This window comes from Antechinus flavipes, chromosome 6 (assembly GCF_016432865.1).
Source record: "Antechinus flavipes isolate AdamAnt ecotype Samford, QLD, Australia chromosome 6, AdamAnt_v2, whole genome shotgun sequence".
NCBI lineage: Eukaryota > Metazoa > Chordata > Mammalia > Dasyuromorphia > Dasyuridae > Antechinus > Antechinus flavipes.
The window spans coordinates 230,047,028-230,605,600 of record NC_067403.1 but is presented as its reverse complement, the minus strand read 5'-3'; the positions used below and the strand labels follow the sequence as shown (position 1 = coordinate 230,605,600).

The window sequence follows — 558,573 nt, the reverse complement described above, 5'->3', positions numbered from 1 at the left end:
GGAAAAAAGCGTGCATTTCAAGCTTGGGTCCCAGAACCAGGATCAGGTCACTTTTCATCATATCACCGATTTTCCATATGATTTCTTGCTCCATAGGCTAAGAATTTGCAGTTCTCCCCATCCATGCTTTAAGTTACTGGGCGATTTAGAGAAGTTATTTTGAGCCAGCCTCCCCACAATCTAATTAGGCAAACAACATAAAAAAGCAGCAATAAAGGTCTTGTGTTCAAATGCAAGCATTACCACAGCCTAAATCTGTGATATAGGGCATGTCTCTTAAACTTCTGTGCCTCAGTATCTTCAGCAATAAATGAGATTTTTGGATTAGTTTTTGAGAACTCTTTCAAACTCTTCAAATTCTGATTCCCACTTTAGCGATCTGAAGTTCTGTGACAATAAATGTTAACCCAGCTAAGTTAGGTAACTTTCAAGACTATCCCAACTTCTTCTCAACAAGTTGAATGGGCCCAATGAACCCAATATCAATCCACTTGGGGTCAAAGTAGACTCAGGTCTCTTTCACCTAGAGAGGGAACCTAGAAGATTAATAATAGTTTTGATAACACAATAACTGCTAACATTTTTATGGAACTTTAAGTAAGATAAGCAATCCTATTTGTTCCACAGAACAACTCTGGGAGACAAAGGCTGTTATTGTGCCCATTTTACTGATAAGGAAACTGAAGCATGAGAGATGAAGCTGCTCACCATCACACAAGATCCAAATTCAAATCTTCCTCCAAGACAAATACTTTATGCCCTACAGCACCTTGCCAACTTCACTCACACTTCCCCAGCTCTACCAATCCCTGGGTCCACAACAGCCAGGATGCTAAATCTGGTCCCTTTGATTATAAACTAGTGCTCTTTCCACTCCAATGCTCTAAAAGATTTGTGCTTGTAGCCATCCCAGTATGCTCATTATTGCACTCTGTCTCCTACCATAAATGCACCAACATGTTGGGACCTTTTCCTGAATTCGCTTGTTATTGCAGGGATGCCAACGGGAGAGACCATTATCACTTATCCTTTGCTCTCACTATGTCACCAGCTCAACTGCCATCTACAGCTCCATTCCTGAATTAATTACTATACCCCAGCTGTTGTTGTTGTTTAATCGATGGGAAAAAAACCAAAGAATCTTGCCTGTAGCACTATACGGAGGGAAGGAGAAACACAGACATACTTGCTGAAGTCTCCAATGTAATGAGAGCCAGCTGCCTTTTCAAGCACAAACAAAAAGGTAATGCAGTTGTAAAGTTACATCTAGCTATGTCTTATACAATCAGTCAAAGTACAGCGCACATGGGACCATACATCCATAAAAATTGCCATTTGCATACTTCCAGCACAAACCCAGTTACCTTTGATAGGAACAGGAAGTCTTCCTAAGTCACTAAAGTTCAAGTTTGCCTTCTCTAGCTCTTCCAGTTGGACAACATGACTACTTTCTTCTTTCTTTTCCCTTCTCTCTGTCCACATAGGGTATCATACTCGCAGGCACTCTGCCCAAAGGAATATAAATTTTGATCCCTGGAACTTCAGAAGATATGCTGGGGTTTATGGACTAGATTTCTTTCTTAAGGACCAAGCTTTAATCATTAAGGCTCTCATAAATGGATCAGCCACAGATCCTAGACCAAGCCCTATTTGGTTATTGTTTGGGTCCTGATTGGCTCTTAATGAATATAAATAATTGTTTCTGTTTTGACCAAAACTCCTTTTCCTCATCAGACTGATAAATATTGATATTCTCTGCCTCTTTTCTCATCTAGCTGTAATCACTGATTGAGTGTTGCCTCAGTCAAACAGGGACTTTAAAAAACCTTTGCTTTAAAAAAGCCAATATTTAGGGCCACCTCCAGTCATTCTGATCTCTATGTTGTTATCAGACCCAAATGGCTCTGGAGCAGAAAGGGAGAATGGGGATTTTGCATGGCTCTCATGCCTTTCAATCCAATTCACTTACAGATCATGGTATCACCTCCCTGATGTCCTGGTCTTCTTCAAGAATAAAGGACAGACCTTTCCCAATTGAGAAATTAGGAGCTGAAAGGTTTACTTCGTGGGAGTATTTTGGATGGGATTTAAGAAAAACCTGTTTGTATCCAAGCAGCATTTTTCTTGAAAGCTAGGGTGTTCCCCTTATGTCCAATTTTAAATAATCCCTTTTGTCTTTTGGAGTACTGGGTAATGGCAGGCCATGTACATGCAGCATGAATAATATTAGTCAAGTATTCCTTTCAGGCCTGTGTTTCTTAGTAATCATATCATTAAGAGAACCGCTGACCTCAGACCTAACCTATGACCCTAGAAAGCCACTTGCTCTTTCTAGACCTCAATTTCCCCATCGGTAAAATGAGATTGGACTTAGTCTCTGAAGTACCATATGTAGACAGTCTTATGATCCTATAGTCTATCCCTACAAGCATACCACCCCATTTAAGCTGTCAAAGGATGGAACATCAGCTAATCATCTCGCCCACAACTTCATTCTCATAGATGTAGAAACTGAGACCAACTGACTTGTCCAGATTTATACAACCAGCAAGTAGCTTCAATCCAGAACTAAAACAATTAAAATAACAGAGTATTTTTCCAAATAGGATCTCATTTTATCCTCACAACAACACTGGAAGGTAGATGCTATTATTATCCCCATTTTACAGATGGGGATATCAGAATCTGCTTCGTTTCTCCTCTTGCTGCAGCGTAAAAGCCCTCTTTCACTAGTTCTAGTCTCAGAAGATTTAGAAAATAAGAATAACAGTTGACAATATGTAACTTCTGAAGTTTGGAGAAATTTTTATCTACATTGTCTCATTTAATCCTTCCTCTACTGAGATGTTTTATAAGTATTATTCCCCATTTTATAGAGGAGAAAACTAAGGCTGGAGGAGACAAATTTGATGTTCCATAGCTACACAGAATAATTATAAGAGGTAGGAATCAAATCCAGTTCTTTCCTAACTTAAACTCTCTTTCCACTCTCATCGTCCTACCTCTAAAACAGCTGGTCAACATACCCTAAGTCAGATCAACAAGTAGATTAAATGACTTCTATACGCCAGGTATCGTGCTAAATTCTGAGAACACAAAGAAGACCTGTCCTTAAGAAGGCATTGATCTAATGGAGGGTTAACAATACAAAACAAAATCCTATATATTCCCTCATATTCATAGCAGCATTTTTGATAGAAATGAAGAACTGGAGATGCTCACTCTTTGGGGAAACTGGCTAAACAAAGTATAGCACGTGAATGTAATGGGAAGCTATTCTACCATAAGAAACGACAATTCTGAAGAAGTCAGACACACATGGGAAGACACATGAATATATACAGAGTAGAAACAAAAAAAACCAGAAAAACAATATACACAAGGACAACAGCAGAAAGAATCCCCAAATAAACAACATGTAATATAGTGACCAAACTTTGTTCCAAAGAAAAGTTGAAAATATGTTTTTACCTCCCATCTTTGTAGTGGTGGGACACTACGGGTATAAAATATTGCTTATACTGACATGCATGTTTAATGTGTTAGTTTTGCTTAACCACTTTTCCCCACCCCCACTTTAAAAAAAATCTTTATTAAAAGGAATGATTCACTTGTTAAAGGAAATAGGAGGCTACTGCTAGAAATTAAGTTGATCTGAAAATAGAACATCTGAAAAATTAGATTTTTTTTTTAGAAATTAATCATCAGTTCTGAATGTAAGCCCTTGTTCATGGATTGGTCATATATCCTCTGCCCCCCTCTCCAGTCTTTAAATCCTCTATGCTAAATAATTATAGTGGGGAGGGGAAGAGGATGGTTGCTATATGAAATAATCCAATGTAGTCAATCAACATTACTTGTAATAATTTATGAAAATATTGTAAAAAAATCACAAAATGCTATACAAATATATAGTCTTATTCTTTACATAAGTCATCAGGTATTTCTTTAAAACAATGTTGTGAGTCATCCAAAGGGCAAAGAAGAGGCATGTGGGCAGGTTGTGACAAATTTCCACTGATAATTATGAAAGAAACACATATATCTGAAAGATAGCTATGACTAGAAAGGATATAGGCTGGTCATGGATCATTTCATCTTTAACCCCTGTTCCTTTGCAGGGCCTGTGCCTCCCTCCTGAAAGGGACTCCTTCCCCACCTCCATCTAGAAAGAACATCCCTAGTTTCCTCTGAAGCTCATCAAGTACCATTGACTATATAGCCTATTACTAATTCCCTCAGGTAGTCATGCCTTTCCCCAATACTTTATATTACTTTTATATACACCTCTATGAGTACATGTCTTCCTCAATAACTGATAAGCTTCTGGAGGACAGGGACCAGTTCATTTTCATATCTATATCCCCAGCACCTAGCACAATGCATGAAACACACAGTAGGAATTCAATAAATGCTGATTAATTGATTCTGAAAGCAGTGTGAAGGGCAGATTGGATAGAAGAAAGAGTAAGGGTTATATATATATATATACTGATAGAACAGGAGCTTTATTTTTGCTTTTATATTCTCATTACTTTGCATAGTCCCTGGCATATGGTAGGCACTTAATACATCCTTGTTGCTTAAATGAGATGTCAAGTTTAAGGGATAACCATATATGCTCCATTCATATCTAAAAGAAATCCCCTCCATATATATCTCCATATATTTTAGAAGTGAGACCATTCATCAGAAACACTGACTGTAAAATTGTTTCTCAGCTTTCTGCTTCCTTTCTAATCTTGGCTGCATTGGTTTTGTTTATGCAAAACCTTTTTAACTTAATATAATCAAAATTATCCATTTTGCATTTCATAATGTTCTCTATGCCTTGTTTGGTCATAAATTCCTCCCTTCTCTAAAGATCTGCCAGGTAAACGATCCTGTGCTCTCCTAATTTGCTTATAGTATACAGTATATAGTATAGTATCATCCTCTATGTGGCTCAAGACCAGCCTAGGTAAGTTTCAGAAAAATCACCACCTGGTTGGCCACAGCAACATTTGGAGCCCAGCTACAAACTTGGAGGGACTGTATTCTGTGTCATTGGTGGGAAAGGCTGTGTCTGGGTGGGAAAGGCTGCTCAAGATCTCATCTATCCCATCTCCTACACATTGTAAATGAGGAAACTGAAACAGAGAAATTACATGACTAGCTCAATGTCAAACAAGCAGTGGGCACAGTTGGGATTTGAACTCAGATCTTCTCTAATTCTTTGAGCTACTTATTTCTTTATATTGTACAGAATCAATGCACGGGCTCTCTAAAGCTCCACTCTAGAATTTAATTCTTCCTATTTAACGTTGAACTAGCATATACCCGTCAAGCATACAATTAACTTGATTTCTACATTTTATGAGTGGGCTGCCTCCCCAGTATCATCTATCTACTGACTATAGATGGAACATTTGGAAACAACTTCAGAATACACTCTTTTTTTGTTTGAATGTTTCATGCTCTTTAGTGAGCTTGAAAGGCACCTGTCTGTAAAAAGGGAGTTATACTACTGTTGGAAGCAAGGTAGAAATTCTCTAAGCTTCATGAAATTAACTGCTTGGATTCACCTAGGAAGCATGGATAGAGCACTGGACCCATAATCCAATTCCATCTCAGATGTCTCATAGTGAGCCATATAACTGAAGTCAAGTCTCTGAGGCTCAGTCTGCTCATATATAAAATGGCAGAGTTGGACTCAAACATCCCTAAAGGCTCTCAGTTCTAAATTCATTCACCAGTTAGAAAGAGTATATATAGACAGAGGGGATGGGTATATATAGAGATAGTATATTTTTTTAAATGATGAAATCAAGTAGTGAGAAAAAAAGTATTGGGTGAAAGGGAAAGGGAGAAGTAGAATGGTGCAAATTATCTGCCATTAAAAAAAGGCAAGAAAAAGCTTTTACAATGGAGGGAAAAGGGGGATGAAAAGGGGTGTGAGTGAACTTTACTCTCATCAGAATTGGCTGAAATAGGAAATAACATGTATACTCAATAGAAGTATAGAAATCTATCTTACCCTGCAGGAAAATAGGATGGGAATGGGATATGAGGAGGGAGAGTGATAAAAGAGAGAGCATATTGGGAGAGGGAATGGTCAGTAGCAAAACACTTTTGAGAAGAGACTGGATGAAAAGAAAGCGAATAAATGGGGGGAAATACAATTAGTAATAGTAATTGTAAAAAAAATTTGAAGCAAGTTTCTCTGGTGGAATATTAGTGTTCTCTGGGAAATGATGAGCAAGATGCTCTCAAGAAAAACAAACAAACAAACAAACAAATCCTGGAAAGTCCTCCATGAACAAAGTGAAATATACTGTATACAGAGTAATAGCAATGTTCTGGGATGATCAGTTGTAAATGACTTTGTTATTCACAACTACTCTGAAGGACTTTTGATGAGGAATCCTACCAATCCCAGAGAAGGAACTGATTATATCTGAATACAGATTGAAGCATTCTCTATTTCTCTCTCTCTCTCTCTCTCTCTCTCTCTCTTTAACTTAATTTTTCTAGAGGGTTTTTATTTTCATTAGGGTGGGAAATCTATGTTTTCTTTCACACTAGACATTTATGGAAATATTTTGCATAACTTTACATGTGGTTTCTTAATTGTGGGTGGAGATAAGGGGGAGGACCTAGAACTCAAAAATCTTTTAAAAATGTTTTTAATGTAACTGGGGGAAAATATTACATAAACAATTTTTAAAAAATCCATTTGCCAGAATTTGAACCCTCGTTTCAAAGCCCAGTTGTCCTCCTATACTAGCCTGCCAAAGCTGACGCTTAGTAAAATTGGCTAGAAATATTGACATCCCTGGATTAAGCTGACTCATCAAATGAATAAATGAAATATTTTGCTAGATGCTTACTAGATATTGGAGATACAGAAAAAAAAAAAACAACAACAACACAATCTCTGCTCCTATTCTCATATGGGAACAACACACGAAGGCTTTGGCTACAAGTCATATAAAAAGGGTGCGGCAGCATAATGCCATTTCTTTCACGTCATTTCCATTGATAAAATTTCATAGTTTGTGAATTCATTGGAATGGGACAAGGATCACCACACTTGTGCTAAGGCTTCCCGGCTTAGGATAAAGGATGCTTTTCCATCCAACAGATTCAATGTTCTGTCAGTGTGAATTTCCACTACATATACATGGGCAGGCCAGGGAATAACAATGTCCTTTCAAATGGGATTCCACCATGTTATAATATCATCTACTTCAAGGGTTCTCAATCATGGTTCCCTGGGAATTAAAAGATATATCTGGAGAACAAGAGATCCTTGAATCCATAAGTGGAACTGGATCTAAGGTTAAAACTTGGACCATTTCAACCAGACTTCTATCTCTGAGATCTGCAAAACAATCCTAATTGCTCTCTCTTTAAATCAATCCATATGCATTTATTTAGAACTACTTAGAACTATTTAGAACCTACAATGTGCCTGGACCTTGGTAGATATTGAAAATAATACAAAGACAAAAGATGGAAAAGTCCTTGCCCTATTGGAGCTTACATACTATTAGTATGAAATGACTCACCATAAATAAGCCAATATACTGCCTGCCTCAAACAATATCTTGTGTCTATATGTATGACTATTTTTCAGCTCTATATAGATTCAAATGTAATTAATAAAATATAAATTCATTCAAAAGCAATATTAAATACATGGTAGCTTTTCTTAGATCAACAGTTAAGAGTACATCTTGTATTACCTGGGGCTCTGTGCCATTTTTTAATATTTAAAAAGGGATCCTCCAAAACTATTGGGAACCACTGGAGCTCCATCATTTCAGTGGAGTGGGAAGACCTGCTTCTCTTCTAGTCTTCTTCCCCTGATCTGGTTGACTCCCTTCTTTCCCCTTAGTACACACATGTTCTTTCTCCACTTCAGGCAAATAGTGAAGAATTTCTAGAGAAGGAAAAAACTTATACTGAGGTCCCAGGCAGGCATGGAACAGGTACTTTCTATGAATGCAGGACCATCTGCAAGGTTCTGGCAGTAGAAAAAGGATCGGGGAGTTCTAATGACTAACCACTGTCCAGCTGGGGTTTCCTGGCTGAGGTTCCTGGACAGTCTGCTGGAAGTTAAAAAGGGATTGTTCCTCTGCGTTCTTGTGGGAGAGGCAGGATGACCTAGACCCAAAGGGGTCTTAGCAATGTTTATCCACCAGGGAGATAAAAGGGACCAAAATCCAGGCAAAGGGGACCAATATCCCCCCATCTGTCCTCATGGGCCAGGTCCCCATGAACCAACTGCTAAGGATCTACTGGTGTTCTTTTGCTTTTCTTTTTCCAAAGGCAGTCCACTGTTCAGGAGCACCTAGAGGATGACATCATGCTACAGTGGACACAACCCAAGACCTGGAGCCAGAGGACATGGGTTCCGCTGGCTATTTACTAGTTCTGTCACTTGTACGTGACTTTTCCTTGTCACTTGTCAATGGGGCAGCATTAAAAATTGTCTAAATCCTTTGAAGCTAGGGCTTCCATTATCAAAGAGTTAGCCGAAGGTGAGAAAAATCAGCCAATGGTTACTAGAGCTGATATAAAGGGGAAGTCCACTAGAGAAACCTGCCCTGAAGAAGTGTAAAGTCAGGGGGAAATATTAGCCTTCAAATCTAGACACCTAGAGAGTCATGAAGTAGCTGGGTGACCCCAGGAAAATAACTTCAATTCTGGCTTGCTCATGTGTAGAACAAGGAGGTTGGATAAGATGATCTCTAAAAAGCCTGTTTATTTCACATTATTCTCTCTTATAGACCCTATGAAGTGTAACATGGAGGACTGAGATGAATTCAAGCCCCCTCTTTTATCTTGTAGACCTCAAGGCAACTCTCTAAGCCCAAAGGCTGCTGAAATGGTGCTAGCCTGCATTGTTAAAGGCAGTTCCTCACCTGGGAGTTCCCATAGGTACTATGTCTATCCTTACGCTCTACACTACAGTCAAACTTAACTCTGAGGCTGTCCCCCTAAAGTCAACAGAAATATCCCCACATCCTTATACCTGCATAGATTATACTGCATGTATGGAGCACAGTCCACCCTTCCCTCCTTCACGGTTTGCCTCTGATCCCATCCCCATCATAATCTTTCTCTGATTCCAGCTTTCTCAAGCTCCAACCAAAGCTCAAAGTGTTCTCTCCCATCTCAGGTTTTTCTAGAACCCTGTTTTCTAGCTCTATTCTGTGAACCCATCATCCTTATTCAGTTACCTTATTCAGTTGTCTTTATGCAACGTTATTCATGAATAAAGATAACTTTATTCAGTTGCCTTGTCCCCTTTCTCCCTACCACCCAAGTAGAACTTGAGCTCCCTTATAGGAGTGTGTGTGTGTGTGTGTGTGTGTGTGTGTGTGTGTGTTTGTATATTTAGCCCCTTCCACATAATCTAACAGGAGAAGGATACGGCAGATCATTTCAGCATAGTTGGCATGAATGCCCCAAATGAGATCATGAGGAATCATACACAAGTGAAACTGAACAAACACAACCCACAAAGTCCCGCTTAGCCCTCCCCATTGTCTAATCCTTTTAGGGCAGAGGCTGAATTTCACCTTTCTTTATCCCCCACTATGCTTAGCACAATGCCTGGCATTTAGGAGTCACTTAATAAATTCCTCTGGATGTGATTTACAAGAATTATTTGTTGAGATAAGCTGGAGCACACACCCAGCACTGAGCACAATTCTTTGTGGGGGGAAAAAAAAGTATGTTAAATTGAATTGCAAATAAATTAATTAGGTTCCTACTTACAGACCTGTGGTCAAAGATGATGAATTAGTGAGCTATTCTAAATCCATTAGAATCCCTAATGCCTTGGACAAATGATTTTTTTTTTTAATTCAAAAGTACGCTGAAATTTCTAGAGTAATCAATATTGTTCTACTTCTGGTGCTTAATCATAAACCTGAATTTACTGTTTTTCCTGCTACTATTTCCTTTATCTTTTTTTGCATATCCAGTAGTATTTCCCAAAACTTTGTTCTAGATGGATTATAATTTGGGAACCCACCACAAAGACTTCAGGCCCTTCCTCAGTTTCAAACCCACTGACCACAAGCTTATAGTCACGCCTTCAATCGGTGAGTTCCAAGCAACTGTACATCAGATAGACGGAAATTTGACATTACTTCCTGTTTTGTTTTCACTGTGGTTACAGGGTCAGTTCAGTAAAAATGGAAACCATATTCTCTGTTTTCCTGCCTCTTTGCTTCAGAAATGATGAATGTGTCTTATAGTAAGCACTATTAGCATATGAGTGTGCATTATGGATGTATAATAATAATAATAATAATGGACACATTTAATTTCTATAACATTTTGAGGCTTTTTTACAAAGTACTTTCCACATGGGTAGCCCCTGTATTATCTACAAGATCTCCATCTGATAGACAAGAAAACGAGCTTGATTCCCAGATGAGGAAACTCTTTTATCCAATGGTGTTCTCTGTAAGAACTGACCAGGGCCCTGAGAAAGAGTCCATTTCACAGTATCACGTAATGAGTAGATCATCAGCCTTCGAGCCAGGGAGATTCAGGTTTAAGAACCAACTGTCTCTGAGACATACTGGCTCTGTCATCCCAGGGAAGTCACTTTACCTTCCGATGGCCCACGTACTTCCAAAAGGCTAAAAGTCACAGACAAGGTGCTGCCCTGCCCTGGGAAAAGGAATTTGCTTACCTCAGGGACTCCAAGGTCACGGGCCTTCACCACACTCTCCCAGACACCATCCTGAAGCTTAAGACTATTTTCTCCACCATGACGTCAAGTGGGTGCCTTCTCCCCACTTCCCCCTTTTCAGCTTCCTTTTATGGAATGTTCTACCCCCAATGGCATCTCAGCTCCCACAGTCTCCTGCTACACCCAATGGCCATCTCCAGTCGTCCCGATCTGGACGAAGATCAGGAGAAGAAAGGAAGGGTGGTGACTTTGCACAGCTCTCCCTCTCTGCAATCCAATTTACTCCCATGTAATGGGATCGTCCCTGGTGAAATGGCTCTCTTTAAGACAAAAAAACAGGATTTGGGGGCAGGGACCACCTTTCTTCTTGCTTGTTTGTATATTCCCTACATTAATAAATGCTAGATGGCTTGCTGACTATAGAGAATCTGCCAAATGTCACATCGCAAGGTTGCACCTTTGCGTCCCATCTCTCATGACACAAGTTTTGTTAATAATAATATCAACCCTGGCTGTGTGACCCTGGGCAAGTCACTTAACCCCAATTGCCTCAGCAAAAAATAAATGATAAGAATGATAAGAATAGCATTAACCAACGAGGCTTGTAAAAAGCTCTTTATATATAGTTTGCCATCTGAGCCCAGCAGGAAGCTGAGCGGCAAGCACTTTATTTTTAACTAGACGCGTGATTGAATCAATACAGAGAGCTCCCTCCAACAATGCAGATCAGCATTTAGAATCAGAAGCAGAAGGGAACTTAGGAGGTCAACCCTCTCATTTTACAGATAGGGAAACTGAGGTCCAGAGTGGCTGAGCCAAATCACAAAAATGCTAAGAGAGAGAGGAAGGGTTTATAGCCGAGTTTTACATGGTGCAGAATCATCCTTATTATGGAGAATAAAAGGCCTGCCACCTTAAAGCCTGAAACAGCATTTTCTGACCCACCGGGACAGAGAAAGGAAACGGCACTAGCTATCTGTAGCACCCCAGCAAAGACGGAAGGTGCAAGGCCAGGAGGCCATTGTCCCTATTAAAAGGAAATTCTCCCGCTTATCCTAGAGGCCCTTCTATGAGGAGGCTGGGGACAGCAGAGTCCAGAAGGCCAAGCTTCTTCCTTAGCCAAACAGCTCAGGGAACAATAGGCTCAAGGGAAGTCAGGACACCTCTGCCATTGGACTTCCCCACCGGAAACCCAGGTTATAATAAAGGGCCTCCTGCTTCCTCTTCCTTAATGATCTTGGGGCAGCTCCAGTCAGGCCCTGAGAATGGCATTCTAAAAAAAAAAAAAAAATGCCAGATTGGGACTGCTGGAAGCTTTTCTATTTTTAAAGTATTCTGTTTAAAGCCAATTAATTACCTTTTAGAAATAAAACACTACGCGGGAAGGGTACTAAAGAGCACTTGCTGGTTTGGGAGTTGGAAAACAGTTTCAAATTCCAGACCGACGAGTCATTTGCTATTTAGTTGTGAGTTCCCCATTTTATAGCAAGCTGATTCTCTCTTCCTGTGCACAGCCTCTCACTCAGTTACCTCAAGATTACATTGCTGCTGCTCTCTGATTTTGTCCCCATCCGTCAGCAGCACCATCCCTTTCTGCTCCTGATCCTACTCTAGCCCTGATCCTTTGGCAGTGATTACCAAACTTCTTCTCATCCTGAATTTCTTCTTGGCTCTCCTCTGCTTCTTGCACACCTGGAAAATGGGTTCCTGCGGGAGATGGTGCATCCCTGACCAAGCCCATTGGGCTAGACTGATGGCGCTCCTTCTGTTTCATCTCCATGACACATCAGACAGGAGCAGTCCCTCCTTTTGGTCCTGCTCCTTCCAGGCCTCTTAGTCACCAGCTTAGATCTGGGGATGGAAGGGACCTTGGTGGCTAGGAACTACAAAGTCCTCATTTTTACAGATGAAGAAACTGAGTCCAGAGAGAGAACTCACTCACTCCCAGTCATCTGGGCAGCTGAGGACCAGCCCCTCTAGCAAATCTACTGCTCACCTTTCTTTCGCTGTGAGAGGAGGTCATGTTCTTCTCTGCTGAGAAAGCTTGATTCTCATGCCCGAGGAAATCTGTGCTCCGTTCCTGGGGGTTTCCTAAAACTCTGCAACCTCTCCTTCTTTGAGAGCTGTCATCTGAAAGAAGAGGAAAGAAGTCTTTAACCTTCAACAGCATCATAAGGGAGGGAGGCCACAGATGCCATCAAGGTCAAGGAAACAGACCTACAGAGCCAGGGCACTTGGACTTGATGGTTTTATAGAATAATAACAGGCGACAATTAAACAGCACTTACTGAGTGCTTTACAATAATTATCTCATTTTATATTATTTATATGTAATGTGTATATATGTGTATATATATTATATATAATTATATATGATATATTATATAATCAGATATATACATACATACAGATATTATATGTGTATTATACACACACACACACACACACACACACACACCCATACACACATATATGGAGAGAGAGGAAAGGTCAGAGAAGCAGAACAGGCAGGATTTGAACCCAAGTCCTCTGACTCCAAATCCAATATCTCCCTGTTTCTTCTCCTTTGCCTTCCTTCTCACATCGGCCATATCTACTTTTACTTTTCTCTTCTTGAGGCTAAACTTACTCACTTTCCTTAATCTCTTCTCTAAGGATCTGGTTAGGAGTCTCTTCTCAATGCTCTTTATCATCCATCTGACAGGGCTGTCAACATCCCACTTAAAATATGGTGCCTGGAACACAGAAGAGTGGGATTATCACCTCCCTTTACCAGGAGGCTGCCTCTTGCTGATACAGCCTGATTACATTAAGCTTTTTTTTTTTTTTTTTTTTTTTCATTTGTTGAATTGTAAAGGGCCTGTTATTAATTATACTCCATTCCTCACTAAGCAGTAAGGGGCCTCTTCCTCTAGTGAAGGGGATTCAAAAGTCAAATTACATCTTGAATTGTGGGCCAGTCCAGCTACACAGATGGGAACTTCCAGGGGCAGGCCCTGATCAACTGTCATTCATTCAAAAAGCAGAAAGATGCAGAGAAGTAAGTACAGTTCCTAGTGCTGGCCCTTGTCCTTAGCCAACAGCAGTTTCTAGCTTTCTTTGAAGGAATTAAACTACTTAAGAGGACTAAGAGTCTAAAGTTAAATCCTGGCCTGGGGCAACAAGAAGTAACCTGAGGAAAACTAGTTAAGGAATCCAAACCTTAGGCAATCATCAATTAGCATTTCTTGAACAGCTACTATATTTCGCAAGCTCAAATAGGTACTGGGGATTCAGGAATAAAGAGGGGAATGATCCCACTCAAAAGGAGCTTATGTTCTAATGAGGGAGATAGTAAGAATCCTTCCATGTCTTCATCCATGTATCCATCTGTCCATCTCTGTCTCTTTCTCTCTTTCTCTGTCTCTCATCTCTCTTTTGTGTCTCATTTCTCTGTTTCTCTGTCTCTTCCTGTCTCATCTTTCTGTTTCTTTGTCTCATCTCTATCTCTCTGTGTGTCTCTGTCTCTTTCTCTGTCTCTCTCATCTCCCTCTCTCTCGGTCTCTGTCTCTCTGTGTCTCTTTCATTTCTCTTTCTCATTTCTGTCTCTTTCTGTCTCATCTCTGTCTCTCTCTTCTCTATCTGTCTGTCTGTCTCTTTCTCCCTCTCTTCCTCCCCTTGTACTCAAAATAGAAAGGGAATACATGCACAAATATATGAAATCATTAACTATCTGGCAGTTTGAGAGGGAGAACTGAATCCTTCTCCGTGACAATGCTTAAGAATGATCCTAAGCTCCTGAACATCACATCAGGAAGAAAGAGGTTGCAAAGGTATTTACAGATTTGGGGGTAGACAAGATGTACTCTATTAATGGGAAGATCGCTGGATTCAGGGTCATGATTTAGTTCACACTGAATGAATATGAGAAGTCCCATAATTTTAATTATTTAAAGTCTTTTAGATAACTGTTACATGAATAACTAGTACCATTTATTGCTGCTGTCATCAGCAGGTGAACTCTCTGGTGGGATTTGAGATTTTGCAATCAGACTAATTTCAGGCTGTTGCTTAACTCATTGGCAACCCAGCTCTGGGTGGCCAAAACCACCCTGTGTCACGTGGGATTCCTTGACGCTCTGGGTCTGTCACATGCCCCTGACCTTCTGCTTGGTGTTCCAAAGGTTCTCTTCCGACACACAGTTCACATCCTTCTTTGTTCTTGGGTTAGCCTGACCCCAGAAGATAAACTCACTTCCCTTTCCAGTGTTTCTCCTTTGCTATAAGGCACTATGAGTAACTCACTGGAAAATTTCCATGTTATTCTCTTACACACAGCATGAGATCATGAAAGCAATGTCAAATTTAAAGACAGCAGGGACTGGGTGCCAATCCTGCCCTGATAGTTGTCTGATCAGGTGCAAATCGTTTCATTTGCTTACTCTCAATTTTCTCCTCTGTAAAAGGGGATAATAAATTTATAGTACTCAAACTGGCCTCCATATTGTGGGAACCCAAGGAAATAACACACATTAGACATTTTTCAAACCTTCAAATAAGATATGAATATCAGTTCTCTTATTTCTTCTTATTAAAAGTCAATTAAAAATTTTAAATTAAAGTAATAATAATAATTATTATATAAAATATTTTAAAATATTATTATTATAAAAAGTCTCTGCCATAGTGGCTGCAGGACTGGCTGAAGAATCAGGACAATGTGTATTCAATTTTGATCTCTGACCCCAAGTAATAATCCAGATGGGTCTCTAAAATTATAAAATGCATAAAGTCTACATTAGTAAAGGAATTATCCTAATTTGGAATTCAAAAACCATAAAAAATTAAAATTTTTAATGTAATTGAAAATAAGATAAAAGCATTCTTTAAAAAATAAAACAAAGAAATTTTCTTTAGCTAGGAGTTCCCTGCACCACTGAAATTATAGATCTGTTGGGGAGGGGTGGAAAAGATTATTCTCATCATCACATCTTCATCATTCTCCATAGCCACTTCACTCAGGGATCAAAAGATTTTTCTCTGGATCTCTAGACTTCAAGAACCCACATTCAATGAACTTTTGGTGGTCTGCAAATCTTTCTATGAGATCGTCTCTTTTTCTATTGTCTCAGTCAATCAATAGGCATTTAGTAATCACCTATAAAATGGCAGGTTCTGTATTTGTTTCTGGTAAAAAAAAAAAAAAAATACGGTGAATGAAACAATCCTTACCAAAGGGGAATTTGCATTCTCAGAAGGAAGACAAGTCCACAAATAAGTACATATAGAATAATTAGAGAATAAATACAAGGTAGTTAATGAAAAAGCAGCTTGAGGGATCCCCACCTTGGAGAAATGGAGAAATGAATTTATTAAGAGTAAGCTTTTTCTAAATCTAAGTTGGTCTAAAAATCTCGGGTCCATTTAGTTTAGGCAAGTACTCAAAGATATTTGCCTACATTGACCCCTACTGGTGAGATAAGCAATACATGAAATATTGTAACTCCTGACTGCTGGGTAAAACTTCCTGATTTTCATTTTTATTTTTATTTTTTATTCACTCTGCACCCAGTCTTACAGAGCCACTTTCTTTAATAGGTTGGGTCGAGAGCAAAGATACAATTTGCACTTATATAAATAGGGGGAGTTTTGAGAATAATTGTTAAAAATTTTATTAAGTGTATATGGAGCAGATACTTTTTGGTCTTATTACCTCATCAGTCATATATGAGGGGGTTGAAGCAGGTGAGCTCACTGAGGCACACTGAGGCTCTAGATTAAAGACCCCCTGTAACTTTATCAGGGCCTCCAGACCCCTTCCTGACCCAAACCAGAGGGTCTGAGGGGATGCTATGTTCAGCCGGGTCAGGTCCCGGGCAGGACCAAATTCACTTTTGCTCGCCAGGCTCCATTTGTCAGGCGGGGAGCTGTACAGTTCGATGATGGAGGGTTTGTCTAGCCGGCAACCTTGCTCAGCCTCCCTGAAACCAGGGCCGGCCGGGTGCTCATATTTCACTCTCTCCTGCTGGGAAACGGTCAAGTGATAGAGATGGATGGCACTTGTTGGTGGCCTAATGTTTCAGGTGAAGGCTGCATGAAGGCTTAATAGAATTAATTACTTCTCTGCTTTCCAAGGTGAACGGAAACAAGGAAAGAGACTCTCGACAGCACAGGCAGCTTTAGATAGATGGACCAACAATGCTAATTGCTGCAAATTTCCTGGCTCTTCCTTGGCTTGTGATTTTGACAATCAGCGGCCAACATTTATTAAAAGCTTACTGTGTGTTGGATTCTGGGCTAGGTGCTGAAAAATTGAAAACAGTCCCTGCCCTCAAGAAGCTTCCATTCTAACAGAGGAGACAATGACATAAAAAACTGAAAATAATTCCTGCCTTCAAGAAGAGGTTCCTCTCTAATTGAGGAGATAATTTGACATAAAAAAAAAATGAAAACAGCCCTCCCCTCAAGAAACTTTCATCTAACAGAGGAGACAACTGACATAAAAACTGAAAATAATTCCCGCCTTCAAGAAGGTTCCTCTCTAACAGAGGAGACAATTTGACATAAGAAGGCAAAGCACAAGGTGTCTCAGGAGAGGTTAGATTTATAGGAGAAGAAGTAGAAAAGAGCCATGTCCTGAAAACCCAGGGGAGAGAACCGACCCAGAAGGTGCCCAACCTGGCTGAAAAACTGAGAAAAACTGAGAAAAGCCCCAAATTTGGCAACTCTATTGAGAGGAGGTTGGCTGTTGTGGCAAACTAGGAAGAGCATCTGGCAAATTGTGAGCAGGGAAAGAATAGGATTTGAATTAAAAGATTCTAGGTTCAGAGGGGATCCTATAAACTTTTGAGTTTAGCCTCCTTGAAAGGAAATGACAGTGTACAGGTGAATTGAGGCAAATAGAAGTAAGGGACTTGCTTAAGGTTATAGAGTTATTAAGTGTCTGAAGCTGGATATGAACTCAGGAAGAAGCATGTTCCAGATTCCTGGCCCAGCGCCCTATAGCTGCCACTTGATATTTTGAAAAAAAAATTTTTTTTGAGGAAAAAAAATGAGAAAATTCTGCATCTCCTTTGCAGAAATGAAGACCACATTTATAGAATAAGGCACAAAAACTCTCTTCATATGTAGTTGCTTATTTGAATTGCTTTAAAAAAAAAAGGTCCTTAAACAAAGTTTCTATAGCTCCATTCACCATCTGTGGAATTTTCTAAAACAAGATTATCTCTCCCTAACCACCGCTTCCTTAATTGTACCGTCTCTCCCTAGTATGTCAACTCGAAGACAAGGGAAGGCAGGGGACCTGTATTAGTAGACTTGACAGTGCTTGATGCATAGGAAGCACTTAATAAATGCTTATTCATTCCTTCATCTGTTTATTCACTCCCTTAAAGTTGAGAGAGGGCCAGGAGGATACATATTGGAGGAGACAAAAAAAAAAAAAAAAGCAAAACAATTATGATGCAAGAAAAAGTAGAAGTAAATGATCTGGACAAAATATTTTACGAAAGTCCCTAGGAATGTCAACAAGGATGGCCAAGGAAATGGCCATTTATGTTAGATCTTGAAAGAAGAGAGGATCTTTAAAGCACTGGGGGGGGAGGGAATGGGTGAACTGTGAGAGGGTGATGGAAGGCTGTACTACCCATGAACAGAGGCATCCAGATGTCCCCAGGAAAAGCAATGTGTCTTCAAGGAATGAATTCTGCTCTAGAATCCAAAGACCTGGTGTAGAAATGTGGTCTGACATATGAGCTGTGGGATTCTCTCTCCAATCCTCAGTTTTCTCATCTGTAAAATGGGGATAATAACATTTGTGCCATCAGCTTCATAAGTGACATTGATCTCAGAATGCCATATAAAAACTTCTTTAGGTAACTACAATTATTCACTTCTTAATAATAATAAATCTGTCAGAGGAACTACATGAATCCAGCAAACAAATAATTAATTTTCTGAATTCATTGAAACACATTTTTATTCTACGTTCTGAAATTTGGGCTCTGAGCCAGACCATCTCCTTCCTGCCATTCTTAAATTCTAAACAGCATCCCCTCTCTTTGACATTACTTCTGGACACCACGGTGGGGGTATGAGGAATATGGAGGGTCACGGTCATCCCTTGGGATCAGAGGCCTGAAGAAAATCATACCTATCAAATTCTAGTTCCTTTATACAAATGAACTGTGTCACAGGGCAACACCAAAGGGCAAGCTTGAAGGGAAAAAGAACCTTTTATAAAGTAGACTGGAGAGCAAGGGGTATTTGGTTACCCCAGGATAACAAGAGGGGAAGGATGTCACCGAAGCAGAGTCCAGGACCTTCACTGTCCCTCCAGTGGCCCCAAACTGATCTCATGATCTGAAGTATCATTTCCTAGCTTGGGCTGCTGGGAGAAGAGCATAATCAGGGAGGAATTCACAGATGTGGTGCTCGCGGCTCGGTTCCCAGGAATGCTGGGTTATTTTGGGCAGATTATTTCCTTTCTGGATGTCTATGAATTCCCATCTAGAAGTTAAAGTTAATAATTGCCTCCTCTTGAGCTCTGACAGATACCAAGTCAGGAAAAAGGCTGCCATGGCCAGCATCAGAGCATCTTCCAGGGTATTTTAAGCAAAATGGTCTGGGAAACCAACTTCTAGGAAGATTTTAGGCAAAGGATGGGTCCATTGGAGAGTAACACTTTTCAGCCTCCAAGGCAATTCCATTCATGAGGAGGTGTATTAGATCAGGATAAAATGCAGCTGATTCTCCAGGCAGAGAAATGCAATTATAAATTCTCACTTTCTGTCTACCCTTTGTAGAAATGGAGTTTTTATTACCCACGATGCATTGGCTATAAATTGATTAGCTACTAACAATAAAATGCTATAAATATACATTTGACAATTATAGTATGACTCACAAATAGACCAATAAAGAGGCAATGTGCTTATTATAAGCTAGAAAACAATCTAAATTATAGGATTTTTTAAAAAGGAACATCATTTTGATTTGCTCTAAAGTTAGATAAATCCAGGATATTTCTGGAACATGATCTTAGAGAACTCATTTAATTCTTTGAGTCTCAATTTTGGCTCCTAAATAAATGAATATAAATGATGAAATAACAAAACAAACAAAAAAGGAAAATCATTTTTGCTGTCCACCACATAAATTCAGAGGGCTTAGGCTAACCCAATGTAAATAAGAACTAAACAAAACTCAATAAACATTTATTTAATGAATTCTATATTCCAGGTACCAGAGAAACAAATATAAAAAATGACAACTAAGTAGTCCGTATTGGAGAGTACCACTTCTCCACCTCAAGACACTTGTGGTCTACTGGCTATAGGATATAACGGATGGCACAGTGAGGCAACAAAATTCCTTATTCTACTCCTTGCTCTGTAGCTAGCTATACAGCCTTAATATAGTGGAAAGAAGGCTAAGTTTGACTTGGAAGAATATAATGCTAGGATTCTATAACTGCAAAGAATCATCCCTAACATTGACATATTGCTTTAAGGTTTGCAAATTCTTCCTTTATATAGATCCTTATCTCTTTGAACCCTCCCAATGGCTTTGTAAGGGATATCTTTCTTGAGTCCAGGTCCTGTAGATTCTACCTGTGCAAGAAGTTCCAGATTGGGAAACTGTCTCAGCCAACACAGATCAGAAAGCGTTCTTTGCAAAATAAGGTCTTAAAGAGTTTTTGGGTAGGGGGATTCGAAATTAAAAGGCTAAATGACCAGCTTCAGGTCTCAAAGCCATTCCATGTCAGAGGCAAGACTTAAAATTAGGGTATCCTGATTCCTAGGTAACCTTACATCTAATTCTTTTCAGTGGTTTTGAACTCAAATAGAAATCTGGACCACTAATTGTATGTAAGGAACCCTTTGGGCAGTCGATGACTTGTTTTGAAAATGTGATATTATCTGTCTTGTATTTTTATTTGTTTTCTTAAATATTTGCTAATTATATTTAATTTTTTTTTTGGCAAGGCAATAGGGATTAAGTGACTTGCCCCAGATCACATAGTTAATAAGTGTTAAGTATCTGAGGCCAGATTTGAAACTCCAGTCCTCCTGATTTCAGTATCAGTGCTCTATCTATCCACTGCACCATCTAGCTGCCTCTTACTGATTACATTTTAATCTGGTTGGGTTTAATCAGAGCCCTGTGGGGCTGGGTATTTGACCCCTCTGTATTACACCATGCTTCCTCCAGCATGAATGAGATATGTACTACAGATATTATCAGCTCCTGTTACCAGATGATGCTCCGAAAAGTTAGGTAACACTTAAGCACATAGAGAAATCAGGGAAGATTAACTTGGGATACAGGTTCCATTTGAGAACTTCCTGAGCTGACAACAGAGAACAAATGAAAATTTCTCTCACTTTCCTTTATCCCCCTAGCACTTTGCTCAATAAATCATTGGGTGAACCAAAGAGAGAATGAATGAATTGAAGTAAAAAAATGATTGGGTTAATAGATCTCAAAATTTGAGGTCCTGTCAGCTCAAACCCCATCTTTTGAGGAAACCTGTTCTAATCCTGCCAGTGAGATGGCCACCCAACTACCCTATATATGTCTTTTATGGATCCAATGACTTCCTTGTTGTCTCCCCCATTCGAATGCAAACTCCTAGAGGTTACAGATTGACTTTGCCTTTCTTGGTACCCCCAAATTTAGCTTGATACCTGGTACATCGTGAACATTTAATAAATGCTCAGTAACAGACAGGTAGCTGCAGGTAGTAGAGAGAGAAGGGGTGGGGATATGGATCAAAAACTCTCAGAAGCCATCCAGTTCAAGCTATACTGTAGCAGAAATTCCCTTTTCTCCATCCTCTCTCTGAAGACTTCTAGTGATGGGCAACTCAAGCTGGTCCTCATATTCAGTCAATCTTTCCCTTGCATCTTCCACTCATTGCTACAAGAACTACCCAGTGGTAACACGATGATAAAGATGATGATGAAGATGCTAGTGAGCATTTATTATTTAATAAATTATACACTATGTGCCAGACACTATGCAGAGTGCCTTAAAAACATTATTTAATTTCAATCTCACAACAAGCCAAGGAAAAACAAATCCACTTTTCATGATTCTGCTTTTGAGATGCTTGTTCTCTTCTGATTGTTTCCTTTGGCATGGGAAAAAAGGAGGAAGGAGCTCAACCCTAGAGGGGATGCTAATGGGTCTGGTCACAGGACTGGAAATGGGAAGGGATATTTTGGGTTACCTAAAGAAGGCACTGTAGTACAAGGACAGGGAGCTGAATTCTGTAGAAGAAGCCCTGGGTTCAAATCCCAGATGCTCCATTTACACCTGAGGAACCTTAAACAATTTGCAGAACAGTTTCTTTATTTGTAAAATGAGTGGGATGGTCTGCATGAGCTGTCCGAGTCTAGGACTTAGTCCAACCCTTTCATGCTTTAAGTGAGGACACTGTGAGGAAGAAACTAATCTGAGGTGAAAAACAGAGCCAGGATTCATTTCAATCCTTGTTCTCCTTCCTTCCACCATGATCAATGCCTTTTACCTGGCAATTTCTCCCATTTATAATGTATATATCTTGAATGCACAAATACATTTGCATGCTATCACTCCCATAGACTAATAGAAAGAGGGACTATCTGTTTATTTATCCAACACTTAGCAGAATGCCTGACACATGCATGGTAAGGATTTAACAAATGCTTTTTGTATTTAGGCAGAGCTGAAAGAGACGGGAGAGATGCATGTTTGTGTAGGCTCTTGCAGGGCCAGCTCGCAGCTTGAGTGTGAGCTGGTGACTTGCAAAGCCTCGCTAAGCCCTGTACTCATCAGTTCACTCAGCTGGATGAGCAGAAGACAGCTCCCAATAAAACACTGGAGCAATTTAAGGAAGCGATGCCCCATGAAAATTTAAACTCACAATCGTGTTCAGAGCAGGAAGATGAAGCAATATTGAACAAATGCTATTGGTGACTTCCCCAGGGATCCAACTTATCTCGTTTCTGCTCATGTCTTCTCATAAGTCCTTCAGAGTAGTCTTGGATCACTGTATTGCCGACAATAGCAAAGTCATTCAAAGCTGATCATCCCACAACATTGCTATTATTTTGTGCACAGTGCATTTCACTTTGCATGGAGGACTTCCCAGATTTTTTCTGAGTGTATCCTGCTCATCATTTCCCATAGAACAATAGCATTCCATCTCAATTTATTCAGTCATTCCTCAATCGATGGACATCCCTTCAATGTCCAACTCTTTGCCCTTAGTTAAGAGCTGCTATAAATATTTTTGTTCATCAATTGTACCAGAGTCCTTGCTGTCTCTCCTGATAATAGCTCTGATATTTTCATCCCTTAATTGACATACAATTGATTATAGGTCCTTTTTCTTAAAAAAAAAATAGTGGTTTAGGTCAAAGTGGGTTAGGTCAAAGGGTATACATGATTTTATAGCCTTTTGGGCATAGTTTCAAATTGCTCTACACAATGGCTGAATCACTTCACAATTCCACCAGCAAGCATTAATGTCTCATTTCCCCCACCTTCGCTAGAAGTTTATATTCTAATGGGGAAAGACAGCCCTTCAAAGGAACTTTATTTATTTTTTATTATTAAAGCTTTTTATTTTCAAAATATATACATAGATAATTTTCATCATTCACCCTCGCAAAATTTTTGTGTTCCAAATTTTTTCCCTTTCTCTCCTTAGTCCCTCCCATAGATAACAGGTAATCCAATATATGTTAAACACAAGCAATTCTTCTACACATATTTTCACATTTATCATGCTACAAAGAAAAATCAGATCTGAACTTTAGTCAAGAGGTTAGGAGTCTTGCCCAGGTCACATGGCCAGGACTCTGGTTTTCTACCCACTATCCTTGCTGACTCTCTTGATAATAGCTGTTTTATTTGCGTCCCTTAATTGAGAATATGCATGATGGTAAGAAATAACAATATCTAGTGTGTTTATGGATTGAAACCTTTGTAATAATTCTTTGGTAAACTGATAAAGACTAATGCATTGCATGCATCATAATCTTGGGGTCTATACCTGTGTGCAAACAAAAAACAAGAAACCATCCAGCAAAGAACCAGAGCAAATTGTCTAGTCATTAACAAAGTTCCTGCCTGCAGATCTAATCTTAAAGATAATTATTTAAGGGAAACGTTTCCCCCTTAAATAGACAGTAACATCACATAAGTATTTGGTGGGTTTTGATCCCTAAATTTAAAACATAAGGTGAATACATTCAAAGCCTCTTTTAAAGGCAAGTCAATGACCCATTCAAGGAAGATTTCATTTAGCTAACAAGTTGCAGTCACAATTTGTTAGTTGAATGAAAAGATAAAAAGAAACACAAGAAATTAATAAGTTAATAGTTCATTCATTGACCTACAGATTGAGAGCTGGAAGAGATCTTGGAGATCATTTATCAATGAGCTGGTGATTGTCCTTGGTCAATTGGGGAGCAAAGGGTCGACCCTGGTTTTGAACTCACAGCCTTGTCTGCATCCCCACCCACTCCCAAATGAAGAGATTAAATGATTCCTCCTGAATCACAGAATTTTTATCTCTATAATTCTGTGTTGGACCATCACATAATTATAGAGATAAAAAACATCTTAGAGACAATTTAACCCAACTTCTTCCTGCTAAAGATCAGGCAATATAGTAAATCAAATCAAATCAAATTAAAAGAACTAGGAGCCTCTCTGAAGCCCGATGTGGACAGGCAGTTGGGGGTGAGATGGGGAGAGGGAAGGAGAAGAGATGAGTGGAGGAAAAAAGAGGAGGAGAGGAGAAATCTTTTTTTTAGATGAACCATTAACTTTTAGTGTCTTCTTCATGATCATATTAAACGAGTTACTTTCTAATTATACTGGAAATAAATGTTAACTTGGTGTTCTCAGGAGCATCAACATCTGGCATTGCCTCTGGGACCATAGGATACACATCTGTCACTACAGCAGCCAGCAGCTGCCTGTACCAAGCCCTACGGTAACCAGAATAGGAAAGGCTCCCTCAGTTTACAGGAACTGAAAAGGTAGGACATGCACTGGGGCCCCAGGCCAAGAATCCTTGCTCTCCGCTCTGCTTATGGTCATTTTCTTGGAGTTCATGCATGTCCCATATTGGTGACAGGGGAGACAATGCTGTCAAGGGAAAATTTGGAGGGATGAAGGAGAAAAGAAGGGATGGAATAGCTGTGGGCAAAAATAGAAAAGGCAGATAGAGCCTGACACACTAGGGAATCTAAAACGTTTAGAGGTAAGCCTTCCACAGTGGGCCCTTATTCTGCTAGGGCTGTCCTGCTATAGACCTTAAATGGGGTAAGGTTTCTTACTGGGGAGAAAACTGGCCAGGAAGACCCAGGAAAGAATCCAACTTCAGCGAGCTACAAGCTGTGTCTTGCCAATGATATAGTCTTTTCCCTATAGTTCACCATTCATAAATTCAAAGGTTATACATGAAAAGGTAAACCATACATCTAAGACTGACTTTAGCAATTGGATAGTCCAAAAGAGATTGGGGCACAGCTGAGTATGATGTGACTCTAAAAAAGCAAAACTATATAGGAAAAGGTAAAAATAGTAATTATGCTCTACGAAAAAGGTACAAGAGCAGGAACTAATCTAGAGGAATTAGATTGGGAGGATGGCCGGTAGTTCTGGAATCCTACTCACATTGGGAATGGGTTAAAGAGGGAACAAAACATATCTAAAAGGGTCTAAAACTCTCCAAAATGTATAAAGAAGTAAGAGGGGGAAGAAGTAGGATATGGTGAGGTATAGAAGGGAATATAGATTAATAGAAGTGGGATAAGTGTATAGATTTATAGGAATGGGAGAAAAAGAGAGAAAAAGAGGCAGGGAGAAAAAAGATAAGAGCGGGAACCTTGGAGGGAACAGGAGGCTAAATAATAGCAAAGCAAGTTAATTGCTTGAAGTATAGTAGAATAGTTAGCAGGGACAGAAAATAAGAGATTACACAAACCCAATAATAATGATTCCGAGTAGAATTTCTTAGAAAAAAAATAAAAGTAGTAATCTTTGATTTCAGACAAGGCCAAACTTTTAAAAGGTTCAATTAAGACTCAAATTTATATTATATATCAGCTATATTATATTGTTTTAGATGTATGCATATGCATGTATAGATATACAAGTGGATGTGTGTATGTTTGGATGTGTATATAGATTTATATATGTGTGTGTATTATATATATATTTCTCTCTCACTCTCTCTTTATATATATTACATATATCTACATATATTATATATATAGATACACACAAATATATTTTGCTTAACTGTAGGCTGCTTGGGGAAAGTTGGGGTGGGGAGAAAAAGGTGAGAAAAATAAAAAGTGCCCAACAGAAAACAAAAGAAAACTTACAAGCAAAGAAAAGATGGACAATCCATGGTCTTCTATTATCATATGTGCTTTCTTGAAATGGAAATTTATTGTTACAGATTTTGAATCCTCCTAGATATTCTGCTGGGTACATGACAATGTTTTGGGTTTTTTCTTTTTCTGTCTTTTTCTATTTTTTTCTTATGTTGCATTTTAATTTTAAATAAATATATTTAAAAATTAAAAATAAAATAAGTGCTCTGGGGAAGGGAATAAACATTTATATAGCACCTACTATGTATAAGGCATTGTACTAAGCAGGTAAAATAAAATAAACTCACAGATTTATAGATTGAAGGGACACCAGACTTCACCTAATCCAATCTCTTCATTAAACAAACAAGTCAAAAAAACAGAAAGCACTTGTTAAAAACCAGACTGGGTAGAACAACACAATAGAAAGATAATTCCTGCCCTCAGGGAGTTTACATGCTAATAGAGAAGTCAGCACATAAAAGAACAATGGGAAAGATTAAGAAGATACCAAGAGAAAGTAAAGAGAGAAGCCTGGAAAGGAGACCAGGGGAAATTTTTCTTAAAATGGAGGAACCAGCCAATCAGAGGAAGGGGCCATGAAGGCAGAGTTCACCTAAGTGTGAAAATGCAATGAACTTCTAGAGTGGGGGAGATTTCTCTGGCCTGGGAGAAAAAACATTCAGAGTGAAGAATGAAGCCTGGAGAAGAATCAAGATATCAATGATTGAGGCACTTTTCTCAAAATGGAGGTTTTTCTACAAATGGGGAAACTGAGGCTTAGAAACTACATTTGACTAAAGTTCCCCAGAGACAGCCTTGGTGGTCTTCTAACCACCATTTAATCAACACATGTATAAGAAACAAGAAATACAGAAATAGAGGATTATACAGATAGATGGAAAAGGTTTTCAATATAATCTGGCCCACATTCCCTGATTTTCTAGTTAAGCAAAGGGAGGCCAGAAAGGTAAAATCTTATAAAGTCTAAGTCACCTGACTAATGAGGAGCAGAGTCAAGATTTGAACTCAGGTCTGCTATTTCTAACTCTAGCATTATTTCTACTGCCCAAGCTACTTCTCAAGGAGTTTAAAACCCAATGGGGAAAAGATACGGACACAATAATCATGATCCAAAGAAGGATTGAAGAGGAGGTAAGGTGCTAGAAAGAAGGGCTCCCAGCCTCGGTGGTGGTTATTTAGTGAGCAGGCAAACCCCTTTACTGTAAGTTCAGTGAAGGTGCCTCTTCCCTCTCTAGTCTTAATCAATTCTACCCTGCAACTGTAATAGGAATCCAATTTGAAGCAATAAATGGGAACGCTACTTTCATGCCTGAAAGGGTCTGAAAAATCAATAAGCATTAGAAGGACACAGCCAAGTGAGTTTTCTCTCTAGTCTTTTTTCAATATTAGTTTAATTTGTCCCAGTTGAATCCATTTCAATACAATTCAACAAGCATTATTATTATCTGGGCAGAGCATGGGGAGCAGCTTAAGGGGTAGACTTAGAGTCCTTCTTGCATTTCCTGCGCTTTTAGATCTAAATGACCCAGCCGACTGGGGAAGGGAAAGAGGGCAGGTGGGTAGGTTGGCAGCTTTAATGCGCCCTCCACAGGAAGCCTCAAATACACTCATGAATGCTTGAAACTCAAGCTTTAAAGCTGAAAATGGTAACTGGCAATTGACAGTTGCTCTACATATAATCTAACAAGCATTTATTAGGCACCTCCTATGGCCAAGTACTGTGCTAGGCATTGGGGGCTCAAAAACAAAATAGAATTTATCTTTGGTCTCAAAGAGCGAGAGCTTATGCTCAACATCAGCACCAGAAGAATTCCCTCCCGAAGGATAGAATAAGAGGCTTAAAGCAGAATTAGAGATGGTATTTGATGAGGTTTCCAAAGTTCACAGAGCTCTGGGCACGAAGTCAGGAAGAACTGAGTTCAATACGTTTATTAGCCAGGTGACACTGATCTTACTTAATCTTTGCCTCAGTTTCCTCAACTGTAAAAAGAAAATCATAATAGCACCTACCTCAACATGTTCATTGTGAGAATCAAATGAAATATCTGCCAAGAATTTAGCACAGAGTCTGGCACAGAATAGGTGTTTTAATAAATGCTTATTCTTTACCTCCTTCTACCCTTCTGAACATGAGGACTTTTTTTTTAAACATGAAAAGGCAATTAAAACTCTTGTTGTTTTAGCAGGATTTGAACCCATTGTGTTCTCCCTCAACAGCTAGAAATTCAATAATAATTTATTAAATTCATACTAGGGATCATCTAGGAGAGGTAGCTCAGTGACATGGATTAGGAGCTGTCCGTGGTATCAGAAAGCCCTGAGGTCAAGGTTTATCTCTGATGGCCATCCAGGGTCCCTAATCTGAGTTCTAAACAGGAAATCCTAGACCTAGACCATCCCCTCCTCTCTACCCAAAAGAGACAGGCAGCTAGGCAAGAAAGGCAGAGCTAAAACTGCGCTAGTACTTACTCTGGGGAGCTCAACTTTTACCTAGGGAGTAAAAGAGGGGCAGCGTGGGAATACCCCATTTCTACAAGGTGTAGTTCTAGTCTATATTTTCTCAGTATCTGCAGATTGATGAAATACGCGGCCAGAAACATAAGAGCTTGGTAATTCCTTTAAACGAATTGGTATTTCATGAATAACAAAAGCCTATATCTAGAACCACAGTTGTAGAGCTAGAATAGATTTTAAGGTTGGTCTAGTTCAGTGCTCCTAACTCCCCACCCCATTTTACTAACAGAAAAACAGAGAGTCTGAGAAGATAAATGATTTTCAGAAGGTTTTTTAATAAAAAGAAAAAATAGGAAGATAAAATTAAAAATGAATTTCTAAACATCTATATGAATACCCATTATTATTATATATGTATGTGTGTATATGTATATATATACATAATTGGTTATCATATAAATGAATCTCTTCACAGTTAGAAGATAAATGATTTAGAAAAGATCACACAGATAATGAAGTGGTAGAGATGGGATGACAATCCAAGATTTCCTGACTCTAATCCCAGCATTCTAGCCACCACACTACATACATGATATGTACAAGATACTCATAAAGAAGGTATATTTCAGGAGATAACAGGAAACACAGCAAGATTATATGATGATCAATTGTGTAAGACTTAGCTCTTCTCAGCGATACATTGATCTAAGACAATTCCAATAGAGTTGGGATAGAAAATGCCATCCACATCCAGAGAGAGAGAATTATGGAGACTGAATGCAAATTGAAATATATTAGTTTAAATTTTTTGTTTGTTTACTTGCTTTTTCTTTCTTGTGTTTTTTTCCTTTTTGTTCTGAGTCTTCTTTTACAACATGATAAATACAAAAATATGTTTAAAATTATTATATATATAAAACCTATGCCAGATTGCAGAATTTGGAACTTAAAATTTTACAAAAATGAATATTGGAAACTATCTTTATATATAAAAGGAAAAATATTGAATTAAATATTGAAATTTTTAAAATAAAATAAAAAAGGTATAGTTGAGGAGGCCCTGCAAGGTATGGTGGCTGGAGAGGTAATACTGAGAACAGTAGCATTTCTATAGCTTTAAAGTTTGCAAAGTATTTTACATAGATTAATTCACTGGATTTGCACAACAACTTGGGAGGTAAGTGTTATTATCCCTATTTTGTGGATGAGAAAATTGAGGCAAAGAGAGGTTAAATGACTTGACTAATGTTACAGCTAGTAAGTGACTGAGGCAGGACTTGAATCCCATTCTTTCACAAGTAGTATTGTTTCGTCGTTTTCAGTCATCTTTGAAAACCCCACAGAGTCATTCTCTGTGACCTCATTTGGGGTTTTATTGGCCCATATGATGGAGTGGTTTGCCATTTCCTTCTCCAGCTCATTTTGCAGAGGAAGAAACAGAGACAAACAGGGTGAAGTGATTTGTCCAGGGTCATGCAGCCAGTAAGTGTCTGAGGCCGGGTTTGAATTCAGGAAGATGGCTCTGTGCACTATGTCACCCCTACTTGTCCCTCTACTCATTGGTAATGAGCACAAATTGCCTCCCTGAATCATTTTGTTTTGGAAATGGCCTTCGAAGTCACTTTAGTTCAATCTCTTCATTTTCACAGAAAAGGAAAGAGGTTGAGAGATAGGGGAAGAAGCGAGTGTCCGTATCTAGTCCAATTTTCTATGAAGATATCAACATATTGCTTGCATTATGTTTTCTTTTTCATATTTTCCCCTTTTTGATCTGATTTTTCTTGTGTAGCACAATAATTGTATTAATATGTATATATGTATGTATATATGTAGAATTTAACATATATATTTTTTTACATATTAAACAAATATTGGATTTCTTGCCATCTAGGGGAGAGGATTGAAAGAAGGGGTGAAAATGTGGAAAAATTTGCAAGGGTTAATGTTAAAAAATTATCCATGCATATGTTTTGAAAATAAAAAGCTTTAATAAAAAAAAGATATCAACATAAAAGGTCTACATGCACTATAGCAGCAGACTGTCAGGTACTGAGACAAGGTGGTAGTAGAAATATGAGTGGGGGCATGGATCCAGGTTCAGGAAAGTGTTCCCTATAGGATAAGTTACAGTAATAATAATAATAATATCATTCAGCACTTTAAGGGCTTATAAAGCACTTATATTACCTCAGCTGATCATGCATAATAACTCTGGAAGGGAGGTGCTAGTATGATCCCTGTTTTACAAATGGGGAAACTGAGCCTGAGAGAAGTGGGGTGTCTTGCCCTGGTCACATAGCTAGGTGATTTGGGGTCCAATTTGCCCTCAGATCTTTTCTACTCCATGTCCATCATGTTCTGACTCAATGAGTAGAGATTCCCTTTGAGGACCATGGTGGCTGAAGTCCCTCCCGACTCTCAAATTCTGTAATTCTCTCATCCAGCTGAAACCCTCTTGGGCAACAAGAGTGGTAGAGTTGGGATCTGAACCATGTTCTTTCTCTTTATCATAGCTTCTTCTAGAGAATCCCTGAATCCTGGCTCTAAACTTGTGAGAGACCAGGAATCTTCTTAAACTTTACCAGAAGGGTTCTTCCCCCTTCTTCCATTCCCTCCTCCCACAATCTACCCAGAGACTGGCCAAATGATTAAATATAGAGGTTAACGAACAAGGTCAGGGTGGCCAAAAGCATCGTCCTGACTCCCAGTGATCAGGGGTCCAGAGGATAATCACCAATCACAGATCGCCCACCGGCTGAAGGCTCGGGCTGCCTTGATTTCCAGGGGGTAGCAGAACGCTGACCTCAGTCCTACAAGGCTCGGAGAGAGATAGATTTAGGGCAGGACCAAAGCCTGGGATGACAGAAAACGGAAAACTAAGAAGATGAAAAGAAGCTACCTCCAAATAAAGCTGGCATCTGCTAAGTCTGGTTGGCCCCTGTGGACCACCCACAGGAGTCAGGATGTGGGCACAGAGCGAGAGTCGGTGTTTTCATAATTAGGAGGTCTGGGAAGGAGAGGAAGTACTGAGGGCCAGGAAGGAGGGGCAGGGCACTGGCTGTTTTTTCTGGCAGGGGAGATCATATCTGGCCCAAATGTGGGACCCAAAGATGGGCAGGGCCTTTCTCAGGACCAGATCCCCACATCTATGTGCCCCCTTGCCTGGCACCTTCAGCCTGCCTTACCTTACTTGACTCCTGTCCTTTAAGGTAGGTTTTTCTTCCAGAGAAAAGAGGTGGTCAAAACAGAAAATCAGCTGACTGGAAGGTAAACTGTCACTTGGCTTTTACCATCAAAAATAAGCAGGGGCCCTTTTCCTGCCTGGAATTCACACCTACCAACCTGCACACCCTGAGCTGTGTCCATGACATCCTTGGATTTACAAAGACACTCCAAACCGCCTCCTGGATATTTCTGCTGCATGCCCCTGGGACATTTCCAATTTAAAATGGAATCCATAAATTAATTTAATAAATCCATTTTAAAAGGGAATCCATTATCTAATTCCCTGTCTCTATTTCTGTTGAGGGCACCATCATCAGGTTAGTGGGAGGAGCAGTAAGACATCCTGAAGAAGAGACAGGAGATGACAGATGCACCCTGAACTAGAGCAACATCTATAAGCTCAGGATCCATAGCCACCACTGAGAGAAGCAATCCCTGTGGGAAGGGGTCCACCATCCTTGCCACCCTCAATACCCCCTCCCCACTGGTCCCACTTCCAGCCTTACCCCTCAGGACAATCCCTTACAAAAATACAGCCTGCAAGTGGGTGTTACAGTCACAGATCCTGAAGAAAAGCTCCAGAGAAGAAAGTGTACCATGAAAGTCGAATTGTCCAGCATCAGAAAATGATGTGGGATTGTCAGTGGAAATGACATTTAAAAAGGTGCGTCACTTTGCTGCAGGACAACTGGATCTTCTGATAAAGATCCACCCTGGATCATATCACTCCTCTGCTCAAAAATCTTCACTGGCTCCCATCATCGATCAAAATCACCCATCAGACACGGAAGGCTGTATAACCTGGTCCTCATGTCCTGTCCCAGTATTTCTAGCCTTTGTGTTATGTATTTGTATTTTATTATTGTTGGGTTATTTTTCAGTCAGTTTTGACTTTCCATGATCCCACTGTTTGGCAAAGGTACTAGAGTACTTTGCCATTTGCCATTTCCGTCTTCAGCTCAGTTTACAGATGAGGAAACCGAGCCCAGGGACACATAACGAGTAAACATCCGAGATTGGATTTGAACTCAGGCTGACACTAGAACCAAATTGGCCAGTTTCCATTCACCGAACATACCCTTCATTCCTCTCCGACCCAGACCTTGGAGTCTGGAACTGTCCTGAGCTCTGAGAAGTGAGTTTTTGCTTTTTCTCACCTAGTACCAGTCCTCTACACCACGACTTGGTTATTTCCAAACCAAGAGAGAAATGGAGGAGAAGGAGGGAAAGAGGAAGAAATGGAAGAGAGGAAGGCCATCCAAGTACATATTTATAACACCTAAGAAATACATAATTCCACAAAACAGTTGTTGGATTATAATCAATGTGAAAAAACAACATCTGCAGCCAAAAACAAAGATTTTCCAGACCCAGAAACATTTCTGAAGGTCAGGGTGTTTGAGGAAGAAGAGTTAAAGGTTCTTGTTAAAACTGGTGCTCTGTGTATTTTGAAAACAAAGACATCCTATGTTCTAGGAATAATTGCTGTTATGTTCCAAAGTCATCTGCAAGGCCTTTGTCATCTCCATCTGACTGAATTCTGCTTATTCTCGGTGGAACTGCGAGGACAAGAGGAACCTGTTTACCCCACACATCCTGGGACATAGGAAACTAGGAGCTAGGGGACCACCTCACCCCACCATTTGGTGGCCTGAGGCAGGTCCACTTCCTCTCCCAAATATTTATAAATTTTTGTTTCCTGCTGTCTGGCCCTCGTCCTGCCAAGAAAAGGGAGTGTGACCACCAGCAGGACAAAGGAGAGCAACAGGTCCAATGGGCTTCCTTTGCACTTGGAGAAATGGAGGCTCAGAAAGAGCCTGGCATCGGGGCCAGGGCTAGGGCTCTAGAAGGGACCTTAGGGATGAACAAGCCCAACTGCATTTTAGAAGAAGATCCTGAGTCTTAGAGGGATTCAGGAACTTATATAGGATCAAAAAATCAGTAAGTGTTAAAGGTGAGATTCCAAACTAGAGCTTCCTGACTACATCTCCTGATTCCCAGGCACCAAACCAGAAAGAAATGAGATTGATCAACCAAGCAACATTTATCAAGAGGCGACTATAGGAACTCTACCTGAAACTACCTCCATTAGACTGGGAGCTCCTTAAGGACGAGGCTATCTTTGTAACCCAGCACCAAGCCTGGCATACGGCAGGTGCTTAAGAAATGTTTACTGACTTACTGACCAGTGTTCAGGATATTTTTACTAGCTAAATAATTTTGGGCAAACTGCTTTAGTTAACTGCCAAAAGGACTGGACTAGGTGATCTCTGAATTCTCTGATAGCTCTATTAATCTGAAATATCTAAAGATTAGAAGGCCCCTGCCCTCAAGGATATTCCATTCTATTAGTTGCTACAATCTATATATTTCTAAGTGACAAATAATAGCAACAATTTACATTTTCTCAGAACTTCAGAGTTTTAAAGTACTTTTTCAACAGCAATCATTTTTGATGCTCACATAATCCTTTACAATTTAAAAGAAAATTTCATCATGACAGCTTTGAGTTCAAGCATTAAAACCCACATTGCACACATAAGGAAAATGGAAAGAAAGGGACTTGTCTCTTCACTGTCCCAATGAGACAAAGTTCAACTCTTCTAACTCCAAGACCGATGCTCTCTCAATTATTCTCAAAAATAATGCATTTAGGGATAATAATCTTTTGAAGGTGGGGGTGGAAGCATAAAGTATAGATTTGTAAAAAAAAAAAATTTTTTTTACAGTAGATAGCTCAGTTTCTCCTGCAAAGTCAAGTAAATCCCAGACTGGTCCCCTTTCCTCTTCCTCATCCACCTATCAATAATGACAATAATTTAAAAATATCAATAATAATAGTAATAATAAAACAAGAACATAATAGCATCAAAATAATGGTAAATGAAATGATTACAATAATAGTAGTTAAACAGTAATGATGATGAATATAGAATAAAAATGATCACAATAAAAGTAGTAAAAAATTAATAGTACTAATAATACTAATAATAGTAAAAGAAATGATTACAATAATGACAATAGTAATATGAAAACAATAAAAGTCAAATAATAACAATAATACTAATAATAACAACCATAGTAATAAAAGCCATAGTGATGATGATAGAAATAATGACAGCAATACAAATAATAATGGTGATAAGAGTAACAATAAAATGATAAAGAAATACTAACAATAAATGCAACAATAAGATAATGATAACTAGTAAATGAAAACAATAATAGTAATGAAATAGTAATAACACTAGTAATGAAAGCAATAACGATGACAATAGAAATAATGATGGCAATCACAAAAATAATACTGGTGACAATAACAATAAAATGATAATAGCTATAGCAAAAAGTGATTACAAAGAAGAGGAATAATAAGATAACAGCGGTAATAAACTAATAATAATAGCAATACACTAATAAAAATAGTAATAAAATAATACCAATAATAGGAACAAACTAATAATAATAGTAATAAAAGCAGTCATGATGATGTCAATAGAAATAATTATGGTAGCAGTAACAAAAATAATGCTGGTGACGATAACTGACAATAAAATGATAATAGCAATGGTAAAAACAATGATCACAAGGTCAACAGGAATAATGGTGACAGGAGTAATAATAATAATAATAATAAATATAATAATATATGATATAATGTAATATATAGTATATAATACTGTAAAATAAATAATAATAAAACAATGATCACAAGGTCGACAGGAATAATGATGACAGCAGTGATAATAATAATCCACTAATAAAGTGATAAAAGAATACCAACGGTAGTAACAAGCCAATAACGGCAATAGCAATGAGGGCAGTGATGATGATGGCAACAGAAATAATACGGCGATAATTACGGTCCCAGCGATGACGCTCACGGCCGGGATCACCAGGGACACTAAGAGAGGTGATAGCGCCCGGGAGGAAGGTGCTCTCCCATCCCATCTCAGAGCAGAACCTTCTCCTCCCCAGCCCCGCCCCCCGCACGTCCCCGCCCCGCCCCTTTGCTGCCCATCACGACCCGCCTGCTCACCCAGCGCGCGGGCGTCCGTACTCCAGCACCTCTCCTGGCTGAGCCTCCTCCCGCCTCTGCCTTTAAACCAGCGGCGTCAGCCCCAAGCCGGGCTCGGCTCCTGCCTCTCTCCGAGGAGGCGGGGCTCCCGACGCCAAGACTACATCTCCCAGCATGCTAAGCGGCTTCCTCGCTGCCACGTGACACAGCGCCGCGGTCTCTCTCCGGGCCGCAGGGCTGCTTTGAGTCATGTGACGGGGAGGGAGGAAGATGGCTGCGGAGGCGCAGGTGGACTTCTCGGCCCTGCAGAGCTTGCTGAAGGTAATTCTGCCGAGGATTCGGACGCCAGGCAGAGAAGGTCGAGGTCAGCGGGCGGGTGGGGGAAGCCGCGGAGGCTCGGAGGTAGTGGTGGGGAGGCGAGCATCCTTCCCCATTTTCGCGGCCTGTGTTCGCTCCAAGGCTGAGACCGCGCCCGCCTCCGACCCTCGTGCCCAAGAACTCCTGCCACAGTGACCGGCTCTCTGTGACCCTTTTGGGCCCACGTCAGGCCTGGCAAGCAGGAGCGATGATTGACCCCATATGAGGGGGGCGGGGTTCATTGCCTAAACCTCTGACCCTCACAACCCTGCAAGGTGGGTGTCCCTAGTATCCTTCTTTTACACAGGAGGAAACTGAGGCTGGACAAGTCAGTGACTTGTCTAGGAAGCAACTGAGATAGGATTCGAATTCAGGGCTTCCGAATTTCAAGCCCTGTGCGCCATCCACTAGGCCACTATCTTTAGAGTCTCTTTCAGCTCTAAGTCTGATTCTCTTGACTCAGTTCGTCAATCATCAAGCATCTATTAAGCGCCCTCTGTGTGCCCAGGACTGTGTTGAGCTCCAGCAGAACCAAAGGGGCAAAAATACAGTTTCTGTCTGCAAGGGCCAGGGTCTTATTTTCCCTTTCCCTCGTGGGGTCACTTTGTTACCATATAATCATTTATTGTCATTTGTCATCATCATCAGTATCATTTTTATTATGATTGTTATTGACATCATTATTATTTTATTACTGTTATTATTTTGCTTTTTATTGTTTTAGTATTACTGTTGTTTGGTATTGTCTTAATGGGATGCGTCTTATTACTGTGGTTGTTATTGACATCATTATTATTTTATTACTATTATTTTGCTTTTATTGTTTCACCATTACTATTGTTGGCATTCTCATAATGAGATGAGTCTTATTACTGTGGTTGTTATTGACATCATTATTATTTTATTACTATTATTTTGCTTTTATTGTTTTACCATTACTATTGTTGACATAATGAGATGGGTCTTATTACTGTGGTTGTTATTGACATCATTATTATTCTATCCTTGCTATTATTTTGCTTTTATTGTTTTAATATTATTATTGTAGACATTATTGTAATGGGATGGGTCTTACTAAGATCCCAGCACAGAAAACTCATCTTCCGATAGAGGAGAAGATATGTAATTGAGTGTTGAGGGACAGTTTGAAAGGGAGGCGGGAGCACTGACTGGGAAAGACCATCTGCAGGAGCCGGATTTTGAGCTAAGTTTCTGAGGACACAAGATAAGAGTCTGTCCGGCTCAGGAGACGTGGAACACAGCACGGTCACGGTCACACAGGTGGGGCAGCCAGTGTTATGGTGGAGGAAGCCCAAGCACAGTGAAACTGGATCATGACATTTATAGGGTACTGGAAGATTGGAAAGGAAGGGATCACGCAGTGAAAACCTTTAAATGCCAAACAGAGGAGTCTGTATTGATCCCAGAAGAAATCAGCAGCCACTAGAATTTAATTGAGCATTGGGATAACTTGGCTATACCTGCACTTGAGGAAAATCAACTTTGTCAGCTTGGGAGAGGATGATTGAAATAGGAGAAGAGGAGACCGACCAATTAGAAGGTTAGGATTGATGAATCGAATCAGAAGATAAATGCGTATTACCAAGACTGAGAGTTGCTAAAGGAGGGCCAGATCTGGAGGCATGCTGTCCAACTACCAATCCTCCCTTTGTGATCTTAGACAGATTTTGGGACCTCAGTTTCATCTGTAAACATGAAATTGTTGGACCACCAAGTTACCTCATAGCTCTAAATCTCAGAAATTAATTATACGTATATGTATGTAAATATTTAAATTAATGAATAAATATGACATTTGTATTGTGTGTGTGTATATGTGTATATAAAATTACACATAATGTTTATTAAATTGATTGGCTAGCACTTTTAAGACCCTTAAAGAGGAATATACTTTTGTTGTAATCATTATGAAGTTGTTGGTTTTTTCATTACATCAGTTGTGAATTTACTCTTATAAACTTTCACCATTATTCTGCAGGACCTAAAAACATGATAATGAAGTTTCAATATTTGTGAAGTTCTTATGTGTAATATGGCTCTGATGCTACATGTCTTTGTCACTATGCAAGTGACTTCACATCATTTGGTCTCCATGTTCTTGTGACAGGATTGGATTTGAAGGTTTCCAGGGTCCCTTTTGATCCCTGTGATCCAGCTTCACAGTAATGCTACAGGCATTTCTGTTTCTATAAATAGACCTCAGGTTCAGAAAGGTCTCCTAGCTAATACGTATCAGATGTCAGAGGTAGATTTGAAAGTGGGGACTCCTGGACCATTAAGTCCAATTTTCTTTCCACTCTCCCACTTTGTCTCCCATGGAATATTAGTCTTGGAAGAGGCCTTAGAAATGACCTCTCATCCAGTCCACTCCTGTAATCTATTGCTTTTTCTCCTGCTTCTTCAAGCCATCCTTGTTTCATATCACTGGTTCCTGTTGTATCATTTTTTATTTCTGTTGGGCTGTGTGATCCCATAAGGGATTTTCTTGACATTTACTGCAGTGGTTTGTAGGTTCTTTCTTTAACTCATTTTACAGAGGAGGAAACTGAGGCAGACAGAGTTAAGTGACTTGCCCAGGGTCACATAGTAAATGTCTAAGGCTGGATTTGTACTCAGGTTTTCCTGACTTCAGGCCAGGGGCCACCTAGCTGCCCATTCATGTCATTTGTATGTTGTAACGAGATCCTTCATGGTTTTTTACAGGAGATGGGCGCTTCCTCCAGTATAGCCCTCAGGTATTAATTCCACTTGCCTTTTCAGCAAACGGGCCTCTCAGAGTCTGGGGGTGGGCGGGCCGGAGAATGAGTCCCAAGAGGTCGTCTCAGTGCCTTGGGCTCTGCAGGACTTCACGCTCACCATCTGAATCTGGGTCTTTCCTCTTTCTTTTGCCCTAGGCCTCCTCGAAAGATGTCGTCAGACAGCTGTGTCAGGAGAGCTTTTCCAGCTCAGCTCTTGGCTCCAAGAAACTCCTGGACATCACTTGTTCCAGTTTGTCAGTGACCCAGGAGGAGGCAGATCAAGTGAGTGTGTTCTGAGGGTAGCCTTGGGTCAGTGCAAAAAGCTTTGGTCTTGGAGCTTTGTGTCTTACCTTCTTCTGAGCCTCATTTTCTCTGTTGTGACATGGGAGGAGGTCCATTGCCTTCCACACATCACGGGGGAACCGAGGCTCAAGTGAGGTCCTACCTGTGTAACTGCTTTAAACACTGTAGAAGAAAAAGCCCTAGGTCATAAGGCCCTAATTCATGGTGTCAGGGGAAAAGGAGGGACCCTAGACAGGAGATGTTGCCAAGATAGAGTCAGTAAGAATTGGCAGAAGATTGAAGGCTACTGGGTGAGAGAGTGGGGATGATCCTGAGATTGTGAGCCTGGAGGCCCAGAAGGCTCCACCACCAAATAACAGGGAAGCTGATTAGCAGCAGGACTTGGCAGCACATGAAATAGGGGCCAGTTTCTTTAATTATGGGTTGTGATCTCCTATGGGGTCTTGTAAGTGCATGTGGGGATCCCAAAATGGTGATTTATGGGTATTTGATTTGTATGCGTGTTTTGTATACCTATATATCTGGGCCCATTTCTCTGGTAAAAAAGCCGTAGAAGCCCTAATTTGTAGGAGGGAAGAGAGGGTGGCCTGAGCGACAGGGAGGAGGGTGATACCCGTCGCAGTAATAGGGAAGTTTGGAAAAGGGGAGAGTTTGGGGGATAAGTTACCGAGTGTAAGGTGTCTACAGGACATCTGGCTGGAGGCGTCCATTGGGCAGCTGGAGAGAAGAGCATGGAGGTCGGGAAAGAGGTTAGGGCTGGATAACTAGATCTGAGAATCATTTGTGTGGAGTCGCTTGTTGAAAGGGAGGAGAGAGCTCGGGCTAGGGTGCGGGGGGTGATGCTGGCTGGGTTTGGCTCAGAGTCCGATTCCTACGAGCAGACTGCAGGAGGGAGGGAATTCTTGGCCTCCAGGGGGAAGGCCATTGGCACTTCAGGCACGAACCCCAGAGTTTAGGGAGGTGTTTGGCCCCTGATTGTAGCATTTAAAGCTCCATTGGGCCTCCAGGGGAGAGGGTCCAGCCCCTCCTTGAGACAGAACGCAGCCCGCCCCCGACTATTTGCACTTTTGAAGAAGAAGCTGTGGTGCAGGTAAGGCCCCTACTTACCTTCTTAAAAGATGTGATCTCAGGGTCAGAGAAGGATGGGCTTGCTCAGGATTAGGTGGCATTTATCAGAGAGGCCTTACAGATGGAGGGGCCCCGAGGCTCCTTTTACAGAGGAGGAAGCTGAGGCTCCCAGGGGAGGGACTTGCCCAGGTCCGAGGTGGGACGTGTGGATGAGAGGCCCCTTCCGCCTGCCCATCCTCTCTCGGACTCAGGGACCCCTCCTTTCTTCCAGCTGATCCGTGCCCTGCACCGCCTCACCAGGCTGGCGGCCTATCAGGACCTGACTACCGGGGAGGAGATTCTTGCTCTCTTCCCTGAAAACTTCCACCAAAACCTCAAAAACCTGTTGACGAAAATCATCATGGAGCACGTGTGAGTACCTGCCTCCTCTCAAGGGGCTCGGGAGGAGGAAAACCAAGAGAGAGAAAGCGAAACCAACAGCAGAGCTGATCGGGAAGCTTCTGCCGATGACCTGAGGGTGGGGTGCGGGTGAAACCTGGAGGCAAACGGGGGAGACACCCGCTCCCTCGGCAGGGCCGCTCGCCCCTGGTGAGCCTAGTTCAGGGGTCAGACCCTCGAGCCTCCCTCTGCAGACTCTGCCGTGGCCCAGGATTCAGCCTCAGGGAGAACGTGGCACCTGGTCCAAAGGCTTTTAGTTCCCCAGGTACCAAAGGCAGCCAGGACTCGGAGGCTATGGGGGGGGGGAGGGTATGGAAATGGAGACTTGTGGTGGGAGGAAGCAGCCTGGGCTTAGCACTGGGCAGGTCTGGTTCAGATCCCATATGTCCTGCTGGCTGTGGGACTGTGGGTAAGTCACTCTGTCTTCTGCCAGAGGGGGAGATTTCCACTGTCCACCACTCAGAGCTCTGGCACTTCCAGCCCAGCTCCCCTTTGGGGGAGCCTGCGTCTGAAAGGAAGGGAATCCCTTTCTTCTTTTGGGAACCTTTCATTTGTCGGCACTGGAAAGGCCTGTCATCCAACTCTTTGGCTCCCATTTGGGGTTTTCTTGGCAAAGATTATGGGCTGGTTTGCCATTTCCTTCTCAAGCTTATTTTTCAGAGGAGGAAACTGAGGCAAATGGGGTGAAGTGATTTACCTAGGGTAGGCTCATGGTGTCTGAGGCTACGTCCTAATTCCCAGCCTGAGCGCCCTCTAGCTGCCTTTAGGGAGAGAAGGGAGCCCACCAGTGCTTTTACATCTCTGTGCTTCTCCTGGTCATCAGAAGACTCCGTTTTCTCCATCCCACCCTTTTCCCTCTCTTCACAGGCCTGCATGGAGGAAGGAGGCCCAAGCCAATCAAAGTGAGTATGGGAAGGGCCGCTCCCCTTAGGTCTGCCTGAGACCAGAGACATGAAGGGCAGGCTCCGTGCCCAAGGGACTCCCCTCGTTAGCTGGCCCTCCATCCAACTCACGTGTTAATTGCTTTCTTTTTTAATGACCCATGAACTGAACCTACTTAAAGGGAAAGCAGAGCCCACTGAGCCAGCGTGCTGTACAACAGAACCTATGTCTGCCTGAGCCCAGGACACTGGCATCTCCAGCAAAGCAATCATTCCCTCTGCTTGAGGTCCCCACTTCGGGCCCCCATCCCCGGCCCCCGCCGGCCTGCAGCTGTGAGTCTCAGACACTGGGGAGCAGTAGCCGAGAAGTGCAAGCAGGAGCGCAGCTTTAGTTAGTGGGGGAGCAAGCTTTTATTTTCTCTCCCCCACCTCACCTACATTAAAAAAAAAAAAGAAAAAAACAACTCTGGTAACATATGTATGAGACAGCTTTGTGGCGCAGTGGATATTGTGCTAGTCCCGGAGTCAGGAAGACCTGGGACAAGTCACTTAAAGTCTGTTTACCTTTGTGTTCTCAGTTGCGAAATGGGGATAGCAATAGCACCCACCTCTTGTGGTTGTTAGGAGGATCAACACACAGCCGAAGCTCTGTAGTTACTAGTTATTATTATGATGATTGTTATTGTCAAACAAATTGGTTGTAGCCCACATTGGCCATGTCCAGAAACATATCTCACAATGTCAAGTCTCATACTCTGCAGAGGCAGTCGGTGTTCTTCACTGCTTGGGGACAGTCAGGGGGAGAAATCCAGACTGTCAACAGCCATATTAAAAAATGCTCCAGCTCACCAGTAATTAAAGAAATGCAAATTAAGACGTCCTGGAGTTTTGACCTCATGCTCCACAGATTGGCAAAGTTGACCAAAAAGGATAATGATAAATGTTCCTGGGCTTCGGGGAAAGTAGGCCCAGGAATATACTGTGGGTAGAACTGATATGAATTGGTCTGGCCACTCTGGAAGGCGGTTAGGAACAACACCTGGAAATCACTAAATCACCTCTGACCTTGTGGTCAGTACAACCCCCAGGTCTCTACCCTGAAGAGGTCAAAGAAAAAGGAAATAGCTCGATCTGTACAAAAATTCTTCTAGTAGCTCTTTTTGAGGTGGAAAAGCATTGGAAACTGAGGTGATCTTCCCTTATTGGGGAATGGCCCAAGCAAATTATGGTATACAAACCGAAGAGAATACTTGTTCCATAGAAATGATGAAGGACATAGTTTCAGAGAATCCTGGGAAGATGTAGAATAGTGAGAACCCAATGAAGTGAGCAGAATCACAAGAGTGAGTTTTTTGTGTTTTTTTTATTATTATTATTATTTTTTTTAACTGAGGCAGTTGGGGTTAAGTAACTTGACCAGGGTTACACAACTAGGAAGTGTTAAGTGTCTGAGGATTTGAACTCAGGTCCTCCTGACTTCAGGGCCAACACTCTATCCACTGCACCATCTAGCTGCCCTAAAGTTTTTTATTTTCAAAACATGCAGAGATAATTTTCAGTATTCCCCTTTGCAAAACCTCAGAATCACAATGTTGTAAAAATAAACAACTTGGAGCCATTTTCTAAATCCCCACTGGAATGAAGAAATGGGGTTTAGGTGGGGAGGGGACTTCCTGTAGAAGCAAGAACAATCTCCCTTTTCCTGTCGCCATTTTGTGCCATAGGTCACTAATCATTACAGGAAAGATAAGGCTCATTGGTCCTTTAAAGCCTATTAAAGTAGGAGCCCAAAGCCCTGGGCAGTTGGGCTCGAGAGCCTTGGCAGGGAGGGAAGCCACGTTGTCCTTCCTGGCCAGGTACGTTGGCCCAGGAGCTCCCGAGTCTCAGCCGGGCCCGTCCCCCCGTGTGTCTCTGTCTCCTACAACTACTCGTTCCTTTTAAGTCATCGAGATGGTGAGTGTCAGGGACGAGCCGGTCCGGGCTTAAGTGGGGTTGTGTCTCTCCTGCAGTCTCCTTGCCTCGACTCGTTGACTTGGACTGGAGAGTAGATGTCAAGATGGCGTCCGACAGCATCACCCGAATGGCCGTGCCCACCTGCCTGCTCCAGATGAAGGTGGGCTATCGGACACCCCTGAAAATGCGCGCTCTCCTGCCCCCCAGTTTTACAGATGGAGGAACTGAGGGCCCTAGAGAGTTTGAGTCTTTCCCTAGATCAAGTAACTAGTTAATGGTAAAATTAAAACCCAGCATCTGGGGGCCGGCCTTGCCCTTCCCAGGCTGGTGTTTACCCTCTGGAAAGAGGGGCCCCGTTGTTCTATGGTTGAAGGCTGGAGTCAGTGCCATGGACGTGGGGGGGGCAGCTGCCTTCTGGGGTCTTCCCCCCTCCCGGAGCACTAGTGGGTAGTGAGTCAGCTGAGCTGGGGGAGTCCCCCAAGCCTGCTCTCAGCCCCTGAGCCCTAACCACCTCTGCCCTACAGACTGTGATCTTGGGGTCTTGTTCCCTTTCCAGATCCAGGAGGATGCCAGCCTGTGTGGGGACAAGCCCGCTATCTCAGCCGTCACCATGGAGCTGAGCAAGGAGACGCTGGACACCATGTTGGACGGCTTGGGCCGGATTCGGGACCAGCTCTCGGCTGTGGCCAATAAGTGAGCCTCGCTCCTGCTGGCACCCCTGCTGCCCCCAGGGGCCTGGAGAGCACCTGGGGCACCCTTGCTGGGAAAGGGGGTTCACCAGGTATGGTGCTGACCAGAAGGAAGCTGGACTGTACGGGGCGCTCAGACCGCTCACCCAAGCTCATCCTCTCATCATACTTCCTCTTCTTCCCTTTGTTTTCTCTTCACATCAATGACCAAAGGGCTCCCTTTCCCAGAGGCTCTGGTGCTGGTTGTCAATATGGGGGCAGCAGGAGGGAGGGCACAAGGGCTACTGGCTGCAGTCCTGCCTCTGGGGCGATGAGGGACAGGGCTGCAGGGCCGGACCGAGGGGCTGCGGGGCCGGACCGAGGGGCTGCGGGGCCAGACTGAGGGGCTGCGGGGCCGGACCGAGGGGCTGCGGGGCCGGACCGAGGGGCTGCGGGGCCGGACCGAGGGGCTGCGGGGCCGGACCGAGGGGCTGCGGGGCCGGACCGAGGGGCTGCGGAGCCGATCGAGAAGCTTCAGAGCTGGCTGGACGCAGCTTTGGCCCAGTCTCTTGGGGGGGACGGAGCTCCAAGCACCTCACACCCTGCGTCCATGTCAGCTCCAGAGTGGGCTGCAGTTGGCTTCTGGCGAGCGGGACCCTTGGGCCACACTGGGCCCTGCAGGCTGAGCCTGGAGCAGAGTCTCTGTGGCCGGGCTCCCCGGGCAGCCTCAGAAATGCTGCTGGAGGTGAGGGGCGAGCCCGGGGCAAGCTCGGGGCTCTCCTCTGTGCTCAGAGCAGGCTGTCTCTGTCGGATCTGAAGGCCATTGGGAATAAACGTCAGTGCTGAAAGCTGTCTGCCCGGTGTCATCCATTGGCCTTCTTTGCCGGGGTCTGGATGGGGATCCTTAGATGGGGGAATTTATCTCAGTGCTCCCTTGCTGAAATTTAGTCTGTGCTACAATTGCAGCGTCACAAGAGGGGTCCGCAGGCTTGGCCGGGGGCTGCCAGAGGGTCCAGGGCACAAAAGGTGGAGAATTTCTCATCCTCGGGAATGCTGGAAAGGGATTCAGTGATGACTCGTGGTGATACAGCATCAGCCTGGGTGAGGAGGCCCTCACCTTGGTGCCTTAGAGGGACCCGACCTCCACGGGTCTGGGCTTGTGGGCCCAGAGACTGGCTCAGTGTCCTCTGAACCCAGGTCTCGGGCCAGCCGTGCCAGTTACTGCCTTGCGGGGGCGGCCAGGTCTCTTCCCCGGGCAGGCCTCAGGTAGAAACTTAAGGGTGGAGGAGGTGAATTTCCCAAGATTCCTGTGACCCTTCAGGGTTCCCTTGTGCCTCTGTTTTGGCCATTGTCCCTGAGTCTAGTGCTTCTGACCCAGCCAGAATATTGTACCACAATTTCTATCTTGTAGGTTGTAAAGGACTGAAACTCTTGAGTGGAGGCACTAAGGTTGGTTCAAGCACTTAAGGCTAGTTACCTATTGGACAATACTCTATGGGCATATGCTTGGAAAATGGCCCTTCCCACCATCCTGTGCCGGCTCGATAATTGGCGTGTGCAGAGAATTGTAGGAGGGACTGGGGGGTGGAGTAAGACTAGCCTAAGTCATTTCTGGGTGGTAAATGAAGAAGGAGGCTGTGGAGATTCTGCTTCCATCCAACTCACTTCTACCCCTAAAGACCAAGACTAAAGACTAAGGACTTTTGCCTTTCCTGACTCCTGCTGATTCTGGGGTGTTTGGGGTGCTAGCCTGGTCATCACAGTAGGCAAAGAGCCAAGAGAAGAGCAAGGAACCGGTGTTTACTCTCAGCCCCAAACAAAACTCACGCGCAGCTTTTGTTCCCGGCCTCGGCCTCTTTCTGGGCTTTACTTTATTGTTACCAAGGGGCCTTTGGGATTCTAATGCAGAATCAGTCTATGGCCGTGTGACTTTGGAGTGCAGGTTGGTGGAAAGAGCACTAGATTGGACGACAGAACCGGCCAGTTCCAATTCTTGGCTTTGCATCTTATTGCCAGTGCAACTCTGGGCAAAGCCCACCCCCTCCTTGGGTCTTAATTTCTCTACAAAACGAGGGAGTTGGACTGGTTGAGGAGATGCCGTGATCTAGGTTGGGAACTTGAGGACCTCGTTTTAAATCCCACCATAGTACATAAGTGGCCTTTAACAAGTCCCTTTTGTCTCCCTGGACCTCAATTTCCTCATCTGTAAAATGGGCAGGGAAAACCAGGTGTTTTTCAGCTTTTAAAGTCCTCTGATCCTATCTCTCTGAACCTTAAGTCTCCTCATCCATAAAACAAGATGCTTAGACACAGATTTAGACCTGGAAGGGATCCTGCCCTCTTTGGTTACGGAGATGAGAAAACTTTAGGGTTAGAGAAAGCAATGAGTTAGCCAAAATCACACAGAGAGGTCAAGACTTGAACCTGCCACGCCATTGGAAGAATGCTGAATGTGGGTTCAAGTTCTGGCAGAGCCGCTGCTGTCTGAAATAAGCCATTTCTCGCTGAGCTCCGATTCTCCCATTTGACCCCGAAGGTCTCCGCAGCTCTAAAGCCGTGACGCACTTTTGCTCATTATGCCATACACTACTGGTTTTAAAGTCCCAGCAGCTCTCCGTGGGAAATAGAGGGTTATTTTCCTCCCCAATCCTCAGTTTCCTCAACTCAAGTGAGGATCCAAGGGCCTTCTTTTTCAGACACTCCATTTTCCATTTAAATTACCAACAAATTTCTGATTTTCCAAGAATTAGCACGAAGGGACACGAGCCGACCCAAGCATAATTCCACCGTTCATTATTCCGAAGGGACTCGGGAACATTTCGTTGCCTTGGGATCCCCATTAGAAGTGTCAGTTATCATGGAACACAGGGATGGCCTTGGGCTGCCTCCTGAACGGATTTCAAGGGCTTCCAGGAGACACTCCCCCAATAAGTCATGCCTTTGCTTTAACGGAGCTTTTCCCCCTGTTAAAATGGAAGCATCCTTTGAACTGCCAACGCTTCTTGGAAGATAAGCCCATAAAGTTTGTCCAATGAGAAGACTGAGCACTGGGAGGTGGGAAAGTGGGAGGGAGGGTAGACAGTGGGGCTGTCCCGAGATAAACCACGGCCATTTCCCATGCTTGACTAGAGCTACTGAGAGCACCATGTGCTGGAGAAGGGAGGGTTCAGGAGGTATCCCTCGCTAATTGAGTGCAAAATGTATCAATAATTATGTTATAATATTACAAATAATGCAAATAAGCATTTTGGAAAGCACTTTATGCATATTAGCTCATTTGCTCAATTCAGCATGGCAGGTGCTATAAACCATATTTTGTAGATGAGTAAACAGGTTGAGGAAGGTTCAGGGATCAATTTGCTCAGGATCATACAAGTAATAAATGTTGATCTGACCCTCGTGTAGGATTTGAACTCGGGGCTTCCTGACCCCCAAGTTGAGTACTGTCTGGTTCAAAACAGCAGATTAAAATAAATTTTTAGTCATTTAGACATTTTTACACATGCAGATTATTTTCCCTTTTTCTTGATCTCTTTGGATGTATCCCCAATTCTTAGTAGTTCTTGGAACTATTACTAAATTGATTTAATTAATTAAATTCATAATTAATAAAATTTTCATTCATAGTCAAATATAAGTTTTCAACCTAGTAGTAGGCAGGAGGAGGAGCCAAAATGGGGAAGCAGAGAAGCAATTGGCCTGAAAACAGGAGATAAATAAGAATATGTCTCTCCAGCTGTAACATGAGGATTGGACTAGATTTCTATGTTGCTAATTGCAGCACGTCACCTAGTGCTCTGTCCTGCCCTTCCACACCCAGATCTCTAGGGATAGTGTTTGGGGGTGTCTGTGGACGGAGGAAATACTATCAACGCTACATATAGTTAGCTATTGTTTTATTTTACTTTATTTTATTTTATTTTGCTGAGGCAGTTGAGGTTAATTGACTTGCCCAGGATCACATAGCTAGGAAGCATGAAGTGTCTGAGGGCGGATTTGAACTCGCATCCTCCTGACTTCCGGACTGGTGCTCCACCTCGCTGCTCCTGTTTGTTATTTTTCTTAGCTTTTTCACACCTTCATACTTAGATCTGTGATCTTAGGTGTGGAGACTCACTCCATCAGTGCAGATTTCCACCCCCTCCACCCCCAGGTTCATCCACATGGGAAGCAAATAAATAAATAAAAGATGGCAGTCCTTTGGGGGACTGTTGCTCAAGGACATGGGGAGAACTGACAGACACTCCATCCAGCAGATGGCGAACTTGTCTACCTTATCTTGCTCCATGGGCCAGTTTATTTAGGAAAAAAACCCAAAACAAACAAAAAAGGCTGAAAAAAGGGAGTGAGAGACAGCAGCTTGCTGGGGGAGCTGTGAATTGGTCTGACCGTTCTGGGAAACGACTTGGAATTAGGCAAGAAAAGTTATTGAGTTGTTCATACTCATTGACCCAAACTAGATCTATTGGCAAGGAGGTTAATGTTAGTGAGAAAAAGATCCATCTGGGCAAAAATATTAATAGCAGCGTCATTTGGGATTTTAAAAGCAGAAACAACACGTGCCAAGTGGTTGGGGAACGGCTGAATAAACTGTCATCTGTGGGTGTCTTGAATGTTAGATTCTCCGATCTTAGCACGTTGCCACAGTTGTACTTGGCAATGCAGCCGGGCGGCTCGGTGGACAGAGCCTGGGACCTGGAGTCCTAAGTGTCTGCCCTTAGCAGGCCTTTAACCTGGCCCGACCTCAGTTTCCTCATCTGAAAAAAATGGAATAATAATAGCTCTCCCTCTCAGTTAGAAGGATCGATTAAATATTGTAAAGCGTGATTGCTAGTCATGATTTTATTATTATTACCATCATCATCGTCAAAAAGGGCCCGGCACTGTACATTTCCCTTTGACTCCCATGTTCTCCCACGAGTTGATCTCTTGGGAGCGATCTTATTTGTTAGAAGCCATCCTTGCTTTTCTCTGTCACCTGCAAGCATTCAAGCAAAACATACTGTTCTTCCCCAATTAGAGCTGAAGTTCCTTGAAAGCAAGAATAAGCTTATTTTTTTCAGATTGTATCCCCAGTTCTTTTTTTAAATTAAAGCTTTTTCTTTTCTTTATTATTTTTATTATAGCTTTTTTTTTTACAAGATATATGCATGGATAATTTTTCAGCATTGACAATTGCAAAAACTTGTATTCCAAATTATCCCCTATCCCAGATGGCAGGTGGACCAATATATGTTAAATACAATATATCTATATCTATATCTATATATCTATATACATATATAGATATATAGATATATATAAGTATCCATAGAGTTATTTTAAAGCTTTTTATTTTCAAAGCATATGCATAGATAATTTTCAACATTCACTCTTGGAAAACTTTCTGCTCCAATTTTTTTTTTCCTTTCTTTCTCCCCACTCCCTCCCCTAGAGGGTAGTAATCCGATAATGTTAAACATGTGCAACTCTTCTCTATATATTTCCAGAGTTATCATTTTGCACAAGAAAAACTAAGATCAAAAAGAAAAAATGAGAAAAAAACAAAATGCGAACAATAAAAAGGTGAAAATATTAGGTTGTGATCTACATTCAGTCCCCCCAATCCTCTCTCTGGGTGCAATGGCTCTCTCTGTCATAAGACTTGGATGGAGACAAGCTCAGAACTGGCCCGAATCACTTTGCTGCTGAAAAGAGCCGTATTCATTTGATCATCGTTTCTGGGTACCATAATCTCCTGGTTCTACTCATTTCACTCAGCATCAGTTCATATAAGTCTCTCCAGGCCTCTCAGAAATCATCCTGCTGGTCGTTTCTTACAGAACAATAATATTCCATAACATTCATATACCACAATTTACTCAGCCATTCCCTAGCTGATGGGCGTCCACTCAGTTTCCGGTGTCTTGCCACTATGAAAAGGGCTGCCACAAACATTTTGGCACGTGTGGGTGCATCTCTTTGAGGCATCCCAACTCAGGACCGTTCTTGGGACGTATTCAGTCTTTAATAAGCTCTTTTTCATTCATGCATTCATAGCTCTCTCTGACCCTCACCATATGGTCAATCTTTCCTTAATTCTTATGCCTTTCCCCAATCATATCCTTTATTCCTGACCTCCAAGTTCCCCTATCTGTGACATGATGTAGCAGACTCCTAATCTGCATCTCTCCATTGCCCTCTTCATTGCCCCCATTCTTGGGAGACTATTGTGTTCTATGCTCACGGGCATACAACTATATCAGGAGAATTTTTTGTATATCGAGAAAGAACAAATGTAAAGAATTCAGAGAAACACAGGAAGACTTGGATCAAGTGACTGAGAGAAAAGATTGAAGTAGGGTTTCTTAAACTTATTTTCTCTAGACCTCTTTTTGCAGGAGAAATGTTTATGTGACCCCAGATCTACAGCTATATAAAATAGGGAATCAAACACTGATAATAAATCATGATTTTGTGACCTCACATTCAGTTATGAGATCCCCTGTGGAGTTATGATTCACAATTTAAGAATCTGGGATCTACATGACTTCTAAGTGCTTTTCCAACTCTAAATTAGGGGCAAAAATGTCCCAAAATTAGCGGGGGATTTCAGAAACACTAGAAAAACTCCACTTCTCTCCCCCCCAAAAACAATCCCCTCTCCATACGATTGACCAAGCGCTTGCAATTCTGCCACAAAGATTTCACCTCTTTGGTTTAATTAGTTTAGTTTCGTTTACCCCTTTGCTCTTGAGCTTTGTGCTATTAAATGTGACCTCTTCCACCGCCCACCCCAGATATGGCCTGCCATATCAGCTGTTTATAGCAAAGTGTGACAGTAATATGTCCTGTGGTGACATAGTTGTAAGGCAAGAGTGTGGTCCTTGCCCTTGGAATTATAAAGAACTTGGTCTAGTCCTTCACCTTCCTCTGAGCCCCGATTTCCTCATCTGTATGAAGAGGTTGACCTTGGAGGTCCCTGTGAACTCTTAAGCCCCCAAAAGCAGGTTGTTAGGATGATTATTGTCACCTGAAGGAATGGGAGGGTCCTCCTTAGGGAAGGGGAGAAGAGTTGGGGGGGCATGAGGGAGTGCCAGTGTCAACAACCCTGCCCAGGAGAGTGATTATCGATGATTCTGTGCTGCCCACAGGTCCGTCTCCTCAGTGGTCTGAGTAGGATCTATATAGGAGCAGACTTGCTGCAGATGAATGGAAAGTACGTCACCCACAGATGGATTTTACCTTGGTCTAGAGATGCTATTCTAGTGAATCACATCTCAGGCCAGCGGAAAATGTTGATGAAGGCAGAGTATTTTTTTTTTTTTTTTGTCTTGGTGTATTTTCTCATTCAACCAAAACTAAGAGAGAAACAACAAAGTGCAGTGGAAAGAACTGAGGGCTTAAAGAGTTCATGGCCCTGTGCTTAAAAGGAAGAGGATCGTTTCCAGATCCCACAAAAGACACTGTTGGGGTCAAGAGTGGGATACCTGAGCACTGAGATGCAGCCAGGACAAGAAAAAGCCCCTCTCCAGTTTATTTCCAGATAGCAAGGAAAGAAGGAAGAAGGGAGGGAGGAAGGAAGAAATGAAAGAAGGAAGGAAGGAAGGAAGGAAGGAAGGAAGGAAGGAAGGAAGGAAGGAAGGAAGGAAGGAAGGGAGGGAGGAAGAAAGGATAGAAGGGAGGAAGGAAGGATGGAAGGAAGAGACAAAGGAAAGAAGGGAGGAAGGAGGGAAGAATAGGAGGGATAAGGAGAGGGGGAAAGAAGGAGGGAGAAAGAAAGAAGGGAGAGAAAGAAAGAAGAAAACAAGGATGTGCTATTCTGGTTCCTTGGACCCACCCAGTCCTTTTCACTTTAAAATAAAACAAGTAATTGTTGCAGAAGTCTGTATTTTGCAGTTGCCTTTTTTGTAAGAAGCAAAAATAGACAATAGAACAACTTTAAAACTTATCTAATCCAATTCCTTCATTTTACAGATGAAGAACTAAGACCAAAGAGGGGAAGTAATTAGTCCAAGTTCACACAACTAGTCAATACATAGAGCATTGGCCTGAAGGCAGGAAGACCTGAGTTTAGACTTGTATGAACTGCATAACCCTGGCCAAGTCACTTAACTCTGCGTGCCTCAGTTTCCTTTTCTGTCAAATAGTCACAATAACAACATTCACCTCCTAGGATGACTGGTACATAGTAGGTGTTTAATAAATGCTTCTTTCCTTCCTGTCTTTATTCAAACAGAGTAATACCCAAGTCTCTTGACTCTACCCCATCCTACCTCACTGCCTCCTACCCTTGGCCTTGGCCATTTACACCGGTGTTCTGTGGCTTACCTCTTGCCCATGACGGTCAAGCTCTTGATAAGGGTGGATCAGATCCCCCCATCTCTCTCCTTCAGACCTTGGGGGAGGGGAGGGGAGCCTGCGTGGCCATCTGGCATTCATGACGGGGTTTTTCCTGGTCACAGATGGCACGTATCAAGTGCTGCTCTCTCCTAGCTGACAGCAAGCTGACGGAGGCTCCTGTTCGAAGCTTCCTCCTGACGCTTCCTCTTGGCCCCCATTTATGCATGCTCCACTGTTCCCTATCGCATGCTCCTCCCTACCCCAGACACAGCCAGTATTCACCAAACCCCACTTCCCTCTTCCTTAGGGACCCAGGAAGGAAGGTAACTGTGTCTGGGGTCAGAAGAACTGAGTTCAAATCCTGAGTTGTCATAGACAGATGCTATCCGTGTCAAAACTGCTTATTCTCCACCTTTCTGGGCCTATTTTCTTCTCTGTAAAAGGAAGGTGACTTCTGTGGACTCTTCTATTTAAAAATCTGTGATCAAAGAAGAGTAATTGGTTTTAAATCAAGGCAGGTGAGACTTTCATTGGCCGAGAGGAGGATGCTCTGGGCTGTAGAGTCATGAAGCTGAGATCTCTTGCCTCCCTTCTGGCTGCAGCTCAAGAGCAGGGGACTGGACCAGATGACCTTCTAAAAATTTTGCCTCTTCTGGAATTTTTAGGCTTCTATGGCTCAGGCATATCCTGAGAAACTATAGCCCTAACTCCTCGCTTCAGACCCTAAACAGCCTGGATGACCATTGTCTGCTTTGATAGAGAACCTGGAAGCAAGAACAGCATTTTATAGACATTCTCTTTCTTGGTGTTGTTATTCCCATTTCATGGATGAAAAAACTGAGACTTTGAAAGGCTGAATGACTTTCACCCAGCTAGGAAAGCATTGGGGGTGAGATTGAAACCCGGATAGCTCCTGAATCCATTGTTCTTTTCCCTAAAGCAGCATCATAGGGTTGTAGAAGGAGGAGGAAGGGTCTCTGGAGACCACCCAGCCCAATGCTCTCTTCTCACAGATGTGAAGACTGATTCCCAGGAAGTTAAGTAGCTTCCCTAAAGTCACACAGAGAAGCAGAATTTGAATCCCCGGTTCTCTGTATTCTCTGTACTGCACCATGTTCTAATGCACCTTGCAGCAGGGGCGATTCCATTTGTTGCCTTTCCCCAGTGCTAAGCACAATCCCGGACACACAGTAAGTGCTTAATATATGCTGATTCGACTGGGCCTGTTCTCCCTGGTGAGCAGAAGACCTTCACCTCCTAGTCTGAGGAGGCCGTCCAGCCTGGTGGCTAGTGTGCAGACCGATGGATCTCCCTGTCCCTCACTCTGGGCTGCCTCTGCTCCCCCTGCGTCGCCACAGCCACGTCCAGTTTATCTGCTGGATTAAAGTTATCTCTGCTGGCTCCCAGGGAAATAGTCTGGTGCCACAATTCATCACCCTCTGCTCCTCCAGAGCCGGGAGCCGGGAAGATTTAAAACCTCGTGAGACTCAGAAGTCGGAGCCAGATTGGAAACTTCTGTCTCCGATCAACCATCGAGGAGTGATTAAATAACTAAAAACGAACTTCTCTCTCTCCGGGCCCCTCGCGTGCTGGCAGGCCTTGGTGCTACCCTGCAGGACCAGTCCCGAACTTGGGAGTTGGAAATGAGCTCAGATCCAAGAAGGAGTCCCCATGATAACTTACCCACAAGCGGTCATCCAGCTTCTACCTCCAAAGGCAGGGGAGCTGCCATCTCTCAAGGCAGCCCAGGATGATTTAGGCAGCTCTAAAGTTCAACAGATTTTCTTCTAATTAATCCCAACCATCCCTGTCTCAACTGCTTCTAATTCTGCCCTTTGGGTCCAATTGGACCAAGACCTCTTTCCTTCAAGCACTTACAGACACCTCACAAGACCTTGAAGAGTTAGAAATGAGGATCTTCTTTTATCCCATTTTTTTTAATACTGCTCTCTTTAAAAAGGCTAGTATCTGTCTATGACAAGTTTGGAGAGCTGTGTTGTATTCTAAAGGCAGGAGGGATTCTGATGGGGACTGGAGATCATGCCATGAGGGTATTAAGCAAGACTAGAAGTACTTATTTATTAATTAAATATCTATTAAGTATCTACATGTGGTGTCCTCCTAAATGTATACAAGTCTAACCATCCATCTATCTTTCTATTTATTCATCCATCCATCGATCTATTCATCTATCCAGCCATCTCTCTCTCTCTTGCTATCTATCTATTCATCTATCCATCTATCCCTCCATCTCTCTCTCGCTATCTATCTATTCATCTATCTATCTATCTAGCTATCCATCCACCCATCTATCTATCTATCCATCCATCCATTTATCTATCTATCTATCTATCCATCCATCCATCCATCTATCCATCCACCTATCTATCTATCCATCCATTTATCCATCCATCTATCCACCTATCTATCCATTCATGCATCTATCTATCTATCCATCCATCTCTCTCTCTATCTTTCTATCTATTCATCCATTTATCTATCTATCTATCTATCTATCTATGTATGTATAAACATATACATATACACACAAATATATGCAAATACATCCAAAAAGAAAGTCTCTGTCCTCAAGAAGCTTCTTTTCTTTTTCCCTTTTTCTCACTAGTACTCTAATTTTTAAATACATATAAAGATCGTTTCAACATTCATTTTTGTAACACTTTGTATTCTAAATTTTTCTCCCTCTGTCCCTTAATCTCTCCCTTCCCTAAGACAGCAAGCAATCTGATATTATAAACATGTGTAATCCTTTTAAACATATTTCCATATTTGTCATGTTATGCAAGAAAAATCAGACCAAGCTACACCCAAAGAAAGAACACTGGGAAATGAATATAAATTGCTTGCATTTTTGTTTTTCTTCCTGGGTTATTTTTACTTCTGAAGCCAATTCTCCCTGTGCAACAAGAGAACTGTTCGGTTCTGCACACATATATTGTATCTAGGATATACTGTAACCTATTTAACATGTAAAGGACTGCTTGCCATCTGGGGGAGGGGGTGGAGGGAGGGAGGGGAAAAATCGGAACAGGAGTGAGTGCAAGGATAATGTTGTAAAAAATTGCCCTGGCATGGGTTCTGTCAATAAAAAGTTATTTAAAAAAAAAAAAGAAAGAAAAATCAGACCAAAAGGGAAAAAACCATGAGAAAGAAAAAAAAAAAAAAAAGAAAAGAAAAAGTGAAAGTGCTATGTTTCCATTCACATTCAGTCTCCATAGTTTTCTCTGGATGCAGATAGCTCTTTCCATCCCAAGTCTCTTGGAATTGCCTTGAATCACCTCATTGTTGAAAAGAGTCACGTCTATCACATTGATCATCACATAATCTTGTTGCCGTGTACAATGTTCTCTTGGGTCTACTCACTTCACTTAGCATCAGTTCATGTAAGTCTCTCTAGGCTTTTCTGAAATCAGCCTGAAAGGAGTGTATTTTTCTAATAGAGAAGATAACATACAAAAGAGAAAAAATACCTATATGTGAGTACAGTATTGAAGTCTGTAAGGAGAGCCAGGAGGGGGATGCACCTTGATTGTGTTGGGTCCCTGATCTAAAGAGAGGCTCTGGACAGAACTCACCAATGGGAAAAGGGGCCCACATGGCAGAGAGACATTTCTTTATTTTTTTTAATTAAAGCTTTTGTGTTACAAATTTTTCCTTCCCTTCCCCTCCACCCCCTCCCTAGACAGCAAATAATCCAATATAAATTAGACATGTGCAATTCTTTTATACATATTTCCACAAACATGCTGCACAAAAGGCAGAGAGACATTTCAAGGGACTGAACCCGAGCGCTGGATGGATATTCTATAGTGGTAGTTCCAATTTAGGAGTCCTGGGGGGACTGCAGCAAAGGTCATGGGATTGGAGATCTTTTATATACTTTTTCATATACTGACTGGGAACTCTCAAGTACTGATGAAATCCTCAGGGAGAACACACACACACACACACACACACACACACACACACACACACAGAGAGAGAGAGAGAGAGAGAGAGAGAGAGAGAGAGAGAATATTGTATTTCCTTATTTAAGAGGCAAGGTTGAATAGTGGATAGAAAGCTGACTTGGAAGCCTGGCAGATCTGTGTTCAAGTCCTGGCTTTGTAATTATATGGAAGTAACTGAATCTCTCTGTGTTCTAGCAAACTCTTCAGGACCACGGCTGCAGAGGAAGTTCTATACTGGTAGAGGGATTTCTTTTTGTTAGGAGTTCTCTTTATTAATAACATCATAGTTCTAGTCCAAAGCAAACCCTCAAACCACAAAGCAGACCGACTGCTTAATCCTCTGCAGCCGGCCTCTCCCACATCCTGGTTTGCCCAGTCAGCAGCAAAAGAAAAAGTAAAAAAAAAAAAACAAAACAAAAACAAAACTTGTTCTTTTTTATTGACATCCATTGTCCCACACTTCCTTTGAGTACTCAAGGCCCAGGGGATGCTCCTTTGGCCTTTCCCAGCTAGGTGAGGTGTGTGGAGAGCCCCTGGTCTCCCACCTGTCAACACTCCATGACCCAGCCCACTGCAGACAGGCTGGGGGAGAGGTATCCCCCTCTTAGGTTACATGGATGTGTCAGGATGCTTTCACTGGTCCCCAAGGAAACAAAAGATCAGGGAAGAAAACAAAGCCTCCTCTCAGCTTTCAGAGGACTCTGCCAGGAAGCCAGCTTCCCTCCCTTGTTCTGCCTCCTGAGCACCCAGCGGGAGCTGTCACCAGAGGGGCAGTGCTTTCATCAGAGAGATTTTGCTTTCCACCAGGCTCATCCAGGCCCCTAAGACTTCCTGAGGAAAAAAGTCAGGTTCCTAAGCGTTCCTCGGAGAACAGGGCCCCACAGTGGGAGACCATATCAAAACACTGGAGCAGGACTCTGATGACTCAATGGAGGCAAAACCATCCAGAGCCATCCTCCCGGAGGGTCAGGGTACAGAGAGCCCACAGTAGGTGGGATTTCTTGATTTGGCCGCATCTTGGAGCCCTTTTAGTGCTGTCTGCCCCCCTGCTTAAAGCACATTCCCTCCTCACCTCTGTCCAATGGCTTCTTTTAGTCCTTCTGCAGGAGGCTTTTTCTGGGCCCTGCCCCTTCCCCTCCCCTCCGATTCCCACCCTTAGTGGCTAGTTCTGTCCCTCTGAAATCCTCTTATACTGACTTTGTATCTTTCAGTTACCTTCACGTATACTTGTCTCTCTCAAGAAAATGCAAACTCTTGAGGACAGAGCTTGTTTCATAGAGGAAGTATGGTGTCTGGAATGTTTGGGGGGCTTCTTACATGCTTGTTGATTGAATAATTGATTGGCTGATATCCTGCCTGGTTGAGTACATGGATGAGTAGAAATCACCTTGGACTGCCAGCCAGGAAACTTGGATTATGACCCTTTCAGTCATTAATTAGCTGAAGATCCTGGAGCAAGTTCCTTCTGTTCATCAGATTTTTGTTCTGTAAAACAAAGGAGAGGGGAAAGCAAGCTGACATTTTAGTAATGTAACTATTTTTTTTTCTTTTTCTTCCTTCCTTCCTTCCTTCCTTCCTTCCTTCCTTCCTTCCTTCCTTCCTTCCTTCCTTCCTTCCTTCCTTCCTTTTGTCCTTCCTTCCTTCCTTTTCTCCTTCTTTCCTTGCTTCCTTCCTTCTTTCCTTCCTTCCTTCCTTCCTTCCTTCCTTTTCTCCTTCCTTCCTTCCTTTTCTCCTTCTTTCCTTCCTTCCTTCTTTCCTTCCTTCCTTCCTTCCTTCCTTCCTTCCTTCCTTCCTTCCTTCCTTCCTTCCTTCCTTCCTTCCTTCCTTCCTTCCTTCCTTCCTTCCCTCTTTCCTTCCTTTCTTTTCTCCTTCTTTCTTTCTTTCCTTCCTTCCTTCCTTCCTTCCTTCCTTCCTTCCTTCCTTCCTTCCTTCCTTCCTTCCTTCCTTCTTCCTTCCTTCCTTCTTTCCTTCCTTCCTTCTTTTCTCCTTCTTTCCTTCCTTCCTTTCCTCTTTCCTTCCTTTCTTTTCTCCTTCCTTCCTTCCTTTTCTCCTTCCTTCCTTCCTTCCTTTTCTCCTTCCTTCCTTCCTTCTTTCCTTCCTTCCTTCCTTCCTTCCTTCCTTCCTTCCTTCCTTCCTTCCTTCCTTCCTTCCTTCTTCCTTCCTTCCCTCTTTCCTTCCTTTCTTTTCTCCTTCCTTTCTTCCTTTTCTCCTTCTTTCTTTCTTTCCTTCCTTCCTTTTTTGTAACTAGTAATAAGAGCTCACATTTTCATGGTACTTTAAAATTTACAAAGCGTTTTATGCACATTAACTTATTTGGTAACAAAAGCCTTTAAATCATTCATACCACTGACCCAAGGATTTTAGAATTAGGACTATATCTTAGTGTTAATGTTATTGGCAGAAAACAACCCTCAGAAGACTATCTGACCAAAAATATTGATAGCAGCATCATTAGTTCCCAAGAAAGAATCAGAAAGAGCCCATGTATGTGATGATTGGCTAATGACAGAATTAATAGAATGGAATATTATTACACCTATAGTAGATGTAGGTGACAAACCATGTGTTTACTTTGGGGAATTACATCTTCCAGGAGGCTGTCTATAAGCTCAACTAATGTTAGTTTGGGGGAATGGAAATCTCTTTATTATTATTATTATTATTATTATTATTACTATAGCTTTTTATTTACAAAACATATGCATGGATTAATTTTTCAACACTGACCCTTACAAAACCTTCTGTTCCGAATTTTCCCCTCCTTCCCCCATCCCCTCTCCTTGATGGCAAATAGTCCAATGCATGTTAAATATGCTAAAATATATGTTAAATCTAATATAGGTATATATATTTATACAGTTATCTTGCTGCACAAGAAAAATCAGATCTAGAAAAAAGAAAAAACTTAGAAGGAAAACAAAAATGCAAGCAAACAATAACAGAAAGAGTGAAAATGCTATGTTGTGATCCACACTCATTTCCCATAGTTCTCTCTCTGGATGTAGATGACTCTCTTCATTACTGGGCAATTGGGATTGCTTTGAATCGTCTCATTGTTGAAGAGAGCCATGTCTGGGATGGAAATCTCACAAGGAAAAGGCATATGGAAGAGTAACCAGAGAAGATAGGAAGCAAAGGAAGAGAAACCAGTGTGTACAAGAAACTAAACTGGTGCTTTGAAAGGAGGAAGTCATGATGCAGAAAGCAGACTGGGAGAAAGAGGGAAAAGAGAAAGCTAATGTGGTTCTAATGATAACAGAGAAAACAATGCAATTGCTTAAGGATCTTAACTTTTTTGTGTATTAGATCCTCTTTGGCAGTCTGATGAAGCCTATGGATCCCTTCTTAGAATCATGTTTTTAAAAGTATAAATTGAAATACATAAAACTACAAAAGAAACCTATTATATTGAAGAACAGTTATTATCTTCTATCTCTATCATTTCTCTATCTCTACCTAGATATCTATCAAGTCTCTGTCTAGATATCTCTACCATCTTTCCTGATATTGAACCATTCTTGCATTCCCAGTATAAATTCCACTTGATCATACTGTATTATCCTAGTGATAAATTGTTGCAATCTCTTTGATAATATTTTATTTTAAGATTTTTGCATTAATATTCATTAGGGAAATTGGCCCATAATTTTCTTTTTCTGTTTTGGCCCTTTCTGATTTAGATATCAACACCATATCTGTGTCATAAAAGGAATTTGGTAGGACTTCTTCCCATATTTTTCCCAAATAGTTTATTATATTATTGGAATTAAATGGTAGAATTCATTTGTAAATCCATCTATATAACACCTCTTTATCTCTAGATATCTATCTAGCCACCTACCATCTGGCATAGTTCTATCATCTCTCTATTTTTATCTATTGATCTGTCCATCTCTATCACTTCTATCTCTATGTAAATATCGTTCCATCCATTTCTATCATTTCTATGATTTCTCTATCTTCAGATATGTCTTTCATCTCATCTCTCTTTTTATAGCTCTCTTATTTCTCTCTCTATTCATGTATCTTTATCTACTCATCTCTTTCTTTTCTCTGTCTCTGTCTCTGTCTGTCTGTCCATGTCTCTCACTTTTCTCATTAAAAATCCCCACACTAGCTTCTCCTTCAAGACTGAGAGAGAAATGACTGAGCAGATACTCTCCATGTTCCATTCTCTCTAGCACCCTTATCCCTGTTAATGAGTTGAGACAAATTGTTTCCTTCTGATGGGGTGATTTTGATCATCTTGGTGGGTTGAGGGAAGAGGCAGCCATCTGGTTATGGGAACAGTACAGGATCAGACTACTGGATTCACTTTGTCATTTACCTTGCTTCATGTTTTGCTTGAATGTTATATTGACTTTATTTGCCTGGAGCATATCTTATAATAGCTCCCTGGTGAAGGCTTATGAGCTGTGACTCTAATGGGTTGATAACCTAAAATAGAGCCCTGAATCCAGGAGATAGCAAGGGAGCCCAAGGCCATGGGTGGGATGCACTATAAACCACAAGAAATAATAAATAGGAAGAATTCAAAGGAATATGAAAATACTCATATTATTACAGAAAGAAGAGGGCAAAATCAGAACAATGTAAATATTAGCAGCAGTAATAAAAATCCAGAGAAATATGAAAAACAAAATAACGCAGAAGGGGATTGTGTGGGGAGGAAATAGACATTTTTGTTACTAGTTCAAGTTAAAATGTATATTTTGAAGACCAAAACATTAATAGGAGGGAAAACAAAAATGGAACTCTAATTACAATAGTGATGCAAATTCATCAAGCTGCTTAGCTTTCCTGGGCCTCAGTTTCCTCATCCGTAAAATGTATGAGTTGCCTCTGAGTCCCTTTCAGTTTTAAATTTATGATACTTAGATGAACTATATCTTTCACTTGAGGAATTGTATTACCTGAGGAAAGCACCGAACTATGGCTCATTGGTTGAATCTCTCAGATCTACATCTGAAACTGAGGCTAAAAATAAAAATGAATCTTCAAGACCCTTTAGTCCAGGATTTGACCTTTGTTTTGAAGGAAAACAGTAGGCAGCCATGAGAAATAACAAAACATTTCAGGCCTTAGATACAATATGGTCACATTGTCAAGAAGTTATCCAATATCCAATATTGGATATAAGAAGGGGATTAAAAAGTAAGAATCCTGGAAAGGGGGAAGATCATGCTTTAAATACCAAAGGGGTTTCTATTTGATCCCAGAGGTAGCATTATTACCTTTGAATCTCCCACAGCAGCCTCCTAAGGGAGGTGCTATGGGCATTATTATTCCCATTTTACAATTGAGAAAACTGAGGCTCCAGTGGTCATATAACTAGGAAACATCAGACTGGGCTCCGAACCTGATCTTTGCTGACTTCAGATCTGCTCCAGGACATTACCTCTTCTTAGCACTCTCCCTCCAAGGAAGTTCACCATGACAATGATGACAATTTCTTCTGGCTGGGTGCTCCTAATGTCTAGCTGGTATCATCGGCTCTCCTACTGGTCCTCACAAGCCCTGTAATCGGCCAACTTCCCCATTGGTCTCTGTCTGAAGGGAAGTGAGCTACTTTAGCAAATCTTTTAGGGGCAGAAAGTGTTCTTCTGTTAAAACCCATCCCTGGAAAAAAAAAAATCTTGTACCACAAACCTGACAAAGACCAAACAGCCTTTGCTCAAAGATCCCTAGTAAGAGGAAGTCATTTTACTCCATTTTACTCTTGGGCCTCTCTTAAGGAGATTTTCCTTGACAGCATTCTGAATTTGCCTCTTTGAAATTTACACTCAGGGTTTCAGGTCCTGCTCTGGGCCAGACCGAGCCAGCCCAAATCTGATTCCACTTCCAAAGCCCTACAGAAGCAATCTGGTAGCGTAGAAAGGATTCAAATCCTGCTACTAGCCCTTATAACCTGTGGGAGGTTGGTCCCATAATCTCATTTTCTGGGTTTCTTTATCAAATGAAAGGCTTGAACCAAATGGCCTCTTGTAGATCTATAATATTAAATAATGAAAGACATCGGTCACATCTCCCGTTATCTTCTCCAGGTTAAACATCCCCAGTGGGCCTCTTAAGGCATAAGGTCTATCCCCATCTTGACTGCTTTCTGGCTTCCTAAAACAGAGCAAAAAGAACCGTAGATATGACCTGAACAGTGGGGTTCTGGCCAGAAGTTGGGGTAGAAGGGAGGAGATTTGCAGCAGCCTCAGAGGAATCTGGGTGAATGGATTCCTTGCAGCCTGCCTCAGTTTCCTTTTATCTCCCATTTCCTTTTCCTTTCTAACTGAAAGGATGACAAGGGCCAGACTGAAAGCTGTGAGCGCTTAAGTGTTACAATAAAAACAATATGGGTCAAAACTCCCTCTGGGGAGTGCCAGCCAGGACTGAGTGGGGAGGGAGAGCCCATAACTCCAGGCTTTCGGTCACTGGGTTGCTTTGTGACTTTGTCTCTGTGCTTCTAAATCTCCCCTTCCCCAAGCTCCAGATCAACAAGCCCCTCTAGTAGGAAGGAACTTTCACCATTAGTCATCCAGTGTTGATGGCAATGGCAAGGTCTTCTCAGCTGTTGGATGCTAAGATGAAAGCAAGAGATGTCTCAAGGACAGTGGGGACATTGCCAGGTGACCCTGGATAAAGCCCCCTTTTCATACTTACTAGAGAAGTATATAGTCTCATATGACTGGAAGGGACCTAGAGGACCATCTAGCCCACTCATCTGACAAACAAGGAAACTGAGGCTTGAGGAGATTAAATGTGTTGTCCAATACCATGCACTTCTGATCATCAGGTCTTCTGGCTCCAGAATCAGTGCTCTTTCCCACTATCATTTATTGCCTTCCAAAGGAATTTTTTCCCCAGGGACTTCAGATTGTAAGTATGGTACCCTATTAGCTGAGCTTCTAAGCTTCTATGCAGCCTCTCTGAACCTCAATTTCCTCATCTGTACAATGGGGATAAAAATACACAATGAAATAATTTTTTTTTAAATTTAAAAATATTATTATTTTTAACATTTACTTTTATAATATTTTTATTTTTATTTGTTTTCCTTCCCTTCCACCTCTCCTCTCCTCTTCTCCAAGATGGTTATCAGTCTGATAAAGATTATGCACAATACAATGAAATACTTTAATGGTTATTATGAGGCTCAAATGAGATACCAATGAGGCAGGATGGTAGAGGGCCAACTCAAAGTTAGAGGGCCTGGGGTTTGTCCCGCTCTCGGACCTCCCTTACCCTAAGCAAGTAAGTAAATCTCTTTGAATTTCAGTTCTGGTATCTGTAAAATGGGTCTAATAAGCACATCTACCTCCCAGGGCTGTGGGGCTGTTGCAGAGATTGATGGAGGCCATGGATATAAAGTGCTTTGCAGGCTTAAAAGCCTTTCTCGCTGCCTGTTTTTATGTGCATAAATAATTTCACTCTGGCTGTCTCCCGAGTTTGTCTGCTAACTCTTGGAATTATCACTTGCTGCAGTGGCTGTTTTGGGGGCTTACCTTTCTCCCCCAGTGACTACATTGCCTTCCATAAGGCCTTGAAGAGAATAATGTCATAGCTGCGGTAGAAGAGGGATCTCTCTCCCTCTCTCTCACCTCTGTCTGTCTGTCTCTGTCTCCCTCCTTCTCTCTCTCTCTCTCTCTCTCTCTCTCTCTCTCTCTCTCTCTCTCTCTCTCATACACCCAAACACACACACACACACACACACACACACACACACACACACACACGAAACTCCTCAATTTAGCATTTTGAGGATGTTGCTGCTATTTTTGTTTTTCAGTCTATCTTCATGACCCCATTTGGGGTTTTCTTGGCAAAGATACTGGCGTGTTTGCCATTTCCTTCTCCAGCTCATTGTACAGATGAGGAAACTGAGGCAGGCAGGGTTAAGTGACTTGCCCAGGATCACACAGCTAGTCAGTGTCTGAGGGTGGGAATTTGAACTCCAGAAGATGAATCTTCCCGATCCAGGCCTGGCACTGTATGCTGCTCCTTTGAGGGTATTGTAGCCTCTGGTCTGCCTCCTTTTGGGCCCTTGGCACACCGCTTGCATTTTCGGAGGACACTTAAGGGTGTCGGGGGAAGATGGAGAAGCTATGCTCTAAGCCCACATCCAAGGCCAGCCCAGGCAGGTGGGAGGGAGACCTGAACTCCTTCCCATCAGCTCCAAATCGGGACAGGAGGCAGAGGTGGAGGAGGATAGCCCAGACTTTTACCTACTCCTGGGCAGGCCTGATCTGTCAGGATTTCCAGACAGGTGAGATCCCAGCCTAGGGGAAGGAAGGTGCAGCAGGGGAGGCGGAGGGAGAGGGAGGGAAGAAGGAGGGAGAGGCAGGAGAGGGGAGGGAGAAACCAGAGGCAGAGGAAGGTGTCTGCGCTTTGTCTAGGGTTCAGTTTTCCTCACCCGCTCCCCAGGGTCCCCGTGGATCATTTCACCTTCCCTTTGATGTGAGCACACTCTGATTTCCTTCCCCCTCCTCCATTTTTGCTCTGTCAGCCTTAACAAATGGGCCCATTCCAAGGCGCCCGTGCTCCCCGGGGGCTTCCACTTACCCAGCACAGGAAGGAGCTGCCTCGGATGCTCCCCACCTGGTTTTAAATAAACAAGGCGGAGGAACCTGGGGGATGGAAGCGCCTGGAGGAAAAAAGCTAAAGGAAAAACACGGGGAAATGGCCAAAAAGAGCGGGCACTGGAAGGGAAAGGAAAAATTAGCTAGGGCCATTTAGTGTGGGGAGCTGGGCCACGCAGAGAACCTCCAGGAAATGGGTCTGAATTCTGGCTCAGTCCCCGGCCACTTGTGGGAGCCTGAGTAACAGTTTCCCCTTCCCCTCTCCTCCTGGGTCTTAGTTCCCTTATCTCTAAAGTGAGGGTTTGGAATCTGGAAGTGTGTGAGGCCCTCCCTGATCCCTTTGGAACCTTTCCTTCTTTGTGGGAAAGTGAGTCGCTGATTGGTTAGCACAAGTGCCTGTTGATTGATGGGTATGGTCTCCTTTTTTTTTTTTTTTTTTTTTTTTCTATATGTTGATTAGTTTTTTTAATGTTTATTTTTAATACACGTTGCTTTATGAATCATGAATACACATTGCTCCGTGAGTCATGGACTCCTTAATTTCAGTTGGCTCCCACTATCTGATTCCTCTGCTCCTAAAAAATAAAACAGCGGCTACCCATCACTATCATAATGGCCAGATAATGGGGGTATTGATTATTATGTGCCGTAATTAATTATAGATATGCAGATTTCTGAGAAGCACGAGAAAACGTGTATGAAATCATGCAGAGAAAGAAGGCAGAACCAGGGGCACAGTATGCACAGTGACTATAATACTGTAAAAGGCCGTGGTCCAACTCAGATGAACAGCCATGACCTATCCTGGCTGCTGGGAACACTTAGCCAAAAACTGCATTTCCATTTTGGAGGGCATGTATTCACCCATTGGAATGAATCTGTGTTCTAATTTTACAATTTTTTAAATAGCTTTTTTATTTACAAGATGTATGGGTAATTTTTCAGCATTGACAATTGCAAACACTTCTGTTCCAACTTTTCCCCTCCTTCCCTCCCTCCTCCCCCAGATGGCAGGTTGACCAATACATGTTAAATATATTAAAGTATATGTTAAATACAATATATGTTATTTTGCTGCACAAAAAAAAAATCTGACTGAGAAATAAGCCTTATACATTGTTAATGCTGAAGCTCAAAAGAAATGAATGGAGCTTGGTGCTTTTAATACCAAGGCAAAGGCTGCTGTTAGTTTTCTTCCTGAGGTGATCGTCTTGCCCAATATCCATCCACGTGCCCCCAACGTGTCTATTGGTTCTAAAGCAAATTATGTCATTTTCTGGGCGCCATCATTCCCTTATTTATCCTTTGCTGGCCCCCCCAACACCTCCCTGCCATCGTCAACCTCCTATCTGGAGTCCACCTTCCTCACTTCCTCTTCTGGGTTGGGCGAGGATCGGGGCCAGAGGTTGTTAGATGTACTAGACTTTCCGTGTTCCCCCCAGGAACGACTTTGTCTGCACTGTAACTCCTCCCCTGGAGGACTGCACCTCATATTTTAGAGAGGAAGGGATGGTGATCAGTAGCCATCAGGAGCACGTGGTATCCCAAGGTCTTCCGGCACTCCACATGACCAGGTTCTGCTCTCAAATGAATTGTCTGTCCCTGGTCACCAGAACTCCTGCTTATGGTGCTCCCTGTATTGCCAGATATTTGGCACTTGACCCTTCAAGAGGGAATTCAAATCAGTGAAAGTCAATGATTTAAAAAAAAAAAAAACACTAGAGTTGGGGCAGCTGGGTGGGGCAGTGGATTGAGCACCAGCCCTGAAGTCAGGAGGACCCGAGTTCAAATCTGGCCTCAGACATTTAACACTTCCTAGCTGTGTGATCCTGGGCAAGTCACTTAACCCCAATTGTCTCAAACAAACAAAAAAACCAAACACTAGAACATTTGGACTTGAAGGAATTTGTTACAAATCTTAAAGCACAGGGAAAATTTGCTTTTCTCCACCCTAAATGAGAAATATTATCTTTAACAATTGATTGTCACATATTTTTTGCTAGAAATTATTAAAGACAACTGTTCTCTGTACCTTGGGGTCTTTTCGGCAATGGACAATAGGCTAATTGATGGGCTTAACACCATTAAATAAATAGACAATTTTGAGAGAGAGAGAGAGAGAGAGAGAAGAAGAAGAAGAAAAAGGAGGAGGAGAAGGAGGAAGAGGAAGAAGAGGAGGAGGAGGAGGAGGAGGAGGGAAGAGAAAGAGACAGAGGGAGAAGAGAGAGAGAGACAAGGAGTGGGACACAGAGAGACATACAGAGAAGAGACACACAGAGAGAAAGAGACAGAGAAATAGAGAGACAGAGAGAGACAGAAAGAGAGACAGAGACAAAGATACAGAGACTAAGGCAGAGGCAGAAAAAGTCATGTAGAGCCAGAAAGGAGAAGAGAGCAATTTAATGAAATTTAATTTTATGTATTTATGTTTCTTTGAATCTTCATGGATTAGCACAGTGCTTGTCACAGAATAGACACCAATTTAAATAACCCCTTTAAATGATAATAGATTGTTCTTAACAGTAGCTCTGAAGATATATAAGGTATAAAGTATACACATAATTCTGTAAAGGAGGATGGTAATGGATTACATGTCCTAGTAATTTTATGGACTATGACACAAGTTGGGGTTTCCCAACTAGAGAGAGAGAGAGGAAAAAACACAGAGGCAGAAAGATAAACAGACACACAGAGGGAGACAGAGACAGACAGAATAAGAGAGACACAGAGAGATAGATACATGGAGAAATAGAGATAGAAATATGGAGAGACAGACAGACAGAAATATATACTTACATAGAGACAGAGACAGAAAGAGAGACAGACACACAGAGACAGAGAGATCGAGTAATAGAGACACACACAGAGAGAAACAGAGACAGACAGAAAGACAGACACACAGAGACAGAGAGATTGAGTAATAGAGACACACACAGAGAGAAACAGAGACAGACAGAAAGACAGACAGACACACAGAGACAGAGATAGACAAAATAGGAAATATATAGGGAGACACAAGTCGAAGTAGAGAGAGACAGAAGTATGGAGAGATAGATACGTAGAGTAAGAGAGACACAGACATAGACACACATACACAGAGAAATAGAGACAGAAAGACAGACAGACACAAAAAGACAGAGATAGACAAAATAAGAGATAGAGAGACACACACACAGAAATAGAGAAAGATAGAAATATGGAGAGATAGAAAGACACACACTGAGCCAGAGAGACAGACATATAGACAGAATAAGAGAGAGACAGAAATAGACAGACAGACAGACACAGAGACGTAGAGAGAGATAGGCAGAAAGATACACACACAGAGACAGACAGACAGAGTAAGATAGACACACGTACACATGCAGAGAAATAGACACATTGAGAGAGAGACAGAGACAGAGACAGAGACAGAGACAGAGAGATGGAGTAAGAGAGTTATATAGATAGGCAGACAGACACACACATACAGACAGAAGCACACAGAGAAAGAGAGAGCCGTGAGCACTGGGTGCGTCCCCGCCCGCCAGGCACAGTGACCAGTGCTCACTCCTGCTAATGGGCAGCTTCACAAGGCCTTCCAAGGGGAGAGCAAGTAGTTGCCTTGTTCCCTGAGCTCTGTGGAGAGCACGAAACCCAGAGGGCAGAGGCTGCTGGGGACTGATCGAGCTTGGCCCACGGCTCCCGGTTCCGCTGGCTCGGTCCTAGGCACTCTGCAGCTGGTCCTTAGCTACCCCGAGCTCTGGAGCCAGCCTCTGTCTGCTCTGTGTCAAGCTCTCCTGACAGCTGAGTTTTCTTCCCCTGGTCTGCCCTAAGGGCATGGCTATCAGTGCACTTGCACACTCACACACTCACTCAAACACACATTCACACACACACACATTCATCGACACTTATACAGTCACACACACTGACACACTCACAATACACTGACACACTTTCACAAGTCACACACACTCACACACACTCACAATACACTGACATACTCACTAACACACCCACACACTCACACTCACAAACACACTCAGACACACACACACTGACACACACACACTCTCACGCACACACACTTTCCAAGGGATGAGTTAATTTTGAATTAAAGCGATCTTTCCCTATTCATAATAGCAAACCCCCTCCTTCCTCCGCTGGGCCCCACTTTTGTGACTCCCATTGTTCTGAGGAGAGCTGAGCTCTCACTGCCCCCCCCCATCCCCAAAGCTTAGCAGATAATTTTGCGTCCGTTGTGATGACAATGTTACCGGGGATGGCAAGCGAACAGGCTCTTAACATTAGACGAGAATGGGGAGGGTGAATGGAAGCTAATGTGATGGAGAGAGGAGGAAGGATGCATTAAGCATTTGAGTGAAAGGACGGCTTTTCACAAAAACCACAGTGTTGGTGGGTGAAATGTGTGTAGGAGAATCCATTCCTCCTGTTCTCTAATTCATTGTTGTATTTTCTAAATAGTTCTTTTCTTCCGAGAACTTAGACCATTTTCCTGTCAGTCTTTGTGAAGTACAGGGGGACAGGAATTATTTTATTTCTCTTTTCTAGAGAAGAAAAATGGGGCTGGCAAGGGCACCGTGAGCCAGTGATGGTGACAAAATATGGAAACCAGGTTTTCCCTTGAATTTCTGGTACCTTTCCTTCTTAAACAGAACCATTTGTTTTGTGTTCACCGGCCTCGGATCACTCCCCCCAATGGCACTCGCTCACCCACATTGAAGCACCACAAGGTGGTTGCTACTCTCAGAGATTTTAGGGATGCCTTATGAGTTCCTGCTTCTAAAACGATGTTTCACAAGCTGCCACTCTGCACGCTGCCATTAATGGACATTTAGACGTAATATCTTCTTCTTTTTCAAAATATTTTATTTTCCAAATATATGTAGATACATTTCAACATTCGTTTTCGTAAAACTTTGTGTTCCAAATTTTTCTTCCTCTCTCCCTTACCTCTTCTTCCCCAAGGCAGCAAGTAATCTGATATAAGTTAAAGATGCATAATTCTTTTAGACATATTTCCATATTTGTCATGTTGTGCAAGAAAAATCAGACAAAATCATGAGAAAGAAGGAAATAAACAGAAAAAGCGAAAATACTCTGCTTTGACCCACATTTGGACTCCATAGTTCTCTCTCTGGATGCAGAGGGCATTTTTCATCCCAAGTCTATTGGAATTACCTTGAATCACCGTATTGTTGAGAAGAGTTGATCATTCCATAATTGTGTTGTTGCCATGTACAATATTCTCTTGGTTCTAATCACTTCACTCAGCATCAGTTTATATAAGTCTTTCCAGGCCTTTCTGAAAGGATATTGTCTTCTTAGTGAAATAATTTATGAAGAAAATCACCATAAAATGTTTTCGCCATAAACTTGGGGTGCAGTCCCCCATAAATACACACACTCTTCATGGGGAGAGAGACTAGAAATTAGAATACAAAGGTAGTGAGGGACACATATGGGAAAGATCTGGGGGTGGGAAAAGCAACTCTGCTGGACAGGATACTCTAGGTTCAGAGGAGGTATTCTTTTCCCCATCCAACTCTTCCCCTCCCTCAGAACTGCTTCCTCCTTGTCTATCTGTGTCCATCTGAAGTGGGTGTTTTTTACCTCCCACACAGGAACTTGAGCTGACGTATGGGATGCTTCCCTCTTGACAATTGCTGTCAGACACCATGGCTGATGGAGCAGGGAGAGAAATCCCTTCTTCTCTCCCTAGGGAGTCTCATCTACATAGAACTGGTTGCATTCCCTCGGGCTCGGCTTCTCCTTGTGATTCTGTTAGAGAAGGATGTTCACATATCTTACAGGGATCGGAGCATGGAGAAATCTTCTGATTAATCTAATATTTACTTAACACTTTATGATTCTTTTCTGGGTTGGAGGTATTTTTAAAGATCTACTCCATACAAACATATATACAACACATTTATGTATACTATGCATTCACACATATATACAGATTTTACATCTAAAATTATATTTAAAAAATCTAAAAATATATAAGGCTTAAAATTGCATTAAGACTTTTGGGACACTCCACACATTTAAATGAATATTATAATAAATTAATATACAACACATTTATGTATACTATGCATTCACACATATATACATATTTTACATCTAAAATTATATTTAACAAATCTATAAATATGTAAGGCTTAAAATTGCATTAAGACTTTTGGGACACTCTACACACATTTAAATGAATATTATAATAAATTAATATACAACACATTTATGTATACTATGCATTCACAGATATATACATATTTTACATCTAAAATTATATTTAAAAAGATCTAAAAATATGTAAGGCTTAAAATTGCATTAAGACTTTTGGGACATTCTATACATTTAGATTTAAAATTGTATCTAAAATATATTTTAAAAAAAATCTAAAAAATATGTAAGGCTTAAAAATGCATTAAGACTTTTGGGACACTATACTCCATAGAGTACTGCATATTATATTTGTGTACCTGTAAACACATACCCATATATGCATGTAAGCACACACAGACATATGTATATATAATGCATACACATACGTGGATGTATATAATTTGTCTTTCCAAATAGAATGTAAATTCGTTGAAAGAAGAGTCTGTTCCATCTTTGCATCTGAATTCCCAAGGGCTGGCACATAGTCTGTTATTTAACCAATGCTTAATAGTTTAATAGATTGTCTATATTATCTAGTTCAGTTTTCTAGCACCGAGCCTCCTTTGCTGGGAGTGTTTCTGAGTGTAAGGCAGTCAAGGGAGAGAGAAGAGTGGAGGGCAGAATGAAGGGAGAGGAAAGGGAAATAGAGAAAAGGGAAAGGGGAAGGAAAAGGAGAGGAAAGGAAAGGAGAGTAGAGAGGACTTTCTGCCAAGAAAGTGATTGTGAGGAGCAGGAAGTGTCCAACAACAAACATTTATTAAGCATTTACTATGTGCCATTACTGTTCTAGGCACTAGAAAACTAGTAGGAAAATTAATATAAGCAGAAAGATTGTCCTCAAGGAGCTTACATTTTAATGGAAGAAGACAATACACTGCAAAGTGAGGGTGAGGGTATCTATTGGGGCACTGTAGAGAAAGTCTAGGAAAAGAGCACTCCAGTGTTGTTGCTGTTCTTTTTTTAAACGGAGACTCTAATTTAAAATAAAATTTAAAAATAAAAATGGAAAATCTGTGACCCTCCAGCTAATCAGAAAGAGAACCTGCACGGTGAGAGGTACTTCCAATGTGTAAAATCTGGGGTGCAGGGATCATCCAGAGCAGAAAGGTTTTGGGGGCATTGTAGAGAAAGCCCGAGGGAACAGTCTGGAGTTCAGTCTGGGAAGGAATGAGAACATGGACGTCCTGGGCATCTGAGAATCCAGATCCCTTTGGACGGGACCTTCATTCTATTGTGATAAGATCAGACTAGAAATATTAAGGCAGGGAAAGATCTTTCATTCACAGAAATGTCAAGGAAGGAAAAAGGAGAAGAGGAAGGATTTATTAAATAGAAAATTTAAAATAAAAAAAATTAAGAAACTTCCCACTAGACCTCCTCCTGCCCTGAAGAATGGATTCTCTTACTAGAGGAGATATTTAGTCCTGACAGAGTGATGGGGTAAGCAGGGGGGTGGGGAAGAGCAGAGGATATTGTTTCCCCCATCTCATTGACACTCAAAAATGTCACAGTCAGTGGCAGTGGGGAATACAGAGTAGACTCCCCACTTCCCAGCCCTCCATTTTTTTCCACTCTATAACAATAACTTCCATCTCGGTCCAACAAAATACAAAAGAATGCATTTACACAGTTCGATTTAATTCAATCCAACGAGCATTTGAACACTTACACAGGCGCCAGAGGAGCTGGTTGGAAATGCAGGTTCCAAGTATGTGGGAAGCTAGGATATCCATGAATATAAATACCACTGTGAGTTGGTAAAGAAATCAGGCTGGAGGTTAAATAAAACCCCCCCACTGGATCCTACAAGACCCTGTGTGAGTGAATTCATGTAATGGGAGTGAGACGGTGGAGATGGCTTGGGGAAGGTAAGAAGGAAAAGCAAGATGTTGATGAAGGGTGGGGTCAATGCAAATAGAATCATGAGATTTATCTTCAAGAATGGGCTACACAACTCTATTTCTGAAGAAGTTATAGCATCAATGATCAAGAGATAAAAAAAGGACTTGAGAAGCCATTTTAATTCAACCCAGAATTTTCCTATTTTTGAATTATTGTTATTATTGAATTATTATTTAGAGGAAGGTTGCATAGTAGAGAGTGCTAGAGTTGGAGTGGAGAAATTGTTCGATCATTTCAGTCATATCTAACTCTTTTTGACTCCATGATACTTCAGCGATGGGCCATTTTTTTTTCTCCAGCTCATTTTACACATGAGGAAACTGAGGCAAACAGGGTGAAGTGACTGGCCAAGGGTCACATAGCTAGTGTCTGAGATTAGATGTGAATTTAAGAAGATGAGTCTTCTTGACTCCAGCTTGGACATTTTATTGATTGTGCCACTTAGAAGACCTTAATTCAAATCCTGACCCAGGTGATGACTTGCTATGTGACTGTGGGAACATCACTTAGTCTCTATCTACCTCAGTTTCCTCAGCTGTAAAATAAATTTTAAAATAGCATCTATTTCCTAAGATTGTAATGAAAATTTAAATGAGACAATATTTTATAACTATTAAATCATCATTATTATTAGTAACCTCTAGGTTTAAAGGTCCAATGATGATTCAAGGAGGAAAAAGGCAAATTTGACTACTTCCTTTCACTGGGAATCCAGAATAAAATGCTCTGGATATAGGACAAGAAACCTTTTGATAGGGAAGGATATGTACCTAACCCACCAATCTGGTATCCTTTTCCTTGCATTGCCCATGAGACTAGGGCTTCCTGTTCACCATGCAGAAAACTGAGGCAATCAGAGGCTGCCACGGGATTAGATTTCTTGGGCCCAGATTGACTGAGACTATGGATTATCCTGTGGAGGTAACTCAGATGCTGCAAATGAGATGGAGATGGGAGTAACAAGGAAGAGAGACCCCCCCCCCTCCCAGGTCCTGAAACTCAGGAGTGAGCAAGGTGTGTAGAAATGACTTTGCTCAATGTTGTCCCTTTTCTTTTCCTCGACACAGTTCTAATGTTACAGACAAATGTTTTCCTATTTTTCTTCTGAGATTTGTGGGTACAGATGGTTTAGGACCTTCTCACCAAACCTGAAGAATTGGGAGGAAAAGGGGGATGACATTTTTGGCATTTGGCTAGAGACAGATTAGTCTGTGTGGGGACACTGTGCTTTTTTCCTTTCCGTTTTCTCCATGTTCAATAAGCCACGTAGTCATTAGATTTGAGTCCTAGTCAACAAGTCAAGAACCATTTATTAAAAATTTCAGGCACTTTTTTCAACAATGAGATGATTCAAGGCAATTCCAATAGACTTGGAATAGACTTAGGATCCACATCAAGAGAGAGAACTATGGAGACTGAATGTGGATCAAAGCACAGTATTTTCACCTTTGTTGTTGTTGTTTATTTGTGTTTGTTTGCTTTTTTTTTCTGGTGTTTTTTCCCCTTTTGAGCTGATCTTTCTTGCTCAGCATGACCAATATAGAAATATATTTAGAAGAATTGTACATGTTTAACCTATATTGGATTGCTTACTCTCTTGGAGAGAGGGGAGGAGGGGAGAGAAATCTGGGACACAAGGTTTTGCAAAGGTGAATATTGAAAATTATTTTTGCATGTATTTGGAAAAATAAAATAATATTTAAAAAATGTCAGGCATCTTCCTAAAAGCTGGCAATACAAATACAAGCTGTAAGAAAGGCAGTTCTAGGGCCCCTAGGAGTTTACATTTTTCTCATTTATTTACTATTTTTTCCCAGTTACATGTAAAACAAATTTTAACATTTGTTTTTGAGATTTTGAGTTCCAGATTCTCCCCTTTCCTCCCTTCCCCTCTCCACAATCAGAAAACACATGTGAAGTTATGCAAAACATTTCTATAAAAGTCAAGAAAGAAAACAGAGCTTCCCCTCCCCCCAAAAACTCTGGAGAAAAATAAAATTTAAAAAGTATGTTTCCATCTGCATTCAGACAAAATCAATATTTTCTCTGGGTATGGATAGCATTTTTCATCATGAGTCCTTTAAAATAGTCTTGGATCATTGTATTGCTGAGAACAGCAAAGTCATTCACAGCTGATCAGCCCACAACATGGCTTTTACTTTTTACTCACTACATTTTACTCTGCATAAGCTCATGGAGCACTTTCCAAGTTTTCTGAGAGTATCCTGCTCGTCATTTCTTATAAAACAACAAAACTCCATCATTATCATGTACCACAATTTATTTGGTCATTCCCCAATTGATGGGTGTCCCCGCGATGTCCAGTTCTTTATCCTAAGAAAAGAGCTATTATAAATATTTTTGTACAAGTGGGTCCTTTTCTTTTTTAAAGAGTATTTTTGGGGTACATGGCAAATAGGGTATCATTAGGTTAAAGGATATTCATTATTTTATTATCCTTTGGATATAGTTCCAAATTGCTTTACAGAATGGATGAGTCAGTTCACAATTCCACCAACATTAATGTGTCATTTTCCCCATCTTCCCTAGGAGTTTATATTCTAATGGGGAAAGACAGCCCTTCAGAGGAAGCTGAAGGGGGGTGGGGTGGGGCAGGGAACAGAGAAGGTATGGAGAGTTCAGATGGACTTCAGTCCAGCGAGGCTGAATAACCCAATGTCACCCAGGCTGGCATCCTCCCATCCCTTGTTCTTTGACCTCAGATCCAGTTTTGTCCCAGCCCTGGAGATTTCTGGGCTCACACTGGCCTTCCCGAACCACAGATACCGATCTCTTTGAGGTGTATTTATGGAAACCTTTACTGTTCTTGGCTATTCAGCCTTTTCTCTGAGTTAGCACAAAGCATCCCTTGGCTGATATTTTAACTTTTGCCATCTCCACAGGATGTAAAGTTAAGATTCTCAGTTTAGTTTTCCTCTTGGCTTTTATTTCCCATTCTGGGGTCTGAGAGCCTACCCCCATGCTGAGGTATTGAAGTTTCCACAGTTACTGGCAGAGGCTACAGCAGAAGCCAAAAAATGCCTTCTTCTAACAACTTAAAAGCATTCCTGAAAACATCTTTATTTTCATAGGGCTTGTCCTTTTCAAAGTCCATATTGAATAGAAATTAAAACTAGTCTGTTGCCCACATCAAACACGCTCTTCAAGTCCCAATTCTTCCACATAGCATTCACTGAGAACTCCCTGCCTTCATTAATATTCCTCTCCTTGGTGCTCTGGAAGCAGTATGTCTGTGCTAAATAGCTAATCACATGTACTGTTGTTCAATCATTTTCGGTCATGTCTGACTCTCCACGATCCAATTTTAGGGTTTTCTTGACTGAGATTCTGGAGTCATTTACCATTTCCTTCTCCAGCTCATTTACAGAGAAGGAAACTGAGGCAAACAGAGCAAAGTGACTTACCCAGAGTCACATAGTACTAAGTTCCTGAGGCCAGATTTGAATTCATAAAGATGAGTCTTTGAATTCAAGTCTAGTTCCCCACTCACTGCTGCTCTGTAATCACATATATACATGTGTATTTTCTCACACATTTGTATTACTCTATAGGTATAGATAAATAGGTAGACAGGTAATCATGTGTTTAAAAACCTTATACATTTAGTTTTACACAAATTTACACAAAATGCCTACATTTAGTTGTCCACATTTAGTTTTTTACATTTTAGTTTTATACATTTAGTTTTATACAAATTTCCACGAAATTCCTACAATGTAGGAAGATAGAATAGAGTAGAAAGTGATAGAGTGATGGAGTAGATAGAGTAGAGAGATAGAATGATAGAATATAATGATAGAGTAGATAGCATGATAAAAGGAGATAGAAGAGATTGATAGAATGATAGAGGATATAGAATGATAGAGTAAATAGAGGAGTATATAGAGTATTAGATTGTGATAGAATAGTTGGAGTGATAGAGTAGAGTGATAGAGTAGATAGGGAGATAGAATGACCGAGAATAAAGTGGATTGATAGAGTCAGTAGAGTGATAGAGGAGATAGATTAAGAGAATGATAGAGGAGATAGAATGATAGAGTAGATACAGGAATAGAGTAGATAGAGTGATAGAGTAGAGTATATAGAATAATAGATAGTGATAAGAGTAGATGAAATAGAAAGATAGAGTAGATAGAATGATAAAGTGATAGTTATATATATATATATATATTTACATTACATAGAGAGAATAGATAGAGTGATAGATATAGGAAGGTAGTTAGATGACAGAGACAGAGAATGAGAAAGAGAGAGGTAAAGGAGTTATGGAAGGATGAATGGATGGGTTGGGAGAGACAAAAAGATATAGGTCGGTGAAAAGATAGAAATAGATGAATAGATTCATAAATCAATAGATGAATTGATGGATGGAGAGATAGTTATAAAAAACTGGATGATAGAGGATAGAGAACAAGAGTGAGACGCAAGTGATAGATCAGATGATAGTGGAAAGGTAGATATTATCCTCTATTGTTTGCTGACTGCTTCCTGTGTAGTACAGTGTGTCCATTTAACTTGTAATCCCAGTAAGGAAGTTCTCCTAGAATCACAGAATTTCCAAGCTGTGAGATTCATCAGGGATCTTCAAGTTCTCCATATATGCTTCCCAGGTGGATCCAGTTGCCCACTCATTGAGCAGAATTCTGGCCTTCTGAGGCCAAAGTTGAACAAATCTAACCTCTATCTCAAAAATAATTCTTGAACTGCCTGAAGAAGATAGCTATTATGTTCTTTCCAAGTCTTCTCTCTAGTCCAAGTCGTCTCCTCCTCCTCCTCCTCCTCTTTCTCTTCCTCCTTGTCCTTCTTTTTTTCTCCTTCTCCTTCTTCTTCCTCCTTCTCCTCCTTCTTCTTCCTTCTCCTTCTCTTCCTCCTCTTCCTCCTCTTTCTCCTCTTTCTCCTCCTTCTCCCTCTCCTTCTCTCTCTCCTCTTCCTCTTCCTTTTCCTTCTCCTCTTCCTCCTCTTCTTCCCCTTCCTCTTTTTCTTCTTTCTCTTTCTTTTAAAAAATATTCTTTGCTTACTTTAAGATCAGAGGAGCAAAAGAATCCCAGTTTAACCCAAAATGCCCAATTTGCAAATGAGGAAACCAAGGTCAAGTGACATTAAGAGACTCACGTAGATAAATGTCATGAGGGTTTTGAACCCAGAGCCTCTGACCTTCAAGCCAGTGTGTTCTTTTCACTCTACCACATGGCTCTCCTTCTATAGTCTGACATTCCAAGTCTAAGAATAATTAATCCAGTGATTTTAAAAAGAGCCACTGGCAGCTCTAGGACACCAGACGCCCATATTACCTCCTGTTTGAGGTTCTGCTCTCTCCCTCTTCTCTTATGTCTTGCTATAGCTGACAAGCCCCTCAGTTGCCTTACTCCTCAGAGGGAACAAATTGGAGGTTCTACATTCAGGTGATGCTGTTTGGGCTGATGAGCTACTGTCAGGAAGTGAGTAGGGAAGCAGTCCCTTTCTGCCCCTCTGCCTCTGTCCTTCTATTCCTCCCTCCCCAGCCTCTTTTGTGGTCCAGATGGCGATGTGGCTCAGGCTCCGGCTCCGGCTCCAGGCGGTTGGCGCACGAGCCAGCTGTGTGCCTGATTAACAAGAGGGGCTGGCAGATGCGGCTTATCTCCAGAGCACACAAAGGCACAGGGTAAGCAGCCATGAAAAGCTGGACATTTTTCACCCTCAGTGTGGGGCTGCTGGAAAACAAACCATTTGTCATGTCTATCGGGAAGACCACTGGGAGGGGAATGGCGACATGGGAAATCTATAATCTAGGAGAAAGCTCAGGAGATGTACTCCTTGGATGGTGGGAAGGGGCCTTTGGTTCCTGCCCCTCCAGAAGCTGCTGTGACAGTGTGTCCCTGGGGAAGCAGTGCCCCACAATAGCTCACCCAAGCTCCTGAAGCCATGGGCCCCTGCTTCACAGAAGTAGGGCTGGAAAGGATTTTGGAGGCCATTCAGTGAAAATACCCCATGTTGCAGATGGGGAAACTGAGGCCCAGCATGATAAAGTCATTTGCCTAGGGCCACATAGCTAGTAAGTGTTAAAGCTAGGATTTGAATCAGATTTCTCTATTTGTAAAGCCAAGGATTTTTAAACCAGTAGCTGATGCTGACATTTAAAAAAAATATTCTGATAACTATTTTAATTCATTTTCTTATAATCCTACATATTTTATTTTATTAATTTAATTTAAAACATTCTTAAGAACAACAAAATAAAGGAAAAAAATATAAAAAAACATTCTGAAAAGGGGAATCATCTGATTGCTAATAGCCTCCAGTACCCAGAAAAAGTTAAGAACCCATCACAGTTTGCTCAAGAACTCAGGGGAAAGTCATCACTGGGGACAGGCAGAGGGAAGGGCCTCTGTTCTCTAAATGGTGTTGAATTAGTGCTTCAAGCTTCACCCAGGTGTCAGCTGTAAATCTCAGCTAAACACGTCTAATTGGAACAGGAAGTAGAAATGATCCATCATAATGCAAACTGTCCCGTCCCAAAGATCACTGCCCCCTCCTTTGTGGTCTGCAATTAGAAAGAGTAAGATGAAAAGGACTTAAGGACAGAAGCTCCCCTTTACTATATAGAGAAGATAGGAGCTATCGGACAGACCAGGACATGTGGGCCATGTTGGACGCAGATGGACTCTGTGTCCAGTTGGCAGCCTTTCTGTTAATTCATTTCCAGTTCTTTCTTTTTCCTTTGTCTCTGGCATTCTGGATCCTGGACTGGCATTTGTTGGGGGAAAGCTGGCTGAGAAACTTTTCCAAAAGGAGATTCATCATTATTATTGTTACATTATATTATATACATTACATTATATTATGTTACATTACATTATATTATGTTGTTATATTATATACATTATATTATATTATCTTACATTACATTATATTATGTTATGTTATATTACATTATATTATGTTGTTATATTATATTATGTTGTAGTGTTACATTATATATAATACATATATATTATTACACATATAAAACATATACATGTTATATTGTTGTATTATAGTTGTGACAAGGGTGTTTAAGGTTTCCCAAGAGGCGGATCTAGCCTGTTGCTGAATTTTAAGAATTGTCCGCTCTCCTGACTGTCTCGCTTCCCACCGCTGTCTCCGGTCGGCAGCTCCATGCAGCGTCCTGGGGACCAAAGGTTGTCTGAGAGAGTAAACCATTTGTGGTCCCCCCCGGGATGTACCCAGACCTCAGTCCTTTCTTGCCAAGAACAAACAGATATTGTTTGGTGGAGAGAGGTTAGAGCGCTCCTTAATCTGCTGGCCCTAAGAAAGCTCCCTCAGAGGAATGGATCAAGATGGCATTCTCAAGGAGAAATTTCCCCCATTATTGAAGAAAGTCAGGGTGAGAGTCGGCAAGTTAGGGGATTGCTGTCATAATCCCTGAAAAATACAGTGGAAACAACCCAGAGTTCAAGGCTATAGATCTGGGAGCACAGGGTCAAATACCAAGACTCTCTTTGGGATTACTGAATCATTGATTTAGAACGGAAAAGGATCTTACAGGCCATTGAGGTCAACGGCTTCATTTTACATATGAGCAAACTGAGACACAGAAATGTTAAAATGACTGTCCAGGGTCACACAGCTAGTCAGTATTTGAAGCAGGATTTGAAATCCGATCCAATAAGCATTTTTAAAAATATTTACTATGTTCAAGGCACCGTGTTAAAGTCTGGCCATAAAAAGACAAAAGGAAAAATAGTCCTTATGCTCAAGGAGCTTCCTTTCTACTTTCTTTCTAACATTTGGAGGGCAACTCATGGATTTCAAAGTTCTGTCCCATTTGCCATTTCATCTGATACTCATAACAACCCTGCAAGGTAGTCTGGGATTATTCCCATTTGATAGATCAGAATACTAAGGCTCAGCATGTTGGAACATTAAGGGGTAGAGTCAAGGGAGAAAATAGAAATTTCAGTTACCTAAATCCACAGTTCATTTCACTATTTCACTTGTTCTGACCATGGAAAAGTCACTTAACACAAGTTAACTTTTGTGTTTCTCAGTTTCCCCATCTGTAAAAAGAATAATAATGCCATCACCATTTATCTCCCGGGGCTGTTAGAAGCAGTGATATTTATAATAACTGGCATTTACATAGATTTTTCAGGTTTCCAATGAGATAATAGATAATCATTGGATGGATCTGACATCAGAACTATTTAAATTCAAATCCAGCCTCAAATGCTTACTGGTTGTGTCACTCTGGGCAAGTCACTTAATCTAACTGCCTCAGTTTCCTCACTTGTAAACTGGGGATAATACCAGTTTCTACCTAACTTCCTGGATTTTTATCAAGCTCAAATAATATCATCACTGTCAAATTTTGCAAATCTGAAAACTTATGATTTATCTATGATTACTATTAATGCTATGAAAAGTCACAGGTCCAGCTCAAAAGGAGGGGGCTACCCCCTTTGCTTCAGGTGACCCCTGGATTCTATGGGCACATGGCTTCCAGAGCCATCATTCAGGAGGCAGAGGGAAAGGGACATAGGAGAAACCTTGGGGATCATTTAAGCCAGCTCCCTCATTTGAGTAATGTGGAAAACAAGCCTCAGGGAGGAGAAACGATGGCAATTTGATTCAACAAGAATTTTTAAGCATCCAACATAATTTAAGCCCGATACAATTTCAACTCTTTTTTTTTAAATTAAATTTGCCATAGTTGTGTATAAAAGTGGTGTCAGGTGATGGGTACTTTAGCCTTATGATTTTCCCCAATTCTAAAGCCATGGTTCCTTAGCATTTTTGGAGGGTATAGAAGGCAATTTATTACAAACCAAGGGTAGAAAGACAAAACCAAACCAAGACAAAACAGAATAAAACCTACTCCTGCTCTCAAGAAGCTAACCTTCCTTGGAGAAAAATCCAATATCTCTATGGAAAAATCAATACAAAGTCATCTCAAGGGGGGGGGAATAACACTAAAATCTGGGGAGAAGGAAATACAACATCCACACAGAGAAATCAATGCAAAATCATGTCAAGGTGGGAAACAGCACTAAAATCTGGGGTGAAGAAAATGTGACACCTACAGAGAAGTAAATGCAAAATCATCTCAAGGAGGGGAGATAGCACTAAAATCTGGGGAGAAGAAAATCCAACATCCAGGCAGAGAAATCAATGCAAAATCATGTCAAGGTGGGGAACAGCACTAAAATCTGGGGTGAAGAAAATGCGACATCTATATAGAGAAGTAAATACAAAATCATCTCAACAAGGGGAGATAGCACTGAAATCTGGGGAGAAGAAAATCAAACATTCACCCAGAGGAATCAATGCATAGTCATCTCATGAAAAGGAACAGCACTAAAATGTGGGGTGAAGAAAATCTGACATCTACATAGAGAAATAAATGCAAAGTTATCCCAAGGTGAGGGGAGATAGCACTAAAATCTGGGATGAAGAAAATGTGACATCTACATAGAGAAGTAAATGCAAGGAGGGGGGACAGCACTAACATCTGGGGTGAATGGACAAGAAAGTAAAGAGGTTGAGCCCAACTGGAATTCGGAACTGAGTTCTCTTCAAATCTATTTTTCTTCAAAGGCCTCCAGTTCACACAGAGGAAAATCTCTCTCTCTCCAAGAGGACGAAAATAAGTCAAAACTCACAATTTTATGTCTTTCGGGTACCCAAAGTATCTGATATTCTGGAATAGATAACAGAAGCCTACAAGCTCTCCACTTCCATTATTAAGCTTAGGAGAAAAAAATGAAGCCATTACCCCAGGGGTTGGATGAATCTAATCATACTAACTGCTTGTGACTTAACTGTGATTAATGAACTGTGGGGCCAGCAAGAGCACTTGGAATGACTGAAACTGTCAGAAGAAATTAGGCCAGACACCTGTCACCTCTCCCCACCCTCTCCCAACTCCACTTAAGTTCGAAGCAGAACATATTTCGGACACTACTGGAATAATTTGGATCATTAATCTCGTTTTATTCTTTCTTTACCTTTTGCAGGTTGGGCAGTTCTCCTCCCTACGGCTGTTTTCAAATTGGAAAGGGAGCTCTGAAATGTGGTGCCATTTTCTACTCCAGGCCTTCGGAACGCTCAGTCCCATAAGATGCTTCATTGTCTGCTGGCTTTGCCCTTAAAGGTATTTTATTTTTTTTTCAATTACACGTTAAGATAGTTTTCAACATTCATTTCTGTAAGATTTTGACTTCCAAATTTGTCTCCCTCCATCCCTTTCTTCTCCCCTCCCTAAGACGAGATGAATCATCATCTGGCAGATCATTTGAACAGTATAGAGGATCCTCCCTTCCAAAAAAAAGGTGGTTCTTTCTAAAGGTGCTGATGGAGAGGTGAGATGCACCAAGCCTCATGGGTGATTTCCAAGCCCTTGGCTTGCCCAAGGACACAGAGGAGCAGAGCAAGCCTGATTCAGCTGGCTGCCCCCCCTGCTCTTTGTGGGGATGTGGGGAGTAGGTTTGATATTCCCTCCATCAGTGCTGATCAGCATCTGCTTTTCCAGAGCCTTACGATGCTTCCTGGTGCACTAGATTAGGTGGCTCAGAGTCACATTTCTCAGATGCATTCTGCTCTCTATCCACTATTATAAATATCTTTCATGCATAATAATATCGTGTGACAGGTTCATTAAAGAATTATAAAACCATATGCTGTGTGCAATCTGGGGAGGAAGCTTCTTAGTTAGGTGGTGCATTGGATGGAGTGCTGGTTAAAAGGACCTGAATTCAAATCCAGCCTCAGATACTTACTAGCTGTTTGATCTGGGCAAGTCACTTGATCACTGTTTACCTCAGTTTCCTCATATATAAAATGGGCTGGAGAAGGAAATGGCAAACTACTCCAGCATTTCTGCTGAGAAAATTCTAAAAAGGGTTACAAGGAATTGGGCACAATTGAACAACAAAGGGAGCTATCAGGAGAGGCTTCCAGGAATGAGAAAGCACTTTAGTTGGGCTTAAGTTCCCATTGATAATCCTCCACTGGAATATTGGCGCGTCCTAGGCATTTAATAAATGTTTGCCGATTGAATGGTTGAATGAACACGTGAGATGAAATCAAATCACTAGGGAGAAGACTGAATAGAGTCCAGACAAATTGGTGCCTGAAATGCTAGGAAAAGTGCAAGAAATGGAGGCTGGATAGAAAAAAGGAAGGAAGGGAAAGGAAGAAGCATTTATTAAACACCCACTGTGTACTAGGCATTTGCTAAGCACTTTATAAATGTTCTCTCATTTGATCCTCGCAACAATCCTGTGAGGTAGGTACTGTTATTATTCACATTTTATAGCTGAGAAAATTGAGGCAATGACTTGTTCAGGATCCCACAGCTACTAAATGTTAAAGGCTGGATTTGAATTCAGGTCTTTCTTCCTGATTCTAGGTCCAGCATTCTACCTGGTCTGCTGACCAGTTGGCAAATGGTAAGACACATAGTACAGAGAGAGATGGAGGGATGGAAAAATGGATGAATTTCTCGGTAGATAGATTTGTAAATAGCTACAGAGGCAAACAGATCTATCTAGACAGATGATGTATGGGCAGATACAGATGTAGCTACAAATATAGATAAATAGATGATAGAGAGATGGTCAGATAAGTATGTGGCTAAAATAAACAGAAACATAGAGGGATGGATAAATACATGATAAATGAAAAACTGGGTGCAGATGGATGCTTGAATAGATTGGCAAATTGATAGATGGATAAATAGATGAATAGACAGATGGATAGATAGATAGATTGATTGATAGGCAGATAAATAGATGGATAGACAGACATAAATGGGTAGAAGACAGATAGACAGATAGATGTAGAATGATGGATGGCTGGACAGAGCATTTATTAAGCATTTACCATGTGCCAGGCACTGTGCTAAGTGCTAGGGATACAAATAGAAACAAATGAATTAGGCCCTGCCCTCAAGTTGCTTATTCTCTAAAGAGTTAAGACTGCACAGAAATTGGAAGATTTCACCTTGAAGAAGGAGGCTGGTGGGGAAGAGAAGTCTGAAGAAGGTTTTGGCGCTAAGTAGGCCCGCAGAATCGCCATATAATCACAAACCTAGTGAAAGTGATTCAAGAAACATGGCCCGGGCCATACTAACATCTTGTAAAGTTTGCCACAAGGAACTGTGGTCTAAGGGGACCTGAGGATCAATCAATCAGTGAGTTAGTCCATCAATCAATATGGATCTGTTAAGTGCCTAGGATCCGAGGTACAGGACTAGTTGCTGGAGATTCAAATACACATGTATCCTAGTCTTGGGGAGATAAAAGAAGTTTTAAAATAAATATCAGAAGTGAGTGCAAGGGATAATGCTGTAAAAAATTACCCTGGCATGGGTTCTGTCAATAAAAAGTTATTTAAAAAATAAATAAAATAAAATAAAATAAAATAAATATCGGAAACATATAAAATAAAACATGATGTGGAGGGTGCAGGTGAACCGTACTAGTTCCCTTCCATCAGTACTCAGCATCTGGCAACTAGTATTTGCTTAATAAATACTTGTTGATTGATCAATCGGTCCCCAAGGATCATTGCATTTTCCCCAGGGTGTAGACATAGGGAACATCCTGGTTTCTGGGGGAGCCCACCAGACTACCCGGGGCTGTCACCCTGCTACTATTTCCCACCCCCTACTCATCCTAGTTGACAAATTTCTCCTGTCAGCAGCACCAGCAGCCTTCTTCATCACTCTAATTGCAGTGTGGTTTGCGTTCATCAAGAAAACAGTGGGGAGTCTAAATTAAATCCCAACATGCAACTTATTTGTTCAAGATACAAGGCACGTCTGGAAGCTGTCTGTCGCCTCCTATCTCCCCCTTGGGGAGGCCAAAGGACTTGGTGGGGACTTATGACTTACAGCCTACTCCAGGCCCTAAGACTATCTATGGTGGGAATATTTTCACTTGGACAGAGGCATCTGGGGTACAATGGAGGAAGGCTGGATTTGTGGTTGGATGACCTGGATGCAAAGCCAGATGCTGCCATCTATCGCTATGGGACATTCAGCGTATCAACTCCCTTCTCCGTGCCTCTGTATTTTCTACCTAGAAAATGAGAATTTATCACAGGAAAAGGAATGCTTTCAAGAGCTTCCCCCTCCAATCCCTTCACTGGGATTGATGACAGTAGTTAACACTGACAGAGCATGTTAAGATTTTTAAGGTGTTTCAAAAATATTCGCTTGTTTGAGCCTTACATCCCTGAGAGATAAGTGCTATTATTGTCATTTTTTTGGGGGGTCAGGAAACTGAGACTGAGAGAAGTTAATAATAATAATAACAATAATATTAATAATAGCTGGCATTTAATAGCACTTATTATATGCCAGGCATTGTGCTAAGTATTTTACTATATCGCTCGATCCTCACTGGGATAACACTGGGAAGTAGGGACTAATATTGTCCCCATTTTATAGGCAGACTGAGGCAAGTCACTTAATTGTTTTTTAGTTATGCCCAATTCTTTGTGACCTCATTTGGGATTTTCTTGGCAGAGAGATTGGCCTAGTTTGCCATTTCCTTCTCAAGCTCATTTTACAGATGAAGAAACTGAGGCAGCAGTTAAGTGACTTGCTCAGTCACACAGCTACTAAGCTGTCTGGGGCCAGATTGGAATTCAGATTTTCCTGCCTCTTAAGTCATAACATTCTTGTCTACCATGTCCACCGAGTTGCACGATTAGATGAATTCATAAATGGTTGAGGGACTGAATCATACTTAGAGAAAGAAGGGATATTGGAGGCCATCTGGCCTAATACCTTTATTTATTTATTTTTAAAAGCAGATGTTCTGGAACATGTTTTCCATGTCTATGTGTGAAGTATACTGAGGAAATATGATGGATCTGAGACTGAACCAAATCAGGGCCAGTCACGGCTGGTATCCAGAGCCCTGGCCTTGGACTGCTTGGGTTTGAGGCCTTTGTCATTACTTAGTGTGTAATTTTCTCTCACTGTGCCTCTTAATGACAAATGAACCCAGATGGAGAGGAAGGAGAGGTCATGGGAATTCTCCTGGGAGAGAAGTGTCCAGTCAGCATCCATATGGCTGAGAGTAGCTCCTTATTAGAATCCCAATCAATAACCCAACCTCTCAGCCATGTTGACATCAACAATGCCTCCCAGCCTTTTTTCCTTCTGGGAAACACACACACACACACACACACACACACACACACCACATGCTTCCTTGAAGCTTCTTTCAATCAATATCTCCCTTTCCCTTTCTCATATCTATGACTGTCTCTCTCTTGTACCTCCACAAACAGGCACCAAAATTAATCTAGAGCTTTCAAAGAGTTGAAAAGAAATCAAATCATGATGCTCCATAGAGAAGATACCATTTCTTGTCATGAAGCAGCTGTCTACTTAACTCCCTGCCGCTATATGGATTGGAGACCATGAGCATCAGGCCACTGATAGCATCTCCTTGGTGGCTGCAATGTATGCTGTGTCCTACCCTGTTGCTATTAGCACAGGATTTGATATCCTCAGGTTTATTTTTGTCACAGACCGATCTAACTAAAGGAAGCTTTTGACTTAGATGAAAAGTTAAAAAAAAAAAAACCAACAACAGTTTCCAAATACTGAAGAAATAGCTGGAACTTAGAAGATGGTGAGAGTTTTTAAAATTTTTTTATTCTGAACTTAGTAAACACTAAATAAAATGGATGTTTTTATATATAAAATAAAAGAAAAAATGTGCTTAAAATTGTGGATCTTTGTCACAAGCAGTTTACTTTTCTTGTTACATATATAATATGTTGAAGCTAGAGCTTTCAGAGCTGTCCTGTTTCTCTGTACTTCTCCCCTTCCTTTTTGTAGAAGGGACCTGAGAGATTATATCAGTTGAGTCATTAATTTTACAGATGAGGAAACTGAGGCTCATAGAAGTTAATGGCTTGCTTAATGTCACAAAGTAGTAAATTGTGGAACCAGAGTATTAGAATTATTGTGTGCTTAAGGCCCTCTTGTGTCTTAAAGAAGAGAATTTTAGGCTGCATAAGAAAGACAGTGAGGAGATAATTAGCAGTTTACCTTGCATATTCATACATCTTCATTTGTGACTATTCCTTCTTTTTCATATGGGTGCAAATGGTTCAGAAATAAAGCTATTATAAATGCTTGAAACAGAGGAACAGGCTCAGACAGAAATAACAATTTATTGGTTTTGATCCAATAAATATCTGTAATAGAGTCGAAAAGGGAGAGGTCAAGAAACATCGACACCATTAGCAAGAGTGAAATTGCAAGTTTATTCGAGAGTATAAAAATTAAAAAAAAAATAATCCTAAAACACACAACCTTTCCAGTTTACAGTGACTCTGAGCATCACACAATGACCATTACAGCCCATTCCTTCCTTTTCCTCTTTTGCATAAAATGTCAAACGTTGAGGTAGGGAGGGAGAGGAAGGGACTTTGAAGTAGAAGCATCCTGGGAAAGTTAGTCCTGGGAAATAAAAGGCCTAGGCGGCTGATCTCAATTCCTAGAATAGAGTCCAGCTTCTTTTTCTTTTGTAGTGTGTGAAGTAACATCTCCCAATGGGAAGGAGTTAAGAATGATTGCTGGCCACTTGCTTGCCTATTTAAGAAGAAAAAATGGCAGCTCTGAGGCCCTGTTTATATTTTTACAGCATTCATTAAAAAAAAACTCAAATCTGTAATAAAAATGTCCCTATGTTCTTCCGTCATTAATAGTTTTTCCTTATCTATGAAGACCATTTGTCTTCCCTAAGATGTCTAGAAGCAGGAGAGAGCATGAGATTAACTCACTGCCCTATTAATTAAAATTGAAATCCTTTTCCCTGACCAACTTCCAGAGCAATGGAAGATGTTCCCTTGAACTATCAAAGGCCAGAAATAAAACCAATCAATCTAACTTAAAGACGATGTTGTATCCAGCCAAAGTTTCTTCAAAATCCATGCTGCAACCAGAACTTTTTTTTTGATCATTGGGCTATAGACAAAATTATGATGATGCTATCTGAGAAACAAAGACACACTGCTAGTTGTCCTTTATTAAAAATTCCAGAGTGTCTAGCTGGCTCTTTTATGAGTACCTTGAAATCATTTGCTTCAAAACAAGGTCAATTCAGCAAACTTCCCCTCTCACCCCCATCCCTCCCTCATCTCTTGTAGTTAGCATTTTCATAAGCCATTGGATCAAATACACCATTTGCCATTTCTTTATCCAAGGAAGGGGAGTGAGTGGTCTGGCTCAGAGCTTCTCCAAGACATCGTCATTCGGTTCCAGTCGTAACAGGCATCAGTGTGACTTGACAAAATGTTGCATAAGGCTCTATCCCAGGAGGTGAGTAGCTGGTTCTCCTAAAATTCCTGCATGGAGAAACTGCTTCCTTCTCCTCCCTAAGTCCCCACTACCTCCCTCTCCAGTCTCCAGTCAAGGTCAAAAGTCTACCAGTACAGCGTCTCGGATCAGAGAGGAACATTTTTCTGTTTCTACTTCCTTCAAGAATATGATAAATAATAGCCCCCAAAGTGCATTAAGTGCACAAACTCCTAGCACGTGGGTTAGTCCAGTGTGGCTTGTTACCAAAGGTTTATGGATGAAAAAGGCACGATCTCCTTTTACATCTATCTCTCTTTGGACCGCATTTAAAAAAAAGTACACCTTTCCTGTACATATATAAATAGGCCCTTAACTAGAAGGGAAAACACAAACACACTATTTCAAATGTATTTCTGGCCTAGGTTGGGGGCAGGGATGGGAAGAAGTCCAAATGGAGCACGGTTGATTCCAACTATTCACCGCTTGCCATCTTTACTTTCCAAAACCCCGTTCAGAGAACGTCTGGGTGGCCTGAGAAGGGACAAATGGTCTATGGGAGTGAAGCTCACCCATCCGCCTGGGATTAGCCATTCAGTTCAAATCAACGAGCAGTTTCTTAAGTGCGAACTATGGCCCAGGCTCTGTTCTATGTGTTGGGGGGAGACGAAGGTAGCAAACTCAACAGTCACTGCCCTCGGGGAGCTTCCATTCTAATATGAACTCTGGCTCTCAAGAGAGTTCAAAACTAAGACACTCTTAAGGCCCTTGTAGTCAGGGGCCAACAGATAAGTCTTCAAATGAATATTTTGAATTAGGGATATGGATTTAGAACAGAAGCCTGGCCCAACTATGATAGAGACAGTTTAATGTAATGGATAAGAGCAGTCGTCATGGGGCCAGGGAGACTTGGTTCAAACCCCACCACATATACTTCCTAGCTATATGACCACAAACAAATCACTTCATTCCCCATGAACCTCAGTTTTCTCATAAGCAAATGGGGATAATAATACTTTAGTACTTTCCTCAGAAGGTTGTTATGAGGATCAAATGAAATCATCTACATAAAGCACTTTGAAACCTTCACAATACTGAATATCAGGTTTTATTTCCTTCATTCTTTCTTTTAAATAAATTTTGGATCTGTGAATTCATCCCTGTGGAAAATTGCTGGAGAAGGCCACTCTCACCTCCTAAAATTTAACTTGGCCCCTCCTCTACAATTTATGGTTTTCAAAGGTTGTCTTGCTTAAGGTCACTCATCCAATATGGGCAGTGTCAGGACTTCCTGATTCTAAAGTCATCTCTATCTAGTGAACTATACTTATGAGTCATGATCATTGTGATGATTTTGAGGCAGAAGGGGGGGAATCGTGGTTGACCTGATCTCAGCTTGGAGGGGCAACCTTCCCAGGAAAGGATGAGAGGCTCTGGACCTTTATCTTGGCTCACTCATCATTTCGAGACCAGAGAACATGCTTTAGGGGCTGGAGCCACATGGGGTGGTGAGAATAATGGGAGCCTTGGGAAAGGAGGCCCAAGTGGAATGGATTCGGGGCTGACTGTCATTCAGAGTCCCTCCAAAGTCCATTCATTTAGCACCATTTTTTAAGTGTAGCATCCTAAGCTAGAGGCCCTGTGGAAAAAGTTAACCATCTTTAGACTAAAGGGGCATGTAATCTGAGGTCTGTGAATTTGTCTTTTTTAAAAATATGTCCTGATAACTGGACTCCATGATAACTGGTTTCCTTTATGTCCTTTGTATTTTATTTGGCATTAAAATGTATGGCAGCTAAGCAGAAATGAGTGGACCTGGAGTCACGACTGACCTGCGTTCAAATGCGGCCTCAGATACTTACTAGCTGTGTGACCCGGGGCAAGTAACTTACTCTGTGCCTGCCTCAGTTCTGAAATCTGCAAAATGGCCATAATAATAGTACCTACCTCAAGGGTCAAATGAGATTTTGTTTGTAAAGCATTTCATAAACCTCAAAGCCCTATGTAAGTGGTAGCTATTATTATTATTATTACTTTTAAGTTCTTAAAAACATGATTCTGAAAACGATTCCCTGCCAAAGGGGTCCACGACACACAGAAAGTTAAGTGCTTCCTGGCTTGCCACTGATATTTTCCACTGTGTCCTCCCTATTCTGATCTGAAGCACACAGCAAGATTAAGTAGCATTAGGGCACACTAACCCATCTCGGTCTTTGGATCAGGTTAAACCATACTAGAAGACTGTTCTGTGAAAAGATTTCTCTCCCTGTCAACAAATTCAAGTGCCCACAACAGAGGGGTGTGTGTGTGTGTGTGTGTGTGTGTGTGTGTGTGTGTGTGTATAGAGACAGAGACAGAGAGAGACAGACAGACACAGAGAGACACAGAGAAAGAGAGAGAGAAGGAATCAAAGGGAGAGAAAATGAGAGAGAGAAAAGGAGATAGCTAGCTAGATAGAAAGACAGAGAGAAAGAAGAAGGAGGAGGAAGAGGGAGGAAAGGAGAGAGAGGAGAGAGAAATAAAAGAGAGAAAAATGGGGGAAAGGGAAAGAGAGAGAGAGAGACAGAGACAGAGACAGAGACAGATACACACAAAAGGGGAAGGGGAAGAGCCAGAGAAGCATGATGAATAGGGAGTCTTATGATCATGAGAGCCTGAGGAAATAGCACAAGAGTGACCTAATGGTAAAACACAAAGCTTATCAACTGGGATCCTTGGAAAAATGCCCCATTTCCCTCCCTCCAAGTCCCCCTGACCCATCTCCTTGTGATCTCAAGACCAATGGCCAACCATAAGCATAAAGATAGCAACATGGTAACAAGCCACAGTAGATTAACCCATATGGACTTTTAAAAACTGACTGGATTTTATAGGTTCCCCATCGTGCCTGAGCTGAGCAGTGAGTCACTTGGCTCCGGCGTTCTCTCTGGAGATGGATGAGGGTGGTCGGTGTAGCTGCCGCTGTCCTGGAGCTGACCGTCGGAGGGGCTGAGGAGGCCGCCGTCTGCTGCCGGGCTGCAGCTTGCTGTGCTCCCGGCTCGCGAGCGATAGGGGGGCAGCTCTGTTTGACTCAAGGAGTCGCCTTCTGAAGAGTACGGGGGAGGAGGGAGGTCGAACCACGGGGGTCTGCTGTAAATGGGAAAGGGAGAGAAAGAAGAAGAGAAGGGAGGGAGAAAGAAGAAGTCAGAGACTACGCTCCTGGCAAAGGGATGCTTCTCTCTGGAAGCATTCATTTCCAGCTGTCCTAAGAGGAGAAACAGGGGACCCTCTCCTAACTTCTTTCAAGACTCAGCTCAATCGCTACCTTCTGCAGAGCCCTTCCAAGCCCCCTCCCCCCCCCCCCCGGGGACTAAAAGCCTTTCCTTGTAAGTTACCTTACTTCTACACTGTATCCCGTATCTTGTATATATCTAGTAATTGACACGCCGTCGGCACGTTCCCCGAGGGCCAGCCCAGCCTGGCACATAGAAGGGGTTTCATCGATACTTGTCCATTTGTCCTTTTCTTATGGAAAAGACGATCCCAGAGATCGGTTCATTTCAGCGGTTTTGAAACAATGTATCTTGGGCAACAGAGGAAGATATTCTGTCCTCCTGTCTCCTTAGGGCCGAGGGACATGGTCTCTCCCGTAAACTCAAGCTCTCAAGACACGACTCCCTCCCTGTGAGGTGGATGGCCCACAGAGCAAGAACATCTCCAGTAGGGTTGGAATTCAGGTGATGGGGCCAAGGCCGGCCATTCTGTTCTACCCTCTTGTCATGGGGCACTACTGTGTAATCCACGAGACAGGGAGGAAGGCACTGCTGCTCAAGAAGGGAGCCAAGTCTCAGTTTCCATGACTTGCTAAGACTGATATAAAGTATAATCTTAATAAAAGACCCAGTGTCTTTATTCCTAGTTATTATTCATAAAGAAAAGCCCTAATGCCCCAAGAGGAGGGAAGCCAACCACCTTTGATATAAGCCTGCAGAGATACTGTCATGCTATGGATGTTGAAGCCCTGAGGGATAAAAACAATGGTCCCTTATGGTTCTTAATCTTAAGATCATATGAATTCTTCTTAGTCACTTAACCATAATTGTTTCCTCATCAATAAATTGGGAAATTAGACAAGATAATATCTGAGGTCGCTTCTTGTTCAACAATTATGATTCTCTCTCTCTTTCTCTCTCTCTCTGTGTATCTATATAACTATATATTTACCCATCTATGTCATCTATCTATCTATCTATCCATCCATCCATCTATCCATCCACTTATCTATCTATCCATCCATCTTTCTATCTATCTATCTATCTATCTATCTATCTATCTATCTATCCATCTATCTATCTATCTATCTAGCACAATCCTTTTGTATTCCAATCCCCTTGCATGCCAAATAAGAAAACCAAGATTAGCCCATATTAACTCAGGATTGATTTTAATTTAAACTGAGATGAACACAGATGGACTTTTTAAATGACTGGATTTTTATAGGTCCCCCATTGTGCCTGAGCTGAGCAGTGAGCCACTTGGCTCTGTGAGATTTATCCATATTAAATTAATTATTATTTTAATTGTTATCATGTCAAAGCATTAATTGAGATTAAGTGACTCACTGTAAGTCACAAAGATAGTAAGTCAGAAATCCTGGTTTCAAATCCAGTTCTCTGGATCCTGTGGCCATTTCTCTGCAACATTTAGGCCAATTTCCTCACCTACAAAATGAGAGTGGCGGATCACCACTGTCCCTTCCACCTTTCATTCTTATTATAATGGATTGAGTTTATATCATCGCATTATGGCATATAATTATTTACTGAACAATTAGCTTGTTCTCTTGTAATGTCTGAGATTACAACGGTCCAGTGTGAGTAACGAATGCAAGGCTGGACTTGGAAGAGCTGGATCTAATTCCTACCTTCCTCTTACAAGCACTGTGATTTGGATAATTTTTCTGTCTCTTGGTTTTCCCATCTGTATAATGATTTCTAGGGTCCCCTTTAAACCTTAAATCTATGATACAACATGGGAGCTGGATTGCTCCAGTGTCCAAGAAAGATGCACTTACATACAGAAAGGAAAACTAAGACAAAGAATTGGCCAATGGCTTTTCTTACACCAATGAAATCTTAGGATTAGACTAAAAATAAAAGTCAGGACTCAGTTTTGAGTGCTGTTGCGTTCACTATGCTTTCTGAGATGCCCACCTTTGGTCCAGCACGGCTTCGGAGTAGGAGGGAGGGGAGTCCAAGTCCAGGGAATTGTGGTAGACCTGATTGGACACATACTGGATGCCATTGTTGACGTTGTAGGTGACGCTGCAGCGATGTGGGTGGTCAAGAACTACCAGGCGGGATAGAAGCACGGGATGCTGCAGTCTGTGTACAGGCAGGGTCATCAGATTATTTCTCTTCCGCTGATGATGCAACACTAGGGCGAGGAGGGCTACCACCAGCACGAAGATGACGGAGCTGCCGATGATTGCATAGGTGATGCTGGGGTAGTAGAGCAGCTGGTTCTCTGGTGTCACGTAGACCTGCCCGCTGCCCGCCTCTGCCACGTGGGAAGAGGAGATGAGACAAAAGGAAAAGGACTGTTAGTGGTAATATTGCTACCCAAGAAGCAACTTTAGACTGTATTAAAAACCGCTAAACCAATCTTGGTCAAGGGCTCAAAGTTCTTTGTTAGTCCATAGAGTACACCCTCTCTCTGCAAAACATTCTGACGAGACTGGATATGAAAAAAAATAGCTTTTCCTTTCCCAGTCCTTTTTTGGTTCCAAATCCCAGGACTCCCATGTCATCACTTGGAGGTGAGGGGAATCAAGCATTTATTAAAAGCCTACTCTATTATCTCATTTGAGTCTAGGCAAGTCCTTTTAATCTCTTGCCTCAATTTCCCATCACATGGGGATGTTTTGGATACTGAAGGCTTCTCTTTCTGTGTGGCAGAGGCCAGCAGCAAGTAGGTCTGCCTGACTTCAGAGAATCAAATGCTATAAATAAGAAGAACAATGGGCACAATAAGTAGCTACTATGTGCAAGGAATAAAAATGACTACCATGTATAATAGTGGTATCAAAAACAAATAGAAATCAGAGCTGTTAAACTAGACATAAGACCGGATATTGACTTAGAAAACGACAAATGAACATCTATGTCATATTGTATTTTTATTTATTTTGTAAAATATTATCTAATTATTTTAGTCTGTTTCAAGGTGTACTTTGGGAGTATAATGGGACACATATCTGGTATCTCTGATACTTTAAGGTTTGTGAAGTACTTTCCATCTATTAATAGTGGGCTCATCATTACAGGCTCTTTTAGCTCTGTAGAACTCCTCACATATATATTCTCAATGAATCCTCATAACATCTTTCATCACCCTTATTTTACAGATGGGGGACTTGCCCAAGATCACAAAGCTATCTGAAGCTGGATTTGAATTCAGGTCTTCCCGATTCTATTGGCAGCTAGGTGGTACAATGGATAGAATGCCAAACCTGGAGATCAGAAGATTCACCTTCCTGAGTTCAAATCTTGCTTCAGATAGTAGTTTGTGACCAAGTGGCCAACTTAAACTTAAACTTGTGTGAGCCTCAGTTTCCTCATCTGTAAAATGAACTAGAGAAGGAAATGGCAAACTACTTCAGTATCTCTGCCAAGAAAAGCCCAAATGGGGTTACAGGCTGAACAATAACTTCCTGATTCCAGGTCCTGTATTCCAACCACTGTACCACCTAGTACCTGGAACATACTAAGCCAAAGCCAAAGACAGAAGGAACGGTGAAAAGAAAAGCTAACCCCAGTTTCCATTTTATTTATAATACTTATCCATTTTACTTGGATCTGCCTAAGGTCACACATGCCATAAGGAGAAGAGCCTGTTTACCAACCGATTCTCTAACTAACTTCAGGGGGGCTCCAGGCCAAGCTAAAGCAAGAATGACACATCCTCTCCAAAGAGATACTACCCAGATGTGGTCAGATGATGATGAGGAAGCATCTCTCCAGCTACCATCGCTGCTTCCCTGATAGATTTTCTGACACGAATCTCAAGTGCTTGGAACCCATTTAAACATCTCCTCTACAAGATGGAAGAGCTACACGGAGAGAAGAAATGCCAAGGATTAAGTCTGTGTAGGGGGAAAAAATTCTATCTTAGATTTTCTCGTAAATGGTTAGCTGCCAGTCAACTCTTGGGAAGAAGGGACAGAGCGCCATCTCTGACAAACTGTTTTCCTGGAGACCCTCTAGAGGCTGAAAAGATGGATGAGAATGTGTACATGTGTGTCATTATTTCAGACCTGGGTTTTAACTCAAAATATCACTCCAGATCCCCACCCAATCCCTGACCTTCTGACAGATGTTTCTATTTAATATGGAAACTTGGGGAAAGAGAATCCATTTTCAGGGTTTCTCTTTTCTCTTCTCTTCAGGACCCACTGATATTTTCTCCAGTTGCCCTGATGGACAAAGGCTAGAAAAATTCCATTATCTCTGTGGTGCTCAGGAGCCAATTAATTATCAGTGTGTTATTTTGAAAGGAGGAAGGTGGATGAGGGGCGGGGAAAGGGCCTACTTTTCACCGCGCCGACAAGTCCGCCTGGCGTTTTCAGAACACCGACTTCTGTGTAAGCGATTGAGGTCTTAAGAGTCCATCTGGGATTCCTCTTTAAAATGACTGGAATGTAAAATGGCTGTATATTCTAACAGTCTCGTTTACATTTCTGAGAGCAGACTCTCTCCAGATTTCCCCACTTTGGCAGGAGAGGGGGAAAAAAATCACACATGCTTGGGAGATTATGACATTGCATAACTCAGCAGTGCTTGGTATAATTTCCACTGTGTTCAAAATGTCATCTTTTATTAAATCATTAACTAGACCTACTTTTCTAAAGAGCTTAATGAGTCTCCTGGCCAATTATTAATATCACAGTTGCCTTGTCCCTCAAACTCTAAGCACGGTAAATCACAGGAAAGTTTCCATCTCTTTCCATTTCTCCCTTGAGCTCCTGGGCTATTTCTTTCTCCTCTCGTGGAATCCCACCACTATCACAGCTGGCAAGGAGCTCAGAGGATGTCTGATTCAGGGGTGTCAAGCTTAAGTAGAAAACTAAGCCATTTTATAAAAATCCCTGCCACCGTTTATTGGCTTGGAAAAACATGTATTTATTATTGTTCAGTCACGTCCACTTTTTGTGACTCTATTTGACTTTTTCTCGGCAGAGATGCTGGAATGATTGGCCATTGCCTTCTCCTGCTCATTTTACAGATTAAGGAAATTGAGGCAGATAGAGTGAAGGGATTTGCCCAGGATCATGCAGCTGGTGAGTGTCTGAGACCAGATTTGAACTCAGGAAGCTGATTCTTTGTGACTCCAGGTAATCTATCTACCTTTGTCACCTCGCTACTGGTCTGGCTCATAGTAAATGCTTAATACATGCTTGATAATTGATATGTCTTTATATGCCATGATTTTTCTTTCCTGTCTGCACCTTCTACCCCCAGCAAAATATCACCTTTTTGAAGGCAACGAGTGTTTTCACCTTTCTTTGTTCTGGGAATAGAACTTAGTACGATGACCGAGACATAGTAAACATTACTTGCTGAATAGGACTTGAAGAAGCTAGTGATATGAGAAGATACTTCCAGGCCATCCCTTTGTAGAAGTGGCAGATCCACAAGAGTTGTTCATTGGCCATATTTTCAGCCTGTTCATATGTACAGATTAGTTAAATGATTTTTTTTCTTCTTTTTCCTTTAAAATTATTTTTATTTATCATTATTATTATTTATATGGGATGACTCTGGGAGGGAGAAAGATACTCAGGACAATTATGATGTTATATAAAAAAGACATCAATAAAACTTCATTAAAATACTTGTGGCTGGTTAACTGACACTGAGCAGAGTATCTGGCATATATAGGTGATTAATCAATGCTTACTGACTAAGTGTTTCATTGAATCAACAAAGTGAGGCTATACCTAGACACAGCAAGGAAATTAGTTTGTATCAACCATTAAGAGTTTATAAAGTCCCTTTTTCAGACCAATCCTTGGAAACAGGCAGTACACAGAATACCAAGCTCATTGTTCAGATAAAGGAATTGAAAATCAGGACGGTACATTGACTGGTTCCAGAAGCCCATGACTAGAAAGTGTTGGATCTGGGATAGAAACAAAGGCTTCTCACTTCTATAATATATGCCCTGTCCACTACACAGTCTGAGGAAAACACCACTTGGACCTTTCCTACTTTCATATTCCTACTGATGTGTCCTTCCAGCAACAGATACAGTGAAGCTGGGCCTTCAGAATGGCTACAGATTGGAGAAATATAACCATAGTTGCCCAGCTGAAAGACAGAGAGAGATACACACACAGAAAGAAAGAGAGAGAGAGAGAGAGAGAGAGAGAGAGAGAGAGAGAGAGAGAGAGAGAGAGAGAGAGAGACAGAGACAGATGAGGGGAAGGTGAGGAAGGGGAGAGACAGACAGAGACAGAGAGAGAGAGAGACAGATAAGGGAGGGAGGGGGGATGATTTGGGGGAATCCTCTTGCGGCTTCACTCTGTCTAGCTATAGAATTTACACACCAGGCCTGCATCCCATTGGGTTTCCTCATTATCATCATCAAATAAAATCTATTAAGCACCCAGGAGTGTGGAGCCGCTAGGTTGAGCTCACCTGATTATGCAGCCAGCTCCTTGAAGTGCTAAATGAGCAATCCCACCCAGGCGGTTTCCCTTCCTCTGCCTACTCTGCTGTTTCCTCCATTTGACAAGGGCTGGAGAGGTGCAGGGTGATTTAATTCCACTTCCAAAGCGCCGGAGCCTCCCTTGGTTCTCTGTTCCCTAGATCGGCGGATCCGGATGACGCCCCGTACAGAATCAGTTCATCAACGCCACTTCCACCCATTAAATCTTATTACTTGGGAAACGCTGATGGTGCAGGCAGGGAGCTTTTGAGTGTAAAAAACTTTCTGAATAATTTAGGGAAAAGGGCTGATAACAGAAACATTACAAGTGGCACTCAACGCTGTTGCTTTATTAACCATGAAGAAATTCACAGTTTCTCAAGTTTTTCAGCCATCGGAGTACAGATTGTACAGGGCCCCACTGACCTGGAATGGAGGGCTGTTATTTCACCCTTCATCCTCTGCTGCCCCAGCCCAGAAAGCTCGCATTTCAGCGGTCACGAAGGAGTCCTTGAGGCACTTAAAGGAATAAGTCACGGCCACCTCTGCTCAAGGTATCTTTGGTGTGCGAGCTCACACACACCCATGCAGAGAGCTGGAGGGGCCATTTCCTTCTCCAGCTCATTTGATGAATGAGAAATGCACACGAGCTCCATTTGCCTTAGTTTCCTCATCTGTCAAATGAGCTGGAGAAGGAAGCGGTAAATCAATTTGGTATCTTTGCCAAGAAAGCTCCCAGGGAGATCATGAACAAAAATGACTAACAAGAACAAGGGACTGAATCTGATTTACCTCAGTTTTCTCATCTGTAAAATGAGTAGGAGAAGGAAACAGTAAAGCACTCCAGTCTCTCTGCCAAGAAAACTCCAAATGGTACACTGGCCCTGCAGTCAGGAGGTCCTGAGTTCAAATCTGTTGTCAGACATTTAACACTTCCTAGCTGTGTGACCCAAGACAAGTCGCTTAACCCCAATTGCCTCAGCAAAAATAAAACAAAACAACAACAACAACAAAAACAAAGGAAAAAAAGAGAAAACTCCAATTGGGGCCAAGAAGAATTGGACATGAATAGACACCATCATCACTAACAAGGGGCCAAGGGATTGAGGGAAATGTACAGGTGGAGTGAATGTTAGTCGGATTCATCACAAGCAAAATGTGAGGTGGATGAAGTTTGGATCTTTCATTTTTCTCTTTTGGAGACCAGCTCCCCACTTGAATTCTAAGGTAACTCGCTTGGGCTCGCTGCTAATCCCATCAGCCGATAGCTGCCTTCAGGTATTTATTACTCCACTGGTGTTTGTTCTTTAATAAGGAATTCCCAAAATGGAAAAGTCCTCAAGATCCAAAGGAATTCCCCTCTAATAGTTGAATTTCAGGTATTTTGATGAGTAAGGGGAAAAGACACCATATTGGATTGAATATAGGTTATATTCAGACACTTCTTCCTGCCTGCAACACTAGGCTTAATGCTAGTAGGTGTCTTCATCAGTCCGTCAAGCAATCAATGTTCATTAAATATCAACTCTGTGACAAACATGGTGCTTACAAATCTAGTTCAATCCTCTTATTTTACATAAAGGTAAAATGAGGACCAGAGTAGAAATGTGACTTGCCTAAAGGTTACATTGACAATAATTATAATACAAATTTAAATCAAGATATATATATATATATATATATATCATAATGCTATATTGTTTTAAGGTTTGCAAGAAACTTTGACATACATTATTTCATTTGAACAATATCACCTCTGTGAAGGAGATACTGTCCCATTTTATAGATGAGGAAACTGTGAGGCAGAGAAATTAGGTGACTTGCCTAACAACATTCAGTTATTCATATCTGAGATAGAATTCATGGTGGTGGAGGGAAAAAGGCAGAAGACTGGATTCAAATTCTACCTCTGTATTTATGACTTGGGTGACATTGGGCAAGTCATTTCATTTCCCAGGGGCTCAATGGAGAATGTTCAATGAGAGAGTTGAATTAAATGATTTCTGTGAGGTGCGAGTCCACAGTTTCAGTCACTAAGCTATGTGACCTCTCAATAAGTAGCTGAATTAGAGTTTGCATGCAAATTCTACTGAATCACTTCTGGTTTTCTCTCCACAACATCCTGCAGCTACATGACAAATGCCACAGAGTTCTGCCTTCTATATTACCACTAAAAGGTGATAGATAGCTGCTCCTCAGCTCCCAAATAGGTCCAACTTCGGAATACAAATCCGCCAAGCTTGCCAAGATATTACAAGGTGAGCAGTATTTCTGCGGAACATCACACGCTGAGCGGACTACAGAAATGTTGTCCTCGTTTCTCCCCTCAGTCAGGTGGGGATAATAAAACCTTCTCTCTGAATCCTTTGGGAAAATCGCCAACAGGGCTGGAGTTGTGGAGGGGCACATGGGTGTTCCATCATCTCCAAAATGATAGATCCAATATTCATCCATCTCTCCACCCATCATAAGGAACCAAACCATGGAGTAGGGAGGGGGAGGAAGAATGCTGGACTTGGGCGTCAGGAGATCTGGGTTAAAATCTGGAAACTTCCTGGGTTATCATAGAAAGGTTACTGAGCTATTTTGTGCTATCACAACAGGGCACTAGATTTGTGAAACAAGAAGGTAGTAGCAACTGCTGATCCTGAAGCAGGAACCAGACTTTCTCCTCTTTCTAAAGCTACTTATAGCCAACCTCCAGAGCAGAGGCTCACAATGACTTTCTATCATGACCCCTTTGGCAATCTGGTAAAACTTAAGGATTCCTCACAATAGCAGTTTTAAATGCATAAAATAAAATCCATAGGAGTACAAAGGATATCGATTACAGTGAAATATAGTTATCAGAATTTTTTTTTAAAAGAAAAGCTTATGGCTGAATGAGTTATGGTATATCAATGCTATGGAATATTATTGTTCAGTAAGAAATGGCCAACAGGATGATTTCAGAAAGGCCTAGAGAGACTTACATGAACTGATGCTAAGTGACCTGAGCAGAATCAGGAGATCATTGTGTATGGCAACAACAAGACTATATGATGATCAATTCTGATGGATGTGACTCTTTATAACTATGAGATGATTGAGACCAGTTCCAATGATCTTGTGATAAAGAGAGAGGACTGTGGGAACTGAATCTGGATCACAACATAGCCTTTTCATTCTTTTTGTTGTTGTTTGCTTGCATTTTGTTTTCTTTCTCATTTATTTCCTTTTTGATCTGATTTTTCTTATGCAGCAAGCGAATTGTGTAAATATGTATGCATATATTGCATTTAATATATATTTTAATATGTTTAACGTGTATTGGACTACCTGTTATCTAGGGAAGGGGGTAGAGGGAAGGAGGGGAAAATTTGGAACAGAGGGTTTTGCAAAGGTCAATGTTGAAAAATTATCCATGCCTATGTTTTGAAAATAAAAAAGCTTTAATAAAAAAGTAAAGTTTATGGAGGTGAGATTAAAAACTCCCATAACAAAGAGATTGAGATAAGGTCAGTTAGTGTCTCTAAATTAGCACTTCTGTATTAAAAATTGGTTATTTTGAGAGAAGAATGTACAATGGAGGGGCCCTTGGTAGTTTGGATGTCTAGCTTGGGGAGGGGGCTGATGAGCACAGGTAGAAACATTCTTCACTTGGAGCTCCTGACACAGATAAAATTACAGGATTAGTCACCTCCCAACAACAACAACAAAAACAACAAACTAACAATGAAAGGGGAAAGAAAATCTTAATGTGGTTTAGTGGAGAGATTACTGGAAGTGGAGCCAGAGCACCTGAGATTAGATGCCAGTTGTTACTAACTTGGAACTTTGATTTTCAGTTTCACCATCTGTAAGATGAAGGTTTTTTTCCTTCCTGAATCCATATTCCATATGTATTAAGGTGATACTTGACACTTACTGTGTGAACCTGGCCAAGTCACTTAACTCTGATTGCTTTGCAAAAAAAGAAAGGAAGAAGGGGTTGGATTAGATAATCTCATTTAGTTCTAACTCTATGATACGTATCTCCCAGTGAAAGAATGCCCAATCTGGCCCATTCCTCTGAGGGGAGCTGGGACTGTAACTCAGACAAATTGTTCTCCGTTTGAACTTGAGAATTTTATGGTGATGAAAATGCCACACTCTCCCTGGGCTTTCATATTAAGCTCATAGGATCACAGGATTATAGAATTAAAAGTTGGAATAGACCAGCTAATTTCTCATTCTACAGTTAAGGAAACAGAGGAAAGTCACAGGGATAGTAAATGGCAAAGCCAGGATTTGAACCCAGTCTCCAAGCTAATACTCTTACACTGCTTCCCAAGAGCCACGAACCTAAAAGCACTCTTTTGACTTTCTGCTCAAACACTTTTGGGTCCTAAGAGCAAATGGAAAATAAAACAACAAAAAACCAATACAAAACACCTGCCACCCCCTCACTCTTATCCTTCCACATATTCGTGAGTCTAGTGATATTTTCTGAGCCTCTGTTCTCTACGGCTTTCCTGGGACACATCATTCGTTTCAGAAACATCTGCTCCAAACTTCCATAATCTGACTAGTCTGGATTCCTGTTCCAATAGAGCTGTGAATGACACTGAAGATATGAGTTCCGGCTCCATCAAATCTTCAGTGTTTTCCTTCCAAAGCTCAGATCTGCCTTTGGTGTTTTTGAACAAAGATCAGAGAGTTTTAAAGCTGGCGATATGTAGCCTAATCATAGAAGAAAGGAACATCAAATAAGTGATCCTCTAGTCTCTTCTCCAAAGACTTCCAAGGCAGGACAGGCAATCCACCACTTCTGGCAGCAACCTGTTCCATTATTGGTCAGCACCTCCCTTTTGGACAGCTCTAATTCCTAGAAAGTGCCTCTTGGAGACTTTCCTCCCTCTCTCAGTTCTCCTGGTTCTGTCCTCTTGGATCATTTGGAACAAAGCTAATTCCCCTTCTACAACACTTTGAAATGTGAAGACAGCTCTTGTATCTCCCTTGAGTCTTTTCTTCTGGCAAAGCAAAGGACCACCAGTTCCTTCAACTGTCATATGGAGAAGTGATCAGATTTGTACTGCTTGGCCCCAGAAGGCAAAAAAGGAGCACTGAGTAAACTGATAAAAGAAGTAGATAAAATATTTATTAAGTGCTTACTATGTATCAAGCACACGGTTAAACTCTAGAGATGCAAATAAACAGGAGGATCCTTCCTCTCGGGGAGCATACATTCTAACAGGTTAAAACAAAATGAAACGGAACTGGAAAGGAGGAGATGGAAGGTAGAGAAGGGCAAGACTCTAGCAAGGAGGCACAGAAGTACTGAGTATGAGTGGGAGTGCTTTAAGATGCTCTTGAAATGGCTGTCCCCTCTAGGGCTCACCAATTGGACCCTAGGGTGGAAACATCTTGAGAGGGACAAGGCTGTTGGTAAGGAGATGGTAAAGTCTAGAGAATAGTTTGTGTAAATGAGAAAAAATGAGAAAAAGGCTTGATTTTAGCTTATCTTGTGTGGGGAAAAACTTCCTAAAAACCATAGTTCACCTAAATTAGAAATGGTGGCCTTAGGTGGTAGGAGGTAGGCTCTGCTTGAGGTCTTTGAGCAGAAGAGGATGGCCTCTTGCCACTTATGTGCTAGAGAGGATTTTTGTGAAGGGTGAGCAGGGTGAGCTCTCTTCCAGTTCTGAGATTCTGTTATTTCTCGTGTCTCTGGCTCTCAGTAACTAGACCCTGGTCCAAGAACTGCTTTGCCTCCTGGGAAGCAACAGCACCAACTCATTTCTGTTTTGCCGTCCCTTAAATTTTTTTTCCCATGAGTTTGGAGCTACTACAAGGATCGTCATTCCAAGCACATCTTTCATCCCAATTTAGATGCTTATTGAAAAAAGTTTAATTTAAAGGGCCGACCAGCAAATGACTAAATCAAAAGAGAACTGAGAAAACCCCACTGAACCATTACCATGGCAACTCAAGTTTCTAAAATTAACTTAAAGAAGAGTAATGTAAAAACCTGATCTGCCAGCAGGCAGGAGACAGACCCAAACATGCTTCACAGCTGGCCTCGGGCCAGGGAGGAAATTAAAAGGGGGCACTTTGGCCATGAATGAGTTATGGCTCTAGGACATGGGGATCAGCAAGGCAGTGATCTCCTGATTAAATTCAAAATGAGAAGGGGAAATATTTGGGGAAATTCAAACCTGAAGATAGATAACAGACATTTCTCCCAGAATACTTCATTCTCCTGAATGCAAAAGTGTCAAAGACTTTGGTGTTCTTCTTGCTCACTCTGAGGCATTGGCGGGGGGTGGGGGGAAGGGGAGCAAGATGAACCCTAGCTTTATTATAACATGATCCATTCCCCTTCACCAAATGTCTTCATAATGAACAGTTATAAGAAAGACACTGTAGGCTTTTTTTTAAAGAAAGCAGCCCGCTATCAGTAACATCTCAATTCAAGATAATATTCTCATCATATTTAAAAGTCTCACACCAGAGTAGGGAGTTAGTGAGTTTTTTCCCCCTTTTCTTTCTAATAATAAAAATAATAAGGCGTTTGGTGCTAGATGCTCTTTGTTAAAAACAGAAAAGATTGGTCCTTGTATAGTTACAGATCAAGGATGAAGCGATTTAATATCTATTTCAATCTGTAGCATCTTTAGCTTTTGCATATATCTTGTTTACTCTGTGACAAATAAAGATGGCCATTCCTCTTCCATCTCTTCTGTATGTACCTTCTACATGCCTATAAAAAAGTCATATTGTCTCTTCCATTAGACTATAAGCTTTTTGAGGGGAAGGGTTGTTTTTGCCTTCCTCCGTTTCCCTGCTAGAAGCAGACCGGTGTTGTAGATAGCCAGCCAGTCCTGAAATCAAGATGACCGTGGGTCAAGTGTCCCTTCTGCCTCTCTGTATGACTCTGATAATCAATCAGTGCTCAAGAGAACCCTGTCAGGAAGAAAAAGATCCAACCTACATAGGGAGAAGGGAGTTTTCTATACTGAATAATTGACACGCCTAGTCCCTATTCCTAGTAGTTTCATTCTCAGCCTAGCATAATGCTTGATATATAGTAAGTATTTAAATATAGTGCATTTACTGACGTTCGGCTTGGAGATTGATTGATTTCCATTTTACACATGATGAAACCTTGTCTCGGGAAATTAAGTAATTTGCATAGTTTTGTTAAGACTGCAAATGCATGGTGGTGATTTAGCAAATCCTGAACCAAGGTTTGGGCAACTTTCCTTTGGAGGTGAGGGACTGGGGTACAAATGAGGAAGGGAGTAAGTATCTTATTTTGAATTCACACTGAATATTTCCAGTGCTGGAACCAATGACCATATTTTACATGATCATGGCTTCAAATAATACAACTTTGAACACAAATAACCATATCATGAGCATTCAATTAGGATCCAGCTGTATATGCCCCAAATTGGGCCGGACTGGCACAACAGTGCCCCTGAATTCAACCAGGAGATCGAGACAAGCGGCAAACCAAGTGCCAAAGCAGAAACTGAGACTAAGACATCCGTGCCTCAAGTTTCAGGAGGCAAGGAAGATCTGGAGTTGCCAGGGAAGCTGAATATTTATTTGATGAATTCAACCTGATTCCGTAAAGTCTGCCTTATTTATCATGAATAAACCCATGGCCCTTCCCAGATGCTAGAATCTGGTAGCATCCACAAAACTTCTTCCTGACTCAGTGGTCCTGTCTGAGAGATGATCTGGGGCTTATCGCTATGCCTTCTAGCTCCACGTCCAATTCCCTTTAGATCATACTGCTCTCAAGGGTGAGAGTGAGCTGGTTCTTCCAGGTAAGAAAAGGGGAGCTTCTTTAATAGAAATGAGAATTATATGTGCATTGATGAAAGGAAATTGAGAGCTAAAAGGCCAATAGCTCCATCATTCTTTCTACCTTATGATACTCTGAACTTGCAATGGCCTTTTTATTGATTGTGACTTAAGCAAGCATATTTACTAGGCAATACGATGAGTGTTTGAAAGACAAATTATTAGAATAAAAAAAAAATCAATAAACCTTACAAACCAATATATACGGGGCACAAAGCCATGGAGAAAACTATACCTCTGCTGGCAGCAATTGGTCTTGTAGAATCTGTTAATCCCAACAGGATGGCTACTAGATGCCCAATGACCATCTCTTAAATGACAAGCACAGTTTTTGTAGTTCATGTGTAAAGAAAAAGGAAAGGGTGACATTGCCCTGAGGTCCCAGAATGGAACTTATGGCCTAATCCTTCTCCTCCCCCCTCCCCCAATCAAAGGGCAGGCTTGAAACTCATTTCCCCTCTGACCCACCAAGTGTCTGTAGCAGATGAAAGTTCCTCCGTAATGATGTTCTCAGGTTTCCTAGAGCACATACCATGTAGAAAACACGTCTGGAATCCATTGGCAAAGGGGCTTTCACAGAAAAGTCCTATTTCTATTTCTTACCGCAGAAGCTTTCCTTGACTGCGAGGTGGAGATTGTAAAATTAAATGCTTACTGGACCCTCGATGAACCGCATGGCCAACTGGTGCTTGGTCCGATAATAAGCCTCGGCAAGTTATAGTGCAATCAATGCTTTATTGAACCTGCAGCATCAGCGGTCCGGGGCGGGGAGACTGCTAGCTTAAGCATGATTCAGGCAGAAAAGTATCAACTCTTAAATGGACTATAATAATACTCAAAATCTTGAATTATAGAAGGGTTCAGCTTAAAAGTTAGCTAGAGAGAAAAGGCCAGTTTTCTCTGACCAGGTTGCCATCAAATCAAATCTTCAGGGGCTGAGTGAGATGAGCAGGCAGAAACCATTTACTGACCTTGTTCCTATTTAATCTAAGTCAAAAACCATTTACCAAGCAGCTGAGGAACATACGATGCTGAACCCAAGCCCTTTGTACCAGTCTAATTTTTTGTATCTTTTTTTGTATTATTATTATTATTATTATTATTATTAGTTGTATCTGACTTCCCCACTTGAGTTTTTTTGGAAAGGGCCATTTCCTTCTCCAGCTCATTTTACAGTTGAGGAAACGGAGGCAAATAGGGTAAAATGACTAGCCCAAGGTCACATAGCTAGGAAGTATCTGAGACCAGATTTGAACTCATGATGAGTTTTCCTGACTTTAGGCCCAGTGCTCTATCCACTGTACTCCCAGCTGCCCGATTTTGTATCATACTTTTCACATATTCCATGATCCATCGACAATGGCTTCCTTGCCATTCCCCACACAAGACATTCTATCTCTTGGGACGTTCACTGGTCAGAAGGCTCTTCCTACTGTTTTCTATCTCCCGACTTTCCTCGATTTCTTTAAGTCTCAGCTAAAATTTCACCTTCTACAAGAAACCTTTTTCCAGTCTTTTTTAATGCTACCATCCCCCTTTAATCCTGTATCTATCCTATTTGTCCACAGTTGTTTCTAAATTGTCCTCACCATTATATTGTAAACTCCGATAGGTCAGTGGCTATTTTTACCTTTCTTTGCATTCCTAGTGCTCAGCAGAATACCTAGAACAGAGCAGGTGCTTGATAAATGATTATTGGCTTGAATGGACTTATCTGGGCATTCAAAGATAAAATCGGATAATTCCTATGTTCAAGAAATTCACATTTGGGGCAGCTTGGTGGTGCTGTGGACAAAGTCCCAATTCTGGAGTCAGGAGGACCTTTAAAATGGGACCTCAGACACTAGCTGTGCGATCTTAGGCAAGTCATTTAACCCCAATTGCCTTGCAGTGGGGGGGGGGGGAAGAAATCCACATTTTACTGGAAGGATAAATACATGTAAAAGGCAGACACTGAGCTTGTGACTTCATTGGTATTGGGAACTCCCAGGTGAGGAAATTCCTTCTCTGCAACTCATGGCTTTTGAGTGTCACCTAAATAGAATCTAGGATCAGAGAGCCAGAGTCTGTCAGAAGAGGGGCTTAAAGCCAGGAAAACATGGATTCAAAGTCGCCTCTCTGTCAAATAGATTCTATCTCTCTTATGTAAAGTATATAGGAAATAACCTCAGGAAAACAAGGAGGGGTTGGCTTCCAGGGCGTGGATGAGCTCTGCTTTGGACTTTGTCAAGTTTGAGATGCCCCTGGGACATCCAAGAGAGGTTCTGGAGTATAGGAGAAAGGTAAGATCCAACGGTTACTTATTTCCAGCAATAATTCATTTGAGAGAGACAAGGACCTAGAGCACTGACAAAGCCTCCCAAGTACCACTTGAGCAGTAGATCTCTTTTAAGTGGCCAGAATGAGAAGTATTTTAAATCTCAGATAAAAGAGTTTGTGTTCTATCACAAAGGCAAGTATTTTGTGAGCACTGAGCTGGTAATTATGGGTAGTCATTATGGGAGACAAGAACAAGCACAAGACATGGCTCTTATTTTCAAGGGGTTTATGATCTAATTATGAAATCATAATGAACTACACAAGACAGCATGATGGGGAACAAGAGAGAAGGCTGAAACGGTCACTGAAAGTGGTCCCAAAAGTTTAGTGATACAGCAACAACAATTACGCAATGAGCATCTCTGATGGCTCAACAGCGAGGTGATTCAGGCCAGTTCCAATGATCTTGTGAGGAAGAGAGCCATCTGCCCCCAGAGAGAGACTGGGAACTGAGTATGGATCACAATATAGCATTTTTAATCTTTTTTTTTTTTTTTGTTTGTTTGTTTGCATTTCATTTTCTTTCTCATTTTTTTCCTTTTTGACTTGATTTTTCTTGTGCAGCAAGATAAATGTGGAAATATGTATAGAAGAATTGTGCATGTTTAACATATTGGATTACTTGCCATCTAGGGGAAGGGGAGGGGTGTAGAGAAGGGAGGGAAAAATTTGGAACACAAGGTTTTGCAAAGGTGAAGGTTGAAAACTATTTTTGATTGCATTTTGAAAATAAAAAGCTATTATTAAAAAAGTGCTAACAAAGAACATTAAAAAAACCAAATAAGTTGGAATAAAATAAAATAATATAAAAAGAAAATCTAGGAAGGCTCATCATCCTGAGTCCAAATGTGGCCTCAGATACTTCCTAGCTATATGACCCTGTGCAAGTCACTTCATCCTGCTTGCCTCAGTTTCCTCCTCTGTAAAATGAGCAAGAGAAGGAAATAGCAAACCACTATAGTATCTCTGCCAAGAAAACCCCTTATAGGATCACGAAGAATTGGACCTAAGTGAAAAAACAAAAGTGAAAAAAACATATGCTAAGCAAGCAGTGTGCTAAGTGTGGGGAAAACAAGACCATTGTGAAACAGTCCTTGTTTTCACTGAGCTTACATTCTACTGAAAAACAAACAATATATATACAGATAAGTGAAGACAAAGTGTGTCTATGCATGTATGTGTATTTATATATATAACTTGTATATATTTATGTGTATATATATATATGTATGTATGTATGGAAATGTATGTGTATATATGTATACAACATGTATATATTTGTGTATATATATCTATATATCTGTGGTATGTGTGTGTTACATATGTAACATGTAAATCTATATACATGTACTCGTGTGTGTGTGTGTGTGTGTGTGTGTGTGTGTGTGTGTGTGTAACACATATTTCCCTATTTCCCAGCCTATTTCCCAGGGCTGTAGCATTACAGTGAAATAATGTTTCTAAATGTATTTCTCAAACCTTTGCATGTTACATAAATGCTATCATCATCATTCCATGCATATGTATAGACTCATAATACATATGTTCTAAAATACACACATATCATACATATATACATGCACATGTCAATCAATTAATCAATAGAAACTCCCCTTTCTAATTTCTATCAGGATTTGCTTTGCCACTTATAGTCTTAAAACTATTAACTGGGACTTAAAGAGTTTAAATGACTTGTCGAGGGTACAAAGCTAGAAGGTGTTAAAGGCAGGACTTGGAAAGGAGTGATTCTGCTTTTTCTTGTATCCTCAGTGCTTAACACAATATCTGGCACACAGTAAGTGCATAATCAATGCTTGTTGACTTAGGATCATTATTTCACTTCATACTATCCCTCCCAAAGTGTGTGTGCATATATATGTGTATGTGTGTGTGTGTTTATATTTATATGCACACATATATATTTCTCTTGCACACATACAGAGGAATTCTGGTATATATATGTATGTATGTATGTGTGTGCATTTTATATATATTTATATGCATACATATATATTTCTCTTGCACGCATACAGAGGAATTCTGGATGTGCTGACAACTGGGAGAATAGAGAAAGGCTTTCTTTGTGGCATTGGGCTCGAGCTTAGTCTCCAGAAAAGCTGGATGTGTTCTAAGACACGGAGGCAAGGAGAGAGAGCTCCCAGCATGGCAGACAACTTTTTCCAAAGCACGAAGGCATTAAACAGAACGTCACGTACGAGGAGCTGCAAATGGGCCACTTCTCTGGAAATGCAGAGCGTGAGAAAGGGAGCCGTGTGAAATCAGCCTGCAAAGTAGGTCCCAGCCCCCGGCGCTCGCCCCACACGAGACAAGAAAGCCTCCGATTTCCTAGTAGAAAACGGCAGACCGTCCCAGTCTGGGTTTGTGTGCCCTTGCGTCCCAGGGTCCCCAGATTGCTGAGCAATTGGCTCTTCCATATTTATGATCCCGGGAAGGAAGTCTTCACCATCCAGTTTCCTGCTCTCCCAGGCAAGGTCTGCAGGCTTAAACAGAACATGCTCTGGGGTCTCCAGAGCTGGAGGTCACTGAACCCATCTGCTCAATTATAGATGAAGAGATGTTGGGGTGTGGGAGGAGGGGGAGCAGGAGGAAGCTGGGAGCCTGCAAAGCTACCTCTTCTGTTCTCTAAGGAGGAAATAACAACAAATCATCCTCGAGGCGGCATTAGAATCTGTGTACGGCTGTCAAAAATTCTCGAGACGAGGCACAAAGGCCGCCGAGTTCTGGGAGGGATTTTAAACATTAATGAAGCCAGTGTTAAAACAAGCAAACCATGAAAAGAAAGCCTGCTTTCACAAGGGCCGGGATACTGGTCTCCAGCTAGACAAGGAAGAAGATATTGCAATAAAAACCTACAAGGAAGAAGAAAAGCATCCGGAAGATGGAGGCGAGAGCCCAACTCGACTCTGAAATTATCCTGCTGGATCTGGGTCACCGGGTATAATGGGGATCGGAGATGGCCAATCGATCAAATAATCAATCAACAAGCATTTCTTGTGCTGAGTGCTAGAAATGCAAAGCAAACAACAAACATAGTCCCTGCCCTCAAGAGAGCTAATATTACACTCAGATTATGTGAGCAGTTACTGGGTTTGGAATCAAGAAGGCTCATCTTCCTGAGTTTAGGCCTGTCTCAGAGACTTACTAGCTAAGTGACCCCAGGCAAGTCACTTAATTATTTTCCTCAGTTTCCTCATCTGTAGAATTAGCTTGAGATGGAAATGGCAGCCCGCTCCAGTATCTCTGTCAAGAAAACCCCAAAATGGTGTCATGGAGTCACTTAGCCCTACCTGCCTCAATTTCCTCATCTGTAAAATGAGCTGGAGAAAGAAATGGCAAACTACTTCAATATCTCTGCCAGAAACCCCGCAAATGGGGTCACAAAGAATAGGAGACGGCCAAAATAACTGAACAACAACATGAAATTATATACTGAGTAGATGGAAGAAAGGTTAGAGGGGAAAGTACTAGGAGCTTTCTGGGAGGCAGGAGGGAGGAGATGAGGAATATCTCCTGAAGAAGGTGGTATCTGAGCTGACTCCTGAAGGGAGGCAGAGGGGAGGAGGGAGGTATAGGCCTGGGGGACAGGACATGGGGTTCCAGATCTTTGGGAGACTCCTGGGGTCGGGCACTGTCCATCTTATAAAGGCTTGGTTATTTGCTGAAAAGAAGCCCATCTTGTAGACACAAATATTCCTAGCTCTCTTTTTGCAGGAGCAAATGACGGTAAGGAAGATGGCAGACCATCATTAGGGGGAATAGCTAACATATGAACATAAGAAATATTAAGTGTGATGGAGGATATGATGAAGGCAGGGAATTCTGGAAAACTAGGAGCATTTGCTGTCCACCTTACAGCTCTAGGAAGAGAACTCGCTACAGCATCTCTGCTCAGTCGCACTAATTAAACACACAATGATGTCGATAAAGGAAAACGTGGCTCTGAAGCACTTTGCTATTGCTTTAGAGAAGAATTCAGGATCAGTCATGATTATAAACTCCTCATGTGGTCTGAATCTCTAGTGGAAATTGTTCTAAAGGGTCTTGTTTGATGGAAGAGAGATAAGACCTCAGTCTTATTTATAAAATGGGGGGTTTGGACTAAAGGACTTTTAAATCGCCTCAAGCTTTAAATCAATAATCCCACTTTTCTTGGGAATCGAAAAGGTCTCATCCTTTGGATTCTCAGCATTAAACAGGGATCAGGGCACCACGCAGAGAACCCCAATTTAAAAAGCAGACACAACAACTCTTCTGGTTTATCCTCTCCATTCATTTTCCCAGAAGCAGAAGGGAGGGAGAACAGGAAACATTTCAGCCTGACAGAAGGATAAATTTCCGAACAGTTATTGTGATCCCCAAATGGGATGGACTGCTTTGGGAGGAAGGGAATTCCCCTCTCACTGAGCATATTGTAGGGTTCTTGTCCAGTGATGGATGGGACCAGGTTGTCTCCCAGGTCCTTTCCAACTACTGCATTGTGTGTTCTGAGCTCTTTATATGAGTGTCTCTTAGAAGAGGAAATGAAAACTGAATTTTAAATAGATTTCTTTCTTTTAGTTTAGTGTGGATTAGGATTTTTCTTTCTTTTTTTTTAATAACTTTTTATTGATAGTACATATGCATGGGTAATTTTTTTTACAACATTGTCCCTTGCACTCACTTCTGTTCCGATTTTTCCCTCCTTCCCTCCACCCCCATCCCCAGATGGCAAGCAGTCCTTTACATGTTGAATAGGTTACAGTATATTCTAGATACAATATATGTGTGCAGAACCAAACAGTTTTCTTGTTGCACAGGAAGAATTGGATTCAGAAGGTAAAAATAACCTGGGAAGGAGAACAAAGATGGAAACAGTTTACACTCATTTCCCAGTGTTCCTTCTCTGGGTGTAGCTGATTCTGTCCATCATTGATCAAATTGCAATTGCAATCTTCTCTTTGTTGAAGATGTGGATTAGCGTTTTTCAACGGGGTATTAGGAAGACCTAAGTTCAGATCCTGGCTCAAATACTTACTAGATATTTTTGGGCAAGAAATATAACTCTCTGAATCTCAGTTTCTTCATCTATAAAATGGGGATGATTCTCCCAGTACCAACTCATAGAGTTGTTGTGAGGATCCAATGATTATTCTCAAGTCTTAGCTCAAATCTCACTTTCTGGAGGAAGCCTTTCGCAATCCCTCTTAATTCGGTGCCTTATATTTTGAATATTGCTTGCTTATACTTAGTTATCTCTTCCATTTGATTCTGAACTCCCTAAAGGTCTTTTGTCTTTCTTTGTATCCCCAGCACTTAGCAGGTGCTTAATAAATGCTTATAGTATGACTAAGAATGAAATAAAATGTTTTGTGAACGTTAAAGACGATGGTAATTTTAGTTACTATTATGAGCTATACTACTAATACCACAAATCCTACTGCATAGCTATAAACTCTATAACTGTGAACACATCACAGAATTTCTCTTCATGTCAGATTCCTTATGTGTAAAATAGAGATAATTATAAAAAAGTAAAAAAAATTAAAAAATTTTAATTACTATTATGAGCTATATTACTAATACCACAAATCCTGCTGCATAGCTATAAATAACTCTATAACCGTGAGTACATCACAAAATTTCTCATGTTAGATTTCTTATGTTTAAAATAGAGATAATCATAAAAATTTTTAAAAAGAAATTTAAAAAAATTAATTACTATTATGAATTATATTACTAATACTACAAGTCCTGCTGCATAGCTATAAACTTTGTAACTGTGAGTACATCACAAAATTTCTCTTCATGTCAGATTCCTTACATTTAAAATAGAGATAATCATAAAAAAAAATTAAAAATAAAAAAAAATTTTAGTTACTATTATGAGGTATATTACTAATACCACAAGTCCTACTTGTATAGCTATAAACTCTGTAACCGTAAGTACATCACAAAATTTCTCTTCATGTCAGATTCCTTAAGATAATCATAAAAAAAAAAAAAATAAAATGGGGATAATCACGCCTCCCAGGGTTGTTTTGAAGTTCAGAAAATGTATATGCTTTGCAAATCTCAAAACATCCCATGAGCTCCAGCATCTGTTGTTGTGATTGCTGTCCATGCTGTTGTGATATAGCTCGAGTTCTCCGTGGCACAACTTGGCCGACAGCCCTGAAACTTACAGTGTCGTTCATGTGAGAAGGGGGCTGGCTCTAGGGCAGAGGACCTCTCTCTGCTATTTACGGGCTCAGGGTCTTGATGTTTGTGGATCTCAGTCTTATTTGTAAAATGGGGGGGGGGTTTGAACTAAAGGCCTCTTAAAGTGCCTCAAAATTTAAATCAATAATCCTACTATTCTTGGGAATAGAAAAGTTCTCATCCTTTGGGTTCTCATCATTAAGGTCCAGGGCACCATGCAGAGAGTCCCAATTTAAACAGCAGACACAACAACTCTTCTAATTTATCCTCTCCATTCATTTTCCCCAAAGGGAGGGGGAACAGGAAACACAATTTAAAAGGAGCACTCTGGTTTCCACCATAGGAAGAAATGGAATAAAAAGCTTCCTTTGGTCATATCGATTACAGCCTCAAGTATGCGGTAAGCATAGCCTTGGAATCGAGGGAGTTCAAGGCAAAGCAGGGGGCAGGAACTGATTTCTATGCACGGAGGCAAGAACGAGGGTTTTGTTGTATTTCCCTGGTTTCCAATTAATGTGAATAACTAGTTTGGGTTTCAACGATTATAGACCAGCTTAAGGAGTGCCGGTGATTTTAGTTTCATGACTTAGGAAGGAATGAGTTCTAAATGCCCTTGACCAGCTGAAGGTTTGGACCGACCCTGGAGAATGTAGACCAGGGAAACTGAGTCACACAGATTTACACACGTTCCCTGTAGCCCAAAGTGGCTGATTTGTTATTCCCCCGAATCAGCATCATTCTGTCTCCCACTTCCAAACCTTTATGGAGATGACGTCCCATCCTTCGCAGGACGTCCCCTTTCACTTCAGCCTGATGGAAGTTCTGTTTCCAGTTGCCTTCTCATCTCTCTTGGCAAATGAGAGGAAGGATATAAAGTGTCTGGGCTACAGAATATTCTGTGAATGACTGAAATGCTTTAAGGACAGTACGAAGAGGCTGGTATCAATCAGAGCTATCTCCTGACATGGGCAAATGAAAAAATGACTCAGATATGAGAAGCAGATCAATTTACACCCACCTTTCTCTGAACTTTTCTCCCTAGTCATTCTGGGAAAAGGGATCATCTCCTCCATGGTTTTGATGGAAGCCACATTTCCTTTATCCATCCCACAGACATTCATGGAAATCTGAAAAGCTGATTTGCCAGCCAACAATGGCTGCCATCTTCCAAGTGGGAAGCTGGCCTTTGAAAACCCATGGGAATTCTGTAAACTCCCCATACCCAGATCAGGTGAAGGGCCAGTGGGACAACTTTTCCTTTCAACCTAATTTTCAGTTCTTTGTGTTTCTCTCTCTCTGTCTCTCTCTGTCTCTCTCTCTCTCTCTCTCTCTCTCTCTCTCTCTTTCTTTGATTCTCTCTGTCTCTCTCTCCCTCTCTTCTCGCTTTCCCTCTCTTCTCTCTCTCTCTCTTCTCTTTCTCTCTCTCTCTCTTCATTTCTCTTTCTCTCCCTCTCTTCTCTCTTTCTCTGTCTGTCTTTGTCTGTCTCTCTCTCCCTCTCTTCTCTCTCTCTTTCTCTCTCTCCCTCTGTCTCTCTTTCCCTCTCTTCTCTCTCCCTCCCTTTAATTCTCTCTCTCCCTCTCTTCTCTCTCTCTGTGTCCCTCTCTCCCCCTCTCTTCTCTCTCTCTCTCTCTCTCTCTCTCTCTCTCTCTCTCTCTCTCTCTCTCTCTCACACACACACACACACAAAATTGGGGTTAAGTGACTTGCCCAGGGTCACACACCTAGGAAGTGTTAAGTGTTTGAGCCAGATTTGAACTCAGGTCCTCCTGACTTCAGGGCTGCTCTACCCAAGTTCTTTGTGTTTCTCACAAATAATATTACACTAGATGTGTCCACTGTGAGCCTGGGCCAATACACAATCTTAGTACATTCTCCAGACTTTCCTCTCTCCCATGTCCACATTCCTAAGACCCATCAGTGAATCAATCAATGAATGAACATTTATATTAAGCACCTACTATGCATTGTGCTAACAGCAATACAAAGTGATACCTAAAAAATGAAACGCTGCCTGCCCTCAAGGAGCTTATATTCTCTCTTAGGAGAAAACACGTATATGGGAAAAACAGCATTTCTTCTTGGGTTCATGCTAGACAGAAATGTTTGCCTAAACTGGAACAACAGTTATTATTATTATCTTGGAAAATAGCACTGAACATTGCAAGGAACTTTGCACATGTTATCTCATTAGATCCAGACAGTCACCCAATAAGGTTGTGCCATTTTTTTATCTCTATTTTACAGATGAGGAAACTGAGACTGAGACAGGTTAAGTTTCTTGCTCAGGGTCTAGAAGTATCTGGATTTGAATGCAGGATTTCCTGACTCCAAGACCAGTGCACTCAGAAATAGAATAAGCAACTGTCCATTTCCTATTCTTCTGGATGAGCAGTTCTGGGCACTTTGCTGAGAGTTTTGAAGAGCTCAAAACAAGAAGCACCCAGCAAAGTAAGCCAGCTAAAAGTTTAATTAAATACAATTGCTAGTTGTTCTTCCCTTTCTCAAACAGTCTCATGCATATTCATCACCGTAATTATTGTAGTAAAAAAAAAAAAAAACCCAACATCCCCGCTCCACAACTCATTATTTCACAATCTCCATCTTCTACATGCCTGGAATTTTGCATAATTACCGCTGAAATTAATTGCAAGTTAGTTAATTTTATACTTTGTCCTTTCAAACTTAATTGGAAATTAATTTTAAAAAAATAACACAACACAACCAAAAAGCCCAAATCATTGTGGAAGAGATGGTAGACCAGACTGTGGTCTGCATGAAAATGCTGGTTAATTGCTTGTAGAGTACATGCACCACGAGTTGCATTTTACCCTGAAATCCAAGAGCAATCCCACAGCACAGACAGTATCGATATTTCTAAACTAAGCGACCAACAATAATAAAGATTTCTAATCAGTATTAAGTAGCCGTGACGGACAACTTCTGGCTTCATGTCTTCTTGATCGAGCTAGTGTTTGACCTTCGGCCATTGGGGTCTCAATGATCACATAAGCTGACCTTGTTATCCCACTTATCCCCTGCTGTCCAAAACTTCCAAATGCCTATTTAGTACCTGGATTCAATCCACTATCTTGTTTGCTTTTTTTTCTTCTCCTGCCCCTATTTAAAAAAAAAAAAAATATATATATATATATATATATATATATATATATATATATATATATATATATCTTCCCCTTCAAGACTGAGATATCACAAAGCTAAAAAATCAGCATTTCTATGCACAGATCAGATAATGCCATTTCTCTGCTCAACCACCTTCGTTGGCTCCCTATGGCCTCTAGAATAAATACAGACATCTCAACTAGGTCGTTAAGACCCTCCATAATGCAGCTTCCTACCTATTTTTTTTCCATGATTAGTTTGGAAAGGCAGCCTGAAATCAGATTATGAAGGGCTTTCGTTAACAAATAGTGAAAGAGGTATTTTATCCTAGGAGCAATAGGGAGCCACTGAAAACTCTCAATCAGATTACAACTGTTACATTAGTTAAAAATTATATATTCTTAAATACATTTGGCAGCTGTATGGAAGATGAGTTAGAGAGGAATCTGGAATCGGGGAGGAGGCTATTAATTTTACTATTACTATATATAGTAATTACCGGTACTACTGTGATATAATGGTATTAATATTAGAAGGTGGATAGTATAAGCTAAAAAAATGATGAGGGCCAGAATTAGGGTGGTTTTATGGGGACAATGAAAGGGATAGGTGGAAAAATGCTTTGGCAAGATTGGATGGGGAGGACGAGGGAAAGAAAGAGTGAAGGATAACTTTGATTTGTGAACTTAGGAGGCTGGAATAATAAGGACGTCCTCAACAGAGCTAGGGAGTTTAAAAGAGAAGAAAGGGAAGGATGTTGATGAGATATATGGCTTGAGATGTTCAATAGGCAGCTGGCAATGTGGGATGAGTTTAGGAGATATATGAGGGTTAGGTATATAGATTTGGGAATCATTGGCAATTAACTTATGACTAAGTCCAAAGAAGGTGAGGAAATCTCCAAAAAAGGGAAAAAAGAAAGGACAAAACAAGACAAATCAGAATCCTGGGGGATACCCAGGCTAAGGTCCATGATGGTCCTGCAGAAGTGACTGAGAGGCAGTGATCAAAGAGGGAGAAGGATCCCAAAATTGCAGAGTCATAGAAAACACGGGGAAATGTCTCCAGGAGAAAGGAGAGATCAATACTGTCATTGTCTATAAAGGCATTGAGAAAAGGCCATCAGATTGAATAGTTAACAAATCAGTGGTAGTCTTGGAGGAAAAACTTTCAGTTGAGTGATGGGGTCAGAAACCAGACTGCAAGGGGTGAAGAAGAGAGGGGGTGATAAGAAAGTGAAGGCCTTGATTGCAGATGATTTTCATGGCCATGAAAAGGGATGAACCATAGGACAGTACCATGAAGGGATAGCAGGGTCAAGTGAAGGGATTTGAAAGATGAGGTAGCTCTAAGGATGTTTCTAGGTCATAGGGAAGATGCTATTAGGAGAAAGATTTAAGATGAGAGAGCAGGGAATGGTCATAAAAGTGTTTTCTGAAAAGCTGACCTCAGAGACTAAAACTTCAGCAGGTCTGGGGAGAGCAAGTGCCCTTTGATAGCTTCAAGAGAACCAAGAGGCCTTCTCTGCTTAAGTGGGCACCTTTGGAGCACAGGGTGACTGAAGACCAGAGGCATTCTGAGAAGGAAATGGATATATACATATATAACCTTCAAATCTATAAACTGAGGAGACTTGTTCTGAAGAGACCCTGAACTCTGACCAGAAACCCAAATGAGGATTTTGGATCTAAGTCTCCCAACAACAGAGCTTGGAATATTTTCTGTACCTTGAGATTCAGAATAAGTCATGGGGACTAGGGATGCCTGATTGCCCTAGAGTCATTACCCATGGCTGCACTGGCATTAGGAACAAATGAAAGACCTGGGATCTTTGGGAAGAGTAATTCTTCCTAAAGACCACTATGTTCTATCATAAGAAAAACCACATGGAAGGTTATCAAACAGACATTTTGCAGATGCCTTTTTCTCCCAATTTTTCTGTACACCAGAAGGCTGTGTATCTATGGCATAAGTTTAAAATTCTAGACTTTTTAACACCACACTGCTCTCTGAATATTAGCTTTTTCTTGTTTCTCTCTGATTTCTCTCTTTTTTCTTTCTCTCTTTGGAAGAGATAAAAGATTGAGACAGAGATATAGAGAAGGGAGAGACAGAGAAAGGAGAGAGAAATGAAGAGGAAGAAGAAGAAAAGGGGAAAAAAGAAAAAGGAGGAGGAGGAAGAGAATACATAGTATCTGAACTTCAGAGCTGCAAAAAACCCCAAAGATCATTCTAATCCAATCCCAAAAATTTACAGATGAACAAACTGAAGCCCAGAAAGATGCAGCGCCTTGTCCAATGTTATATAGTAGCAGAATCAAGTTTTGGACCAATTGCCTACAACACTCTTGAACATCATATAGCCACTAAATGGCAAATATCCCCACCCAGTCTTGGGCACAGGTGTGGATTACTGGGGTGAATGGTACTGAACTTGAAGCCAGGAAAAGTTATGCTCAAATCCCACTTCTGACACGAGCTATGTAACTCAGGCAAACCATTTTACCTCTGTCTACCTCAGTTCCCTTGTCTGTGAAAATGGGAAAGCCATTTCTACCTGAATGGGATCCTGGAATTATGGGATCATACACACAAAACTGGAAAAGATCTTGGAAGTCCATCTAGCCCAACTCCCTCATTTTATCAATCAGGAAATTGAATTCTAGAAAGTTGAAATATCTTTGGGCATCATGAAGGTTTCAGAGACAGGATTTGAACTCAAAACCAGCTTGCTTTCCATTACACTAGAAGGTCTCTTGTAATGGATCACATCATGTACACAAGGTGTTCTACAAACTTTAAAGTGCCAGGTAAACATCAGTTATTTTATTATAATTATGAATTCTGTTCCTTTCTTAAATGGAAGTTGGAAAGAATATTCTGCACATGTTACATAGATAGATAAAAGAACTTTGTTTTGCAAATAACTGAAGAAAAGTTCAGGGAAACAGACCCCTCTATCCGAGGATCAATGAAGGCATTTTCAGGAGCCCTTCAGGAGCAGACAGAATGATGGGGACGAAAGGGATGTACCCACATGATTTTGATTTTGTCTGTTAGATCTCTATATTTTGAAAGCTTTTCATTCCATGTGTTTTGGAGATGAATAAAAGTGAGTTTAGACACGTTATTTCTCTGGGACTCTCTTTCCCCATATATAAAATGGGAGAGTTGGGCTGCATGATCTTGAACTTGAATAAAACTCTGAAGGTTAAATTGGGGTAATTGTGAGCAGTCTGTGTTCACATGTCTATTTCCATATATATTATTTGTTGAACTCTCAAGGATATTTTAGAGCGTGTGTTGTCAGTAAGGAGATTGATAATGCTCATTTATGAAAGATTTTATTACTGCACTTACAGAGAGGAAGTGGGACATAGTAGAGAGTGACTTGGCCTTCTAATCAAGAAGATCCACATTTAAAGTCCTATCACAGACACAGAACAGCTATATGACCCTGGGCAAGCATTGCAGGGACGGTGATGACCCTCTCAGTGAAATCCCAAGTCCAATCCTGATTCCTTTCATCGCCAATAACTCGGAAGAGAGCAAACATTTCCCTGACTGCCCAATTAAGTGGAGGATAATTTTCATTGGGAACCTGCTTGGGCTTAAAGGATTCAAGTCCGGCTCTTTTAGGCAGATGGGAAGCCATCACTGGGGTTAATAAAAAGAAAACAAGTCAAGAGCCAACTACTAATCACAGTAGTAATTTGAATGAAACCTTGTTAGGAGTGGGATTATCATCTCTTTGCTAATAAAACAAGCTAAAGTCAGCTACATTTGCTTGGTCTCGGTGGAATAGAGGGCAAAGGGAGTCAAAAGCCCATGAACAAATTCTGACTACTTAATGGATTACTCTGGACCTGGCTGAGAAGGCAGGTCTGAAAGTTTTTCACCTGAACAGAAATCCACTGGGCAAAACCCGACTTGCCTGCTTCAACCTGGGTTAATACAGAACACACATACACACACCCATACACACTCACTTTTTTTTTTCTTTTGGAGGCTCACAGCATGTGCTCACAGAATACCGATGAGTTAAAACCCCACTGAATTAAACATTTGCTATGGTTAAACAGACCTTATTTTAAAGCGTGCAAAAATAATTACTCCTGCACAACTGGTCCAACCAGCAAAGTGCAAAAAAAACAAGCTGTGTTAGCTGCTGATGGAGTCACACTTTTTTTCTGAGGCAGTCACGGTAAAAGCAGGAGAAAAAACCCCACAACTTTTAAGATTTTGATTTCTCTAGAGAGTTTGAAGGGCAAGACTAGGACAAGTGTTCTGCCATTTTGGTCCATGACAGGACCAGGAACATAAATAGCTTGTTGACATGGAGATATAAAGAGTACCAGAGAGGGAAAGGAACTTGGAAATCACTGAGTCCCACCTGAATGAGGGCAAGAGAAGGAAAAGGAAGGAAGGAGTCAAACTCACAAACTGATCAAAGTAATTTTGGGAGATGATAATAATTAAAGGAGGGATCTGGAAATGTCTTGTAGAGAATATGGCACCTGAGAACTACTCTGGAGGAAGCCACGAGTTAAGGGAAGCTTTTAGGGAGGCTTTTCTAGCACAGTCCTGAATGAGAAGAATAAAGGAGGAGAAAGAAAAATGGTGGCTGTGAGAGACTCTCAGGAGTCTGGTACAGAAAGGGCTATGAGTGATGAGAGATGAAGGGAAGGCAAGTATTTTCATCCTAATTAGCAAAGGGTCTTAAAAATCGTGATCATCATCAGGAGACAGAAGCGATGAAAAGGATTTGAAAGAAGATTTTTTTGGCAAATGTGTGTAGGATGAATTGAAACAAGGGTAGGGGGCCAAGGAAAGTATCTGTCACAACACTTTGCTGCAAGGTGGGAAAGACTTAGATTAAGTTTGTTCCTTCAAAAATGAGTAGGAACAAGTTTTCTGATAAAAACCTCATTTCTCAAAAAAAAAGTGTTCACAGCTTTATATGTTATATATACTTATATATGCATATATAGAATAAAGTCAAATTTATATGAATTTAAAAGAATAAAAATTTATAAGAGTCATTCCCCCAATGAATAGTGATAGGATATGAACAGGCAGTTTTCAAAAGAAGAAAACAGCTCTCTATACTTATATGAAAAAAAAATCTCTAAATTACTTTAGAGAAAATGGAAATTAAAACAATTCAAAGGTACCACCTCAGACCTTTCAGACTGCCTATTATGATAGAAAATAAAATAAAAAATGGATTAGGGATACTAATGCACTAAAGATTGCTGTGATCCAACCATTCTGGGGAGTAATTTGGAACTATACCCTAAGATTTGTAAAACTATACATGTTGGACCTAGCAATGGAAAGAGACTAAAGATAATAGGATAAAGACCTTTATGTACAAAAGTATTTATAGCACCTCTTTTTGTGGTGATAAAGAATTGGAAATAGAGGGGATGCCCATTGACTGGAGAGTGGCTGAACAAGCTGTGTATGATTGTTCTGGAATACTATTGTTCTACAAGAAATGAGGAACAGGATGCTTTTAGAAAAAAATGTTTTGGAAGATTTACATTAACTGATGCTGAGTGAAGGGAGCAGAAGCAGGAGAATATTGTACGCAGTAACAGGAATATTGTAGGGAGGCAGCTGTGAGCGACTTAGTATTTTCAGCAATACAATGATTCAAGATAATTCCAAAGGATTCATAATGAAAAGTACAATGTGTTCCCAGAGAAAGAACTGATGGAGTCTGAATGTAGACTAAAGGATTTTTGTGTAAAACTTCCATTATTCTTTTGTTTTGTTTTGTAACATGGCTAGCACGGAAATGTGTTGGGGACCATATAAGTATCATCTATATCAAATTGCTTGCCTTCTCAAGGTCGGGGGGAAGGAAAAGAACGAATTTGGAACTCAAAATTTTAAAAAGATAAATCTTAAAAATTTTTTGCTTGCATGTAATTGAGAAAAAATATTTTAAAAAGTATCCTGGAATGAATTGAGAGGCAGCTAGCTGGAAAGCCTTCTAGCGATGTGATTCTGGTCAAGTCATTCGTCTTCTGAATGCCTCAATTTTTCTCAACTATAAGAGGCGGATAATAATAGCACCTAGTTCCCAGGGTTGTTTTGAGGATAAAGTGAAATACTAAAGAGCTCCACAAACCTTTAAAAATGACAAAAATATTATATAACATACAAATTATTATTCATCAAGCATTTATTAGGTATGTCTTACTTTCCATGTGTCTATTATATGGTAGGTACTGGGAAGAGAAGGACAGAAATGAAACATTTTTTTGCTGCAAAGGAGGTGAATTTCATTATCTGTTCTTTAGGATTGGTATAGATCAGTACAATCAATGTGAATCTGGTGCCTTTTTTCACTTACATTATTATTGCGGACACTGTATCATTCTCTGAATTTCTTCTAACTTCTCTCTGTATCAAGTCATATAAATCTCAGGTTTCTCTGAATTCATCACACTGGATGCTTCTCATAGCACAAAAGTATTCCTTTCTACTTATATCACAATTTGTTCCGTCATTCCCCAAATGATAGATACTCACTTTCCTTCTAGTTTCTTCTTCCTCCAATACTATTATGATTATTTATTTATGGTGATTTCATTTTCTATTTCTATTCATTTTGGGGATAAGGATAGGATGGTCTTTGCCTAAAAGTAATATCATTGAATCAAAGGGCATGGATCATTTCATGATTTTTTTTTGCATATTTCCAAATTAATAAATGTTTGTTGAATTGAACTAAATGTATAAAAAGCTCTTTGTTCGGGGCTGTGCCTATGAACTACTGTTCTGGGGCCAAGGGGCAATGGAGACATCTTTAATTGAGGTAGCAGACAGCAAAGTACCATTTTTTTTCCAAACAGGATAACATTTTATTAATGGTGTTGATGGCTTCCTCAGTTTAGTCAAAGACCCTGAAAAGGGTAATTCTCTTTTTATAGTTTCTGGGGATACAGAACAAAACACAGGAAGGGTCGATGAGAAAATAATGAAATTGATGATAGGATTAGTGGATAAGGGAAGAAGAATAAAATCTCAAGACATTTGAGACTTTTGCCAGGGGGAGTCACTGAGATGCAGAGAGGGAAGGGAAGGATTCACCTTTAATGTGACATCTGGCAGCTTTTTACTCTAACTAAAGCAGGTACTGAGATATGATGTTGAGAGTACCGAAAGTGCTTTCTGTCAGCAAGGACTACCAGAGACCACTAAATGCTGCACCCTGGGGCAATGCCCTGATGGAACCACCCTGGGTTTGCCTTCTGCTTTTTGAGCTTGATCCCCTGGGTACCTCTCCGGGCTCTGTAAAAGCTTGCCTTGTCACTTAGAATGCTCCTGCCTGAACCATGCTGCAATTTCTCACCTGTTCAGTGGAGATACTACCAATTACCATTCATCAATATTATCTCCAGGGGTGTTAGAATGATGAATCATGGGGCGCATGGGCCAAGTTTTAAGTTAGCAAAGAAAGGTGCTACATGCAACACTCTATCCTATTTCTGGAAGGAGCACAGAATATAGTACAATGAGGGCACCCGCTTCCATTCTCCCCACAGATTTTCCATGTGGCTTAGCTTTAAAAATGGGCCAGGCCCGATTCATCTTTCTCTTGCCTGTGACTATGGCAGGAAGGAAATGCAGAGGAATGAGCGTTAGGTTTGGGGTTAAAAAGCCTTGGGTAGCTGCAAATTAGGACGCTATGACTGAACACTGATCTCAATTATGTATGCAAGCTCACTTCCTATAATTAATAAATTGCTTAAAATTAAATTAAATAAAATTAGAATTAAATCATTAAGCGCATATTGAATCGAATTGTATATGTACCTAGCACAGTGACTGACACATAATAGGCGTTTAATAAATGCTGGAGAACTGCTTGACTATGTATGGACTCTGACTTATGTGTGGTGCTTTAAATGTTATTTTTTTCCCTTCCTGGAATACAAATTTTAAAAAGAGATATTGTCATTACACTAACTGTTCCTTTTAGTTACTTTGTGAAAAATACATTATAATAATAATGTTATTGGCTGATGTTTTATGTAGCACTTTAAGCTTCTTAGAGGCAGAATAGTATTGAGAATATAATACTGGTATGGGGTCAAGAAGACCTGGGTTCCAATTTCATCTCTGTCACTTACTAGCTGTAGAAAGTTCCACAACCTAGGAAGTCACAGATCTGTGTTGGTCAAGTAAGTTCCCCATGCTAAGAAGGAACATTAAAAGATATAATTTGAGAGAATTCTATATAATCATTTCTATCTATATAATTGTATGTATATATATAAAATATATGCATATATTTATGCATATAAATTCATAGAATGGTATATAAATCTATATAATTATATATACATACTTTATATAGAGATGTATATTATTTATACATATAAATTTTATTTATATATTATTTAATATATAATATTAATATATATTATATAATATATTAATATTATATATATAAAGCCTATAAATCAAAAGAATCACAATTATGATTCCTGCAACCACTATCTTGGGATGTTAAAGGTCACCGAGTCTAATGACCTCATTTTAAGGATGAGAAAATGGAGGTTTAGGGAGGGAAGTGACTTATAAGTGATAGACCCTGAATTTGACACACAGGCAAAATTCTGATTCTAAAGCCAGCACCAGTATAATGGCACTTCCCATTTGACCCTCATGGCAATCCTAGGGGGTAGATCCCATAGACACTACTATTCCCACTTAACAGATAGGTAAACTGAGGTTCAGAAGCATTAAGTGTCCTGTCTAGAAGGTGTACCCTTCTAGAGTCATATTCCATTCATGGGTTTAATTCTACCATTTCATCCCATCAAATTTCAGTGCTACCTATCAGATCAGATTTGCTTTCTTTCATTGGGTCTTGTAGGTCTTTTTTGTTACCTACTCAATCAATGAGCACTTTTCTTTAGATATCTCAGATAGTAATATTGTCCCTTTGTGGTATTTTTTTCCTGCAAATTTCTGGATGTCTCAACTGTTTTTTTCTTGTAGCTACTCTGTTATATAATTTGGTGGAATATACACGGATATGACTCTTCCATCCATTCTATTTTATTTTAAAGCCCTTCTGATTAGACTTGTAAGATAAACAGCAAATACATTCTTACAAGTCTCTGGTAGAGGTATCCTAACTTTGGCAAGAAGTATGTCATACCTTCATCTTTCTTTCTTTCTTTCTCTCTTTCTCTCCCTTCCTTCCTTCCTTCCTTCCTTCCTTCCTTCCTTTCTTCCTTCCTTCCTTCCTTCTTTCCTACCTTCCTTCCTTCCTTCCTCCCTTCCTCTCTTTCTTTCTTTCCTTTCTTTCTTTTTTCTTTCTTTCTTTCTTTCTTTCTTTCTTTCTTTCTTTCTTTCTTTCTTTCTTCTTTCTTTCTTTCTTTCTTTCTTTCTTTCTTTCTTTCTTTCTTTCTTTCTTTCTTTCTTTCCTTCCTTCCTTCCTCCTTCCTTCCTTCCTTCCTTCCTTCCTTCCTTCCTTCCTTCCTTCCTTCCTTCCTTCCTTCCTTCCTTCCCCCTGTTCTTTCCATTCCATTAAGCTTCCTCCTGCTGGAGAAGTGGGTAGATCCCTAGATATGAAATTAGGAAGAGCCGAGTTTGAATCTATCTTCAGAAGTTTACTAGCTGTATGACCCAAGGCTCTTAACATCTGTCTGCCTCAGTTTCCTTATCTGTAAAATGGGGATAATAATAGCATCTGCCTCTTGGGATTGTTATGAGAGTCAAATGAGATAATATTGATAAAGCACTTGACAAACTCCAAAGTCCTCTATAATTGCTAGATATTATAGTCATTGCATGTATATACAGTGTCTTAAGATTTATGAGAACACAGCTTGATACAGTTATTCTCAAATGTTTTGGCCTTGGGATATCTTGACACTCTCAAAAAGTATTACTTACCCCCCCAAAAGCTTTAATTTATGTGGGTTAAGTCTACTGATTACCAAATTAGAAATGAAAACATCTTGGTAATATAATGAAAATCATTTTGATCTAGTGGATTTTCTGAAAGGATCTCAGGATCCATACTTTAAGATTGTAGGTTTTGTGGAATAAGAAATATCTTAGAAACTAGAATGACCTGAATTCAAGTCTCTCCTCTGAGCCACAAGATCCTGGGCAAGTCCTCAATTTTTCAGTGCTTTAGGAAACTCTCTAATTTACACTTTCCATTATTATTTTGATTGGGGATTTTCCTCACTTGGATGATCACCATAATAAAATCATTGCAAGTCTAGTCCTCATCCTCTTTGGTTTTACAGAGAATTTTCCTCACTATGCCCTTGTGTGTGGTGGGTCATATGAGCTATTTCCTTGTATGTTGTATTCCTGTGGTATAAAGGGAGCTCACAGGTCTGATCATGTCACTTCTTTCCTCAATAAACTCCCATGGCTCCCTATTACCTCAAGGATCAAGGATTCCTCTGCTTGGCATTTAAAGCTCTTCACAAGGACTATGATTTAGCCTTTCAGGCTTTTTTAATACACTATTCTTCATCACATACCCTGTGGATCAACTAACCTCACTTTCTGACATTGCATCTCCCATCTCTGGCTTTGCTCAGCCGTGTCCCCATCCTCCTCCTCACTGTTGCCGGGTCCTAGAATCCCTGAGACCCTTTAAAGTATGCCCACTTCAGTCACTATCTCCTTCAAAGGTCTTCCCTAATGTCTCTAATTTTCTGTGCTCTCCTCTATCTCCAACTGTTCTGTATTTACTCTGGCTGTTTACATGGTTGCCTATGTGTCATTTTCCCTCTGGAAGGCAGGAACATGTCATCTTTGTCTTTATCCCTATTAGCTAGTCTTGCACTTAATAAGTCTTTGTTGATTCTGCCCTTGTTTTTTCCTCCCAGGACTTAAGCACATTGCCTTTTGTTGGTCCTGGGTGGTGAAGAAGAATAGCTTTCTTCCATTCTCTGCAAATATCATCCTTCCTATCCTCAAAGATCTTTTCTATTCGGGTCCAGTTACAAGTTAGGACCATCTTTTCTTAAATTTTTCTATCTCATTAACACCAACTTCTTTTTTTTCATAGCTTTTTATTTACAAGTTATATGCATGGGTAATTTTACAGCATTGACAATTGCCCAACCTTTTGTTCCAATTTTTCCCCTCCTTTCCCCGCCCCCAGATGGCAGGTTGATCAATACATGTTAAGTATAACACTAACTTCTGATAGCTTCCTATTCTTCATCCCTACTCCTTCATTTCCCCTCAAATAATCACCTAGTGTCATGTTATTGAGAAAGGATGAGTGAGATCATGGAACTAGAAGACTTTAAAGGTCATTAAGTTGAACCTCCTCATTTTATAGATGAGAAAAACTGGGGTTCAAAAATGTTAAGCAATTTGTCTGAGGTCATATAATTGGAAGAACCCCAAAAAAGGATTCAAATCTAGATCATAGGATCACAGATTATTCAGAGCCAGAAGAGACCTTTCTGACCTCAATTCTTACGTTCAAACTAGATAAAAAGAGAGTTGGATAGATGGACTGATAGATGGATGCATAGGTGAGTAGATGGATGGATGAGTGGATGGGTAAAGAAATAGATTATATATAGAGATGATGAAGAGATAAATAGAGAGATGGATAGATGGATGGATGGGTGGATGGATGAATAAATAGATGATATATATGTATATATATATGAATGGATAGATGGAGAGATGGATAGATGGATAGATGGATGGATGGAGAGATAGATAGAAGAATATATGTATATATATAGATGAATGATAGATAAATAACAGATACATAAAAAATGATATAGATAATTAGAAAAGTAGGTGACAGATTGATAGAATATTAATTGAATACTTGTGTGCCAGCCACTGGGAATACAAATACAAAGGAAAAGCAAGATAGTTCCAGCCCATGCTTACATTTTAATGGGGGAAGACAGAACCCAAAAAGAGTCAGAAAGAAGGAGAAGGAGGAGGGACCCACAGGAAGTCGTGGGCTGACCCAGCACAGCTGGCACAGGGGCTTCCTCAAATGGAGATCTAGAGCCCAAGTCATCCCTCAGGGACATAGTGCACATCACCTTGTTTCACATAAGCTGGCCAAGGACAAGCTTCGGGACACTGAGCCTGTGCCGGTGTAAAAGAGGTCGGGGCACTGGTGGGAAGGCTGGCAGAATCACGGTTAAGTCTCCGACTCCTTGACTTAGAGGCCAGAGCTGTCTTTCTGCGACCCTCTCTATTGCACATAAAAGTGTCAAGAACATTTCTCGCTTCAAAATGAAACTGGTAAATATACAGACATCTCTGGGTACGGTGGGGGCCCCGTAGGGTCTTCCAGCTCTGTCTAGACACAAAACCAACAGAGCATAATGCATAAGAGTGTTTTACAGCCAGGATTTGGGCTTTTTTTTTTATCTTGTTGCTTCTCTGAGGAAATAAATCAGGCTTCGCAGGTTGAGAGGAATGTGTCTTTCTTAGAGTGACTTTCCTGAGAAGAATGAAGGGCAAATGGAAATATAACAGAAGGAAATGCGGCTCAGAAGGCAACCTCACTTCCAGGGACCATTTCCAGCCATTTGGGGAATGGGAAAAGTGCAGAAAATCTGAGACATGGGCACAAGCTGCCCATTTGTTTTTGATAATAAAAATCAGTGTCCTTTCTGATGATCATCCATCAGGATGTAATAGTATTTAATAAAATTTCAGTTATTTACTCCATATATGTGGGTCTATAAAGCAGCTAGGTGAATCAGTGAATAGAGAGTGCACCTGGAATCAGGAAAATCCGAGTTCAAATCCAGCCTCGGACACTTACATGCTGTGCTACTTCATCCTGCTTGCCTCAGTTTCCTCACCTGTAAAATAAGCTGGAGAACGAAATGGCTAACCACTCCAGTATTTTTGCTGAGAAAACCCCAAACGGGGAGGAGGTCAGTCATGGATTGAACTGAAAAGATTGAATAATAATATGAGAGGGTAGTATGATACTATATAAGCCAATTATTGTAGCATAGGCTTGGAGCTAGAAGAGCCATTAAGTTTAAGTCCCTTGTTTTATAGATGGGGAAACTGAGGCACAAAGAGCTTAACTGATTTGCCAAGAGTGAAACAGCTAGCAAATATCTAAGGTGAAGTTCAAATCCAAGTTTCTGTGATCCTAATTTCTTTTTTATTTCCTTTTCTACTCACCACCTAATATAATTATTCCCAACTTATAGAGAAGAGAAAGACACGTGACTGATAGAGTACTGATTAAGTGCTTGCTGAATGCTGGCCGATGTGCCAAGCATTGGGAACACAAAAAAAAAATATTCGAGACCAGATCCTCTGTGCTGGTTCTAGCCCGCCTATCTAGCCTGCTTTCATATTATTCCACATTCTCCATTCTGCCCAAATTGGAGAATCTGTAATTTACTGGTATACCCAATTCCCACCTAAATGCCTTTAATAAGTACACAAGATATAAATTTTATTTTTCTCCAATTACATATTAAACCAAATTTTAAAAAAAGTTTTGAGTTCTAAATTCTCTCTCTCTCTCTCTCTCTCTCTCTCTCTCTCTCTCTCTCTCTCTCTCTCTCTCTCTCCCCCCCCCCCAGTTGCCTTCCCTGAGATGGTAATTAATTGTATATAATATATACATGCACAGTCATGTAAAACACTAAATGCTTTTAAAACAAGCTTATACTGCATGTCTGGAACACACTCCACTTAATTTTCTATCTTTCAGAATCTCTAGTATCTTTCAGAATTAAACTCACAAGCCACTTCTCATAAAAAGCCTTTATTTTGTTTATTTGTTTGAATAGGCAACTAGGTGGTACAGGGTATGGTCTACAGTCAGAAAGATTTGCATCCAAGTCTTATCTCAGTCATTTAACTAGCTGGATGACCCAGGGCAAATCACTTAACCTGTTTGCCTCAGTTTCCTCATCTGTAAAATGGGAATAATAATAGCATCTACCTGCTAGGATTGTGGTGAGGATCAAGTAAGACAACATAGGTTTAACAGTACTTTGTATAGCAAAGTGATATATAAATGCTATTATTATTATTATTGTTCTGATCTCCTTAATTATTTGTACCCTTTCTCTCCTGAAGTTTTCTGCTTAGAATGTCACATCGTTAAGATCAGGGACAATTATTTTGCTTTGACTTTGCATTCCCAGGGCTTGTCATAGTGCTTTGCATGTGGCAGGGATTTAAGAAAACTATATCTTAACTATATTCTTCTGGAAATGGGGCACCCCATTTTTTGACTTTTTTCCCCCTTCTCCTAAAAATGGTTCATGACATTCATTTATTTTAAAACAAAATCAGCTCTTTTTCAGGGAGGACAGATGGGGGAGGCTACTTGTAGTCACTGAAGAGGCCCCAGGGTGATGGACAAGCAGAGCTGGGAATTGCTGATCCAAAGCAAAGATATAGGACTTAGGACAAGAAGAGCATTTTATCTAACAGAGAGACACAAATAGAGATTTTTTCCCCCCTTTCTGTCAATGCTGATGATTCTGGCTTTGGGAGTTTGTCTGTAGGGACATTTGACACATTTGAAGGGTAGCCCCTGGTGATCTCTTAGCAAACTAGAATCATAACATGTCAAGAGTGTAAGAAAACCGAGAGAACACAGTCCAATAGATGAGGAAAGAGAAGCCCAAGTTATGACTTGTTTAAAGTCATGCAAAGTCACACTAATTAATTTAATCAGAAAAGCAGACTTTATCTAGGGCCTCAGGTAGGGGAGAGTGTGCGGGAGCTGTTCTTTACATCAAAAGTTGTCTATTATTTCATCCATTGGTTAGAGTTTTGCCTCTGGTAGCAGAAAGGGACAAAATATCCCATCTCTCTTCCACGTGAGATGGAGATGGAGGACAGAGGCAAGTCCTGTGGTTTCTTGTATCTGGGGAATTCCCTCTATCAAGATGAGTCTATTCCTCCTCTGCAGAGATTTGCCTGAGGATGCAGAAAAGGTCACTTCCCCAGAGAGTGGTCTGGGTGGAATTTGAATCTGTGTCTTCCTGGAAGCTAGTTCTTTACCTGGTCTCTCAGTCATTACAGACCTTCAAATACTAGAAAGCAGTTACTCTGACTCCCAGCCCAAATCTGCTGTTCTGCAGGTTCCATCACTTGGTCTATCAACCAGTTCTCATCAGAGGCTCTTCATTATCCCTTATTTGTTGCTCAGTTATTTTTTATTCTAGTAGTATGACACCAATTGGGATTTTCTTGGCAAAGATACTGGGTTTTTTACTTCTCCAGCTCATTTTACAGATGAGGAAACTGAGGCACACAGGATGAAGCGAATTGCCCAGGTGATTAAGGTTAGATTTGAACTCAGGTTTTCCTGACTCCATGTTTTTACTCTATACACTAAACTACTTTGCTACATGCTCTCACTCCCCCTTTCCATACAATATATGCTTTTTGAGGGCAGGTAATATTTTCTCATTTATATTTGTTTATTTGGCATTTAGCATAATACCTGGCACACAGCTTAATAAATGCCGGTCAAAATGAACAAACCCGATTTGCAGACACTGGGGTACTTGTATATGTCTTCATTTTTGGCAACAAACACAGATGGGATCATGGAGTTGAGAGACAGAGGGGATCATATAACCATTACTCAGGTTTTGGCCCCAGACTGCCTCTTTGTCCCTTCTCTCCCCCTTAATCTTTTGCAAAGGCATCAGCTTCTAGTACTTAGCAAAGCTCAGTTGCCGAGTGGGGGTGATATTCAGTATTTAATATCATGAATTATGCAGCTTTTACAAAAAATGAAATCATACATTACCTAACATCCTCAGATGGGGGCCGAGCTGAGCTAAACGTCCAGTAATAATTCCAGGAGCTGCCTCCTGAAGGGTGTGGAATGGGACACGCGGAAAACGCTTTATTGTGATGTCTGCGCATGGGACGGATTGGAGGGAGAGAAAGGCAGTGGGGAAAACCAATTGGGAGGTTATCGATGAATGAAGGGAAGCTGTATGTGAGCACGGCGGCAGGGCCCAGGGAGAACTGACCATAACGGGAATGATCTGGCTATGGTAGGGACGGGAAGAGTATCCATTAACTCTGCAGTTCCAAACCTTGGTGACTGGGAGGACAGATGCTCCTTTAACAGAGATGGGAAGTCAGAAGCATGAGACAGTTACATAGGGAGGATGATGGATCTGTTTTTGGATACAGATCCTGGAAGGGATGTCCAGCAGGCAGATAGTTCAGCAGAAGGAAGGCTCAAGATATTGTAGAACTCAACAAATATTACATACAAATGCAGGGAAGGGGACAAAACTTGGAACTTCATTGGTCGAGGGAACTGCAAGAACTTTCTCTACCTATGGAAGACAGCATCTTTTCTGCTATTCACAGCCATAGAAAGTTGCCTAGAGGAGCCTACAGTGAAATGTCTTGTCTACAGACACGATGCCTTCAAAGGTTTCAAATTGCAAGTTGCCTTACGGACAATGAAGAAGCCCAGGGCTGAATATACATTTTCTGGATAATGTCGATCATGTGTGCAGGAAATTAGCATTTCCTCCACAGAATTGAGGAATTCCTCGAGGAATCACTGAATCCAATCTCTTTGATTTTAAAGAAGAAAACTGATATTGGAGAAATTATATAACGAACTTGTGTATTTTTCACATAATGAGTGAAATGGGAAGCATATTATCCATGGAAGTCCATTTGTAAAGGATATCATCAGAGAGATGCATCTTGGGAAAAGGAAGACCAGTCTTAGAATAAGAGAGAAGGAAGACCAGGTCAAGAGACTACAGGACAAGAGCAGCTTAGGATAGGAAGGTAGGAGTAGATGCCTACTGGAGCCCCAATGGTGCTGTCCTAGATCCACAGAGATGTCCACGTGTATACAAAGTACCGTTCAATCTATCCACTTTCTTAATGAAAATATTCTCAGTTAAAATCCACTCCATTAACTTAATTTGGGTGCTGAGGATGGTGATGGGGAAATATTTAAAGTAGTTTGCTCATTTCACAGCCATAAAAGGTGTGTATTCAGAGGCATGATGATGAAGAGATTCTACTCAGTGGGCTCAGCTCTTAGTCAGATTAAAATTTTATAGTTCCTGGATATACAGTAACTGGTGGAGTCTTGAACCTACCAGGTCCAAGATATGACTCATAAATAATATTTAACACTAAATGAGAAGACAACAATGAGATTTGTTTACATAGTGTTCCTGGAATCACAGAATTTTAGAGGCAGGGATCACTCTGAAGATGAACTAATTCTTTTTTTACTCCATTCAATTTATAGAGAAGGAAACTGAGGGCCAGAGTAGATGAGTAATTTAAGTAAAATCACACATTTTATAAGTAATGGAGGCAAGGACTACTCTGAAAATCAACTAATTTTTTTTCTTCTATTCAATTTGTAGAGGAGATTGAGGGCCAGAGTGAATGAGTGATTTAAGTAAGGTCACACACTTTATAAGTAATGGAGGCAAGGACCATTTTGAAGATCATCTAATTCCTTTTTTCCTCCATTCAATTTATAGAGAAGCAAATTGAGGGCCAGAGTGGAAGAATGATTTAAATAGGTTTATAAGTAATGGAGGCAAAGACTCTTTTGAAGATCAACTCATTCTTTTTTTCCTCTATTCACTTTACAGAGAGGGAGACCAAGGGCCTGAGTAGATGAATGATTTAGGTAATGTTTAGGTTGTAAGGACCTATGAAAAGATGCTTTTCTCAGAAGATGGAGAGCTGACACTGGCAACAAGAAGCAGAAATAGGATAAGAGCCCTGAACTTGTCTGAAATGTCCAGTAAAGCAGGTGGGAAAGGATGGTGTCTAGGATTCTGAGGTAGAGTTGTTTGCACTATGCAAAGGACAGATTAAGCTGATGACGGCCAAGGTTTAATAGTTCCCAGGAATACAGAAGAAGCAGTCAGAACTCTGGCTCACACACTCATTTCTGAAGAACAAATTGTTGGGAAGAATCATCTCCCAACAAAACAAAGTGTAAACTCTGTGGATATGTGTTATATTTAAAATCTGCCCCGAGGAATCAACGTTATCCAGATAATCATCATAGGGTACAAGTTTTCTGGATAATGTCAATCATGTTTTCAGGAAATCAGCATTTCCTCCGCAGAAATTGGGGAATTCCTCAAGGGACCACTGAATCCAATCTCCTTGATTTTAAAGAAGGAAACTGATATCCAGAGAAATTACATAACTAACTCATGCACTTTCACATAACGAGTAAATAGCATAAATAGGGCCCGAATCCAGGTCGCCGATGCCAAAATTTAATTCTCTCTTGATTCCATCATCCTACCTCTTTCTGAGCGTCCACCAGGAGGTGATGATTAGAAACACATCTTTCTCCTGTATCACTTTGGTCCTTAGCTGCGAATTTCGATCAGTTAAATCATTGTGGCCCGGTGTTAAGACTTTGGCGGATACCTGAGTTGGTTCTGGCAGCCCAGCAGAAGTGATGTGAATGACATTTACAGCTTTGCTTTTTCTTGGTGGAAGCTCAATCTCCAGCTATCCAATTGATCATAAGTGACATTTACTTAAACATTCCTTCCTCCTGATTCTATCTCCCTCTGAAAATGCCAACAAATACGCCTGCGGGAAAAACAATCTTTTCCCTACGACTGTGTAGCTTTTGAAAAATTATAACTTTAATTATCTGTTCCATTCTTGACAGCTTACTTTGTTAGTAGAGCCCACACCCAGTATCGATTTTCCTCCCATTAAAAACGAACATTACTAGAGTGCCCAAAGTTGTCTGCCCACACTTATTGCGACGTATGCCTCGAGGTTTTATCATGCATATTAAATTTAGATAGCATTTAGGCTAAAGCAATCTTAGCTTTATGATCCTGTTGGTTTTAAAGGAAATGGTAATGAAATATGTACTACTTATAGTGAGCTGCAATCCCGGTGGGGTATATTTTAATTAGTACAGTTTGTTCAAAGGAAAACAAATTTGATTCCTCCTCATCTGTCACCCAGCTGTACTGCAAAACTAAAGCAGGGCAAGTAGGAAAGGCAAGAGAAGGAGGTTTTTCAGATCATCTTGGGGACTTTGGCGTGGAAGGGGGAAGGCTTAGCTGATTCCATCATGGATAGCTCGGCAGTTTCACGTGAACACGTTTGTGTTTGTTGAATTTTCAAAGCCTGGGGTCACTTTAATGGCAGCTAGTTGACCTCTAAATCAAATTGGGATGTCGTCAAGATGAACTTTTTTGTTTCACCAGCTTTTACTTTGGATCATCTTAACTACTATATGAGATTTAGTTTTTATTTAGTAACTAGAAGCCATAAGCAAGCCAAATGAGATGGGGAAAGGTACAAGGAAAAGGAAGAGAGGTGGGGGAGAGAGGATGCTGGGAAGATAAACCATCTCAGGAGGATCTCCTGGCAAGGAAAATTTTCTATAAAATATCGGTTTCTACTTCTAACCAGGAAAAAAAACCCTTAAGGCAAAAAAAAGGAGAATATTCTCATTTTCCCAAGCCATAGCCCAAAGAGCACCTTTTCTCCCTTTCTCTTCTCATTGAAGAGGGCTGCTGTATTGATGGCGATGACTTTGTAGGACTGTCACACTTTAATATTGTACTCTTGCTCCAGGCACTTGCTGTAACTTGCGTTGACATGGAAAGATATTTCATTTTCAGATCTATATGTATGAATTTTTAATGGACTGAGCCACAGAAATCAAATATTTCCCCATTTCCAGAATCAGATTCTGACCTTCTGCCAAATGACTATAAATCATTCTCAGCCTAAGAGGATGAGGAACAACACATGTGGTGAGCCAGGAGTTGGTTTTGCTTCCCCAAGTTCCATCTGTCACAAGAAAGAAAATGGGTAGTGGGGAAAAGGGTGGAGTTTGTACCAGAACCAGCCTAGCTAAGTTGCAATAAACTCATCACCAGAGGGTTGGGTACCAGGTGATGAAGGCTTTTGGGTCACAGCCATTCATGAAGTAACCAATCAACTAAAACCCAGGAGGGTTGTAAGTGTGGCTGAAGGAAGCCCCCACAATGATACCAAACACTCAAGGGAAAACAGATGGCAACTCACTTACTACTAGGGGTGTTCAACTCCCCCCCCCCATCCCATTAACCTGGGAGTGGAGGAACCAAAATATACCCTATTTAATTCATGTATTATGAAACACTCTGGAAAACAAGAGAGACCCAAATGCCAATTGAAATAGGGCCATCTTTCTCTAATTTAAAAATATTTCCAACTGCCTTTAAATACTATTCCTTGACATTCCCTTAACTTAAAAAAAGTTTAAGAGATTTGATATTCTCAGTCCCACAGAGGAACAAATCTGCAAAAAACAATACATTATAATCTAGCATCCAGGTCTGGCATTTCAAGAAACTTAGAATCCTTGACCTACTATTTCTGGATAAAAAAATCACAAATCTGCCCAAGAGATTGTACTCAGGAAGGGAAAGAAAATCAGAGCTGTCAATGTCAAAGCCCAATACTACCAAACAAAAGACCTTCCCGGAGCCGAATCTCCTGGCTCTCTGAGGCTCATTTGTTAGCAGATCCGGCATGTGGATGTGAGGAAGAGACAACCGGACAGATGAAGAGGTGACTGCAATGGATGGTGATTCGCAGGGGCAATCGCCTTAAATCACGTTGCTGCTTTTCTCTGGAAAACCACGCTCTTTAAAGCCATCCTTCCTAGCCTCTTGACCTCACTTCAAGCAGAGTTTTTTTCTTTGAAACAGACCATCTGGTTCTAGGAAATGAGAAATATTAAAACATACACAGCTATGTTGGGGGAAGGACTCAAGTGGTGGATTTATTTGTGTATTTTTTAAAAAGAGAAATCAGTTGAGGTAAGGTAAATGGAGAGTGGTTTAATGCACAAAGCATTTCCCCACTAAGTGATTTCATTCACAGTGCATTGAATGAAAGTGCTTACTATGTGTGAGGCACTGTGCTAAATGCTGGGTCTCCAAATATAAAAGGCAAGATGTTCCCGTTTTCAAGAAATTTATATTCTAATAAGCCAAGACAACAACACATGATGAGGATGATGATAATGATGGTAACAGCAACAATAATAGCAATAATTGCAGTAGTAGTTAGTATTTATGTTGAATTTCTACACTTGCAAAAAACACTTTATGAATATTATTTCATATCCACTAACCCTAGGAGGGAAATGCTGGAATTAGTTCCATTTTTACTGAGGAGGAAATTGAGGCAGACTGGTTAAGTAACTTGCCCAGGATTACACAGTTAGGAAGTTTCTGAAGCTAGATTTGAACTTCTTCCTCATTCTAAGCCCAGTGCTCTATTCACAGCAATATATGAAGAAATGGTGGGAAGGTCCAGGAAATCTCAGCAGTGATGAGGGGAAGCAGAGCTCCACTGCTTTAATCAAGCCAGATTCTTAAAGCATCAATCTCTCTGTGTCATTCTCTTATTCAATAATCTTCCCCGGCTCCCTATTATCACTGGGATATTAGACACCTTTAACGTGATATTTAATGCTCTCTACAGCCTGGCTCCCATCTTCCTTTCTTCTTGTTCTACCCCAGTGCACATGTTCCCTTCTAGGAACACCAGTGTGCTAGTTAGTTATGGCACAGTTACTCCATCTCCATGCCTTCCAACAGGGGATCCCTCTGTACTCTTAACTTTCCCCACTTACAGCCCATGTGTAGAGTAGAGGGATAAATTTTGGGTCTCCATGTTGTAAGGTAATTGGTTCAGTGAAAGGAGATTTGGACTTGAGATCAGGAAGACAAATTCAAATCCTGCCTCTGATACCTGGTATTTGGATTCAAATTTAGTTTCTTCGATTCTCCCTGTGCAACAAGAAAACTGTTCGGTTCTGCACACATATATTGTATCTGGGATATACTGTAACCTATTCAACATGTAAAGGACTGCTTGCCATTTGGGGGAGGGGGTGGAGGGAGGGAGGGGAAAAATCAGAACAGAAGTGAGTGAAAGGGATAATGCTGTAAAAAATTACCCTGGCATGGATTCTGTCAATAAAAAGTTATTTAAAAAAAACAAATTTAGTTTCAAGAGACAGAGAGTCCCAATAATGGGGATGGAGGGAGGAATCAAGAAAGGTTGGATGGCAAGTGCAAGAAGCTCTGGACCTCCATGAACCCCAAGGAGGAGGGTGTACATCCCAGAGCTGGGGACCTCTTGGACTGTCACAGCTGGAGAACGTTTTCATGGCAAACACAGCACGGGTTGTTTTACTCTCTCGGGAGAAGAGGGGCTCCATTTGTAATTTTGGAAGCCACGCGATTCCCCGAGACATTCTTAAGCTGGATGGCCATTCCAGACCCAGCATTCACTGAACCCTACCATTAGCAGTACTCATGACATCAGCTGATTAAAGAGTCTGGGGCTACAAGTGGGTAGGGTTACAGGCAGCTGGGAGCGAGCATCTGATTATTCAATTGGTTTTCCATGCACCCTCTCACAAATCAAACCTAATGCGAAGAACAGAGATGGGGCTGACATTCCCTCCCGGCCCGGCGGCTTCGTCCCAACTCGTGGATTCTGCCCCCAGCATTAACCTTCTGCCCAGGCTCCTTCCCCGCTCAGTTCTAAGGGGAGTAGGAGGAAGGCAGGCAGGCGTGACAAGGAGGTGTTTCTTCTCCTATCAGGTGCACAGAACAGAGCTGCCTTCAGACAGTCTGAAGGGGCTGAGCTCAGTTTATAAGTGCTCATCTGCCTGTTCTCAGGATTATCCCATGAATACTTCAGAAGGCACTTTGAAATTTTTCTTTCCTTTTTTTGCTTTATTTTTTATTAAAGTTTTTTTTATTTTCAAAACATATACATAGATAATTTTCAACATTCACCCTTGCAAAACCTTGTATTCCACTTTGAAATTTTTCAAAAACTTTTAAAAAGCTGGTTAAGCATTGACAAATAATTCTGTAAATCCCCAAGATAATTCCAAAAGACTCATGATGGAAAATGCATCCACATCCAGAGAAAGAATGATGAAATCTGAAGGCAGATTGAAGCATACTATTTTCACATTTTGTTTAGGTTTTTGGGGAGCTTTCCCCTTTTGTTCTATTTTTTCTTTCATAGCATGACTAATGTAGAAATATGTTATACATGTATGACATATCAGATTGCTTGCTGTCTTGGGGAGGGAGGGAGGGAGAAAAAATTGAGACATGAAGTCTTATAAGTAATGAATACTGAAAACTATTTTTTATATATATTGGAAAAATACTAATTACTAAAAATAAAACAAAACAAAACAAAAGGAAATGAAAAATAAATAATAAGTAAACGTTTCTTTCCTTATCTCTGAAAATCCATGCTACTCATTTATTCAAGACTGCAAAATCACCTAATTGGAAATCACCTAAATCATTTGCATCTGGTCATTTATACTAAGTGAAAACTTAGCTTATTATGTCGAAGACCAGATACATCTTACAAATGGATTTCACTTCCAAATGGGAAGGAATAAATTTATAGCTTTAGCTGTTTCATGACTGATTAGAGAGATAAGTACATTGCTGAATATATTTATTCAGCACTACTTCTAAGAGGGTGTTGATTTAGAAACTAAAAAATTGGCATCGTGTAGATAGATCCAAAATGTTAGTGAATGGAGCATGAGCTGGAAGGGAGCTCAAGGGCCAGATGAGGAAATGGTCGAGCAGGTTAAGTTACTTATCCAAGAGCACAAGGTTAAAATAAATTGTCAGCAGGTGAGTTTTATACTAGAAATGCAGGTCTGATTCATTATTAGGAAAAAAATTTGCATAATCAACCATATCAATAACAAAACCAACCAAAATCATATGGTTGTCTCCATAGCTGAAGAAACAGCCTTTGACAAAATACAGCACCCATTCCTATTAAAAACACTAGCGTGAGTAGGAATAAATGGAGATTACCTTAACATAATAAATAATATTTATCTAAAACCATAGCTAAGCATTATCTGTAATGGGGACAAACTAGAAGCCTTCCCTGTACAATAAGGGATGAAGTAAGAATGTCCATCATCATATTAATTATTTAACATTATACTCGAAATCTTAATTATAGCAAGGAGAAGAAAAAGAAATGAAAGGAATTAGAAGAGACAACAAAGAAACAAAACTATAGCTCTCTGAAAATATGATGTTATCCTTAAAAAAAAAAATCCTAGAAAACCAACTAAAAAAAGCAATCGAAATGAAACACTTTAGCAAAGTTGCATGATAAAAATTAAACCTACACAAATCATCAGCATGTCTATCACCAAGAATAGAAAGAGAAATTCCACTTAAAATAACTGTATCCAATATAAAATACTTGGGAAGCCACATACCAAGACAAACCCAGGAACTACATGAATTATATAGAATACTCACACAAATAAAGTCAGATCTAAACAATGGGAAAATATGAATTTCTCATGAATAGTCTGAACCAATATAACAAAATGACAATTCTATCTAAGTTAATATTTAGTGCCATACCAATAAAGCTATCAAACATTATTTTATAGAGCTAGAAAAAAATAATAACAAAATTCACCTGGAAGGGCAAAAGATCAAAGATAGCAAGGGAATCAAGGGGAAAAATGCAAAAGAAGGTGGTCTAGCCATACTAGATCTCAAACTGTATTACAAAGTGGTAATTATTAAAATAATCTGGTACTGGCTAAGAAATAAAGTGGTGGATCAGAATAGATATACATAATATCACAATAAATGACCATAATATTCTAGAATATGATAAGGCCAAAGGTCCAAGGTTTTGAAACAACAACTTGTTACTTGACAAAACTGTTGGGAAAACTGGAAAACGGTATGGCCAAAACTAGATCTAAACTGACATCTCATATAGTATACTAAGATAGGATGGATACATGATTTACAAATAGTGTGTGATACCATAAACAAATTCCATAAGCATGGAATAGTTAATCAATCAAATTTATGCATAAGGGAAGAATTTAGGACCAAAGAAAATAGAGCATTATACAATATAAAATATATACTTTCAATTATATAAAGTTAAAAAGGTTTTACACAAATGAAACCGACACAACCAAAATCATAAGGAAAGTAGTTTTTTGGCAACAAGTATCTCTGATAAAGGCCTCATTTTCTATAATATATAAAGAACTAAGTCAAATTTAAACCAGTACAAATCATTTTACCAATTGATAAATAGTTAAAAGATATAGACAGTTTTCATACTGAGAAATCAAAGCTATCTATAGTCACATGAAAAAATTCTTTAAATCACTATTGATCAGAGAAATACAAATTTAAGCGAGGTACCACCTCACACTCATCAAATTGGCTAATAAGACAAAAAGGAAAATATTGGAGGCTGGAGGGGATGTCGGGAAAACTGCGGTACTAATTGCTGCAGTTGGTAGAATTGTGAACTGATCCAACTATTCTGGAGAGAAATTTGGAACTATGTCCAAAGAGCTATAAAACTGTGTATATCCTTTGATTCAGCAATACCACATATATTTTATGTGTGTGTGTGTGTGTGTGTGTGTGTGTGTGTGTGTGTGCACTAAAAACTTTAAAATTATCATCTCATTTTGATTTTCTTAACAGGGAGGTAGGGGCTATTATTATCTCAATCAGGAAACTGAGGCAGACAGATATTAAATAACTTGTCTATCTGAGGTCAAATTACAATTTAGATCTTTTTGCCTCTAGGTCTGGTACATTATTCATTGCTCTATTTAGCTGCTATTAATTTTATTTATACATAGTGTTTTGAATCTTGTCTCTCCATTAGTCTGTGATCTCCTCAAAAGAAGAAACTGTATGTTTGCCTTTCTATATTCTCAATGCTTACTAAGAACAGTGTCTGGCCCATAGTACGTGCTTAATAAATGCTTGACTTGACTGCATTAGCTAGGAGACTGTGGGAGCCTCTAATCCTGCCTTTTTCTTTTACAGTTATGGCACCTGAAGCCCACCTTGGCAGTCATTCTCACAGCTATTGACAAATGTGAGTGAATTCTTATATATCCTCAAATATGTGCTTTCTCTACATGCCATAATTTTTCAGTCATTCATCTGCTGATCCATAAAACATATTCATCTTTTCATTCATTAACTGATATTTATTCACTCGTTCTACACATCTTACTGAGCACTTGCTATGTGCTGAGCATTTTGAAGAAGAGGAAATGGGAGAAAGAGTCCCTGCTCTCATGTCTAATTCTTCTCAGTCATTCTGCAAAGTCAGTAATGGTTTCTTACCAATCCTTTAAATTGAAGGTAAACATTTCCTTCCCTAATCCCCAGGGCTCATGTTGAAGGGCAATTAGAATTAATTCTGTTTGGACTCAGAAGGTAGAACAAGTAATGATGGGTGGAAGCTATAGAGAGGCAACTTTTGGCTTGAGAGATGGGAAAAATCTAACTATTGAGTTGTCCAATAATGGAAGGGGGAGATGGGGGGATCCCTCTCACCCCACACCTTCAAACAAAGACTGGATGACCACCCATCCGGAATGCGGTGAAGGGCATTCTCACTCAAGTTCATGTGGGAGTAGATGGATACTAAAATCTCTTTTTGCTTTGAGATCATGAGATTTTCTATTGTTAGGGTTAATGGTAAATCATGGCTGTGACAAGATTTATTGATTCCTTTTATTAGTGAGGCTGGCCCTAAGCCCAAGTTGTGTCTGCTTAAGAAGGAAGCTCCCTTGTTTTTTAATAAACTGATTTTGTGATTATAGCTAGAATGAAAAAGACTGCTCTCTGAGGAATTTCAGGGGCCACAAGGGTCAGCTGGGCCCATAGCCAGTTAGCGTGGTTGGTTAAAATATGTTTCTGATCAACTTGGAATTAAGCTAAGAAAGTGACCCCAATCAATCAACAAGGATTCATTAAGTGCCGGGCATTGTTCTAGGTGCAGAGGATGTCTATACTATTGGACCCAGAGAGCCCACTGCTCCCCAAATTGCCTACCCATTCCTAAGGCAGCCCAATAAGCCCAAATATTCATTGTACTATTTTTTGGTACAATTAGAAATAAAGAAACTGCTCATCAATTAAGGCACAGCTAAACAAATTGTGGTCCAGTAGAGGTATCAAACTGGGTATTCAAAATAGTTGAAATATAATTGAGAAATATTTATCAAAATCAATAAAATACAATGCAACACAGACAATGTTAATTTGTGGTTTTCTAAGTCAATGTATAGCCCCTTTTTATTTGAATTTGTCACCACTGTCAGGTACATAAAGGAAATAGTACTGCATCTGTAGGGAAAAAGAAGACAGGAACTGCCATTTTATTAGCATGTGGAGCTCCCAGTAAGGAACTCCCTTTCCCAATTTTAAAGATTTATCTATAAGTCCTCAGAAATCAAGGTTACTTGCCCTGTTTCACATGGTTGTGTCAGAGGCAAGGCTCATATCCAGGTATGATATAGCTAGTCAAATAGCTGTGCTAGCAGTTAGTGGGCTTAAGTCTTATTATTATTTTGTTTTGTTTTGTTTTGTTTCAGCTTTGTCAAGAGCTCTCTCTGTTATATCCTTCTAACCTTTCTCAAAGGTCTATTCTTAGGACTGATGATGATGATGATAGCAATTAATTATATCTCCTTAAGGTTTCCAGAACTGTGTGACCCCAAAGAAGTCACTGAATGCTGTGTGCCTCAGTTTCCTCATCTGTAAAAGTGAGTTGGAGAAGGAAATGGCAAAGCCCTCCAGTATCTTTGCCAAGAAAATCCCCAATCTGACTCCAAAGATTGGACACAACCAAAATGCAAAATATTTTATCAAGATTAAAGGACTAGTTTAGCAGTTTACATAACCCTTAAGTGTCAGAGAATGGATTTGAATTCAAGTCTTCTTGATTCCGGGTCCAGAAATCTAAGTCACTGTGCTACCTAATAGCCAAATGAGAACTAACCACAAAGTTGTATTTATAATAATCCTCATCATAACCATCAATCAATCAGTATGTACTTGTTAAGGGCCTAACATGCCACGCCAGGAAATGAAAAGACAATGACAAAAACAAAATATTAATTATTTGAACTCAGGTCCTCCTGGCTTCAGGACTGGCCCTCTGTCCACTGTGCCATTAGCTGCCCTCAATTTTTATTTGATCTTAAAGGCAATAGGGAGTCACCGAAGCTTCTTGAACAGGGAAGTAACATGGTTCTATCTATATTTTAGGAATATCACTTTGGCAGCTGATGTATAGATAACGTTTTAAGGTTTGCAATTATGTTTTATATAAGTTATTCTATTAAAAAACCTTACAATGAAACCTGAAAGGCTCTATCATTCTTATTTTACAAGTGAGCAAACTGAGGAATAATTCAAAGTAATAAGCATTTAGTGAGTGTCTACTATGTACTAATCATTGTACCAATAGCTGGGGTAAAAAGACAAACTTAAAACAGTCCTTGCTTTTGAGGAGTTTTCACTGTACTGGGGGTCAGGGGACAGTGAACAACATAGAGCAAGGGAAGGGATGGTAAAAGATCATTACTCTACAGCATTAAGGGTCAGTTGAACCAACTGGAAGGTTTAGCCGGGAGAAGAGAAGACTTAGGGACGGCTAGCTGTCTTCTGAAGTGCTGCTATATGGAGGAAAGATTTATTTGGCTCTGTTGGTCTCAAAAGAGCAAAACGAGGATCAAGTGATAGAAGTTATACAGAGGAAAATTAATCTTGGTGTATGGAAATACTTCCCATTGATCAGAATTGTGGCAGCTTCTCTCTCCTTGGAATTCATCAATATTAAATGGATAATTATTAGCCAAGAATGGAAGAGTGGGAATTCATATATATATATAAATTGCAATGGGTGGCCACTGAGGTTCCTATGAACTCCCATATTTTGTAATTCTGTGAAAACATGTACCAATAAATATAATTTCAAGGATGGGGAGAATGACACTAATAATGTGGGAATGGGGCGGATTAGGAACATGACAACTGAACCTTGAAAGGAGCCCCAGGACTCTCAGATAAATTAGATAACTTGCCCAGAGTCACACAATTAAAATAGATCAAAGAAAGGATTTGAATCCTGGTATAAGTGACTCTTAAGTCCACTATTGTCTAATAGGTCCTATGCCTCCTATACTGTACCAAAAGACTATGGAAATATCTCCCTCCAAAGAAGCATTCCCCTTCTAAAAGCCCATCTGAGAAAGAAGAGCTCTCCGGCAATATTTTTGTTGAATGATACACTTTGAGAAGGAGTATGTTTTTATGTAAGGATATTGGAATTAAAGTAGATTTCAGGTAAGGTTTTAAGAAAGAGCTTGTTCAACTGGCTTGAAAAAAACAGAATAAAGTTGAAATCTACTTTTCTAACAGCCTTATCTCCTTTTCCAGAGGCAAATCAAGGAGACTGTTTCCTGCTGGGGTCATTTTCCTTTTTACCTTTGAGGGTCAAGACAGTTAGCTGAGATGCCCTTGGTGAGTTCCCCAAAAGTGCAGAGAAACCCAAGCTCTGGGGCCTGCTGTGTTTCCCTTCAAGTGGTAAATAGGAAAATAGAACTTGTATTCAACTCTTCACTTCATTTATTTTTTTAACCAAACAGACTCTTTATGTCTCAGTCGGGGAGGAAAAAAGTTTTTATGTTTGTTGGGGGATTGCTTATCTAAGTCGGTGACAGCAGCTGTGGAGATGGATCCAACCAGTCTGCTGCTTATCAGCAGTAGGCAATGCGGGCAGCTGCGAAGGAGCGTTCTTTCAAGGCAGGAGCCCCAAAGAACTCAGACCCAGTAATGCTGAGCGAAGCTTTCTAAAGGTATATTCATGATTGGACACAAATGACTCTCTCCCTGCGTGTAAACACACACACACACACACAAAACACATCCTAGCACATCCAAATCTCTGACATTCCCTCATCCAGTGTTTAACTCTCACCATTTGCTAAAAAATGCTTCTTTGGGCTAACCAAGGTACCACTTTAAATTATTTTTTAAAAAGCTTTTTTTTGGTGAGTCGTTAAAAAGAGAGCAACCTTGGCTCTGAACAAATTCTCTGTGACTTATCTGAAACTTCTTTTATATATATATATATAACTATATGAATATATATGTGTATATATACATGTATGTATATATATACATGTATATGAATTCAATTCAATATATATTTTACATTATATATATTATATATATAATATGAATATATATGAATATGTGTATATATGTATGTATATATATAAATATACACATATATGAGTTCAATTCAATATATATTTTATATTATATATACATTATATATATATAAAACATGAATATATATATGAATATATGTGTATATATGTATATATAAATATCCATGTATATGAGTTCAATTCAATATATATTTTATATTTTATATATATATATATATATATATATAATATATATATATATATATAATATATATATATATATATATATGTATAACATGAATTTTATCATTTCTTTGTTGTTGTTATTCAGTCATTTCAATCCTGTCTGGTTCTTAGTGATCCCATTTGGGTGTTCTCGATAAAGATACTGGTATGATCCGCCATTTCCTTCTTCAACTCATTTTACGGTTGAGGAAAGTGAGGCAAACAAGGTAAAATATCTTGCTCAGGGTCACAGGTTAATAAGTGTCTGAAGACAGATCTGAACTCAGGAAGATGAGTATTCGTAACTCCAGGTCTGGAGCTCTCACTACTGTGCAATCTCACTGCTCATTTCTTACAGCAACAGTAATATTCCATTATATTTGTATGCTATGATTTGGCCATTTCCCGATCACTAGTGATCCCATTTGTTTCCAATTCTTTGCTACCACAAAAGCGTTGTTAGAAATACTTACACCAGAACCTTTAAAGATTAAAATTAAAATCAAAATGACCACATAATCACTCTGAAGCTGCAATATAAATGTCTATCTCAACTTTCCTCTTGCTAACCAAACAAACTCTGTTTTTCGTCCCAGGGGGGAGGTGGGAGCTAGTGAATTTCTCCTTTCTTGATGCAGGGAATTGTTGATGCTCTATATATAGTGGAGGAGAGACCCTTTCCTACAGGGCCTTTGATGAATCCCATACAGCCCTAACAAGTACAGTCTAAGTGGGAGACTGTCATCTTCAGCAGGCAGCCGATGAATTGTCCTTAAGAGATTTGTTTTTCAAATTGCTTCAAATTACTGCTTCTGTTCCAAGCTGAAAATTATAGCCCTTGCTCTCTTTCCAAACCTCCCTCAAAGTTAACTGGAGCCCTTAAGGAGTTCTATACCAACGGTGGCTCATCTTCAACAAAACCCAAAGGCACTCAGTGTTGGAGAAAAATATTTGTGCTGTGCCAGATGTAAAGGGGCAACTTTAGGCTGCTCAGGAGATGCTCTCCATCCAAATGGGCTCGGTCTCTCCATCTAACATTTTGCATTAAAACATCTTTCTTGTTATCTTCTGAAAATGGGATGGATCCAATGCCAAAAATCTCAACACTGTCACCGGGCAGATGGAGAATGGTGACTTGGATCCCCATCTGTCTCTTGCCAGTTGTGTGAATAGCTCAGGAAGGATAAATACGTTATTTCTAAAAAATAACAGTTCTGGAGGCAGTGTGGTACAATAGAAAGCACATGAGCTTTGCCCGCTGAGGATACAGTTTGAATCCTGGCTTTGCCAATCAACGGTCTGTAGCACTTTGGGCAAGTTATAGACTTTTGACTTCCTCATTTGTCAATTGAAAGGATTGGATAAGGTGATATAAGGGATAGAGCTCTGAGTTCAAATCCTATATGCTTTCTGGTCACATAATTCTGGGCAAATCACTCAACCTCTCAGCCTCAGTTTCCTCATCTGTAAAATGAGGGGGTTGAACTTGAAAGCTTCTGCTGTAATCTAAAAAGCTATGATTAGAATTAGGGTTCCTTCCAGCTCTAAATTTTTGATTTTATGAATTACCAAAATGCAGATCCTAATGACTTATAGAATTTTGTTAAACTTGGAAGGGGACTAAGAAATCATTATCTCCGACTATCTCAATGTGCAGATTGGGACTTGAGGTGCAATAATGGACTGGATACACAATATATATATGCATATGTTTATGTAAGTATAGGTATGTATATACATATGTATATGTATGTTATACATATACATATATACATAGTTGCTGGGCTCCCATTTGCATAGTAACACATACATTTATCACTTTCCAGTTTTCAGATATAATTTGCACAAAAGTACTATAAGGGAAATAAATATTAGTAGTACTCACTCCTTTTCCTCACCTGTAATTGAGGAAACTGAGGCATAGAAAGGTGATAGGAATTACCCAGAGTTACACATTATGCAAACAGTGGTCTGGGATTTGAACTGAGGTCTCCCTGTCAGCAAGTCCAAGGCTCTATCTCCTACATCACGCTTTCTCATAGGGAGGGAAAGAAAACGTACAATTTCTACTTCAGAAGCTTCCTCATTCTAGGAGAGGAAGTGGCCATATACCCTTGTTTCCAACTGAGACTCCCACCTAGGGGACAGAACAAGGTAAAAAGAGAAATAGGCAGTAGCTGGGGTGGGGGGGATAAAAGTCATGAACCAACATTTCTGCTTCTCCCCCAGTATTAAATAATCTAAAGTTTGTATATGGAATTTTGTTCTTAAGTGAAGGAGAAGAAAGAGGCAGGGAAGAGCAAGTGAGCCCTTCTGCACTGGTTGGGACTGAGCTTCAAAGGCTCTGGATCAATAATGAACATCACTGACAGGACACACACTACAAACAAGTTGACTCATATCTACCCCAGCGCCAACAGCAGATTGCGAGAAGGAAGCATTTGACAGTGAGCATCCTGGATCATTAAAAACATCAGGAAATCCTTCGAGATCAGCACATTTCCTAGACAGCCAGGATCCATTGTACAGGGCCACCTCAGCTATCCATTATTTCCTTATCAATGGGAGAAGCCAAATGACAGAGAAAACAACTTGCCTGAGGATTTAAAATGGAAGCTTTGGAATGGCAGAGAGAGGAAGGGAGAGAGAAAGAAGGGAAAGAGCCAGAAGAAGAGAGAAAAATGGAGAATTGAGGAAGAGAAGGAGAAAGAGAGAGAAGGAGGAAGAGGAAGGGAGAGAGGAAAAGAGGGAGGAAAGGAGGGAGAGGGCAGAAAATGGGAGGAAGGGAGAGGAAAAGGGAAGAATGAAGGGAGAGAGTGAGAGGGAGGGAGGAAGAAGGAGGGTAGAAGGGATAGAGAGACAGAGGAGGAGGAGGAGAAGAAGAAGAAGAAGAAGAAGAAGAAGAAGAAGAAGAAGAAGAAGAAGAAGAAGAAGAAGAAGAAGAAGAAGAAGAAGAAGAAGAAGAAGAAGAAGAAGAAGAAGAAGAAGAAGAAGAAGAAGAAGAGAAGAAGAAGAAGAAGAAGAAGAAGAAGAAGAAGAAGAAGAAGAAGAAGAAGAAGAAGAAGAAGAAGAAGAAGAAGAAGAAGAAGAAGAGACACAGATTACTTCGGCTTCAAAGAGTAGAAACCTATGCCATTCTCTGTTTGAGAAAATCTACTATTTCCTCAGGCAGGCACCTAAAAGCCTTTCCAATGTGTTTCCAGTCTCCCTTTCTGGGCTTATGGCACAGGAATCCCTTCACACTTTGCTCTCCAGCTATACTTTATCCCCATTCTATTAATGATCTGGTTTCTCTTTTTATCCTAGAATCCTGTGTTTCCTCCAAGGCTCAGCCCTGGTAATCAATCTTGTGATTGGTGATAATTTACCACTTATAGTGTGACTTAGACTTTTTATGTTACTGGTTCCCTACCCAGCTCACCTCTCCATCCCACTCTTTTCTCCATTGCTCTAAAAACCACAATCAAATCAACACGAACATTCCTACATGGTTCTCTGACTCCATTGACCATTCCGATGACTTCCTTGACCAAAAGCTCCTTGATTGCCCCTTCCCCATGTAAGTCCTTACAAAAAGGGAAACTCTTTGAAGGGGCAATTGTCTTGCTTTTTGCATCTGTATCCCTAGGACTTAACACAGTGATTGTACAAGTTTATGGCGACTGATTCATTCATTTCTTCCATCCAATCCCTATATTTTATTGATGGAAAAACTGAGATCACAGAAATTAATCGACAAGCCCATAGTCACACAATGAGGGAGGGGCTGAAGCACGGATAAAATCCCCAAATCATAGATTTAGAGTTGGAAGGTGGGACCTTAGAGACCCCTTGATCCAACCTTCTCATTTTACAGATGAAGGAAGTGAGTCCCAAAGAAGAAGTTTGCCCAGCAAGTAGGCTGGGATTCAAACCCAGTTCTCCAGCCTCTCTAATTCCAATTCAGAGCCCAGAACTGACTGAACATCCTAACCCTTAATTAATCAATCCATCCATCAATCAAGAAGCACTTGTGCCTACCAGATGGTAGGCACTGGGGGATAAATACGAACGAATAAGCGTTCCCTACTTCCATTATTATATAATATCCTGAGCCTCCACACATGAGGACACTCAGTCTGCTGTCTAAAACATTTCACAGTTTGTAGTGGTGCCAAGAAATAAGATAACAACACTTTCTAAATGGCCTTTCCCTTGGGAGAACTTCTATCTTTGCCCACCTTTGGCTATGTCTATTAATTTAAACTGTCGGTTTATTGGGCCAATGATTAACTCTGGTGTCTCTGACCTAAATCCTGGCCCGGTGAGTAACCGAGTCTAAGAATGAGTCTTTTGTACGCCTCCTTCTAGGATCTGAGAGAGTTCTCCAATTTTTGTGGAGCTGCACTCAGGGTCTGCTTAGGGAGGTGGGGGATTGGGCTGGAAAGGTCTGGCTTTGGAAGTCGCACAAGAGAAAGAGAAAATCTGAAAAGAAATGATAAAAATAGCTTCGTTCAGTGTTGGTGCACAGTGTTGGTAGAACAGTTAGGGTCAATATTATGTTAGTGACCTATTATTGTGGGGATCTTGAGAAAGTCAAATAAGCCCAGGGCTATTGGGCCATATTTGTAGCAGGGTACTCCAATGAGATGGGGTGGTGGGGCTGGAAAACAAGGGGAGAGAAAGGAAAGTTCCCCATAGAGGAAATATTGATAGAATAACCAGATGGTCTGGGGAATATGGACCACGTGTGGTTCCTGGATAAGGGGCAGGAGTAGACTTTGCCATTAGGAAGACCTGACTTTAAATCCCACCATGGACAGTTACTAGCTGTGTAAGCCAGAGGAAACCATTTAATTTCTCAAAGTTTCCCCATGAGTAAATAACAGCACCTGCCCCTTAGGCTTCTGGTAAAAATATTAGAGAATCCAGAAGCCAACCAGCTCAATCACCTCCTTTTACAGGGGAGGAGACTTAACCTCAGGAAGGTACAGAGATGTGTCCAAGGGTCCAATGCTAGGAAGTTTCAGAGGTAAGATCTCACCTCCCATCCTTTGACATGAGAACCAATGATCTATCAGTGATCAAACCACTGTCAAAGGGAGAGGGATTTTCAAGCACAAAATGTCCCATTTCTTCCCCCTCCCCAAGACGTCCCACTTAATACAATGTATCAGCACAAGCCAGCCCCCACTGCTAGTCCCATTTAACCTAGTCTGAAATGATTTTTTCCTCCCCTTGAGGGAAAAATACAGAAGGAATAGGAAATGGCAGCAGCACAGAAAGGTCTCTGATCAGTCCTTGTATTTCCTACCTGGAGGATGAGCAGCACAGAAGAATAATTGCCTCAAGAATTCTACAGATCTGTGGCTTCATATGGGCTTCCAAAGTTGTTCCTAGATAAATGGATGATCCTTTCCCCTGCCTATAGAAAAACCTAAGGAGGAAGACCCTGAGTTCCTTGCCAAGAAATGTACAGGGTCCTATGGAAATATGTGCAGACCCTCCATTCAGAGCTCAGCATCACTCCTATGCTGTTCTAACAAAGATCTAGGTTAGAGCCTAAGTGTTTTTAACACCCCACTGTTAGTTTTTTAGGGCTTTTTTCTAAGTCTGAATTCTAAGCTGATGGGAAGCACTGACCCTTGATTTCCAACATGTAGCTTAGGGGCAGTTTCAAAGAGTTGAACTGAGAAATAAACAACAGCAGGGATCCAAGGGAAAATCTTTATTGTCACCCCCACTGCTAGCAGTCTGCAGATATCTCTATAAAAGGTGGAGATTTAACTAGGGCAGGGCCATCTATGCTTTGCTCCAGGGCTGAAAAATTAGAGGGTGCCAAGTGTATTATTCAAAAGATTATTTCCTCCCCTTGGCTCCATCTTTGTGAGGGAAGAAGTGACCTCATGTCCAATTGGACTTATCCCCCTGAAACAACTTAGAAACCTTGCGATGAGTCAGAACATGCATTTGTGTCATTCCAGAGGAGCCAACTTCAACTCCCCACCCCAGCTGTCGCAAAGGAAAAAGTTACCAGTTACAGCTTTGACTGGACATTCATAATAATCTCACCAAAGACACCGACTCTCTGTTTGGGATGTATTTATTAGTTGACTAATTTTATTCCTCCTGTGTCTTTAGCATTGGGTCATTTCTTCTCCTCCTCTTCCATTTCAAAGTCTTTTACTCATCTGTTCTCTGTCTACCACACTTTGGGCCAGACGTGTGATTTGACTCCAAGGGAGAAAACTCACTCCACCAGAGTCTGGTCTGGAACTTTAGTCCTAAAGGATTGCCTGGAACACCCAGAAGTTAAATGACTAGCCCAAAGTCACACATCCAGCATGTGTCAGAATTAGAGCTTTGAATTCAGGTCTTTTCTGATGATGGGACTGGCTCTTAATCCAACATGACAAATTAACTCCCGCTCTGCTTTATCAATGACAGCTGATATTTATATAGGGCAATAAGACATAATAAATAATTTGTTCCTCCCAACAACTCTTTGAGGTGAGTCCCACTGATATCTTTATTTCCATTTTATTGATGGAGACACTGAGGCTAAGGGACATGGCAACCTTACTATATGTTGTCATACTACAATACCCAATGTGCAATTTCAGATCTCCTGCTGATATTGACATTCCTAATTTTACCCAAATGTATTTGAATCATAAATTTTTTGCACTGGAAGGGAATTCAAAGGCCATCTATTCTAATCCCATTATAGATATAGTGTTTCCCTTTATATTATGCTCAACAAATGGCTGTCTGATCTCTCTCTGAAGATGTCCTGGTATAGGTATCATAGTGAATTGCATATATGTGTATATATATCTATATTTATAAGAAAATATGTAAATATATGCATGCATGTATATATATGCACACGTATATATGCATATGTATATACACAGGATGCACACATATATACATGTTTATGTGTATGTGTGTGTATATACTACTTACTATCTTTTGAGGGAGCTCATTTTATTTTATTTTATTTTTTGCTGAGGCAATTGGGGTTAAGTGACTTGCCCAGGGTCACACAGTTAGGAAGTATTAAGTGTCTGAGGTCACATTTGAACTCCTGACTTCAGGGTTGGTGCTCTCTATCCACTGCACCTCATTTTATGTAGGGCCAGTTATAAGAAATTCAGAATTAGGCTATTTAGACCATAGACGATCAAGAATTCTCTCTCTGCTCTATCTACTATATGATCATCCAACTTTCCTTGGATCAAATGAGATAATATTTGTAAAGCACAATACCTAGCACTAGCAGGTGCTTAATAAATTGATTGATACACAAGGAATACATTCTAGGAATGGGAGAGGCCTAAAAAGGAAGCAGAAGGCAAGACAAGAGCTCATCTTGCGGTGAAAAGAAAGCAGGACCTCTTAATTAGAGGGGAGCTGACATGTGAGGGTGTGGGAACAAAAAGGAAGAGAAATGGAGTAAGTGGAGAACACGGTCCGACTGTGCTAAGTGCTGGATTATACCCACACCTAAGAGCTTCCTTGATTTTGAGCATTCAGCCTCTCTTGGGATGAAAGCCAAAGTACCAATTTTGAATTAGGATCATAGATTTAGTCTGGTTCAACCTATTCACCCAAGGTGGAGTCACTTGGCATTGTATCCTGGGCAGTAAGCTGCAAAGCTGAGATACAGACTTGAGCCCTCTAATATTCTTAATGGGTTTTTACCCCCCCCCCCAACACCTTTCAGCTTTACCAAAAATCTCGGACATCCTGAGAAGATGATTAGTGAAGGGAAAGGACATTTCGCTGACAAAAATTTCCTGAGAAAAAGGGAGATTCCTTCTCCAGGCCTGAAGCAGACAGATGAGCAGATGGTTTATTAATGGTTTTGAATGAGCAATCAGTGTTCCACGGAGTATACAGTGGGTGCCCATCAATTGGGAAATGGCTAAACAAAAGGTGGTATATAAATGGTTATGGTTCCCTTTAATCTTAGCACCTCCCCTCTGAGATGACATCCAGTTTATTCTGATTATAAGTTACTTGTATGTAATTGTTTGTATGTTGTCTCCCTCGTTAGACTGTGAAATCCTTGCTAGTAAGAGATTTTTTTTTTTTTACTTTCTTTGTAACATCTGTCCTTAGAAAAGTATCTGGCACTTAATAGGTGTTTAACAAAAGCTTGCTGACTTGATTTGATGAATATAAAGAATTTAGAAAAGCTTTAAGGCCAAAGAAAATTTGTGCCAAGAAAAGAATCTATATAATGACTAAAATATCATAATAAAATAAAGAAAATGATAGTAAAGGACTTCTGGACTCTGATTAATGCAGTAAAATCTTGGCTTCGTGTGGGGTAAAGCCCGTCTCCTTGCCCTTGGTGTGTAGAGGTGGTGGATGACAGCCATGGAGAAAGGCATACGTTAGCAAACATTGCCAAAGTTCTGGTCTCTTTGCTTGACTACAGTTCTTTGTTATAAGATAGATTTCCAGGGAAGGGTAAAAAGATAAGAAAATGAAATGAGACCTGACCTCAACAAGGCTTATATTCTTACAGAAGAAGGCAGAGACTTAGAAACTTACTGAGTGCTATTCTAAGGGTGGGTGAAGGAGGCAGCAAAGTTCATATCTTTTAGAATTATAAACAGATTTGTTCCTAATGGCATCTTGGAAAATGGCCCCAGTTACATAGATTTTAAAGAAATTTTAAAATTCAATGAAAAAGCTGATACCTTCTTTAACAATAAAAATCATAATGTACTTCCTAGGGACTCCCTTCCTTTCTCCAATCATTTAATCAACAATCAAGAAGCATTTCTTAAGCAACTTCTAAGTGCTAGACACTCTGCTAGGATTGCAGTTAAGCAAGATGTTACTTAATCCCAAAGTACTTCTATTCTGTTGTCTCGTAATAACTATATTCTATTTGATCGGCTCTAGTAGTTTTCCCTATCACCACATCAATTGATCACGTCTGACAAAGGAAGCCTCATCTTATACCGTAGTCCACCACCTCTCTACCAGAGAATGGAAGGCAAATCTCACCTACAATTGGGTAGCTTTTAAGAGGAAAACACAAAACAAAAGAGCATTATTATCACCATTCTAGAATGTGGTTCAGTCATGGAGTTTTGAATGGCAATCTATTGATTTTTAAAATGCAGATAGAACCCTAATCTATTTCTCTTTCTCCTCAGAAATTTTATTGACTTTCCATCCCCATCACTCTGGAACATCCTTCTCTGGGAGAATGCAAACTCAGCACCCCCAGATTCTCAACAGTCAGGGATGCAGTTGACTTCATTTATTGTCAGAGAAGTCCCCATTTGGAGCTCCTACTCAAGATGTCTAGTGATTAATCCATATCTCACTAATCCCCCCTTCCCTACTCTTCCTCCCTGCTGCCTCAGGAGTATTAGTTTCCCCCTCCTTCCAACAGAAAGCTAAAGAATGTCACTGTCTACCAGAGGGCTCAAACCGAGGAGGGTACCTACTGATTCCCCACTCTAGGCTCCTAACTAGTCCCCCTTCCCTGCCAAAGCCCTCCGCTCCATCCAGCCTAGGAAGGCTGTAACACACAAATCCGATATTTCTTTTTTCTCACCTTTCATCTCTACTGTGGGCTCTGGGGATTTTTTTTTTCCATAAAACAAACCAACATGAACTTCATACTTCAAAAGATGGGGAACGTATAAATCACTTCAAATCCTTCCAGGCCCCCAGTCAAATGCTCCTTAGCTGGGTGCCAAAGCAAAGCTTGACAGACGATTATGGAAACACAAAGAACAAACAAAACGCCCGTATTTTGGGGAGCGGTAAAAATAGCTTTGAAAAGGGGAAATGAATAAACCAACAATCCAGACCGACACCAGCTTCCACCTTCTCTTCACTGCTGCTGGGTGATTATTCATTTGTTCCTTGGCGAGGTTCGGTCTAATGAGTGACAGGTCAGTTTTTGACCCGATTAAGAAGGTCACTCGGGGCCTAGATCACAAACACCGAAACATGGTGCACATCCTGGACTGGACAACTAACAGGATTGCCACGGGGGGAATTTATGATTTTTAAGCTGCTGTTTCTCAGGTCAGAGGGATTTTTAAAAAACCATATGCCACCTACTCACCCAAAGGATGCCCTCGCCATTATCCCGACTCCTTTGCTTCGGATGGATGGTTTCTACATCTCACAGCTCAACCTCAGATTCACATGTATATTGGACTTAAAATTCTACCTAGTCTGAGAATGCTTAGGGGCCCTCCCAAATATAGCTTCTGACTCTCGTCCTAGGCAGTTAAGGGGCTGTCACTGCAATTATTTTGCATATATTGGTCTTCTGAATGCAGGTCAAAGTTACATCAGCTTAAAAAAATTTTTTTGGATGCCATGTCACACTATTAGCATATATATATTTAATAAAGCTTTTTATTTACAAAACATATGCATGGGTAATTTTTCAGCATTGACACTATTGGTTTACATTGAGCTTGTGGCCCATTAAAACCTTCAGTTCATCTGCACATGATCTATTGCCCAGTTATACCTCTTCTTTCCTCTTATATGTGACAGTACAATGCTAGGGATTGTGAAGGATTAAGAGGTTAAAAAGTCCCTGAACTCATGGAGATTACAGTCTAGCAAAGAGATAAAACACAGACACAATTGTAGCCAAAAAAAAAAAAAAAAAAAAACAACAACAACAAAAAATAGAATATTTTGAGTGTTTATAAAATTCCAATGAATTCAGTAGAAGGAGATCAGAAAAAGCTTGACTCAGGAATCTGAGACAGGCTTTGAGGGGTGGAATTCACCAAACAAACAGAAAAGAAAGGCAGCCTAGATTTAAGAAAAAATGTGAGCAACGGCAAGAAAGTGAGAAAATTTGCATCATGTATAGCAAATAGTACTCTAATTATAATACATTTTATATAAAGGGAGTTAGCTGTTGGGAAGGCAAGATGGAGTCGAGTTGTAGAAGGCTAATAAGTCTGGATAATATTTGAGGGATACTGGGGAGCTATAGAAGGTTGACAAACAATAGAGTGATATAAACAAATTATGCTTTAAAAGGATTGCTTTGACACTCATTTCCTTATATCCGTTTTACATGAAGAAATTTTTCATTAGTGGCATATATACTGTATTATTTTGGAAAGGCAATTGGGGTTAAGTGACTTGCCCAGAGTCACACGGCCAGGAAGTATTAAGTGTCTGAGGCAGGATTTGAACTCCTGACTCCAAGGCTGGTGTTCTATCCCTTGTACCATCTAGCTGTCCCGCTATATGCACTATTAATAAACTTCATAGTTAGTTAGACACTCAGGTTGGGGATGGGAAAGTGGCCAATTTTATGTTCCTTAAGATTGAGAACTGGGACAAAGCGTATTAGAAATATATTGTGATAGTCTGGGTAAAAAGGTAACGAAGGTCATCATCATCATCATCATCATCCCCTCTCCCCACAAACACCAGGATATTGTTTCCTAAACCCTTAAGGACAATGTTTTACCATGTCACCATCTCAACTGCTTATAATTTCCAAACAACACAAAACAAAGCAAACTTTCAAAGCATAAAAAGCTGGCTAAAGAAAACAAGATTCCAAGGAAACAGGATGAAATGTCTATTGTCTCTTTTCTGCAGCTCCTGGCGCTGTGCTGAGGCCATTCTTAGGGAGCCTGCAGAGAATAGGAACTTGTTCTCTTACTTTTATCCACAGCAAAAAGAGGTTATTTTATATTTAACTGCAAAACAGTATCTAGACTCCCAAAAAACTATTTTAGTGATCTAGAAAAAATAAAAACAAAGTTCATATGGAAAAACAAAAGGTCAAGAATTTCAAGGGAATTAGTGAAAAAAAAATCAAATGAAGGTGGCCTAGCTGTACCAGATCTAAAATTATATTATAAAGCAGCGGTTAGCAAAACCATTTGATATTGGCTAAGAAATAGATTAGTTGATCAGTGGAATAGGTTAGATTCAAAAGACAAAACAGCCAATAACTTTAATATTCTAGTGTTTGACAAACCCAAAGACCCCAGTTTTGGGGATAAGAACTCACTATTTGACAAAAATTGCTGGGAAAATTGGAAATTAGTCTGGCAGAAACTAGGTATTGATCCATACTTAACACCGTACACCAAGATAAGGTCAAAATGGGTTCATGACCTACACATAAAAAATGAGATTATAAATAAATTGGAAGATCATAGGATAGTTTACCTCTCAGACCTGTGGAAGAGGGAGGAATTTATGAGCAAAGAAGAACTAGAGATCATTATTGATCACAAAATAGAAAAAAATTGATTATATCAAATTGAAAGGTTTTTGTACAAACAAAACTAATGCAGACAAGATTTTTACAGTCAAAGGTTCAGATAAAAGCCTCATTTCCAAAATATATAGAGAATTGACTCTAATTTATAAGAAATCAAGCCATTCTTCAATTGATAAATGGTAAAAGATTATGAACAGACAATTCTCAGACGAAGAAATTGAAACTATTTCTAGCCATTTGAAAAGATGCTCCAAGTCATTATTAATCAGAGAAATGCAAATTAAGACAACTCTGAGATACCACTACACACCTGTCAGATTGGCTAGAATGACAGGGAAAGACAATGCAGAATGTTGGAGGGGATGTGGGAAAATAGGGACACTGATACATTGTTGGTGGAGTTGTGAACACATCCAGCCATTCTGGAGAGCAATTTGGAACTGTGCCCAAAAAGTTATCAAACTGTGCATACCCTTTGATTCAGCAGTGTTTCTACTGGGCTTATACCCCAAAGAGATACTAAATAAAGGAAAGGGACCTGTATGTGCCAGAATGTTTGTGGCAGCCCTGTTTGTAGTGGCTAGAAGCTGGATAATGAATGGATGCCCATCAATTGGAGAATGGCTGAATAAATTGTGGTATGTGAATATTATGGAATATTATTGTTCGGTAAGAAATGACCAGCAGGATGATTTCAGAAAGGCCTAGAGAGACTTACAGCCTGATGCTGAGTGAAATGAGCAGGACCAGGAGATCACTATATACTTTAACAACAATACTATGTGATGATCAATTCTGATGGACGTGACCCTCTTCAATAATGAAATGAACTAAATCAGTTCCAATAGAGCAGTAATGAACTGAAGCAGCTGCACCCAGTGAAAGAACTCTGGGAGATGATTATGAACCACTACATAGAATTTCCAATCCCTCTATTTTTGTCCACCTGCATTTTGGATTTCCTTCACAGGCTAACTGTACACTATTTCAAAGTCCGACTCTTTTTATGCAGCAAAATAACTGTTTGGACATGTATACATATATTGTATTTAACTTATACTTTAATATATTTAACATGTATTGGTCAACCTGCCATCTGGGGGAGGGGGTGGGGGGAAGGAGGGAAAAAGTTGGAACAAAAGGATTTGCAACTGTCAATGCTGAAAAATTACCCAGGCATATATCTTGTAAATAAAAAGCTATAATAATAATAAAAAAAACAGTATTTAGAAATCCAATACTAAAGCAGGATAGTAGGTTATTGGCTTTTCTGAGAACCATTTCCATATGAACCCCACTGAAGAAAAGGAGCACAAAATGTTAATAATAATAATGATAAAGAGAAAAATGAGATTTTAGTGATGAAGATGATAATAGCTCTAATATTTTTTAAATTTTATAAGGAACCTTATAGGTATTATTATTGCATTTGTTTTTTATGGCAACCTGTGAGGAAAGTAGCTTTTGTGGCTATTCATTTATACCCAACTCTTCATGACATCATTTTGGGGTTTCCTTAGAAAGATACTAGAATGGTTTGCCATTTCCTTTTCCAGATGAGGAAACCGAGGCAAACAAGATTAAATGGTTTGCTGAGGGTCAGACAACTAGTAAGTATTGGAGATCAGGTCTGAGCTATCCATTGCACTATCTAGCTGTTCCAAATATCATTATTACTATTTTACAGACAAAGAAATAGACTAAATGATTGGCTAAAGGTCAAATGGCTAATAAGGAAATTTATTCCAGTTTCCCCTGACTCCACGTCTTTATGCTGGGATACCTGGGGTACAGCTATAGCTGAGATAACACTATATATAGTGAGTATGAGTGAGGGTGGGTAGACTTGTGAGTGGCTGTTTGTATATAGGACTTGACAACTGGTTGACCTGTGGTATATGTCAGAATCATAGATAATATTGAAAGTATTGAGTCAAGCACAATCAAGCCTCCCGAGGGCTGTGCTCAGCCCCATTTTGTGCTAATGGTAACAGGGGGCTGAGGGTGTGGGGAATAGTCACATGTGTTCTGGAATTTTGCCTCAGAGTCTTAGTCCCTTGTTTTCTCATCTTAGTTTTCTCATCCACAAAATGAGGGGAGTTGGACTCGATGGTCTCTAATGTCCTTTGGAGCTGTACAAGACATGATTTCTACTTTCAAGAAGATTATCATCCTTTGAGGAAGTGAGATCAACCTATGATAGAACTAAATGGCGTGGTACATACTCTAAGCATCATTGAGGCACTAGGCGGATGGTAATGAGAAAGGGCCAAAACAATCAAGGAGGAAGCAGGCTTTGGGGGTCCAGATATCCAGAGGGGAGAGAATTCTAGGCAGAGAGAGACTAATACTGTTGGGGGAGTTAGAAAGATAAATACTCTAGCATGGAGAAAATATCAGGTGAGTAAATCTCAGGATATGGGTGAAAATCCTGGTTCTGCCACTTCTATTCTGACTTGATATTCTGATTAAGTCACTTACCAGCAGAGAACTTTAGTTATTTTGTCTGTGAAATAAGGGGCATGGACTCCACTTAGTTCCTTCTACCTCAAAACCTATAATCTCATTTATTTTATTTTCATTTTATTTTTTCCAGTTAAACACAAAATAAGTTAGCAAATTTTTAAACACTAATTTTTTTCCAATGATGAATTCCAGATTCTCTTCCTCCTTGAGAAGGCAAGAACTTTATATAGTAAATCCATGATCCATCGTGATGCTCCAGCAATCCCCCAAGATGTTGAGGTACTCTGGATTCCCAAAGGCTTTGGTAGCCTAAGGGTTTGGCAGGTTCTAGCAGGCAGCAAAGGCTTGTGATATAGCCAGCTCTGCCCTTTGGTGAAATGTCTACCTGCTGTCCCAGGAGAAGATTGCCGAGTTCAGAGTCTCATCACCAGTGTGGCAGGGAGATGATGAATCTTAGAGCCCCCATATTTTGTGAAATGAATTTACTTCATTATTATAGACAGCCAGAGCTCTGAATTATTGGAGAGAATAATCATACTGACCCAATTACAGAGCCCAGAAGTAATGGAGTCTTAAAGTGGAAAAAACTGAGTTACAAAAGGACCTCTGCCAAGGTTTAATGGATATGGGTCTAGAACCGCAGGTCACCAGTCTCAATTCTGAGACAAACTAATACCAGCTAAGGCTGACAAGCCAACCACCGTCACAAATCATAGGTGGGCACAGCATCCCCACACCAGAGGTGATTGAGTGAATCTCACCCTCCAATGGCAAGACCAGCATTTGCTTTGTCTGTGCTCACACCTAATGTTATTGATCTTACACACACACATACACACACAATATTAATGAGAAAAGCCTAGTTAGAGAAATCTAACATAGAAGAAAGGTTTACCCTTCACTGGAGCAAATAAATATTTAAATGGATGTTTTTCTTCTCCATTTATGCAACAGACAGGGACTGCATTTGAGAATCTTACCAGAAGTGGCTTCAGATTAGGGGGTTTTGAGGGTATTTATTCATTCAAAATATGAGTCTTGCTAATTAGGGCATAATGATACTCATTAATCATAGAAATCGGGAGCATGGATGGTATTGATCTACGGTGATATCCACGGGCACAAAAAGCTTATTAACACAGGCTCAGCACTAATGGCATTCACATGTAACTGAAATACCCTCTTGAACCCTTTAAACCTAAGCCCCACGATACTGTGATCCTGACTATTTCAGGATGAGGGGATAATTCGGGGTTCTGAAAAACTTATCTCTCCCAAACCCAGTCTTTTTTACCCTGAAAAACTGTTTGTCCAATCTGTGGGACATGTTGGTAGCCTGTAAATTCAGTCAGGGCATACCAGAGGCAAAATATGTCTTTTGTGGTTCTGTTATTGGTACCAGGTGGGTAAAATTTGAGCACGAGTCCTACAATTGAAGTGTGTGTTTGTCAAGGGGTTTCCTTCACAAGAAGGATGCGACCTCTGATCTGCTGTAGCAGGTGAGCTATTGAATAAGCACGCAGAAATGCCAACTGAGAAGGAGAAGGCAGCTTCTCCTGGGCCATCTTCAGGACTGTGTATTAGTTAAAGATCAGACTTGTAACTGGAGTGAGGTGGGAAGAGATTGAATAATATAGTGTTGGAAATAAGTCCAGAACAGAAATTAAAGGGCCCCCTTTGGGGAGGGGGCTCAATTTCCTTGCTTGTAGTAGAACCAGTAAAAATAACAGATATTTTTAACAGCATGTTACAATTTACAAAGGGCTTTGTGTACACAACAATCTCATTTGGGTCTCAAAGCTCTGAAATGGTGAGCTTGCACCAGGTGCCCATGATGATCCACCATTCCTGATCGCTATCCTTGGTCCTGCCCCTACTTGGTCTGAGTCAGTCAATGACGATGATAAAGCAGGAGGCTTGGGTTTTTAATCACTGTAGAGAACTTCCAGAGATGGAAACTCTTTCCATCAATGCCAAATAGTAACTTGTCTATAACTTATATGGGGTCTTGGAATCAGGAAACTGAGAGGTGTTTATCATCTCCAACAAGCATTTGTTAAATACCTACTATGTGCTGAAAATGCTGGATGATATGATCAAGGGGAACAGATCTTATTATTACAAAGATATTAAATGTATGGGAGTCTAATCCCGGGCTGTGGCTGAAAGCCTTATTCAGCTGTGTGTTGGGGGACAAGCGAGGGAAACACTCTGAAGGGTGCTGCCCCTGAAGGCTGACAGCTTGCAAAAAAGGCTCCACTGTGATTTACCTCAATCTCAATAAAAGAGAAAGGATAAAACGCTTCATAACACATTCTCAGGGACAAGGATGAACAGGACTAGAATCTATCAGTAAAGCTTTCCCCATACCCTTATTCTGACCCCGACAAAGGAGGAGCTGGTAGAGAAAAGTGAGCCAGAACACATCCCTTCTTTTCAGGGTTGTTATGTCATTTATAAAGAACTTACTGGGTATGTAAACATGGACTAGGTTGAACAGTTGGAAGTTCAATTACAGTTGAACAGTAGGAAGTAAGAAGAAGAAACAGTAGGAAGAACAAATAGAATAGATTTGGAGTCAGGATAGGATCAAGGATTGAGAGCTGAAGGGACTTAGGAGATCACTGGGTCCAGTCTCTCTTCATTTTATAGGTAAGGAAACTAAGGCTCATAGGGGCCTATTTGCTTGCTTGCTGAGGATCATATAATGTGTGTGTGTGTGTGTGTGTGTGTGTACATTTGACTCTTGTTCCTCCTGATTTTTAGACTACTTACAAATATACATAAAAATTTCAATATATTAATAAGTACTTAATGTGTACCTACTGTATGCCAGGTTTTGTGCTAAATGCTGGGTCTCAGGTTCCTCATGTGCAAAATGTAGACCCAGAACCTGAAGGGAGAGCAAAGGACATCTAATCCAATCCAATTATTTTACTGATTAGGATACTGGGTGCTATCCTTGGTCCTGTCTCTGACTCAGTCCGAGTAGAAGAAGACTAAGATGATGATGATGATGATAATGATGACAATGACGATGATGATGATAAACCTGGGGACTTGGGTTATTAATAACTATAGGTAACTCCCAGAGATAGAAACTTTCCACCAATGCCAAACAGCAACTCATCTATAACTTACATAGGGTCTTAAGAGACTAGGGAACTGAGAGATGTTTATCAAGCAAGGAAAGTGAGGACCTGAGAGATGGACGCCTCCAAAATCACATAGGTAATGTCAAAGGTAAGATTTGAACCCTATGAGCTCTGGGGACTGAGCAAGCAGCAAATCTTAGGACTAGAATTTTGATTTTGATTTTTTAAAAGTGGTGATATGTTCAAATTATCAATGTCTCTGTGGAAATGTCTCTTATTTTGGCTGGATCCACATGCACACTGAATGGACTACCACCCTCCATACACACACACACACACTCTCTCTCTCTCTCTCTCTCTCTCTCTCTCTCTCTCTCTCTCTCTCTCTCTCTCTTAAATAAGGCAACAGGAAGAGAGAAAGGGAGTGGAGACAAAGGTGCCCCGGCCATTCCTGTTGCCACTCCACTCAATCATCTATTGGTTTTGGCCAAGCTAATGTATTTCCCAGGGCCCAGCAGGCTTGCAGTATCCATCCACTGGGGACCACCTAAGAGCTTAGTCTCGGCTACTCTTCCTCTTACAATATAAATCAAAGGTTGTCAAACTGAACGGAGGGATCTTTGAGTTAAGGGCAATCAGGGGATGAATGAATTGGGGAGGGAATAAGCGAATGAGCAAATTTGTTTTCACAATGAGAAGCAACAGGCCAGTAAAAAACTTCTATTATTCTAGTTGGGCATCCCTATTGAACATCAATGGGACCCATTTCACATCCAACTATTTCTGCAGAAGTTAACTGCAGGGTCCATGATGACAAACTGGGGAAAAATCAGAGGTCACTTAGTCCAACTCTCTCTCATTTTACAGATTATGAAACAGAAGTTGACAAGGTTAAGTGACTTGTGTAAGATCACACAGTGAATAAATAATAGGACCAGGATTGTCCCAGCTACCTCTTGTCCAATCCAATCTGCCCACACTTCCCCGCAGCTAAATCCTTCCAGGAGGAGAGCAGAATTATGGGATCATGGACTAGAGCTGGAAGGGATTTTAGAGAAGAGTTCATCCAGGTTCCCTATTTTGCATATCAAGAAACTGAGGTTTGGGGGAAATAAATGCCTTGCCCAGGGTCCCACATTTACTGAGATAATCTAAAAGGTAATTAATAGGAAGAGATGATGAAACATCTTTCCCCTTGGTAGAGGGTAGAGAACTACAGGAGTGGAATACTGAATATCTGATCAGATACAGTTCTTAGTTGAGCATCCTTACTGTTTTTGTTATATAGGAGGATTCTGTGGGGTAGAGGGTGGGTATGTTCCTCAAAAGGCAGCAACAAAATTTAAAAATCAATAAACAAAATATATGGAACCTCAGACTCGTTCACAAAGATCAAAGTAGCCATGGGCTGAGGTGGTCTAGGGACACACAAGGGAAGCAGGATGATGATCGCTCAATCTGAGCCCCAACCAGCATTTGTCATATATTTTGAGTTTTTAAAATGACTGGTATCTCCAAGCAATTTGCATGGGGAGGTGGAGGAGACTTGGCAAACGAACTCTTCACCATATTTTCCTCCTTCTTTTCTGCCTTCTGCTTTCCTTTTTAAAATGGCTTGGCAAAATAGTCGTTTAAGAGCTTACTATGAGGTTCATGTGAATTCTCACTCCGCCTGCGTTTGAAAGGGACATACAGTCCCAATTGCTAATGAAACAGCTTTCAGTTCCAAAGCGATTATCACCCAAAAAGAACAGCAGCTAATGGGAAGAGACAACGATCTCCATGGTGTTTTTGAAAGCCACCTCTAAGTCCAGATTTTGCTTCCCGCCGCTGGTAAAATCCTTCACAACTTTACCCATTTCAATAAAGGGATGAATCTAAAGGAAGAGAAGGAGCCTAGAGGTGCTGAGCGGACACTAGATGGCACTGCCACACATTTTAAATAATGGCTTTGTCCAAGCCTTAAGTCTCAGCAAAAAGAGAGAGATGAGGTTGAGTGATGTGTCTTGTCAGGGAAGAGAGGAAGCTCTTGGAAGGCAGAGACAAATGCCAGTTGCAGTCAATGAATATTTAACACATTAATTCTCCACTTGGGAGGATTGTTCAAGTCTCATCTGTGCCTCAGTTTCCTCATCTGTAAAAAGCTTGGACAATATAGAGTTTAAAGTTCCTCCCGTGTTAGTGGTGGAATGGCAAGAGAACTGGGATTTAGTGTCAGGAAGACCAGGATGTGAATCTCTTTGTTGCTGGTTGTGTGACTTTTGAGGCATTTCCCCATTTTCTTTCCCTGGGTCATAGTTACCTTTAACCATAAAATGGGAAGTTTGGACTTCCCAGGTTAAATGGAATGGAAGTGGGTGATTCCCATCATCTTAGAGATATCACGTCCAATATTCTCATTTTACAGATCAGAAAGCTGAGGTCACATAGACAGAGGAGTGACCGGGACTAGTAATCAGATTTTCTGATATTAGAATTCAGGACTGATGAGGTGCCCCACACTAAGTAAAAATATTGCAGGTTTCTATCATCTCCCCAAGCACAGTGCTGATCTGGCCAACTAACAAATACTTGCTCAGTGATTAACTGATTGATTTCTAAGGCCCTATCTGGCTCTTATAGTCTAGGTTAATCAATAATTTCTGATTGGTTCTATGTTTTTTGATTTCTAATGCCCTATCTGGCTCTTATAGTCTAGGTTAATCAATAATTTCTGATTGGTTCTATGTTTTTTGATTTCTAAGGCCCTATCTGGCTCTTATAGTCTAGGTCAATCAATAATTTCTGATTGGTTCTGTTTTTTGATTTCTAAGGCCTTATCCAGCTCTTATAGTCTAGGTTAATCAATAATTTCTGATTGGTTCTATGTTTTTTGATTTCTAAGGCCCTATCTGGCTCTTATAGTCTACATTAATCAATAATTTCTGATTGGTTCTATGTTTTTCGATTTCTAAGGCCCTATCTGGCTCTTATAGTCTACGTCAATCAATAATTTCTGATTGGTTCTATGTTTTTCGATTTCTAAGGCCTTATCCAACTCTTATAGTCTAGGTTAATCAATAATTTCTGACTGGTTCTGCTTTTTGTTTTAGGGCAAGAGGCCTTTCACCTTCTTTGGCCCCATGTACAAACACATCCAAGGAGTCAGAATTGAAAAGGTAAACAACTGCTCAGAAGGAATCTTCTTGTTCTAAATTCTATGCATTATGGCAGGGGTTGGGGAGGGTTTTAAAAAGATCACTGAAATGTTAATAGTGGACAATAATACAATCAACAAACCTTGTTTAATAATGATTTATGCTTCAATTAATTCATTTAAATGCACAAAGTGTCATAACTACACCGTCTTCATGGGGCCATTTTTAAGTGATGATTAATAAGATCAAAATAAAGTCATGCTTCGTTCACAGGCTCATGGATTTACAGTTAGAGAGACATCAGAGATGTCCTAGTTTGATCTCTTTATTTTATAGATGAGGACATGAAAAGTTCAAAGTTCAGGTGACTTGCAGCTGAGTAAGGGTTCAAACCCAGTTTTCCTATTTTCAATTTTGCCTTTTCATATAATGGCCATTCAGCCAAACACCAAGTTATGAGCAAGAAGTAGGGTTCCCTTTTTTAATAACTGAAAAGAGCAATGGCCAAACAACCCATCCTCCTCCTTCATTAGCAGAACAGGTTTTTCTAACTTGCTTTCTGATCATGGCACAGATGCAGCTTGAGATACTGCCACCTGGTTCAAAAAACTGTTGTGTGTTTGAGGGGAGAGAATAATGGGTTGGGGTGGGAGAGCTGGTGGCCCATAGGATCGATGAGCACATGTACTCCCCAATAAATCAGATCCTCAGCTTGTGGGAGAAAGTCTGGCACATACAATGGCAGGAGGTGTCGGGGAAATGCAGGGTGGGTATACTAAGTGGCAAAGCCAACCCTCTCCCTCTCCCTGCCCCTTCCACTCCCCGCCCCACATTGGCCAAATCCCTGTTTGCCCTGGGTTAGTTATAGCTCTGACCCACGGGTAGTCTCTCAACCTGTTCCTGTCTCATCTGTAAAAAGCCCATTAACATGAGCCCCAATTCAATCTTCAGGCAAAAGACTCAAAGAATCAATACAATAAGGACTAGAAATAGCTCTGCAACTTGGAAGGCAGTTGCTACATAAATACAAAATATTATCATTTGACAAAAGTCTCAGTCCCAACAACACATGCTATCTCCATCGACGTTTGGCCCATGTCTGGGTGGATTTCACCAGGGAGGATACAGGAGGAGCATTTCTCCTCTGGATTTTTTAATGGGCTTTCTGTTTATCTGGCCCTTGACCCCATCTCCAGCTCCCCACTGGACTCCACAGGCTCTGGGGCTCTGCTCTTGAAGCTGCTCACGAGGCTAAAGAGCCACAGGGAGAAAGTCCCAGACTGTCTTCCCTAGCCATATAGTAAAAGTGGGAGTCACGTCCAAACCCGTTTGGGTTTTCTCTCCTGACAGATGTTGGGTGATCAACTGGCTCATCTGGTGCCGGTGGTAGTAGTACCGCCGTTGGTGGGGTTTGGTAGTAGGGGGCTGGTGCCTTTATTCTGTAGCCTTCAGATAATCTTGCTATATAATGCAGGAAAAGACTATTATAGGCGCTAAGCTGAGGGATCCAGGAAGGCAGAGCAATCTGTTTTTTAACCCTCTTCCTTGAGGACCCCAACATTTCTCCCCCCCCCCAAAAAATGGCCAATGCACCAATTAAGTCACCAGCAGAAATGTGAATTTCCTCGAGATATGTCCAACATAATCCTGCAATTTGGGCCAGGGAAAAAGGAAAAAAGTCATGAGAATGGGCAGTAGTGGCTCCAGGAAGGTGTGAGATTAGCACCTGGATGGGGAAGGCTGAGAACAGGATGGCTGTTTCTTTACACAGCAGCGAACTCACTGCACAATGGAGACTGAAACAAAGATGGCCCCCTTTTAATCGTCTTGTCTGCTGAAGATCTACAAAAGGCCCTTATCTACTGCCTATAAATCTAGTCCAAATTATATTTGTCCTTCAAGGCCTTTTCTAATCTTGTTTCACTCGATTTTTCCAAACCCAATTGAATGTTCAATCAGACTGATTAACAAGCAGTTCATAAGTGCTTACTTTGTGCTAGACTTTGTGTATATAAGAAAGGCAAAAACCAGTTCCTACCCTCAAAGAAAACCTTCTAATAGGGAAGGTACATCATTAACTAGGTGCACACTATATATATAGTAGATAAAAGAGAATCTCAAAGAGGGAGATAATAGCATCTGGGAGGGACAGGAAAGAAATCCCAAAGAACATAGATTTAAGCTGTCTTTTTTTTTCCTTTCTTTTCTCTCTCTCTCTCTTTCTTTCTTTGTCTCGCTCTCTTCTCCTTCCTTCCTTCCTTCCTTCCTTCCTTCCTTCCTTCCTTCCTTCCTTCCTTCTTCCTTCCTTCCTTCTTTCCTTTCTTTTTGCTGAGGCAATTGGGGTTAAGTGACTTGTCCAGAGTCACACAGATGGAAAGCATAAAGTGTCTGAGGTCAGATTTGAACTTGGGTCCTCCTGACTTCAGGACTTAAGCTAAGTCTTAAGCCAGGAAGGAGACCTGATGAGGAAGAGTATTCCATGAAGGAGACATAGCTGTCATACATGTATGGAGCTAGGAGATGGAGTGTAATGATTGAGAAATGCAAGAAGGCCATTGTAGCTGGATCAAAGAATATGGGAACAAAGAGTATTGATGTGTAAGAAGAATGGAAAAGTAAAAAGGAGCCAAGTTATAGCGGGGCCTTAAATGCCAAACAGTAAGTCGTGTTTGATGTTGGAGATAAAAGGAAACCATTCAATGTAACGGAGTGGGCCAGAATGGGGGATGACATGGTTAGGCAGGTGCTTAAGGAGAATCATTCTGGCAGCTTAGTGGAGGATGGTTTATGCTATGGAGAGGCTCATAACAGGAGCCTAGAAGAACAAGCCTAGAAGTCTTGTGCAAGTCTAAGTTAAAGATGATGAAAGCCTATATTTAGGTGGTTTTTGTGTGGGGGAAAAGTGCAGGAGGGAAGTTGCAGAGATAGAAATGATAAGATTTGGTATCATCATGGATATGTGGGTTGAGTAAGAATGAGGTGTTGAGGATGGCACTGAGATTACTTGTTCCATGCTTGATAGTAATACAAAAGTTGGGGGAGGAGGGGATGATTTGGGGGAGGAATAATGGACTCTGTTTTGCACATGTTGGGTTCAAGGTGTCTATGGGACATTTAGTTCATGATGTCCCAAAGGCATTTCTTTTTTTAAAAATCTCAGTAGCATTTTATCTTTCCAAGTACACGTAAAGATAGCTTTCAGCAACAAGGACAAACAGATTTATCATTTATCATTTTTTAAAAGAATTTGTATTCCAGATTTTTCTCCTTCCTTCCCATCCCTTGCCCTTCTCCAAGATAGTGAGCAATCTAATATATGTCAAATATGTGCAATTCTTTGAAACATATTTCCATATTTGTCATGTTGTACAAGGAAAATCAGACCAAAAAGGAAAAAAAAACACGAGAAAGAAAACAAAAAGGTGAAAATACTATCCTTTGATCTTCATTCAATCTTATAGATCTCTCTCTGGATGTGGATGGCATTTTCCTTCTCAAGTCTATTGGAACTGCCTTGAATCACATTATTGAGAAGAGCCATGTCTGTCAAGCTAATCATCACATAATCTTGTTACTGGGTATAATGTTCTCTTAGTTCTGCTTACTTTGTGCAGCATCAGATGATGTAAGTCGTTCTAGGCTTTTCTGAAATAAATAAAGACATTTCTTGATGCGAGACTGAAACTTGATGGATGCCCATCAGTTGGAAAATGGGTGATATGGTATATCAGTGTTATGAAATATTATTGTTCTATAAGAAATGATCAGCAGGATGATTTTACAAAGGCCTGGAGAGACTTACACGAACTGATGCTGAGTGAAATGAGCAGAAAAAGAGAATATTATACATGGCAATAACAAGATGATGTGATGGTCAATTCTGATGGACATGGCTCTTGTCAACAATTAGATAATTCAGACCAGTTCCAATGGAGAGAGCCATCTGCACCCAGAGAGTGCTATGGGAAATGAATGTGGACCACATTCTTTTTATTGTTGTTTTCTTGCATTTTGTTTTCTTTCTCATTTTCCCCCCTTTTTTGGATCTGATTTTTCCTGTGCAACATGATCTTTGTAGAAATCTGTATAGAAGAATTGCATGTGTTTAACACATTTTGTATCACTTGCCGGCTAGGGCAGGGAGTTGGGGGAAAAATTAGAACACAAGATTTTGTAAGGATGAATGGTGAAAATTATCCACGTGTATATTGTGAAAATAAAAAGCTTTAACTAAAAAAAAGACTGAAGCTTGAGAGGATTGACATTGAGATCTCTGCTTTGAGATGATAATTGGGTCTATGGGAGCTGATGAGATCACCAAGTGAGACGTAACATAGAAGGGGAGAAGAAAATATTCCAGGGCAGAGCTTTGAGGGACACCAGTTGTTAGTGAGCATGGCCCAGGTGAAGATGGAACAGACAGGTTGGGGAAGTCTTGGAGGGAAGAGATGCTGACCCACAGTGTTAGGGGCTGCAGAGAGTTAGGAAGCATGAGAATAATAATAAGGTCATTAGATTTGACAACTGAGAGATCATTATTCTTTGGAGAGGGATACTCCGGTTAAATTAGGTTGGGGGCCAGACTGCAGAGGATTCAGAAGGAGAATGAGTCATTGGCTTTCCCAAGGAGTTTACCTGGGAAAGACAGGAGAGATGCTGGACACTACCTAGGGGGGATGGTCAGATTAAACAAGAGTTTTTATAAATGGAGGAGACTTGAGTTTGGAGGCAATAGAAAGGGGATGAACCAGTAGATAGAGACTGAAGCTTAAAGCAAGTGGAGATGAAAACAGGAGCTAATCTGCTAGAGAAGATGAGAAGGGATGGGATCTATGGTATCCATAGATGGATTTGCCTTGGTAAGGAGAAGGGACGCCACTCCATCTTTTTTCCTGCTCTTGTCCATGATTACCCATATCCTTTCTACTTAACTATTCTTGTGCATGCAGTCAAAGGGCTTGAGTTCAAATCGGGGCTCAGACACTAATTAGTTATATGTTAAGTAGGTGCTCCAGACAGCCATTAGTTATATGAACTCACTCATCCTTGATTGATTAGTAAAATCATTAATTAATAAACCTATAAGATAAATGCTAAATAATTAATGAAAATTTTAATATATTAATTAATAATAAATTAATAAAAATAGGATTATAAAAGTAACCAATTATAAAAAAAATTTTGGAGGGCAGCTCCAGTAGAGCACCAGTCCTAGAAACCTAAATTCAAATTCAGCCTCAGCCATTTGACATTTCCTAGCTGTGTGATCCTGGGCACCTGCCTGACCAAAACAAAAATCTTAAATGCCATTCTCTCCCTTCAACAGTTAGTTCTATACTCCCACCCCAGTAGAGGAGGAAGAAGACTGTCTTTAGAATTCGGACCTGACTCCACATAGTGGTGGGTTCCCTCTCCATGGGAAATCTTCATGCAAAAAAGGCCAAAAGGACTTGTACTAAGTAGGATGCAAAAGATTATTTTTTTCAGGCACAAGATGGACCAGATGGCCATGAGGGGTGCCTTCCAACTGTGAGATTCTACCCTCAAGCCCACAAGCTCATACAAAGCCATCTTGGGTGACTGGTCAACAGTGCCTCGAACACAGGCACTCAGTAAATCAAATGATTGCTGACTGACTGTTGGCAGTGATTTCCCCCTTTTCCAATATCTTTTGTATTTTATTGTCTGTACCACATAATTAGGCACATTATGGACTCTTGTTCTCTGATTACTTCATGTCTCCTCTGCCTCAATTGGATTATAAATTCCTTGGGGGGCTCATAATCTTATGATATCCCCTGTGTACCTCCCAGAGCGCCTGGCTCGGTATAGATGTTAAGCAGGTGCTCCAGACAGCCACATTATGAGTCGTTTGTTGTTCTTGCTTTAATAGCTCCGAGTTATCAAAAAGAAGGCAGACGCTTCTGAAATGCTTTTATGGACGTGCCTTGGTTGGAATTATTTAAATTGGTTTTCCTCCGAACAGGATTTTGCTTCCAGGAAAGGTACAGATGCTTGGGGGGCAGGGATGGCTCTTGCTCAATGCTTATGCAGATGGATGTAATCATCCTACTTGAAGGCAGATTCTTCTGGGTCAGTACCTGAACCCCCAAAGTCTGCTTCTGGGGCTTGAGGGAGCTAAGCCTTTCTCTCTCTATAAATAATGTAACATCCAGGAAAAACAAAAACCAAGTTTCTTCTCCAAATCATCATGATGTGGAAAAGGAATTAATTTGCAACTTGCAAGTACCATCCTTGTCTTTCTTTAGAATTTAATCCACTTTTAGTCTGAGCTTCTGTCTCTCGCCTGCTTCCTTTAGGAAGGAAGCCAGTGAATGGCTAAGACATTGCCGGTGGCTCTCTCAGGGCCTGACATGGTTTCCTGCAGACTGCTGTATACTTCCGCCATCTATTTCTCTTTCCTCCACTCAGACATTTGAGACCCGTGTCCTTGGGGTTCTCACTGGTTGCAAGGTCTTCAACCTTGGCCATGTCTACGTTTAGATGATGATTATTTAAGTAGGGATACTCATCACCTGATGAGAAAAGATATTCCTAGATCCATCCTCTCTGCTAATATATTAATTTATGGACTTCCATCTTCCAGCTGGTTGAATGTTGAATGAGAAGGGGCTAATAGAATAGCTTTTCCAGCTAACCTCCCTCCCAACTTCTGCCAGCGCAGAAGGTCTATGAATTGTAGAATTTAGAGGATGGTTTTCTAATATAAAAAAGGGGGCAGGATTCTCTTGATCCAGAGGTGTGGCCCCCTCCAAGGTGTCACATGGAATGGATTAAGATGAATTCTGTTCATTTACTGGGGATTGAATTCTCCTTGCTCTAAGCCAGTAGTTCTCAAAGTATGGTCTAGAGAATCCTGGGGATCTCTAAAACCCTTTTAGAGGCTCTACAAATTCAAAAATAGTTTTTATTTCCAATATAGTAAATGTGAATAAATATAATCCAGATAAACAAAAACGCTTTGGAGAGCTCCTCAATAATTTTTAATAGGATAAAGATATTAAAAACAAAAGTTTGAGAACCACTGACTTCTTCCACTGGCCGGGCTCGCTACAAGAGTCACCATTACCTTTGGGGCTAGAGCTAAGAACCAGTCTTGGGTTCTAGCAGGGGCCCATTTGATTGTGGGTATATGAAGTAGTTTGCTTAGAATTATCCTTTAACTAGGTCCTTTTAAGTTTCTATTCTTATAACTTTTTATTTCCTCTCTTCTTTTACAGTAGAGCCACAGGTCAGAAATGGATTAAACTGGGGTTCTGTTCTGGGGTTCACCTTTGCCAAAGGGTAGAGGAAGCACGGAAGAACCACAAGCACCCCTTTCTCCCACTCCAACTTCTCTCTGGGAAGAGCTGAAGAGGAGTGACCAGAAATTTACTAAGAGCTGGAAAATCCAAATAGCCCCATGTCCAGGTTTGCCCAATTAGGCCCAGGAAAGAAAGCCTCCTATAAACCTTTCTCTATAGATTTGAGCCTGTGCCTCATATATTTAAGATTATTGAGGGAAAACCAGAACACTGATGGAGAGTCCATTTTTATATTATTTGGGAAGCATCTTTGATATATTAGTTTATTTGTTAATGAGCTCACATTTCTCCTACAATGTATATGCTAGTCCCCATTAAACATTTCTCTTGAGACTAAAGTAATTTTGCATGGTTCGGCTCTGGAGGTATATGAAGATTAAAGACTAAAACAATTCCACAGCCCTGGACCCTAAAAGATTAAGGGGTACAGCAGTCCACAGTTGGAAATTGGAGGGTTTTTTTTTCTTGTAGCATGCTCCTTATCTCAATCACTAGGCCCATGAAAGCAGTCTTTTTCCATGGGTAATGTTTATTTGCAAACTGCTGAGTTGCAGGAAATTTGGTTGCAAGATCCTTTATGTTTAATGGGATTAAATGCACCTGATTTTGAGCCTGATGTGACGCCCTCTCTATGGCTTTTCCTAAAATGGAGTCAATTGTTTGGCCCCCTGATCTCCCTCTGGCAGGGGCTCAATTCTCAATTCAGTTTCATAAACATTAATTAAATGTTTACTATGTGTAAGACCCTGTCCTAGGCTGTAGAAAGCAAAGACTGACACAGTTTTGGCTCTCAAGGACAGCATATTATAATAGTGGAGAGGATGAATACATAAATCATCGTGATTCAAGGGAGAAAGACATGAGGCAGTGGAGAGAGTAATAGAGTTGGAATCAGGGAATCTGCATTCATATTCTGTCTCTTCTACCTGTGTAACTTTGGATAACTTGACTTTGGACACTTAACCTTCTCAAATCTCAGTTTCCTCATCTGTAAAAATAAGAGGATTAGAGTAGAAGTTCTTGGAGGTCTCTTCTAGGACCTCTAGCCAAATGATGACTGGGGATGATATTCCCAGAGGCACTCACCTCATAGGACTGTTGGGTATTTCACACACAGAGAATCTCAAAAACTAAAACTAAAATTTCTTCTAGGGTCTATGATCCTATGATCATCCTAAGAGATTCAGATGTTTTGAAATTTTCTCAGTTGGGGTCTTAGTAATTTTTTCATGGTGCTCCTGGGCCCAAAGAAATAGTGAATAGTTCTGTTTATCATGTAGTTAGATCAAAACAACTTAACTACCCTTTGTAATCAACCTAACGACTTAGTAGCTATTTGGAAAAAATATATAAATGGAAATATTTTTATTTTATTCTTAACAATTCCACAATTTGAGGAACTGAGGAGTTAGAACTTCATATTTTTATAAGGTTTTAAGATCTTCAAAATATTTTCCCTCCTTTCATTCCTAAGATGAGTAGTGAAAATATTTTGTCCTATTTTGCAGATGAGGGAACTGAGGCTCTGAAAGAAGGTTTTATTTGTAATCACACAGATGGTAAATGGAAAATGTGTAATCACATAGGTCTTTTGACTCAAGTTCTGCACTTAACTAAGTCGCCTTGGTTCAAATGAATGGTCCAGACAAAAAGGAATTTGAGAAAGGAGGAGCCACATTGACCTAAGGGAGGGTTTCCTGGAGGAGGTTACCTCTTAAACAGGACTTGAGGGAATGCAGTAGAAGCGTCCACTATCACTGTGTATTTGAAAATCTCTCCTCTCTGCATTAGAATTTTGATTGCTTATAGGATCATGGATCTCAGGACCAGTGAAAAAGAGTTATAAGGGACCTCAGAAGTCAGTGAATCCAATTGTCTCATTTTACAGATGAAGAAAATTGAGAACCAGGTTAAATGACCTATCCAAGGTCATTCAACTTGAAAATAGAAAAAGCAAGATTTGAATCCAAGACCTCTGACTCCAAATCCAGTTTTCTTTATTGTGGAGACCATTGCTACCTCCCCCAGCAGCCAGAGTCTCGGGGCAATGCCCTACCCCTACCGCATTTCCATGTTGCTTTGTACCTGTTCTGTTACTATATACAAGCCATTCTCCTCCATTTTTAGATAAGCTCATTGAGGGGAAGGACTATTTCAGCTTCTTCCTTTGGTTCTCCTGTGCCTAGAACATAATAGTAGCTTAATAATTACTTGCCAAATGATTTGACTGGGAATGATATTCCCAGAGATACTCACCTCACAGGACTGTCGGGTGTTTCACACACAGAGAATCTCAAAAACTATACCCAAAATTTCTAGTCCCACTTTTCTTTATTGAGAAATAAGTTAAGCCTTTGTTAGGTCCCTATCTATTGTGGTTGTTGTACAATTGTTTCAGAAAGTCCAACTCTTCACAACTCCATCGGGGATTTTCTTAGACAAGACGCTGGAGTGGTTCGCCATTTCCTTTTCCAGATTATTTTACAGATGAGGAAACTGAGGCAAAAAGAATTAAGTGACTACCCAGGATCACACAATTAGCAGGTGTCTGAAACTGAATTTGAACTCAGGAACTTTTGACTGCACCACTCTGCTGTTCTATCTACTATATGTCCGGCACATTTCTGTCTTCGGAAACCTATCTGCTACCGTTTCAGGAAAAACTGGACTTTGGGTCTAGAGGTTCCGAATTCAAATCCAGGCTGTAGTCCCATGCCCTAAGTGCCCTTAATACAGTGCCCAGCATTTAGTAAGCACTGAAGAAATAACTACTGATTCACTGACTGACATCTTTTATTTATCTCACCCTGGGTTTCTAAACGCCAACACTGATGATGAGCCCAGATACCCGGTATCACCTCCCCTCTTGGGTTAACTATTGACATAAGCACTGATTAACTGTTTGCCTAGACACTCTACTACAAACAAACAGAAAATTAATTATTCATCTTTCAATTCCCATTCTGAGTTTAATTGCAAACCATATAATTGCTTTACATTCTGAAGTCCCTCATAAATATGCATTGCTTTTTAAATATGATTCTTTAACACAAATTAAGAGTTGGGGCTTGATCAAGTCAGAGAGGAGGCTGAATGAGCAGCGACTTTCCTTGCCAAATATGGAAGGCAAAGAGATGTCTGTGTTTGTGTTCAACAGTTGGGGAAATTGTGGTCAAACGCCTCTGGAAGGGAGAGAAGACACAGATTTCCTGGAGACATTTAGAAACTGGAGCAGATGCTAGGGCCAACCCCAGGAATCCAGAATTGACTCAGTCCTGCTGATTCTGGTCCCAGGGCAGCAGCAGCAGCAACAACAGCTAGGGATTCTGGGCTGGCCTGGGAACAGCTATAATCTTTTCAAACAAACAGGCTTATAAACTTTAGTTAAAAGCAATTTTTTCCCCCTCTAAGACCTCTTTTCCCTTTCCGGTGGTATTACCTCTTTTTCTATCCTTGCCTCTTTTCCTTCTTTTAGACAAATATTTATTAAGGGCTACCATAATGAAGAATACTACGTTAGCCTCTGGAGGAATTCAGAGGTTCAGAAATTTTGACCTGAAACAGGATTTTAGAAGATGGCTAGTCACAACTTCCTTTTTTATACATTAAACATTTTTATTAAAGCTTTGTATTTTCAAAACATATGCATGGATAATTTTCAATATTCACCCTTGCAACACCCTATATTCAAATTTTTCCCTCCCTTCCTCCCCAACTCCTCCCCTAGATGGCAAGCAAGCCAATATATGTTAAACATATGCAATTCCTCTATACATATTTCCACAAACATGTTGCACAAGAAAAATCAGATCAAAAAGGGGAAAAATGAGAAAGAAAACAAAATGCAAGCAAACAACAACAAGTGAAAATACTATGTTGTGATCCACACTCAGTTCCCACAGTCCTCTCTCTGGCTGCAAATGGCTCTCTCCATCACAAGACCATTGGAAATGGCCTGAATCACCTCACTGTTGAAGAGAGCCACATCCATCAGAATTGATCATCGTATAATCTTGCTGTTGCTGTTATACATTAAATATTGTTATTTTAAAAATTTATTTTATTATTTTAATTAAAGCTTTTTTATTTTTCAAAACATATGCATGGAAAATTCTTTGACATTAACCCTTGCAAAACCTTGTGTTCCAATTCCCCCCCTTCCTTCATCTCCTCCCCTAAATGGCAAGTAGTCCAATACATGTTAAACATGGTGGAAATATATATACAGTAAATATTAAATAAGTTGACCAAAGTACTAAGATTGTAAAAGCCATAATCTGGACCTTAGAGACAAAATCCCCAAATTCATTGTATCACAGAACCTTTCTAATAAGGATCCTTGAGTTCTAGAGAAATTAGGTGACTAATAGGAAGAGCCAAAGTCTGAATTTGAACTCAGTCCCCTTAACTCAAAAATACATTGCCCATTTTTTTCTCACTGTGATCAGAACTTATGGTTCCCATCCTATTGAGATCAGTTTGAAAAGGGGAAGATCCAAATATAGAAAGTGACAATACAATATGCTACATTATGAATACAGTGAAGAGGGATGAAACAAAAAATGTCCTTTGAGGTCTGAGAGGGGAGTGTGAAGAATGAATCAGAATCATGGTTGGGAGTGACCAGACTAACCAACTAGAGCCCACATGTCTGATGAGTATCCCCTCCTCCAACTTCTGAGAAGGGCTCACCCGGGATCTTCTCAACTTTTAGCAATAGGGAATCCACTGTCTCCTAAGGGAACCTATTCCACTTTTGGACAGCTCCACTTGTTAGAGACTCCATGGAGTGAAAATCTACTACCCCATCTACCCCACTGCTCCCAGCTCTTCCCTCTGTAGCTAAGAATTCTAATTTCTTCAGTATGACAACCCTAGGAATAAGGGAAGGAGGCGACATTGGCAATAATCTTTCAAGGAAGGGTAGGAATTAAATGGCTGAAGAAGGGGAGAGAGGGCAGTCCAATAGAACTATTTCCCAGGAGCTCTGACGAATTTATTCTCTTCAAAAAATTATAATATTCTACCTTCCCCCGTAGAGCATACTCCCATATTATGGCTGCTAAACTAGCTATTAGAAGGCTGAGACTTGAAGTCTAGCTCTTCCAATTACTACTTGTTTGACTTTAGGTATATTACTTCATTTGTCCGGTACGCAATTTCCTCATCTGTTTCAAAAAGGTATTGCTAAATAAGTTGTGATAGATGAATATAATGACATATTGTAGCAGCATAAGAAATAATGAGAAAAACTTGTATTAACTGATGCAGAGGGAAGTAATCAGAGAAAGCACAATCTATCCAACTTTGTCAACATCAAATTTTGAAAAATTTAAGAACTCTGACCAACTACATGACAAATCGTGGGGAAGAAGGTCCAAAAGAAAGAATGTAATCTACTTTTTGGTAGTGAGTGATGGACTGGAGGTGCAGGAGGAGACATACATTTTTGGATACAACCAATGACAGAATTTGTTTTGACTATGTCTATTTTTTTTAAAAAATGTTTTTCTTGGCTTTCCAATTTGGGATGGGGGAATAAGCAAGAGAAAATGGATTTTTGTTCATTTAAGAAAAAATTTAAATATTAAAAATTTATTTTGTTAAAAAACAAAACAAATGACTTAGACTACATGGCCTCTAAGGTCCCTTTCAGCTGTATACCGACAATTTCTAACATCTACAAAGTACACTTAGGAGAAAGCAAACTCACATTAAGGCCCTCAAACCGGTCTTCTTTACTGAGACAAAGAAATCTGATTTTCACTCATGTCATAACATTGGAATGCTCCAATTATATGTTTTATATGACTTAATCAGTGGAGGCCCCAAAGGCCTCACAACACGGGCACTTTGTACTTTATAACTGCCTAGTAGTTTTTTTCCCTCTCCAACTTCTAAGGAAATTACAAAAAAGGGGAAATTAAACACACAAATATGCCAGAAACCATGAGGAAACGGGGGGCACTCACAGACTTTTAAAAAAGGGCCAGTTAGCTTACCACTGACCTCCCATTATCCAACACTGCCAGCTTATCAATTAGAGGTGTTAATGAGCCCTAACTAGAAAATGAAAGCTAGGTTGGTGACACCCCAAAACATTCCTGCTTCAAAGAAATAACTGGCAGGGGGAACTCAGGACCATCTCTTGTCTCTCCACGTTGCCCATCCACTGAGATCCTCCTAAAATGAAGTGGGATTAATCCAAAGACTTTGTGGTAATTGTAATATGCAATTTCACAGCCCAGTGCAAGCTTCTCAACCTTTTTTGTAGCCTGAACCCTTTAGCAGTCTGGTGTAACCAATAGATTCCTCAGAAGAATGCTTTCGATATGTATAAAATGAAATATATAGGATTACAAAAGGAAATGAATTATATATTGAAATATAATGCTCAAAATACATCTGTATTTTATATATATTATATTATATTTAATTTATATATATATATATATATATATAATTGTACATGTATTTTATACATAAACCACCCAACAATTGAGATCAAAGACTCCAGATTAAGAATCTCTAGAGTTGGGAAAAGGACATGATGTTCCTTGGGCAGAACTTTTATTGGAGAAGAGCAGTGAGGAAGAATCTACATCAAAGAAAGAGGCAAAAGTCTTTAGGATCACACACACTGACTTGGAAAGGATCTCAGGCTGTCTAGTGAAAGCCTCTCATTTTACAGTTGAGGAAACTGAAGGTAACTGTCTTGCATCAGGTCATGAAAGTAGTTTTTTTTTTTTTTTCCCCCATGTACCACATTGATTCTAGTCCATAAGGGAACTTGAAAATATGCTGGGGAATTGGAAACTGGCCATCTTTATCTGAGGCACAAAAAGAACATTATCCTATGAGGAAGCATCCAACGGTGGTTGGTTGGAAGGTAGGAGAGAAGAGAGGATATCAAGTTCACAGGAATAGGGAGAAGGAAAGGGATGGATTTGAATGATGGATTGGAATAGAGTGGGCTGCGGCTAAGGTGGTGCAAAGGACACAAATGGAATCCTGAGTCCTGGATGTAGAGGAAGGACTGTTAGAAAGAAGGCTCCTATATCTAATTGAGATTGAAATCCATCTGGCAAAAACAACAAACCAAAACAAAATCTGGAGACTTTGCCTCCAGACAACAGCTTGGGAACTGCTGAGCAAACCCCACGGAAGGAGGCTGTGGTGAAAAGGGCTAAATTGGATTAAGAGGCCTTGAGTTTGAATGCCAGCTCTGATGTTTACTATCTCCCTCAGTCTCATTTTCCTCAGCTGAAGAGGAGAAAGTTGAACCAGATGTCCTGTGAAGTCCCTTATTATTAATTAATCTAATTATCTTTTAATCTATTTAAGGCCTGGAGTCTGGAGAATCTTGCTCCTCCTACCTTATTTTACAGAGAGGGAAATTGAGACACAGAATAATTACATGACCTGCCTAGGCACACATAGTAATTCCCTACGGTGGCTTCTGAACTGAGACCTTTCTCACCTCAAGCCCTATCCAGTATACTAAACCACATATCTCATTCTAATGTTTTTTAAAGTTTTATCCATTAATTAAATAGAGACTGAAGCATGCTATTTTTCACTTTTTTTTCTTTTGTCATCTTCTTGTACAAAATGACTAATATGGAAATGTTTTATATAATTATACATGTATAATATATCAAATTGCTTACCATATCAGGGAGGGGGAAGGGAAGGACGAGGAGGAAGGATAAAATTTGAAACTCAAAACTTTAACTAAAATATTTAAAAATTCTTTCTAAAGTTCTGTCTTAAAAAAAAAAAAGAAAGAAAGAAAACAGCCTATCTATCCAAATAACGGGGGAGCTTTTTCAAAGGAACATCTGGGGGCCTCGAATTGATAGTTAGATGCCTCAAAATGCCATCCAATCCCTTAGAAACTTCAAATTAACCTTATCTGTACATTTCTCCAAAGGATTCCAGAAAATGACAGTATCATGCTGCCTGCTCTCCACGGGGACTTTTAAGGCATTTACTGTGAGTGACGGCAAATAGAAAAAGAAGAAGCTACGACCAATAGATGTCTCCCATCCCCCAAAACAGCAACATCGGGAAGGAAATTCTAATCCATATGTCTTGAAATAATCCAAGTGATTGCACATGTAGGAAGAAGCTACAGATATTTTTAAAAACACTATAAGAATCACAATCATTTATTGTGACTCAATGGTAAGAATTTGCTGGACCACAAAGATTCTAAATCTATTTAGTTTAAACATAGGAATTGGATCTTGACAGTTAGTTGCCTGGTCCTGGAGTATGGTCCATAATAAAGGTAAACTATATAATCACAGGGCCATTTCAGCTGCGATGGAGCAATCAGACACAGGAGGAGGGAAAGGCCTTGGCAATAAGAGGGCTGAATTGGGAGTAAAAGCTTTTGGGGATCATTTCACATTGTCTGTCCAAAGGTCTTAGTTTCTTGATCTATTAAAAGATCTTAGTTTTGTTCCTCTACTAAATAGATAGAATCCCTGTCAACAAAGTGTTTGGCATTTTGGTTAGTGTTGACCAGGTCAAGTCAATACATCAAGGACCTAAGATTTTGCTGGTAGAGTCATTTTGATGGCAGGTCCCCTCCCTCTATCGATGTAGCTAACACCTTGCCATTAACTGAAAGCTGTCTGAGACTTAGAGATTTTAAGTGACCTTGACCATGGGACTAACTGAGACATGTCAACAGAGGGATTTAAGCCCAATTGGTCCAGACTTCAAATTTATCATTCTACATATTGTGCCATATTTCCACACAGTCACTGTGACCACAAAGAACAAAAAATAAACTCTAGACTTCAGTCTCACAAATTATAGAAGTTTTCGATGAACTAAAATTTAATTGGAATACAATTATGTTTCTTACAGATTCTCAGTTTCAGAGCAATTTTCTCTTCCTGTTCTACAATGTAGGTGGAAATGCTCATTCTGTCAGATGTTTGTTAAGTTCAGAAGAAACATAAATACAACATTTTTTTATAAGTTCCTTATAGATGATATTCCATTTCCCATTTTCATGCCTTTTTCAATGGTTATTCCAATGCCTAGAATGAACTCCCTTATTTATTGTCACTTCAAAGAGTTTCACTTTTACTTCAAGATTTAGCTTAAGAACCATCTTTTGCATCAAATTTTTCCTGATCCCCACAGTTGTGTATGTTCTCCACTCCTATTTTGCATTTTATACAGACATCTAAGTGACACAGTAGATAGAGTGCCAGGCTTGGAGTCAAAAAGACCTGAATCAAATTCACACTGTGTGATTTCAGCTCATTTAAACTCTACCTTAGTATCTTCATTTGTAAAATGGAGACATTATTGCAAAAAAAAAAATGAGATATTTGCAAACTGCTTTGTAAACCCTAAAATACTCTATAATTGTTATTATTAATAATAATTATGCTTATTATCTTATAGTTTTTTGTATATTTACATATGTATACACTATCTCTTCCAATAACTATAAGTTCCTTGAGAGTAGAGATTATTTCATTTTGTTGTTGTGACGGTTGTATCCTCATTGCCTGGCACAGTATAGATTTCTTAGTAAATTCTTGTGGACTGATTTATATTTCCAGAACTTGGCACAATGTCTAGCATACAGTAGGTATTTAGAAAATACTTGCTAGTTGATTTGCATCCCCACTGTCTGGTACACAGTGGACTCTTAATAAATGTTTGCTGATTGACTGATCATAGTCTCTTAACTGGAAAATTTCTGGTTATTTTTTTTTTCTTTCAGGAAAGATCTGAGAATTCTGCTCATGTTTGGGCTTTAGACATTAAATAAATGCTCAGTAAAGTTAAAAAACCACTATTCACAAAGTCCTTTTTTTCCCCTAAAAAAACAAGCATCCAGGAAACTAGGCTACCTTTCAGTCATGGGACACAATTAGTAAACTGTGGATTGGCATTATCATAGGTTTGATAGAAATATATTAAATACTCCGTTGTTACTTGTCCTAAATGTGTGTGTACACAAATACATATATGTATATGTTTATATACATATATGTATGTATGTATGTATGTGACTTGAACCCAAGACTTCCAGGCTTCCTGGTCAGCTCTCAATTTACCATGCCATGCTGGTTGTATCTAAGGTGTGATCCTTGAGGGGAAGGACTGTTTTGTTCTGTTTAGTCTTTGTATTCTCTGCCTGTGGTAGTGTATTCCATAAAGGAACTACTTATTACAAGTTTGTTGAATTGAATTCAGCTTTATGACCCTGAGTAAGTCAACTGCCTTTTTTTTTTTTTTCCATTTTCCCATCTATAAAATGTGGAGGTTGGAGTAGGAGAATTCAGAGATTCCTTCTAACTCTTAATCAGTGATTCTTACAAACATTTATTTTTATATTTAGAGAGGGACATGGTGGGGGGGCCTTATGGAAGAACAAAGGAGGAGAAAAGGAAGTGGGCAAAAATAATAAAGATCCAGGCAAACTGTAGCTTTCAAGGTGACAGTCTCCAGATAAATACATAAATGGAAGGGAAATCTAGCTTCCTTCTGCCAGCTGTTGCAATCAAGCCACTTAGACAATTATACAAGCATAACCTTTATATAATTAAGCATTCCCTAACATTTTGTGGCAATTTCTTACCCCACCCCCATTTTTTTTATTTAGTCTGCTTCTAACCGAGAAGGTCCAGCTGCTGACTACATTTGGGTTGTGTTGACGTACAATAATGTCAAGTTAAGCTTTATTTTACAACCTATGTAAATAAGGAGTCAGAGGCAGATTCAATCAAAGGAAGCATTAGTGGAGCCAGAGAGCAGCTCCCAGGCTTTGGCGAACACTGGAGGGCCCTTCCCGTTGGCACGAATGCTGGTGGGGGTTACGTTACTCAGCGTAAATCAGCCGAGTCTATTGGACGACCACATTTCCCCAGGCAGGGCTGTGACCAGTTCAGAGGGAACTAGTTTCAGATCTCTGCTTTTTTTCTTGAAGGCTGCTGCAATACTAAATGTATTTCAAGCATCATGGTGCTATGACCTTTTCATGTGGTTATAGCCAAGAGATCCTGAAGGTTGGAGACAGCCTGGAAAAAAATCAACTCACTAATATTTGAGCTTTTCAAAAATCCTTTCCTTGCTTCTTGGACCCCACATTTCTTCTCTGAAGTATCAAGTGGATTTCCCAATATAGCGAAGTCATCTATTAACCTCAATTTCCTCATCTGTAAAATGGGCTGGAGAAGAAATGGCAAACCAGTCCAGTTTCTCTGTCCCCCCAAAAAACCCTCTAAATGGGTTACAAGTCAAATAGAACTAAAAAACAACTCAAAAAACATGCAAATGATATAAGACATCCAAAAGAGGCCTAATGATCTTCCTATTAACCTACAAAGTAAGAATAGCTCACCAGAGCATCCATTCATTAGAGCATCCTCTTCTGGGTACCAAGCCCTTCTATTTTTCTTGATTCAGTTCACATTAAGGGATACCATTTATACTTTTTTTCTTAAAACTAGTAAAAAGCAGTGTGGTATAATGAAAAAATTATAAAGACTAGAATAAGGAATACAGATTCAAATTCTGCCAGGTCTGCCATCTGTGGGTATGGCAAAGCTTGATAGAAATGTCAAATGTTTATTATTAGTATTATCATCCCTCACTGTAGGAAACTCTTGGCATGTCAATTCTCTCCATGGATACAGATTAACAACTTATCTGTAATATATATTCAATTTAGTTCATCCCAACAGGCAGCTATTAAGCAATGTCTATGTATCAGGCATTGTGCTTGGAATACAGAGAAAACAGAAAAAAATACAGCATAATAGAATAATTGTTGTTGGGCCATTTTAGCCATGTCTGATTCTTCATGATCCCATTTGGGGCTTTCCTGGAGTGTTTGGTCATTTCCTTCTCCAGCTCATTTGACAGATGAGGAAATTGAGGCAGTTTGCTCAGGGTCACACAACTGGTAAGTTATCTGAGGTCAGATTTGAACTCTGGAAGATGAGGCTTCCTGATTCCAAACCCAGTGCTCTACTCCTTCCATCACTTACCTACTCTCTTTTATTTTGATTTCCCAGTAATTTTTGGCTAAGTCCCCTCTCCCACACTCAACTCGAGAGAACCTCCCCTTGTAATAAAGAAAATCAATTAAATAAAACCCATGGCATCTGACAGCATATTCAGCATTCTACACCTGTAGCTCCCCCATCTCTCAAACAAAATAGGAGTGGTGCATTTCCTCATCTATTCTCCAGGGCTAAGACTTGTCATTATAGTTTTAAATATATATATTTATATATATAGATATATATATATATATGTACATATATACATATAAATTTACATATAGGTATATATTTACATATATGTATACATATAAATTTATATATAGGTATATATTTACATATATGTATACATATAAATTTACATACAGGTATATATTTATATATGTATATATATACACATACACACATATGCATATAGATATATAAAATATGTATATATGCATATATATGCATAAAGACTAGATTTTATTGTTCTTGCTGACTTCATTGTAGACAATATGCACATTTCTTCCTTGTCCCATTTACCCTCTATTTGAGATTTCTATATCTTCCCCAGCTCTCTCAATTTCTCAAGGGGATCATTTCTTGGGGCACAATAATATTCCATTAAAATGTAAGCTAATATTTAAAATAAGTAGGACAGAGAGATGGGAAATGGGAGAAGTGTTCCTTAATGGACTTTGAAAGCCCTGAATTAATAAAACCCAAACCACCTAGGTCACAATCAGGGGAACAAGACAGAAATGAAGACGAACGAGATGAAAAGCTTGCCCGAAATCACATCTCTCATCAGAGACGGAAATAAAAAAAAAAAAAAAAAAACGTACTTGAAGACTTCCCCTGACTTAGGCGGCATGTTCAGACCATTAGATCAGAGAGACAAAAAGAATACAGCCCAAAGCCATCCTCTTAAAATTATTCTTTTTCAGGGAAATTCACAAGAGCTATTATGAACTATTACCACCCAAATTTCTCTCTATTATGTTTAATTCTCATCTGGATTTCTGTGGTATTGAGGGAAGAGTCTCTTGAGGCTTAATTAGACTCACAATTACCCCCCAAATTCTCATTTCGAATGGGAAGCTCTCTATAAATGAAAGCTATTATTATTTTGGGTGGCTATTGTATCCTATTCCTCCAAGAATGATTTTATCAGAATCTGGAGCAGGGGAGCAGAGATGGAAAGGCTGCTCCCTCCATTCCTGGCCCATGGAAGCTGAGGTATACAGGCCCAACGGGGCAAACGGGTTCCGAGGGAAGCAGACAACCTGGATAAGCCCCAGACTGGAGGAAGAGCCTGGAATCCTTAATACAGTTCAACAGACAGATACTCATTAAGCATCTCAACGCCTCTCTGCCATAGAAACTGCTCAGAGCCTCGCAGAGGCGATAAGGCATGTACATTAATAAATGAGTTTCTTCATCTGTAAAATTGGAGAGCTGGGCTACAAGAAGCCTTTTGGCTTGAAATCCGATGAGTCTATTATTTATCAGAAGGTGTCTTTCCCATGATGGCCTGATCATTGCCTGTTTCCCTGGAATTCAGACCAATATGGTTAAAAATAGGAGTTAAGCATCCATGCTTTGGGAGGGGCTGGATTATCTAAATATGATGATGCTGGAGGTCAAGACTGGCTGCTGACACAGACTGTGTGACTTTGTAAAAGTCACTCTACTCCATTATAGTCCACAAAACTCTATAATGTTATTATAAATAACAATAGTTTTGTTGTTTAGTTGTCTGATTCTTTGTGATCTCATTTAGGGTTTTCTTGGCAGAGATTCTGTAGTGTTTTCCCATTTTCTTCTCCAGCTCATTTGACAGATCAGGAAACTGAGGCAAACAAGTTTAAGTGACTCTTATGACATCATTTTGGGGTTTTCTTGGCAGACATAATGGGGTGTTTTCCCATTTCCTTCTCCAGCTCATTTGACAGATGAGGAAACTGAGGCAAACAGGGCTAAGTGGCCAGGATCAGATAGCTAGTAAGTATCTGAGGACAGATTTGAATTCAAGAAAATGTATCTTCCTGACTCCAGGACTGATTCGTTAGTCAATATACCACTGCATGTCCTAAGTCTCACATTGGCCATATCAAATATATGTGTGTATGCATATATATATATATATATGTATACATACATGCCCATATATGTGTATACACACATATCTCAAATATTATATATATATATATATATATATACATATATATATATATACACACACATATATTTATTTTCTTTGTTATTTCTCTAAAGGAGATCAGTAGTATGCATAGATCACTACTGGTCACGGCTTTGGCCAGGGTTCTTGAGATGATCATATATCATTATCCTATAAATTGTCACCCTGGTTCTATTCACTTCACTCTGCATCTTTCCAGGTTTTTTAAAAACTATCCTTTTCATCATTCAGAGGAAAGCTCTAGGAAGAAATGATATCTTTGGAGGAAACACTTGAAAGAAGAATTAATAACTCAATTCAGCAGAATCCTTGAAAAGTATAATGGGTCACAGAGTTAATAACTCCATGAATCAACAAAAAAATTAAATCTCTGTTTCTTTTTTTCTTGTCTGTCTCAATGAAGGCCATCTCTACTTCTGATCTATATCTGGCCATTGGACTCTGATGCCTCTGGAAGAGAAAATGAGGCAGGTGACTCTGTCTAGCCCCCCCTCACTTAAATCCAATTCACTTGCATGTCAACACCTCCCTGATGTCATAGTCTGAAGGTCCCAAATATATCCTACCCTCTATAGGAAGCCTCCCCCAACCTTTCTTAATTCTAGTGCTTTCCCCCATTGTTTCTTATTTATTCTGAACTTCTTATACAGTGGTCCTCAAACTTTTGTTCTCAATATCTTTATCCTATTAAAAATGATTGAGGACCTGTCCAAAGAGTTTTTGGTTTATGTGGTTTATAGTTATAGATATTGATCACATTAAAAATAAAAACTAATTATGAATTTATAGACTCTCTGAAAGGATTTCTGAGATTCCCAGGATGCTCTGGACCAGACTTTGAGAACCACTGTATATGTATAGATAGATAGATGTATGTGTGTGAATATGCATATGTGTGTGTGTGTGTGTGTGTGTATTTGTTTGCATGTTGTCTCTTCCATTAGACTGTAACCCCCTTGAGGGCAGGAACTATTTTTTTGCCTCTTTTGTGTCCCTAGCCATTAGCACATATAATAAATATTTAACAAATGCTGACTAATTGCAAAAGCAAAGTTAGAATGTTAATTCAGATCTTCTAAGTGAAGTCTTATTCCCACTGTACCAGATCAGTGCAATTCAACTCAGCATCCACTATATACCATGCATAGTTCTAGGAACTGAGAATAGACACACGAAAAATAATAATAGTTCTAGTTCTCCCAAAGCTTGCACACTCCAATGAAAATCTCCCAAAACTTGCACCTTTTGCTGAAAATCTCCCAAAGCTTGCACACTTCGATGGAAATCTCCCAAAGCTTGCACACTTCGATGGAAATCTCCCAAAGCTTGCACACTCCAATGGAAATCTCCCAAAGCTTGCACACTCCGATAGAAATCTCCCAAAGCTTGCAAACTCCGATGGAAATCTCCCAAAGCTTGCACATTCCCATGGAAATCTCCCAAAGCTTGCACACTCCTATGGAAATCTCCCAAAGCTTGCACATTCCGATGGAAATCTCCCAAAGCTTGCACACTTCAATGGAAATCTCCCAAAGCTTGCACACTCCAATGGAAACATTGCATTTACTGATGCCGTTTCGGGTGTATTCCATGGGGTCACTGCCAGACTCCCCCTTGAAGGGAGTTAACCTCCAACAGGTGAATGGATCCTTCCTCCTTCTACCTTCCCTGAATTGCTAGCTCTTCCAAGGAAAAGGTGAGGGAGGGCAGCCTCAAGAGAGAGACATGGGAGGAAAAAAGAAAGAGAAGATGTGTGAAAGAAGAGCTTAAATGGGGGAGATTAAGAGAACAGCTTGGAAGATTACCAAGACGGCGATGACGAGCTTGGGAAGTAATTACTGTCAGGAACGAATTCAGAATCATTTGACTCGCTTCCAAATGAGGGATATTTTAGAAATTTCCAACTCCCGCCGAAGCGGTGAGAAGGGAAGCTTTGGAGATGCACAACATTCAATTAGGCAAGGAAAAAAAGCGGCAGGTACAGAAAGACAGCAATCAACCTTTCATAACCTCCTTCTGTTTCTCCAACTGAATCAAGTGCTTTTGCTTCTCCCGGCCCAGCTGTTCTTTCAAACCTGAAATTAAAAGTGAAAAGTCCTCCCTCTTTCTGCCACTGAATGGATCTCCAGCAGCTGGAGTCAAAGGGAGCCGAAGGTGTGGTGCTTTCCCAAGTTCTCCTGGTCGAGCCTGTGGCAAGATACCCAGCAGAGGGTCAACAGAGAGACCCCAAGGGTTACTTTGGAGCACGGATTTTTCATTCCAGAGATCCTGGCCACCATTTCTTCATTGCTTACTTATTATTTGCAAAGCTTCGCCGCCTTATCAGAGCAGCCCTGAGTTCTCCCCATGGGTGCCGATGGAGACCAGGCTCTGACGGGATCTGCTGATTTGGCAGGGATGCTAGGGATAGATAAGGTCAGCAAGTCTGACTCTCTATGAGACAGAGAGATGAAGTCACCGGGGCAAGAAGGAGGCAGCAAGAGCCAAGATTTGGCACTAGGCGTATGTGACCCAAGCACCAGCCTAAGCAAAGAAAGGGAAATGCACTGAAAGATTGGGCAAGGGCAGCTGGGTAGCATAGTGGATAGAGCACTGGCCATGAAATCAGGAAGATCTGAATTCAAATCCAGCCTTAGACACTGGACACTTACTAGCTATGACCCTTGACACTCACTTATCCTGGCTTCCCTTGTCAAAAAAAAAAAAATTGGTCAGAGGGGGATGGATGAGTCATTTTGTCTCTGTACAGTCACAAGGTCTTCAGCTAAAACATTATTTTTTCAATAACTGTAGCTCATGCCTGAAATGTCCTCCCATGTGCCTAATTCTACTTAAAACTTGGTTCAAGTATCATCTACATAGGGTCTTGCCAGGAGCTGATAGGCAATTCTAAGGGGCAGTAATTAAAGCTTTGGGTCTAGACCTCAGATAATAGCTGTGTGACTTTGGGCAAGTCACTTAATTCTGTGTGACTCAGTTTCCTCATCTGTAAAATGAACTGGAGAAGGAAATGACAAACTATTCCAGTATCTCTGCCAAGAAAATCCCAAATAGGGTCCCGAAGAGTCAGAAAAAAACTCGATGATATGCAACAAGGTCCCAAACGAAGGTCTTCTATTTTTTCACTTCTCTCTTTTCCTGTCCATACAATGGCAATACTAAGTCACGCTTGGCTTCCCTCACAGGAGCTCCAATGAGATAATAAATGTTTAAAAGTGCCTTGTACAATGTAAAATGCCACATAAAGACATTACCATTGTTCTTAGGGCACAGATGATAAGCAATCCTTCTCCATCTCCCCATGAGTCACTTCCAAAACTCAATTGTCACGACACTGCCAATGACCCGAACGGTCTGTTTTAGAGGGAAACGTCCGGTCCAACCTTATTTCTGCCTAAAGCCTTTGCGTTGCTCCTTTCCCTGGGCTAGGGAATCTTATTAAGAGTCTGCAGATTTCCACTTAAACCGTAATTCACCTTCCAACAGGATGACAGCACCAGCTCTGTCTACTCTCAGCTTCATGCTCTACTCCAGCAGCCAAGGCTAAAACCTCCCGAGCCAAGGAGAAACCTGGGATTTCTCTGACTTAGTGGCTACTAAGGAGCCCCACCGAGGCTTAAAGCATGAGACAAATTCTACTGGGGGTGGGGAAGGGAAGATGAGGACATAGCGACCTGATGCTGGGCATTTGCATGTATTTATGCATGCAAAAGTACATGTATATACACACACACATGTGTGTGTGTTACATGTTACATGCCTATAGCATTCTGGCCATGATTGCAGGGGCAGTCATGAAGGGGAAAAGGGGGACCCTTCCCTTATCCCACTGGATGGGGTCTACAGGTAATAAACGGGTCCTGACCCAAGGAAACAGAACTCTGGTGGAGGCAGTATATTACAATACGGCGGTCCCAGTGGGGAAAAGTGTACCCTTCCCCTCCAAGATACCAGCACCCTGGAGCAAAAACCAGTGTTCTTCTTGAGAGTTACAGCTCTGCTCCAGTAACATTAGAACTAAGGTTCTCATCCTGGGGTGAAGGCTCCAGAGCAGGGGTCCTCAGACTTTTTAAATAGGGGGCCAGTTCACTGTCCCTCAGACTGTTGGAGGGCCGGACTATAGTAAAAACGAAAACTTTTGTTTTGTGAGCCTTTAAATAAAGAAACTTCATAGCCCTGGGTGAGGGGGATAAATGTCCTCAGCTGCCGCATCTGGCCTGCAGGGCCGTAGTTTGAGGACCCCTGCTCCAGAGGGTCAGGGCAGCTGGGTGGTATAGTGGATACAACATCAGCTCTAGATTTGGAGAGATCTGAGTTCAAATTTGGTCTAGAGAGATGAGATAGACCCATGAGTTTCAATGGTATTGGGCTGTCCCGGGTAAGGAAATTCCTTCTCCTGAAGCCCCCAGTAGCTGTGTAACTCTGAGCAAGTCCCTTAACCTGGATTGCCTCCAGAGGAAAAAAAAAAAGGCTCCAGAAGCTCTGTGAATGACAACTTTATTTTCACAAACTTCTAAATCCAGGGTGGGGAACATCTGGCTCCTGAGCCATGTAAGAGCTTGAGAAATTCACTAAGGCAACCACAGGCACCGAGGAGTTGAAAGCTAAGTACAACAACCTCCTTCTGCTAGAGTGCTACGAGTTGATAATTTTGCATGGCCCGTGAATGATGGTATAAATATCCAGATTGCCCCTGGCAGAAAAAAGTTCCCTATTCCTGCTGTAAATGGAATTTCTCATTTCCTTCAGTTACTTAAAAACATGATTCTGAGAAGGGGACAACTGTTGTCACTAAACAGTCTGAGGGATCTGCGGCAGAAAAAAAAAAAAAAGATAAAGAACTTCTCTTGTAGAGAAAAGTCTGAAATGTGCTGGTAAGCCCTTTGCAGGAGAGAATCCTTCCTCAGGAAGAGAATGAGGAGGGAAGGGATCAGGTTCTTATCTAGAAAGAATTAGTCAATCAATCAACAAGCATGTATTAGGTGTTTACTATGGTCTCAGTCACGCTAAGCACTGGGGATAGGAATTGTGAGTCAATAGCAAGTCAGTAAAAAAGCATTCAGTAGGCACTTGTTATGTGCCAGGCACTATGCTAAGAGCCAGAGATACAAAGAAAGACAAAATATGGTTTCTTGAGCTCAAGGATCTCACAGGGTAATTGGGTGGGGGGAACCAAACATGCAAACAACTATCCTCATATTATCTAGTTCTATATAATACATATACATGTGTATATATAAAATATATAAATGTATATGTCTATATAAAGTTTAAATATGTATGTATAGGTAATGTATACATGTATAAATACATGCATATACAATGTACACATGTATAAATATATAATATATAAATATATATAGTATACATGTATAATATTTAAATATATGTATATATAATGTATACATGTATAAATATATAATATATGTATATATAATGTATACATGCATAAATATATAATATATAAATATATGTATATATAATATATATGTATAGAAATATATAACATATAAATATATATGTATATATGTTTAAATATGTAATGTATACATGTATAAATATATAATGTTTAAATATATGTATATATGATGTATACATGTATAAATATATAATATATATGTATATGTATTGTTTAAATATATGTATATATAATGTATACATGCATAAATATATAATATATAAATATATGTATATATAATGTATATGTGTAGAAATATATAACATGTAAATGTATATGTATATATAATGTATACATGTATAAATATATATGTATATATAATGTATAGGTGTATAAATATATAATATGTAAATATAAGTGTATATAATGTATACATGCATAAATATATATAATATAAAAATATATATGTATACATATATATAAAATGTATAAATAAAACATATAGATGTGTATATCTATATCTATATGTTCTAAATGAAAGGAAAACAACAGAGAGAAGGCATTAATGTCAGGGGGAAAACTGGAGACCTGGGAAAAGCTTCCTATGGACATGGAATTTAAACTGGGTCTTGAAGGAAGCCAAGGAAATCAGGAGGCAGAGGTGAGGCATGGGGCACAGCCAGGGCAAAGGCCTGGAGAGGAGAGATGAGATGATCTGTAAATGAAGACTCATGACTTTCAATGGTACTGTGAGGAAATTCCTTCCACAGAGGCAAAGCAGCCCTGCCTGGGACAAGGAAAGGTGTGACTTGCCCAGGCTTACACTGCTGCTGTGAGTCAATCACGGGCCTGCTTTCTTTTTGACTCAATTTCTTCATCTGCAAATTGGATATCATAATAGCACCAGGTTTGTTGTGAAGTTCAAATGAGATATTTATAAAGTGTTCTGTAAGCCTTCAAGTGCTATATAAATGCTACCTATTGTTATTATTAATAAAATATTCTGCAAACTAGGAAAGTGCTACATAAATATAAATTTCTTAAGATCATAGATTTATGGTAGCTAGACAGCCTAGTAGAAAAGGTAGAGTCAGGAAACCTGAGTTCAAATCTAGTCTCAGAAAGTCACTAACTGTGGATCCTGGGTAAGCCATTTCACCTCTGTCTGATTCACCTCAGTCATATGTAAAATGGATATACTAATAGCAGCTTCCTTCCAGGATTGTTGTGAGGACCAAATGAAATGACACACGTAAAGCACTGTGTAAACCTTGAAGCCCTGGCTCTTATTGTCCCTGGTTATTGGGGCTAGTGGGATCCCATATTGGACTGACTCCCCATTCTGCTTCTCATCCTGCCTTCCTGCTTCTACCATGAGCCTTTGTTCATGTGTACATGTGTGTGTGTGTGTGTGTGTGTGTGTGTGTGTGTGTGTGTGTGTGTGTTGCTGCTGTATGGGGAAAGGGAAGGGATGGTCTGTTATGTTGTGGAAATGCTTATTTTCTCCCATAAATTAAAAATATGATAAAGAAAAATTTAAAAAGAAAAGAAAGAAAAAAGTGAGAGCCATAAGTAAGAAGAGAGGACCCTCTTTGGCCTTCCAAGATCCCGGACCTTTTCTTCTCGTTCAGAAATCACTTCCTGACCCACTGGGGTTTTTTAAAAGCTTGTTTTTATTTTTTTTCTCCCAGAAGCCCCTTTCACTCATCATCTACTCCCTCCTCTCCCACATCAGAATCACTGCAAGTGCCTTTGAGGGGCTGAGCTTCTAGAACCCAACACCTCAGCCCAGAGTTCCAAGAGAAGCATCAGCTGAGCCCACAAGGAGCTCTCACCCCTTGCCACTGCTGCAAATTGCCCCAATTTTGCCCCAAATCCACCATGTGTGAGAATCTCTCTGGCCAGCATCCCTCAGCCCCCCATCAGGCCCCTCGGTGACCGAGCTGTCACTGTTATTTCTGAGTTGCTGCTTTTGGAACTGTCTGTTCGACAGGTTATTTTTCCAACCAACAAAGCCACAATTAAAATAATATTCCACTACTGTGTTTCTTGATCCTCTTATACGTTCCATATGGCCAGGAAAGATACAATAATCGCTGGCTTTCAGGATTCCCCCGGCCCCTATTTTTAAATGGCTGTCATTAATCTTAAAGACCAAGGGAAGAAAACATCTCCGAATCAAGCATGACAAAAAGAGAAGGGAGAAAATATAAAGTAGATGCTTCAAAGGCTGAGATATGGATTTTACCCCGATGAAATTAGCAAAAGGACATTAGAGCACCATATTAATTGTCTTGGGTCCAGTTTTCTCCACCCCCATCGAAGTAATGTTAAATAAAACCTTTCTTTCCCCAGTCTACAGAGAAGAAAAATGTATTTTCAAATACTGCAGAGGGAAATAAAACATTTCTAATTTTTAATCCATTAAGCAAAGATAACCAGACACTAAGCTCAAAGAGAGAGGCAAGTATTTCTTGTACAAAAATCTTTCATTTCCAATGATGGGGATGCTAGTTCTCTTTTTTGGCTGATTTGTGTCTAGGAGAAGCTGCCTTGTGAGCTATGGTTGGTGATGGGAAATGAGAGTTTACCACAAGCCCTCTCTTGAAACTCATATTCTATTGGACATTTCAGAATGTGACTGCATAATGAGCTCTCTAAGTCTAAGTATAAGGAAGCTTTCCAGGGTTCCTCTTTGGAGGCAAAATAAGGGATCAATATTGGGCTTTATACCTTCATCCAAAAACCAGCCTGATCTAAAATTTGGCAACTCTGGTTACCAGTAGATTGACCAAAAGGTGATGGCTTTATTTCTGATCATTACAACTCAGGAAACAGACTGAGGAGCCACAATCTGGATGGAGCAGAGAATACTTATCCTAATGAAAGCTTCTGGAGATGAATATTTACAGATTTTACTACCATTATCTCATCCCCTTGCCCTCTAAGTGGCCAACAGCCAGCGTTTTCTTTCTCTCATTTCTCTTACATGTTTATAATGAAAATTTTTCTGCTTGGGTGATATTTCTATAACTTTCTGAAAATAGAAAACCCTTGCTTTTCCTGAGACAGAAAGTCATCAAGATGGCCCGAGGGGAAAAAGACTGGTCCCTCCCCCCGCCAACCCAGATCTGGCTCATCGCTCACACTCGGGTGGGCACAGACTCTACCTTGGGAGTTCTCACAGTTCTCCTCGTCGCTGTTGTCTTGACAATTGTTTTCTCCGTCGCACACAAAGCTCTTGTCGATGCAGAGGCCATTTTTGCAATGGAAGCGGGCCGTGGAGCACAGTAGCGGGTTTGCGGCTGCAAAGGGAAAAAGATGAATTAGAGAAGGACCGGGAAAGGCGCTGACCCCTCCTCCATCAGGAAGATGCTTCCACATGGGGAGAGCAGAGCAGAGTGTGGTCCTTTTGTGCAGAAGTACAGGAAACTCTCCTTGATAGGAAGAGCCTTGGACCGGGTGTAGAGCTTGCTTTGGGGAGCCAGTGATCAGGTTGGGGACATGTGTGGGGGACACACAAACCTCAGTGGGCACTTTCCTAGTAATATGTCTCTAAGAACGAACATGGGAGTTCTGTATCATAGTCTTTGTAGTTTTCTCATCTAAGTAACTTAGGTTAGATTAGATGCTCTTCATTATTCTTTTGATCTTTAATGGTATATGTTCCAAGGCCCTTCCAGATCTTGACATGCTATGCTCTAAGCGTTATTTCTTATAATTCATGTCCCATGCTCTCAGAACATGGTTTAGTTCTTTGTTGTAGAGTTCTTTTAGCTCTGACATTCTATGTTCTATGTTCTAAGAGCCCTTTTAGCTCTTGACATTGCATACTCCTGCCCCAACTTCTAATATTCTGTGTTCCATGTTCCAAAACTTCTTCCAGTTCTTTGTTCTAAGATCTGATATTCAGGGCCCTTTTAGCTCTTAAGTTTCGATAATCTAAGGTTTCTTCCTGCCCAACTTTTAATAATCTGTATTTCATGTTCTAAAACTTCTTCTAACTCTTTGTTCTAAAGTCTCTACTAGCTCTGACATTCTAAGTTCCATGTTCTAAAAATACTCCAATTAGCTCTTGATATTTTAGGCTCTAAAGTCCCTCTATCCTAACTTCTAATATTCTGTCTTCCATGTTTTAAAAGATCTTCTAGTTCTTTGATCTAAAATCCTTTTTTTAGCTCTGATATTTTATGTTCCATGCTCTAAGGATCCTTCTAGCTCTTGAGTTTCTACAATCTAAGTTTCCTCCTGCCCCAACTTCTAATATTCTGTGTTCCATATTCCAAGACTTCTTCCAGTTCTTTGTTCTATAGTCTCTTACTAGCTCTGACATTGATTTCCATGTTCTAAAGACCATCCTTATTAACTCTTGACATTTTATGCTCTAAAGTCCCTCTATCCTAACTTCTAATATTTTGTCTTCCATGTTTCAAAAGATCTTCTGGTTCTTTGATCTAAAATCCTTTTTTTAGCTCTGATATTTTATGTTCCATGTTCTAAGGATCCTTCTAGCTCTTGAGTTTCTACAATCTAAGTTTCCTCCTGCCCCAACTTCTAATATTCTGTGTTCCATATTCCAAGACTTCTTCCAGTTCTTTGTTCTATAGTCTCTTACTAGCTCTGACATTGATTTCCATGTTCTAAAGACCCTCCTTATTAACTCTTGACATTTTATGCTCTAAAGTTCCTCTATCCTAACTTCTAACATTTTGTCTTCCATATTCCAAAAGATATTCTTGTTTTTTGTTCTAGATTCTTTTTCAGCTCTTTCTAGCTTTTTAAGTTCTAAGAATCCTTCCCACCCTTGCCATGATATGTTCTAAGATCCCTCTCAATACTAACATTTCATGTTCTAAGGCCCTTTCTGCCTCTGATATTCTATGTTCTTGTGTCTTTTCTAACACTAACATTTTATGTTGTAAGGCACTTTCCCGTTTCTGGGTTCTATGTTCTACATTCTAAGATTTTTTCCACCTCTTAACACTAACACTTTCTATATTTTAAGGATCCTTTCCAGCTCTGATATTCTATGTTCTAAGGTTCTATCTAGGCATGGATATTTTATGTTCTATATTCTTAAGGCCCTTCATATTTGACATCCTATTTTCTAAGGGCCCTTCCAATTTTGGCATTCTATGTTCTAAGGTCCCTTCAGACATTATAAACTCTACGACTTGTATTCTAAGATACCTTCTGGCTCTAAGGTCCATTTTACCTCTTAAACTCTATTTTCTATATTCTAAGATGCCTTATAGAATTGACATTCTCTATTCCGAGGTCTTTTCTAAATCTGTCGTTCTATCTTCAAAGTTCTCTTCTATCGGGAACATTCTGTGCTCTCTGCTTACCTGTATGAAACCAAGAAGCTCCTAAAGTAGGAGAATATTTACTATGTGTTACTACCTTTATTCCCTTGCTCCCAATATATTATAACGGCCCTTCTTGCTCTGATGCTGTGTTCTACAATCTTTTCTGACATGAACATTTCATATTCAAAGGTCCCTTCTAGCCCCGACACTGTGTTCCATGTTCTAATCTTCCTCCAAAGCTGATATTCTATGATTCTAGCCTTAGATTCTCCATCTGTCCATAGCACTCTGTACAAAGACTTCTATTAGGGCACATCTATACAGCTGAAGAATTGGTGACTTGTTCGCCACCTTCATGACTTCCCCTCACAAATGGGGACCAGTGGCCATAAGGTCACTTTCTGAGGAGTCACTTATATAATGTATATGAAATGGGATTCTCATCCTGAGTACCCTCAGCCCTCTTTAAATTTCTTCTCTAATTTCATTCACTTTGCAAGCCTCAAAAGGCTATCCAGGGCATCCTAAAAGTCTTGAAGAGCAACCTTAAGCTTTAATAATGTAAGACTATCAAAGCTTAGGGGCAGTTAGGTAGTATAGTGGATAGAGCACCCATAGAGGGACTCATCTTCCTAAGTTCAAATGTGATCTCAGATATTTACTAGCTGCGTGACACTGGGCAAGTCACTTATCCCTGTTTGCCTCAGTTTCCTTATCTGTCAAATGAGCTGGAGAAAGAAATGGCAAACCACTTTAGTATCTCTGTCAAGAAAATCCCAAATAGGGTCATAGAGAATTGGACATAACTTAAAAAAAAAAACACCTGCATAACAACAAATTAAAGCTCATTACTGTGCTAAGGCTTTTGGGACCCCTGTATAAGTCATTAATCTAGGAGAACACAAAATCAGTTCCTACAGCACTCACATTCACAGACCTTTCCTTATATCTAGGATAGGAAATCATCCAAGCACAATAAAAAAGAGACAAGAACAGATGCAAAGTAAATAAGTGCATTTGGCTATCTGGCAATTTCACTGATCTGGAACACAGCTGAAAATAGGAAAGTAAATTTAAAAAGGCCTGGGAGGAGCCAAAATAGCTACCGCGAAATCCCTACACTGAAATCTAAGCATTTCAACCCTTTACTCCATACTTGAAGCTTGTTTGCTCTTACTTTACACACAGTGCTATCATTTGGTTATCTAATATCCAAAGACCAGGAGCAACAAGTAGTAAGAAGACAGCAGGGTGAATACACAGACTGTAGTGAGAAGTAACACTTGACAGCAAAGGGAAAAACAACAAAAGTCCATAAAAATCTTATTTACCACTTTAAAAACACAGCAATCAGGGGCAGTTAGGTGGTGCAGTGGATAGAGCACCAGTCTGAAGTCAGAAGGACCTGCGTTCAAATCTGGTCTCAGACATTTAACACTTCCTGGCTCTATGACCCTGGGCAAGTCACAACCCCAACTGCCTCAGCAAAAAGCAAAATAAAATAAAATAAAATAAAATAAGAATATAGCAATCTAGGGCCATTTTGCATACAACCAACTAACCTTATATGCCTTAGGCTGCTGTTTTCACTGTATTGTGATACAATTATAACTATTCATCAACAATAGCAATGGCAAAAACCATGAATATAACACATTTCTATGATTCTCCAAGGATCTGCAAAATGCTTTCCTTCCAGTAATCCTGTGACACATGCAGTACAAATATTTTTCCACTATTTCTAGATAAGAAAACTGAGCTTTTGAGATACTTGTTCAAGGTCAAGTTTTAAAGCAAAGGGCTGAGACCTGGATCAATTTCTTCTTGGTCTTAATCTCATTCTCCTTCCCCTACATCACACTGCTTCCTTACATAAAACAAGCTGATGCCTTGAGAAGACACAGAATGTAAAAACAAAAGATATCAATAAAAGCTATGAAAAATATACAGAGAAAGGCTTCTAGTGTGTTGGGAAGACTTTCTAGGCTGGGCTCATCGAAGGAGTAAGGTTCACAAAGGATGGAGAGGGACATGGGTGCCCCAAAGAGGCAGTAATATATCCACCAAAGAGTTCACCGATACACAGGAGTCTCAGAATATTGGTCAGATTTTTAACTGAGTGCTTAGGAACAAAAGGGGCAGTGGCCATATTCTTGGATTTAGCTACAAAAACTTTTAGATCTTAAAAGTTCTTTGGTATCCATTAGATAAAAAGGTTTTTTAACCTTTTTAACCTTTTAACCAGCATCTTTTTACAATAGTATGGTGTAGACAAAGAAAAATGGTCTACAAGACAGCCCTGCTCGAGGTAGAATAGTCCGAAGGAAAAGCTTTGCAACTAAGCACTCTGGTAGTATTAATTCCGACCACAACTGAGGGAAAGGATAGAGGGATCGTTGTTATTGGGAAAACAGAAGCTGTAAAGCTTCAGGACAAGTATACAGGAAATGGAACAATTCCTTGGAAATGTTTTAGTCTGTTATTTAAAGTCTGTGGAATCTACTCCTTCAAGAGCTATTGTCAAAGTCCATTAATTATGGGATTCTCATCCTGAGCACCCACAATTTCCATTTATTCCTGTGTAACCTGATGCTTACCACTCTCAACCACCCTTTCAATTTCTTCTCTAATTTCATTCTCCAGTGATTTTCTTACTCCAGTCCCCTGATCCCTAGGAAACAAGGTACCATATGTGACATTTAAGAAAACTGGAGAGTAACAAATAAATTCCATAAACATTTAATGTCTACTGCATGCAAGTCATGATATAGGTCCTGTGCTCAAAGAGTTTCCAATCTTTTGGGGTCCTTTCTCAGAAAGCTGTAGACACGCAAGCCCGGAATTCAAGAGAGAAATGATGGTTGGATATGTTGATTTGGGAGGCATCAGTGTACAGGTGATAGGTGCCTGAATCAATTGGGGCTGATCAATTCACTAAGTGTTGAGGGAGAAGAGTAGAGAGCCCAGGAGAGAGCCTGGGGGGAACAACTATAAATAGGAAGGAATATGAATGACAGTAGGACCAGGGAGAGGGGGAAAACTGTACACAAGTAATAAGGATATGAGGGAGAAAGAATTGGAAAAAAAAGGTTAGGCAAAATCTCATGATCTTATGAGAAATCTGAGATTGCAGAGGTCATGGAGGCCCCTAAATGCCCAAAGATGGTAGTTTATATTTTATTTGGTGGACACTTGCAGAAGGTTTTAAGAAATGGGAGTGTATTGTTCAAAGAGATGTATTTGCAAGATTACACAGGTAGCCATAGGGAGCAGCATCCTTCTCTCCTAAATGTGGGTATCCTGCCAGTCTCTCTCCTTGGTCCTCTCTATTTCTCTCTCAGGACTGTCCTTTGGTGACTCACCTTCCCCTTTGGGTTCAATGACCACTCTTTGCCAGTGATTCCCACTTCTACCTATCTCCATCCCTCACCTCTACTCTGAGCTACAAACCCCATTTCTGATGGCCAAGGGGACACTGGTACTTTAATGTCCCACCAGCCCTTCAAATGCAACGTATCTAAAACAGGACATTTCTAAACCTTTCTCCTCAAATCTGCCCTTCCTCTTAATCCACTTCTCTATTTCTTAGCAGATACCAAACCTTCCATTCAGTGAATAATCCTCCCGTCAGATCAGTCTCTTAATATGTGAACATGATTAAAAACGCTGGTCTGAGAAGGAAAGATCAAGCAGGGTCTGCTCAGTTAGGGAGGGCTATATCCCAGCAATGATTACTTTTGTTTTTGTCTCCTGGAAATAAATATTGCCACTGTCCTGACCATTAAAAGAGAAAATTCTGGCCTGTGCAAGGAGCAGCTTCAAGCTCCCACCCAGCATCCCACAGAGTCAGCATGTTGCCTGCTACCAAAAGCTTGAATGGCTGGTCAGAAACAGCATGCCCCTGCTCTGGGCTTGGTATTCCGTTCTCTCTGCTTATTATTTAGGGAAGTTAGACTGGCACGGTAGAAATGCTTCTAGACTCAGAGTCAGAAGAGATTTAGTTCAAATTTCACTGCAGATCTTTACTGGCTATGAGATCATGGGCAAATGACTTTAACCTCAGTTTCCACATCTGTAAAATGGATATAATAATAATACTTAGCATTTACATACAGCAATTAGCTAACATAAGTTAGTTCTCATCAAATCCTCACAACCACTCTGAGGGAGGTGCTGTTATTATCCTCCTTTTGCAAATGAGAAAACGGAGACAAATAGTGACTTGCTCAGAGTCACATAGCTAGTTCATGCCCAGATTCGAAATTGGAAATCCCTGACTCCCAGTCCACTATTCTAACAATCACACTATCTAGATACTTTAGAAGAAGAATCCCCAAACTAGAAGGGATCTCAGAAGTCATCCAGGGTAACTCGCTACTGAAGAAGCTGAGATCCTGGCATCTCACCATCTGCCAATAAGACTGAATTCCCATGAGAGAGGCAAAGGATCAGGCAAGAAGCATCTTTCTGTATTCAACTGCTTTTCTAAACAAAACTAGAAAAAAGAAGCCAGTCAGACCTTAGATTTGGGGGCTTAACTTCTCATCAGTGGCCCCTAAATGTCCAGGAGGTAGCCTTGCTTCTTTGTAAGAAGCAACAAACTCAATGTTGGGGGGGTGGGAACAAAATGTTTTTGGCTAGAGAAGGAGCGGCAGGCCAGTTGGTGACAATGTCTGCCCAGGGTTTGGGAAGACGAGTGGGTGTTTCAGAAAAGAAGAGAGAAGGAAGAGTATGCTTGAAGGAGCTGAGTAATATGCAAATACAGTAGTACTTGAAAAAGAACTGTTCTCCAAGCTCAGCTTAAGAGGAATTTTAAGAATCAGAACACATGTAAAGACTTATTTTCTTGTAAAATAAGTTCATTCTGCATATGGAACTTTCAGAAACAAAATGCTATTATTTATTCATTCATTTTGTTTGTTTGTTCACTTGTTGATTTGTCTGTATGTTCCATTAGTTCTTTCATTCATTCATTTGTTGATTTGTTTGTATATTCCAATAGTTCATTTGTTCATTTATTTATAGATTTGTCTGTATACTCCATTTGTTCATTCATTTGTAGATTTGTTTGTACCTTCCTTAGTTCATTTGTTCACTCATTTGTTGATCTGTTTGTACCTTCCATTAGTTCATTTGTTCATTCATTTGTTGATTTGTTTTTACCTTCCATTAATTCATTTGTTTATTCAATCATTCATCTGTCTAGCTATCCAACATTTTAAAGTACCACCCTATTTAATTATCTGGACTTACCACCATGTGTCCCCACATCATTGCTTTCAGTTACCTTTTGTATGATGCTTATCTCATTAGAATATAAGTTCCTTGAGAACAAGGGCTGTCTATTTGTAGTTTTAATCTCTGCACTTAGTACAGAGTCAATAAGTCAGCCAATATGCATTTATCAAGCATCTACACTGTGTCAAGTACTGTGTTAAATGCTAGGACAATCCCATCCTCAAGGAGCCCACAATCTAATAGGAGTGAAAAAAAGCAAAAAAAAAAAAAAAAGTACAAACAAGCTGTATAAATATTTAGGAAATAAAATAAATAAATAGAGGATGGGGTAAATAAAAATAATTAGATTTAAGAGCTATTGGGAGGGGCTTATTGTTGAAGGTGGCATTTTAGCTTGGGGGAAGTCAAGTGGGAAATAAGAATAAGGAGGGAGAGCATTCTAGGCATGGGAAATAGCCAGAAAAAAAAATACCCAAAAGTAAGAATGGAGGAGAAGGAGAGTAGTTATAAAGTGTACAGAGTTACTTTTTGAAGAGCTTTTACTGCCAAAAGAGGATGTATTTGATCATGGAATGGGAGTGATATCGGACCTGAGCTTAGGAAAATCATTTAAGCACTTAATAAATGTTTTGCTGCCTTGTCTGCTTATCTGCAGGGCCCAGTGCATGGGGCTGAGATGACAAAGATGCGAAATGACAGTTCCTGTTCTGGAGGAAATTAGATTCTAATGGGAGGGAGGAAGAGGCAGGGATCAATACAGCTAAAACAGATGAGCAAAGGACCAGGTGGGGAGTGATGGTGGGCCATGGTAGTGACCCAGAGAGAAAGCTGAAGGGAATCTGGGGAGGGGAGAGCCACATTTTTAATCAGGGGAGGGAAAGAAAGGTGTCTCTGAATAAGTGGAAGCTCTGGGAAATCCTGAAGGCAGAGAATGATTCTGGGAGCAGCATTTGATCAATCCAGGTAGAGAGATAGAGAAGTAAAGATTCAGAGATGAGTGGTGAAACATGAGTTCAGGGAATAGTTGGGGGGCCCCGTGTGGATGCAATGGAGTGTTTGAAGGGGGAATGATATGATAAGGCTGGAAAGACAGATTCTAAATGGTTTTAATGGCCAAGGCTAAGACTTAGGGATTCTATCTTGAAAGGCAATAGGGAGAAACTGAAGATTGTTGAGCAAGAGAGGGACCTGTGCAGACTTATAGGGTAGGAAAAATTGGAGTTAGAGCAATAGGGTGATAGGAGCTGCATCAAGGTGATGGCTCTGTGAGGGGAGAGAGGGAACACGTGTGAAGGCTGCCATGGAGGTGGAATTGATAGGACTTGGCAGGTAAATGGAAGGGGAAAGGGGGAAGGAAAGGGAATAAGCATCCAAACAGCAAGTACTATGTACACATGAGGCACTCTGCTAAGCACTTAACAAACAGGATCTCATTTGATCTTCAGAACAAGCCTGGGAGGGAGGTGGGCTATTATTCCTATTTTACAGGTGAGGAAACTGAGGCAAACAGAAATTAAGTGACCTGCCCAGAGTCACACAGTCAAGTATGATCCCAAAATGCATAAGCAAAGGACTAAAAAGGAGCCGATAGACATTTAAACGATAGATAGGACGGAGGACTCAGGATTGGCCCAATAGCCACTTATTCAGGTCTGCAGCAGAGAGTCACAATGTTCTCATTTTAGTTCCTTTAAAAGAACAGGATGAGATCCAAGCAATGCAATCCTAGACAGTGGCTCACTTCAAGATGACATGGGGGCAGCACAGCAGGGGACAGGACTCAGGGGAGCCGAGTTTGAATATTGCCTCAAGCACTTATAACACACATCCAATACATCTTCCAGCAATATTCGACTATCTGAATTATTCTCCAACTGAATGTCTTCTGTGACTTTATCCAAACTCTCCATAACCAGGAAAGCTCTCCCTTCTCCTCTTTGCCTCCCCTTAACTTCCCTCCTCAGAAAAAGGCCATTTGCTTGCTATTTTATTGTATATTTATTTTTATATTATTTAATTTATTGCATTATTTCATTATATTTATACTACTTCTGTAGTTCATGTTTCCCCATAGCAGAACGTAAGCATCCTGAAGGCAAATAATCTTGTCTCTGGGTTTTCCCTGCCTAGCGTTTATTTAGTAAATGTTTTAGGAATTCTTTCTGGGTAGTGGTAAAGTTCTCAGGGGCAGGTCTTGATTGTTTATCTTAAATCTGTGGCAGCATTTAGCACAGTGGATCATTCCAAGGATCTCCTCTTGCTTACCATGACTTGTTACCCTGATAGAGATCCAAAATGGGCTATACACTGACAGGTTATCTTCATGAATGCGTGACCAAAATCCAAATTAAACTGCGCAGGGAGAACAGTGCTCCAAATTCAGCTAGACTGAGCCTTAGAAACAAAAGTCATAGCACTTTGCCCGGCCCAGCTCGGAAGGACCCACCACAGATGTAGCTTTCTCTAGAACTCAAGATCACGTGCATTCTGAGATACCACCATGAGGGGGCCCAGAAATAGGACTTTTAAAAAGAAAACTAACTAGAAGTAAGCATTTAATGTCTGCTGAATGAATAAAGAAAATACAGAAAGATAATTAGACATGGGAAAAAGAAAAAAAAGAAATCTTGGGGTGAGGGAGAATGGTGGGATATTGGACTTAACCATTGTCTTGGAATAATCCAAAACAATTTGACACATGTAATATAAGAAAAAAACCACCAGATTTGGAGTGAAGGACATTGTCACATGTTAGTCCCGCTTCTTACTAGCTGTGTGATCTTAGTTAAATCACCTGACCCATCATTTTTCTTATCTATAAAATGGATCCAATATCAAACACACAATTATAAGCTTGGGCAGCCATAGCTGAAGGCACTCAAATTTTAAGGATTCCAAATGACGGAGATAAAATAAATATAAAAGTAAAAAAAATAATAAATAGCAATTGGTGTTATAGGAAGGTAATGGAATATTATTGTTCTATAAAAATGATGAACAAGCTGATTTTAGAAAGGCCTGGAAAGATTTACATGAACTGATGCTGAGTGAAACAAGTAGAACCAAGATTTCATTATACTTAATAAAAGCAAAAAGATGTGATGCTCCAGGATGAAAAACTTGGTTCTTTTCAGGTTCAATCCCAATAGACTTTGAACAGAAAATGCCATCTGCATCCAGAAAAAAGAACTAAGGAGACTGAATGTAAATCAACACATGCTATGTTCACTTCTTTTTTTCTGTTTTTTTTTTCTCTTTCCCATGGTTTTTTTCCTTTTTGCTCTGATTTTTCTCTCCCAACATGATTCATAAAGCAATTTATTTTAAAAATAAATAAATTTACTAGGAAAAAAAAACAACTGGTGGAATTCAGTCAGATGGGAATTTGAAAGTGTGTTGGGAGGTGATTCATGATAGACATTCTGAATAAAGAAAGAGATGAAAGGAAAGGACAGAGTATATAGCTCTGCAGTCAAAAAGGCTTGAGTTCAAATCCAGCTTCAGATATTTTTTAGCTCCTGGACAAGTCACTTCGCTCTCTTTGCTTCAGTTTTCCTCAGCTATAAAATGAGCCAGAGAAGGAAATGGCAAAGCACTGAAAATCGGAAACAAGTGAACAACAGCAGCAAATAGAATCTCCCTCCCAGAGTTGTTGCGGAGTCTAATGAGATCATGTTTCCAAAGTGCTTGGCTATCTTCAAGCATGGTGTTAATGCTACAATGACTTGGTGATGGGGGCAGCTAGCTGGCACAGTGGGTAGAGCATGGGCTCTGAATTCAAATCCAGCCTCAGGAACTTAACACTTTCTAGCTATCTGACTTTGGGCACACCTTAACTCCAATTGCTTCACAGCAAAGCAAACAATCAAATAAAAAAACAAATAAAAAAAAAAACTGAAGATACGGTGATGGATAAGAGGGTCAGGGGGCAGGATGCACAAGTGAGCAGGGTATAAGTGGGTGGGGTAGCTTGGGGGAGAGACACTTACTGCAGTTTTCTTCATCGCTGCCATCTGGACAGTCCTCGAATCCATTGCATCTGAAGCGACCTATGATACAGTGGATTCCACTGGCACAAGGGAAGAAGGTCGGTCCACACTTGGACTTGGCTTTGGCTGGAAGAACAAAGACAAACAGACCTGATCATTAGGGGACACCTTCCAAGGCTAACTCCTGTCTGTTGCCCAGAGTGCTGGACCCATGGGTCCTTTAAGGTTGAGCTTCTGTGTGTAATGATCCCCCCCCCCAAAAAAAATCCACAGACGAGGAGACAGAGAGATGAAGTGTCTTTGTTCAAGGTCACACAGAAGGTAAGTAGCAAAGCTTGTGTGTGGGAAAGTCACTTACCTTCTCTGAACCTCAGTTTCCTCATCAAATGGAAATAATAATAATTTGATAGCTTATTATAATAATATGTATTTTTATTTTTTGTATATTTTATTTATTTTATATAATTTATATATTTTATTATTATAATAAGTTCCTACTGTATGCATCCACTGTACTATGTACCAGCCCTTACTCTCAATGGGTTTCTGTACAGCTCAGATGAGACAATTAATTTATGGAAAATGCTTTCTGAACCTAAGTACTATATAAAAGTTGATGATATTATCGTTATAGTTAGAAGGCAGCCAGATGCTCAGCGGATAGAATCCTGAGGACCTGAGTTCAAATCCAGCTTTACACACTCACTAGTTGTGTGACCGTGGGCAAGACACTTAACTTGCTTTCACAGGAGAAGGAAATGGCAAAGCACTCCATCCTTGCCAAGAAAACCCCATAGACGGTATTGTCACAAAGTGCTGCACACCCTGAATAGCAACCAGTTATTATTGTTATTATTTTATTATTTTGTTATTATTTTGTAACAGGCAGTGACAAGGAGACACTAAATAGCAACCAGTTATTATCATTATTATCATCATTATTTTGTAACAGGCAGTGACAAGGAGACCAAGAGCACAGAGGGGATAAGTAGAGGCCCTGGGATCAAAACCCACATTCCTATTGGTTAATTAGGTTAACAGCCTTCTGTCCCACATTCCCACAGCAAGGAAAAGCTGCAGGTGAATTATTTAGGTCTGATCTCATAAAACTGGCTCCTGCGTGAGGCTGAGAACTGTGTCATCTCCATGGGGCCACACTTTCTCTGAACTGAAGAGAGGAAGATGGGGACAAAAGAGAAGGGACCGAGAAGACAATGCCAGAAAATGAGTTTCTGAGAATATTTCTTGAGGTTCTTGGCCACAAGCCACGTTCCCAAATAAGGGCACTCTCTCCCAATTCAGAGGAACAGATATGTATAATGACAAGGGATCTCTGAAGCCATTTAGAACTACCTTCTCAGTTTACAGATAGGGAAACTGAGGCTGAAAAATTAAATGACTGGCCTGAGCTCACTGAGCTTGTAAATATCAGATCTAGGATTTGAACTCAGACCAATTGACTACAAATCTGTTGTTCTTTCCATGACACTGGTGCTGTCAAGTTGAAAAGAGTCTTCATAATGAGAAAGGCTCCCTTCTGCTCTAACAAATTCTTTTTTCCCCTCACATCCCATGGTAGGGGCGATTTGAAAAGAAGCCGCTCACTCTGGCTTGATTTAGTGTCCTGCTGACAAAAGCGCACTGTTTGGAGTAATGTATGTCCCCATTAACAGGGCTGGAAGATCTAAGATAGGATCTGGCATTGCATTCCAGGTATCCGAGCGCTCCCTCCTAGTCCGCCCCCACCACGAAGGCTTCTTCCCTCTCTTTTATTTCCCCCACCTCCCCCTTCTCCTTAAGCAGAAACCAAGGTCCTCTAAGAAATAATAGAATAATAGACCATTACTTTAGAGAAAACAGGCAGTAAATTAAGCCAGCGTTACCGCCATCTGTAACACACCAACTTTGGCAGCGGCCAATTCGCAATCAAAAGGATTTTAGGACCTGGGAACGTGCCCAGTTTTTAAAAAATCAAAAGCAAGCCGCTTTCCAGCCCCTCCCTGCCACCACGCTGCCCTTCGGTTCCAGATTGGGGATCATTACTCATGGGTTTTTTAACCTGACTAGACGGGGGCAAACAGCAAAGCCATCCTTGCCGTTCTTTAAACATTTTATAAAGTATTGTCGATATAGCATACTTCTCCTCACTCCCTGGCGGATGGGCATTTTTCCTTGTCGAATCTCATTCCCTCCTTTTATTAAAGGAAGGGTTGGTAGAGGGGAGGTAACACGGCTGGTAAATGATTCAAATGCTTCTCTGGGTTGGTTGGCTCTTTGTAGCCCCAGTTCCAGGGCCATCTCTGGTCATCCTGATCTATATTCTTTCACTGGACCCAGAGGGCTCTGGAGGGGAAAGTGAGGCAGGTGACCTTGCCCACCCCTCCCTCGCTTCAATCCAATTCACTTGCACGTCACAGCATCACCTGCCCCGTGTCATGGTTCTCTTCAAGAACAAAGGACAAACCATTACAACTATGACCTCCTGTGACTTAATTATTTATTACAAATGAAGGCTCAGTAAGTGACTGGAATTTAAAAACAAAAGGCATCAGCAAAACTAAAAAAAAAAAAAAAGAAAAATGATTATTGTGATAGAAAAGACAAAAGTTCAGGAAGTCAGCTACAGAAAAACTGTGGAAAGTGAACTGGATTGGCCCCTCAATATTTAAATTCTAAATTTGGCTCAAGCACTTTCTAGTTTTGAATTCACTTTTCCTCTCTGTAAGTTGAGGAGCAAAGAGTCCCAAGGGTCCTCAAACTACGGCCCGTGGGCCAGATGCGGCAGCTGAGGACGATTATCCCCCTCACCCAGAGCTATGAAGTTTCTTTATTTAAAGGCCCATAAAACAAAGTTTTTGTTTTTACTAGAGTCTGGCCTTTCAACAGTCTGAGGGACAGTGAACTGGCCTCCTATTTAAAAAGTTTGAGGACCCCTGGACTAGACCTTCCCTCCATCATCCCTGTAGTCCTAGATCTTAGGACACCATAGAAAAGAAAGTACCATGTGGACAGGATAACAGTGATTACTCAAAATCTTTGCCAACGGAGAAATGAGAATCAGATCAATTTTTTTGCTAAACTCTGTATGTTTCTTTCAATATCAGCAAGAAGCTCCCTTGTTCCAAGGTGGCTTTCTCTCCTTCCAGCATCGAAACAAAGAATTTCAGGATTGCAATTAAACTCAGCAGCCAGCCAATCCAACCCATATCCCCGAAGGAATCCCACTACATTTTACCCAGCAAGTGGTCATCCAACCTTGGCTTGTGAGCACCTGGCGGGCAGGAACTGTCTCTTTTTTGTATCCCTATGGCTTAGGAGCCTAATAAATGTTTCATCATAAATTGAAGACCTCCATGCAGGAGGAAGCCCTTTCCTCCTGAAGCTGTCTTAAATTAATCCCCTTGTGACTTGAGGCTACCATTTTTGGTTTTGCAAATTAAATAAGTCTACTCCCTCTTCTAGCACTTGAAAACAAAAGTCTTCATTTGTCCAGGATAAATCTATGTCATTTTTTCCCTATCTATTCTCATGTGACATGGATTCAAAACCCTTCACCATTCTGGCTGTCCTCTATAGCTTGTCGATAAGGAAAGGGACTGTCCCCGAGATTTCTATGGTAAAGGAAATTTCCAGGTGAGAAAACTCACTATCAGTACAGTTGCCACCTTTTCTGCAAATTAAAACCTAAGACAGTTGCTTAGAGCAAAGACAACAAAATACATGATGTACAACCTTCCTATATATGGATGATGATGAAAATATAACTGTATAATATAAATAATATATATACAATATAAATAAAACATAAAATGTATAAAAATACAAAATATAAATAATGTGACATTTTAAAACAAAGTCACTCTGTGGCCCATAGGAATCCTTCTGTATGGTTTAGTGATACTTATTTCTATTTGAGGTTGATAGCCCAGACCCTGAGAAGTTGTTCAGTGGGGCACAGCTGGAATGGGTCGGAAGCAGGATCTAAATCCAAGATTTCTTTGTCTCACTGTCCACTCTGCTTCACTATCTCTTAGCTTTTCAATGCCCTTCCTAAAATATGGCACCTAGAACTGAATGTAATATTCCATCTGTTGAGGGCTGAGTACATCTCCACTTACAACCTCCTGATTCTTAGAATCTTTTCCTCTCTTAATGCAGTTCAAGTTTACATTTGCTTTTCAGGTGACCATATCATACTATCAGATTAAACTTGTAATCCACCAAGGACCCCCAGATCTTTCTCATTAAAAACTGCTCTTTACTCACATCTCCTCCATTTTATACTTTCAAAAGCTACTTCTTAAATCAAGTATGAAAATTTAAATTTATGCATATTTAAACTCTTAATATCAAACCTTCCTTTTTGTTTTTTTTTAAACTTTTGATAACCCGGACCCTCTCTATCTTCCCAAACTTCTTATCTACTGTTTTCCCTCAGATATTCTGCAATCTGATAACTCTGGTCTCTTTGCCATTCCTAGCACAAGAACGTCATCTCCTGACGCCAGACATTTTTTCTAGCTGATCTGCTTAGTGATTTTAATTTGCAGAGAGGATGACAATCTGAATTGATAAACTAAGGTTTCTCACCTGGCTTCCTTCAAGTCTCCCAGAAGCTTTTCCTGCTCCTACATAAGCTTATTGCTTTCCCTCAGAAATCTCCAATTTATCCTATTGTCTCTTGTTGGCATATAGTTATACACATATGGTTCCCCTTAGACTATGAAATCCTTTCCTTAAGAACTCAGATTTGTTTTGGCTTTTGTATCACTAGTATATATCACAGGGTGTGGAATATAATAAGGCAACTAGGTGGCCACAGCGCACAGTGTTAAGAGTGAAGAAGATGCATTTTCCCGAGTTCAAAGTTGACCTCAGACACTTAAAAGCTATGAAACCCTATGGAAGTCACTTAACCTTGTTTGCCTCAGTTTCCCCATGTGTAAAATGAACTAGAAAAGGGAATGGCCACCATTCCAATATCTCTGTCACAAAAACTTCAAATAGGATCGTGAAGAGTTGGACATGACTAAGAAACAACTGTAGGTTCTTAGTAAATACTTATTAATTTTATTTGACTTAAATTATAGGTTCTCCAATCCATATCCCCTCAGTTTTTGACTGTAATCATGGGATGTTTTATAACTGTTTCCTTTTTTCTCATTGGGCTTTAAGGTCCCCTATAGAAAAGGAGCTTCCGTGGCACTACAAAGACTATACTTTTTCCAAGCTGTAGGATCCTGTGATCTCTTTGATTTCAAACTTTCTAGAAATCATCCTTCAAAATTCCCAGAAATCTTTAGTTGTGAGGATTGGATGACAAGTGGGTGACAAAGCCATGTCATAAAGAATTAAATAATAATATAGATATCTCATGACTTTGCCTACCCCACCTTTACGCTAGTGGGCCCACTTAGTATGTAGGTGCATTTCCACTAAAAAAAGACTGGCTGGGTGTTTACTTGTTAGGTATTTTATAGAGAAGTTTTCTAGCATTTCTAGTCAATGACCTCTACTTCAGCCCCAGTCCCTTTTTGGAGCTCTCCTATAACATTAATTATTTATTGGGCATTTCCAATGGAATGTCTTATAGGTAACTCCATCTCCACATTTCCAAAACAGAGATCAATATCTTTACTCCCAAGCTCTCCCTATTTCTTAATATTCCTATTTTTCTGTCAGGGGCACTATCATCCTTCCAGTCAATTTAGTATATAAAATTGGGAGTTAGTCTTCCTTCTTCCTCAAATCCATTCATATTCAATCAGTTCTTTAGTCTTGTCAAGTCTTATTTTCCCCACATCTCTTACCTTTGCTCCCTTTTACCTACTCACATGGCTAACTCAGAATAATTGCAATAACCTCCTCCTTGTTGTCTTTTCCTCTAACCTTTCTCCATCCCAATCTATCCCCAACATAGTCATCAAGAGATATTAAAAAGCATCAATATGATCATATTACTGCCCTGGGCTCAGAACTCTGTGGTCCCCACAGCCACCAGAGAAAAGCAACCCTTGTGGAGATGTATTCTCTCAGCTGCTACTCTTGCAGTTCCTACCTCCTTAGTGGCCATGGCTATTAAAAACTTGTTAAAGGAAATCTTTAGCATCAAAACCCTAGATGGGTCAAATGGATCAAGAAATTGGTATGGTCTTATTGATGGAAATGCCATTCAAGAAGCCAAATTATAATCTGTCTTGATATCATATCCTAAGGACTCTTGGATCTTTGCATCTGGCTTGCCACTGAAACTGTCTACATATGGTGTCTTCCCTCTATGGCAACATGAGCTCCTTAAGACTAAAATATCTTACCTTTCCAAGTGCTTTGACCACAGGAAGTACTTAATTAATGCATTTGTATTCTTTTTTTTTGTTTAGTATGGCATCCTCTCCCCATTCCAGAGAAACTGGTTCAATGTGCCTTATGGGTTTGGTCTGGATAGTCTCAGAAGACCTTTCCAATATTTAGATCATGATTCCTGAAATATGTGGCAGATGCTCAGAAGGAGCTTGTTGGGTAACTGACTCAATGCCAAGGAATCTCAGGAGGGAAGCAGGACGGTTTGGAACATAGAACTCAGGCCGGATTACATTTTTTAGCTTAGGGTTCTAGCATTTAGAGCTGGATGGAAGCTTATGAGATCCTCCATTATCCAGCCTCTCTTAGTTTACATGTAAAAAAATAAAGGTTTCAAGAGTTAAAGTGTGTCTAGGAACAAATAGGGAGCATGTGGCCTTGAACCTAAGTCCTCTGACTTCAAACTCAGTATTTTTGCCACTAAGGCAAAATCTGTCCCATCCCTTCCAGGAATGTATTGGTTGCTGTGCCAAAAGAGATCACTAATCACTATCCAGTAATTATGATCATACTAGTTCTAAAACTGGCATTTTCTACTATTTTTGAAGATATTCTCCAGTGTTAGTGTTTGTTCTCCAAATGAGCATGATCCAAATCAGAGAATTTTTGTTAGTAATGGGATTAAACGATTTCTTTTTACACAGTTTTATTAGAAATCACACTTGTATACTTATTCACCACTCATCCCCATCCTGCTTTCACCCTTCCATTTTTATTTTATTATTTATTTATTTGCTGAGGCAATTGGGGTTAAATGACTTGCCCAGGGTGACACAGCCAGAAAGTATTAAGTTTCTGAGGCTAGATTTGAATTCAGGTCTTTCTGTCTTCAGGGCTGACACTCTATCCACTACACCAGCTAGCTGTCCTTTTCCATTTTTAAAAGAAAGAATGAGCTACAATTCATTTAGCATCATATTTGGGGCATGCTCACGGCACCTTATTTCAGAAATTGCTAATGAGATTTCTTGTCCTGGCAGCTCAGCCCATTGGGCACTTCAGTCAGAACACAAGATATTTCTGAAATAATTCATTTGCTTTAGAATAAGGGTTAGAGAGTCAACAAAAACCAAGAGAAAGATATTGAATGCAGGGGAAAACTAGCATGGAGAAAAGACATCATGGGGAAATGGAACAGAAAATAAGACTTGGAGTTAGGACAGTCATCAATTCGGATCCTCCCTTTGACACTCACTGGGCTGAAAGACTCTGGGAATGTCATTTAACTTTTCTGAATCTCAAATCTATAAAATGGAAGTGATTATATTTATCCCCTCAACTTCCCATGGCTATCATATCTCAGATCCTGCATGTAAAACATTCTGTAAATCTAAGTTGTCATTTATAAATGTGTCCATGACCGACTCCCATTCTTCAAAAAATAGGATTTCTCCATTTTGCACATTATGACGTTGGTCGCCTGGAGATGAACTCTGGGAGTGAGCAAACCTATTCAGGGTGAGCATTTTAAACCAAAAAAAAGAGCATTTCTCTGCTATCTATTTCAAGGAAGAGAAAAGGAGCTTGGTCTAATCACCACTGAGAGCATTAATAAAAATCACTAAAAATACATGTGTCATCTTCCCTTACTAGCTTTGAAATTACAGGCAATTCTCTTCAGTCCTGTGAACTAGTCTCCTCATCCCTGATATGGGAATAAAACTTCTAGTACTTATCTTACAAGATTGATTCCAGTATGAAGTAAAAATAATGAAGGTCAATCACTTTGTGAGCCTGAAAATACTGGTCAGTATAGTGAGAGAAGAAGTGGGAAGAATTACAAAGAGCCAATAAGTACAATTTCATCAACTTTAGACCATTCCAAATTAAATCCCTTTCCTATTTTGATTGGTTGTTAAGCTGGTGAGAGACAGTATGACGGTACGGTGAAGAAGTGACTGAGGACCTTAGCATCAAGACAACTTAGGTTCAAACTCCATCTCCGACTCCTACTAGCTGGGTGACTAATAGCCAAATCACTTAACCTCACAGTGCTCCAAGAAACTGTGTCCAGAGCTTAGCCGTTTCCTTGCATGCAGAAAGCACTTAATAAATGCTAGTTGATTTGAACAGTAGTCAGAACCATTTGGGAAATTTAGAACTCGTTAAATGGCTGCAAGTACTCTCTGAGTAGACATTAATGCATAAATGTCAACATTGATTCTCTAACAATTGTAGCTTTGAAAGATCTAGAATTTTTACACTTTTACTTGTGAGAATTAAGTGAGAAAATGTTTGGGAAAGAAGTGTGAAAAGTATAGAGCATTAAGTACATGTCAGGCATCTGGTTGCTTTATGTAAATTCTACAGGAATTGTACACCAGTAGGCTAAGGTGCCACATGCCTTAGGCGCCCCCTCCTCTTCTTTTTAGGACATGGAAACAAATGGAATTTTTATTATTTTCTTTTCAGTCAAAATAGGTTTGATAAAAAAATTTAAATAATGAAAGTTATGATTTTATTCTTGCTTATGTTCAGAGATTTGCTTCTGTTGATGGTTATTGGTTTTAGATTTTTAAAAAAAGTAAATCCATGGAATTTAGTTTAAATGCTTTTGATATACATGATTTTCCAAAAGGAACATATGGCATTATTGAAGAGGGGCCCCTCAGACTAAAGGTGTGAATTAAAACACCAGAATCATTGAAATGATTCAAGAAAAAGCATTTCCTTTAGTTTTTTTTTTGCCTCCCTAAATGGTATTAGATTGCTTTCTGTTGGACTGGGATTTCCTATAACTGAATTTTTCTAGAACCAGGGAACTTTGATACTAGGGGGGAGGGGGACCTTCTTAATGCAGAGTGCATGATCACATGTTAAGGATATCGTAGAAGGGTTCCTCAGTGGTTCTAGTTTGGATAGGTGGTTTTTTCCAACACAAAAATTCTCACAGACTTGGAATAAACATTTCTAGCAAGTATCATAGGCATATGTTGGCCTTGAACCATTCACCATTTTTATCAACAACGTGAATAAAGACATATATGGCATCCATATTGATTTTGTAGCTAACACAAAGAAAGGATCAGCAGCCAACATGCTGGATGAAAGAGTCTTGACAGGGTAGAATACTGGGCCCAATGAGATAAGATGAAATTTAAGGAGGATTCATGCAAATTTCACACTTTGATTCAAAAAGCAACTTCACTAGTACAAAATGGGGGAGGTACAGATGGATAGCAGTGCATCTGAAAAAGGTCTGTTAGATTGAGAATGTAATATAAATCAACAAATAGAAGTAGAGTATCATCTTTATGACCTTTGTGACATTTGGCACTTTTCCTCTCTAGATTTCCTGTCAAATGAGAGAGTTGGACTCAGTGGCCGCTAAGGTTCTTTATAACTCTAAATCTATGATCCGATGAACCATGTGACCTGGGAACCAGAATAAGCCAAGGTGATTGTAAGTTGCATTAAGAGGACCACTGAGCCCAGGAAAATACAGTCCCATCCAGGATAATTATGATTTTATTCTTCTCTGGTTAGACTGTATCTACTGCACTGTGATCAGTTCTAGACACTTTTCAGGAAGAATAATACTCTGGAGAGTAAAATTGGGATTATGAAGAACCTCAAATTCATGCTGTATGAGAGCTGTATGAAAGAAATGAGGACAGCTAGACTAGAAAGAAAACTTGAGAGTATGTAGGGGGGAATGGGAAAGAGAAGGTGAAGAAGAGGAGGAGGAGGAGAAAGAAGATGAGGAGAAAGGATAGAGAAAAGGAAAGCAAAGGAGGGAGAGAGTGTGTGAGAAAGAAGAGCAAAAGGAAGAGAAAAGGGGAGGGGAGAGGAAAAGAGAGAGAGAGAGAGAGAGAGAGAGAGAAGAGAGAGAGAGAGAGAGAGAGAAGAGAGAGAGAGAGAGAGAGAGAGAGAAAGAGAGAGAGAGAGAGAGAGAGAGAGAGAGAGAGAGAAAGAGAGAGAGAGAGAGAGAGAGAGAAAGAGAGAGAGAGAGAGAGAGAGAAGAGAGAGAGAGAGAGAGAGAGAGAGAAAGAGAGAGAGAGAGAGAGAGAGAGAGAGAGAGAGAGAGAGAGAGAGAGAGAGAGAATATCAATAAAAATGGCCTGGGTGAGCTCTCAGGTCTTTTCCAATTTTAAATCCATGATACTCCAATGTTAACTAGCCTTCAAGTAGCTGAAGAATCATTTCATGAAAGGGAGATTAAACCTATTCTATTTGGCACAGAGTACAGAGCCAGGAACAACAGGTCGAAGTTACCAAGAAGCTAATTTAAGCTTGATGTGAGTAAAAATCTTCCAATTATGAGAGCAATTTCAGTGTGAGCAGAATGAGTTGCTCTGGGATTCTGTGGGCTTTCTTTCCTTAGAGGTTTTCAAGCCAAATGGGTGACCATTTGTTGGGTACCTTACAGAGGGGATCCCTATTCAAGTACAGTTTGGATTAGAAGATTGCTGAGATCCCTGCTAACTTAAATTCTATAAAGTTACACCCATATCAATCCTTCATTTTCGTGGTAGTAGCATCATCAATTATTTCTCATGTATGTTATAGTTTTAAATCTTAAAAAAGCAATAGAAATGTGAATTATTATGTCTTTTGTTGCTAAGCCGAGAAGTGCTTAAAGCATTGGTCTTGGAGTCATGAAAGTCCAGAGAGCAAATCTTGAATCACTTGGTGGTTATGTGATTCTGAGCAAGTCACTTCAACACTGTCTGCCTCAGTTTCCTCATATGTAAATTGGGATAACAACAACTTCTCAGAATTGTCGTGAGGACAAAATGAGATAGTATTTGTAAAACTCTTCTAGGTAACTATAAGTTATTATCATTAATTTAAATAACATGACAACTGCAAAGCTGTCACCACCATCACTCATAACAAGTCTTGGATATCTAAATATTTCCCAGGACACCTCCTGATCCAATATGCTGCTCGCTTTCAGGCTCCATGCCTCTGCGTTCTTGGACCCGGTCCCATTCCCCATCAGGACGAGATGCAGGAGGAACACACAAACACTGAGAAGGAGGGCTCCAGGAGAGAAACACATGGGAATCTGGATTCTGTACAATCTCCTATTCCACTCTCCATCCCAACTTATTAACTAAGCTTTATGAAGAATTATAGTTTCTCCGAACTTTAAGGGTCTCCAAGGCCATCTTATCTAGCCCATACCTCTTTAGTGCATTTAGGACAAAGCAAGCCACCAGCCTTTATTTCATTGCTTGAATGAGAGGAAGCTACCACTCCCCTTCAGTTATTCAATTTTGGACAGCTCCATGATTAGCGATTTTCCCCCTGAAATCAAGCCTATATTTATTTATATAAATAAATGTTTGTTTGTATGTCAATTAATTACTTTTTGTGGCTGGCATCCATCGTTCTTGTTTTATCCTTCGGAGTCAAACACGAAAAAGCTAATCCCTCCCTCAGTTTTTCTATCTGGATGAAGACCATTCCTTTTCCAGATGACAACCTAGAGTTCAACAGCCAAGGGGAAAACAGGGGTGCTAGGGCTACTCACAGTTCTAAGGGGATATTATGTGTTGGGAGTGTCAGCCTATTTCCATCTTGGCTCCTGGCTCAGCATCTCCCCAGGTGGCAATCATGCAAAAGAGTTGGACGCGGCTTCCTCTGAAGCATTTCTCTGTTGTGCCAGAATGCTGATGTGCTTGACTAATCAGGACCCTGGCACCTTGCACACTGCTGCATGCGGCTACGAGGCTGCTGTCACAATGGGCTTTGGTCTGGGCTCCTCATCTTTCAGTCTAAGGCAAGTCACCCCATCTGATTATCAGTCTTGGTTTCCTCATCTATGAGGTAAATAAGAGCTGAACAAGAAGGACTCCAAATCACCCTCCACCCTGAAAAGCCCATGATTCACTTTGAGCTACATTACAGGCAAAAGAGAATCATGGGATCATAAGATTTTTAAAGGAAAAGACTTGAGTAGACAACAAAATAAAAGTCCAAGAGAATGAAAGTTTAAGGGTAGAAATTGTTTCATTTTAATCATTGTATCTTTAGCATCTGGCACACCATAGATTCTCCATGAATATTCACTGGATTGAGTTGAACTTATTGCTAGAGAATCAAGGAGAATACAAATGTCTGTCATGTAATCTCAGCTTTGGAAGGGACCTCAGAGATCATCAATCTAATCCAATCCTCATCTGAATGAGAATTGTTTTTCTGCAATATCCCCAACAAGGATCCATCTGTGCTTGGAGACTTAAAATGAGGAGGGACCCACTACTTTCCAAGATATCTGACCAATGCACATGATGCTCATGATTTATCTCTGGAACCAAGCAGAACAAGTCTACTCTCTCATCCATGTGACAGACTTTCAAACACATAAACATAGCTACTATGTCCTTCTGAGCCTTCTCTCTGCAGGTTAAACATTCTGCTGATTCTCACAGGGCATGAACTCCAGAGTCTTTGGCCATTTTGGTTATACTCTTCTAGTTGTTCTCCCTCTAGCTTATCAATGATCCTTCTGTTTTCCCTCACTTAAATAAAGCCTAAATTTGCCATGGTAACTTTTAGCCATTAGTGCTACTTCTGCTTACTGAGATCATGAAGAAAAAGTCTAATCCATTATCCATCTTACAACCCTTTAAGTACTTGCAGACAACTATCATTTCCCCTTTAAGTCTTCTTTTCTTCAAGATAACCATCTCATTTCCTTTAATCCTCTTGATCAATATAAGACATAACTTCCTAATAATTAGAGCTGACAAAAAAAAAGAACGGGCTGTTTTTGATGAATAGTGAGGCATTCGTTGCTACAGGTTATAGGATTTAAAACTTGAAGCAATCTCAGAAGGCCATTTAGTTCAACCTTTCGTTATTACAGATGAAAAAACTGAAGGCAAAAGATGTGCAATTAAGTGGCTCTCTTAAGATCACCTAGATGCTAAGTGTCATCTCCAGAATTTGAATGTAGATTCTCTCCTCCATTAGGGATCACTGGAAGGAGGGATGAATAGTAGCAGTTAGTGACTCTCAGATGGTGAGTCGACCCCAAATGAAGTAGATTGGAGGTAAAATGTTTGTCAATCTGAAAATATCAATAGAGAAGCCAGCTTTTTTATTTCCTGGAACATGTATTGCATGACAAGGCAGAGAAGCTCCAAAGACTTGTCAAAATGTGGAACTACTATTCAGTTCTTTGAATGATTCCACCAGAAAAATCATGGAAACAGCATCAATATCCCTGAGATTTTGGGGAAGAAATTCAAGACTTTAGTGACACAGTGTGTATGGAGGGGAGATGGTATTTATCATAGATACTACTGGAAAATAAGAGAACCAGAATAGAAAAGTAGAAATAGAAACTGACCAGTTGATTAAGAAGGTATCTTGGAATAGGTTTTGGATTTTTGGATCATGCTTTAATATATAGGTATGGCAATTTTCAGTATGGAATCATTTCAAGTCAACAAGCATTTTTCAAGTATCGCTAAGTGCTGGCACTTAGTTAAAAATAAATCCCTACCTTCAAGGAACTCACAGTCCAGTGAATATAGCTAACGAAAGAAAGCTCAGGGCCAAAAGTACTATGGCAATCATCCAGTCCAATGCCTACTTGCATATTTTTAAGAGCATAGGTTTTAAGCTATAGATATAATCTAGTCCATTCTCTCATTTCATAGAGAAAGAAACTGATCCATAGAGAGATGAAGGGTCTTGTCCTGGGTTCAATGGGAAAAGATTACAAAGCCAGATCTTAATGGCTCCAAATCCAAATCAGCCTCAAGTCTTGATGGTCATGCTTAGCAGACAGTTGTGGAAGAGGTTCAGGAAAACACTTGGACTAGGTGGTTTTATGGTCCCGGCTCTAAGAATCTATGTTTACATATGTATAAAAATAGACTGTATATAAATATAGCCTGTATATAAACAGAACACATGTATATGTAAACATAAACATATGTACAAAACAAACTGTATATATGCATATAAAATACACACACACACATATAAAACATATGACAATGGTGTTTTTTATTTTTTAAATTTTTAAAAAATTTATTTATTTTTTAGCAATAGTGTTTTGAAAAGTCATGAGCTTATTACAATTAGGGTCGCTTCAAGATGTTGGAGTGATAAGTAGCATATCAAAGCCCCAATAAGAAAAAAGAAATCAGATTTTGAAATTAAGGCAATATTACTCAGTACTAAAGCATAATAATGCCCACAAAAGCCAATGAAGGTCAAAATCTTTGTAAAAGAAAAAAGAAATAAGCAAGAAATGAATTTTAAATAGTTCATAGTCACCCTTTCTTTGAGTTTTCACAAAATGAACTAAATGTAGTCCTTTAAAAGTTGAGAATGACTTTATAGTCGAGGGCCAGAAAGAAAAAGTTGCCTTGGAGTTACTTATAATAACAGACCTTTGAAAAGTGGCAAGTTTGTGGTTCACTGTGAAGAATGAAAAAAAAAAAAGGAAAGGAAAGGAAAAAGCCTCTTTCATACTGGTCACAAAGCAGCTGATGGGCAGTCATGAAAAACAAGATGCCCTGGAATTGGAACCTTTCCCAATTTATTATTGTTTGAACAACAAAACCTTTGACTGGTTTCCGTTGCCATCAAAACAGGGCAGCTCCCTCAATTGCTCAAGCTAATTTCAAGGTCTGCATTAATCAGATTTCTCGCAGCATTATTTCTTTCTAAAGTATGAAGTTGGCAGCTTCAGGGATACACATAGCGGGTGTGGAGGGGGGAAGAAGAAGACATGGCTTGACTGGAATATAAATATTAAGAGAACGGAATCATCTGTGTAAGTGGGAGACATCTAGTCTTCCCAGAAGACTCAGCAAGCTGGAAAATTCTTTCCCCAAACTTTATAACTTTTAGATCTGGAACTGAAAATTGAATGAGAGGCAACCACCTCTCACAAACAGCTGCTCAGGTTCCCCATAGAAAAGCCTTGCAAATTCCCAAGCAAAGCTGTGAGATGGAATATCTGGTATAATATTCAGATAATTTGGGGGGATGTGACTTTATATCCTCACAGGGATATGGTGAGAGCACAGCAGCTGAGGAAAGCCTTTTCAATAATAATAAAAAAAAATCCTTCAGGATCAAGGGAGATAAAAGTCTATAGACTACTTTCAGCTCTTGTGGAGAAAGGCACTATATAAAAATCTATCATCTTATTGTTTTTATTATTGAAGAAGATGAAAAAGACAGATGAAATAAAGTAGCAAATTTAAGACTAGAAAATCTTCTTGGTTGTGAATTATTGCTTTCCCCAATAATTCATTTTTACTAAGTTTATAGAGTATGTATCTATGTGACTATACATATATAGTATAAGTTTATATGTATGTGTGTATAAATGTGTATATATATGTATGTACGAGCATATGTGTTGTGATTGTATGTGAGTCTATAAGTATGGGCGTGTGTATGTATGTATGTCTGAGTGTGTGTGTATGTTTGGGTGTGTATATGTCTATGTTTATATAAGTGTGTGAGTAAACATCTGTATAAATATGTATCTCCATATTCACTCACAACATACATACATACATGTATGTATGTTGTGAGTGCATATGTATGTGTGAATGCATATCTCTATAAGTGTGTATATATGTGTTTGTATGTGTGGATATGTATGAATATGCATGTGCAAGTATGTGATATGTGTATATATATGTGAGTGTGTGTAAGTCTACTGTGTGTAGGAGTTATTGTGTATGGGTGTGTACATGTCAGTGTATGTGTATACATGTGTGTATATATGTGGGAGGATGTGTGTGTGCACATGTACATGAGTCTTTAGCTGAGTGGATACGGTGTGTTGTGTGTACATTAAGAGTATGTGTGTGTACATATGTGTGAGTACAGAAGTGTGATAATCCCTTTGCACGGGAAGCTTGGGAGGAATGGCAGATCCGAGAGCTGGCCAGGAAGACCTGGATTCAAGTTCCGTTTCCCCCAGATACTAATCCCATGACTACGGGTGACCATTTAGCTGCCTGGTGCCCCTGGCAATAATATCCTCAAACTCTGAATTCTAGATGAGATAGAAGGTGCTAGTCTGTACCGATAGAGGGAATTTCCCACCTAGTTCCCTTCCAAGTTCTCTTCCTAGAACAAGACGGGGAAGATGCAGGTGTATGTCTGAATTAATAAACCAATCAACATTTATTATAGAAAACAGAAACAAAAATGAAACAGTCTCTCCCTTCCAAGAACTTATATTCTTTCAGATGTACATAACACACAATTTATTTTCTCTATTCTGTTTTTGAAAAACAACAACAAAACAAAACAACTTTTGAGGTCTTCTAGCCTAAGGATGCATGGAAACTCTTTTCTGTTATTAACAGTTATATTTATATGGCGCTACATACAATGTTTCAAAGGTTGTTACAAATAACATCTGTTTTGATCCTCACAACAACATTGGGAGGTAGGTGTTAGTATTATTCCCATTTTATAGAGGAAGAAATTAAGGCTCGGTCACATGGCCAGTGCCCAAGACGGACTCCCCTGCCATAAGGATCTCTTCTTGGAATCCTAGTCCTGTCTTCACCTAGCAGCCTTATTTGCTCAGACTTTTTAAATTTATTTTGAATTTTTTATTTAATACTAAATGTGGTTTAGTTGACTTTGGCCTCCTGAGACTTGTCATTGCTTAGTGGAAAAACTTCAGGATGGTGGATCTAAGTCCTTGGGATTAAGAACAGATGTGGGAGCAGAAATTTTGGTGAAAACCAAATAGTTTCCACCTAAAAAAAAAAGAGTATTTCAATAAAGGCACCACCCAACTCTGAAAAATGATCTCCAAGGGACAATCCTTTAAAAAAAAAAAAGGGAGGAGTGTATGTGTGTGTGTGTGTGTGTGTGTGTGTGTGTGTGTGTGTGTGTTGAAATCAAAGACAGTTTTAAATTATGTGTAAAAACAGAGAAGACATAGGAGTCTGATAATGACTTTTTTCTCCACACCCTTCTTGGATTCAGGCAGCTCTTTACCAAAACTCCTTTTTTTTTTTTTTTTTTTTTTTTTTTTTTCAGCAGCTTCTCCTGTCTGATTTAAGCTTCATTTTCTTTCTCTAAAGAATACTCTCATTCATTATCATATCCTTTCTTTCACAGTCAGATTTAGCCAAAAAAAAGAAAACCCTCATCTAAGATTAGAAATTTGGGGTCATTTCTGAAATACTTACCTCTTCCTTGATCCAGTAAAAGAATGATCTCCAAACCTCTTTTGAGAAATTCTCAATAATTTTTGAGCACCAATCTCTATTATTTTCTGTCTGTCCGTCCATCTGTCTGCCTGACTATCTATAGACCTGCCTATTTCTATATCTACTTATATATTTTCTCTATTTATATTTTGTGTATCTATAGCAATCTATAATTTTCTATCTATACTTATCTATCTATTTGTCTATATCTATCATTTCTTTCTCTCCAATTAACCCTCCCACGCACCCACCCACTCACCCATCCATCTACCCACCCATCCATCTTCCTTCCTTCTTATCATTCTATCTATCTATCTATCTATCTATCTATCTATCTATCTATCTATCCATCTGCCTGCCTGCCTATTTCTATTTATTCATCTACCCAATATTTTCTTTATTTCTATGTTTGTGTATCTATAGCAATCTATCTATAATTTTATATCTATTCTTATCTCTCTCTCTTTCCATCTAATCCATCCATCTATCTATCTATCTATCTATGTATCTATCTATCCATCTAACTATTTATTTCTTTGTTTAAAAGTTAGTATGGCATAGACAGCATTGGATAGAAAGTTGCCCTTGAAACCAGCAGGATCCAGGTTCAAGTGCATCCTCTCACATACTGATAAGTCACTTAACCTTCAAATTGAAGTGACCTTTTTAAGTTGCAGAGAAGGCACCAACTTGCATTGGTAAAGGGAGTTTTCATATCCAGGAGTTTTCTATACCAATGAAATTACAGGTTTAATCCATTTCCCTATATGTCACAATGTGTTATTGTGCTAATGATTATGTATGTTATAGAACTCACTCAAAAATAGAAACATTAAAAGGGTAAGGTATATAGGAAATATTTGACCCCAGAGTCCCAAGGGAGTCACAGGGAATGTCCGCCCTGCCCTTTAACTGTTTTGTGGCGTCTAGATTGGTTGAGGAGAGATTGGAGACAGGAAGTCAATGAGGAGGCTATTGCACAGTCCAAGTGAGAGGCAAGGAGGGACTGCATTAGGATAGAGGACAGATAAGATTGGAGAGGACATGTACTGGAGAGACTGGGTGACAGCAGAAATGATCAGACTGGGCAGTAGACTATGATTCAGGGGGAATGGGAGTGGAGAATTAGGCTGAGATTATAAGCCTGGGTGATTGGGAGCGTGGTGGTCAGAGAGAAAGTCCAAAAAGAGGGAAGATTCGTGCTAGGGGGACAGGTAGGTAGATTATTGTATTTATGAGGCAGACTGTAAGATAGGCGTGTGACACTTATTCTCACTCTGCCCCATCCAAAATGAAAGGCCAGTGGGTCTCACTCACTGGATGCTTCCATGGATGGCAAAACTAGCCCAGGGTGCATTGTTAACTGAGGGGGGGAGGGGCTGCTAAAGCCATGAGTTGATATGGGGCAGAAAGGAGGATGGAGGAGCAATGGGGGTTTCCAAAGGCTCAGCTGCTGGTGCCAGGGATCAGGTGAGTAAGGTTATAAATGCCTGAAGTGAATGTGTTAGGATAAAGAGGGAGGATGGGAATTTACATAGCTGGGTGGGGGGTAAGGGGTGAGGGTAGGGTACATTGGGAAGGTATTAGGCTTTACCAGGTGAAGGGGGTAGGAATGGGGTGGTTGCCCAGGGGAACAGTCTCAAAATGGAGGCTGGGATATGACCATCACAAACTCCCTGGAATCATTCCATGGCCTCCATTTTAAAGAGCATTATCCATTGGGGGCAGATAATAATTAATATTATTATCAATACTACAACTCTTACTCAAGTATAAAATGCTTTAGAGTATGCAAAGTGCTGTAAATATGACATTTCATTTCATTCTCAATACCCTCCTGGAAATTAAGTGCTATTATGATACCCAATGACTTACCCAGAACCACAGAAGTAGTTGTCAGAGTATGTATTGTAATTTAGATTTTCTTTAAATCTGATGCTTCATCTACTATGTAATACTTCTTTTTGAAGTTAATTTGAGAAATTCATATTTTCAATTTTATATTTCTTTTTTCTGCAAGCACCAGAAAAAATCATAAAGGGACTTCCTGAGCCTAAGACAGAGTAAAACCTAAATAGTCCTTTGCTCCCTGGGGAGGCTACTGGGGAAAATCTCAGGAGCTAAGAGTGACTTCAGAAACCATTTGGCCCAACTTTTATTCCATTAAGCATCCTCTCCATGAGATGTCTGACATGTGGTCATTTAGCCTCTGCTACCATGGGGGGGGGCATTCACGCCCCTACAGCTCTCAGAAGGCATAGAACTCTGCCTGACCTTCCAACTGGATCTGTAGGGAGCCCAGCATGCATTGGGGGAGGAGCTCACTTCCTGGTTGCTGTGACTTGAAGGAAAAATCATAGCTTGTCAACTTATCAGAAGGCAACTTTAAAAGTGACTGTGGCAGAGCCAGAATGTTCCCACCCACCATAAATCTTTAGCACCAAAGACTTCTCCCCTTACTTTCAAACAGCTGGCCCAAATCTTTTTCTTTTGTCCAAATCAAAACCACTCGTAGGCCTCTAGAACCAGGCTATTTTCCCTTAAGGCCTCCTTGGATACATGCTCATTTTATTAAATAACTAAGTCTATAAACACTCCTTAAGCATCTACTATGTGCTAAGCACTGGAGATAAGAAGAAAATCCCTGCCTCCAAAGAGCTCACAGTCTAATGAGAGAGGCTACATGTGAACACTTTTGTATAAACAAGTGATATACAGCATACACTGGAATTGGAAAAATAGACTGGGATTAACCAACAGAGGAAAAACACTTTAATTAAACAAGATTGGAAAAGCCTTCTTGGAGAAGGTGGGATTTGAAACTCGAAAAGAGGGCAGGGAAAACAAGAGAAAAAACCAAGATGGTGGAAAAAGCAATGATTTGCCTGAGCTCTCTCCAAAACCCCTTTCTGTCATAAATAATACAAAAAAAAAAAATTCCGCAAAAGGATGAGGTGAAATAGTTATCCAGTCAAAGACAACTTAGAAGATCAGAAAAAGCACCAGGCACAGCTCCAGCCCCAATAAACCAGGAATAGGTCTTAGGAGGCACTGTCAATTAGTCAGTCAACTAGCATGCATTTATTAAATGCCTACTATACCAGGTTCTATCTTCCTCTGACAGTAACCTCCTCAAGTAGCAGTGTAGAATAATGCATCTTCAAAGCTGTGTTCAAGATCTGTTTCTAATCTACACTCCTGTGGGCAAATCATGGAAGTTTTCAAAGCACCTGGTACCTCTAAAAGATTATCTGTTACAGAAAAAGTACTAACTCAAATTTGTAGATGGAGTTTCTCCACCTGGGACTTCCCTAGATCAATGAAATCACAAATCCAGTTCCTATCTTTTGATGTAAATGAATTATTTCTTTGAATGTAAAGGGAAGTTTGGTCCAATACTGGCATTCTAGAAATAAGGTACTCAACCATTTGAACAGTTCCTTATTTTGGACTGTGGGTTGAACAACTGATCAGAAGAGATTACAGCGCTCTCTTTGCTAGCACTGAGATAGTACTCTATTGCTTTGCCCATTTCATTATATTCAGAGGCAGCTGATTCATAGGGCTCTGGATACAGGGAGAAGTAAGTTCAAATCACACCCTAATATACTTAACTTGCTGGGTGACCCTTAAGAGACAGCGCCTCCATTTCTTTATCTGTAAAAAATGCAAACATAACATGCAAACAGTTTTGTATTAAAAGAATATGTACAGAGTAAACGAGATGATCTCAGGAAAGGGGCTAATGGTAAGAAAGAAGAGAAAGTAGAAAAGATTCTAAGTGCTTGAGATGTCTTGGTTCTCAGTCTATGACCCCAAGATTTATTCTGAGGCTATTCCCCCTAGAGATGCATGATCCATGATGGGGATCAGTGATGACCAATCTATCTACTGTCTTGGAATCCTTGCAATCTCAAGATATGCAAAGGTTGGCTTTGCCATATTGAAGGAATCCCCTATGAAAGGAGCCACAGATTAAATATATATTTGTTAATTCATTGGTGGTTAAGTGCTCTACCATATCCCATATCTCAAAATATATATGCTACAAGGATAGGGCAATTTTGGGAGAAGTTCCCTATGGACAGTCCCATTCCCGGTTTTACACTCTCTAATTGCCTGGGACATTACAAAAGTCAACAAAAGCAGGGGATTGCTATTTCTATGAGTGAAAGATATCTCTTTTTAAAACTTGGTGCCTCCTCTTCAGCAATGAGATGAACCAAATCAGTTACAATAGAGCAGTAATGAATTGAACCAGCTACACCCAGTGAAAAAACTCTGGGAGAAGACTATGAACCATTACATAGAATTTCCAATGCCTCTATTTTTATCCGTCTGCATTTTTAATTTCCTTCACAGGCTAATTGTACACTATTTCAAAGTCCGATTTTTTTTTTGTACAGCAAAATAACTATATGGACATGTATACATATATTGTACTTAATTTATACTTTAACATATTTAACATGTATTGGTCAACCTGTCCTCTGGGGGAAGGGGTGGGGGGAAGAAGGGGAAAAATTGAAACAAAAAGTTTTGCAATTGTCAATGCTAAAAAATTACCCATACATATATCTTGTAAAAAAAAAAAGCTATAATAAAAAAAATAAAACTTGGTGGCTAATGTTTTGGTAACATAGTCATTTGCCAAAGATAGCTGAAATTTCCCTTATAACAAAGAAAAACAATTAAATAAAACTAATCAACAAAACAAATTCCCAATACAATTCTAATTCAGATTCACAATGAAACTCCTAGTTTTCAAATCTCAATCTATTCACTATCAATCTTTTTATCACTGAAAAATAAATACTTTTGTTGGAAGATGAGGAACAAATCTCAAACCAGAGGAAAAACATTCTCTCACATGAAGGGGAGTCTATTATAGTGCAAGGATTCTGGACTGGACATGAAAAAAGCAGGATTTAAGTCCTGGCTCAGCCAATTCCTAGCTCTGTGACCCGCAGTAAAGCAGTCATTAATAGGCATTAAAATAATACTTGCACTACTTACCTCACAGAAGTAGTTTGAAACTACCAGGTGCTATATAAATACAAGTTACTATTGTATATGCCTATGTCAACTGAAATATTACTAATAATAGGTAGCATTCATTTTTTTTATAAAAAGCAAGAACAAGAAACAAAGGACATGGCTGTCATTTGGGGAATGGCTAAACAAACTTTGTTAAATGTAATGGAATATTCCTTCACTCTAAGAAGCAATAAATATGAAGACTGGAGAAACATGGGAAGGCTCACATGAAGTAATAAAATAAGTAGAACCAGGAAAACAACATATACATCGACTGCAACAGGAATTGAAGTAATCAAGTAAGTAGAACCAGGAAAACAGATACATCGACTGTAACGTGAATTGAAATAATCAAGTAAGTAGAACCAGGAAAACAACAGATACATCGATTGCAACAGTATAAAGGGAAAGAACACCATCAACCACAAAACCCAAATTGAATGCTCTAAAATTGTTATGACCAAGGTGGATCAAGAAGAGATGAGAAGATTTAGCTTCCTTTTTTCTTTGCAGAGGTGGGTGTGAAAAACTGCAGAAATTATTTAATATGTCTGATTGTATTGATAAGTTTTGCTGAGTTTTTTTTTTTTTTTAGGGCTCTTTATTTCTTTATTTTTTGTGTTGTTATAAGTGATAGCTCTTTAGATAGTGGAAGTTAGAAATGAAGGAAATATAAAAACAAAATATAGCAAAGAAAATAATACCACCATTGGATTAACTTTTCAAAATTTGCAAAATACTGCACATAAACTCAACTGATCCACATCCTAGCCCCGTGAGGCAGGTATAAGGGCATCATCAACTCTATTCTGTAGCTGAGGAATCTGATCAGCTAAGAAAGTTGTCTGGGGCCAAATTGCTAGCAACTGAGATGAGTTTTGAACACAATTTCTTCATGTCTAATATAATATCCTGTCTGTTTATTACAGTCTGTCATTTCTCCTCCTAAAGATGTAGGAGAAGGACAATTTTTTCTTTTTTGTAAGATAATCAAAGAATAGCCTGGGTCTTTCCCTAACACACACACACACACACACACACACACACACACACACACACACTTCATTCCTAATGCTCTTTTCCCTTGCCACTGAATCTAGGAGACATTATTCCACTTCACCCAACTTGCTACTTCTCCCTCCTCTTCCTTGAATGAACAGACACCCAGTATTTTTGCTGAAAACTGGGCATTAAACCGGGAAGTTGCCTGGAGCTGCTGCCTGCCCTTTGTTTCTGAACATGAAATCCACTGATTAGTCTGGGGCTCTGCAGAAGAACTCCTAATCCAAGAAGACTATCAGGATAGACTAGGGCTGAAATTAGAGTTAATGGGAGGCCATTCAAGACTTGTGAGAACTTAGGATTTCTACTCAGAGCCTGTGAAAAGGGAAGGGAGTATAAGTGGCCTACAAGGACATCTGCTCCCAATCAATCCCTGTTTAATTGATTACAAGGAATGAGGAATCAGGTCTTAAGCAGTGGTCCATTCAGGCAGGATAGATGTCAAGGGGAACCTGGAATGTAGGGAGGAAAGACAGGAGGAGGTTGCCTATGATTGCACTGCTCAGAATTTCAGCTGGTCTCCCAGAGTGTCAGAATAGGAAAAATAACCCTGGCAAAGGTCTGCCTCAAAGTCCTAAGGACCTGAGGCAGGAAGGGAGCTTAGAAATCATGGCGTCCAACCCCCTTCAATTTACAGATGTGTAAATAGAGGCTCATGGGAATTAAATGGCTTCCTGGGTCAGTGGTCTAGCTAAGATTTCAGCTTCTGATTCCAAATCCAGGGCCATGAAATGGGATGACATGTGTACCCCCAGCTTTTGGCAGTTACAAGAATTTTACCAATCTTATCTCATCTAATCTTCACAACAACTCTGGGAGATAGATGCTGCTATTATCCCCATTTTACAGATGAAGAAACTGGGGTTCAGAAATTTGTCTAGGTCTATGTCCTCCTGTGTCCAGACCCAGCTCTATCCATTGAGCCACCAAGCCTCCCTATCATTTAAGACTACAAGCCATTTTCCATATGAGGCTTTTGCCAGTCTCCTTACTTCTTGGCAACTCCCATTCCCCTCAATTTACATGATAATTATTTTGAATATGCTTTGTAACCCCCTCTCCCTCTTCTCTCTCTCTGTGGGACTGATTTCATTTTTGCCTGTATGTCCCTGACCCCAACTTAGCAGATACTTAATAAATTTATCAACAAGAATTTATTAAAACCTTCTATGTATCAGTTACCACAAAAATAAGACAGTCGGCCCTGCCCTCAAGAAGCCTACATTCTACTGTTTGCTAAATTGAAATGAGAATTAGGGAGTAAAGTCTCCCCATCCATGGTGCTGCCTTGGCTAACCTTCCTATAGTGGGCAGTGCAGTACAGTGGAAAGAACATGACTTAGACCCAAGAGAGCTGGGTTCAGATCTTAACCCCAACATTTACTATCTATTCCCAGAGGTCGCTTCTCTTCTCGAGCCACAGTGCTCAGTGGGGATAATCATCCTTTTGCCTCCAGCTTCTCTAGATTGTTAGAAGAAAACCCTTTTGCAAACCTTAGAGCGCCACAGAAAGTGGGAATTCCTCTCCTTGTTACCAGCCCCCTATTCTCCAGGGTTCACTGTGTCTGACTGCAGAGGTCCTCCCACACAGTTAAGCTGGTTAAGATGCTGAGCGTATCTCATTTCCTAAAGGTCAGCCTGAGATCTAAGACTTCAAAGCCTACATGAATTAATGGGTTAGTGATGAAAAAAATGCTGTCTTTGTACTCCTACGGTCCGGATTGCAAAACAATATATTCTAGAAAAGAAAAAAAATCCACAATCTGACAGAGGGCCTTGAATACTAAATAGCCTGGATGATGTGTCTATGGCTCTACATCAAGTCATATCTATTCCTATTTGTCAAAAGATGGTGGACATCAGAACACAATTATATAATCCGCAGATTATATAGCCCATTGCTGACTTTTGCCTATTCTGGCTCAAGAGACTTAAGGGCCCCTAGAACAATGATGACATGGCGGACACCCCAATGGAACCAATAATATTGGGATTGGAGTTGGGAAGACCCGAGTTCAAACTGAGCCTTGGACTCTTAATTAGCTGAAGGCACTTATCCGAAATTTCTGAAAGGCTGAATTTCAGTCTTGACCAATATTAAGTTAAATAACTGCTCTTTGCAAAGCACTATAGGGAATAAGATGAGTAAGACATCATTGCTACCCTATATACTCTGGAGCTTATGATCCATCAGGATAAGAAGCATACAGAGGTATCATATAAAAGACAGGAGCTTTAAATACTGAGGAGAAGTCCAAACAAAGAGCTAGGAGAGAAAAAAGCAGGGAGCCATCACTTCTTAGCAGGAGAGACATTTAGAATTGAAAAGCACCTTAGGAGCTACCTGGTCCAACCCATCATTTTACAGAATGGGAAAATAAGACAGTCAAATTACCCAAAGAGGAGGAGGGCAGAGTAGCAACTGCATCTTTGGACTCAGAGAGTGTTAGAAATGAGGGGATGGTGGGGAGTCTTGCTTCCAACGCCATAATTCAACAGATGGGTACACTGAGGCCCAGGGAGAAATGATTTGTTTAATATTAAATAGTTAAACACAAAATAGGGATAACACAAAAACTTAGGATTCAGAATGACAGAAACCCAGAGCTAAGAGGGATCTCTGGGATTTTTTGGTCCAATCTATGTGTGAATTTAAGATTCTCCTCTATTATATTCCATATCAATTTCTTATCTTCTAGACTTGAGCTCTTTCTATTCTAACATCCAGATTCTGGATTCCTTGATTTAGAAAGATCTACCAGCTGTTCACTCAGGATCTTCACTCCCTATAAATCAAAGCCATGTATTATCCCAACTTTTCTAAGCTGTGGTCCTAAAATGCTTCCTCTGATGGTGGATTGTGACCTTTCCATATTTTCTCATCCTAAGCCAATTTTTCCACGTCCTCCCATAATCCTCCTCATAGAGATTCTACCCAACAAGCTGAACTTTGCTTACAATTTTTTCAGATACTACAGCAGGACTTGGCCAGCCCACTGACCATCCTCTTCCCTCACTGGATGACTATCATTAGAACCATCCCCAAAACATGGTACCAATACTTTTGCCATCTACCTTTTATCTTCCTCCAATTCTGGCCCTGGGACCTAGGACTCCATAGATGATCTGATCTTCTACAGAATCCATCACTTCCCATTTCTAAACCACACTGCCTTCCCTTCAACCTCCTCTTCCCACTACTAGAGCTCAGAATTTGCCCTCACCCCTCTCCCCCTCTAGCTCTCCTTTACATGTTGAATTCTTTTATTAGAACATAAGCTCCTTGAGGGCAGGGACTATCTGGTTTATTTTGCATCTCTGATATTTTTCTTGTTTTTTTACCTTTCTGATTTTTCCTATTTTTGTCATTATCATCACCAAAATAGCTAGTATTCATATAAAGCTTGCAATGGTTTACAAAGCACTTTGCCAACAATATTTCATTTAATGTTCACAATAACCCCGGGAGGTAGGTGCTGTAGTCTCCCTATTTTACAACCGAGGAACCTGAAAGAAAAAAACAAATTGAATGACTTGGATCACACAGTTAAATAAGTGGCTGAGGTCAGATTCAAACTCGGATCTATCCAACTCCATTACTTTTTGAATCATCCGGAATTTGGATTTTTCAGAGGTAGTTTTCCATCATTTGCAGCCACAGAGTGTAAACAGAAGAAAACTGGCATTAAGAAGCTTGGATTTTTGACTCAGGGAGTAGCCTGGGAATGTCACAAAAGCCATAAAAATTCCCCACATGTAATCCAGCCTACGCTCTTTCTCCTGTCTGTTTCTGGGCCTTAAGCAGGATGCCCTCCATGACAGCGGTAAATGCCTTAGGTGAGCATCTGTCTCCTTCTTTTCTGTCTCACTTGGTGTGCATAATGGATCCATAAAGATGAAAGGATTGTTGAACAAAGCTATCTTTGTGGTTGCATCTATCAAAGGGATCCGAGGTGCTTTTAACATAAACACAGCAGACACCTTGTTGGCAGAAGGCCGATAAGGCACCATTTTGCTCTGCTGATTCCAGCACAACTGGGCAAACCACATTCGTTTCTGTCTTTATGTCCTCAAGACCTGGGACGTGGTGGGTCCTGAATATTTGTTTGTTTAACCGAATTGAGCTAAACTGAATTGGAGTCTCGGGGTCTCCTATGCCAGGGACTGTCTCCCCTGGCTTTCTCACGTGGGGAAGGAAGGCACAGTCAAGAACGTCTGTAACTGGGATTCACAGCCTCCTTTTAGGAGAGAATGAGAAAATGAAGGTAGAAACACTTCATAAAAAGAAATTCAATTCTTAGTGTACCTAAGTCTCGGTCGTGAGATCATAAATATTAAAGTGTAATCTAATATCTTTCACACTTTATAAATGAGGAAACTGAGACTCAGAGCAAGGAGAAATGATCCTCCCAAAATCACACAGGTAATACGGAGGATTAAAATTCAGGTCTGATAATTCCAAAATCCTCTTCCTTTTTTTTTTTTTGCTGCATTACTCTGAACTGATGACAAGTAGAGAAAGCAGAATCAGGAAAACAATATACACACGATGACTATAATAATAAAAATAAAGACAATAAAGTGAAAAAAAAGTCAGTAGGATACAGAGGGAAAAAATACTGACTATTGCTTCTGACACTACCTGTGGATAGAGCACTGGACTTGAAGGAATAAAGATCTGAGTCCAAATCCTGCTACAGACCCTTACAATCTGACCCCAGGAAGGTAATTTAATCTTTGTCTGCCTCAGTTTGCTCATCCATAAAATGGGGATAATATTAGACTTTACCTCCCTGAGTTGTTGTGAGATTCAAATGGGATAATGTTTGTAGATAAGGAGTATGATAAGTCTTAAAGCATTATATAAATATATCATGATATGTAAATGATAGTTGTTGTTCTTTTTATAATTTAACTTCCCTGAGCTCAGTTTCTTCATGAATAAAATAAAAAGATTGAACTTGCTTCCAACTTTATTTTATTTTTATTTATTTATTTTGGTCCTTCCAACTTTAGATTATGAGCCTGTGATGTGAATACTGTATAATTAGGATATATAATCTTTGTCTTGGAAAAGGCATAAGGAAAGGCAGCTTCCACCTTGTGATGGTAAGGAGGGTAACCACAGATATAGAATGTTGCCTACATTCTCAGACTGGGTCAATGTGTGGGGCCGTTTCACTTCACTGTTTTTGTCATAAGTGAAGGCGCATGTTGGGGAAGGGCAGGAAAAAGTACATACAGAAATGCCTAAAACACACAAACAAAAGGCAACAATAAACTAGGAAAAGAAAAGAAATAAAGCAATGGGAAAACATAAGCTGTTCTTTCCATCTGGTTACACGGAGAACTTTTGGCTTACAAATCAGAATCTCTTCCACCTTTGCATCCCAATCAAGGGGTGCAACCTCCCTTGCCTTTCCCCAGACATCCAAGAGCATGCCTTTGGTTTACTGGGTAATGTTGGCCACTGGGTAATTTTTGACACAAGGAATGAATTCCCTGAGAAATGTTCTTAATTGGATCAACTTGGTAGGGCCATCTCACAGAGAAGATGATGATTCGGTAAGATCATCCTCTGGTCATTCGGTAAGTCATCCTCTGATCTAGGAGGAATGCTGAAATAGGACCAGAATCACAAGAAAATGGAACAAAGTTGATGTCCCTAGACTGGGAAATGGCTGGACAAGCTGGAATAGACAGATAATAGATAGACGGATGAATAGAGAGATGGAAAGATGGACACATGAATGGATGGATGAAAAGTTATAGATGGATAGATGGAGAGAGATAGATGACATAGACAGATAGATGATGGATAGATACTTAGTTGGCTGGATGGATATACCGAAAAGTAGTTGGATGTGGATGGATGGATGGATGAATAGAGAGAGATAGATAGATACTTTATATCAGTGTGATGGACGGACAGACACAGATAGATGGATAGACAGATACAGAGAAATGGATCGAAAACATTTATTATGCACTTATTATGTGCCAGGCACTGTGCTAAGTACTGAGAATACAAATACAAGTGAACAAGAAATCCCTTTACCTTCAAGGGGCTTATATTCTAATGGACAAAGTCATCAAATAGAGTGGGTACTGGAAAATGGAAGAAGGGGAAAGAGTAGGATAATAAGGCAGGTGAGAAAACGGAGATGAAGTCCAGGGAGAGCTAATATACAAATGAAGTAAAGTATGACTGAGATCCTTCCTAAAATATATGAATGGAAAGATTCCATTGTCATGAGAAATGGTGGATGTAATGAATCCAGAGAAAAATCAAAAGCCTTGTATAAATTGAAATAAAATGAAGTAAATAAAACTGAGATAATATATCCAATGAATACAATAATATAATGAAAACATTAAAAAGGCAGACAAACTCAGATTAATTAATAATCAATCTTGATCTTGGAGAATGGATGATGAAATATTTCTCTCCTCTGGGTAGAAAGAGGGAAGATTAAGGAAGTAAAATGGATTTATATTTAGATCAATCATCCAGCTGATAGAGTTTATTGTTTCAGTCTTTTGCTTCAGCCATCACCATAAAAGCTATTTTGCTCACCAAGTGATTAGGACATACCCTACTCAGAACTGTGAAATTCCAACTTGGCCAAAAAGCTTGAAGATAGTAGAGAAAATATATATGCTAAGAAGAAATCCTTAACCTTTAATACCATCTGAATGTTCTTCTATTTGAATCAAAATCCTTCAGGATTGGATGACTTTCTTCACCTTGAGATAAACCAAGTTAAAATACATCCATAAAACCAAGATTATCCTTTATTATTCCCCTCAGACTCCACTGAACCCTATACCTGCTTGGGAGATTCTGAGACTTAAATCATGCTGCTTAACTAGAAAACGATAGGTCTAATGAGTAGTCTCTCCCCTTACCTTTTTGATTGTGAATTTCTAGTAATTTTTTTGCCTATCTGTTTTTCTTTGTTACAAACGAATTTAATATGTGTGTGTTTGAAGCAGGAAATTGAGACAGAAATCTAGTAATGACTATGTCATTGCTCTAATCATTGTATATAGTTGGTCTGCTTTGACTCATTGTTTTCTGCATCAGTTTATACAAGTCTTCCTGTATTTTCCTGAACTCAAAGCTGTCATTTTTATGGATTCTATCCCATTCATATATTCATATATGACTATTGGTCCCCGCCATTTTCCAATCTATGGGAATCTTTTTTAAACCCTTTTTTTTTTTTTGCTATACAAGCTAACACTGTTGTGAAAAAGAAAAAGACGGCTATCGTTCTCTTTCTTTCTTTCTTCCTTTCCTCCTTCCCTCTTTTCTTTTTTCTTCCTTTCCTCCCCCTCCTTTCTTTTTTCTTTCTTTCCTTCTTTTTTCTTTATTTCTTTTCTTCCTTCTTTCTTTCTCTATCTCTATACCTATATGTGTATATCTATATATATATATGTTTAAAGAAAGAAGTATGTGATCAATACTTCATTTTTCTTTCTTTCCTTCCTTCCTTCCTTCCTTCCTTCCTTCCTTCCTTTCTTTTTTTCTTCCTATCTCTATACCTATGTGTGTGTGTGTGTGTGTGTGTGTGTGTATTTAAAGAAAGAAGTATGATCACAAAGTTTAAAAGTGGGTCTCTTAAATCTTAAGTAATAATTTCATGTGATGTCATTTAGCAATCTAACAGCTATTTTTTTTCTGTGCCAAATGACTCCAAGGCATTTAGAGCTTAAGCATTGGCTCTAAAATCAGAAAACTTGGCTTCACATCTTGCCTCTGATACTTAATATCTGTGTGACTTTGGGCAAGTTCTCTTGATTTCTTTTGACCTCAGCTTCCTCATCTGTAAAATGAAGCAGTTGGATTAGACAGCCTCGGAGGTCCTTCCTAATTCTTGATCTATGATTCTATCATCTTCTAGATGGTCAGCCTCACACTTGCTTCATAAAGCCATAGTGATGTGTCTGATGGTTTGGTAAATGAAGGTAAATTTGTTCAGAGCCCTCCTTTGTTGACTCCCAGTCCCATCATCAGGGTAGCAAAATTCAAAATTTCTTATAAAAGTTCCATCACATGCTAGAATCAACCCATGTACATTTTGAGAAGATGTAAGAGAATCTAATTTGGGAGAGCTAAGGAGCATCTATTTTCTAGAAAACATTCCTCCACTCCATTTTCTGCCTGAAAGAGTATTATGTCTGCCTTATTTACCACTCTTCTACCCCCAAGTTGAGGGAATAGCAAATTGTGTGCATTTTTGATTATAAATACCCATCACTGGGTGTCACTACTGCTCCACAGGAACAGAGCTAAAGACCCATGGATGTGGCAGTAGCTGTTCTTTTCCCCATTTCTCTCTCTCTCTCTCTCTCTCTCTCTCTCTCTCTCTCTCTCTCTGCTTCTCCCTCTCCCTTTCTTTCCCTTTCTCTCTATATCTGTTTCTCTGTCTTTTTGTCTATCTGTCTGTCTCCCTCCCTCTCCCCCACTTCCCCTTTCTCTCTGTGTCTGTCTCTCTTTTTGTCTGTTTATCTGTTTCTCTCCTTCTCCCTCTCCCTTTCTCTCTATATCTGTCTCTCTGTCTTTTTGTCTGTTTATCTCTCTCTCTCCTTCTCCCTTCCCCCCTTCCCCTTTCTATCTATATCTGTCTGTCTTTTTATCTGTCTGTTTCTGTCTTTCTCCCTCTCCCCCTCTTCTCCTTTCTCTGTGTCTGTCTCTGCCTTTTTGTCTGTCTGTCTCCGTCTCTTTCTCTATCCTTTCCCCCCGACAATCTCTATTTCAGAGAGTTGGGTAGATCCCTAATTTCTGCCTTTGATGCTGTCAGGCAGCAAGTGCTGACGTTCTGCCATGTTCCCCACTGGAACCATCTGCTCCTTGTTATCTGACAGTGGCTCAGCCGGCGTACCACGGAGCCCCACGTTCTGCTGCTCATTAACTGACAAAAGCATCCCTTGGTGCTTACATTTCACCGAATTATTTTGGAAACTGAAGAACACAGCCACACAAGATTCTCAAAAGCCCAGGGTCCTACAGAAAAACCACCTCAGAGCTTATGTAGCAACCTCAAGAACTGGGAGCTAAAGGATGCTTTCTGGGGAGGTTCCTTGAAGATGATAATTTCTGATTTTCCAAAACAGTCAAGACCTAGTCCCGAAGAAACCTCCATAATAAAACCCCAAAGCATCTGAAACCTTTTCATATTCTAGTGATTCTTTCTTGGATTTCCTAGGGACCATTATGTCCTCGGCATAACAGAGGTCCATGCCCTGACTACTGACTTGATGCCCTGCCCCCACATCTGAAAACCTCATTGCATCAACTTGCCTTTGCCTAGGAGGAAGCTGACAGGCCTCCTTCACCTGCTTCAGGAAGGAAGGCGAGGTGGTCCTGACTGATTCTTCTAACTTCATTTTTTCTAGGGCAGCTTTGAAAATCATAATTGTCCGAAACACACTGAAGATCAGGAGGGGAAATCTGACCTCTCCCTAGCAACCGTGGATAGGGATGTTAGAACAGCTTTAGGCCCTGCTCTTCTGAGTTTGGTAGAGGGCAGGAAAAATGAGCAGACTGCAAAAAGTAGGAGGCAACAAAGATACAACAAAGAGTATTTCTAAGTTTGCCTCCCCCCCCAAAAAAAAAATCCTAAACCGAACAAACAACCCAAACCCAACCCCAACCTTACTTCTCTGCTTAGGAGCTCTAGGCTAGCATAAAGGGGGAATTATGGGATGAGTGAGTCAACAAGCATCATATGTGTTAAGCTTTACTATGTACTAAGTGATGGAGATACAAGGAAAAGAAAAAAAATATGGTCCCTATTCTCCAAGTGTGCACATCCTAGTGGGAAAAACAACATATAAAAAATGGTGTGGTGAACAGAATGCTGCACCTGGAGACAGGAGAACCTCAGTTCAAATCCATCCTCAGACATGTACAAACTGTATGACTCTAGAAAACTCTTTTTGCCTCAGTTCCTCATCCATAAAATAAGCTGGAGAAGGAAATGGCAAACAACTCCAGTATGTCTGCAAAGAAAACCCCAAATGGGATCAGGAAGACTCAGATACGATTGAAATGAATGAACAGCAACAACAAAAGCTCTAAGACACCTTTAAATCTCTTTGCCCTTCCAATTCAGGATCCTTAAAAGTGGATATAGCTCTTGAGCCTTCAAGCTCTTCTACTGAGTTACTAGAGATTACTTTGGCAAGAAAATCCTTAAAGTAGGTGGTACTGGGTTTGTGGGAGAACAGAAACTCCTCAACATTATAAAGGATGTGGAAAATTAGATCTAGAGCTAGAAAGTCTTCAGAGATTCTTAAATTGGGGGATTGGTGTACTTTTGAGGGGATATCCATCCCCCAAAGTATCAAATCTATTTATATAGATAGATATATCTATTTTCTATCAACTATCATCTATCAATCTATTTGTCTAACATCTATAATCTCTTTACACACATCCATATATATACATATATATCCTCCAAAAGTGTATACATACATATTCCTTTTAGATATAGTTGTATTTCCCTATCTATCTAAAAAGGAGACCAATTACACTGAAACAAAATGATCTATCATTCATATATATATATATATATATATATATAGTAACTTATATCTATATTTCATCTATTTCAGTATAATTGGTTTCCTTTTTAATTCATTGTATTTTATTTTATACATTTAAAAACATTATTCTAAGCAAAGAGCCATAGGTTTTACCATACTATCTAAAAGCTCTCTCTGTCTCTGTCTCTCTCATCTCTTCATCTCTCTGTCTCGCCTTCTCTCTTCCTCTCTCTCTGCTTTCCTCTCTGTCTTTCTCCTCTCTCTTTTTCTGTTTCCCTCTCTCATATCTTTGTCTCTCTCTCCCTTTCTTTGTCTGTCTCTCTCTCCTTCCTTTTCTCTCGTTTCTCTGCCTCTCCTCTCATTGCTCCATCTCTCTTTCTTTGTCTTTCTCTGTCTCTCTCCCTCCTTCTCTCTCTCTTGTCTCTCTATCATCCCTCCCCTCTTTGTCTCTGTCTTCTCTCTCTTTTTATGTTTCTCTCTCTCATTGTCTCTCTGTCTGTGTCTTTCTCTCCCTTTCTTTCTCTGTCTCTCTCTCTCGTCTCTCTATCATCCCTTCCCTATCTGTCTCTGTCTTCTCTCTCTTTTTTCTGTTTCTTTCTCTCATATCTTTGTCTCTCTCTGTCTTTCTCTCCCTTTCTTTCTCTGTCTCTCTACTTCCCTCCCTCTCTCTCATCTCTCTGTCTCTCTTTCTCTCTCTCTCATTTTACAAATAAGGAAACTGATGCCCAAGGTCATGGAGGACAGAAGCATCAGAGTTCAGCCGTGTCTCCAGGTTCTGTTACTATCCAGCCAATGCTCTTCCCACCTATTACCTTCTGTCCCCTTCTCATCTAGGTCCAAAGAATTAATAATAAACGTCCCCACTGTAATCAATACTACTTCCTAGCAGACAATGGGCTTTCCTCGCATCCACCTTGTTAGGGAGGCAGTATCATTATCCTCATTTTAAAGACGAGGAAATTGAGGTTCACAAAGGTCAAATGACTAGAGAGTGAGAAGGGCGCTTTGTGAGCATTTAGCCCACTCAGCACATTCTGCATCTCAGGAAGCCAAGGGCTTACTGACCTGTGTGATCACACAGGTAGGATTTTAACCCAGATCTTCTGCTTTCAAAGCTGGTTTTTTTCACTAAGCCACGATGAAGTGACTTCTCAGGGTCACGCAATCAAGAAAAGCTGGTATATCCAGGATTTTCAGCCTTAAATCCCAGCCTCCTTTCTTTTACCTCCAGCCTATCAGGTAGGTAGGTATTAGAGGTGTCACATGGTACTGATGAAGCAATCTCCTGGTCAATGTGCTGGGTGATTTTGATGCTTAAAAGCCTTTTTTTTTTTTTGAAATTATTTGCTCATCTGTTCCTGGAATTTTTTTTTTTTTTTTTAGCCATTTGGCACTTCACAACTAGCTGCGTTGCTGATGAAAGTGCAAGTCTGCATAAAAAATAAAAATAAAAGTCCACCCAGTCACAGTCTAACTCGAATCAGCAAGATTTGTCCGGATGCTCCAGAAGAAAAAAAAATAATAATTTGATGTTCTGTGATTTTGCAGCTATTTAAATTTTATTAGCAATTACGGAGCCTGTTACCACTGCCTACATCCAGTGGGCCCAGCCAATTCCTGACAACGAGAGTGTGTTTGAATGACAAGGGCCCAGGAAACTCAGCTGCGCTCAGTTCCAAAGCCCACAAACACTAACCCCAGCCTAGCCATGTTTCATTAAGATTCTATCCTTGCAGCTGAGGAGAAAGCAGCCTGCGACTGTGATAATAGCTGAGCTCTCTGGGAGCCGAGCGGGGAAGGCAGGAGAGATGGAGCATGGCTGATACTTCACCAAATAGAGTTGATTTAGAAGATGACTTTAAGATGACTTTATGCATCCAACGTCAAGGCTGGTGATATGATCAGCTTTTAAATATGTCATTTCAAAATGGCACCAGGATTCTGGTGCAGGACTAGAAGGGCAGCTGCCCGTTTGTGATTTACATCGGCCTTTGGAGGCAGAGGGTGTCAAATTCTGCAAAATTCCAGAGTCACGAAACAGAGGAAAATGTAACTGGGGAATGTTTAACAAAGTGAATAAAAATACAACAAAACATGGATAATGTTAATTTTTGGTTTTATAAATCTATATATAGGGGAAGGATTTTTTTCTATTTGAGTTAGGCCCTGGGGAGCACACTTAAAGATGAGTGAGATAATGTTAATTTTTGGTTTTATAAGTCAATATATAGGAACAATCATTTTATTTCTATTTGAGTTTGATATAACTGTTCAATGAGCATCCTAAAGGCCCTGGGAAGCACAGTTAAAAATGAGTGAAATATTGTTAACTTTTGGGTTTAGAAGTCTATCTATAGGAACGATCATTTTTTTCTGTTTGAGTCTGACATAATTGTTCGATGAGTATCCTAAAGGTCCTGGGAAGCACACTTAAAGATGAGTGAAATAATGTTAACTTTTGGGTTTAGAAGTCTATCTATAGAAACGATCATTTTTTTCTGTTTGAGTTTGACATAATTGTTCGATGAGTATCCTTTAGGCCCTGGGAAGCACACTTGAAGATGAGTGAGAGAATGTTAATTTTTGGTTTTATAAGTCAATATACAGGAACGATCATTTTTTTTCTATTTGAGTTTGATATAACTGTTTGATGAGTATCCTATAGGCCCTGGGAAGCACATTCAAAGATGAGTGAGAACCCCAAAATGACCTGGGTAAAAGTGGGTGGTACAAGACAGGGTTCAAGAGAAAAGCATCCCATGGACCATCCCTCTCCCGCAACCAGGCCATCTTTGTTCAGGTGACTGTCGTCATGCCTGAAATGCTCACTTCTGCCTCTAGGATGCTTCAAGGGACAACTCCTACAAGAACTTTTGTTATTCAGCCATTTCAGTCTCCCCTGACTCTTCATGACCCCATCTGGGGTTTTCTTGGTAGAGATATTTGAATGGTTTGCCATTTCCTTCTCCAGCACATATTATAGGCAAAAAAACTGAGGAAAAGGGTAAGTAACTTGCCTAGTTCACACATATAAATATGACTACCATATATATATATATGTATATTTTTGCACATTTATGCTGTATCCCACCCACCTCTCTCTCCCCCAATAGAATACAGGAACTGTTGTATTACATTTTGTCTTTGCATCCATGAGACACTTAATCAATGCCCATCATATTAGACTTTTGGATTAGAAAGTTTCTGTTCTCCCAGGTCAAAAGGCCTAAATTCAAATTAGTATTTGAGGACCTGGGTTTAAATTTCAGGGCTGCCCAGCTCCATTCATGTGGCACTGTCTCAGCCTTGGTTTCCTCATGGGCAAATTGAGAAGGCTGGACTGGATGGCCTTTCAGGTCTCTGCCAGCCTCACATCTGTGATCTCTCAGATTCTCTTCCCCTCTCAGTCTGGTGACCCTCTGATTCATTCTATTCAAAGCTGGACATTTATAGGACCACGGATCATACATAAATCATGGAGTTAGAGCCGGAAGGGACCTCAGAGGTCACCTAGACCAACTCTTCATTTTCTATTCCTTTATATTCAGAAATTCTTTGATTTTTTCAAGTTACAAAGTGAAAAGGTTCTGGGACTTGTCTCTTTTTTGAGAGGAAAGGGAAAGTGTGTAGACATGAGCTGGAGAAGTGGATATTCAACTCTTGCTTGGGAGGCAGGACAATGGAAGGCCCCTAGACCGCCCAAATGCCCAGATGACTATTCTGGGGAGGGGCAAAGATGAATTTTCTGAAGGCAGATTATAGTAGGGACTTTCATTTTAATGACCAAGACGGACTGCTGACTCTTTGGCTTTCACTAATGGGTGGATCCCATTGGATTGAGTTAGAAACTACCTAATCCAGTCCAATCAATGGAGATTAGGTGCAAAGGGGGACACAGATGAGTTTAGGATAGATGGAAGGAATTCCACCTGCTTCCTATATATTTAATTTCCAATTTAGAAGTGACAAAGATGAGGCAGGATCAGCTTCTATTTGGGGCTTAATTTCCTTGGTCTTCTCTTTGGACTAAGCTTTGAAAAGGCCTTCCTCCTTAGCCCTGAACCTTGCTTGGGGACCAAGTTGAAAACAGGTTCTCCAGACATATTTTCCTTCCTCTGGTGGTATGACCTTTCTTCCTAGTTGGGGTGAGATTAGAAGAGTTTTTTAGGTGATATGCCTTAGTTTCTAACAATGTGCATAATATAGAGCCCAAAATAGATTAGATTCTGCGCTCAAGATGCTGATTATCTAGGGATACATATTTGTGTATTCAATAAGAGAGAATATTGTGCATGTATATATGTATATGTATATATATATATAATGTGTTATATATACTCTTGTTGAATATATGCACACATGTCCATATTACACAAGTATATCTGTGCTATTGTTAAATCTTGAATATACATACATGTGAGCATATACTCACAGATCCACACACATACATGTATATGGATCAATAACGGTCTATTATGTGCCAGTTCCTTCCTTCACGAAGCCCTCCTTGATTTTCTACTATCCCATACCAATTATTCCTGTTCTTGCCTTTCTCAAAATCCCCTGGATTTATTTATCTGCATACATATTTTATCATCTTGGGAGAACGAAAGCTCTTTGAAAGAAATTTGTCAGTCAATCGATTTATCAATCAATGGTCTCAGTTTCCTCTTCTGAAAATGAAGGTATTAGACTAGATAATTTGGAAGGCTTCTTCCAGATCTAATCATATTTTGATCCTATGAATCAATGGGAATTTATTAAGTCATTACTATTTGCCAGCCACTGTGCTAGAGTGTGGGATAAAGACCAAAATAGAAATATTCCCTGCCCTCCAGGAGACTGCTGATTTATTGACTCTCAGACTAGTGCTGAATAGAATGTAAACTCCATGAGGGTAGGAATTGTATGATTTTTTTTTCTGTTTCTATGCATCTACAGAATGGACACTTAATCCATACTGAAATGGGCACATTGCCTTGATTTTCCAATGATATTTTCTCATGAATTGTCATTAGTCAAAAGAAGCTTCCGACTGGCCAGATTCTGGTTAATCCAGACTTTACTGTATTTAGGAGAAAGGGTTGGACCTCTAAGCAGTTCATTTAGCAATCTCATTCTCATTTATCGTCAACATTCAAATCTGATACGAAATCCAAAATGCAAAGACTGGGAAGAGAGAAACTGAGGCGATACCCCACTGTAAGGACATGACGGAGGCGCAGTGAAGGTGAGGGGATTGGAAGGGGGGACAGCACAGGGGAGGAGAGATGGAGCCTGGTGCATAGATTAAGTTAGTTGTGCATTTTTTTAATATGCTGAAGCAAACTCTCATCATCATCAAAAACCACTTACGTGCTTAATTGTCCACTGCATGGAGCCAGGCTCTACAAAAAGGAATGAGACCCGCCGGACCCACCGGGAAGCCCAGCAAACAAAGCAGAAATATCCAGCTCAAGAAAGACAGGCTAGATAAAAAAAGTATGGATTTCTATTTCTTCTAACCTTTCCTTTTTAATAGACAGTGCCCTAAGTTCCACCAGCCGATCTGGCTTCCTTTGTTAGGGAAATCTTGCATTAGCTCACGACTAATTGAGCGGGTCCTCCTCTAAAGATGGAGGGGGGACACGACCACAGCAAAGAAAGACGTGTTTCTGGATCACCAGTTCTCAAATTGTCTGCAATAAAGCACAATCTCGGAATATTGGAGCTGGAACAGTCCTCGGAAGCCAAGCACACCAATCTACACTTGATTAAGAATGTCCTTTTACAAGATCCTCAGTGAGCAGAGGAAGCATATCATAGGAGACAGAGCATTAGCCTTCCAGTCAATTTGAATCCTTCCTCAGACATCTGGTCTCAGTTTCTTCATCTGCAAAATGGGCATAAATATAGCAGCTAATTTACAGGTTTACTAAAATAGGGGCTCTGTGAGGGCAAGGACCATGATTTTGCCTTTCTTAGTATCCCCAACCCTTAGCATAGTGTTCTACACATGTTGTTGTGGTTCAATTATTTTTCTGTCATGTCCAACCCTTCATTTGGTGATTTCTTGGCAAAGATACTAGAATGTTTTTTTTTCTTCTCTAGCTCATGAGGCTATTGAGGCAAACAGGATAAAGTGACTTGCTCAGGATCAGTCTGAGGCTAGATTTGAACCCAGTTCTCTAACTACTAATATGTATATATCATTTGATGTATATATGTTACTGTTTTAGTCATTCAGTTATGTCTAACTCTTCATGTAGGTCAGATTGTCCATATTCATAGGGTTTTCTTGGCAGAATGGTTAGCCATTTCCTTCTCTGGCTCATTTTACAGATAAGGGAACTGAGGCAAACAGGGGTAAGTGACTTGCCCAGGATCACACAGCTAGAAGACATCTGAGGCTGGATTTGAACCCAGTTCTCTAACTACTAATGTGTTAGTATATATATATATATATATGTATGTATATGTATGTATATATGTATACATATAACTTTATATATTATAATAATATAATATATTTATATTATATCTATCTTATATAGTATATAAAGGGTATATACCCTTTAATGTATATCTGTTAGTATTTAGTCATTTAGTCATGACTTCATGAGTCTCCAGCTCATTTTATAGATGAGGGAACTGAGGCAGACAGGGGTAAGTGACTTGCCCAGGGTCAGACAGCTAGTAAGAATCTGAGTTCTGGATTTGAAGAAGATCAATCATCTGAGTCTAAGCCAGTGCTCCGTGCACTATGGTACCACCTGGCTGCCCGTATGAAGAGGATAAGGTATAATAAGTAGGTTTCCAAACCAAACTTAGCCAGTTTTCCATCCATTCTACCAAGGGACATTGATAAGTACACTGGTAAATTTCTTCCTACCCAAATCCTTCATTTATGTGCTTTTGTCTCTATACTTCAATAGCCAAAGGATGTAGAAACCTGGGGAGGTCTGGAAAGGACCACAGAGACCACCTAACGCAACCTTCTCATTCTACAGGAAGGGAGGAGTTAGTGAAGGATGCTGTCCCGGACACAAGGTAAGCAGAAAAGCCCCGGCCTCGAATCAGTTCAGGTCCAGGGCCATGGAGCCCGATCCCCTGCCTAATCGAGCTGGGAGGGTTGGACTCCCATTCCCTCCCTCAAAGCCCATTTCCTAGCAGAAAACGCGGCGGCATATTCAGGATTGATGGCCAGTTATTTGGGAACTGGGATGGGCTGGAGGAAAGAGGAGGAAAAGGAGGATAATAAAAAAGAATTATGGCTACCACCAAGAGATAAAGGGCAGGGAGGTCTAGATGTGAATCTAAGCATGAACAGTGCCTGCTTGAAAGCCAACTTTGAACCGAAAACAGAGGCAGACACACATGTGTTCGTGGCTAGAAGATGGCGAACAGCCATGGATTAGGGTATTGTGTAAAAAAAAAAGCCCTGATGATTGAGTGAAATCTGGGAGGAAGCAGAGGAGGATCAATATCAACAGTTAAGTCAGGGAAGAAGAATGTGGCGTAGTGAATATATGAATATAATGTCCCATGTTCAGATGATAAGTTGAAATCAGGTTTGGCTCATGCCTCGAGCTCGTTCCCATGGCTATTTGCTGATGCGAGATAGATATGATTAATGCATGAATGTTTTCGGTGTCTCAACATTCCCTCAAGGTTCTCTATATTCCAGCTTTTTAAACTGTGGTTCACGACCCCATATTGGGTCTCCTAAGTGAATGTGGGGGTCACAAAATTATGATTTATTGCCAGCAAATTGTACCCTATTTTATAGACCTATCTATATATCCAAGGTCATGTAAAAATTTCTCTGGTCAACAGGGGTCACGAGTGGAAAAATTTAAGAAGCTTTGCTCTAGGATGTGAGAAAGAGAAATACTGTCCCCCCAATACACACACACACACACACACACACACACACACACACACACACATACACACACCATGGCAAGGGAGGATTCCAGAGCTGACAAGATCAGATAGTAAGTGTCCAAGCAAGGATTATCCAAGGGTTAACCCATGGCTTGGCCCTCTAAGCTCTGGGCTCACATAGATAGAAGTCTAATTGTGGTGGAGAGAGAGAAACTAAAAGATCATAGACTTGGAGCTGGAAGAGATTTAAAGGTTACCACATCCAAACACCTCTTTTTTTACCAATAAGAAATCCTGGGTCTCAGAGAAATTAATTAATTCATTAGAAATTAATTGATTTGCCCAAGGTCACACAGATAGTAAGCAGCAGAGCTGGAATTTGAACTCAGGTTCTCCTACTGCCTGGCTACCACTCATTCCCCTAATACTATGCTGTCTCCCTTATCGGTCTTTGGCTCCTTTTACTCATACACAGTGTTTATTTTTTAAAATCTCTGAATATAACCTGTTTCTAGGTTTCCATAGATATGGGCAGCCATCCCCAATTTTGTTACAAATACTGAAGGTAACAGAGATCTTGAGGATGAGAGAAACTTTATTTCACTCCAGAAAAAGAAAACACAACCAAATTTCAGAAATCTGAGCCTTCTGAGCAATGAAACATTCGAGGAAAGGACAAAATTAGTCCATTTGCTCTATAGAGTTTTGAAAAATAGTTATGTGATGTTTAACATATATAGGATCATTTGTCATCTAAGGGAGAGGGTGGAGGGGAAGAGGGGGAAAAATCAGAACATAAGATTTTGTAAGGGTGAATGTTAAAAATTATCCATGTATATATTTTGAAAATAAAAAAGCTTTAATTAAAAATATTTATGTGAGGAATATAAGTCAGTGTATCTGTGTTCTCATCAGTATCTCTCAAAATTCCAACACTCCATCTAGTCTTCTCATTTCTTATACAATGTGTCTGGTATACAGAAGGTATTTAATAAATGCTTGTTGGTCCATTTCTTTTAGGAATGTATCAGAGAAGTTCCATTCAATGCCCTAGAAAGACCTTATTCTAGTTTTTCATTTTTCTGAAAGAAAATGCTTTGTATTATCTCTCTCTCTCTCTCTCTCTCTCTCTCTCTCTCTCTCTCTCTCGCAATTAGGGTTAAGTGAATCACCCAAGGTCACACAACTAGGAAGTATTAAATGTCTGAGGCTGGATTTGAACTCAGGTTCTCCTAACTTCAGGACTGACACTCTATCCACTGCACCATCTATCTGCCTCTTCTTTTTTTTTTTTTATTAAAGCTTTTTATTTACAAAACATATGCATGGTAATTTTTCAACACTGACCCTTGCAAAACCTTCTGTTCCAAATTTTCCCCTCCTTCTCTCCACTCCCTCCCCTAGATGGCAGGTAGTCCAATACATGTCAAATATGTTAAAAATATATGTTAAATCCAATATTTGTATACATATTTATGCAGTTATCTTGCTGCACAAGAAAAATCAGATCAAGAAGGAAAAAAAAACTGAGAAAGAAACGAAATGCAGTGCTTTCTCTTGTGGCTATCAGTAGAAAAAGATGGTGAACTTTCTTTGACGAGGTTGTATTTAAATCCTCAACTCAAAGCATATAGTAAGTGCTTATTAAATGCTTTTTCATTCACTCATTTATTCATTCATTCACTCATTCATTCATTCATTCTCAACAAAATTAAGCAGTAAAAACAACAACTGGAAAATCGGCCCAAAGCAGGGAGCCCTTTTCCCTGAGCAGAAACCAGGGACTCTGCTTTTAGGGAGGCGGAGAATTGGACCAGCTTATCAGGGTAGTAGTATTCAGCAGGGAAGTAATCATCAGTTTTATTAGCTCAATTGAAGCCGTTACAAGGCATTCTGACAAGGGAGAAGCGAGCCCCAAGTAGCTTCAGACATCCCTGGAAAGGGAAACTTTTTACAGCTTAGTTTTGAGTTGAGAAGAAAAAAACATCCTATCAGTCAAGTCATGAATATGGCTCCTTGATAAAGATTCTGGATAACTCGTTTTTTTTTTTTTTTTTTTTTTTTTCAGTACTTGTATAATTTCTTTTCTTTTGGATTTAAGTAAGGGATTACTTATTCCAGCATTCCTTCAAAAAATATCACAGAAAGAACTCAAGCTCGAGTTTAAATCCCACTTTTGATAATCCAACAGGGAGGAAACTTCCCTCGGCTGAAGCCTTCCTTTGACCCTCAGTGTACTGTGGGGCTGACCCTGGATTTTGGAAGGTTATGACAACAAATGTGCACGTTCTTTGGATTCTACCCAAGCAGGAAAGATTCTGAGAAAGGCTTATTCAAGTCTTTCACCCTGTGAGCACCCCAGCTAAGTATGGAAAGACTCATCATCAGAGATTGGCTGATCACAAGCGACATATCCTTTTTTGTTTCTATAATAATTCCCTAATTGACAAAGACCAGCTATGGATATGAATAAAGGACTAATAAAATAGAGCATGATAAAGATTGACAAATTTATTAATCCCTTTGGCAGTCTGATGAAGTCTGAATCCTCTCTCAGAATAATGCTTTCAAATAAATAAAATATATAAGATTACAAAGGAAACCGATTATAATGAAATAAAGTTATTAAAATATTTCTTAAAAACACAAGTTTGTAAAATTGCAAGATATCCAGTGGTGAGTCCAATCACTAATTTCAAAGAAGTGATTGAGGTTAAACAATATTTCAAGCTATCCATTAATACCTGTGATGGGTGTGCAAATATCTGAATCCTCGGACTCCAAGGTTAAGAATAACTGTTGTAAAGTGTGGAAATCTTGCTGCTTACATCAATGGAGGAAAGACTCACACCGATGAAAAGAGTTTTATTACTCAGTACAGTTGAAAGAAATAGGAGGAGAAGCTAATAGGGGTTAGCTGCTCCTTCAGGGAAGAAAGGAGAAATTCACAGGAGGCAATCTGGTATAGTGAAAAGACACTAGAAGAAGAAGACCCGGAAGAAAGAGTGAGATTGGTGACTTTGCATAGCCTTCCTTTGATTAAATACAATTCACTTGCAAGCCATGGCACCATCTTCCTGATGCTACGGTCCACTTCAAAAATGAAGGACAAACAATAAGATTTGGTGGGACAATTAAGTGGCGTGGACAGAACACCAGCCATGGAGTCAAGAAGGTTTTAGACATGTACTGGACAAGTTTTGTGACACTGGACAAGTCACTTAACCCTGATTGCCTCAAAAAAAAAAAAGATTTGAATTTAACTCCCACATTGGATGCCCATCACCTGTTTCCTTATCTGTACAATAAGACATTTGAACTAGATGGACTCTGAGATTGAGTCATTCTTGCTTTGGATTTTTGACCCTAAATTAAAAAATATATATATTTGGTCAAATTTAAAATACTTTAAGAAAATTAAAGTACTTTAAGTATGACAAATAATTTACTTGGAACAATCCAGTGTTTTTGCCATATTTTAGAACCAAAAAAAAAAAAAGAGTATTAAATAGTGACTTGCCCAATGCTGTACCAAGAGTGTCAGAATCAGTTAACAATCCGAGAGCAGGTTTTAAAAGTTGCAGTTGGCTCCCCTGAAGGTAACCATGGCTCTGAGAAGCATTTTGTAAATGAGAATTTGGGCTTTGGTCATTACTGCTTGTTCAGTCTTTGTTCAGTCATTTTTCAGTCACGTTGGAGTCTTCCTGACCCCATTTGGGGTTTTCTTGGCAGAAATACTGCCATTTTTTCTCTAGTTCATTTTACAGATGAGGAAACTGAGGCAAAAAGTTAAAGTGACTTGCTCTGCATCACACAGGTAGTAAGAATAAGGTCACATTTGAATTCAGGATGATGAGTCTTCCTGACCCCAGATCTAGCATGCTACACTCTATGGTGGTACCTAGCTGCCTCCTTCTTACTGAAATCCAAAAACCTTAGCGTCCAACTTTCCTTTTCAGCCTTATCTCCCCCACTGCTCTTTTCCTGTTACTCTTATGTTTCAGCCTTCTCAGAACGCTCATTGAATTGCAGTTTCATACTGCTGTGTCTTTGTTTAAGCCTGGAATATACTCAAACCTCCCCCCTCCTCCATTTAGAACTGTTGAAATGCAATCCATTCTCCAAGGCTCAGCTCTAGTTGCTTTTTCCTCACAAAACTTTCCCTGATATTCTGGGCCAAAATCTCCCACTCTTTTAAACTCTTACAAAGTTTGCTTTGTACTAGTCTTCTGCATAAATCACCATTTACATAAAGCCTTTTTTGATTCTCTAAATGCTAGTGCTTTACCCCACTATAATCTTGCATTAATTTTGCATGTGTTTATACAGGTACATGTTGACTTCTTAGACAGAATAAAAGTTTTTTAAGAGTAAAAACTTTTATTTTTGCATCCAGTGCCTAGCACATAGTAAATTGCTTAATGATGCTATTGATTATTATGCTTTTCTACTTGTTTTATTATTTATCTTTCTCTCTTCCTTACTCTCTCTATAACCTCCTTTTAAAATGTTCCCAGCTCATACCAGAGACTACAGTCTCACTCTCCTGACTTTCTCTCCCAAAATACTATTTCATGAAGGAATCAGACATGATTTACTTCTCTTTCTCCTCTCTGGCCATCTCTTCCCCTAAAACAACCTCTTCACCTACATCCTGAAGGCAACAAGTACCCTTTCTTACTGTCCTTCAGCTCTGGATCAGGATCTATGATCAAATCACGTTTGATGTTCATTGTTTCTTGAAAGAGTATGTCAATGGATTTAACTAGGCCCCCAGTGAATCCAGGGCCGTCTCCAGTGGTCCTGATCTACATCTTGCCACTGGATCCAGATGATCGCAGAGGAGAAAGGGAGGCTGGTGACCTTGAATAGCCCTCCCTCACTTAAAATCAAATTTACTTGCATTTCATAGGCTCCCCTCCTTATGTCATGGTTGTCTTTGAGAATGAAGGACAAATAACAAAAGAGGTTCCCCCTCTCACCATCCCTATAACTTTCTGAACCAAACTATTTCCCTTTGACCATCACTCCCTTACGTGTTTTGTATAAACACTAATTTTTAAAAATTTGTATTCTAAGCACTTAAAAGAGTGTGTGGCAAATAGTAAGTATTTAACAAATGGTTTTCCATTCCTCCATTCTTCCCAGTTAGATTATAAACTGCCTAAAAGCAAGAACTTGGTTTTATTATCTTTCCAGGCCTCTGGAGACCTTTCAAAGGGCTTTGTGCACAGTAAAACTTAGATAGTATTTGTTGGAGAAAGCACAAGGCATTTCTAGACCTAACCATTTCCCTGTCTATGGGTGGATTTGTCTTTAACATGCTTCCCATGGGGTTGTGGGATTCTATTAATTGATTTTGAAAATAAATACCAAGCAACTCCTTCTTGAGGGAAATCAGGGGAAACAATGATGACAGAAAGACCAGGCAATTGAACCTGAATGAAAGCCGTGTCATGATTCTCCTATTCTGTTATCTTCAATGTGTTTTTCAACCTATCCTACATTTAGCTCATGGGACACTAAGGGATACCAGCACAGTGGTCTTCATCAGGGTTTTATGAGGGTAACAATATCAGAACTGGAAGACATCTCAAGGGCCATCTAGATCAAGCCACGTATGATCAAGGACCCTTCTACATTAGACCACGTGGTTTTTGCTTAGAAAAAGATGGGGAGTGTAATCCTGGGTCTATTGGACCTAAGCCCTCTGGCACAAAATTAGCAATACACTTCATGCATTTTTATCTTTTCACAATTTTCATGATAATTTCCCAGTTATTATCTCATTTGTTTACCATAATGGTGTCCCAGCTTTGGAAGTTCTCAATCCATATATGACATAACATTGTAAAAAGGACAGGGATTTGGGGGAGGAATTTAATTTGCAGGATAGGAAACCAATTCACAGTTTTCACTATGATTCACATGGCCTCTGTGATCTATTCTTGCTTTGGATCAATGACCCTAAATGACTCAAAGCTAATATTTTCTTAGACTATTTTAAGTTTGACAAAACACTTTACTTGGAGCAACCAAGTGTTTTACCCTGTCTTAAAGTTTAAGAAAATAAGGGTCAGAGAGTGATTCACAGATTCTCAGTTCACAAACAGTGAATATGATTGGCCCTCATACTACGTTTCCCAAAAAGTCAAGCTTATGTGTTATCTTTGCAACTTTGAAGTAACTAATATCCAATGCTTTTATAGAGAGGACATTTGCTCTAAATCTGAGGTTCCCAACTTTTTTTACTTCCCATTTCCCTTAGCTTTTAGTAAAGTATCCCCAATTCATTATGTGAGGAAATAAATTCTTTAACTTACCATGAATCTCACAAAAGAAATAAAGAAACCAATTAATTTCAATAGGAAAAATATAGTTATTTACTAAATGTTCTCCAAATCCCTTTTAGAGAAGCTTCTCAAATCCTCTGGAGGCATCCATAATCTCAAAATGGTAACCCTTTACCTTAATCCTGAAACCTTGATGTGGACCACAAAGAAACAAACAACTTGGGACTAGAAAGAATGACCCAAAGCACCAGAAATGTCAGGACATCACAGAAGAGATATGTAGCTGTTTTTTGGGCCACAAGTTGGAGAACCCATCTCCAGGAAGAGCTGGACAACACCAGGAGAGGGAGGGGAGCAATACCATACACTCCATTGGTCATCCTCTGCCTGCCTTCTCCCACCTCCCATTTTGATTTTTTCATCATAATGCTGGCAGGAGGAAAAGAGACTTCTGACAAACAGATCCCTGATCTCTGAAACTGTGTGACTTTCATCAAGTCACAAGCAATCCTTCTTCTCTCCAGTTTATCTCTAAAATGAAGGTGCTTTCCGATCAGTCAACCGGCCAATGAGAATCTATTATGAGTTGGATGCAAATAATGAACAATCCCTGCTGGTAAGAAGTTTACATTATGAATGGGGTCATGGGTCTTCAAGCTCTGAAACCTATGATCCTAATATTAGGGGAGGGGGATTCTGGATCCATCACAAAGGGAAGAGAGTCTGGGATACTCACGGCATTCCTTCTCATCGCTTTCATCAAAGCAGTCGGGTAGCCCGTCGCACTGCCACGCCCCGGGGATGCAACGTCCATTGCTGCACATGAAGTTTCCCGGAATGTTACACTCATTGGTGGAGTTATTCCCAGGCAACAGCTGGCTCTCTGTAAGAGGGGAAAGAGAGGAGAGACTTTTTAAAAGAGGAAGGGGGGAGGAAAAAAGAGAGAGAGAGGAAAGAGAGACACAGAGGGAGTAGAGAAAGAGAAACAGAGTTAGAGAGACACTAAGAGAGGGGGAGAAGGGAGAGGGAGAAAGAGAAAGGGAGAGGGAAGGAGAGGGAAAGAGAAAGAAAGAGAAAGACAGAGAAAAAAGAGACAGGGAGAGAGTTAGAAAGAGATAGAGACAGAAAGAGACAGAGACAGAGAGACAGAGATAGAGAAAGACAGACAGAGACAGAGAGACATACACAGAAAGAGAAAGAGACAAAGAGACAGAGAAAAACAGAGACAAAGACAGTAACAGAGTGAAAGGCAGAGACAGAAAGAGACAGAGAGACAGAAAGAGAGATAGACAGAGAGACACTCAGAGAGAAAAATGGAGGGAGAGAGACAGAGAGAAAGAAAGAGGGATAGAGAAAGAGAGAGTGACAGACAGACCAACCCCATGCCATTGCAATCCCACTGCTCTCTACTTATGGGCACATTAATTCTATTCCTTAGCAGGGGTTAGTGAAAAATCCACATTGCTTGTTTGTTTGTTTTTAACAGCCATCATGAGTGGCTGATTACTGTATGAGGCAGGAGTTGCCAGAAGATTCCTGATGACTTTATAGCTCTTTAAGACTTACAAAGCACTTTACATACATTCATTGCCTTAGATCCTAACAATGAAGACTTACTAGAGTAATATTCCCATTTCACCAAGCTGAGGCGAAGAGAAGGGAACATAACTATTAAGCCTCAGAGCTGGTATTTGATCATCAAACCAATCCAAGTATTTGTTAAGCACTTACTGTGTTCAAGATAGTATGGAATGAGCATTAATTAAGCACCTTATTCAAGATACTGTTCACTGTAGATACAGATAAAACAAAAAAACAGGCCCTGCCCTGAAGGCACCAACATTTGGATGGAGGAGAGAGGGAATGTGACGGAATGGATAATCAATCAAATAGCTGACAATTAGAGAAGCTGCAATAAGGGATTTCGGGAGAAAATGGTGTTGGATCTAAGCCTTGTGGGACACTGGAGATTCGAAGAAATAGACAAGCTGGAGCCAGAATGTGAAAGGCTTTGAATGTCAAGTTCAGATCCTTCCTAATTGCAAGTCCAGAGTTCTTTATCTCCCACCCTACAATTCTCAAGTACTGATACTTATGAAGAGCAACCTCTGCCTGCTCCAGAACTGCCTCAAATGCTCTGGTTCCTAGACTGACAGGGTCAATAGGATCCTGGGCTGGAAGGACCCTGGTGGTCTTATGGTTCATTTTCCCAGGTCTCTGACTTGTGAGCATTCACCCTCTGCTTCCACATTTCTGATGTCAGGACGCTCACTACTTCATGAGCCAAGCAGCCCATTTCATTATAGGATAGCTTGTACCTAATAGCTGCTGTTTCATAATATCCTTCAAGGTTTTCAAATCACTTTACCTACATAATCTTCTTTGATTTTCACAACCCAGTAAGGTTAGTGATATTATTCCCATTGTATAGATGAGAAAATTAAGGTGGGTTAAGTGATTTGCCCAGGGCCACACAGCCAGAGAGGCAGGATTTGGATGTAGTTATTTAGTATTGACTCCAAGTCTGGCACTTGAGGTACTCCATCATAGCGCCTGTCTTCTTGGTGGACTTTTGGCCCAACTCCCGAAGAAGTACCTTTGGCTCAGATTCTTCCCTTGCCATCCAGCCTTATTAATGAGAGCCAATCCTTCTTGTTGCTCTCTCCCCCACCCCCTCCATCCCTCACCATTGCCCAAATCAGACAACCAAATCTAACAAAACACTCTTAGTTAGTCCTTGAGCCTCCAAAATCCTGAGAGATTAGGGGCAAAAAGGCGAGTGTAGTTAAGTTTGTTCCAGCCTTCTAAATGCCGGGGAGATAAATATAGACCAAGTCAGAATTTAAAAATAAATCTAATGGTCACAATGGGAGCCATTTGTTCTTATCGTCAATCCAACCGGCCAAGGGGGTCACAGTTAAGGCACTCTCTCTCCCCACCCCCAACCAAATCAAGAAAGAGATCCAGAATGAGCAGTAATCACACGCCACAAACCACAGACCATCTTCTAGCCTTGGGACCTTGTAACTGGTCACTGGAATTCTGATGGATACAGATAAAGGACTAAGGAATCAGCATAAGGATTCTTAATCTATTTTGTATTATCAGCATCCCTTAGGGAGCCCAGTGAAGACTAGGAACCTCCTTCTCTGAAAAATGTTTTAAATACACAATTAAAAAAAAAACAGGATGATAAAAGAAACCAATGATATTGCAACACAGTGGTCAAAATATATTTCAAAAACTGCATGGACCTCTGGCTAAGAACTCTGGAATTAATGCTATCAGAGTCACATCACACTTTCTCTTTCTCCAATTACTATATATATATATGGTTTTATTCTGTATATCCACTCCCTTCACTTGTAGTGAGGAAAACTTGGATTTGAAACCTGTTTCTCCAATCTGTAAACTGTGTGAAGCTGGTGAATTACTTTTCCTCTCTTTCCTTGTCTGTAAAATGAGTAGCTTAGACTCAATGACCTTTAAGATCTCTGCTAACTTTTAATCCATGTTTCTATGATGGGGAGATGATTGGAACAACAGGATACACACTGACTGCAACTATATATTAAAGAAATCTGAGACAAAAAAAAAGAGAGAGAAAGGGGAAAGAAAGAGAAAAAGAAAGATAAATAGACATACACAGTGAGACAGAGACAGAAAGAGATAGAGACAGAGAGAGAAAGAGACAGAGACATTGACAGAAAGAGATAGAGACAGATAAGGAGAGACAGAGAGAGAGAGAAGAGAGAGAGAGAGAGAAGAGAGAGAGAGAGGAGAGAGAGGAGAGAAGAGAGAGAGAGAAGAGGAGAGGGGGGGAGAGAGAAGAGAAGAGGAGAGAGAGGAGAGAGAGAAGATGACAGAGAGAGAGAGAACCATAGGGAGGGAAGAAGGGAGGGAGGGAGAGTGATGTCTAAGAAAAATACACATAAAAAAAGGAAGTAAGGATATGGAAGCAAGCGGCATTTTTGTTACTCTCACATTAAAGTTAATATATGAACTATTTCACAGAAAATAAAATAACTGCTTTTTGTAACTGTATAAAAGAAGCTAGATGTGAGCTCATCTTCTGCAGTTTGCTGAAAGCATCTTTGGCTCAAGCCAGTCAACCAGCAGGATAATGGGGATGATACATTAATCTATTCCAAGTAGTTCTTATTTAGGCTCAATCTCCACACTTTGGAAGATTTTTGTTCTATGCAGTTTAAGGTGCCATCTATTAAAAATGTTCTTAAGCTTTTTCCAATCAATATTATGTCTAAGAGATGGTAGAGCTCAGTTCTCTCTTGATAATGGTCTAGATCCAGGAGAGTTTATCGGTCAAGTTCTTCCAAATAATTCAGGATCTGTATTTGTAGTCTAGGAACTGGGTATCTGTCAAGGTGGCAAGCTTCGAATGTATAATTCTAGCCACTGGGGCACATCTTGGCTAGGAATTTGGTAGGTGATGAATGTTTATAGCCCGTAATGATGGGCTGCCCTCTCTACTGCTTCCTTGCACTGATCCCTGAGTCTGGGCTCTGGGAGGATGATGCTTTAGGGACAGTTTTTGATGACAATGAGCTTGTCCAAAATCACCATCACAGTGCTTTCCTTTCAACAAACAAATAATCTGTCATTATTTCTATTTTATTACTACTGCAGAGGATAATTCCTATTGTATTGGCAATGCTCCTTTTTGGAAGTCCACGGAGAATGAATCCTCGTGCATTACAAAAGTGACATGGTTTACAATCCCCTACTTAAATTAGGGGAAATAAAGACAAGGAGTTAAGTGGCTGCATTAAGACAAAATATAAGTTCCTGATAATAATTTATAATTATCTTATATTAAGTAATCTATTTTATAATAATAATTTATTAATAATAATAACAGCTACTTTTTCAGCAGTATCTTACAACTTACATAATGCTTTCCTTGCAAAGTTGTAAAAAAGGGAATGCTAATATTATTGTAACTTTACAGTAATACATTCTACACATGTATTAGAGGACACAAAAATCCAGAGGATAATCTGTGTATCAATTTAGGATCACAGAGTTAAGCTAGAAGAGACCTAAGTGGCCACTGAGTCCAAAATTATCTTTTTGTAGATAAGGAAACTGAGGCCCAGGGAAATCCAAAGCGACAGTGCAGTTTCAGGGCAGGATTTGCACCTACTTCTCCTAATTCCCAAGCTACTGCTTTTTCCACTGCTCTATATTGCCCCTTTAAGTCAATGCAACTCAATAAGTATTTATTAAATAACTGTGTGTTGTGGATGGGTGCTAGGATACAAAGATCAAAATGGAAAAATCTTTCTGAACAAGGAGAGCTTTCATTCTGCTTCCCTCAGTCTCTCTGGACTTCTTTTCCTCATGTAGACAATGAGGGGATTAAACCAGACATCCTGGGGGGGGGTCTTTCTAGCACTAAATTTCAGGATCTTACAGGTTATGGGACATATCTCTGGCCACAGAAAACCAAAATCTCACAGATAGAAAAGAGTTTGGAGACAGTTTAACCCACTCCTGAAAAAGAATTTTCTCTGAAAACTAAATAATGATGATGATGAAAAATAGCATTTATACATTGGTTAATGTTTGCAAAGTGGTTTTCCATATATTACCTCATTTGATCTTCACAACAACCTTGCAAGACAGGTGCTATTATTATAATACTCATTTTTTTGCAATTGAGGAAACTGAGGCAGACAGCGATTGTCTTTCCCAGGGTAACACAATTAGCTATTAAAGTGTGTGAGGTGGGATTTGAACTCAGGTTTTCTGATCTCTGGGATATTGAAGGCAGTCTAGACAAAGTCACTGAGAGGAGAGAGAGAGAATGCCCTGTATAAGAAACAAATAAGGTAATTCTTAAGAGTGAACAGAAAGGGAGTGAGAAGGAATATTAGTTATTATTACCATTTATTATTATTATTAATCCTAACAATGCTCTTCTAGATACTATAGCCAGCTCTACTGAGGATCCAGAAAAGAAAGTCCTTGTAACCAAGGTCCTTTTCACTGTCAAATAACTCAACTTTATAAATTGATAAGGTTTTTATCAATAGAAATGATGTGAAGGAAAAGGCACAACCATCTGCTTTGCTGCCAGCCCCTAAGGACCATAGGACCTTCCATATAGATGTCTTCTCCACTGGGATGTGAGCAGGGACTGGCTTCTTTTTTGTTTGTATCCCTACTGTTTAGCACAGTGATCTGCATACAGTAGGTGCCTCATAAATGCTTCATTCACTCATTCTTTGAAGAGCTCCCTAGGCAGCCTGTTCCCATATTGTTATGATTATAGGGGATGTTTTTCTTTACATCAAGCTTAGATTTGCCCTTTAATACCTTCCATCCATTGCCACCGGTTCCATCACATGGCGTCAAGTAGGACCAATGGAATTTCTCTTCCAGGTGACAGGCCTTCAAATACTCCAAGATTGCTATCAATGTGCCCAGGCTGACTATGCTCCTGCCCTGCACCAGCTCTACATAAAGCATGAGCTCAAGGTCCTTTACAATCCTACTTGTCTTTTTCTAGATCCTCTTCAGTCCTTCCTAAAACATGGCATCCAGAATTTTACTTTATTTTTTAATTAAAGCTTTTTATTTACAAAACATATGCATGAGTAATTTTTCAACATTGACCCTTGCAAAACCTTCTATTGCAACTATCCCCTCCTTCCCCCCCACTCCCTCCCCCAGATGGCAGATAGTCCAATACATGTTAAATATGTTAAAATATGGCATCCAGAATTGAAGGCAAATTCTGGCAAGTACCAGGGCCAGCGCTCAAACCCAGATCTTGAGATTTAAAATCTAGTGCTCTTCCAACAAAGCCATAGTGCTAATAAACTACCTGCCCAGTGCTCTATCTTTCCCTTGCATGGGATTCCTGCCACACAGAGCACATCTCCTCTCTTACTTAAAAATACAAGACGGAGACGTCTGGATCTCCACAGCTAAATTATGGCACTGATTGCTCTCAAAGGCTAGAAATCTTTTTAGCTTGACACGAGGACCTTCTGCTACCTGCAATATGTATCCCACCATGTATGTCTTGGGACACATTTAGAAGCCCAAAATCCAAGCATTAGCAAGAGTCAGCTAGTTGAGTTTTCTCCTCTACATTTGCTTTTTATTCTTCATTAAACTGAAAAGTAGAAAACGTTTGGCCATTTTCACCACAGCACATCCCTTCCTTAAAATAGCTGTGCCATCTGCCCCCAGAATAAAAGGTCTTGAGCTCACCCACTCAGGGCCAGAGCAAACAGTCTTGCTTAACAGTTACTTCCCTACTGCCTGGCATCCACAGATTTCAGGGAAGCAAAAGAACAGGGGGCTTACAAAGGCTGAACATCTGCTGCGTTCTGATCCAGTTCACCTTGGGACGACATGAGGAATGGACAATCTTTCTCGTTATTGATTTTCCCAGCTTTTGAACAGGGATTCTATTACTCGGAGTTGTTCTTGGACTTAATTGGAGGAGTTATTTTTTTTTCTTTTTTTTTCCTCCAAGCTTTCATTCATTCATTAAACAATTATTAAGCACCTACTATGGGGAAGCAGAGCAGTCAGGAGACAAGTTTAGAGCTGGTGTTATGTCAAGTTACTTTGTTTGCCTCAGTATCCTCATCTATAAAATGAGTTGAGAAGGAAATGGCAAACCACTCCAGTATCTTTGCCAAGAAAATCGACAAAAGGGTCATGAAGAGTTGGATACTACTGAAAACAACTAAATAACAAATGTGTCAGATTCCATGTTAGGCACTTGAGATCCAAGCTTTTTGCCTTTGCTATTATGAGCTCTCCAAATGTAATTGTCTTTTTCCTTTGAAAGAAGCTCTATGGCATAGTAGATAGAGCCCTGGGCTTAGAATCAGGAAAATTTATATTCCAATCTGGCTGTGTGACCCTGGCCATATCACTTAACCTCTCTGCCTCATTTTACCCATCTGTAAAATACTGATGATTTAAAAAGTACCTACATCCCAGGATTGTCTTGAGGACTAAATATTATCTGTAAAACATTTAGCACAAGACCTTAAACAAATACAAGATATTAATAAATATTTACTACTTAGCAGAACGAGTTGAGGGGAGAGGGATTAGTTAGAATGCTGTTATAATACTTAAGAAGAGAACCAGAGTGGGGACCATGTGGAATGAAGACAATAGGTCACAGAGATGTCATAGAAATAGGATCTACTTGACTTGGCAACTGATGAAATATTCTCCCCCTTTTAGAAAACCTTTTCCAGACCTGCAGCCTCTTTCTGTTCTGACCAACTACTAGTATCTTCCTCCTGCTATTACTTTTCATTAATAATGTATCTATGTACCCCAAAAAGGATTTTACAAAAAGGAATAGGAGCCACATATATAAAAACATTTATAACAGCTCTTTTTGGAGTCTCAAAAAACTGGAAACTGAGGGGATGTCAATCAATTGGGAAATGGCCAAACAATTGAGGTTTTTTGGTGTATAAGCGTAATGGAATATTATTGTGTTGTCAGAAATAGTAAGCAGGATGTTTTCAGAAAAACACAAGAAGGCTTATATGAATTGATGCAAAGTGAAATGAGCAGAACCAGGAGAACACAGTACACAATAACAACAACAATGTACGATGAAGAACTCTGAATGACTTGGCTATTCCCAGCACCAAACTCATAATGAAAGTGCTATCCACCGTCAGAGAAAATATTGATGGAGTCTCAATGTTGATCGAAGCATCCTTTTTAAATACCTTTATTTTTCTTGGGGTTTTTTTGTCTCTTTTCTTTCACAAAATGGACAACATAGAAATATATTTTTATGACCAAACATACATCAAATTTTATCAAATTTGCTTTATCTTTATCAAGATTTATTGATAAATTTTCTTTTATCAAATTTCTTGTCTTCTCAATAAAGGGACAGAGGAGGAAGGGAGAATGAGAATTTGAAATTCAAAAATTTAAAAATCCAATATTTAAAAAAATCTTTCATATGTAATTGGAAAAAAAATAAAACATATGTAGCTAATTATTTGCATTTTGCCTACACCATTAGAATGAAAGCTCCCTGAGAACAGGGACAATGGGTTTTTGTTTGTTGTTTGTTTTACTTTGTACATGGCACACTAGGAGCACTTAGTAAATGATTATTGATAGACTGATTAATATGGAATATGAAGGAGAGGAAAGAGTTAAATATGATTTTGGAATTGTAAATCTGGGTGTCTCGTGAGATAGTGTTGTCCTTCCTTAGGAAAAGGGGAAGTTTAGGGAAGAGGTATAAGTTCTGTTTGGGGCATTTAGAGTTTGATATTCCTTTGCAACATCAGTTGGATAGCACAGCATCATGATGGGTAGTACCGTGTTTCCCCGATAATAAGACACTGTCTTATTAATTTTTTGGACAGAAAAAACACCAAAGGGCTTATTTTCAGGGGAGGACTTATTTTAATGCTCTCAATGGCGCCAGTAAGCAAATCACTGGGGAAGAACAGGATGATGCGCTCACTGCTGCAGCTCTGATTGGATGCAGCTCGGAGCGCGGCGTGCGTTTCACCGGGGTGGGGGTGGGGTAAGGGGGGAATGGTGCATACAGAGGGTACTGTAATGTAGCATGCAGCGCAGGGGATCACCTTCACTACAGTAGCAATCTCAATAGGGCTTATTTTCGGGGGAGGGCTTATTTTAGAGGAATCTTACACAGTAAGGGGAGGGCTTATTTTTGGGATAGGTCTTATTATCGGGGAAACACAGTAGATGGCGAATTGGATAGAGTCCTGGGCTTGGAGTCAGACAAAGGAATTGGAATCAAGCCTCGAACACTTAGCAGCTGTGTGACCTTGGTCAACTATTTCAGCCCAAGTTTTTTCATCTGTAAAATGGGGATAACAATAAAACCTCTCTTTGTTGCGTAACTTAAATGAGATAATATCATCATTGTTGGGTACAAATCCCACCAGAGACATCTTCCTATCCTGTTCCAACATAACAGAGGCTTCCCAAAGAATATTCAGTTGGATGACACGATAATGTCGTGAGAGGGGAACGCAAACTCCAGCACTGAGTCATCCGATGGGCTGGCCATTGGCAATTTGCCGGCTCAGATGTCACTTTCCGTTTTTTACTTTATACCATTTTAAGTCTATACTCTTGAGGGATAGCCAGGCAACACACGCCTACGCCAGACTTCACATTTGATTCTGAAAGCCTCCATCAAAGAGACATTCCTGAAGCATCTCCAGGGAGTTAAGGCCCTTCTCCATAGTGGATGTTGCCAGCACACACGCTGTGTGGGGATGATTTTCCTTTTGACTCACTTCTTTTAAAAAACACACACACACACAAACACATACAAGCCATTGGAAGCTACCAGGCGAGGCTGTCCCCAGAGATTTGCTTATAAACATCATTTGAAAAGCCCCCAAAGACCCATAAAACTCCAACCTGATCTGCTTTGGTCTGAATTAATGTCAGACCCAACTAAAGCATCCTTGGGTCAACTAGGATTTGGGCAGGGATCATCACAGAGAACTGCTTTCTCCCTTTACTCTGATGTAGGAAGCCACACTGTCCATCCCCAGAAAAGGAAGGATGGTTGATAATGATTGACGGGGAGTCTGCCTGTCAAGGGGACTATGGATATGGAATGGATCTAATGCATCAGATTTAATTTCTGTCCATTAATCTGCCAGAGAGGTTCATTTTGTTATTATGAACCTAAGGGTTTTTTTCCCCCATTTCTTGAGTTTGTAATGGAGACCATGCTATGCTCAGAATTTCAGGAACTTGATGAGGAGGAAGAAGAGAAGGCGTAAGAGGACAAGAACTGAGTAAGAGGACAAGAACTGACATTTATATTTTGCTGCACCATTTGAAAAGTGTTTTGCATAATTGTGTGTTTGGAGTCTGTGAGGTAGGTATTATAGATATTTTTCTTCCCATTTTACAGATGAGAAAACTATCTTATCTCAGAGAGGGTCATGATCATATAGAGCGTATCAAGAACCTCCAAGTTCTTGACCTTAGGCAACTGTGACATTCAAGGGCATTTTGTGGGGGCTAATTGGTAAGGTCCTCCCTCTATGATGCTGACCTTAACTGATTAGTTAGTATACCAAGACTCCCTCAAAAATCCTTAACAGAGCTCTCATTCACCATTTATCATTCATCTCACTCTTGAATCTGCCCATTTACATTTTCAGAAACTACTTGCCAATAGCCCAGTAGATCTGTTAATCTCACGGATATGGGAACTCAATCAATCAATCAGCATTTGTTAAGAATCAGATCTATTCCACGTCCTGAGCAAGACACGGGGAGACTCTCCAGAATAATGCATGGGGAGACCAACTCGTGCAAGCTGCCCAAACTCTATGACTGCAAGGAAGTCTTCATCGGGCTCTACAGCTGTTTGGGGCTTCCTCTCAAAGTCCAGCTTCCATCTAATCTGCCGTATTATCCATGGAAGTATTTATTTCTACATTGTCTCCTCCATTAAAATATTAGCTTCTTGAAAGCAGGGACTGTTTTCTGCCTTGCTTACCACAGTGGCTGACACATAGTAGGAGCTTAACATGCACTTGCTGGTGGATGTCTCCCCATAATCTCATCAAAAAGGGGTCTACCTAATGTGCCGGAGGCCTTTCCTGAGGTTTCATAACATATATGGTACATAGGGGTTTCTTCTTGCTGTTGTTATTCAGTTAATTCAGTTGTAGGTAGTTGGATCACACTGTCCATAGGATTTTCTCAGTGAGGATACTGGCGTACTTTGCCATTTCTTTCTCCAGCTCATTTTACATTTGAGGAAACTGAGACAAACAAGGTCAAATGACCTGCCCAGAGTCCCATAGGTAATAAGAGTTTGTGGCAGGATTTGAACTCAGATATTCTGGACTCTGGATGCAGAGCTCTAGCCACTCTACCACTTAGCACCAGGCTATACATCTCTTATCTCTCTTGCCATGTGACCCACCTCTCACTTCTATGAGGACTTTTTCTTTTTCTGGAAAATTTACAAAATAAATGAGATCATGTCTGTGCTTTGAGGTTTTAGAAGGAAGGAGAGAGAAAGTAAGCAGGTAAAATTCCTCCCTCCTCCTCCATCCTCCAGGACCCTTGGAAGAGATTCTTCTCACAGCCCCTGGAGGGCAAATAAATGATGATGTCCTTCCGTGCCTCGGTGGGACACAGGAGCCGGACAAGAGAGGCAGAGGAGGAAGAGCAGGTCAGCGTTAAGCAAGTAGTGAATCTAAACTAAGGGAAGAGGGCAGGGGAAGGAGGGACAGCTCTAGGACAAGCTTTATCAGGTTATCTGGAGGAGCAGGTCTGGGTGCCCAGCTTACAACCAGAGGGCTGGGAAGAAGTATTCAGGCCGGCCTCAAGCTCAGCCCTGCTCAGTTCAGCCGGGAAGCTTTGCTTTTGGGGTGTCCAGCTTCTAACATGCATTGGTCAGAGGAGAAAATCCTACATCCAATGTGGAGTGATCATGATCCTTCTGTCCTCCCCCCATACTAGCCCCCTTCTCTCTATCCTCCAGCTCAGAGTGATCTCTCCCACTTTGCCTGGAGCTCTCCTTCCTTCCTCCTTTCCTCCCTCCCTCCTCTCCCTCCCTCTTTCCTTCTTTTTTTCCTTCCTTCCTTCCTCCTTCCTTCCTCCCTCCTTTTCTTCCTTCCTCCTTTTTTTCCTTCCTTCCTTCCTTCCTTCCTTCCTTCCTTCCTTCCTTCCTTCCTTCCTCCTTTTCTTCCTTCCTTCCTTCCTCTCTTCCTTTTCTTCCTTCCTTCCTTCCCTCTTTCCTCCCTTTCTTTTCTTCCTTCCTTCCTTCTTTCCTCCCTTCCTTTTCTTCCTTCTTTCCTTTCTCCCTTCCTTTTCTTCCTTCCTTCCTTCCTTCTTTCCTCCCTTCCTTTTCTTCTTTCCTTCCTTCTTTCCTCCCTTCCTTTTCTTCCTTCCTTCCTTCCTTTCTTCCTGCCTGCCTCCTTCTCTTCCTGCCCTCAAAAATCTATCTTGTATGGGGGGGTGACAACATAGAAAAATGATTATATAATAATTACTATAACTACACAACTATATGATACACAGATACATAATAATAGGAAAATCTATGTAGAATACAAAAATAAGGCACTTGGGGGCGAGGCTCAGGTGTCTATACACTGTGCAGCTGAAAATGCCATTTTTTTTACTTAGGTTTTATTTAAAAAATGCAAAATTTTATTTCACTGGAGAGGATTAAGGAGGGCTTTATGTGGGAAGTAGCATTCTAGATCAGCTTTTGTGAAAACTGGGGATTCTAAGAGACCGAATTGAATGCATCCCCAAAACAGGGCAACAGAGCCTAAAGATGGAGACTGAATATCTGACTGGATGAATGACTGATAAAGTCATCAACTTTTAATATTAATTTCTAATTCTGTTGCTGCAGTGTGTGGTTCATTCTTGACTAATAAATATAATTCAATGAGACATGGACCCAAATAGACAGAGGGGAGGGAAAAGGAAGATTCCAACACAGAATTCTGGGAAATTTCTCAAGGAAGGGGAGAATATTTTTTGGGAGAGGAATAACAAGAAGGCTTCATAGAGGAGATTGTATCTGGCTTTAAGAGAAGAATAAGACATCAACACCCCTAGAAAGACAGTAATATACAGGCCTGGAAGAGCCAAAAAATGAAATGGGAGGGATGTAGACTACATAAAACAATGGGACTATGGGATTTATAGTACCCTTGACATTTTACAGATGTGTAAACTGAGGCTTGGAGTGTGAAAGCGACTTCCTAAGAATACCCTCACTGTAAAAAGCAAAGGCAGGTTTCAAATCCAGATCATCCTTCCAGAGGTAGCATTTTCCCCCACTGTACCACGGAGACAGCCAGCATCAATTACCCACAATCTTCCACCGAGTTGTCTGTAGTCTACGTATGAATTATTGGCTGGCTAATCATTTTCCATTAGAAAAGAGATGCAGACAGTGTTCATGACAATTTTCCAGCCAAGCAAGAAAGGGAGGAGGGGAACGCGGACTGAAGGGCAGAGGATGAGGGGGGGAGAAAGAGAATGAATATTAACGGTTTGTCTTTTAAAATTTTCTTAAGTAGCTTAATCCATTAAACCAGCCTGGCTCTCTTCAGCAATCTGCTCACGCAGGCCCCCTCCCTCTGAGTTGATCACAGACGACAGGCCCTCCATCATGGGGAATTAACCGACTTCTTGAGCAAATGATGTTTGTACATCTCACAAGTGCCAGAGTTAAGCAGTATTTACGGCTGGAGCCCTCTCTTTAGTATGCACAGTGGAGGAGGAGCAGGTCTCAGCACAAAGGAGGAGGCCATTTGCCTTCACCAGAGGGTCCTCCGGGCTTTTAAATTGAAGGGCCATGGCCAACCCAAACGAGTCCCATGCAGATCGTGAGGGACAGCTTCTGAGCTCTGGACCTTCCAAGAAAACAAAGCTAGTCTATGGACCAGGAGGAGGTGACAGAACCCCATCTGGTGAAGAGAGGGGGCCCATGGCACACACTCCATGTACGGAGAGAATCTCCCCCTTGGTGGCAACCATGGTGGAACTACAGTGTAGAATGAGGAACACAATGAGGAAGCCTGGGCAAGTCTGTTTATCTCTCTCTGTCTCAGTTTCCTATCCTGTAAAAATAAAGTAAAATAAAATAAAATGGACTCAATGGCCTCTAAGTTCCTCTTTAACTCTAAATTTATGAGCTTATGGACCTTTTTTCCCTAGAAGCAGGGTCATGTACAAGGGAGAATGTTGGACTTGCAATCAGGAACAATTAATCATCATCATCATAATCATAATAACCGGCATTTTTAAAGTGGTTTAAGGCTTATGAAGTACTTTTAATATATTCATCATTTAATTTTTGCTATAAATGTCATGTTATTATTCTTCTCTTTTTTTACAGCTGAGGAAATCAAGGTACAGATATGTTAAGTGACTTGAGGGATAGGGAAGCTTCAAAACCCACCTCTGACCCACATTATCTGAATGACTTGGGACAAGTCACAACCTCTGAGGGCCCCATTTCCTGATCTTTGAAATGGGAATTTGGATGCTCTAAAGGAGGATCAAATGAGAACAATGTAAGGAGTTCTGCAAAACTCAAAGTGCCATATAAATGTGCTGACCTTTGGAGGAGGAGAAGTAGGAAAAAGAGGAGGAGGAAGAAAAGGAGAAGGAGGAGGGATATTCCTTTCACTGGACAATTGTTTTTCCTTCGTTCTTGAAGACATTCGGGAGGGATGCCGTGACATATAAGTGCAGTGGATTTAAGTAAGATTTACTGGACATGTAAATGCCCTAAGAGGGCAGTGCAAAGTCACCAACCCCCACTTTCTCCCCCAAAGACATCTGGGTCCAGTGGGCAGATATAGGACAGGATGACTGGAGATGGGGATGCAGACCGTGGCCTTTTTAAGCTAAGGTCTTCACCGGGTCTCACACATAGCAGGTAGCTAGTGGTCTTAAGCAGTCTTTGAGACGTGCGTTAGAGCTTCTTCGTCCCTTTTGGCTCTGGGGCTGTCTGGCCCACACCAGGATTCTCTTATTTTCATATCCTAACAAGACACTAATTGCTGCTTTAAACCTGAAGCACCTGGGGCTTTCCTCCCTCTGCCAGGCAGCTCTTGGGCCCTCTAGACCTCCACAGTGAGCCGTCACGAAATGCTCTGGTCAGAAAGTTCCCCGACTGCCACCATCAATTTGTGGTGCCCGCCTCCAGATGGGTCCCAGGGCAGCGGGCAGAGCTACCATTTCCTGGGCTGTCATCCCAGGTCTGAGAGCGCTCCACCCTGGGGAACCCAGAGTCAGCCACACGCCGTCACAAGCTTAGTTGGAGTGATTTTTATCCTGTCGAGGTTTGGGGGCTAGACTCATGATTCTATCAATGCTCTTGAGAAATTCTCCCACCAATGTAGATAACAATAGCTCTGTCACTTAGGATAATAATAATGTTGTTGTTGTTGTTAAGTCTTTTAATCATGTCTGACTTTCTATGACTCCATTTGGGGTTTTCTTGGCAGATGCTGGACTGGTTTTCCATTTCCTTTTCCAGATCATGTTACAGATGAGGAAACTGAGGCAAACAGGATTAAGTAGCTTGTTTAGGTAGGAAGTGTCCTGAGGTCACATTTGAACTCAAGTCCTCCCTGCTAATAATAATAATAGTTAATATTTATATAGTGCCTTAAGGTTTACAAAAATATATTGCAAATCTTATCTCATTTGAGTCTCACAAAAACATTGGGAGGTAGATGCCATTATTATTTCCTTTTTATAGATGGGGAAACTGAGGCAGGCAGTGATAAAGTAACAGGGTAGTCATTGTCTGAATATGAATTTGAAGTCAGATCTTCCTGATTCTAGGCCAAATTCTCTATTCATGGAGCTCTCCAAATGCCTTTATCCCTGAAGAATAGATCTAGATCTGGAAGGGGACACACAAGATATCTAAGTATTTCCATTTTACAGAAGGGAATACTGAGACCAACAGAGAGGTGATATGGCTTGCTCAAGATCACACAGGTAGAACATGGCAAAGGTGGGTCCAAATCCATTAGTTTTTTGTGCTGCATCCCACAGCCTCTTCCCAGTTCTATCTACTAAGCAACACTGCCTCTCCTGAAGACACACTGATCTTGGTTAAACTGCTTCACGCCTCCCCTTCCCTTTTGATTCTCTGTTATTAGGGATGAGTCTGAGAGGAAGAGAGGGAGGGAATGTAAAAGCAAAAGGATAATCCCCAAACTATACTGTGGGTGAGAGGAAGAGAGAAGGTGATGTAAAAGCAAGAGGGTATCCCCCAAATTGTGTTATGGGCAAGAGAGGGAGTGGGAGGTGATATAAAAGCAAAAGGGTAACCCCCAAACTAGGCTGTGGATGTGAGAGGGAGGTAATATAAAACCAAAAAAGTATCCCCTAAACTGTGCTGTGGATGAGAGGAAGAAGGGGTGGCTATGTAAAAACAAAAGGGTAACCCCCAAACTAGGGTGAGAAAGGAAGAGGGGGATGATATAAAAACAAAAGAGTAACCCCCAAACTAGGCTGTGGATGTGAGAGGGAGGTAATATAAAACCAAAAAAAGTATCCCCTAAACTGTGCTGTGGATGAGAGGAAGAAGGGGTGGCTATGTAAAAACAAAAGGGTAACCCCCAAACTAGGGTGAGAAAGGAAGAGGGGGATGATATAAAAACAAAAGAGTAACCCCCAAACTAGGCTGTGGATGTGAGAGGGAGGTAATATAAAACCAAAAAAAGTATCCCCTAAACTGTGCTGTGGATGAGAGGAAGAAGGGGTGGCTATGTAAAAACAAAAGGGTAACCCCCAAACTAGGGTGAGAAAGGAAGAGGGGGATGATATAAAAACAAAAGAGTAACCCCCAAACTAGGGTGAGAAAGGAAGAGGAGATGATGTAAAAGCAAAAGAGTATCCCCCAAACTATGCTGCAGATGTTTCAGGCTCTTATTCATAAAAGACAGTTTAAATGGGAAAAAATCCATTATTAAGAACACAAAGATCCCTACTAACCAATTATGGCACAGACATATCATTATCAAGGCACGCTAATAGATTTCTGTAGTTAAGAGAAGGTTGATCTGGGATCTGAGATGTCTATACAAAGCAAAATTCCTTCAGATGTAATGTTAGATGCTATCACAGCTTCAGGGGTGATAAGTAAAATCCATTAAAGCTGAAAAACTACACAGGCACGACTCCTGAAGCACTCCCCCTCCAGCAGCTAATACATCTTTATACTATGAGACAGATAATAACAACAATTATATAATGGTAATAATAATAATAGTGAAGGATTAGCAGGAGAGACAGGATCATCAGAGCAGTGGTGCTGGGGCCAAGGTTCCAAGTCTGGAGTCAGAGGGTCCTATGTCTCCCAGTCTGGAGGTTCTGGGTAAGCCACTTCATTTTTCTGGATCTGTTTCCTTGTCATTAAATAAGGGGCTCCATGATTTCCTAGCTTTCTTCCAGTTTTAAGCCTTCTGAAGGTTTACTGAGCACCAATTATGCACCAAATATTGTGTTGGGGTTCTAAGAGATGGATAAGATTGTGAGAGACATTGAAGTAACAAGGCAAAAGAATAAATGAAGTTTCCAAGGTTCTTTCCAATGGCAACGGTCAATGAAGACTATGAGAGGAAATGTGGGGGGGGGGAGGGAGAGAGACAGAGACAGAGACAGAGAGAAAGACAGAGATAAAGAGACAGAGACACAAAGAGAGAGACAGACAGAAAGACAGAGAAAAAGAGACAGAGACTGAGACAGAAAGACAGAGATAAAGAGACAGAGACACAAAGAGAGAGACAGACAGAAAGACAAAGAAAAAGAGAGACTCAGAGACAGAGAGAAAGACAGAGATAAAGAGACAGAGACACAAAGAGAGAGACAGAAAGACAGAGAAAAAGAGACAGAGACACAAAGAGAGAGACAGACAGAAAGACAGAGAAAAAGAGACAGACACAAAGAGAGAGACAGAAAGACAGAGAAAAAGAGACAGAGAGACAGAAAGACAGAGATAAAGAGACAGAGACACAAAGAGAGAGACAGACAGAAAGACAGAGAAAAAGAGACAGAGAGACAGAGACAGAGACAGAGAGAAAGACAGAGATAAAGAGACAGAGACACAAAGAGAGACAGACAGAAAGACAGAGACAGACAGAAAGACAGAGAAAAAGAAACAGAGAGACAGAGATAGAGAGAAAGACAGAGATAAAGAGACAGAGACACAAAGAGACAGACAGACAGAAAGACAGAGGAAAAGAGACAGAGACAGAGGGAGGGGAAAGACAAGGAAGGATAGGGGAAGGAGGCTGAGAGGGACTTTACTACTTTACTACAAGGCAGCAACTATAAGAATCCATCTTGGCCAGCTTGCCACTTTTAAGGCAAACTGAAATTTCTTATTCAGAGGCCCCCAAATACAGGGAGACCCTACAAATGTAACCAGAGCCCCTCTGCACGCTGGTTCAGTAGTCTAGTTTGTGCAGAAAAGTTTCCACTTGATTGGGAGAGTGTGCTCTAGAAGGAGATTCTCCACTTAATCAAGTGACAGTCTGCAGTTCTTCGACAGGTTCCCACTTAGGGTTAACTGCAAAGCTTTTGAGGCTGGTAAGGATTCACATTTTCCCACGGTTCTGGATTTTTCTTCCTGTTAACAACCACATCAGTTTTGAAAAGGGAATGTATGGACAGAGAGGCTGCTCCAATTCCAGCAATACTCACAAACGTGATCAAAGGAATAAGTTCTTTCTTTTTCATCACAAACTGCAAAGAGGGTCATGATCGCAACTTTGGGGGCGGCAGCCAGTGAGCAGGATCTAATATCTGAGCGAGTCTTGCCACGGCTGAGAACTATATTCAAGGAGCTTATTTTCTAGCGGGAGATGACGCCATGGGAGAGATTGTTGCTAGACCCAGGGAGAGAGGAATGGGAGAAGTAAATGTGTCTAAGTCCACTGGGGAAAGGGCCCACGTCCACATGCTGTTTCGTTCAGATTTCCATCCATTAACTCTTTGTTTTTTTCCCATAATCCTTAGATTTGGCATCTGGGACCTGCATTCAAATCCAAACTCTGCTTATTTATTCCTCGGAGCCCTTCCCCAAAGAATGTTCTGGGCAGGCAGGCAGTCATCGGCCAGGAGAAGGGGACTCGAGGGCAGAGGTTCTTTCCAGTTCTAAATCTATTCTATGATGTAGGATTAGGAAATAGGAGCTCAGAGGGGTTAACTTCCTTGCCTGTGGTCGCAGCTCGTCAATGCTAAAGGCAGGATTTGAATATAGATCTCTCTGCACTGTTGGTCCAGGGCTCTGCGCTCCATCTCAGAGGACACCTAGAGCCCACCAAAAGGGCTTTTCCCTCTTCCCCACCATGGACATCGCCGTGCTGCCCATCATCACTCTAACTCAGCTACTGTTTGTTTTTCTCCGTCTCCAAGGAGCAGTGACAGCTGCAGGGTGGATGGCAACATTTCAGGCTGGCACTCTCGCCCGGAGCACAAGCAGAGAAAGGGGTTAGAGCGGAGAAGTGGCCAGCACAAAGGGAAGCTTTGGATAGGATCCCAATTCTCAGGTGCCCATCCTGGTGGGTGGGCTGTATCCTAAAGGGGAACCTTTCGAACGGACCAGACTGCCCCGGATCCCTCCAGCGTGGAAGATGACAGAGATCCTATGAGCTTAGGAGGAGGAGGGGACAAAACCTCCATCCAGTCTCATCTCAAATAAAATACCCGTGGAGGGGGCAGAAATGGCCTTGGATGGACCACCAGCATGAAGAAGAGGAATCCATCGGGACTGTCAGAATCACGGCCCCCAAAACCAGACTCTTGCGGCCTTTTTGGATCCATCTCAATGTTAAAAGACACCCGAGACCTTTTACAAGGTACAAAGGGAGCCAGCCAACTTCCCTTGGAATGCAAGTGATAATCTGCTATAGGCAGACTTGGATGCCCGCCTGGCACTCGCTCGCACATCATGCCTCGGAGCGCCCATGCTACAGAAACGAGAGTCACTTACTGGCAATGAGACTCCTCCGACCAGAGGGGATTCCAAGCTCCAAGAGGCCTCAAAGGCCATTCTGGCTAACGCAGCCTCTCATTTTTACAGATGAAGAAAAGAAAGAAAAATTGTCCAGATGGGAAATTCGAGCGAGACAAATAATAAACAAACAAACAATATTCTGCTTTCCATTAAGTCAGCTACCAACAAGCAGATTTTTTAAATTTGCATTTTCACAAACAATTTTATAATTAACCATAATAGACAACTGTAAGCTCCTTGAGGGCAGAAACTGTGCAGCTTTTATTTCTGTATCCTCAAATGTCTTATGCTAAATACATGTTGAACTAAATCATGACTGAAAAACTTAGGTGACAGAGAGTGATGGTCAAGACATAGATGAAGGACAATCTAGGCAAATATCATGCTTCCGCAACACAGAAAGACAAAATTTCTCTTTAAAAAAAGTAAAAACCTGAAAGGGGCTAGAGATACTAGAAATCAAAAAGATCAAAGACAACAAAAATAAGTGAGCAAGCTTTGGCTTGCGAGAGAAGGTGGAAAGATGGCTGAATCTGGAATCAGGAGAGACAAAGAGTTCAAATCACATCTCTAATGTTTATCAGCTATGTGGAAGGAAGGAAGGAAGTGTTTATTAGACACGTGCCATGTGCTAGGCATCTCATCTGATCCTTACAACAACCTTGAGAAGTAGGTGCTATTCTTATCTCTGTTTTACAGTTGAAGAAACAGGCAGATGGATTCCAGTTCTGGCTTTCCACTGTCTCCCTTCACATTTCCAGCCTTTGGTTTCCTTATTAGAAAAGTGGAAATAATTATATCTCAACCACCCACCTCATGAGTTTTGTGAAGAAAAGCATAAGATCTGATGTAAATGTCAACTACTGTGTTTTTACAGATGAGAAAACAGGGCTATGTGACTTACCCACAGAGACTAAGTGCTAGATTTGGACTCGGGAAATTGAGTCTTCCTGGCTCCACTTTTTATCCACTCTGTCACCTGGCTGCTCTCTATAGCAACAAATTGTGCTGCTGTTGCTGCTGCATAAAGCGCATCATGAAGAGCGAGAAGAAGCCCATCGCTAGCTGACCTTGAGTGGGATTCCTGACCTTTAATATTTTTCACCTAGTTGACCCTTAACTGGCATATCCTCTGTTGGATGGTCACCTTATAGTTCAAATAGATTAGAAGCAGGATTCTGGCTTAAGGAGAGCAAGAAGGGATTCTCCTCATCATCTTGTTTATCGTGGAGCAAGACTGAAAGGAACATTAATCACCTGAATTAGCAGCACCTCCAATTAAGCTCTTTTCTAGTCTTTGATTTTTATTGCACAATCAAGAACAGTAATTTTTCTACTCTCCACCTTCTACAATTCCTCCTCAGAAGGAGCCCATATACTAACAAGGGATTCAACAAGTATAGATAGAGATCAACATATATGTATGTGTGTGTATTCCTTAATAAAATCATATCTGACTCTTCGTGACCCCACTGGGATTTTCCTGGTAAAGATACTGGAGGGGTTGTCCATTTTCTTCTCCAGCTCATTTTACAGAAGAGGAAACTGAGGCAAACAGGAGTTTGCCCCAGCATGAAGAAGAGAACTAGTAAGTATCTGATTCTTTCTCCTGATTCAACGGCTGGTGGTCTATTCACTGTGTGGCCCTATATATAAAAATACATTTTATGGAAATCCACACACAATTGCACATACAGAGCAAATATAAGGTAGTTAAGTGAAAGGTAATTTGGCTTAGAAGTACAAGCAGACTCATACTCTGGGCTTGGCAGCAAGGCACCATGCTCTGTACCCTGAAGGCTAGTCTCATTAAGTTGGCAAGGCTCATTGCCAAGAGCTAGCCACCCCAGTTATGAATTTTTTTTAACTGTAAAATTTTCTAATGATAGGATTTTTTAAGTGTGGGGGAATTATGATGTGCCTTAGAAGAGGGAATACCCACATGGATGAAAAGCTTGGATGCTTGAAGTCTCAAATTTCCTCAGCACAAAGAAATGTTCAAAGTCCATATCAGAGGATCAAGAGTAAAGCAATCCAGCTAATTTACACCAATGGATTTAGCAACTGAAGATGGATTTTTGCTTGAGTGAGCAAGAGCTTGGGATTTGGCTCCCTCCCTCGCCTTCTTTAGCCTTCTCAACCTTCTAAACATGTCTTCCTATTTTCCCCCCAGTTTTTCAGAAAGTATTAGTAATAACTTCTTTCTGGGAGGAGGAGATAAGAAAAAAGTAAAGGAGAAAATGGTCTAGATTCATGTGATTTTCCCTGATGGGGGGGGATCTTTCTCCATAATACAGACAGGCAACTCATCTGTAACGTAGCCTCAAATACATTTTTGGAATGACCAACGTGGGACTTTGTTTTGCTTATTAAGAATGTGTGACAAAGCTTTTGTTTTTCTTTTTTCTTTCCTTTTCAGTTGACAGGGAGAAGAGGGGGAAGATGGGAGAGAGAAAAAATAAATGTCTGTGAACTGAAAACAAAATTTAAGGTTACAAAACAAAAAAGTAGAGATCTATAGCTGGGAACACGGGGAAGTTAAGGGATTATTATTACACAACTAGTATGTAATAGTGACAGACGTGAACTCAGGTTTTGGGGATCCCAAAGGCAGCTCCTGATCTTGTTTCTCAGTCATATTACTAATAACAAGAAGCACAGACCAACATAGTAGCAAATGCTTTATATATCCTTTACATATATCTATAAGCAGGAAACTTACAGAAGATTTGCAAAGTGTTTCCTCAATATGAGGAGGAAAGGGATAACTATCCATATTTTAAGATCACATTATTAGGAAGGGTCTGAGGCTGAATTTGGACTCACCTCTTCCCAACTCCAGGTTGGGCCCTTTATCTACCATACTACCTATGAGAGCAAACTGAGGCTCCAAGAACTTAAGTCTTGGATAAAAGATTAAAAAAAAGCTAGAAAGTATTAAAAGACTTGAATGTAAATCATGGTTTGGCCAAAATTGGGGCAGTCACGTAACCAATCTGGGCTGAAGTTTCTTTACTTGTAAATTGAGTTTTTTGGGGATCTAGGTGGCCCCTTATTTTGTTTCTTGGTCATATTAGCAAAAACAACCATGACAAGAATCACAGACCAACACAACCAAAGCAACTGCTTTACATATTATATATATATGCAGTAAACCTATAGAACTTGGACTAGATGACTCTGTGTGTCTGGCTCTAGATTTCAACTCCTCAGTTTCCTCCCCTGTAAAATTGGATCACACAACCTCAAAGGTCCTTCTAGCTGTAGATATGAGTCTAACTTTCACTCCTACCCCCACCGGGGGCTTTCTCTCTTTTTTATTAGTTCATTGGAGTTCCTGAATGGCACCAACTCATAGATGTCCTGTTCTCCGATCCCATCCGGCATCACTAAGCCCATCATTTCACTTGACGCTGCAACATTTTTATTAAAGGGAGTCTTGCAAATCCCTTTAGTTCTGTGTACAAATGAGTTTATGTCTTTTTAAAAAATGTTCAAGTTTGGCTCTTCTAACTCCCAGAAAACAAAACTGCTTTTGTTGAAATTTCTGCCTGGGCAAATAGATCTTCTGCCAGCTCCTCTAGCCCTGGGCTGCTCCTGTATAAATCCCAAGCTTGGATAAATGGGTAAGGCCTGGGGAAGGGGATGCAGTGAGAAGATGCAGAAATGGTAAACCTGGTGTTAAGAGTTTCTTCGGAACAGATGGAAGGAAACCCAGAGCTCATCAAGAGTCGAAAGTCCAAAGGTCACCCAAAAGCCTCATTTTGAAAAAGAATGAGCCAAAGGATCCTAGTTTCAGGTAATGACAGAATGGAAGAGATTCAACTGGGAGAGACCTTAGAGACACATTTCATCCAGCATCCCATCTAATTGAAGTTTAGATGCAATGACAGAGAATAAGATTTGAAACTAGAAAACACTGAAGAGTTCATCTGGTTCCAACCTCATTTTCCAAACAAGGAAACTGAGGTTCAGACAAATAAAATACATAGATTTAGAGGCAGGAGGGGCACTTTAGTCCAACTCTTGATTTTTCAAATAAAGAAATTGGAATTCAGACACATAAAATACATAGATTTAGAGGTGGGAAGGACACTCTAGTTCAACCCCCTTATTTTCCAAAAAAGGAATTTGAATTCAGACAAATAAAACATATAGATTTAGAGGTAGGATGGATACTCTAGTCCAACCCTCTCATTTTCCAGATGAGGAAACTGAGGTGAGATATTGTAGGATCAGAGATTAGAGGTAGAAGGAACCTTAAATCTCATTTATAGGCAGCTAAGTACTGGACTTTTAGGTAGGAGAACCTGAGTTCAAATCCAGCCTCACATTTAATAAACTCTATGACCCTTCATTTTCTTCATCTGTAAAACAAGAAAATTTACCTCCCAAGGTTATGTGAGTATAAAGTGAGATAATATTTGTAAAGCACTCTGAAAATCTTGAGTACTTTCTTAATGAGAGCTATTATGATTAATAATAGAGAAGAAAAACTGATGCCCAAAGAGGTCATACATGGGTAAACCCTCATCCTCTGATGCCAAATATGGGCTCTAGAATTCTGATACATCCAGATGTACCCTCTGTTTCTAGCCTAGGAGGTAAGGAGAGGATAAATCTTGTGTTCTTGAACCCAATGAAAACACCTGACCAGACCTCCTCTATTTAAAAAACAAAACAAACAATCTTATTTGATATATTTTGTGACAGGTTAGATTTATAGGGAAGGAGATAGGAAACATAATTTAGGGGGAAATCTGTTTTGTTTTTTGTCATCCCTATTTTCCCTACCTTCACTTTCCATAAAAATTAAAACAAATTTTAAAAACAAATCTTGAGAGAATGAAGGAAGCCATTTTCTCTGACTAATTTGTTTGCAGAGGTGATTTTCTCATTTTCGTTTATGTGGGGAGTACCTAGTAAAGTTACTGACTCATAGAAGGATCTTTATCAACAGATGTAAACAAAGGATTTCCTCTGATGCTGCAGATGAGAACAGAGTCTTATGAGTTATGGAAACTTACCAATGATGAGTACAGACCTGATTATTAATTTGAAGAAATGCTTCCCTTCCCTTTGAGAGGCAATTAGGATTAAGGGACTTGCCCAGAGTCACCACATGTAAGTGTTACGTGCCTGAGACTGCATTTGAACTCAAGTCCTCCTGGCTCTGGGACTGATGCTCTAATCACTGTGCCATCTAATTGCTTCCTATTGGATCCCTTCTTAATGCCATTCTCTTAGCCCGACTTTCTGCCCCAGAGGTTGTAACTCCTGATTAAGTATTAAGAGGAATAGAAAGAACCTGGTCTCCAGATTTTAAATCTGGTATCTGAATCCTAGCTATACCACTTAATAACAACAGTGTGACCATGGACAAGTGCCTCACTTTCCCGTATTTGTACAATGGGGCCAAATAATTCTTGACCTTCCTCCCTTACAAGGCTATTATGAGGAAAATACTTTGCCAATTGTTGAGTGCTAAGGAAATGAGAGTTGTTATCCTTCCTGAAATTCTTGTTTCCTTTACATTTGGGAGTAGGGCTCATAAAATAAGGACGAGTCCCTTGATGTGGAAGACAATCTAATTCAATCTGAGAGATGAGAGAGAGAGAGAAAAGAGAGAGAGAGAGAGAGAGAGAGAGAGAGAGAGAGAAAGAAAGAGAAATAGACAGAGACAGAGACAGAGAGAGACAGAGATAGAGAGATAGAGACAGTAAGAGACAGAGACAGAGCCACACAGAGAGAGACAGAGACACAGAGAGACAAGAGAGATGAGAGATACATAGAAACAGAGTGAGAGACAGAAAAAGAGACACAGAGATGAGACAGAGAGATAAAGAGACATAGAGAGAGACAGAGACAGAGATTTTAGACAGTATGGTAAAGCTTATGGATCCTTGCTCAGAATAATGTTATTAAATGAATAAAAATAAATTACAAGGTCTTTTGGGGCTTAGACCAGTGGATTTTCACAGATCTTTATAGCTTAAGGTCTTTGGTGTCTGATCCCATGGTTCGTATTAAGTATCAGGTGATTCTTTGAAGGCTTTGTCAATTGGGACTGAGAACATCAAATTGCTTCCCCCAATGCAGACAGTTAAGACACAAATAATAATCTTAAAAAAGGATGTAGAGCACAGGGACAATGGTAAGTGATTTGTTCAGGATCGCATCACTACTGTTTGTTGTTTGTCCTTTGTTCTTAGAGAGGACCGTTGATATCAGGAAGGTGATATCTTGACTTGCAAGCGAATTGGACTTCAATGAGACAGCTGTGCAAAGTCATCAGCCTTACTCTCTCCTCTAGATCATCTGGGTCTAGTGGCAAGACATAGGTTAGAATGACTGGAGATGACTCAGAATGTAGTGAGAAACCTCGGCCTTTTTAAGTTAAGGCCTTCCCCAGGTCTCAGTTTTTCTGAGGCAACACCCATTCAGTGATTTAAGACTAGGTAGAAAATGAGACAAAAGATGATCTAGTTTGCCTATTGAAAAAAAAAATCATTCTGGGAAGGGAAGATTCTCTGGGTTTCTGAAGAGAAACAATTGCTATTTACATTCATTCTGAGCTATCAAGACCCAAACAGCGACCAAGTGAAGGTCAAGGCTGGGACCTATTATTGATCAATCAGTGAGAGCAGAGTATTTGGGTTTAAGGCCTGGTCAAGGAGCTCCACTAGAATCCCAATGGGCTTTATCAAAGCCTGATTTTTCCAGTGCTCTATTTCAAGAAATCATAAATGAAACCTCATGGGACAAAAGAGTTAATTGTCCCAGTTTTTTTTTTTTTTTTGATGATAGAATAAATAAGTAGGGAGAGAAAAAAAATCTAGCCCACTCCATTACTATGAATCACAGGAAAAACCTGAAATTTGATTTTTATGATTCCAAGGTTTTATGATTCCTCTCTGTCACATGATCCCTTTAGTCATGAAATTAAGTTGTACTTAATAAACTTTGGTGTTTAAAAATAAAAAATACTTTAGATCTATAAGAAGTATAATGATGCATATTTTATATATTATGTTTCTATATTTTACTTTATATTATTTACACAATAACATAGTATACATAAATACTTAATAATAATTGCTAGCATTTATACAGCACTTAAGGTTTCAAAGGTCCAGATTTTTGTTACAGATATAGATACATATATTACCTGATTTTCTGTTTACATATATGTATATCTATCATATGTACAAGCATATATGCATATGATATACATCTATCTAGGGAGACAAAATTTCTACTTCTTTTATCCCCAAAATGTCAATTTTTTTTTACCATGTCTATATTTCCATGAATTTTCTATCTATAAGTCATTTCAGCACTTTGATCTTCATTTTCTTCATCTATAAAATAAGATTATTGGACAAGATGATTTACAAAGTCACTTCTCTGAGTCTACATCAAAAAGATTTGGTTTTATAAAAGAAAGAAAAGAAAATAGATAAAAGTAAAAGGAATGTCTTTTTTCATGCTAATGCTTCATAAATCAGGTCTTTCCTTGTGATGATGTCATTTTTGCCACCGTCCCAAAAGATACTAGTTCTCATCAGGACATCTTTTTCCTTGCCTACTGAAGATATTGACTAGAGATTAAACGGGAGACAAGTCTTAGTGAAAAAGAAGAAATGGGAATAACTGAATCTTTGAGCCTGAAAAGAGATCACTGAGTCTAGCCCCTAACTAAAGAATACACTTCTTCTGCCATCTTGATCACTCAATGTTTGATTGGGCATCTCCCAAGACACCACCTTGGAAATACAGTGTTGAGAATGGTCTATTATTTATATTGAAATTATAGTATAAAATGGGGTCACCAAGGGGACATGACTGAAACAATGGAACAACAACAAAAATAATAATATTCTACATAATGTGTGTAAATATATGTATATGTATATATATATATGCAATCAAAAATACCTATACTCAGATATGTGAGGGATGTTGGAGGACGTTCATTCCAATCCCTTCCATTTTATAGTTTGAAAATGATTTGTGTAAGGTCATATTGGGATGGGTTTCAAATTTTAGCAGGCAGGTCATTTCCAAAGTGTTAAATAAGAGTGGAGTTGAGCTGTTTCACACAGCCTGCAAGACTGCTTTGGAGGCTTGAGTATTTTCTGAGCCCCAAATATTCCAATCTTTTCAAATTCTGACCTCTTTTCTTCTAAGCATCAGAATCGTAAGACAAAAAGAAAATAGAGAGAACTAATAGAGCCATAACAAGTGACTATTTATACTAAGTCGAGACATCTTCTTCTTTGCTTAGAGATAGAGAAAATAATTGCTTGGAAAGAAAAAAAAATGAAATAGCCTTTCTGAAAACCGTACTTTTCCTCTCGTATTGTTTTGTTTTGTTTTGTTTTGTTTTTTTGATGTTCTCGAACCAGCAGCAATAATAACAATAATAACAAGAAAGCCCTCTCAGTAGATACCGTGAGTCACTGCGTTTTCTGCATGGATTAGATTTCGGCTGCTCTCTGTAAGCAAATCAATAATGAAAAGAACCACATTTGCATTTCATCAGCTGCTAGCACTTTTATGAAGATACACTACAGGGACAATAATGGGAGTAGGAGACTCATTCGTCCTGGTAGGATTTTAATTTCGCCCTCTTTCCCAATCTACCCCTTCCTACACAAACATTTGGCGGAGGGTTAAAAAGGTAGACTTGTCTCCATTCTAATGGAAACTCATTTTTTCCCCCAATCATACAAAGGGGAAATAATGTAGGGCAGTCTGCTACTTGGGTTTTTGTCCAATGGTTACCATGATAGCCAAGCTAAACTTACAAAGGGAGTTGATTAATTTCCTTGCTCCTAACAGCCATTCCCTGAAGGAGGGAGGATTGGAAGTTTGAAGGCTGCTGATGTGGTAAATGGTCCAATCTTAGAGCTGAAAAGGGAGTTTTCAGAGAAGATTCTGAGAAATAAGGCCACTGATTATCAGAGAAATCCTAGAATAATAAGAAGCAAATTCAAAAGATATCAGGAAAAAAGAGGAATTCAGAGACACTTAGGAAGTATCAATGGATGAACTGACACACAATCAAAAGACAGTAGAGTATAGTTCTAGAACTGTGATCCAGGGTCCCTGAGACCCTTTCTGGGAGTCTACAAAATCAAAACAATTTCATAATAATGCAAAGATGTTTTAATTTCTAATATGGTAAATATCAATAGACATAACTCATAAGAACAAAAGCTTTTGGAGAGTCTTTCATTATTTAAAAAAAATTAAAAGTGGTCTTAAGATTAAAAATTTTGAAAGCTGCTGAATAGTGGATAGAATGCAAGACTTAGAAACAGGAAACCTGGATTCAAATCTTGCTTCAGATGCTTATTGCCTTAGGACTCATCCAGGTGACTTCCCTGGTAAATGAGGGCATTGAGCTCAATAATCTCTAAGGTGCTTTTTAGCTTGAGTTCTTTGACCCTCAGATCCATAATGACTGAAATCATGAAAAGAGAAAATGATATTACAAATGACCAAAATTCAGATCAATGTTATGACCAGGCTTGGTTCCAGAGAAATGATGACTAAACATATTCACCTCTTTTCAAAAGGAAGGCAGAAGGACCCAGGATATGGAGTGCTTTATATTTTATCAGAAGTAATCAATTAATTCAACTAATATAACCTTTTTATGTTTGCTTTGCTGAACTTTATTTGTGAAAAAGATGTGGTAGATGCTATGTCTACATAATGAAGTAATGGGGACAGAGCAGTAAGAGAACAAAAATCTCAGTCTAGGGGGTAGCACCTTGGAGAGGGAAGATGGTATGAGGGGAAGCACACAATTAAAAACCAATGTAATGTAGTAGATAGGATGTGAGAAATGGAGTTAGAAAGACCTGGATCTCTTCAGCTGGCCACTTAAAGTCCTTCAAAATTGAGCTTCAGCCTCTTTCTCCAGGGCATTTCCCATGAGTCCCCTCTGTGATTCAGTTAATTGTCCCTCTTACAGAATGCACTATGTCCGGCCTCCATGTTTTGCCCAGGTGGTGCTTTCCTACTGCTACATCTGCTGGGGACTCCCTCCTCAGCCACTTTTTAGATTCCTTCAGAACTCAGCTCAAACACACTTCCTTCATGAGGTTATTCTTATCCCTTCCAATTGTTAATAGCTCCTCCACCCGTTGCCTTGTATTAGCTTGTAAACATTTGGTAGTGAGTTGTAAGTGTATCTATCACTATCACTTTCCTAAATGCAATTTCTTCCATTCTATTTTACTATTACCTTTGTAACTCTGGGGCTTGCCACAAAGTAGGCACATAATTTCTGTTCAGTTCTTCATTACCCCATATGTTTTTTCCTTGGCAAAGATACTGGAGTTGTTTGCCATTTCCACATCCACCTCATTTTACAGATGCAGAAATTGAAGCAGGCAGGGTTAAGTGACTAATTCAGGGTCACACAGCTTATAAGTATCTGAGGCTGGATTTGAACTCAGGAAGATTAAGTCTTCCTCAGCCTCACCTAGCTGTCCTTATAGTAGGGCTTCAAAAATGCTTATTGAGTTATCATTTGATATGAATATTTCCTCAGATACTTAGGAACTATGAGACTTGGCAAATCTCTAATTTTTAAAAATCTCATCTGTACATGATAATTGTGGAAATATGTATAGAAGAACTTCACATGTTTAACATACATCTTACTGTCTAGGGGAGGGAGTAGGAGGGGGAATAAAAATTGGAACACAAGATTGTGCGAGAATGAATGTTGAAAATTATTGGGACAGCTAAGTGGCGCAATGGATATAGTACCAGCCCTGAAGTCAAGAGGAACTGAATTCAAATCTGGTCTCAGACACTTAACACTTCCTAGATGTGTGACTTTCGGCAAGTCACTTAACCCCAATTGCCTCAGGAAGGAAAGAAGGAAGGAAGGAAGGAAGGAAGGGAGGGAGGGAGGGAGGAAGAGAAAAAAAAAAAAGAAAATTATCTATGCATATGTTTTGAAAATAAAAAAAATTTAATTAAAAAAATTAAACTGGCAAAGTAAAAAAAATCTCATCTGCAGCAGCAAGGTGGTACAGTGGATAGAGTGCCAGGTCTGGAGTAAAGAAGACCTGAGTTTGAACCCAGCCTCAAACACTAGTTGAGTAATCCTTGGCAAATCAATTCACATCTACCTCAGTTTCCCCATCTAGAAAATAAAATTATAATAGTATGTGTCTCCGGGAGTTTTTGTAAAGATCAAATGAGCATATCTATAAAGTGTTTTGCAAACTTTAAAATACATTATAAATGCTAGCTAATATAACTCTTATTTGAAAATGTCCTGTTTCATTTTATTTTGTCTGGGGGAGAGAGGGTTAGGAACTAGGATTTCATCAGTAGTAGAAAATTCTCTGTACTGAGGAACCTCATCTATCACCTACCGTTGATATAGACAAACACACTGAAGTTATAATAAGCAAATGAGAAAATAGATATAAAGCAAAGTCTGACAAATGGCGGCTGTTATTATTATTGTTGTTAAAACAATGTAAACAATCTCTTAAATTATCAATAAACTGTGGTTAATAAGTTGAAGCAGACATCTTAAGCGGGGTGCTCATGGGGATGGGGAGAAGAAAAGTAGTATGGTTTTGGTTTAGTACAGGAGCCCTTTGCTCCTTAGGTTCAAAGCCCACCTTTGAAACTTATTACCTGCCTGAGGTAAGTAACTTAACTTTTGTGAGCCTTGATTTCCACATATGGAAAATGGGATGGCAGTATTGGATTAGATGGTCTGTGAGATCACTTCTAGTTCTAAGTCTATGTTTCTATAATCCTATCCAACTCCTGCCTATGATGGTTATGATTTAGGGTCAGTCCCTTAATTTCCTTACCCCTAAGTTTTGTCAACTGTAAATAAAGTCTGCTGAACAAGAGTTGGGGAAGTGGAAATCATGGTCCTGTTCTCAAATTAGCCATGAGATCCATCAGCCCGGGAGCTACCAATCACCCGGAGTAAAGAAGAGAGGTTCTCTGCCGTATCTTGGACCAAGCTGAAAATCCTGTCTAGGAAGGCAAGAATGACCTGGCTCACCTCCTATTTGATGGAAGGAGACAAGGAAAAAGAAAGGTCAGTGAGGTCCAATAGAAACCTTTCCACATTCTAATGTTTTAATTGAGGAGGTCAAGAGGCTGCTTTAAATCTCAAGAGCTCTCCGCTTTCCCAAGACAGGGCAAAAATACCCAAAAGAAGTAGGCTGGCGGTGGAAGGGAAGTATGGCCCTGCTTATCTGTCTACAGTTATAGATGCACATATACACACATATGCATGCATTTATGTGGAAATAAACACACATATGAATGTATTTATATATTGTGTATACATGTACACATATGTATATATAAAAGACTGAATATATGGACATATCTAGATCTCTCTATATACATATATATAAACACATACACAAATTCATTCTGGAAAGCTCAGAGGAGGCAAACCGGAGCGAAGGAAGCTTGTTCTCCCAAGAGGGCATGGCTCTAAATCAGAGAACCTCAAAGAGATAAACAACTGATAAATAAAGGGCTACAAGACCAAAAAAGGTTTCCATCCTCCCAAATGTGTTTATGACTGTGCCCAATTTTGAACAGACTTTTCCCAGGCTGCCCAGATCACAGATACTGAGAGGGTTTCTAACCCCCTGCCCAGACATCCTCTGTGTCTCTGAGGTTTTCTTTGGGGGCACCATTTTCTGTGGCCGTGAGTACCCCTGCGGGGCCTGGCTACTCAGGGGGAAAACCAAAGGCTGTGTCCTCACCCTCAACAACCTTGGAGGGCTATGGAAGGCAGCCTCCCCTCCCAACCCTGCTTTTCTTCAGATCACCTCTGAATGATTCCTGAGTTCTGTTCTTTTATTTTTTTTTTTATTTTTTTGGTCAACCTGGATCTGAGACCTGACTACAGAGTAAATGAATACATTTCTCACCTATGCTTGGGCTCATCAGCTGCTTAACACCCTTTAGTTCTTTCTTCCACATCTCAATGCTCTCCTTAAGCTCAGTCCAATTCCTATCAATAGCATTGATTCTAATATCACAGGATCATGGCTTTAGAACAAATCTTTGAGACTGAAAAATCAATGACTCGTTTTGGAGAGGGGAAACCGAGGCTCGGAGAAAGTAAGGCACTTCCCCAAGATGGTTCCAAGGACAGTGGTCTTTCCGCTGTAACCTTCCTCCCACTAGGAAAATACTGTTTATAGAGACCCATAAAGAAAGTTGTTCACTTTCTCCCATAGACCAACAGCTCTGGCCCAACTATTTTCATTCATTTACTCATTTGTGTATCTCTCTAACATAATTCAGCAATAATATCAAAACCTGTAACATAAGATTTCAAAAAAAAATTTTAATGGATTTTTAGAAATTTTATTTATTTATAAGGACTATGAAATGGCTTCCAATTCTCAAAACTAACAAAGACTTTCCCTCCCTCTCAAAGCAAGGGTCCAAGCTGGAAAATTCTTAAAGTCATCCTGTCATGTCATCTCCCTATGGCTCCCATCTATCTTTCCAGGATTTCGGATTACTCTCATGTATGCTTATGGCCCAATCAGACCAACCCACTACTCAGGGCCCATACACAACATTCCCTCTCTCACTTTTGTGCCTTTACAAAGAGGCCCCCAGTATATTCTTTAGCTTTTAGAATGCTTATCTTCCTTTAATAATAACAAACCTACATAACCTCTACAATGTTCTATTCACTCTACTTAGCTCTTTACAAATATTATCTCATGAAGAGAGCCTTCCAAATCCAGAGAAAAGGATTGTGGGAACTGAGAATGGATCACAACATCACAACAATAAAATATTTTCACCTTTTTTTGCTTGTTTTTTATTTTTTTTCCTTTTTGATCTGAGCAGCATGAGAAATGTGAAAATATGTATGGAAGAATTACACATGTTTAACATATATTGGATTACTTGATGTCTAAGGAAGAGGGTGAGAGAAGTGAGGGAGAAAAAAATTGGAACAAAAGGTTTTGCAAGGGTGAATGTTGAAAACTAATTTTTTTATTCTGAAAATAAAAAGCTTTTAAAAAAAATATTATGTCATCTGATGCTCACAACAACTCTGAGAAGTTGGTGCTATTATTATTTCCATTTTGCAGATAAGAAAACTGAGACCAACAGAGTTTAAGTGACTTATTCAAGCTCACTTAGCTAGAAAGTATTTGAGGTTGGATTTTTCCTAATACCAGGCCCAGAGATCCATCTAATTAGCTACATGTTATCATTTAGGCATATATGACTTGTATGCTCAGTGACTCATCCTAAAGGAGACCTCTCCCCCAGCTCTTACTGTTTTCTATCTATTACAATTATATCCATTTTGTAGAGATAAAATTATATAATACATATAATTTTATATACTTTCCTTTTTACATTTGAAAATGTTTTATTTATTTATTATTTATTTATGACCAAACTTATGACTTAAGAACACGTCATTATTCTTCAATTTCTATTTGCGTGGGAGAGAATTAAAACTCAAAAACCCTTTCTCACAATTAGAACTATCCAAGAGTAGTTATATTAGAAGACAATGTTTCCCCTTACTATTAAGTCTTTAGAACAAACTGAATGATCACTTGGAGATGCTATGGTGGCAATTTTTTGTTCAGATAAAGGTTGAAGCTGGTTGTCTTTGAGGTTACTTCTAACTCCATAAATCTATGGTTTTAAGTGCCTCTATTTTTTAATTGGGAGCCAATGATAGCTTATGGAAATATACACACAAATATAAGTATGTATGTGGGTATACACACACACACACACACATGCTTATATACATATATATATATGTTGAGGATATAAATCCTACAGTTTATGCAAATTAAGTATACTTTCAATCAAGCAAGCATTTATTGGGCACCTATTATATGCCAAGTACCATGCCAGATATTTGAAATGTAAAAATAAAATGATACTGAATGATATCAAGGAGCTCAGTTTCTATCAGGAAACAGACTGTTTTAAGTGTAAATATAAGGGAATTTAAAGAAGGAAGGAACAATCAATGGGGGAGATCAGGAAGACTTCTTGCAGAAGGAAGCACTGGAACTGAATCCTTGAAGTGAGTGAGGACTTTTAAGACAGGAATAAACAGGAAGCACATCCCAGACATGGAGTACTAACTGTGCAAAGGCACCAAGACCAGAGATGGAATATTATGCATGAGAAAACTCTAGAAAGAACTCTGATCTGGTGGACCACTGAGTGCAAGAAGGGCAATCGTATTCAACAATAAATCGATCACTTGTATGTGTTTCCAGCATAATCTGGCCCTCTCAGGGAGCATTTCATTACTGCCATTAGAGCCTCAATACCTAGTACAATTCTTGCACACAGTAGCCACTTAATAATTTTTTGATGAAACAAATTGAGTTATAAAAAGGATTTCAAGATTGACCAACCTCACCTAGGAACAGTGATCTCAGATTAGACCCTGGGAGCCAGCTCTAATTTACTTAAATAAATGAGCTCTCATTTCTCCCAGTTACTCAATCCCATAATACTACTACAGCAGATATAATTGCAAAGCAGGTAGGCCGGGCTCCTACCACTCTGCCAAGTCAATGTGGGCAAATTACAGGGTATAAATTTAGCAGGGTGGGTCCCCACACACACTCCTGCAAATTATACAGTCCCTTGCTGGTAGAAAGCACATTAATTACTTCAGTGGCATATAGTATTTACCCTCACCCTGAGCTTTGTGAGAGTTGGGCCAGTTTCCCTAAGTAATAAAGGAAGATTAAAGCATAAATAAATAAAGCCCACTGGGCAGGTGGGGTTTTTACAAAGCTCTTTGAGGGTGAATTGTTAGTTTTCCCTCACAGACCAAGAGGGATCCTTCTGGGTCTCCCATTTTCATTCATTCATTCCCTCATTCATTTAACAAATAGTTGAAGACAGAATGATTTGAATACTCTAGAGACACCAATAGGATATGTAGCAATAATGGGACTGAGCAGTGGGCAAGTCACTCCCCCCACCCCCACCTCCTCACACAAAGCAAAGACGTGTTCATGGGAAAAGAACTCCGAAATCCAGAAAATTAGCTCTAGGAGAGATCGGAGAGATTGGGCCCAAGCCCCTTATTTTCCAGAAGAAATCCACGTGAATATGGGTGAAAAAGTTGGCCAGATCCCAATGTAAGAGTGTGTGTTTTGTTTAACTATAAATATTTGTGTCCAAAGTTTTACTTTTCGATTTCCAATTAGGTGGAGAGAGAGGAAAAAATAGATTTTTTCTTATTGAAAAATTAAACTAAAATTTAAAACACAGGCCACGTGGGTAAGTTGTGGGGATGGTACCCAATCCCCAACTCTTCATTCAGATGAGACCCCAGACTCTGGAGATGTAGGGATCAGCTCTAAATAGCAATTGGTGATCTCAAGTTAAAAGTCTTCTGAATATCTTAGCAAGCCAGAACTTTGTATAGCTAAAACAGGAAGATATTTTTTTTTCTCTAGAGGATTCCTATCTATACGCAAGAGCATAGGTGACTGACACCATGGACTTTGTGTCTCAGCCTCATCATAAATTGCCTGTAGTACAAATACATAGGATTGTCTATTTTGAGCTGGAAGGGATTAGAGAAAAGATGAAATCAAATCCACCCATTTTAAAGATGTGGAAACTGAGTCTTAGAGACCTCAAGTAATTTGCCTAGGGACTTGTCACACAGTTTAGGTATCTAGGCAGGATTTGGACTCTTAAATCCCTGCCACTGCGATAGATACTCAGCAACCTGATAAAACCTCTCTTTCTCTCTTTCAGAATAGTATTAATGATTATTTATTTTCAAACCTATTAAATTTAAAGTAGAAGGAGAAGAGGAATTCTCCTTTTATTTTTAAATGGAACAGAAGAAATTCAAGAGAACTGAGAAGAAAGTCCTGTATGTATTTTTCCAACAAATGGAGGGTGAAGTTTGATATTATGGGAAATAAAGCTACAAGCGTAGTCTATTGTTGTTTTTAAATTAACACAGAGCCTCAGTTTATTCAAAAGAAGTGAATTTAAGAAAAGATATCTCTTCCACTTAGAGATCATGTTAAATGACAAGTAGCACTTCCTTATTATTAAGAGATTTGCTCATCTAGGGAAAAATCTTCCTAACCAACAAAATCTCAAGGGCAGACCATGACAGCTAATTAGAAAGAAAAAAGGAAACCGTTGAAACTGTATTAAAGATGCTACACGATATAGCAGCTGGATTCTGCCTCCAGGGACCCAACAACATGGCCCATGAGCTGGTCTCGTGCTTTGTTTTAGTTTTAACCATTTGAACCCTACATGGTCAGGGCACAAACCTCCAAGCTTGGGGGAAAGAGCATCAGCCCAAGTGGAAAAAGCACCAAGAGATGAAATTGAGAATAATTAGATGCTTTTCTTCTTGCCTCCAAAAACAGCTCCCAGAGAAATGAGAAAGACAGAAGAGGTACCAGAAGAAAGTTAAAGAATTGACGAGAGGAACGAGTAGACAAAGAAGTACCCATAGTCAAAGCAACTCTATTGACCTCAACCCCAACCTGCTCGTTAGGTTTACTAGACCTAAAATAAAGGAAATTTGTGTTTTGAAGATGTGGAGTATGAAGATATCTCTTTTAACCTGACTCTCAGAGAAATAACTGCCGATGCAGTCCAATCTAATCCAGTAAGTACTTATTAAGCCCAATTGTGTAAAGACAAGGGCAAAAGGGAAAAAAAATCAGCCCCTTCACTTCATGAAGTTTAAACTCTACTGAAGGAAAGGGGGAGGAAAATAGCATACATAAACAGAGAAGTATAAGTATAGTCATTTTTACATAAAAGGTGTGGACAATTTTTCCAGATCCTTGAAACAACCTTTCTGTGTGATGCGTTAAAGATCCCAGACTTAGCCCTTGATGGGACCATTGAGGCAATCCAGCTAAGTGGTGAAAAGACAGAGAGTCAGAGATAATCCCTGGATTTATACCCACGTTTGCCATCTCCAAAAAGGGCAAAAGAGATAGGGCAGACCGGAGGTGCTCCCAAGCAATTGGAATGCTGGGCTTGAAATCAGGAAGAACTGTTCAAATCTGGCCCCATATGCTTCCTAGATATGTGACTTTGAACAAGTTACTTAAATTCTATCTGCCTCAGTTTCCTCAACTGTAAAATGAGTATCATATGAATATGGAAATATGTTTTGAAGAATTATACATGTTTAACATATTGGATTGCTTGCTGCCTATGGAAGGGGTGAGGGGAGAGAGGGAGAAAAATTTGGAATATAAGATTTTATAAAGGTGAACGTTGAAAACTATCTTTGTATTTATTTGGAAAAATAAAAAGCTATTAAAAAGAAAAATAAATATCATAATAGCACCTACCTCTGAATGTTATTGTTAAGATCAAGTGGGATCCCATTCGCAAAGCACTGAATATAGTACTTGGTGCTTAATAAATGCTTGTTTCTTTTCTTCCTCTCTAAGCCATTATAGTATCACAAGCAGGAAGGATGGAGGACAGCTTTCTATATTTACAAGAACAAAAGTTGATCTACTTTATATAATTTATGTCATTCTGAAACGTGTGGAGAAAGAAATTTTGTAAACTAAACTATGTTTTTCCGAATTAAAGGAGTTTGACAATCAAAGGAATTCTATTGTAATATCCTCCTCAAAAATATTTTTGGGGGCAGCTCAATATTCATGAATAGTTGAATTACCATATGATTTGGCACGTAGAGTCCCACCTGTCTGACTGCATAGCACTTCAGTCAAAAAGGGTTCTAGGTTATACCATTCACGGAAAATCCTTGGAAACCATGTTTTCCTCTGATTCCTTAACTTACTAAGAAAGTCTTCCAAGTGCAATTTGTTGGTATTTCCTGTTGAGGTCAGCTAGTACTTCCTGGATGTCTCTGAACCAGAGTCAGGCAAAAAAAAAACGAGTACTCTAGCATTGCCTTTGATCTCTCATTTGACCAGACCACTTTTGGGACCAATGCAATCTGCCTATGGCATGATGGTAGCAAAGCTGGTTAGAGTCAGAAGCAATTTTAAACGTAGCAGCTCAATATACTAGAGGAGTTTGGGAAAAACACACACATAAACACACAAACATTCAAGGATCCTGGAATCAGACAACTTGGAACAAATCTCTTCAAAGTTTACTATATCCATAGCCTTAACCTCCCCTGCCCTTGGTTTCCTTTTCTGAAAAATAGTTAGACCAGGTGACCTTTAAGACCATTCTAGTTCTCAATCTTTTGTTGATGATCCTTCCATTTCTAAAATTATGATCATTGTTAAGCTAAATGCTAACACAAAGTTACTTCAGGTGGTTAGCAGCATTAATTAACTGGGAAATGGAAGGATGGATCAGGAATGGGCTTGGGGAGGAGTTGCCTTCCTTTATACCAACCCGGTATGGTAAGTAAATGCCCATTTTACAGATGGGAATACTGAAGTCCAGAGAAGTGCCGTGATTCATATAGGCCAGGATCCTTAGAAATCATCAAATGTAACATTCCTAATTTTACAATCAGAGTCAGATGATCCACCAAACATCATATAGCCAGTGTCAGAACCTAGATTTGGACATGGTTTTTCTTCCTAAGAGAAGAACCATTCTAAATCCTAGAGGTACCAGGTGAACCACTGATCTCCATAGCTAATTCTACTGTCCATTCCTTGAAGTAAAATGGACTCACCCAGAGTCTCATTTATCTCTCTAAAGACCATTATTATCAGCAAACTGCTTTTTTTTTTTTTAAATAGAGACTTTCTCAGATGGAACATTTTTAACAAAAGCAATAACTTCCTGATAAAGAGCCTTTTTCAAATTGCTCTTGACCACAAGGCTAAGTAGGAGGGTTTTCTTAGGCTGCCATCTTGGGTCCCCATTTGAAATTACCATTCTGGGGCAACTAGGTAGTGCAGTGGATAGCGCACCAGCCCTGAAGTCAGGAGGACCTGAGTTCAAATCCGATCTCAGACACTTAACACTTCCTAGCTATGTGACCCTGGGCAAGTCACTTAATCCCAACTGCCTCAGCAAAAACCAACCAAACAAAAAACCTACCATTCTGAGAGATCCCTAGCATCCTTTGTCTGTGAGCTGACACCTTCAGCAGCCTTGTTAGTGTGGACTGCAGTGTTTCCCCCAAAAGGCCAATGAAGGAAGGGAACACCAGAGGATCCTCACTGAATCACATCTGGACTAGCCCCAAAACAAGACTCCATATGATCTGACCCAGGTGAGGGCAAGTCTCTCAGTGGTGAAAAGAACACAGCTACCAAATGTAAGCTAGTGAAGGATGCTTCAGTGACTTGGTTATTAAATGTGTTTATTCCAATCGTTGGATGCTCCCTCTGTTTAATCGCCTCTAGAAATGTTTGCCGATATCATGGAGTGAAGGAAGAAGAGAGGGAGGAAAGACATTATCTACTCTAACAAACAGCATCCCTGGGAGAGAATGCTTACACAGATACACCTACATATAAGCACACTTTCTGATCCAGACTTGCAATGAATTCTGGGTGTAGGGAACTCCCAATGTGAAAACTTCTTCCACCAATTCAGCATCACCACTCCTTTGTAATTGATAGTCTCAGAGAATGCCTTGGGGTACCAGAACATTCATTGGCTTGCACAAAGTTATAGAACTTGAGCATGTGTCAGAGAACTTGGAGCTCGGTCTGAAGCTGGCTCTCTAATCATTATATTACCCTGCCTGTCATATACAATATGTTCCAATTTTTTTTAAAAACATAAATAGCTTTAAAAGTTTAAAGTTGCAATAGAACTATACAGATGTATACACAGATGTATACATGTGTATAGTATACACACATCTATTTTTACATGCAAAGAAACATGAGAATTAAAGCATTTATAACATGCAAAAAGAAGTATCCAGTGGACATTAGCAAAATATATATTGGAGCAAGGGAAAAATGAATGGGGAGAGAATCTTGGTTTTTTTCTCTCACTGTTTTTTTTTTTTTGGGGGGGGGGAAGTTCCTTCTTTCCTTTCTCTTTCCCTGCCTCCTTCTTTCCTTTCTTCTTTTCTTTCTCCTTCCCTCCCTCCCTCTCTTCCTCCCTTCCTCTCTCCCCCTTCTTTCCTTTTTTAATTCTTTCTTTCTTTTCTTCCTTCTTTAATTATTTCTTTCCTTCCTTCTTTGATAATTTATTATAAATTTCCTTCCTTCTCTTTCTTCCTTTGCTTTTTCTCATAGGTGAGAGGAAGAAAGAAAGAAAGGATGCTGGATTTGTAGTCAGAGGAACTGGATTCAAATTTTGCCTTTTCTACTTACTACCTGTATTAGCTTGGACAAGTTCCTGTCTCTGAACCTCTGTTTTCCCAAAATGAGTAGGTCTGAACTCAATGACCTCATCTATGAGACAATGTTCTATATGACCTTGCTGTGCTTTAACTTCCTCATCTGTATAATGAGAGCATTGGAAGAGATGGCCCCTAAAGTCCCTTACATCTCCAAATCTATCACTTTATAGACTAGTTCAATCCCTACCCATTTTTTATTAAAAATGAAGCAAAACAAAGTAAGGGTAGGAATCATTGTTCTCAGACAAAGTTAGACTTTAAGAGATTCAATCAAGAGAGAAATCTACATTATATTATGTCAGTCATATTAATATTGTTTTAGATGTATGTGTATATGTATGTGTATATTTATTATATATGTAGGTGTGTGTATATATATGTGTGTATGTGTGTATGAAGGTGTATATTTGTGTATAAACAGGAAGGTGTATGTATGGGTGTATGTGTGTGTATATATGTGCATATATATGGACATGTGTATGCACACACACACACACACACACACATATATGTATGTATGTATGTATAAATAAATATAACCGTGTTTACCTATAGTTTCCTTGGGGAAGGGGAGAGGAAAGGGGAAAAAAAGAATAAAGTAAAAAGCACACAGAACAAAAGAAAAGCCTACAAGGAAGCAAAGACAGACAGTTCTGAATAGTTTTTCTATTTATTATATATGCTTTCTTGAAATGGAAATTTATTGTTACATATTTTGCAGCTTCCGTGATGTTCTTCTAGGCCCATGACAGTGTTTGTTGTTTCTTTTTCTTTTTCTATTTTGTTTTTTCTTATTTTGCATTTAAGTTTTAAATAAATAAAGAAAAAAGAAAAAAATGAAGCAAGTGAAGCCTAAAGAAAAAAGCAAGTTACCCAATATTGCACAGGCAGTAGAAAAAATCAGATTATATTCAACCCAGTGCCTCTAGCCTATCCCTTCCAGTGTTTTTTGTTGGCACTAAATGACACCTAATAGGCCAGACCAGCCACAGTAGAGCTCCCTGAAATTTCACTGAGGCACTCCCAAGTCCTAATATTCTCTGAGCCCTGCGCTAAGTGCTGGGGGTACAAAGAATGAAAAAACAATCAAACAAAACCAGATCCTGCCCTCAAGTGGTTCACATTCAAATAAGGGACACAGCACGCTAATATCAAGATATATACAGCTTAGAGAACCACAACCAGAAAGGAGGAGGAAGTGGGCTAAAGTGGTATGAGAGCCGCAGTGGGCTGGAACAAAACAAGACATTTTCTGTCCCAGAGGTGTTCACTTTTACTAGCACTGTGTTTACGATGTTGGAAGGGAAAAAAAAAAAAAAACCAAATCAAAATAATATTTAAATTCATGCAAGCCCTCATTTGCCCAGGAAATATTCCTGCAAATATTTAAGCAAATAAGTAACTAAGGCGGCAGTGTGTTACAACTGCCAAATGTGGAGCAAAACTGCTTAAAAAAAATTAAGTCACCTTGGGTATAAGTGTTTTCTCAACAGGCTATAAAAGAGAGGTGGCTTCTGGGAAGCTCTGAATCTCGAGTTGGAAAGGTCCATCCTTGGACATTTAGTCCAACCGCTGCTATTCTTGTTGTTTGCCCTTCGTTCTGGAGGTGATGTCATAACACGTAAGGGAGTTGGACTGAAGTGAGGGAAGGTTGTCGTCCTGCTCTCTATCTGACCAGTGGACTCAGATGGTCCGACGGCTAACTAATGAGCGACCTCTCCACATCCTGCCTGCCAAGTGGTAACTCAGCCTTGGCGTGGAGACATCCAGTGAGAGGAAACTGATCCATCCCACACTCGGAGGACTCTAATTGTCAGGAGCCAGCTTGTCCCTGCCATCAAACTGCTAAGGCATTCCTGTTGATTACTTCCCCATCAGAGTGCACATTACCAATCAAAAACTACTTATTCAATCCCGAGACCCCTTATTAGCCCAAATGAACCCTTCCCACACTTGGGACTTCCACTTTCACTTATTATAGCAAGAGTTTTATTTTAATTGTGGGGATGAGAGAAGGGTGGAAAGAAGGCTGTTTGCAGGCTCAATTGGTCAGTTCCAAGCTTCATCTAGCACTGGGGAAATGGTCTTGTTTTCTCCACCCCCACTCTATTCTCAGATGTAAATTCCTTGGACTTGAGCGCGCGCGCACACACACACACACACACACACACACACACACACACACAGCCATTACTAGCTGCAAACCCCAGAAAAATCCAAGCAACATTCTCTGCTTCTGATCTTAAAGAAAAATGCTCCTGTTTCTGAGAGGCTCCATGTGGAACTTGATTCCCCATAATTCCGGCTATTAAAGTCTTGATGGAAGAGGAGAGTAACTGGTCAAAAGCAGTTCCTTTCACCCAGCAAACCTACATTAATAATTCAGCCACTAATGGCTGAGTAACCAGAGCGTGCTTGTAAGGCTTGAGTTCTGCAGTCCTCCATTATGTTGGTGGCGTCTGTGATAGCAAAGAGATTGCCTTTATTCGCCCCCTCTTTGTTGTCTTAAAGAACCTGTCATCATCAGACAAAGGGGAAGTGATGAATATGTGGAATCTAAAGGATAAATACAGCTCCTATATGCTTTAAATTTACAGCTCTCATAAAGCCTGCAAAATGCGATAAACCATTATAGGTTGGTCCTGTCTGCTTGAAGTATACCACAATTCATTTCACCACATCTGAGTGTAATATGGAGCATGTTATATGACTGGGGAGATTTATTTAGCCCGTCCAGGTCCCTTCCATGCACCAACGGGGGTCGTTTGGAAGCCAACTGGGAAGAGTTAGATGAGGGGATATCTTTTTCATTCAACAAGTCCGGGATGCTTGAAGGAAACTCAGATTATACTTGGCAGAACTCACTTAAAAACCCAATACTAGAAGAACCAGGCTGTTTAGATGGACATGACAACTCTGGTCCAGGACACTGCCCCGAGAGCAAAGTAATAAAAAAGTTGTGAGTCAACAAAAAAAAGAGTCCACAAGTCTTTGTAACTCTTTGATGTGGTGCCTTAATCAGAAAAGGCTGTGGAATTAAGCATGGACTAGTCCTGTCTATGCCTCTGTGTAAGTGATTTGGTTAGAAAGTTCTATTTGTCTTCCCAACCCAACGGTTGTATGGAGGTTGTTAGGGGAAATGAATGGACATGATTTTCCATTTTTTCTCATTCAATATTTTTCTCCTTTGAAAGTGATATAATAGCTGATTTTAGGATCAGAGATTTAGAGTGGGAAATGACTCTGGAGAGCATCAAGTTTAACTCCCTTGTTTACAGATGAGGAAACAGGTCCAGAGAGAGTTATCTACTGAGGGTCATACAATTAATAGGTGTCTGCAGTAGGATTTGAATGTACATCTTTCTGACTTCCAGAAGGGAAGAACAAGAACTTGCACTTCTTAATTTAAGGTTGTAAGGTTTTTAAGGCATTTCCCTCACAAACATCCTGTGAGTACATAGTACAAGCACAATTATCCCCACTTTCAGATGAAGAAACTGAACTTCTGTGAGATTAAGTGATTTACCCATGATCTCACAACTAAGGTCAAATGGTAAGTTCTGGACTCAGATCTCCAGATGCCAATTTAAGTATTCTAGCTACTACATCATATGGCCTTTAAGCCACAGTGAAAAGCGTTTTAGTATACCCAGTTTTCTTGCTCAGAAAATACCCTTATTTGAGGTAGCTTCCATGGGGTACCCTACAGTAAAGAGTCTATACCATGATGTCAGAAAGGAAACAACAATCCACCAGAAGCAGTGTTGTTTAAAAGACAATCAAAGATGAATTTGGAGTAGCTCTTTATCACCTCATCTCGGAAATGGACCTCTGTCTTCCTAATAAGTTTCACTGATAACACATGGTTTGATCTAATGTTGATAAATGACCAAGACCACAGGAAATAAAATTGATCTCAAGGGACCCGGTACAGACTGCCCTAAAGCCGCCCACACTTCTGGAGGCTCACGCAATGTTGGGACTGCTCATTCTGGGTTTTGGAAGGTGATTGGTCACTGGAATGATTTATTCCCTCCACATTTACCTAAAGGCTGCTTTGGGCAACCACCCCGTTTTAGGAGCTGCTGGAGTGACCAATAAAAATACAATACATCCTGCGTTAGAGTAGCTTAGTCTAATGGCACAGATCATACTGACACCTCAATGCTTCAGAACATCTGTAATGGTCATCCATTGGTTATTTCCTCCATTGATGTAGCACACAATACCTTCCTAATAGATAGCCCCAGTAAGGTCTAGACCCTAAGGTCTAGAAGGTGGGCCCTGTTCTTCTGTGCTTTTGATTCCAGCACCAAGGACAGTACCTCATCCCTACATAGGTGTGAATAATGAATTCTTTCAAAGCAGAGTCACATTTTTTGAATTCACACAGCATTATTTCCATTGGGCTGGAAGTAACGACCATATTTTACCTAATTATAACTTCAAAGAATACAAGCGAATACATAAGACCACTACACAGGATTCATCACTCACATTAATAGGGATCTTATTATGTTGGTAAAATTGGAAAAAAAGAAATCAATCCCCTCCTCTTTCTTTGTGTTGAGCCTTTTGATGATGAGCCTTCTCTGACACAGCAACTCCTGCTGTAGAGAATTTCCTGTAAGTGATTTGTGCAGTGTCATGGAGTTAGTGTTTACCAGAGTGGGATTTGAACCCTGTTCTCCTTTGTCACCTACATACGGTTAGCTGCAGCAGTGAGGCACCCCAAAGGAGAAATTGGAAGAAGCCTATGTCATGAGAGTCAAACCAGTATGGACCCCTTGATCGTTACCTTCTTTCAGATTCTGATGGACATAATTTGGGGCCCTTTAAATCAATGACTGCAGGAAGCTAAGAAATTTAACAGGAACCATGCTTTCTTTGATCTGGGTATTTCTCTCCATGGCAAGGACTTATAGCAGTTAATAATCTGTTTTTAAAGTTGATGGGAACTAGGCACAGTGGCCCAAATTTGCACCCTAACCATAGGGGAGGCTGAGGTTTGTCCAGGAGGGCCAGAGGAGATTCACTTTTGGATTCCTCAGTAATCCACAGATCCAGGTCACACCAGGAAGCCAGGCTACCTCACCATTTCAGAAGCACAAATTATCAGAAGACAATGAAGGTCATCCACTGAGAATATATTGACCCACTGAGCCATCATTGCTGGCCTCTCATTCACCCCTCACTACCTCATTTATCTGCAGGTTCGCAAGACTAGCCTATGCTAGGGGAAGAAGAAGGGCAGAATGAAATCAAGCAAAAAGAAGGATTTCACTAGGGTCAGCATCCACATGGAGAATCAAGGTCCCTAAGGAGAAGTGAATCTGCTGAACATGAAAACAGAGCAGATTAAAGTTCCCTTATTGATCATCGGGCATCCATGAGTAGCCTTTGTACTTGCAGCATGAGCAGTATAGGGAAAGTGGTCTCTGTTTCTCTATCTCTCTTTCTCTCTCTTTATTGGTTTATTTGTTTCTCTCCTTCCTTCCTTTTTTCCCCCTTTTCTCCTTCATTCCTTTGTTCTTTTCTTCCTTCCTTTCTTCCTTGACCCTCAGATTTCTTAGCATGGATCCTCTGTAGAGAGGGATCTCTGTGAACTGAAATAATCTGTTCTTTAGGCAACATACATACAACCTCATTGGACCTGAGCTCAAATGCCTTCCAGTCTAGTAGGGCCTGCTAGAGCTTATACTCTGCTGACATCAACTCTGAGAACTGAGGAAGACTCTATGGTATTGGATCAAAGTCATAAGACCTTGATTCAAATCTAGGTCTAGGTGAACTTGGACAAGTCACTTAAAGGTATCTCCCTGAAAGATAAGAGATTCACACTAAATGATCCCTAAGTTCTGTTTTCTTCTGTGACTTTGAGTAAGTCATATAAATATACCTCAAGCTGCAGTTTATAAAATGATTAAGTCAGACTAGATGATCCCCCCTTTCCTATGTGATCATGGATAAGCCACTTAACCTTTCTGGATCTCAGTTTCCTTACCGGTCAGATGACTTAGTCCTGGAAGTGTTTTCCAATTCCAGGTCTATGAACCACTGATAATTTGCCTATTTCAGAGGCTCTGGTTAAGGAGAGAAGAAAAATCTGTTGATTTTAAAGCAAGTTTCCTCCTGAGCAAATCTTCCTTCTGCTTTCTGGGCGGTTAGTAAATATTTGTTGAATTGAATCACGAGTTTAGTCCTTATTGGGAAAACAGGGTGGAATCATTTACTTGGAGGTCTTGGGCCTCCAAGCAAAAATGTCAAAAAGGGCCCCTTTCCAGTTTTATTATAAAACAGCTTCAAGCCCATGGAGTGCATGGGCTATCCTGGGAAGTCTAATAAGCAATGGAAAAAAAAAGAAAGAAAATTATAGAAGAGACTGTGGGTAGGGGGATTTCTCTGATTCTACTCAATTCCCATTTGTCTTTAGAATTTCCCTATCTAGGACCCATGGGACCTATGATTAATTAACCTTTAATAAGCTGAGTCATTTATCTTCAATAAGTGTAGTTACCAAAGAGAGAACTATATGTAAATAATGCATCTAGCCTTCCCTGGAAATCTGGGAAGCCTTCTGTATTTTGCTGCAGGAGACCTTTCTTGCCTGTCTTTTATGACATGTCTCCTTGTGCCTCCCCCTCTGGGATGACCTTGTATCTACTTATGTGTGTGTGTGAGTGTGTGTGTGTGTGTGTGTGTGTGTGTGTGTGTGTGATTTTTGCTTGTTGTCTCTCCCATTACAACGTGAATCCTTGAAGGCAGGGATTGTGCTTCTGGAGCTCAATACAGTGCCTGGCACATATCCTGCATTTAATAACTATTAGTTAATTGCCTGATCTTCAGAGCTTTCTCTGGGAATTCTGAGCAAGTCTTTTGGATACACTTCAGTGCTGGAGGGGCAACGTGGATTAGGGAAAGAGGAACATATTAGCATTTTCTTTATCCCTCTCTTTGCATCTGTGATGGCAGGTAGCTGTCCACACCAAGAGTTTAAAATGTTTCACGTGGCTAGAGGGATCTAAAAATAAAAGCAGAGGGTCCAGAATTTGGGAGTATGGTCACAGCTCATTCTAAATGATCTCCTTTGTTTCTCTAAGCATCTTCAGAGACCATCATGGCCAAAGAACAGATTATTTCCTATGTGATCATAACTAAGTCAAACTTTCTGGACCTAAGTTTGCTCATCTTTAAAAGAAAACTTTGGCCATGATGGTCTCTGAAGATGCTTAGAGAAGTAGAAAGCATGAGAAAGAAGATGCTTAGATCTAGGGGATGTGTCTTCACACTAAACTGTTTTGGTGCTTATAGACATCAACAAGCACTCATTATGCGCCCACTGTTGAACACATATCATGTTAAGTGATAGAGATACAAAAGACAAAAGCAAAGTAGTCCCTGACCCCAAGAAGGGTTGACACGTTCATACAAACACATATAAGAGTAGAAACAGAACATAAAATAGAGGCATTTCAGATGGAAGGCACTAGCAGCTACAAAATCTGTCTTTTGTAGCTGAGTAAAGAAGGAAGGCAGAGGTGAGGAAGGAAAATATTCCAGGAAAGTATGCCAGAGCAAATGCATGGAGATAGGAGATAATAACACTATGAATAAGGGACTAGAACCAGACCAATATGGCTGATACTGAGAGTGGCCGGAGGGATGTGAAAAAAGTTGAAAAGGTCAACTAAAGCCTAGCTATGAAAGGCTTTGAAAGCCAAACAGAGAAATATCATCTGGGTGCCCATATACTATAAACGGGGATTTGGAAGAGATCTTGGGGGTCACCCAGTCCTGAAAAAGATTCTCCTCTATGATTGATATCCTCAACAACTAGTCATCCAATCTCTCCTAGACGGCTTCCAGTGAGGAGAAAAGTACTATTTCCCCAGGTCGCTCATTTCCATCTTGAACGGCGCTGAGTATTAGGAGACATTTCTTTAAATCAAGCACCTATCTTCCTCACTGCAATCCACTCATCATTCCTATTTCTGTCCTCTGGGACCAATCAGAACCAATCTCTTTTTCATATGCCAGACCTTCATCAATCAATCAAATGATTACTGTGAGTGAGAGTATTGAAACTAGGGAAAGATTCAAGGAAATGCTAAAAAGCCATCAAAAAAAGAAAACCACCCTACTCTTTAGGAGTTCACAGTCTAATGAGGGAAACTACACATCTATAAATTGGTATATAAAAGATAAAGATGATCTTAAACAAGGTTGTAAGTAACCTTAGAGCAGAGCTTCTTAAGCTGAGGTCCAGGAACTTGTTTCTTAAGTGTTTCAGTTTCAATAGAGTTAGCTTCCTTTTTATTTCTGACATATTTTATGAATTTAAAAATATACTGAGAAAGATCCATAGGTTTTATCAGATCATCAAAGAAAGCTACACATATTTTTTTGTGTACACATATACATACATACATATTTTTAATTTTAAAAAAGGGGATTAAAGAACCCCTTCTCTAGGGGGAAGGCTCTAGGAGGCCGGGGAAGGGGCAGAAAGAAGTCCACAATGGTGGTATTTGAGCTGAGTTTAGAAGGAAGTTACATCTCCAGTCCCATCAATTAACCAATCCTAGTACATCATGACATGGGATCTTACCCACTTGTCCTCTGGACATTCTCCAACATGTCAGCATTTTCAATTCTAATTAACAGGAGTCATTCTATTTAATTAATGAATTCTAAGTGTTATTCTAATTAATAGGAGTAATGACACCATCATCTCTGATGGAATGTAAGTTCTTTGAAAATTGGGATCTTTTCACCTTTTTTCTTTCTATCCCCAGCAACTATAATGGCACAGGGTGTGACTTAACAAATGCATGTTGATATATTTCTATCATGTTCAACATATTTTGGACTACCTGCCATCTAGGGGAAGGCATGGGGGAAGGGAGGGAAAATTGGAACACAAGGTTTTGCAAGGGCTAATATCGAAGAATTATCCACACATATGTTTTGAAAAATAAAAGCTGTAATTTTAAAAAAATGCATGTTGATTGATTGCATTTTATTATAAGCATCAATGATCACTGCTTAGTGTCTTAGGGGCAGCTAGCTGGCTCAGTGGGCAGAGTGCTTAGACCCACCTCCGGGATGACCCAGATTCAAAGTTGACTTCAGACATTTACTAGCTGTGTGATCCTGACAAGCCCCTTAATTACCATCTGCCTTGATTTCTTCATCTATAAAATGAGATTATCTGTCTTTGAGGATTGTTGGGACAATCAAATGAGATAAAATTTGTAAAGTGCTTTGTACATCTTAAGATGCAATATAAATGCTAGCTAATGACTTAATTTCCTCACCCCTTCCCAGAGTTGTTGTCAAGATCTAATGAGATAATATATGTAAAGTGCTTTGTTAACTTTAAAGTGTGATATAAATATTAGCTCTTATTTGTAGTAGCAGCGGTTTTCACCACTGTGTGGTGACTTTATATTTACAAGACTCTTTTCCCTACAAATTTTTTAAAGACTACATAGGGATCAGTAGCCAACCCATATCTCCATGTAGTTTCACTGATCTGCCTCCAAGTCAGTATTAAAATATCATCTTCCCTCTCATTCCAGTATAGCAGAAGAAAACAAAAAAAAAAGTGATAATAAATTCTAGATTGGCTATGATAATTGGGATTCTGGGTATGAGATAAGGGCCAGAAACAGGGCAGACAACTGAAGTAAAGCCAACTCTTGCCAACATGTGTCAGGCAAGTATCATGAGTGATATAATTTGTGTTGTGCACAGGACAGGTGGATGGCGTCGGGAAGGCCTGAGTTCAATTTCAGCCTTTGATATTAGCTGGCCCAGGACAAGATACTTAATCCCATTTGCCTCAGTTTCCTCATCTGTAAAATGAGCTAGAGGAAGAAATGGCAAACCACTCCAATATCTTTCCAAGAAAATCCCTAAAAGGGACACAAACAATTAAATAACAACAAAAAGCAGGAAAACAAAAATGGTCATGGAGTTCAGCAGCCAGTTTGGTGAGAAGTAGAGTATATATAAAAGATGTGCTAGACCTAAACCAAGAAGGGAATTAGTTTCTAATGAGGCCTCTGGAGCTGTGTAACCAGGGCAAATCACTTAACCAGAGCACAGACTGCCCAGTTTCCTCAAAGGGACTGAGGTGCCCCTGCATCAAGAGGCTTTTCCTTAATCACCTACTTGTATGAACCCTCTCTTTGAAAACTAATTCTGTGTGGGCTAGGTCTATATTTTATGCTGACATTTCTGCATGAGTTACTTCCCCCAATAGAAATGCAAATTTTTTGAGAGTAGGGATTATTTTCAGTTTTATCCTTGCCTTTGTTGTGACAAACATACTGACACAGAGCTGGCACTCAATAAATTCTTATTAAGTGAATGAAACTATAATGCTGTACCTCAGGTTCCTATCTAGGAAATGGGAATCATCATCATTATATTAATAAGAACCGATATGTTTACCCATTTAAAGTTTGCAAAGCACTTCACAAATACAAAGTCATTAATATAAGGGGGATTGCAAGCTATACATGATTCATAAGTGCCAGTTATGATTATTAATGTGGTTGAATACAACACAAAATATAACATATAACAACAAAAAGTCTAACATATAACAAAAAGTGTAACATAACAACAAAAAGTCTAACTGCTCTCAAGGAACCTGCAGTACAGTTAGAAGGACAAAGCACAAATCCATAGCAAATTGAAAAAATAACAACAACAATAACTAACATTTATATAGTTTGCTATTCTGTAGGCATTCTGCTAAGTGTCTTATAATTATTATCTCATTTAACAATTACGATCAACTAAAATACCAAAGATGACCGAAGGCACTACATGATAATTATCAAATCAGTGATGGAGATGAATGGTATAGCTGTGGCTAGATTAAAAAGAAAACAAATTTTACTTCAAAGAAGAGATAGAAAAAGATACTTCCCCCATCTCTTTTGTGGAAGTGTGGTGCTCAGAAGTATAGAATATATATTTTAGAACACTGATGGATTTTGCTATTTTACCCCTTCTTCCTCTTTTTCTTGTTTAAAAAAAAAAGTATTTGGGGCTTTCTTGGAAATGGGAGAAATAAAAATATGATGGGGAATTTAAGTGATGTAAAAACAAGATATCAATAAAAACTTATTTAAAAAACCAAAATAACAATAAATAATCAATAAACTAAAACATGAGAGTTGTCTTAAAGGCAGTACAGGTTAACTGCCCAAACTGTGGGTGCCAAATAATAAGTATTAGGAATTCAGAAGATAGAGAGTCATACAGCTGGGCCTTGAGGGTTAAGAAAATATGGGACTTAGTTTGGAAGACATTTTCCAAGGTAATGATCACTTTTTCAACTATTTCAATCAATCAATAAATAGGTGTTAAGTGCCTACAATTATCAGACATTGTGCTAAACTCTAAAGATACAAAAAGAGGCAAAAACCAATCCCTGCCCTAAAAGAGCTTATAATCTCACTTCAGTATCTAAAAGGCTCTCATAAGGAAGGAGAATTATAATAGCTCTGTTTGACCTTAAAAAGTAGGTACGAGCTGCAAAGAATCAAAATGATGCTTGATAGCCTCACAATCAGCTCCATGAAGAAGTAGAATGGGCAGCCTTAAGCCCCAAAAGGGGCTTTGAGAGACCAAGGGGTCCCCTTTTGCTTAAAATCTTCAACTGAAAGGCGAATGACCACTTGTTGGGTCTCCTGTAGGAACTCTCATTCAGGCCCGGGTCCCTTCCAACTCTGAGATTCCATGATTCTCTTATTTAAGAAGAAAAGAAAGACGGTTCAGGTCACTAAGTAGAGATAGAGAAGGGGCAGAGATTGAGGAAAAGCTTGAGCAAGACAGCAGGTGGGCACAGAAATGTTTTGTGGATGCTGAGCAAACCAATTTGTCTGAAACAGGATGCATGTAGATGGTACAGAGATTTATTTATTTAATAATAACTTTATATTGACAGAATCCATGCCAGGGTAATTTTTTTTACAACATTATCCTTTGCACTCGTTTCTGTTCCGATTTTTTCCCTTCCTCCCACCACCCCCTCCCCTAGATGGCAAGCAGTCCTATATATGTTAAATATGTTGCAGTATATCCTAGATACAATATATGTTTGCAGAACCGAACAGTTCTCTTGTTGCACAGGGAGAATTGGATTCAGAAGGTAAAAATAACCCGGGAAGAAAAACAAAGATGCAAACAGTTCACATTTGTTTCCGGTACAGAGATTTAGATGTGTGTAGTGGGAGATGAGAGAGGAAATTTAGGCTGGGGCCAAATCCACATTAAGAAAGTTGGGTGCCAGAGAGGATAGAGCACTAGACTTAAAAGTCAGGAAGATATGAGTTTGACATTTCTGTCTGCCTCAATTTCCTCATCTATAAAATGGCTATAATCTCCCAGGGTTATTGTACCATATATGAAGCTACCAGCAAACCTTGACAACTATCCAAAGCAAGGACAAATGCTAAATATCACTTCCTGAATACCTTCAAACACCAGTCTTAATTTGATATAAGTTCCCAAAGAGCAAGAACCATTCAGTCTAGCACAGAAAATGCTTAATAAATGTTCATTGGTTACCTGATCTAAGAAATACTTTATCTAATACACAGGATAATTATATCATATTTAATAAATATGAAAAGAATGGATAAAAGAAGGAATTTTCCTCTCATTGGCAGGCTTCATTGTGGATAAAGTCCTGGATTTAAATTCTATCTCTGAATTTGAGGTAGATGCAATTTTTTTATGTGTTGCTGGGAGTCACTAAAAAGTCTCTGAGATTCCATTTTCTCAGCTATGTTAGACAAACTTTATAGGTCCCTTCCAGAGAGAAATCTATGAGCTTTTCTGGGTCTTAGTCTTATCTATAAAATCTGAACCAAGTGATTTCTCAGATACTCAGAGGCTCTTTAGTAACAAATGTCTTTGAAAGAAATGGCCACGTACGTGTACCCTTTGACCTAGCAATGCCACTGATAGTCTGTATTTCAAAAGAGATAAAAAAAGAAAAAGAAAAAGGATCTATATGCACAAAAATAATGATAACAGCTCTTTTTGTGAGAACAAGGAATTGGAAATTGAGGAATGCCCATCAGTTGGGGAATGGTGATAGGATACTATTGTACTATAAGAAATGATGAGCAGAATATCCTCAGAAGAAAACAAAGTGAAATGAGTTGGACCAGAACACTGTACACAGTAACAGCAGTATTGTAAGATGGTCAACTGTGAATGACTTAGCTATTCTTGGCAATACAATGATCTGAGACAACTCTGAAGGTCTTATGATGAAAAATGCTATTCATTCCCAGAGAAAGAACTGAGAAAGTCTGAATACAGATTAAAAAACCCCAACTTTTTCTTGGATTTTTATTTTGGTCTATATTTTCTTTTATAGCTTCACTAGTATGAAAATGTTTTGTTTGCCTTCTCAATGGCGGGAGATAGAGAGAGAATTGGGAAATCAACTCTAATAATGAATGTTTAAAATTGTTTTTATGTATAATTGAGGAAAATAAAATCCTAAATAACAAAAGAAATGATCATTTAATAAATGAATTAGGAAACCACTTTTAGAAAATAACAGCATTGTAAAAGAGAATGACAGCAAAAATAAAAACCACACAAAACAAAACACAGAAAAGAGCTGATATACACACGGTTAATGAGCATAAACATTAATAAATGCTTATTGGATGGAATTAGATTGGATCAGATCTTTTAAAATTATTTATTAAAGACGGCAGCTGATATTTCTCTACTGTTTTAAGGTTTGCAGAGTAATTTCTATTTCTCCGCTATTTCAAGGTTTGCAAAGTAATTTGCATGTTGTACTTCTAATAACCCTGGGGTTTTATTACCGATATTCTAACTCATACAATATCATGTAGAAGAAGAAACTGATGATCCTGGAAGGTAAGTGATTTACTCACTACCACATAGCTAGTAAAGGGGAAAAATACACATCCTGGCTAGCTCTAACCCAGCTTCCCAAACGGGTAAAATCCAAGCCAGAACAAATAAAACTCTGGTGACCCTTAAGAAGAGCGCTTAATGATTCTACCAGCCAGCAGCCTTCTCTGTCTGAGTACCCCCCTCGACATCCTAGGGCGAGGAGAAGGGCAGTTCATTTCCGTGGTCGGCAGATTCCTCAGGCTGCTCTGTGCCAAAATATTAAAGATGATCCTGCAGCTAATAAAGGAGTTGCAGCTGTGTATTTTCTTTGCAAACAACTCTTCTGCAAACCCTTTTGCCCTGGCTGGACCACGACCAAGATAAAATTCATCTCTCTCCCATCTGGGACTCAGGGCCCACTACACAGCTGGAGCATGCTAAAAGCAGAAACCACATAATCCCAGTTCCTAATGCCTTCTGCCCGGATTTAGCAAGACAGCCAAATCCGGCATAGTCCTGCTTGCTTGCCTCAGCTTGGTTAGAAAATATACCCTCTCCATTTGTCCAAAGGGGTCCTCCCCCAGCCCAGCCCAGCCCAGCCCAACCCCGAGTGTGTGCATTCTCAGAATGGCTAGCTCCCTTCAAGATCCAGCTCAAGGAGTACCTCCTTCATGAGGGCTTGCGTCTTTTATAGGAGGGAACTGAAGCCTGGAAAGGAAGAAATTATTTCACCAGGATTGCACCATAATTTACAGGTATAGTTGGGACTGGAACCCAGGTATCCAGGCTCCTTATATTGCCTCCTTTTCCAAGAAAGGGAACATATTGGTTCGATCCAAGCTATAATGAGGATGATTACATGAAATTAATGCTGTAAAAAATGATTTCCTGCTCAGGAAAGGGAGCCACATACAAGGTTTTCTTTCCTGTTCTGACTTAGAGCTCCGAGCACAATCGGAACCCTGAACTCCATTGAGGATATTTAAAATTAAACATGCAAAGACGCTGGATCTCAGGCGCCTCAGCTGGTGATCAATCGACCTTTCAGAGTCTCTTCTCCAGCTAGATAATCTGCTTTTAGCAAAGTCGGGCCACCTGCCTGGGTGAGATCATGGAATTAAGAGAGAAAAGAAAATAGTCAAGAACATTGGTACGAGGTATAAAGCTGGAGAGACTGGTAGAGATTGGGGCCCTCCAGAGAAGCACCCCCCCGGCCCAATGACTGCAGCAGATCCCAGCACAGACCACAGACAGTGGAGGCTACCAGGGAAAGGGAGAAGCAGAAAATGTACCATTCTCCCTCATTTCCATTATAATCTTAGATAGGTTATTTTACCACAAAAACACTTATTTTCCTATCCTGGGTCTCATTTTTCTCACTTCTTAAATAAAACGGTTAGGTTAGATGATCTCAAAATTGCCTTTTGAATCTCATGAAGCAATGACCTGATAGGTAGACATAAGAATATTTTTTTTCCCCTAGAACGAGGTCATTAACATTTAGTTATACAAACAAGCATTCATTGAATGAGTAGCTAGGTGGCTCAAGGGATAGAACAAAGGGGCTAGAATCTGGATGACTCATCATTCTGAGTTCAAATCCAGTCTCAGATTCTTATTAGCTGTGTGACTCTGGTTTGCCTCAGTTTCCTTATCTGTAAAATCAACTGGAGAAGGAAATAGCAAACTTCTACAGTGTCTTTGCTAAGAAAACCCTAAATGGGTCACAGAGAGTCGGACATGATTGAAAAATGATTGAACAACAATATTTGTTGAATACGTATGGTACAAAAACTACTTGGCTAGTTAGGCATTAGGTGGGTGGGTGATTGGTCTCAGGGGAATAGGAAGATGTATAGGATTAAAAGATTCTTGATTTCTATCTGGAGGTAACCCCAGATGTTATTCAAATCACCCCCTTCATTTTACAGATAAAAGCACTGAGGAAATATCTTACTTATGCATGGTTCCACCTGGGAGCCATCAAGTCAATCCTCCCTCCTCATTTTACAGTTGAAGAAACTGGAGTCCCAGTGAAGTTAAGTGATATCAGAAATAAGAAAGAGCTAGGATTGCTACCCAGGTTCTCTGATCCTAAATCCAGTAGCTCCTGTCCCCAAAGCGTTCACAGTCTTGGCAGGGTGACAAGACCTCTGTACAACAGCTCCCATAGAAGCTCATACAAGCCTGTTTGTGGCTAGCAGTCTCAGAGGGACACAAAGTGCTATGGTTCATACAGAATAAGGAAGGATCAGGGTACTTCTCATTGAGTGATGGGGCTTCTTGGAGAAGGGAGAGCCTGAATCAGACTCTGAAGGATGTTAAAGAGCAAGGGGAATGGCAGAAACAGCTTCAGATTCAACTCAACAGACATCATCTCCCACAGTGGGATGGTATTCTCCCTTAAGAAAGCCCACAGTAAACTAAATAAATGAATTAATGAATGAATGAATAAGTAAGTGGATGGATGCCTGCATGCATAAATAAGAAAGCCCAGAGTAAGATAAATAAATGAATTAACAAATGAATTAATGAATGAATAAATAGGTGATTAGATGCATGCATGAATGAGTAAAAAAACCTAGAGTAAAACAAATAAATGAATAAATAAATAAGTAGATGGTTAGATACATGCATGGATTAAGAAAAAAGCCAGAGTGAAACAAACTAGGGGGTGGGGAACAATTTAGCAAATAGGGAAATGCAATTCTTGAGCCAAGTTGATTTTCTCTGACCCCATTCACCCATTTCCTTTTCAAATTTCTCCATAGCACTTAGCCTATACTTGTCCTTGGCCCCTTAGTGTACTCTACTTTGTATAATTTGTGTACTAACAAAGATAACAACTGATACTTCTAAAGTTCTTTAAGACTGGCAAAGTACTTTACATATATTGTACCCTTTGAAATTCATAAGTATTTTGTAACATATAGGTGGTGTTTGAAGTTTTTTATAGATGAGGGAACTGAGGCACAGAAAAGCTTAATGACTTGCTCATTAGAGCTGTTAGAGTGTAGGCTTCTTGAGGGCTGGAATTGAGTCATTCTGGTCCCCAGCACACAACTTTGGTACCTGGTGGGCATTCAATAAAGCTTCATGAAATGAATGTTCTTCACAAAGAAAACTGCTAGGTTCACTGTAAGAAGCAGTGTGACTGAGGGGAAAGGTCAGTAGCCAGGAAGCCAGGAGAACCTGAGATGTCTGACAACAAGCAAATTTCTTCATTTGGGGGACCTTTATCTCCTTAACTTAAAAATGACAAGATTATATGTGATGTTCTCTGAAAACCTTTCTATATTTAACTCTCAGTGAAATAAAAAAAGCTACAGAAGAAGAATTGATGAAATATACCACTCTCCTTTCATAACAAAGAGAGGGTGCCATGCGTATGGAATACTGTCCAAAAAAGGTCTATCTATTGGTTAGTTTTGATTAGTTACTTTCCCCCTCTCTTTCTTTTTTTCAATCTTTAAAGATGGCTTGATGATAGAGAAAGAAGGGATATATTTCAAAATGAGTTTAATATTAAAACAAACAGTAACAATAAATAAAATGTGAAGGAGACCAGAGAGTATCAATATGTATGCTGAAGCTCCTAGTATAAGAGCAGGAGTTGGAAAGGAGGAAAAACTGTGAACCAGGCACTGAGGAAGGAAATTGAGGAAAGAAAGGGAAGATGGTGAAGAACAGTAGGCAATAGCTATCAGGATTTTCATATAGATCGAATAAATCTCAGATGGCGAGGGGTTACTGAGTAATGGCGGTAGAGATGACAACCTTGGAAGTGTCAATGGGGAGCAAGGAATATTCTAACTCTTCTACCTTAACCAGTGAGTAAGTCTGAGAAAAGAAAAAATAACTAATGCTGAAAAGTGGGTCCAGGGAGACTGAGTTATCAAGAGAGAGCCAGGTCTCACTGAGAACCCAAAGAAAAAAGGGTAGGAAATAAAAGTATTTCAGATAGAAGTAAGTCTGTAACCTATAGAACAAGCATTCCAGATGGCACAAGATGAATGGGGCCATTGGATCTAGAAAAGGGTACTGAAGGGGTGGGAGGAGGGATATGGGAATAAGGCACCAGACATTATAGAACAGAGAATAAGGTTTGAATAATGATAGCTTGGGGTTCAAGTTCACTGGGATGAGGAAGATATGATAGGGTTGGGAGTTTGTTAATTATTGATGAAAGGGTAGATTGTTAACATCATTAGGGCTTGGGTGTCAGGGTGGAGTCATTTCAGAGTATAAGGCTGCTCAGGTAAGGGGACAAGGTGGCAAAATGCCAGGTGGAAGGAGCAGGAAGGAAACATCTCTGTTCTCTACAGCCAGGAAGAGTCTTCTGTAAATGGGAAGAGACCAGCTTGAAAGACTAGCAGGCAATGAAATTAATTGTGCATCAATAACATCATATGCTAATTATAGGGCAACCAGGTGATGGAGTACATAGAGTCTCAAGCCTAGAGTCGGGAAGACCTGAATTCAAACCCAAATATCAGACATTAATTAGCTTGTGATCCTAGGCAAGTCACTTAACCATGCTTGCCTCAGTTTCCCCAACTATAGCATTCTACACCATACAATTTCAGCTGCCAGAATAGAGACAAATCTGCTAGTTCTCAGCATAGCCTCAAGATGAAGCTCATTTGCTGGCTTTTGTTGGCATTCAGACATTTCAATTGTGTTCTACTCCCATAACCCCATTTGGGATTTTCTTTGCAAAGTTGATGAAGTTCTTTGTCATTTCCTTCTGCAGTCCACTTTATAGTTGAGTAGGAAATGGAATTGACAGTACCCCTCATTTCTCTGGCCCTTTAAGGCTTACTAAGTGCCTCCCCACCCCAGATTCCTATGAGATACATAGAACAATAAAATTTCATATGAGAAAACAATCTTGGAGAGATCAAGAGACTCCTTCCTTGTTAGATACATGATTCATAAGGAACAAGAATCTACTTTTCAATATTTATTTCTAAAGTAAATTTTTTTTCAAGTGAAGATTCACCTTTTCTCCCTTGGGAGCTGGGATTCCAATCTAGGTCTTTCTACTCTGCCCCATGCTACACAGGGAGCTCTTCTAGGCATTTGGATCTTCACACCAGAAATAACCAGCTGAGGTTATCAAAAAGATGGAGAGTCCAGGAAGGGAAAAAAGAGCAGTACTAATACTGAGTGATAACGGGGAACTAATTGAGATATGTGGTAAAGAAAAAAAAATAATGTCTCAGGTCTCAGGTTTATATCCTATTTCACAGAATGGAACAGAAAATTTGGGTTCAGATCCTGCCTCTGAAATTTACAATCTCCATGATCTTGGGCAAGTCACTTCTCCTTCTCAGGTCCCAGTTTCCTCCTCTGTGGAATGAATGGGTGGTCTTTAGAGGGAGATTCTTTCTAGATCTAGACCTAGATCCCTAGATTCTTGGCTTTCTCATTTTTTAACTGGATAATCTACCTATCACTAATTAATCCAGATAAAACACTTAGGAAGTTCCCTTATCTCAAAATGGTGGCACTGAGATTTCTACTCCATAACTCAGAGGATTATTGTTAATAAAGCAATTTATTAATCATAAAACACTATAGAAATGTGAGTTGTAATAAAATCATATTCGTATTTCAATGGATTTGTCATCCCGTCAATGTGGGCACTCCCTCCACTGGGCAGATCACAATTTCTCAAAGTCCTCAGACTTTTTATCAAGGGAGGCAAAGGGTACTGTGATAGAAAGATAGTATTTCTGAAGTGGATAAAGCACCAGGTCTAGAGTCAAGAAGACCTGAGTTTAAATCTGGCCTCAGATACTTATTAACTCTATGACCTTGGATAAGTTATTTAACCCTGTTTGCTTCAGTTTCCTCATCTGTAAAATGAACTGAAGAAGGACATGGCAAAGCACTCCAATCTCTTTCCCAAGAAAATCCCAAACAGGGTCATAGAGAATTGGACATGATTAAAAATGAATAAAAACTTTTGCTGTACTCTGCCCTAGTGAGATCAGATCTGTGATGAATTCTGAGCACTGCACTTGAGTTAGACTAAGTTAGAAAAGGGTAACCAGGATAACGAAGGATCCCCAAATGGTGCCAGAGTTGAAGGAATTAGGAGCATTTAGCTTGGAGAAGAGGATGCTCAGGGGAATATGAAAGCTGCTTTCAATTATCTGACAGACTGTCATAGGGGAAAGCAGTAGTACTTGAGCCATTTGCCCCACAGAGTAGAGCTAAGAACAATGGATAGAATCTGGGAAAACCATCAAATTAGGATGTGAAATGAGGAGACATTTTTAACTTTCAGAGTTGTCACCCCAAAGTGGGAGGATTCTGCCTCAGGATGTATGGGGGGGGGGTCCTATTCACTTTGAACAATCGCTTGATGGCCATTTGTCCAGCATATTGTGGTGGGCATTCTTTGTTGGGAATTGTTCAATGAGGGATCTCTTCCTACTCGAGAGATTCTGAGATTCAGAGTCTTTGAGCAGTTACTTGGAAGCAGGGGACCCCCTTTGGGACCCCAGACCAGGAGCATGTCATACTACCAAGAGACAGGACTTTCATGCTAATAGAAAGAGTGGAGAATAATGTCAATTGAGGGAGGCTTCAGTTTCAATAGTATGGTTCTCAGCCAAAGAAAGCTACAGTTGGAAACACAGACTAAGTGCATATATCATCCCAGCGGCAGAATGCCAACAGAACAGAAAAGGTCAGGGCAGTACAACTGAAAACACACACACACACACACACACACACACACACACACACACACACTGACTTTCTCTGTGTGTCTAACTCTCTCTCTCTCTCTCTCTCTCTCTCTCTCTCTCTCTCTCTCTCTCTCTCTCTCTCTCTCTCTCTCCTCTTACCAATTTTGTATTTAAAATCCACATTTAAGTCAGTACCCAAAACAACCTGATTTAATTCAAATATTTTTTCCTGAAAAATCTGAGATATCCATTTATTCAAACAATGACCTTGCTAACTGGATCATTTATTTAGCACTGAGGTCACGGAGTCCAACCCTCTTCACTTTACAGATGAGGAAAACTGAGGCTTCCACAAATTAAGTCATTTGTACAAGATCATAGTTAGCCAATGGATACAGTTTGGAGTAGGTATTGCTAGTCCCGTTTAAAAAAAAAAAACTCCCAATGCCTTTTACTTCTTAATTAGTTACTTTCCAATGATGTTCACTACCCTCCTCTAATGGCAAAGAAAAAATAACCACTGAAGTAACTCCATCTGACAATGTGCATAACATCCCACCCCATCCTAGTAGTCCCCTTCTATCCTCCAAGAGTACAGATTTGCATTTCTTCTTCTGTTCTCCAGGATGGAGATTAATCATTACAATTAATCTGACTTTAGCTGTCTCTAGTGTTGTTTTCAATTATATTACCATAGTTATTCTGTATATTGTTTTCTTGGTTCAGCTTTCTGCACTCCACATCAAGCGGTTCCCTACTACTTACCAATCAATTAATCAATAAGCATTTGTCAAGCGCTCACTATTCGCCAGACACTGTGCCCTGAGCTGACGATACAGAGCCAAAACCAATCGTCCCAGCTCTCAAAGCACTTACATTCTAAGAGTGGAGACAACGAGTAGATGGATCTTCCAGCCATCTCCAGCCTTGCAATCTCCTCGGGCATCATCACTTCCTCCTCAGTAACCTGGATCACACTCCAGCATCTTTGGCTCTCATACGTGAGCTTTTTTCTGATCACATGGATGACGAGAAGGACATTTGCTATTTCCTGTACTCCTCAGCTACATCTTATGAAACATATTTGTACGACCTCCCCTTTTTACTTCTCCTCTTGTGCTCATTAGAATGCAATAGACCGCCAAAGGTCAACCAGTAGTTCTCAAACTTTTGTTTTCAGTATTTTTATCCTATTAAAAATTATTGAGGATCTCTCCAAAGCATTTTTGTTTATCTGGATTATATTTATAGACATTTATCATAACGGAAATAAAAACTATTTTTGAATTTGTAGACTCTCTAAAAGGGTTTTAGAGATCCCCAGGATTCTCTAGACCATACTTTGAGAACCATTGCAAGACCATCTTGCTTTTTTAGTAATACCCTTGGTGTGCCCGACATATACTAAGAGCCTAAAGAACATTTTATCTATTTATCCATCACCAATCTATCAAGTTGTCCTCTAGATCTCTATCAGTGTATCTATCTGTGGATCAATGTATCTACCCATCATTTATCACCAATCGTCTATCAATGTCATCTTGCTATCTAGCATTTCTCAATCTTTAGCTTTCTCTATCTCTCTTTCTATTCATGTATTCATCATTTATATGTACACACAAAACAAACACAATGTGATTCAGTCAGGAAAAGAAGTTGCAGATGGGGGTTGGACATTGGGCACCAAGCTAAGTCAAACTTCTTGGTCCAGAATTCCAGGCCCTGTGTAATTTGGGACTGCCCTACATTTTCTACCACATTTCATTTGACTTTCCTCTGTTCATCCTGTTTCTTATCCAAAGAATGTCCTTCCTTTCTCCTTCCTCTTTTGCCCACCTTCCTTTTCCTTCCTGAAGCTTTTATCTCCTTCTCTCATGACTTTCTAAGGCATTTACCCTGCATGCCCATGAATGGGGCTTATGCAGCCAGTCAATGGCTATTATTCTTGCCTTCACAGAGCTTAGAAAACTTACCAACTGCTCTGCTACTGCACCCTAAGGACTGAGGGGCAAGTTCAAGGGCACTGTCAAGGCAAAGAATGGAAAGATAGTAATCTATAGAAAAGCCATCCCCAATAATAGGATTTTTTTCTTTATTAAAGCTTTTGATTTTTCAAAACATATTGTGTGGACAATTATTCAACATCAACCCTTGCAAAATCTTTTGTTTGAATCCCCCTGTCCTTCATTTCTTCCCCTAAATGACAAATAGTTCAATATAATACAATATATATATACATACACATATGTATATGTATAAATACAATATAGTTTTTTAAACTTTTTTTTTTTTTTTTTTGCTGAGACAATTGGAGTTAAGTGACTTGCCCAGGGTTACATAGTTTGGAACTATTACATGTCTAAGGCTAGATTTGAACTCATCACCTGGCTGACCCATGACAGTTTGTTTTTAAAGAAAAAGAAAAGAGCATCAAAATGAATCAATATGTAGAAAAATATGAGATTATATGCACTATTTTCCCCTGGGGATCTTCCCCCTCTCTCGCCCTTTGCCAAGGAGTGATGTCTATAATTTTAACATCAGAGCTAGAACAGACATTTGAGAACATGGATACTACATCCCTTGACTACCCAGGAGGAAAGCGTGAGCCACAGAGATTATCACTTGCCCAAAGTCCTGAAGCCAATGAGTGGCCGAGGCCCCGGGCTCCCAGGGCGACGGCTTTCCCTTCCGCCATCATGGTAACCATATTTGAAGCAACGGTTAAAACCCCTGCCTTGAGTCAATAATTAAACCAGAGTGGGGGGTTTCCTGCAAGATACTAATGGACTCTTTGAGCCTCCGCCAGCAGCATTCTAAGACTTCTCAACAAATTTATCTAATGGAAGCCCTGGCCTTGCTGGTGGGGGCAACAGCTCTCAGGATTCGCCTGGGGGCCACTTACTTTCCAATCTCTATGCATTATGATCCAGGCAGAGCGTCCACCTCGATGGAGCTTATGACTTAATTACTCACGTCAAAGTCGGCCTGGAAATTTGGGCAGCAGCTTTGATCACGGTGACGGGGCACTCAGCTCCCTACCGAGGCCGAGTGGGCCGGCAGCTTTCCCCCATGATTTATTAATTGTTTCCTTGGCTGCAGCCCCTTTCTAGGTTCTCCTGGGATGCCGAGGAGTTCAGTTGGCGTACAGGGATGTCGACAAAAATTCAAACCAAGCCTTGCTTTTTATCTCTGGATAATGCCTGTGGTGCATTCAGTGTTTGTCTTCCCTTGTGGTTTTTGCCGGCCTGGAAGGAAGCCAGATGTTGAAACATCCAAGCACACACCTTGAGTAAATATTTCTTCTCTTTTGAAAGTCATCAGGGTAAGTTTCTCAGGGTAGCAGCGGGTTTTAAATCAGATGAGCAAGCTAGCTCTCTCCTAGCAGTCTGCCTGTGTGCATGCACAATGTTTTCAAGGGAACTGACTGATAAAATATTTATAGTTGTGACTTTGTCCTGGGTCCTGGTTTGTTTGTTTTGGAAAGACAATCTTCCCCAGCTGTAAAGACGTAGATTTGCTCACTTTGGTTCTTGGTTTGTGGTTTTTGTTATTAGACAGCGGGATCCCGAGGTGAGGAAATGATTGCCAGGGCATCAGGCTCTCTGCTCACCTGGCTAAGGTGACAGAGACAGCTCCATCAGGTCCTCTGTAGTACTTCCCCCCAAAAAACAACTGATTCCCAGAGTGTGGTTTACTCAACTTTAGATTTAGATTTAGATTAGTTTGGGTCTAATAGCCAAGACGTCAGATTTGGCCTCAAGAGAAGCTGAATTCAAATACCAACTCTGCCTCTTATTATTAATTTTATTAACAGTATTATTATATTACTATTAGTGTTAGTATTATTTATAGTATTGATCATATTATAAATTACTAACTTATGCTGATAGGAATTAATTTTTCTCTTCTTGAGTGAGAAATGGATGAAGAACACAGATAGAAGGATGTCAAGATTTCATGGAAAAGGGCAAAAAGCATCAAAAATGGAGTTAAAAGCCCTACATTCAAATCCTGCTTTTCCTATTTGGATCTTGAGTAAATTGTTTGAGCTCCTCTAGGTCTCAGATTTCTACTGGATAAAATAAAAAAGATTGGACTAAATGGCCTCTGTGGTTTCATCCAATTCTAAGCCAATAAACTCCATAATCCTAAAATGCTTGAAGTAAGCCCCAATTCATGCCTTCATATTCCTGCCCAGAGAAGTGTCAGGATTTTTTTTAAATTGTAGTCAAAAAGATCTGGGTTCAAATACTGCTTTTTTAGCTTTGCGACCATGGGCCAGCCACTTAACTTCATGTTTTCATGGTGAGCAACAAGTTCTGACCTCTTCCATTAAACTGGGAAAGGGATTAGACAAGGGCCTTATCTCTGTAGTCTGAGAAGCAACCAAGCTAAGTTTGGAAATGTTCATTACCATATTGAGCACAAGGTGATCTAATTCAGTGGAGAAGCTGTCCGTGATCACCTAGAATTGTAGAGGGGTTTCTTGGCTTCTTCCAGTCCCGGCTAAAATCTGCAAGAAATTTTCCCATTTAATTCTAGTATCTTCCTTCTGTTGCTTATTTCAACTGTATCCTTCTGCTTGCAAACATGATTTTTTGTGTGTGTTATTTTTGCCATTAGATTGTGAGCTCCTCAAGAATAGGAGCTGTCTTTTGTTTTTCTTTGTATCCTGAGTACTTAGCATAGTTCCTGGCACAATAGTAGGTGCTTAATAAAATATTTATTGACTGATTGACTGGTGAGGGAGGGAATGCTCATAGCAACAAAAATCAGAGGTTTTAGAAATATTATGTCCAATGGCCAATAAATGGATACATGGAGGAACTCATTCATCAGTCTTGACATTCTTATGAAAAATAAAAGCCAGGAGAAAAAGAAAGTTGATAGTAAATGGAGAGATGACTCTTGGGTTTTCCTTAGAGACAAAAAAGGCAGTCGGCAGAATTAGTTTTATCATGGCTCCAAAGACATCAAGAAAAAGCCTTCTATGCATTATCTGATCATCTCTCATACAGAGCTCATGATAAGTACTTGCATAAAGACTAACAAGAAAATAATTGTAGCTTATGTAATCAACATCTGTTTACAAGAGGAAGAGTAAAGAAATTCTACAAAGAAATTAATAGGTCTCTCCAAATTAAATCAACATATATTATGAAGTCTGGTGATACCAATTCAAATAAGAGAACAGATGACAACAGAGGGAAAAAAGTATTGGAAAATATGGATTAGGGGAAAGGAATAAAGAAATCCAAAATCTTATAGAATTCATGCCTAAACCTTATGGATATTTTCATCAAAAGGCACTGGATATTATAAGTATTATATAATGTTATTTTATTATAATATAGTATTATTATATTATAAAAACAGCAATATTTAAATTGTGTATTATGTTAATAAATAATATAATTATATATAATATCTAACATTAATAGAATAATAATATAATAAAAATACATAGTAATAAAATAAGATAATAATATAAAATATAAATAATATAATTCAATAACATTAAATAAATGAAAATGTTATACCTTAGTAAACAGGAAACAATTGGTTACTAATGTGGAACTCATGTCTGAATCATCTCTCTTTATACAATCAATTGAACTTGTTAGATCAAAAATCAAAATTAATACAAAGTTAAAAAAATAAAAATAAAATAGCATACAATCAAAACATCTTAACTTGATGTATTTAAAGTTACTGATAACAAGTAATGTAATATGGATAAAAGAAATAACATTGATCCTGATCATAATTCTTTCACAGAAAGGTTCAAGCAACATAAATCATTTGCCATGATAAAAGAAATCAAAAAGCATCTTAGTCATTAAATATTTAATTTGCTAAGCAAAAGAATATGGCAGCCAGAGATAACAATGGATTCATATATAAACTCAATATATAGAATCCTCTCCTGTGATCTGCTGTGTCATGATAATTTTGTTTTTTTCTGATTCTGTATTTAAGTTTAAAATAAAAAAATAACAAGGAAATGAAATTTAAAAAACAATAAACTAAGTTGCAAAGATCTTACAGAAGCTACCTGCAAAATATGAAAATTCTGATGAAGAAAGTTTAAATACAGGCAATATCTCATTAAAACTGTCAGCTTTAGAAATATATAAATCCCTCTGAGTGCATATACAATATTAAATTGTAATATGTAAAAACTAAGAGAATTTTCAATGAATTTAATTTTGAATTAAAACTCAAAGGTACATACCTGCTTAAAAATCTTACAGAGAACTATGACAGAAAATTATGAGAAGTACTGGCTCATAAAAGTAGGAAACATGGAAGGATAACTCTGGTTTTTATGAAAGATTACTAGAAAGCCAATTAATATAGTCATCCTAGGACATTGAAGGATAAAGCTGGAAGGAAGACAACAGATCAAAGATGGAAAAAATCTGCAAAGAATTTTATAACATTCTTTTAAAAAAAAACTATCAAAAAAAGTAAAGCTACCTTACTTGGACTCTATAACATCACAATCCTGGATATGCATATAGAGGAAGTTGAAATGGCACTCATGATGGGAAAACAGCTGGATTAAACAAAATATGCATATGGCAGAACAACACAGGAACAACATAAGAGTCTTGAGGTACCCTGTGAATCAATCACCCCAAATCATAAGATGTGCAAAGAATCTTACAATTAAGCCTTTTTACTATCAAGAAAAGTAGAGATACTTCACTTGTATTCTACAGGAGGTAGAAATGGTTTTCCTTTGTAATCTGATATATTTTATTTTATACATTTGAAAACATCATTCTGAGAAGGGTTCGTGGACTTTTCCAGACCCCTAAAGCAGTCTTGACACATGAAAAGTTAAGAGCTCCTGATTAATGTTAATGATAGCTAGTGATAATATAGTACTTTTAAGGTTTACATCAATTAGATGGACAACCTATAGTGATTATCTCTTGGTGTGTGTATATATATATATATATATATATATATATATAGAGAGAGAGAGAGAGAGAGAGAGAGAAAGAGAGAGAGAGAGAGAGAGAGAGAGAAGATAATATATATTGATAATATATATTGAGAAGATGCTGCAAATGGATGAATTGAACCTAGAACTAAACATGACAAGAAGAAGCCAGATGAATTATGGAAAACTGAAGAGAGCCTGTAACATCCCCCAATTTCCTCCTGAAATATATAAATCGAGCAGCATTTATTAAGTCTCCACTATGTGTCTGACACGGAGTTCTAGGTGTTTAAGACACAAAACCAAAATTGAGACCTACCCACAAGGAACTTACACTCAGTGGAACAAAAGACCATCTCTTTAATACCAATATTCCAAAGCATATGGCTGTGAGTCATGGAAAATTAGTCTTTAAAGAGTCATTTTCTCAAGCATCATTCATAGGACAATGAATGAATGCCTGTTGGGTGTGAGCTTATGGCAATACCTAACAAATAAGGAGCAACAAAAAGGTCCAGGCTAAAGGATGTGTAACAAGTAAATGTTTGATAAAAAAAGGAAATGGACTGATTGGGCTGAGAATGAGTTGATGTTAGATGGCTGGCTATGTGCTCTATTGAAATACCTGCAATGTCAAGGGAAACCAAGAAAAGCTGCCAGTATATCAGGTGGACTCTCTGCATGGAACCAATGAGAGCAAACAGATGACTCACTTAGGAAGTGCTGCCAAGGAACAACAGCAATATGGGTCACTAAAGGAGGCTCTGTGAGTGCTTACAATTTGATTATCCAAATTTGTGTAAGAGGTACTGATGTTCTGTGATCCAATAACCAGGTAATCAAGAAACAAAATCTATGTTTTACAAACACATTTAGACACTACCTCAAATCACTGGTAAAGTCTGGTAGGAAAGGCATTAGACCAATTGTTAAATCAGTGAAATGGGCTTCCAGTGTTCTCACATTCCAGTTCTATGCCCTATCAAATGAGGAAATAAAATAATAATGATAGTGACTTTATAGCACTTTTAAGTTTACAGTATCATCTCATTTAAATGTCATCTCATTCTCAAAATAACTCTTAAGGCAGGTACATTTTACAGCTAAAGCAACTGAAGCAGACAATGGGTCACTTATTCAGGGTCACACAATTAGCAAGTGCTTGGGATACATTTGAACACAGTTCTTCCTGATATAGCAATTTAAAAACCATGCCAAATTTAAAGCACCATCAAAGTCCTTGTTAACTATCCTTATTATTGTCTCCCTTCCTCACTTTTATACCATATCCTAAACAATAACCTAAACAATATATTCCCTTAGTACCACTATTGAAGTTGGCTGTCCGGCTTACAATAAATGAATGATAACAAACAAATTTTCCAATAATATGGAAATGGTTAAGACTGTGGAAAATTAATGCAATAGAATATTATAATGTAGTTAAGACCAAGAAACAAAAATAAATGTAAGAACTTATGAAATAATAGAAACCAAAAAAAGCAGAACCAGATGAATGGAGTATATGTTAACTACTACCACACAAGAATGAAAAGTAAATAAGAACAAATGAACAAAGAATCCTGATGACGGCTTAGGAGAGACTGAATGATGGTTATGAAACAATGTGTTCCTAAGAACTTGAGTCAGTTGTATGGATATTTAATGGTAAGTTTTTAATAAAACATCAATCTTTCAAGAAAATAATGCTTAATTTGTTACTGCCCCATTCAGAGTATTTATATTTTAGGAGAGGAGGCCTGGAGAGATGAACAAAAGCAATGAAAACAAGGGTACATCTTGAGCCTTAATTCAAGAATGAGGGCAATTTGGAAGGTAGGAAACTGTAACCCACATCTTTTAAAATACACTTAAGATAAGTGTATTTTGCACCCTTTCAACTTTGAATTGTGATCTCTTTCTGGACTCCTGAAAAGTCAGGTAGGTAGATGTTAAGACTAGGCCCAAATTTGTGCTACTAATTTAATGTATGTTCTTGAGAAAGACTTTTAACTTCTTTAGGTTTCAGATTCTCTATCTACACACTGAAAAAGCCTGACTACATGACTTGTAATATTCCTATTATGTCTAACTTTCTATTAATCTACTTCTCTACAGCCCTATACCTGACTTCGAAAAAGAAGAATAGTGTAATTGAATGCGATATTTCTTTTTTTTTCCTCTTTTGATTTGTCACTTTCTGATAATGAATCATTCAGCTCCCCTACTATCATTTTATTTTTCTTTATTCTACCTAAAATGTCATTATCTTTCATTTATGAATACTATTATCAAGTTGGCTGATACAAAAATAATTAAAAATCATCAAATATTTAAAACATATTTTTTCTTTTCACCATTATGTACTTCCCCTCAGGTGACCCTTTCAATTTTTTTTCTAATTCTCTAGCTACTTAAAACTTGCTGTTTCAGATTCAACTATTCTGGAGAACAATTTGGAACTATACCCAAAGGGTTACATAAAACTGTATATTCTCTTTGACTAGCAACACCATTACTAGCTGCATATGCTAAAGAGAACAAAGAGAATGGGAAAAGATCTCTTTGTACAAAAATATTTATAGGACCTCTTTTTGTGGCAGCAAAGAATTGGAAATTGAGGGGATGTCCCACAATTGGGGAATGGCTGAACAAGTTTTGGGATAGGATGATGATGGAATATTATTGTGAAATAAGAAATGATAAGCAGATTTTTTTTAAACTAGGAAGTCTTAGATGAACTTATGCAAAGTGAAGTGAACAGAATCAGGAGAATGTTGTACAGAGTAACAGCAATATTGTAAGGATGATCAACTGTGAAAGACTTAGCCACCCTAATTAAGACAATGATCCAAATAATCCCAAAGGACCTAGGATGAAAAATGTTATCTGCCTCCAAAGAATTGATGAACTCTGAATGTAGAATGAAGCATACTTTTCTTACTTTACTTTTCTTGGATTTGTGCATATGTATTTTTTTTGCAAAATTGCTAATATAGAAATAAGCTTTGCATGACTTCACATGTATAATTGATGTCATATTGCATGCCTTCTCAAAGACTGGGGAAGGAAAGAGAGGGACAGAGAGAACTTGGGAACTCAAAAAGTTTTTTTAAAGCGATGCTACTTTTTTTTACATGTATTTGGGAAATATTTAATGAAAAATATATTTTAAAAAGGAAACTTGCAGTTGTATAATATATAATAGATTAACCTTCTCTCTTCAATCTAACTCTATCCCACTTTCTACATAAGATGTTTTTCCTACAGAGAAACACAAGGATGAGTCTTTTCTCCAGATCCATTTTACAGCCTTACCCCAACCCCCTCCTAGATCAAGAACTCGGACCTCTCACATTCATTGTTAAAAATAACAAATGTGATTTGTTCTTGGTCATTTTCTTATTGTTCTTGGGGACAGATAAAGGGAGTTTAGTCTGTCATTATCTTTTATAATTATTTCCACTATTAAAACCAGTAACTAAAACCAGTTATATTGATATTTTCCAAACTGTTAATTTTTAAATTTCCCTGAGATTTAATGACCTTTTTAGTTCAGGTAAAGGAATTCTATCTTGGGAATTGTTGATTCCTTTACTTTACTTTCCTTCCCCAACTCCACTAAAAATTTTTAAAAAAAAATCATATTTTCTCATCTGAATTAAATAACTTTTTAATATTAGATATAACTATTTTTAGTGTTCCTGATCCTCCTTCTGTGAGGAGAATGCACATTTTTATCCCAAATTCTACTTTATATTACTATGACACAAAAAAGTTAGCAAATGGGCAAACTACACACACACACACACACACAAACACACACACACAGAGGCACACATATATATGCACATAGATAAATAGAAAAGTATTTTATAATTATTAGTCATAGGAAAATAGATTTAGAGCAGGAAGTGATATTAGTGACTTATCTAGCCCTTTGTCCCATTTTATAGAAGGGTAAGACTGAGATACAAAGAATAGTTTGAACCTGCCGATGGTATCTACTTTATCTAATTGCCTCTCCAATAAATAAATAAATAAATATGTGTGTGTGTGTGTGTGTGTGTGTGTGTGTGTGTGTGTGTATATATATGTGTGTGTGTGTGTGTGTGTGTGTGTATTTATATGCCATATTTTGTAGGTTATCTTTAGTTGTGGATTTTTCTTGATAAATTCTCACTCACAATCTTCTGACCTTGGAGATGCTTCCCCCTGGTAGGTATCTTTTTTTGATGAATTTCTAGACTGGATCACCATTTCAGGAAGTCCTTAAGTGATGTTCATTTACTCCTGGCTCTTTTCCTGAATCTTTGGACTTTCCTACCTCCTCATACAGCCTATTCCAGATCGTTTTTGTCTTTGAAACGAATTCTTCTGTTTTCAAACAATAAGGCCATGTTTATAAGGCATGCAATTTTAGAATCAAAATCTATTTTTAAAAAGCTTTTATATATTTCTGCTCATCTTAAATTTTGTTGTTGTTGTTGTTGTTGTTATATGCTCTAATAAATCAAAGTGTGGTTTACTCCTTGTTTATTTGAGGTAGCACAGAGAATATAGCCCTGGAATCAGGAAGACCTGAGTTCAAATCTAAACACTTAAACACTTATTAACTATGTGATCCTGGGCAAATCACTTAACCTCTGTCTTAGTTCCCTTATCTTTAAAATAGAGTCACAAGAATAACACTTACCTCCGAAGATTGTAGTAAGGATAAAATGACATTTTTGTAAAATACTCTATAAATCTTAAAGACCTATATATATGTTCATAGTTATGATGTCCTGTGCTTTCTTTTATTCTCACAGAGTGTTGTCTGATCTAATACAATTTGGAAAGTTTTTTCAACTCAACTACAATCTTTATTCACCCTCCACTTCCCCCCTCCCTTTAAGTACCTCCTGAGATCCCGATTAATCTAATATTTGTTCTTCCTGCTTTGTTTTCCCAAATCTGGATTTTGTTTTTCCAGCTGCATTTCCTTTGATGTATACAAGAACTTCCTAAAAATTACAACCATCTCATAGTAGAATGGACAACCCCCAGAGAAGCTGTTTTTTTTTTTCTTTTTATCAACAAAAATAGATAAAAAGTTGTCACGGAATATTGGAGAAAAGATTCTTATTCACTTGGACTAGAAAGCCCCTGAAATATCTTCCAACTCTACCATTTGGTGGAATAACATGACACCTCGATCTATAAACTGGCATCTGTGTGAATTTCCAGCTCAATTTTACCCATAAATTGAGACACTAGATAGAAAAACTAGAATTTACCTAGTTCTCCCCTAGGTATCCTGGATGTTCCTGTATGTCTACTGCATTTAACATTTTCAGCCAATTATAGGAATTATGTTTTTATTGATGACTCTTACTTTCTGGACACACCAATCAGCCTGAGGTGGAATCAAGTGTGCTGTTCTGACTTGAAAAGAAGCATCCTAGGAGAACACATTAGCGCATTAATCATGTGTGGGCAAGGGCTTGGAGTTGTTTATCACAGTGATGGATTTGTGCAGATCCATGCATGCTTTGGGTTGACCCAGTAAACACGTGTTTTCAAGGAAGCTGGTCAGTAGTCAGAGCTGTCAACAATCAGGGGTCCATCACTCATCAGAGTGAATTTTGGTACTTTGGTTTGGAAAAAAAATGCCCTCTTTCAAAGTTACAGTGTACATGGGGGCTTGAGCCAGGGAAAATAAATGTGAGGAAATACAGTAGATTCCTTTTTCAGTTCTACCTTTTACTATGATCCTGACTTATTATTTGGAGAAACCACAGAGAATAGATTATTAGAAAGAACATAAGAGAGCAGAGCGATCATTTTAGAAATTAACCTTTCTCCTGATTCTGTATACTAAACCTCTCCAGGGATTTCTATCCCAGGAGACACTGTCCGTTGACAAGAACACTGAGCTCAAGTGAAAAGGTCCAGACAACGAAAAGTCTCTCATTTCTAAAAGTTCAAGCAAGATGAAAAAATGAGAACTAGGCTAAGTTCTGAGGGGGGAAATAAATTGGATTAGTGAGAAAAGAGAGTGGTTCCCAATAGTTAAAGGTCCAGCTCACAGAAAAGGAGATGGATCCAAGAGCTATATCGAAGAGATATTTAATGGTTTAAGCTTTGGTCAAGTCGATTAATATGAAATTTCTGCACTTACCCTTCACCTCAATCCTATTTAGTCTGTATTCTCAAACTCCTTTCCACTGAAGTAGGAATTCTTAATCTTTTGTGTTATGGACCCCATCAGTAAAATGGGAAATCTATGCCTAATTATTCAGAATAATTAAAAAAAATTATTGAAGTAAATGGTGCATTTTAGTTAAAAGGTAATAAAAAGAAGGGCAGAATTTTCCCACAGTCATAGTCCAGCTGAAATCCATCCAGTGATATGGGGAGGGGGAGGGGATCTGTGAACTATAAGTTAAGAACTCCTGCATTAAAGTAAAAATAAGTTATTTCTTTCAAAGAATTTTTGTAGAAATATTGCTAGGGAAAATTTTATCATCTTAGAAATCATCTAGTTCATTTCTTTCCTTTTACAGATGAGGAAACTGAGCCATGGAGAAGGAAGAGGCCATGATTTGCCATAGTCACAGAAATCATAAGTAGTGGAACCAGAATTCAAATCCAGCCTCTCTATTCTGCCATTTACTACCAATGGGACCCAAAGCAAGTCAAAGCTACACTCAGCCTCTGCAGCTAGGTGGTGCACTGGGTAGAATGCCAGTTCTGGGGTCAGGAGGACCTCAGTTCAAATGTGGCTTAAGGCACTGAGAAACCGTGTGACTGAACAAGTCACTTATCCCCAATTACCTCTTAAAAGTAAAAATGTGATAGGTATAAAACTCTCCAAAAATAATGGCTATAAAAAGAATCTCCAGAAACAATGGGTATGAAAAAAAAAGTAATGGGTATGTTTTTCTGGGGAGTTAAAACTCTTTACCTGACCACACTATGATAAAATACCTATTGAACGGGGCTGCTAGTAATGACAGATGAGCCAGAAATAAGGTAACATCACCACCAATTATTTTGAGATTTGCACAGTGCATTATATGGTATCTCACTTGATCCTCACAAACACCCTGTAGGATTGGTGCTATTATTATCTCCATTATACAGAAAAGGAAACTGAGGCAAGAAAAAGATGATTTGCTCAGAATCACACAGGGAAGTATCTGAGGCAGAATTAGAACTCAGGTTTTCCTGATTATCGGTCTAGCATTCTCAATAAGCTGTGGAAAACTGCTAGGTCTCCTCTACTCCTATCCCCAACTCCAAATATTCCCTACCACCTCTGCAAAAAACAACTCTCTCTCAGAATTATATGAGCCCCTCTTCCAGTACTTATCATGGACTTTCTCTAATTTATATGGATGCTTTATCTCCAGCTCTATTTATTGCAAGCCCCTTATGGGTGAGGAAAAAGTTTAATTTATATTCACGGAGCTGAGCATGATTTCTCTTCTACAGAAAGGGGACTCGATCAATATTTGTTTTTTTTTTTTGGGGGGGGGTTAATATATTCTTGAACAGATAATGCAAAAAGGGAGACAGGGAGATACAATATGGAATAGCTTTTCTATTCTATGATGAATCTCTTCCAGAGATATATGGCTGGGGGTAGTGGTGTGTGTGTGTGTGTGTGTGTGTGTGTGTGTGTGTGTGTGTGTGTGTTTCAGCACTAGATTCCAGGAAATGTAAGCAGACAACCACTGACAGAATTTCCCCCCAGGGATTTTAATCCTTGTTCATCCTCCGGACATGGTCTGCTCCCCACTTCCCACTGATGTCCAGGATGGCTGCAAATAAATTACCTCAGTCCTTTCATCTGCTGTTAACATTTCAGTCCCAAGGCTCCTCCAATTGGTTTTGTTTTTAAACAAAATTCACTCCTTCCTCTTTCTTTTAGCTTCTTTATCCCCGGGAGTCTTTACTCAGATGACCTGGTTACTAAGTTCAATCTCCATCAAACAATGGCTGGTGGTCCGGAGGGATTTAATTTCTCCCGATCAGCTCTCCTTTTGCATGGCTTCTCTCTCACTAAATCAGATCCAGGGACAGCTGCACATGAGTCAGATTTATTCCTTAATTTATAAAAGCTTTCTATTCAAAAATCTGCTAACTTTGCTTAGGACAAAGGACTCTTCCACACAGCATAGATAAACTTTGGGGGCCCTTGGGTATCAGTCTGTGTACTATGGAAGCCATAATTCATAACCAGCTCCCGAGCAGCCCAGAAGATTTCATGAGTCCACCAGAAGGCAGCTGCTCATTTGAGGAAGAGCAAACCTAATATTCAGAAAATCATTGATCCATACAGGGAGACGAGCCACATTGATTCCAATTTATGAGATAAAAAATTATTCTTATCCTACACACAAAACCAACTACTTGGAGAAGTTATCAGCATTATAAAAGCAATTCACTCAGCTCTAGAAGTGGACAGTTTACAAAACACTTTTCTCACCATCCAGGGAAAAGGTGGAACTATTATTATCTTCATTCTATAGTAGGGGAAACCGAGGCTCGGGGGAGAACCAACATGCCTTAGATTGCTCAGCCAGGCAGTCTAACAGCCTTTCCACTACACAACTGTACCAAGAGGGTTTCTAATTCAGCCAGTTATCAGATAAAAAGCAAAATGGCAGTCTGCCATTTTGGTCATTTTCTCCTAAGGTTTGGAATACAAATTTTTACCTCAGTTTGCAGCCTTTGGCAAAATAAAGGGGAAAAAAGTCCCTTTTGGATTACTTGATATCTTTCAGAAGGACGTTGGATAGTATATAAGGGATCAGTAGTAGAAATCAGGAAGCGCTAAATTCAAATCCTGGCTCTGATACATGGAAACTAGGTGAACCTAAGGAAGTCCAACACCTTCCAGAATCCCCCTTTCCTCACCTGTAAAATGCAGATAATCATGGCACTGACCTTCCAGGGAAGTTGTGAGGATCAAACAAAAAAACAGATGTAAAGTAGCTTAGAGAAATCTATCCAAATGTCAACTATTTATTTATTTATTTGTTTTGCTGAGGCAATCGGGGTTAAGTGACTTGCCCAGGATCACACAGCTAGAATGTGTTAAATGTCTAAGACCAGATTTGAACTCCTGACTTCAGGGCTGATGCTCTATTCACTGCACCACTTAGCTGCCCCTAACTATTTGGTTTTTATGGAGTGGGGGATATAGACCTGTACTTATACCACTGTGGGGCATTCCTAATATGGAAAGTCTTTCTACAGATACACATCAGCAACTCACCTGTACCTTTTAGATACTAGCTATGATTATCACTTTTTTTTTTTTTAGGGGAGGTGGGGGTTAGAAGGAAAAAAGGATCCAGGCCAGAAAGAAATGAGGATCCAGGTCAGGATTTCAGCATTTAGAAAAATTCTAGAATGGACATATTCTCCAGGAATGCAGATGGTCCCTCAAGAACACCAGATGACAAGTTAAAGGACCTAGGTCTGAATCTGAATTACATCACTAACTATCTCTGTGCCTTTGGATAAATACCTTTCTGGGCCTCGATTTCCAAACTTGTAAAACAAGGGGATCAGACTCAGTTTCTAGAGTCTCTTTCAGCCGCATGTTCATGACAAAAGAGGGGTCCCTTATTATCTTGGAAAGTTGGTGGGAGGGAGAGTTAAGTGATTTGCCCATCCATAGTCACACAACTCCTAAGTATCAGACATAGAATTCCAACATGAGTTGGAATCCCCTGATTCCCTAGAATCCCCCTGATTCTAGAATCTGATGTATCTCTCACTAAATCAGCCATGATCCCTATGTTAGTCAAATTAAATACTTTTTTGGCGGTCATAGAATACAGTCTTTCCCAGGGATGCTGGATGACCAAAAAACCCTCCTCTCAATCTGACCCATTTGACGGCTGGGTGCAGATTTTCCTTCCTCTACCACAAAGCATCTCTTCCGGACCTCATTCAGCGTGGCAGATGGGCTTCCTGGGCCCCAGTGCCCAAACTAACCTCCAATCACCTTCTCCATTCATTAGTGGGAGAAGTTTCTTTAATTGCCCAAAGTTCTGCTTCCCAGGGAATTCATCAGCTGCTTCCTAGCCTTCCACCCTGAGGCCCACAGGAGGACAGGTGTGCACTGTGTCCTCTGGGGAGCTCGATGTCAGCCAGACACCCGGAGGAATTGGTCTGCCCCATCATATTGCTGGAGACAGGACTGAGTTCAAAGACAATGAAGACAAACTGCACTCAGATTTCCTGAGGTCACCAATAGAGACAGCTATGGAGTTGGCAAGAGTGATGGTTTTAGAGGCGGAGGGCCTGAATTCTAATCCCACCCCTGTTACAATTAATGTGACTTTGGTTAAATCATGCATATTCCTCTCTTGGCCTGTTTCCTCACCTATAAAGGGAACTTTATGAGGGGACATTTAGGATCCCTTCTCACTCTCAAATTCAGGTCTATCATTCCCAATCTGGAATGGACTAGACCTGAAGTTTGTCCACTCCTGGTGTGGTCATTCCCTCTACCAAGGCAGACCAACAGCTCCCTTATAACTCAGGGAGTTTCTTGGGGGCACTGAGGGGTGAAGAAATCTCCCTAGATTAAGACCAAATAAGGACTTGAGCCTGGGTTTTCCTAACTCTCAGTTCTGCAGAAGATTCACCATATCTTATTGCCTTTTGTTGTCATGATAAGCAGAAGACAACTGCTTTTCCAGCCAGAAGGAGCTGCCCATCTCTGACAGGTTTCTGATTATCCTAATCAAGCCAGACTTGGAAATTTCCATCCTGGGGAAGAGACCTTGGCAGCTGTGAGCGGCACTACAAGCTTGGGATTAGGGCTCATTTCTCAACCACATCCAATGAGTTTAATGACTTCTGGAGAACACAGCATCTATTCAAGGCTGAAGTTCAAACCCATACCTCAGCAATGCCATCAGGGGCAACAGCACGCATCTGGTTGGTATTCCCAAAGCCAGCCTGAGCTGGCTTCCCCACGAAGGGAAAGGATTTCTACGGCGAGGGCAGCAGTCCACTACCTAAGCAATCTCCTCCTGCCCGGGGGGACGGCTGCTACCTTGGCTCCTTAATGGGTCTTCCAGTCAGGTTACTATCACGTTCTGTGTTTCTGCAGGGCTCTGCTGCCCAGCATTTACGCCAGAGTAAACTGAGCAGCCTCCCTCCTCCCCGCCTCCCGGGTGGGGTGGTGACATCCCGGCCTTCAGACAACTCTAGGTTTAACAGTGAGCCATTTGTCCGCCACTATCTCTAGCCCACTTGATCATTGGCTGATTCATCCAAATTCTTTCTCCCAGAGGCCAACAGTGAGTCTTATGGGTGGGACCCTGAAAGATTTTAGGAGAAAAAAAAATCCTAACAACTGTCTTGTTCTAATCAATAGGGGATCATAAACTGGGATCCCTAAACTTTTTGTAATTATAATTTTGATGACTGTCATTCAACATAATCAAGGTCTTCTGTAACAATGCATTTTATTAAATGCATTTAAAAACATTATTCAGAGAAGTAGACTATAGATTTCACCTGATTGCCATGTTAAAAAAAAAAAAATCTCTTATCATAGAAGGTGAGCATTTTGAGGCTGGCAGTTCTTTTTTTTTTTTTTTTATGGCTTAATCTGAGGGAGCTGCCCAAGACAAAGAAATATTAAGGGATTTGGCCATTGGCAAAAAGCAGAGATGGATTTGAACACAGGTCTGGGGCATTTCAAACAGAGTCCTTACTCACTATGCTTAGTCAGCCTCCATGTAATCTGGGGTAGGGGGAGGTGGTAAGGATGAATAACCTCATGTTTTTTTTTTGGCATTTTAAGCTTTACACATTAAGGAGGCAATTTTCTGGGGAAAGTGCTGGAATCAGAGGACATGTATTCAGGAAAGATACAATCTCCAGAGGCTTCAGAGTCCTGCTTTGTAATAATTAAAAGATGGGGTACAGATGGACTGGATGACCTAAGACATCAAGATCACTTTTTTTTTTTTTGTATTTGCTGAGACATTTGGGATTAAATGATTTGCCTAGCGTCACAAGCTAGGAAATGTTAAGTGTCTGAGGTCAGATTTGAACTCAGATCCTCCTGACTTCAGGGCTGGTGCTCTTTTCACTAAACAAACTAGCTGTTCCCAAATCATTTTTCTTATAACACTCATGGAGTACACCCATTTCCATACTCCCATATTTCCATTTTAAAGACTAGAAAACTGAGGTACAGAAATAAGTGTCAGGACACCCCTTTCCTACCCCTCTCCCAGATTACATAGAGGCAAAATACCATGTCTACATTCCCATATTTCCATTTTATAGACAAGAAAACTGAGGTCCAGAGATATTCAAGGATATACTTATAGTCACACAAATAAGTGTCAGGGCACCCTTTTTCCACCCCTCCCCCAGATTACATAGAGATAATATATCATACTGGGCTCCTAGGTGGTGCCATTAAGACTCATCTTCATGAGTTCAAATCTAGTCTCAGACTCTTACTAGTTATGTGATCCTGAATAAGTCACTTCATCCTGTCTGTCTCTGTTTCCTTATCTATAAAATGAGCTGCAGAAGGAAATGGTGAACTATTCTACTTTCATCCAAAAAAGAGTCCTGGAATATAGAATTTGACATAATTGAACAGCAACAACAATCTAGCATAGACTCAAACCCAGATCTTCTCCAACTCATTGATCGTTCCATTATCCCACTGGGTCATTTTCTTACCTATAGAAACAAGAGAATTGGATAAAATCACCTTATGTGGGGCTTTTTAACCAGAGGATCTATGTTCATGAAACTTGAATATGAAAAAAATATATATTTTTTTATTTTCATTAACCTTTGGTTTCCCTTGTAATCCTATATATTGAACTGTAAGATTTTATGGTGTTTTGGTGAAAAGGAATCCATAAGCTTTACTAGACTGCCCAAGGAGTCCATGACATACAAAAAAAAGTTGTCTCTCTCAGAGAGAGAGAGAGAGAGAGAGAGAGAGAGAGAGAGAGAGAGAGAGAGAGAGAAATTAGTTTCTGCCCAGGCTAAAGAGAATGCCTTAAAAAATGTGGCCCTGTGCACGGTGTGGGAAATAAAAAAAAAAAAAAAGTCCTTTTCATTTGTCAATAGCCAGAACAACTGAGTAATGATACCATTGGCTCTTCCTGCCAACTCTTTAACCAAATGAGCCCTTTGCCCAGAAGCTTCTTGAATTTCTGAGTAGAAAGAGACTTTGGCCAGAAGTAGCTGAACTAGAATACACCATTCCACATACCTGCCCTGAATGTTGTCAGGAAGCCTTTGTGTGAAGTCTTTCAGTGAGAGGGGAACCACTGTGACTTCCTAAGGTGGCCCATTCTACATCTAGACAGTGTCTTTTTTTTTTTTTTTTTTTGTTCCCAGGACTGAGATTTCATCAATCTAGGGAACTCTTCCAGTGTGGAAACTCCTTGCACTCATCTGCAATTTATCTGTTACTTTTCCTCTTTGAAAGTTGCTTTTGAAAATGAGACTTAACAGATTTTGTTTATGGTCACAGTGCATGGCAGAGTCAGAGCTGGATTTCTGGTCTTCTTGATTGCAAAGACTTTCTCTATGCACGACTACCTTAGTCCAAATGTTTGGGAAAATTGGTTTCTACCCACCCACCCCCATACATATACTCCATACATTGTTCCTCTAGAGTGTCAAAGACAACAGGTCCAATTCTTTCCCATACAACAGACCTTCCATTGAATTATAACCACAAATTCATTTTGGGCAGCTAGATGGTACAATGAATAGAGTATTCAGCATGGAATCAGAAAGATTCATTTTACTGAGTTCAAATCTGGCCCTCAGGCACTTTTTAGCTGTGTGCCTCTGGGTAAGTCACTTAATCCTATTTGCTCCAGTTACCCCATCTGTAAAATGGGCAAGGAGAAATGGCAAATCACTCCAGTATCTTTGCTGAGAAAACCTCAAATGGGATCATGTAGAGTTGGACAACAACAAAAAATAATATTCCTTCTAAGGCTTCTCTTTTCAAGGTTAAAGATTCTGGTTCCTTCAGCTGATCCTTGCTCGGCATTGAATCAAGATCTTCCAAAGAATCACAGAAATTAGAACTGAAAGAGACAATGGTGGCCAGCAAGTCTAGCCTATTTGTGGAGGTGGAGTTGATCAGAAGCCCCTCAGATCAGCTCAATGAGACTTCAGAATGTGGATCTCCTAGCCCCACCATCTTGGCTTCTTCCTCCAGACACTCTCTACCCTCTCAAAGTCTTTCCTGAATTGTGGCACCCAGAAGTAAATAAAGAAATATTCTGGGTGAGTGGAAAGGGGAAGAGAAAGCAAACACTTCCTGGTTTTGGATCCCATTGCCTGTCTTAAAGATGGCCAAGATCAAATTTTGTGGGGTTTTTTTGTGGGTTTGTTTGTTTTTTTTTTTTTGGCTTCCAAATTAATCTCATGTTTCAGAGACACAAATACCCAACAACTGGATCTTGATTTGTACCCACACGAGGTATAATCAGTTAAGTCTAATGTATCTGCTGCTAAAGTCTAGTCATGGGTAATGCATTTCATAGGTCCCTAAAGACAATCTATGTAGTAAGGCTTTCTGAGCCTGGTGGAATTTCAGCAGCTCTGTTCCCGGAACAGATGAAGACAACACTTTAAAAGAAATAGTAAAGGTAAAAACAGTGTGCTACTTTTAGCAAAGGGGGATAGGCTGGGGAGAGGAGAGAGAGAGAGGATATAGGGAGGAGGTTAAGGGGAAGGAAGGAAAAGAGAGGGAGAAGCAGAAGGAAAAAGGAAAGAGGGAAAAAAGAAAAGGGACAGAGAGAGGAAGGAGAGAGAGAAGGGAAGAGAAGGAAAAGAGACAGAGGGAAAGGGATAGAGGAAGAAGTATGAGGGAGAGTGAACAGAGGGAAAAAGGGATCGAAGGAAGAGAAAAGGAGGAAAAGAGGAGAAAGAGAGAGAGAGTAAGTGAGTGAAAGAAAGAAAGGAAAGAGAGAAAGAGAGAGAGAGAGAGAGAGAGAGAGCTAAGAGGGTGGAGTGGAGAGTGAATGTGTGTTTACAGGGAATTTACTACCCACCATTTGTTTAGTTTATTGGAAATAAACTGAGATGAGGGAGTAGAATATCCTGAATTTGCTTAGACTTGGGAAATGAGATGCAGACGTGGCTTAGCAGATAGAGAACTTTCTCAGAGTTGGGAAGACCTGGATTCAAGTTGAGCCTCTGGGGAAACAGAATCCTTCAATGTTCTGGGTTTCTTTCTAACACTAAGCTACAGAGCAGGTGCTGATGTGAATTGATGAAAGCAATTTCCTCAATAGGAATTCTCGTTACCAGTGAAATCACATGTCCAGACTATAAAGCATATGTATACATATTTGGGAAGCTGGAAATCTTTGCCTTCATTCAGAAATAAGTAATGTCCAGGCAAAGGGAAACGGGGTTCAAATGTGATATCTGTGACCTTTCTAATTATGACTGAAGTAAATCACTGAACTTTGAGCTTTTAGCCTTTTTATCTATAAAACAGGAGAGTAACTGTATGACTTTCCTGCATGTGGTTGTTATGAGTCTGAAGGAGAGAATGCAAAAGGTTTTATGTCAGTTATGATTATTATTATTAACGTGACTCCTGACAGAGGAACAGGAGATGAGATGAAAATTGAAGAATTGCTAGAATGTGGGGAGAAAATCCAAGGGACAACCAGCCCTTTTCTTTTGCCTCCAAGCGCCTTAAAAAGAATGTCTCCCAAGACCCAAACAAGAGTTTCTAGTTTGGATTTTTTTTCCTTTTGTTTTTTGTTTTGCTTTCAAGTCTAAATGGGCCTCCCCTGCCTAGAATGCCCTCCCTCTCTGTCTCTGCCTCTCATTGAACTGCTTATGTTCTTTCACAGCCTAGGTCTTATGACTTCCTGGAGAACAGAGACTGTTTTTGTCTTTCTTTGTACCCCTTGTACACTACCTGGCACAAAGTAGGTATTTAATAAATATTTGTTGACTGACCAAAAAAAAAAAAAAATAATTCTCTCACTTTCTTCAAAGGGTGGCTTAAAGCCAGGTTAAGACTGAACTAGGACTTTTGGGACATTCTGCATATACTTTGTTGTTATTTATATGCACGTACATGAAGAACGCACACTTTGCTCACAGGATTACAGATCTAAAATCGGAAGTCATTTCATCTCTTTATTTTATAAATGAGGAAACTGAGGGGCTCAAGGATGATGACTTGGCCAAAGATCTCACAAGTAGTGAGCATAAGAAGCGGGATTTGAATGTGAGTCCCCAATATCAATAATTGTGGTTATTATCTCCAACACCACAGCTTGCACACAGTAGATATTTAATAACAGCACAATCAAAGATTTAGAACTGATTTGATTTCTTTTTTTTTGGGGGGGGGGTTGACTTCTGAGGACAACTAGTCCAACTCTCTTATCTAATCAGATAAGTAAAGTGACTTAAATGACTTGGCCAAATGCAAGGTAGTGAGCAGCACATGGAGAGTCTGAATCAAGGGGCTTCTGACTCCACTAAACTACAGTCTCAAGTTTTTAGAACTGAATTGCACATCTCCAAATATAACAAAGCCAAAGTGGAATTCTGAACAAATTTTAAGCTATATATGCTTTGCTAAACAGGATGCTCACATGTAAGCATTATTACATTATGTTTTCCATCTCTAGAGATGATTAGATTCCTCTAGAATCTGAAGAAATGGAACCTCTCCTAAATCTGGAGGGTATCCAGATGGCCAAGAAGCAGAAAGCAGGTGTATTCTTGGTTAAAGGGAGCTCTCCAGATACCCTTTCACTCAGACCTTTCCAAAGCATTGGACTCCTGAGTCTGCCTGCAGGCTGCCAGTTGCCAAACAAGTTTGACTACCTGATAATATGGCAGGAAGACAAGTTAGTTCTCCTCTGGAGGCCTCAGGCCAAGCTCAATGATAGGCTCGGACCGGATGGACTCTACACTCAGGCCCTTCCAGATGAAGGACTTTATTTCCATTCAGGACTTTGTTGGTAAAGCTGAACATCCCTCCTTTGAGGTTAGCAAAGAGGTTTTCCAGGGCCAGTCTTGGAATAAGAAAGACCTTAGTTCAAAGTTCAAGTCCTCCTTTAACCCATACTGGTCCTGGGATCACAGCATTTGCCCCCAGGCAATTATATAAAGTTAAAAATTATAAGAGTTGGATACAGAGGATCCAAACCCTGGGAGTGCTCCATACTGAGCGTCCAGAGCAAAAAGAAACCCATGTGTGATATTATTATTATCATTATTAAACAACTAAAATTTACATTGTATTTTAATGTTTGCAAAATTCTTTATTAAGTTATTTGATCCTTACTACAACTCTATAAAATAGATGATATTCACATGCCCATTTCACATAAAAGGAAACTGAGTCCCAGAAAAAGGCTAAGTGAGTTGGTAGTCAGGGGAAGAAAGAACTCAAAACTTTAGTCAAAAGTTTCTAATGAGATAAATGCAAAATGCCTTGATAACTTGATAACTTGATAACACGCTCTAAATGTCAGCTGTTGTCATTATTTTTATTATGAGTCAGAAGGGTCTTGAGAGACTATGCCCTAATATCAGAGCATCCACACGTGCCTGGAACAACCCCTGGGCCTTTCCATCGGTCCTGATGCTACATCCCTGAATGTGTTTTGTCACTTCTGATTAGAACCTCGGCTCCTTGAAAGTGGAGACAAATAGAACAATGTTCTGTTTGAATCCCTGGTACTTGGCAGACAACTGGGCATACAGTGAGTGCTTAGCAAGGCTCATTTCTCATTTCATCTATCTGGTTCAACCCCCTCATTTGCCAGATGAATTACCTGAGGCTGGGAGAGATTAACTGGAGATCTTGCCCAAGGTCACTGGCACGCAATTAGTAGCAGAACCGGGCTCCTGATGCATGTCTTCTCGATCCCAGCCCAGTTCTCTTTCTAGTTAAATTTATCTTTCGCAATCCATCTTTAAAGTGGGCCTCACTACAATGTATTTTTTGGAGAGGGGAACCAGCTACAATGTAGCTTTCAGGGCTCACTACAACATTTCTTTAAAGGTATCTGGAAGTTTAAAAAAATAAATAAATAAAGCTACACACAAAGCCATAACTTTAAAAGTAAAATGGACTGGGGGAAAGCGAGAATTTTTGAGAAGACCAATAGAAAAAGAAAAGTTTTAAAACCTGCATTTTCCCACCACTTCCAACACTGCCCTTATATATAACTGCAGAAATTCTCCCTAGAAGAGTAAAGCTTTCTAGTGAATGTGGTAGGGAGAGGGAGTGATGGGGGAGATGAGAAGGGAAGAGATGAGGGGGGAGGAAGGGGAAAGATGAGGGAGGGGGAGAAAGAGAAAGAGAAAAATAGTAAGAGATGATGGGGAGAAGGGGAAGAGATCGGGAAGGAGAAGGAGAGGAAGAGAAGAGGAAGGAAAGGTAAGAGATAGGGGGAAGAGTGAGGAGGGGAAGAGGTGGAGGAGGGGAAGGTAACAGATGACAGAGGCAGAGAAGAAACAAGTCCAAGAGATGACAAGAGGGGAGGGGAAGCTGGGTAGAACAATAGGGGCTCTGTAGAAGGGAGAAAAGGGGAATGTTTCAGCTAAGGTTTCCACTCCACGTTGCCCTGGAAAGCCTAGGGGCAGAGCTTTCCACATAGTTAGCTAGCTAGGTAGATGTCACATGCCCTCTCCCTACTCTCTCCCCCTCATTACTAGGGAGAGGGGGTGGAGGATTTTTTAGTGACCAGTTCTCACCTGCCTTTCACTGTTTTTCTCAGATGCAGAAATTATCCGGGAAACTGCTGGGGGGCCTATGTAGGGCTCTGGAAATTTTCAGGAGCCCAAACATGTTTGTGGGAGGGAGCACCGGTAGAGAAAACATTAGTGAACATTATGGATCTTATGAGGGGGTTGATATAACTGTGTATAGAAGAAATACATTTTGTATATACTTAGATGCACAATCTGTCTCCCCCACTAAAACATAAGTTCCTTGAGGGAAGAAACTTTTATTTTTTTGTCTTTCTACCTCAGCAAGCGTGCACAGTAGGTGCTTAATAAATGTCCATTCATTAATTGACATCATACTTGCCATGGGAAGGACCACATAGGGAAACCCCAAATGCAAAATATCATCCTTCCTCTCCCCAACAGGATCACTGGCCATCAAGACCTAGCCCCAGAAGCCCTGCCCCATTCCCCCATGAGCCATGGGCCTACTCCACAGTGGAACTTCCCCAATGATATGGTATTTTCACCCCTGTCTGTCATGTCTAGTCAGTCCCAACTCCAGATCGTGCTTAAGGAATTCCATCTGTCAGGGTGCCAGGGCCTAGCTAGGTGGGCATCTTGCCGTCTGCCCTGCCACCTGGTGTCCATTCCCACCCCCACTTCCCATCTCTTTTTTAGGGAACAAAAATCAAATCAACGTTTCCCATTGCTTCAAAAAAGGGCTTTAATAATCTACTGCTCTATGGTTTCATTGACAACCCCCATGACTTTCAAGAGCAAAGCTTTCTTCCAAAGATCATCACTTCCTCTCCTCTTCGTGGTGGACTTAGTAATTTTTTTTTTTTTTTTTTTTTTGCCGAGGCAATTGGGGTTAAGTGACTTGCCCAGGGTCACACAGTTAGGAAGTGTTAAGTGTCTGAGTCCAGATTTGAACTCAGGTCCTCCTAACCTCAGGGCTGGTCCTGACTTAGTAATTTTTAAGTGGATGTGGATAGATTTCAGGTGGAGAAAGGTCTATGAATTTGAATAGAGGGGAAAATGACATCTTTATTTTCACTAACCACTATCCGAAATTTAGCATCTCCTTCAATTATTTCAAAACAAACAACCAAACACAACACAACTTTTGAGAAGGGCTCCACAGGCTTCTCCCAAAGGCCAACAGGGTCAAGGAAGGTTAAGAAACCCTGACCTAGTAGAATGTAGACTTTTGAGGGCAAGAGCTGTTTTTGTCTTTGAATCTCCAGCCTGGTATATAGACTATATTTGCACATGTTTATTGATTGGTTGGGGATCTCTAAGAGCCTGAGTTTTATATCAGATCTGCCCAGTCCATTGGCGACCATCATGGTCTCTCAGAATTTTAGGGTGGGAAGAGGCTTCAGAGTCCAACTTAATCCCCTCTATCAGTCCATTAACAAGCCTTTCTGAAGTATCTATTATCTCGTAGCCATTCTTTTTAAGTGCTGGAGATACCAAGAAAAAATAAAAATAACCCCTGCTCTTAAGAAGTTGGCATGTACATAAATAGGTTATATATATATACATGATTCATTGAGAGTAGATAGAAGGGGAAGGTTCTAGAAACCAAGAAAGCAGAGAAAGGTCTCCTGCTGAAAGTGGGTGAATCCTGAAGAATGCCACGGAAGCAGAAGTGAAGAGGACAAATGTTCCAGTTATGACGGGCAGCTTGGGCAAAGACAGAAAGACGGGAGATGGAGTCCCCGGTCAGAGAGGAAGGACAGACCTGTGAGATTTGGCCATATGGGAGAATGGGAATCAGCTCCGCTTAAAGTCTGAACCAGTGGGCAAGAACCCATCACCTCTAGAGGCCGCTGATTCTACTTGGGGACGGGCTTTGATTGGTGGAAATACCTTGTTTTGTTTGATTATCAGATGCCTCAATTTACCTTTCTGCAACTATCATTCATTTCCCTTCCCTTCCCTTCTCTGCTCTTGGGTCAAGACTAGTGTAAACACTATAAACAGACAATGTTCGATTCCCTATTCTACATTTTTGAAGATTGGATCAGAGAACAGAGAGCATCTTCACAGACACAGATGTTTAGAATCATAGATCAGTGCTGTCCTTCCAGAAGGGATCTTAGTAGTCCAGACCAACCCTTCATTTTTTCACGATGGTCATCATCCAATCATTTTCAGTCATATCTGACTTTCTGTGACCCCATTTGGGGTTTTCTTGGCAGAGATAATGGAATGGTTTGTCATTTCCTTTCTCATTTTACAGATTTAAAAAAAAAAAGAAAGGAAATGGGGTTAAGTGACTTACTCAGAGTAACCAAGCTATTAAGTGTCTGAGGCTAGATTTGAACTTAGGAAGATGAATCTTCTGACACCAGACCCTGCTCTGTGCACTATGGTGTTACTTAGTTGCTTCCTCATTCTATATGAAACCAAAAAAAAAAAAAAATTTCAGGTGCATTGACTTACTTAAGTCCACATAGATAGCAACTGGCAGAGCTAGAATTCAAACTCAGTTATCTCCTGTGAATCCTCTGCTTTTCTTCTATACCAAAGCATATAAAGCTGCATCCAAGTAGCATATAAAGCTAAAACAGAACAGGACTTTATAGACCACCTGGCTCAATTTCCTTATTTTACAAACAAAAACACCAAGATTCAAAAAAAAAATCTAAGGGGTTTGTCTCAGAGCACTCTGGGATAATTTGGGGTAAGGATGGGGAAAACAAAAAAACAGCCCAGACTTATAGCTTCCCTTCCCATATTAAGCCCTCTCTGATCTAAGCCCACCCAGCAATAACCTTGGGGAAATAAAAAGAATTCCAAATTTAGAGGCACAAGAGCAGGGTTCAAATCCTAGCTTTACCATCTACTGTCCATGTGACTTGGAAGAGTAGTGTCTTGCTAGCCTCACTTTTTCATCTGTAAAATGGTATGGGGAATGACTTCAGAATCATTCCTAGCTCTCAACTATGATCAGTTCTTCAAAGATCTGATGAGATTCCTGTTTCAAAAAATATATTTTCTATTTTTTCTACCTTCCTTCCTGTCTTTTTTCTTTCTTTCTTTCATTCCCTCTTTCCATTCCTTCCTTCCCTCTTTCGATTCCACCCTTTCTCTCTCCCTCTCTTCCTTCCTTCTTCCTTTCTTCCTTCTTTCCTTCCTCCATTTTCCATCCTTTCCCCTCTTCCTCTCCCCTCTCTCCTTACTTCCTTCTTTTTTCCTTCTTTCTTTCCTTTTCTCCTTCCCCACTCTCTTTTTTTCTTTTCCTTCTTTTTTCCAACACTTTCTCCAGTCACAAAAGTTCCTTATACTGGACCAGTGACATTGAACATGGAGTGAATGTTCTGACAAACAGATGCTTAATGTCCAAAAACCACTGATTCATTTTCCCTGCAAACACTTTTCAAGGGCAAGTACGGTTCATTGGAGTAAAATCAGTGCCAGCTTTGACTGTGATGAAAATGGAGGGAACCTTTATATAAGCCAGCAACTGTTCTCTCTCAGATTCACACAAACAGCCCAGGGCTGCCTTTTTGCAAAACATCAGTGGCCGAAGGGCAGAACACTGGCAAAAATACCTGGGTGACTAGGATGGCAAAATATTTTTTTTGCACAAAACCAAACAAATATACTAGTCCTCAATGCTCTAGAGCATTCTAGAGAAAGAGTTTTCTTGCTCTAACACAGTTCCATTTGCCCACCAGATCATCCTGGTCTACAGTCACAATCTGATGAATATGTGGCACAGTGGAAAGATCCCTGGACCTAGCATCAAGGACGATGGATTCAAAGCCTGCCTCTGATATCTATTTCCTTGGAGAGGCAAAGGTCACTTAGTTTCCCTAAATTTCAGTTATCATATTATGTGAAGATGTCAGATGGGATAATTTCTTCTTTCTTTCTTTTTTTTCCTTTCTTTTTTCCCCTGAGGCAATTGGTTTAAGTGACTTGCCTAGGGTTATACAGGTAGGAAGTGTTAGGTGTCTGAGAGCAGAATTGAACTCAGGTCCTCCTGACTTCAAGGCTGGTGCTCTATCCACTGTACCACCTAGCTGCCCCTTGGGATAATTTCTAATATCCCTCCCATCTCAGGATTCATGCCTGGGTTTTTAGATCTTTGGAAGGATGGTCCAAGATGGTGCAGGGATGGTCCAAGAACAAGTTACAGCAACACTGACCACCACCGCCTTTATTCTGAAGGCTATATTAAATATTCCAGGCGTCTGGCCTACCAAGCATTTCCAGGAGAATCTCTTAGCTCTCTACTTTGCAGTCCCGAGCTGGATAAGTGGTGCTTCTGGAGCCGAACTGAGATTAACATAAGTCTGCTAGACCGTGTGTCCTATCTCACTGACAGCAATCGAGGCAGACAATAGAGCAAATCCACTTCTTGACAACAGCCAGGACTTTCGGTTTCTGATGACATTCAACAAGCTGGAAAACACAAACCTGATATGATGCTCTGAAAGGCTGGGGCATTCCTAGGAAGGAGAACATTTTTGACATTTAAAAAGAAAATCCCTTCCTTCCTGAAAGCCTTGGGATGTGTCTTAATTCCTTGTCTGAACATTTTTTGCTTTTTTTAGGTGATACAGAATTATAATGACCAAGAACCTCCCTTCCTTATTTGCAGAAGTAAAGTTTTCCAGGTGGGAAATATTGCATCAACTACTGGACAAGACTGTTGAGTCGGGTGATAATATAGTATAGCTTGCAGCTGGAAGGGGCATCCGAGGAAGAAGGATAATAGGTTTATGAAGTACTTCCTCTATGGCAGCTACTGTGCTAAGTGCCACACTTACCAAACTGTGGGACAATAGTCTCTGCCCTTGAGGTGATTACAGGAGAAACTGTTACTCAGAAGATATGTATGTGTGTGTGTGTGTGCTTCTTTGTGTGTCTGTGTGTGTATGCATGTATGTATGTATCTTTATATAGATATAGATTATATATATGGAAATATATATAAATCCATAGATAGATAAAAATAGATGTGTATACATCTTTATATATTATATAAAAATAAACATATACATATAGATATAGATTGTGTATTTTACATGTAAATATATAGATAGAGATGTTTGTATCTTTACATATAAATATATAGATAAATGTAGATGTGTGTATCTTTAGGTATAGAGATAGAGATTTGTGTGTATCTTTATATATAGAGAGATGTAGACTATGTATCTTTCTGCATAGAGACAGAGATAGATATAGATGTGTAAATCTTTATATATAAATAGATATATAGATATAGTTATAGGTGTGTGTATCTTTATAAATAAATAGAGATAGATATAGACATAGATGTTTCTATATACAATGATATATAGATGTGTGTATCTTTATAGAGAGACAGCTATAGATGTGTGTACCTTTATATACAGAGATAGAGAGAGATATGTGTATCTTTATATATAAATACAGATAGGTATAGATGTATGTGTGTTTATATATAGATAGGTAGATAGATATGCATGTATTTTTATATATAGATATAGATGTGTGTATATCTTTGTATATAAAAAAAGAGACAGATATATGTATATACACACATATACACATTTATGGATATATATATTTACATATGTATATACACATATGGGTATATACATATATGGGACTCATATAGATACATGTGTGTATATGTGTAAGTGTGTATACCTATGTTTTTGTATAGGTGTGTGTGTGTATGTATATATATGTGTGTGTGTGTATATATATATATGTGTATATATATATGTAATATAAAACCTCAGAGAACAATGCATTGAAGTAGGGACAGAGCAAGGAAAGGAAGGGAATTTAGAAGTCATCCAAACTGTGGCTTCTTAAACTTTTTCTACTTGTGACCCCTTTTCACTAGAAAAGTTTTTACATGAACCCAGGGATGTAGGCATATAAAATAGATATACAAATAAAACATTGAACTAATAATAAATCCCAATTTCACATTCCCCACATTCAATGACAGGAGTCACAAATCATAGTTTAAGAAGCTGGGATTTAGACTAAGGATCTTATTTTATATATGAGGAAATTGAGACTCAGAGATTAAGTGACACACCCCAGTTACACAGGAATAAATATCAAGAGTCATGATTGGAACGCAAGGCCTTTGGCTCTAAATCCAAACCTTTCAGTTGTGGTTTGATTGAACTGTCCTTTCCCCTTTGAAATTCTTTGTTTGAAAAGAGGGCTCTTTGGGTGGAAGGGGAAAGAGATAGATTTAGAAAAGAAGGTTCGAGAAGATAGCAAGACATTTATAAATGCTGCTATTAGGGAGGAAAATTTCTGTTGGGGGGAAAAAAATCTGTCCTTTGTGACAGACTCTACTAATATGCAGTTTTTCTTGCTTTTGATGAGCTTAAGTGATTGACACTGACTTTAAGATTATGACAAAGCCTTGAGGTGAGTTCTGAGCAGCTCCTTCCTTCATACCCCTTCCAGGTGTGGCCTTTTTTGGTGATTATTGGGAGGGAGGGAAGGAATGAGAGAGAGAGAGAGAGAGAGAGAGAGAGAGAGAGAGAGAGAGAGAGAGAGAGAGAGAGAGAGAGAGAGAGGACACGAACATTGAGGACAGAGACAGAGACACACATAGACATTCAAAGACAGACAGAAAGGAAAGACAGAAGAGGAAAGGAGACACAGAGCGAGAAGAAAGAGAAACAGAGACAGAGTAAAAGACAAAGGAGAGGGAAAGAGAGAGAGAGATTGAGAGATTGATTCTCCCACATTAGGTGGAGACAGGAAGTACTCCACGTGCTTATCTTCTGTTGTGGATTGGGTAGAAATAACACACTTGCTTTTCAGTTCAAAGAGTTGCTCTTGCCCTCTAGCCTGGAGGCTCCCAGAAGAGAAGGCATTCACACCTCAAACAAGAGTCAGAATCACAAGAACTCATTCTGGTCAAGGGGACCCAAATATAGTGGAAAGTGTGTTGAGTTTGGAGGCAAACACTCTGGATTTGAATTCTGATTTAACAACCTATGTGACCTTAGAAGCAAGACACATCATCTCTCTGGGTTGCACATTTGCAAAATGAGAGAATTAGGCTAAATGATCTTTTTGATCTCTTCTTATTTAAGTCTAAGATCCTCTGACCTCAGAGGTCATTATGTCCAGCTAATGTCTGAGCAGGCGTCTCCTTTAAAATAGCAAGTAACAGTTGGTCATTCAGCCTCTGGTTGAGATTGCCGATAATGAGGAACTCACGGTCATAAAAACAGTCTGTTACACTTTTCAACAACTGCAATATTTATTTTTATACATACATACTTATTAATATATAGACAGAAAGAAAGGGAGGAAGGAGGGAGAGAAGGAGGGAGAGTGGAGAGAGGAAAAGAGAGAAAGAAAGAGAGAAGAGAGAGAGGAGAGAAAAGAGAGAAGAGAGAGAAAGAGTTCCTCAATTTACTCACCTGTAAAATGTAAAACATGTCTAACCAAAAATATCATCGGATTGTTGGGAGTTCTAGTGAGTAATGTCTGTTCTTCATGTTCCAAGCTCTGCACTTTAAGCCCACCCAGGCTGGTCTGCCATACTCCTTGGTCAGACCACATCTAGAAAATCATTACTGAGCATTATTACATTTGGGGAAAGGTATCAGTTAAAGTATGCCCAGAGGAAGGTAACCAGGCTGGTGAGAAGAACAGAGACCAAACCAGGAAAAGATCAACTGAAGGAAATGAAGATAATCAGCTGGAAAAAGAGCAAAATATCATACACCATAAATCATCTTCAAGTAGGTAGAAGAGGACTGAAATTTGCTATCCTTGGTTTAGGATGGCAGAACCAGTGGCACGGACTGGAGACTATATTTATAGGGAAAAAAAAAAAACTTCCTGAAGATTAAAACTGCCAAAAAGTAGAATGAGCTGGCTTAGGAAATAATGGGTTCTGATATTCTCGAACCATGTTGAATGACCTCTTGACAAATGGGAAGAACTGGTTGGGTCAGAGCTCCTCACAGGCCCCAAGTTTAAATCCTAACTTGGTCACTCCCTATGTGATGTTAACATCCCTGAGACTCGGTTGCCTTATCTGTAAAACTAGACAGGACCAGGATTGAGCAATTAGCCTTTATAGGCTCTGTCAGCCTGAAATTTATGGTCTAATCATCTGAAATCTCTGGGTCTCCTCCAATTCTGAGACTCTGAAATTCTTCCTCTTCTTCATGGAGGAAAGCAACAAAAATGTGTTAAAAATGGAGCTTGGCTCTGTTTCTTCCTCCCTGTAGAATCGAGGTGAATCACTTAACCTTAGTAAGCCTCCTGGTCTCATCTGGAGAGGATTGGGCTGGATGATCTCTAAGGATTCTTCCAGCATGAAATCCTCTGATTGATCTGAAACCTCTCTTCTGTTCTCAAAGCTAAACCTATCTGCTTCCTTCCAAAGATCTTATGATGGCTCGGCTTTTGGTTCTGTCCATCACCACGCTGGTGAGTTACTTAGGAACAAGCTCCAGTTTTCCAGTGTCCCTTCAAAAATGTGTATGGTGCTCAGAAGTGAAATAAACACTCCAATGAGGGATGGTCAGGGTGGAGGGCAGATCTTGTGACTGTCACCCTCCATCTCAAATGGCCTTGCTGAACTTCTCACATTTAAGGGGTTTTTTTTGGACTTTAGTCTTGATTGTATTTTAAAGCTGACCTGTCTTTTCAGTGGCTTGGGGCACTCCCACTGAGGAAAACCTCTCTATTAATGTCCATTAATTAGAAAGGCACAGATTAGTAGTAGATTTAATCTATGTCACATATAGTAATATTCATAACAGTAATACTAGCTTACATTTATATAATATTTCATATACATTATTCAGCTTGCAACAATCCAATGATATTGTTTTGTCAGCCACATTTTACATTTTACAGATGAAGAAACTGAGGAAAATGATTTGCCTAAAAACATACAACTTGTAAGCAGAAGGGAAGAGCCTTAGTTCAAGATCTCTGATTCCAAAGGTATATCGATCAAATAATCATAAAGCTGCTCCTTGGAGAGGTTATAAAAAATGTTAACTCTAAAGTCAGAGGATCTGGAGTCAAATCCTGACTCCATTATTTCCTTTCTATGTGACTTTGGGCGTGGGATTTCACCTTGGTAGTCTCAAGTTGCCTCATCTGTAAAACAAAGACATTTTTTCATCTGCTCTCTCACCCTCCAGCCCTAAGATTGATCTGACAACCAAAAATTAAGCGGGCCCTGAACACCAGTATGAGCAACCGATCTCACCTGAGAAACAAGAAAAATACCAGTGTAAACTCAGCCAAAGCTTCTTATCAGAGGACACGTGCAGATGAAGGGGACGCCAAAGTGTCCTGCTTGTGAGTCATCACCTCAGACACTCCATCAGCATCCAGACATGCTCAAGGTTACGTGAAATCAGTTTGGTCTCCTATCAGAGATGCCCTGGAAGCCTGCCTGCTCGCTCCCTGCAGCCAAACACCAGCTGCACAATCTGAGGTCCCACATGATCAGGAGTGGTCCAGAGGGGCAGCCTGGACCAAAAAAGTGTCAATGATGTGGAAGTAGCAGGTTCCATCCCCTCCATCTCTCTGTCTCTCTCTGTCTCTGTCTGTCTCTGTCTCTGTCTCTGTCTCTCTCTCTCTGTCTCTCTCTCTCTCTTTCTCCCTCTCCCCCCCCCCCAACCCACTCTGCTATGACCTTGGATATATCATTTTGCCAAAATGAACCTGTCTCTTATCTGTAGAATGAGGGTTTTGTTTTTGTCCGAACCTTAGTCTGTCTATCTGATAAGGAAATGCCCACTTTCTATGAATGTGCATGGCTGATTGCTAACATATCCATTAAGTTTTCTGAGGCACAGGAGAGTGTCCAGGATCACATACACAGTATATGTCAGAGGCTAGGCTTGAACCCAGATCTCCTTGACTACAAAACTCTAACCACTATGCTGTGCTGCTTCTCAAAATAGAGAAAGTAACACATAAACTGACTGTTGCATAGGGTTGATGGAGATTAAATGAGATAAGGATATAGTGTGTGTGTGTGTACATATATATGCTACTATTATTATTGTGACCAAATTAATTATTCCTCATTGATCAGAAGCAACAGTGTGATGTAACAAAAAAAGAACTTAGTTAAGACCTGAGTTCAAGTCCTGGCTTTGCCATTAATGACTACTTTACTAGGAAGGTAGTGTGGTATAATGGAAAGATCACTGTCACTATAGTGGGAGGTCCAAGGATTCAAATCCTGTCTCTGGCAAATTATTTTCACTTCTGGGCCTCATTTTCCTCATCTGCAAAAAGGATGGGATGGCCCTGGATGAACAAACTGAATTTCTTGTTATTTCTAAATCTCTGATCTTACTTATCTGTTAAAATGAGTTTAGTAATATCCATACTAACCTTTTCAGACAGTTAGATTACTTTGAACTTTGAAATCTCATGACTATAATAATCTCACTTTTCTCCTTTAAGCCTCAGTTTCCTTATATAACATAGGGCAGTTAGGCAGTGAAGTGAATAGAGACCTGGAGTCAGGAGCATTTGAATTCAAATCCAGCCTCAGGCACTTATTAACTGTATAACCCTGAGCAAGTCACTTAACCCTATCTGCCTCAGTTTCCTCATGTGTAAAATAAGCCAGAGAAGGAAATGGAAAGGTCTCCCACTTCATTCAGGTCCATCTCATCATCTTGATCTGTATCTTGCCTCTGGAGGAGAAAGTGAGGTTGATGACTTTGCACAGTTCTCCCTCACTCAAATCCAAATCACTAGCATCATCTCCCTGATGTTCTAGTTGTATTTTGAGAACGAAGGACCAACAACATGTTTCCTAAGTACAGGAGATGTGATTTGAGAGCCCCAGCTTCCAAGGCAGATGAGATGAATGCCTGTAAGTCAGTCAAAACAATTTCCGTTCAGCGAAAAGGGCATATATTTGAATTTTGAATTCAGTTTTGCCTTGGTTTCCTCAGCATTAAAATGAGGAGATTGTAGTTACCTCTAAAGTAACTCCCAACTGTAGAACTCTGACCTCCAAAAGAAATGAATGGCTTTTATCATCTCTCTGTAGAGCTCTGACCTTAGGAGTCAGAAGAGTCATTTCCTTTCTCTGGGTCACAGTTACCTGATTTGTCAAATGAGGAGGTCAGCGAGGATCAGTTCTTAAAGTAGGACTTATGAACTTGTATATGTGTGTAATAATATTGTGTGTAATATATATTATACACACATATGTGTACATAACACACATATATGCATATATACACACATGTGTATGTACATATATATATATATACACCCATATATTTGATAACTAATTAAATCATGGATTCCTTTTGTAATCCGCTGTATTTTATGCATTTAAAAACATCCTTCTGAGAAGGGCTTCCTCAGTTTCACCAGGCTGCCAAAGGGTCCCCAATATACAAACAAGGCAATAAACGCTGGTTTAGGTGATCTCTGGGCTGCCTTGCAGGTATGACATCCTTGGAGATGGGTGCAATATTTGCCCATTTCTCCAGTCCCCTCATGAAACAGATCAGGAAAGTCGGTTCTCAATCTTGCTCCCCAGGCTTTCTATTCCCACCAGCCCCCACTACGCACCTCTAAAAGAAAACAAGCCAGCAGTCAAGTTAATCATTCCAAACTCTCCCGGACGGAAGCTAAGCTCTCCCTTCAGTACCCCTGCCTGCCGGGAGTTAAAGGAACCAAGATCCCTTATTTCTTTTGTGAGTTAGAAAAAGCACTACTTAGTAAGGTTGCTACCGATTTCCAATCTGCAAACACCCCACACGCTTTGGGAAGCTGAGCTCCTGCTAGAATTTCAATCAGTCCCAAGGCCCCAGTGGGGAAACTGAGGCTCGGGAAGTGTAAAAGCCATACAAAAGCTAGGGCAACATTACGCTTACGGAGCTGGGCAGCAATCGAAAGTCTCCCGGGAGCGGAACAGAATAGGAAGGACTTTGCACCCGCTCAGCCCACCCAGCCCACCCAGTCCCCGGACATCTCCAGGCTGGAGGGCATAGGGAGAAACACACAAAAATACACACAGGGCAAGGCGTGAGCTCCGCCCCGCAGACTACTCAGACTTTAGCCCGCTCCGGGGGCACAATGCCCCGCGCCCAGGTGCAACAACCCCCCCCCCCCCGGCACCCGTGCCCCACGCCACGGTCGCACTCTAGCTCCCCGTGCACACACGCGTGCATGCATGCTTGCGTGCGTGTGCCCAGGCCAGGAGAGCTGCATGAAGAGGAGGAAGAGGGTTGGAGGAGAACGGGAGGAGGTGGGGAAGAGGAGGAGGAGGAGGAAAGAGAGGAGGAGGAGGAGGAAGAAGGAGGAAAGAGGAGGAAGAGGAGGAGGAAAGGAGAAGGAGGAGGAGGAAGGAGAAGAGGAAAAGGAGGAGGAGAAGGAGGAGGGGGAGGAGGAGGAGGAGGAGAAGGACGAGGACTAAGAGGAGGAGGAAGGTCCGCCCTGCAGCTCGGAGAGCGCAATCGGGGAGGAAGGCAAGGGGAGGAGAGAGGGTAGGAGGGAGGGAGGACCAGGACCGGCCAGCGATCGCAGCCCCAGCCCCAATCCGGCCGGCCCCAGCCCGCGCAGGCCAAGGAAGTTTGCCCGGGCCCCCTCCGGCGGCCGCCCCCAGACTCACTCACCCCCGGCGCTGCTCAGCAGCAGGCACAGCGGCCCCAGCAGCCACATGGCGCGGCCGCCGCGGCTCCCGCTGCTCCCCGGCCGCCGCCGCCGCCGCCGCCTGCCCGCCGGCCTGCAGAGTCCCTGGCCCGGCCCGGCCCGGCCGCCTCCTCCCCCTCCCCTTCTCTCCCCTCCCCCTCGGCCCCGCCCCTCCAGGCCCCCGCCCACCGCGCAGCCCCCCCCCTCCGGGCCCCGCCCCTCCCCGCCCCGCCTTCCCCTCTGCTCCCCAGCCCCGCCCCGCAAAGTTTAGTGGGAGCCTCGGAGCGGCTGCTGCCTGCACCTCCTTCCCCTCCCCCCAACGCTGCACTCCCAGGAAGGAGGAGGTGTGGGGAGCCCGGGAGAGTAGAGGGGAGCTGGGAAGCATCGCACCCCTGTCTGCATGCTGTAGCTGCTGCCCTTCCTTCTCGGCTTCTTCCCTTTCCCAATGGCGCCCTGAGACTCCTCTAGTCCTTTGTTCCCCTTCTCTCGGGTCTCTGCCCTCTCTGCCGCCTCTTGCTCTCTTCCTCTTCCTCTTCCTCTCCTTTCCCTCTTACGTTCCCATCCGAGTCATTCTAGACGCTTCCCCTCCCCACCTCTCCCAGGTGTCCCCCTTCCCCCCCAGCAAAAACAAAATCCGAATCCCCCCACGCATCCCAGTCTGCTCCGGAGCCTGCCCTGGACACTTTCGGGGATGCAACAAACTGAGTGAGTGAGGACTGTCAGCAAGGTAGCAAGCCGGGCTAGGAGCTGGATGCAAGCGATCCACCCCCCCTCCCGCGCCGACCCCAACCCCCCACCGTCACCCCCCCACCCCCACCCCCACCCCCCGACCCTTCCCGCATCCTGCCCAAGTCCGCGGCGATGACAGCCCGAGCTGGCGCAGCTCCCGAGCCGCCTTCCCAGGACCCCGGGCTTCCTCCAGGGAATGGCCCTGCTGCCCCGGGCAACATCAGGTGTTTCCTGAGCCCTGCCCCCGCCCTAGCCCAGTCTGCTCCTTGAAATCACTCTAACTTTGAGTTTCCTTGTTATTAACTTATCTATTCCGCCCCGTCCCCCAATAAGGCGTTGGACGCAGGGACTGTAAGAGTTTTTGGTCTTTGCATCTTGAGCATCCTAAGACAACCTGTGGCAAATCCAAATGCTTGAATGAACTGTCATGCTTTTAGGTGCCAGGGCAACTCTTGTCCCTGTTTTACTAAAAGCATGATTTAGTTACTAGAAAGGAAAATGTCTCGAATCCTGTCTTACTTATTATGTAAACTAGGACATTATACTTAACCTCTGTGCCTCAGTTTCCTCAACTGTCAGATGAGACCTTTGCCTCCCAAGACCCTACCAGTTCTAAATCAATGATCTGAAAATTCACCACAGCAGGTCCACCCAAAATGTTGAAAGGCCTTCCTCACTTTATCTTGCTATCATAAGAACAGAAGCACAGCATTAGAGCTGTACACCTGACATCAGCTATTACTTGGCTAGCTCATTTTTTCTTCCCATTCTACATTTCCCTGAAGCATCTTTTACATCCGTTCTTTGAAGTCCTTCATTGATCATGAGCTTTACCCACTATGGGATTGTTCTCACCTTCTGTATAACATTATTTTCAGTTCTTTAGAGACTATGGTGTTGCATTATAACGTCCGGGCTAGCTCTCTGGAGGGCCTCGTGATCAGTCAGAGTCAGGATCAGTCACAGTCCTTGGTCTTTAGGAGGAAAAGTGAAGGAGGCAGGCAAGCTGCCACGAGGCTTGCCAAAGATGATTCCTGGACTCTGGAGTCCGGAGCCTGAATTCTCTCTCCCCCTCGTCCTTCTGAAGATCGACTCTGATCCTCTCTCTCAGCCCTCCAATCCTTGCCCACAGTTACCTTACCACCACACATTCAGCAAGCACCCATGATGAGGAGAGCCATCACATCACCGTCTCCTCTAAATACATGTACATAGAACCATTATCTCATATCTAATAGGTAATTAGCCTTGAGTGCTCTGCTGTCTGATTCAAGTATACCTTTTCATTCAACCCTCTACATTCCTTATCTCAACTATACAACATTAGTAAAATCCAGGTATTCAAAAGATGGAACTTTATTAACTAAGAGAACCTCGAGGAAATTTGCATTTTCCTGTGGACAATCCAGTCTTCTTTTTTTATTTTTTAACTGTGAAGCCAAATCCTCATTCATTTGCAATGTTTGCCCCAAATAATTATAACAATGCTAATATTCTATAGGTAAATAATACAACTGCATATAAGGACAAAACTAGGATTATAAAACAGAAGAAAAATAGAAAAAATCTACCACATATATATTATATAGAGAGAGAAGTAACTACATATATTTTATATTTACATATTGTTGCTTAGCTATCAATCAATCAATCAATATTTTTTATCCACTCAGATATCTTCAAAATGATTGGATCAATTAAAAGATCCACCAACAGTGAACTAAGATTCTAATTTTTCCACATCCTCTCCGATATTGGTCACTTTTCCCTTTCTATCATTTTGACCTGATGCAATCAACACAAGTTATCCATAAGCAGGAGCCTCTGGAGAACCTCACCATCCACAGACAATTCCTGATCCAATTAATTGGACTTGTCCCTGCACCTTCTTTATCCAGTGACTAACACATGTTTGATAAGTTCCTTCAGACTGACAACAACCAAACCATGTGCCTGCCTTCCCATCTATACAAAATCTTTGTGAGGCTCCTCAAGGACATTTTCAATGATGCTGTTAATAGGTTTTTGCATTCTCTAGAATAGAGTGGCATCCTATGGTCTTCCATAATCAGCTCATCAAAATCCTTAAACCTTTGTGCCCAATTTCTGAGTGGCTCATAATTTACCATCATGAAATTGATTGAAAGATGTCAAGAACTTCAGATCCCATTGTATTTATTTAATGATTTTGAAGGGGGGGGGAGGATTAAAATAGGAAGACAAAGAATCTTGATGCACATGTAAATGTCTCAAAAAGATTTGTATAAATGGGGAAGTAGAATGTAGTTAAAGTTGATTAAAACATTTTTACCATTTTGTTTTATTTTCAACCTTGGAAAACAATAGAATCCCCTAACTTTGATTGTAACATCATAGTCCTGGATGTGCTTATGGAGAAGGCAGGAATGGCATTTAAGAGAACAAAGACAGGAAAAGCAGCCAGACTGAACCAAGTATACACAGAAGAAATCTGTGCTGGAGGTGACACAATTGTGAGAGTTTAGATACATAAATTCACAAGGTATCTACAGGAAGGGAAGGTGTAAAAACAAATCTGGGACCTTGTTCCTACAGAAAATAAAGCTGATGGGAGGAATGTTTCACATGGTTGACACCTACCACATGTTTGCAGCATTGAATTGAACGATTTTTTTTTTTTTAAAGAAACAATCTCTGTCCTCAAGGAGCTTCCATTACTGGAAGCATCCAATTATTTTATCTCCATCCTGAATATCTGTTATCACAGTGATTTATAAACCTTGAAGATTCACAGATATAGAGAATAAACATTTATTGTATTTCTACTGTGCTAGGTGCTTGGGGGAGATACATAGATAAATCAGATCTGGCTCCTGCCCTCAAGAAATTTATTATCGATCCTAATTTTTTAATGGTTTGAAGAAAAAGAAAAAAGATCAGGACTCATCTGTCTTAGTAAGAAAAGCAACAATAACTCATCTGTCTACAGATCTTTACAGCTTCCCAAATACAGTCTTCACACATGAGGAATACAACACAAGCATTATTATACCTATTTTATAGATGAGAATACTAAAGTTCAGAGGGGAAAGCAGGCTTATTAATGTATTCTGTTGAAGTTTCTCTCTGTACTATCTCACCATTCTGTCCTGTCTCTTAGAATTACTCAGTCTTCCTTTTAGTGGGAGAAACCGATTTTTTCTGAAATGTCCGATATAAAGTAAAAACCACTTCTGAAATACTGTACTCTACTCTGGACATAAAGATTTAAGAAGGATTTATTGAGTTGATATGTGTACAGACAATTGTAATCAGAATGCTATATGTGTGTATATAGATAAATAGATAATTAAGTAGGGATATGCAAACTATATGCAGAAAAGATACAAACTAATTTGAGGGGAGGCACTAGAAGCTGGGAGTGAATAAAAGCTTCACTTTAGAACAAAAAATCTTAACCTTTGTCTGCCATTTGGCAAAGCCCAGAGACCCCTTCTCACAAGAATATTTTTAAATACATAAAACAAAATATACAAAACTAGAAAAGAAGGCAGTTAGGCTGAAATGCAATTATCACATGCTTTTTAAACTTCATGGACCCCATGCTAAAAACTCCTGCCTTAAGAAGTAGAGATTAATTTCACCCTTGAAGGAAACTCTAAAGATAATGCAAAGTAAAAACCGAAATATATTTCCACAAATAACAGCTAGCACTTATATGATGCTTTCAAGTTTACAAAACACTTTACATAGATGATCTCATTTTATTCTCACAATAAGCCTGATCTGGAATCCATTACTGTCCTACTTGGTAAGTACATCAGAAGATTCCCACTCCCCAATCTAGAAATTCAGATAGCCCTACCCTGGATACTCTGTTGTCATCTTCCCTCCTGCCAGTATACCCTCCCCTCCTCTATTTTGTCCTTCCCCCTGCTGTTTTCCAGCTATAGAACAGCAATAGAATCAATTACTACTTGAGGGGACAGTTGATCAACTCCCTGTGGTTCGGGTCATCACTCCTGTGACTTCTTAAATTAAAACAGCTTCTCTAAGACTGCAAAACCCCTATGGATATTGTCTTCTACTCTTAGAACTTCTTTGCATATATTTGGTATATATTTAATAAATGATATTTTCTCATCCATTCTTCATTCATTCCATACTGAGAATTGCTCATGTCAATGAAATCATGAATCCAAACAAAAAATTCTGCTTGCTTCCCTCAAAACATAGCTCAGGTACACCTCCTTTAGGAGGTCTCTTCTGATCCCTCCAACTCCCAGGGTTTCAGAAGGATCTCCCTTCTGATACTTCTTAGCATATACTTAGTATATATTGCTGATCTATGCATGTGTTGCATCCCCCAGTTTTTTCTAGGAGGAAAGGATTTTATTTCTGTCTTTTATTCTCAACACCAAGTACCATGCCCTGCTCAGAATGGGTGTTTAATAAATGCTGTTGATTTGGTAAATAGCATCTTTCCAATAATCACTCATAGAAATAACATTACAATGGATATATTTTTTTAAAAAAAAATCAGTTTGTTGCTGGGGAGGCAGCTAGGTGGGCCAGTGGGTAAAACCTTGGTCTTGAAAGAAGAAAGATTTGAGTTCAAGTCCTGCCTCAAGTGCTTGGCTTTAGAGAAGTTAGTTAATAGCTGAGAGCTTTTTTCAACTGTAAAATGAAGATAACAGTAGCAGTTACCTCTTGTGAGGTGGTCTTGTGAGGATCCCAAGAATTAATTTATGTATATAACTTTTCAAACCTTAAATTGCTATATAAATACTTATTATAACTAACAGAAAGGAGAGATATATTCTTTCACTTTGACAGTGCAATACTAATATTGACTCTCGTAATTTATTTCCTTCCTATCTTGACTTTATAATAGTGTAGTCACGGGGAGGGGGGGGGGAGAGAAAAATACTTTCTTTCCCCTATTTCTAGGAATTCTTCCAGTGATCATTTCTTACACACACACACACACACACACACACACACACACACACACACATATATCTTAGTTTGTTTGGCTGTTTCCTAGTCAATGGACTCCTGTTTTATTTCCAGCTTTGTATTATCATAGAGAAAGCCGCTGTGGACTTTCTTTGCTGTTAATCACCTCCTTGGAATATAGTCTTGCTCTGGGATCTTCAGATCAAAGGGTATGCATTAGTGAGAAACTTTAGTGGAAGAGAACTTATCTATCATTTTCTTATATCAAAAACTTGGTGCCCAGAAAGGTTTTCTAGTATATGCAATTGTTGCTAAGAAAAATGCTGAGTACAAATGTTCTACTAGCTGAAAATTAAAATCAGCTTCAAAATGCCATATGTATGTATGTATAAATATATATTTATGTATGTATATATAGTATGTATATGTATATGTGCATGTAAAATATATGATGGACAGATAGTCACACTAATCCACAGAGAAATACTGTGAGGAACAAGCAGAAAACTTGTAATTCATGTTTAATACAGTCACTAGCTTGCTGTAGAAAGATGCAGTAATATTTATTAATGAAACATTTGTATCACCCAAAAGCATGATTTTTTAAAACATTTTAAAAAGTGGGCCATTTATTATTTATTTGAATGCTTTGCCTTTATTGCCACTTGAATGCAGTTGCCTAAGTCTTTAAAAGGGTGATTTTTCATATAGGACGAGCCTGGGAAACAAGGATAATATCAAAGGGAAATGAACTTGACTTACAGGGTGGTGCAGTGGATAGAGAACTGTGATTTTCTAGTTAGGAAGACCTGGAAACAAATGCTAACTGTGACACATATTCTGTCACCATGGGTGGGGTGCTTAACTTCTCAGTTCAATCCTCCTTTCCCCAAGAATCCTCTAATACTACAGGTTATAGAGAAGTTGCTGATCTGGACTGTCAGATGGAATTTCCATACAAGGACTTACCCCACACTAATGAAATCAGAAATCCAAACCTCCCACTCTCCATAATGTGTATTATGACCGCACATTCTGGATTTTCCAAATATTTTGTTTTATTGTCTTCTTAAACTGAGTGACCAAGAGCAATACTATGTTATACCACCATATCCCAAATTGGGAGTTTAGAAAATACGTTCCTTGTAGGTTGAGCCAGATTATCCTTTAGCTAATATTTATCAGGGCAGTATTTTCTCCTTGTTAATTGGGGAATAGTGGGAGAAGCTCATAATGACAACAATTATATTCATTAATGGACCAGACATTTATTAAACACCCGATGTAAACAGGGCATTGTGTCAAGAAGTCCTAGGGGAGATTCAAAGGCTAAATATGTCATAGAACCTCCCTCTCAAGAAGCTTAGAGCCTAGACAATGAGGTAACTATTACATATAAGAATATTAAAGAATTACAAAGCAAAGTACCTCTGTGTGGTTATACTGTATGTTAAGTACATTCACTTACCATGTATCTTCCTTCTTACATCTATATTTTGGGAATTCTAACGTCAGCATAGTATTATGCTTGGCATGTAGTAGGCACTTAATAAATGTGATTGATCAATTCATATTTTATGAGTTGGTCCTTCTGCCCTCCATATAGATGGCCATAGCTTTATAATTTAATACAATGGCCTTGAGAATGACCAGGTTTCAAAAATGAATTCCCCTTTTTAGCACCTTTGATAGATAGTTATCCTGTCTCCAATAAGGAGAAATCCATTATTTTCTAAGGTGATCTATTCCATTTGTTGCCTTTTTTTCTTTCTTTTATAAATTAAATAACTATCTTCCTTACATTTTTCTTCCATAGCTCCTAGTCCTTTCTTCAGTTGAACAAGAGTAATCCTTCTTCAATAAAGAAACTCTTTAGATACTGGAGGACATTCATCACATCTTATAAGACCATAGATTTAGAGTCAAAAATTACTCCAGTTGGAGAATGGCTGAATAAGTTATGGTTTATGAATGTAATGGAATATTATTGTTCTGTAAGAAACAATCAACAGGAGGATTTCAGAAAGGCCTGGAGAGACTTAGATGAACTGATGTTAAATGAAATGAGTAGAACCAAGAAAACATTGTATATAGTAAATAGAAAATATCGTATTGTATATAGAAGATTCTGTGATGATCAATTCTGATGGACTTGGCCTTTTTCAACAATGAGGTGATTCAAGCCAGTTCCAATAGTCTTGTGATGGAGAGAGCCATCTGCACCCAGAGAAGGAACTGTGGGGACTGAGTGTGGATCACAACACAGTATTTTGCCTTTTTTATTGTGGTTTTTTTGGTTTTGTTTTCTTTCTCATTTTTTTCCTTTTGGATCTGATTTTTCTTGTGCAACATGATAAACGTGGAAATATGTGTAGAAGAATTGTACATGTTTAACCTATATTGGATTACTTGCTGTCTAAGGGAAGGGGTAGGAAAAGAAAGGAGGAACAATTTGGAACACAGAGTTTTGCAAGGGTGAATGTCAAAAACCATCTTTGCATATGTTTTGAAAGTAAAAAGCTCTTATTAAAACAAAAGTATCCAGAAGTCCTGTAATTTTACAGATAAGGAAACTGAGGCTTAGAAAGGTGCCTTGTCTAAAGTCACACAGGAAATAAGTGATAGAGGCAGGGTTTGAACTCAGATCTATCTCCTTCAGAGTCAGGACTATTACTCAGAGCCTGAGCTTTCTTGTTAGAGTCTTCAAGAACATAGTCACACCCACATCACTGTGAGACATTTCAGGAAGGTTAAGTCTGTCATTTGAAAAAAATGAATTTTATAGAACATGTTTTCCCTGGCAAGTGTTAATATGATCTTTGGGGATTTCTTGACTATATTTGCTTATAGGTACAGTGTAATGTACTAGCATATCCTGTGTCAATTGGTCTCAAACAATGGAATTCCATGCTGATGTCAGAGCATTAAAGCAACTCCTGGAAGGGGGAAATACCCAGTGTGGAGGAATTCCCGGTCCAAACCTGCAAACGAGAAAAGGAAGACCTCTTGAACAATGATAATTTCCTGAATCCTGTAGAAACATTGTGAAATAGTACCACAGTATGGGAGAGCTGTCTTGGACCTTGTCCTTTTATAATTTGGAGGGTTTGAAATCACTAACTATACTTGTTTTATTTGTTTAATTTTATAATTATCAGGAATTAGGGTTTTTTTTTCCCTTTCCCACTTTAAAACAAAGAGGAAAGAAAAAAGATCAAATAACCCCTCATAGCAAATAAATCTAGTCAAGCAAAACAAATTGGCTATGTCCAAGTATATATAATTCATTCTTCATCTTGAATCCATTACTTTTTGTCAAAACTGCTGGTCATCACATTGATCTGCGTTCTTAAGTCTTTCAAAATTGTTTGGTTTTTACAATGTCATTCTTATATTATAAATTATCCTGGTTTCTCCCCCCCCTCCTTTATTCCACCTCAATTCATATAAGTACTGAAAAGATTCTCTGAAATAATTTTCATCATTTCCTATACTTAGAGAATATTTTAATCATATTCACAAACCATAGCTTGTTGAGCCATTCTCCAACTGAGGGGCACCTCTTTAGTTTTTAGTTTGTTGTCATCATAAAAAGATCTGCTATAAATGTTTTTGTACATATAGGATCTTTTTCTCTTTCTTTGATCACTTTGAGGTATAGGACTAATAATGGTATCACTGGGTAACTTGCCATTAATTTTCAGTAGAGTCAAGCAAGAGCCATGTTCACACGGTTCTTGGAGAAACTCTGAGTGAACATGAGACAAGAAAGTGATTTGTAGGTTACTACTAAGACTGAATTAGGTTCAGGCTACTAAGACTGAATCTAATTCATGTAAACTCAGTATGGAGTTCTAAGTCACAAATAATAATAGTAACAAAAATTGCAATCTTGTTAATCAGGAATCAATTTTTTTTTTTCTTTTTCTGGACATATGAGTAACAAGACTAGACATTTTCTCCAGTTCCCATCACCTATCAAACACCTGCAAAATAGAATTATGTACAAAAGATAAAACTTTAGTTGTTTCTATGGTCTAGAACATCCAGAATCAAAAATAAAGTTGAAAAATATCCCCAAATCTAGAAACTGATGTTCTCTGACCCTGAGCTCACTTGGGATCTCTTCTTCATGTCCAGTAATGAAGCTATACCAGTAGACCTCAGAACACAGTAGGAGTTTACATCAAAACCTATCCCTATATCCCATAACTCCCTCTCTCTTTTCAGTGCCATAGAGACCTTGCTTCCAGGTTCCAAAATTTTGTTTGGGTCATTACAGCCAGCTTGGCCATAGCCCTTCAGGAACAAAAGCTCCCATGGGCTTTAACCTGGAAACACCAGTGCTAAAGGGGTCTAAATTGCAATTTGTGGAAATACAAATTATTGTTTTTGTTATTTATCCTTCTTGCTTGAAAAGGATCACTGACATCAAGAGGGAGATGTCTTGACTTGAAAGTGAATTGGATTTAAGTGAGGCAAAATGGGAATGCTAATACACAGAAGTATAGGACAACCTTGAAGATTAAAATAAACATCGGAAACGTTAGAAGAAATATGCTCACTATACAAATAAAATATACGGATCTTTAATACGGAAGACATAAAGATGACCCAACTATGGTAGTCTCCCAGCAGAACATGTCAACAAAACAAAACAAAACAAACAATCAAACAAACAAAACCACCTAAACACAATAATGAAAGAAATAATAGAAGAGAACTGACCAGAACTTCTGAATATAGAAAATGAAATCCTAATTAAAAAATTCACAGATCACCTCTGGAGAAAAGAATGTAAATTTCAAGACATATAATGATTAAATATAATAATTCAATTAAAAAACAAGAAGTTCTGCAAACCATCAGGAGAAAGACTATCAAATAGAAAGGAAATAACAAGACCATTCTGTACTTCCTAGAAAAAGGAAGAGATAATGAAATAAAATGTTCCAAAGAGCAGTGGAGCTCAGCATGCAGCTCAAGGTGACCTATTCTGAAAATGTGAGATAGATTTCAATAATAAAGAATAGTTTGAAATATTTTTTATAAAGAAAACCATACAGAAGAGATTATTTGCTTCTGTGGCTACAACAAACACAGAATTTCTAGACTGGAGAAATGCAGGCAATAGAGTGATAACAGGAAGAGATTTCTTTATAAAGTTACACAAGGAGAAAGAGTAAAATTTGGTAGCGGTAACAGTGAAGAGGCAGACAGGTAATGTGATGGACAGAATCTGGAAACATTTTGCCTATAGATGAATGCTTCTTTTATGGGATCACATTACAATATGGAAGGGTACATGAATGAACTAAAGGAAGGGGTGGGGGGAAGAGGAATAAAGACTTATGGCTATATTTGGAATTAAATTAAGGGCTGACAATTAGTGGAAGGTAACTTCTGTGCTCTCAGAAAGATAAGAGTTTACAGCAGAGGGGAGAAAAGTTAAAAGTAGTGGGAGGGGGGAGAAAGAGTCACTTTGGAGATGGGAGATGGTTCTATGAATGAATACTTCTATATATAGGTAGAGTTGATCATCTTACCCTGAATGAGACCTAGAGATCTGAAAATTTCACTTGTTCTGAGGAGGAAGAGAAAATGGAGCCCATGGAACATTTGACACATGGAGGAATTGGAGCACAGGGATTCAGGGAGATTTCCAGATAAATGTAGAATAATGAACCAGTTCAATTATATTAATTATCAATATTAATAATATAGTAATATAATGTTATAATAATAAAAGTTGTTTTATGTTGGAATCTTTACAAACTGCTAACTAATTAGAGTTGATTTAATCTTACAAGAAGATGTTTTGGGCCAGAACCTGAAACAAGGTACTAAGTAGAACTAATTAATACAAGGCTTGTGTTCATACCTTTACTCATTGGAGTTCACAAGTATGGGCGTTTCACAAAGTAAACTTTGTAACTTTATGAGTTCACACCTCCCTTGAAGCTCTTTGGGCCAGAGAGCACTATGGGAGAAAACCCACAATCCCTCTCTTGAAGGAGCATAAATAGAGCTTCAATGGGCGAGTCAAAGAAGTTTTTCAGAGTGAAGAAGCTACAAGTTGAGATTTCAGCGGAATTACGCCAGAAGCCCTCTCTCCGAGGCAAGGCAAGAGAGAATATGTTTTCCACTTGGCTGGCTGGTTGCAGAAGAGAGTTCAGCTGCATTGGAGAGGAGTTGGTGGCTGGGCTCCTGCACTTCCCCCACTGAGACCAAGCTGGTCTGAAAGACTCACCAGAAAGCTAGCCGAGCCCCAAGTGAAGGAGACAAGAGATTCATTCCATCTCTGTGCTGGTTGGAGGCTGAAGAAAGCAGAGGTAGAGGCTAAAGGACCAGACCTTTGGATTTGGCGACATTTGGAGGGAGCTCTTGGAACCAAGCAGAGAGATAGACCTCTAAACTAACCGGGCTATATTGGAGATAATAAAAGATCTGAACTTTTATCACCTGGCTGTGCTTTGAGAAGAAAAAGATCACCACAGTTTTAGGTCCCAGCACGTTGGTGTAGTATACAAAAAGTTGGCCCAGAAATTGAAAAACTTGGGTTTAAGTCATGGCTAAGTGTCATCTAATGAAGAGGATGAGGGGTTTGTAGTTAGAAAGATCTCATTTTGAATCTTGTCTCAGATACTTAGCCCTATTAAGCAAGTCAGTTAAGTTTTCTGTACCGCAGCTGCCTTATCTGTAAAAGGAGGGGCTTGGACTAGCGTCAAGGACCATGCCTAAATGCACTGTGAGGGGCAGGTCAATTCTCTGAGAGCCTCCACAGCTGTGAACATCTGAAGGCGTTGCAAAGCAGCCTTTATTGACACAGGTGTTGCTTGTGGACTGGGAACAAAATAAATTGGAGGCAGAGGGAAGAGGAGAGAGGTCAGACGATGTAATGGCCTCTTAGGGGGAAGGTCAGAGAACAGCAACTGCCTCTCAGTCTCCTTGAATCACCATCATCCTCTCACAAGAAGAGAAGAAAAGGTCTACCAGAAGTAAAACAAAGTTATATATTATGTTCCCAACAGACTAGGGTCCCATCACACCCTAAATCTATGCTAAATTGACACACAACCATTCATTCCTAGTCAAATCTCCAAGACAATAAATGACAGAGAAGGTACCAATCTTCAGTAGTTGATGGTGTCCTATCCCCTAGGATTTATGTATACTAGTGAAATTGCAGGTGCTGTTCCTGTCCCTGTCTCCTATCATAACCGCATTTGAATGATCTCTGGATGTCAGTTTCACTTTCCATACTAAAATTATTGGGTGTCAAGTGATCCACCAACAAACTTATTAAACATCTATTTTTATTCCAAGTGCTACACTGGATGCTGAAGATACAAATACAAAAGTGAAGTGGCCTTTGTTCTCAAGGAGTTTATGTTCCCGTTGGGGAATAGAACATGTGATGTAGCTAGATAAATAAATACAGGATGTATGCGAAATAAATACAAAGTAAAATTTTTTTTTTTTAATCTCGGGAAATGAGAAATAAGTGGCCCTTGATCTGAGCCTGGGAAGTAGCTCAGTGATCCAAAAGATGAAGATGAAGAGGGAAGATGAGTGGAACATGGTGTGTGGCAAAGGCTTGGGTGGATAGACACCATACAGCCCAGTTTGGCTGAGTGAATGAGTGGGGCACAGTACCATAAATATAGATCTAGATGGCATCTCTAGGGCCAGCTAATTCAACTCCTTCTTATTACAGAACAGGAAACTGAGGTCTAGAAAAATGAAGTGCTTTATTTAAGGTCTTATGGGAGGTAGAATTTGAACCCAGGTTCTTTCAATCTAAAATCACAGTCCTTTCCACTGTATCCCATTGTCTCTTAAAGGAGTATTTTGAAATCAGACTACAAATTTAGATAGCAGTCAGATTGTGATCTCCAGAATTAGCTAGTTGTTCTCATACTATGAGTATGAACTTGGATAAAACAGATAATCTCTGAGGGATTTAATTTCCTCATTTCACCCTCCCCCCAATTTTCAAAACATTTTAATTTAAAGTCCAAATTCTATCCCTCCCTCGTTCCTTTTCTCCTTCCCTTCCCCCTTCTATGAGACTGTAAGCAATCATCTATAAGTTATATATGTGTAATTATGTAAAACATTTTTATATTAGTTATCTTGTATAAGAAAACTCAAATATAAGAAAAAATGAAAGTGAAAAATAGTGTGTTTTAGTATGAATTCAATCAATATCAGTTCTTTCTCTAGAGGTGAATAGTATGCTTCATTATTAGTCCCTTGGGATTGTCTTGGATTATTGTATTACTAAGAATAGTTAAATCATTTAGTGTTTTTCATTGAATAATATTGTTGCTATAAAGTAACAGCATCAAAGTAACAATGCTTTTTCTGCATCTATTGAGATATTCATATGATTATTGGGTTTTTTATGATATGGACAATTATGCTGATAATTTTTATAATATTGAACCAGCCCTGCATTCCTGACATAAATTTTATCTGGTCATAGTAAATGATCCTTATGATATATTGCTATAATCTCTTTGATACAAAAATCTTAAATAAAATATTAGCAATATTCATTAAGGAAATCTTTCTCTGTTTTGTTTCTTCTTGGTTTTGTTACTAGCACCATATTTATGTTATAAAAGGAATTTTGTAGGATTCCTTTTTCACTTCTTTTTCAAAATAGTTTATATAATATTGGGTTTAATTGTTTTTTAAATATTTGGTAGAATTTGCTTGTGGTTCCATCTGGTTCTGGATATTTCTTCTTAGGAAGTCCATTCATTGATAGTTCAATTTCTTTTCTAAGATTGGGTTACTTCAGCATTTTAATTTTTTTATTAATCTTGTTAATCTATATTTTTGTAAGTATTCAACAATTTCATTTAGATTGTCAAATTTATTTGCATATAATTGGGCAAAAAAGTTCCTAACAATTGTGTTATTTTACTCTTTATTGATGGTGAATCTACCCCTTTAATTTCTGATAGTAGTCATTTGATTTTCTTCTTTCCTTTTTAAAATCAAATTAGCCAATGGTTTTATCTATTTTATTGTTATTTTCACAATCAGTTTCTAATTTGATTTATTACTTCAATTGTTTTCTTATTTTCAGTTTTGTTAATTTCTTCTTTGATTTTCAGGATGTCCAATTTGGTGTTTAATTGGGGATTTTTAATTTGTTCTTTTTCTAATTTTTTTTTAGTTGCATACCCAGTCCATTGAATCACATAAATTTTGGCATATTGTCTTATTGTTGTCATTTTTCAAAATGAAATTATTAATTATTTCTATGATTTGCTTTTTAACACACTTGTTCTTTAGGATTAAATTATTTAATTTCCAATTCGCTTTTAATTTTTCCATTGTCCATCAATGAATGTAATTTTTATTGCATTACTATTTGAAAAATATGTTTATGGTTTCTGCTTTTCTACATTTGGTTATGGGGTTTTTATACCCTAATACCAGATCAGTTTTTGTGTAGTGCTGTTTACTGTTGAGGAAAAAAAAAAGGTATATTCCATTCTATTCCCATTACATTTTCTATAGAAATCTATCACATTTAACTTTCTCAGAATTTAATCATCTCCTTAACTTCTTTCTTGTTTAATTTTTGGGTTAAGTTTATCTAGTTCTGAGAGAAGAAAGTCGAGGAGCCCCGTAGTAAAATTTTATTATCTCTTTTCCCCAGAACTCATTCAATTTCTCCTTCAAGACAAAGTTGGTAACTATATGAACACTATTACAAAACACTTTCCACACAAATAAAATCAGATCTAATCAATTGGAAGGATATCAAGTGCTTATGGTTTAGCCGAGCTAATGTAATAAAAACGACAATTCTATCTAATCTAATCTACTTATTCAGTGCCACAACAAACTCTCAAAAAATTATTTTTCAGAGTCAAAAAAATAACAAGGTTCCTCTGGAAGAATAAAAGGTCAAAGAATTTCAAGGGAATTAGTGGGGAGGGGAAATGCAAATAAAGGTAGCCTAGCTCTACCAGACCTAAAACTATATTATAAATCAGTGGTCATCAAAACCATTTGGTTCTGGCTAAGAAATAGAATAGTGGAATAGGTTAGGTTCACAAGACATAATAGTCAATGACTATGGTAATTTAATGTTTGATAAACTCAAATACTTCAGCTTCTGAGATAAGAACTCGCTATTTGAAAGAAAATTGCTGAGGAAATTGGAAATTAATATGACAGGACATAGACACTGATCAGCACTTAATATCCTATACCAAGAGAAGGTCAAAACAGGTTCATGATTTAAATGTAAAAGTGATACTATAACCAAATTAGAAGAACAAAGGATAGTCTATCTCTCAAATCTGTGGAGAAGGAAGGAATTTATGGCCAAAGAGAACTAGAATACATTATGGAATATAAAATGAATAGTTTTGATTATATTAAGTTAAAAAAAAAAACTAATTCAGACAAAATTAAAAAGGGAAGCAGCAAATTGGGGGAAAAATTTATATCCAAGGGCTCTGATAAAGGCCTCGTGTCTAAAATATATAGAGAATTGACTCATTTATAACAATACAAGCCATTCTCCAACTGATAAATGATCAAAGAATTTGAACAGGCAGTTTTCAGATGAAGAAATTAAAACCATTTCTAGTCATATGAAAAGGTGCTCTAAATCACTATTGATCAGAAAAATTCAAATTAAGAAACTCTGAGGTACCATTACATACCTGGGATGTGGGAAAACTGGGACACTGATACATTATTGGTGAAATTGTAAAATGATCCAATTGTTCTGGAGAGCAATATGGAACTATGCCCAAAGAACTATCAAACTATGCATACTTTTTGAAACAGCATTATCTCTACTGGACCTATTTCCCAAATAAATCATAAAAAAGGGGGACGGACCCACATGTGCCAAAATATTTGTAGCAAGCCTTGTTGTAGAGGTGAGGAATTGTAAAATGAGTGGATGTCCATCAGTTGGAGAATGGCTGAATAAGTTATGGTAGATGAATGTAATGGAATATTGTTGTTCTGTAAGAAATGATCAGCATGATGATTTCAGAGAGGCTTGGAGAGACTAACATGAACTGTTGCTAAGTGAAGTAGTAAAAACAAGAGAACATTGTACACAGAAACAAGAAGATTATGTGATAATCAAATGATATACTTGGCTCTTTTCAACAGTGAGGTGATTCAGGCCAGTTCCAATGGACTTGTGATGGAGAGAGAGAGGATTGTGGAAACTGCACTCAGAGAGAGGTCTGTGGAGATTGAGTGTGGATCACAACATAGTATTTTCCCTTTTTTGTTGTTGTTTTCATGTTGTTTTTTGTTTCATTTCTCATTTTTTTTTCCTTTTGATCTGATTTTTCTTATACAGCATGATAATTGTGTAAATATGTATAGAAGAATTTCACATGTTTTAACATATCGGATTGCTTGCCATCTAGGGAATGGAGTTGGGGAGAAGGGAGGGAGAAAAAATTGGAATACAAGGTTTTGCAAGAATGAATGTTGAAAATTATCAATGCATATATTTTGAATATAAAAAGTTTTAAAATGTTTTTCCTTCAACAATTTAGATGCTATACTATTTGGTGCAGATTTGTTTAGTATTAATATGACTTCATGGTCCATGGTACCTTTCAGCAAGATAAAGTTTTTTTCTTAATCTCTTTTAATTAATTCTATTTTTGCCTTTGCTTTGTCTGAGATAATGATTGCTACCCCTGCTTTCTTTGTTTCAGCTGAAGCACAATAGATTTTGCTCTAACTCCTTATCTTTATCTTGTTTTTATCTCTCTGTTTCATACTTGTTTCTTTTAAATGATATATTGTAGGATTCTGGTTTTTAATATATTCTGTTATCTACTTCTGTTTTATGGGCACATTTATCCCTTTCACCTGTATTTTCCTCCAACTTATTTTTTTTTTGCTTACCCCCCCCCATTCTCCATCTTTTCCTTTCTCACAAGAATCACCACCTTCCCCAATATATCTTTTCTTTTTTTTCAGTATCCCCTTCCCTTTCTATTATCCCCAACATTTTTTTTACTTTCTTATAGGATGTTAGATTCTATATCCAACTGAGTGTGTTATTCCTCTGAGCCATTTTCATGAGAATAATATTCAAACTTTGTCCATTCCATTCTCATCTTCCCCTCCATTGTCATAGCTCTTTCATGCCTCTTTTATGTAAGATAATTTGCCCCTTACAATATCCTCCCTCCTTCTCCCAGTGCAATTTACTTTCTTGCCCCTTTCCCACCAAGGTCACCTGATAGTCATACTCTCTCTCTCTGTGAATATCTATATCTATCTATATCTGTATCTAGCTATCTATATCTATATCTACCTATATATATATATATATATCCCTTCTAATTGACTCTCATAGTAATAAAATTGTTAAGAGTTACAAATATTATCTTGTTATATAGAAATAGCAATAGTTTAACCTTATTGAATTTTTTATAATTTCTCATTCTTGTTTTGGGGGTTTCTTTTTTTTTATGTTTCCCTTCAGTCTTCTACTTGGAGGTCAATTTTTTTATTCTGCTTTGGTCTTTTAATTTGAAATGCTTGCAAATTCTCTTGTTATATATCAATTTTTTTTCTCTGAAAGATTATGTCCCATTTTGCTGGGCAGGTGGTTCTTGTTATAATCTTAACTTCTTTGCCTTCCAGTATATCATATCCCAAGCTCTATTATAGTGTGGAAGTTGTCAAATTCTGTGTAATCCTGACTGTGGCTCTACAATATTTGAAATTTTTTTTTCTTTTTGGATACTTGAAATATTTTCTCCTTGTTTTATGAACTATGAAATCTAGGTATAATGTTCCTGGGGATATTTACTCTCATTTGAGGATCTCTTTCAGGCAATGATTGGTGGATCCTTTCATTTCTATTTTGCCCTCTGGTTATCTAATATATCAGGGCAGTTTTGTTTGATAATTTCTTGAAAAATGTTTCCCAGACTTTTTAAAAATCATGGCTTCCAGGCAGTCTCAAAACTCTTATTATTTCTCCAGGATCTATTTTCTAGTTCAGATGTTTTTACAATGAGAAATTTCATATTTTCTTCTATTTTTTGCTTAATCTTTTTTTATCATATTTTGATAGCTCATAGTCATTTATTTCCATTTACTCAATTCTAACTTTTAAAGAATTATTGTCTTCATTGAGCTTTTGTACTTCCTTTTCCATTTAAAAATTGTTTTTTAGAATTATTTTCCTCAGTAAATTTTTGTATATCTTTTCTCATGCTATTCACTCTTTTTTCATGATTCACTTGCATGATTTTTTTCCTAATTTTTCTTCTACTTCTGTAAATTTTCTTTTTGAGATTCCTTTTAGTTTCTCCCAGCAATTCTTTTTGGGCCTGAGGCCAAATTATATTTTGCTTTGAGGCTTCATAAGTAACCATTTTGACATTGTTTATGCCTTGATTCTCCCTATCATTCTGGTAATTCTATAGGAGAACACACTTTCTCTCTTTTTTTCTCTCTCATTTTCTCTGTCTCTCTCTCTATCTCTCTCTCTGTCTCTGTCTCTCTCATTTTTCCTGTGTGTGTGTGTGTGTGTGTGTGTGTGTGAGAGAGACTTGGTTTTTTTATGTGACAGTTGGGTTCTGGCCCTGTACTGCCCCAAGGTTTTTGTGCTTAGCTGTTTTCTTTCTCTGTAGGTTATTTCCTTTCTGGCTTGTATGGGGTTAGGGAGGAAGGGACTTCCATATTGGGTTTAACTATTGCCCTGTTCCAGGGATGGGCCCTTTCTGTTAGGTTTCTATAGAAATGGAGTTTCTCTGCTGGTAGACTCTAGTGGGTAGGGTCTTGTTGTTGACTAATCCCAGGAAGATATTTCATTCCTGGGTCAAAGTCTGCCTGGTGGCTTATGGTGGGGGTGAAGTTGCTCAGGTGGGGCCTGCTCACTTCTCTAGGGGGCTTCTGGTTTGTAGGAAGGTGCAGCCTTCCTGGAAGATTTTTTGAGGCTTAAACCCTTGCTACCTGCCCTATGCTGTAAGTCCATCCCACCCCAGTGACACAGACTTTTCCTACTGGGCTGGTAGTTTTTTCTGCTCTGACATCAATTCTGAGACAGTTTTCTAGTTGTTTAGAGGGGAATTTGAAAGGGCTTCAGAGAGTTCCTTTCGTCGCTCAACTATCTTGACACTGGAAGTAGTTTCCTCATTTTAAAAGTAAAGGGTTCAGACAATGTGATTTCCAAGGTCCCTTGAGGTATAATCCAATGATCCTGCCATAATCTGAAGGTACCTTGGAGGAAGATACCTTTTCCTTTGGAGACTTTCTATTGCCAATGCTTCAACACAGTAAGCACCTGATCATTCTGTTGAGTTTGTTATTGAATCTGTCCTACCATCATGTGGAGAAACTGCACTGGAATATGACTTTACCAATTCCTAAATAACTCATCTGAGGGTATTCTCACTAGTTCCAGGCTCTTTAGGGTGAATGCTTAAACATCATTCTTATTAAAGCAACTCTCACCTCTTCTCTCCATAATTGGTTTCAAAGCACCAAAGTAACAACATTAGAGACTCAAGATAGTGTAGCAGAAATTACTCTGGATGTTTATCATTGGCCATTGTCCTTCATTCCTGAAGAGCACTAAAATGACATCAGTATTGTAGGGATAAATTATAGTGTGTCCAACTGGTGATCAGATAAAGACAACTTTGGAAATCTCTACCACAATTACAACATAGCATTTTCACTCTTTTTGTTGTTGTTCACTTACATTTTGTTTTCTTGCTCATTTTCTTTCTTTTTTGATCTGATTTTTCTTGTGCAGGAAAATAATTATATAAGTATATTTACATATATTAGATTTAACATATTTTAACATGTATAACATACATTGGATTACTTGCCATCTACGGGAGGGCAGGGGTAGGGGAAAAAAGGGGAAAATTTGGAACACAATGTTTTGCAATGGTCAATGGTGAAAAATTATCTATGCATATGTTTTGAAAATAAAAAGCTTTACGGCTACACCCAAAGAAAGAACACTGGGAAACGAATATGAACTTTTTGCATTTTTGATTTTCTTCCCGAGTTATTTTTACCTTCTGAATCCAATTCTCCCTGTGCAACAAGAGAACTGTTCGGTTCTGCAAACATATATTGTATCTAGGATATACTGCAACATATCTAACGTATATAGGACTGCTTGCCATCTACGAGAGGGAGTGGAGGGAGGGAGGGGAAAAATTGAAACAGAAGCGAGTGCAAGGGATATTGTTGTAAAAAATTACCCTGGCATGGATTCTGTCAATATAAAGTTATTATTAAATAAAATTAAATTAAAAAAAAAAGAAAAGAAAAAGCTTTAATTAAAAGAAAAAAGAAACCTCTACAACAGGCCAGGCACAAATAGTCCATAAGAACATTTGGATTACAGATGTCTCTAAATCTGCCCATTCTCACATTTCTTTTGAGCTATTGTCATTCTGCTTTGCTCATAAGAGTTCAGCACCTTCTTTAACGCTGGCACACCATGTTGGATAGTCCTGTGCCAATTAGAAACTTATTACAATGATTAACACTAAATAGATACTAAATAAATAAATGTTTATTGATTGATTTTTGATTTAGTAGACCTAGAGTCAAATCCTGCATTCAAATCCCGCCTGTGATATTTCCTAATTGTGTGACCTTGTATAAGATATGACCACTCTGAACCTCTGAGTCCTCCTCAGTAAATAATACTACTTGTCATACGGACCACCATAGAAGTTTTTGTGAGGGTCAAATGAGCTCTTGTAGCTGAGGTGCTTTACACCTTGTGAAGTGTCATATAAATGTCACCTACTGCTAATATTAAGTAGGCCGTTGCTGTGCATGAAGATAACTGTTTTATGGGAGATCTCTTTTTCTCTGCATTCCAATTTCTTTGTCTAATTAATTCTGCCTGAAAGCCCTCTTAATCCCATATGTCAGACATCCCTGTCTCTTGATTTAGAAGAGGTTTTATGTTATAAATTCAGCATTACAAGTTCACTCCCAGATCAAGAAGAATGAAATGAAGGAAACAGGCTTAAAAATGATGCGAACATGTGTGCTCCCATTCGAGAATGAACCCAACATGGAATAAAAGCACCTTCATTTCTCAGCAGGGGAAATGAATACAGTAACATGTGTGAGGGAGGAAGCATGATATAATAACAATAACAAGATACTTTGAAAACGTGCAAAGTGTGGTATGTGCATTAGCTCATAGAATCCTCGAGTAGGGTATTGTTTTTGACATCTTACAAATGAGAAAAACTGAGGTGGAGGGAGGGCTATTTTGGTTCCAGATTTCAAGATGAAAGGGGTTTTCAAAGCCATCTAATTAAGCTTCTTCGTTTCATGGTGTATCATTGTGGTATAGGGGATGGAGAGACAGCCTTTAAGTAAAAAACAAAAACAAAAAACAAAACAAACAACAACAACAACAAAAAACTCTGGGTTCAAGTTTTGAGGTAATTTGGATTAAGAGACTGGATTAAGAGATCACACAGCCAATGTCAAGTGAATGAGGCCAGATTTGAATCCAGTTCCAGCTGGTGCTCTCAATTAACCTTTCTAATGCTAAGCAAGTGCCTTAATTTCTCAATCAGAGTTTCTTCATCTGTAAAATGGGTATGCTCCTAGGATCTACATCATAAGGATGTTGTGAGGGACAAATGAAATAAAAATAAACTTTGAAGAACTATAGAAATGCTATTGTTATTATATTATTCAGATATTCTTTCAGAGACAAAAGTCAGGAAAAATCAACCTATTCTCCTTCTCTTTGACTGACTTTTTTTTTTAAACCAACAAACAGAACTCTCCTCCACAGACACACAGGTAACTTTCAGACTTTAATAAGAACACTGGAGAAAACCATCTGGAAGGTAAATAGATTTAAATTTTTAATCTGACATTATTGGAACATTTTCCCCACACAGTGAAAAGCCTGTTTCAATAATTTAAGTTGTTTTTCTCAAGGCCCCTCAGCCTCCGTCTTTTAAACACCTCTTCATTTCATGAGGGCTTCTCGGTGTTTGATTGATTTTAATTTTTTAAAAGCATAATTTCAGATAATGCTTGATTGCCTCATCGGCGTCTCAACAATTCATTTTCTCAGGGGATGGTTTTTGCAGGGCCCCCCTGTGTATCAGCCCGAAGTTATTGCTGCTGCAGAAGTGGAAAGCAGGGGAGAGCAAAAAGAGGAGTCAGAGGATGTGGATTCAAATCTTGATCTTGTTACTTATTAGTTGTGGGACCTTGGACAAGGAGGAGAAGCTCAAGAAAGGGGAAACTCTAGAAACTCAATAACCCTAAGATCGTGATTGTAACATCACAAGAGATGCTGAAAATGGATGAAGCTGTTTAGGTTGGAGAGGGCACAGTCATAAGCCCTAAGATCCAACCCTGAACTTTAACTCTGACAAAATGGGTGACTCAGGGCTAATCCTTTGTGTATGTTGAAATGGTTTCCTCATCTGTAAAATGGGAACAAAGAAATTTATACTACTGTTCTCATAGAACTGATACTATTATTAATAATAGTGCTTTATAGCTAGAAACCACTTTCTGTATAACACTGGAAGTATTGGATACTTATGCATGTTTTTCACATGAGAAAACTGAGGCTCACAGTGTGATATGGCTTGATAGAAGAGTAAGGGTTAGAATTTAATAAGACACCAGTTTCAGGATTGTTCCTACTGTGTCGTCTTATCTTTCTTGTCATGAGGAAAAATGATATGATGTATTTAGTTGCACATATAAAACACTTTAAACAGAAATCATTATATAAATATGAGATATTATTGTTGATATTATTTTTATACAAAAAAAGAGGCAATAAGGCATAACAAAATATATGTGACTGCATTTCTCTCTGGGGCATAGGGTAGGATAAGAATGGGAATTATTTTAAAATTAATTCAGATGCTTACAGAACATAAAATATAAATGAAAATCCTGAAAAGGAATTCTTAGTCCAGATTGTCCTTTATGGAAAGACAATCTATTTTTGTTCCCTTGAGTAGCACATTGAATTCACTGTCAATCATTGAGCAAGTAATGCTCTTCTAAGCTCATATGGTCAGGTCCCAATGCGGGATTTAATGTTCCTGAGACCAAAGCATGGGATTTTAAAAATAAATGGGTAAATAGAAGAAAAATCAAACAATGAAATGGAACCAGGTAATCCCTGAAAGATTTTGTGCTCGTTTTTGTTTTTTTAAAAATTTTGAATGTAGCATAATTATTATTTGGGCTATTTGTTGATGGGAAGGATGGGAGAGAGACAGACAGACAGACAGATAACCTGAGGAACCTTTTCCCCATATATTTAAAGACCTACACACAATGTGTGTCTTCTAGGAAAGATCTTTTATGGGTAAAGGCAAAGTAAATTCTAAGGTTCCCAAGAGAAATCCTGGGTGGAGACATGTGCCAGATTGAGTTTTATGCAATCCGTTTGGGTAACCTGTGACATGCATATAACTTGTGATTAGTGTGTTGGCTTGGTGTGGGAGACCATTCCCATTGGCACTTTTATTGAAGTGTGAGTCTAGAGCCCTCAATACTCTACCCACGATGTTACACAATTATTCACGTTTCTCAGGTCACTGTGTTCATGTACTGACTTTCCTTTTCTCCTTGTCCATGAGCTCCTTGAGGGGTAGGAGTCCTATCTTATTTATTTTTTAGTGACCACCATTCCTTAACCCAACTTAAGAAGATCAAGGTTCAAATACTTTCTCATCTCAGCCTAGTCCACTTTTCTGTGACCCCATTTGGGGGTTTCTTGACAGAGATACTACAGTGATTTGCCATTTCCTTTTCTAATTCATTTGACAGAGGAGGAAACTGAGGCAAACAGGGTTAAGCAACTTTCCCAGAATCATACAGCGAGGAAGTATCTGGGACCAGATTTGAATTCAGGAAGATGAAGCTTCCTGACTCCAAGCTTGGTTCTCAATCCACTAGACTACCTAGCTGCATTGTACTAGGCACTATATATAAGCACCAAGAATAAAAAAAATTCCTATTCAAAAACAGCTTACACTCTAATAAGTGAAACAACAATAATATCTAGCATTTATAGCGAACTTTAAGCTTGGCAAAGCATTTTAGAAATAACTATTCTCTCATTTGATCTTCATAATAACCCTGGGAGCTGAGGAAATTGAAATAGACAGAGATTAAGTGACTTGCCCAGAATGATGAAGCTAGGAAATCCTGGGTTCAATTTGAGCTCAATTCTTTCTGACTCAGAGTTCAAGATCCTACTCAGTTCCATATATTTTAGAGCATAAACATATAGAGAAAAATGTCCATATATACATATAGATGAGAAAAGAGTAGTTGGGGAGGGAGGACAGTAGCTGTTGAGAGGATCTATAAAGGTTTCGTGAACAAGAGTGTTTGAAAAATAGGAACACAGATTTACAGCTGCAGGGGAATCCTATTTCTCTCTAATTTGTTCTTCTTCACATCCTAAACCCTTACAACATGTGTATTTCACAGTTTTGAAATTCTAAGTCCCATGACTAGAAGAGGCAATCCTTTGTGTTGTAAATGTCAGTGATGAAAGCCCATTGGTGCATTCTCTCAAATTTGTTGCAAGTAGAATCCTGATTTCCAGTTAAGCCAGAGTTGGGGGAGGGAGAAAGCCATTACTTTTACTCAACTAATGGTTTTGCAAATGCCAGTGCTAGGCAGCATGATCTATGAATTTGAAGTCAGAGGACTTGGATTTTAATCTTAATGATTATATATCAGTATATATAATCTATAGAAATGCATATATATTGGGATATATATAAATATAATTATGTACATCAGCTATATATAAATATATAGCTATACATATATATATAGCTATATGATATATAGCTATATATATAATATATAGCAAATAAGTAACATATGGGGATATATATAAAATAATTATGTCTATATAGCAATGTATATATGCTATGTATAGATATATACATATAGGAATATATATAATTTTACATCTATATATAATATATGTATACATATAGGGATGTATATATATCAGTATATATGTAAAATATATAGAAATATATACACATAAGGATATATAATTATATACAGTTACGTACATATAGGGATATATATATATATATAAAAGTATGGATATCAGTATATATGTCAATACACATATATATGTATATACATATAGATATGTATAGATACACCTATGTATAGATATCTACATCTATGTACATCTAATTATATCTAATGGTAGCCATTTCTGGATTGGGGGGAGGGAAGAAAAACTATTTAAAAGGAATAGCAATTTGTACATAATAGATTTGCAATTTCATGTGCAATCATCTTTTTATTATTCTTTGTTATGAAAATGCTTCTTTATTCCATAAATTTAAAAATAAATAAATAAAATTTAAAAATAGCACAGTGAAAAAAGATGAATTTTTTCTGGTATTTTTTGGTTTTGTTTCTTGGCAGAAACAAATGTGTAATAATTAAAAGACTAATTTTTCTCACAAATGGAATGTAACAGGGTCCCATGATAACATTTCTACTACCACTTGCTCTTGAATTTGGGAGGAGAAGGAGAAAAGAAGAGAGAGAGACAAAGATTGGTAGGTTTAGAAAATAGGAGATTGAACTAAATGGAGATCACAATAGTCCTTTGAAATATCTGAGGGCAGAAAATTGGAGGGGAAGAAACTTTTTCCACAATAAGTTTTTTCTGAGAATGGCCTCTTTTCTCAAATATATAGAGACTTTTTGAAGACCTTAGCTTAAAAAGGCCTGGGTCTCCCATTTCATCCAGGGTCATCTCCCCAGTTATTCAGATCTATATATAGCTTACCACTGGACTAAGACAGTTCTGGAGGGGAAAGTGAGTCAGGTGACCTTGTATAGTCCTCCCTCATTTCAATCCAATTCATTTGCATGTGAGAAGATTCCCTCCCTAATGTCATGGTCCTCTATGAGAACAAAGGACAAACAACAGCAATTACTACTACTACAAGAGGACAGAACATATTTACAAACAACGGGCAAAAGATATATAAACAAGCAATTTTCATTTAATTTTTTTTTCCTGAGGCAATTAGGGTTAAGTGACTTGCCCAGGGTCACACAGCTAGGAAGTGTTAAATGTCTGAGGCCACATATGAACACAGATCCTCCTGACTTCAGGGCTGGTGCTTGATCCACTGTGCCTCCTAGCTGCCCCACAAGCAATTTTCAGAGAAAAAAAATCAAAACTACCTATACTTTTTTTCATTATGTCCCATTCTTCATGACTCCATTTGGGTTTTCTTGGCAAAGACACTTGAGTGGTTTGCTATTTCCTTTTCCAGCTCATTTTTACAGATGTGGGTTAAATGATTTACCCAGGATTACAGAATAAGTGTCAGAAAATTCAGGAAAAGGAATTTTTCTGAGTCCAGCCCTAGTACATTAGCTACTGTACCACTTAGCTGCTTTAGAACTACCTAAACTCACATGAACAAAAGGCTCCAAGTCACTATTGATTGGAGAAATGTAATAAAAACAATTCTGAGGTACCACCTCACACCGATCGGATTGGCTAATATGACAGAAAGAGAATGACAAAGTTGGAGGGGATGTAGAATAGGGACACTAATGCACTCTTGGTGGAGTTGCAAATTGGTCCAACCACTCTGGAGAATAATCAAAGATACACTGAAAACACTAGAAATCCTTGACCCAGCAATATCTCTACAAAATTTGTATTCCAATGCAATCAAAGAGAAAAGGAAAGGATTTACCTGAACAAAAATATTTATAGCAACTCTTTGTGATAACAAAGAATTGGAAACTAAGGGGATGCATATCAATTGGTGAAATGGATAAACAAATTGTGCTATATGATAGGATACTATTTTGATATAAGAAATGATGAGCAGGATGGTTTCAGAAAAAAAAAAAACTGGAAAGACTTATATGAATTGATGCATAGTAAAGAGAGCAGAACCAGGAGAGCATTGTATACAGTAGGAGTATTATTGTAAGAATGATCAACTTGAAAGATTGTGCTACTTTGATCAAGATAATGATCTCAGACAATTCCAAAGGACTCATGAAAAATTCTATCCACCTCCAGAGAAAGAAGTGATGAACTCTTGAATACAGATTTGAAACTTATTTTTAAATTTTCTTTTGTTTTGTTTTGTTTTTTTTGGTGGCAATATGGCTAATATAGAAATATGTTTTATATATATAATGGATATTCTATTACTTTCCTTCTCAATAGGTGGAGGAGGGGCTAGAGGAAGGGTGAGAACTTGGAACTCAAAAAATTTTACGTGAATTTCTTTTTAGAAAGGGGAAATATAAATAACTAAAGATCGTCCTCATCTCTTCTAAGATTTAGAACTGGAAGGGATCTTGTCTAATCTTAAACAGTCATTTTACATATAAGGAAACTGAGACCCAGAGAAATCACAAGATCAGAGATTTTTTTGAGATGAAAATAGCGTTTGAGTCCATCTAATGCAATCCACTCATTAAAAAAATTAATCTGGCTTCTTTACCCCAATACCCCATTGAACAAAAAGAGAAACAAAACCTTTGTACAAATATTCATGGTTAAACAAGACAAATGTCAAAAACAAATCTGATTTAACCTGCCCTGAGTCCATGACTTTCTTTTTGATCAGGATCATGGGTCCTTTTGAATTGAGTCAACTACCTAATTTTAAAGATGATCAAACAGAGTCCAGATAGGTGGTGAGATGACCAGGCTAGCCAAATAATATATGAATGAATCAAGATGTGAATCCAGGTCTTCTGGCCCCAAAGCCAGTTTTCTCTCACCTGGATCACATTGTCTCTTTGAAATAACTTACAAAAGGTTGCAATACCCATTTCTTCTGATTCCAAACCTAGAACTTCTTGTGCTATACTAACCAGATTAATTTTTAAAATTGTTTTGCCCTTTAGTGGTAATTTTTTCTCATCCTCATTTTGTCTTAATTGAATTGAGGAACAGAATTTTTAAAAAAATTAAGTTGTTTTGCCCTTTAATGGTAATTTTTTCTCATTCTTATTTTGTCTCAATTGAATTGAGGAACAGAACAAGAGAGAAACAGGAATGAGTCAGACTTCTGGGAATTTTGAGTTTTGATGGTGGGCAGAAGATACAAAAGAAGCGAAAATATTAATATGTAAAGATGGGAGTGGGCAATTAGGTGGCACAGTGCATAGAGCTCCAACTCTGCAGTCATGAAGATCTGAGTTCAATCCTAGGCAAATCATTTAATTCTGTTTGCTTCAATTTCCTCATCTGTAAAATGGAAAAGGAAATGGCAAATCACTCCAGTATCTTTGCTAAAAGAAACCCAAGTGGGGTCCTGGAAAATCATACATAACTGAACAATAATAATAACAATAAAGATGGGAGTTAGGATGTTGGAGCTTTAGCACTAGTTCTGAATAATGTACTTATCTTCTCATCTGTCTAAGAAGAAGTTTGGACCAGACATTCCCCAAGGTCTTTGCCTTTTTATTCTAATATTCCTGAACCTCTGGGGCAGGACTCCAAGGCCTTTTCTTCATCATCACTTATTTCTGGAAAACAATTCAAAAAGTTTGTCCTGCTGAGAAATAGTGGGTCTGGTGTCATTTTCATAAAGAGAGGATGAGTCTGGCTCATAAACCAGGAGGTACAGAATGGCCCCCCAGTGGCACTCACTTCTGTGGGAGAGAGAGACTGTGTGGGAGGGAGTGAGGTGGAAAGTGGGGAAGAGGGAGAGCAGAATCTTCCTGACCTTTTTTGGGAATATGATTCTGTCTGTAGGAGGTCAGCAAATTTGGTCATAGTTCTATTACTGTAAAATGTTTTTGGTAATAATTGGAACAGGAAGAATTTCTGATAGTTATTTAATATGGGATATTAATATATAGAGACATAAATATACATATATAACAATGTATTTGATGTTAGATTTATCAGATGAAAGCATAATAGAGATGTGATTGTGGCAAAATAGGGGCAATACTTTGTACACGAAGCCCCAGCTGTTAATGCCTTCCGCTCTACCAATTATTATGTACAGGCATTTCCTGGAGATATTGTAGGTTCATGTTGAGATACAGGACACTGCAATAAAGTGAACCTATCTATCTATCCATCTATCTATCTCTATCTCCATTCATCCATCCATCTGTCTATCTATCTATTTATCTCTATCTCCATCCATCTATCTGTCTATCTATCTATTCATCTACCTATCTCCCTATATCTATATCACAGATCAGCATAAAAGATATAATAATAATAATAATGAAAAAGCTTGAAATATTATAAGAATCACCAAAATGTGATTCAGAGACAGGATGTGAGCACATACTATTGAAAAAATTGTACCAAATACACTTGCCTGATGCAGGATTGCCCTCAAACTTCAATCTGTAAACAAAATATACATTATCTATGAAGCACAATAAAGTGGAATGCAATAAAATGAGGCATGCCTGTATAGATTTGGTGTATGTTGATTTATTTTTTTTTGTCTTCCCTGAAAGAAGTTAAATTTCTCGAGGGCAGTCAAGTTAACATAGTTTTATTAAGCACCTGCTATGTGCCAATCACTATGCTAAGCCCTGAGGATACAAAGAAAAGCAAAAAAAAAAAAAAAAAAATCCAAATCCTTCAAACAAACAACAAAAAACTTCAAGTCTTTCTTCTGAAGGAACTCACAGTCTGTTGTCTGATGTTGTTGAATAATTTCCTTTATATCTGACTCTTCTTGGCCCCTTTTGGGGTTTTCTTGGCAGAGATTTTGGAGTGCTTTGCCATTTTCTTTTCCAGCTTATTTTAGAGATGAAAAAACTGAGGCAAATAGGGTTAAGTGACTTGTCCAGGGTCACATAGTTAATATCAAAGGCCAGATTTGAACTCAGAAAGAGAGATCTTCATGACTCAAGGTCTGATGCTCTATCCACTGTACTACCTACCTGCCCAATGAGGAAGAATGCATTCAAGCAAATATGTACAAACAAGCTATGTACAGAAATTGAAAATTGGAGATAATTTCAGAGGGAAGGCACTAAGATTATCTTCTCTCTGTCCCAAAAAGGAAAGGAGGTCACCAGGCAGAGAGAAGGAAAAAGAATGTCTGGGATCAAGAGAAGTGACTTGTCTGAGGACCATCCAGGAGATAGAATCATAGGGTTATGGGGTATATGGAATAGAGTTAAATGGAAGAAAACTGGAAAGAAAGAAAGGAGCTAGAAAGAAGGGCTTTGAAAGCTAAATGAAAAATATATTTGATCCAGAGAGCAATAGTGAGCCACAAGATTTTACCGAATAGAAGGGTAACATTTCAATTCTATGCTTTCAGATCAACTTGACAGCTGAGTGGAGGATGGACTGGAAGGGAGAGATGCTTAGTGTAAGTTACTGATTCCATTTCCTGTATTTAACACAATGTATGTCACCTAGAAGGCACTTAATAAATGTTCATTGACTTATTAGTTGAAAGAATGTTGGATTTGGAGTCTGGAAACTTGAGTTCATGTTTTAGTGTTGACACTTGGGGATTATAACGCTGATCTTCCTTCATAATATGGCAGTGCCTTTGACTGCTGGAAGGTTGGCCCAGGAAAATCTAAGTTCTGGCAAATTCTTCCTCTCCTCTGTCAGAATTTTCATCTGTTTCAAAGCTCAGCTCAGATACCACCACATATTTATATAAAATATATGTATAATATATAATGTATGTATGTACAATAGATAAATGTAATGTGTATGTACATTATATATGTATATGTTTATACACATATATGTATATACACTTATGTGCATATATATGTACATAGGGACTTTTTCAATCCCCTAAATTATTAACAATCCTCTCTTGAAATTATTTTGTATTACTTTGTATATATATACTTTGTACTACATTATATGAATAGATTGTATTCTCAAATTAGAATGTAAACTCCTTGAAGGCAGGAACTGTTTTCCTTTTGGTTTTTGTACTCTTAGTGTCTAGCACAGTGTTAGAACATGGTGGGTCTTGATTTATATGTTTATGTATTCATTATATCCCTCGGATAGAAGGAATTTTTAGATTATTTATAGGGATTTACTGAATTAAATTGGTTTGGCTATAACCATCAATTTGGAATCTTCAAGTATAGAAGATAGAGATAAATTTTATACTCTTACACTCAAGGACCAGCCTATCTAAGTGTGGAAAAGCTCATTCCCGGGTTGGCCAAAGGGTGATGAATTTTTCAGGCACAAGATTTCATGGGTAAAGATGTGATTTGTATTTATAAAAAGAATATTGACAATATCTTTAAAGTTGTATAATGATGATAATGACAATAACAATAATTAATGTTTACATAATGCTTTAAAGTAGACAACGTGTATTTTTAATTTTATTTTCTTAATTTAGTCTCACTATTTCTTTTATTTTAGTCTCACTATAACCCAGTTAGGTGGGTACTACAAGCATTATCCCCATTTTACAGAAGAGAAAATTGAGGCACCGAGAGAATAGGTGATCTGCCTATTATCACACAATGATGAAGTATCACAGGGATTTTGAATCAGGTCTGACTCCAAGTCCATCCCTCTTTCCATTGCAGGCTCTCTATGTCACTACTGTAGGAAAAGTGATTTGTAGCAATAGTAATAAGCATTTATATAGTGCTTTGGGGTTTGCAAAATACTTTACAAATATCTCCTCATTTTAGGTTCACAATCACCTTAACAGGTGCTATTATTATCACTTCCAATTTATGGATGAGAAAACTATGACAGACAGAAGTAAAGGAACTTGTGTAGACACACTAGAAAGAGTCTGAGGCTGGATTTGAACTCAGTTCTCAAACATGCTCACATGCTCCTATGCCTTGGAATAGATACTTTCCCTCTCCTCCAACGTTTTCAACTTTTTGTTATGTGTTCTCTTTTCTGGGAGCAATAACTGTCATTATTTCTACTTGCGTTTGTCTTTTCAGATCTTCACGCAAGTGTTTAATAAATGATGGTTGACTCAACTGCTCATATTTTAAAAATGTTATTCTGACAAGAGGTCTATAGCTTTGCCAAATGCCAAACAAGTCCTTGACAAAAAAGAGTTAAGAACCAAGTCTCCGTACAAGGCCACACTGATTCGAAGGTGTGGGATATTTACTTGAATCATTTATACACTCTTCAATTCTAATCTGTTCAAATCATTTTTCCAGAAGTAAATTGGATCACCTTTGACTGTCCTCCAAAGATTTATTTCAAAGACAGTGCTTTGAGGAGTAAACTCGGCTGGTAGATCCATGCATGACTACCCTGCCTCCGGACAGTAATGATGAGAATCAAAATGCAGGGATGTCTTAATCAATAATAATTTATTCCTGCATGTAGATGAATAGAAATATCTTTAACATGATTGTCATCCATGTATTTTTTAAGAAAAAGAAAAAACACTTTTTCTACCCCCCCAAGCTATTTGGATAGCAGAGCCTCTCAGAGGATTAGAAATGTCAGATAAATACTTTTCTTCACATATGGAAGATGAAAGATCAGCTCTCTTCAGGAGCAGGGGAAATGAGCAAGTACAAAAAGGACAATTTCTTAGCATGCCCTGAGTTAATGCCAATTTTCTCATTTGGGTTTCCTTAGGCCCCATCTGCCTCTGTGTCCTATCCTGTGTAATGTCAACTTGATATTATCTGAAAAAAAAAATTAAATAGATGTATTCCTTTTGACTCACATATATTAGGCCCCCATTGGTTTTCTTTACTCTTAATTCCTTGACACTGCTGTCAGAATTTTGCTAGATTTGGCATATTGGCTAGAATGGTTAATACTGGGATACAGCTTCCTATATTTCTTAACTCAGTTCCTATCACATAGAAAGAGCTTAATTTTAATTAATTAATTGATTGATTTTTAAACCATTTTTTTACCAAAATTTACCAATTTTATTGATTGGTGAATTGAAAGAATGTTGGATCTGCAGTTGGAAAACTTGAGTTCATGTTTCTGCTTTGAGACATGGGGAATGCTAAAGCTGATATTCCAAAGTGACATGGCGCTTGGAAAGTTAGACTAGATTTTTCCTCTCCTCTGTCTATCAGACTTCTCATCTGCCTTCAAAAGTCAACTCCAGGTGTCTCCTTCTATACAGGGTTTTTCATTATCCTCCAAATTATTAGCAATTCTTCCCTCTTGAAATGATTTTGTATTACTTTGTATATAGTTTGTACTATATACTATGTACATATTATATTCTCACTTTAAAGTGTAAGCTACTTGAAGACAGGAACTAGGAAAATAGTTGTCAGTCCTAGCACAGTGCTGAACATGATAGGTCCAAGTAAGGAGGGGATGATTAGTAGGGTCAGAGGGAGTCTATCCCTCTGTTTGTCAAATCCTTTATAATCTTAGAAAGGCAGTTTTGGAAGGATTTTCTTTTTCATTTAAATAGTATTTTATTTTTTTCCAAATATGTGTAAATATAGTTTTTAACATTCATTTTTGTAAATTTTAAATTTCAATTTTTCCCTTCCTTCTTTACTTTCTTACTCTCCAAGGCAGCAAGCAATCTAATATAGGTTATATTTGTAAATCATTTTAATATATTTCCATGTTAGTCATGTTAGGAAAGAAAAAAAATCTTATAAAAAGAGAAAAAGCCATGAGAAAGAAACAAAACAAAACAGGTGAAAATAGGATGATTTAATCTGCATTTAGTCACCATGGTTTTCTACTGAATTCTCATAAATTTATCTCCAAACAACTATAAAATAACATATCAAAATGAATTCTCAAGTGGTAGAACAAAAAAAAAAAAAAAAAAAAAAAAAAAAGAAAAAATTTTACAATCCAAGACAGTTTAGAAAGTTGGCAAGAAAAAGTCTGTCTCACTTGGGTAAAAGGGGAGCAGTTCAGCAGAAGGCCCTCCCAGAGTGCAGCATCAGTACCAAGGTCCTGTGCTGTTGGTGCAAAGAGATTGGGACAGGGCTTCTACCACCCCAAGAGCAAAGGCCAATTTTAACATAAAATTAAAAGTCATGCTACAGAGTGGGGAAATTAGTAAAACTAGACCCTCCCCAACAAAAACAAAAACAAAAAAAGAGACTGAAGATAAGAAGTTACTATGGGAATATGAAAGATCAAAAAAAGAACACATTGTTTTTGAAACAAAATAATCTTATCTTAAAGAATGAGGAATAGATCAAAGAATAAATAAGACATGATCAATAATTTTATCAAATAGAATGATAGCAATGAAACAACACTTCAAAATTTATGAGATACAGCCAAAGTAGAATATAGGGAAAGATTTATATCTGCAAATGCTTACATCAATACAATATAGAAAAAGCATATCATTGAATTGGTCATTCAACTAAAAAAAAAATTGAAGAACAAGTTAAAAATCTCTAATTAGAAATCAAATTGAAAATCTTGAAAATCAAAGAGGAGATTAATAAAAATGAAATTAAGAAAACTGACAAACTAATAAATTTAACTAAGAACTGGCATTATGAAAAAATATTAAAAAAAAACCCATTGATTTAAAAAAGAAAGAAAACCAAGTACATGAAAAGAGTGAATCCATTACCATAAAAGGAAATTTCTTTATTTTTTTTACTTTGGCCTGTATTTCTCAAGTGAAAATATGTTTTGCATGTTTGCATATGTGTAGTCTATATAAAATGATTTACTATTTCAGGGAAGGGGTTGAGAAGAGAAGGAGAGAAAGAATTTGGAATTCCATATTTAAAAAATGAATGTTAAAAAACTTTACATATAATTGGGGAAAACAAAACATTATTAAAAAATAAAGTCACAACTCAAATTTATAAGAATTCAAGCCATTCCCCAACTGATAAATAGTCAAAGGATATGAACAGATAATTTTCAGATGAAGAAATTGAAACTATTTGTAGAAATATGAAAAAGTGCCATGAATCTCTATTGATCAGAGAAGTACAAATTAAGAAATACCACTACACATCTCTCAGATTAGCTAAGATGACAGAAAAAGACAATGACAAATGTTGGAGGGAATGTGAGAAAACGGGGACACTGTTGGCAGAGTTATGAACAGATCCAGCCATTCTGGGGAGTGATTTGGAACCATGCTCGAAAAGTTATCAAACTGCATACCCTTTGATCCAGCAGTGTTTCTACTGGGCTTATATCCCAAAGAGATACTAAAGGAGAGAAAGGGACTCCATGTGCAAGAATATTTGTGGCAGCCCTTTTTGTAGTGGCCAGAAACTGGAACCTGAGTGGATGCCCATCAGTTGGAGAATGGTTGAATAAATTGTGATATATGAAGGTTATGGAATATGATTATTCGGTAAAAAATGACCAAGATGATTTCAGAGAGACCTGGAGAGACATGAACTGATGCTGAGTGAAATGAGCAGGACCAGGAGATCATTATATAATTCAACAACAATACTATATGATGATCAATTCTGATGGACATGGCCCTCTTCAGCAATGAAATGATTCAAACCAATTCTAATTGTTCAGTGGGGAAGAGAGCTCTCTACGCCCAAAGAGAGGACCGTGGGAGCTGTGTGTGGACCCCAACATAGCATTCTCACTTTTTCTGTTGTTATTTGCTTGCATTTTGGGTTTTTTCCAGTTTTTTCTTCCTTCTTAATCCAATTTTTCTTGTGCAGCAAGATAACTGTATAAATATGTAGGCATGTATTGGATTTAATAAATATTTGAACATATTTAACATATATTGGACTACCTGCCATCTGGGATAGGGGGTGGGGGGAAGGAAAGGATAATTTAGAACCAAAGGCTTTGCAAGGGTTAGTGTTGAAAAATTACCCATGGTTATTTATACCTTCTGAATTCAATTCTCCCTGTGCAACAAGAAAACTGTTTGGTTCTGCACACATATATTGTATCTAGGATGTACTGTAGCCTATTCAACATGTAAAGGATTGCTTGCCATCTGGGGGAGGGGGTGGAGGGAGGGAGAGGAAAAATCGGAACAGGAGTGAATACAAGAGATAATGCTGTAAAAAAATTACCCTGGCATGCGTTCTATCAATAAAAAGTTATTTTAAAAAAATTACCCATGCATATGTTTTGTAAATAAAAATTTTTAATTAAAAAATAATAAAATATAGTCACATAGATTTTTGGGTGGCTATCCAGGACTAGAATCCAAGTGTTATGATTCCCATTCTTATATACTCTCTCAAGTATACATTCAGGTGCTCATTGTAGATTTTCCCCAGTTTGAAAATGCTCTATCCTTGTAGTTGAGGTATCTAGCTTCTAGTTCCAGGTTGGAGATTCCCTATCCCCCACCCCCAATCCTCCTCTTTCTTTTCTGTAAAAAAAAGCTCTACCATAGCTTCCCTACAAGACCCTTTAATATAGCTTTTAGGCCTTTCAAATATTGCCAACAGTTCTAAATATTTAGCAGATATTTGCAAAATGCTGCCAAAAACTCCCTTGCTTTCTTTTAACCATACCCAGATTTTCCTTTTGGGCATATATTTTAAAATCAAAACTCCAGGACTGGCAGGGACCTTACAGACCCATTTGTCCAATTGCCTTATTTTGCAGATGAGGTGAGTCCCACAAATTTTGATTACAGAAATACACCAGATGGGCTATAACATTACAAAGTAGTAGGGAAATTTGCCTAGACTTTACAATTAAAAAAAAAAAAAAAAGATGAGAATACTATGGAGATATCATAGCAACATAGCAGTATATTAATAGTCCTTTTAATTTGACAATTTGACAAACTTAATTCAACTCCACAAACACTTTCTAAAAAATCTACTTTGTGCAAGGAACTGGGCTTAATAATAATAACTCATACTTTAATAGTCCTTTAAACCTTATGAAACACTTGTATCACAAATGCAAAATAACAACTCTACCAATGACTTAAAAACTTAGAGAATAGTCTGAAACACTAAAGTGCTGAGTCTTGTTCAAGACTGCAAATAACTCTATTTCTATTTTTCAATAACTGTAAGATAGCAGGAATATTATTATTCTCTTTTTACAGATGAGAAAACTGAGGTTCACAAAGTAATATGATTGCCTGTTGTCCATATAGCTTGTCAGTGTTGGAGTCAGGATTCAAAGCCAAATATTTTGCCACTAAGATTATTGATCATTTTAAAGCTATTTAGACTATCTACTGGGAGACAAGACATAGGCCCTGTTTACAAGTAGCTTACTGTTGAGAAGAGGAGAAGCTAAAGGCATCAAAACAAGAGGGCAAGGACAAAGAGGAGGGATTTAGGTAAAGAGATATGGGAAATTTGGCAACTGGAAGCATCAGGGAAGGCTTCATGGAAGAGGTGGCAACTCACTGGGCTTTGAAAGAAGGGAGAGAGGCAAAAATGGTGGAGGAATTTATCCTAGGCATGGAAGATGGCATGAAGGAATGATGAGAATGAGGCACAGAGTGCTCCAGTTGGCCAAATGTACTTAAATATTGACATTCTGGGGATCAGAGAAATTAAATGGGTGAGTTTAATTCAGATGGTTAATATATATATATATATAAAGAGAGAGAAAGAGAGAGAGAGAGAGAGAGAGAGAGAGAGAGAGAGAGAGAGAGAGAGAGAGAGAGAGGATGAGATCAATTGATCAATTGATAATGGAAACCGCAAACCTAAATTCGGACAGACTTTGAGACAATGGAGCTTAGAAAGACTTGGTGTCCTATAGTTCATGGGGTCAGAAGGAATTAGACATGACTGAATGACTGAACAATTACAAAATGTAAAGAAAAGTAGGAGGAAGTGTTACTGATAAGACATTGAGACCTAATTGTATAGGGTTTCAAATGTCTGAATCAGGAGTCTGCATTTTATTCATTTGCCAGGAAGGGGTTTTGAGTAAAGAAGTGGCGATGTCTTGGGAAGACCAGATAGGCAATGGGTTGAAGATGAACTAGTGAAGCAGGAAAACCAGTGAGGAGACTCTTTCAAGACTTCAGGAAAAAAGCCAAAGAGACCTGACTGAACACATAGGAAGGGAAAAGAAAGGCTATACAAGAGAGTTGTTGCTAAGGTAACAGGAGTTAGCAACTGTTTGGATGTTAGTATATGAGAGAGAATTAGAATAAAATATAATTATAAGATTATAGGGTTGCTAAGTGGCACAGTGGATAGAATTCAAGATTTGTGGTCAGAAAGACGGGTTCAAATCTCAGATACTAACTGTGTAACCCTGGACAAATCATTTAATGTCTGTCTGCCCCACTTCTTTCATCTGTAAAATGGGGATGATAGTACCTTCCTCCTAGGGTCATTGAGAGGGTAAAATAAGATATTTGTAAAGTGATTTACAGATCTTAAAGCACTATATAAATGTTGGTTTATTATTCCTATTTTTATTAGAATTGTTAGCACTGGTGGTATCATCAATAGAAAGGGAGAGCCATTTTGTAGAGAAGATCGTGGCTACAATTTGGGATATATTGAATTTCAAGGGTTTCCAGGACATCCAGATGAAAAAAAGTCCAGTAGGTGTTTAGAAATACAGGAGTGCAGCTTGGGGGAGAGTCTGGGGTAGGAATACAGATGTGGAAGTCATCTGTCAAGAGATGGCAACTAGAATCATGGGTAGAGGAACTCAACTAGGGAAACAGTGAAGAGAGAGCAGAAAAGAGGGAAATTTGGAGGATAACCTTGTTTAAATGTTAAGAGGAGGATGAAGGGAGAGCAAAGAAGACACAGAAGGAAAAATTAGAGAAGTAGGAGAACCATGAGCATCTCACACTGCTCAAAGACTATCCAGAAAAAGAAAGTGATCAAAATATCAAAAGCTATAGAAAAGTCGAAGGAAGTGTCTCTTTGTCTCTCTGTCTCTTCCTCTGTCTCTCTGTCTCTGCCTCATTACAACCAAACATGAATGGCTGGCAGAAAAATCACTTATGATGCAATCAAATCATTCAATCCCCTAGCATGATTAAGCATTTACTGTGTGCCAGGTGTTATGCTTAGCACGGGGTAAACTGCAGGTGAAGGTAGTCACCTGTCATAGGATTCTGGAAGATGGGGAAGAGTTCTGACTTGTGTGAGTGAATGTTAAAATTGGCAAATGTTATTAGGTCTGGTGAAGAAAAATCAGCATCTTGTGATTCTCACGGGAAAGGAACATTTCAGGATCCAATGACGGGAATTCTGAACTTCCTATTCAAACAGAAACTGTTAAAAAAAAATCTTTGAATCTAAAGTGAAGTGAAGAGATTATTCTGAGTCCACCCTCAGCAGCACTGGCTTCCTTTTGAAGTGCTTGATTAAAATTGTTTGTTTGTTCCTTTGTGTGGGAAAATGGGGTGGGGATAGGGGTTGGCCTCTGGCTCAGCTTGTGACTCTCTGGATTTGGCTTTCCTGCTTCAACTGCCTCCTCATCCTGAAACTTCCTTCAGCACCCAGGGCCTTCTCAGCTTGGACTGTCTTTTCGCCCTAGATACCATCTCCCATTAGTGAATTTTCCTCCATTTGGGAAAAGGATCCAAGCTGGCCAACTTTCACTGTCTTCCCAATTCTCTGGTGACTCTAAGGACTTTGCTTCTCTCAGCACTTGGGGTCTTTTTTCCTTGGAACATTCCTTCACCATATTGGGGATGTTCTTCCCTCTTCTTGTATCGGTGAATTTCTTCTGAGGTCTCTCTTTTGCAGAATGGTCCAAGATAGCCATATTCATTTCCCTTCTGGCTTTGCTTCTGACTCTCCAAATTTTGCCACCACACGCCCCGCAGAAGTGTCTTACTCCTTCCCCTATTTAAAATTCCTCCTTTTTATGTGTTCTTCTCCCATTAGAATGTAATCTCCCTAAGATCAGGGACTATCTTTTTCCTTGCATTTTTACCTCAGTGTTTAACCCAGTGTTGGGCCATGGGAAGTGTTAAATAAATGCTTATTTTCTTGGCTTTCCTTGCCAAATCTCCAGTTGAGCTCCCTCTCTCAATAGCTCCCTTCCCAGCATCTACTTTAGTATTTCCTGAATTCTTCTTCCCTCTTCCTTCCATCCCTCCACCACGTTTGCAGAATTCCTAGTGACAGCTGTAGAGCTTGGTCAGAAGACCTAATGACAACTATAGAGCTTGGTCAGAATTAGGACAGAAATATACCATCTGAAATGTGTCCACAGAAGGGCCAAATGATAGTGTCATATGAGAATTAAAGGAATTGGGAATGTATAACCTAGAGAAGAGAATTAAAGGATCATAAAATCATAAATTTAGAGGCAAGATGGAATGAAAAGACATTTAGTTCCTTTCATTTTATGAATAAGAAAACTGATCCCTGGAGAGATGAGCTATTGATCCTTTCCTAGGAGCATAATATTCAAAATAGAAAGAACTTCTAAGGCCATGTAGTCCAACCCTCTCGTTTTATATGAAAAAAATAAAATAAAAGGCCTAGAAAGATTTGCTCAATGTCAGGTTAGACAGGATGGCGAGGTGGTGGGAGCATAACACATAATGGGGATACACAAAGTATTTAAAAAATTGAACCACAGAAAAAGCCTTGGTCTTTTTCCTGTTTGACCCCAGAACATTGAACTAAGAACCATTCATGGTCACTTCAAAGCACATATTTTAGTTATTATAGGCAAGGAAAGGCTCTCTATGGATTTCAAGCTCTTCTCTCCCTCATTCACTTGTCACTAGGGAGTTTTTATGTTCCCCTAAGTATAGGACTCTAAGGCTTCTGGGATTCTATAATTCTGTCATTGAATCAAAGTTTTAACTCCAAAGGGCTGAAAGGGGGATCCTCTTTTTTTCCTGTGCTCTCAGCCCCATCATCTATGCTTCCTTTCTCAGCTATCAGAAATCACCTGGAGATGGAGGTTGTCTCTTTATTTTTTGTAAAGCATCTAACTCTTACAGGGCCATGTATAAAGGAATTGCAGAAATGTGGAGATGAATTCTAATGGTTAGAACATCTAATGGTTGGAGTCTCATATTGTTGTGAGGGTCAGGGACGAGGGGAAACCTCCTGGACCTAATTGCCCTTTGAACATCAATGGATTTGAGGATAAGGTCTGGGCATCCCCACCCATGTCCTTTGGAATGTTTGGAAGATGGGCACAGCCCATAAGACTCATGAATACATTTCCTTATAAACCCTCAGTCAGCCACGCCTTGGATTTCCAGTTAAAATCTTAAGGGCTTTTCCTAGAATTACTCTGGATTTCAGTGAAGTTCTAATAGACCAACATGCAAACAGTGACATGGGGATTAAATACAGGCTCCTCTGTTTGACATTAAAAGCCCTTCACAGCCCCACCTATTTTCTAAGACTTATTACACATTATTCCTCCCTAGTCACCCTCAAGTCAAGCTGGTCTCATTTGAGACTTCCATCTTGTGTTTGTACAGGCACTTCCCCCCTTTTGCTTTGGCTCCTCAGAAGCTGAGACTTAGAAACCCGGCTCAAGAATTAACAATACCTTTCCAGACTCCCAGCATTTGCTATTTCCTCCCCCACTGAAATTATTGTGCACTTATTTTTGTATATATTTTATACACATATATGCACATGCATTATTTCCCCTGATAGAAGGTAAGCTCCTTGAGGGCAGTGATTTTCTTTTTTTGTCTTTGTTTCTTCAATGCCCAAAATTGTGTCTGGTGAATATTATTGTTGCCATTCAGTCGTGTCCAATCCTTTGTGATCTCATTTGGGGTTTTCTTGGCAAAGAAATTGAAGAGGTTTGCATTTCCTTCTCCAGCTCATTTGACAGATGAGGAAACTGAGGCAAACAGAGTTAAGTGACTTGCCCAGGGGTCACATAGCTAGTAAGTGTCTGAAGCCAAATTTGAACCCAAGAAGATGAGTCCTCTTAACGTGAGTCCTGTTTGGTTAATAGAAATCCTTTACAAAGTATTTGTAGATTGATTAATCAAGCCAAATCTTTAGGGATCAAAACCTCTCCTCCCCTCTTCTCCCCTCTTTTCCCCTCTCCTCTCCTCTCTCCTCTCTTTTCCTCTATCCTCTTCTCTCCTCTCCTTTCACCTTCTGTTCTCCTCTTCCCCTTTCTCTTCCCATCTCTCCTCCCCTTTTATCTCCCCATCTAATTTAATGCACTGAGGATTCAAGACTCCAATGCCAATTGGGTCTGGTCATTTGGACAACTTTCTTTGTTTCTTTGTATGTTTGTTTGTTTGTTTGTTTGTTTCTCTCTCCCTCCCTTCCTTCCATCTTCCCTCTCTCCCTTCTCCATCCTCTCTCCCTCCCTCTCTCTCCATCTCTTCCTCCCATACTCCTTCCCTCTCTTCTCCATCTTCCATCCCTCCTCTCTCCCTCCTTTCTTCCCTTCCCTCTCCCTCTCTTCTTCTTCATCCTCCTTCCTTCCCTTCCTCTCTCCCTTCTTTCTTCCCTTTCTTCTCCCTTTCTCCTTCTCCTTCTTCATCCTTCTTCTTCCTTCTTCTCCTTCCTTTCTCCCTCCTTCCCTTCCTCTCTTTCTCCTTCTCCCCTCTCTCTTCCTCCCTTCTTCCCCTCTCCCTTTCTCTCCTACAAGTAGGAGAGAGGTAGCCTTGCAACTGAGGTGAACTTGGTAACCAAAGCTTGGTTAGATAACTCTGAATAAAAGAGCAGCCCTATTAAAGGAGCCCTCTGGACCTCCACATAGAGAAGTTTCTTGCAATGAACTTCTGTCTAGTGTGTCTGAGGGATCACACAGATATATACATGTGTGAAATCCCGGCTCCACTCCTTGCTGTCTACGTGACTTGGGTCACTTCTCTTCTCTGGGTCTCCGTTTCCTTACCTGTCACGGCAGGTGAATGTACTAGGTCATCTCTGGTTGGCTCAAAATTCAAGTTACTCTTGTGCTCCAGCATCCGATTAGTCCTAGGATGTTAAAAACCTAACTGTAACACATATACTTATTTTTAAAAATGTTCCTTATCTGTGGCCCTCAATAACATTTCAAGATTCAGACCAGGGACTGTTTTAAGAATTTCACTTTCCTTACACCTTTGAGAGAGTTCACCCTTTGCATTGAATTAGAATACTAGAGTATATTTGGCACCTTGGTCCCGGATTCTCTCTGCTGAGGCACTTGGGCCCATGCCACCGAGGGGAGCATTTCCATGCTTCCACTTGGCTCTCCCAAAGATGCTTAAGCATTTATGAAAACATTCCTGTTTACAGTCAGTTTTATTAAAAATCATTTTTTAAAAAAGAGCAAATTCTGAACCGTCATCCGGAAAAGGGTTGGCAGTGAGATCGATCTGCTCAGTGTAAACACACCGTCAGCTTTACAAATGAGGAATATGGCAAAAGGATTAAGAATCTGCAAATTGTATCCAAGACAGAGAGAATAAAATCCTTTGCCTTTGTAACTGGCTCTGGGGAGTCTCTCCTGGCATCTTGGCTCTCGGAGAGATATATTAACTCATTTAGGCACAGTGACTTTCTCCTGGGAATCCTATCTTGATACATCTTAGCTGCTAAAAGTTCATAGGAGAAGAAATCTAAAAGGGACCTTCGAGGCTGTCTGGTCAAACTATCTCATTTAATAATTGAAGAAACTGAGGCTGAGAGAGGTAAAATAAATTTCCAAAGCTCCCACAGATAATAGGAAGGAAAATAACCTTTAAATAGATCTTTGAAGTTTGCAAAGTGCTTTACAGACATGAATTTATTTTATCACAATAACTTTCTGGGGGTAGATGTCATTATTTCCATTTTACAGATGGGGAAACTGAGGCTGAAAGAGTTTAAAGGACAGAGCTACCCTAGTCAATGGCAGAACCAAGATTCAAACCCAGATCCCTGAATTTCAGATGCTGAGCTTTGTTGACCATGCTCCATTTGAGTCTGCAGGATGAGACAAGGTGACATCACAGAATGTGAATTGGACTTGTCCAGAGACCAGGGTCCTACTTTCTGTTCTGCCATTGACTAGCTGGGTGACCTTGGAAAGATCCCTTTCTCTCCTAGAACTTCAGTTTCCTGATATATAAAAATGAATTATTTCCTGATATATAAAAATGAATTCATTTATCTTTAAAATAATTACAATTCTAACTTTTTTTTTTCCTTTAGACCGGATGTGCCATGGAAGATTCTTTTATTATTACTGTTATTTTTCTGAGGCAATGGGAGTTAAGTGACTTGCCCAGGGTCACACAGCTAGGAAGTGTTAAGTGTCTGAAGCCAGATTTGAGCTCAGGTCAGGAATAGAAGATTCTTGAGGAAACTCCCCTTCTCTCTTTTTTATTTTTTTATTTATTTATTTATTTTATTTTATTTTAAATAACTTTTTATTGATAGAACCCATGCCAGGGTAATTTTTTTTTTACAGCATTATCCCTTGCATTCACTTCTGTTCCGATTTTCCCCTCCCTCCCTCCACCCCCTCCCCCAGATGGCAAGCAGTCCTTTACATGTTAAATAGGTTACAGTATATCCTAGATATAATATATGTGTGCAGAACTGAACAGTTTTCTTGTTGCACAGAGAGAATTGAATTCAGAAGGTAGAAATAACCCGGGAAGAAAAACAAAAATGCAAGCAGGGAAACTCCCCTTCTCAATGGGCATCAGCATCTGCCCTTCAACTTAGATGATTTAGATCTGTATAGAAGGCACTAAAATGACTCACCTTGGATTGTACAACTAGGATAAGTCAATGATACAAACTTCTTGATGCTGACCAGCTTTCTATTTGTATTATAATTGCCTTAGAGTCAGGAAACTGAATTTCTCTTCTGCCTTAGACACTTTTTGTATGACCTTTGCTAAACTACTTAATCTTTTTTTCAGCCTCAGTTTCTTCATCTGTAAAATAGGGATTATCACCACACCTACTACTGTAGAGTTCTTCTTGCTAGGTAATAGTAGTGTGTGTATGTGTGTATGGAATAGCTAGGAAATAGAACATTGGATCTGGAGTCAGGAAGACTCCAGTTTAAAATTAACCTCAGACATTTACTAGTAGTGTGAACCTAACCAAATTATCTGATTGCCTCAGTTTCCTCAATTGTACTATGTGTGTGTGTATGTGTGTGTGTGTGTGTGTGAATAATAATAATACTTATTTTCCAGGATTGTTGTGAAGATCAAATGAGATAATATTTGTAAATCATCAAGTTTTGTACAAATATGAGTTGCTGTTATCATTGTCATTATTCTAGTGGTATGGGGACTTTCTCTACCAGGATAGATGGTGACCTCTCAGTGGCTTAGTAAATGTTGTCCATGTATAGACCACCTGTCATGATCTGTGCATCATCCTGCAAAGGAATATCCTTACCAGGGAGCTTGCTACCCTCTTTACCACACATCCTGAATATCCGCCCTCAGAAGAGACCCCTGTTCCTCCTTACAAGCACCATTGTGTCCCTCCAAGATTAAGGAAAAAGAACCCAGGATGGACACTTTGGCTTGTTTCACCATCTGAATTTCTTTCCCTATACCATGTGGCAACCAAGGACTCCAGATGGATCCCATTGCCCAGATCGCCTAACCGAAGACCCCTGACCTGATCCCATCGTGGGTTTCTTCTTTGCTCCCCTTTCCCCATCAGTATCCTCTCCAAGTTTTGCCACTTATTTTTCCTTGATCCAAAGATCCCTCAGGTGCAAAATCAGAGCTCAACACTTTCCAAGACTGATTACACTATTGAGCCACTCTCCTAATTCTTGGTTCACAGACCCCAAGGACTGATTTTGTATATTTGGGTCTATTTGAAATGAAAAAGAAGAAGATTCAAAGGAGGAAAGAGAGAGAAGGGGAACTCTCTGTTCTCTTTCTTGACATGAATACAGCTATTGGGAATGAATCTCTCTTTCAGTGTTTGATGGGCAGTCATATTCAATCCATTGTGTTCTACGATTTATTATTTCTTATGCACAAACATCTAAAAGACATGATCTGTCCTATTTCAAATCCCCAAAGATTAGAAATAATCTTTTCTCTCCACCATTCAAAACACCAAACCGCTTACCCAGACTAGTGAACATAGCACAACTGTGTTTTCAGTATACCATAGGTAAATGGCTCATGCAGAGGCCCGTTTGTCTGAAGGATGCTTCTCCATGGTTTGGCTTGTAACAATATGAGAAATAAAACATTTTACTGACTTGGGTTTTTAAAATCTCTCAAACAAACAAACAAACGAAAAGCAAATAAAAAAACTGAGAGCTGGTGAACTAAAGTGATGGTGGGTAGAGTGCTGAACTTGCAGCCATGAAGACTCAATCTGAGCAAATACACAGGACCTTTCTCAGGCTTCACTTCCCCATCTTTAAAACGGTGATAGTAATAACATCTCCCTCATGTCTGGGTTGCCATAAGGCACAAATGAGAGAATTAACATAGAAGGCTAAACCTAAGGCTTTGTGATTGTCCAGGGTCTTATAGGAGCAGCAGAGCTGGGATTTGAATCCAGGTCTTCTGTTATATATATAGCCGACCTTCCATAATTCTTCACTGACTTTTTTGCCTTCATTTACCTCCACATTAGTGAAGGTCATAGAATATTTAACATTAGATTCTACTTTTAAAAATCGAATATTTTATTATTCTTTCTCCCAATGTATGTTTTTTTTTTTTTAATCTCTCACGTTGGAGTACTCACTCCATTGTATAGAAATGTATATCTGGATTATCACTTAATACAGCATACTTGTGGTAGGAACCAATGTTGTCCTTATTACTTGTACAATCTTGTGGCTGATACCTCTTTAAATGTATCCAATCATGTAAACAATAGGTATTGATTCAGTAGACATGAATTGTAAATTAGAATAGTAGATGCTTAATCAATGTTGAAATGAATGAACTAAAACTAGCTAGGGCTTCATGGAGGAGGTGAGCCTTAATAATTGAGATAGGAATTCAAGACTTGTTAAGATGGAGAGGGAGGACACACTTGGTGGAGGAACCAAATGGATAAAAAAAATAGAGCTCAGAAAATAGTGAATATATTTTATGCAACAGCTAAGTGTTCCAGTTTGTCAAGGACTATGTCTTTGTTAATCTCTGGGCTCCACTTTTGCCTCTGCACTTTATCTATTATATCACAAATATAATAGATATATTCATTTTGGAGATTTACCCCACCCCTGGACTTCACACACTGGAGATACACTCCTCTCCTGGAGCCCTTTCTCTGATTGGCCAATTCCTCCCATGATCATTTTAAGGAAAGTGCCCAAAGCAGACATGTCTTTTTTCTTCTTTAGATTTCACTCTTACATCTTTGGATACATACATATATATATATATATATATATATATATATATATGTGTGTGTGTGTGTGTGTGTGTGTGTGTGTGTATGTGTGTGTGTGTGTTGGAAGTGAGAAGGGTGTGCATTTTAGGCACAGGGAACAAAAGGCATGGAGGCTAAAGATGGGAGGCCAATTTGGTCAGAAAGTTGAGTGTTAGGAGTGCAATAACATGAAATGAGTCTGGAAAAATTGTCTGGAGCCAGATCTGTTGTTGTTGAGTTATTTTTCTCATGTTTCACTCTTCACAACCCCTTTTGGAATTATCTTGGCAAGGATACTGGAGTGGTTTGCCATTTTCTTCTCTAATTCATTTTACAGATGAGGAAACTGAGGCAAACAGTGTTAAATGATTTGTGCAGCATCACACAGCTGGGAAGTGTCTGAGGCTAGATCTGAAGTCAGAAAAAGGAGTCTTCACTTTATCCACTGTGTATCTAACTGTCCTGGTGCCATATTAGGAAGCACTTTAAATACCTTAAGTTATATTGCATCCTTGAGGCAAGTGGGAGTCATTAAGGATTCTTGAGCAAAGGAGTCAGACTCCTGTAGTACAGAATACTATTTATATAATTATATATATAATATAATTATATAGGATACTATTTAAGAGATTATTGCAAAATACCAGGTAAGAAGTAACAATGACCTGCAATAAGTTGGTGACAAGGGAATAACTAAGGAGAAAATGAATATAAGAAATATTCAGCATTTCCATTTCTCCTAAAAGCTTGTCTTATTCTTTTTGATTTGAATTAAATTAATTAACAAATCCTACCAACACATCAATATTTACTGCTAATTACATGAGAACAGTCCTATACAACTTGGAGAAATGCAACAGTGATTGCCACAGCCTGCAGAATTCTTAAGCTCAGTGCCTCGTAATTTCCATATCAATAATTTCCATTAGCGTAATGGGAAGTATCTAAAGGACACAATAGCAGTTGCTTCTGGAATACAAATATAATGAAGGAAGCAATCTCAGGAAAAAAAAAAAAACTTTTGGCAGCTGAGGGGGAGGCAACCAATAAATGAATCACTTGATCAATAGGTATTAGATACATTAAATGGAGAAGATGCTCCCCAAGTGTCCATTAGCAGAAATTCTAACAAATAAATTACATAAGAATAATCAATACGCCTGATGGATAAAATAGACTGCAGCCAGGGAGCTCAGATGCCAGCCTGGAGATTTGCAGTCGCTTACCAAGGACCACGTTACCATTTTCTGTCGTCCTGTCCCTCTCAGCCTGTGCTCTCACACTTCTAAAATTGGATTGCTATTTGGTTCTGACCTGGGAGGAATGAGAAATGGGTAATGGCGCTCGTTACCCATTCACTGTGGTCCCAGGATGCAGCCTTGTTGAAACAGGCTCAAATATTTGCTAATGGTTTAGGGGGGCAGAATCTCTGCTACAACGGGGGGAAGAGCAGCCATTGGTTCAGATGGGGATCCAGGGAGTTGGGCCTGGGAAGAATGGTGTGACAGGCTGGCTCTAGATTGGAGGGCTGGGAATGGGGAAGAAAAGGAGCAGTCCTATTGTGTTTATTGTTTTGTGTGCTGTCAGACTCACCAGGGATCATTTCTTTTCCTGTACAATCACTCATGTCAGTTCAGTTTTGTACTGTCTGATGTGAGTTTACACATTACAAAGCAGGTTGACTGGAAGGAAGCAGGATAATGATCTGACTATTATGCCTTATTTAACACTTTATGAAGCTTTCCTTTGCTTCTCAGGCAGGCTAAGATCTGCTTTGTTCAGGAGGAGCGAGGTAGCCCAAGCAAGCTGCAAATAGCACTTATTTAAATGGAAGTCAATCGCATCAAAAGAACTTCTCTACTAAAAACAGATCTAGAGAAAGAATGAATTGGGAGCCACAAACCCACAAAGGCTCCAAACTGTCAGGGACCTCAATCACAAAGGCTACATAAACCAACCACACCGATGGGCATCCAGTGTGTGAATCCCTTCTATATCCCATAAAAGTGCTGTTTAGCTTCTGATTTGGAATATAGGTTAAATGAAATGACTTCAAGGATTTTATGACTTCTACCTCTAAGGTTCTATGATTCTAGAAAACTTGTAGTGATGGGGTTGGCAGCCAGTTTTCACTTTCACGTAGTCAAGTGTTCTGATTCCCATTTTACAGATTAGAAAACTGAACTTTGAAAATGTGAGGTGATTCCCCCAATAATGTTGCATCAAAGGTGGACAATAAATCCAGGTTTTTGATTCTAAGACTGCCAAGAACCCTGCTCTTTTCTTTATCACATAATGCCTTCCTCTACAACAAAGATATGTTGAGTCAAATAACTCTTTCTTGAACTCTAGTGTCTTGAATCTAACTCAATATCTCTGAAGACAGATTCGATTGTTGGAGAGTTTTCCCTTATATCAAATTTAAATCTGTCTCTGAAACATCCATTGCTTCTGCGGCCAAGGCGAATAAGTCTAATTTGTTTTGCTCTCTGTAGCCAAGTAGAATAAGTCTAATTTGTCTTCTGAGATAGGTCACTCAGCTAATAAGTGTCTGAAGCACTCTATCTACTCTTGTCTAGCACTCCATTCACGTCTTAGATTTCCAATCTGACCGGAGCTAGACTTGAGGGGAAAAATGGACTGTTCATCAAAGGTATGCTCAGGATCCAAGATGATAAAAATAGGATATTATGATTCATTAATTAATATGTGCAAAACTTGTGGGTTTAACACCAAAGCTTGTAAAGGGAATGATTGCAGCAAGAAGACAAATTGAATGTTAAAAGTTTTTTTTAAGATAAAAAAGGTTACAAGTTTTATTATAAAAGGCAATACACTTAAATCTTTTATGTCACTCCAGTTAATTTGTAGTTGCTAAATGAATGTTTGTTGAATTTAAACTGTTTATGGTATTGAATAGAAAAGTTCAAGCATATAGGGGAATTAAATGACAAGAGATTTGGGGCTCTGGGCAGCTAGGTGATGCAGTGGATAGAGCACCAGCCCTGAAGTCAGGTGGATCTGTGTTCAAATCTGGTCTGAGACACTTAACACTTCCTAGCTGTGTGACCCTGGGCAAGTCACTTAACCCCATTTGCTTCAGTGAGAGAGAAAGAGAGAGAAAGATTGAGATTGAGGTCTCTAAAAAAGACTGGGCCAGGTGATAAGTAGACTGGATTAAGTTTCTGCAACAAAGATTTATAGAATTTTAAATCCTAAGAGCTGGAAAGGTCTCAAAGATAATCTAATCCACTTTCTATCTTGATAACTGTAGATTATTTCCAATTTATCCAGCATACATCTTGTTTGTACATAGTTGTTTACATATGGTCTTTCCCATTGGATTGTAAGCTACTGGAGGACAGAGACTGTGTTTTTTTTCCTTTTGTATCCTCAGTACTTAGCACAGTGCCTGTTTTTTGATACTTTGATAGATTTGTGATTTTAGTGGTCTACCCATTCCAAATAATGTTCTAAAGAACTCTAGCAATAATAATAATCTCTCTGTCCTCATCTTGTGTCCTCTGCACATGTGCTCAAGTGACGTTTCCAAAGTATACACCTGACCCAGTCACTGCCCTGCCTTAGATGCCTCCTGGGCTGGCTGTCTCTTTCTTTCAGAGCAAAATGCGTATTCCTCATTTGATTTTTAAAGTCATCCACAATGTGGCTGTAGTCTACGTTTCCAGACTTTGGGACATCATTCTTCCCGCCTCAGTGTTGCGGCCAAATTCACCTTCCTGCTGTTCTTTGCCCAGCATATCCCATTGCCCATTTCCTTGTTATTTGCCATGCACCTCTGCAATGCACCCCTCTTCATCCCCACCTCATGGAATCCTTTTTCTGTTCAGGATGAATAAAGGAAAAGATATTTATTAAGCATGTTATTATGGGCTAAGTGCTGAGGATTCAAGGAGATGGCAGCTAGGTGATTTCTAAGAGAGAGGACTGGATCTGAAGTCAAGAGGACAGAATGCAAATCCTATCTCAAACACTTGCTAGCCTGTAATCCCAGACAAGTCATTTTTGCCTCAGTTTCCTCAACTGCAAAGTGAGATCACTATAGCACCTATTTCCTTGCCAGGATAAAATGAAAGTGCTTATAATGTACTTGGAACATAGTCGGAGCTAAATCAATGCTTGTTCCCTCCCTCATTCCATTTTCTTTGTCACTTCCACTGATAAAACCATTCTGATGAGGATCCATTTAACAGTGTGAAAGATTCTAGTGGCAAGATCTATGTGGCAAACACATCCTAGCAGCTAGTACAAAGGTGTTATGATGGAAGGTGGAGTAACAAGTGACCAGGAAACCAGGTTGGATAGATGGCAGCTTTTATGAAGAAAAGTCCCTTCTGGTCTTCAATAGCTTTGACTGCTGAGGAGGCAGAGGCTACAGCATCTGCAGAGAAAGCTGCCAGCTTCTATCTCCATAAGGAGTGCTTTCCTGGGCTAACGCTACAGGGACCACACTGGAAGGAAGGCTAGTGATCCAGAACAGGGGGTTCAGCCTTCTCAGAACTCTGGACTGTCTTCATTAGGCTCTCTTCTAGGCAATTAGTTAGCAGTTGGTGTTGGGAGGTTGGGAGGTTGGGAGGAGCCTTCTCCATTATTTTGGTCCCAATGATGGATGAAAGGGCTAAATTCGAAACAGAACTAATGATCCAGAGAGCACTGCAATTTGAGTGGTTTTAGCTTTTTATTTAACTCGATTAGTCATTAGCACCCTCCTCCTAGAAGTAACATCTATATATCTCTATATACGTGTATATATCTATTATCTATATCCTGAATTTTCTGTGTGCCTATTTGTACCTCCTAAAGAATAAAAATCATTGAGGACAGGGATAATTTTTTCACTTTTTTCTATCATAAGTACATAACCCAGTACGTGGCTCAAAGTAAATGCATTCTTATTAAACTGAAATGCTGAATTAAAGCATGTCTGTCTTCACATTCTGCACTGCTCTCATTCATATCTTTCCATACATAAATCTTCCAAAAGCAGTTCATTCAATGTGCGTGGAGGTTTTATTGTTGCATCTTCCCAAGAATCTTCCAAAAGAAAACTCATTATTTCTCCTTTCTTCCAAATTTCTTGATTACTATTAAGAATACTGGTACTCTCCCAGCCAGACTCGTTCCCGTATGGCCATCTTCTCACTCACCCTTCCCTTCCAATCTATTCTCAGGTGTTGTTGCCATCTTCATAATATCTCTTGTTTTTGCCCCCTTTTCTCCACTCCAATAGCCGCCATTTCAGAATCGCCTCTTATCAGAACAGCTCTCATCCGTACTACCCAATAGCCCTCTAATCGGCTTTTCTTCCTCCATTTTCTTGCCATTCCAATCCTTTTTTACTCAGTTGTCAAAATGATTTTCCTAAAGCATAGTTCTGACCACATCATTACCTTACTCAATACATTTCAGTGACTCCTTAAGGATTTCAGGATCAAATATGAAATCCTTTGGCATCTAAAAATGTTGACAATTTGCCTCCTTATTAATAACCTGTCCAGCCTTCTTATGCTTCAATCTTTCATATGTATACTCTACAATCCACCCACATTGATCTCCTTTTTCTGATCCTAGGACTTCACCCTCCATCTCTAGCCTCCATTCCTTTGCACTAACTATTTCTCATGCCTGGAATGCTCTGCCTCCTCATTACTTTCTCTGACTTGCTTTAAATCCTACCCACTGCAGGAAATCTTTATCAGTTCCCCAGATGCTTGTGCCTTTCGTTCTGAAATTATCTTCTATCTACTCTGAATATATTTTGTATACATACAGAGTATATATCTGTATGTACCACATGCCTAGTGGTTTATACGTACATACTAAAGGGAGAAGGGATGAATAGCAAACATATCCTAGCAGCTAGTACAAACGTATGGTGATGGAAGATGGATTAAGAAGTGACCAGAAAACCAAGTAGGGTAGATGGCAGAAGAAAAGTAATATATGGTGAGACTGGGAAAATAGATTGGAGTAAGGTTGTAAAAGATGTTAAATGTTTCAAAGAAGAGTTGATAATAATCGATTCTAGAAATAATAGGGAGCCCCTGGAGATTATTGAATAGCGTTGGATCAACATTTTAGGAAAATCACTTTAACAGCTTTGTTAAGGAAAAATTGTAGAAAGTAGAGATTGGACGTAGAGAGACCAGTTATGGGACTATTATGGGCTATATGAATAGAGAGAAATTATGAGAGTTTTTGCTGAGATAGTTGTTTGTTCTCTGTTCTTGAAGAGGACCATGACATCAGAGGTGTGAAGTCATGATATGTGAGTGAATTAGATTTCAGTGAGATAGGGCCGTTCAAGATTATCTGCCTCACTTTCTCCTCCAGAGCCATCTGGATGCAGAGGTAAGACACAGATGGTTCTGGATGCAGTGGGAAAACTTGATCTTTATAAGCTAAGGTCTTCAACAGATCTCAGTTTGTCTGAGGCAGCACCCATTCAGTGATTAAGGATAGATAGCAATTAAGGTAAAGAATCTCCTTTTTTACCTATTCAAAAAAAAATCTAAAATAAGGAGTGTTTTCCTCCCCAATTTTTATTTATTTTGTTATTGAAGTAGAAAACACACAGTTTGTTAGCTGATTGAATATGTGTGTTAAATATAAGAAATCAAAGATTACAATGAAGTTGCAAATCTGAATGACTGCAGGGATATGGAGGTAACCTGGATGGTTTTGAGAGAAAAGATAATGAATTCTTTTTTGGATATGTTGAATTTGAGATGTTTATGTGACATCCAATTTGAAATGTTCAATAGATAATTGCTCCTGAAGGACTGAAGCTCAGGAGAGAGACTCTCTCTCTCTCTCTCTGTATATACATATATATCTATATATATACATATATATATATTATATATATTATACATACATATAAACACGTATGTATATATTTATACCCACAATATAGGAGTGTATGAATATGCATATGTATATATCTTCTTTATATAGAGATATAAAGCCACACAAATATACATAAGTGCATGTAACATATATCTGTATATTATATATATTCCTATATTTATATATATATATCCACATGCATGTATATGTATGTGTATATATATATATATATATAATGTGTGTACATATATATTCTATACATGTGGTCTTTGGCATAGAAATTTTGTTGCTGTTCAATCACTTCAGTTGTACTTTGCTCTTTGTGACTCTATTTTGTGTTATGTTGGCAAACATACTAGAGTAGTCTGCCATTTTCTTCTCCAGCTCATTTTACAGATGAGAAAACTAAGGCAAACTTTTAAATTACATGTCCAGGTTCACCCAACTAGTAAGTCTCTGAGGCCAGATTTGAGCTCAGAAAGATGGGTTTTCCTAATTGTGCTGGCATGGGAATATTATTAGATAAATAGTAGTTGAGGCTGCCAGGACAGAGTGTATAGAGAGAGGAGAGAAAGAGGCCCAGGGCAGAGACTTGGGGTACAGCTACAGATGGATGCCTGATATAGATGTTGATCTTAGCAAGGAGCAGTCAGATGGACAGGAGAGGAACTTACAAATAAATATTGTCATGAAAACTCAGAGAAGACATAATGTGCAAGGGAAAAAAAGTAAATGGTTTTCAGATACTGCAGAGAGATTAAAAGGGATAATAGTTGATAAAAGGCAACAGGTTTGGCAATTAAGAGATCACCAATAACCTTGGACTTCTTTTTTAGGGAGTCTAAGGTGACATTTGACCCTATTAAAATATTTTTATTTTTATTTTCATATTTAACAATTAACAACACAATTCAACCTTGTTGTGTGAATATACATGGGTATATTTATGTATATACCCATATAATATATATGTATATATAATCACACAAATATATATATATATATACATATATATTCATTAGCATATATATGTGTGTATGTGTATGGGTAATCCCATGCAATAAATATGCTAATTTTTAAATTAATTGTATAATTGTAAAGATGTCTGCTATAGAATATAATTTGAGAAAGTATGTTCTATTTCTTTCTGATGCTTTCAACAAGGATATTCTTGATGTAGATGCAATTTATTCTCATAAGTTTTTTCTAGTAAGGGAAAGGAGGCATATGTTGCACCTGTTCATGGCCTTTCCCTTCCTCAAATTTTCAAAATAGTAATAATATCCATGTTGGTTTCCTAACATTTGATCCTTCTGCTTAGAAAGGTCCCTTGAGTATCAATCTTTTAATGACTTTACAATTCTGCTGTGTGTCATGGGGGCCCCATTGGTCTAAACCAATAGCTCTTCAAGTCTTTGTTTCAATAATGTGACTTATATTTGGTTTTATGTGGCCTTGGGGAGTAGGATATAATAGTCCATATGTCATGGATCTACTCTCATTGACGGAGAAAAGAGTTTTTTTTTAATTTTTATTTTTTTAAGTCTTGACAAATCTTTTTCACTTGGGTCTATTTTTATTATCCTCTCAGTTACATCCTTAAATAGCCTTGTCTGATGAAACTGGAGCTCTTGACTAGTTTTCTACAGACTCAATTTTCCTGCTACTGTTTCTTACCAGTTTATGAGATGATACTTTTTGAATCTCAGTAACCACTGGGAGCTAGAAATCTTCCTCATTCTTTCCCCAGCCCAATAATGTGTTATCCAAAACACCAGACAGTAAAGTACTCCAAGACCCTCTTCCACTGTAATACTTTGATCTATTATCTATCCCTCTTCTCACAGTCATTGGATGGGGATTGTCCTCCCTGACATGGCTGCATAATTTTCATGGAGCCTTTCCATCCACCAAAGAGCTAAACCTTCCTTCATGTGTCATTTCCTATAATTAGAATATGAGCTTCTAGAGAGAAGCAACTGTTTTCTAGTGATTTTAATTCTTTTGACACATAATGAATGCCCCTATTCCATGGTCTTGCCTGATCTCCTGAGATTTTTCAATCAACTTTATGCTCAAAATCACTGTTGGCTTTAGTTAAAAGAGCTTTGCAACTTATCAGGTACTTTCTAGGTTCTTTTGCTTTGTTTATTGTTACAATTGATTTACATCAGTTAAACTTCCTCTGGAAATGAATATAATTTGTGTAAATGTCTGCTCTTTTGTCTTTTCTCATTTTTCAGAATGTCAATAGCTCATTTAAAAAGGTCTGTTGGCGGAGTTTTAATTGTACACCATATCTTAGTCTCATTTTTATTCTTTCTTCTAATTTAGTATTGATTTTGATCTTTGCTCTAACAAGTCAATGGCTAGATCTTATTCAGACATAACTCCCACATCAGTAGCGAGTAATTTCTTGTCTCTCAAAATATAGTCAATTTCACTTTTTTTGTGACACTATTCAATGCTCACTTTGTTCCGTATCTTCTGATTCTTATCTTCAGGATAGCCTTTGTGATAATTGAGTGAGAGATTTTTGTACAATTTAGGATTCTTGACCCCATCCATTTCTTAATGCTGAGTTGTATTTTCCAAAGTGTTCTTCATCCTTCTCCCTATGCCCACATTTGCATGGAAGAACATTAAGTACCAAAGACTACTAATTTAATTTGGAGAGCTTATCAAGTGCTTCATAGAATTTCTCTGTCTTGGCATTGGATATTGGCATATAAACTACAATTATCTTAAGAGTGGTTGTCATGCAAAGGCTCATTGTGAGCACTAATATACGATGCTCAGAAATCCCATGATACGTTTTCTCTTTTTTCCTTTAGATTTTCAATAATATTTCAATGAAATAATAATAATAATTAGCAATAATAGCTAACATTTATCTAGCACTTTAGGATTTTCAAAGTGCTTTACCATGTCAGTTTATTTCATACACACCACAGCTCTAGGAGGAGGTATTATCATATCAGCCTTCCCATTTTATAGATGAAGAAACTGAGGTAGGAAGAGATTAAATGAACTGTCCAAGATTCAACATCTTAAAAGTATCTGGTGCTGGATTTGAATTCAGGTCATTCTGAGTTCAAGTCTAGTACTTTTTCTACTGTGTCTCATAAAAACAAATGTTGCCAACTCTTCTTTTTGATTTCCTCAAGAGAATTTATGAATGATATTTCCATTTTAACCGAAATATCCTTTTTGTCTTTTGTTTTCATTATCAAATGTCACATCTTAGTTAATTCATTTCCTACAGGAGTAGCTTAATTTGTTTAGGCAGAGAGTAAAATGGACAGTAATCGAACCCAGGTTGTCTGACTCTAAATCCAACTTTAAGCTTACATTTGCATTGAAGAAATTTAAGTACTGAAGACTCTTTAATTTGGAGAGTCCAATCAAGTTTTTGATAAAATTTTGGTTGTAGTACATGTAGATAAGTCCTGTAGAGTTGCCTAAAACATACACAAATTAAGCAACTTGCCTACAGTCAATAAATATCAATAATCACATTTGAATCATTTATAAAATTATAGAATCATAGATTTAGAATTGGGAAGAATCTTAGAGGCCATGAAATGCAATTCCCTCATTTTATAAATGTGGAAACTGAGTTACAGAGATTAAGTGACTCTCTGAGGGTTACAGATCCACTGTCTTAAGCAAGAATCAAACTAAAAGACCTTTTTGATTACAAGTCTATCTCTATCCATGGTTCCAACTGGCTGCCTCTACAATAACTGTCATTTATATAGTACCTTAATTTGCAAAACATTTTATAAATATTATATGGTTTCATCCTCACAAGGTAGGTATTATTATTACAGCCCAAAGGTAGGTACTATTATTATACTTATTAAATTTCTTTTTTTCCATCAAGGGCCTTTAACCTTCTCATCATCCTTCCTCTAACCATCTCCACCCCACTGGAAGCTTAGACTTTGCCCCCTGGCTTCCCCAAATCTGATGGATAAACATTTGACCTTCTCTTACTGGGAGCTAAATCATTACATTTCCTGCAGTCTCCTTCCCATGCCCCTAATCATGGACACCCTTTCCTCAGCTTTTTCAGTGTTTCTTTATGTGTTCTCTAATTACAATTCAAATTCCTTGAGAATAGTTCCTCAAGGCTCAGCAGCTCTAAGGGAAGGAAATCTCAAACTTTATGCCTTTCCAATATTGGTCCTGTGGATTCATCTAATTGAACTTCTAATATTTAAGATTGAGGGGGGGAGAGCAAATTTTGGGAGAGCCATACAATTTGGCTTTTACTTGGATAAGGAGCTCACATTCAGTGAAATAATTAAGTTAATAATTATATAGAGTCAAAGGACTATGTAATCTTCTGGACCCTCCACCTCTTTCACGACAAAAATAAAAGATGGCCCATTCAGGACTGAAAATAATTTTGCATTTTTTTTTTGCATCTTGGGTGGCCACAGCCAGATGATTTATTCTTTGGATCCAGTATACTATCTGGAGAACACTGAATTTCCTACTAGAACGGTGCACAAATCCTTTCTATCATGGAAGACTCAGAACTTTCCCTCCATTGTCATAATCTTTAAGAATTCAGGTTCATGAATCCAACCATTCTGGAGAGCAATCTGGAATTATGCCCCAAAAGTTATCAAATTGTGCATCCCTTTTGATCCAGCAGTGTTTCTATTGGGTTTATATCCCAAAGAAATACTAAAGAAGGAAAAGGGACCTGTATGTGCCAAAATGTTTGTGGCAGCCCTGTTTGTAGTGGCTAGAAACTGGAAATGAATGGATGCCCATCAATTGGAGAATGGCTGGGTAAATTGTGGTATATGAATGTTATGGAATATTATTGTTCTGTAAGAAATGACCAGCAGGATGAATACAGAGAGGCTTGGAGAGACTTACATGAACTGATGCTGAGTGAAATGAGCAGAACCAGGAGATCATTATACACTTCGACAATGATATTGTATGAGGATGAATTCTGATGGAAGTGGATTTCTTTGACAAAGAGACCTAACTGAGCTTCAATGGATAAATGATGGACAGAAGCAGCTACACCCAAAGAAAGAACACTGGGAAACGAATGTGAACTATTTGCATTTTTGTTTTTCTTCCTGGGTTATTTTTATCTTCTGAATCCAATTCTTCCTGTGCAACAAGAGAACTGCTCGGTTCTCTTATTGTATTCTATTGTATCTAGGATATACTGCAACATATCTAACATATATAGGACTGCTTGCCATCTAGGGGAGGGGGTGGAGGGAGGGAGGGGAAAAATCAGAACAGAAGCGAGTGCAAGGGATAATGTTGTAAAAAATTGCCCTGGCATGGATTCTGTCAATATAAAGTTATTATAAAATAAAATAAAATATTTAAATATATATGTATATATATGTATATATAAAGAATTCAGGTTCATTCCCAACACACAATAAAAGATGAGAGTAGGACTTTGTGGATGATGTTGGGATTGGAGTAGAAGAAGGGGAAGATACTTGTAAAGCAGGTAACACAAATGTAAGTGACTTTAGTATTTCATTCCAATGCAAACAAGTTGAGTTGTTAGCCAAGAGTTATTAAATGTCTACCATTGGTTAAGCACTGGATTGGTACTGAGAGGAATAATAGAGGAATTCACAGATCATGGCAAAACAGGTTAAAGCTAAATATATAGTGAACTTAATGAGGAAATCTGATAGAAACATTTATTCTTGGACATAACTGGCTGGAGCTTTGGGGAGATATAATATATAAGCGCTAAGTGATCAGTGGGAAGGATAGAGGGAGATAGTATTAGAGGAAATGGGAATATTGGAATCTGGAGGACTTAGTTTGGAGTTTTAAAGGCAGGAAGACACTAAGATAAGAGATAAAGAAAAGCATTTTGAAATAAGGTAGTATTATCCCTTTGTTTATTTCCTCTGGGACCTGTGAACACAGATCATAGATAACATCAAGAATGGAAAAAACAGATCACCATTTTGCATCTCATTGGATATAATGGTGGCCTTCGAGTAGTGCTGAGTTCTTACTGATATGATAACAAATAGACCTTATCAAGTCACCGATAACCCTTAACACCAGGGCTGTCTCAGGAACCCTAGGAAGGCAGCCTAAACCCAGGGGAATAATTTGATAGGGGATTAAAGCCTTGGGGGCTCACCCATACACCTGAGACCTTCAAGGCCATTGGCAGACTGCCAGTCTTGATTTCTTCCTTGCTTGATTGCCTTTCCTTGGCTCAGTGAGCTCAGCTCTCCTCTTTATTATTCCATCTCAATTTCTCTCTCTCCTTCCTTACTTCCTCCTCACCCACTCTAATCATTTGCCAAACAAATATCATATTCTCTTCCAAAGCCTCCTGAAGAGTATTTAATATGTACATCCACTTAATTCTACCTCCCAGTGCACAAGGGAGGAAGATAAAGAGTGCAAATTTGGGAAACTTTAGTTTTAATGATACTCCTTTACTTTTAATCTAGAGGCAACATGGCTGATGGGGGATGTTAGATATCATTTCTGAAATTTATTAGACCTTATTGTGTCACTTATTGTGAGCTTGGGCAGTCGTTTAGCCTTAGTGTGCTACAGGCTTCTTAGGACTCACCTACTTTTATTATAGAAAAACAAACATACTATTTGGAGTCATACAATCTGGATTTCGGATGCTCTCTCGGACACTTAGTATGTGTGAGACCTTGGACAAAGTCATTCCAGCTTGCTTGCCTATAACACAAGAGAATAGGACTAGATAATAGAATTCTAAGTTAATTCTTTGATGTGATGAACTAAGATCCTATTTAGTCATAAATGAAATGTTATTTGTGTTGGTAGAGGGAATACTCCCACTAGAAGTTCCCCACATTGAGGAAATCATGGATCCTTCATGTAATACCTCAGTACTTCTGAGAAGGTATAAACATGGCGCCCATCTCAACTTTATACCTCCTCTTTTTTTCTTTTCCCTCTATTTCCTATACCCACCTTTGAGCTGTTCTTAATGTATTATTGGAAAGAACATTAGATGTATAGTTCTTTGGGCCTCAGATTCTTTATCTATAAGACTAGAGATAAAACTAAGATTTTCCTTTAGCTTTAAATCCTTTGGTTCTATTATCTCTAATCATCTTTTCTGTTGTGCTTCTGATTCCCAAGGGCCATCTGGGATGAGATCTGTTCAAATTTGGGGAGAACTAGTCAGAGGTAATGACACATGGACACACGACAGATCTTCCATTCTCTCCTCAATACAATTCCTGTATTACCCTGGTATTTGATTCAATTCAATAAAGATTTGTCAAGGTTAAAAAATGAACAGTCTCTGACTTCAAGGAGCTTACATTCTCATGGAGAGGGATACAACTGTGTTCACAGATCATTAAAAACAAGCCATCTACAAAGTAAATCCTGACAGATGAGAACAGCACTAAATTCAGGCAGATCAGGAAAGGTTTTCAATTCGAATCAACATGATCTGTGTCTTGAAGGAACCAAGGGATTGATTCCAAGACATCTTTTCTCATCTCTAACTCTTTCCCTCTTGAAATTTTTATTGATCTTCATCGATCTCCTTACTTTCTACATACTTAGCCATGTACATACAAGTATCAGTTTAAATCTGGAAGAGACCCCAGAGACTAATGAATCCTTTCCTCTCATTTTTTAAGAGATGAGGAAATTGTCACACAGAGGTTACATGAGCCGCCCATTGTCTCACAGGTAATAAGTCTCGAAGGTAGGATTTGACTCCAAGTCTTTTAAGTCTCCAAGTCTTTTAAGTCTCTATTCAGTGTACTATAGGGACACTAATAACACTGTACAATACTGAACTAAACAAACTTTTTATATTTATTCATTCAATGTTCCATTCATATCTGCATGATTACAAGAAAGCATATCTGTAGGCTAGTAACACATAAGGAACTTTCAATAAGATGGTAATTAAGCCTTTTATTCATCCTGACACATTCAATGGAAAATATTTTGTTTGGGGTGTTGGAAGTACAATGAAGGGATTGGCTAATGAGCATCCAGTCCAAGGAGCATTCTCAGAATGGTCCTTCTTGGATTCATTTCAATAGGTAGGGATTTATTGAGCCTACTTCCAGCCTTGCGTGACTGAAAGACTAGTACTTAATGGTGACAAAGAGTCTTATAATTGATTTCAAAGTTGAAAGGAGACAGGAGAGGCTGAGCCATAATTGATAAACAAAAGAGTTGAGTTGCAGATCTTTCACTCTCCTCCATAGTGGTTTTTGTTAAGCTGCTGGGTGGAGGAGGTGGTTAGCAAGATACTCCTCCCACTTGGCTTCCAAGTGTCCTTGAAAATGAAGCATCTTTATTTCCTTTGTGCTTATTCTTTCCTGATCATAGGGGAATGAATATTCTGAGAGAGAAGGACTAAGGTGACCAGTAAACATGGAAGAACTTTCAGAGATCCTTCCAATGACCAAAGTTCTAAGAGTCTATTTTAGGAACCTTCAGAGATCCTTCCAGCAACTAAGAGTCCCGAGATCCTTCCAGCAACCAGAGTTCTAAGAGTCCCAGAGATCCTTCCAGCAACCAGAGTTCTAAGAGTCCCAGAGATCCTTCCAGTGACCAGAGTTCTAAGAGTCTACTTTAGCTGGGGTGACTCAAGACCAAAGAAGCAACTACAGACAGAGATAGGAAGACCATTTCCAGATCATAGTCCCTTGTAATAGAGAGAATTAGATACCGATCCACTGAACTCAATTGAGAACTACATCCAGTCATGTGCTGGTGAATGTTTCTGTTTTTGTTTTGCTGAGCCATTTGGGGTTAAATGACTTGCCCAGGATCACACAGCTAGGAAATGTTAAGTGTCTGAGACCAGATTTGAACTCAAGTCCTCCTGACTTCAGGGCTGGTGCTCTATCCACCATGTCATCTAGCTGCCCCATGTGTTGGTGAATGTTTAACAAGAATTCTCCAGGAAAAAATATACAGGATGTTTTAAAATTTAGTCTCTCTCTGTCTCTCTGTATCTGTCTCTCTGTCTCTGTTTCTGTCTTTCTCTCTGTCTCTGTCTCTCTGTCTCTCTTACACACACACACACACACACACACACACACACACACACACACCCTTACTCGTGTTACCTCGAGTATTTTCTATGACTTTCTTAAATATAAGCAGTTAACAAATCAACAATTCAAGCACTGATTTGTATTGCTTGCCTGTTTCAGAGGTGCAAATGCTGACACTGAAAATTTAACAATGGTTTTTCCTGAATTGACTCAAGAATACTTCTAATTACACTTAAAAAGAACCTCATGTGGACTCCACAAAGGAGAAAAGAACTTCTGAAGTGAGAGTTAGGAGGAGAACTCCTGAGTTCTCCACACATGTGTCTCACTCTATATTTTAAATTTGAACCCCCTCTCCCCAGGGACATAGTAAACTCCTGGTTTGGGAGAAAATAGCTGTTGTTGCTATCTCCTTCTCAGTAAATGCCCCTTTGTAGATATAAATAAAAGTCTATGAGTTGACTGATTTTGGTTTGACCGGATGGGGGCTCATGAATGACAGGACTAGAATCACAGTCCATTAAGTCGCCCTAACCCTAACCCTGAGCACTGAGGGGGGAAGTGATTTTCCTTGGCCTTGCTTCTTGCTCTGAGTACCTGTGATTGTTCATGCGCGTAGGCCTTGGGAAAATAAGCCAAGAGAATGTATTACAGAATAATTTGAGATTAAAAAAAGAAAAAAAAGAAAGAAAATCCTACAGAATTTCACATGTTCCCATCTGGGTATTAGATGTAGAATTAGCTTTATATTCTATTTCTACTGAGATAGGATAAAGTAATTATCCTAATTCTGTTAGAATTACGCTGTGGGTTTAGCTCTGCTCACCTTCCTAGTGGGATCCAACCTTTGGCCCATACTATGGGACAGGCTGACCTCTCTAGAGCTGCTCAGCAAACTGTGAATCAGGAAAATGTTTCTAGTTTTCCCATTTATAGGCCGGTACCCCCTGGGATATCTGCAGGAAAAAATGTAAAGCAGGCAATGGACATGTTAACAGGGGGTTAGTTATTTTACAAGAGAGAACAATGAGTGCTCTGCCTGCTTCAAATTAGCACCATATCTGGTTTCCATTGTGCTCTATTAATGAAAGCCTCGATGTTCATAACCACATAAGGGAAAGAACAGAAGCAGCCTGGGGTAAACTGGAGAGGTAGCATGAGTAGGGGTGTGTGTGTGTGTGTGTGTGTGTGTGTGTGTGTGTGTGTGTATGTGTGTAAGAGAGACAGAGAGACAGACACACAGAGACAGAGACAGAGAGACGGACAGAGACAGAGAGACAGAGACAGAAAGACAGAGAGAGACAGAGACAGACAGAGAGACAGAGAGAGAGAGAGACACACACACAGAGAGAAACAGAGAGAGGGGGGGAGAGACAGAGAGAGACAGAGAAACAGAGATAGACAAACACATACATTCACATACACAGAGAAAGACAGAGACAGAGAAACAGAGAGACAGAGAGATAAAGACAAAGAGAGACAAAGACACACACATACACAGAAAGAGAGAGAGAGACAGACAGACAGAGACAGAGAGAAAGAGAGAGAGAGAGGAGAGAGAGAGAGAGAGAGAGAGACAGACAGAGACAGAGAGACAGTGAGAGACAGAGACAGAGAGAGACAGAGACAGACAAAGAGAGACACACACAGAGAGAGACAGAGACAGAGAAAGAGAGAGAGAGACAGAGAAACAGAGAGAGAGAGAGAGAAACAGAAACAGAGAGAGAGATACAAAGCTATAGAACTCAAACTTTTGAGAGACAGGTAAAAGATAGACAGAAAGATGTACATATTCACATATACATAAAGACACACAGAAAAAAAGATATATGCACAGGGATAGAGAAAAAAGATCTTTCAGGGATACAGATAGAGAATAGAGAGATACAAGCAGAGGGGAATGGGGGAGGAAAGGGGGAGGAGAAGAGACTGAGAAAGGATATATATTGTATATTGGAAAGGGAATATCACCAACATGAGGGATTCAATTTCAGGCCAGGCTAATGGTGTGACTGATACTAAGCTAGGAAGAAATGATTGTGTCTTAGATTGCATTTCACAGCCATTGTTGGGGCCAAGGCCATATCACACTCCATCTTTTTCTAGCTGGCCTACATGGTTATTCCTTTTTTTGACCCTGACAAATCTTGGGAGAGGAGACTGACAGGATTTTTTCTTCACCTCTATCTTTTTCCACTTAACAGAGTGAATTTGAAAAGCTCTGTGGACAATTAGAGATCAATAATTCTGGCTCCATCGCCTCTCTGGTTTTGCAGTCTCGATGAAAAAATAGAGACAGAGACAGAGAGACAGAGACACAGAGAGAGACAGACAGACAGACACAGAGAGACTGACATAACCCAAAGAGAGATAGAGACAGAGAAACAGAAAAACAGAAAGAAACTGACACATTCAGAGAGAGACACACACACAGAGAGAGAGAGAGACAGAGACAGAGAGACTGACATAACCCAGAGAGACAGAGACAGAGAAACAGAGAGACAGAGACTGACACATTTAGAGAGCAAGAGAGCTGCATTTTATACATGTATTTATGTACCTTGTGTTGTATCTTTCATATAATACAAAAGTCAGTTAGTCAGTCAACAAACATTAAGTGCTTAGTGTGTTACTGACAACTGAATTAAGTGGAAGACAAAGAAAGGACAAAGGCAGTCCTTGTTCTCAAGGCACCCGCTGTAATGGAGGAGACAACAAACAAACAATTATGTACAATCAGGGTACCTACAGGCTAAATTGAAGCTAATCCACAGAGGAGAAGGCACTAGAATGAAGAGATTAAGAAAGTCTTCCTGAGAGCATAGGATAGTTTACCTCGCAGACCTGTGGAAGAGGGAGGAATTTATGACCAAAGAAGAACTAGAGATCATTATTGACCACAACATAGAAAATTTTGATTATATCAAATTGAAAAGTTTTTGTACAAACAAAACAAATGCAGACAAGATTAGAAGGGAAACAATAAACTGGGAAAACATTTTTACAATCAAAGGTTCTGATAAAGGCCTCATTTCCAAAATATATAGAGAATTGACTCTAATCTATAAGAAATCAAACCATTCTCCAATTGATAAATGGTCAGAGGATATGAACAGACAATTCTCAGACGAAGAAATTGAAACTATTTATAGACATATGGAAATATGCTCCAAATCATTATTAATCAGAGAAATGCAAATTAAGACAACTCTGAGATACCACTACACACCTGTCAGATTGGCTAGAATGACAGGGAAAGATAATGGGGAATGTTGGAGGGGATGTGGGAAAACAGGGACACTGATACATTGTTGGTGGAATTGTGAACACATCCAGCCATTCTGGAGAGCAATCTGGAACTATGCTCAAAAAGTTATCAAGCTGTGCATACCCTTTGATCCATCAGTGTTTCTCCTGGGCTTATCCCCCAAAGAGATACTAAAGAAGGGAAAGGGACCTGTATGTGCCAAAATGTTTGTGGCAGCCCTGTTTGTAGTGGTTAGAAGCTGGAAAATGAATGGATGCCCATCAATTGGAGAATGGTTGAGTAAATTGTGGTATATGAATGTTATGGAATATTATTGTTCTGTAAGGAACGACCAGCAGGATAAATACAGAGAGGACTGGGGAGACTTACATGAACTGATGCTAAGTGAAACGAGCAGAACCAGGAGATCATTATATACCTCAACAATGATACTGTTTGAGGATGTATTCTGATGGAAGTGGACCTCTTTGATAAAGAGAGCCTTAATTGATCAAAGATGGAAAGAAGCAGCTACACCCAGAGAAAGAACACTGGGAAATGAATATAAACTGCTTGCATTTTTGTTTTTCTTCCCGGGTTATTTATACCTTCTGAATTCAATTCTCCCTGTGCAACAAGAAAACTGTTCGGTTCTGCACACATATATTGTATCTAGGATATACTGCAACCCATTCAACATGTAAAAGACTGCTTGCCATCTGGGGGAAGGGGTGGAGGGAGGGAGGGGAAAAATCGGAACAGAAGTGAATGCAAGGGATAATGTTGTAAAAAATTACCCTGGCATGCGTTCTATCAATAAAAAGTTATTTAAAAAGAAAGAAAGAAAGAAAGAAAGAAAGAAAGAAAGAAAGAAAGAAAGAAAGAAAGAAAGAAAGAAAGAAAGAAAGAAAGAAAGAAAGAAAGAAAGAAAGAAAGAAAGAAAGAAAGTCTTCCTGTAAGAAGTGGAGTTTGAGCTGGGACTGAAGGAAGCCAGGAACTTTGGGAGACAGAAATAAGGAGAGAAGCAATTGCATGGGGGAGAGCCAGGGAAAATGTCTGCAGTTGGGAAATGGAGTTTCTTATATAAGAAAAAGGAAGGAAGCCAGTGTCCCTGTATCAAAGAATACATGGGGTGGGGGTTCTGTTAGGTATAAAAAAACTGGAAAGATTGGGGGGCAGCTTGGAATGTCAAATAAAGGATTATATATTTGATCCTAGAGATAATAGGAAGTTACTGGAGTTTAGAGAGAGAGAGAGAGAGAGAGAGAGAGAGAGAGAGAGAGAGAGAGAGAGAAAGAGAGAGAGAGAGAAAGAGAGAGAGACAGAGACAGAGAGAGTGTGTGTGTGTGTAGAGAGTGTGTGTGCGTGATATGGTCAAAATCTGTGCATTAGAAGATGCCTTGGACAGTTGATTGGAGGATGGATTGGATGGGGAGAGACCCGAGAAAGGGAGACCAGTATCAACAGTTCAGGTGAGAGGTTATGAAAGATAGAGCCAGTGTAGTAACAATGTCAGAGGGGAGAAAGGTCTGGACACAAGAGATGTTAGGAAGGTAAAATTTACAGGGATTGGCAACAGAGGAACAGATCTGGAGATGGGGCAGAGGAGAAAGAGAGGGAGGAGGTGAGGATGCATCTAAATTGTAAACCTGGATGACTGGGAGGATGGTGGTACCCTGTACAGTCATAGGGAAGTCAGGAAGATGGGAATCTTTCGGGAAAAGGCAGGTTAAGTTTTGACATGTTAAGTTTAAGATGTCTGTGGACAACCAGATTATGATAGTCCCACAGACTAAGTCATTGGAGAGGTTAAGGCTAGAGGAATAGATTTGAGAATCATCAGCACAGAGATAATCACTGAAATCATGGGAGTTGATGAGATCACCAGGTGAGAGCAGTGAATAAAAAGAGACAGAGCTTTGGGACCACAATTATGTATGACATGGATCAAGGATCACCAAGGAACCAAGAAAGAGCATTGTCATGAAAACTTAGAAGCCAGCATTGTCAGGAAGTGAGCTAATATACACTGAATGTGTGAGAGAAGTCAAAAAGGTTCAGAATGAGAAGAAAAGATCATTTGATTGGTCAGTTAAGACATCATGGATAACTTGGAGGTAGGGGGAATGGGACTGATTTCAGTTGAATGATGAACGGCCAAGTTGCAAAAGGTTGAAGAGGAGAGGCAAGGGAGTGGAATCACCAATTGTAAGGGCTTTCTCCAGAAGTTTAGTCAAGAAAGGAGATAGAGGACAATCGCTGGATGAATTGGTCCCGTCAGAATTTGTTTGTTGACTTTTGTTTCTAAGGATGGGCATGTTTGTAGTTAGCAGATGAGGAGGAGATGAGGAGAAATTGAAGATAAAAGAGTGAGGATGACGGTAGGTGTGCAGGTGTGTATGATTGCATTCAATCTTTGAGTCAGCTGAAAGTGAAATTAGTAGATTGATTATTTCTCTCCTCCCTTTCCAGGACTATAGACTCTTCATCTTTTTCATTGCTCTTATGCAACAGTGATCGCCTACTTCTTCCTTTTTTCCTCGATATGTCCGTCACTCTTCTATTTTTGTTTTTCTTAAGAACATTAAAACAGAACAAAACCTCCCACGTACTCTCTTCATTTTAATATTTATGACACTTTGAATTATTAGGACTCTGAGAAAACAATTTGTTTCTTACTTTCTATTAACACATAAACAATTCATCTCCACATATTTTCTTTCAATTAAACAAATCCATCATCATTCAATAGAAAGAGCTCTTCTCCATAGTTACCAATGATAACTTGCCAAACTTAATGGTTTTTCTCTTCCTTTCCTTTCCCCTTCCCTCCCCTCCCCTTCTCTTTCCTTCCCTTCTCTTCTCTTTGTTTTCCTTCCCTTCTCTTCCCTTTGTTTTCCTTCCCTTCCTTTCCCTTCCCTTCCTTTTCTTTCCCTCCCCTTCCCTTCCTTTCCCATTCTAGTTTCTTGATTGTCTAAGACATAGTAGGTGCTTAATGAATATTTATTGAATAGAATTGATCACCCTTTTCTTGATACTCTCTTCTCTCTTAAGTTTTCATGGCTCTTCCCTCTCTTGACTCTTTTCCTTCGTCTAGCTCAGTGGTTCTCAAACTTTCGTTCTCGGTATCTTCGTGTTGTTAAAACAACTATCGAGGATCTGTTCAAAGAGTTTTTGTTCACATGGGTTATATTTATAGTTATTTACTATATTAGAAATAAAAAATAATTTTGAATTTGTAGACCCTCTGAAAGGGTTTCAGAGACCCCAACAATGCTTTGGACTACACTTTGAGGACCACTGAACTCTAGCTACTCCTTCTCCCAGTCTCCCTCATCTAGGGCATGAACAATGATGGTGGGTACCCCCTAAGACTTTGTCTTAGTCCTCTTGTCTTGTTCCTCTATATGATTTCTCCCCAATGGGCCAATAATTATCAATTATTATTACTATTCAGATTTTTCTCAGTTTTATTTATCCTACTCCAACCTCTAGCGACCTCCAGTCTCACAGTTCTATCTGTCTATTGGGTACCTTGAACTGGATGATTTGTAGACATTTTCAACCCAACAAGTTCAAAACAGAATTCCTTATTTTCCTCCATTCCTTCTCTTCTTCCTAACTTTTCTATTACTATCAAGAATATATTTTGTTCTATGAATAGAAAATAAAATAAATTTTCTTTTTTATATAAAGCTTTTTTTTTATTTTCAAAACATGTACATAGTTTTCAACATTTACCCTTGCAAAACTTTGCATTCCAAATTTTTTCTCTCTCCTTTCCCCCACCCCCTCCCCTAGATGCAAGCCATCCAATATATATTAAACACATACAATTCTTTTATACATATTTCCATAATCATCAAAATAAAGAAAATTAAAAGGGTATTTCCATCCTCCCAGTCACTCAAGCCTACATGCTAAGTTGTCATCCTCATCTCCTAATTATTATTTTCCATATTCAATCTCTTGGGAACTCTTGTCAATTCTACCTTTATAATCCCTCATTTTTATGTTCCCTTTTCCCCTCTGTTGCAATAATACCCTATGGTTGGTCTCTGTGACTTGTCTCCCCTCAATGCAATCTTATCCTTCACTAAACTATCAAGTTAATTTTCTGAAAGTGTAAGTCTGGATGTTTTTCACTCCACTCCCCATTCAGTAAACTCTAGATCATTTTTACTTCCAAGATCAAAGTTCTCTGTTTAATTTTTAAAGTTCTTCATAACCCAGCACCTCCCTATTACCCCTTTAGTCCTTCTTATACCTTATATCTCTTGCCATGTAGTTTCCAGTTAAATTGGCTTTTTTTTGCTATTCTTCAAATGAGACTTTCCCTTTCCTATACCTTTGTATTTTCACTGGCTATTCCATACAGCTGTAATTCTCTCCTTCTTTGGATTCCCTGATTTCCCTCAGCTACTTGCTCAAAATCTCATCTTTTCTTATCCTCCTTAATACAAGTGTCTTCTTTCTGAGATTTTCTCTAATTAATCCCACAAATAACTTATTTGTACGTAGTTGTTTTCATATTGACTCCCCAATTTATCTGGAACTTCTTGTGGTCAGGAACAATTTTTACCTTTTTTAGTGCTTATTGTAGTGCCTGGAACATAATAAACACTTAATAGATTCTTGTTAATTTGACTAACTTGTGGTTCTCTTGGTGCCTGTATTTTCAATTTAAAATATCTATTAGTTATGGCCTTTTTAAAAAATCAGAATGCTTGGAAATCTTCTAGTCTAATAAAAGTTCATTTCCCTCCTGTAGGATTATACTTAGTTTTGCTGAATAAAATTATACTTGGTTATAATCCTTTATGGAATATGTGTAGGAAATGTAGTTTATACTATTTTCCCATAAGCAATTAGGGCAGATTTACACAGTCTGGGGTTGATAATAGGGGCAATTTTTCCAGAGAAGCCCAGAGTGGGTGGGACTAAGGATAAATGTAGGCAAGATTTCTCTGGCAAGGAGAAGGACCATCTCTTCATCTGAGACCGGAGTGAAGGTGGGGATAGTGGAGAAAGATATCTAAATGATAGATATTCCTGATAAGTAACTGATGTTTTGGGGATAAAAATGAAATTATATATTTTTATATATATTATATAAATATATATATTTACATATATATGTATATATATATATATATATATATAAATGTATACACACATACACACACATTGTCAAACAACACACTCCTTATGTGATCTAACTAGGGCAGAGTATAGTGGGAATGTCATCTCCATAGTCCTAGACATCGCTTCTCTTAATGTGGACTAATATTTCATTAGCTTCTTTGATGGCCACATCACAATACTGACTCATATTAGCTGGATGTTCTGTTTGATGTTCATATACTACACACTATACTACAACAGACTCTTCTCTCTCTTATCATATCATATGGTCTCCTCTTCTCTCACTCTCTATTCTCCCCATTTGTTGCCCAATCACCAATGTTCTTTGCTATATTTTTTTGATGAAAACCTTGATTATTATGGAGAAAGCCAATGTAACCCAGTTCCTCGGGATCTCCAGGGTCTAATGAATATGCTTCTGAACTAAACAAAACCACAAATGCAGATTAAGTGCAAAATATTTATTTTAATAAATAATAAATGCTGCAGATATGGTTGTATAAATTAATTAGCAGCATTATAAATGGCAGTAATAAGTAATAATTGTAGTTCTTCATTAAAATAATAAAATACTGGATTTCTATAATTTACCTCTTATGCTTCATGGGCTGAGATGGGGACATTGATCTTTCCTAATTCCTGTGATTCCTGTTCCTCTACCAGCCTATATTTAAATCACCAACACTTCTCCCAGCCTTAGGTTGTTACCCTTAGAGTTTTGTCATTATTATGCCTATTTTCTAAGGTTGGCCCTTTCTCCCTGAACCCATGAAAAAAAGGAGCAAAATATCTGGGAAATGAGACCTCCTCCCCTTTCCAGGTACAGATGCACCGATGGTCTGATAGTTTAATATCTCTAATAGTTTTTAGGTAAAACAATTCCTAATTTAAGGTGCTCACTTAGGGAAAGTAACCCCCCTCATACACACATTCAGGAAAAACCAACCAAATTTCACTCACACATTCCTTTTTTTCAGGCTACTCATGTAGCTTATTCCCTGAGCTACAACCTGAACTCTTATAGTTTTTGCTCCCCTCTCAAAGTCCCTACCAGGTCACAGACAAGAGACATATCCTAAGATGCTTTGAGATCCTCTGATAGGCTCGCTAAGTATAAGCCATTTTGATTCAGGCTATTTATAGTAAAAAGCAATTCAGGTCATGTCTGGCTTTCTAGCCTGGGAGACTCTTTGTCCATCTGAAAATGAAAAGATACCTCATCTCGCCATCTATTATGAGAGTTTTATTTGATTTTTGGGTCCTCAAAATGCTCTTCTGTGCGTGACTCAGAAGCCAGTGGTGGCTAATTTAATTCAGATCTCGCATCAGTGGAGGTGTCATATGGCCCAGTGGGCTAAGGAGCGGTTGGGGATTTCAGGGATTTGAAGTTTGGCTGGCCCATTGTACTGCTGACTTGGGTCAACCTTTGAACTTTAGGAAAAAAGCAATAGCCCTCTCTGTTGCCTATTCCTGTCTCTCTGAGAATGAGTCTCTCTTCTTTATCCTCTTTTTTGTCTCCCTTTATTTTCTTTCAGGTTTATTTCAATTGCTATCTTTCAGAGGTCAGTCCCCAAATCTCTCACAGATCACAGATTTAGAGTTGGAACAGACTTCAGAAGTCAACTAGTGACACCTTTTCTCCTCTTTCTCCCCAGAAACCCCATTTTACTACCGAGGAAAATAAAATCCAGAATAAAAACATAATGTGTCCATGTATTCATGCCCAATATTTTTTTTTTGCCATTTCCTATCTCTCCATGGCATTTCTATCAGCAAAAGCAGGAAGCTAGGAGAGAACTTTGAGTTCTATTTTGGTTATTTTGCATTTGAGATGTCAATCGGTAGAGGTGGAGGTGTCCCTGTGGGAAAGTGGGGAATGAGCCAAGATATGGGGTCCTAAGATCTCTTCCAGAGCTATATTTATCTGTTTCTATGACTATTTAACAGTTTCCTAACTAGTCTTCTTGCCACCCCCTCTCCTATACATTTTTCACAATATTACGAAAGTAATCTTCCTAATGCACACATTTTCTTCTGTAGATCAAAAACCTTTTATGTCTCCCCAACATGAAACGTAAACTCTTCAGTTTGACATTGAAAACCCTCTCCAGTCTGGCTCCCACTTAAATATCCACTCTTATTTTACTTCACTTTCTTTAATTTGTGCTCTCTTTCAGTCAAATGGCACAACTAGCCATTTACTAATCTCATCACATACTCTCCCACCTCCATGCATTTGCTCATCTTTGGCCACATCAATTTAATGAGATCCATCTCAAGCTCTTGTCAAGAACATCCATCTCAAGACATCTATCAACAGCAGCTCTCCTGTAGCTTCAGAAGTTGCTGATACAGCCACCCGGAAATTAAAAAAAAATTTCAATTCCCTTTCTCCCCATCCTCCACCTCTTGTTGGAATCCTTTGGTAATTCAACTCAAGTGTTGCCTCTTGCAGAAGTCTTCCTGACTCTATCAGCTAGAAATGATTTCTTATATCTTATGACACTCTGATCTCATCAATTCTAGTATCATGTTACAACCTACACCATGGCAAATTGTACATGTCCCTATCCCTTCCCATGTGGCCGAACATACAAAAGCACCAGGTTACAAGATCCTAAAGGGAAGATTTTCTGTGTCTGACACTTAGCACAGCACTTTCCACGTAGGAATTGTCTAATAAATGTCTCTTGAATTAAATATCTTTGTGAGCACAGCCAGTGATGTCTGATTGAATATGGGATATGGCAGACCTCAGAAAACCAATGACTGTCATGGTATCTATGTGTTTTTATGATGACAAAACTTGTAGATATTTCCAAGGATCTTGCATAAACAAAAAAACATACACCTTTGGGTAAAAATATCATTGATCCTGGGAACATTTCACCATGTAAATTGAACTATTTCCTTTTGGAATTCATTCACTTTGGTTGTGATCATGTGATGTCAAAATAATGAGTTCAATCAGTTATAGACTGGGCTGGGGAGATCAGGTAAACCAGCTGTTAAGTGTTGTGTAAACAAACAATACATTGAGTGAAATGTTTTACTTATAATTGTATTTTATGGATTTATGTGGACACAACTCTAGATTTTAGCTGGATCTTGGGCACTGCCTGGATCCTAACATATCACCTTGCCATTTGAAGAGGATGGCTCAGTGGAGAAAGTGCTACATTTAGAGTGAGCCTCCAGCCCCAGACACTTAGCCTTGTGACTTTGAGCAAATAAATGAATCTTTTTCAGACTCAGTTTCCTTAACTATAAAATGGAAATAATTATAGGACCTACCTCACCAGGTTGTTGTGAAGATTAAATGATATGGTATATTTAAAGTGTTTTGCAAAAACCTTAAAGTTCTGTGTGAGGGCAAGCTAAGACATTTTTTAGTATCTTCTCCTTCAATCAGTTAATTAGTTTTTGAATGCCTGAAGTGTCTATATAAGGTTAGACTGTATACACATGATATTCTCCAGTAGAACATAAACTCCTTGAAGAGCAACCACTGTTCCTTTTTTATTTTCTATATTCCCCAAACCTCCTACAATGCTTGGCAGATAGTAGGAATCTTTAAATGCTTTTTGAATGGAATAGAATAAATACTATAAGAGTTATCAACAAAAGCCTTTGCAGGGAGCTTAAAATCTCGTATGAACAAAAGTTAACAAATCACCTCTGAGATTTTGGATGGTTTCTCTCCTGATTCAACATCCAAGAAATTTTTTTTTCATTTTCCCCATAATTGACATGTCCCCCAACCCATGTCACTGGGTTTATGAAAATAGCCGGGATGTCATGAGTTGGGAAGAGTCAGTCATGAGTCCTGCCAGCTGTGAAAAATAGCCTACCACCTTCACCTAGCAACCTTCCTTCAAAATTGCAAGGATATGTTGCACAGAAAATCTAGAGAATATAATAAGATTGTCACACGTCATTAGCACATTTCATGTCTGCCACTAAAGTGATTGGAAAACCTGATCCAGTTGAAATTTTTTTTAATTTCAGGGTGGCTGTATCAGCAACTTCTAAAGCTACAGGAGAGCCGCTGTTGACAGATGTCTAGAGATGGGCCTTGAGATGGATGTTCTTGACAATAGCCTGAGATGGATCTCATTAAATTGATGTGGCAAAGAACATTAACATGTAGAGTCAAGCTGTAGATGGAGACGTGGAAAGAGATGGGGTTAGATTCAAGGGAAATACAGGAAAAAATTCTCCAAAAGATAAATGATCAAAGGATACGAATAAGTAGTTTATGAAGAAAGAAATCCAAGTTGTCAACAACTCTGAAAAAAAAAACCCCTCTGATTCATTATTAGAGAAATGAAACTGAAAACAACTTTGAGATTCTCTTGTATACCCCTCAGATTGGTAAAGATGACATAAAGAGAGAGTGACAGATGCTGAAGGGGCTGCTGTGACCAAAAAAAAGCATTTTTTTACACTGTTAGTCTTGGAACTGAGGATTGGTCCATCCATTTTGGACCCCAATCCTCCCAAATTACTAATCTGGAGAGCATTTAAATTCTTTTTCTTCAAGCGTGACATTCATTTGATCCAGGGATACTGCTACTAGGTCTGTACCCAAAAGATATGAAGAAAGAAAAAAACATGTTCCTTGTATTTAAAAAAAATTAGCTTACAGCAACTCTTTTGTTGTAGAAAAGAATTGTCAATTTAGGTGCTGTTCATACAAGGAATGACTGAGCAAATTACAGGATAAGAATATAACGGTTTACTTACCATTTTGAGAAGTAATGAAAGAGAAAGTTGCCGAGAAACTTGGGAAAATTTGTATGAACTGATTCAGAGTGAAATGAGCAGAATCAGAACAACATTTTGTACAGGCAAATAACTTTGAAATACTCAAGAACAAGTCCAGATGATGAAACATGTTACTCACTGCCTGTCAGAAGGGTGATGGATTGTTGTGAAATGGGCCTTGCATTTTTGGATATGGGGTGAATTGTTTTGCTTGACTAGGTTTTTAAGGGTTTTATTTCAGCCACAGCAATTCCTCAAAGATCAGCTCTTAAAGTTAATGAAGATCTTTGAAACCTTGAAGGGTCTTTTTAATCTTGTGGCCTGGAGAGCATTTAAATTCTTTTTCTTCAAGCGTAACATTCAAGGAGAATCCAATTTAAAAAAAAAAACTTTTTGTTAATTGAAAGGAAAGAGAAGTGAGGGCTAATCAGCCTCCTGCTTTACTTATGACAAGTTCAACATGAGAATCAAACATTGAATTATGATTTTTTTTTACTTTATTTTTTAATTAAAGCTTTTTATTTATAAAACATATACATGGATAATTTTTTAACACTGAACCATGCAGAACATTGTATTCCAAATTTTCCCCTACTTCCCTCCCCTCCCTCCCCTAGATGGCAGGTAATTCAATACATATTAAATATGTTAAAATATGTATTAAATCCAATATATGTATACATATTTATATAGTTATCTTGCTACACAAGAAAAATCGAATCAAGAAGGAAAAAAAGTCTAAGAAGGAAAACAAAATGAAAGCAAACAACAACAGAAAGAGTGAAAATGCTATGTTGTGGTCCACACTCAGTTCCCACAGTCCTGTCTTTGGGTGTGGATGGCTCTCTTCATCACAAGACCATTGGAACTGGTCTGAATCATCTTATTGTCGGAAAGAGCCACGTCCATCAGAATTGATCATTGTATAATCTTGCTGTTGCTGTGTACAATGATTTCCTGGTCCTGCTCATTACACTTTACATCAGTTCATGCAACTTCGTCATTGTTTTGTCACTAACTATTATCTTATTTCCCTTCTGAACTGTGTGACAATTTTTTTGAGAAGATAGTCGGTTAGGTTCTTCCACTTCCTCTCCCCTGGCTTGCTCCTGAACTCTTTACAATCATTCTCTATACCTCATCATTCAACTGATGCTCTTCTTTCTAGAGTTACCATTGATGATCCAATTGCTAAATCCAATGGCCTTCACTCAGTCCTTATTCTTCTCCATCTCTCTCATTCTTTGATACTGTCCTCCATGATGCTCTTTTCCATCTGGGCTTTTGGGAAACCCCTCTCGCCTGCTTTTCCTCCTACTTATATGATCATTCCTTATCTATCAATTTTGCTGGATCCTCATGTCTACTCACTGTAGGTGAATTATAGGACTTTGTACTGGAGCCTCTTCTTTTTCCTCTCTACTACTTCTATGATCATTTGGTGATCTCATCAACTCCCATGGACTTAATAATCATGTTTATTCCAAGGATTATAAAACCTCCCTACAATGCCTGAAACCCTCTGCTGCTCTCCAATCTCATATTTCCATTTGCCCTTTGTGAATTGGATGTCCAGGAGACATTTTAAACTTAACATGTCCAAAACTGAGCTTATTATCTTTCCCCCTAAACCATCCCTCTTTCTAAACTTCCCTACTAGAGACTTACATGAAATGATGCTAAGTGAAATGAGCAGAACCAGGAGATCACTTTACACTTCGACAACGATATTGTATGAGGATGTATTCTGATGGAAGTGGATTTCTTTGACAAAGACTCAGTTTCAATTGATAAATGATGGACAGAAGCAGCTACACCCAAAGAAAGAACACTGGGAAACGAATGTGAACTATTTGCATTTTTGTTTTTCTTTCCAAGTTGTTTTTACCTTCTGAATCCAATTCTCCCTGTGCAACAAGAGAACTGTTTGGTTCTGCAAACATATATTATATCTAGGATATACTGTAACATATCCAACATATATAGGATTGCTTGCCATCTAGGGGAGGGGGTGGAGGGAGGGAGGGGAAAAATCGGAACAGAAGTGAGTGCAAGGGATAATGTTGTAAAAAAATTACCCTGGCATGGATTCTGTCAATATAAAGTTATTATAAAATAAAATAAAATATTAAAAATAATAAACTTCCCTATTACTATTGAAGGCATTACCACATTACCAATCATGCCATCCCTTGTTCCTTTCTCTCTCACTGTTCCTCTGCATCCAATCTGTCATCAAGATCTTTTGATGTTCCTTTTTCGGTATCTCTCAAAGGTACCCCCTTCTTTCCTCTGATACTTCCACCCTCCTGGTGCAGGCCCTCAAAACTTCATGCTTGGGCTATTGCAATAGTTAATGATGAGTTTCCCTGCCATAAGTCTTTTCCATTTTAATCAATCCTCAACTAAAGAACCAAACAGATTTTCCTAAAGTATAAGTCCAATTATGTCACTTCCTACTCTATAAAATCAATGGCTCCCTTATTTCCTCCAGGATCAAATACCAAATGACTTGTTGATATTCAAAGCCCTTCATAATCTAGGGTCCTCTTGTTTCAATCTCCTATATCTTATTCCCCATTTTTTTTCCTAGTGACATTAGAATTCTTATTCTGGGACAAGATACTTCATCTCTTAACTCTAGATATTTTCTCCATTTCCCTTTCTCACCAGTTTTGTGGGGCTTCCCTGGCTTTCTTCAAGTCCTAGCTAAAATCTCATCTTCTATAGGAAGTATTTACAACTTCTCTTAATTTTAGTGCCATCCTTCTGTTAATTATTTCTTGTTATCCTGTATATAACTTGTTCATACATCATTGTTTGCTTGTCTCAGGGAAGAAATTGTCTTTTATCTCTTCCTGTATTCCTATTTCCCTTCTGAACTTTGTAGCAATTTAACATAGTGCTTGGTACATACTAAATATTTATTGGCTAACTGATTGAATCGGGATGCTAAGCAAGGCAAATGGCTTGATCCCCACCCTTCCCCTTTTACTTAATAGAGATTGTTTTTTTTTTCCTTTCTTGTTTAAGAATAGGTCTGCCCTTCTTGTTCAGGTGTAAGAGCTTTGCAGATCAGCCTGGGAGCTTCCATCTCCTTTGCTTCTGACCTGAGTTACCTCATTTCTTCTTAGCGTTGAAAGAGTGGGACTGGCTGGGATCACCATATTGATATTGAACCTAGTTGTTATCTCAGTCAAACTGAAACCTAGCTTTTCAAGCCTTTGCTTCTCCTTGCTTCTAGGGGCAAATTCCAGTCATCCTGTTCTATATCTGGTCCTTGGACCCCATGACTGGAGGAGAAAGTGAGTCTTGTGACTTCGCACAACCCTTCCTTACTTAAATCCAATTCATTTGCATGCCATAGCATCATCTTCCTGATGTCAACAAGTCCTCTTTGAGAACGAAGGACAAACAAACAGCACAGCTTACTTCAGCTTATCATTTCTGAGCTCAAGAGAGCTATCAGCGTCAGTCTCCCTATAAGTGAAAATTACAGAATTGCTACAAAGGGTTTTTTAAAATGAGAGATTTTTCTTGAATTTTAATTTTGAGAAAACAGAACTTAAACTTTCTCCAGGCCATAAGACTTTAAGGATCTTCCATAACTTTACCAGATGGTTTTTGATAGTTCCTGTGGCTAAAAAAAACAAAACCTTTGTAGCAAATGTTCACAGCCAAGCAAAACAAATCCCTGCATTGGCCATGTGCAAAAATGTACTTGAACAATTCATCCTTCTGAAGCCAACCTAATGACATTTCCCTGAATTATCCTGGGAACCCCACTGGGCTCATCTTTGAAGGTTTTCTACCTTGATAGGACCTGATTATCTTTGTTTTCTGGGAGTCCAGGACATACTGTGTAACCCATTAGAAGGATCTTGCTTCCCCTGGGTCTCTAATCTCCAGTGATCCAGAGGAGGAAACAGCTCACTCAGAAAGGAGACTGATATTTAAGTAGTGATGGAGGTCACTTGGGAAATATACAAAATGTTTCATCATTACTGAATCAGCAGCTCCAGCCTTAGCTTTCATTGTTTTTAGATTTTTTTTCCTTAAATTTTAATTATTTTACATAACTCATAGCAAACATTATAATTAGGATACTAGTTGTTCAAGAATGCCATGGCATCTCCATACCATAATGATCTCTAAAGATGGACTTAAGGGAAATGTATACATACGTATAAGTATAGATAGATAACTGTGTTTAAGTAAAATTGTTTTCTTTTGCAATTCTGTGTACTATATGCATAAAAATAATTTATGAAAAGAGGTCTGATCTTTGCTAGTCAGCCAAGGGGTCTAGACAGGGATGTGCTGATAAATGTTTAAAAATTAGTCCTTGGAGGCGGGGGGAGGGGGTTATGTGTACAAAACACACTTTTAAAATTAGTTTGCACTATTGATATTTTCTCTATTACTTCATTAAGTCCAGACAAGTCAACAGAGCAATAAATGAATAAGTATATATGTATGTATGCATATATAAGTAAGAATCCCTGATTCAGAAAATACTGATAACATCAGCCATAATGACAGTGCATTAGGGCATTATCATTAACTTGTATTATATTTCTTTGATATAGATTTAGCATTGGAAAGCATTTCAAAGGTCATCTGAAGCAACTCTCATTTTACAGATAAGGAAAGTGTGGTCTAGGGAGATTAGATGAGTTGACTAAGGTCACACAGATAGCAAGTGGAAAAGCTGAGATCCCCATAAAAAATATATTCCTATTTTGCCCATATTGCTTCTTTGTGGACCTCACACCACCCTGTGATTCAGTGCTGCAGCTAGCATTAAACCTATTTTACAGGTGAAGAAATTGTGGCTCATAGAGAATGTGTCTGATAGGAGGCAGAGCTGGCACTTCTCTGCCTTTGAGTCCATTAATCTTTCCTCTATGTCTTCCCTATCAGATACATGACATTAAAGTCTGGGACTTGGAGTATCATATAGGCTTGAATTCTATCTTTGTCACTTGATTATTGTACAGTCTTAAGACAACAGCCCCTGTTTGGGGTGGGGCTTATTTTTCTCTTTCTTAGAGTGAGAAGTTTCAGTTAGACGGTCTCCAAGTTTCTTCCAGCTCTGATATTCTGAGATTCTATGATTAATCCCCAGGAGTCCATTGCTTTCTGAATACCATCCTATTACCTTTTCAGTGTGCTGTGTAGGGATGTGGAAAAGAGGAAGGCAGATAATTAATTAATAATACTATTACATATTGGATAAAAGCAAAAAGAATAGAAAATATATGAAATAATAAATGGGGTATATGCTTAAAAGGCCATGACAAAACACAAGAGACTGAAGAACAAAATCTGAGCTGAAATGAAAACAATATCTGCTTAAGGTAGAATTCAGAAGTGAGGGGAAAAAAATCAAACTGTAAAATTAAATCAGGATTCGAATGGGAAATGAATATACCACCTTCCATGGAACTGTTGAACCTACAATTTTGCTCCTATAATGTTTGCCTTATGAAATGAAAGTCAAAATATTGCCTCAATTCTGCTCCTACGAACTGTTAAAAAAAATCCCTTAGGAACTTAATCGTCAAGGTCAAGAGCACTTCTAAGTCCCTCAAATGAAAGACTGGTAAATGTGTCTGTGTTAAGACAAAATAAATCAAATATTCTTGTCAGGAATCACTTAAGGGCAAACACGGTACCTCTCTACTCTTCATAGATTTCAGAACTCAGGAACTCTCTAATTTAAACTCCTCATTTTACAGATAAAGAAACTGAGACTGGAATACATTAAGTGTTCAAAGTCACATAAGCAGTTAAGTGGCAAAGGCAGAATTTGAATTCAGGTCTCTGATTCCAAATTATCTTGATATTGCATCAAATTCCATGAAGGATGGACAGCTCCTCCTCAACCTTCCATTTAATCTGTATTGGCCTTGGTGGCAAAGGAAAATGAGTTACTGTTCTCTACCTATGACAAGATGATATAGAGATAGTTAGGAAGATCATAAAACAAGAGGATGAAGGGATCAAAGAGATCATCTTGTCCAATCCCATTTCACAGATGTGGAAACTGGTGTCCACAGATTGAATGGCTAGCCAAAGATCACATAGTGTGGTGGCAAGGTAGAGATTTGAACCCATGTCCTCTGCCTCCAAATCTAACCTTCTTTCCACTACAAATCTCTAAATAGATATGACTTAGGCTGGAACTTTAAATAAAATGGAGGAAAATCTCAATTGAAAAATAAATCAAGGGACCATAAAATCAGAATAATTTTCTCAGTCTCTTTGAGGAAAAGTATAAGAAGTTGAGAGAAAAAATACTCAAGAACATATATCTAGAAAAACAAAAAGAGGTGAATCAGTCATATAGTGATAGCCATATACATTGACAAAACTTTGTATTCCCATTTTGCTGATGAAGAAAATGACCCACATTAAATGCCCTGCTCAAGGTCGCATAACTCAAGCTGGATCCTTCGTGGAGGATTTGTGCAAGGACATTAACAAAGTTGAGAAGGATAGATGATTTTCTATCTGTAATGCTGGAGGGAGTGTTCATCTTGATAGATCTTGGATTCGACAAAGCACAGAAAAGAAGAAAAAGAAAAATTGCAATTTAGTTTAATCCAATTCACTAAGCATTTATTGAACACTTACTGTGTATTTGGCACTGTGAAAACATTCAATATCAAGGATTTTACTTAAAAAAAAAGAAGAGAGAAACTCACAGGAAATGTTTATTACAATTAAAATTTTAAATTATAATAAAATTTTATCACCATAAAATACAACTTGTATTTTATACAATACTTTCTCTTCTCTCCATTTATGTTGCCTTCACTCCATTTCAGACACTCATCACCTTTTCTGAACCATTGCTATTGTCTTCTGTTGGGTGATCCTGACTCAAATCTCTCCCCATCTCAATGCGTCTCCGCACAGTTGCCAAAGCAATACTCCTAAAATGTAGGTCCAACCATTTACTGAATAAATCCCAGAGTTTCCATATTGCTGCTTGGATCCAACATGAATTCTTTTGTCTGGCATTTAAAATCTTTCACGACCTGTTCTCTCCCTACCTTCCCAGACTTTTTGCACATTAATAAGTCTCTTTTCATAATTTTTAATGCAACCTTAATTAATAACTTACTTGGTGTTCCTTATTCATATCGCCCCATTTCTCACTTATGTTCACTTGGATTGGCTGTCTCCCACATTCTCACTTTCCTCACTTCTGTCCCTGGGCTTCCTTCAAGAGTATCATATTCTCTTAGGTGATACAACACCCACTTGTACTGAATAGGTCGAGTCCCCAGAGTTCAGCTGCTAACCTTCCCTTCTCTTGAATTCTAGGTTTATCTATGAGAGTTTGGAGTATTTTCTAATTTTGTTGCTTAAGAGCTCCCAGCAGCATTATTACCTTCCTATCCATCTGTGATTATCAGTTAATGTCAATTCATCAGCCAGACATGGTTTGTAGAAAGTGCTATTTATTAAGGTTGTATATAATGAGAACACATGGTCCCCAAAAGTCTGTAATACTCTTCCGCTGCTACAGCTAGGTCCTGACTAATGTGAACAATGAATCCCTTTCAAGTGGCTTCATTATTTGAATTTGCACTAATTAGTTCCACTGGACTAGAACCAGTTTGCCGTATTTTACATAATTAAATTTTGAAAATTGTAAATTTTAATATATGTGACAACTTCAGAGGACTCATAATTCACAGCAGTTGAGACTCAGCTGTACAGATTGAGTCTGGGGAGAAATGGACTGGAGCTTAGGAGTATGCAAGATAAAGGAGTACTCAAAGCTGTTGGAAGTACCTTTTTTCTCTTGGTGGGGTACTTACGATGCTCTTCTTAGGTATGGGGTAGCTGTGGGTTATGGGACACTGAAGATCCCTTTCTTGGTTACATTCAGTGATGCCCCATGTCCTTAGCTTTCAGTGAAGATACTGTCGGTGGCTCCCGTCTTTGGAAGTCTGCAAGGTCCTTCTCTAACCAAGGAATAGGGACAGAGAGACTGAGTGTTGGGAATTCCTCCCCTTGACCACAGATGATTCTTTCACAGGGTTAGCCCTTTTCCACCCCTTCTCTGCTACCAAGTATTCAAATATCCTGATAACTCTCAGGCTGATCCTTACTTTTACAATGGACTCAGTTAAAAATCATCTCCAGTAGACAGTGTTTCTGGGTCTTCCCATTTCTGCCCCGCCCTGTATTGTATGATATATATTCTCCTATTTATACCTTCTGTGATTTGGATAAGGTTTCTTTGTTATTTGCTATGAATATTTATTATGAAATTGGTATTTGGCAGGAGAAGGGTTAGGTTTTGGATTTAGAGCTTGGGTTCTTGCTCCCCCCACAAATAATGGCACAAAGATAAGAAGTTAGAGCAAATCTTATTCTATCCCCTAGACTAACAATATTTAAGGGAGTAGATATAACTTTACTTTGATAATTCCTCTTTTCCTTTCCTTCCTTCATCTTTTCCTTCTTCCCTCCCTCCCTCTTTCCCTCCCTCCCTCTTTCCCTCCCTCTTTCTTTTCCTTCCTTCCTTCCTTCCTTCCTTCCTTCCTTCCTTCCTTCCTTCCTTCCTTCCTTCCTTCCTTCCTTCCTTCCTTCCTTCCTTCCTTCCTTCATTCCTTCCTTTCTTCTCCAACTTTCTAAGACTTCCTATTACAGAATTACTGATGTACACTGACATAGAGAATATATTCCCTGGAAACTTCCTACATCATTGAAATCACTGATTCATATGGGTATAAAATATCTCATAAACTGCCAGGTGCTGTCAATGTATTGGCAAATTTTGTTCACGTCCTTTCTTTTTTTAACCTTTGGTTATAGGATGACTCCATGGGTTCTCTGGGAGGAGGGATTGGAGAAGACAGACACGAGAAATGAAAGTGATGTAAAAATGAAACACTTCAATAAAAATCACAAAAACAAACCATACGTCGATTTTCCTTTTCAAAAAGTTAAAGAAAATTAACCAGTCGATTAAATGTCAGCACAAGGATGTCAAGAAGCTTTTAGTTTTGACTTCTCAAATCTTCCTGATGCGTATCTTTATTTTTTCTCTGTCAGCTTGGCTGCTCTTGGCCACTTTGAATTAAACATCTGGATAAGCATCTTGCTGGGAACAAACCACATCAAGGCTGTGTGTATCTTTGCAAAGTCTTACCTAATCTCATCATGACAGGTTCATATACAGGCTGTTAAGAGTCCTGGCCAGCTCCTCTCTGGTATTTTTGCTAATTGGCAGTCAGAGACAGCACATGTGCACACACACGTGGAAGCAGACGATCCAGAGGGAGTGGAGTTTAAGGGGAAAAAAACCCCTCTTAGCCTTAATTAATCAAGAAAAATCAACAGCTCCAGAGGCTGCGAGAAGGCAATAATAGTAACCACAGCAGCAGCTATTTCCATGATCACTCTAAGGTTTGTAAAGTACTTTCTTCACCCAGGGAGGCAGAAGCAACAAGAAAGATATCTCAAGGCCCTTCCAAGGTTTAGTCATTTTGCTCTGGTTCCCTCATTCCTGGCTTTCAAAGCTTCATAAATCAGAAGAATACAAAAGCTGTTAGTCACTGTTCTGATTGGATTCATGAAGGCGTCTGGATATTGTCAAAAGAACATTGAACTGAGGACCAGCAGCCAGGTTCGAGTGTTTATTTTGACACTCCTGCCCCATTCCCATCACCATTAGCGGTCTTCAAGCAAAGCCTGCGGGGTGACCATTTATTAAGCTCTCATCATGTGCTGATTGCTGCCGAAGTACTGGGAAATATAAAGAAAGACAGAAATAGAATCTACCCTCAAAAATCTTATGTTCTATGGGGGGAGACAACATGGAAATAATTATATACATAAGGCATGTGTGTGTGTGTTTGTGTGTATTATCTCTCTCTCTCTCTCTCTCTCTCTCTATATATATATATATATATATATATATGTACTAGATATTTTCTCTCTATATAGTATATATATATATGTGTGTGTGTGTGCGTGTGTGTGTGTATGTTTGTGCATATATACACACATAATTTTATAAGGGAGGAAATGAGAGCCCACAGATATGAAGTAACTAGCTATGTGATCTTGCTTCAATACTAGAACATATATATGTATATAATTACATATGTATATTACTTTATATATATATATATGTTGAAATATTTTCTCTAAAACATATATGTACATATATGCATATATATGGAGAGAGAGAAACAGAGACAGAGAGAGAGAGAGAGACAGAGAGAGATATGAGAAAAGGAGAAAAGGAGGGAGGGAGGGAGAGAAGCCTTAGAGAGGAAGGCTTTTTACTTATAGGCTTTAAGATCTCAATTCTTAATCACAGAATGGAATTTCTGTTTCTCAGCAAGAAGAAAATATCAGCATGTTTTATGCAATATGTGACTTCTCTGTGAAAGGGAGAATCTAAGTTACTTGAAAATAATGGTTCATTTTTGATTTTGTATACCTAGAACTTTAGCACAGTCAGAATTTAATTTTTGTTGGCTGATTAATTATCTAGTCTGTTATAGAGAGGATTTCTATTCAACAAATAATTTAATTCAATAAGCATTCATTAGGGCAGGGTAAAGTACACAATCTGGAAGAAGAAGGACTTGTCTTCCTGAGTTCAAATATGGTTTAAGACACATACTAACTGTGTGACTCTAGGAAAGTCACTTAACCCTGTTTGCCTGCCTCAGTTTTCTCATCTGGAAAATGAGCTGGGGAAAGAATTGACAATCCATTTCAGTTTCTTTATCAAGAAAACGTCAAATGGGTTTTAAAACATTGCACATGATTGAAAAACAGCAACAAGCACAAAGTATTCATTAAACAATTTGTGTGTGATTGTTCCTAAACTAAATGTTGGGGGACAAAAAGACAAAAAGCCCCTGCCCTCAAAGAGCTGGCTTTTTTTTGAATAGAAAGGGAAGTAAATCCCAAGTATATGACAAATATTACCAAGCAATTTCAACAGGCTAATACAATGAAGGGATGAGAAGTGGGGTCCTCCTGTAGAGCAGTTGAGGGAATTTCTTGGAGATGGAGATGGCAATGAAGCTCCCAGTAGCATGTTCTGGTATAGGCTGGACCCAATGGCCTCCAAGATCCCTTGAAATCCCATCCAGAGAGACGAGTCGGTGGGAATTTCATTTTCTCCTGCTCTAAAAGAGAAGTTTACTCTAAGTGACCCTCTAAGATCTTTTTCTACTCTGAGTCTAAGATGTTTTTAATTTGATTCATTTCAAAATATTTATTAAATGTATCCTCAAAATAAGACCTATGCGACATTGGTAAGTCACTTCCCCAGCTAGACTTTCTCTGTTCCTCTCCTCCATTAAACATTATCAGTCTTCCTCCCCATTAACCTTTATTCATTTTGCATATTCTTAAATATACACACGCTATCTCCCCCAATAAGAGGAAGAGGTGGGAAATAAACATATTTATTAAGCACCTACTATGTGCTTTATAAATAGTATCTCATTTGATCATCACAAAAATCCTGGGAATTGAATACTAATTATTCCTATTTTACAGTTGAGGAAATGAAATGATTTGGGCAGGGCCACACAGCAAGTAAGTATCTGAGACAGGATTTGAACTCAGATCTTCCTGACTATTCATTTAGTTGCTTAGCTGCTCATAAAATATTTGCTCTTTGAAGGCAGAAGCTGTTTCATTTTTGGTGTTTTATCATCAGTGCCCAGCCACATAGTAGGTTGAATTCTTTTTTGTTTTAGTTGATCTCTCTCTCGGAGTTCAATTTCTTTTTCTGTCAAATGAGGAGTTAATTCCAAAGCACCTCCCAGCTCTAACACTCGGTGATTCTTGAATGATAACCCTTTGAATGTTTTGGAGACAATGCCATTATTGAAGTCAGTTCTCTCCTTCCCCTCTCCATCATGGGCTTCTGGGAACAATTAAGACAATTAGGGCTATGACAGTCAGATGGCTAAAAGAGCTGAGATAACCTTTGATGCTACATATAGTATACACACACATGTTTCATATAGCTATGTATGTGTATGTGTCTTACATATTAGACACAACTCAAAAACTCATTTGTTTAGCACAGCTTATTTATGTTGGACCACAGCGCTCCTTTGTCAAGAAGCTCGACAGGTGGGAAATGGTTTCGTTTTACATTCCGCTCACTCTGGTTTGACGTACTCTGTTCTCCTGACAGTTCCGTGCCTATGGAGAATGCTGGGATTCTTTGATGTGGGCTGCAACAGACAGCATCAAAATTGGGGAAAGTGTGCTGAAATTAAACCAGATTGCATTTGCCCAGCTGTTCTGAGATTCATCAGTCACTCTCTCTGTCCTGAGTCGCTCACATTTGGGTTGAGCTAGGTGGGGGAGAACAATGGTTAGTGAGCCCAAAACTTGGCTAAACCAACACAAATGTCTCCAGTCTAGAGAAATGACTGTATTTCAAGTCCAAGAGCATTATCTTCCAGTCCTATGACTGTCCATTCATTCCCCTAGTATATCCTTCATTTCTTCCCAGGATCCTTTTCTCCCAAAATATCCCTCAACTTAAATTCCAGGCAGACATATTATTGACAGGACTGTGGGCATGTTGGCCCATTATTATCTCATAAACCAGGTCTTTTCATTTCTCCAATGTGATTTCTTAGAACAGTTATTATTTTTCCTCCAAATACACACGGTTAGTTTCCTCTCTAATGTTCCGTATGTCTGACTTTGCCTTTATTTTGTTTTTCTAACTGTAGAAATCCTGGATTGTTTAAAGAAAAAGTACAATACAAGAGTTATTTTTTTCATCTGCTGGCATTCGGTTTTCTCCTTCCTGATAGTCTCCTTGTGTTTTTCTCCTGTATCAGGAGATTGTTTTACACAAAATAATTAGATTTTTCAGAGGAAGGAACTTGAACATTTTCAAAATCACTTTTAGGTCTTGCAACACCATTAAAGAAAAAAAGATATTTCAAGCTTCATAGGCAGTATATAAAAGCTTTCCTTTAACTAACTGCCTTTTGTTGGTAGCGATTCTCTGCCTTCACCAAGCTCCTTTGGCATTTGGCTGTATTTTACAACCTCTCCCCTCAACCTTTAAATTTGGTATAGGTTTCTCCTCCATCTGGCATTTTAGCCCCAGAATATCTTCACCACAAAGTTTGTTGTCCACCTATAATTTATTAATAAATTTCAGCTATTGCTCAATTTTTTTCTGAAAACTTGCAGTACCTATATCATTCAATTGTCCAGTTTTTTTTTTTTTTTGCGGGGGTTGCTTTTACCTCTTTTTACCCCTCTAATATCTTTTGCATTCCCTGGGTTCATATTTCTACCTCTATTAGTAACTTAGGGGGAGTCCTAGAGATGAAAATAACCCGAGATGTTATCAAATCCCATCAACTGTGGGACTTGTTCTTAGGGGAGGAAACTGGGGTCCATAAAGATGAAGTAGCTAGTTGTGTGATCTTGCTTCAAGACTAGAAAACATGCTTTTTTGACTCCTAATTCACTGTTCTCTATATGACCTCTCATCTTACTTTCTTCTCTAATAGCATCCCCTTCCTTGGATCTACCTGGATCTACCTGGGTCCATCTCATTAATACCCAAACACATGCTGTCCACATCTTATTCTTCCCCTTAGCTCCAACTGGTGTAGGTCATCAAGCTGCCGCTGGCAATACCTGCTACTTATTTAAGGAAGGCTTTCCTTAGGAGCTAGAAGCTGAGGAAATAACTACAACAAAATAATCTCCCTTCCATGTATCTCTCTTACCTTAACTCTCATGATACTTTGTGACACGGTGGAAAGTGAGCTAAAGCTGATTTTGAATGGACTCTGGAGATTTTCTAACAAATCACTCAAAGTCCCAGTTTTTTCATCATCAGAAGGAGAATAATGGGATCTGTAGCCTCTATATTACAGGGTTATTGTGAGGGCTAATAAGATATTTTTATTGAAATTTAAACTATTTGTGACTTTATCTAAGACTAAAATTTTAATTTTGGAATACCTGATTACCTACCTACATCTATATCTCTATCTGTGTCTTTATATACTCTCTGTCCATTTGTTTCTCTTTCTGTCTTCCTGTCTCTTAATGTAGAATCTCTCTCTCTCTCTGTCTCTCTCTCTCTCTCTCTTTGTCTCTCTCTCTCTCTGTGTCATTTGTATTTCCATCTCTCCCCCCATCTCTATCTCTATCATTATTTCTCCCATTGCTTCTATTTTATATATGTGCATTCATTTTTTACATATATCCTTGTGAATTATGTTGGGAAAGAAATCAGAACAAAAGAAAAAAAAAAAACATGTATCTCTAACTTTCGGTGAACCCCTAACATGCTCTATAAATGTCATTATTATTACCGGAACACTTTGCTTTCTCCTTTTTCATTTGAGTCCATTTTATCCCAACTATAAAACCATAGAGTCCTTCAGAACAAGGATGAGCTCAATCATCTTTGAGCATCTTTCAGCCCTTTCAGCACTGAACAATGTCATTCTCCATGTACTTTACATCTATTTATATACATGCACATTATCTCCACTGGTAGAATGTAAGCTCCTTGAGGGCAAGGACTTTGGTCTTTGCATCTTCAGGGTGTAGTCTGATGCCTTTTTGTATATATTTATACACTGTCTCTCATGATAGAAGGAAAACTCCTTGAAGACAAGGACTTACTTATTTTTGTCTTTCTCCAGCATTTACTATTGTACCAGTCATATGGCAGGTGACCTATCAATGCTTATAGCCAGATTGGCTGTCAGCAAAATGTTTGTTGAAAGAATACATTTTTCTGGATGATTAGAATTTGGAAAGCAAGCAGGCATTCCTGGTTTCTGAAAGAGAAACTAACCCAATTATGAAAAGTTGTCATTATTAGAGAAATAACCTATATTTGATGTGTTTATACTAAATACTAAAATCTCTGGAATAGCTGGTACAAGAAAAATAGAAGCCTTCCCCCCCCCTTTATTTTATTCTGAACTTAAGAAATAAAACAAGCATTTCTGTAACATAGTAGAATGTGGGGAAAAGATGATTGTACACTAAAGGGTAAATCTATGATGCACAACTTGCTATTCCCTTAAAATACATGAATTGAATTAAATCAATTAATTAAATTAACATTTAATTATATTTAAATAATATATGAAATTATCATGTAACTTTCTTTTCCTTCCCTTTTTTCTTTCCTCAACCCCAGTTGCCATAGAGATAACTACAATTGGACACAAATTGTGTGTGTGTGTGTAAAATCATTCTATACATATTTCTATTAGTTCTTTTTTCTGGAAGCTGATGTTTCCCTTCATGTGGCCTTTATAGATCATTTTGATATTTATAATAATCAAATAACTTAGTCAAAGTTTTTCTTAAAACAATATTGCTGTTACTTTCACTAGAATTTATTTGGTATATGTAATGTGTCCCCAAAGTATTAGTGCAGTTTTTGCACTAAGATTTTGGGAACATCTTTTATTTTGTATGTATTGACATATGTACACCCCAAAGAAAATATAAGGTTTTTCAGGGCAGAAGCTATTTGATTTTTGTCTTTGTATCCGTAGTATACTGCATGGCACATAATAGATATTCAATAAATGTCCATTGATTAATTGGATTGGCACCCTATCCATATCTTAGTTTTATTTTGTGAGTCATTTATATGGGCCATTGGGGTCCTTGCTTGAAGCCGTTATGTAGTTATCAAATATGGCGTCATAGAAAAGAGAGCTGTATTTGAAACTGGATAATCTGAGCTCTGCTATTTACCACATCATCATCTTGGGTTAATCACTTTCCTTTTCTGAGCTTCAGTTGATTCATCTGTAAAATGAGGGAATTGGTGGAAAATATTGTCAGAAACTCTGCATAGACCTACATCTCATAACCCAACATGATAAGGTCAAAATGGGTACATAATTTGGGCATAAAGAATATCATAAACAGATTAGGAGAGCAATGGATAATTTATCTATCAGATTTTTGGAGAAGGGGGGAATTTATGATCAAATTATGACCAAATATATATTTAGAGAACATTATAAAAGGCAAAATGGTCAACTGTAATTACATTAAATTAAAAAGGTTTTGTACAAACAAAACCAACAGAAACAAGATTAAACAAGAAGTACAAAGCAGGGAAAAATGTTTATAGTCAGTGTTTCTAATAGAGGGCTCATTTCTAAAATATATAAAGAACTATGTCAAATTTGTAAGAATACAAGTCATTCCCCAATTGATAAATGGTCAAAAGATATGAACAATTTTCACATAATGAAATTAAAGCCATCTATAGTTATATGAAAAAATGCTCTAAATCACTACTGATTAGAGAAACACAAATTAAAAACTCTGAGGTACCACTTCACATTTCTCAGATTGGCTAAGATGCCAGGAAAGGATAATGATAAATGTCGGAAGGGATGTGGGAAAATTGGGACACTAATGTATTGTTGGTGGAGTTGTGTAATGATCCAATTGATGCCCATCAATTGGAGAATGGCTGGGTAAATTGTGGCATATGAATGTTATGGAATATTATTGTTCCATAAGAAATGACCAGCAGGATGAATACAGAGAGGCTTGGAGAGACTTACATGAACTGATGCTGAGTGAAATGAGCAGAACCAGGAGATCATTATACACTTCAACAACGATATTATATGAGGATGTATTCTGATGGAAGTGGATTTCTTTGACAAAGAGACCTAATTCAGTTTCAATTGATAAATGATGGACAGAAGCAGCTACACCCAAAGAAAGAACACTGGGAAAGGAATGTGAACTATTTGCATTTTTGTTATTCTTCCCGGGTTATTTTTACCTTCTGAATCCAATTCTCCCTGTGCAACAAGAGAACTGTTCGGTTCTGCAAACATATATTGTATCTAGGATATACTGCAACATATCTAATATATATAGGACTGCTTGCCATCTAGGGGAGGGGGTGGAGGGAGGGAGGGGAAAAATCGGAACAGAAGCGAGTGCAAGGGATAATGTTGTAAAAAAAAAAATTACCCTGGCATGGATTCTGTCAATATAAAGTTATTATAAAATAAAATAAAATATAAAAAAATGATCCAATTGCTTTTGGAATCAATTTGGAACTATGCTCAAAGAGCTATCAAACTGGGCATACCCTTTGACCCAGAAGTGCCTTTACTGAGTTTGTATCTCAAGGAAATGTTAAAAGGAAGAAAAAGGACCCACATGTGCAGAAATGTTTGTAACAGCTCTTTTTTGTGATAGCAAAGAATTGGAAAGTGAGTGGATGCCCATCAATCGGGAAAAGGCTGAACAGGTTGTGCTATATGAAGATAATGGAATATTATTGTTCTATATAAAATGATGAACAGAACATGAACTGATGCTGAGTGAAACAAGCAGAACCAGGAATACATTGTGCACAGTAACAGCGAGATTGTGTGATGATCAACTACGAAAGTCTTGGTTCGGTGATCCAAACAATCCCAATAGACTAGACAGAAAATGCCATCTGCATCCAGAAAAAGAACCAAGGAGATTGAATGTAAATCTAGTCATGCTATGTTCACTTGTTTATTGCATTTTTTAAATCTCTTCCATGATTTTTCCCTTTTGCTCTGATTTTTCTCTCCCAACATGATTCATAAATTAATGTGTATTAAAATAAATAAATTTACTAGAAAAAATGAGGGAGTTGGACAAAAATATTACTAAGATTTTGAACCAGTTCTAAATCTTATGCTCCTTTGATGTGAGTTTCAGAGGAAGGAATGGGTGAAGGGAGTGTAGCAGACCCCAGTGCATCTACATAGTACGTAAGATTTGTAAAACATTGAATAACTCAGGAAAAAGCCTAAAGCCCAAAGTATGAGAAATTGATCCAAAAAAGAAAATATCCAGAAGTAAATTCTATCACCCAAATCAACCCAATCATCAGTTAACTAAATGACTGACTTTTAATAAACTTTCTATTTTAGTCATTGAGGAACCCTTCCTTTTTACATACTTGGTGGATTTTTCTCTGATATGTGGAATTACATGCTCAACAGTTTTAAAATGCCCAGGTTAGAAGGAGTGTGGTGGGGGTAGAAAGCATTCCAAGTTCCCTTCTTTGTAAACAATTCCAAAGCTGCACCAGGTGAGCTATTTCAGAAAGTCTATTTACCCTTGACTATTAGAAACTCTAGGATAATCATCTTACAACCAAAGATTTTTCTTGTTTAGTTATCTTTCTGCTATGTTTGATGCACTGTGACCCCATTTTGGGGTTTTCTTGGCAAAGATACTGGAGTGGTCTGTCATTTTTTTCTCCAGTTCATTTTACAGATGAGGCAAACAGGGTTAGATGATTTGATCAGAGTCACATAGCTAGTATGTATCTGAATCTGTATTTCTTCCTTCCTCCCTTCCTTCCTCCCTCACTTCTTTCCTTCTTTCCTTCCTTCCTTCCTTCTTTCCTTCCTTCCTTCCTTGATTCTTTCCTTCCTCCCTCTCTCCCTCCCTTCTTTCCTCCCTTTCTCCATTCCTTCCTTCTCTTTCCTTCCTTCCTTCCTTCCTTCTTCCCTCCCTCCCTCTTTCCTTCCTTTCCTACCTTCCTTCCTTCCTTCCTTCCTTCCTCCCTTCCTTCCTCCCTTCCTTCCTTCCTTCCTTCCTTCCTTCCTTCCTTCTCTTTCCTCCCTTCCTTCCTTCCTTCCTTCCTCCCTTCCTCCCTTCCTCCCTTCCTCCCTTCTTCCCTTGCTTCCTCTCTCCCTCTCTTCCTCCCTCCCTGTATATCTCTGTCTCCTCGCTCTCTAATCTAGGTATACATCATCTTTCAGATAAATTCCTGACTAATCCAAGGAAATCCTGCCAACTCGGCTTCCACGAGGCAAATGCCGTTACTGTGACAGATGCGCCTGTAGCTTCCACCTGCCTCCAGTCAGCCTGGTCCAGGTTCTATCAGACTCTTGCTCACTTGGGCTCGTTTTCTCTTTGCTCTCCCTCAGACGGTTCTTACCTCGAGCCCGGTGGTGAGGCTTGCTGGCGCAGCTTTGAATGTGGGCAACAGCTGGCTGACTGTGCTTTGGGATGTGTAAATTTAGAGCTGACAGCCCATCTCTCACCAAGCAGCTTTTCTAGCCTTCAGCTGGGACACACCTGGAGCCGGAGCCTCGCCAGCTCTAGAATAGGGGGTGACAGTGGTGGAAAAGGCTACATTCCCAGACTCCCAGAATTCTCCTTCTGCAGAACATTACTCCTGGAGATGGCTGGTAAGCAGCCCCTCCTCAATGAGGTATTTTTAAAACAGATCACACAGTACACCCCAAGAACGGGATGGAGATCCAGAAGCCTAGGTTGATGACTCCTTCAAGAGAAAGAGCAGGAGAACTAGACCTAGAAACCTAGAAGCCCGAGTCAGGCTCTCTTTTCCCACATTCACACTCTCTGTAACTCTAAGCAAGACACAACCTCTCTCTGTGGCAGTTTCTTCATTTACAAGATGGAGCATTGGACTCAATGGTCCCCACGTTTCCATCCAACTCCAAGTCTGTGATCTTCTGAAAGATCATTGAATTGAGGTGGAATGGAATGGTGCAAACAATGTTTCACCTAAAGCTAGAAGATCTGAGTTCAAATCCAGGTGACACCAACTTGCAATCTGTGCAGTCCTGGGAAGTCACATTAAATGTCCGGGTCTCAGCTTCCCCATTTTGGACTGTGACACATATAGTTTAAACAGCCCCAAAGCATTGGTCAGACAGGAATCAGATAATTTCTTGGGTCTCCTTCCAGTTCTGAATCCTCCAGAGAAGCATTTCTTCAAATTGTTGATTTGATGCAGAGGACAGGAAGGGAGGACATGTCTCTTCAGATGAAGATGTAAGATTCTCACTTTAAAAATATATTTTTCTCTCTGTCTCACTCTCTTTGTCTGTCTCTCACACTCTGTAGCTCTCTCTCACTCACTCTCTCATTCTCTCACTTTGTCTCACTCTTTCTGTCTCTCTCTGTCTGTCTTTCTCTGTCTCATTCTGTCTCTCACTTTCTATCTGTCTGTCTGTCTGTCTGTCTCACTTTGTATCTCTATCTCAGTCTGTCTCTCTCTATCTCTGTCTCACTCTGTCTCTTTCTCTGTCTCACTGTCTTTGTCTCTGTCTCTCTGTTTCTCTCTCTCTTTCTATCTCTCTCTGTCTCTGTCTCTTTATCTCTCTTTCTGTTTCTGTGCCTCCCCCCTTCACCCACATCTCCCTACCTCAACACCCAGTCTGATCAGCTTCCCCAGCTGCACTCCTTGACCAGCAGGTGGCATAAAGGGGACATTGCTCCACTGGAATCCTTTCTCACCATCTCCATCACCACCTCATGATAGGATGTCCCTTCACCTTTCTCTGCCTCAGTTACCTCATCTGCAAAATGGGGATCATTGTAACCCCTACCTCATTGAGTTGTGAGAATCAAATGAGATGATCCGTGTGGAGAACATGGCAAGTCTGCCAGCTATTATTATTTATCCTTCATCCTGTGTCTGATTCATCCGATCATAGTTTCAGACCTAAAAGGGGATATCTGCTCTAACCATCTCATTTTACAAATGAGGAAACTGAGACTCAGAGAGAAAGAGCAAGTGGGTTACCCAAAGGAGAGCAGAATCCACATTATAACCTTTTCCTCTGTACAATGTTGCTTCTTAGCCTTGTGGAAGCCAAGTTAAGATAGACGTTTCAAAATTCACCAGAACTTTAGAAATAACCCGTCTGAGTATTTTTTTCACAATGTTAAAAAGCAAACCAATGGGCTCATTCACCTTTGGCCTTCCCCCCCTCCTAGCCCAAATTAGCTGGGGAGCATGGGCCCTTCAGACTTTTAGATTAATCTCAAAGACATAGGAAATCAGTGTGTTTTCTGGGAGGAAAATCATAATTATTTTTTTATTTCTCGAGAAAAACACAACAAGCCAACAAATCCTTGCCATTTAGACTTTCAGATCCCTTGTTGACCTTGTTCCTCCAGATTCACAAACGTGGGTGCTGGGAGAGATCTGTGTGTGTGTATATGGTAGGAGCACAACAGGAAATCTCCATTGAAAGCTTGGTTCCACTCTCTGAGCTGAAGGAATTCCAAATCGGAGTCCAGCTCTCCCATGTGTTGCCGAGTGTTCCCTTGTAGACCTTGTAAAAGGAAGAAGGGGTCAATGGGCCATGTGTCTCAATGATCTGCCTTTCCACAAAGGGAACCCAGAAAAGTTAAAACCGATTATCTTGGAGCAAGAGAATAGAGGAGGAAAGTGATGGATCAGCCAGACCTAATCTCCGGGGCAGCCTTGAAATTGCCCTTCCATAGGGGCCTTAATCTCCCTCACCAAGATGGAAACAAAACCAAACTTTGTCAGCTTTCATTTGATTCACTGATCCAGAAAATGGGTTATGGGTCAGGTTGGGCCACAGGCCCAGTGAGAGTTAAAAGGGAATATTGGCTACCTATTATAGCCATCTATAATGGATGCCTCCTGATGGGCTTTTCCCTCCAGGGACAACCACTCCAGGAGTCTTTTCTAGTATTATTTCCCGAATAGCTCAGAGGCTCTGGTGCTGAGGGAATGAGAACACTTCTGCACAAAGGGTGGGAATTGTGCTGGGGAAGAACCAAGTCATGGTTTGGGTTCAGTCTTCCCAGAATGCTAGAATTCTTCCAGAATAGATCTGGCTAATTTGGATAAGGGCCATCTAGTATTCCGAAGGATACACCCCATGGACAAAGCTTGATTCATTCTTGAGATGTTGTGGATTTTACAGAGTCCCCCAAGCACAGAGACTATCTCACGTGGTATGGAAGGAAAGCAACTTCTCTCTGCAGGGGCAGTAGTACAACTCTTGCCACATTTTATAACCATTTAAGATCAGAACTAAAGAAAGATATTATATCTGAGCAGCTTCAGGGATTTTCAATCTTCAGGATTTTGGTAATACATGTAATTCCCAGAATTTATACATGGTGGAAGTGCCCATATTGCATCCTATTATATAAGTGGTTTTTTTTTTTTTTTAGTCATGCTTCCTTCTAATTTAATTAAACTGTTAGTTTAACCGTGACCATTGAGTTGAGTGGCTGAAACAAACCGCGTCTTGAATATAAATGTTAGCTATTATTATTAATAGGAACAGAAAGGGGAGGGGAGGAAGAAATAAGTATTTATATAATGCTTACTATGTACCAAGAATTGCAATAACCATTTAATCTTACTTGATTGTTACAATATCCTGCAAGGGAGATATTATTATTTATTCCCATTTTACAGTTGAGAAGACTGAGGCAAACAGAGTTAAAGTGATTTGACTGTAAATAGACATGGATCTTAAAGGGCTGAACACTGGACCAGTGATGATTGACAGAAAATGGGATGTCATAGCAATGACCAGGATGCCGGTTGATCGTTAACCACCTACCTGGCTCATGGTCTTAACTGCTGCTGACAGGATCGTTCTATCCCTTGTACAATCCCAGAGTTCTCAAATTATGAAGCAGTAGCATGAGGTGGTCTCTAATGCTCCTTCTAGCTCTGCATTCTATAACCCTATGACTTTAGAGATTCAGTTCAATGCTCTTTTATTAAATTCAGCTGTGTATACTGGGAAGCCAAAGATAAAAGCACATAGTCTCTGCTCCCAAGGGGGCTGTGTTTTGTGAATTGTAATTTTCTCCTAGATGAGATCATGGAATCATAGGAGCATGGGTTTGGTGCTGGAAATCTGTCTGGGTCCAGTCCCCTCATTTTAAAACTGTGGAATTGCTGACCGACAGAGATGTACCCAAATCCTCACAGATGTTGAGTGGAATTCAAATGCTTGATTTAGTCTATTTTACTCTATATTGTATTTTGAGTTTGTTTTCTATTTCTTGTATGACTCAAAGTGAAAAATCTGAATTTTTTTTCAGGAAAAAAATGTCACAGCCAATGAGAACTTTGGGCTTAAACAAAGTCTCAAAGGAAGTTTAATTCAACTCCATTTTTTTTTTTTTAGCTAAGGGAACCAAGGTCCAGAAAGAGGAAGGGACTTGTTGCCTAAGGTAGCAAATGTCACTTGCATGTTAGTGTCTGAATCAAGACTCTAAAACAGAGCCACTGATTCCAAGCTCAGTCTCTCTCCCACCATCTAGTGCCCTCCTCCAAGGATATATCACCTCTGTATGTCTTTGAGTACCTAGAATAATGCCTTTCACAGAACAGCTCTTCACAGATGTTTGTCACAGTGGAATGGAGAAGAGAATGGTCCGTTGCCTCCCAAGAACAGAGCCATTAGTTTGGGCACAGTTGGGTACTCCTAGAAACAATCTGTATTCCATGAGACCTATTCTACCTGAGTGTGTCCATGGCCTTCATTTAGAACACTTGAGGACTACCTGAATTGACACTACGGGGCTGAGTCAATCCACGATGACGATCATTTGTGAACAAAATGTGACTTTATATTTAGCTTCTCCCTTTTCCTTTTCCACATCTAGGTCTGATAACAGTAATCAGAGCAACATTCACATCGCCAGAAAGGACTTGTCAATTAATTGCCCCATGACTTCCCTCATTATTATTCCTGTGCCTTCTCTGACTCAAAAACTGCTAGATGGCCTACATTCCTATAGATATATGGCCATCCTCCATTAGGATGTAAACCCCTTGAAGTCCAACTGTCTTGCCTTTCATGTTTCTATCCCCAGCATTTAGCAGAGGTCACAGTATAAGGGAAGCTCTTAATAAATGCTTTTTAATTTATTCACTCATTTAATCACCGAGAAAAGTGAGATGATAGAAAAAGCTAATTTTGATTAATTCAATGTCAACCATATCTGAAATGAAGAAATGATATTCCAGTAATCTATAGTTCACTAATGAGAATATTCTCTATATCGACACAAATTGTAAGCCATCTAAACCATCTATTTCTTCTCATCTTCTGTGTTTTTTCCCCATGGTCATGTCTATAGTAATATGGTCTTGGGAAATTCACTTAATCTCTGAGTAACTCAGTTTCCTCCTCATTTGCAAAATGAGGGGGTTGGACAAAATAGCACCTCAGCCCCAGATCTCTACAATCCTTTCCTAAGCTCTAAGCTCTACAGGGAGTCCATCTAAGATTCTAGAGGGCCCCATCTAGATTTTTTTATTCTGTAGGCAGTGAAGGACTTGAGCTCTTCATTAATTGTGACTTAATTTTGCTATACTGTCAACCCATCTCAGCTTCTGATCATTCATTTTTAGATACTAGCCTTCACTCCATGTCTCGTCCATGGGACATAGCTGGCTATCTGCTGCATCTTGCTAACATTCTCTATGGAGGTCTCCATTGTCATTTGGGTCCCAGCCTCTTTGATTCTTAGGAGCCTGAAAATTCACAGTGGTAGACCGAGTATTTGTATTAAAACGCAGGAGTTTTGTGTCTGAAAACAGCTGGGGATCATTTAAAAGCACTGTGGAATTTTCCAAATATAAGCTGTAGTCTGCTGTCTTTTCCCTATTCAATTCTGAGTCATTGTTCCTCTGCAATGGTTATCCCAGATTTAAGATGGATGCTCTACCTCCATGGACTGGTTATCCAATGGTGCACATTCTACATAACAAACATTTTTTCTTTTTCTTTTTCCCCATATGGCTCATCACGCTGATCTGTTTTAAAACTGCTATCTCTATAGCTCTATTTTTCTTTGTCTAGTTATAACATTTTTGTGTCTATTTATATATCAATAAATCCATCATGTATCATCTATCCAGCTATCCACAAATTATATCTATTTATCTATGATTTGTCTATCTATTCATCTATGTCTATCTATCTATCTCTTTGTATCTATCTGTTGATCAGTCTATCTATCTATTCATCTATCCATCCATTCGTCTGCCTATTCATCCATCCATCTCTCTATCTCTCTATCTGTCTGTCTGTCTGTCTGTCTGATGGTCAGTCTATTGATCAGTCTGTCGGTCTGTCTATCTATCTATCTATCTATCTATCTATCTGTCTGATCTATGGGTCAGTCAGTTGGTCTGTCTGTCTGTCTGATAGTGAGTCTGTTGATCTGTTCATCTATCCATCTATCTGTCTGCCTATTCATCTATCCATCTCTCTATCCATCCATCTCTCTATCTATCTATCTATCTATCTATCTATCTATCTATCTGTCTGATGGTCAGTCTATTGGTCAGTCTGTTGGTCGGTCTGTCTATCTATCTATCTATCTATCTATCTATCTATCTATGTGTCTGATAGTCAATCTATGGATCAGTCAGTTGGTCTATCTATCTATCTATGTGTCTGATGGTCAGGTATCGGTCAGTTGGTTGATCTATCTATCCATCTGTCTGTCTGATGGTCAGTCTATCCATCAGTCTGTTGGCCTATCTATCTATCTGTTCATATATCTATCCATACATCTGTCTGCCTATTTATCCATCTATCTATCTATCTATCTATCTATCTATCTATGTATCTATCTATCTGTCTGATGGTCAGTCTATCAGTTAGTCTGTTGGTCTATCTATCTATCTGTTCATCTATCTATCCATCCATCTGTCTGCCTATTTATCCATCCATCTCTCTATCTTTCTATCTATCTATCTATTTATGTATCTATCTATCTGTCTATCTGTCTGATGGTCAGTCTATCAGTTAGTCTGTTGGTCTATCTATCTATCTGTTCATCTATCTATCCATCCGTCTGTCTGTCTATTCATCCATTTATCTCTCCATTTACCTCTCTCTCTCTCTCTTTCTCTCTCTCTCTTTCTCTCTGTTGGTCAGTCTATTGGTCTGTCTCTTTATCTATCTATATATCCATGCACTCATCTATCTTTCTATTCATCCATTCATCTATCCATCTATCTATCATCGATCTATTGATCTATCTATCTATCTACCTACCTACCTATATATCTATCTATCTTTTTGCCTATCTGTATTTATCTGCTCACCTATTTCTTTGGTCACCAGATCTTTGGGTCTGGAGTCAGAAGACCTGGATTTAAATCTGACTTCATACACTTACTAGTCTTAGACAAATTACTTAATCTCTGCCTGCCTCTGTTTTCTAAGGAGAATTATAACATCTAGAGCAGCTCAGTAGTGCAGCAGATAGAGTGCCAGACTCAGAGTCAGGAAGCCTCATCTTCCTGAGATCAAAACCAGCCTCAGACACTTCCTAGCTGTGTTACTTGGGGTAAGTCATTTAATTCTGTTTGCTTCATCTGTGTCCTCATCTGTAAAAAGGGTTAGAGAATGGCAAACTACTCCAGGATTTTTGCCGAGTAAACCCCAAATGGGGTCATGAAGAATTAGACAAGTGAATAACAACAATTACTCTTAATAAATGAATATCCTTTTCTCTTCCCTTCTGCCTTCATATTTTCCCTTTTCTCATTTCTATTTTTCTCTTTCAATTTGAAGAGGTTCATCACCATCTTGGCTTCAAGTTGACAAATCTGTATACCACAGCAACCTTTGAAGACTATCTATCTACTAAACTGTCAGAGAGGCTGCAATCTTTCTCAGTGGAGGAAGCACTCCCATTAAGGAAATTGCTAATCTTTGAAAAGACTTTGTCCAAGTTCATGCATAGATCCATTTTATAGACTTTCATTCATCTGTTCAGCAAACATTTGTCATGTTTGATGCATTATGGCAGATGCAAAATGGATGTACTATGTCCTCCACCCTCAAGAGTTTACAGTCTCATCCAGGGGTAAGACATATACACAAGCACGTATCATAGAAACTGATGAACTGTGATTTTCATCTGACTTTCCATTTTTCTTTTCCTCCTCCTTGTAATTTTTCTCTTTCCCTCCCCTTCACTGGTAGAAAAACAAATAAAAAAAAAAACCTGCTGAATTCTGAGGATCACTTGGGGGCACAATGGGAAAGTTAAAGATAATCTTCTGAATAGTTTTCTGAAAGATTGTAAACAAGCATCCAGGTCAAACTGTCCTTTCCAGGTAGACTTGTGCCTCATAAGGATGTGCTCTCTAGAAAATAGACATCTTTGTGTGTTTTTCCTTGTGTGATCTTTCCCCCCAAAATCCTGCAGAGGGGTAGAATTATTTCAGGTCAGGCCTCTGAAAACTCTTAAGAAAATCAAGGGTGAACCAAAGGCAGTAAATTTTGACTTACTCCATCCCTTCTGCCTCCCCCTTTTTAAACTATAGTTTACTTTTAGCCTCATCACACTTGGTCCACACCTTTGGGTTCAATAAAAATAATCATAGTAGTAGTAATAACAGCAATAGCTAGCACTTATATAGTGCTTTAAGATTTGCAAAACATTTTACAAATATTATCTCACTTTATCCTCAAACTAATGCTGGAGGGTCAGCACTATTTTAATCTTTATTTTATAAAGAAGAAAATTAAGGCAGACACAGATTAGGTGATCTGCTCAGGTGATCTGCCCAGTGTCATACAGATGGCTAAGAGTTTGAGGAAGAATTTGAATTCAGATCTTTCTGACCCAATGATCCTTCTACTCCACCACTTGGCTGCCTCTAATCAATGATTTATTTATTCTACTTTGAGACTAGACAGGGAAAAATGTGCTACATAGAGAGAATTTATATAAGCCTTGTAAATTTGGTGCCATAATGCATAGAGTGCCCAGCCTGGAATCAGGAAGACTCATATTTCTGAGTTCAAATCCAGTCTGAGACACTTAGTAATTGTTTGACTCTGGATAAATCATGTCACCCTTGTCATTTTAATCATCTGTAAACTAATCCGGAGAAGGAAAAGGCAAACCACATGGTATCTTTGCCAAGAAAACCCCAAATGGGGTGATGAAAAATTAGACAAACCAGAACAACAACTCAACAACCTTAGAAGGATGTTTTAATCATTTGAAAGAGGGAAAGAGGGACTAAGTGCAGACAGAACTAGGATATTGTGATGGTGGGGTGGGTGTTTTAAGTCCTCCCCACATGTTCGTAATGTTGACAGAATATTGAATGAGGAAGGAAATGGACTCAGTGACATCTAGACAGAAATGAGCAATTTTTGCATCAGTTCAGGATGGAGGAAGCTGTGTTTGAGTCTATAGCTTAGCTGCATGGTTGAATCAGGAAGGAATATTTTTAAGAAGTCGGTCATTAAGTATTTATTAAGCACCTACTGTGTGCCAAGGACTATGCTTAAAAAAAAGTCTGCGTTCATGAAGTAAAAGATAATCCATCCCTTCAAAGAGCTCATGGTCTAGTGGGGGAGAGACATCAGATAATCAACAATATATAAACAAGCTACACACACACACACGAGACAAATATGAAATAATTAAGAGAGGGAAGGCACCGGAATTAAGAAATTTAAAAAAGTTTTCTATAGAAGATGAGCTTTTAGCTGGGATTTATGGGAAATCAAGAAACAAGATGAGGAGATAGAGCATTTCAGACATAGTGACAATCCAGAGAAATTACCTGGAATAGGGAGATGAAGCGTCTTGTTGGGAAGTCAGAAGGACCATAGATGGAAGAGTACATGGTGGGATGATGCAGGATTCCTGTTTCTATAAAGATAACATATCAAACTGGGCATGAGAGAGGGATGTCCTTCAATGGCTTCAGCCCCGAAACATGGATTCCAATTTTTAAAAAGTAATTTTTTTTACACTCCTTTGCCCTATGCAAAAAATTCCTTGGCTTAAAAACCATGTTCTGGCCCCTGATTCATCTGCTTCAGGAAAAGTAATGCCTTTTAATTGCCTTCTGGTCCCATTCACCATCTGATGACTCTCAAGACTGAAACTCTTTTTGCTGGATACTTCTCTCTTATGTATATTATCTCCCTTTTAAGACGGTAAACTCCCTGAGGGCAGTGATTTGTCTCTCTTTTGTTTTTATGTCCCTAGTACATAAAACCTGATACATAAAAGCACTTAATAAATGCTTCCTTATTTACTCTTTCCGTAATTCATTCATTGATTCAATCAATTAATTATTCCACCTAAATCCCTTAGGATTTTAATGTTCCTTAAAAATCCTAATTCTCAATTCAATCTAAATCTAAATCTCAAATCCAGCATTTGGTTTACAGTTACTACCATCCATTATCTATAATCTCACTCCTTTTTCTCCAAGAGTTTCCCCTCAATTCCAATATTTTCCCTAATCACTGACAAATATCAACCTCCTGATAAAATAGACAACAAAAAAATAGTTTTTTTAGATGATAGATAGAAATAGCCATCTGTGCACCACTCCTTTCAATCTATTGCCACCCCACAATGGCTCACAGCTGCGTCCCACCTTTACACAATTGGCAACCCCTAAATCCACTCCTCAGAATTCGGAGAGTCTTTCCAAGCACAGCTACCTCCTCCAAGACGAAGTCTTTTCTTATTCCTCCAATTGTTAGGCCATATTATCCCTCTTGAAATGACTTTGTACATAATTAGGAAAGGATCAATTGTTCATGGTTAGGTTGAATCAATATCTTGTTATTGTTTGTCCTTCACTTTTGAAAAGAACCAAAGACATCACAACGTGATCCGTGAAGTACACTTGTGAATAAATTGGATTTAAATGAGGTAGAGTTGCACAAATTTATCAGCTTCAGTCTCTCTCTCAGAGTCATTGAAGTTCAGTGACATAAAAATGACAATGCTACTTAAATTAATTTACTTATCTAACGTCATACCAATCAAACTATCAAATGATTAATCTATAGAACTGAGACCTGGAGGAAAAAAAGGTCAAGAATCTCAAGAGAAATAATGGAAAAAAGAAAAAAAAAAAGCAACAAAAGGAGCCTAGCAATGCTGAATCTCAAACTGCACTGGGAAGCAGCTATTATTGAACCAAGTTAATATCGGTTAAGAAACAGAGATCAATAAGAGAAACAGATTAGGTACACAATGTACAGAAGCAAATGTACCTAATACCTCAGTGTTAAACACAAAGACCTTAGCTGTTGTGATAAGGACTTGCTATTTGACAAAAATTGCTGAGAAAATGGAATAGCAACACAGAAGGAATTAGATTTAGCCCAATATTGCACACCTTATACTAAGATAAGTTCCAAATGGATATGTCACGTAGATATGATAGGTCATCATAAGCAAAATTGAGAAATTTCAGGGAGAAGTACCTATCAGAACTATAGAAATGAAGGAATACATAAGATCATAGAAGATACAAGTGGAATATTTTGTCTATATAAAATTAAAGTTTTTGTAAAAGAAATCTAATAAACTTTATATATATATATGTAATTTTTCTGTGTACAAGAAATATAAGCCACCTACTACAATGTCTTAGTAATAGCAAACACTTGCAAACAGGAGGCACTTAATACATTTTTGTTGAGTCAAATTCAGTTGAAGGTGAGCAACACATGTAACTGACTGGAGTTGACCTGGTTAAGGTTGGTACCCACTGAGACCTTGGTGCCTGGAGATGAAAAATCTTCCTCTTTCAAGCTTCTTGCATCCTGCGCCTGATGGCTGAGCAGATGGAAATGTTACAGAGACACTCAGCCAAGCTGAGAATAGATTTTATTCCTTTGGTTACAGAATTAAAGTTATAAGGTATTTTTAAATGGTTGCAATGTATAATTTTGTTAAATAACTCATTTATCATTCAATCGTTTTCAGTTATATCTAAATGTGACCCATTTTTGAGGGTTTTCTTGGCAAAGATACTGGAGTACTTTGCCATTTTCTTTTCCAACTCATTTTACAGATGGGGAAACTGAGGCAGAGGGAAGTTACTTGTCCAGGATAATAGTTTGACATTTCCTTCTCCAGTTCATTTTACAGATGAGGAAACCGAGGCAAGATGAAGTGACTTGCCCAGGATCACACATATATTAGGAAGTGTTTGAGGTCAGATTTGAACTCAGGAAGATGAGTCCTCCATTCTATCCACTGTACCACCTAATTGCTCCAATTAACTCTTACAGAAGTAGTAGAATCATTGAACTTCAGAGGAAGAAGGACTTGAGCCCCTTTTATTTTCCAAATAACGAAATTAAATCCTAGAAACATGATTTGCTCAAGACACATAATAAGTAGTCATTTGCTTTATAATGGTACCTGGTGGTGCAGTGGATAGGGTGTTGAAGTTAATGTCAAGACCTAACTTCAAATTTAAGTCAAGCATTTATCACTGTGACGAGTCAATCTTTTGCTTGCCTCAGTCTCCTGATCTGTGAAATGGGACTAACAATTGTACCCATCTTTCATATTGTTATGAGGATAAAATGAGATAATACTTGTAAGCTCTTTGCTACTATTAAAGTGCTATATAAAGGCTAGTTATCATCATCGTTATTAATTCAAAAAATATGCATGTAGCAGAGAGAGGCAGTGTGGTATGGTGGATAGAGAAATGTCTTCAGAGTTGAGAAAATTTGGGTTCAGGTCTTGCTCTTAGATACATTGACTGTGTAGCCTTAGTTAAGTCATAAGCTTTCAGCTACTCTCTAACTTCATGTTGCAGAGAAAGCAGCACCCTGAATTGGTAGAGGGAATTTCGTCATTGGGAATGCCCTCTCATGGATCATTTCTAATCCCTTTGGTTACAGAATTAAAGTTATAAGGTATTTTTAAATGGTTGCAATGTATAATTTTGTTTTTAAAAAACTCATTTATCATTCAGTCGTTTTCAGTTATATCTAAATGTGACCCCATTTTTGAGGATTTTCTTGGCAAAAACAGAGCGGTATGGGTTTAGACAAATGTCTCTAATGTCTTCGCTTCCATTAGGAGAACAGAAAGCTTTGGCTGATGGATGTCTTTCTGCCTTTAACACAAAGTAGGGAAAAATGGCGGACCCTCCTCCAGCACCCCAAAGTCTTCTGCCCTGCAGCTCAGATTTCTCCCAGGCTCAATTGATCTTGTAAATTCATTGCAAGAAAGTTAAATTTCTGGATCATCTCAGAGCTGTCAGAACTTGAGAATTCCCTCCATCTCTATTTATTATTGTCTGTTAGAGGAAGAAATCTCTCTGTGGCAGATAAAATGGGTCCTGGGCTGAGCATGGTTATGTGGTATAGACCCAGAGTACTGGGCCGGAGGAGGCTCACCTCTATTGTTATGTTTGCTATGATTCATCTAAGAATCCCAAATGTGTTCATTAAGGCATTTAACATCCTAAACGATAGGCTAGGATATTAGTATAATTTGCTAAGGCATGGGAGCTGTAAATCATTAACATATCAGAATCACAGAACATCTGAGTTGGACTGAACCTCAGAGAAAAGCTCATCCAATCTGTACTTGTACATATATATAATGTCCTAGACATACAGGGCTTTTTATATATTTTTTTCCCATTCATCCCTTTTCACCAGAGAAATTTTTCCATGCTCCCGGATATATGGACATATAAAATAGGTGGGCAAATCAAACATTAACCAATAATAAATCACAATTTTGTGACCTACACATTCAGTTATGTGACCCCGAATTTTTGCTCTACAACATCCCCAGCCAATGGATATCCAGCCACGGTGTGATGACCTCTAGAGAAAGGGTGGATTTCTGCAGCTCACTTTGGGGCAGCCCTAATTGTTAGGAAACTGATAACTACAATTTAGCTTAAATTTGCCTCTGTAGCTTCCTCTCATTAGCCTACTTTTCTCCTCTGGGGACCAGCAGAATGAGTCTAATTTCTTAAAATACTTGAAGACAATAATCATATAACACAGGACTGGCCAATGAGTTCATTCCTTATGAGCATGCCCAGAGAGATCCTCTGAGAACATTGATAAGGACTGGGAGCCGGGGCCAGTCCCTTGTTACCCTCCAGCCCCCCCAGTCCCAATTTTTCTCTTCTCTAGCTGAACATCTCTAATTCTTATTCTGCATATACCTATACAACGTCTCAAGGCTCTTATCAACCTAGTTTCCCTTAATTTTGTTAATGTCCTGTTTTGGGGTAGAAAAATAAAAATGAGGAACTTCAATGGAGGGAAGATTTTGGGTGATATTGGGAGAAGGATAGTGTAGAATTAGCTCTGAGGAGTTAGGAACAGACATCCATTTCCTGCTAGCCCAGAGTGTCAGGGGACCAGTAGCTGCAGAATGAATCACCAAGGGTACAATGTCTTCTGGAGACTGCAAGTAATAATAATAACAGTCAATGTTGTGCTAAATCCTTTACAGGAATTCTGTTAAATCCTTTATAGTTATTATTTTCTCTGATCCTTACAACAACCCTGGGAAGTAGATGCTATTATCCCCATTTTACAGATAATAATAACAATAATTTGTTGTTGATCGCTTGTTTCCTGCTCCTTGTGACCTCATTTGGGGTTTTCTTGGCAAAGATGCCCGAGTGGCCATTTTCTTCTCTATCTCATTTTACAGGATTCTAGAAGGGATTGAGTTAGAGGAAGATGAAAGAACAAGCAAACTTCCCAAGATTTCTTTGCATTATTAACATTTCCTCCATCATTTCCTCAAATCATGACGATCCACAAAATAATAAATCAAGCCCTGACTTGTAGCATTTGCCGATTTCTGAGGTGCAGATTTCGTGGCCACTTTTCCTGGGCCAGCAGAGAACTGGTTCCAGTATTTCCCTGCAGGATGCCCATGGGGATGGCCCAAGACCTTTCCCTGAGACCCCAGTCTTTCTTTCGTGGCTTCAAGAACTGCCCAAAGCCTCCCACCGATTTAATGACAGACCTGGCACAAGGACCCGAGTTTTCAGATGCCCCATTCATTTCTCTTTATACCCCACCAGGAAACCAACAAGAGAGAGAGCAGGGGGGAATTATTGAAAAGTCTTCCATTATAGCACAGATTTTTATATAGAAAATCCAGCGCCAACTATGACGCACATATTAAAGAGAGAGAAAGCCAGAAATCAAATGTGCTTTTTTTTTAATTCCCCCCCCCCCTTTTTTTTTTTTTTTGATCGAAGGCACCTGGTGCACTCAGAGCAAAGAATACCATTGTAGGGGTTTTTAAATTAAATGTTTAAAGGTACAGGATCTCAGGGCCTCAGCTGGTGATCAATGGTTCTTTTAAGTCTCTTCCCCAGCTAGATAATCTGCTATTGGCAAAGGCAAGCCACCTGCCTGAGTGGGATCATGGAGTTAGGAGATAAGAGGAAATACAAAGGGACTGTGGCCTGGTGGAAGCAGCCTCCTCCAGAGGTGTCCTCCCAGCCCTCCCTCTAAAGCAGCAGGGACAGCCAAGGTATAGACCAAGGACAGTCAAAGGTTTTAGGCAATGACCAGAAGAAAAAAAATGAAATGTTTTTATATGAATGACCCATTAACATTTGTTCATCTGTGCAAGGATTTGCTAAAAATAGCTGACGTTTAGATGGTTGATTTTTAATGTTTGCAAAACACCCTCCTGAGGTTATTTTGTTTGTTCCTCACAGGGTTTCCTGTGAAACAAGTACTGCAAATATTTCTATCCCCATTTTACAGAAGAGGAAACTGAGGTTTGGAGACTGGCTTATTATTTATAATTGCCTAAAATCCCATCTATTGTATGAAGCCTTGTCTAATTCTTAATTCTGTTGTGGAAAAATCATTTTTCAGTCATGTCCAACTCTCTGTGATCCCATTTTTCTTGATAGATATAGGAGGGATTTACCATTTCCTTCTCCAGCTTTGTGAGTTCAAATCTGGCCTCAGACACTTACTAGCTAAGGATAAGTCACTTAACCCTATTTGCCTCAGTTTCCTCAACTGCAAAATAAGCTGGAGAAGGAAACAAATGATGTTATCCCTCCAATTCGCAATCTCACTTCTGGAAAACACAAAACATTAGCCTTCTCTGATCATCTCTTGGATAATTTCTGAGAAGAGTAGGGTGGTGACCAGCAAAGCTTCTTAAACTTTGGTTCATAATCTAATTTGGGATTTTGGAACTGAATACAGAGGACATGAAATTCTGGTAAATCCTTTATAGTTATTATCTTCTCTGATCCTTACAATAATCCTGGGAAGTAGATGCCCCATTTTATCTTTTTTACATTATCCCAATTTACAGATCATAACATAAAGCTTCATTATCAATACATGATCCGTGTACCTATTTTATAGAACTCTATACCTGGAGTCACATAAAAATTTCTTGGGCAAAAAGGGGTGATGAGTAAAAAAATTAAGAAGCCCTGCCCTATGGGACTGTGAAATCTTTCCCCCTCCTTTATTTGGAAATCTGATTCAATTCAACCAGCATGTATTAAACACCTGCTCAGTACAAAACAATGTACTGGGTTGGGAATTGATTTTTTTGTTTGTTAACTTTTTTTTAAACTTATCCTGAGATTTCATCAGTATAAGGAACTCTCGAGTGTAGAAACCAATTCTACCAATGCCAATTGGCACCTGCTCTGCAATGTATTTCTAGGAAATTACCTGATACGCTGAGACTAACTTCACCACACCACACAGCTAATGTGTCACAGATAAGATTTGAATGGACCTTTTTCTGACTTCAAGGCTGGCTCTCTATTCATCTTTCTATCCATTTACTTTTAAGTCTGAGGTCAAAAAGAAACTCCTTGCCCTCCCAAAAGTCCCTTTCTTTAGGAGTATACCTTTTGCTGACCTGCACCCACTTTTCCTGTATGAGAACCTGGGTGAGGAAGCTCCTTGTGGCTATCCCTAAATCCACAGACCTCTTCAGAAATGGCAGGGGAGCCCCTTCCTTCATTGTCCTTGCTAGGATGAGAACAAATGGGCTCTCTAGAGAATGGGAGGGAAGAAAATTGCAGAAAGGATTTTATAGACACGGGCCATGTGATTATTTCTTACTGGCCCTGATCCTTAATAGCTGTGTGACCTTGAGCAAGCTACTTTCATTCCTGTGGTCTCAAGTTTTCTCATCTGTAAAATGAGGGGTGGGATAAAATGACCTGCAAGCTCCCTTTCAGGTTCCAATCCTGGGAGCTGCTGTGAGGCATTGTGGGAGGCTTGACAGAAAATGAGACTTTAAGAAGAAGGGTATTTTGATATGGGAGATATAATTCTCGGTATCTACAGAAATCTTCCTTCTTAGCCCCCCAGCATCTTTTCTTGAATTTTACAGAATCCTTGCTTCTGAGAGAGCAAGATCCAAAATGCAGACATGCCAGTGTATTCACCTTCTTCCCAACCCTCCATATTTTTAGAATTTTTTTTTCTCCAGAGACAATCACTCCAGAGATCTCCTCCTGCCTCTTTCATCTATTGCTGCTTTTCTTACTCATTAGGCTAATAATAATAATAAATCTAACATTTATCATAATGCTTTAAGGTTTATAAAACATTTTACTTATATTATCTCATTGGATTCTTTGTGAGAGAGAGCACAGGTGATTTTATTATCCCTATTTCCTATTTATTTTATTTTTAAATTTTAGTTATTTATTTCCTATATATTTCTATTTATTTCCCATATATTTCCTATTTATCCCTATTTAAAAATTAGGAAATTGAAGCATTTAAATGGTTTTCCTAGGGTTTCAAAGCCAGTATGACATGGGATAAAAAGGTAAGAATAGGTTATAATTTTCCTTGATGGATTGTAGGACTCTGGCTCATTAAAATATGTTGAGCCTTGTTCACTCAAAAATGTAAGCAGAAGTGGGAGTCAGAAGAGCCAGTGATAATTTTCAAATTAGTCCCTAATAATAGAACAGCCAGCATCCTCATGATAACTAATGGTGATATAACCCTTTATGTGCTTTATCTCACTGGAGCCTTGCAACAGCTGTGAGGTAGATCATGGCTCTCCATTTCATAAACGAGGAAACCAAGAAAGAAAGGCAAAAGTAGTTCCTGTCTTCAAGGAACTTATTTATCTTCAAAAGTATGATTCAAACTCTACTGGCCCACAATTCCAAACCCAAAGTTTTTTCTACTACATTGATTCCATCAATGCATAAAGTGATACCTACTTCTTGTCACAAAGAATAACTTTTGGCTTTCCTGGGTGGGTTTGTGATGGGGGGATGCATAACTAGTTAATAACAAAATGAGAATATAAACTAGTTCTTCCAAGAATACAAACCAACTCTCTTTCTATGTACATTTACTAATGAGACTGCTAATTTCCTTTGATTTTTGAGAGGGGGTTGAGAGTGATATAAGTATATAGAGTGGATAGATCAAAAGATTATAGAATTTCAGCGTCTCCAAGTGGACCTCAGAAGTCAGACAATCCAATCCTCAAATGAAAAAGGAATCTGCTGTTTTGAGATCATCAGATCATATATTTCTTTTTTTGTATATATAATTTTTTATTAATTGTTTTATTTTTCTGGTTATACATCTATTTTAACTTTTTAAATGCACAATTCTTTATGAATCATGTGGGAAGTGAAAAACCAAAACAAAAGGAAAAAAATCATGACAGAAAAAAAGTGAACATAGCATGTATTGATTTACATCCAATCTCCATAATTCTCTTTCTGGACGCAGATGGCATTTTCCATCCAAAGTCTGTTGGGATTGCCTTGGATCACTGAGTCACTGAGAAGAACCAAGTCTTTCATCATTGAAGATCACATATTTCAAACAGGAAGAAACTTAAGAGCCCATCCTCTAATGCTTTCATTTTGCAGATGGGGAAACTGAGGCCCAGAAAAGCTAAACCTGCCCATAGTTACAAAGACAGTAGATATCAGAGGTGCAATATGAGTCTGGTCATCTGCCTTTTTCCACTCTACCAGACTGCCCTACACTACAGCATGGCCAGAAAATAATTGGTCGTCCAATCTTTCTCTAAAGGCCCCGATGTGGGCTTCCAGAATTTGCCCATTGTGCTTTTGGAGAACTCATTCTAAAGCCAAACAGAAATAAACTTGGGGTTACATCATCTGCCTGTTTTGTCTGATTTCCATTGGTGCAAATAATCCAGAGATGAGTGACTACATATGAGTATTTTCAGCATGAAGTGACTTGGCTTTTCCTCTGCTTTTTCTCACCGAGATGTGTTTGGATTCCAGGTCCCTCCATTCCTTGTCCCGAGAATTGTGCCCAATCCAAAAACATTCCTGATGCTTAAAGCTCCTACAGATACCATCTTGGACTGAGGATCAGGACTGTTTTTCAGCTAACTCCAACTGAAATTTTAAGTCAGTTTTGATCACATCCCTCCCATGCCCAAGAGTCTCAAACGGCTCTCTGTCGCCTCTAGGATAAAATATAAACTCTTCCCTCTGCTTGGCATGTAAAGCTTTACAACCCAGGACCCAAGCTACCTCTCCACACTAATTATATATTACTCTTCTTCATTCACTAAATTTACCTGCCAAACTGGCTGGCTTTTTATTCCACCGATAGGATATTTTCAACATCATTTTACCTCCAATTTCCCAGGCTTTGTATAGGCTTTCCCCAGGCCTAGAACACACGACTTCTTTACATTACTGCTTAGTGCCTCTAGCTAAGTCCAGGGTTCAGCTCTCATGCCCCCATGAGAGGCTTTTCCTAAACTTCCAGATTCTTGAATCGTCTCCCATTGACCCTTGTTGTGTATCAATTATGTGATTATTATTCTTATTAGTATATTAATTAACTCAATTAATTAATAGTATATGTTCATAATGATTTGTAATCATAATAATATATTACTAGTATCTGCTTTATTTTGGCTTTTATGTGTCAGTTATTATCTCCTAGTACAAAGTAATGTTCTTGAAGGCAGAGGCTATCTTGGTGTTGTCTTTGTATAATGAGGATATGATAGAGTTTTCAAAAAAAATTGACTCTAAACTTAAGAGTATCTAAGTTTGAATCCCTCACTTGATGTTTACTACCTCTAATATAACCTTAGATAGGTCATTATCAATGGTTAAGACTCAGTTTTTTCAGCAGGAAAATAGGAGATTGGATAAGGCAGCCTATGTCATCCCTTGCAGCTCTAGATTTATATGATCCTATGATTCCCCAAGGCCTGAAACCAAGGAGACACTAAATGAAGGCTTGTTGAATAAATCGGGGCTTCCTGGCTAGAGGCAGCTCTACATTTAAGGCTTTAGACCTTCAGATTCTAAGGAAGGATCTCAGAACGGAAGCCCAGTTTTCCTAGTTTTGATGGGAGGAAGCTCTTCTTCCCACAGACTTCCCATTGATCACTGGGTCATTGGCTAAGGGTGATGGCTCATGGAAAAATCCATAAAGACGACAAGCAGAAGACAGTTACCAGTCAGTCCAGAAGGGGCTCCTTCCCACCTGTCTCCAATTAAATCCCAAACGATCACCTGCTGCTTCTTCCCTGTCACAGCCAAAAGGGAAGAGACTCTGTAAAATTCTTAACACCACATATTTTGCTAACCTTCTTTGGCCTAAGTGATATTTTATGGGATATTAATCTAACAACTGATTATCTTCCTGGCGCTGACAGTGGTGAATGTCTCCCTGGGAGATCATACAGCTGAGCTAACCATCCTGTGAATTCTGGCTTGGTCCATTCTAGGATTCAAGACATGACTGAATCCTTGGCCTCTGAGAAGAGCAGAAACTGAGGGGTTGTTTGGGTTATTTAAAAAAAAAAATCAGGAATGACCTGAAATAAATCAGACAGTGGACACAAACAAAATATGAATTTTCCTCTCCTCTTTCATCTGTAATATCTGATCCCTAACTCTTATTTGAAAATTTTAAATAGATTTTTATTAATATCTTTTATTTTCACATCTCTAAAATTCATCCCTGTATCCTTCCTCTCTTTTCTTCTCAAGAGTCATCTCTTATAATCAGGGGTGTGCTGGAACCAGCTCTAAACCAGCTTGGAGAGTATTTCCACATGGATATTGACACTGCAGAAACTGGGCAAAAACTAAAACTCAGGATTTGATTTTTAGTTTTGTTGATTGCCTAAATTTAAAGTGATGGTTAAAAGACAGATAAAATAATTCAGATTAAATTTAAAGATATGTATATAAAAATATATATTCCTGTCCCTGTTCTCTCCCTACCAGATAGCCTGGTTGTTAAACCATTTACCAGAACACTCTACTTTTAACACATTTTTTAAAAGAAGAAATAATGCAGCAAAACCAATGCATGTATAAAACCCCTGAATCCTGTGTCATATTGTGGTTTCCACCATCTCTATAAAGGATTTGGGGAAGTAAGAATCTTTTTATTTCTCTTCTTGTAGATCAAATTCATTTTTTTTTTTACAATTTTGTAATGTTCCATTTCAATTGTTTTATAGTAGTTCTTCCCACCTAGCAGTCATTATACATATTTATTTTTGCTACTTCACTCTGTAAATCTTTAAATAAGTCTTTCTCACATGCATTTCTAGATCTATCATGGTCTTTGCGTCTTACAGCACATTAATAATCCATTCCATGCATGGACCACAATTTGTCTAATCACTCTCAAACTGATTGTCATCTCCTTGGTTTCCAGATCTTTACAATCCTAAAAATTGCTACAATAAGCATTTTAGTGCACCTGGGAACGTCTATTTTGTCAAGAAACCAGACACTGAGGTCCTTTCTGGAACTAAAGTGCCAGGCAATCAAACCCTATTGCAGCGAACATAACTCCGTTGGGCTGACCACACTGTTTAAATGCCAAATGTAGCTTGCCAAAAAGACTATTTTATGGAGAACTCACACCGAGCAAACACTCACAAGGTGGTCAGAAAAAGTGTTACCGGGACATTTTTAGGTCTCTCTTAATAACGTTAGAATTGAGGTTATGATATGATATGGGAGACTGACTGAATCATGGGAAACCCAGCATGGTGTGCCCTCCCCAGAAAAGGGGCTGTGCTCCATGAGCAAAGCAGAATTGAAATAGCTCAAAGGAAATGAAAGATGCACAGTTAGACAGATACCCCAAATGTTCCCAGGGACTATTTGTGCCCAAACTGTGGCAGAGCATCCTGAGCTCAGATTGGTCTGTTCAGCCATAGTTGGACATACTGTAACTTGACTCTAACATGTGATGTTATTGTTAAGATAATTATATTCAGTGACTTTGTGCTTATAAATATCAAGTGAGGCATAAAACTGGAATATATGACCTTGCTGGAAGTAGGGGGCACAGACTGAACAGTTGGGCTTTGCCATTGTCGTGGAGGGTGTCCAACAAAAAGTCCAAATGGAAGAGAGAGAGAGAGAGAGAGAGAGAGAGAAAGAGAGAGAGAGAGAGAGAAACAGAGACAGAGACAGAGACCTCTAGACAGACACACAGAGAGAGACAAAGAGACAGAGACAGATAGAGAGAGAGATGGGGGAGAGAAAGAGAGCGAGAAAGAAAGAGAGAGCGAGAGAGACAGAGAGAAAGAGAGAGAAAGAGAGAGACAGAGAGAGATACAGAGACACAGAGAAAGAGAGAGAGATACAGAGATAGAGAGACAGAGAGAGAGATAGAGAAAGAGAGACAGAGAGACAGAGAGAGACAGAGAGAGAGAGACAAAGAGACAGAGACAGAAACATAGACAGAAAGAGAGAGAGAGAGATGGGGAGAGAAAAAGAGAGAGAGACAGAGAGACAGAGACAGACAGAACACACACACAAACACACACACACACATAGAGACAGAGAGAGAGAGAGAGAGAGAGAGAAGAGAGAGAGAGAGAGAGAGAGAGAGAGAGAGAGAGACCTTCCAGATGCTGTTAGCTGCAGCTGGCATAATGCTGACATCACATCCTGAAATGTTGCGGGAACTTTTTGATGACATCCATAATCACCTCAGAGAGTTTGGCTGACTATTTTGACAGAGGAGAAGCCAAATGAATGAAGAATACGAATGCTTATTGTCCAGAATCTGATATGCATTTGGATGGACTACCCACGGAGCTCATGCAATAGAACAACTCTCTGGGGCAGCAGATGGGCAATGAAACTTACCCAGAATTGAATAGGAAGAAAAGATCAGGCTCCATTGGCTTTGGGAAATGGCTTGATACTTTTAAAGATCCCCAAGCTGCCTCTGGAAGCCAAATTTCACTTTTTGATCCCCATTTTAAAACTCCCCGAAGGCAGAGACCATTTCATTCTTATCTAGCATCCTGCCTGGCACATAGTAGGCATTTAGTGAATACCCTTCAAATTTTATTTTTTCGAACAATTCTCCCAAATGGGGCTTTATGCTTGCAAAGCACAGAAAGCTACAACTTCCAAAGAAATGGTTCCATATTGTCCAAAGGACAATGAAGATATGCAATAAAGGCTTGCATGCTCTACAAAGGAATGGGAGAAAGATATTCTGAGAGAAATGAATGACCAGAAAGGATGTGGGCAAGTCAGGCTTAAAAAATGTCTAACAGATGCTGAACATTTGTCCAGACACTGTGTTAGAGGCCTTGCCCTACTTACTTCTCATGTGCCCGTGGAAGCCAGCCAAGACAATATAGTTCATGAGTGTATTTAATAAAGACATTTCTCATTTCTTTAGTGCTTTGTGTCCTACAGAGCACATTCCTCATAATAACCCTGTTGGACAGATTGCATAAGTAGGATGTCCATTTTACAGATAAGGGAACTAAAGAAGAGGAATTGAGTGTCTTGCTCATGATCACACAGGAGCTAACTAGGGGGGCACGCAATTCGAATCCAGGTCTTTGAGGTGGTAGAATAGTATGGCAGCTAGGGCAGGTAGATTTGAAGTGGAAGCTAGAGGACATGGGTGCAAATCCTACCCATCTCTTTGTGAGTCATTTCAGTTAAGTCAGTTCACTTTCTGGGTCTTGGTTTCCTTATCTGAAAAATGAAGGCATCAGACAAAATTTTCTAAGGTTTCTTTCAGCTCACTCTATACTCCTAAGATCTCTCACCTCCAAACTCCAGAGATGTGTCACACTGGCGGTGATTGACAGATTATGGGGGATCAACAATACAAAACAATCAGCAAACACAGCCTCTTATGGACAAAAGTCAAGGAGACCCTTTGACCCAGAGATCCCATGGCAAGGAAAATAGCCCAAGAAAGTCACTGACAAAAATGGCTGTGCCATGAGGGACGGTAAAAAATTCAGAGGAAGCTGGGAAAACTTGTATGAATGAGTACAAAATGCAACATATATAACTGTGATAATGTGTAAAAGTGACAACACTGAAAGATAAAAAGATAACAGAATTTTGATCAGAGACAAAGATTAAATCCGTATGCTGATGATGGATACACTTATTTCCTCTTGTCAGACGGTAGAGCACGGATACTGTATCCTCCGTCGGATAGAGTTGCTTATGGGTGTGTGGGGATGGCCCACAGTTTACAAGGGAGTAGACTATGGGGAAGAGGTTATTGGGAAATGATTGTAATATTTTTAAAAAAATCATTAGTATGTATTTGATGCAGAGAATAGAGTGCTGAACTCAGAGTTGGGAAGACCTGAGTTAAATCCTGATTCCGATTCTTACTTGTTAGGTCATCCTAATTAAATCATTTAAGTCTTCTGTCCCTCAGTTTCCTTATCTGTAAAAATGGAGATAATAATATCACTTATCCACCAGGTTTGTTAAGAGAATCAATTGAGATAACATATGTAAAATCCTTTGTAAACTTTAAAGTTTATATAAATGTTATAAAATATTTTATATATAAATGTTATTTTTAATTTGAATTTGAATGCTATATAAATGCTAATTGTTATTAAAAAGAAAAATCAATGGTTGAATTAGATAATCTCTAAAGAATGAATCAAGGTGCAGCTGGGGGGTGTCAGTGCACAAAGTGATAGGCTTAGAGTCAGTAAGATTCATCTTTATGAGTTCAAATCCAACCTCAGACACTTATTAGCTGTGCGACCCTGGACAAGTCACATAATCCTATTTGCCTCAATTTGCTCATTGTAAAAATGAAGTGGAGAAGGAAATAGCAAACACTTCAGTATTTTTGCCAAGAAAACCCCAATTGTCTTCAAAACTGAACACAACTGACAGAAACAAAAGTATCAGTCTAGTTTTAGTTGAAAAGAACTTTAGAAGGCATCTCATGAGGCACAGTGAATAGCTTCAGCCTTGGAGGCAGGAGACTTGAGTTCAAATCTAGCCTCAGACCCTTACTAGCTTTGTGACTCTGGATAAGTCATTTAACCCCCAAAATGGCATCTTTTGAGTCCCTTCATCTTACAGATAAAGAAACAGAAGTCTGCACAAAAGGGGAAGAGAAGTATGTGTTGAGTGCCTACTATGTGCCAGGTACTGTGCAAATATTCTCTCATTTTATCCTCCTCCTTCTCCCCTCCATAAACAACTCTATTCGGTATAGGATACAGTAGTTACAGCACTTCACAACTGTGCTCTGCCATTTTACAAAAGGAAGCAATTGCATCCATCATCAGTCCTATGGACTCAATTATTATCTCTTATCAAAATTCTGTTATCTTTTTATTGTCTCTGATCAAAATCCTGTTATTTATTCATCTTTCAGTGTTATCATTTTTATACTTATTGGAGTCATTGTAAGGTGTTACCCTTGTTCCTGTGTAAATCTCTTTTTTGCATCAGTTTCCTTATCTGTAAGATAAGGAAACTGATGCAAAAAAAGAGATTAAGTAACTTGCCCAGTGTCGCATAGCGAGTGACTGAAGCTGGATTTGAACTCAAGTCTCCCCAACTCAAAGCTAATACTCCATCTAGTTTATGACCTAGTTTCTTTTACAGGGACTTAAGTAGCTTACCAAAGGTCAGTAAAAGACAGAGTCAGGATTAGAATTCAGATCCTTTGACTACAAAGTCAACATTTTCCATGACATCATGCATCCTCATGCTTTAAATCATATAAAAATGATTTTTAAAATCTCATTTCAAGTTGACTAAGATATTGTAAGAAGTATAAAAGAGATGAGTAAGAATCTTACCTAGCCTCATTGGCTATTGGAGGGGCTGACAGACCATGACAGATTTAGGGCAGAAAGTATATAACATTATAGAATCACTAGAGAAAGTCCATATGACAGTGGAATGGAAGAAATCTACATTTTTGTTGGAGATTGTCTATATTTACTTTTAAATTTGTATTTATTTTTTATTTCTTTTGGGTAAAAAAAAGTGTCAGGGAGTAGAAGGCGGCATTTTAGAGAGTCTCAGGTTAACCAGATCCTCCTTCTCACTAACATCACCATGTATGATCATTACACATTTTACACGGAATTTTGGAGTATTCAGAGCATATTCCTCACAATGGTCTTGGGAGGTAGGTAATATGGGTGCTTTTATCCCCATTTTATAGAAGAGGAAAAATGAGGCTCAAAGAGGGGAAAAGGCTTGCTCATTGTCAAAGTGTCTAGTTAAGGGGAATATCTACTCTCTTTCTGCTATATCCCGCTGCCCACCTCAGTCAAATTTTTGTTGTTCAATTGTTTCAGTCATGAGTCATTAACTTTTCATGACTCCATAGGATTGTATAAATCCCTAAACTTTAATAAAATGGATTTTTTTTATTTTTATGGAAAGATGCTAGATAATTAATTACATTTTGAACTTTATTGTTTTCTATTTTATTATTCCAAATGCCTTAAAGTTCCAGCCAGTACTAGATCAGTCATTAATCTCAGTTGATTAAAATGATCTCTACCTTTCTCTGGACCTGGGGACCTCCTTTGTTAGAAGTGAGGAAATTGAAGGAAGGAAACTTCCCCAAATGACCACATCCTGGCTTTTCAGGTACTGACAGTTCAGCCCAATCCTTCCTCGGTTTTTCCCATAAGGCACCAGAATACATATCTTAGGGAACTGAACAATCTACCAATATCCTAACCAAGGTTTATACAAAAAAATTGAAATGTTTACACCAGAGGATGGAGAATATGAAGCTCCAATACAGCAAATGAGAGACGTGTTGTGCCCAGGTGTGTTTGGTGGAAAGAAAGAAGGAATGACTCATAAAAGAGTGAGGTAAACAGGATTAAATTAACCACAGACAGGACGGAAATGGAGTACATAGCAGGAAGTTGGAGAGTTGGGAGTGAAGGGAACAGAAGGCCGGGAGGAGCTCTCAACTTCAGATTCAGGGACCAGGGAAAATGAATGCTATAGAACCAGTCAATATGAGCCAGAATGAAAAAAGAGCCAGAGGAGCTGCATTTGAATCCTGACCCTGATTAGCTAACTTTTGCAAAGTATTTCGTCTCTTTATGACAGAGATTCTTAACTTTTTTGTGCCCTGGGCCCCGTCTGGTGAAATCCATGGATTCCTTCTTGCATCATGGGTTTCTTCCTTTCTTTCTTTTTTTTTTTTTGTGAGGCAATTAGGGTTAAGTGACAAAGTCACATAGCTAATGTCAACTTTCTGAGGTTGGATTTGAACTCAGACTTGCCTATCTCCAGTGCTCTATCCACTGTACTATCTAATTGTCCCAATGCATAAAACAAAATATATAGGATTACACAAAACACTAATTATATTGAAAAACATTCATCAAAGTAGTAAAAAAAAAAAAAGTTTCTGGACCCTGGGTTAGGAGCCTGTTCTAGGAGTCTGAGTTTCCTCATTTGGAAAATGAATGTATGATTCTAGATGCCTTCTAACATCCTTTCCATAGTTCTAAATCTATGGTCCCCACCATCCTAGTAAGCTCTAAGAACTGATCAGAACTGGATATTTACAAGGACCAACTTATCAATTTCCTCAATTTTTGGTTACCTTATGTATAGAGCTGAAGCTCTTGAGTCGATGCACTGAGGTTGGTTTGACTAATTACTAATAAGACTAATTACGGATTGGACAATACTCTATAGGCATGTGCTTGGGGAATGGCCTTTCCCACTATCCTGTGCTGGCTCGATAGTTGATGTATACAGAGAATTGTAGGAGGGACTAGGAGGTGGAGTAAGACTAGCCAGGGTCACTTTGGTGGTAGATGAGGAAGAAGGAGGTCAAAGAGATTCTGCTTCCTTCTAATTCAATCCTACCTCTAAAGACCAAGAATAAAGACTAAGAACTTTTGCTTATCCTGACTCCGGTTGATTTTATGGTATCCAGGGTGCTAACATGGTTGTCACAACCTTAGCTCAGGGAATAGGTTCTGATCTGAACTAGGAGCACTTTGAAAGATCTGAATTTAGAAGACTGATCTAAAGAAATCTCAAACTTAAATACTCCAAGGCTGACATCAGTAATGCAAGCATTCACAGTCCCCTCTAAGGTTTACAAATGCTTTTATATTTGTTCTCTCATTTGTCCTCTAACCCTAAGAGGTAAATATTATTATAATCCTCATTCCTCAAGTGGGGAAACTGAGGCAGAGAGATCAGTTAGGTGACTTAACCAGGGTCACTCAGTGTCTGAGGAAGGAAGTCCTGAATCAGCCTTGCACCCCGTGCACTATGGCATCACCTAGCTGACTTTGTACAAGTACAAAGAACGATTCCTCAATCCACTCAAGCTCTCTGAGTCATTTACACAGTGAAGGATTGAACTGGATAATCTCCCAGGTCCTTCTGGCTCTTAATCTAAATCTAGGATGAGCTCTGGGGTCCCTTTCTAAGAGTCTCTGACCTGCTTCAGTCTCTTCTATGATACTTATTAGCTCTTTATACTTATTAGACAAATCACTTACCATTCAGTTAAGTGCCTCAATTTTTTCATCAATTAAATGGGGATATTAATACCCCTATTTCTGCACAAGTGGGACTTATTGTGAAGAAAGCACTTTGAAAGCCTAAGCATGCTATAGAGATGTACGACAATATTATTAGGGTCTAGTCGCCCAAGAGCCATCTAGAGGACATAAAGGATAGAGAGTGGGATCTGAAGTCATGGAGCTAAATTCAAATCTTGCCCTTAGACACTTATTATCTATGTGATCTAGGACAAGTCACTTAACCTCTGCCTCAGTTTCCTAATCTGTAAAACAGAGATAGTAATAATAATAGCAACCACCTTCTAGAATTGTTTATAAAGATCAAATGAGATAATATTTCTAAAGTGCTTGATACGTAGATGAAATATAAGAGCTAGCTATTATCATTAATCTCAGCTTTCCCTCTTCCCTGACTGAACCACAAAGATCCTAGTGGGAGGGACCTCCTTAAGGCTAAACCTCTCACCTGGCATCCCACCCGCTGTTTGTAGACTTCACCTTTCACAAGCTTCAATTATCTCCCCCACCCCCTACCCCCACTCCAACTAGTTCCTCTAGCACAGAAATTTGCAAAAATAGCACCCAAACTGACCCAGCTCCTGTAAGCTTTGTATGGGGGAGGTTTGCCTTCTGTTCAAGCCTACCTCCTTGCCCAGAGTAAGAGAATCCTTTCCTCCCCACTCGGGAGTTGAGTCTTCGCAAGAATTTCCAAACAAAATTAAACAAAAATGGAGAATTAGATTCCCCCCTTCCATTTTTTCCCTCCTTTCTGCTTTCCATTTTTACTTTTATAAATATCTTGCCACTGGGCCACGTTCCCTGGGAATGAAGCAAACTTTGAAAGTAGAACAAAAATAGATTTCTCAGTGGGGTTTCTTGAAGTCAATAAGTGGGTTTATGGAAAATGGGTTAGAAATGGCAAATTCTGAATTTTGATGAGTTGAGAACGACACACATATATGCTTATGTCAACACATATGTATGAATACATGTACATATGTGTTGTATATAGTAGGTGTACGCTTATATATGTATATGATATGTATGTATAATGTGCATACATGTGTTATATATAGAATACACTTATATACATATACATAGGTAGTGTGTATACATAGGTGATATATAGTGTGTATGCACACACACATATATACTGTGTACACATGTGTTATATATAGTATACACATATATACACAATGTGGTGTGCATACATGTGTTATATATACACGATGTGTATATATGTGTTATATATAGCATATACTTATATGTATGTAGTGTGTATACATATGTGATATATAGTGTGTATGCACACATATAGTGTGTACACATGTGTTATACATAGTATGCACTTATATACATACACATGTAGTGTGTATACATGTGTTATATTTAGTGCATATACACACATATACAATATATAGTGTGTACACACTTATATATACATCTATAGTGTGCATACATGTGTTATATACAGTATATACACATATATATTATATATAATATAGTATATATACTCATATATCTATAGTGTGTATGCATGTGTGTTATATATAGTGTCCATACACTTATATGTATATAGTCAGGAAAAGAAGAGGCTTACCATTAGATATAGACTAACTCTGCCCATTGACTGATTTTGATTGACAGTGGAACTCTGGATATACTTCAATATGTATTTGTTTTGGAGATCTGGGATATATTGACATAGTCATTCCCAGAGCCATAACTAGGACAGGGCAGCTGGAGGTTTTTCCCAGGTACTTACATCCAAGGGGAGGTGTGCTTCTTCCCCCTGCCCCATTATATTTTGGAGGGAGTTCACTGAGGTCACAGGAAAAGGCAAAGAAGTGGGTTCATGGTTTACCAGAATCAGAGAAGAAGGAATGTACTGTCAGATTGTAGAATCAGAAAAGACAAAAAGATCTCAATCCCCTTATTTAAGAGATGAAGAAACTGACATCACGAGAGAAGAAAATTATTTGCTCAAGCTCAGGTTTTAGGGCTTGAATGTGAACCAGGTCCTCTGGCTCTCAGAGTCCTTTTTTTATTATTACACTATAAAACAACACCCATTTTATAGATGTGAAAACAGGAGTGCACGTGTTAATATTTCCAAGCATTTTGTACTTATTACTTACCTTTGGCTCATACTCTTAAGTTGCAGTGCAGTGCAGGTACCAGCTTCTGCAGGAAGAGCCTTCTGATGCCCCTCGAGACGAGGTTCCTCCTTCCCAAACCAACTGGCATTTAGCTACTTGCTCTGTGTCTCTGCATGTGTGCAGATGCATGTATTTTTGTGTATGTGAGTTATACAAAGTATGTTTGTGTATATATTGGTATGTATACGTGCTTGCATATACATTACATATCTATACATCTGTACAGTTGTATATGCATCTGTATATGTATATATATGGGTGCATATGTAGTATTTCTAGGCACTTGTATTTGCACACATGTTTATATGTACACCTATGTGCACACATATGTATTTCTAGGTATAAATGTGCTATATGTTTGTGTATATGTATAATCTATGCAGTGTATATATATATGTATTTCAAGGTATACATATTCATGTGCGTATACATATATGTGCATGTATGTGTGGAAAATATTTGTATATGTGTATACATAAATACTTATATGTACTTGGAATGTAAATAACATTAGAATAGAGATTATCTCATTCATGTAAGCAGCTATGTGACTTGGTGGCTTGAGTGTTGACTTTATCCTGACTCAGAGGCCCTGAGTTCAAATCTTATCTCAGACATGTGGCTAGCTATCTGACCCTGGACAAGTCACTTAAATCTTTCCTGCCTTGATTTCTTAATCTGTAAAATGAAGATCATGATAGCACCTACTTCCCAGAATTGTTGTTCAGATGAAATGAGGCAAGGTTACTTTGTAAACTTAAAAAGCATTATATAAATGTTAGTTGTTATTATTATTATTTGTACTTGCATCCTTACTGGGACAGTCCTGGTATATAGTAGGCACTTAATATATACTGGTTGGTTGATTGATGTACTCGTATCCCCACTGGTACAGTGCCTGGTATATAGTAGGCACTTAAAATGTACTGGTTGGTTGCTTGATGTACTTATATCCCCACTGGTAAAATGCTTAATATATAGTAGGCTCTTAAAATGTACTGGTTGGTTGATTGATGTACTTGTATCCCTACTGGTACAGTGCCTGGTATATAGTAGGCTCTTAAAATGTTCTTGTTGGTTGATTGATGTACTCATATCCCCACTGGTACAGTGCATATAGTAGGCTCTTAAAATGTACTGGTTGATTGACTGATGTACTTATATCCCCACTAGTAAAATGCTTAATATATAGTAGGTTCTTTGAAATGTTCTGGTTGGTTGATGTACTTTTACCCCACAGGTACAGTGCCTAGTATACAGTAGGTGTTTAATATGTACCGGTTAATTGCTTGATGTCCTTGTATTTCCACTGGTACAGTACTTGGTATATAGTAGGCACTTAATATGTACTGGTTGGTCGATTGATATAGTTTTACCCCATTGGTACAGTGCTTGGTATATAGTAGGCACTCAATATGTACTGATTGGTTGCTTGATATACTTGTATTTCCACTGGTACAGTGACTGGTATGCAGTAGGTATTTAATATGTACTGGTTGGTTGCTTAATGTACTTGTATCCCCACTGGTACAGTGCTTGATATATAGTAGGCACTTAATATGTACTGGTTGGTTGATTGATATAGTTTTACTCCACTGGTACAGTGACTGGTGTATAGTAGGCACTCAATATGTACTGATTGGTTGCTTGATATACTTGTATCCCCCTGGTACAGTGACCAGTATACAGTAGGTGTTAATGTGTACTGGTTGGTTGATTGATATAGTTTTACTCCACTGGTACAGTGCTTGGTATATAGTAGATACTTAATATGTACTGATTCGTTGCTTGATGTACTTGTATCCCACTGGTACAGTGACTGGTGTATAGTAGGCACTTAATATGTACTGATTGGTTGCTTGATGTACTTGTATCTCCACTGGTACAGTAACTGGCATACAGTAGGTGCTTAATCTGTACTGGTTGGTTGCTTGATGTACTTTTACCCCACTGGTACAGTGCTTGGTATATAGTAGACACTTAATATGTACTGGTTGATTGACTGATGTACTTATTTTCCCACTGATACAGTGCCTGGTATATAGTAGGTACTTAATATGTACTGGTTGGTTGCTTGATGTACTTTTACCCCACTGGTACAGTGCTTGGTATGTAGCAGGCACTTAGCAGATACTGGTCGCTTGCCTGATTGAATTGGGAAACTGAAGCATGTGTGCTTGCGTGTTGCATGTTTATACGCTCACATCCTGTGGGATGATGAGCTCCATCTTTAAATTGGACACAGTTTCAATCAGGGTTTGTGATGTCTCCATTCGAGCACCAGATAGTCCTGCACTCAGCAGGAAGCACAGTCATTGGTGCCTTTCTTTGCTGGGAGAGTCCTGAGCTCTGTCCCATGGCCTCCAGGTGACCGAGCCCATCATCTCTTCTCCTCAGCTGGATTTCTCTCTTGGTGGACAGGTAGCCGAGAGACAGACAAAAATCTCCACGTTTACCTCGCGCCCATGGCAGGGAAAGTGCAGATGATTTCCTGAGAAACAGGGCTGGAGCATGAACCTTCATAAAGGGGGAGAAGGAGAAGTGATGACTCAGGGAAGGGATGCCTTTGGCTCCCTTTCCAGGTGACAATAAGAGCCCTTGGGGACTCCTGCATCCACTGGGGAACCCTTGGGACCAGGATCAAAGAGAGTCACTCTCAGTCCCTCCCAGGCAGAAATGTACGCGAGCTGACTGGGCCAATGGAAAGGTCTCCATTCCTAATTTTCTTATCACCATGATTCATGGAGCAAAAGGGAAAAAGACTGTCAGAAGAAGCATGTTTGCTGCTTTTTCTAGTCAAAGCTGTCTCTGTCTTGGACCCTCTCCTCTCTCTGGCTCTCTCTGTTTTTTATCTAGCTGTCTCTCTGCTTGTCTCTGCTTTTTTGTCTGTCTCAATCTGTGTGTGTGTGTGTGTGTGTGACTCTGTATCTCTGTTTCTGTCTCTGTCTTTGTCTCTCTGTCTCTGTCTTTCTCTTTGATTGTGTGTGTGTGTATATGTTTGTGACTGTATCTCTGCCTCTGTTTCTGTCTTTTTCTCTGTCTCATTGTGTGTGTGTATTTGTCCCTGTATTCTTTCTGTCTCTATCTTCCTCTCTGTCTCTATATTCATGGTTTATGAAGGTACAGGGAGGGACCTGCAGAAGACATGACTTTTCCTGATCCAGCTGTTATTGTTCCCCACTCCCCCATTACCTTGTATTTATTTTCTTTGTTGTGTATGTTTACATTTCATTTTCCTAATAGAATATAAACTCCTGGAGGATAGGGGCTTTTCTGCTTATCTTTCTACCCCTTACTGAAAACATGGAAGGGTTCCATGGGAAGCGGTGGGGTTGGAGATCAGGCCTGGCCAGCATTTTACATGGATCCACCAGTAGGGTTTCCCAGAACTCATTCTTTCAGTTCTCATGAAATAAAACCAAGAGTATATAAATGTGTCTATATGCTAGTGCCCAATACAGTAGTAGGAAAATCCATATCATTGAAATAATGGGTTTTTTTTTAAAGGGGAACTGAAATATTTAGCTAGCATTTGGAAGCACCAAACACAGCTTGGACAGCTCCCTTAGCAGAATCTAAACATTCTACAAGATCAGGGATCCGATCTCAGAACTCATCTCTAGAAACAATGAGAAGAATAACAGTGCCTAATATGGATATGAAAGTAAGTTCCAGAGGCAGTTAGGGTGGATAGAGCACCAGCCCTGAAGTCAGGAACTGAGTTCAAGTCTGGCCTCAGACACTTAATACTTCTTAGCTGTGTGACCTTGGGCAAATCACTTAACTGCAACTGCCTTAGCAATAAAAAAAAAAAAAAAATTAAAAAAAGAAGAAAAGTTCCAACTGAGGTCAGGGATGAATTTGCTTTTTCTTTTGCACTTTATTTACTGTTCTAGTAAGCCCTTAGTAAATGCTCTTTGACATAACAACATTGTAAGACAAACAAGACTTAAAAACTTCAAGATACTAGAGGAGCACTGAAGAAACATATTACCCACCTCTTGCCAGAGGGATGATAGACTCGGAGTGAGAATGGAGATTTTTTTGTTGAAGACATGGGAATTTGGCGATTTCTTTTATTTCCATTTTCATTAAAGGGCTCTGTTTTTCTGTTTTTTTCCCGTATTGGTGGCAGAGAGACACAATTGACTTTTTATTAATTTGAACAACTAAAATAAAATTTTATTTTGGTATAAATAATTTTCTTGATTGATCAATTGAGTTATAGTTTATAAAGGATCTTATATCTAGGAAGTTTATCTTCATAGATCATACAAGCCACAGTCAAAGACCTTGGGGATTACCTAATATCTCCTGAGCAATCCTGTCATTTTACAAGTGAGGAAACTGAGGCCCTGAGAAATTTAGCGATTTGACTAAGATCACTCAAGCAGTAAATGAAAAGTCATGACTTGAATCCAGATCCTCCTCATCCAAATCAAACCTCCATTCCCCTATACTCTCTTAATAAGAGCCAGCCATCTTTCTCATTCTGCTCTTCTCTCTTTCCTTCCAGGACTCTGGGAAGAGAAAAATTCATTTATTCTGAAATAAGTAACAAATGGAAGCATTTCTGCTATCAGACAGGCCAGTGGGAAATGATGGAGGAAAAGGGAATCTTCTAAAACTGGTATTCCATCAAACTGAAATTTCTACATGAGTGTATCTAACATGCACAATGCATGTGCACATGCGTAATAGGTAACACACATTACAGGTAGCATGTGTTAGCATGTTGTTGTGCAGCGACTAGATTGTTAAATGCATGAACTCACATACATATGTGATACCATACATTACATGCAAGCAAAGCAACACATTTGCCTGTATGTGTTCTATATTGATATATATATATATATATATATCTCCACATGTATGCACACAACACACATAACTATGGCACACATTTGTGCACACAAAACATGTATATGATATGCAGTGTTTGTGGTGATGACATATGCATATAACATATGGGTGCACACACACTTGTGTCTGCATGTGTATAAGAGTGCAACAAGGCAATCTATATACAATACATGTGAACTCACACATGCATGTATTAGAGACACTGTACTATGTACATGCATGTCTATACACACATGTTAGGTAGTTAGTTTATATACCTGCTTTAGACCTATGGATTGTTCCCCCACATCACTGTAGGGATCCAAAAATCATGATAGAAACATTCAAACCATTCTTTGTAATAGCAATACTTTGCTCTCATAGACATACAAAACCTTACTCATCTATATGTGGGGCCACATAGTGAAAACTCAAGTCTGTGTTCAATTCAATTCAATAAACACTTACTAAGTACCTACTTATGTGCCAGACACTATGATAAATATACTTATGTATATGCATATATGTGTATATACAACCATATATATATACATGTGTATTCATGTGCATATGCATAGATAGATAGATGAATAGATAAATAAATGTATGGATGGACGATGATAGATAGATGGAAAAAAGATAGATAGATGACAGATGGAAAAAAAGGATAGATAGATGATAGATAGATAGATGGAAAAAAGGATAGATAGATGACAGATGGAAAAAAGGATAGATAGATGATAGATGAAAAAAGGATAGATATATGATAGATAGATAGATGGAAAAAAGGATAGATCGATAGATGATAGATGGAAAAAAGGATAGATAGATGATAGATAGATGGAAAAAAGATAGATGATAGATAGATGGAAAAAAGGATAGATAGATAGATAGATAGATAGATGACAGATGGAAAAAAGGATAGATAGATGATAGATAAAAAAGGAAAGATATATGATAGATAGATAGATGGAAAAAAGGATAGATCGATAAATGATAGATAAATAGATAGATATATAAATGGAAAAAAAGATTGATAGGTAGATAGATGGAAAAAAGGATCGATAGGTAGATAGGTAGATAGATAGATGGAAAAAAGCTAGCTAGCTAGATAGATGAATGGATGGATGGATGGATGGATAGAAGGATAGATAGACAGATACATACATAGATACATAGATAGATGATAGATAGATTTATATAGAAATAGTCTGATTAGCTATGCCAGATGACTACCTCCTCTATTTTGGATATATTCCTCTAAGTCCAGTCTAAGATCACATTGATTTTTCTTTTAGCTAACATGTCATACATTTGACTCACAGTTTACAATTCACTAAAACTCTCTGGAATTTTTGCCTCAACTTTTGCTAGTGAGATTTTTCCTATCCTCCTGGAAGCATCTTGCTCCTGTCTGTCTCTTCCTCTTTTTAGATCACACTTGATCACATACCCTGAACAATGAGATAGTCATAGGAAGTAAACTAAAATCCTATGATTTTAATAACCTTGAGAGAGAGGGAAGAGAATTTTTGCCATTAGAGGATCTGAAAGTCTTCTAAAACCCAACAAAAGAACTTTTTATCATTCATCTGAAATATTCCTGCTCTCTTTTAAGGGGACTCATCAGCAGATACCTGGGTCCCTTTGTCAGTGGAGTGTAGGACAGCAATTTGAGGAGGCCAGGAAGAATAGTTTGCAAAAGTGTTTTATAAATATTATCTCATTCAATCACCACAACAAACTGGGAACTAGGGGCTAGTATTAGCCAAATGAGGGAGATTTGAGTTTAAGGGACTTGTCCATGATCACATAGCTAGTAGAAATCAGAGGCTGGATTCCTTACCCTGAGTCCGGTGCTCTATTCAGTACCTCCTGGCTGCCTCTTGGCAGGAGCTGGACTGGGATAAGGTGGAGAGGACGTGCTTTATAATTCATACACCCTCTCCTGTGTATTATTTCTTCCTGTGACATACATAATACTATGTATTACAAGGGCTGAACTCTCCCAGTGATTTTTATAGAGAGAGCCTCTTCTATAGTAATCCTCTGATATCTCTTCATGCTGTGAATGTGACCCTGGCTTTTGACAATGATGTCAATGAAACCCATTCTCCAGCAGATCTTATCATGTTGGATAGGATCCCACCGATGAGCTGATATTCTACCATCCGAGGGTCACTTTAACTATGTTGGAAGTAGTTTCTCCCCAGAGGGTTGGTTAGAAGCTGATGAATTTTCTGGTTACACTCTCATGCAACTGTCTGCCAATGGGTGACATGACCCACAGCTCCATGACCCCTATTAAGGAAATCAGAAATACTTTACATATTGGAGCCTGTTCAGAGGACACTGACAAGAGATGTGCAGAATGAGCCGGCATGGATGGGTCACCATCCCAGGCTGCTGATCCCTTGTAGATCCCTTGTAGTCACTAGCATGTGCCTTCATGGCATTGCAGTGAAATGAGGGGAGCCAGATCTATATCATCAGTAGGGAGAAGGTACCTAGCAAATTCACATCAAAACAATACAGTCTAGAATCTTGAAGTCATAAAACCCTAGCAATGGGCAAGTCATCTAATTCAAACCGTATCTCAACTAGAATCTCCCTCCACAACATCCCCATCAAGTAGTGGGAACTCTCTCTCTCCTGAAAAACCCTTATTGTAATCCGGTTGTTAGGAATATTTCTCTGATTTCAGGCATAAATTTGAGTCTGAGGCTTTGCTCTCTTCATCTTAGTTGTGCTGTCGGAGGCCACGCAGAACTGGGGAACAAGGCTAATTCTTAAAGCCAGCTTCTCTATCCCTTCTTATTCTTCTTTTCTCCAGACTAAATATTTCCCCTTCCTTCAGCTAATACCCACATGGCATGATGTAATGGTTCTTTTAGAAAAAATCCAAATCTCAATATCCCATTTCTTTTAGACTGAGAATAATTTTTCTGTTGGTAATCAAATGGCTTGAGAAAACCATGTTCTGGAAGTTTTTTTCTGGCTTTTGACATGTTAAAAACTCTTATCTTCCTTAAACCTAAAGAAAAAACAAGAATTGCCATTGAAGGGAAGGAGAAATCTTGGGATTTGGGGTGGAGACTAGAATGCAGGGAAGGTTACCTAGCAGTCAGCAGCAAGCTGTCATTTTCCCACAGAGAACATCAACCACCCTAATGAACCTGAAAATAAATCCTGATTTTCCAGCTTGTGTTTGTGGGGACAGGTCAGGCCACAGTTTGAACTCTATGACTTCATTTCATGGCCAGAGGACTGCAACAGCCTTGATAGCAGTTGTTAAAGGAGAAGAAGGACCAGAGGGACCCCATGTGTTCCCAGGTGATAGAGCTTAGGTGGAGGAATGACTCCCGCCATGTTGCACGTGACAATATTTGCTTTGCCCACCAGTTATGGCAGAGAACTTAAGTGATTTTCCCAGTGTCACATAGCTGGTAAATGTCTGCTACAAGATAGGCAGTGTGATGTGAGAGAGGATCTAGAGTCTTGTGTTCAAACCATGCCTTTGATAATTGATGGGCTGTGTGACTTTGGGCAAGTTAATTATACACCTAAAAAAGTGGGGATAATAATACCTCTACTACCTACTAATCTTTGGTGAGGATCAAGTGTGATAGATCATCTGTATAAAAGAATTTGCTAACTTTAAAGCCATAGATAAATTTATTTTTATTTTATTTTAAAATATATTTTTATTTACAATTTTTTTTTAAATTTTTTAAAATTGTTTTTAGTCACAGTTTTAGATCTCAGAGGGATCTTGGAGGTCACATCTAGTCCATTTGTCTATTTGACAGATAAGGAACAGAGAAGGGAAGGTATTTGTTTAAGGTTACACAGGTCAGTAAGTGCTAGAGGAAGAATATGAACTCATTATCTTTGGAGCCACATCCAGGCCTCTCTCCATTGTACCACAAAGCTCTTGAGTAAGTCCCTTGTTTTTTTCTTCTGTAAAATGATGGAGGTGGTGGTAAGGTGGATTAAATATTCTTTAGCGCAGAAAAAGACTAAGGTATTTCCAATTTTACAATGAATAATAACTAACATTTTAAGGTTTGCAAAGTACTTTATTTTTATCATCATATATTCAACTATGGGAGATGAATACTATTATTACCCCCACTTTACAAATGAGGAAACTGAGGCAGACAGGAAGTAAGTGACTTGATCAGGGTCTCACAGTTTGTGAATGCCTCAGGCAAGATTTGAACTCAAAATTTCCTAACTCCAGATCCAATGTTTTATCTGTACTAATTTGTACCAGCTAAGTTCATTTTATGCTTCTTTTTTTTTTTTTCTAGGAGCACAGAGTACCTCAGCTCAGTCTTAATGGTTGCCATTGGATTAAGACTTTTTAAATCCTTTAAAATAACATAATCAATCAATAAACATCTATCATGCTCATGTTATATACCAGGCACTAGACTTGCTGCTGGGGCTCAAGGATTAAAAGGAAATATTCCTTACCCTCAAGATTTCATTAATTCCTTAATTTCCCATAAGGGTCACCAAGCCTCCACAAGTCAACAAATTTAATTGGTCTCTTCTCACATGGGCTGGTCTTAATTTTGTGAAACATCCCTCTCCCTAACCCTTAAATCATTGAATCCATCGCTTTCCAGATCTTTTCATTTGACTTTGGCGCTTACAACTCAACAAGACAGTCATGGAGAGAAGCCATCTGCACTACTGATTTTCTCTAACATACCAAATACTTTCACTCCACCCCTCTCCCATCTCATTTTTAGTTTCCTTTTATGTTTACTTCCCCATTAGAATGTATGCTCCTTGAGGGCAAGAACTGTCTTTTTTTTTCTATTTGTATTCCCAAAATTTAACAAAATAAGTGACACACAGCAAGTGCTTAATAACTGCTTGTTGCCTAGGCTTGATTGAAACATTACAAACTTTAGAATAAGGAAGAACTCACTTTGAATCTTGGTAGAAGACATTTAATAGCTGTGTGACTTTGGGGAAGTCACTGAAATTATCTTACGTTGACTCATCTATAAAATGAGTATCAAATGAGATCATGTACATAAAGAGCTTTGCAAACCTTAGGAATGCTTTATAATGGCTAAATCTGGAAATGTTTTGTGTGAAAACACGTGTACCCTATATCAAATTGCTTATCTTCTCAAGATAAGGTAGGATGGGAAAGGAAGAAGAGAATTTGGAACTCAAAATTTTTAAAAAACAAATCTCAAAAATATTCGTTTACATGTAACTGAGAAAAAATAAAATAAAAATTAGTGTTCTATGAAATAAAAGAAGTGTTATGTGAATAGGAGAGATTCTCATTCTCCTATTGCCTTCCATATTTCAGTGAAGATGGCCATAACAAGTCAGTCCAGCTAACAAACAGGGAAGGACAAGGTGCTTTCTTAAATCTGCCTGTGTTCTATAATAGTTTCAAATAAAAACCATAGAATCATAAAATGTCAACATCGGAAAGATCCTTAGAGGTTATTTAGTCTGACTTCCTCATTTTTTGCATCAATTTTACATAGATTTTTATTCTCCAGGACAAAATTTGCATTTCTCCTTGTGTGCAGACCTCATAAAGGGCTATGTTGCTCATTTCTCTCCCTCTGCACACATTGAAATCTTCAGAATGCCCAAATTTATACAGTAGCTTAAATGTTATTTTTTAAATGCCACTATATCTAGCCTTCACTACAAACTTGAGTCCTTCCATTTTTGAAAGAGCTTCATGTGATGTTTTCTCTTTTGTGGTAGATCCTTGGTGATTGGGATTGGGAAAGATTTAACACACTGGAAGAATTAGTGGCAAGATCAATGACATGTGAGTCTCTTGACCTAGTGGATAGGAATCATAACGGAATCATAAGTATCGCTGCTTCACTGAACAAAATAACCCTCTCATTTTAAAAATAAGGAAACTGAGGCACAGCTGGAAAGAACATAAGATGGCATCTAGCCCAACTTTGACTTGATACAGAAGTCCATTCTATGACATCTTTGACAAGTAGTCCTTCAGCTTCTGATTAAAAAATTTCCCACTATGGAAAACTTACTCTTCTTCGAGATAGTCCATTTCAATTTTGGACAGTTCTACTTTAAAAAGTTCTTCACTTCAAAGTTAAAAGCTGTTTCTTTCCTGCTTCCATCCATTGCTCCTAATATTATTTCATGGGGCCAAATAGTTCAAGTGTAATTCTTCATCCACATGGCAAGGCAGAAAAAAGGTGCTGAATCTTGGGTTCAAATCCCAGCACTGATGCTTCCTATGTTTGTGTCTGGACAAGTCGATTCAACTCTCCCAGACTTGGTTACCTAATCAAGGTGAGAACTGAACAAGATGATCTTCCAGAACTCTTTAGGTAAAAACGATCATTTATTGTCCTACTGGAGCTTTTCTTAATCCTACTCAACACCCCTAGATTCTTAGCCTGACTCCTGCTGGCTGGTTTCTATTTGCTAGAATGAAACCTGGGATTGTCTGTGAATTTAAATTACCCAGGTCTTCCGCCCTTCTCTATTACCCTAAATTATGTAAAAACTACTCCTAACACATTGTCTTTGGCCAACAAGAGGGAGGAGTGGGAGGAGGAATGGGATGTCTTGGGGAAGGAGTGGTGGAAGGAAAGCACCTAGAAATCTGTAGATCCTTTTCCAAGGAGCCCAATGTAGGCTTAACTTGCCCAGGTCATTGATTCTTTTAAATGGCAGTGCTCTGCAACATTACCTCAAAACCATTTTTTTTTAAATACATGAGAGACAGAGAGACATAGAGGCAGAAATATTGAGAGAGGGAAAGAGAGAGCTAGAGATGGAGAGGGAAAAACAGAGAGAGAGAAACAAGGAGAGAGTCAGAGAGACAGACAGATACAGAGACACGCAGAGAAATAGAGACAGACAGAGAGATACAAAGACAGAAACAGAGAGAGAGACTCACACACAGAAAAAGAAACAGAGACAGATACATATAAACAGACACAGAGAAAGGCAGAGACAAAGAGAAATAGAGAGAGGCAGTAATTCAAATGGCTTAAAATAATTCCTCAGGCCCCTTCCACTATAAAATCCCACCCATCAGGCAGGGCTCATTCAAGAGCTCAGTCTGGCTCTTGACATAACCATAACCCTGGTCTCCTGGCACCTCTGTGGCTCACCTTGTTACCATGTTCTACAAGCACGTGCAGCTTATAAAAGTGGAAACAAGCCCCCAGCTTCCTGAGGGCCCCTCTTAAAAGGCTCTCTGCCCCACCACACAGAGCCCAGAGGAGGTTCTGGGAGGTTTTTTTTTTTTTTTTCGGCAGAGTTAGAGGGCCTTGGCCCATGGGGCCACCTCAGGGACTTTTTGCCTCCTTCCCTGCTCCTTGCACTGGGCTGCAGATGTTTCCAGTGTCAGGAAATTTTAACAGTAATGAGTGACAGCTATTACCTCAACATCCTCTGGCATGGGGACACAGGAATGAATAACAGCCATGGAAACTGGCTTAGATCACCACCCAGAAGGAAGCCAGACTGACACAGTAAAAAGAACAGTGAATTGGGAATTAGGGGAAATGGATTCAGATCCTGTTTCTATCACTTACTGATTGTAAGAACTTGGGAAAGTCATTTAACTTCTCTATGGCTCAGTTTCCTCATCTGCAAAATAAGATGAACTAGATGACCCTCAAGGTCCTTTCTAGTTCTAAATCTATAACCCAGATTCAAATTATACCTCCGATATTTACACATAATAATAGCAAGCATTTATACAGTGTTTTAAGATTTGCAAAGCACTTTATAAACATCTCATTTTATTTTCATTACATTTGAGCTCTGACTTCTTTATTCCAAATACAATGAACTGTTGGTTAAGTCACTTAACTTCTCATTTCTTCATCTGGAAAAGAGGGGAGTTAGACTAATGGTATCTAAAGTCTCTTCTTTTCAAGTCAGAATTGGAGCAGATCAAAATTTTCCTGCTGATCAGCAGAGGGATAGGACAATAAATGGCTCCTGCATTTCTACACTAGGCAAGCTAGGAAGACCTGGAATTAAAAAAAAAATCTTTCTCATTCTAAGTTCATGATTGTATGAGGAAAGAGAGTCTTTTCCGCCTCTGTGAAACATAGAGACTCAAGTGTACTTGAGTATCCTGAACAAAACCAGGTGGGGAAAGGTCACTAAGAAGCATCTGGACAGAATTTTATAAAACCTTCCCATAACATCCACTTCTTTATTTTCTTTTTACTTTTCTATTTCTCTTGATATTGAATCAATATATCTCAGAGCTGATTGGCACTTCATAATTGCTTATTGAATCGGATGAATCAAAATGGCAAAGAGGCACAATTAGACCAGATTAGAATGGGCTACCCAATAAGTAGCAAGTTTTTTGTTATGAGTACCTCTTGCCAAGTATGTTGTGGAGTGATACTATAGTTTACATACAGGTTGAACTCAGTGCCTGCTGAGGTTCTTTCTACCTCTGAGATTCTGTGGTCTGACTGATTCATAATCCTCAGTCTCTACAACTTCCTCCCCAGGGTGATCATCATGACTTCTGATTGAAAACTTCCACTTAAAGAACTATAACCCTTTTGTCCTCCACATCTCTTCCTCAGTCCACCTCCTGTAGACTGAGTGTATCTTTCACAATTATAAAAAAGTTCCTGTTAACAATTAAATGTAATATTACATAGTCAGGGATATTTGCATTTTGAAAAGGGAGGATTGCAGGAGAAGAAAAAAAGGTGCCAAGCCCTCTAGTTATAGTTGCTGTTCAGTCATTTTTCAATCACATCCAACTCTTCGTGATCCCATGAAAGAGTATTGGAGTGGTTTTCTCTTCCCTTCTCCATCTTGTTTTATAGATGAGGAAAGTTGAGGCAAACATGGTTAAGTGACTTGCCCAGAATCATACAGGTAATAAGTGTCTGAGGCTAGATTTGAGCCCAGAAAGCACTCTAAATGCTTTACAAATATCATCTCATTTGATCCTCACAACAACTCTGAGAGGCAGGTATTTTTATTACTCCCATTTTTTAGTTGAGAAAACAGAGACAAGGAGAGGTTAAATGAATAACCAGGATTACACAGATAACAAGTGTCTGAGAACACAACTGAACTCAGGGCTGCCTGCCTCCAAGTCCGACCCTCTCTATCCAATGAGCCATCCAGCTGAACAGAAACAATTAAACCAATAGCATATTTTGAATTCTACTGTCAGGAGAAAGGGTGAATTATTTTTTAAAGAAACTTATCTGCAAGTCACAGCTTGGTCTTTTTTTCTGGCTTTGAATGGAGAGTCATTTGTACTTTTCCTAGATCCTGATCATGAAAAATAATGTTATACAGTGGGATGAAGACTGGCATTGGAATCAGATAAGGTGGATTTGAATTCTATCTCTGATATTTTTATGGTACTTTGGACAATTACTCACCTCAGGCCTTATTTATTGAACTATAAAATGAAGAGCTTAGGACTAGAGCATCTGCAGCCCTTCCCAGCTCCACATCTATGACCCTTCTGAAATATCCAAGACATAGATGTGAAGAGATCTTGATTCAAATCCATCCCTGCCACTCGCATGCTATATATTCTTGACCTTAACTAAATGTCTTCGAACCTCAGTCACTTCACCTACAAAATGAGAATCTTGGAGCAGATGCTTTCTCAAGACCTTTCCGGTTCAAGTATTTTATAATTCTATAAATCTATATTCGAAAAGGTGCCATTTCTGGTGAGTTAGATATGAAAACTCGTTCTGCCCTACAAAACTCTACTTGGCCCCAGAGGATTGAATTAGGAGCACTTGAGGGAAGGGGTCAAGAGGAATATTTAGCCTCAGACTCGCAGTTAGAATTTAAGCTTTGCAATAAGGTTACCTCAGATGATAGCAAGTTTCTTCTTCAGAGTTCTTCTCCAGTCAGAGTTAGGCAATGCTGAGACACATCTTGGAAAGGGAATTTCTAAATATGAGCAAGTTCTAGATGTTCCATTCTGAGGCACCTCTGTTTTCTCTGGGATTCTATTGAGTTCATTTCTGTAAACTATCTCATCCGACCATGGACATTTATGAGCCATGTAGCATTGACATGAAAGGATTTGAGATCTTGTCACGTAAGATTCTCTGGGAAGAATCAGGAGTGCCTGGAAACTAGACTTTGGAGAAACCATCAGAGTTCTCTCAAAATACTTAAAGGGATCCTAGTTTTTAGGCTTAGTCTAACTACCTCATTTTGCAGATGAAGAAACTGAATCTCGGAGGCATACAAGTAATAAATAGTAAAGCTGCTGTTAAACCAAGAGTCTCTTATTTCCAATCTTGACAATGTTCTGCTCCACTACTGGCTATCATACTGAAGAGAGATAACCCTTAAAATTAAATTTAATTATTTTCAATTAATAAGTATTTATTTTTCTCTTTCTCTAGCTTACCCCCTACTGTAAAAGTGCAAAAGACCAAAATCATTTAGACAAATATGGATCATTAAACCAAAACAAATTCCTACCTAGGTCATGTCTATAAATATATGTATCCTGAGTGAGTCTGTATCCTGAGTAAATCTTTGAATGTTGGCTTCTGTCAGGAGGTTATGTAGTAAACTATCATTGGTCCTCTGGAATCATGGATGGTCATTGTATTGATCCATACCTTGATCTTTACAATGTTATTGTTATTGTACAAATTGTTCCCTTGGTTTTGCTTGTACCATCCTGTATCAATTCATACTAATCTTAGATTTTCCTGAAGCCCAAGGGTAGACTTTTTCTACCTGGCCCCAGAGAGCAGAATGAGGAGGATTGAATGGAAGACGGATAAAAGAGGTAAATTTAGGATTTTACTAAGGAAGCTCCTGCTAACAAATCAGATAAATCAAGTCAACCAGCATTTATGAAGCACCTACTATATACCAGCATTGTGCTAGGCAGAAATTATGCTAAGAGCTAGAGACACCAAAGCAAATAATTCTTGCCTTCAAGGAGAGAGAACAAAAGGATAGGGATTGAACCTGAGATTTCACTGCTAGGGAGCACTGCCAAATGAGAAACTTCTTCAGCATCTCTGCAATGTCTAATTTTAGAGGTTAAGTGATTTACCAAGAATCCCCCAGCCAGCATTTAGCAGTCTTTGGTATTTATATGGCTCTTTAAGGTTTGCAAAGCACTTTACTTATGTTAACACATCTGATCCTCAAAACGACTCCAGGAAGTAGGTGCTAATAGTACCTTTATTTTACAGATGGGAGACAGACTTGTCCAGGATAGTAAGAGGCAGGATTTGAATTTGGACTTCCTGACTCCAGGTTTGGCGATAGATCCACCATGCTATCCATTCCTGCCACTTAGCAATTGCCAGATGCAGTACGTGAACTCCAGTCTTTTCCTGGCTGCTCCCTAGCCACGAGACCGCACTTCAACCAGAGCTGCTTCCCAATAAATGGGGAATGGCAGCTTCAGGAAGTTCTGGGCTCCTTCCTCAGTGGACACTGGCTGCTTGTCAGGTGTGCTATTTTTGTTAGTTGGACTAAAGGGCCTCTGAGGACCCCTACTATTCTGAGATTTTAGGACTATGTGACCAAGGGAGGGAGAGTAGTGGAATGGTGGGAAAGTCACAGAGCCGCCTTTCTCAATACTACATTTTCCATCGCAGGCTTCTCCTGGGTCACAAATGATTTTCATTATTTATACAAACCAGATGAACGTGAAATTATGAGACCCAAGCAGATTGGGACTTCTTAGCTCTCACCAGGTGGTCTTGGTAAAGAACAAAAATACATTGGTGTGAGAACAAGCTTATATTTTCAAACACACACACACACACACACACACACACACACACACACACACACACACACACACCTTTCCTCTATCACTGACCCCTTTGCTTAACCAGAGTAATCAGCTAAACCCCTTGCCCCCTACTCCCCCGTATTTTGCTCATTGGTATTCTAACCTGGGATCTTTTTTTTTTCAATCAGGATCAAGAGAACCTCCATTCCTATCAAATCTCACCTCAGTGTTATAAAAACATGATTTTGAAGACATATAAACTAATGAAGAATGAAATAAGCAGAATCAGGAGAACAATTTATACCATAATAACAGTACTGTGAAAACAAACAACTTTGCAATTCTTGAGAACTCTCATCAACATGATGACTATCCCTGAATCCAGCAGCTCAGTGATGAAGCCTACTATCTACCTCCTGATGGAGAAATGATGAATTCAGAATGCAGAATAAAATATACATTTTTTGAGCATGGCCAGTGAGGAGATTGATTTTGTTTAACTATGCATATTTTTACAAGGAAGTTATTCTTATTTCTCCCTGCCCCCCACAACCATGGCTGGGGAGGGAAAACAGACTTCTTTTAATTAAAAAATGAAAATTTAATTAACAAACCAATACCTCACCCTTGACAAGTAGGGTGGTTGAGAGGAAAAGGGATTTGTGAAATGGTGAGAGTTAACTTGTAGATTTATTTAAAATTTGCCGTATTATTTCTTTCAAGTAGAGTACATTGATTGAGATATAAATTTATATTAGTTAATGGAATAGGAGGAATAATATAATCTTAGATCAATATGAAATATATTGTGAACATAAAAGTCCCTGAAAAATGAGGGTTTGGGATTTTTGTATCACCTTTTAGATAGTAAGTATATAGATAGTAATGTAGAGTAGATAGTAATATATAGATAGTGAATCTATATATGATATCTATATGATCTATATGACCTTTGGCAAACTACTTGTTCATTCTGACTCAGTTTCCCTTTCCATAAAATAAAAATAATAGAACTTATAATATTTTTCAGTATCTAGGTTGTGCAGTAGATTGAGGGCTGAATCTAGAGACAGGAAGACCTGAATTCAAATTTGTCCTCATATTCACACTGGTGGTATGACCCTGGGCAAATTGATTAATCCCATTTGACATAGTGTCCTCATCTGTCAAATGACCTGGAGAAGGAAATGAAATCCGCAGCAGTATATCTTTGCCCCCCAAAACCCATATGGGATTACAAAGAGTTGGACATGGCTGAAAGAACTGAACAATGATAAAAATGACACCTCGAACACAGGTTGTAGTAAAGAGAGTGCTTTTTATGTTTTTTTAAATTAACTTTAATTGACAGAACCCATGCCAGGGTAATTTTTTATAATATTATCCCTTGCACTCACTTCTGTTCCGATTTTTCCCCTCCCTCCCTCCATCCCCTCCCCTAGATGGCAAGCAGTCCTTTACATGTTAAATAGGTTACAGTATATCCTGGATACAATCTATGTGTGCAGAACCGAACAGTTCTCTTGTTGCACAGGGAGAATTGGATTCAGAAGGTAAAAATAACCCGGGAAGAAAAACAAAAATGCAAGCAGTTTATATTCATTTCCCAGTGTTCTTTCTTTGGGTGTAGCTGCTTCTGTCCATCTTTGATCAATTGAAACTGAATTAGCTGTCCTTATCGAAGAGATCCACTTCCATCAGAATACATCTTCATACAGTATTGCTGTTGAGGTATATAATGATCTCCTGGTTCTGCTTATTTCATGTAAGTCTCACCAATCCTAAGAGAGGACTTTTTAAATCTTCAAATTCTGGAGCTAGATATGTTGTTGATTGACTGTAATTATTTAGAAAGAATAGATCTGTAGACTCTGCTGCTTACTAGTCAGGTGATGTTGACCAAACTACTTCTCCCCATTTAATAGACGAAAAAATGATAAGTTCCATAAAGCTAAGAGGAGCCTCCTTGACTATCTGTTAGGGCTATTGAAAGGAGGTCTTCACGAGGTGAGGTCTCTTCCTTCAGAGATCTGCAGCTGGAAAGGACCTGAAAGTTTTGTTTAAAATATCAGATTGACATCGGATCCAATTCCCTGATTTTACATGTGTAGAACCTGAGGCCCAGGTAGTTTTCCATTATTTGTACTTTCTTCTACTTCTAGAAATGACAGTATTTAATTGCCTGTATCTGTGTTGGATACCCAGCCTCCTAAATAGGCTCCTTTTGAAGAGGGCAGACTTTTTCCTTTTATTTTTGTATTCTTAGCACTTAATAATAAGCACTTAACACTGGTTGAATTGAATTTTCTGTTGAATAAAGTAAAGACAAAGAATAAGAAAATGCCTTGAAAATCACAAAACATTGTCTAAGACCACGGTTTCATAGTTTGAAAGATGGAAGCAGGGATGTGTTGGAACCAGCTCAAACCTCTCCAGAGAGCAGCAGATTGTTAAATTTTTAGCATGAGGATTTACACTTCGGAAATCAGCAAATGCTAAAAACCAGGGCTTGATTTATTATTTTTCTGAATTGTCCTTAAGAAGCGATGGAGAAAACATTAATAAACCAGAATATCTTGAAGGGATGGGTGGATACATTTGTTTTCTCTCTCTCTTCCCCCCATAACTAATTGTTAAACATCTTCTGCTGGAAGGGACCGCTGAAATCATCCTATCCAGCACTCTCTTGCTACAGAGGAAGAGAGATGAAGTGATTTTCCTGAGGTCACTCAGGAACTAATTTCTCCTGACTCTGGAGAAGTCATGAAGCACGTTAGCGAGAACGAGGAACAATCAGTGGGTAGTTTGGAGGCCGAGTGGGCAGCCCCGGGACTTCGGGTGAATTCTTTGCAGGGAACATTGAAAAAAGGTGACAACGCTGGGAATAGAAGCCAGCCCCCCGCCCCCCTCCGGGCCCTGCTCTTTCAGCTGCCTTGAATTAGGGATTGTTGATTTTTGACTCCAGGCACAGTGAAGGCATCTCAAGGTTCTCGGTGGTGGCCCCGGGTAAGCTCAAAGCATGGTCTGGGAATGTTGTAATTACATTTCTCTTTGTTGTTTTTGTTTGCAAAGCAGGATGAGATTATATTTGCTTTTCTACAAAGCTGTCTTTTTAAAATAACACCACCTTTGGTTCTCAAAACTGTCCAACTGGGCTGTTTGAAGCCCCGGGGGGAGGTAATCTTTCAGCTGCTTTCCGGGAGAGATCGAGATGCTTCAAAGCTCCGGGATTAAGGTAGTTCTTGTAATGAATATATCAGTCTTGGATAAACATAGGAACTAAATGAAATTGTGCGCGTCCTGGCGGAGGAGACCCAGCGCGCGCGCACGGCCCCATCTCCAAAAAGCGCTGGCAGGCGAGGGCTCCTCAGATCCCCGCACAAGAGAGGGCAACATTTGGGCAGCCTCTCTATCCTCCGAAGCCATCTTGGCTGGCCCCTTTCTTCCTGCTTAATTCGAGTTGGAGTTCGCCTGGGAATGGATGGTGTTCTTGGGGAAAAGCAACTAATGTCAGACCCCTGCTGGCATAGGCTGGTATTACACACAGGAGTCACTCGCCTTTGTTTCGCTGATAGGGAAGGTCCCTGTAGCCCCAGACTCAGGTCCGCAGAAGTCCCGGCTGCAAGGGGAGAGGGGGAGAGGGAGGGGTCAAGACCTGGCCAAGGTGGGCCCATGTCGTCCTCCCATCCGCCGTCTCGTGCATTCTATATCTCCCCTGTGTGTGTGTATACCCATGCACATGTATGAATGTGTGTATATGTGTGTGCATACTATGTAGATACTGAGCATGTTATATACATATGCATATGATGTACCTGTATATGCATATAATAGCTATATAATATATTTAGATGTATCTAATTTATACTTTCTTCCCTTACATGTGTGCACAATATGTTCTTGTATGTAAACGCACACAGCACACACATATACATTTCACATATATATGCATGTTATGCAAATAATACATACTTTCTATGCCTTATATGTGCATATATGATATACTCCTTGTGTAAATGTATATAACATGTATGTATTTGTGGACACATATCATGTGCATGTGCATAAATACATATAAACATGCATGTGCATTCTATGTCTATAAAGCACACATTATATACATACCATGCATATATATATATATATATATATATATATATATATATATATATATATATATAATATGTATTTACACACAAGAACATATTGTGCACACATATAAGGTATAGAAAGCATACATTATGCACATAAAATGTATATGCACATTTACACGTGCACACATGATGCGTGCATGTGGTGCATGTGTGATACATACATTTACATATAAGAACATATTATACATATTTTCTATATCTTACAGTATGTATAATATGTTCTTTTGTATAAATGCACACAGCACACACATGTACATTTCACATATACATGTATGTTATACATATATTGTATACTTTCTATACTTGAGTATACATAATATGTTCCTATGTTTAATGTATATGACATTATAGGCATACAGCAGATAGATACATACATATAAACATGCATATTAATTCCATGTGTATAATGTATACTTTCTATACCTTATACGTATGTATATGTTCTTGTGTTTGAATGCATATAACATGCACATATATGTATATGCAACACATATACATTCATATATATGCATATTCTGCATATAATGTATGCTTTCTATATCTTATATATGTGCATATGTTCTTATGTGTAAATGTATACATTACACATGCATCACATGCACACATCATGTGTGCACATGTAAATGTGCATATACATTCTATTGCATAATGCATGATTTCTATATCTTATATGCACACACAATGTTTTTGTGTGTAAATGCATATAACATTCACACACATCACATATTTATATATATGCATGCATGTTGTGTATATAATGTATGCTTTCAATCCCTTATATGCATTATATGCTCTTGTGTGTATGACATAAATACATTATATGTATATATCACATGCATGTGAATATACACATCGATGTATTGCATAGTATGTATATGTTTATGGTGTGCACTTTCAATACCTTATATGTTATGATGTGTTCTTGTGTGTAAATTATATAACATTCCTGCACTATGTGTATATGGCACATGTATATGCACATATACATGTAAACATATCAAACATGTATAGACATGCGATATATAATGTATCCTTTAAATATCTTATATATGGATATAATATGTTCTTGTGTGTGAATGTTTATAACATGTATATACTAGGTGTATTTAGATATGTAGATATACATGTAAATATATGTACATGCATAGTATGTATATAAATGTATAATTTCTATACCTTATAGGTATATATGTCCTTTGTGTACATGTATATGGCATGTATGTACACATATCTCATACACATATGTATATGCATGCTCTGTATATAATGCATACTTCCTATAGTTAACCATGAGATAATATGGTCTTATGTGTAAATGTATATAACACGCATATATGTATATACCATAGTATGAGTATACAATACATGTGTGTATATATATATGCATATGTATGTATGTGTGTGTGTGCATGCACACACACACATATACACACATGCACACACTTACAAAAATATGCAATAATATGTGTATATAGTGTATACATATACACATACACATTATGTGTATAATAATTCACATACATAATGTTTATACATATATACATACACATGTATAAAAAGGTAATATTGAGCATTGTGTGAGTAGATACACACAATATAATGTATGCAATGTGAAATTCCCATATATTGCATACAATAATATATATATGGATACAATGACTAATATTATCCTTTAAGATACATGTATCTATATTGCACACACATATATACACACCCACATATATGTATGTATTGTGTCTGTATATAAATAAAGATGCTGAACTGGAAGAAGAGTAAAAATTCAAGATCTTGTAAATAGCCAACTGAATATCTTTATTTAAGTCAATCCCCCTCCCTCTTCCTAGTCCTCAATTTTTTAACTTGTAAAATAAGTGCTGACTTCTCAGATCATGTATAGCATTAATATTCCATCATTCTATGTCTTAATTGGTGGAGAAGAGAATGGTGGATAAACTGGGGAACTGGAGAAAATGAAGAGATAAATTTAAGGTGGGGCAGGCAGAGCTTTGTTCCAAAGTGCCATGCTTTAAGGGAGCGCAATAATTTAACACAGAGACCTCTTCAGAAGCATAGAATACACTATCATAACTAATTCTCCTTCCTGCTCAACTGACTTTGTCTTAATTATTTTGGGGGTTATTTTCATTTCATGAATTACAAAGTTGATTTGAGATGCTTTTTTTTTTTTTTTTTTTTGAGCAGGTGTGTTTAGTATTGCTTATATGCCTTCTTTTCCCTGGGGACCAAACTGGTTAATTATGATTCTGAGTAAATGAGTCAGAAGTTTAAAAAGAAATACACATTTTTATAAAAGTTTTATTGCCATGTTACCTAATTAAACGCTCCCCCATTTAACCTTTTCTTATAACAAAGAAAGCATATTTAAATCAAGCCAAATGAGGTATTTGCAAACCACATTTGGGTAGCCATTATAGGACCAATGGATAGCTCTTGTTTCCAGTATTTTGTTACCACAAAGGATTCTGCAATTAACCTTGTATGTCATAGAGGATTTTTCTTTACAAATTTGTTAGAGGTTGGGAAGTAGTATAATCTTCAGAGTACTGGATTTGGAGTAAGGAAGATTTGACATAATTCATGTTTGTAACCCTGGACAAACAATTTAACTTCTCTCAGCCTTAGTTTTTCCACCTGTAAAGTGGAGCTATATATAGCTTCTGCCCTTCGTGATTGTTTTGAGGATCAAATGAGATAACATATAAATCCCTTTGCAAACCTTAAAGTAATACCACAATACTAGTACCCTGTTATCAGTTTATTGAGTAATCAATTAACAAAGGATTTTTAAGCACCTACTGTGTGCCAGATAAGAGGAGCAAAAACAAAAATGAAGCTGGGCCCATGAAAAGCACACAGTCTCTTAATAATGGAAGGAGAATGCCTTGGGACAGACAGATCTCTAAATCAGAATGAGCCTCTGACTACAGATTGGCAAGTTTTAAGATCCTGTATATTTTTAGATTCTCTTATAACCCACCCAGCCCATCTCTTATCATTCTTCTTTCTTCCTCTGCCCTAGACATCTTCTCACTATGGGGTCTCCTCTTTCAGTTGGTGGGTTATTTCTTGGGACTTTCATTTGAAAATACTTGTACCCACCATGTTCTCTTTGGACTCAGTTCCCAACTCTTTGGAGTTTTCCACCTGGACTTCCCAAGTTCCCAAATCCTTATTTCCATTTAATGTGTTGTCTTCCTTCATTAGAATGTAGCCTCCTTGAGAGCAGGACTTGTTTTTCTTTCTTTCTTTCTTTTTTTTTTTTTCATTTTTATTCCCATCTCTTAGCACAATTGCTAGCATGTATCATGTGCTTAATAAATGCTATTGCTGTTGTTTCCATGTTGTATCTGCCTCTTCTTGAAACTTCATGGAGTTTTCTTGGAAAAGACACTGGACAGTTTTGCCATTTCTTTCTTTCTTTCTGCCATTTTTACAGATGAGGAACATGAGACAAACAAGGTTAATTGACTTGCTCAGTCACACAGCTAGTACGTGTCTGAAGTCAAATTTGAATTCATGAAAATGAGACTTCCCCATTCTAAGTCCAGTGTGCTATCCATGATACCACCAAGCTATCCCTAATGAATGCTTAATCTAAACTCACAATTTTTAGTCAGCACAGTTTTTTTTTTTAAATTTTTACAGATGAGGAAGGAGTGACACAACGGATGCTACTTGAGAAATAAATGATGAGAAAAGAGTTAGGTGATGGGAAGCAAAGGAGATCTGGTAAGCCTTTGGTATCCATGCAGGACCCAGAGATCTGGAGAGAGATCTCTTGATTACTGGGTGTTTATGGGATTTGATAGATGAGCATCCTACAGGCTGCATCATGAGGGAGCCACATTGATGAGATCACGCATTCATCAAAATAGTGAATTATACAAATGAGAAAATTGAGACCTAGAGAGTGAAGTGACTTTTTTTGTGTCATGGGTCCCTTGGGCAATCCACTGAAGCTTTTTTTCCCAGAAATTTTCTAAATGAAATTTACATTTGAAGGAAATAACAAATTTCATTTAGAGGTGAGTGGATATACTGATATATTCAAATCCAGCCCAGACACTTGTTAGCTGTGTTACTTTGTCTCAAAAAAAAAAAAATAGAAAGAAAAGAATGATGTAATTTTTTCTCATTCAAACTCATGAACTCCCTGAAAGACATCCACAATTCCTTCCCAAGTTAATAGCCCTCAAATAAAAATTGGATGCCCTCCCCCATTTGAGACCAATTCAAACAAGGGAACATTGTGGACGGGAAATCTTATTCAGTCACAGAGTAGACCAGCTGGTGACTTCTGAGGTGCCATCTTGCCCTGGAATTCGATGGTTGTCCAATATGCTCCTGCATAGATTTTTCAATTTATGACTCAACTTTTCCAATGAGATAACCTCTAGGGGCTGGATACCTCCTGTCCAAATTTCTCATTTATCGGATGAAGAAATTCAAGATATAGAACCATAGATTTAGAGCTAGGTAGGCTCTTGGAAGTCGTCTAGTCTAACCCTTTTATTTTACAAATACAAATACTGAAAGGGTCCAAGGAATTATGACTTGCCTAAGATTACAAAGCATAATATTTGGAGTCTTCTGACTCCAAAGTCAATGGTCTCTCTACTATATCACATTGTCTTCCATCCTTTCCTTTGATTCTTGGCCCTTGGGAGGATGCAGTAATATTATTCAGGGCAAAGATTCCCATCCCCGAGAGATGAGCAGTCTTCAGCACTCTCTGAGGATCCTTTGCCCAGATTAATTATGCTCATTTTTTCTTTTGGATTTGCCCAAGTCTTCCACCTCTACCCCTCCTCGCTCTTCAAGACTAGCTTTTCCAGCTTGAGTGACACACACTGGAGCCCTTCAGATAAAATAATCATCATCATCTCATTAGCATCCTGGAGAATATTTCATGATTGCTGGCAGGAAAGCCGTGATTGCAAATCTAAACACTGATGGTGTGGCCACTCTCTCGTGCATCCGTCTGTTCTAAGCACAGCAGGCTTGGTGAAATCCATTATTGCTTTTACCTGCCTTGATTTTAACTAGCCCACACTTTTCAAGGCATCCTTCAGAGGTCAATTCTCACATCTCTCTTGTGCTGCAGAAAGAAAGGCAGCTGAACTGTGGAAACCCACCGGTGACCAAGAATGGGCCAGCTCTGAAGAGCATCTTGTAGCAGTTAGGGTTGGGGAGACCGCTCCATCAGTTGTCTATTTGCATGTTCTGCTCACTGCTTAGCATTCTGGGTTCTCATGCACCTGAGTGAGGAAGACAGAGATTAAATGACTTGCTCAGGATCACACAGCTATTGAGTCTCTTAGATAGGATTTGAATGCAGGTCTTCAGAGCTCTCTCCATTGTCCTACTTAGATGCCTTTAAGCCTTCCAGAAGCTCCATTATTAGAGCATAGTCCCATAGAGTTACTCCTAGAACCCAAGTTGTAGTCACCCTCTGAGGACCTGATTAGGAAGTATGAATACAAGTTGTGGTACTTGGGAATGAAATAAGCTCTTATATAGCACCTACTATGTGCTATGTATTGTGTTGAGTACTTTATTAATAATATCTCATTTGATCTTATGGTGCAGATAGTGAAATGATCCCTATTCTGCAGATGAAGAAATTGAGGCAAAAAGAAGCTAAGTGACTTTTCAGGCACATAGACAGCAAGTATCTAGAGCTGGGATTTGAATTTGTCTTCCTGGTTCCAGGTCCAGTGCGCTATCCACTGCATGACTGGAACGCTTCTAACCCGGAGCACTCCAGAGTAGGAGTTAGGCTTTATCATAAGCAATGGGTCTCTGGGCAGGATTTTGTCATTGTCATATCTGATTTTTCACAATCCCATTTATGTTTTCATGGTAGAAATACCGGTGCAGTTTACCATTTCCTTCTCCAGATCATTTTACAGATAAGGAAACTGAGTTAAGTGATTTGCTCAGGGCCATCGGGTCACAACTAATAAGTGTCTGAAATTTGAATTCATGTCTTCCTTCCTCCAAGTCTGGTGTTGTGTCCACGGAGCCATCTAAATGTCCAATCTGGGGAGGTCTAGCAGAAGGAATAAGGTAAAAACATAAATGATGAAAAAAAAAAAAAAGGAAGCTTTCTATCACAAGGTGTTTCCTAATTGTACATGTTTAACCTATATTGGATTACTTGCTGTCTTGGGAAGGGAAGAGGAGAGGGACAAAAAATGAAACACAAGATTTTGCAAAGGTGAATGTTGAAAACTATCTTTGTATGTATTTGTAAAAATAAAATACTATTAAAATAATAATAATAAAAAGATGTTTCTTAAATGGTACCATTTTCTCTCACCTAATAGCCAAGACTGTATAATCTTCTCAAAGAAGAGGATCCAGTTCTTTTAACCAGTCTTTGCATGTCATTGTCCCCAGTCTTCTGGAGATCTTAGTCACCCTCCCTTGGAAGTGAGTGACCTCTCTGCTCCAGCCTCTTCCTATTAAGTGGTGGAATTTTATTTGCATGTTTCTTATGCTGATTTGAGTTTTCCATAGAAAAATTAGCCTGCTAATCTGAATATGTACACATATACATATATGTATATGTATATATATACACACACACACATATATATACATATATTTACATACATACATGTCTACACTTACTTCACAAGCAGACAATATTTTTGAATGCACAGTCACACAGACAGCTTTCCTCAAAGTAACACAGGATCTGTGGCTAAGCCACTAGACCGGGGAATGCAGAGCTGGGAGTATTGAGTCTACTATTATCAATAAAGTTGGTTTTAGATCATTTTAATTGTTTTATGCCTTAATTCCCCAAAGCCAGAAAATGGGCATAATGATTAAATAATGGTTAATGATGGTTAATAATGATAAAATAATAGTTAAAACCTCATGACAATTTCATAGCCCAAGATAATCTGCAGATTTAGGAATGGCCAGAGTTCTTGGGTAGACGACATGGCAGTTCCATTTACTTTCCAATTCAAAAAATTGTTCCTTGAGGTGGGTTAAGGAAAAAGAGCAGGCAGGAGAATAACACAAAGAATAGCCCCATACTCATCCTCACACCTATAGAATGGAGTAAAAGGGAAAAGAGAAGGAAGATAAGAAAGATAATGATAACAATAACAATAGGAATAGGGAAGGAAGCTAAGATAAAATTGTCATTTATAATTGGGATTTGCAAAGAACTCAATATTTATTTTCTTATTGAGCATCTTAATGACTTTAAGAGGGTGTATAGTTTAACTGAGGCCTGCCCAGAAAGAGACAGACAGACAGAAACAGAGACACGAGAAACAGAAATGACTGTAAGAAGATGGATAGTTTAATTGATGTCAGCCTAGAAAGAGACAGACAGAAGACAGAAACAGAGACAGACTGAGGGAACAGAAATGACTTCAAGAGGGTGTATAGTTTAACTGATGTCTGACTGGAAAGAGACAGGCAGACAGAAAGAGATAGATGGAAACAGAAACAGAGAGAGACTAAGGGAAGCAGAAATAACTTTAAGAGGATGGATAGATTAACTGATATCTGTCTGGAAATCAGGGGAGAGACAGACAGATAGAAATAGAGACAGAGAAAGATAGTGACACAGAAACAGACTGAGAGAGTCAGAAATGACTTTAAGAAGAGTGAAGAGGATGAATACTTTAACTGATATCTGTCTGGAAAACAGAGGAGAGACAGACAGAAATAGAGATTGAGAGAGATAGAGACACAGAAGCAGAGACAGAGAGAAACTAAGGGAGGCAGAAATAACTTTAAGAGGATGGATAGTTTAACTGTTATCTGTCTGGAAATCAGGGGAGAGAGAGACAGACAGATAAGACAGATAGAAATAGAGACAGAGAGAGATAGAGCCACAAAAACAGAAACAGAGACTGAGAGAGGCAGAAATGACTTTAAGAGGCTGGATAGTTTAACTAATATCTGTCTGGAAATCAGTGGGGAGAGAGAGAAAAAGAGATTGAGAAAGAAAAGGAGAGGGAGAGGAGGTTAACCAGCGTTCTGACTTGCCAGAGTATACCCCAAATCAATGAATCGGGCCCCCTCCCTGTCCTCACTCCTTCTCCACGGTGGCTTCGGCCCAATAGAAGCCACCGCTGTGCCCAGATGGTGCCACCCGGCGAGACAAACAGCAGCTAGTTCAAAGCTATTATGGCGTTTGCCCGACTGCACTCAGGCTGAATACTAATGTCTGGGTGAGCTCCCGGATCAGAGATCTGGGACCGGGGACGTGTGCCAAAGAAATGCTGTCCTTTAGCTCCAAAGGGAATGGCCCAAGAATACTCAAGTCAGAGATTTATTGGAGATGGAAGGGGAGGCACAGAGAGGGTTGAGTCCCGGTTTCTCTCCACATCCTTGGAATACAGCTTCACTTATGTGAAGAAGCTCAGAGCTAGGACTAGGAGACACTGAACAGTGACTTCGCCAACCCATTCTTACCTCTTGCTCAAGAAGAAGAGTAGAGATGGGGGCAGAATTGGGGGGAGGTTCTCTATAGCATTGCGCTTATGTAGAGGTAATGAAAAAACTTCCTAGATGGATAGAATCGTAGATTAAAAGTTGGAAGGACCTTGGAGATCACGGGGACCAGTTGCTTCCCTCTTCCCATCTTATAGATGAAGAAATGGGAAGCTCAGGGAGGACATCAGAGGATTCTAGATCAAGAGGTAAAGGGGCCCCCTGGAGCCATCTAGCCCAACTCCTTCTTTTTAGAAACGAGCAAGTTTCAAGTTCGGTGAGCCCAACATCACACAGATAATGAGTAGTAGAAAAGGAATTTTAAACTCCAGAACCCCTTCCATTCAGGCCATAATGGCCTCTCAGTCTGCCTCTGAGTAGATGTGGGAGATGGTGTGATAGGAAATAGGAAAGCCTCGGTGAGGAGAGAAGCATTTATCTCTTCCTAGAGAGCCTAAAGGGGGAGCCGCTAGATCAGCCGGAGCTCTGGGCTGCTCTGGCCCTAGTTCAATTACAGAGGCAGAGGAGGGAAGCTGCCCAGGGAGGAGCTGGAGGGAGCTACTCCCATCCATCACCCACCCTGACAGGGTCCGATTGTTCTCAGCAGGCTGGTGCCAATTGCTTTGTCCAGCCAGCATTCTGAAGGGAGGCCGGAGGCTCTCCTACTTTCCTGGGAGATGTGAGGGCTGCTCCTTCCTGAGGAGATTCAACCCTAATTTTCTAAATTTCACTTCTCGGCTTTGTCCCATCACTCCTGGGCCTGCTTCTTGGACTGCACCAGGCACGCACAAAATCAATTAAACTGTATTATCTAAATCAGGGAACGACGGGCAGGTTGTGGGTTTCTATCTCAGAAGGAAGGAAAGTGTTCTTTTTCCAAGTGAAGGCACTGTTTTTCCTTTTAATATCCTCCCAGGAGAATCAGAACCATTTGCTTCCCAAGACCGGCATTGTGTGTGGTTTTCCCAACTGGGCCAGTGGGGGAATAACCAGTTCCTCCCTTGCCCCACCCCACTTTTATTCTATATTTATTTTTTCTCCTGTAGAAGGGTCTCAGCTGTTCTTTCTCCTGAATTGAATTCTCCTCCCACTGAAGAATGACCCAAGCAGAGAAATTTCCCAAACATCTGAAATCTGAGCATTTGTGCCTGGAATCCATGAGGTTACATGGTTTCCAGATGGAAAAACCGGAAGAGAGGAAGGGTGGGAGGAGGAAAGAAGGAAGGAAAGGGTGCAAAAAGAGTTGGGGGAGGAGGAACAAAACCCTGAACTCTGGATCACTTATGACTAACTGGTGAACCAGCCCAGATTTTTATTATGTCTGCAAGTCTGACACTGGATAGTGGGCCGAGCCTGGAAGATAGACATTAGTTGTACATCCTCAAGAGGCTGCCAGTGGATATTAAGAAGTCTTTTCAAAGCCTTCCTTTCCAAGGATGGCCAGTGACTGACCTCAACAAACTAGATCCCAAAGAAAATCTGTGAATAGATATTTCTGAGATACAAGTTCCAAGAGGGATTGTAAGCCCTTAAAAAATGTCTCCTCCCTAACACATCTGGCATGTGTTAGGTGCTTAAGGCATGGTGGAGACTCCATTCGGCAAATTCTTCTGTCAGATTCCTTTACTTGATCTCATCCAAGGAAGGGGAAAAGGATCCTATCATAGAATCCAAATTAGGACACACACACACACACACACATCTGAGTAGCCTGGATTAATGAATGGGCAGAATTCAGACACTGGTGAAATGCTCTAGTGCGGAGAATTGCCAATAGGTGGATGAATCTTTGAGTTCTTCATTGTAGATATCTTTGCACTAAGAAAGACCACATCCCCTTTATACTTCCTCATTCCATGGGATTTTTTTTGTCATTGAGTCATTTCAGTGCCGTTTCAATTTTCATGGCCCCATTTGGGTCATGAGCTTTCTACTTCTTTCTCGAGCTCATTTTTACAGATGAGGAAATAAGGCAAACAGAATGAAGTGACTTGCCCAGGATCACCCAGCTAGTAAGTGTCTGAGGCCAGATTTGAACCAGGGAATGCGTCTTGCTGACACCTGGCACGATGGCACCCCTTACCTACTGGGATTTCTAACTACCTATGTCTTTAATGAAAGGAAAGGACCTGACATTTCCTTGTTGTAGCTTCTGATGACGCAGACCAATATTTGCTCTACAATTTGTAATCTTTCAGAGTTGTCTGGTACATGACTTGCCAAGTATCATTTGTGTGTGTCACAGACAGAACCTGAATCCAAAGGAGCTCTCCATCCTCTAGGCAACAATTCCCACCATTTTCCTGAATATATCAGAGAGCTAATTTCATTATTTTCCTCCAAACACTTTAGAGAATGGCCTTGGGGGCTTGTGATGGGTACAAAACTGCATCACATGGAGGCCAATCTGATAATGTAAATTTTCTGGATCCAGCTACCTGCTTCTTGGACAACAGACCTACAGGTTATTCATTATAAAAGTCATATTCAAAGCTTTTCCACCGTTGGTTGACCTGATAGAGCTTGTGCTCCACAGGAAAAGCCTTTGAAGACTGAGGGACATATTCCTATCATAGTGAGGCGTCAGAGAAGGATTTTAGTGCAGGATAATTAAAGATAGACCCAAAGGCTTGTCGCCAACCAAATATGCACAATAAAAGCTTTAATGTCAGCCGGGAGGAGCACAATGACATCACTATCTTAGCTAAGTTTCTTCACTTGCTCAGATTCATTTCTCTAGGAGACCCAAAGCCCTAGGGCATAGTAAACCTAATACTGAAGGGACTGCAAAGACCATTTAGTCCAATCCTCTCATTTTAGGGTAGGATACATTAGTTATCTCATCCAATTAAAAGTAATTACTTTCCTTAAGTAAGCAATATACTTCTTGATTGAATCAAAAGGACAGAAAAATCAGAACTTGTGCATTGCCTTGACTCAGTCAAAGCTACCGTGTCTGAGACTTGGTCATACCCAAAGGAATTGGATAAAAGAAGGGAGTTATTTTGGAACCAGAGAAAGATTCTGGAAGTTCTGGGCACTGAGAGGAAGGAGCAGGATCATTGATTTAATCCGTTAAAGGCGAAAGACAAGATAGAACTGAGCTGTGAGAGAGAAGGGAGATATTGAGGAGAGTCATTGGCATTTTATACAGGCATTTTATAGAGTGGAAAATGTGGGCCAGTGCCACCTGGGTACCCACCTACTCAAGGACTGAAGATAGCACAGAGGAAGAAAATCTATTCTTTCCCTGTTTTCCTTCCCCAATGTTAGTCTCTCCATAGCAAATAAAACATAATCTGTACTTTCATTATCTAAATGTTTCCAGTCACCTGAATTTTGCCTGGATGAGAAAAAATACAGTTAGGGAAAGATGATATAAATGTAAATTTAAGCAGAGACCAGTCTCTTCTAAACTGGGGATTCAAAGTGATTGAACTTCTAAATTTTCATCTAAACTATAAAACTATAGAAAAAGAAACTGTGTGGGCCCTTGCCTTTGGGATTAAAAGAGTTAACTATTGTTTTGGTTTTTTGCTGAGGCAATTGGGGTTAAGTGACTTGCCTAGGATCACACAGGTAGGAAGTGTTAAGTGTCTGACAAATTTGAACTCAGGTCCTCCTGACTGCAGGATTGGTGCTCTGTTCACTGTACCACCTAACTGCCCCATGAGTTAACCATTGTAATGGCATTTTACATAGATGAGAAATCTGAGATCTTAGAAGTACCAAATTTTAAGCTATATTACAAATGGTAATTATCAAAACAATTTGGTACTGGTTAGGAAATCAAGCAGTGGATGGGTGGAATAGTACACAACACACAGTGGTACAGTAGTACACAATAGTATCCAATGGAATTAAGTACAGTAAATGACCATGGTAATCTAGTGTTTGATAAACCTAAAGATAGAAGATTTGGGGATAAGATCTCACTATTTGATAAAAACTGGTAGGAAAAAATGGAAATCAGTTTGGCAGAAACTAGGCATTTTTTTTTCAATACGGTTAATATGGAAATGTTTTATATGATTTCACATATATAATTAATCTCATACTGTTTGCTTTCTCAGTAAATTAGGGAGGAGCAGGAGAAAGGAAAAAAATTTTAGAACTCAAATTAAAAAATGCAGTATACTAAATACCAAAATGCTGTATGCCATAATAAGGTCAAAATGGATAAATTATGTAGACATAAAAGTTAATATCATAAGTAAATTAGGGAAGTATGGAAAAAGTTACCTGTCATATCTGTGGATAATGGAAGAGTTTTTGACTAAATAAGAGATAGAGAAGCTCGCAGGAAGTAAAATCGATAATTCTGATTATAGAATAATAAAAAAAAAGTTTTTGTACAAACAAATCCACTGGAGTCAGTATTAGAAGGAAAGCAGAAAAGGGATAAGTGTGTGGAATTTTTTTATAGAATTTTTTTTGATAAAGGCCTCCTTTCTCAAATTAAGGAATAGAATTAAATTTATAAAAATAAGAGCCATTACCTAATTGATAAACGGTTAAAAGATAAACAGGCAATTCTCAGAAGAAATCAAAAGTATCTATATTCAAATAAAAATCCTCTAAATCATTATGGATTAGAGAAATGCAAATTAAAGCAACTCTGAGGTATCACCTTATACCTCTCAGGCTAACATGACAGACAGAGGGGATATGGAAAAATAGGGACATTAGTGCATTGTTGATAGAGTTGTGAACTAGTCTAATCGCTTGGGAAAACAATTTGGAACAATGCTCAAAAAGCTATACAACTGTACATATCCTTTGACACAATGATACCATGATAAGATCTGTGTCTCAAAGATATAAAAAAGGGAAAAGAACCCATTTGTACCAAAAAGATTATAGCAGTTCTTTTGTGTGTGTGATACTATAATATAGTATGTCTATATATAAAAAACTATATATTATATGTACTATAGTATGATATATATATATTACTATAGTATCATATTATAAGAAATGTTGAGCAAGATAGTTTCAGAAAAACCTGAGGAGATTTATATGAATTGATGCAAAGTGAAATGAACAGAACCAGGAGAACTTTGTATACTGTAACAGCAATATTGTAAGATGATCAATTGTGAATGACTTGGCTACTCTGATCCATACAATGAACTAAGACTGTTCCAGAGGACCTGTGATGAAAAATACTATCCATCTTTAGAGAAAAACGATGAACTCTTGTGTTCCGATTGAAGTAGAAATATCTCTTACTTTCCTTGCTTTTTTCCACATGGTTAACATGGTAATGTTTTGCATAATTTCACATATATAATTAATCTCATACTGTTTGCCTTCTCAGTAAATTAGGGAGGAGTAGGAGAGAGGAAAAGAATTTGAAACTCAAATTTTAAAAATTAATATTAAAAATAAATAAATAAATAATTTAAAAATACAGAAATGTGGAATTTTAAAAATCAATAATAGCTTTTTATTTTCAAAATACATGCAGAGATAGTTTTCAATGTTCATCCTTGCAAAACCTTGTATTCCAAATTTTTCTCCCTTCTTTCCCCCACTCCATACAGCAAGCAATCCAATATAGATAAAACATGTGCAGTTCTTCTAAACGTATTTAATGTGGAAATTCAAAAAAAAGAAATCTGTGGCCCAAAGAAGAGGAGCAAATTACCCAATTGATATGGGCAAGATCATACAGTATCTCTGATTTAGAAAACCCTTTGCAATTTGTCAGAAATTATAACATGAAATGATCTGAAGTGAATGCAGATTGGTCATCAGGAATCCATGGGAACTGAAAAAAAAATCTTTCTGATTCCAAGCCAGAAAGAATCTTGGGACAGAGACATTGATCGTACTAGCAGGAAGATGTAGATTCAAAGACAGATTAAATGCCTGAATACTCTAATTAGCTGACTGAAGGTTCTCTATCCCACAAGACAGAGGGCCCTAGAGGCCAATATTCTTGGAGCTGACTCATCTCCTTATTTTTTATGGAAAGAAAGCAACTGGGTTTTTTTCCCCCTCTTTATTTGATAGTGACTGAATTTGTTAAGAACCTGACTTTCTGACTAAAAGATACGAATCTCCAAGTGCTACATATAATTATAGAAAAATTTGGCCACTTTGAATGAAATCCACCACAGTCATTCAGTCAAAGTGGAAAGTGGTCAAGTATCTGAGAAAAGTCAGTTTTCTTTCTATTTAAAAGGAACACCTGCTTTCCCATAATGATTTTTTTTTTGTATAAAGTGGGTTGACTCAAGTGGTATCAGTGCTAAGGAATCAGAAGAGAATTTTAAAGTTCTCTTTTTATTTAGTTAGTTATATTTATATAATATATGCATTATACTATATACATAATATAATGTATATGATATGCATAATGTAATATATATTATAATGTATTATATAAATATAAATTTATATTTATAAAATACTCTTTAAGGATTCCCAGAATTCCCAGGCAAGAGTCCCACACTGCCTCTTCCTGCACACACCTCACCCTAACCACATTTCCAAGGCCAGGATATGTTATGAGAGAAACCAGATCTTGAAACTGGCTTCTAATTAACACTTTCACTCTCCAGCTGTCTTAACAAAATGGTGAGTCAGAGAACTCACCTCCCAGTCAGAAAAACTCTTGAGCTTCCTAAGAGCCAAACAAAACACACCTCTCTTCCTTACGTGGGATATGGGAATTTTTTTTTCTCCCAAAGCCTGGAGAGTATGTTTTTACAAAGAAGAGAATATATTCTGCTAATGGGCACACATGCCATAAGCTACACTTTTCAGTCTGAGTTATGGAGGGGACACCAATTGTCACCTCACGTTGGGAAGTGTTGAGAATTTATGAACTCCTCTCAAGTCTGATCTAAGTCTGGGTTGGAGGCCAGACATTAGCAAATGGAGGCGTTGGGCCACTTCCCTCCCTTTTCCCATTACTGCTTATGCCATTCTCACGAGTGAATTATGTTTTAATCTTTTCTGTTGTTAAGGATGTTCCAGTGTGTTGTTAGCATTGTAGTCATAAAAAAAAAGATTTGAACTGAAAAAAAATTAAAGGGAAATATAACACTCTTCACCCATCTGATTAATTTTATCAAGGTAAAGCAGATCATCAATGAAGATGCAGTGCTAATCAATCAATTATTCAATAAGTCTATATTAAGCTCTACAATATGCAAGACACTATATTAACTTCCTGAGATACAAGGACCAAAAAAATAGGATCTGCCCTCAAGGCACTTAAATTCTATCAAGGGATTATATAGCAGCTGAAAAAGTCATTACTGGGAAACCAGCAATGACAGACTGGCCTTCGGACAATCAACATCCACTGTATTTCTGGACCTCAAAGGTTTTCAAACAAAATGACAGAGCCTGTATGGTTTTACTAACTCTGTACTGGAGAGTTGCAACTGGATGTCTTATTGATATTTCCAACTCAATATGTTCAAAACAGAAATCATCATCCCAAACCTTCTCTGCTTATGAAATTCCATATTTCAGTTTACGTCATTAATTATCCTCAATACTACATTTTTCCCTCTACTCATTTATGCAAACAATTGGCAAATATGATTGATTATACTTCCACACTATCTTACATCACTTCTTCCTCCTCCTCCTCCTCCTCCTCCTCCTCCTCTTCCTCCTCCTCTTCTTCTTCTCTTCTTCTTCTTCTCTTCTTCTTCTTCTTCTTCTTCTTCTTCTTCTTCTTCTTCTTCTTCTTCTTCTTCTATTACATAGGTACAATTCTCATTCAAACCCTACCTGGCTCTTATCTGGATATTGCAATTCTCTTTAAATTGAATTCCAGAGACTCAAATTTCTTCTCACTTGAATCTATCTTCTACATAGTCACCAAAGGGTCTGCTAAAGTACAGACTAACCCTGTCAATCCTATCCCCAATAGATTTGAGTAGTTTCTATTTATCTTTGGATCAAATACAAACTACTCTGTTTGGTTTTGAAAGTCTTTCACAATCTGGCTTCAGTCTACCTTTCCAGCCCAATTATAAATTATTCCTCTTCATTTACTATCTAAAGTAGTCTAATCTTTCAGCTTGTTGTTGCTCACACATCACTCTGTCCCCTGTCTCCATGACTTTGAACAGGTTGTTTTTTGTGTCTAGAATGGACTCCTCCCCCATCCCTCCTTTACTAAATCCCTAGTCTCCTTCAGAGTTTATGAGCCGCCCCCCCAACAAACCACACTGTATATATGTAAATATATATGATAAATATATTTTATATGATGTATAAATTATAAATATATAATATAATAATAAAAATATATAATTTATAAAATATGTTTTATATAAAAATATATACTAAATATTATGTACTTTTTTGCATACACTTATATGTGCTCATATTGTCTCTTTCTCTAGAAAGCAAATTCCTTGAGGGCAGGGAGATTTATTTTTGCCTTCTTATCTTCCATGCTGTCTTTTCCCAAAAAAAAACTTTCACTCCCCTCCACAATTTGGTTCCTGTTGTTAGAATGAAGGCTCCCCAAGGACAGGGATCTGCTGGTGTTCCTAATTCTATCTCTTTCCCTAACCCCCTTCCTTAGTACAGTGTTTGCCACAGAATCTTTTATTTCATTCATTCCATCATTTATTCACTTAATAAATAGATGTTGACTGGTTGACTGAATTGGTTGATTAATTGAAGAATCCAGGGTCACCTCCAACCATAATGAGAAGCTGAAGTAATGCTTTCAAGAAAGTAATGGATTGTACAGGAACTAAATGAGCTATTATAGCCTGGGGCTTGGGAATCTTTATACCAGTGAAGTGATTTCTGTTAAACCAATCTTCATGGTAACCAGATTTGATGGGTATTGCTGGTTTTGGTTTTAATTATAGGGCTGAAGCACAATTGTAGACCAACACGGAGGAAGCTGGGTGCTCTCATTGTCCATACTGTTTATGTGCGAATCACTGTGGTGTGAAAAACACCTGTGTTTGGATCAGATGTTTCCTCACTGTTTATTATTACAAGAGAATTGTGGTACTATCACCCTTGGTTATTATATCCATAGAAAAACAAGCTATTTCAACTAGTTGAGGGTTTATCCCTTGAAGCACTTTAAATAACGGCCCTTGTATACAATGTATATTGATTTTTTGAGACAAATCACCAGAACTTTTTTGTTTTTAGTTTATCTCTTATCGATGATCCATTTGTGATTGTGGCCCTCATGATTTCTCAGTGATATCTGACATATTCTTTTTGCCCTTTGCCCCTATACCAATTGGCCCCAGATTGCTTTGTGAATTCTTGTGTCTGCTTTATATTTTTTTCTGTTTTTCTCCCTTGCTTTTTTCCAGTTGCACTTTACACCATTGTTACTGTACCAGTTTTCTTCTCTCTTACCTTGCATCATTGTTACTATACCAGTTTTCTCTTTTCTTACTTTGCACTGTTGTTACTGTACCAGTTTTCTCCTCTCTTGAAATTTCTCTCTAGAAATCCATTGTGGACACTTTAGCCAAATGCATGTGTGTTTGTATGTGCATGCACAAACACACACATATCTAGGTTGGTATGGACAAAGTAAAAGTAGCCAAGCTTTTTATAGACATTAAGACATTTGATTTGGGTGCTCTGAAGTCTGATTTTTTAAAAATATTTTCAGATGAGATTTGATTAGAGTAGGTTGCTAATTAGAGAATTGGATGGTGCAGTTATTAGATCATAGGGTCTATCCTCAAAAAAACCTGACTTCTAAGTCTGACCTTGGACACTAGCTATGTGGGTTTGGTCAAGTCACTAAATTTTTTACTGCTTCAATTTCCTTATCTATAAAATCAAAATAATAATAATAATAGCACCTACCTCTCAAAGTTTTATTAGGATAAAATGAGATAATATTTGTAAAGTACTCCATAAACCTTACAATGCTATATAAACTCTTATTGCTGCTACTGCTATATAAGTCCCACAGAGAAGAAGACTAGTTATTTCACTTGCATAGGGAACCCTTGATGTGAAAATTCCCTCTGCAGATTCAGATCAGTGGCTCTTCAGTAACTCACAGTCTTAGGAGGCTATTTGTAGAATTGAGTGGTTAAGTGATTTGCCCCTGGTCTTGTATCAGAGTTAGGATTGGAACTCAGACCTTCTCAACTTTGAGTTCCAGAGTCAATTCTCTATTGACCATCATGCCATTAACATAGCTATATTTTGGGACAAAGGTCATGGATTGAACATTTTGACAGGAATAACAAAATCTTCATCCCATTCGTTCTTTCACTATATTCCTTCTACAATTATAAAGCAAAATCAATGTTAGGAGATCAATGCAAGCTTTGAATTGTTTAAATATAACCTTGATTTTAAAATTCAGTTGCAAGGAAGCAAGAATTTCTGATATGAATTTCTGTCTTAAATAGAAGAAGGCGTAGTCTAATAGTTTTTTTTTCCCTTTCAGAGGCACTGAGTTGAAGCTTAAAAACAAAATGACTGTTATCCTCAGTCCTCTCCCCAAAAGCAAGATGATGGGCTATATGTAGGGATGTCATGCATGCAAGTGTGGAAAAGCCATTGCTAGAGATGGTCCTTAAACACTCTCCACTTGTGACAAATAGTTGCAATCACCAAAGTCTGAGCTGGAGTAATTTTATCCCAGGGAGTGCAGCATTTAAGAAGAATTGGGCAACAGCTCCAGACAATTGACTCCCCATAGCCTTTTCTTTCAACTCCATTTTCTCCTACTAATTAAGACTGATCCCTTGATTGTCTGCCTGCCTGCATGTCTCTGTTCAGCTCTAGTGTCTTGTTAAAACTTGCAGATATTCCTACTGCCTTGTGATTTTTATCCTCCTTGTTAGGATGGCAGAAACAAAGGCACCAGTGGAGTTTGGACCTAGTGGAGATCAATAAAATCAAAGATTTTTAGTTTTCATCGGAAAAATTAAAAATGTAAGACTGCTAAAATTGAGGGTGGGGAAGGGCAAACTAGTAATAACAAAAACAATGATTTTTTTTAAATGGGTCCCTCAAAACCCAAACTGCCTGATCAACAAAGGCAGATTTGTGGCTGCAAGAATCCCAAGTGCTGGGTTAAATGGTGGCCCTCTCATATGGAATGGAGTCTACTGGCTACTTCTCCTAGTGAGGTAGAAAATGTGTGTGTGTGTGTGTGTGTGTGTGTGTGCGCGCATGTGTGTTGGAGGGGGATGGAGGAAGATCTGATGATTTCTTCTGGAGAGAGAATCTGTCATTCTGGGTTCTGCAGTTATTTCATTCTTTAACCAGACTGGGAGGAAGAGGATGACATTGGAAAGAAAAAGGTAGAGGCTAACACTCCTCCCAACTCACAAGAAAATGGATTAATGAAGACCTGGGAATCTGTTTCATTTGGATTCTATTAATTTGGGGATGGCATAATAGGACTAATAATAACAATAAGTCATATGTATCTAACTCTTTAAGATTTACAAAGCATCTTGTATACATGATTAAATTTGAGTTTGTGAATAAGCTAATATACTAAGCAAATTAAAGGAGTGAATAGGATGGAATATTTAGCCTACTAATTCATCAGATTTCAACCACAAACTCCTAAGAGTTGCAAGACTTTTAAGGGGTCACTGCCTCCAATTTCTAAGCCCAGGTAAGAATCCCCTACAATTCTTCAGAAGCACATATGTATTAGTACAGGGTTCCCTTAATTCAGTAATCTCTACATTGCATTTACTATACTTGTACAGATTATATGTGATCTTCCCTGATAACAAAGTTGTTAGCCTTTTTGTGTATATATTATGGTTCCCTTTAGTAATCTGATAAAGGTGATTAACCTTCCTCAGAATGATAGTTTTAAATTCATAAAATAAAAGATATATAAAATTACAAGGGAATCCAATTATGTTAAAACACATTTACCTCTGTATACATATATCTGTCTATTTATTTATAGCTATCTGTCTGTCTATTTATATCTATCCATCTGTCTGTCAGTCTGTATATCTATCTTTCTATCCCTTACCCCTTAGAACATAAGTTCCTTGAGGGCTGGCACAATTTCATTTTTGTCTTTGTAGTCCCAATATCAGCATAGATCTTGGCACATAGTGGTTTTTGTGGAACTTGATATCTAATGCCATTGACAGAGAATTTCCATTGTGTAAACTCCTTACAACCAATTTAGGTTAGCACCTGTATAGTAATGGAGCTTTAGAGAGCTGACCTGGATGCTGAAAATGAATTCAAGGTAATGAAACCAGTATGTGTCAGAGTCAGGAATTAAATCCAAGTTTTCATGATTCTTTATATACACATGTGTGTATATATATATACATATACACACTCACATACATATAAATATATGTATAAATGTATAGGTATAGATAAATATGGGAAGTATAAAGAAATATAAAAATGTTATTTATACATATATGTAATATGTACTTTATATCTCTTTTCATATCAGCGTATTATATGTATATACATACATACACATTTATATATTCCCCATTTCATTCTATCACATTCTATTTCAATCTCCAACACTATCCCACACAATATTTCATATTATCTCACTGCTACATGTTTATAAAAAAAGAGTAATGCAAATTTAATCAGAAATTATCTCCTCAAAAGTAATATTTTCATTAATTCAAAAATAAGGTTTTTCTGTGATTCAAGATATGTGTGTTTTGGGCAGTCACCAACTCATAGATTTTGAATTGGATGAGACCTTGGGGGACATCTATCTTATCCATACTCTTCATTTTTCAGGTGAGGAAACTGAGTCTGGGAAAAAGCATATGATTGGCTTATAGTCTCACTGAAAACAATTAGCTGAGCCTCCCAGTTCTCAGACTTAAAATCCAATGCTCTTTTCACTGACTCATTTCCCTTTGCTCCATATAGGTGGGAACCATATTGGTCTTTGCTGTGAAAGCTTGATGCTTTAGGCTTCACAATGATATACAACATTGTGGATATTCTTTTCAGCAACTCAAATCATATTCCATCTGCAACTCAACACATGGTCTTCAATATGAATTGTCGTCAAGGAGTTTCTAATGCAAAATGAATAAATAAAATTCATCACTGTCTGGTTATCCCAGTGATGAGGGTCTCCAATTCAGCTAAGTTGATCCTTGGATGACAGACATAAATCCCATCACTAACCAATGCTCAAAGTCCAAACATCTGGGATGGAGGATGCTAGTGTTTCAGAATCCTCAAGAGCCCAATGTCCACCCTGCCCTGAGGTAGACCTTCAGAAAAAGTCTTTATTAAAATACAAACTTGATCCAAGAATGAAAAGTTTACTTTTTTAAAATTATTTTTTCCAGTATTTCCAGAGCAAAGGTATTCCAGGGGACACAGAAAGATTTTAGAACCCCACATTCAGCAACTGTTAAAAGTATCAACTCAAATCATTTCTAATGACATATGCAGATAATTATGAATATTTACACCTAGTTGCTTCCTCTGTGTGCAACTCTGAAAGATAAACGATCTTTTCAGTAATAGTTTATTGATTTCAAAATGTGTGAGGAGGCCCAGCTCAAATGTCATGGGGGAAGTGCTTAATTTATCATTATCAAATAATTTAAAGTTTGAAGGTGACATGGGGAAATATTAACTCAAATATTAAACTTCCTGGAAAGATGGAGGATTCCCTTGTTTCACCTAGAGAACTGAAAAAAAGACAGGGGATGGATAAGGAGAAAACAGTGGCTATATAAACATCACCCTTGGCACTCCTTGCCCCAGAAGATTAGGAGCGGTACTGGCCATTTGTCTTTTGGTTAGTTGGAATGTTTGGAAAGGTTTGGAAACTGCTGTCACCATATTAGATCAATTTTAGCATGGGCTCTATGGCTTTTTTTGCCTCTGGTAAAATAGAAGAGTGATAGCAATTGTAAATTATTTTTATCTTTAGAGCACAATGTCCCCCACATAGTTAGTACTTAATAAATGATTGCTGATTGGTTTTATCTCACCCAGATTGGGCTATGCAATTGAAATGAGGAGACTTTTAAATTTGACCAATAGTACATCTATCTTGAATGGAGACAGCCAAGGCGCTAACTAGCAATTTCTGTGCTTGAGGCAACAGAATTGGGATTCTGGGAAGGGCAGAGAGAATGGTCTGTTATTCATTTTTCAAATTAATTAATTAATTTTAATATATTGCTTTATAAATCACGATAGAGAGAAAAATCAGATCAAAAGGGAAAAACCACGGGAGAGAAAAAAAAAAAACCCAGAAAACAGAAGTGAATATAGCATGTGTTGTTTTATATTTAATCTCCATAGTTTTTTTTTTTTCCTGGATGCAGACAGCATTTTTTTTTTGTCCAAAGTCCATTAGGGTTGCTTTGGATTACTGAACCACTGAGAAGAACCAAGTCTTTCATAATTGAACATCACACATTCTTGTTGTTACTGTGTACAATGTATTCTTGGTTCTGCTTGTTTTTCTCAGAATCAGTCTGTGTAAATCTTCCTAGGCCTTTCTAAAATCAGCTTATTCATCATTTTCTATAGAAAGATTTACATTACCTTCATATCCCACAACTTGTTTGGCCATTGCCCAATTGTTGGACATGCACTCCTTCTTCAATTCTTAGTTACCACAAAAAGGGTTGCTGCAAACATTTTTGCACATGTGGGTCCTTTTCCCTCCTTTATGATTTCCTTGGGATATAGACCCAGTAATGGCACTGCTGGGTCAGAGGGGATGCACAATTTTATAGCCCTTTGAACATAGTTACAAATTGCTCTCCAGAATGGTTGGATCATTTCACAGCTCCACCAACAATGTATCAGTGTCCCAGTTTTCCCATATCCCCTCCTACATTTATCATTATCTTTTCCTGTCATCTTAGTCAATCTAAGAGGTATGAAGTGGTACTTCAGAGATAGTTTAATTTGCATTTCTCTAAAGTATAGCTATTTAGAAGATTTTTTCATGTGATTATAGGTAGTTTTAATTTCATCATCTGAAAATTGTTTGTTCATACCCTTTGATCATTTATCAATTGAGGAATAACTTATATTCTTATAAATTTGACACAGTTCTTTATATATTTTAGAAATGAGGCTTTTATCAGAAACACTGGTTGCAATGCCCCTTCCCCCCAGCTTTGTACTTCTCTTTTAATCTTGTTTTTGTTGGGTTTTTTGCATGTAAAATCTTTTAAATTTAATGTAATCAAAGTTGTCCATTTTTCATTTCATAATGTTCTCTATTTCTTCTTTGGTCATAAATTCCTCCCTTCTCCAAAGATCTGATAGATAAATTATCCTTGCTCTCCTAATTTGCTTATATTGTTCACCTTTTATGCCCAAATCATGTACCTATTTTGACCTTATTTTGGGATAGGGTGTGAGATGTAGATGAATGCTGAATTTCTGACATATTATTTTCCAGTTTTCTCAGCATTTTTTGTCAAATAATGAGTTCTTATTCCAGAAGCTGGAGTTTGGGGGTTTATCAAATACTAATTATTATAGGTTTTGCTTATTGTGTCATGTGTATCTAATTTATTCCATTGATTCACCACTCTTTATTAGCCAGTACCAAATGGTTTTGATGACTGCTGCTTTATAATAAAGTTTCAGGTTTGATACTGTGTAATTTTTTTCATTAATTCCCTTGAAATTCTTGATCTTTTGTTCTTCCAGATTAATTTTGTTATTATTTTTTCTAGTTCTATAAAATAATTTTTGGCCATCTGATACAGCCAGACTGTTACTCATGATGTAGCCACTGCATGGAATCAGCATCCTAGGGCACTTGGAATTTTTTAAGCTAATGAAGGGAGAAGAAAATGAGGAGGTTGCATTTGCTATTGCTGTGGGGGTAGGGTTTGGTAGAGAAGGAGCTGCGACTTAAGATAATTTTGCTGGTGACTTCTAAATATACTACCTTGAAGCAAAACCCTGGTGGCCCCATCTTTGTTATGGCTCTAGGCGCTGTCTATGAAAAATGAACCAGGCTAAGTTGACCGGGAGGATGAGCGGGAATTGGATTTAACATTTGGAAAATGTCACTGCTGTCAATGATCCCAAATTATTCTCTGTTGTCTGAGCATATCTTTTTCCTCCTAAGATTGTTGCAGTTAGGCTATGTCTCTGGGAATTATGGGACACCACGATCTCTGAAGATTCTGAATTATTGGAAACACGAGAGCCATGGAAAGAGCTATGGTGGGAGAAATGCCTTAGTAAGCTGAGGCAAATTACTAATGATAATGCATTATCGTTAATGTGCATGGTTTTCATGCACAAAAACCAGCCAAAAAGACATTATCAAAGGTGAGTGTGAATGGAAAAGGAGGCAGGTAAATTTTCTAATGGGAGTGAAAAACAGAAAAGCAGCCTAAGTGTTACATGGAAGATTCACGTAGTTATCAATGAAGTATTTGGGTGGGGGAGAACCATCAGAAGACATTAGGTACATTTGGTAGATCATATGGAAACGCATGGACAAGAACTGCATATGTTGAGAAAGTATGGGTGACTTCTGGTTCTCACCAAGTATTCACGTGGATGAGATTAGATTCATCCATGTATTCTCGGCTCCCCTTGGGCTCCAGATTGGGCTTCCTGAGTCTATCATAATTTTCTTTGTCTTCTGTGCTTCGCTCAGTTCTTGCCAAAGATCAGATTCAAAATGGAACCTGTTGATGCTGGCTAGCTTGGGGAGAGGTGTTAATACTTTATTTGCTTTAATAGCTGATATATTTGTACATATGTGGGCTACTTCATAAATACTACTTGGTCACAAAATGATAGATTTAAATCTGGAAGGGAACTGAGAGAATGTTAGTCCAACCCCTTTATTTTGCAGATAAATCTTGTGTAGCACAAGATTCTAGGATATCTTTCTTATTTCTCATTAGTATGTCAGCAATCCATCATTGTAGGCAGCTTTTAAAAGAGAAAATATCTTGTATATGTATAGCACTTTGTAGTTCTCAAAGCTATTACAAATATATATACATAAAACATATATGTATATATTATGTATTTTCTAATATATAATCTATCTGAAATTCCTTTGAGAACTACATATACATATATATTTATGTATAAAGATATGTGTACATATATATTTATATATAGATATATACGTACATATGTATGTGTATGTGTCCAAATGAAATACACACACACACACTCATTTGGGCCCTTGGACCCTGAGAGACAAACAGAGCAATCTCTTTGTACTTTTCGACAGGTGAGGAAACTGAGGGTCAGAGATATTGTGACTTGTCCAGGGTCACCTAGGAGATTCATTGCAGAGTCAAGAGGAGAAATCTCAGTTTCTTGACCTTAGAGAGTAGAAAGTGTCACTAGGGGATATTTATACTTGAATATGGATAAATGAGAGGCAGCATGACATGGGACCACAATCTGTCTCTATCACTAATTGTGTGACCTCTTGCAATGTTTGCTCGTTCACACTAACGCCCCCCCCCCCCCCCACTAAGCACCATTTTAGGGGCTGATGAACTTTTCCAGGGAGTCAATTGAGAATGGAATAGAGGAAAGGCCTGAATGTCAATCAGCCTCGTACTTGCAATTAGGGTTGGACAGACCCCTTAAAAGGGTACAGAAGTCATTAGGATCATATCTAGTGCTTTGCCTATTTGTTAAAAGGATGAAGTATATATGTGTTTACACTTAAGGTACTGAACTAAATGGAAACCCATAGCTTTGGAATTGGAAGAAACCTTAAAAAGTCTCTGATTCAGTTTCCCTAATTTTACAGAAACTGGGACTCAGAGAGATCACATGATTTGCTGAAGATCACAAAGGTAGAAAATGGAAGATTTGGGATCTGAAATCATCCTCGCAGCAAGTAGAACGAACTAAGATTTCCCAGGTAATGATTCAATCTTTTCCATCCTGGCAGTCATTTTCAGCTGAAATTACAGTTTTCTAGTAGGCTCTCCAATAGCCCAACCTACACTTGAGGTTAGGTATCCATCTTATCTAGACTTTGTAGCATATCAGATATTTATAAAACACTTGGCATAGTACCTGGCACGCATCAGGTGCTTAATAAATGCTTGTTTCTTTCCCTTTTATCCTCCCCAGTTCTGAACACAAGACTGCACATAATTGGAGACTAATGCATGCTGTTACCAAGGAGGAAAAAAAAACATTATTTATATAATTCATCAACCATTATGGACATAGTAATAATGTTTCATTGTGAGGGTGATGCTTTTGGGGGGCAAACAGTAAGAGCCTAATGGTTTGACATATCAGAGTCTCTCAATTTTCTTGCAGTTTTGCTACTTGTGGACTTTTCAGCCCACACTGAAATCTCCAAGTGTCATTCTATCCTCCCCATTCCACCTTCAGTATTTTTCCTCTATTTTCTAAATGAGTCCCAGGGAGAGAATTCTTAAGGTTTGTGGATAACAAGTCTGTCTCCCAGAACTCCTTGAGCTTGAGTCTGAATTAATGAAAGCAACCACATGATGAACCTTCCCTTGCCTCCCTTCCCAAACATACCATTTCAATGGCAGTCAGGCACTGTAATCAGCACCCAATTCATCATGGAGACATTACCCACTTCCTCTGATGAATCCTTTTAGGGGGTTCTCTTGCCGCCCTGGGGAGGGGGGGGTGGGCTATGGCCAATCAGGATCTAATTGAGAACCGGAGTATTCCAGAGAAGGACGTTCAAGGACTCGGAGGTCACCCTAGAGTTTGGCAGAGAGGTTATTATCAGGTTTTTGGGGGAAATGGACCTGGCTCCAGGCTGATGCTTGTGCTAGACAGACACGGATGAGACCTGGGGAAAAACCATTGCTGTGGGTTTTAAGATTCTCCGGTTAAAGTTTTATCAGGCACTATGGACAGCGAGAGGCCATAAAGCAAATTTTAAATCCTTCCTAAGAAAAAGCTAAAGTGCTTTCCCTTGTGCATTATTGAGATATGATAATTTATTTGGACAAGTTGCAGTATATTTTTATATTCTTGGTTATAACCATCTCATAAACTTCAGGATTTCCAAAATCATGATTCAGGTCGCAAACTTTTTTTTAATCAGTTCTCATGCCCTATTGCAGACCTCTAAAATTTGCCCATCACAAGGACAGAGTTACTATTTCAGGGGGCATGGTGGAAATCAATGATGGGGAAAAAAAAAGGCAGAGCCAGGTTCCACACCGTCAATCTAATAGCTCCTCAGAAGCAGCAAGTCGGCTTTTAAGGAATGGCCTTCGAAAGCATTTTCCGTTAGGGGAGTTGTTGGTACAAGTGGCAGGGTAGAGCCCGGTCAATATAGCATCCTCCTTGTCTCCAGAATGATGGGCAGGTGGCCATGGGCTTAGCTGCTTGTGGGCAGATCTTGCTGAAGCATCCAAACCTTATTTGCTTTTTCCTAATCCAGGATTCCCACTCGGACCAGGACGGTATTGCTGAGATGGAGATGGGGATGGGGAGTCTGGGCAGAAAGTGGGGGGACAAAACTCTGACCAGGAATCTGTGATTTCTGAGCTAGTGTGATTTGTACCTTTGGCTGAGCTGGGGGAGACAAGAAGATTAAGGTGACACGAGGGAGGAACTCATCCCCGTATCATTGAATAACTTCCTATGTAAATTCTGTTGTAGAAGCTAGGTGGCTCCGTGGATAGAGCACTGGGTTTGGAGTCAGGAAGATGTGAATTAAAATCCGACCTCAGTGTGTGACTTCAGGAAAGTCATTCAATCACTATCTGCCTCAGTTTCCTCATCTGTAAAATAGGAGTAATAGCACTTCCCTGTTGTAAAGATCAAATGAGCTAATAATTGTTAATTGCTTAGCTTAGTACCTAGCACATAGTAGGTGTTTAATAAATGCTAGTGTGTATTACTATTGTTTCTATAGCGCTAAAGCAAATTTGAGTACAATTATCAGGTCTCCAAATGCAGGAGACTTTGAATTTGCTGCCCTGAGGCAAAGATCCTTTTACTTTGCCCTAATTATTATCCTGGGTTGGGGGAGATGTTGGATACATTGGTTCAGACCCTTCCACATAGAAATAATTTCACTCCACACATAAGATTCAACAGCAAAAATCAGAATTTCAAGAGAAAACAACTTCCACTTTCCTCTCTGGGTACCAGTTGCAGGAAACCATTGCCCACCCACCCCCTGAAGTCTCCCAGCTCCCTCACCCTAGAGCAGAAAACCACCGAGCTACAGGTGTACAGGTGTCGGCTGAAGCAGGTCTATTGGGGCTTCCAACCTCAGGGATCAAGCTTTTTTCTTTGGTTCTGGCTTCAGGGGTCAGAAGGAAACTTGATGGTGCTGTATTCCAAAGAGCAGAACTTGCAAAGGAAGGTGAGCTTGCAGACCAAGGTGGGCAAAGAAACCAACTTCTAGTCCTTCTCTGGTTGTCCGGGATTCTCCGTGACTTGAGAAAAGGGAGGGTGCTGGAAATACCTTAGAGGTTTCTGAGTAGAAAGGACTTCAAGGATGGCTATCTTCTAGGAGTTACGAGATGGCAGAAAACCATAAATTTGGGAGGAAAATCAACTCAACACGTCACTTGGATACAAGGAGCTTACTTGTTTTTAAACAAGGAGTACAGAATCCCGCACCAAAGCTACCACTTGGTTTTTATGACTATTCTGGCCTTTTTATGTGTCATGAGTAATATGGGAACGTACAGAATTCCCAAGAGAAGCCAGGCTCTGACAAAATGGGTCTAAGAACCTTCGGGAGATGACCTTGAGGACTTGGGCAATTAGCGTGTCAGTCAGCTGAAGCAAACTTTCCCCAAAGTCAAGGGTTAATCTCCCAGGACGGAATTAAGAAACCGAAGTCCTGGCCAACTATCAATGAAAACACTTGGGCATCTTTCAGACTCACATGGCTATTTCTTTCCTTCATTGCAAAGACATCCATCTTAATTAATGGCCACACCCCTTCAAAACACCAGAGTCAAACTTTTGGGGAGCATCAGTACCTGGGCTCCATTATTGGGTCCACCTTTGTCCTGATGCAATAGAACCAAAGTGGATTTTTCTGTTGTTGGCGGGCAGGGAAAAATGAACCCCCTGCCCACCTCTGATAGCTCTGGATTCTGCTGGGTTCTTCTTGCCTCTAGGGAACAGCCTTCCCTGAGTCAGAGCCAACTTGCTTCTCAGAGATTTCACAAAGGACTCTTCCACCCGGGGCCCTGGCACAGAACTACTCCTGATGCCCACTGTGACCCAAATGGGGGGCACATGGCAGACAGAAGACCAGAGCCTGGGGGAGATGCATGTCTAGTGGCAGGGCTGGGGACACAGCTCTTGTTGGAAAGTTCATGGAAAAGTAGGAGGGTGAAAACACACACACATTCTCATACACATGAAGAAGGGAGGACTTTGTGTTGCTGCTGCCACAAACAAGCAAGCATTCATTGTTTTTTTCTTCTGCATGTTTTCCTGTTTAGTAGGCTGAGTGGAGAGAGATTTTCCTAGGAAACAAAAAAGAGCATTTATTTAATTGTTGGTGTGGAGAGCTTGTAAAGATTTTCTTTTCTTTTTCCCTCCTTCCTTCATTCCTTTGTTCCTTCCTTCCTCCCTTCCTCCCTCCCTCCCTTTTTCCCTCCTTCCTTCCTTCCTTCCTTCCTTCTCTCTCCCTTCCTCTTTTTTTTGTTCTTCCTTATCTTTCTCTTTCCCTCTTTCTTTCTTCTCTTTCTCTCTTTTCTTTCCTTCTTTTCTTTCCATGCTCCTTCTTCCATTTTTCTTTTCCTCTTTCTTAGACTGTCTGTTTAATTTCCCCTCTCTGCCCCTTTTTCCTAAAGTTTTGCATAATGAATTACTGGCTAACATTTAGAGGCAGAATCTTCCCTCTAAGCTAAAATCATCCATTCCCAGGGTAGTTCAAGAACAATAAAATGATAATAATAGGGGAAGTTTCTTTTCTTTTCTCCTCCTCTCAAGGAGTGCAGGAAAGCAAGAATAAAGAATCCCCTCCTCCAACCCTCCTCTCTTTGTCATCCTAGAGTGGTCTGGCCTCAGTGGAATCTGAAGCCATTCTGCTCCTTAATAATAATGGCAGATAAGGGACAAATGGCCTCTTTAGTGTTTCATGGACATTTTCCACTTGAAACTGGGTCAAGATTCCAATTCATTTCACTTGGGCCCCTGAGTAACCGTTGGGGAAGGATTTTCAAATCATTACTGTTTGAATGCTGGGTTGTCAGAGAAACTCTGGGATTGTAGGATTTGGGAGCTGAGAGGGATTTTAGAGATGACAAACTGTCAGAATTGGGAGGAACTTCAGGGAATGACTAGTCCAATGCACTCCTGAAAAAGAATCCCCAATATATCACAGGCCCAACAAGTGGTCATTGGTCACCAATGAGTCCCCTGCCTCCATAACAACTACCTCCCAAGGCAGCCATCTTATTCTGGGACAATTCTAATGGTTGGCAAGTTTTCTCAACATCATCTCTACATGAGCCTCTTTCTAACTTTTACCCCACAGTTCTAAGGTTAAATTCTATTCAGCGTAGCTGCTCTTTGAATATCTGAAGGCACCTTTGTGAACCCCTAAGTTCCAGAAGGTAGGACCCTGAATAGTGGGGGACAGATGTGAAAAAGCCAGGGAATCCCCCCAAACTAGTAACAACCAAAGCTATTTGTCTTTGCATTCAAGGTGTTTGGCCCAGAGTAGGTACAATTAATGCTTTATGAGGGGAACTTAATCCATATGAGAAATGGGCTGTCTCAGTTGGTCACAGGTTGCCTCCTTCCTGAGGCCTTTGAACAAAGACAGGGCGAGTGTTAGTAGGTTATACTTGGTGGTCCCCATCACAGAGACTTTAAATATGCACCCCCCAGGTTTTTCCCTCACATGCTTATCAGCACCTCTGAGTGACTGGATATTTACCAGTCCAGAAGTCCCAGAAGCAATCTCAAGGACCTTAAATGATCAATGTTTCAGGAGTTATCCATCTCTATTTGGATTTCTTGTGAAGGGACTATCAAGAATGGGGATGGAATCATAAAATTCACATCATCTTCCTCATCATAATGGGTGCAATGGATAGAGCGCCTGTCCTGGAGTTAGGAAAACCTGAATTCAAATCCAGCCTCAGACACTGTGTGACCCTGGGCAAGTCACTTCACCCTGTTTGCCTCAGTTTCCTCATGCATCAAATGAGCTGGAGAAGGAAATAGCAAACCATTCCAGTATCTTTGCCAAGAAAACCTCAAATAGGGTGACAAAAACTTGGACACAGCTAAAAACATAATTGAACAAATAATAATAATAATAATTAGCATTAACATCACACTTTAAGGTTTCTCATTTAATCCTCACAACATCCCTGTAAGACAAGTATTATTATTATCCCCATTTTACAGGAAACTGAGGAGGCAGCATTTAAGTGACTTGGCCAGGGTCAAAGAGCTAGTAAAAGTCTCTGAAAGAGATCTGATCTGGGACTTCCCCAACTCCATCGGACTCAGGGACTATCTAGTGCAACCTGTGCTACATGAAGAATTTCTAAAACATCTAGCCTTCACTTTAAGACTCCGAGTGATGGGAAGCTCACTATTTCTGTAATAGAAGGAACGATAAAAAGCAAGGAAGTACCAGACAGCACTGGATGAATTGTTCTTTTACATTTGCTCTCCTCTCCTTCTCGGGACCAAAATGCTTTCTTTTTCTCTCTTAGCCTCCCCAGACCAGACCTGAGGTTGGGGGTGATCCCTTTAAATGGGTGATGTGCTTGTGATCTCCAATAATGGGCATAAAGGGAAAGTTTCAACTAATGAACCTGGATCCTCTTCAGCCTAGGGATTCCTGTCGCCCAGGACTCACCCACCATACAAATGAGGAACTCTCCCATTATTCCCTGAAATAAATCAGAGCAGCCACTCTGACCCTGTTATTCTCCAAGGTAATTTCTCGTCCTTGAACAGAGATGGGGATTTGAGTAGAATCGGGGCAGAAGCAGTTTCCTTGTACGCACCTTTTATTACTAGCAACACGACATTGCCAGGAAATCCTTGAGCAAATACTGAATAGTACAAAGTGCTGCAAAAGCATTAGAGTTTTCCTTGCAAGGGAAATGGGGTTTTACAGGTGAATTATTATTTTTTTTAATATCCTAATGCCTAAGTTCTTTAATAAAGAAAAAATCAATCTACCTACATTTATCAATGTTTGAGACACTGTGCTAGGTGATAGGGATTAAAAAAATAAAATGGGTAACTAATAATAATGACGAGAAAAATAAGAATTAGCTTTATGGCACATCTTATTTGATCCTCATAACAACCTGGGGAGGTAGGTATTATTATCATCCCCATTTTACAGATGAAGAAACTGAGGCAGACAGTGATTAAGTAAGATGTTCAAGATCACAGAGCCTAGAGTCTGAGGCTGCCTTTGAACTCAGGTTTTCCTGAATCCAGATCCAGCGCTGTGTCCATGTGATCACCTACTCTTTGCAGACTTTAGCTTTTTTTCATTTACCCAGATTCTGGGCCGCAAATCTAGATTTCTGACCTCTTTCTTTGACTCCATGAGTCACTTCTGCACTGTACCCCTCACAATGCTATTCTTAAACTGGGTAATGGTTTGATTTTGTATCTACCCTCCATCATCCACCCTTGCCGCCATCTTCTGTTCATGTCATTTAAATTTAAGTTGATCTGGTGAGTTCCCCACATCATGATCAAACTCTTTAGACAACTTCCCCTTTTCTTCTTCATCTGACTTATTCATATGTGCATATTCAGAATTTCATTCTTGAACTCTTCCCATCCCTTCTGGCCTCTTTCCCTACATAGTTTTTGCTCATCATTTCCTGTCTATTCTTCCCCTGAACCCTCTGAAACCAGTTCTCCCCAAATCTTGGGCGTCTGCATTTCAAAGTAAATTTTCAGTTTTTGTTTCCTCTGTCAAAAATTCTAATATGGAATAGTCACTTCTCCTCTATGTTCTCATTATAGCCATTTCCAACAACTAATTCTTCCCCCTGAGTGAGAATCAGGTCTAGAATAAAATTTCTCCTTGTTTTCTCTTACCTTCTGAAGCATGAGATTATCACTAAAGCAAATAGAAAGAATGCTGTACTTGGACTCAGAGGATCTGGAAATGAACTCTGCTGATTATTTCCTGTGTGACTTTGGACTGGCCACATCCCTGTCCAGTCATTTGGTCTCGATCTATGCTGCTATGCAATGATTAGCTATTCTCCTTTTGACAAATAGATATTTAGGTCTTAGATGTAGGGGAGGGGACCATAGAGGTCAGACCCACACTCCTTATTTTATGAATGAAGAAATAGAGACTAAGAGACAATAAGTGATTGGCCCAGGGTCACACAATTAAGTGTCTGAGGCAAGGTTTGAACTCAGATCATCCTAACTCCAGGCCCAGCACTCTATCTATTGCATCATCTAATTGTCCACTTAATCAGAATTTAGAACAAAGGATTGAGGTAGAGACTTAAATTGGCTTTACTTTTGTTTTTGAATCTTCCCAATTTCCTTCCTTGGCTCAACTTCATCTGCATGGGAGAACCAAGGGGGAAGTGAGGAGTCAGAGAAAAAACAGTGGGAAGAGAGCCAGAGTTAGCAAGAGAGAGAGAGACAGAGAGAAATAGAGATAGACAGAGACAAAGAGATAAAGCGAGATAGAGACAGAGACAGACAGAGGCAGAAAAGAGACAGAGAAGAGAGACAGAGAGAGACAGACAGAAAAAGAGACAGAAATAGAGTTAGAGAGACAGAGACAGAAAGACAGAAAGGCAGAGACAGAGACACACAGAGAAAGACAGAGAAGGGATGCGATGGAACAAAGGATGTTCTCTATATGTGTGCCTTGACCACAAGCACCTCCTCTATAAATATTTTTCCATTCACATTAGGGTTGTCCACTCTTCCAACTAATAATATTTGTATTTGTGGGACAGTGTGCCCCGAGTTTTTGTGAGAAATGTCCTATGTCCTACTTTTCACACTGACAATAAAAGGTAAACACACTACTGGGGGCTCACGAACTATGATTTTCAGTGGATATAAATGCTGAGTCAGTTATGGGGTAATTTTTCTTGTAGCACCCATGTGTAATGGGGTTGCCTCCAATTGCTACATTAAAACATTTTAGATAAGAAAATGAAGTTGAGAGAGAGGAAATGTATTATCACTATTTTACAGATGAGGGGACGCATTTTTAGAAAGATATACCCTGACAGAGGAGGAGAATTCAGCTGTCCAGCTAGTAGGGCTAGAGCCAGGCTTCCAAGACTGATCTCAATTGTCTTCCTGTGCAGAGCTTTTTCTGATAGTGAAGGAGGGTTAGAGTAGATGATGTGGAAGGTCCTTCTCCACTCTAACACCCCGTGGGCATCTCTTCCCTAAAAAAACTTGAGTCAGAACTTGGATGATGTTATAGGTCACTCAGCACTCAGCTGGGCCAACAGTAAATCGAGCAGAAAAAGCTTCCTTTATCTTCACCCTGAAGGTCACTATCCTTGGAGCTTAGGAAGGCCTTTCTCAGCTTCAGCCTGGCTGGGCTTTGAGGTCAAAAATCTCCTCTCTTGAAAGAGGGGGGAGGAAAGGGAGAAATAAGAATGTCTTGCCCCTGGCTATGAACCAGAAATTTTCATTTCATAAAGAACTATCTATCTCTATAGAAAAATCAGTGCTCTTTTGCACCCAATTGGGAAAGAGTTTAGGGAAAATGTCACGGGGAGCAGATTTCCAGCTCTTTGGCCAAAGGGAAGGAAGGCTGGAAATGAGGTCCATAAATTAAGCCAAGTCTGTCCTAGGCCCCAGAGAACTAATGCTGTGATGCTCACTAGACCATGCAGGGAAAGCCAGTCTTTAGTCCTGAACTCCCCTTCTCTGGCCCATCCCCCAGAGGGCCTGCCCAAGCAAACTGCACTACAGCATCCAAAAGTATGTTGGGAAGGCCTGGATCCTGGAAAAAAAATCATTAAGAAATGAACCACATTTTTTGGTGGCATCTGTCCCAAAAGGAACAGAGTATCTTTTGTAAAAGTTTCCCACCAGGGGGTTGGCTAAGCTTGAACCGGGGCCCTGTCCTCCCACTTGGAATTAAACCCTCATCAAGACATGATTGTTCTGGTTTCATCTGTACTACACCAAGTGGGGGAGGAAACTCTGGTCCTGAATATGTACGGCCCACGGAGCCTCATGGGGCCCTCCTCTGCCCAAGCTTTGGGTTCATTTCTTTAGGATATTTAACTAAGTTATAGAACCATGAAATGTGACCTTAGAACATGAACATCATCACTAGAAGGGATCTTAGAATACGGAGCATGGAACGTGAGAACTGGACGAGACCTTACGAAGCAGAAGATAGAATGTTGGAGCTGGAAGGGATTTTAGAACATGTTAGAGTTGGAAGGGACCTTAGAACCCAATGTGGAAGGGAGAGAGAACATAAAATATTAGTGCTGGAAAAACCCTTAGAATGAAGAAGATCAGAACACTGGAAAGGACCTTTCATTGCATAAAGGTAGAAAACTAAGTTGCAGATGCTATAATGAGGTCTTTTATTTCTATATCCCTTAAGAGACTTGGACCCTGTCTCATGGTTTCTTGGACTATTCCCAGAGGTACAGTTTATTTTGATGCATAGAATCAGACTTAAGTGGAAAGAACCTTTAGAGAACTTTTAATCCAAATTTGCCCTAGGAATAGGGAACATACTACTTCATGGGCAGTCTCTTATATAATAAGAGAGCCCTAATTGTAACTCAGGCCTGCCTCATATTGAGGCAAAATCCATCTCCCTCTGGGGCTACAAATAATTAATTTCGGTTCTCTTGTACATGAAAGCAGTGCAAATATTGGAAGACAGCAATGACGGCCCCCCTTCTCTTGGTCTGGGGACTTCTCTCATTACAGCTCCCAGACTGAGCTAAATTTCCCCTGCTCTTCTAGGCCAACAGATATTTGAACTCATTTAAGCTTTATTCTCCCCTTCCATGCTCCCCCAATCCTGCCCCAAGGAATAGATAATCATTTGTTTTGGGGAGTTTCATTTCATGTCTGGGCTGGACTCGATGGCCCCGGAGGTCTCTTCCGACTCTCAAATCCTCTGATTTTTATCAATGATTTTCATTTCTTTCTCCATTTTGTGGCTGCTCTCAAGAGTCCTTTCTAATTACCCCTGGTTTTTTGTCACAATATGCTCGATGGTGAGTTAGAAATTCCGAGAGTCTAGTTATGAGTGATTTGGATAGAGACATCATGGCAGCATCTGCCATGGGGATGAGCTTTGCCGGAATTCAAAGGTCTCTTGGGGAGAAGGGTGTGGATAATAATGGAGGAGAGGGACCAGCAATCCATTAGTCCACCAGCATTTAAGAAATTCCTGCTAAGTGCCAGGCACAGTGCTAAGTGTTTGGGGACACAGAGAAAGGCAAAAACTGTATCTGCCCTCAAGGAAGGAGTCTTGGGGAGAGACAACATGGACTTACAGATACAAGTACATACAATATACATACAGAGAACATGGAAGGTGCCCTCAGAAGGGAAGGTACTAGCAGCTGGGAGGAAGGCTTCCTGAGCAAGGTATCCTCAGTATGTTCCCCTCCATCTGATCTGGACAAATGTAAACATCTTTTCAACCAGAATATTAACCCTAGGAGTCAAAGATTGGATCTTAGAAATCACAGGTATCTAACCTACTGTCCAGAACTGTGTTTTGCACACAGGAGGTATTAAATAACTATGTCTTTGAACAAATGAAATGAAAATAGGAATTATTTCATTCTCTTTTACTTGTATCCCCAACACTTAACACAGTACCTGACACTCAGGAAATGCTTATTTGGATAGTTGAACCCTAGAAAAATCTTGTTTCCATAACATATCTCAGGAAATCATTAGATTTTGGTTCAAATACTGCCTGTAATTTTGAGATATGGAGGTGGAAGGGACTTCAGTGTTCAATCATTTGTGTGGGAAAAAAAAGATCTGGAGGGTTTAGAAGACCATAAGCTCCAATTTAAAATTAATAGCATAGTATGGCAGTCAAGAACCCTAAGGTTATTTTGTAATGCATTAAGGAAAGCATGGTGTAAAAGAATGAGGTGCTCTAGCCCCCTGTTCATAGCTGGAATCCTATGTTCTTTTATTATGTTTTTTTAAGAGGCAATTGGGGTAAAGTGGCTTGTCCAAAATCACATAGCTGGTAAATGTCTGAGAGAAGATTTGAACTCAGGTTCTCTGACTCCAGAGCCGGTGCTCTATCCACTGTACCATCTAACCTTTCATATTCATTAGTCATCCATAAGCTTAAAAGGCTCCAGTGGAAGAAAACCAGGGTAGAGAAAGGTCTCAAGTTCATGCCATATAAGGGAGTGTTTGAAGGGGATGAGGACATTTAGTCTAGAGAAGACTCAGGCTATGGCAGAGGTCCTTAAACATTTAGAAAGCCATCAATTTGTTTTGCATGACTACGAGTATTTGTGACAAGGGTCCTGTTCTTCTTTTTCTTTTCAGTGGTGGGGGGGGGGGGAGGAAAGAGAAAATGAATATTCATTAATAAAGAAAAATTAAAATTTCATAAAAAATGTTTACACTTCTGTTGGGCCCCAGGGGACAGAACCAAGAGCAAGGAATGGAAGGTGGGAAGAAGCAAATGTAGCTTTGATTTTAGGAGAAATTTTCTTGCAATTCGAACAATCAAATCAAAATGCACTGATTTACTATTAGGCTCTTTGAAAGCAGGGATTGGGAGGATTTTGTGGTATCTTTTGTAGTATTCCCCAAATAGTATATTCTCTCTCTCTCTCTCTCTCTCTCTCTCTCTCTCTCTCTCTCTCTCTCTCTCTCTCTCTCTCTCTCTCTCTCTCTCTCTCTCTCTCTCCCCCTTCCCCTTTTCTTCCTCTCTGACTCTCTTTCTCATCCTCTCTTTTTCTCTCTATCTCCCTGTCTCTTTCTGTCTCTCTTTGTCTCTGTCTCTCTCTCTGTCTCTCTCTCTCTCTTTCTCACACACATGTATACACACACATTTTCTGCATCTCTGTCTCTCTATTTTTCCTCAGTTCAAAGAAATGCCAATTTTGATCATTGAAACCTTACAAGATATCTTGGGGTTCACATGGGTATATTTCTTTCTTAAGCACTGTGCCTTAAACCCAAATCACTGGCTTTCACTGATTGGCTAAATATAGATCCCAGGCCAAGTCCATCTTGATCTTCAGAGAGAATGTAAATAGCAATTGCTTCTATTTTGACCAGAAATCTTAAGCATCTTCTTCTTCCAGACCGATAAAACTAGATAACTAGATAAAATTGTTTCATTTCTTACCTAGATTTAATTCATAAAAGGGCATTGCTTCAGTCAAATTGAAATTTGTTGAAGACCTTGGTTTAAAAAGACCAAGATTTCCTTCTATATCTAGAGCCATCTTTAGTCATCCTAAATCTATATCTGGCTACTAGCCCCAGATGCCTCTGGAGGGAAAAGCGAGGCAGGTGACCTTGCCCGGCCCTTCCTTACTGAAATCCAGTTCCCTCACATATCATGGCATCCCCACCCCAATGTCATGGTCCTCTTTGAGAATGAAGGACCATAATAGTGAGTTAAGTGGGTGTTGGATCACACGATCTCTGGCAATCCTTCTAACTCCGAAACCTTTGACCCTTTGCTGTGCATCTTGTCTATACCAAGTAATTTTGCTTTTGCTTGTCTGATTTCAAAGCACTTATTGAATTCTAATTTGTATTCTAGCCATCTGCTTGCGTGTCCAGTCACTTACTCTTTCTACACTGTGAGCTCTAGGAAAACAGAAAATATGCTTCATTTATGCTTGTATCCCTTATGCCTAAGAGCTTATAAAATAGCATTGAATAAACAAAGAAATATGTGAAGTCTTTCATTCTGCTTAACATGGTTTAATAAAGAAAGTCCTGGATTTGAGTTCAACTTGTACAACAAACAGATAGAGACAGAGAGAATGAGAGAGAAGGGGGCAAAGAGAAACAAAGAAACAAAGGGATAGACAGAGAAACAGAGAGGATGTGTGGCTCTGGGCAAGTTATCTATTAAATGAGGATAATAATAATAGTGCCTGCCACACAAGGTGTTTCAAGAATCAAATGAGATGACATATAAAATGGTTGCAAATCTTACAGTGTTTTATAGATGCCAGTTACATTAGTCTTATTTAACCAAGGAACAGTACTTAAGTACTTTGCTCTGCTGATCTCCACTTCTCCAGATCATCAGCTAGAGAAATCAATACTAAGCTCACTTTCAAGTGAGCTCCTTGAGGGCAGGGAATGGGTTTTATTTTAAATCATGTGTCCCTTTTCCCACCAGGTACAATGAACTGTATACAAAAGGCATTTAATAAATGCTTATGGATTGACTGATGAGGAGTGTCACCGCATCTGAAGATTACCCTCAGAGTGACCAATGACTTTTGGCAGCTGACAAAAAGGCTCTCACTTAATTGTATGGCAATTCCCTTAAGTTTGAGTGTGAATTAGGGCAGTGGTGGGTGGGGAGTGAGGAGAGTGGACAGAAGACAGGGTTTGGAGTCATCGCACCTAAATTCAAATCCTGACCAGTCCCTCTCAATGGGCTTTGATGTAATAGTTCAGTAAGGTAGACCTGACAAATCGTCAACCATCATTTGCTTAAAGATTTCAATGAAGGGGGACTTAACTGCTGCCAACCCATTTCTCTTTGGGATTGTTCTAATTATGAGAAAGTTTATCCTGAAATCCAAGCTGAATTTGCCACTTTAAATTGAGAAGAATTTCCTCCTAAATGGGAAGAACATTGCCCATCCAAAAGCACGTGTTCAAACGTGCTCTGTGGACTAGTTATATATCTTCTCTGGGCCTTTTCCCATTTATTTTGTATGTTTTTAAATATACTTCTAGATAAGCTGTCATTTCCCGTGACAGAATTTAAGCTCCTTGAGGGCAGGAAATGTTTCATTTTTATCTTTCTATTCCCTTAGCCCATAGTAGATGCTTACTTATTACCAGTTGGTTGACATAGATTGGTCTAAATTAGCTTTACGATCTCTTTTAGCTCTTCATCTTAGGATCCTAGGATGAACAAAAGCTTAATTAGCTAGGGCCTCATTCCTATGCATATTTGCTGCAAGGGCCTTGGCTTTCTTTTTCTTTTCAATGGGGGTGATGGGAGGGAGAAAAAATTCTTGTTAATTAAAAAAAGAATTAAAAGTTTTATTTAAAATGGTAGCAAGGGACAGAACTAAAAACAGTGACTCAAAAGTATGAAGAGGCAAATCTAGCTTTCATTTTAGGACAGACTTTTAAAATAGGAATAATAAAGGATTATTGCTAAAATTTATATAGTACTTACTATTTGCCAGAGATAGCTTTGATTTTAGGATAAATTTTTAAAATTGTAATAATAGGGGCAGCTGGATAATAATAGGTGCAATCGATAGAGTACCAGCCTTGGAGTCAAAAGGAACTGAGTTCAAATCTGTCTTCAGACACTAAATACTTACTAGCTGTGAGACTTTGGGCCAGTTACATAACCCCAATTGCCCTGCTATCTATCTATTTATCTACTCATATATATATATGTATATATATATATATATATATATATATATATATATATATTATATATATATATACATATATATATATGATTTTGATAACAAATTTATATACTACCAATTATGTACCAGCACTGTGATAATAATAATAATAATAATTAATAATAACATTCTTATAGCATTTACTATATACCAGGAACTGTTCTAAGAGCTTTATAATTATTATCTTTTTTGATCCTAGAGGTAGGTGTTATAATTATCTCCATTTTACTGATGAGGAAACTGAGGCAAACTGATATAAAAGGACTTGCTCAGGACTAGCAGGTCAATCAGCTAGTAAGTATTTGAGATTAGAACTCAGTTTTTCTTGACTCTAAAGCTGGAGCTCTATCCACTATACCACCTTTTAATAATTAGAACAATAGGGATAGTTAGATGGCTCAGTGAATAGAGCAGCAGCCCTGGAATCAGGAGGATCTAAGTTCAAATCTGGTCTCAGACACTTAACACTTATTACTAGCTGTGCAACCCTGGGTAAGTCACTTAACCCCAACTGCCTCTCAAAAACAATCAATCAAACAAAAAACAATTAGAGTAGTGGAATGAATATGTGCAAGTATCTGAGTATGTGAATACCTGACAAGGCTCTCTTCCAGCCACCAAAACAATGGTGTCCACTTTTCAGAAGGGTCCGTTGGCTGATGAAGGATCATCATCGTCATACCTATGAGACCCTCGGTTTGGACCAGGGAAGGCTGGGAAAGGATTAAGTCTGGCAGAGAACAAAGGAAATGACAGTCAATCATAAGACCCAGGATCTAGAACATATCCTAGGGATGTATTTAATTAACATAGTTAATAACCAAAGAACATTCTGTCTCCGCAGGGACTTTTATCTTAGGCGTTGAGAGCCAAAATAATAAGGGCAATAAGCAATAATGATGATGATGGAAGTCATGGTTACAAAATGCTTTACATATATTAGCACGTTTCATGCTCAAAATAACCATGCGAGAATACTTCAGGGATTATCAGTGTCATTTCACAGATGAGAAAACTGAGGAAAAATCATTTACTTATGGCCATACAGTCAGTATCAAAGGCTGGATTTGAATTCAGGCCTTCCTGACTCAAAGTTGGACACTCTCTCCACCATGCTTTTTTGCCTTTTACAGTAAAGTGTCTGCTCCAGTAGTTTGCCCCCTTGCTCGCTCTTTCCCCCACCCCCCACCCCTACCCCCCGAGATGTTGCTAAAGGCCAGTTAATGAAAAAGACGGCCCCGCTTTTGGCCTCCATCGATTCAATATATTTTTGAAAGAGAGTATGACATCTTAATTGGACAAGGGTGCTTCTTTCCTGGTCCCTCTAAGTCCTTGGCTATTAATTAATTCAATATTTAATTAATGCTGTAAAATGATGATTCAACACAAGAGGATAGAGAAGTCAAGGAGGATCAGCAAGAGAGGCACTGATAAGACTGAAAAAAAGCTTTAATATTCTTTAAATTAGGGTCTAAATGTCATTCGCACTCTATGAGAAAGGAACCAGAATAGAATTTTCTTGGCATCAGAACGAGATAGGATGATCTCCAAACTTTCCTGGATGGGCCAGGGAAGAGAACGGTCCGTAACCGAGTCATATCTGCACCTCACTTAGTTGGGGCTAGGTCAACGTTTGAAATAAAAAATGTCAAATGATAAATTTAGAACCTCTAAATATTTTATGGGAGCAGCTATTTAAGCATTTACGAACTTCATTTGTACTCTGTTATCCAATGAGGGGCAGTGGGGTAGAGTGGGCAGAAAATTTGGGTTTTCATCTCATCCCTGACTCTTATTGACTATGCCCAAAGCAACTGATGCTCAGTTTCCTCATCTGTAAAATGGGAATAATACTACCTACTGTTGGTTGGTGTGAAGCTCAAATAAGATATTATACATGTGTGTAGACACATACACACATATTGTATATACATACATATATATATATATATATATATATATATATCTAAAATATATAGTAAGTGCTTACTCTTTATAGAACCCTTTGTTAGGAATTGGGGAAGAGAAGGGAGAGGAAGGAATAAGCATTTATTTAGTGCTTAGTATGTGCCAGGCATTGCATTAAGCACTTGACAAATATTCTCCTTTGATCCCCACAACAAAATCACAAGATAAGAGCTACAAAGGGATACAAAGTTTAGCTATGACACAGTTTCTACTCTATTTGTCTAGAAGAAAGAAATGGGACACAAAGAGGTCAGTTTAAGAAATGATTCTCTAATTTTTTCACCCCTTTCCCCAAACTCAGGGTTTTGTAAACAGCAGGTGCTAACTAAATGTTTGTTAAATGAATGTTATAGAAGTAGGAAACCAAGAGCCAGCTGAGATCATAGGTTAAAGGAGATGGGAGAGCTTCATGAAGAAGAGGAACTGAGCTGGGCTTCGAAGGGTGGCTGGAAATTCACAGGATGAACAAGGACATTCCTACTATAGGGAACACATTTGGAGGAGAATAGTATTTGATTAGCCATAGCTCAGAAGGTATCTTGGAGAATAATCTGAGATGGGAAGGAAAGCAGATTGCAGAGGTCCTTGGATTTCAAGCAAATACATTTTAAACTGTACACAGGAAAAAAAAATAGGGAGCCATGGAGGATTCTGAGCAGAGGAGTGACAGAAGGAAAATGATTCTGGGAAGCAGTTTGAAGGATGCATGGGAGAGTGGAATGGAAAATCAGAGGATATATTAAGAGTTGAGGAAACCGAACTATGAAAGTAGCAGTGAAAGTTGAATAAATGAATGAATGAAAAAGCATATTTTGAGGATTTAATGTTTGCCAAGCACTGTGTAAGAAGAGAGTTTCAAAATAAAAGAAAAATAGCATCTGCCCTCAGGGAGCTTACTTTCTTAATGAAAGAAATAAGAAGACAGGTGAGTGATGGCTAGAATAGAAAGGATTGGTCAGAAGAAGTAGGACCAATGGGATTTAGAAACTGATTAGATAATAAACCTGGGAGAAAGAAAGTTTAAAAAAACCAGCAGGAGCAGCTGGGTAGTTCAGTGGATAGACTACCTTGAGCAATTGACCTTAGAGTGAGGAGGATTTGAGTTCAAATTCAGACTATTACTATCTGTGTGACTCTGAGCAAGTCCCTTAACCACGATTGCCTCCCAAAACAAAACAACAACAAATCCCCCAGCATGCTCTCTAAGGAAAATAGGGCTGTCACAGACAAAAATCCTGAAATGTAAACAGAGGAAGGTTTTTTTGGGGGGAGGGTGATTAGCTTGGTTTTAGGCATATGAGTTTGAGGTGACGATGTCCTGAAGGATGAGGATGTCGGTGTGGAGTTTAAAGGAGAGTTTAAAATGGAGACACAAATTTGGGAGCCAGTGGCCCAAGGGTGATCGCTGAAGGCCATGTAAGTAAATGGAACCATTAAAGGAGAACAAATGAAAAGACAAGACTAGAGGAGCAAAGAGGAAGCTCTCATTATGGGTCAAGTAGATGAGAGTTGATGGAGGAGATACAGGAATATTCAGAGAGGTTTGAGGAAAGTAAGGAAAATGTGACATCTTTAAATCCAAGCTGAGTGAGAGATCAATGAGATCAAGCAGAATGAAGAATAAATAACATATCCAATGGATATGGGGACAGGAGATCACTGTTGACTTTTTCAGGGGGTTGGGGTGGCTAGGAAGGCAGTCCAGTCCACAAGGGGTTGAAGAAGTCAAGGCATGAGGAATAGATGCCCTTCTGTTCAAGTAGTTTCACAATGAATGCGGAAGAGAGAGGATGCTAGCTATAGAGGGCAGAAGTACCAAGAGAAAGCTTTTTTCAGATGGGGGAGACCTAAGCAAGGGAAATGGGAAGAAGACATTAAACAGGAAGAAATGGAAGACTTTTTTAAGACAGAGCAGATAACCACTAGAAAAAGAGTTTATGGGAAGCAGGAGGGAATGAACCTCAGTTTCTATACCTGTGAAATGGATATAGGGATTGTTAGATCAGATCAAAGATTCTTAACCTCATATCATATAATTTGTTTCAGCAGAACTCAAGCAGTCTGGTGGAGCTGTCTTGCTCAAAATATTTTTAAAATAAAATATATAGATTTATAAATGAAACAAATCATATCAAAAGTTATCAAATATGTAAAGATATAAAACATATATGTGTGTGTATAGTGTGGAGGTAGGTAGGTAGATTTCAATGTCCTATATTTCAGGTTAAGAACTCCTGGACAAGGTCATCAGTCAAATCCTCCCAGCTCTACTGCTTTTAAAATTTCACAAATTTTCTTTCATTTCCAAGTGTTTTTTTCCCCCCTGCCTTATATCAATACATGCTCGTCCTCCCCCATTAGTCCAGACAATCACCATAGATCACAGTCAGGGACTTTCTTTCAATTTTAGAATTTCATTGAACCTTAGTCTCCTTCCTAACCTCTGTGGTCCAGCTAAATTGGCTTTCTCTTTCTTCCTTACCAATAACACTCCATCTCCTGTCTCTGTGACTTAGCACTGGCTCTCTCCACTGCCCGCAATGAACCCTCCTCTCCACTGCCCTCAATGAACCCTCACTCCCTTCAAGATTCAACTCAAAGCATCACCTCTTAGGGCTCTTTAACTTGGGGTTCTGGGAATTTTTTTTCAAAATATTGAAAACAAGTATATTTCAATTTAATTGGTTTCCTTAGTAATCCTATGAATTGATTAATTTAATAATTGAGGAGTTCACTAGACTGTCTAAAAAGTACCTGATACTAAAAAGTCTAAAATAATTCTTGTCCTACATGAAGATTTTCCTACCCCCCACTCCAAGTTCCCTCCATATAGCTTGGATTTGTTCCCTTTATATTTATTCTATATTTACTTATACATTCCTTCATTAGCATATATACTCTTTGAGATAAAGTATTATTTATTTTATTATTTGTCTATGCAGTACCATCATTTAACATAATGTCTGGGAGTTAGGAGTTTAATAACTGTTTGTTAATTTAGTGATCCATTGGTTTAACACCTCTCTCCAAGCCATAGAGTTTCAAGAAGTTTGACGACTGTCTTTGTACCCATTCGAGTCAAGATTATTGCTGCTGTTTACTCTTCATATGCCCCACCACAATTTCCAAGTCTTTTTATAACTTTCCTTTTCCTTCCCTTATCCCCCCTCTCTCCATGTCCACTCTGGACCAGTAACACTGGCTTCCTTGCTGTTTCTCAAACAAGATACTCTATCTCTTGGCTCCTGGTGTCTTTCTTGGCTGTCTGCCATGACTGGATGCTCTCTTTCCTCCTCTCTATCTTCTGGCATTTTTTAAGTAAATTGCAGCCAAAATTCTACCTCCTACATGAAGATTCTTGATTCCTCCTAGTTCTCTTTGTTGATTATTTCCAATTTTTTCTTGTATATATCTTATTTGCATATTGAATCTTCCCATTAGTCTGTGAGTTCCTCAAGGGCAGAAACTGTCTTTTGCCTCTTTGTATCTCCAACTCTTTGTGTATTCCCTGCAACAGTTTAATAAAAGTTTATTGACTGATTGTTCCCCAGAAGGATCTGTCCCTAGCCTCAGGTCACTTTTCCCCTCTCATCAAGAGGAAAAGGATGATCCCTGTATTGTTGACCTAGATATATTCCATCTACTACCATCTCTTTCCCTTGGGCTAAACGTTCTACAGACCACAAACACTGGGTTTGGAGTAAGAAGGTCAGGGCTTAAATGATGTCTCTCCTTTTTACTATCTGTATGTTCTTGGGTCATTTCTTTTCCTTGGGCCTCAGTTTTCTCAACTGTAAAATGCATGGATTGAATTCAATCCTAAAATCATTGATTTAGAAATCAAAGGAACGTGGGAAGACACTTCATTTAACATCTTCATGATGAGGAAACTGAGACCTGGATAAATGATATGGCCTGCCCTAGATACCACAGGTAGTAGGTCTACTGCAGAACTGGGATGACCTCTGAGGTTCCTTCTCACTTGGAATCCCATGATCCAAGGGTAAGATTTGGAAATGTTCCTAAGGCTACTGTGTATCTCATGCCTCACAACTGTTTCATTTGGAATTCAAGCAAGTCCTGGACCACTCACTGAGCCCATTTCCAACATGGCACCTCATGATCATCCCCCATGCAGAGTATGGCTCACTGGACATCTGTCCTTTTTGCTTCCTTCATCTTCTAGGGTGGGGATCCAAAAGACCGGATGGCTTGCAAGCATGCCCTGTCAGTGACTGACAAAGCAACCTTACTTGAGTGGAAGTAATAGGCCAGATGGATGATATATCAAAGTCCCACCTGGTCCCTGATGTCCTTTTATTAGCTTTCAGTCCTACGCAGTTAGACACAGAATATTACAATTTTTCAAGACTCTTGAGGGATGTGTGTGTGTGTGTGTGTGTGTGTGTGTGTACGTGCCCTGCTTTTATTTCCAGTTGATTTATATGATCACAATTGGTCACAAAGTAGAGCTATAAAAATCTTATAACTCCTTCTCTTCTTTGAAGGGAAAATGGGCATTGTGGATGTGAAACACTGTATGTATTGTTAGGCTTGATTAATGTGTGTTGATTAGTTTGCTTTTTGTCTATCTTTTAAGAGATTCTTTGTTATAAGGGAAGGTTCTTTGGGTCTTGGTAGAAAGGGGAGTTGGTTTTTTCTCAAAAAAAAGTGGGAGAAGGAAGGTGACGTAAAAACAAAAGATATCAATGAGAAATTTTTAAATAGAATAAATTGAATGTGCAAAGTTTATTTTAAAAAATGCAACAGAGAAAATGAATGTGAAAATGAAACTAGGCTTCCTGCTGAGTTTCAAATGAAAATGACAGGAGAAAAGCAAACTTTGCCTTTCCCTTTTTACTTTTGGCCTCCCCAAAGCAGCAGCATTGGGAGAGAGAATCCTTCCCAAGACTCAGTTCCCCCAGCCTCTGGACATAGCTGACCAACACTTTCTGGGTTTTCACAAGTGGGGGAAATTGCTCTGGCTTTTTACTTTCCCCATTTTCAGTAAGTTCAGAAAATCTTCCTCGACCCAGTTTCCTCATCTTGTCTTGGCATGTGAATAATGGAAACTCAATCTCTCTGAAGCCATTTCCCTTCTACAGAAATCACACAGAGAAGATTTAATAAAATGCTGGACTTCAAATTTCCTGTTGCCTCTGCTGTTCTATCTTGGTAGTTAGGAAAGGGGAGGGGGAGAGGGGAGCAGACAATAAATAACCCAGCTTTAGACACTAATCTCTAATCTCAACATGAATGGTGGCCTTATTCAGCACCAGAGAACCAGTTTCAGGAGCTTCAAGTCTCGCTGTGCCCTTGAACGAAAGTCCTACTTACTGCCATCCCATCCTATGCAAAGCACGGAATTCATTAACCCAAACACCATCAAGGGTGTTGCACTGCCTGTGTGGGAGAAGCCTTCCCATAGAGGGTCCCCTCACTGGATCTCCCTTTGGTAGAAATCCCTCCACATTCCCTCTCCAGCATGGTGTGGTGGAAAGAGCTGGATAAAGAGCCAGGGGACCTGGATTCAAATCCTGCCTCTATATGACTCTGGGTACCACTCTGGACAAAACCGCAGAATTAGGAGTTGGAAAAGACTCCAAAAGTCAGCTAGGGCAACTCATACATGAAAGAGATCTCCATTATAATGTAACCTGACAAACGGGATACATAGATCACAGATATAGATCAATATATTTGTATCTATAACCTATGCCCTCTACAGCAGTGAATTGTGTGTGAGAATTTTGGGTCTTTTGTGTACTTATGAACCATAGTTTTGCTGAGGACTCTGATGGTCTTCATATTATAGGATTTTCAAGCTCATCTAATCCTTTTACAAATAAGAAACTGAGGTAGAATGACTTGTCACTTAGTGAATAAGAACACAGTGGGGTATAAAATAAATAAGGACACATTTCTAGCTGTCAGAAAACTTAATCTGGAGTTAGGGTTCAAATTCCAGTTTTTCATGATTCAAACCAATTCCAACTGTTCAGTGATGAAGAGAGAGAGGACTGTGGGAAGTGAGTGTGGTTTATAACATGGCATTTTCATTCTTTTTGTTGTTGTTTGCTTGCATTTTATTTGGCTTCACTTTTTCTCTTTTGCATGATAATTGTATAAATATATATGTATATATTGGATTTAACATACATTTCTACCATGTTTAGCATATATAGGGGAGGGCGTGGGGGAAGGGGGGAAATTGGAACACAGGGTTTTGCAGGGCTAATGTTGAAGAATTGTCCATGCATATTTTGAAAAATAAAAAGCTTTAATAAAAAAATTCAACTCTTCTACTTAATAGACATTTGGAAACAATTTGGAAAGCATCGAAATTCACCAATTCTGTTTCTCAATTTAGAAAAAAAGAAGGTAGACCAGATAGCTCTCCGCTGGGGTCAAATCATCCATGGTCCTGTAAGAACTGATCTGAGATCTGAACTCAGATTCTCAGCTTCCAGGTCTAGTGCTCTTTTGCTCCTGTACCCTACTAATAACTCTGCGGGTGAGCACAAACCATTTATAGCCAAACCATCTCTGCCTGAGAATGACCAACTAGACACCTGCCCGCATCACTGTCACAGGCATGGGTGCTGATGGAAATGAGACAGCTGGGAGCAGCTACTATCCTAAATGAGGACACTTTGTTGGTAATGAGGTTAGCTCAAGCCACTGGTGATACCGACTAGCAGGAAAAATGGCCCGGTTGGCTGGAACCATAACATGTTTCCCCAACAACCAACCATGGAGAAGCAGTGGCAGTTTCATTCTCCCTCCCCCTGTGTTCCCCAAAGAGGACCCTTGCGGAATTCACTCATCTCTATGAGTGGATTTTCTCATCTGGTTTCCCTATAAAACAGCTGCTCACATGGCAGCCTACTGAGTTACATGTCCAGCTGGGAGATGCTCCAATTAGAGATTTTTCTAGGGTCCTAACCTACAAGCCACCCCCCCATTCACTGCCCTGCAAACGCGCTCAAGGGAGGAAAGCTGGGGGGCCAAGCCAGCATTCAGACAAATCAGTTTCCAGGATCCTGAAAACAGGAGAAAACATTTTTATACTCACTTCTCCTGTGGTTAGGGAGAGAGCTGTCACAAGGCCTCTCTTCCCCTAAAATGAGGCTAAAAAGCATTTAATGAGGTGGCTAGGAATTGGGACAGAAGCCAAGTACAAGGCTAGAAGTGGGGTATCTTTGGGGTTACCAAATAAAAGGTTCATGTTTCAGACCCTGTTCTGATCCTTGTGACATTAAGTCATTTAACCTAATGTACAAAATAAATAATAACCCTTCAATAGTTTGTCTTCCAGGATTGGTAGGAAAGGGCAGAGGTTATGATTATTATCATCCAAAGTGGTGATTTTGCTGGTATGGGGGAATGCCCAGTGTGAAAACTCCCTTCACTGATGCAGATGAGTGACACCTACATATCTCTAATATTAAGACATTGCCAGGGCACTGAGAGAGTTAATGGACCTGCCAGGGTCACAAATTGGTACAGAACACAGAAAACACTTGAAATCAGATCTTTCAGGCTCTACTCTATGCTGTCTTTATTGTACTGTTATTTTTTCTTTGATTGGGTCTGGACCTGATATGTAATCAGTTTAGGAGAGCCCTCAAAGGGAAACTCTCTCCCCATTTAGAATGGCAATTGTTCTCCAACTTCATGCCTTAGAGAATTGTTTGGGGCCTGGGAAGTTAAGTTATTCAGGGTCATGCTACC

The 558,573-nt window shown here is 39.3% G+C and overlaps 3 protein-coding genes and 1 pseudogene across 3 annotated transcripts in view; 1 reads left to right on the top strand and 3 right to left on the bottom strand.

The window, feature by feature from the left end:
• Positions 1 to 35,993: 35,993 nt before the first annotated feature.
• COMMD9 (COMM domain containing 9) lies at positions 35,994 to 45,055 on the top strand. The gene is made up of 6 exons (XM_051964802.1): positions 35,994 to 36,097; positions 39,049 to 39,174; positions 40,535 to 40,674; positions 41,569 to 41,603; positions 43,592 to 43,695; positions 44,092 to 45,055. The coding sequence occupies exons 1-6, from the start codon at positions 36,047 to 36,049 to the stop codon at positions 44,230 to 44,232; spliced, it is 597 nt and encodes a 198-aa protein (XP_051820762.1). The 5' UTR covers positions 35,994 to 36,046; the 3' UTR covers positions 44,233 to 45,055.
• A 46,726-nt stretch (positions 45,056 to 91,781) lies between these two features.
• LDLRAD3 (low density lipoprotein receptor class A domain containing 3) lies at positions 91,782 to 360,593 on the bottom strand. Its single transcript, XM_051965783.1, has 6 exons — positions 360,518 to 360,593; positions 260,444 to 260,590; positions 211,371 to 211,496; positions 200,005 to 200,139; positions 94,653 to 94,998; positions 91,782 to 92,589 (listed from the first exon to the last, which is right to left on the bottom strand). The coding sequence occupies exons 1-6, from the start codon at positions 360,561 to 360,563 to the stop codon at positions 92,328 to 92,330; spliced, it is 1,062 nt and encodes a 353-aa protein (XP_051821743.1). The 5' UTR covers positions 360,564 to 360,593; the 3' UTR covers positions 91,782 to 92,327.
• On the bottom strand, positions 278,766 to 281,320 carry LOC127540613 (normal mucosa of esophagus-specific gene 1 protein-like; annotated as a pseudogene).
• A 174,640-nt stretch (positions 360,594 to 535,233) lies between the features above and the next one.
• Positions 535,234 to 558,573, bottom strand: part of TRIM44 (tripartite motif containing 44) — a 175,736-nt gene continuing 152,396 nt past the window's right edge. The window contains exons 5-6 of the mRNA XM_051967712.1: positions 549,466 to 549,601; positions 535,234 to 537,756 (exon numbers count right to left, since the gene is read on the bottom strand). Coding sequence (XP_051823672.1) covers positions 549,511 to 549,601 — 91 coding nt within the window. The 3' untranslated portion in view covers positions 535,234 to 537,756; positions 549,466 to 549,510. The remainder of the gene's footprint in view (positions 537,757 to 549,465; positions 549,602 to 558,573) is intronic.

Excerpts from the sequence above, each read along its gene's own strand:
- COMMD9 (XM_051964802.1), top strand. The coding sequence starts at position 36,047 with ATGGCTGCGGAGGCGCAGGTGGACTTCTCGGCCCTGCAGAGCTTGCTG. Across the intron at positions 39,175-40,534 it reads CCCAGGAGGAGGCAGATCAA|CTGATCCGTGCCCTGCACCG; the intron begins GTGAGTGTGTTC and ends CCTTTCTTCCAG. Across the intron at positions 41,604-43,591 it reads GGAGGCCCAAGCCAATCAAA|TCTCCTTGCCTCGACTCGTT; the intron begins GTGAGTATGGGA and ends TCTCTCCTGCAG.
- LDLRAD3 (XM_051965783.1), bottom strand. The coding sequence starts at position 360,563 with ATGTGGCTGCTGGGGCCGCTGTGCCTGCTGCTGAGCAGCGCCGGGG. Across the intron at positions 260,591-360,517 it reads GCTGCTGAGCAGCGCCGGGG|AGAGCCAGCTGTTGCCTGGG; the intron begins GTGAGTGAGTCT and ends CCCCTCTTACAG. Across the intron at positions 94,999-200,004 it reads GAACTGTGAGAACTCCCAAG|AGGCGGGCAGCGGGCAGGTC; the intron begins GTAGAGTCTGTG and ends CCCACGTGGCAG.